A 576,716-nucleotide genomic window follows, 5' to 3' on the forward strand; every position below is an offset into this window, starting at 1 on the left:
TGGTCATCTGCGCCAAAAGCAAAGGCTTGAGGAGAGAATAGAGGAACATGGAGCAGGCATAAAACAAAATATGCTCGGTTCCTAGCTAGGAGACAGTAAGCTGTGAGCAACCTGAGACCTTTTACAAGCCATGTACAACTCCCTGGGAGAGAGGAGGCTTCTGCATCCCTGCCTGGCACAAATCCCACTGAATAATTCAGCAGCCGGAGTAAAACCGTGAAAGAGAAATGCTGACGTGGCCTCTAGTATGTAAAGAGCCTTCCAGTAGGGGAAAGTTCTCCGCACCTTACAGGCTCTGGGAGCCGGCAGCCCACCGTGGAATTAGCTGGCAGCTTTGTAATAAGTGTTGTTTAATCAGAGAACCAAAAGCAACTGAAGTGGGTCTTAGCACCATCCAGGCACAGGGACCTTCTGCACGCTCTTGGCTGCACAGTATTTCTCGGGAAAGTGTGTTGCAAAGTGCACTTCTTTTTTGCTGCAATGAGCATGGTATGTTTCCAGAGGTCTTTAGGAGGAGGAAGGGTACTAAAACGTATACCAAATTAATTCAAATGCATGTTATGTCCCCCTGCTGGCTCAGCCTGTTGCAAGGATGAAGGCCGTCTCTACAGCCAGATATATCATGATCAGCCAATGTTCAGAGCCAGGTTGTTTCCCTTTCATTTTTATGTATCAGTCCCATTCTGTAATTGCAGTAGGACAACGCAGGCTGCATACTGCAGGGGGATCATTGCCCTTGGGTGGTTAAAGGTGCTCTGCCTTATGCTTTATAACAAGGGATGGTTGGAGAAATTTCAATGGAACCGTGTCCAGTCAGAATATGCACATCTGTGGAAGTAACATGGCTTTGTGAAATCAGGTTAATTTTGCTAGAATTTCATTTCAAAAGAAAAATGAGGGGGGGGGGGGACTTCTAGCAGGGTCTAAAACATTCACTTCTGACATTTTCAAAAAGAAAGTTTTGATTTTTCATTTTGAAGCAACTTTTTATTTAATTTTTTTTTAAATGTCATGTTACAAAATATAATGGAAACCTGGAGAAAGTTGAAATTGAAACGAAGTCAGATTTTGAAATCTCAAAATCCTTCATGAAACAGAACTTCCATGCTCCATGGATCTCTCTGTGTGTAACCCAACCGAAGGTGCGTTTTAGTTGCCCAAAGGAAGGTACTGCCTATGTTGTCCGATAACTGTGTAAAGAGTCAAAGTTTGTGAGCTCGCTGGAGGAAGAACTAAAGTGTTGTCAGGGCATAGCTCTCACCAGCTCTCCAAGTATCAAAACCATTTCACTTCCAAAATGGGTGGCTAACAATCTCTGCTGAAGGCAGTCTGTCTAGGTCAATTGTACGTCACCTGGAGTCCCGTCAGAGAATTCATCTACTGATCAGTAACCGCACATCACACCGCTGATATACACCCTTCCTTTGGGGCCACTTCAAGGTTCTGGTTCTGAAATGTAAAGCTCTGAATGGGTCTTGGGCCAGAGTGCGTATCTTCATCTGCAACTATCCAACACTGCATTGCTCATTAGGGCATGCAAATAGGGTGACCCTTTTGGGAGATGTGGGAATGGCCAGTGTTGGGCCTGAGGCCATGGGATACCCTAGCCAAGGAGCTGGGATTGAGTCAAGTCTGACTGCTTCAACTGCGTTGTGGACATGAGCTTCTGCAGCAAGAACAGGGATGGGAAAGTCAAGTTTAAGCAGATGACTCACATAAGAGCAGCGTATTTTGATTGGTGCCCGATACTTAGATGCCTGCTTCTCACCTTCCTGGGGGATTGATAGGGGCTAATTAGCGTTTGGAAACTGCTTTGAAATCCTGACAGCTACAACTCTGTAGACTTGCAAAATGGTATGATGTGCAAGTGCAAAATGCTGGAATTCACAACAGAGAGGTGGAGCCGCCTAAAGCGAAGCGCGTCCAACCGAAGCCTGGCTCCATTAGGCACCTGAAGAGCCAGACACAATCACTTTTCACCCAGGGAATACGCTCTGAAAAGTCTCCCAGGACAAGGCAATTCAGATAATTTTAAACAGAGTGTTGTGTCTCCTGCTTCCTCCAAGTACTGGCTGACCGTGATGCTGCAGGAACTAAGGGCTGGATGTCTCTGGCTGGAGCCAGGCATTGTGCAAGTTTCCCTTCTACAGCTGTGCCTCGATCCAGGCTTGGTGCTATTCCAGCCTCGGACATTGCACCTCCCGCCTGCACCACCCCCTGCCATTTGAGTCCAGTACGTTACTGGTGCACAGTCTGCCAGCTGGGTCTCTGTGCCAAGAACAAACATCCACTAACCAGAAACAAGCCACTCTCATTTCACTTGCGGCTGGCGAAGAACTGGAGGAAGGAAAGGGCTATATGCACCAACCCACGCTCAGGGACCGGGGGCGGGCTATGAACTGATTGCCTTTCCTCACTCTGTTGCAGTTGTCTCCACAGGAGCCATCCCGCTTCTCTGCCCTGGCCAGACCAGTTCTTCTGGCACGGTGCCAGGTGCAGGGCTCAGCTCTGACATGTCATACCCTCACACGTTGCAGAGAAGGTGTTGGAAAGGCACAGCAGCCTCTCTCGGAGCTGTGCTCTTTAAACTTTCCGCTGATTAGGGGCCTTTTAGCACTCAGACAGCTCTTCCTAATGGACTTTTCCTTTTCATTGAGACTCCTTTTTTGCAGGCGCTGCCAAAGTAAACAATCCTGGATGTTTAGAGGGGGGCAGAGAGTCAGAGCGGGTCCAAATGCGTCCAGACAAGCACCGTGTACAAATCAATATGCGTCAAGGGCAGAGTGCTGCTGGCGAGGAAGATCCCAGAGCAACAGAAGCTGTTGGCTGGGAGCCGACCTGCGTTGTGAGCATGAAAGAGACAATTGTGAGTTGAGCTGCTGGACCAAGAAGGCCACACCTGCAGCCCGGGGCCTTTGGGGAGTCTCGAATGGCCGAGGGGTGTCTAAGGGAGCATCAGGACATTCAGTTTAATGATAGAATCCTACAGCAGAGCTTGGCGATAGTCACTCTCCCTGCTGACTCATTGCCAGTTGTTGAGGCCAGAGGAGGTGGCTTAGCAAGCTAAGTGTCAGAGATTTCAGGCTCTTCAGCACATCTGTGGGGTGGGCTCAGTTCAGCCATTTGTTGTCTGAGGTCGATATATTTACTGACCCCCATGCAGCTTACTTGTGTGGTGCTCTTTCAGGCATGACCCTCAAAATCCAGCGCTGCATTTGATCCCCGTCCCCTCCATCACCTGCAGCATCCCTGGTAATAGTTAGGGTTTGCCCCATGCCTTATCACTGCCCTGCCTTCCACAGCCTGCTAAGCCAAAGGGCTAAAGCAGACAACATGGTAATAGAAATGAGGGAGATCACATTATGGACATTTCCCCCTTGTTGCCAAGAGGCTGCCTTGGGAGCATGACCTGCAGGCAAATGGCTAATGCTGCAGTTTGGCTGAGCTTTGGGATGGTGCTATCTTCTTGGACTAGAATGTGAAAGGTCTTATCACGTGGGACTTCCTGGGCTGTGGTGGAGTAACAAAAAACATCAATCCAGAGCTGATGGAGGATCCCATCACCAAGGAACCAACCTCTTCACATTCCTGGGATAGGATGTGACAGCCTCATCATGAAGAGCGTTACAGGGCAGGGAACAATCCCCAGTATGGCCAACTGAAGCATTCAAAAATCATTATATTTTTTAAAAAATGGAGGTTCTGCTCATTTTTTTTCTGGTTTGAGCCTTTAGAATTCATGTTTTCTTTCCTACAACCTTGAGAGTTACAGACTTACCTTTTTATCCCCCATTCAATGAAAGCTGGCCTTCTTAGGTAATCACAACTCCAGGAGATGGAGCTTTAAGGAAAACACCAAATATCACGAGGCTGACCCAACCCATCACAGGCTCACAATAAAAAACATGAGTCGGCAACACTGATGTTTTTTTGGGATATCCAGTGGAGGCTCAATGTGCAGCAATTGTACAATAATAATCCTTTTCATGTTCACAGCCCTTACAGCCCCTGGAATGTAATGGGCTACGATTGGCAGGGGCAACATGCATCCGACCTGGTTATAATAGAAGAGGAAGAAGGATAGTTGGATTTATTGAGAGCTCACATGTCTCAGCCTGGTGTGAAGGAGGGTGAACAGCTGCCAGGCTCCAGGATCAGTGTATTTCACTACCATTTCCCCATACCGTTTAGCACACAATCCAAGTAGGAAGAAGCAGTTGCCATTTTGATGTCTGGGACCTTGCTAGGGGAAGTAAAAAGTTATCCAAATGAACAAGCAAGCAAGCAGCCTAGAACTCTCAAATGCCTGACACTAACCCAGCCACCCGCTCTCCCAAAGCAAAGCCTGCAGTGTCCCACAGAACTGGCTCCCATCTGACTTTGATCCATGCCAGGGATGGATTCCAGATCGACACTTCCCCAGCATTAGCCTACAGGCATGTTTCACACGCAATTGATGGGGTGTTAATGATGTTGAAAGTTCAGTCAAACTCCTCAGACATATGGGGAGGGGGGTTAGTGTTAATCAAATGCTGATATAAACCAGATACTTCTGTAGGTTATGTCCACATGCAGCATGCCAGGGGAACTATCTATACACCTGAGAGAGGAGAGGAGGAGCAGGAGCACCAGGCTAATAACCAGGAAGTATCTACCTGAGCATGGATGAAACACCATTTAGCCTCAAGATTTCATCAATCCTTGATTTGATTCTGCCCCAAGGTGATCCAAGGCCTGTCTGATGGGTACCTTTTTGGGTACCCAGATTTTTCATGAAGTCAACATGCCTTCTCCAGTGCTTAATAGGAATGAGTCCAGTAGATCCATGGCCAGGATCCAGATCCATCATGGTATCTTTGTCCCTTGTTCCTTTAAAGGGAATAAGGTGAAGAGCTTGTGATTTTTAGCAATGACATGGATTTTGCCCTGATATCCTCCTGCTTTCATTTGTCATTTGCCCTAGAGTGCCAGACTCAGGTTTTCTTCTGACCTCTACCCTATGTCCCATGCCTTCAGAAATTCCAGATCCAAGTTTGCTTATGCTTTTAGCTGCTCTTGACAAGAATTGCTGCAGGATTTCTTGTCACACTCTCCTACTGCTTTCAATAAGTTTGAATATGAACAAGAGGCTGCTAGGCAGCTCTCTTACTCCATTTTCTACAGGCCATTATCCTCTGATCCCACTAAGGATTAAAAAAAGAAACTACAGCATCTGCTCAAGAAACTCCCTGAAAAAGCACAGGAACAGATCTGTGCAGACACATGCCTAGAACCCCAACCAGGGGTATTCTATTTGCTACCCAAGATCCATAAACCTGGAAATCCTGGACGCCCAATCATCTCAGGCATTGGCATCTTAACAGCAGGATTGTCTGGCTATGTGGACACTTTCCTCAGGCCCTACGCTACCAGCACTCCCAGCTATCTTCGAGACACCACTGACTTCCTGAGGAAACTACAATCCATCGGTGATCTTCCAGAAAACACCATCCTAGCCACTATGGATGTAGAAGCCCTCTACACCAACATTCCACACAAAGATGGACTACAAGCCGTCAGGAACAGTATCCCCGATAATATCACAGCAAACCTGGTGGCTGACCTTTGTGACTTTGTCCTCAACTATAACTATTTCACATTTGGGGTCAATATATACCTTCAAGTCAGCAGCACTGCTATGGTTACCCGCATGGCCCCACAGTATGCCAACATTTTTATGGCTGACTTAGAACAACGCTTCCTCAGCTTTTGTCCCCTAATGCCCCTACTCTACTTGCGCTACATTGATGACATCTTCATCATCTGGACTCATGGAAAAGAAGCCCTTGAGGAATTCCACCGTGATTTCAACAATTTCCATCCCACCATCAACCTCAGCCTGGACCAGTCCACACAAGAGATCCACTTCCTGGACACTACGATGCTAATAAGTGATGGTCACATAAACACCACCCTATATCAGAAACCTACTGACCACTATATTTACCTATGTGCCTCCAGCTTCCATCCAGGATACACCACATGATCCATTGTCTACAGCTAAGCTCTAAGATACACCACATTTGCTCCAATCCCTCAGACAGAGACAGACACCTACAAGATCTCTATCAAGCATTCTTAAAACTACAATACTCACCTGCTGAAGTGAAAAAACAGATTGACAGAGCCAGAAGAGTACCCAGAAGTCACCTACTACAGGACAGTCCCAACAAAGAAAATAACAGAACTCCACTAGTTGTCATCTTCAGCCCCCAACTAAAACGTCTCCTGCTCATCATCAAAGATCTACAACCTATCCTGAAATATGATCCCTCACACTCACAGATCTTGGGAGACAGGCCAGTCCTTGCTTACAGACAGCCCCACCAACCTGAAGCAAATACTCTCCAACAGCCACACCCCACAAAACAAAAACACTAACCCAGGAACCTATCCTTGCAACAAAGCCTGATGCCGACTGTGTCCACATATTTATGCAAGTGACACCATCATAGGACCTAATCACATCAGCCACGCCATCAGGGGCGCATTTACCTGCACATCTACCAATGAGATATATGCCATCATGTGCCAGCAATGCCCTTCTGCCATGTACATTGGCCAAACCAGACAGTCTCTACGTAAAAGAATAAATGGCCACAAATCTGACATCAGGAATCATAACATTCAAAAACCGGTAGGAGAACACTTCAACCTCTCTGGCCACTCAGTAAAAGACTTAAGGGTGGCAATTCTGCAACAGAAAAGCTTCAAAAACAGACTCCAATGAGAAACTGCTGAGCTTGAATTAATATGCAAACTAGATACCATTAACTTGGGTTTGAATAGAGACTGGGAGTGGCTGGGTCATTACACATATTGAATCTATTTCCCTAAGTTAAGTATCCTCACCCCTTCTTGTCAACTGTCTAAATGGGCCATCTTGATTATCACGACAAAAGTTTTTTTTTTCTCCTGCTGATAATAGCTCAACTTAATTAATTAGCCTCTTACAGTTTGTATGGCAAATTCCACCTTCTCTGTATGTGTATATATATCTTCTTACTATATGTTCCATTCAATGCTTCCGATGAAGTGGGCTGTAGCCCACGAAAGCTTATGCTGTGATAAATTTGTTAGTCTCTAAGGTGCCACAAGTACTTCTGGGGTTTTTTTTTGTTTTGTTTTTTTTATTTGCTTTGTTTTGTTTTGCAGATACAGACTAACATGGCTGCTACTCTGAAACCTATCTTTAAGTGACAGGTTTCAGAGTAACAGCCGTGTTAGTCTGTATTCGCAAAAAGAAAAGGAGTACTCACTTAGCTGTAGCTCACGAAAGCTTATGCTCAAATAAATTGGTTAGTCTCTAAGGTGCCACAAGTCCTCCTTTTCTTTTCATCTTTAAGTGAATTTCCCTTACGGTCGTGGGTGAACTGGCCCGCAGTGAATACAGATGCCAGATGGTCAGGAGACTGAATGAAAGGTACTGTGGGTACAGGTGAAGGCATGCAGGAAAACCCTGCCTTTTCCAGAGTGACATAGGTTATGTCCCACTTCAAGGCATCTAGACAGTCCTGGTAGCTTTAAGCAGTGCAGAGTAAATGAGAAGTAATACATTGCAATTCGCTAGCACTTTCTGACTGAGGATCTCAAAGCTTTCATGATTTCATAGTCGGGGAGGCAGGTTAGTAGTATTATGGCTGTTACGCAGGTGCGGGAAGTGAAACTCAGAGCTGAAATAGCTTGCCCACAGTATCACACACTGATTCTGGCAGAGCTAGGAATGTAACCCATATCGTCTGTCTGTCCTGTCCTTTAACTGCTGCCCCTTTGCATGCTTCTTAAAGCTGGGACCATGTTTGTACATGGGAGCGTAGGCAGGCCTGGGCTTAATACCTGAAAACATGTGGATTGGAAGGGCTGGGAGTTTTAACCACTGGATAGCGATTGCACCAGAGCCTGTAACAGCAGTTCCGTTCCATAAATGTCTAGCCTCAAGCGTATCAGGATTATGCATTAATACTCAGCACCACATCATGGATACTGTAGGACCGCCTTCTGCCTGCCCTGTTAGCTGACACAGAGGTAATGTCCATGGAACTGAGACAGGACAGTGCTTTCCTACTGCTGGTTAACTGTCAAAGTGAAGAATGGAGGGAGGTGGCCAGGCTGGGGAAGAGGGTAAACTGGGGGTGGTTGGGAGCAATAAAGGAGGCAGGGTGTGTTCTACACACAGATCGTGTAGCAAAGAACGGTAAACCCAGACAGCGTGTGTACAGATGGGGTGGCCTTTGCTGTGACGGTAGCTGGGAATCCGGTGCCAGTTAGGGGATTGCTGTGCGTGCCTGTGCTCTGCTGACGCCTCGAGTGAGAGCTTCCATCCTGCACTCCTGCGAGGGGAGCGTGTGCGTGCGGTCGAACGAGCGCTCGTGGCACCGACCCGTGTAGCATTATCGAAACCTGAACAGAACCCCTTTGCTTTCAAGCCTTGCGACCTTGCTCAAGGCTCCCCGCTCCCCAACGCGGTGACAGCCTCTGCCACTTCCCACCACTGCCTTTCTGCCAGGCTCTCCTCTTTCACATGCATGTGTTGCAATGGTACCAGGGGCTTTTGTAGAGACCCTTTCCCCTCAGCCTATGCCTAACATGGCTGCAGTGGAGAGAATTTGCTGGAATGCATGGTGCTGCAAAACATTCATTGCCACGCGTGGTGGAATTTGATTACTTTAGTCCAATGTGCAGGCCTGTCGCCTGGTGGTGCTGCTGGGGAGAGGAAGATCGCATTCGGCTGACAAGGCCAAGCTTGAGGCAGGAGCTGAATGGAATCCTTGGGGAAGACCCAGGTTTTCAGAACACAGACCCCTTCTTTCTCCCCACATCTTTTGGGGGAGTCTGCGGAAGTCATGGCTACACGCTGTCTCCCCTCAATGTTCATAAGTACCGCCCCACCTTGATGACATCAGGATGCCAACTCCAAGCATTCAAAAATCATGAGTCAGGCCCCAGAAAATCATGATTGGTTTAAAAAACCATGAGATGTGGGGGGAAAAATCCAGGTTGGGTTCTTTTTGTTTTAGGATCAGGCTGGGGTCACATCATCATGTTTTTCTCTATAACCCTGAGGGCTAGAAACTTATGGAAAACAAAACAAGCAAACAAACAAAAACTGAGATTCCCAGCTAATCCCCCTGGCTTTGGGGAGCTGGCGCTATTAGAAAGCCCGCCAAATAATGGAAGATATGGGAGTTGATGATGCCTTCTCTTCCTGCTGGTTATACAAGTGGGAAGCAGCAATCTTCCAAGGCGTGGGTGCCTGGAGGAGTTCTCTGATCTGTTCCACACAAGTAAAACAACAGAAGCTGTAATTAGGGAGAGGGGGAGAATGCAGTTGTATGTGTCTCTCCACGCAAGCACTTTGCACAAGGCAGCAGGGGTCACCTTAGAATCCTGTTCCCTCTATTAGTGATCTCTAGACTGTGAGTTGGAGGGCAGTAATGACTAGTGTTTCCTGCTTGGAGAACAGATTTATCTATCCAGGTTGCTTGAATAATTTTTTTTTAAAGTGGAGACACGAAACCCCCCCCCCGGGGAAGGATGAAATCTAGGTCCTGTATTTGTTGAGACACCAAGGGTGTTGTGGGAAGGAGCCACTTCCTCCCAGAGAGATGCTTTCAGGTTTCCGCAGCAGGATTTATACTCCTGTCTTTCAGTCTATTTCCTTCTCTTCCCCTCTGTGTTATTTCCCTCCCCTTCCCCAGTATGCCTGTTGATTAGGGCAGGGAGGTTTTGCCATCTGAATCCAGAAATGAGTGAATCTCTGGTCCCTCTGCTGGAAATCGAGAGGGAGAGGTGACCTATCTCCCTCTTCAATCCCAAGGCTGTAGGGGAAGATTTGGCTGGCCCATGACATGCCAGTGTGGTTCAGAATTATGAATTGCCCTCTACCGGGTCACGTGCATTGTTTAAGCCGTAGGCTGCCTCCAGTCCAAGCTGGGACCATGCCTGCTCAGTGCGCGCCCAGTTCAGATTCCGTTGGTCCAGCTCTAACGTTGACTGGTGAAGAAGCCCATCAAGCCTGCAATGGGATACATAAAATTAAGCACTAAAACATTTGTTTCTGTGGCTGCAACACCTTCTCCACACTGCACACGCATGCCACATGCTCCCAATTTCTAGAGGGGGAAAGAAACACAAAAGCCATTATACTTTAATTCCTAAACTATTGCTTAACCCAGCAGCCATGCGAGTCCCTCCACAGCACCTTTCTGTTAGCACTTCCATGGATCATTACCCTTCAGAGATTAAAAGCCTCTCCCCTCCTCTCATGCACACCTTGCCCCCCATCACCCACTACTCCCCTGCTTCTCTTTTCCCCAGGCACTAATGAGATTACGGCTGAAACTAATCACACGCTGGGGTGAAGCACTTTGACCAGTGAACCTGCACCTGTTCGCGTGGTTGACCTTTAATGATCAAACTGTGTACGTGTGCAGTTAAAAAAAAAAAAAAGAAGTGCCCAATCTAGGAGGACTGTGTAGTTTTATTTGCCATCAATGCCTGACCCCTGGTGGACAAACAGGTACATTAATTCAGTTTCTCGACGAGGCGTAGTCTGTTAATGCAAGGATATATAGGGCATATATTTAATTAATGTTACAGTTCAGAATTATCACCAATTGTTGGAAATTATAGCTATGTATTTTTTTTAAATAGCAATAATCTAGCCCTGTACATTTTTCATGGGAAACATATCGGGCTGGGCACCAACTACTGATCTCCAATGTGTGTGTGTATGAGAGAAAGATTCTGGATATAGGAATGGGTCGGTAGTAAACTCCTCTCAAAGATGGCAGTGTGTTATTGGCAAAATTATTATTTCTAGCTTTGCAACAAGCTGTGATCTATGTTCTCAATGGCACAATTCTCTTCTTTTTTTTAAACAATTTAATAGCTGGAACACAGGATTGTTTACTCTTTTACCTGCTTCTAATAACATCTTACCAAGGAGGGCCCCAACAAGGACAAAAACATTTCCCATTTGGAAAGGACATGAAGGGTTGTCATTCTTGTGTATGAATTGTAACATGTTCCGTAAATGTCTGCACACATGCATGCATGCGTGTCCTACATGGAAGGGTTGTGATGGGTCTTGCTGTATACAATTTTATATATGACATGTAGGTTTCCAATATCTTGCTAAACAGGTCATAGAACCAGGCATGTCTAAAATAAAATACCTCTTAAACAGAGCAAGGCAGGAAGGCTAGTCTTGAGTTTTAGGCATGGGGCTGGCTCTTAGGAGATCTGGGATTAATTCCTGTTTTTGCCATAGACTCTCTATGATGTTGGACAAGTCACTTTTTCTCTGCTTCAGCTCCCTGTCTGTAAAATGGGAACATTTTCCCACCGTATGTACCCCATAAGGATGTTGTGAGAATAAATCTTTGGGAGGTACTATGAGGATGAGATGCCACATAGGTAGAATCATAGAATATCAGGGTTGGAAGGGACCTCAGGAGGTCATCTACTCCAACCCCCTGCTCAAAGCAGGACCAATCCCCAACTAAATCATCCCAGCCAGGGCTTTGTCAAGCCTGACCTTAAAAATATCTAAGGAAGGAGATTCCACCACCTCCCTAGGTAACGCATTCCAGTGTTTCACCACCCTCCTAGTGAACAAGTTTTTCCTAATATCCAACCTAAACCTACCCCACTGCAACTTGAGACCATTACTCCTTGTTCTGTCATCAGCTACCACTAAGAACAGTCTAGAGCCATCCTCTTTGGAACCCCCTTTCAGGTAGTTGAAAGCAGCTATCAAATGCCCCTCATTCTTCTCTTCCGCAGACCAAACAATCCCAGTTCCCTCAGCCTCTCCTCATAAGTCATGTGTTCCAGTCCCCTAATCATTTTTGTTGCCCTCCGCTGGACTCTTTCCAATTTTTCCACATCCTCCTTCTAGTGTGGGGCCCAAAACTGGACACAGTACTCCAGATGAGGCCTCACCAATGTCGAATAGAGGGGAACGATCACGTCCCTCGATCTGCTGGCAATGCCCCTACATATACATCCCAAAATGCCATTAGCCTTCTTGGCAACAAGGGCACACTGTTGACTCATATCCAACTTCTCGTCCACTGTAACCCCTAGGTCCTTTTCTGCAGAACTGCTGCCGAGCCATTCGGTCCCTAGTCTGTAGCGGTGCATGGGGTTCTTCCATCCTAAGTGCAGGACTCTGCACTTGTCCTTGTTGAACCTCATCAGATTTCTTTTGGCCCAATCCTCTCATTTGTCTAGGGCCCTCTGTATCCTATCCCTACCCTCCAGCATATCTACCTCTCCTCCCAGTTTAGTGTCATCTGCAAATTTGCTGAGGGTGCAATCCACACCATCCTCCAGATCGTCAATGAAGATATTGAACAAAACCGACCCGAGGACTGACCCTTGGGGCACTCCACTTGATACCGGCTGCCAACTAGACATGGAGCCATTGATCGCTACCCGTTGAGCCCAACAATCTAGCCAGCTTTCTGTCCACCTTATAGTCCATTCATCCAGCCCATACTTCTTTAACTTGCTGGCAAGAATACTGTGAGAGACAGTGTCAAAAGCTTTGCTAAAGTCAAGGAACAACACGTCCACCGCTTTCCCCTCATCCACAGAGCTAGTTATCTCGTCAGAGAAGGCAATTAGTTTAATCAGGCAGGACTTGCCCTTGGTGAATCCATGCTGACTGTTCCTGATCACATTCCTCTCCTCTAAGTGCTTCAGAATTCAGGTAGCCAGTAGAAAGGGGACACTTTTATATTCATAGATGACTTAGGCTATGCTATTTCTTAGGTTTAGTCTATAAAACCTCTGCTATTTAAATAGTATTTGAATGTAAGACTACGTACTTCTGTTGAAATATCACCTTGAACGCTTTCCCGACACCATCTTTTCTGTGAGAGGAGCCCACTAATGGGAAAACTCCCACTTTCTTGTCAGTACAGTTTATTTTTATTCTGTCATTGATATGTCACAGTTGCACTGTACAGTAGGTGAAAAACACCATTAACAGGGCTCCGGCACTGAAAGGTTTATATTTTAAGACAGTGTGACTGAATACTATGGAAACACAACACAGCTGGGTGTGCGTGTGGCCTTCCTTAGTGACCATCAGTTTACAGTATGCCAGCAGCAGTGCTAGGCATAGTGCCTCTTGTACTTGGACACAGGAAAATCGTTGTAGAAACTTTTCTTCTGCCGATTGATTTCAGTGTGTGGGGTCTTATGTGAACTGCAGTAAAATGTAAGATTCTTTTTTTTTTTTTTTTTTTAAGTGCCTCGTGCTGTTAATATTTTGACTTAAGCTTCCCCCAAAAAAACTTTGCTGGGAGCCTTATGTGTGTGACTCCAAGGGCAAAAATCAACCCTTACAGCTAAGTAAGGTCATATCACTTGGCGAGTTGTCGTTTGAAGAGGCTGTAACCCCGTGTATCATGTCTTTCCACTGACTTCTCTGCTGCAGTTTCATGTGCCTAATTTACCCAGAATGTAAATCGGATTTTGATTGGAGTGGAGGTTTGTACGTGGAGAAAGGGCAGGGCAGCCTCAGGTCATGCCCTGGAGAAGTCTAGACTGGAACATGTTGGCACAGTCACATCTTTAGTTTTAAAGTGGAAAGGAGCTGGGGCATTTTTGCACCCTAGGGATAGTTTTGAAATCCCAGAGGCGCCATTTCCCCAATAAGCTAAGAACTCCCAATTGCATCATCTTGCTTTTGTAACTTAGGAATATTTTTCTCTAAAGCCACCATGATGCGAGACCTTTTTCGGAGGTTCAGCAATTTTGCATCATGCCTCTCCTGAGGCTTTTGCAATTCAGCTTTCAGAATTACGTGGTTCTCCCTCAGTCCGTTGCATAGCTCCAGCAGAAATAGCAGCCACTGTTTGGGGTTGAAGTTTAAATGTTCCTTTGCATTTCCCATCCATTTTAAACACATTTTCACTGGCATGTGGTTTGGGAGCCCAGGAAGTTGTCGGTGAAAGCATTTTTATTTCCCCTTTGTTCAGTGTGGGCCTGAGTTGCATTTGTAAGTGTAAAAATGTCTCAAATCCATAGCAGGTTTTTTTTTCTGTTGTTTTTGTCCTAAATGTGCTACAGCATAAGATTTTCTCCGGTAAGTAGCTGTTAATTGCTAGAGTCTCATGAAGAGAGGACTTTATTGTTCCTTCACTCCCCAGTTATCAGTAACAATTTGGTCTAACCCAGTCTCCAGATCTCATGAACCATTTCTGTAGAGAGCCAGCTATGGCGGTCACCATATGCCCATGGAGAGCTGATCCCACAATTGTTTCCTATTGGGAGCATAGGGAAAGGTGTGCTTTTGCAAATGCCCCAGTAACTGCTGGCAAATTCTGACTTCTTAATGGCACCCACTCTAGAACTTGCAAAGATTCCTGGAGCCACGTCTGTGGATCAAGCAGGACTCTGATTTCAAAATGTTTGATTCTGCTGTTGAGACTCATGGTCAAGAAGCTAATATTTATGAATAACCATTTAATGTCACCAAAAATATTCCACAGGAGTTGTTACATACCTTTTGGTGCATTAGAGATTTATTCTCTACTTTATTTAGGGGTCTAGAGGACAGAGCACTGGACTGGGACCCAGGAGGCCTAGGTTCTGTATCCTGCTCTGCCACTGGCTTGCTGGGTGAAATTGGACAAATTACTTCACCTCTCTGTGCTTCAGTTTCCTTATCTGTAAAATTGATATAATGATACTGACCTCCTTTGTAAAGTGCTTCAAGATCCATGGATAAAAAGAGCTATCTGGGCTAGATATTATTTGATCCCTTGCATACTATTCATTTAAATGGGTTTCAATACACTTCCGTGGAAGGACGGTGTGGTACATAGAAAAAACAATTATTTTAATACTTGTTCAGTTAAATGCACCTTATTTCCTTTGAGGAAAAAACAAGATTTTTTTACAATTTTCTGTAATGCATCTATTTCTCTTAGGCCACTAAACTGTATGAGAATCAAGGGGCTGTGCAGCTCACAGGATTGGTCACACTGGAAAAGTTGGTGTGACTGCAGCTGGGGTTCTTGGGTGAGCATATTCGATATTACAGGAGTCGTATGCACATTGTTGTTCCACAGTAAACCATAAAGCGCTTTTGCCTTGATTGCTGATAGCTGAAATGCAACAATCTGGTCTTGTCTAGAAACATAAAATAGTCTGTCCCATGTAAACATTAGTCGAAGTGTTAAGATTCAGTTTCAAAACAGGGAAATGGTAGCAGTGTAATTTTATAAATATAGCTTTGCTGTGAGAGACCAAAGGTTTCCTGTTTTGGGATGTCAATGGTGTTTCTGTTTCCATTGTAAATGGTGAGAGATAAACATTAGTTTTATGCTAAATTTCTTTCAGTGTGTGCAGTGTATTCCCACATGATTTCAGATAGCAGATGCTTCATACAACTGTGCTTAAATCTGTTTTTATTTTTAGCGGATCATAACATTTAGACAAAAATAGAATTGACACTATAAACACATATTGAAAAGTTTTCCCCTCATTTTCCAATCAGCTCGATTAAGAAGAACTTGATAAATTATCTTAACCGTAAGACTCACCTCTATAAGTCCTAGTTTGTCATGATTATTACCACAACTACACAAATATAGTTTACAAGCAACTAGTTCAGAGTAAATTTTTTATTCGATTTCCCCCCAACCAATGAGTTATGAAATGTATCTTTTTAGGAATCCTGGACAGCAGCAATGAAATCTGACCTTAACACTCACAAGTATAAGACAAAAATTAAAATATTTACCAGAGAATTGGTTCCATTTTCATGGGGCCCTGTTTTCCTGAGAACTTCTAAGCAATATTATTTTATAATTTGTATAGGATTTACAAGCATTAGTTAAATAAAATAAACTATAAACACAACAATTTTTGTCATATGGATTTTAAGATTAAAGAAATCTCGAATGAGAAGGTTGGGGACTTCTCTTGCAATTACCTTAGTCTATGATTATTTCTAAATTTAAAAATTTTATATGCAAAGCCAATTTCATGAGCTCAGCAGTGAGTTAGAAAGTCCCAGTTGGAGGTTATACAGCAGCAAATATTGAGTGGCAGTCCCATCTGTCCAAGGCTGTAACTGCATGTGGAGATGGGCTTTATCTCTCTTCAAATGGAAAATGCGTGAGGTGTTGAACCATAACTTACAAGAAAGAGATCTATGAAGGTCAGTCTTCCAGTGTTGTCTACACTCTGCAGACCCAACACAAATCCTGTCTGTTTTGAAGGGACACAGCTGTTGTAAATGGATGGCTTCTGTCAGGATGCAGGCCAGCCAGATAGGTGAAGGTGGTGTTAGAACTTGCTACAAAGTGGTGAGGTGTTTTAACCCATAAAACCAAAGGACTGTCAATTTTTGCAATGATTTGGGATTGACTGACTTGGCAATAATGAAATCTCAGGAAAAATTACTGTGTTCAACTGAATTTTCTGTATGATGAAGAGCTTATTTTTGCTACATTTTCCAAGAACCTTTCCTGAGCAAGTTCAACAAAACCCTCAATATACCTCCATTTGGGTTGGTATGGCAGTCTTTTAAATGCAACACTGGAAACTGGTTTGGTCAGATATAGCTAATCAAATTTACTTCCCCCACTGCATTGGTTCTAACCTGGTTTTTACGTGGCCAAAACTTCCATGTAGCTCAATGAAAATTCACCAGACCTCCAACATGCAGCTGTTGTATAGGAGAATAAACTTCATAGTTGCGCAGTCATTTTTCAATAGTAATTGCACTGCGGAAGAGAAAATGATTAAGCAAATATATAGGTCATGCAGGTCAATACAAATCCATTCACATCTGAACTGGGCCCGTCAACATAATTTTATGGAGGATTTCTAGTAATGGTCTAAATAAGGGCAAAGTTCTTAGTGCTATGGAACCATAAAGGACCAAATCCGAGGAGTTCATTTAGAGCCTCTTGAAGAGGAAGATTCTCAGCCCTTGAGGAGCAATAGGCCTCTGAGTGCAAAAACCTGTACTCTTCAACTATGGTTTCAAATCATAGCACAGCCAGCTAAGGCTTTGAAATAAACTGAATTCCCATGCAAGTTACTGTGTGTCATGTCTTTTAGATGAGATCTTAAAAACCAGTGTGTTGTCTGCCCTGCACTGAAGATCCCATGGTGCGTTTTGTAAGAACAGAGGTTTAGCTGAAAGTTCCTCACTACTCCACCCATAGTGCACTAGTGGTCCCCTCTACCATGGAAGCAACTGCATTTCAGTTTTACACATATAGGCTGACCCCAGTGTGGGGGAAGGAGGGAGAGTAATTTAACTTTCACATTAAAAACATAGGTACATAGGGATACATTTCATCCATAGTAGATAAAGCTCTTGGAATTAAAAGTGCTTTACAAAGAGTATCTCTAGATTCACAACCCGTACTATTTACAGTTTGGTTGCTGTATTTGCTTTTACACTACTGCCACCTCTAACAGTAACAATTGTTATATTGAGCTCTTTTTAATATAATTTTCATTTCTTTGCAGTGTGAAGTCATGCCAGTGCCAATCATAACAAGTCACATCATCCTAGGAGGAAGCTATGGATTTTTAAATGCATTTTAACAGCCAAGGTGTCTTAGTTCTAAGTTACCTTCCCTAGGGATTAGATTTGCTCCTGAAGAAATGAATACGACAAAATGCACATAATGGACCTCATTTCTGTGCATGCTGCATAGATAGTACGGTTACATATAAACACAAAAAGTTTTATATAGTAAAAGTAAAAGTAGATTCTTTACTCTCTAGGACGGCTCTACTTTACTCTCTAGGACGGCTTTGCTAATAATTCAGCAGTAGTCAAAGAATATACCACAGAGAATAAAACTCCACCCAGAAGTTTCAGTAATTCAATAATTTATTCATCTAAAAAAGTGTGTAAAAGTATATAGCTCTCATCCACAAGGTATATATGAATGACATTTAAAATGGAGGTCTTTATTATTATTGTTTCTTCTTTTTATCAAAGTCTTTTTAGTGTACTGTACCAGCGATATACTGTAGATTTAAAATGAACTTCACATTTTTTTTTTGTTTTCTTTCAAATTGTTGGCTATATATAAAAGAAGCTCACTGCAAAATGCTCAGAGAAAAAAAAAAACAAAGAAATTCAGAACTCCCCCGAAATGTACAGCTTTTACATTTAAAAAAGGTTCTGAAATATACATACAAGCATGCTGGACATTCCCTCCTCCCCCCACCCTCTCCCTCTAGCTCAAACAACTGTAATAATAATTTTGATTTCAGCATGATTTCCAAAGTTAGAAATTAAGAAAAAAAAAAAACTTCTTCACGCTGTAGGAAAGCCAGGGCTTGTACATTTCAGATTAATTCAGTAAAAAACTCACAAGTAAAATAATGCATATTTAAGGGAAATATTATACAGACTTTTTCACACTGAAGTACATAAGATTTTTTCTTTAAAATCTATTGCCATTCATTTATTTTGCACAAAAACATATAAATATGTCAACAACTTCTCTTAACTTAAAAAAAAATTAAATAAAAATGACACCAGATGAAAACTACTCCTTGCTGCCCTTTTTAAATTTTTGCTTAGAACTGGGTTTCTGGGGAAGAAAAGCCCCTGGATAAAAACAGCCCATTAAAAAAAAAAAGCCCCAAACAAAACAATAATTCAAAGTTCAGATGAATCCTGGGAACAAATAACCCCAAAGTGGTAAAAGATTACAAATGTCTACTTTACATTTTTTTCCTCCCCAAGTTAAATTTTTTTTATACAAGTTTACAATCTTCATTTTTTATGCTCTTCAAAAGGCCTTGAGAATTTTCTTTTCTGATTAAGAAAAAATAGTACTGCAATATTTTTAAAGTCAATTTTACACTGTACACATTAGATACAAATGGTTTTGATATCTAATTTTTTTTTTTTTACCTATACATTGCAAAGAGACACCCACATGGGTGGCTTGGAGCAGAGACTGAAATTATCCATTTACAGGTTACTCCTCTGCTTTCACCTTCCCATCACAAAAGCAATTTTTTAATATAATTTGTTTTAAATGTTACATTATCTCAAGAAAAATACTTTTTAAAATCATAGAATTTAATTTTTTTTTAACCAGAACATGAAAGTCTTTTGGAAGAACTTTAAATTTGTAGGATTTTCTCCATAGATAACTAGATCTCACAGCCTGATCCAAGTGCCCTGACCCCTCACATAAGGCAATCCATGCCTGCTGCACAGTGCAACAACAAACATTAGAAAATGGAGTTTAAATATAAACCCCTTGAAGCCTGGAATGAAGGAGTCATAAAAATACTTCAATTCACCATTAACCTTTAAAAATGGCAATTGTTTTACTAAACAAAGTAACTTTTCCACCACAGTGGCATAGCTTCAAGTACTAATTTAATGATATAATTTTTAAAAATTATTTCTTTGAAATAATATTCCTATAGTCAGAAAAAATACACCAGATTTGTAACTGATTCATTGTAAACAAAAAACATACTTTTGGATATGTACATGGACTAGTCTGCCCCGAGCTATGGGTGACTCAGGGTTCAATGATAGTTTTCTAACATCATTAAATTCATTGGAAATAGATCTCAGTCACTGCTCTACAATAGATTAACTTACCCCTTTCAATCTGCCTTTATTCTGGGCTTTAAAATGTTTTCCCTCCCCACCCCTCTCTCTTTTCTTCCATATGGTAGTGTTATCCTTCATTAAACACTGGCCACTTCTTGCTTTAACCAGGCTAAATACAGCTGAATTCTTTAAAGCAGAGCATGTTCTTATCAGAAAATGCTGACACTATTAGAGTTCTGAATGTGCTCCCCTTTCGCACATGGTCTTCCTAATTTGTATTTTGATTGTTACTGTTTTTTAGCTCCATTTCTGATTTCTAGGTCAGAAGAGTAAGAGGTATGTAGATAAATAATCCTCCGCTGGAACGGAGCTGGGTCTTTAGGATCATCTACTGTACCTGGTCCTCTATAATTTAAACAACAAAACCTAAAAATAAATAAAATTAAAATATCTCCAGACCTTTCACATCTACATGGACAGGAAACAAATGCATGCATTCATCCCAATCCACTCTGATAGGAACTCCAGGTAGACAGAAAACTCCATTATTTATAATAGAATATAACTGGTTCTCCTTTTCTGCAAAATCCCAGCTTACGCTGTTCAAACAAAGTAACCTTTAGGCAACCCAAACTGGTCACTACAAGACTTTACGTGCAGGGCTGAAATTGCCCTTAATTGTAAATCAGTTCCCCTTGCAAAAGGACATCGTCTTCAGATTCTTCCTTTTCTTTATTTCACACTGACCAGTAATTACTGGGCCTCTAAAATAACACTGGATTGAGGATACTGTATATTCACTGTTTCTGGATGGGCCCAGATTTTTGATAGAAGCTGCCAGAGATGTGTCAATGGGTCGATTAGTTTTGAACACTGCAGAGATCACGTGTGCTTATGGAGGAACTGAAGCACAGCACAGGACCTCGGGCCTGGTCTGAAGAGAAGCAAAGTTTTGATTTTTGCAGACTGTGGCACATTTCTCAGGTTAAGGGGGGAATGAGCCAGAGGAACAAGTGCTTTTTTATTAAAGTATATTCATGATGGCGTTGTACAGCTGAGTGAGCACCACAAAGTGAACAGGAAGGCAGGAACTGCGATCCTGAGTGGCAGGGTTACACGTGAGCCAGGACAGTGCATTGTACTGCTCCAAAACAAACCTGTAAGAGAGAGAGAGAGACTGAGTGATGGCATTGGTAAATTACGGTCCTGCTCTTCATGCTGTCTTTTCTAAAACATTTACTTGGAAAATTTCCAACCAGCTCTGCAAGTCAGGAATATGTCTGACAAAACTTAGTTTTGTTAGACAGTATCGATTTGCTGGAGCAAAATCTATTGCAGATTCAACAAAATGTTGCTAAAAACCAGGTAGATTTCCATTGGAAACCTGCTGCTGTTCCAGGATTGACTGCTCCGCAGCTGAGCCCTGGGAGCGGCTAGGTTGCCAGCTCCAGGGCAGAGAGATTGGCAGCCTTCAGAGCCCTGGCTGGAGCTGGGTCTCTTGGATCTGGCCAGGCTCCCTGATGCAGAGCAGGAACTACAGAAGTCCTAAAAATCCCAGTTCCAGCGCAGGGCCATGCTAGGGCTTCCAGCTCCCAGCTCGGAACCGAGTGCCTGCATGCCACCCACAGCTCCAAAGCGACTTTCTTTGGAGCTGGGAGCCCGGAAGTCCTAGGATGACATACATGGTCAGCGGCCCCACCCCAGGGCTGGGGACCCTAAGGTTGCTTGTTAGGAGTCTGGATGCCCTGAGGTTACTGGCCCCAACAGTCTGTACGATGGGGCTGCTCTGGACCTGCAGAGGCTCAGCATAACTGACAGTCAGTTTCACATTTTGTTTCAGAAGTGCTGTGTTTTTGAAGCTAATTTTTTTAATTCAGAGACATTTTGGCAAATTTGGTTTCATTCTGATGCAGCATGAACCCAAATTTCAAAACCCCCAGATATCTTGCTCATCAAAAACAAGTGTTTTGGCCAGCTCTATTGACTTGTACACAGGCTTGCTTGTTTACTTTCTACTCTATCTTTAGGAGAAGGGAAATTGAGAGAGTGCATTAGCTTCTACTTAAAACACAAACAAAAAACCCACCAACCCTATTTCTCTGGATGGGAGAATGTACTCCCAACAAAGTCCCTGCCAGCTTGTTGACTGGTGCAGAGAATATAAGAAATGGCCACTATGCTCCTGCTCTTCCCTCCACTCACTTTCAACTAGTGGTGGCAGTACCTTACTCCAACAAAATTTTCCCATCCCCTCAAGAGGGATGTACGGAGGGTGGCTCTCTTGTGCACCCACAGAGGGCTGAGCACAATGCACACTGGAACTGTTAAAGCAGGGGAGAGATTCTGAGGTTCAAAGCAATGGATCCCTCAGTGATGTTCAGCCAACTGTTCTCATAGCCTTGGGAGGGTGGGGAATGCACAGCCTGGAAGATGTTACCTCAAAACATCTGATGTAGTTTTAGAGTCGAGGGGGTGGGGAACCCGTTGAGAGTTCCTTACAGAGAGAAGTTCATCAGTCTGTGCTACGGAGATATGGTGATGCAGTGAGGCCTATGGAAGGAAAGCGACAAACATAGCCATTTGCGTAACAGGTGTGTCAGCAGATTTCACAAGGACCAGCAGCAATATCTCTGAGAATTTTTAAATAAGCAGATCCCGCCCACTTCCCAGGACAACTTGAAATTTTGGTTAACTAGGTTTAGACTCTAGAGCTGGACATGCTGTTTGTTCTCTGCTGAATCCTACTGTGTCCATATACGTTCTGTATCTCTGCAATTTCATTCTCGAATGCTCATCTGAACTGACCCCAAATTTTTATTACTGGGGGTCAGATGTCTCTGAAAATCACACTGAACTATGGTCCACAGTCACCATATATGCAAAACAGCTATTTCAAGCACTGAAAGCCAAACAGATCATGTAATGTGTTAGCAACAAGACTTATTGCACCCAATGCACTAATGAATCTAGCAGCAGAAAGTCTAAACCTACTAAATGGTTTCAGGAAGGAATCCAGAAAGTTTCTGTCTTGTCTGAGCTGTGTTTTTACTGCTGGAACTGAATCTTAATAGTTCTATTATGCATTCTTAAACCTCAAAAATTGAGGTTTAAAATGAGCAAAAAACCTGATCTTTGATCCCTGCTTTCATATCTGCTTGGGTTGTGATCTCAAATTTAGCAAGCAAAGCAGAGTTGAGCCAAGCATGTACTTAGATAGAAGGTCTCCCTGGAAAACCAGAAGTGCTACAGGAGCTGGCTTGATGACTCACTGAGTTGCCCTCTTCCTTTGGTCAGCGCTGAGCCAACATCTCTTGTATAGGGCTGTTGTGGTGCTGGAGGAGCCGCCTTTCAGCTTATAAATCTGAGTCACTTGTAATCATCAAAGCTTAATACAAAATCTATTTCCTCAGCCAAGTTTTCCCACAAAGGTACCCTTACTGATACTAACCAACACTCACTTTTCTATATTCAACAATCACCACGACCACTTTAAACCTGTCTTTTCCTGTCAGGGGAAAGAGTGAAAGACTGGTCTGTTATAGTAGAATGATGGACACCAACATAAGAACCTGTGTAGACAGAAAGACCCAGGGTACTTAAGGAAAGAGTTCAAGATATTAGTTAAATTGGAAATGGGCAAGCACAACAAGACTGTCTTATTACTCTACATCTTGCTTACTTAATTACTTTGGGATTGTATTAGGGGTATATTATTTTCCTCATTCACAAATGTGTAGTTTTGCACAATGTGGGGTTAAGAAACTGCTGCATGCGACCCAACAGGTGACTACATTTTTCGAGTAGTTGAAGCAATTCCAGTGTATATCGGTGTATGTTTTATAAAGTGCTTTGTGATCCTTTGTAATGGGAAGCATTATATACACTGAAGATATTACATCTTAAGTAAAGATTTTGTAGGATAATAAGAATATACACTAAAGACACTAATCCACCTCTTCTCCCTGTTCAGGCATGTCTTCTCCTATTTTATTACTCTTATCTCCTCCCTAACATGTTATGTCTATATAATATTTGTGTAGTTTTGTATTGTTTGGTCTTGCAGCTTTGACAAGCTGTAAAATTGTGCAATTACATAGTTCTATTGGCAATCCCGTGAAGTGTGCAGTATTTGGAAACATATACAAGCTGTAAGTCATTTACCTTTTTGTACTTTTCATTGCCTGCTTCATTATGAAAATCTCCAAAAAGGTAATCACAGAAAAGAAACGAAAGATACTGATTCTATATCTATCCTATTCAGGTTCTTATACTGTGTCCATCACTGTACATCAAGTAAGCTAAGTTTCTGGAACTGCTGTTTTGCTTGAGCAAAAACATTTTTGGTCTTTGTGCCACAGCTGTAGCATGGAAGAATGAGAACTACGGTTTCTTCTTCCTCAGGATGACTAGGCCTTGGGAACTGAAAGCCAGGGCACCTTCCTCTAATATTACTTAATGTGAGGGTGCTTTAGCGTTTGGAAATGGTCAGAATCCACTGTGTGCTTGTGAAGACCAATTCAGTAGGAAAGCAGGCAGCTGGCACACACCAAATCCCAGCACAGAGGGAGCCCCAACCTTGAGTGTCTGTAAGTGGGGGAAGGGATGCTCAAATGACTGCAGATGGAGGCAAGGACCTGAGAGGGAAGAGGAAGCATAAATGGGAATGCAGCAGCCAACTGATTACATTGAAACTCAAACATAACTTTAGTTTTAAATATAATCAGTTGACACCCTTGAAAGGCAGTACTTTCCAGGAAAACGGGGGGTGTCTGTTTACCCTGCCATTATCCCCCTCTAGGGACAGCATACTAGACAAACCTTGAGGAAGAGGGGACACTGGTTTTGTGCCTGTGGACAGGATGACCAGAACCACTGTGGAAGATTCTCAGCTTTGGCAGTTGATACAAAGTATCCTAGAGCAAGAGGCTGTTGCTTCAGCTCCTCAGGGGCTTCTCTGGAAAGAAGACGTTCTCCTTGACTCTAGAGGGAAAAAAAGGAAAAACATCAGCAGCATGAAAATCAATCAGTTCAATCCTTGTTTCACTATCCCAATCCCTTTTCTGTAAGCACCCACAGATACTCACTCCTTGTTTACATACCCCTCAATTCTGAATCCAGTTTTGACTTGTTGCCAGTTATCAAGGTAATCTCAGACTGTGCAACACATTCCCTCTAGCTAGTCACAGAGTTTTTCAGACCACACTATTTAGCCCTAATCTCTGGTAGTGGGGTTCTCCAGATTAACAATCCAGGAGCACCTCAGGTCCCTAAAGAACAACAGAACATGACAGGTTGAAGTGAGTCTGTTCCAGGGCCTAATGGCATGAAATTAAGGCTATATGCAGGGAAATGGGATTTGATCCTGGAGGGAATTGTCCTCTCTAAACTGGCAGAAGATAGGGGCGCTCCAAAGGAAAGGACAGCTGTTTGCAGGCATCTGGATGATTTATAGAGCAGCAGTGGTTGGAGAAATTGTATGGTTTCTACTTTCCCCAAATTTCATGAGCTTTCCCACATCCAGCAGAATACACTTTCAGCATATTGCAAATTCCAGTCATCCTGTCTCTTTGGCTAATGTGAGAGAATTCTAAGAGACTTCCTTTTTGTTCTGTAAAAGTAATTTAGAAATGGCTGTTTTTTGTCGAAGCTGCGTGAGTTCAGAGAGAGAATAATTCAGTCTTTCAAGTTTGAAACTGTATTTGCTCTTTCAGTTACATTTGTTATCGTATGGGTATGACAGAAATTGTACTGACTGTTCACATTACTCTCACATTAGGAAAAACAACACGTACTATATGATATTAATGATACAAGTATCAAGTACTGTACCTACCTATATATAATTCAATAGGAGACATACCTCCTCTGTTCCATTCCTTCCTGTGCTAGTTATGACAATCAATAGTTAATTTCTGTGGTAGAGTATTTATCTGATATAAATTGAGTCACATATGAGATACTGTTATGTTCTCTCACACTAACCAGACATATTTACATTTATTTCATTGGTTAATTTTAAAAAAGGCTAAAAAATCCCATTAGACAAGATTTTATAAGACGACATGATGTCAGTGCAGACATTTCAACTCAAGAATTTTTACTTTTACAGAACAAACTTGAGATGAGTGAAAACCTCAGCCTTCTGGTCCATTAGCTAGGATGTCTTGGCATGGAGACCCCATGCTTGCAGCTCTTACTAGAACACTATTTGATGAACACTGTCCGAGCTATCAATCCTAAGTATTCACATACTGCCATTTTCTGGAGGATTATGAATAAGGCTTAGAACCCTCAGCTCCTCAGGCTCTGGGTTCTTCAGCTGTTAAGGCCATGGTGTGGAGAGAAAGTGGGTGGCATTGGGAGTGCCCAATGCTGGACAAATTGCAACAAGCAGCATTAGGAACTAAGCTCAAATTTTCAGGCATTTTAAGGGAGAAAAATAAAGTTAGCCCATAACTGATACTGAAGTGAAGAAAATGCATTTAAACTGGATAAACAGACACCATTTTCTGTATTCTTTTTGCTTTTATAGGCACTATTCCTAGGAAAACTTTTCTCGTCTTAAGGCTGATGTGAACTATGTTTATGTTTAAGTTTGAGTGGGTAGAGGTATTCACACTCTGCTGAAGAATCAGTTTGATCAGGAAAAAGTAGTGTGGTATGGAACAATATTATAAAAATCATGCATTTTCCCGAATCAGACTCCCCCATGTACTGGACAAAACTCCTTCCTTTGATAAGCTAATAAAAGTTATTAATTGGTTTCTGTATAAGTTTTCTGAAGAGCTATATCAACTGTTCTCACTAGAATAATAAGTCCAACTAGATGTAAAGCAAGTTTGGCATGCTTCCATCTGTAGCTGGTCTCACTGTGGCGGGATGCAGGAGATAAAGGGAATATCTGACTATTTGGTTATACACTGAATTATAAAATGATACTCTGACACATCTCAGTTTCCCTCACCCTCTTTTAAAGTTCTTTACATCACCTGCCATGCTAATGAATATACAGGAAGTTTTCTAAAGCTGATGAGAGGAGTGATGTGTGTTCTGCTCAAGAGAGGTTAATTTCATATTTTAAACTGTAACTGCATTTTTAGGGGTACATTTGTTTTTAGCAAATGTTCTTTCCCATCTTTTTATTCCTTTAATAGATGCAAACATCATGACCTAGAAAGTTGGAAAATATTCTAGACTGAGCCCTGTCTCAGAAGAACCTGGATTGGCAATTCATTTAATCCACCCACTTTTTGATTCAGTGGGGGGGAAACACACCCATCTGATCCCACTACACCCAAATTGGTTTCATCATGAAACCTTCCAGGGCTAGTCCTTGAAGCAGCTCTTTCTCTATCAGTAATATCTTAATCAGGCATCAAAGAAAGTTAAACAGCCCATAAAGTGGTTATGCTTCGAAAGGGCTGCAGCTCACCTGGAAAATCCAACAGCAGACCTTGAAACTGGCTGTTGAGCAATCAGGGCTTACACTGGTAAACTACAACAATCAATTACATGTTACATGGATGAAGGCTTGACCTTCCCTGACCCAGAAGGTAATGATCACACGCTGTGCTTTTTTAAAAACAAAAATTACACCTCAATTACCAGGCCCTTGTTAATGGTTAAACTGAATTACTATAACAGGTTCACCCAGAGAAGACCTGTCCAGGTCTCCAGGCTCTTTGGTCAATAACCTTTTTGTGCTGCTTTTAAGCCAGTTGGATTGAGTTTTCACTGAGAGTCAATTGTATAAAGTAATTCTTTAAAAATGCAAAAAAACGATAATAGAAACTGAACAACTCAGTAAGTCAGAGAGAGAAACTTGTTAACTGATGCTCAGTGGTGGGAATGGACGGCTCAAGGGTTTGGTAATAGAATATGGAACTTTTCATCTTTAGGGTTGCCAGTTTGAAAACAATTTATGGAGTATAATTTATAACTACTTGATGGCCTTTGAGAAGTGAGTTGAATTATTAGTGTCTAATGGACATATGTCCAGATCACAGAACACTCCTCCCCCCCCCCCCATTGACCTTCTTGGAAGTCTCAGCAAGATAGCCCCATAAGGTGACAGTTGAGGCACACTGGCAGCAGGGCAATGTGGCAAGCTTATGCTACTGCTGTGCCTGTTCTGTGATGAAATAAAGGGCTTTATTCTTCAGAGCTGTTAACCTGGCACATTTCTCCAGCTTGAAAAATCACTGAATTTTGTGTGGCCAGAGGGTTTTTAATAAAAGAAACTATTCATTGTTTGAGCATAGTGCTGTTGTGTCACGATGAATTGTTAGCATCATCCACACTCAATAAAGGGTCTGCAGTTAAGATCTTAAGGAGTGTGTATTCTGGACTTCAAATCATACCAGATTTACAATTTCACTGTTTAAAAACAACAAAAATGTACCGCCAGTAGCTGGGAGATGCAAGGACATTGCGTAGTTATAAAAAATATAAATAGTGGATTACAAAAGCAACAGCAAATTCATCCCCATTATATTAGATTTATTTATAAAGTAAAATTCAATCTCTGATTTTTTTAAATAATTGTTGTGAAGCATGTTTCAGCTTTAACTTCAACACTTCCCTAATAAAAGCCTCCCTGCTGCCACATTATAAATGCAGTGCCTGCAGTTTTTGCATGTTTGTCATGGAAAAGATTATGATGGGCATAAATAAAAGCACCATGAAGTCTCTTACACAACTGAGAGAATGTGTATGTGTAAGACAACCCTGCCAGACTTGCTTCAAAATTATGCTAAATTTGATTCAACAATTCTTTCTCAAATTAACAAAATTTGCATTTTAAATCACCATTGATGCTGGAACCAACGTCTCAGAAGCCACTTTAAACAGAAACAACTTAGAAAGAGCATGCACCCAGGGCTATTTTTTTTCCAGAGAAAACAAAATTAGCATAAAACTCCAGCACCTGCAGAGCTTATGTTCTGACACTGGGTTTTATCGTGAGGAAAAATAGTCCGCTCAGAAACCAATTCCTTTTTCTGGAAAATCATTTATGAAGACTTTGAAACTAGGCCAACATCTAAAACCATCTTCTCAAATCCTGCTCTGATGCCAGAAGCAGGAACTTGTTTTCTCTTGCCACAGAGGGCAGGACAAGAGGCAATGGGTTCAAACTACATCACAGCAGAATTAGATTAAATCTAAGAACAATAGGACAATGGAACAGACTGCCCTAGGGAGTCTGTGGAAGATTCTTGACTGGAAGTTTAAAAGGAGGCTGAACAGCCAAGTCTTGGATGGTTTAGACACAGCAAATCCTGCATCTTGGCAGGGGGCTAGACTAGATCACTCTGATGGTCCCTTCTAACCCTATGAATTAGTAGGGGAAGCTAAAGTGGACGGGAACCTGGAGGCAGTGACCATGAGATGGTTGAATTCAGGATCCTGACACAGGGAAGAAGGGAGAGCAGCAGAATACGGACCCTGGACTTCAGAAAAGCAGACTTTGACTCCCTCAGGGAACTGATGGGCAGGATCCCCTGGGAGGATAACTAACATGAGGGGGAAAGGAGTCCAGGAGAGCTTGCTGTATTTTAAAGAATCTTTATTGAGGTTACAGGGACAAACCATCCCAACGTGTAGAAAGAATAGTAAATGTGGCAGGCGACCAGCTCCTCTTAACGGTGAAATCCTTGCTGATCTTGAACACAAAAAAGAAGCTTACAAGAAGTGGAAGATTGGACAAATGACCAGGGAAGAGTATAAAAATATTGCTCGGGCATGCAGGAGTGAAATCAGGAAGGCCAAATCACACCTGGAGTTGCAGCTAGCAAGAGATGTTAAGAGTAACAAGAAGGGTTTCTTCAGGTATGTTAGCAACAAGAAGAAAGTCAAGGAAAGTGTGGGCCCCTTACTCAATGAGGGAGGCAACCTAGTGACAGAGGATGTGGAAAAAGCTAATGTACTCTCAATGCTTTTTTTGCCTCTGTCTTCACGAACAAGGTCAGCTCCCAGACTGCTGCACTGGGCAGCACAGCATGGGGAGGAGGTGACCAGCCCTCTCTGGAGAAAGAAGTGGTTCGGGACTATTTAGAAAAGCTGGACATGCACAAGTCCATGGGGCCAGATGTGCTGCATCCGAGAGTGCTAAAGGAGTTGGCGGATGTGATTGCAGAGCCATTGGCCATTATCTTTGAAAACTCATGGCGATCGGGGGAAGTCCCGGATGACTGGAAAAAGGCTAATGTAGTGCCTATCTTTAAAAAAGGGAAGGAGGAGGATCCTGGGAACTACAGGCCAGTCAGCCTCACCTCAGTCCCTGGAAAAATCATGGAGCAGGATCTCAAGGAATCAATTCTGAACCTCTTAGAGGAGAGGAAAGTGATCAGGAACAGTCAGGATGGATTCACCAAGGGCAAGTCATGCCTGACTAATCTAATTGCCTTCTATGACGAGATAACTGGCTCTGTGGATGAGGGGAAAGTGGTGGACGTGTTGTTCCTTGACTTTAGCAAAGCTTTTGACACGGTCTCCCACAGTATTCTTGCCAGCAAGTTAAAGAAGTATGGGCTGGATGAATGCACTATAAGGTGGGTAGAAAGTTGGCTAGAATGTTGGGCCCAACGGGTAGTGATCAATGGCTCCATGTCTAGTTGGCAGCCGGTATCAAGTGGAGTGCACCAAGGGTTGGTCCTTGGGCCGGTTTTGTTCAATATCTTCATTAATGATCTGGAGGATGGTGTGGATTGCACCCTCAGCAAGTTCGCAGATGACACTAAATTGGGAGGAGAGGTAGATACGCTGGAGGGTAGAGATAGGATACAGAGGGCCCTAGACAAATGAGAGGATTGGGCCAAAAGAAATCTGATGAGGTTCAACAAGGACAAGTGCAGAGTCCTGCACTTAGGACGGAAGAACCCCATGCACCGCTACAGACTAAGGACCGAATGGCTCGGCAGCAGTTCTGCAGAAAAGGACCTAGGGGTTACAGTGGACGAGAAGCTGGATCTGAGTCAACAGTGTGCCCTTGTTGCCAAGAAGGCCAATGGCATTTTGGGATATATACGTAGGGGCCTTGCCAGCAGATTGAGGGACGTGATCATTCCCCTCTATTCGACATTGGTGAGGCCTCATCTGGAGTACTGTGTCCAGTTTTGGGCCCCACACTAGAAGGAGGATGTGGAAAAATTGGAAAACGTCCAGCGGAGGGCAACAAACATGATTGGGGACTGGAACACATGACTTATGAGGAAAGGCTGAGGGAACTGGGATTGTTTAGTCTGCGGAAAAGAAGAATGAGGGGGGCTTTCAACTACCTGAAAGGGGGTTCCAAAGAGGATGGATCTAGACTGTTCTCAGGGGTAGCTGATGACAGAACAAGGAGTAATGGTCTCAAGTTGCAATGGGGGAGGTTTACGTTGGAAATTAGGAAGAACTTCTTCACTAGGAGGATGGTGAAACACTGGAATGCGTTACCTAGGGAGGTGGTGGAATCTCCTTCCTTAGAAGTTTTTAAGGTCAGGCTTGACAAAGCTCTGGCTGGGATGATTTAATTGGGGATTGGTCCTGCTTTGAGCAGGGGGTTGGACTAGATGACCTCCTGAGGTCCCTTCCAACCCTGATATTCTATGATTCTATGCATTGTTCCAAATCATCATAATCTTTGCTTTTCATGAATACAGATGGACATCCATTCAAGGGTGTAGAATATGGCTCTGGCACAAGAAGCAAAAGCTCCTATACGAATCAAGTTCCACAATGACAATTAGCTATCACTAACTTTGGAGTGGGTGATATAAATAAAGGTGTAACTGGAGCACCTTTCATCTTCTCTGACAGTAGCTAGCTAACATCTTCAACTTTTTACTGTTAACTTCAAGGCTTCTTTCTCCATTAATTTCTGTCTGCAGTCAGCTGGTTAATTTTCAGAAACTACAGAAAATGCTTTGTTGGAGGATTACTTAATATGTATGTGTCTTACAGATCCTTACCCTACTGTGCTGAAAGTGAGATCCCACGCCAATCCCAGAAGGGGAACCAGGGGAAGGAACTGGAGAGGAATTTGGAGAAGAGTGGAGATTCCCCGTGATTAAAATTCCAATGTCATTGTCCATGTCATCTGGGAATGGGAGGTCAAACATGTCATCTGAAAGAAAGGGAGAGAAAAAGATAAGTCCCTTGTCTAGCCTGTGATCCAGTTAAAATAAATAAAGTCCTGTTCACTGATCTACTGTACATTAGACACCAATTCCCTTTTCCAGAATGCTCCTATTGCGACGGCCTTGATCTGTACACTGAAAAGGCTGCTGAAGGCAAGCAGTACATCTTTTATTATTTTATCCCACTTAGTCAGTACTTTTGATCCCAGCAGCAGATTTAAAAACAAAAATAAGGTTGACAGATTGGCTGACATCTCTGACAATCCTGAATTTTAGGGATGGTCATATACTGAACAAAAGATTTTCATGTCAAATCAGCTTGCTAGCAGTCCAAATGGAAATAATTGTTAGGTTAGACTGAATTAACTCTCACAGCAGTTGGTCATAGCTGCTCTCAGCAATCTAATTGTCAACAAAATATTTGAAACGCATTAAAAACTAAAATGTATTTAAGTTAGCCTTTAGCAGGTGCTGTACTTTAAGCTTTTAGTGCTACAGGCCAGATTCTGGCAGCCTCACTCACGTCATCTTATTCTGTGAGTAGTCTCATTGACTTCAAGAGAACTGCTCAGAGAGTGAAGTACTACTCAATGTAAGGATAGCAGAATCTGGCCTTTAGTGAAATACGAGGTTAGAAATTAATTTCATAATTACTTCAAAATACTGCATATTATTTTGCTAAGTCTCTGATTTTTATATGAAACTTTCATTTTCCCATTGGCCCAAAAATGAAAACAAAGCCTGATGAATTGCCATTTTATCTCATGAAAACTCATCAATTCATATCATTATTGTACCCTGGATTAATCTAAATAATATCTGTGAGAGCCCAATGGAGGCCTGGAATATAGGATAGCTTAGAACAGAGGTTCTCATACTGTAGTTCACAGAGAGCTGGGACCTTGATTCTCACTGCTTCTACAGTCATCCATGGTTTTGTTTTTTTGTTTTTAAAAAGCATCAACTTATGTTAAAGCAACCGAAAATGTGGAGAAGCTATGTTAGCTGACTCCAAGGGAGGACACAGGTTCTCCCCCATGTACCTGGAGCAGCTAGAGAAGCCAGAGCTGAGTCAGAAGTTGCCAGTGATAAATCATTCTAATAATAATCTCACTGTATGAGGAGAGATTAAAGAGGCTAGGACTTTTCAGCTTGGAAAAGAGGAGACTAAGGGGGGATATGATAGAGGTCTATACAATCGTGAGTGGTGTGGAGAAAGGGAATAAGGAAAAGTTATTTACTTGTTCCCATAATATAAGAACTAGGGGCCACCAAATGAAATTAATGGGTAGCAGGTTTAAAACAAATAAAAGGAAGCTCTTCTTCACGCAGCGCACAGTCAACCTGTTAGGTTCACTCCCTCTGGGGCACCTGGCATTGGTCACTGTCAGCAGACAGGATACTGGGCTGGATGGACCTTTGGTCTGACCCAGTATGACCATTCTTATGTTCTTGTTCATTATGCCTCCCAACCCCCGGCACACACCTCCAAAAAGCATGACTTAGTGCAACAGACATGCTAAATGCTAAAATACTTCCATACTTCCACAACAGACATGCTAAAATACCTAAATACTTCCATAATACTTTGCCATTTATGCATTTGCTGTAGATACATAAGGACAGTGGCTAGACAGCAAATGGAATGAGATGACCCATATAATCATAAAAAGGAGGGGAGCTGGTCCATGAAACATTCTCTTAAGATGTGGTCCAAGCAATGAAAGCTGACAAATGCCAAGCTTAGAGGATTTTAGAATTGGTTCGAAAAAATAGGTCAACATTTTTATGAAAAATGTATCCCTTTTTTAATCAAAAAGTTTCAACCAGCTCTAGAGGTTTGCATTGGTATATACAGCCTTTCACCTGCAAATCAATGATTTGATTAGGTTGTGACCAAAAGTTGTTGTATTATGTTGGTTCAATGGCTTAAATGAAATTTAAGTGATGGCCTCAGTCCAGTTCTTAGTGGACTGACATCCACATCACACAACCACCACGAGTTGCAGCTTTTCCTGTCAGTCTTAGGACTGAATGTACACTGAGACAATTTGCTCTTTCTCCTAGAGAAGTCCCTCCAAAACAGAATTAAGTCACATTAGCGAGATGAGAAAACTTGAACTCCAGCTGATCATGTTCCATCTGTTCTGTTGCTAAAGAAAGTTCACTTCCCTGGACTGTCAATCCATTTTATTATTTTGCTTAATTTATTTTTTAAATAAAGACACCTGAATAGTTGTTATTTTTGGGCTCCAGACTTATTAGCTAATAAAAATATTTTAAAAGAACAGCCAGTTTAAATCCAAGTTTAGATAACTTTATTATGCCCAGTTACTGTTATAGCTCTGATAAGTGGCATCATATAGTTATCTCGGCACTTACGACTTCCTGGTACAAGGGACAGATAGAGGAAAAAGAAGAGGTTACTTGTAGAGTAACTAGAGTTCTTCGAGATGTTTGTCCTGATGGGTGCTCCATTTCAGGTGTGTATGCCCTCCACATGCCTTTGATCAGAGATTTTTGGTAGCAGTACCCGCTTGATCTGCACCTGTGCTCTAGACACCCTTGTCCTCCATAGCAAGTGTACATAGGGCAGCATGGTAAAACTACCCTCAGTTCCGTCTGTACCACAAAGTCCCGCGAGACAAGATTCCAATGCAGAGGGAAAGGAAGGTGGGTAGTGGAGCACCCACAGTGACAAACACCTTAAATGAACTCCAGTTCCTATACAAGGTAGTTAACCCCTCCTTCTTTATATCCATATGGCCACTCCACTTCAGGTGACTCCTTACCAGTACACCCTGCAGGAGGTAGAAGCTTCGGAACCAGATTTAAGGCTGATAACAGAACTGTAATACCAAAGGCAACATCTGCCCTAGATGTGTGCACTAAAGCATCGCGTTTGGAGAAACTGTGAACGGAAGCCCAAGTGGCAGCTCTGCAAATTTCCGCAACTGGTATATTTTTAACCGTGTCATGGAAGTACACTGACATCTGGTAGAAATGGCTATTATTTTAGGAGGGGCTGAACATTAACAGCCTCAAAACAAGAGAGGATGCAATCCAAAACTCACTTTGAAATTCTTTGGGTGAAAATCATGGATCCCTCAGCCCTATCTGCAAAAGAAACAGTCAGAGACTTTCTGAATGGTTGGGTTCTATCCAGACATAAGGCTAATACCCTTCTAACACATAATATATGGAGGACAGCTTCCTCCTTGGTCTTATGTGGCTTAGAGAAGAAAACTGCATATTGAATGAGCTGGTTGGCATGGCAGTCTGAGGATACCTGAGGTAAAAACTTGTGATGTGACAGAAGGGATATTTTCTCCTTGTAGAAAACTGAAAGGGGGATCTATCATTAATGCACTGGAATATTGGTGGCAAAGGAAAGTTTCATCAAACAACTGGAGGACCAAATTTAAATCCCACACCACAGTGAGCTCTCTGGTATCTGGGAAACAGTTAATCAACCCTTTGAAAATCCCTCCACATGGGAATGGAAGGCACTAATAGCCTCTAAATGAACTTGAACAGAATTCAGGGGAAGTCTTGACTTCTTCAAGTCCAACAGGTAATCCAGAACAGCTGAGAGGGAAGAATGGACAGGTGACAACGGTCACTGGATACACTAATGATGAAATCTCTTCCATTTTTGCTGGTAAGTCTTCCTAGTTGAGTCTTTTCTGCTGTTTAATAAAACTTATTGCACCTCTCTCAAACAAGAGACTTCTACCCTAGAGAACCATCAAGGAACCAAGCCCTGAGCCATAGAATGTTCAAATCGGGGTGAAGAACTGGACCAACTCAACTCTTGAGTTAGCAAGTGGGAAATAACTGGAAGCTGTAAGGCTGGGTCAGAAGTGAGGTGAATCAGCGAAGGAAACCAAACTTGTCTTGGCCAAGTTGGTATAACCTTTGCTCTGTTTTTCTTGATCTTGTTTAGTACCTTGAATATCAATGGTAACAGGTGACAGGCATAAAGGAGGAAGGCTTGCCTCATGGATTGATGGCTTATGCATCCTTTAAAGCAAAGTTTCTTGCACTTTCTGTTTATGGTGGTGATAATGACTCTACACGTTAGGAAAATATGTTTGAGGATCAGGCTGTCTGATGCCCACTCATAATCTTGGGAGAAGTCCCTGCTCAAATAATCAGCCATGGTGTTTTTATTGCCTAGAAGCTAAGAGGCTGAAATGAAAACGTGATTGGCTATGCACTAGGTCCATAGCTTTATTGTTCCAGCACAAAGAGAAAGAGATCTCCCACCTCCTTGGTGATTTTTGTAGTATATCTATCTATGTTGGCTGCTATGATCTTGATGGATAGACCCTTGATTATTGGAAGGAAGTGAATGCAGGCACACCTGACCACCATGAGCTCCAGGAGACTGATGTAGAGAGAGGTCTCCTGGGCAGACCTTTTGCCTGAGACAGTCTGTATGGAGATGAGCTACCTATCGCTTGAGGGATGCATCTGAGGTTATAGGGACTGTAGTGGGAAGTTCAATAAAGGAAACTCCTGCACAGACCTTGGATGGGTTCTCCCACCAACTGAGTGAGTGCAGAACTCGATAAGGAAAGGACACCAATTTGTCAAGACTCAGTTTGTTTGGACTGTAGACGATTCTCAGCTTTGGAAGCAGTGTAGGTGCAACCTGGTGTGTAGTGTGGCAAAAATGCAAGCTGCCATAGGACCTACATGTTGAAGACAACATTTGACCATTGTTTGTGGGCTTTGTTGAACACTGGAAGTCAGATTTGTCAGTACTGTAAATCCGACAGTAGGTAAGCCCTGGATGTTACGACATCCAGAGATGCCCATATAAACGGTTTATACTGAACTGCTGTCAAAGTGGACTTTTCCACATTGAGTTGGAGTCCTAACCTGTTGAATAGGGTCATAGATTTCCTTACTGCAGAGACTTCATTGTATGATTAGCCCATAAGGAGCCAACTGTTGAGGTAAGGAAACACCATTATTCCACACTAACATAGGTGAGCAGCCTCCACTGCCAGGATCTTCTAAAAGACCCTCGTGGATGAATTAACCAAATGGGAGCACCCGATACTGGAAGTGATTCTGGCTGACCATGAAACAGAGGAATCTTTTGTGAGATGGATGTACCACAAGGTGAAAACAGGCATTCTGAAGGTTGAATCTAAATGATGGAATTATAGTTGCGAAAGTTACCATCCTGAACTTTTGCACTTTGATGAAAGTATTCAGCACCCTGAGATCTAAGAGCAGTCTCCATCTCCTGTTCTTTTTGGGAACCAGAAAGTACTTGGAATGAAACCCCTTACCTCTCTGTTGGCAGAAACCAGTTCTATGGCTCTGTAGAGGAGGGAGAGGATTTGTGTCTCAATAAGTTTCAGAGTAACAGCCGTGTTAGTCTGTATTCGCAAAAAGAAAAGGAGTACTTGTGGCACCTTAGAGACTAACCAATTTATTTGAGCATAAGCTTTCGTGAGCTACAGCTCACTTCATCGGATGCACAGTATGCATCCGATGAAGTGAGCTGTAGCTCACGAAAGCTTATGCTCAAATAAATTGGTTAGTCTCTAAGGTGCCACAAGTACTCCTTTTCTTTTTGTCTCAATAAGCGTTTGTGAGATGGGTTTCTGAAACAGGATAAGAAGGGGTCGGGGTGGGGGGAATGGAAATAAAGAAGATGAATAACCTGATGCTACAACCCCCAAAACTCATCTGCCAGATGTAATCTGCTCCCATGAAGGCCGAAACCAGGGAAGAGAGTCTGCAACAGTTGGGAGAAGGTAGAAAGAATAGTGCAGTTCTAGATTCTGAGTTGGGGGCTGTTCTTGACCATCAACCAAAACATCAACATTGACATTTAGATGACAAGGAAGATTTGATAGTACTGGAAGATACAACAAATGTTTTCTTTTCTGAAACCCAGGCCTCTTCTTAGATGGTTCAGAAGACTAGGGAACTGACTGGGTAGAATCTTTGATCTGTCTGTGACCTGCTAAATTTTCTGTTGTTCATAGATGTGTAGAGCCCAAGAGATCTGTGGCCTTCAACTCCTTGAGAATGTGCAAGGATTCAACAGTGAACTCACTCAAGAGCTTAAGTCAACCAAAAAGAAGGCCTTCTACAGTGTTCTAGATTTCCCTTGGGAATCTTGATGTTTGCCACCAAGATGCATGATGCATGACAACTGCTGTAGAAATAGATCAGGCTGCTGTGTCCTCTCCATCAAGGTCACTGCTAAGAGCTGAACCTCTGTGATGATCATCTGAAACTGTTCCCTATTTTCTAGAGGGAGATGTTCAATAAACAAATTGCATTTGCTATAGTTTGTGTGTTTATATTGAGTAATCAGAGCTTGATAATTAGTGGTCCTAAACTGTAACATTGTGAATGAGTAGCTCTTGTGACCAAAGAGATCTAGGCATTTTTGGCCTTTATGATGTGGCACTGCTTTTAAGCAAGTGACAGACATCACTGGTTTGGTCAATGCAATGTACCTCTCTACAGGTATGCATGCCTAAACTTATTCTTCCAGTTTATCCTGGATCTACTCTTGAACATCCAACAGATGTTGCACTTAGTTGGGATATGCATGTCTCCCAAACAACAAATACAAGAAAGACCATCACTGACCAGGACAGATTCCTGGCAATGTTTGAATCCCAGGGAAACAGGTTTACCCTGGGTAAATAACTATTGAGAAGAGGACCCCTTCAAAAATGGGGCATGGGAGGGTTGTCTAAGGAAATAAACCTCATAGATAAAAAGAAAAATTCTAAATCGAGATTGAACTAAAAGTAGAGCTACACCTAAAACTAAACAAACCAAGAAGCTATTCCTAGAGCAATCTAGAAGTGGGGAGCGCAGTACACTCTGCCTCAGACTGAGGCAGTTGACAGCAGTTCGTCCACATTGCTATCTGTACAAGGCATGAGGATGGCTAAGAGCACGTGTGTGGACCGAAGTAGAACATTAACTTCTTTGGAAAACTGTTACTACTACTACTGTTATTCCTAATTCTTGGAACCACCTTGTCAGCCTGGACCAGGCATTGTCAAGACAGGTCATCCATAAAGACGGGAAAAGTGGCTGACTGATGAGCCACATTAAGGGTATTCTCTGGAGCACATACTTGGGTGGAGCTCTGCCAGGCCAGGTTTGCTTGCTCTGTAGAAACTTCTGTGGATTATGGGTTCTAAATTGCTTTTGCTTAAAATCCTATGACAAATGGCAATCTGTCTCGTTTTAAATAATAATTGCTGGTTGTTTGCTAAATTCAATTGAGTTTGTGTGTTCTTCTGCTCTTTCTACCTTTAAAGCGAAGTGCTAATAATACTTAAAGGTCTTAGAGAGACTGAAACATTAGTTTTGCTTACAGGTCTCAAAACAGGATTGACTTATTTTAATTCAGTTTGTTTATGTTAATATGTGGGAAGTGACTAAAAAGATAATGGAGAGAAAACAAGTTAACTCTGTACAAAAAGTACATTCTCATTGCTCAGTCATTTGAAACACAAGTTATGAGGCCAAGGCTTGTTCAGATGATGGAAAGTTACCAGTTTAAAACACAAAGCAAAATGTTACTTTCAATGTGGCAATATATTTTCACGATATTTTTCTTATCCAGATTTTGCAGGAAGCAGAGACATTGACAAACATAATGACTATCATTACTACATGCTTAAAACTTCCACTAAAATCCTCTGTTTTCGGGGGTGGGGGGGTGGCAGGTCAGGGAGAACAGAGGAAGCCAAAATAAAGATTAATTAGAAGAACAGCCAGTTTTGTTTTAAAACACAGTGTAATAGTACACATTTCTAGGTAGCTTAAGTTTGCTTAATAGTATACAATTAATAGCAGGGATATAACTTGCTAAACTCCATTTCTAAACTTGTGGTGGCTGAATAGACTGATTCCATTTGATCTGAATGTAAGGGATTTAATTGCAAAGGGGAGACTTTTTGTCTTGAACTACTTACAGTAATTTCAAGCTGGGTTGCTAAGTGTGTTTAAACCTACACAGGCTGGTTGTTTCCCTTCATATTCTGAAGAGAGCAATGGATGGCTAAAGCACTGAATTAACCTAGTTTATTAACTTCCTTCCTACAACCCTGCTGCACAAAACAGAAGTAATGCCATGCTCTGTTTAGCCTCCAAAACACAAATGAGATGACTAATAGCGTAGAAGGCAGTTTAATTATTAAACACAGAACAGAGTTAAGAAAATTAAATTTAACACCATTTTGGAAAACGCCAGTCCTTGTACATGATTCTAATTAGCATCTGAAGCACTAAAGTCCAGGTTAATGCAGGTTAAATATTTGTACACACTGCATTCAGTCAGGATTCTAGGGCCTTGAAAGGCAGCTGCGTATGTATTAAGAATAGCTTCCCCCTTGTGAGGCCCACTGAAATTCCACGAGGAGCAGATCAAAGACTCATTAAAAATAGATTTTTTTCCTACTTCTTATTGCAACTTCCCTCTTGAAGCATTTTATTTTATATTTTTTGTAACTACCACTTTAAATGGTTTTAAAGCCATTTTTAAAGATCCTTTGCAAAATAATAAACTAGAAAAACCATATCTGATAAAAGTATTAAATAACAGCAATCCTACTGATTAAGCTTATACAGTTAATCGTATAAAAGAATACACCTGCTAGACACCTGCCAACAGCCTAGCCTAACCTATACAAGATTGTATTTTTTGAAACAAGATCATTCCATGCAACTTTATATACATGACTGTTGCTTAAATAACGGGATCTTCCAATTAAAAGAATGGCCTGATCAATTCAATAGACACATGCAACTAACATATGTACCTATATGTGACTAGTCACAACAGGAAAGAACATGCTACTGATACAAAGCTATCTGGATTCTTTTTTCTTCCCCATGTACAGAACGTTCTACTGGTGCTGAGCAACAGGATTGTCTACATTCAGACTAATTTATGAAGCGTGCTGTTTACGCTGTTCATTTGCTTCCAAACAAGCCAGCAGAGGATGTGGTTGTTGGTCAGGATACCTAAAAAGGCTAGTCAGACTCCCTGGTACACTGTTCTCCCACTGCAATGAGTTACTGCCATTAAAAGTCAATGACAATTACTTGTAAAAAGGCTTGGAAGAATTCATTTTTTAAATTATATTTCAATAGATAAAAACTGAAAAATGTTTCAAATTGATTTATCAACAAATGTTCATAGTTGTGAAAACTTATGGGTCAATTTAAATTTTCACTTGTAGGAAATTATGGGGAAGACAGATTAGACAATATCTTTTATTGGTCCTGACCTGAAGAAGATCTCTGTGTAAGCTCAAAAGCTTGTCTGACTCATCAACAGAAGTTGGTCCAATAAGAGGAGGTTACTCACCTTGTGCAGTAACAATGGTTCTTCGAGTTGTGTCCCTATGGATGCTCCATAGTAAGTGTATCTGTGCCCCTGCGCCTCTAATCAGAGATTTTTGGTAGTAGCGTCCCTTGAGCCTGCACATGTGCTCTCCCTCCCTCGTGGTCTGCCTTGAGGCTATCTAGCACTGCACAGGCAAACCTCCCCCACAGTTCCTTCTCTACCGCAGAACCCTATGGAGTGGAGGAGGGCAGGCTGTGGAGCACCCATAGGGACACCTCTTGACAGTGAGTAACTTCCTGTTCTTCTTCGAGTGGGTATCCCTATGGGTGCTCCACTGTAGGTGACTGCTGAGCAGTACCCACCACTGGAGGCTGGGACTTCGGAGTGGAGTCTGTTACTACAGAGAGTACTGTGGAGTCGAAGATGGCATCAGAGGCTGAATTTCCAGTGATCACATAATGTTCTGCGAAAGTGTGGGCAGAGCCCAAGTCACTGCTCTGCAGATTTGCAAGACAGGGTCATTTTTAAGGAATGTGACTGAGGTAGAAATTGACCTCATGGAGTGTGTACGGATTCTGGATGAAGGCAGCAGGTTGTGCCCTTGATAAGCGATTAATGCAGCAGAGACCCATTTGGATAGTGTTTGAGCCAATATTGCCCAGCGTTTGAATCTTTGCTCGAGCAAAAGGAAGAGGTCAGGGGACTTCCTGAAGTCCTTAGTCCTGTCCAAGTAGAATGATAGTGCTCTTCTACTTCTTGCATACGCAGAATTGCCTCACTGATGTCACGATCTGGGTTTGGGGAAAAACAGGAAGATGGATCTGTTGATTTATATGGAAAGTGGAGGCAACTTTAGGGAGAAACGTGGGATACGGCCTCAGAGTTACTTTGTTTTTAAAAAAAGGTGTACTTGTGGCACCTTAGAGACTAACCAATTTATTTGAGCATGAGCTTTCGTGAGCTACAGCTCACTTCATCGGATGCATACCGTGGAAACTGCAGCAGACTTTATATACACACACAGAATATGAAACAATACCTCCTCCCACCCCACTGTCCTGCTGGTAATAGCTTATCTAAAGTGATCATCAGGTGGGCCATTTCCAGCACAAATCCAGGTTTTCTCACCCTCCACCCCCCCACACAAATTCACTCTCCTGCTGGTGATAGCCCATCCAAAGTGACAACTCTTTACACAATGTGCATGATAATCAAGTCTGGCTATTTCCTGCACAAATCCAGGTTTTCTCACATCCCCCCCACCCCCATACACACACAAACTCACTCTCCTGCTGGTAATAGCTTATCCAAACTGACCACTCTCCAAGTTTAAATCCAAGTTAAACCAGAACATCTGGGGGGGGGGGGGGTAGGAAAAAACAAGAGGAAACAGGCTACCTTGCATAATGACTTAGCCACTCCCAGTCTCTATTTAAGCCTAAATTAATAGTATCCAATTTGCAAATGAATTCCAATTCAGCAGTTTCTCGCTGGAGTCTGGATTTGAAGTTTTTTTGTTTTAAGATAGCGACCTTCATGTCTGTGATTGCGTGACCAGAGAGATTGAAGTGTTCTCCGACTGGTTTATGAATGTTATAATTCTTGACATCTGATTTGTGTCCATTTATTCTTTTACGTAGAGACTGTCCAGTTTGACCAATGTACATGGCAGAGGGGCATTGCTGGCACATGATGGCATATATCACATTGATGGATGTGCAGGTGAACGAGCCTCTGATAGTGTGGCTGATGTTATTAGGCCCTGTGATGGTGTCCCCTGAATAGATATGTGGGCACAATTGGCAACGGGCTTTGTTGCAAAGATAAGTTCCTGGGTTAGTGGTTCTGTTGTGTGGTATGTGGTTGTTGGTGAGTATTTGCTTCAGGTTGCGGGGCTGTCTGTAGGCAAAAATGGCCCACCTGATGATCACTTTAGATAAGCTATTACCAGCAGGACAGTGGGGTGGGAGGAGGTATTGTTTCATATTCTCTGTATATATATAAAGTCTGCTGCAGTTTCCACGGTATGCATCCGATGAAGTGAGCTGTAGCTCACGAAAGCTCATGCTCAAATAAATTGGTTAGTCTCTAAGGTGCCACAAGTACTCCTTTTCTTTTTGCGAATACAGACTAACATGGCTGTTACTCTGAAATTTGTTTTTAAAAAAGACCGAGCATGGTGGGTGTGCCATGAAGGTTGCTAGTTCTCCTATGCGACTAGCTGAAGTGATGGCTGTTAGAAATGCTTTCTTCATGGACAGGTGTAAGAAAGAGCAAGTTACCATGGTCTCAAAGGGAGATCTAGTCAAAGCCATGAGAACTAGGTTAAGATCCCAGGTTGGAGCGGATATCAGGTAAGGGAACCAGACTTGTCTTGGCCAGGAGAGGCTATCAGAATAACTCTTGCTTTGTCTTGTTCAATTTTCAACAGGACCTTGGGTAGAAGAGGAAACGGGAAAAGGTATAAAAGAGGTCCCCATCCCATGGAAGGATAAGGGTGTCTCCCAATGAATGTTTCCCCAGACCGGCCCTGTAGCAGTAACAAGGACATTTTTTGTTCCGGTAAGTACCAAAGAGATCTGTAGTCAGGGTTCCCCAAAGGGTGAATGTATCTTGGAGCAGGTATAAGTTCAGTTCTCATTCGTGCCTGTGAGAAAAATTTCTACTGAGATTGTCGGCTGTCACGTTCTGTATCCCTGGTAGATAGACACCTGAGATAAGCACATTGTGATGGATGCATCAATTCCAAAGTTTGAGTGCTTCCATACCTATGGAGCGAGATCTGGCACCCTCTTGGTGACTTATGTAAAAAGGAAACACTATGAAGGAGAATAAAAAAAACAAAATCAGCTACTACTTATGCTAATGATGCAGATAAGGAAGGGACTGCTGCTTGCTCCATTGGCGGCCAAAGGCCTGAAAGATAACACATCCACTTCTGATACACTGGCCCACTCCTCACTTACATTTTTTATCTGCTAAATATTGTATATACAGTTCATAGTAGCGTTTCCACTTCTTTCATCACTGTCATACTTTTCCAGGCATCGTACAAGGCTAGGTCCTTTCTATGGGCAACACCGTGTTGTTCTAGTAAGTGTAGCACACATTTTCTAAGTAGTGCAGCTACACAGTCATGATTACCTAGCATGATGGAGACACCATCTGAAGTGAACATTCACTGTGTATCCAGATTGTGATCTGTGTAGAATTGTTTTATGGCATCTTTAATATGCCGAGCACCTCATACAGCTAACTGGACAATACCAGCACACTCAGTCTTGTGCCTGACATCATTCTGAGCTCAAAGCTTGATGTAGAGGATTGACATTTTGTTCACTGCAATGTTGATGCTCTTGTCAATTACCAGCGTATGAAATTGTGAATTGCATACAGCAGCCAAGATCTCATTTTGGTCTCCTACATTAATAGATTGTAGAAATTCAAATGCATAGTTCTTGCTCCTCCAGCTGGTAGGAAGATTAACCTATTTCACTGCATGGTTGTGAATGTGCTGCATGGACAATATGGATAAATTTATTTATATAGCAAGAAGTACATTATCAATCAGTATTTTTACTTCATCTCAATTTGCTCACTGACGTTTCCCCTTTTCTGTCCGCTTTCAGTAGACTCCATGCATTAAATGCTTAATTCTAAAGCCATGTTTCCAGTTGTGAAGAATTTTTACTGCATCACCATGAGCTTTCTGAACTAAATGCCATTTCAGAAAGTCCAGTTTCTATTCATTCTATTTTTTACTAGTTGTACTCCCAGCCACTAGAGATGCACTGTCGATAACAGACTGCTATACGGCTGCACAGCTTAAAGGGAGAATTGGTTGACATTCAAAAATTAAAGCCTTCTAACCATTAAAACACAAATTATCAACATCACATGTCAACATATACAAAATAAATATCCTTAAATAAAACAATAATAAGTTCTCAAGCAGCATTTTTCTGACTTTGCCTATTTCTACATTTCAATTATTATTGATGGAAATATTTCTTTTTACCATTAAATTGATGTTTACCGACTTCTAATGATAAAAATGGAACCTTAACAAAGCCTACTTGGAATCTGCGAGGGGAGAATCAGACCCTTCAGAGTTTTGGTGCTCTCTGGCACAGGCCTGATCTAGAGTAGTATCATCTGTAAGGCACAGTGCAGACAGGGATACTTTACCCACCACACTATCTCCAGAGTTAACTTACCATTGTTGGGGCTAAATCCATCCTCATTGGGATAATTTGCTGGAGCTACCTGGATGGTTGCAGAGGTTGGAAATACTAGGATGTGCGTACAAGAGGCATCCTGAGGGGTATTCAGTTGAGATGACTGCAGATTCAGTGCAGTACTGCGGCCAAACACGGATCCCATAGTGACAGCATCTTGCAGGACAGAAACAAAGGCAGAATCATGAATCCTCAGTCTTGCATGTTGTATGTTTGTGTTTAGTTCAATAAAATTACTAGACACATAATCTGGAATGGCATGCTAATAAAAATGTTTTCTGAGGTTTCTTGCTTTAACTCTAAAAGCCTTTTTACTGGTAAAGCCTGATGACTTTAAGGTAACAACACTATACGTATAAACGGAACCTCTAGCCACCTGATCTCATACTGCAGTTCTCTCTATCTTTCCTTCTGTCATCTCATGCTGCTCCTTAGTCCATCCCACACTTAAAAGTAGCATAAAACTGACAGAAGAGAAGGGAAAGGTTTAAAAATCTGTCTAAAAAACCCCAACAACCAAAAAAAAAAAAAAAAAAACCCACCAGATTTTAAAGCAAGACATTTATAGCCAAAAATACCTGTGAATTTTCGTTCGTTGAAAACTGGAAGCCTTATTTACAATCCATAATGCTAATCAAAGTCTGACCTAACCTAAGAACTGAACAGTGATTGTAAATGAAAAAAAATAATTCCCCAAATTCACAAAAAGCTACATAAAATGTAGCACTCCCTGAGATGAAGCGGGAGTATAAATTCAAGCACAAAAAAGCCAACAAAAAGAAACAACAAATACCTACAATTCAAACAAATACAACAAATGAGAAACAGAGGAGGTGGAGAAGGAAACATATTTTTAAAATTAGACAATCCAGGTAATCTTAAAGCCAGAAAATTGTTCCATGATATACTCAACAGCATCTCTTGTTGTCACACTAACTTCCACTTCCTACTGAGGAGCCTCATGAACATAACTTTAATTTGGTTCTCCCTTGTGGATTTCTGTACATAACAGGGCCTCTTCAAGAACAAACGGATATTACGGGGGCCGTGGTTTTAGCCTCATTTTCAATGTGAGTCACAATTCCAATCTCCCCCTCCACCATCCCATCCTCCCCACAAAGACACACACAAACACACTTTTTGATCCTTCACACAGAAGAGTTCCCACAGCAAGAATTTTTGCAGACCCCTCTGCATCAGGGCCCATACAATAGTGATATATTTATTCAAGCTGAATATATGAAACCAGTCTTCCTCCAGGGCATGACTTTCCAAATAAAGATACCAGGAGACCCCATCATCTTGACAGGGCATAAAGAAATCTCCTTCCTGGAAGTAAACTCCCCCAGCACTGCAATTCCAAGTACTACTATAGTCCACTGGGCTGTCCCAAATTATAACTTTTCTTGCTCTTCTTTCATTCATCTATCCTAGTGAGGTCTCACTTTTGTGACCAGAAACCACCCACTTTGAAGAACGTCCAATGTGGACTTTAGGCCAAGGAAAAGTTTTAGTAACATGCATTTCTGTAGTTACCTGGCATCACTACAAAGGACCCCTGGGGCTCCATGGCAACCAAGCAGGCACTGAGGATAGAAGGAGAGTCTGCTGTTGAGATCCCACACATGCGGCACACTTCCTTCAGCTGTTTGCTGATTGTCTGCAGGGAACATTCCCCAAGGAGGATACTCCAGTCTGAAATGCAGTTAGTTTCAAGAGAATGTAACAAAACTCTGGAAATATCTCAGTAATGTTATTTCTACCTTCTGTAATATGGTGGTGTTGGCTGAAAATAAATATTAACAACACTTTGTGCTTCTATGGCATCTCAAACATTAATAAATTAAGCCTCAAAACATCCCTTTGAGATAGAGAAGTACAATCCCTATCTTACAGGTGGAGATAGGCACAGAGAGACTGTGAACTTGAGCAAGTCACTTAAAACGATTCCGTGTTAAAGTTGGGATAAAGCCACGTTCTACTGTTTCTTCTGCTTTAACCACTGGAATAGCTTTCCTTCTATTGGTAATGAAAAGCAGCCCAGGAGATACGAACAAGGAATGAAACAGTTACTGTAAAGTACGTTCTGTTTGTTAGACGGCAAATACTGTTTTCTGGTTCAGGAGGTGTTGCTTCACTCAGAATGTCTTCCAGTAACAGTTCTGGCAATATTAGTTTTGCATTGGTTCTGTTAATCATTTCTTACACAACCATTCAAGTCAAATACGTTATCTTAAGAAGATCCACTGTATCTGAGTGGTGGTGGCAGTAACAGATCATGGTATTCCTTAACTGTTAGTGTGGGATTCAAAAATCCTCTTCCCTTAATTGTAATCTAAATCTCAGCTATTACCCTTATGTAGCGCTGAAGATCAGCTGCTCAGTAAGCATGAGACTTTCCTCCTATTTCACAGGTCCTTCGCCACACACATTCTGTTACTGACACGCAATGTGGTTTGCCCTAACATTTGAATGTTGTGAAAGATGGTAATGTTCAGAAGAAATGTCCTTCTAAAAGGAACCTGATTTATAATTACAAATGGGATCAGAGCTCTGGATCCAAATGACACGTTCTGAACTGCCTTCTAATGTGAATCATTCAAACAAACAGACACTATTTTTCCTCTTAATTTTTAGCAATAAGACACTCTAGGCAGTACATAACTGAGGGATTACTGAAATTGGACTTCGCCTTTAGCCCCTTACTTAACAATGCACCCAGAGCATGCAATAATCCCTCAGAAATGCACTGCCTGCCTCATCCTATTACTTTAATGTCACTCCAGTGTGAGCATTCTTTACATGAGATCATCTCTCAGTTGAACTGTTTCTTTTTCTACAGAAGAAGTAGAAATACAATTGTTTTCATCTGACTAACATGCTGCAAACTGGAGTGCTTGAAATCTGAGTGCTCGGTCAACATGAATCCCCACGCACAACACCAGAAAATGCCATAGCGCTATAATTAAAAAGAAAGAAAGAGCTGTGAAGGTGAGTATTTCTTCAAAGGAGCACTCAGATGCACTGTAAAACCGTGGCAGAGGATCTCCTCTGATAGAACAAAAGCAGTTTAAGACACTGAGGTCAATCTTCTGAAAACAGCTACCAGGAACCCCAACTAAGCAGACAGACTCACAATAGAGCCAGGGGAAAGGATCTGCTGATTTTAAATTAAGTTCTCAATCTCTGTTCCCTTTCACCCTCTCCACTTTAACTGACAGCCCTGTGGTTGGCACCTCATTCCCCAACCAAGGGATAGATAACTGCTTCTTCCTAAAGCCAATTTAAGCTCCTCCTTTGTGTGTACTAGCTGAATTGAAGGTAGTGTAATTTCTGCTTCTTTTCCTACACTGACTGAAGCAGCAGCTCCCTAAGGCTAGCCTGAGTGCTGGTATAGAAAAATGATACACGCTGCTTATCTGATTTATTTTAATTAGCCCCAAACCCATGAATCTGGGATTGCTTTGAATAAGTCACTACAACACCTTAGGTGATTAATGTGAGAATGCACACTGTTTTAAATAAGATCTTTATCCTCCAGCCTACATTACCTTTCATGCTCCAATTCAAACAACAAAACGCACTAAATGTCTTACCTATATCCCAATCCCAGCCCTAAGATTTGCTCCATTTTTCAGTGTGGAATCAGCCACCCAGACCTGCATAAGAGCCACCATCCTTCTGGCTGAAGACAGGTGGAACTCCTTTCAGGGCCTGTACGTGCTGATCTTTAAATTAGGAGGGATCATTCCCTGAGTGAAGCAAGGCACTCCTCTTCCAATCTATGTACTAACTGCATAACTCCAGCCACGATGAGACGTCTCATACCACCTCAAGAAACTGAACTGAGGTCAACTACATGGCAGCACCAGAGTGCCACCATATTGCTAAACTCAAAATCTTGTTTGTAATACTGTTTCTGGTAATCACTGAGTACTGCAGACATGCAAGTAGAAACTTATTTCAGTGCAAGCACAGGCTGGTTGCAGCTTTACTGTATGGGACAGAAAAAGGAATTTTATAGCATAGTCATTCAGTGGTCTGCCAAAGAAAGTATTCATCCAAGTGATTAGAATGCATAGGCTACCAAAAGTAACTTCTGTTAGCTCACATATTCATCTGATTTTAAGGAAGAATAATGTATAAATCACTATCTACTAAATGTTATTGTAAATCAGTTCTACAGTCTTTATAATGAGGTGACCTACAACCTTACCTCAACATATACCATACCAGGTTATTCAATTACTGATTTTTTTAACCCTGTTCAATATTTTATCTTGTTTTTGAATTTGGATCAGCTTTGGAAAATGAAGTTCTCTGCACACTGTTCTTTCTTTCAGTGTAGCCTAAGTAAAATTCTCCATAGTGCCCTGTCAATGTCCACAATCCCCCAATGGGGATGCCAATTGTTGGACATTCCTTGCAGGCCACAAGGTACACCCTAATATTAAGTAAACCCTAGTGACCAGTTCATTTTTAGTTACTTTGCAATTGATGTAATTTTGACACATTGCTCAGTATCGTCACTGTATTCAGTAGAGTTGCTTCCATTTGAAGTTTTAAAATCAGATCTTAACCGTGTATCTGCTACTTTCCTGTGAACACTATACCCTGACAGGATCCATATGGGCCAGCTCCTCAGTTACCCTAAGCTTATGCTAGACTGTGACCAGGACAGGGCTTCACATTTCCAGGGTTAAAATTATACATAGTATGCTACTGTATTAAACCACTCAATAATGCCAGGCTGTACTTCACTTTTGGCTTACTAGTCTCCCTATGGTTACTATCCTTATGCTTTTGTTATTGCTCAACACTAATAGGGCCCATCAGACCAAACTGCACTAAATTACATCAACTGCCTTGTGTGCTACAGCGAATACCTGAGTACTTAGTACTAAACTGAGACTGTGTAAAACTGGATATAGCTGATTGTAACACTTTAAAAAACAAACCGAACCAAACTCTTGTTCCTTTTTGGGGTTATTCCTTAGCTACTAACATGTACGTGTTGTGTAAGTATTTCGCAAAAGCAATAACAATATTTACCATATAGCAATGTACATTTTCGAAGTACTGTGCAAATAGTAACTAGCTAATCCACACACCTGTGGGCAGCAGGTGAGCAAGTGAATATAGTTATCCTCACTGTACAGACAGGGAAAGAGACAGAGATAAGATGACTTGTCCAGGCCACATAATGACTTAGTATCAGAGGTCGAATTATAACTCCCGGTTGTAGTGTCTGGTTTGCAGCATCATGATCAATATATTAAACCATCCTATCTGACCACGAAACTAGCATGTAGCTAGGGTGACCAGAGAGCAAGTGTGACAAATTGGGACAGGGGGTAATAGGTGCCTATGTAAGAAAAAGACCCAAAAATCGGGCCTGTCCCTATAAAATCGGGACATCTGGTCACCCTACGTGTAGCTCTACTCCTCAGCACATGGCATCCTTAGCTGTCCTTACCTTTTAACTCCCCGTGGCCCAGTCTTCCAAGTCGCCCAATTACAACTCTCCAGGGCAGTGATGTCATCTGTACAATCCCAACACACCATTCCCACAGCTTTTGAAGACCAATTTTACGTGCAGACACTTTGCTCCTCCTTGATCTGGAGATAAGAGAAATGAAGCAAGAATTTCAGATTTCTATTCCATTTCACTATTTCCTATCTAACTGAACTCTTATACTGCCCCCAGAACTGTAAGAGCTGAGTGTCTCATTTACATTCAAATACCAAAAAGTAGAAAAGGAGTCTTTCCCTCCATTATAGGCACTGCAGTAGTGCCCAAAGGCCCCAGTCACAAAATAAGCACCACTGTGCTGAGCACTGTACCAGCTGTACTTGGAGATGCACTCAGTTGGCATTTATAAAGCAACCACTTTCTTACTCCATACTTGGTAAGCTATGACACAAACCATCAATACAAAGAAATGTTATCACCCCAGTAACAGGGAACTAGAAAGGGATGTGCAAACGGCCAGATAAAGTGAACATAGAGAAATGTCGACCCAAACTTAACATAAAACTGAAGGTTTCTACCTGTTTGGCAAATCAATATTTACAATGCAGGTTTCCAACAGCTCGCCATGGAGGTCAGTGCAGGATGCCAGGAGCCAGCGCTGATCATGAGACAAACAATATCCAACAAAGAGTACATTGTATTTCTGACTGGCCTCTCCAAATGTCTCCCCAAGCTCTGTTTGTTTGTCTTTGATGGGTGCCAGTATGAAAGGAGGAGAGTAGAGCTGAATTGGACTGGGGCGCTGTAATTAAAGTCAGCATCGTCATTGTTAGTACAGAGTTATCTAAAGCAGTGCTTGTATAAGAAATGCATAACATGGAACAGTGATATACACATGAAGAAATATGAAAGTTATGAAACAAACAGGTAGAAGCCAAGGAATTCACACTCAAAACTAATATATCCTGGAAAGAGATGAACATAAAGGAATTCATCACCATTAATAAATGTCACCTAATTCAGACAGTCTCATGCACTTAGAAATTTTTTACTCCTGGAGGAATTCTGCACCACTGCACATGTACACAATTTATGTCCCCTGCATATTTCTTTGCTTCCCCGCAGAAAAATGACTTTCTGATGGGGAAGCAAAAGGAAGCCACAAGATCGATCATGCAACCCTCCTCAGCAGTACGTTTCGGGTGCCCAGGACTGCCGGCAGAGAGGTAAATGACTCTGGGGCTGGAGGCAGGACTGGCGAAGACCCGGCTGGTGGTTCCTACCCTGTGCTGAGCTCAGCTGCTAGTCCAGGCTGGGCTGGGGAGGATGGAACTTCCTCTTCCCCTGCATGGCATCTGGGTCCGGGTCAGACACACCTCCAGATTTCTCCCCTGGCTGCAAGAAGCTCTGCAAACTGCCCTCCCCCACTTCCTGCACCCATTTCTCCTCATCTGCAGGGGGAGGAATCTCTGTACAGGGAGTTGCTCCCACATCCGCCCAACCCCATGCATCCAGACCCCCTCATACCCAGACCCTCCTGCCAAGCCTCACTCCTCTGCACGCAGAATGCCCCATGATGAGCCCCACTTCCCTGCTCTTAGACCACCCCAACAAGCCACCCACACCCAGATTCCCACCCCACCGAGCCCCAACCAGCTGCACCTGGATCACCACCCCACTGAGCCCCACTCCCCCACACCCGTCCCCCCGCTGAGCCCCAACCACCTTCACCTGGACCCCCTTGCAGAGTCCCGTTACCATTGCACCCAGAACCCCCCAAGTCCCCGTGCATCCAGATCCCCCACACCTGGATCCTCCCACATTAAGCCCTTCCACATTTGGATCCTGCCTTGCTGAGCCTGCCTCCCACACCTGGGGTGTTTCTGAGGGCACGCCGGTCCTTGCACTGTGTCAGGGTTGGATGCAACCTCATCACTGAGTCCATGTCCCGGGGGGAGGGTGAGAGCTACACAGTGATCTCCCACCTCTGTGCAGCTAATGGCCTGTGCTCCCCAATACCATGCTGGAGCCTCCATATTTATTTGACAAATAAAATTTGCAGAATTTTAAAATATCGTGTGCAGAATTTTAATGTTTTGATGCAGAATGCCCTCAGGAGTAAATTTTTTAAAAAAATTCATGGGCACTAAAATGTATTTATAAAGATGCTGAACTTTTATTTTCCTTTTACAGATAAGGAAACTAAGGCACAGAGGCTGTGACTTGCCCAAAGCCGCGTAGCAAGTCAGTGGCAGAGGTAGAAATTTAAACCCCGATTTTCTGACCCTCAGCCTTGTGTTTTAATTGCTAAACATGCTAAATATATACAGGCTACTGACAATTTGATCTAAGAAACATCTGTATGTGTTAGTGATGAGTTGATAACTCATGAGTAATGGAGTGACAGAGTCACAAGTTATAAACCTTTTAAAATAGGGGCTTCTATGTAGACAGTGCTGATATAACCTCATGTAGCAAGGGACAGGAATGGCAATCATAATATGAATACAAAGTATCTGAAATCCTGCAAAGTACAAACCTTTGTTTTTCTATTGTTTTTCTTTTTCTAGAGCTATTTTGGAGGTCTCAGTGTCAGAGCTGAACAGCAGGCCTGCTGCTAATCAGTTCTACAGTAATCACTAACTCAGGTAAAAAAACTACCAGATTTTGAAGGATGCCCCCTAGTATTATTCAGCACCCAGTTTGTAACTGAAGTATTAATACAATTCTGCCTCTTTGTGTAAATACTTTCAATCACTCCTGAAACAATGCATACCCAGTAATCAGTCATCACCTTACTAAACCACCTCCTTCTCAAACATTGTGTTGTATCCCTAAAGGAATTATAAAGCAAAGGAGGTTACTGGATAGGTGGTCTAGAGTAAATGATCTAGGAACTGATAGGCTATCATGTCTAACTTTTTAGTTAACTGAGAATACATTTTGGGTGGGGATGGATGAGAAGTGCACGTACAATGGAGAGTGCAGTCTTCTGCCCATCTGTGGTATACTAAATACAAACAATTACATGTGAAAATGTTACTTTTCTTGTCCTGTTAATTTTGTCTTCTTTTGTCTCTTTGAAAAATTAAAAAGGTGGCAAAGAAAGAATAAATAAATCAGTTTGAGGAGAAAGAAGGAAAAGTAATGTTTTGGGTTCTTATACAGGTTGGCGCACCATCCCACTGCTGCTCTCTTTCTTTCCCTTTCCTTACCAATACTCATCCGTTTCTTTCCCTTCTCCTCTCTACCTATTTGCCCATTCAGATCTATTATCCCTTCCTCTCTCGTGGTGATTCTTTCCACTCTTGTTCAGCCTCCTTTCCTCTCCCCCACCCCTCCTCCCTCTGTTCTTATCTGTTCTGCACCACATGGACCACTGTGCTGTCTGCACATAAACTGGAGAAGCTCAGGTGTTGCATTATAAAATAATGCCATACTGTCATGGCACTATTACAAAATACAACACCTAAACAATGGTACAGGCTCTTGTGCTGGGCCTCCATTAGAGTAAGACAGGGAGCTGCTGGCAGAGTGTTTTCTGTGAGAGTCCTTAGATTTTGGAATTCACTGTTCCCCTTGGTCAAAACTAACCCAATATCGCTGACCTACAGGCATGTTGCAGAGTCCATTGGTTTGAAGAGACATTCTGTTTTTCTGGGGGGACAGGAGGACTGAGGACGAGATTTCTTTTGGGAATTTTGAGAAGTGTAGAGATTCTGATTTGGATGGTAATCTGTTTTTGATTCCTGTTGGGTGTATGTATGTGAGCAAACGTGCTGATATTTTGGCTTCATAATGATTTTGGAACTGCATTTTTAATTAATATCCTGGGCTCCAGATGTCCTTACTAAGTGTTTTTTATATTTGTTCAGTTAAATCTAAATAAAGGTAAGCCCCATGGTATTTCCCAAAGGATGAACATTCCTGGGAAACAGAAAGGATTATTCTTCACTTGAGACTTCTGAAATGCAGAAAACAGAGCTTGAATCTTTGCAAAGTTAGGATCAGATGAAAGACAGAATCACTTAACAGCCTACAGACCATTATAGTCATTTCATGAGAAGTGACAGAATCCAGAGGGGATTTCTCCATTTACCCTTTGCCATAGGTAGCTGAACATTAGACCTGAATGTGCACAACTACCCATTTCATATATGGACACATTAGGCTATGCACATATTCACCTGTCTTTCCTTTCCCCTACATCATCATCTCCAATACCTTGAAAAGAAGAAAGCGACTAGCAACTCAAAGTATTTCCCATACTCATTCTTTCTGGGTCCTGAGAAATGAGATCAGTTCCTGAATCAGACTCCTTGCTGTCCTAGTAGGAGTACTAACCTCAGGGTTCTTGAGGGTCATCTCAATGCTGGCAGCTGGCCCAAAGCCAGTCAGAGACTTAATGTGGATCTGTGTGGGCAATGGTCGCCTGCATTGGCAGTACACGGAAAATGCCAAAGACTTCAAGTGCTGAATGTAGAAAACCTGTTCATCCTTCATTGTCTGCAGCATGTACTGGCAAGGCACGATCTATACATTTACGTATAAACAATAAAAACCAGGATTAGAAATACTGAAAGGGCTTATTTCCCACCCCAACAACATGAAATAAAACCAATCAAATTCAGGTTTATTCAGGTTTATTTATATTTCAGTTTATTTATTTATTCATTCTTCATTCAGCAACTACAGACACTTTGCATACTAGTGCTGTACTTGTATGACGACAATGCCCACAAGGTTCAGTCAGGACTGGGGCCCCATAGTGTTGGGTGCCGTAAGTATTTCTGAGTATGCACAATGCTATATTGAACCACAGTTTATTTTACCTGATTATATCTCAGAGCAAGCTAGAAAAAAATCCTATTTTCCAGCAGCCCAGGACCACCCAAAACCCAGTGAAATATAATTACTTCTTGTCCCCTGTACAAGATACTGAACTGCAGTTAATAATTTGGGGTACGCTGACTGACCTACTAGAGGCTCAAAGTGATTTCGTTGTTTCCTACCCCCCCCCCCCCGACGTTCTTGTTAAACCCTGATTTGTGCTGGAAATGGCCCACCTTGATTATCATACACTTTGTAAGGAGAGTGATCACTTTAGATAAGCTATTACCAGCAGGAGAGTGGGGTGGGGGGAGAGAAAATCTTTTGTAGTGGTAAACACCCATTTTTTCATGCTTTGTGTGTATAAAAAGATCTTCTGTACTTTCCACAGTATGCATCCGATGAAGTGAGCTGTAGCTCACGAAAGCTTATGCTCAAATAAATTGGTTAGTCTCTAAGATGCCACAAGTACTCCTTTTCTTAAAGTGAAAACTGGCTTCCTATGTCAATTTCGTTGTAAATACCACTGAACCGAAGAAGAGAGAGATGATTTGCCCACCTATGTCCTCTACATTGCTAAACTCCTTCTCTGGCTCCACTCCAACCTTTTGGCTTCATGCTGCAGTTTAGGAAGGGAAAATGCCTAGTTATGTATATACATCCTACTGGAGTGCACTATGGAGAGGAACTGTTTGAGTTTAAAAGAAATACCCTAAGACTGTGGGACAGTTTTTATGTTTAACCTCAATGAAACCAGAATCTTGTAAGTGGAGGTCAGGTCAGATCACCAGCTTGTCTATGATAGAGGACATGGAGCATACATAAGAGACTGAAGGTGGATGCAGAGCAAAACCCTATACCCAAACATTCCTGAAACTTGAGCATGTTTTTTAACCCAGGTCTGAATTTCTCAGATGGCCTTACTGAAACTTTGGGGCTAAACACCCTGAACTTTGCATTTCAAGCTGAGCTCTCATATAGAATCATAGAATATCAGGGTTGGAAGGGACCTCAGGAGGTCATCTAGTCCAACCCCCTGCTCAAAGCAGGACCAATCCCCAACTAAATCATCCCAGCCAGGGCTTTGTCAAGCCTCACCTTAAAAACTTCTAAGGAAGGAGATTCCACCACCTCCCTAGGTAACGCATTCCAGTGTTTCACCACCCTCCTAGTGAAAAAGATTTTCCTAATTTCCAACCTAAATCTCCCCCACTGCAACTTGAGATCATTACTCCTTGGTCTGTCATCTGCTACCACTGAGAACAGTCTAGAGCCATCCTCTTTGGAACCCCCTTTCAGGTAGTTGAAAGCAGCTACCAAATCCCCCCTCATTCTTCTCTTCCATAGACTAAACATCACCAGTTCCCTCAGCCTCTCCTCGTAACTCATGTGCTCCAGTCCCCTAATCATTTTTGTTGCCCTCCGCTGGACTCTTTCCAATTTTTCCACATCCTTCTTGTAGTGTGGGGCCCAAAACTGGACACAGTACTCCAGATGAGGCCTCACCAGTGTCGAATAGAGGGGGACAATCACGTCCCTCGATCTGCTAACAATGCCCCTACGTATACATCCCAAAATGCCATTGGCCTTCTTGGCAACAAGGGCACACTGTTGACTCAGATCCAGCTTCTCATCCACTGTAACCCCTAGGTCCTTTTCTGCAGAACTGCTGCCAAGCCATTCGGTCCCTAGTCTGTAGCGGTGCATGGGATTCTTCCGTCCTAAGTGCAGGACTCTGCACTTGTCCTTGTTGAATCTCATCAGATTTCTTTTGGACCAATCCTCTAATATATATAGCTGTGGTTCTCCTTTTCTTAATATAGGAAGAAAACGGTGGCAATCTCAGGAACTACATGGTTACTGTTATTAAACAGGTTAACTTTTATTAGTAACCACTGTACCTGCACCTCCTCTTTTATGCCACTTTTGTTGGTTTGTTCTGTGGGCCAACACTACCTCTTTGATGGTGAATTGTGTCACAGTGTCACATTACACACAATAGTATGACTAACTGTTGCAATACAATTACATTCATAAAGCAAAATTAGATGTATTCCACCAAAACATAAATGTTTCTCCATGGAAGAGACAGGCCCACAATATAAAGATTACCCTATGAAAAATGAGAAGTCTGGTGGCCAGAGCCTATCCTCATGGATGAAAACAGGAAAAACAAGAAAGAAAATAAATAAAATAAATGTTCTTTCAGAAACAGAACAAATGATACAAGAAGAATCTTTTCAGTGCAAATCCCTTTTTAATTGAGAATTAAGTTCACTGTACTCTGCTTTGTCTTCAACATCTTCTGTAAGTACCATTGAGAAATACAGTATACTATAGCTGAATCTGGAAACATATATCTTGTCTTTTAGGTGGTAAGCTCATTGGGACACAGTCTATCATTTATTATGTTTGATACAGTGCCTAGCACAATGACAGCTAACCTGTTGTGGCCTTTAGGCGCTACCTCAATCTAAATACTAAATAATAATAAATAATAACAATAACTAACAATAAAGGACATTATCTGTGGAGTATACTGTCCACTAAATTTAAGTACCATAGTGTTTAATTGCATAATCTGTTTATCACGGTTTCAGTAGCAGGACTCTTCTTTATATTTCTGGATCATACTAAGCTTATAAACGTTTTTTTAACTTGGCAAAATGCCATACATCAAAAACCAAACTACAGGTATGCAGAAAATAAACATGACGAATTGAGAACTGGCAAGCCTATTAATTGTTTTACACAACCTGAGATCTAAGTGTACTATTGATCTCAAGTAGTGCCGGATTTACACGTATTCTATTTCAGCCATTGAAATGATGATGGTTATTTTATTTTTAATATCTTCTGTTCAATCTCTTGGAATGAGCCAAGCTAAAATATGCAGCTGGGATACTAATATTACATTTTACACCAAAACTGTAATAAATAATGTTTGGTGATAGAAATACTTTAGGGGGCAGAAGTTCTGGAGTACAGTAAAAGGCCAAGATTATTAAAAGCGACAGATGTCTTTAGTCACCCAACTTGATATGCCTTAGGAGGGCCTGATTTTCAGACAAAAGACGAGTGCCTCTGTCTGAAAAATCAGAGGCCTTTACCTGGTCAAGTTGAGCGCCTAAGAAACAAGGTACCCAAACACCGGTGCCCACTTCTAATTTTCCCCGGAGGTGCTCAAACCCCGCTCAGTCCCAGGCCCCACCACAACTCCACCCCTTCCCCCAAGGCCCTCCCACACCTCTTTCTGCCCCTCCCCTGAGTGTGCCCCATGCCTGCTCCTCCCCCTCCCTCCTAGCACCTCCTGCACACTGGTGAACAGCTGGGAGGTGCTGGGAGGGAGGAGGAGGAGTTGATTGGTGGAGCCGTAGGGGGGAGTGAGTGGAGGGAAGAAGGAGCTGGCTGCCGTTGGGTGCTAAGCATCCACTAATATTTTTTCATGGGTTCTCCACCCCTGGAGCACCAACAGAGTCGGTGCCTATGTACCCAAAATCACTCGTCTCTGGGAAGGAGGCAAGGACATACAGTGCAAGTGCAAGTGGGCTGCACAAAGGGCCAAGTTCTGCTCCTGGTGACATCAGTTTAATCCTTGCATAACTCCACGGTAAGTAACTACTGCTATTTACTCAAGATTATATGAGGATATATTTTAACAAGCAGGTAGTAATACAGTAGTACACATTTTGCATCTTTTCACATATTTCACTTGCATTAAACAAAACAAAACACCTTAAAAGTGAATATAATTACCGGCTAAGACACAGAATATACACTAAGTAAAGAGATTCATAATAAACACAGCTACAACACTCCTTTGCCAGGACAATGTCATCACACTGTGTGCGCTATGGAATGTTACCCACTGTTTGGAAATCACCTAACAAAGAACACATGTTCTGAAACATACACAAAGGAAATGATTTAAGAGTACTGTGGCTCCTTCTTGCATTATGTCACAACCAAGGTATTATTTTAACATATTACTTGTCCATTTAATAAAACACATATTGTAAATATCATCTAAATGTTGTCTATAACAGCACTTGGCACTATGTTCAGACGCAGTATCCCAGCCTCTATTTTACATCTTTCTGTATCTTGCAGTTAGCAAACGTTTGATGTGGTAGAATGAATCTCTAAAGAAAAAGATTAAAAATATTACCTGGAGAATGAAAGAATTCCTCATATTGTCGGGTAAGTTATCCAACATTTCTGTGTAACATCGCATCAAACTTAACAGCCAGTAGTTGGCTGAGGCAGATTCCTCATCTGCAGTGTAGGTAAAAGGATCCACCATATAGATGACAACTGCTGGAGGATAGGCATGGCTGTCTGCAGATTCTGGGTCAGTGGGAATCCCTATTCTCTCCCTCTCTGTAACACTAGAGACACATGTATTGTTAAGTACATAAGCAAATTACAAAGTCTAATTATTGTTTTGTTCTAAGAGTTAGGGTGGGTAGGGAAAGAGTCTGAAGGGGAGGACTGCTTTTTACATTGAGAAAATGTTACATCTATCCATAGGATTACATCAAATCAAAGTACCTGTTAATAATTTGTTAAAGGTGTTTTTTAAAAGAGTGACACACCCTTATCTGAAACACCCAGAACAGTCTAGCTCTGAAGAATGTGTACAAAAAAGATTATTAGGACTGAATCAGTGAATGACAGTATACTATTTTCTGCTTGTGGTCATTCACATACAAATTGTTTTAGTCCTGGAGAAAGCTGGAAGAATGACAGGAGACTGAAGGCCTCTGTTTATTCACAGAAGAGGTAAGCACTTGCAGTCAAGGTTTCCCCACACTGCCCCCTGTGAAAGTGTCTCAACTCTGAATAGGAGGGACAAACATGCAGAGGTGAGAAAGGCGTTCAGTTTACATACTCTGCTGAGGCTGGCAACTAGTGCTAATTGTAGTGGTAGATTTTGCATAGGCCACTGAACAGAAGTATAACAAAAACTTCAAACAGGACTCTATTTGAATTTTTTACTTAAAGGACGAGAGCTCATTAATCCATCATGTTATGACAATTTATCAACATAACATCTACTTGCTAATATACATTACTGCAAAAGTGACAGGGGAAAAAATTACCCATCAAGAAGGATCTGCCTCAGGCAAGTAGAATTTTTAAATGGTGGCAACGTATTTTTCTAATTTTTAAAATAATGTTTTACACACTCCTGTTTATGAGGACTCTTTAGCAGCCCCAAGCTGAAATCGGTTTATCCCCGAAATCCATTCCCTGACATCGTAAAATCACACACTGGTTCCTTATTGGGGGGGTATTTAGAAATGCTGCAATGCCAAAATGGATTTAAGAAATAGCAGCAATGCAGCATTATACATAGAACACCACCTAGTTTGCAAATAGATAAGAAAAAAATTGTGGGTCAAATTTTGTGCCTATCAACAATAACAGTTTTCAGAGGAACAGCCGTGTTAGTCTGTATTCGCAAAAAGAAAAGGAGGACTTGTGGCACCTTAGAGACTAACCAATTTATTTGAGCATGAGCTTTCGTGAACATCTGATGAAGTGAGCTGTAGCTCACGAAAGCTCATGCTCAAATAAATTGGTTAGTCTCTAAGGTGCCACAAGTCCTCCTTTTCTTTTTGCGAACAATAACAGTGTCGTCTTTAACTAAACAATATGAAATAATAATAAACCTCATTTCAATGACTACAAAGGATGAATAAAGTTCACCCACTATATATCAGAGACAGCTGTTGCAATCACAACTGCCACAGCAGCAGCTCTGAATGGCTGTGCAGGAAGCAAGGATCTCCTGCGCTTTCAGGAATGTTCATGTGGCTTAAGGGAAGGAGTCATGAACGCAAGAAGATAAGAATATGTCTACATTGCAATTAAACACCTGCAGCTGGCCCATGTCAACTGACTCAGGCTCATGGGGCTTCGGCTGCGGGGTTGTAAAAGTGCGATGTAGATGTTCGGGCTCAGGCTGGACCTAGCCTCTGGGATGCTCCACTCTCGTGGGGTCCCAGAACCCTGGCTGTAGCTTGAGTCTGAACATCTATACTGCAGTTTTACAGCCCCAAGCCCTGCAACCTTGAGTCAACTGTATTTGGCTGTATTTTAAAGAATCCTTATTGAGGTTACAGGGACAAACCATCTCGATGCGTAGAAATAATAGTAAATATGGCAGGCGACAGCTTGGCTTAACAGTGAAATCCTTGCTGCTCTTAAAGACAAAAAAGAAGCTTACAAGAAGTGGAAGATTGGACAAATGACCAGGGATGAGTACACAAATATTGCTCGGGCATGCAGGAGTGAAATCAGGAAGGCCAAATCACACCTAGAGTTGCAGCTAGCAAGAGATGTTAAGAGTAACAAGAAGGGTTTCTTCAGGTATGTTAGCAACAAGAAGAAAGTCAAGGAAAGTGTGGGCCCCTTATTCAATGAGGGAGGCAACCTAGTGACAGAGGATGTGGAAAAAGCTAATGTACTCTCAATGCTTTTTTTGCCTCTGTCTTCATGAACAAGGTCAGCTCCCAGACTGCTGCACTGGGCAGCACAGCATGGGGAGGAGGTGACCAGCTCTCTCTGGAGAAAGAAGTGGTTCGGGACTACTTACAAAAGCTGGACATGCACAAGTCCACGGGGCCGGATGTGTTGCATCCGAGAGTGCTAACGGAGTTGGCAGATGTGATTGCAGAGCCATTGGCCAATATCTTTGAAAACTCATGGCGATCGGGGAAGTCCCGGACGACTGGAAAAAAGCTAATGTAGTGCCCATCTTTAAAAAAAGGGAAGGAGGAGGATCCTGGGAACTACAGGCCAGTCAGCCTCACCTCAGTCCCTGGAAAAATCATGGAGCAGGTCCTCAAGAAATCAATTCTGAAGCACTTAGAGGAGAGGAAAATGATCAGGAACAATCAGCATGGATTCGCCAAGGGCAAGTCATGCCTGACTAATCTAATTGCCTTCTATGATGAGATAACTGGCTCTGTGGATGAAGGGAAAACAGTGGACGTGTTGTTCCTTGACTTTAGCAAAGCTTTTGACACGGTCTCCCACAGTATTCTTGCCAGCAAGTTAAAGAAGTATGGGCTGGACTATAAGGTGGACAGAAAGCTGGCTAGATTGTCGGGCTCAACGGGTAGTGGTCAATGGCTCCATGTCTAGTTGGCAGCCGGTATCAAGTGGAGTGCCCCAAGAGTGGGTCCTCGGGCCGGTTTTGTTCAATATCTTCATAAATGATCTGGAGGATGGTTTGCAGATGACACTAAACTGGGAGGAGAGGTAGATACGCTGGAGGGTAGGGATAGGATACAGAGGGACCTAGACAAATTGGAGGATTGGGCCAAAAGAAATCTGATGAGGTTCAACAAGGACAAGTGCAGAGTCCTGCACTTAGGACGGAAGAATCCAATGCACCGCTACAGACTAGGGACGGAATGGCTCGGCAACAGTTCTGCAGAAAAGGACCTGGGGTTACAGTGGACGAGAAGCTGGATCTGAGTCAACAGTGTGCCCTTGTTGCCAAGAAGGCCAATGGCATTTTGGGATGTATACGTAGGGGCATTGCCAGCAGATCGAGGGATGTGATCGTCCCCTTCTATTCGACACTGGTGAGGCCTCATCTGGAGTACTGTGTCCAGTTTGGGGCCCCACACTACAAGAAGGATGTGGAAAAATTGGAGAGAGTCCAGCGGAGGGCAACAAAAATGATTAGGGGACTGGAGCACATGAGTTACGAGGAGAGGCTGAGGGAACTGGTGATGTTTATTCTACGGACGAGAAGAATGAGGGGGGATTTGATAGCTGCTTTCAACTACCTGAAAGGGGGTTCCAAAGAGGATGGCTCTAGACTGTTCTCAGTGGTAGCAGATGACAGAACAAGGAGTAATGGTCTCAAGTTGCAGTGGGGGAGATTTAGGTTGGAAATTAGGAAAAACTTTTTCACTAGGAGGGTGGTGAAACACTGGAATGCGTTACCTAGGGAGGTGGTGGAATCTCCTTCCTTACAAGTTTTTAAGGTCAGGCTTGACAAAGCCCTGGCTGGGATGATTTAATTGGGGATCAGTCCTGCTTTGAGCAGGGGGTTGGACTAGATGACCTCCTGAGGTCCCTTCCAACCCTGATATTCTATGATTCTATGATTCAACTGACACAGGCCAGCTGCAGGTGTTTAGCTGCAGCATAGACACACCCTAATGAGGAACTGAACTGGTAATACATGGGCTCATTCACTTATTTAGTAACTTACCTTTCCTGTCCTTCTTGCTGTTGCTGTGATGAGTTCTGTCCAGGTTCCGTGTCTCCTCCAGAACCTGTGCTCCCTGGTGGTCTGTCCGTAGAATTTCCCCCAGTGCTGGTGTTCTGCCCTGGACCTACAATTCCACTAAACCCTGAAGAAGAGGTAGTGCTCATCTGGTTAATGCTGGGTGTCGAGGAAGTTGCTGACAACTGTGGCACAGAGGATCCAGATGCTGAACTACTTCCTGCTACAAGGTTAGTGGTCCCACCATTGGGCGTGGAATTAAAGGAACTGCCTGTTGGTGGTGCCCCAGGAGCTGACAGACATGTTGAATTTGGGGGTACAGGTCCAGTGTTCCCAGGCATTGCTTGCCCTTGACTTGCTGGCGCTGAGGTTTGGTATTTAGGTGGTATCAACAGGCTGCTGTCAAGCTGCAGAGTGGCTAAGTAAGGTGCTGAAAGAGTGCATAAACACAAGGTAGATTAATGATAGTGTATCAGATCTCACCAAACAAAGCACTGCCAAGTCATACAGTACTAGGCTTTCAGAACATTTGAGGGAGAAGGAAAATGTTGAGAGTATAATTTCCATTATAAATATTTAATTGTAGAATCAATTCTGCAATCAGTCCATTTTAATAATGTGATTCTACTATCTCTAAGTACAGGCTTGGCTTTGCAGAGTTACTACAATATGAAGAGAAGGGGAAGTGAATAAACATTACTACTGACATGTCATTACTTCTGGTTCGATTGTGATGTGATAATGCTGTATTTCTGGCTGTAGATGGCATTCAACTTCACATACAGCTAACTGAATTAGAGTTCACAATGACCATTTAACAGAGCAACTTTACCTTTGTCAGTCCAAGCCCTTTTTACATAAACTACTATTCTGGGAGATTTAACTTAATTATGGTTGTGCCTTATGCAACTTCATGGACTGAGCACTTCTGGGTGTGAGCATGGAGTACTTATCATATTAATCTGTATGGTAATGGTTTTACCCAGATATGTGGTAAATGAAAACTAAAAGCAAACTGAAATAAGTAGTTGGATACTGGCAATTGTTACAGATAAATGTGCTCGATTCTGACCTCTGTGCTTCTCCCAAGCATAGGAATCGTTAATGGATGGCACAACGCCCAGCCAGCAAGCAGTCTCAGAGCACTTAGGGTGTGTCTGCACTATATATATCTGCTATGACAATGAGACCCGCCATAGCAATGAGTTTCAGAGCCTGGGCCAACTGACTTGGGCTCATGGGGCTCGCACTATGGAGCTAAAAATAGCGGAGTAGGCATTCCCGCTTGGGCTGGAGCCTGGGATCTGAAATCCACTGCTATTTTTAGCCTTTTAGCACAACCCTGAGTCAGTTAACTGGAGTTCTGAGATTCACTGCCACAGGATTTGTTTTCACAGTGTAGACTTACTTTCAGGTCTGTTGTAGCTGGTGTTACTTGAGCCCTAATGCCATTCTGAGTTTGAATGCTAAGAGTCAGTTTGGGCCAAAGAGTGAGGAAGAAGAAAGATGGCTTAGTGCTACCTTCCCCATCCCCATCCACTACTAAAGGTTCTGCACCAAGAATAGCTCAGCTGGATCTAGGGGGTCTCGCTAAAATGAGCCCACCACGTCTTTAAAATGGGGATAATAGTATTTACTTCTTTGAAAAGCACTTTGAGATTTACTGAAGAGAAGTGCCATAGGAGCTAGGTATTATTATTATTTATTGAATGCTAATTATTATTTAAGTCTAATTGGTACAGAGCTCCTGCCCATGCTCCAGCTTCTTATTTTATGACTTTTTAAACAAAATAATTAAATCATTCCTTTACTAATTAACCTATTACAACTACCATTACTCACCTACCTACCCAAACCCTCAAACACTATCCTGAACTTTCCCTTCTGTGAAGTCATCCCTCATGGTCAGCAAAGGCAAGTACTCAAGTACTGTCAACCTCTGAGACACCAAAAAGGGTCAGGACACAGTAATTTCAGGACTTCACTGAAAACAACCTAGTGTCCTCCCCACTACCATTACATCAGAGGACTCTCAACTTGCACACCACAGTGATCTAAATTCATCAGCAGTTCAGCAGCTGATGTTTGGAGACAATTACCTACCATGCAGACTGGCATTGTTTCATTGTTTTCTTGTGCTCCATCAATTGTCTATATCTTCCTGTTGTCTTTTGTCTTACTTATACTGTAAGCCCTTTTAGGCAGGCACCATCTTTCTGTTCTGTGATTGTATAGTGCGTAGGACAATAGGGTTACGAGCCTTCATCCCTCAACACTAATATAAATAATAAATTGCCAAGGGATCACATAGGAAGATGGGTCCTCTCTCAGCCAAGGCCCAAGCCAGTTAGAACAAAGAGTGGGCATACTCTGCTTGCCAAGGGAAATGAAATAGCCACTACAAATTCTTCCAGTTGATTCAGTCAACCCATACCTATTAACTTAGTCTTGCAGAGTTGAATTTCAGTCAGCTAGTCCTAATCTGTGTAACCATTCGCTCACTAGCTCATCAGATAAACCATTCAATCACAATGACGTGACACTACATCCCAGATGTGCTCATTAACCCCGAACAGCTCAATATGTATGTTTACACCTGCACAAGAGGGCCTTTGGGTTAGATGAGCAAGTGTCCAGTAGTACACTGATTTCTCAGCAGGAAACAGAAATCGGCATTTGGATCTCAAGAGGAGTTTACAGGGCTGGCAGTTAGAAAAAATACATCTTTTTACTTGTCAAGTGAATAAATGTAATATGGAAATCACGGAGAGACCATTAAAATGGAGCCCAACAAAGCTATTTTTATAACCATTTTACAGATCATAAATACATTTAAAGGGAAAGCTGTTTCCCCCTCCCCCATAACCCAAAACAAAACAATTTTCATCCTAACCCAACTTCACTTACCCAGGTGATGCCGGCAAACTTGCGCATAAAGTTTGAGTCTGGAATGATTGTCACACTCCTCACTGCCCCAAGACTGGTTAAACCATTCGCTCACTAGCTCATCTGTCACCTTTTGCGCCATGGTCTTTCCCACCCGCATGATTCCATCACGTAACACTTTGCAGATTGGTTTGTGTTGGCCAAGCCTACACATCTGGTGGCACAAGAAGGAATATTTGCAACAAGATGCCATGTCCATAGAACAAAAACAGTAACTTGATAAACAGTCTCATGCCCTCTCTCCAATGGCAGCCCCATATAGTACAAATTTATAATTGTAAAAATGAAAGGCTACTTTGTTCTTTATCTCTGGCTGACTTAACTTACATTTACAGTCAAGCTAGCGCTATAAAGTACGGTTTGTTCTATAAATTCTACAGTGTACACTGAGGTTGACAAGAGACTCTGGTTTTATGTTTGAAATCTGCAGGTGGAAGAAAGAGAAAGTTACTCACCTTGTGCAGTAATGGAGGTTCTTCAAGATGTGTGTCCCTGTGGGTGTTCCACTTTAAGTGTCCGTCCACCCCTGCGCTTGTAATCGGAGCTTTATGGTAGCAGTGCCTGGTTGGATTGCACATGCACAGTCCCCATCTCGCGCCGCTTCAAGCAGTTAATTGTCACTGTATGACCACCCGCCTCCCTGTTCCTTTTCTACTGCAGAGCCTAGTACTAAACTGCAAAGTAGAGGGGTGGGGGAGGGTAGTGGAGCACCCACAGGGACACACACCTTGAAGAACCTCCGTTACTGCACAAGGTGAGTAACTTTCTCTTCTTCGAGTGATGTCCCTGTGCGTGCTCCACTTTAGGTGACTTAAAAGCAGTGCCCTCCGGTGGAAGGAGGGGGCTTTGGAATTGAAGTCGTACCAGATGAGAGTACAGCGTAATTGAACAGGGTATTGGAAGATGCGTGTTGTTGCAAAGTGTAATGATGAATAAATGTGTGGGGTGAGGCCCAGGTTGCAGCCCTACAGATATCCGTGATGGGCACATTGTTAAGAAACGCTATGGAGGCCGATAGCGCTCTGATAGAATGTGTGCGGATCCCTGTAGCGGGTTGTCGGCCATGTTGGCAATAACAAAGTTTTGTGCAGTCTGATATCCATTTGGATAGCTGTTGTTTGGATATGCTGTTGCATTTTGATCATTCAGCAAAGGAGATGAACAGTTTTGGAGACTTGAGATTTTGTTTTATCAATGTAGAAGGCTATAGCCCTGCGGACATCCAAGGAGTGTAATCTGGACTATCTTCTATCCACGTGGTTTGGGAAAAAATGTCAGTAAGTGGATTGGTTGGTTGAAGTGAAAGGATGAGGCAACTTTAGGTAGAAACTTGGAATGTGGCCTGAGTGATACTTTATCTTTGAAAAAGATTGTGCAAGGTGGGTCAGCCATGACAGCTCCCAGTTCTCCCACCCTCCTGGTGGATGTAATGGCCACTCGGAATGCAACTTTCATAGAAAGGGGTAGCAGGGAGCTTGTTGCCATGAGCTCAGATGGAGAGCTGGTGAGGTCATGGAGAACTAAATTGAGTCCCATGGTGGGTTAGGATTATAAACATCTGGTTAGGAACTGGAGAGGCCCTTAAGAAAGCATTTAGTAAGTGGGTGTGTAAAAGTAGAATATCCATCTACTTTGTGATGGAACACCATGATGGCTGATAGATGCACTCGTATTGAACTCATGGAAAGGCCCATCTGTTTTAGTTCTAGCACGTAGTCTAGAATGAGAGGTAAGGGGGCTGCCAAAGGTGCGGCCTGTTTGTGTTGGTACCATGAGTCGAATCGCCTCCACTTATGCATGTATGTGAGTCGGGTAGCTGTCCGACGACGGTTTAACAAGATGTTTTGAATGTCTGTGGAACATGTCATTTCAGATCTGAGAGCCATGCAGTAACCATGCTTTGAGATGGAGTCTTTGGGGATCTGGATGGATGGTGCATCCTGAGATAGCAGCCGAGGTAGAAGTGGGAGTGTGCATTAGGGACAGACTGCCATATGGAGAAGATAAGCATACCATGTTTGTCGTGACTATGTGAGGGATATTAAGATCACTGTGGATCTGTCTTGTCTGACCTTGTGAAGCACACGGGCTAGGAGGGGGGTGGGAAGGGAGCGTCCCACTTGATGAGGAAGGCATCACCCAGAGAATGTGGACTGAGTCCAGCCCTGGAACAAAACTGGGGGCATTTGGTATTTTGTGTGGTTGCAAATAGATCTATTGCTGAAAACCCCCACGTCCGAAAAATGTTTAAGAGTACATGTGTATTCAACCCCCACTTGTGCTCCTGATAGAAGTTCTGTTCAGGGTATCTTCTGTGGTATTCTGACAACCAGGTAGATATGATGCTGTAATATGGACATTGTGCTTGATGCACCATTGCCAGAGTCACATTGCTTCCACACAGAGAGAGTGTGATCGCGCTCCCCCTTACCTATGTAAAACATACAAGGCATATTGTTGATAAGGATCTGCACTGTCTTGTCTTTGATTATCACTAAGAAGAGGGAGCAAACGTTCCGAACCGCTCGCAGTTCTAGCAGCTTTATATGAAGATGGGACTCTGTCATGGACCATTGGCCCTGTATAGAGTGTGGTTTCAGGTGTGCTCCCCAACCTAGAAGGGATGTCTCCGTGGTGATGGTAAGCAACAGTGGATTCTGTAGGAAGGGCACGTTGTCTGGATTGGTCCACCACAAAAGGGAGTCTTTTATTTTATCTGGCATGGTGAGGCACTTGTTTATACTGTGACTATATGGGATATAATTTGCCCAGAGCCAGGTTTGTAGACATTGCATATGTAGTCTTGTGTGTCTGATGATGAAGATCACGGTGGCCATGTGGCTTAGAATTTGTAGGCAAGGTATGGCAGACGCTTCGGGCTGTTTTGCGTCATGGAGATTAAGTTGATTAAAGTCAGAAATCGTTTTGCTGGTAGGGAAGCAGTTAGAATATCAGGGTTGAAAGGGACCTCAGGAAGTTATCTAGTCCAACCCCCTGCTCAAAGCAGGACCAATCCCCAATTTTTGCCCCAGATCCCTAAATGGCCCCCTCAAGGACTGAACTCAAAACCTTGGGTTTAGCAGGCCAATGCTCAAACCACTGAGCTATCCCTTCCCCCCCTAAAAAAGAGAGTTGAGGTCTGACCCAATTAATTCCAGGTGTCGGTTTTTGTACGTTTACCTGAAGGCCTACCCTTGTAAATAGAGTTCTAGTGTTTTCGGTGGACTCTATCGTTACCTGCAGCGTTGGTGCTTTCAGCAGACAATTGTCCAAGTAGGGAAATATCACAATTCCCTCCCTGCATGGGTAGGCAGCTACTATGGCTAGTACCTTTGAGAATACCCCAGGTGCAATGGAAAGGCCGAAGGGTAGAACTTTGTATTGGAAATTGTCTTGTCCTATTGCAAATCATAGAAATTTTCGATGTGATGCATGGATATATGAAAATATGCGTCCTGGAGGTTGAGGGCTGAGAACCAGTCCCCCTTTTCTAACACTGAGATTATGGTGCCTAGTGTGACCATTTTGAATCACTGTGTTTTCACATATTTGTTGAGTCGCCGTAGATCGAGGATATGTCTCCAGCCTCCTATTTTTTTCCCTGTGAGAAAATAGGGGAAAAGAATCCCTTCTCTATGTAATCGGATGGTAGTTTCTACTGCTCCTAGAGATATGAGGTGAATTATCTCTTCTTACAGTAGATGCTCGTGAGCGGGGTCCCTGAAGAGGGACAGGGAAGGGGGTGAGTAGGGAGTTTAGAGGTAAAGGGGATGGATTAACCAGTTTTGATAATTTCTAATATCCATCTGTCTGTTGTAATACTCTGCCAGATTGGGTAAAATGGAATCAGTGGTCATACTTTGCCAGTACGGCTTCACAGTTGGCTAATCTTAATTGTAAGGTTGCAGCAGAGTATGCTTTGCAGCTGAAAAGGTTGAGCCATTTCCAGTCTTTGTCATAAGGGGTGTTTCTGGGGTATTGCTGTCTACCCCATTCATTGACTGCGTCAATCACCAGTGAGTTCAGCCCTGGATACGAAAAGAGAAATTCAGTGCCCTTTGCAGGCACGTAGTACTTTTTATCAGACCTCTTACAGATAGGTGGAATTGTTGCAGGGGTTTGCCAAAGCAACTTTACATGGTCCATAATCACATCATTCATTGGAAGGATGATTTTAGATGAGGTCAATGTGTGCAGTATATCTACTAATTTATGTTGAGACTCCTGGACTTCTTCCAGAGAAATGTCCAGTGAGGTGGCAACTCTCTTATAGAAGTTTTGGAATTGTTTGAAATCATCATCTGTGTTGGGAGGTGGGGGCATAATAGTGTCATCAGGTGAGGATGAAGAGAAGTGGACTTCAGGTGGATTGTCCTGATCAGAGAGTATCTCCTCCTCTTCAGCCCCCTGCTCTGAGGTGTCAAGCGGTCCCTGTGGTGTTAATAAAGGTAACTGATATGGGCCAGCCCTGGGAAGACTGTCAGATACACACTGCTGCTGTTGTTGTGGATATGCTGCTCATGGTCTCCAAAATGACCATTGTGGCGGGAAGAGCATAGTGGGCATCCAGGGGTGCCCGTATCAGAGTTGGTTTGGAGGGTTTGCTGGGTAGCTCTTGCACAGAGCAGCATGCGTGATAGGAGTAGCCACAGGGGAGGAATGTTGTGGAGAGTCCCCGACATCCTCGTCTACATCTTCATCCTCACGTAAGAATTGTGAAGCGTAAAGAGGTGGAGAGCTGGGTTGACTAGCTACCGCAAGGACCAAGGTACCATTGGTGCCGAGGATGGGAGACTCCAGTACAGAAGAGACAGTGAGGTCTTTTTGGCGCAGGAATTGCTGCAAAGCGTATGGCATTGGTACTGTATGCTGAAAACTGCCTGTTGGTATTGAAGTGCACAATGTCCACACTAGGTGGCATCATTAGCAGTGGGGGTGCTGAGGTGCCCAGTACCAACAGTTTAGTCATGTCTGGCGGTACAGCGGCATAGGGTTTCATTTTCCCCTTGGTTCCTGTGTCCGAGCTCAGATCCTTGGAGACTTTCGTTTTCCTGGTACCAACAGTTCCGGAGGGTCCCACTGTTTTGGCCATTGACATGGCTGGTGTGGTCAGTACTGGGAGTGTTTGCCCATTAGTGGCATGCCTTTTCTTGGCCAACTCCAAGATTGGGGATGTGGTACCTTGGGTCTCTTTGTAGCCTTCTTGGTGGGCTGATCTGGAGCCCAGGCCGTGGAAGACGGGCCCATCAGAGGCTGCAGTTGGTGATTTCTGGCCAGATGGGGTGTGTACCCTCAGGTTCAGATGCCAGACAGAGACACTTCTTCTTGAGAAGTTTAAGTTGGAGATCTCTCGCCTTTCTGGTGTGGGCTTTCAGATTGTGACAGTGCGAGCACTACTGTGGTGTATGTCTTGCTGAGACACCAGACACACAGAGAGGTACAGAAAGCCTGCAGGTAATGCAACTTTTGAAACCTGGGGAGCCAGGCAAGCCCCTCAGGGAGTGTACTCTCCCCATGGGGGGTGGGGAGACAAATACCATGCTGCAGCATGAAAAAAATGGAAACCTACAGCCCTATGAGGAGAAAATATATATTTCTTTTTTTTTGGAGAAACAAGAGGATGGGGATAAAGTACTAACCCTAACTATTCTAACTGAAAACTAAAACTAAGGGAAACTGTGCTACGCAGAAAGCTGCAAGGCGCTGCTAATTGCTGCGACTTGAGCCAATGGCAGTGGAGAAGGAAGTGAGGGGAGCTTGGTCGCATAGTATCAGTTAGCCACCTGAAGCAGCGTGAGACGGGGACCACGCATGTGCGATCCAACCGGGCACTTCTACCACAATTCTCCAATTATGAACACAGGAGCGCACGGACACCTAAGGTGGAGTACCCACAGGGACATCACTAGAAGCAGCACCAGTTTATTTAACTAAAGGTCATCTACTGCATGAGCTCTGACTGCTAAGCAGTACTGCATCCTAGTGGATAATGAAAGAATTGCTACTGCTTTAGATTGGAAAACAAGCAGTTGTACTCCAATTAAATAGAGCAGAACCCCATATATCCAATCTAATAGGGACTGGGGCCAGATCAAATAATCAAAAAATGGATAATCCGGAGAATGGGAAGTGCGAGGTTGCAGACCTATCTAGCGGCCACGGGAGAGATTGCCTGCTGCTGGACCTGTGCGCACTGGTTGTTTGGTTAATAAGAACATAAGAATGGCCATACTGGGTCAGACCAAAGGTCCATCCAGCCCAGTATCATGTCTACTGACAGTGGCCAATGCCAGGTGCCCCGGAGGGAGTGAACCTAACAGGTAATGATCTAGTGATCTCTCTCCTGCCATCCATCTCCCCCCTCTGACAAACAGAGGCTAGGGACACCATTCCTTACCCATCCTGGCTAATAGCCATTAATGGACTTAACCTCCATGAATGTATCCAGTTGTCTTTTAAACCCTGTTATAGTCCTAGCCTTCACAACCTCCTCAGGCAAGGAGTGCCACAGGTTGACTGTGCGCTGAGTGAAGAACTTCCTTTTATTTGTTTTAAACCTGCTACCCATTAATTTCATTTGGTGGCCTCTAGTTCTTATATTATGGGAACAAGTAAATAACTTTTCCTTATTCACTTTCTCCACACCACTCATGATTTTATATACCTCTATCATATCCCCGCTTAGTCTCCTCTTTTCCAAGGTGAAAAGTCCCAGCCTCTTTAATCTCTCCTCATATGGGACCTGTTCCAAACCCCTAATCATTTTAGTTGCCCTTTTCTGAACTTTTTCTAATGCTAGTATATCTTTTTTATATACTAAAAGTGGTACAGAGAGCCAGATAACGGAGGGTTGGATAAATGGGGTTCTGCTGTGCACTCAGGTCTAAAAAAGAACCATACCCAGGTGAGTAAAAGGATCAATTTCACTTCCGCAGAAAGTAGGAGATTGATACATTTAAAACTCTTATTAGCCACACAACTGACTCTGTTGGTGCAAAGGTCTAGCAGAGCCCAGGTGACCATCTCCAGGAAAGCTTTTGATACATGATACACAGGGATGAATTCTTGTTGACACAACAGCATTACCACAGTTCTTGTGTGTTACTGCTCTAGGCTGGCTATTCTGGCATCATCATTCAATCTGAAAAAAAAGTGAGTTTCCTAAAAGTTATTTTGGGTTTCTTTGATCTAAGGCAACTCATATTTTAGATTCCTTTGCTCTTACCAAAGAAATTAGCAACGGAAAAGAGGTATTTGATCATCTTATATACAACTAGTGACCAGTGAAGGACTGTTTCTCACAGTATACGCCTTTTCTTTGTCCAGTCTATTTGAAACAGCCTGTGTGATGGGGCTTTTATCATTACCCTCGATTATTCTCAATGAACATATCTCAATGCTAGCATTCTTTCCTGATAATGTAGTAAAGTAGAATTGTTTGAAGGAGCATTTTTTTCACAGGTTTTTAGCAGATATATCTGCTGTAGCTTGTGGAGGAAATGTTGAATTTCTTCATACAATGGGAGCAGTTCCATTTTCTAGAGGAGCATTTCTTTGGAATTGTAATTAATACCAATTACAGTACTTCTTCTTTTAGTGTTGTTCACAAGATCTACCCTTGCTTTGGACTGCTTAAGGGCTTGACCCCATTCTCCTTCTAAAACAGTAGCATACTTTAAGATGCAAGCAATGATTCAGAATATAGGACTCAGCTCTTAGTATGAATATCATGTCCATTCAGAATAGAGCAAGAAATCACCTCTCACTGTGAATTCCTATCTCACATTTTGACATTACAAAAATTAAAATAGAAATCTCTGTGTTTAGAAGACCATGCTTTCTAATGGTTTTCACTTTCTTCCCCTGAAATAAAAAGGACTAATAGGGCTTTTTGAAATAGCACAATCACAGCTTCTACAGCACTACATTAACATTAATTTTTTTATTTGAGTGATCTTCTAGATGACTGCTTACTTTGGGCCATACATTCCCTGTGTAAAGACATGGAAAATCTGCCAGCTCAGATTTCTCAAAAATATGTTCCATCTCTGTCTACCTAATGATTATGCTGCAAAGGTGGTGAGACAGAGAGGGCGGACTGTGTGGATATCCCTTACATGAACAAGGTGAAAGATCTGTGGTTGGGACCTTGGCTTTTTGCACATGGCTGTTATTTTCAAATGCATTCAGTGTTGGGTTAGGCCAATGCTGAGTGCTTTTAGAAATCCCATTCATAGGACCTTTGTATCTGTGAAGCAACAAGATCCTCCGTCTGCAGACTACACAACTGGGCTTAGTTGTACTGCCGCCACTGGTTCATAGATCACAACTGTACTCATGTCACTCCTCATGAGGATCAAAGTGTGTGCAAGCGAATGAATCAGTCTTAAATACAGTGGTAAAAGCTCTGCTGCTTTGATTTAGGAACATGTCATTTAGCATGAGTCATCCCTTACTCCTCCCACTCTGGTTTGGCTACTCCCCCTTCATTGCCACAGAGTGGAAGAAGTGTAGACGTCTCACTTCGCTGCCAGACACGTGAGAAGCGTCTCATGCAGGTACTGCTTGCCTATGCAGGAGGTTCCTGGATAAATTTTACAGAAAATGCTACTTTTCAGATTTTCCTATATTTCAGAGTTATTTATATCTCTACCCTGTGTCTCCTTGTACTTCTGCATTTTAGTGCATCTTGCTATGAGACTGTTCCTACTGCTCAGATATTTTCAGCCTTCATCTGCATATGCCTTGTTTCCTTCGACTTAAACACCAGCTGCACTTAAGAGCTGTATCTTAGGGCTGAATTTTGTCTTAAATGGAGCTAACATGCAAAAGAGTAAGTGCAGCTCTATTAGATGATATTTTTCCTGTATTCTGAAAGTGGAGAAAGTCCTCCTAAACTGAAGAAAATAATGTAACAAATTATTATTTAAAACACTTAAGTTTTAAACAGTTTAAGAGAGCTTAAAAAGGAAAGAACATGAACTTAACCGAACATGCTGCTAAAACAGCGATAACAATTATGACTAAACAATTCATAACAGTCGCTCTTTCCTACCTCATATACAGCACTCAAGTCCCTGAAGAAAGTTTTGGCTCCGTCGAGCAAGGCCTCATTTTCTGGACACAGCACAATATAAGCGACATCCCGATGGCCCCCATATGGGTCTAGCAACAGCCTCTCCCAGAACGGCAAGGAGAATGGAGAGATTGTCAGGAAGTCCTTGTCATAACCCACTAGTAAAGTGGGGATTGGAAGAGGCTCAGGAGACTCCTCAGAACCTGATATGAAAAGAAGAGGGTATTATTACAGAACCACTTTAATTGGAAAGGAGTGTCTGGTGCAATAGCAAATGAGCTCTTTCTAGCCAAATGGTGTAAATAAGTAATCTCTTGTCATGGTGAGTTTTCAGAAAGCCTGAACCTCCTCTGTGCAGGCAGGATGCAGCCACAATACATATTAACAATGTCCTTCCACAGTCCTTTTCCTCAGGTAACGGAACGGTCCTTAATTACAGGGCAGAAAGATTTAGATCATACTTATGAAGTGTCATAAAATCAGAGGTCAGTCAGTCAAAGCAGAAGAAGCCAATCCAAGCATCACTACTGTAATTCCCCTAAAAGATTGCAATAAAATATCTTCTGGTGTACTATAAGTCCACATTCTGCCAGAATTTTAGGGCCTTCTTGAGGACTGAACTTGTGGTCTTGAAAGAAGTGGTTTCACTCTATCTAAATGATGATATAACAACATTTCACATATGTCCTTTGAACCTAAAGAAAAGTGATGACATGAATTCATGGATACTAAATTAATGTTTCTTGCTTTAGCTCCTGCTGGTTGTGCAAAATGACCAACTGAAGAAAACTGTAGCTCCCAAAGTGGATAGTGCTGATTTCTAAGCAAAGTGGCTAGAGTTAATACAAATTAAAAAAACCCAAAAGAGTCACCATCACAAATGAGAGGATTATCATAACAACAAATCTGAGATCTCACACAAACTGTGTTGTTAGGGATTACGCTAGCTAAAAAGAAATACTAGAGTAGCCTGCTGTTGCTTGGAGAATGTGAGCCCAAATATATCCTGGCAATTTCCAGAGAAATATAAATGACTAAAAAGTCAGCATTCACCAACCATTACCACATACTCACCACAGATATCTACTGTTCTAACACATATGAGAAAATGTGGTCATTTCAGTTACAACGTGTTGTAACTGTTGGAAAATCCTGACTGTTCAATGCTACACTGTAGTTACAAATGTTGAAAAATGGCTGGAGGTACTTGTCATATGGCACAGTGGCATTGGAATGTGATGGTAGTTACTGCAGCCTGTCATAGCCAAAAGGGAAATCAGCATTATGTCAAGTGTCAGAGCAGGGAAAGTAGAGGATTGAGGCACTGTGGCAAAATAGAATAAGACTGTAAAAAAACAGATCGGTAGGGAATTTCACATAAAATGCAGGCAAAACGCATGAAGAGTAAAAATGATGTTTAAAGGTCACTCATTAGTTTGTTCTCACTTAGTACATATTCTGTGAAATATATTTCCAATTAAAAGTCTCACTTGAAACCAAGAGGTGTTTAATTCCAAACATATCAGCAATATGACATTTTAAAACATATTTAAAATCTTAAAACTAGGGCTCTAATTTTATTTAACAGTTTCTATGTTTCATGTTATTGGTTATTCATTGTACTAGCTATGGGTTCAAACCAAAATCAAATCTACACAGGGATTTTGAACCTCACCAAAGCTTTTGAGGTGTTCAAACCCATCTCCAACATCAGTAATCTTGGAAGGTAGAACCTCCACTATATTACTCAAGAATAGCTTTCGAACATTAAACACAGCGAAAAGCCGTCTGAGGAGACTTTTGTTCTTATGAACTTTCCAGCAAAGAACACATTTAAATGCCCACATGTAAGGAAACATAGCCTTCATCTGAACACTGCTGTTCCACAAAAAACTGTACCATATGTTCCCCGTCCTGCCATCTTATGGAACTGCTGCCAGGTGAGGGGTCCCTGCACATGTTGGATATTCTCCCAGGTCCTGCCTGTTCGCTTCTTCTGGATGGCATCTTGAAGAAAGGGCTGTAGGGACAGTAGCATGCGCACCACATCCTGGGAGGACAGCATGCTGATATCCAGTACTACAAATGACAAAGAGGTATGAATCATATTTCTGTTGAGGAGAAGGGACATAATATTTTTTTGGCCTGTGATTCCTTTTCTTGCCTCTCATGGTGCCCATATAGCCTGTGCTCCACTGTAATTAGTAAAATAGAATTTAAACTGCTTCTTTATCAAAGGTTGTTAGACTAAGCTTTCTATGAAGTTCTTTTCAAAATATCCTTTTGCAAACTGTTATCTAGACTGTAGTGATTTGCTGTAAGTTTATTTAAAGGTGTAAAGCTGCTTAAAGGCTAAAAAATATTGTTCTTTAAGTCAAGCCCATAAAGAATTGTAAATAAACACATTATATTTCATTTACAAATTTACATTATTTCTAGTTGGCATTGTTTCACAAAGATTTGATGATTGCATACTTATGCTCCAAAAAGATATGCCACAGTCTCACCAAAGAAAGCTAGAGCAAAGTTTGACCCTCACCCCAGAAAACAAACCAAACCAAAAAACCTAAAAAATTGTGGTGAATTTGTGACACTGAAAAGTCCTACAGCATGCTGGAAGGAAGAAAGAAATTTACCAGTATTCTACCTTTGGTTTTAGAAAGCTCTCCAAATTTCTTATCTACTCCTGTTCCTCAAGAGTGCATTTTCCCCCATAACGTTTAAATGATACTGTCTTGCACTGGCAAGTTTAAAATAAAATTACAAAGATAACTAAGTTTTTTGAATGAAAAAAACCCAAAACCTCTTCTGTGAACCATACCATTGCTGTGAGGCCAAGAGTGTACAGTAGCACTTCTTACTAGGGCTTCATCCACTTTTCCACCAGTGGGGTTATCCACATACTGCCTTCCTTGCTCCAGGGCATTGAAGCACTCTATCCAGGAATCATTACTATCTGCTTGCACTCTGTCATAACTCCAGTTCATAAAGGGAAGTGTCTGCCGGTTATTGGAGGACATGTAGTCCAAGCAGCTCAGAGAGGTGAAAGGCTGTGTGTGCTGATTCTGGAGAAGGAGGAGGAGGCTCATAGGGGGTTCCTGGCCCCTCCTGGCTCCCTCTCCCATCTGAGGAAGTAAAGTGGTCTGACACATCATCAACCTCCTCTCTGCAGCCTGGCCAATGTCTGAGGTCTTGCCAAAAATATCCAATTCATCCTCAATAAAAAGCCCAGAGTTGTAACCTAGTTTGCGGTTCATAATTGCACTAAATCCACATGTGCAGCGGTACTGGTCCTCGTTGGATGAATCTGGGATGTACAGCCCTACATCTGCACCTTTAATATTCATATTACACGCGCATATACAACAGCTATCAAAGTTGCGATCTTTAAAGATGTTCAGCACGGAGTCTGAAAGAATCAGGGTGACATACAGGCTGTGGGCTTCTGGGATTGGCTGGACAGTGGGTGGCTCCACAGAATTAAGCGGTCGTGTTGTAGAAGGGGTAGAAGCTGGTGAACCTTGATCTGTGCTGTCATATTTTACAGATCCTTGCCCGCTGGCAGTGCCCCCACCTCTAGGAGTCCTTGGGGTTCTGGGTGTGCGTGGCGTAGGGACGGAGAAGCGGGGAGTTGCTGGGGATGGCAGTACTCCTGCTCCACTGTTGCTGGCTGGGGCAGCACTGTTTAATGTCACTGGTGTATTCATTTGGGGAGTGTTCATCTGAAGATAGTCTTGATCTGCGAGGCTCCCAACACTAGGCACATTGCTGTAAAAAATACAGGAAGAAGATGAATATTCAAAAGGTTCACTGTAGACAGGACTCAGATGCAATAGCTCCACAATGACCACAATAAAGGGACAGCACCTTCAGACATTCCTCTCATATCATTATATTCAAGAGTCTCTCTTCTTTCTATCTAAACTTTCAAGATCTCATCAGCAAACATAGCTAAGAGTCGCTGAGAGTGTAGTGAAAAGGAAAAAAACAAAACAAAACAGAAAACATCCCCTCATGCTGTTTTAAAGATTACAAGCTAAGAGCCTGTTATGACCTGAAATCTCAGGTGCTTATTTAGAATGACCTGAAATTAAATAATTGATGTGACTTCAATATTTTCAGCACTTGGGGGGGGGCGGGGGCGGAAGGAATTATTTCAGTGAAATCCCTATGCAACTGTCTCTAAAGAAATCTACGGTCCAGTGTGTAAAAATTAGGGGCATGAAATTTCATATAGTTGTACAGCATCATAAACTCCATTTAGAAATAATTTGCTTTACTGTCTATATCAGGGGTCAGCAACCTTCCAGAAGTGGTGTGCCAAGTCTTCATTTATTCACTCTAATTTAAGGTTTTGCGTGCGAGTAATACATTTTAACGCTTTTAGAAGGTCTCTTTCTATAAGTCTATAATATATAACTAAACTATTGTTGTATGTAAAGTAAATAAGGTTTTTAAAATGTTTAAGAAGCTTCATTTAAAATTAAATTAAAATGCAGAGCCCCCTGGAAAGGTGGTCAGGACCTGCGCAGTGTGAGTGTCACTGGAAATCAGCTTGCCGTAGGTTGTCTACCCCTGGTCTATATGTTTTAAAATGTCTGTAGTAAATAATTAACTTCAGTACTCCTTGATACAAATAATTTATCTGATTCTTCTTGGTGAAATTTTAATGTTTCCTTGGTGGTACCCAGCTGACAAAAGTGTTTCACATACAGTAAAGGCAGCCTTTATGTAGCCCTACATAGCTTATGGTACAAAAATAACAATTGCTATTGCAGACTCCTGGTCCACAAGAGCTGAAAGTGGTATTTCTAGGTCACCTTTTGTCATCACACTTCCTATTAGTAACAGTTTTGCCATTATCTGCTAAATTTCAGGGACCAGAAAGTGGTCATATATTCCCACAAGAGATCTCTTTTCTTTGGAATGACATATTACAGTAAGAAACAGATAATTTTGTCATTATGCTTCATATTAAGGACAACATAATTGCTCAAACAAACAAGGTCTTTATAACATTTTTCTTCCCGAGAGCTAATAAAACATTTTTCTTGAAATGTATTCCTTAAGGGCAGCACATAAAAAATAAGGACACAATCAGTCTCTTGATGAAGGAGCAGAAACATATGGATTTTTTATATTTGTATGTTCTTACTGTGTGTTTTATGTGTTATTTTAAAATGAATATTATTTTAAGGATCACATTTCATTAGCAACCTGAAAAGAAACTGTAGTAAAGACCTGATCCTTTAGAATCATTTTGTTATCTTTAACTGACCTGTGCCCAAGTCAAAGGTAGGAAAAAATGGACAAAGGTTGATAAGAGTTGTGAATCTGAGGCACAGTGAATACCTTAGACAAATGACAAAGTGTGACCTAGAAATCTTGATCAGCAATCACCACTTTACTAAAAGCCTGCAGTAATCAGGGTGCAGTAATTATCTTCACTCTAATTGGATTACATTGAAAATAAAAGATTTTTTTTTCAACAAATACCTGCAATTAATAATCAGCTCAGTCCTGGTTACTATTAGAAGCAGTTACTATTAGAGAAAACCTGAGAAGTCATTTGCTCCTTAGGTGGTATCGAGGGTTTGTAATTTCTTTTTTGCACTTCTTTTGAGAGCACTGGAAGATCCTTTGGAGCTGGAGAAGGTCTGATTTAAGGATTTATTTAAAGATACAAGCCGCTTCCTCTGTAAATTCATTCACTGCAGCAGGAGACTCTTCAACTATATATATTACGGCTTCTGAGAGGTTTTGTGTATTAAATGGTTTAAATTCTTGCTAGGTTTCAAGATCTGCAGCAATGGATTTTTTTCATAAACAGTGATAACTTTTGAAAAATATGCTGGGGATGCAAATTTCTCATTTAATTTAATTTAATGGCAAACTTGGACCTGTGGCACAGTGCCACTACACCTTAGAGTGGAGAGAAGCCCAGCAATTTCAGACTATATAGGAATAGGAATCACCGAACACATTAAACTGGCAACTTATATGAACAGTTCTGAAGAAACAAGAGGATCCCAAAGAAGAGTTGTGTGTCCCCACAAAACTGAAATGGGGTGAAATTCATCCCTGTACAAAGGGATATCAGAAGCCTACACACCACGTAAGTCACACTCAGCCATCAATAGGTGTATATCATTTATGTTGGCCATCTTCACAGAAGTGAATGTAACCACAGTGAATGAAGTACAAAGTGAATACTGAAAAGTGTGTCTTTAGGGCAGAAATAAATTAAATATACAAGCTCTACCACTGTAAATGATGGAATGGTCCATTACACTTCAAGATCCATTCTACTCCATGAGATGAAGGGCCAGATCCTTAGCTGACTAGTTGGGTGTCCGTAGGTACACCCTCCCCGATTTACTTTTTCATTTTTATTTTAAAAGGAACTTTACAAAAAAACAGCCACAGACACTAACAGAATTTGGATACATATATTTCAATGAGCTGAATAAATTAAAAGGAATAACTACCAAGAACAATTTAAGTATTAAAAATCCTGAAGATAGGAGTTCATTGTCAGCTCAAAATATCCATCAGAACTAATATTTTGATCTTCTAAATCATGCACTGCAGATGGATTAGAGGACACATTTTTGGATTATCAGAATCAGAAGGTAAGTACTTCTTTCCATCTACAATTTATTATAGTTTTACTAGAAAGCACCATGCAATTTCAGCACCCAATTTTATAAAACCGTCCCCTAAAGTTTACATATCATTCAATGACCTGGTATTTCCTTTGCAGTACAAATGAACATGCGTACCTTCCCTATGAAATACTGCTTTTGTTTATATTTTATACAGGCAGATATTTTCTCTCTATTACTCACACAGCACACAGCCATTACAAGTATACAACTTTTTTGTCTGGCTCCTTCTTTGGTATTAACTAAAACTCAAAGGAGAAGCAGATGATATGCCTTTTTACAATTAAAGGCAAATCACGTTTGACATCTACCATTTCCTCCAGCAAAAATGTGAAGTAATGACTAAATATTCATCATTAAACCTAATACTTGGAGATTAACTGTATGAGCCTTTAGAGTAACAGCCGTGTTAGTCTGTATTCGCAAAAAGAAAAGGAGTACTTGTGGCACCTTAGAGACTAACCAATTTATTTGAGCAATAAATTGGTTAGTCTCTAAGGTGCCACAAGTACTCCTTTTCTTTTTGTATGAGCCTTCTTCTTTAACATTTCTACTTTATGTTGAATTACAATGTTTTTGCCTGGATAATTATTTAAAATTGATCAACTCAAATGTCATTTATTCCTGCTCCAGTTATCAAAAATGTTTCTGACTTTATAAAGCAATGGAAGTTTTGCAGGTTTAAAATAAGTCCATAATTAGGCTTGCTCATAATTTTATCATATGGATTAAAACATGGAAAAATCATCAGCACTCTGAGTGTCCATTTATTATATACCTAGATACAGACATAATGAATGTCATCATTTGTTGCAATGCTTGTACTTACTTGTAGCCATCTCTGATGAAAGTGGCTGCAGGTGGCATGGGGAGTTGTTCAATTTTAGGAGGAATCGCCCAAGAAGGCCTGAACATGCAGGCATCCGGTATCTTCAGAGGTAGCAGGCACTGGCTTGGCAGTATCTTCAATGGAGCAAACATAGAAGAGCCCACAAAAGGTTGAAATGATGGAACTTTGTGCACATACGAAAAATCCTGTAAAACCAAAGTGATTTTAGTGTTTAGAGCTACATAGAAAAGTCAATCTTTATATTGAAAATATATTCAGGTAATACTAATTATACTACTTTGAAGCAAATATAGCTGCACTTTTTCTCATACTGAAATATCTACTCACTTTATAAACATTTAGGGACATACACCCAAAATTGTAATGACTGTAAAAAGATTAGGCTTCTAGAGCCGATTGTGATTGCTTTAGGGAAGGACTTTATACTACATGGTTAGAAAGTGAACACCACATTCTGGGCACTATCATAATCCAAACAATAATAATAATGGTGAACAGAGTAACCATTAACCACTGGCACCATACCAAATTCATAGTCCAGCCACCTTGGGCTCACTAGCAACCATTACACTTTTGTTTTGGGTAAAGGGAACAATAACTAGGACTTCAGCCAAAGTTATTCCAGATCTCCTTGAGACAGAGACTGTCTTCCTCTGTGATTGGAAAATATCTAGCATCTGGGGGAAACCACTGCAGTATATATAGGAGAAATTCTAGAAAACTTCGTTTTTAATGTCTTACCACAGTCCCAGCATCCTCATAATTCCAAGGCCAGAAGGGCCACTGTGATAATCTAGTCGGATGTCCCGTACAACACAAGCCAGAAAACTTCCCCAAACTAATTCCTAGGGCAGATCTTTTAGAAAGAACATCCAGTCTTGATCTGAAACTTGCCAGTAATGGAGAATCCACCACAACCATTGGTAAATTGTTCAAATGGTGAATTACTGTCACTGTTAAAAGTGTATTGCTTTATTTTCAGTCTGAATTTGTCTAGCTTCAACTTCCAGCCATCGAGTTGTGTTATAACTTTCTCTGTTAGACTGAACAGCCCATTATCAAACATTTGTTCCCCATATAAATACTTATAGACTGTAACCAAGACATCCCTTAACCTTCTCTGTGTTATGATAAATAGACTGAGCTCTTTGTATTTACCACTATAAGGCAGGTTTTCAAATCCTTCAATCATTCTCATGGCTCTTCTTTGACCCCTCTTCAGTTTATTAACATCCTTCTTGAATTGCGGACACCAGAACTGTACATACTATTCCAGCAGCAGGTGCATGAGTGCCAAATACAGAATGTAAAATAGCATTCCTCCTCCTACTCAATATTCCACTGTTATGTATCCAAGGATTACATTAGCCATCTGGCCACAGCATTGCACTGGGAGTTCAAGTTCAGTTGATTATCCACCACAACCCCCAAATCTTTTTCAAAGTCATTGCTTATCAGGATAGATTCCTCCATCCTATAAGTATGGCCTACATTCTTTGTTCCTATCTGTATACTTTTACATATAGCCGTATTAAAACGCATAGTGTTTGCTTGTGGCCAGCTTACCAAGTGATCCAGACTGTTCTGTATCAGTGCTCTGTCCTCTTCATTGTTTATAACTCCCCCAACTTTTGTATCATCTTCAGACTTTACCAGTGATGATTTTATGTTTTCTTCCAGGTCATTGATAAATTTATTATATAGTGTAAAGCCAAGAACTGTTTCATGCAGGACCCCACTAGAAACACACCTGCTTGATGATGATTCCCCATTAACAACATTTTGAGACTTATCAGTTAGCCTACTTTTAACTCATTTAACATGTGCCATGTTAATTTTATTTTGTTCTAATTTTTTAATTAAAATGTTATGCAGCACCAAGTAAAATCCTCAACAAAAATCTACGTATATTATACCAACATAATTATCTTTATCAAATTTTTAATTCACCCCCAAAAAAGATATCAGGTTAGTTTGACGGGATCTATTTTCCATAAACCCATGTTGACTGGCACTAATTATATTACCCTCAATTAATTCTTTATTAATCAAATCCCATATCACACGCTCCATTATCTTGCCCAGATCAATGTTAGACTGACAGGCCTATAATTACTTGGGTCATCCTCTTTACCCTTTTAAATATTGGCATAACATTAGCTTTTTTCCAGTCTTCCGGAACTTCTCCAGTGTTCCAAGACTCACTGAAAATCAACATTAACACTGCGGTGAGCTCTTCTGCCTTTTCTGTTAAAACTCTTGGATGCACGTTATCTGGACCTGCTGATTTTAAACTGTCTAACTTTAGTAGCTATTGTTTAACATCCTCCTGACATACTAGTGGAATTATCATCATTATATGATCTGAGTACATCAACCATTTCCCCCAAATACAGAACAGAAATATTTATTGAACACTTCTGCTTTTCTCTGATTATTGATAATTCTACCATTTCCATCTAGTAATGGACCACTACTATTGTTAGGATTTAAACTTAAAACAGTTCTACTTACTTTCCTTAACTCTGCCAGCCATAGATTTCTCCGTGTCCTTTTGCTTCCCTTCCCAGTGCCTCCTTAAAGTGTCAGAAGATGAAGCATAACAGGATTCCTACCTTTGACACTCAATAATCAGCACAAGAAACCTACTTACATTTTTGTAAACATGAGTTATGTTGGGGTTAGGTGCTAGATTCCTATTAATGTGTATGAGCAGCAGCTGCTCAAATGCAGAACTCTATGCACACTTAAAAAGATATGTTTCAATACTCTTTAAATCTTTGTTAGAGATATCTAAAATATCTTCAGTATGAATAAGTCCCTAAAATATATATTTTTTTCTAATCTCTCTTTTAGCTCATCAAACTATAATCTTGACCCAGATTTCCTTCCTGTCCCAAGATTAACTAACTTTGTTTTGACATACAGAAAAATATCTGAAGTGGAGGAAAAAACAAATAAGGTCTGTGACAACTGGAAGAAATAGCTTTTCATTATTTGTATGCAGCACACCTAATTAATAACCATTATACTGGAATACATGTCTTTCCAGTTTCTAAAATGCTGCTAAAACTGATAGGAGAGAGATTGAGAACTGTATAATTATACATTAGAAGAACACGGGCACCTAGTACAAACATGCCTTTTCTATTACACCCACACTGTGAGGGCAACAAGTCCCATCAGGTTAGGGTAGTATTTGTTTTTCCCATTAAGTCAGGTAAAGTGATACTGTATGCTGGAAAGAGCAATTCACTCCCAAAAAGCATGTGTTTAGATTAGGCCAAGGGCAAGTTTCTTTGGCAATTTACCATCTATTAAGGATTCTCTGAAAGCAGGGACTATGTACAAAGCTGGGCATACTATTTTCCCCTTCTCCTCGCTATTGACTGTTGGTAATTAATGCTGTTTAGGAACAGGAGGGGAAGTGACCCTGGGAATGTCAGAAGGACTGCCAATGGTAAAAGGTGTGGCTGCCTGGAGATCTGCTCCCTAGAGAGTTGATGGGTTTACTGTCTAAGATAATTTTTTCATAAGGAAATTAAAAAAAAAATCCACTGTTTTAGTTGCCTTGGGGAGAGCACCAGTGGGAGTCCTAGTGCAGACAAAACTGCAGCAGTTTCCAAGGTTTTTATCACCATAGCAATTAAATCTAATGTTGGAAGCTGATCTTTAATTGGCATGGGGACAACATCTCCAGAACCCATTGGAACCTCCAGTTTGGCTCCTGCTGGTGCTACTATTAAGACAGCTCAACTAGTGGTAGCATCAGTGCAATTTTTTTTCCCCAATGTAAGAGGCCATCTTAGCTCTGAGTAAATAGCTGTGCTATTTTTGCTTTCTCCTTTTCCCCCTGAGACTGGGCATTCTTCTATCTCTTTAGTAAAATTCTTACCAGGTTGTTCCCTCAATAAAATTTTGGTCTTCAGACTGGAAAAAAAGACTGCCACTCTTATACACTTCTTTGAGAGTGGAATTAAATTCAATAAGACTGGAAGTCTGTAAATTAGGCTAAAAAGCATATAAACTTTACCTGTTAAAGGTAAATGGCTGATTTTACTGAGAAGCACCATCCCTGGTCATAAAGGAAAGCAGTTAAATATGTGCTTAAGTCCATTTCTGTTCATTAAAGCACATAAGCATTTGCTTAGCTTTAAGCATGTTCTTAAGCCCCATTGTCTTCACTGAGACTTAAGCATATACTTAAGTACTTTCCTGAACTGGGACTGGGCCTACATTATGTAGTCTGCAAAAAGTTCATTCAGTTGTGACTGGGCAACTGGGAGCAACTCTCAGAGACAGACTGCCCATTTATATCTTATCTTATTCTAGCAGCAGTTGCCGAGTAATTCTGTTGGGTTTTCTTTTACACAATTTTGAGCTGTTATTGGGGGAGGGTATGTTCAATAAATAGGTAATTTACCTGTTACAGTTATTTTGTTATGGAAATTGTCTGAATTTCTTCAAATAAATAAATTAAGCAGCAGGATTTTTTAAAAAATTCCTTAATTAACTTAGGTTTCAGAGTAGCAGCCGTATTAGTCTGTATCCGCAAAAACAAAAGGAGGACTTGTGGCACCTTAGAGACTAACAAATTTATTTGAGCATAAACTTTTGTGAGCTACAGCTCACTTCATTCAATGCATTCAGTATCCGATGAAGTGAGCTGTAGCTCACGAAAGCTTATGCTCAAATAAATTTGTTAGTCTCTAAGGTGCCACAAGTCCTCCTTTCTTAAATTAACTTAGGATCCTCTCTAGTATGAATTTACTGCTAGTGAAAGACAGGGAATTAATGACCCTGGAGATTGAAGCCCTCTATTCAGCCAAAAACAAATACGCTACCCAATATTGTCACAGTTCCCAGATCAACTGCCCCTCTGACCTCTCCTGCTCTTGTTGAGTGCGTTCCACTTGCATCTCAGGTCTTTAGCTGTCACCTGTCTCCAGGTGGAATCATGCAACTCTCCCACTTTCAAACTAGGCCCTGAATTGCAGTCCCCTGGTACTAACTGTGATTTCAGCAGGTCTGATTTATACCCAATATCTGCAGTTCTCTTCTCTTCTCTGGGAGCAATGACAGGGCAAGCAGTGACCAACCTGCCTCGTTAAGGGAAAGTCCCCATGTGGAAAAAGGTTAAACACCTGGCAGACCTAGATATGCATAAAAGCATTTTCCACATGTGGACCATGCTAGGTCTACAGACTCTTCTACAGACCCCCTCCCTGTCAGCGCTCACTGACAACTTCTTGAACAGCCGCTGGCAACTTACCGTCCTTTGAAGAAATCAAGCCACTTTTTAACTGTTTACAGCCCTTTCATCTGTTAACTCCCAACTCTGGCAAAACAAGATTTGCAACTCAATGGAGCCAGGGTTCTTGAAGATAACAGCCTGCCCTACTGTCTTTCAAGAGTGTGCTTGGGAATTCTTACCTGGGAAGCCATTCTGTCACTTTCCTATTTGCTCCTCCCACAGCCCCCTATTAAGTTAGATCAATACAATCATACAGAAAATTCTACTAACCCATCATAGATATACAGAAACTTCTCTTTACTGACATGGTCACTTACAACAGTCATACCATTATTACATAATAGTATTAACAGATTAATACATAGTCACTTCTTGTCCATCACAAATATTTCTATCAGTGATGTACAAGTAATTATAAAAGCACTGTTAATAAAATTTTGAGATGACACAAACATTGCCAGAGTGGTACACAATGATGAGGAAAGGGAAGTCAAGTGGAGTGAAATGGATCACCTGGGGCCTGTTCAAACAAATGCATTTTAATGCAGTCAAATACAAGGAACAAAAAATGCAGGCCAGACCTTCAGACAGGGGATTGTATCCTGGAAAGCGGTGATTCTGAAATAAAATTTAAGAGTCACAGTGGACAAACAATTCAACATGAGCTCCCAGTGTGATTCTGTGCCAGACAAGACTAATAATCCTTGTATGTATAAAGAGGTGATTTTGCCTCTGTATATAGCCTTGCAAGATTGATATTGGAACACTCCAATTCTGGTGCCACATTTTAAAAAGGATGCTGAAAAACTGGAGACGGTACAGGAAAGAGCCATAAAAATTATCTGAGGGCTGGAGTGCTTTACTGTGGACTGAAGGAGCTCAATCTGTTCAGTTTATCGCAAAGAAGAATAAGAGGTGACTTGATCACTGTGCAGAACTACCTTTATGGGGTGAAAAATACCAAGCTCTTTAATCTAGCAGAGAACGGCATAACAAGAACCAGAGACTCAAAGTTAAAGCCAGACAAATTCAAATAAAACTAAGGCACCATTTTTAACAGTGAGGGTGATTAACCACTGGAAATGGTTTCAGAGTAACAGCCGTGTTAGTCTGTATTCGCAAAAAGAAAAGGAGTACTTGTGGCACCTTAGAGACTAACCAATTTATCTGAGCATGAAGTGAGCTGTAGCTCACAAAAGCTCATGCTCAAATAAATTGGTTAGTCTCTAAGGTGCCACAAGTACTCCTTTTCTTTTCACTGGAAATGGTGAATTCTCCATCTCTATGTCTTCAAATTAAGACTGGATGATGCTTTTCTGGACACTATTCTTTAGTCAAACCCAAGTTACTGGGCTCCGTCAAGAGGTAATAGTGAAATTCTATGGCCTGTGTTATTCAGGAGTTCAGACTAGATGGTCTAATGGTCCCTTCTGGCCTTAAATACTATGTAACTATGAAAAAATACAACACAGGAAGCAGCAGAACAACTTTTCCCCACAAACTACAAGACCAGTAGGATTCTCAATCCTTATCAATAGGGACAACCTCTGCGGGGCTAGGAATGGAATTAGCCAATTCCATCCTGGTTCTCTCTTTTGAGACTGCTAACTAAGTTTTAGTGCATAAACTCTACAGTGATGGGTGCTACAGAAAACCTTTGGCAAACAAGCAGGTATCAATTAGTGTTAACCGCAACGGTGTTTTCTGTAGTGTGGACAGATGTCCACTGGGGCAGGGGTAGGCAACCTATGGCACGCGTGCCAAAGGCAGCATGCAAGCTAGTTTTCAGGGGCACTCACACTGCCCGGGTCCTGGCCACCGGTCCGGAGGGCTCTGCATTTTAATTTAATTTAAAATGAAGCTTCTTAAACATTTTAAAAGCCTTATTTACTTTACATACGACAATAATTTAGTTATACATTATAGACTTATAGAAAGAGACCTTCTAAAAACATTAAAATGTATTACTGGCTCGCAAAACCTTAAATTAGAGTGAATCAATGAAGACTCGGCACACCGCCTCTGAAAGGTTGCCGACCCCTGTGCTAGGGATTAGCCTGAAACAAAACTCATTTCACACAGACAACAAACAGCTATCATAGGTTCTTTTTTTGAGAAGAGTGCCTCAAAACAATTAAAGTCAATGTGTAACTAATACATCTATTTTTGTGCAATTTCTCTGCTCGCATTAAACAACTGGAAACTTGTCCAATAAAAAGGATTCGTTTCCACTGAAAGATTACCAATCCCTTTATATCAGAGGTCCCCAAAGTGTCACACCCAGCCCATCCCCGCCCTCACCTCTGCTCCAGTCCCGCTCCCAGCCGCGTACCTGGCTTCCGGCCCCAGCTGCAGCATTGTTCTGGTCCCAGCCCCAAGCCAGCCCGCAGCCTCAGTTGCTGGCTGTGGCTCTGTTCCCGGCCACAGCCAGCAACTGTTCCCTGGGAGCAAGGCCGGGAGTGGAGCCACACCTGCTCATGGGCCCGTCTGCCAGCCCCACTTCTACCTCAGTCCCCAGCCTCAGCTCCACTCCTGGCCCCAGACCCAACCCCAGCTGTGGCCCTAGTCGCAGCCCCCTTACCTCTGTCTGTGCCACCTTCCACCCCCACCCCTGGCCGCATCACCACTCCTGGCCCCAGCTCAGGGAGAGGGCAGGGACAGGAGTAAGGGGGGGAGGGCCCGCAACCCTCAAAAGTTTGGTGACCTCTGCTTTATATGGATCTGGTTCAAAATTGTGCAAGCAATTTTCCAGCCAACTCTATAGCAATCTATTTGTATGTGTTTTATTAAAGAAAAAATCTTACACAGATGAAGTAACACTAATGGTATCTTTGGGGTATTACCTTGATTTCTTCAGGTTTAGGGCTCCCTAACCCTTCTTCCACCTCCATTTTAAATTCTGTGAGCTGTGTAGGAACCATGTTGACCATAGGACTTTCCATCATCCCCAATGCTGTCACAGTCTCTGAACTTATTCCATCTTTATAGTTCATCACCGGGGAAAAGGCAGGGTGTTGCTCCAAGGAAGGGGGTGTTGGGAACATCCTTTGCAGATCTGCCACAGCTAAGCATCACAAAATAACCTCCTGTTAACCATTAAAAAATAAATTCTGCATAACTCTTCAATGAGACCCCATAAAGAGAAGGACTCCAACTCAGCACTGGCTTTTTTGGATTGTTAAAGTCAAGCAAACAGACTGCAGATCCTTTCCTGCTTTCACACCAGTGTAAATCTAGACTAACTCTATTAATATAATTTATACAGAGTACATTGTCCTATGGACACTTTTCAAGTTTATTGTTCAATTGAAACACATACATTTGAGGATGTTCAATATTCAAATATGCTGTGATAATAATAAAGAAAGCTTTAAGAAAATAGATTAAAGAACAGTACTGGGGATCTGACCACAGTTACAGTTAATAACTAAGTGGTATCCAGAATATTTTTCTTTCCTTTCTAGTGTTTCATGACACAAAATCCTAAAATCAAAACTGGCTAAACTTCTTATGAAGTGCGGAAAACTTTTGCACAAAACTTTTGCACTGACTAACAGTATGTGAACCCATTTTGGTCCATGTTGTCATAATCCGATGAAAGCAGATCTGAGACTATAGCTACTGCCATCTTGGAACATCCTGATTAGAAATTCTGCCTCAAGGCATCTAAAAAAATAACAGGCAAGTCCCAGAGGATGCTGTAATATGTATTTTGCACCACAGCCACCAAGACAGGAAAAATCATAGAGCATTTAATTATCTCTAAATAAATCAACACAGTGTAATAATTCATCCTATATTTCCCATTAATTTTAAATGAGAAAAAATACTGAAATGCTTAATATAGTGAAATGTATTGTATAAACCCAAATGGAAATCACTGTAAACTATTACACTTTTCCCCATTACCTTCTTTTCATTTCCTGCCATAACGGGTTTATTTTTCATAAAATTCAGAACATATTGCTTTTTCAATTTTAAGTAGCTCAGGTATCCTTTTGACATAATGTTACAATCTGATGAATTCATTGTTAAAAATACTGAGATCATATAAGAATAAATTCCCATATCACCTTCTCCTACAAAAAACCCATACACTGAACCAGTGTTTCTGACAGACTAAATGCTTCATTTCATTTCCACACTTTTTTCTGTCCAGTAAAGCACTACAAATCCCCAGACTTATTTGACAGGATATATTCTTTAAATTTGTACTCCATAGCTATTATACATTTTGTGCAGTCCAAAGATGACAGTTATGTTTGATTTAAAATTGCTACTAAGTAGTGAAATCTTTCCGTGGGTCTGATTTGGATCAGCTGATCCTCTCTGCTTTTCAAGTAATGGAAGAAGAGAGGAGTGCTTTAGCATCATTTGGTGAGCAGTGGTGCTAGAATGACATTTAGTCAGCAGGGCTTTGCTATGGTGTATCAGGCATTTCAGTTCCTCACAGATGTTGTCATGCATCACTAGCTAGTGTCACAAGGAAATAGAGAGAGGATTAAGAGGGGAAAGCATAAGGGGTACAGTGTATCCATTTAACCTATTCTATACTGCTCTGTATTATGCCATTTTCTTACATCTTTTAGTTCCACTTTGCAAAATTCTGCAGTGCAGATTCATTAAAAAAAATCCTAAAATGTTTAATTAAAAAGAAAAACTACAGCAACTGGCTGTCAAGCATTATTCATTTTCATATGTGTCATGCTTGAGAAAGCTTTGCATATTTTAGAAAGCTATGGATCTACTAAAGCTGTCAAAATCCAATCTCTGTATACTTCATACTTCTACATTTGAGTAAATCAGCATTGCTTTTATGGGTCCATAAAACTCTCTGACTCATCCCTCTGACACTGTGGTTTTTCCCCTCAATTTGTTCTCATTACTAGCTGAAGTTAATGAGAAGGCATTAAAGAATGATTTGCAATGGAATTTGATTTCTCTTAAAGTAGCCACACACTCACTCACACATTTTTTTTCTCTTTTAAGACAAGTAATTTGTAGTTCACAGTCTGGTTTGTTAGCTTCACACAAAAATTATTCCATCCCACTCCATGCACACATACACAAAAGAATAATTCAAAAGAGGTGCTATTTACGTGAATGAAGCACAAAAACATCGTTAGACCTCACAGCAGTGAAAACTACAATTTCCTGTAGTTGCTGGCACAATCCTTATGAAAAACCTATTCTGATTTTAATGTTCATATTACATTTTCAGTATACCAAGTGCCAATAGTTAATTCCTCCCATTGATTTCACATGTAATATCGAGCTCTAAACAAACAGTATACAGATATACTGGCCTGAGCTGCACAAGCAGCATTTCCCCTATTCTAAATGTCTATTGAAGACCAGCCTAAAGAAGATCTCTGTGTAAGCCTGAAAGCTTGTCTCTTTTGCCAACAAGCATTGGTCCACTAAAATATATCACCTTACCTCTCTAATATTTTGGGATTAATATGGCTATCACAACACTGCAGACATATAAATATATATGAATGATTTGATAACAGTGAAGCTACTAACTGAGTGTAAATATTAACTGACAATATTGGGATGACTTCTAAAGGAAGATACATAACTTCCTTTAATCCTCACAACAAAGGCAGAAGTATCAAATAAATGACATCTCAGAGCTCTGTAGACCAATTTTAGAAATACTTTTCACAAAGATTTTCTTATGGGACAATTCACTGCCCTGGTTTAATATTAGCCTCTAGTACTTATAGAAGAACTGGAACGTATTTGGTCTTAACCTGAAACCAATATTACAAACTTCTTATAGAAATACTTCAGCTCTGAACAAAGCTGCTGTCACTTCCTTACTTGGTGGATAAGGTACTGCTGATCTTCCATCCTTCCCCAGAGGGCGTTCCTCAGCTCCTGCTGGAGGCATTTTTGATGACCGCAGAGCTGGTGATACAGCCTAAACACAGGTATTTACATGATATGTGACAATCAGAGTAAAAAACATTAAAATTATTGAGTTATTTTAAACATTCAGAAAATCACCTAGTCTTAATAAGGCTTTTAGTTAAGAGCTTTTCATGTGTTTTTTTAAACTAATTATTTTTTTCTGCAATTTGACTTTATTTAACCCTTTCTTTCAACTTTAGTAGATAGATTCTAGGTGCCTTTAATATATACTGAATATACTCGATCATAAGCCAGTTCGTTGATGACCCATTCATAAGCCAACCCTATAATTCAGGGTTCAGCAAACTTTGGCTCCAGGGCCATCAGGATAAGCCACTGGCAGGCCAAGATGGTTTGTGTACCTTGAGCGTCTGCAGGCACGGAGGTAAACCTAAGTAAACAAAGTGTCCCGGCGTGCAGCTGTTTACCCTGACGGGCCAGGACAGCAACTGGTGGGGAAATTTTTTGCGGGGGAGAAGCTGGGGGTCAGAGGAGTAACCCCTGTGACCACCCCCCACATGATCCCACCCCTAGCCCGGGACCCCCACAGTCTCCCCATCCCATCCCTTCCCACCTTATCTGGGGAGGGCCAGGGGAGGATGTCTCTGGCCTGGCCAGAGCTGCTCCGGCAGGCTGGGCAGCGCGGCTGCAGCCTGCTCCGGCAGGCCAGACTGGGCGGCGCAGCCGCAGCGTGCTCTAGTGAGCAGGGCCGGGCGGCACAGCCGCAGCATGCTCTGGTGGGCGGGCCTGGGCGGCACGGCTGCAGCCTGCCAGCTGTGGAGCTACAGCTGCTTCAGAGGCTGGGGGGAGAGCAGTATGCCAGAAGCCGAGAGACTCTGGCCCCACCTCTTCCCTTCTGGCTCTGCTGCCTCTCCTTGCTCCCTCTACTGGGGGGAGGGGCTGTATCCCACCTCTCCCTCTCTATACCCGTTCATAAGCTGACCCCCTTCTATGATGCTTCCCTTTTTTACTAAAAAAATTTGGCTTATGAACAAGTATATACGGTACTAAAAATACCAGGACTTTGGAGCGGAGCACAGAGCAGCTCCGGAGCAGTGGAGCTGTAGGTTTTTGCCTGGAGCTGGAGTGGAGCCGGAGCACAGCTCCAAAGCCCTGAAAAATACAATCATACACTCAACTTGAAATTAACAATGCTTTTCTATTTGTGTCCATATTTGGATTACTATAAGGGAAAATAAAAGCACTGGGAATGAAGTCCTCGATTTATCTTGTGCTGTCTCTGTTGCAGCAGAGCACAGAACACTATGCATTCGACAGTGGCACATATAGGACACTGCTCAACATATAGCAATATTAAGGCAGGCAAAATGTTACATCAACATCACCCAACAGTGTAACTTTAAGGAAGATGGCATAAATATTGGTTTACGTTTGGCAGCACAGCCTTCTATAATTGATTTGCTTAGGAGCTACTGTAGCTGAAGTGTAGTGGGTGTCAGCCCAGTAATTCTGTAACACAAATGTAAAATAAATGCAACTCAGCACTCATTAAAGTTAACTTCACTTAGCAACCGCCGGCAGAAACGTGGCAGGCAGCAACCAAAATAAATGTAAAGGACCCATTCTCTAGCTTTTCATATCCAACTAGGCCTGAAACAAAGCTTTAAATATTTGAGGAAGCAGATGCTTTAACTTCAAAAGTTTGCATGGCTTTTGAAGACTGCTGCTATTTTATCTCTGCACAGCACACACTTGCATCTCTGTAAGCAATGCTTCTGAAAATGCCAACGTGACATGGCAGAAAAGGCGTGCCAACAACCAGGAAAGAGAGCAATCATTTTTATCTGCATTCTCAACTATGTCCTTTATGGGTGAAGTAAAGGAGTGAAATGAGAAAAGGAGGTGGCAAATAATTTGTGCTATTTGAAAAGACCTTCAGAAAGGGGGCATGGGCTTTTTAAACTACCTCATCTATCTCCAGTCACTTCAGGATCAGCTTCTGTGTCATTGTAACTGAATTTGATTAAGCTTTAAAGCAGCAATTGGTGTTTATTCTAAGCTTTGCCTTTTTTTGGAACCTTGACTTTCATAGAATCATAGAATATCAGGGTTGGAAGGGACCTCAGGAGGTCATCTAGTCCAAACCCCTGCTCAAAGCAGGATCAATCCCCAATTTTTGCCCCAAATCCCCCCTCAAGGATTGAACTCACAACCCTGGGTTTAGCAGGCCAATGTTCAAACCACCGAGCTATTCCCTCCCCCGAGTAATTGGTAGAGTGCTGCACTTTCTTTTATCTTTTATAGCAATATAATGTACATGGTGAACTTATTCTTCTTATAACCACTTCACTTTTGCACAAAGAATGGAAAAAGTCTTGTTTCGGGGAACTACTGAAATATATTGTGATTTATTGTATTTTCTCCTTTGGGTAGCTTCTCAAACATGAGAGAGGACTAGATTCTCAGCTGATATTTACAAAGGAAACCAAGATCTCCCTTAAAACTCACGAACACAAACCTTTAATGCAAAGCTAAAGAGTCTCCTAAACTAGATATACTCAGTCCAACTACTTGCATAATTACAGGGTTCAGAGTAGCAGCCGTGTTAGTCTGTATCCGCAAATCCCCCCCCGCCATGCATCCGATGAAGTGAGTTGTAGCTCACGAAAGCTTATGCTCAAATAAATTTGTTAGTCTCTAAGGTGCCACAAGTCCTCCTTTTCTTTTTTCAGTCCAACTAGAGTATGTTGCTTGAGAAGATTTTTGGCAATCTGTCTCTGTAATGACTGTAACTGACAGATTACAAAAAAAATGTTCTCAAGCAAAATACTGAATTTGTGTTGCAGCAGAATTTCAGTGTGCTTTAGAGACAGTACATGATGCCATTGTGGGCAGCCACAAATCATGACAAATACTGTTGAGGAATGCAAAATGACTCAACTTCCTGGAGGTCTTTGTGACTTGAACATCATTGATAAGAATGCTGTGGCTTGGCTTGACCAGATTGCATACACCAAATAATAATAATACTGTGACCGACAGTGGCCTTTCCCCCCAACAGCACATGGACATCATCTGTGATTCTGCCACTTTGACAATATTTGCTGTACTGCTATCTGTGTGATCCTCCCATATATCCCAGAATTTCACGCACTGACTTTTCCCCTCCCCAGTGGAGATCCTTGAACAGCTTCTCCAGTTGCTCTCAACTCTACCTGGTCATAAATGTAGATCTGTCTACCTGACATCGCTCTCATTCCCATGTAATGATTGCTCCCTCCCCAGCTTCCAAAAGCATCATTCCTTGGTTGCTGGAGTCCTGTCTAGAAGCTACTCAGTGTAACTCTGCACAGACTTACGCCAAGCTCATCTTCATCAGAATTATCAAAGATATTATCTAAATCATGAAGTGATGGAGCCAGATCTGTCACCTGTGTGAGGCTGCTAGAGCCAACTCGGCCTGCAGCACAATCCTGCCGGGTATCTGTGGAAAACAATGGAAATAAAGGCTTAAGAAATAGGAGAGACCACGTGAAAGACATAAAACCATGGTCTCTGTCATCACTCATCATTTCAAAAACAGGCAAGAATCACTACAAACCGTTCTCATGTTTTGAAATGTACCTCAGAAATAACCTTCTAGTGTTTCAACTAAAATTTCAGGTCAAATGCTGAAGCTCAACCATAAAATAATAAAATTAGATGCTAATCAACTTTATTAAATTCCAAAATGTTTGGTGTTACTGTAAAATAAACAGAAAAAAACCCAAACTAAATATGAAATTATATTAACTCTTGAACTGGTTTTTATTCTTTTGTTTGTTTCATAATAGATAGCCAGGTATATTTTTCATGTTACATGTTAAGCTTTCAGAATATAATTCTGATCTGAGATTTAATCTGTTAGGTAAAAAGAAGCTTTTCTTTTCAACAGAGTGATCATACAAGCTTGTACTCACCAGCTTTAGGAGCAGAACTGAAAATAGACATGGCATCTTTCCCATCAGGCACCGGTGTAGAATGACCTGTTGTGGGGATCTCCTTGGTACCTATTCCATCTTCTGACTATACATAAAGAATTCAGTCACAGAGAAAATTTTATCATTTAAATGTAAAAAGAGTGGGGAAACACAGGCGAAAGTAAAAATTAGAAAGAATGAATGAAATGTGAGACTTTCCAGTCCACTGCTGCTTTCTATTTTTATCAATAGCCAAGCAGCAGCAAACTCCAGCAAAATGCTTTAAAGCAAGCTCAATACTGCCCTGATTCATACCTAACACAAGCTAGTTAAACTGCTCAGCTGCTAATTACCGTTTAATTTACTTTCATACATTAATTCAGACCCTACCACTTACAATGAACTTCAAAAAACGTCAACATGATATTATTAAATTTTACTTTTTGCAAAACTTGTTTTGTTCAGTTTGGCAGAGAGATGTTCTCTGAAATTTAAAGCTGTGCTCCCAAAGGACCTTATCAGATTTATAAAAATTTCTCACAGACATCCTGTACAAACAAACACTTCTGAGGTCTTTTGTCCAATCTGAGCTTGTTAACTAACAAGATATATCTCCTTCTCTGGAAACTTTCGTACAATTCCTGACTTTGATTACAAGGTAAAAGGTGCTTGTTGGTCTCATCTTAGTGCCAATGGCCAACTGGCCAAATCACAAACCCACTGCATAATTTGGCATGGGTGGTCCACGAATTGGAACAACAGGCATACTATAAGCAATGACTGAAGGGCATGAGAGGTAAAAGAGAAAGCTTGCCCCAGAACTGTCTTTTATATTCCCAACCTTACTTAGTGCTATCAGGACTTCACCTTGACGAGCTCAAAAAATCTTTAAAGGGAGAAAAAGAGAACACGGACATTCATAATTTATCTTACATATCAAGAACAACATGAAATGATATTCCATCATTTACAAAGGCTCCCATCTACATACATCAGTTTATCTGAGTAGCCAAAATAGATAAGCAGACTGCTTAATTTGCTGAGAACATATGCCTCCCAACGAACTGCAGTGGAGGAATTATCTAGAGAGACAAATAACTGAAGTGAACTGCCAGACACTGAGATAGCACTACAGGGAGTGAGATAGCACTGGGAAGGAGAAATATCCTAAAGGTCTAAAAGCAGATGGCCTAGAATGGTGATCAAATGGATCTCTCTTATGTGGAGGGAAGGGTGCGAGGAGATGTCAAAACCAACACAGCATTGATGTTACTAAGCCATGCAGTAGAAGACTGAATGAGTCATACTCAAGGCAAGAAAGATGAATTCAGGATAGAGAGATATGCTCTGCTGTGAGCTGAATATGTTGATTGTTGCAGATGAGAACCTAAAAAAATTGCAGCCAATTCCTTCTTCTCTATACACTGGAACCTCAGAAATATAACATAATGAAAGATTTTATTCCTTAGTTTGACTCTGGGTTCTGGTGATGGCCAAAACGAAGGTATGTAAGTATGAAACATATCTTTGTAGTTTAAATGCGATCTAAGGGGTTAAGCCAGCAACTACTAACTCGGACATGTCACACTGACACAATATTTTTCTCTGTGAATAGGTAGGTATGAACTGAATTTGTGCTCAAAGATATATCCTGTTAGTGCACTCTTTGGGGAAGACATTGTGTCTTATGTTTGTACAGCACGGAGGGTGCTATTAGAATATAATAAATGCAATAACAACATCATGTCCCTGATCTGATATGGTACCTTATTCTTTTTCAGAGGATCTTTCTCAGTCCCCAGTTTGCATTTTTTATTGCCAGTGAAACTGTATTTTATGTCACCATCTTCAAAAGTATAAGGATCACTAACATCTCCCAGGCCTTCTCCAGGCTGCTGTATTAGAGGCAAGGCATCAAGATAGTTCAGTGTCTGCACTGGTTTGTTGTCTTCCAAAATTTTAAACCGCTTGTTGGGTTGTGCTAAGAGTCTGTGGGAGGGGAAAAAAAGCCATTATAAAAACAAATATTCCATACAAGGCAAAAATAACAACACTGCAGATTCATGAATTTTTCTCTAACAAGTCCAGTCAGTACTACTCCTCTCTCTGTTGGGCTGAAATTCATTTTTTTTTTTGTCCATTGGAGCATGCATTTCCTTCTGCTAATGTTAAACAGCTGCTCACTGTATTGTCAACTTCCATGTTGGGCCAATGAAAGGGAATGAATCTTGTAGGTAGAAAATAGATAAATCAAAATTCCCTGAAGCACCTGTAACATTTCAGACTGTCATATCATTTGTAGTAATGACTACTAGAGTTAAGTTTGAAGTAACATTAAAACTCCCCGATAATTATATTTTATATAAACTTAACACTTGAATTATCCTTCTGGGCTACCACTTACCACAAGCCAAAATGTGTTGTTTTGTTTTATTTTAAGTTTGTGCAAATTCCATTTAGACTTAGGCTACATAAGTGGGGGAAAAGACACTTTTCCCATTTAAAAAAAAAGTCAACTTTTGTTGAAGACAAAACTACATATACATCACATATTCTTCACTGAGAAAGTAATTTGTTAAATTTACCTTTTTTAAAGTAATAAATCTAAGCGATTACATATTTTCTCTTATGCATATATGGGAAAAAAATCTGTTAGTGTTTTAGGTCTTGTTGCTATACACATTAAAATCAATGGTAATGCTCCCATTGACTTCAGTGATGCAAGATCAAGTACTTAGTGACAACTGATTTCATTACTAAAGTGTTGTACAGTGACTAGATTTTATGAATATAGTATATGGAGTAGTGAGGTTTTATAACTTACAGAGCTAGACAAGCCACAATTTCCCCAGTGCCACAAACAGGGGTTTTCTTTCTTTTTCTTGTTAAAGCCCAACAAGCATGCAACTTTATGGTTGCAATCTTGAACAGCTACAATAAAACCCTCCACTAAATACAAGAAGTCTTTAAACCACGATTTGAGGACTTCAATAGCTCAGACATAGGTTTTCACAGGAGAGGGTGGGTGAGATTCTGTGGCCTGCGTTGTGCAGGAGGTCGGACTAGATGATCATAATGGTCCCTTCTGACCTTAGTATCTATGAATCTATGAAAGAGGTAAGAGGTAATCTTAATTCTGCCACAGTTGCATTAATGTAGGTTTTAAAATCTATTATGTCTCTTACATTGCCCAACACAAAAAACACAAATGACAAAGACAAAGCATACCAAATTTCCACATTTCTATCTATATTTTTAATGGTAGTGCCAACTGAAGGAGTCACTGATGCTACATATTGATTTCTTATATTTATTGTGCAGGTTTAATGAACAATAAGTGAGGAATTGTCATTTAAAATGTCTGTTTATAGGTATTTTCCTACCATATAAAATCTTTGCCACATCTTTAGTCTCTTGACTAAATTTCTGCTATTGTTTACACCAATGCAATCCCAAAAGCTTTCATACCTAATGGAACTGCATTGCTGTAATTGAGTGTAGAATTTGGCTTTCTGATTGTAATTTGATAAAGACAGTGGTCACTCAATATTGTATTTACCTTTTCAGTGCAGTGCTGTCTGAATTTACCTCCATCTTGGCATCATATCTGTCATACCGGAGCTCTGGCGGCTTGAACTCTGGATCATCACTTGCTGGGAGAACATAGCTCTGCCACTTATCTGATGACTCATTGTTTTGAATGATCCCACAATATAAAGCTGTCTCACTGACCTCTGCCATCAACGGCAGCCTCTGTCCAACAAGAACTGTCCTATCATCTAGACTGGGCAATGGTTGGAGTTCTAACCCATTACCATAAAGTGCTGGGTTCACAGCAACTGATGGTGGGTCCAAATGTTCTGCTTCCTGACCTCTTGGCTGGGGGCTAAGTGTGGGAGGCAGAGGGGAGGTGGGGGAATGGGGTGAATCCATGGGATTCAGATTAATTTGTTTGCTTGGGTTTCTGGAGGGTATGGATAGCTGCTTCTCATATTTCCTGGAGTTAGAGACTTCCAAAGAGGGCTCCATCCCTACCAACCCCAGCTTCTGCCCTGATGTGTCCTGTTCCATGCATAGCTCTTCAGTGACAGAGGGCCGATGGTGAAATGGCATCATAGGCCTTTTTTGCAGTTTCTCTCCTTTTTCCTGTCTTTCTGTTGTTTTGTGCTTAGAAGAGGCAGGTGGTGGCAAAGAAGAAGAGGATGATGATCCGACACTGAACCCTGGCTGTGATATCGTTGTGGGACGGCTGGGGCCAATAGCACAGCGCTGTTTGAAAAGCTTGTGCCTGTAACAGGAGTTAGAAACAAGTCATCATGTGAACTGTGAGGATACATGATCTGATGGTTAGAACAAAAGCACAGAGCCAAGAAATCTTAATTCTATTCCTGCCTCTGTTGCGAACTGTAAAGTGATCGTGGAAGGGTTACTTAGCCTCTCTCTGCTTCAGTGTCCCTGTCTGCAAAATGGGGATAATGACATCTATCTCACACATGCAGTGTTCTAGGAGAAAGAATTAACATTTGTTTGACGTTCTCAGGTGGAAGACAAGATAGAAATACCAAGTATTATTGTCTTCACCACTGAAGAGCTGCTTTTCTTCACAACAATACTGAAGCACGACTGCTCTCCCTGTACATTCTGGAGCATGTGTCGGGAATGATACCATATTGTGTGTTTTAGCTGTGCTCACAGATGCAATGCACAGCAGGCTGCTTTCATGCCATTTTTCCTCCAGACTGGGAGAGGGAGCAGGCACTCATGCCAAATAAGAGGTGTTTGTGCCATACTCATCAATTGCTGAATATTTTACACAGTCCAAAACCTCCCCCCCCGCAACTATGAATTTTTGTATTGATAGTGGCTTTAAACTCTAAGACATCTTGTGCTACAGCAATCCAATATCTTTTAAAATTGGAAGCACAGGAAAGAAATTCAATAACCTAGATGTTGCAGCCATTAAATGGTGTTTTCATTGTCTCTGAGACAGTCTGTGAAGACCTTGTGATAGCTTCCTCTGCATTACATGATAACCTTTCTGATAATATAGTTACATGGCTGGTAGGTAGTACAGTGGGTTAATGCACTGTACACTTTGGTTAAAGGAGATTCAAATCAAATTTAAAATAAAGGCTGGAGGGGCTGATGATTTCTGGCTGGCACTAGTACATATTTCATTACAAAATTATTATAAACATTTGGTACAATTGACTATCTCACCTTAGAAGAAGTTCAGGGCTGGGGCATTACAAACATTGAAAATTAGGAGGGAAATGCACTGAATTAGTTGTGCATGCAAAATTGCAGAGTACTTGCCCACACTGCATGTGGATCTAGTTTGTACTATGAGCTGACAGCTTTCATGGGAACTAAAGTTCAGGAAATTCATCCAAAAATGTAAATATCTCTGTAGATATTATATTTCATAAAAGATTAAAAGACAACGAAAGATTATAAACAAACTGCAAAAAAAAAATCCTGATTGAGATAAGTATTCTCCATTACTGGAAGAGTGCTAGTAGGCAATGAAATACAAATCATATTGCACAGAGATTACACAACTGTCATTTACAGACCAGAAAACTTGGAGTAGCAACATTTCAAAATGTTTGTTATCATAGAGACAAAACAAACCAACTACAACTAACTCAAACAGGCAACCTTACTGACAGGTCAACTTTACTCATGTCTACACTTACAAAAGGGATGTTCTTACATTTTTGCTCCTTGCAATGGAGTCTTTATACTTAGGTCTTTCCTTTTTGTTTCTAAAGGTTTACCACCATGATCCTCTACCATTCCCAAGATTACAGACTGTGAAGCTAACTTTTAATAAGTAATGAACCTATCCTGGTTATGTGCCTATGTTCCTACTGAAACACAGAACTCCTCACACTCAGTGTGCTACTACCATGTAACAGCCAGATTATTCTATTTGTACTCTCCACACTTTCTCTCCAAACTATATAAACTTGTGCAAAAATTTCCTGCCAAAATGCTTCCAGGTGCTCTGAATTCCTGAGCTAATCACTTCATTGATTTCATAAGCAGCACTAGTAAATTTAAACAGATTATTTTGCTTATGATAACCCTATCGCTCAAAAACGTGGTGGACTATGGCATTCCACCTCAAAAGCTAAGAGACAGCATTGCATAGTACACTTTCCATGACGATGGAAACAACTCCACTAAATCTTAAAAGCAGTAACTTGGAAGAAAGAAAATCTGAAGATAAGTTAGGTGTCTAAATTCATATATGCTCTTTCCTCTCTCCTCCACATTTTTCGATGCTGCAAAATGGAGGAGTCAATGATGTTCTACCTGAAAGTTACAGGATTGCCAGTGTTAGATCTTGCTCTCTTTAATTTAACACAGAATAGTTTTAAAAGACTGTGGGCATATGTAGGAGCCATCTCATATGCATTTTTGAATGAAGACTTTATGCAGACCGTATGGAACTCTGCAAAAGTCCGTGTGTGTCCTCGCCCATTCTATTGGAAGCACTGCTCTAGTCATGTTCTGAGATGCATGGAATTTTTTAAACTTTAGACCTGCTGATTTTCACTTGATTCAAACTAAATCACTTCCAAACAAAATCCTGAAATATATTTTGCTTGATGCGCTTTTTTCCATCACATTTTACTTTAATTAAACTATACTAGTTATGTCAAGATTTAAAACAGATTTGCTAAGTACGGTTTTGTAATCACTTCTATTATATCATCTATTTTTAAATTCTGAAAAACAGCTAGACAGTAGAAGAAAAGACACTAAATACTGTACATCTGAGCAACCAATTAATAATTTCTTAGATTTTTAATATTTAAATATAATAGTTTGCACAGGAAAAAAGCTCCAGAAAATAAGACAAACCCTGATTTTAAAAACATCAACTGAATTTATTAAAGAGATACAGCTGAGTTAGAATAAAACAGCTCAGGTACCGTACAGTGGTGACAAGAGTAAATTACATTCCTGTCACTTCCCTACAAATCATTAGAAGATAGCAGGCCAGATCCTCAGCTGGTGTAAATTGATGCAACGAGAGTGATTTCCACCAGCTGACGATCTTGCCTTTTATTTTCTATAAAGCATGCCTGCTTGTTGTGTAGTGACTCTACATATAATTTTATATTGTGCATGAACTTTGCAGGCCTCATTCAACCTGACACAATAATTCTTCTCTTTTCTACTTACCTGGAACAAGAACAACTGACTCTTTGGACCGGATCCACAAAATTCCAAGAAACAGTGTTGCTTGGGACTTCTTCCTCCAGATTTGAAGTAGTAATCTGACTCCTCCTAATGGGAATAAAAATAAATATTATGGAAATGATCACCTCATACATAATGTCATTTTATTAATAAACTGTAGATCTTGTTGACATTTGTATATTTCTCAAACAAATGTGTAGAAAGAATAGTAAATATGGCAGGCAACCAGCTTGGCTTAACAGTGAAATCCTTGCTGACCTTAAACACAAAAAAGAAGCTTACAAGAAGTGGAAGATTGGACAAATGACCAGGGAAGAGTATAAAAATATTGCTCGGGCATGCAGGAGTGAAATCAGGAAGGCCAAATCACACCTGGAATTGCAGCAAGCAAGAGATGTTAAGAGTAACAAGAAGGGTTTCTTCAGGTATGTTAGCAACAAGAAGAAAGTCAAGGAAAGTGTGGGCCCCTTACTGAATGAGGGAGGCAACCTAGTGACAGAGGATGTGGAAAAAGCTAATGTACTCAATGCTTTTTTTGCCTCTGTCTTCACGAACAAGGTCAGCTCCCAGACTGCTGCACTGGGCAGCACAGCATTGGGAGGAGGTGACCAGCCCTCTGTGAAGAAAGAAGTGGTTCGGGACTATTTAGAAAAGCTGGACGAGCACAAGTCCATGAGGCCAGATGTGCTGCATCCGAGAGTGCTAAAGGAGTTGGCGGATGAGATTGCAGAGCCATTGGCCATTATCTTTGAAAAATCATGGTGATCGGGGGAGGTCCCGGACGACTGGAAAAAGGCTAATGTAGTGCTCATTTTTAAAAAAGGGAAGAAGGAGGATCCTGAGAACTACTGGCCAGTTAGCCTCACCTCAGTCCCTGGAAAAATCATGGAGCAGGTCCTCAAGGAATCAATTTTGAAGCACTTAGAGGAGAGGAAAGTGATCAGGAAAAGTCAGCATGGATTCACCAAGGGCAAGTCATGCCTCACTAATCTAATTACCTTCTATGACGAGATAACTGGCTCTGTGGATGAGGGGAAAGCGGTGGACATGTTGTTCCTTGACTTTAGCAAAGCTTTTGACACCGTCTACCACAGTATTCTTGCCAATAAGTTAAAGTAGTATGGGCTGGATGAAGGGACTATAAGGTGGATAGAAAGCTGGCCAGGTTGTCGGGGTCAACGGGTACTGACCAATGGCTCCTTGTACAGTTGGCAGCCGTTATCAAGTGGAGTGCCCCAAGGGTCAGTCCTCGGGCCGGTTTTATTCAATATCTTCATAAATGATCTGGAGGATGGTGTGGATTGCACCCTCAGCAAGTTTGCAGAGGACACTAAACTGGGAGGAGAGGTAGATATGCTGGAGGGTAGGGATAGGATACAGAGGGCCCTAGACAAATTAGAGGACCGGGCCAAAAGAAATCTGATGAGGTTCAACAAGGACAAGTACAGAGTCCTGCACTTAGGACGGAAGAATCCCATGCACCACTACAGACTAGGGACCGAATGGCTCGGCAGCAGTTCTGCAGAAAAGGACCTAGGGGTTACAGTGGATGAGAAGCTGGATATGAGTCAACAGTGTGCTCTTGTTGCCAAGAAGGCCAATGGCATTTTGGGATGTATACGTAGGGGCATTGCCAGCAGATCGAGGGACGTGATCGTTCCCCTCTATTCGACATTGGTGAGGCCTCATCTGGAGTACTGTGTCCAGTTTGGGGCCCCACACTACAAGAAGGATGTGGAAAAATTGGAAAACGTCCAGCGGAGGGCAACAAAAATGATTAGGGGACTGGAACACATGACTTATGAGGAGAGGCTGAGGGAACTAGGATTGTTTAGTCTGCGGAAGAGAAGAATGAGGGGGGATTTGATAGCTGCTTTCAACTACCTGAAAGGGGGTTCCAAAGAGGATGGCTCTAGACTGTTCTCAGTGGTAGCTGATGACAGAAGGAGTAATGGTCTCAAGTTGCAGTGGGGGAGGTTTAGGTTGAATATTAGGAAAAACTTTTTCACTAGGAGGGTGGTGAAACACTGGAATGCATTACCTAGGGAGGTGGTTGAATCTCCTTCCTTAGAAGTCTTTAAGGTCAGGCTTGACAAAGCCCTGGCTGGGATGATTTAGTTGGGGATTGGTCCTGCTTTGAGCAGGGGGTTGGACTAGATAACCTCCTGAGGTCCCTTCCAACCCTGATATTCTATGATTCTATGAAATCTATGCCACGCCCTATGCCTTCACCTATGCCTCAGAATTTTGCATATAACAGTCTTTACCTCAGCCAAATATGAAAATTTATGCTTGATCCACAAAGGGGTATCACATAGCCTATATCTGGAGTTTGAGCAAAAAAAATCAAAGGGCAGGCAATACATGTAACAATTAAAATTGGCCCATTGAACAACGTTTCTGAATGCAGTGAGGAAATTACATGGAAATAACAGAGGTAAAACTTGTTGGAACATCTGTACATCATCCCATTGTGAGATATTTTAAACCTCCAGAAATGAAAAGCTAGTCCACTAATAGCAATGCTCCACCATGCACCATGCAAGTCTGAGTTATATCCTGCCAAACACAAATATATCCTTCCAAATGTTTACATCTATAAATATATATAATGTTAAAAATACAAACTTTAGCAGGCTATTTGTCCTTTGGTCATCTACCCTCCAGACCTAGTAATTTTGTATTTCTAATGTGAAGTAATGTAGTAGCGCGTGAGTAACCAAGAGCAGAATTTGGCTACATGTGTAAAGCTCAGACAGCCAGAGGTGAAATGAGCTAAACAAGTGAATAGACACCATTATTGTCACTATTACTTGTTCTCAAGCTAAAACAATTGGAAATTGTCTGAGATAACATTACCTTGCATGAGTCACTTTAAATAGCGAGGTACAGGAAATAATGAGGTAGCATCTACGGCAAAACTAGCAAGTTTTTAAGTGTGACAGCTGTACTATTATTAATAAAGAACATGAGCAGAATTACTCCCTTACTTGGACTGTGACCTGTTGAGAATGCATTCCTTCCAGACTCTGTGGACCATATGATTGTGGAATTTTGGAGGAATCTTCCCTGATTTCTTTGGACTGTGCAGAGTGACTGCCCCCTCCTGTGAAGCTGAATGGCTGACAGAGCTCTGAGTACCTCCACTTTCACCTGCAAAAAAATAACAACATGTAAATGAAAAAAATCAAACAGTATTGTAGACAAGAGTAACAGCAGCTATAACATTAGATTGTTCTGAAAGGGCTTTTCAACTTATAGGTTGATGAGTTTACAAATGCTTGTGTTCACTAATAAAAGCTTCGGGCAGTTTAAGACTAGATAACCTCCTGATGAAGGGACTAGTCCAGTTTAGTCACCAGCTATGAACCAGCAAACTAGTCCAGTTTAAGTCACCAGCTATGAACAGATCAGTAAACTAGAGCTACAAGCAAAATTTGTGCCAGCATAGCAGAGATGGCACTAGAGAGTGGAACTGTGTGATGTAGTTTTTCACTGTTGCTGGCTAATTTAACTTACAGAATCTTTCGTGGTCTTATTAAAACAACAACTGGTCACAAGATACATGGTTTTATAAGAAAAGGCATCTACAGTATTAAAATACACCAGACTGTTTATTTGCACCATGTGTACTAAACATGCATTGATACAAAGAGAAGAAGGAAGTTTTAACACAAGAGGCAAAGACATGAATGAATTATTAAGTGATAATACTTGCTCACATTTGGGGATGGAATTTTCACTCTCATTTTCTTTCTGTGCTTGATTTGCAATCACCACCACTGAAGGATTATGATTTTTATTTTGCACTTCATTTCTTTTCACCAGTGGAGTAAAACCTTGTTACTCACAGTATGAGCAAATGTTTCTGTTGTTCATTGAGAGAGCTGTTTGGATAGTCTGAGACCCTAATATAGTCAGTTTTAAAACACAGACGGGAACAGCAGAGGGAGCTGTAAGTTCATTTAGCCTGTTAGATGCATAACACTACCCTCTATGTTCAGGCTAGCAAAGAAGGTAATGATAGGAAGCTTTTAACAAGGTCAAATCTCGTACAGAACTGTTTGTCCTTATGTCTGACACAATTTAAGAAGCCTTAGCAATAAAACACTGAAAATAGTCACCACTTCACTATATCAAAAGAAAGAAATCTACCGGTTTCTCTCTATAATTTGGTTTGCAAGTTACAGTGCTACTTTGTCTACAGGTTTTTTAACTCAGTTTCCTGTACGATTCCTGGTAATTGCATGTCTCTCTAGTAAGTTCAGATATTGTTTTTTGTTTCTCTATTCTTAAAGGAAGTGACTGGAACAGCAGCAATCATTAAAATCAAAGCATTCCCTGACTCACTAAAGCAGGGGTGGGCAAACTTTTTGGCCCAATGGCCACATCTGGGTATAGAAATTGTATGGCAGGCCATGAATGCTCACAAAATTGGGGTTGCGGTGCAGGAGGGGGTGAAGACTCTGGGGTGGGGCCAGAAATGAGGAGTTCAGGGTGCGGGAGGATGCTCCAGGCTGGGACTGAGGGGTTCAGAGGGCTGGGGCAGGGGTGTGTGGCTCGGGGGTGCAGGCTCCGGGCGGCACTTACCTCAAGCAGCTCCCAGAAGCAGCGACATGCCCCCCCTCCAGCTCCTATCCGGAGGTGCGGCCAGGTGGCTTTGCTGTGTGCTGCCCATCCGCAGGTGCCGCCCCTCCAAAGGGAGCTGCGGGGGTGGTGCTTGGGGCACGGGCAGCATGCGGAGCACAGCCCCCTGACTGCCCTTATGCATAGGAACCGAAGGGGGGACATGCCGCTGCTTCCGGGAGCCGCGCAAAGCAGCCCCCGATCCTGCTCCCCGGCTGGAGCACTGGAGCGGGGCAAGCCCCAGACCCTGGTCCCCAGGAGGAGCTCAATGGTCGGATTAAAATGCCCGCATGCTGCAGTTTGCCCACCCCTGCACTAAAGTTCGTGGCTGTACTAATGTATTTTGCTTGTTTGGAATACATCATAATGTTGTTTTTGAACTTGACAGATCTGTGATGAAAAGTATCTTGACTGAATTAAACTGGATTAACCCTTCAAGGTTAGCAAATTCATTCTGCCGCTGTTGTCAGAATACATTTTCATAAACCACACTCTGGTACTGGTGTACTCTGTCATAATACCAACAAGATCCAAAAATTACACAGTTACAACTATTATGAGGCACTAGTGGCCAGGTTATCAGTACACAAACTCTACACTTGAGCGTATGACTTGATATGCTTCAACATTTTGCAGTGCATTTTTAGAAGCCTGTTGCATATTGTTGACTATATGGTGTGTGCCTAGATAGGATATATATATTAGTGCCTATACGTAAATAATCAAAACTGATTTGTTTCATTCACTGAAACTGAAATTTATAGTGGAAAATTACTGCCTAAAGGGTTGAAAAATACTATAAAAACCTGACAGATAATGGAGTAAATGCCAAAAGTTACTAGAGGTCACTTTGCAATCCCAAGGGTAACTTCTTCCTATGAACTTAAAATCCCATTCTCTATATCCTTTAGCACTTGTTTTACGATATGATTTAAACATTTTTTAATAATGCGATGTTGCTTCCATTTGCTGAAGCATCGCTATCATCGTTTGCAGAGTCATATTTACTCTCAGAGCTCTAGCAGTAACCACCGTTGACAGCTTGGACTAAATTAAAATTTTCCTTAATTTTTACGGCTTCTGCCCCTCACATTCACTTATCAATTTAATTGTTATGCAAAACATGCTTAGAACTCCTGAGATACTCTGTGTTTAACGGGGAACTTCAATGCTTAAAAGATACAGTAATTGTTCAACATTTTAAAGCATTAAGAGAACCTGGGCACATTGTAGCATATCAAATATATATTTTAAAAATACATTTAAAGGTATTTTCATCTACATCTGAATTCTGTGTACTTCTTGGAAAAACAGGCCACTCATCAAACCCTTAAAAATAACCAGAGCAGGTAGCTGTATTTTTTACTCAATTTTTAGCATCTGGGGTGGCATTAACTCTCTCACAAGAAGCACAGAATCCTGAACTCAAGTTCTGGAACGTAAGGAAAGAGAAAATGATTTTCCACTGTTGTGTTTTAAGACTGCATATAAATAAGTCTAACTACCCTGATTATAATTTAGGATCTTAAAGAGTTATAAATATATACTTAGAAGGCTTTTCTTTTACTTTAATATTATTTATTTACTTTATTCTTTATGCCTTTTTTTACTTCATTATTTCCCACATGCTGCAAATCTCTCTCTCTCTCCTATTACATGACACTAATGTACTCCCTATCTTACAAATCCTTTCTTTCTAAATATACTGTACCATCAGAGATACCCTGTGATGAGGTGCATCTATTTACGGCTGTGGTCCTGTTTCAGTCAACAGCTAGCCAGTCAAAACTTAGTTTGTTTACTTTGTAGATTTTTTTACCATGAGACACATACTCACACTCTAGGCCGGTAGGCGATCTTCATCTATCTATCTATCTTTCTTTCTTTTTTTCTGCCTTCCTCAACTCCTTCCTCTCTCTCTTGCCTTATGCAAAGCCCAAAGTATCACTATACTGCTCCCTCATTCTTACTTCCATTTCTTTTGGCTGTTGCCTATGAACAGCTCATTTTTAGCTAGTGAGATTACTTGTGACATCTCAGCTAACTCAGCCAATCATCTCCTTCATCTCCTAGTTCATTTGCATTGTATCTTACTATTTTAGAATACTTAACTTTTTAAAAATTAAACCAAACTTTAGCTCTATTTTTAGATGGCACATCACCTACAAAAACACCCAACTCAAAAGACTATACTTGTATCTTACTGTATATCAGAGTCTATTATCTGTTTCTACTTTTGAATCTGTGCACAGCAAAATTTGGATCCAAAAATGTAGACGCTGTTTGCCACACAGAGATTCAAATGAAGAGTCAGAAAATTGACTCATATATATGGTAAGATATATATATATATATATAAACAGGATATTACAGTTAATTGAGATATGAGGTTATACCATATACCCCCCAACCCCAAACTATTTAAACTACTTAGTGATACGTGTGTATATGCATATAGGTTCAGAAGAGCACATAAACACACCTATAAACATGCACATATACACGGTATAAAGATACACAGTACTCATATGAGATGGTCGAGTTCAGGATCTTGACAAAAGGAAGAAAGGAGATCAGCAGAATACAGACCCTGGACTTCAGAGAAGCAGACTGACTCCCTCAGGGAAGTGATGAGCAGGATCCCCTGTGAGGCTAATATGAGGGGGAAAGGAGTCCAGGAGAGCTGGCTGTATTTTAAAGAAGCCTTATTGAGGTTACAGGGACAAACCATCCCAATGTGCAGAAAGAATAGCAAATACAGCAGGCAACCAGCTTGGCTTAACAGAAAAATCTTCAGTGAGCTTAAACACAAAAAGGAAACTTATAAGAAGTGGAAATTTGGACAGATGACTAGAGAGGAGTATAAAAATATTGTTCGAGCATGCAGGGGTGTAATCAGGAAGGCCAAAGCACAATTGGAGTTGCAGCTAGCAAGGGATGTGAAGGGTAACAAGAAGAATTTCTACAGGTATGTTAACAAGAAGGAGATCAGGGAAAGTGTGGGACCCTTACCGAATGGGGGAGGCAACCTAGTGACAGATGATGTGGAAAAAGTTGAAGTACTTAATGCTTTTTTCCCCCTCGATCTTCGCAGACAAGGTCAGCTCCCAGACTGCTGCTCTGGGCAGCACAGTATGGGGAGGAGGTGAGCAGCCCTCAGTGGTGAAAGAACAAGTTAAGGACTATTTAGAAAAGCTGGACATGCACAAGTCCATGGGTCCAGATCTAATGGATTTGAGGGTGCTGAGGGAGTTGGCTGATGTGATTGCAGAGCCATTGGCCATTATTTTGAAAACTCGTGGCAATTGAGGGAGGTCCTGGATGATTGGAAAAAGGCAGCTATAGTTCCCATCTTTAAAAAAGGGAAGAAGGAGAATCTGGGGAACTACAGATCAGTCAGCCTCACCTCAGTCCCTGGAAAAATCATGGAGCAGGCCCTCAAGGAATCAATTTTGAAGCACATGAAGGAGAGGAAGGTGATCAGGAACAGTCAACATGGATTCACCACGAACAAGTCATGCTTGACCAACCTGACTGCCTTCTATGATGAGATAACTGGCTCTGTGGATATGGGGAAAGCGGTGGACGTGATATATCTTGACTTTATCAAAGCTTTTGATATGGTCTCCAACAGTATTCTTGCCAGCAAGTTAAAAAAGTATGGACTGGATGAATGGACTATAAGGTGGATCGAAAGCTGGCTAGATCATCAGGCTCAACGGGTAACAATCAACGGCTCAGTGTCTAGTTGGCAGCTGGTCAGAGTGCCACAGGGCCTAAGGCCAGTTTTGTTCAACATCTTCATTAATGATCTGGAGGATGGGATGGATTGAATCTTAGCAAGTTTGCGTGTGACACTAAGCTGGTGGGAGAAGTAGATACACTGGAGGGTAGGGATAGGGTCCAGAGTGACTAGACAAATTGGAGGATTGGGCCAAAAGAAATCTGATGTGGTTTAACAAGGACAAGTGCAGAGTCCTGCACTTAGGACGGAAGAATCCCATGCACTGCTACCGGCTGGGGACTAACTGGCTAAGTGACAGTTCTGCAGAAAAGGACCTGGGGATTACAGTGGACATGAGTCAACAGTGCACCCTTGTTACCAAGAAGGCTAATGGTATATTGGGCTGCATTAGTAGGAGCGTTGCCAGCAGATCAAGGGAAGTGATTATTCCCCTCTATTTAGCACCGGTGAGGCCACATTTAGAGTACTGTGTCCAGTTTTGTCCCCCTCCCCCCCCACAGAAAGGATTTGGAGAAATTGGAGAGAGTCCAGAGGAGGGCAAGGAAAATGGTTAGGGGGCTGAGACATGTGACTTACGAGGAGAGGTTGAGAGAACTGTGGTTATTCCGTCTGCAGAAGAGAAGAGTGAGGGGGGATTTGATAGCAGCCTTCAACTACCTGAAAGGGGGGGGGGTTCCAAAGAGGATGGAGCTAGGCTGTTCTTAGTGGTGGCAGATAACAGAACAAGAAGCAATGGTCTCAAGTTGCAGTGGGGGAGGTCAAGGTTGGATATTAGGAAAAACTATTTCACTAGGAGGGTGGTGAAGAATTGGAATGGGTTACCTAGGGAGGTAGTGGAATCTCCATCCTTAAAGGTTTTTAAGGCCCGGCTTGACAAAGCCCTGGCTGGGACGATTTAGTTGGTGTTGATCCTGCTTTAAGCAGGGGGTTGTACTAGATGACCTCCCAAGGTCTCTTCCAACCCTAATCTTCTATGATTCTATGATATATAGAGTAAGAACTTTAGCTATACCATGCTGTGAAACTTTAAACCCTGAACAACTTCACAATAAAAATTCATAGATTTATACTTTTTGTATTTGTCATACAGCTCACATTCAGCATGTGACTGGACTTCAGAAAAGCAGACTTTAACAAAGTCAGAGAACTGGTAGGTAAGGTCACATGACAAGAAAATCTATGGGATAAAAGCGATCAGGCAGTTTCTCAAGGAGACAATATTAAAGACACAACTGCAAACTATTCCAATTCCAAGGAAAGTCAGGAAGAATAGTACGAGGCTGATATGGCTCCATCAAGAGCTCTATAATGACCTCAAAATCCAAAAGGAATTGTATAAAAAGTGGAAACGCGGAAGACTCGCTAAGGAGGAGTTCAAAAGAATAGCACAAGCTAGGGATAAAACCAGAAAGGCTAAGGCACAAAATGAGCTATACCTAGCAAGGAATATAAAAGGCAACAAGAAGAAGTTATTTAAATACACTAGGAGCCAGAGAAAGATGAAGGAAAGCATAGATCCTCAATTTAGCAGGGAAGGAGCGCCAATAACTGATGAGATCAAGAAGGCTAAGCCTATTTTGCTTCAATGTTCATTAGGAAGGTTAATGGTGACCATATACGCAATAAAATTAATATTAACAACCAGAATGAAGGAATGCAAGCCAAAATAGGGAAAGAAATGGTTAAAGAATATTTAGATGAGTTAGATATATTCAAGTCTGCAGAGCTTGATGAAATTCATCCTTGGGTACTCTGAAACAATCTCAGAACTGTTATCAATTATCTTTGAGAACTCATGGAGGATGGGTGATGTCCCAGAGGATGGGAGAAGGGCAAACTTAGTAGCTAGCTTTAAACAGAGGAACAAAGAGGATCCAGGGAGTTATAGACCAATCAGCCTAATTTCAACACCTGAAAAGATATGGCAACAATTATTAAACAATCTGTTTGTAAGAACCTAGATGATAGTAGGATTAAAAGGAATAGCCAGCATGGGATTGTCAAGAACAAATCGTGCCAAAGCATCCTAATTTCCTTCTTTGACAGGCTTACTGGTTGCAGGGGAAAGGGAAGAAGCAATAGATGTGACATATCTTGATTTCACTAAGGCTTTTGACACAGTGCCACATGACATTCTCTTAAGACAACTAGGAAAACACAATCTGAATGAAATAATTATAAAGTGGCTCCCCAACTGGTTGAAATACCATATTCAACCACTAGTTATCACTACTTTCCTGTCAAACTGCAAGGAAGTATCTAGTGGTCCCACTGGGGTAAGTCCTGGGTCTGGTACTGTTCAATATTTTCATTAAAGACTTGGATAATGGAACAGAGAACATACTTATAAAATCTGTGGATGACACCAAATTGGAGGAGTTGCAAGCACTTTGGAGGGCAAGATTAGAATGCAAAACAACCTTGAGAAATTAGAGAACGGTCTGGAATCAACAAGATAAAATTCAGTAACAACCTAAGTGCAAGGTCCTTCACTTAGGAAGGAAAAACTACACGCACAACTACAAAATGGGGAATAACTGGCTAGGCGGTATTACTGCTGTAAAGGATCTGGGGGTTATAGTGGATCACAAATTGAATATCAATTGTGACACGGTTGCAAAAAAAGGCTAATGTCATTCTTGGATGTATCAACAGGAATGCTGAATATAAGGGACAAGAGGTAATTGTCCCACTCTATTTGGCATTGGTGAGGCCTCAGATGGAGTACTGTGAACCACACTTTAGGTGGCTAGGAAAGATGTGGACAAATTGGAGAGAGTACAGAGGAAAGCAACAGAAATGATAAAAAGTTTAGAAAAGCTGTTATCTAAGGAAAGGTTAAAAAAACTGGGCCTGTTTAGTCTTGAGAAAAGAAGACTGAGGGGGGACTTGATAACAAGCTTGAAATATGCTACAGGCTGTTATAAAGAGGACAGTGATCAGGAGGGATAGCTCAGTGGTTTGGGCATTGGCCTGCTAAACCCAGGGTTGTGAGTTCAATCCTTGAGGGGGCGATTTAGGGATCTGGGGCAAAAATTGGGGATTGGTCCTGCTTTGAGCAGGGGGTTGGACTAGATGATCTCCTAAGGTCCCTTCCAATTCTAATATTCTATTTAATTGTTCCCATGGACACTGAAGGTTGTAAAAGACGTAATGGACTTAATCTGCAGCAAGGGAGATATATGTTAGATATTAGGAAAAACCTAACTATAAGGGCAGTTAAGTTCTGGAATACGTTTCCAAGGGAAGTTACGGAATCCCCATCATTGCAGCTTTTTAAGAAAAGTTGGATATCGTCTGTGTGGTTTTGGTCCTGCCTCAGCACTGGGGGCTGGACTTGATGACTACTCAACGTCCCTTCCAGCCCTACATTTCTATGATTCTATGTTATTCAAATGACTAGTTTGCATTGTAATTTATATTGTTTCTGCATGATTGTCCAATGCCCTTGTCACTAAGCCCTAGTGTGTTTAGTTTGCAACTGACTTGGGTTCTTTTAAGCAGAATGTTTAAAGTCAATATTCAATCTGCGTAACTGGAAGGGACATTATAGACGGATGTGATTTTAAGAATCCACTGAGATAATAAACATGAACTGTTCCAAGACAAGCTGCTAACAGATGAAAGTTGTCCAAAATTTCATTGCTTAGCATACTGTAACAATCCTGCATGCATGACTCCATTCAGAGCATCTTCTATGAATCCAAACCATAATTCCTACACTGAGGTTTAAATTAAAAAGCATGCCAGTACTTCTGAAATCAGGGAATGTATTAATAAATAAATTTTGGTGACTGGCAAATCTCTAAAGTCAAATGATGCAAAGAGCATAATCCAGAACTGATCTACACAAAAACTTTTTGTGACTTCATAGTAACCTTTGTGGCAACTAAGTGTACAGTCATGTAGTATCATGACCTGCATGAGGATCAAAAAGAGACAGATGAACTTCTTGGACATAAAGATGTAGTTTACATGCAACTGTCTGCAGTAAGAGTGTACTGGATAATGGAAGTATATAAAATATGTAGCATAATAACAAAATGGAAGGCCAGAACCTCAACTAGTGTAAATTACTTAGCTCTACTGAAGTCAAGTACAATCCTTGGTGTCAGCTGTCACATAAGTGTGGACGCTGCTGGGATTCAAACTGTTATGAGCCTCAGATGCTCGGGATGAGTTTCCCTCATTCAGAAGAAACACGCAACTCCACTGGTCAGCAAGTTTTACATGTCCCCTTCTTTGTCCCATCCACATCCCATGAGAGTTCATTACATCCTCCAGCTACAGAGCCTGACCTTTTACCTTAAGCTGCAGACTCATTCTTTTTTTTCCTGGAGGTCCTTGGTTCAATACCCACTATGTTGGTCAATAAAATGACCATCATTCAGATACTGGCATTGTTCCAATATTAATGCTTAATAAATTATATGATGTTTTTCATGTTTGTAATACTTTACAATGATTAACTAATTAATCCCTACATCCCCCTTAAGCAAGTATCCAATTAAGAACTCTGACAAGGCCTAATCCCTTCTACAGTCTCAGGTGTCCACAGTCTCATAAATGCAATAGATTTCCAATAAACTGGGCTGAAATTAACTCTCACAAAACTGGTAACTCTTCTGTTCTGTGAACTCATGTGAAAGTCCCTGTGTTCTACTCATTAGCGTATTCTCTCTCTTTTTTCTGCTGCTGTTCACACATTTATCCCCCAGCAACCATAATCTATGCAAAAATGAAAGCACACTACGCTGGAATACAGCTTAGTAAGTAACACCTCAGATGGTTCAAAGATTAAATAGACAAGAGATTATGGAACACTGCAATTCACTGAATCAGTTAAAGAATATTTAAAATGAGTTTTCAATAGGATGATTCAGGTCTCTTTGCTAGGTTTATTGCTTACCTATGATGGCCTGCTCTGGGGAAGTGGGTGGAGTGAGCGGCATCCCACAATTACTGGAATCTTTCATGCTGCCAAGTCCCTGCTGACCCACACTGATGTGCCCTCCAGCACTGGCAGCACTGTGAGACAGGGGGATGTCATTCTGAGAGATGAGAACAAAAGCTGAAGGATACACCATACGTACACCGCCTATAAAGAATAAGAACAGGGAGAAGAAAATAAGTCTTTTAAATTCTCCATTGATTATTCAGCTACCCAGGCTGGCCTTGATTGGTTTCAACATGCACTAGACAAACCTTACTAGTCAAAATATAAAAGATCTAAAGAAGTTTTCAGCCTGCATATTCATTCCTACATATTCATCCATCCCTTTATGACTACTAGGGAGCAGAAATAAGAAGCTTGATATTGTGATAATAGCATCAGGGATACAGGGAGTAAGAACCTTGAGGCAAGATAAATAGTCAGAATGCTCCAGTGTCAAGAGAGCCACAAAACCAGATAGGGAAATTATAAAGGTTGTTTCTGATTAATTAGATTTTTTTTTTTAAATTATGAGGTGGAAATGTTCTTTAGGCAAAATACTAAATCTCACCAACAATGATTTCAACTGCCACAGGGAAATCGTCATCATATCCCAATTCCTCTTCCTCTTTCAGCCCCTCCTTCTTCTTCAGCACCATGGGGTAGAAATACTGCCATTCCTCAATCAATTTACGGGTTGCTGGGTCTGACATCTTGTATGCTTGGCCCGTCAATGTACCATTTAAACCATAAGGACTCAACAGAACTGAAAAATAAAACATACAATATGTGGATTTCAACTACAGAGCAACCACATCCCACTTCCCCTAGATTCATTCCCAGTCTTGTTCGAACTGTGATTTTAGATAGCTCTTTGCATTTTGTTTATTTTCCAAATATAGTGCACACAACTTCACTTCGTAAAATAATGGAATAAATATTAAGAGGGATAAAAATAACTCTACATCAATGGAATAACAGAAGACACACACTGGACCATCGCTATAGCGCAGGTTTGTGTATAGCGCGGTCGAGGCGATGGATCCCAAATTAAAATATTTAAATTGGGATCCATGGCAACACGTCCCCCACATTAACAAGGGACCACGCATGGATCCAGAACCCCGGGCTATAGTGAGGGTCCAGTGTACTTCTGAAGACATCCTGTAATACAGGTTTCAGAGTAGCAGCCGTGTTAGTCTGTATCCACAAAAAGAAAAGGAGTACTTGTGGCACCTTTTCTTTTTATCCTGTAATACGCTATGTAATACTTTTAAAAAAAATTTAATGTAAGTGCAATGTTTTCTTTTCCAAATTGGACAGGGCATTTTTATGGCTTACAACACTACACTGTAACCTAGAAATCTGTAACTTTAAGACTATATCAGGTATGTCTCTTTTTATATATTTTAAATGCTCATTCTTCTCTTTGGTTATGCTCTGTATTTTCACCTTTCTTTCTAAAAAATCTGCATTTTGACAAATGCGTTGCACCACAAACAGCACAATGAAGGAAAAATAAAATGAGGGACTGTCACTCAGACAAAAAAACTCCAGTTCAATCAAATAATCTATGTTATCATAATCAATTATTTGTACTGCAATAGCATTTAAGAACACTACCCATAGACCAGAGCCCACTGGACCTTGTGACACTGTGCCATGATATAAAATGTTCATATATACCTTTTCAATAACAGATCTTACAACAAAAATTACAGTTTGTTTTGTTGTACTTATTTCAGAAAATATTTGAATCTGATGAAGTTAATGACTAGAAAAACCTGTAAAACATGACCTAACATTTATTTACAGCTAGCTATCATACTAAAAATCTTAACAGGATTTTACCCCATGCCCCCAGTTTCCTGAGGGGAACTTTAATTCTATTTTAAAAATTACTGAGTTTTGTTTCTTATTCATTTCTGGATCTGTTTCCTGACACCATCACTGGGGCCAAATTAGGGAGTTTTGATATATAGGCATTAAAATAGGCACATAAACCACATGTTCTGCAAGTCTTTATATTTCCAGAGCTGCCACAGTCAAAAGTGCACTTACCTTGGAATGGTGCAGGTGAGGACTGGGCCATGTGGATATGCTCCTCATTGATCAAGTAGATTGGCTGGTGTTGGGCAATCTCCACGCTTGTGCACACGTTGCTTTCCCCATGAAGGAAGAACGTGAAGGCGCAAGACAAATGTTCACTGGATAAAAAGAAATAAAAAACTGGTTCACTAGCATATCAATGAATGTGGGGGAAGAGAGGATAGATTTTGTAGCAGAAGGGAGCCAGATTGGGTTGAAAACCCAGTTCTGCTGTTTCACTTAAGTAAACTGAACTCAGAACCACTGAAGATGACAATTACCAACTTCTGGCTAATGATGGAACAGTATTGACATCAACCTCAGAGACTCATTTTCCTACCCATTTCAATTAAAGAAAGCTCACTACAAACAGCTGTCTGCAAGCAGAAGGCTTCAAGAAGTCAAAATACGGTCTTTAGGATGAAAAGGAAAGAGAACTCTTAGGACCAGAAATGAACTTCAACTGAGAACAGGAACAGGGAGGAAGAACCATTACTTATATGCCAAGGGAATACTGTTTTTTTTAAAAGGCACAGAGACTTGCTCAGAAGGCAACGATCTCAATAAACTCATGGTCCAGGCCATCCATGACACTGCCATACATCATCAAGAATAATGCTCAGTAAATAATAATGAAAATAAAATTTTCCCACTTAATCCACCACATAGAATTGCTTTGCATTATGTTACAGCTAATCATTTGCTTAAATGTTGCTAATTGTAATGCCACACTTTTTAAACAAACAAAAACCAGCCAGCCAAACAACAACAAAAAAACCCATACAATTTTGCATTTTTTTGTCTTCAATACAATCAGCTGAAAATGTACAGAGCTGAATTTGTATTGTTCAGATAAATTATTGTAGGACTACAGTGGCAAGGCATTCTTTAATAGTTGTTGGCTTTGGCACTAAGCCAGCCACAACATAACTACCTTCAACTAAGGAAATAACACCAGCAACTGTAACAATTTCACTTCACAGTTTAAATCAACTAACTGCAGCACTGCAGTAAACTCTTTTTGAATAGTTGAACTGATAGTCTGGAACAGGATGCTGTTTAAGCTCCCTAAATCTCTAAGTCATTCTGCACTTTTTGTAAAACAAGTATTTGTCCTTAAATAAAAGTTATGCTTCTGTTTAAAGGTTCACAACTGATGCCATAAAAAAGGAAAAAGTTCACTCTAGAAAATCTGGGGGCAGGTTATTTTAAGAAGCATCAAAATGGAAGGAGGCTAAACTTCTATTCAATGTCCTCAGCATTGCACACCCTGTGTTTAGTAGCACTCTGTATCATTCAGCAATGGAAACTAGTAAGTTTTACTTGATTTCCATATGGCAACAGAAAAGACATTTTAAGTTTACTGCTCTACCACTTGTACAGTAGATTTAAACTAGCCACTAAATTTTTACAGCAAGCTGTAAAGGGGAAAGGAAATGGGTCATAGATTCATGGTATTTCTGTTCAGTTACTCTGCTGGGGGGGTAGGGGCGAGGAGAGAAAACCCCAAAACAAAATCAAACTCTCCGCTCATATAACAAATAAAATCATAAACAGAACCCAAAACATGTAATCAAAAATAATATTAGTCTCTGGACAAAGGATGATGCCCTTTTATATACATAGGCTTTAATTGCAAAATGATGAAAAGTCTGGTCTAAGATCAAGTGGAGATAGTCTCAGCAAAGAGTTCAGCAAGCAACAGGTCAGACTTTCTAAAGTAGCTAGAAAAGCTATTTGTGAAGAAATCATTTTGAACTCTGGTCTTTAGGATATTACACAGGAATCCTTCTGATTCTACAAGCTTCCTACAGTTTTGCCTGTGAAAGTCCTGCTTGCCTTCCATTGAAGTGCAGGAAAAATAGCCATCTGGGACCAGGTACTGACTCTTTCAAGCCTCTTGCAAAGCAGTCAGACATGAACAAGTCATATTCATCTCACACAACATTCACGGCCTTCTATAAACATTGTCAGAGTAAGAAATAGACAAAATGGAAATTTAGTAAGATATTGGCTTCACAAAGCCCTGGCTGGGATGATTTAGTTGGGGATTGGTCCTGCTTTGAGCAGGGGGTTGGAGTAGATGACCTCCTGAGGTCATCTACTGACCTCCTGAGATGAATTACAGGGAGAGTGAAAATATAGGAAGGATTCCATTTCATGTTTCTGGAAACGTAACATTCTAAGATAACTAGCCCATTATTCATATATTATACCCTAGCAGACAGTTACAAGTTTGATTAAAAGAAAAGGAGTACTTGTGGCACCATAGAGACTAATAAATTTATGCTCATATAAATTTGTTAGACTCTAAGGTGCCACAAGTACTCTTTTTCTTTTTGCGAATACAGACTAACACGGCTGCTACTCTGAAACCTGTCAAGTTTGATTAGTGAAATCAGGATCATTTATAGATCATTTACTAGATCCAAGTAAATCTGCCTGAGATATATAGGCAAGAGAGAAAAATGGAAAATCTTGCTTAGTCACGTTTTCGTTCTCTGTAGCCAGTCTTGACCAGAGCTAATGAATTCCTAAAGGCAGAACTCTTCCTCTGCTGAGCAAGTGTGTCCAGGGAAAGTAACATTTATCCATATGTGTATAGTATCAGGCTTCTCCCCTTTTACGGTTATTAAGTCCTACTCCAGGGGGCTGTATTGTGAAACTTTGCAAGAGAATAAACAGTTACATAAAGTGAATGTTCCCTCTGGCAACAGACTCACTGTTTTAAGCACAGCTTTTAAAGACCAAAAACAATAAAGATCAAGGTTTGGGGACTCTACACACTTTTGGTAAGTTTCTGGCAGGTTTTGTATAAAATATTTACTTTGGACCAAACATGAGTTTTATTCCAAGAAAACAGCAGTGCACAGTGCGATGGGTTCTTCTTAGGCATGCAGATCCCAGCACACTGACATTCTTGTCTTCAGGACATTTCATATAATTTGTTAAATACCAAGCTGCAGAAATCAATCCTGCTACAAAGTGTAAGACGGATCTACAAATAAAATACAATGGGAAGGGGAAGAAATTAACATGCTGAAAAAGTCAGCTTTCAGATCTTGGGAGACAGGCCAGTCCTTACTTAAAGACAGCCCCACAACCTGAAGCAAATACTCACCAGCAACCACACAATAGAACCACTAACCCAGGAACCTATCCTTGCAACAAAGCCCCTTGCCAACTGTGTCCACCTATCTATTCAGGGGACACCATCATTGGGCTTAATAACATCAGCCACACTATCAGAGGCTCGTTCATGTGCACATCTACCAATGTGATATATGCCATCATGTGCCAGCAATGCCCCTCTGCCATGTACATTCGTCAAACTGGGCAGTCTCTACGTAAAAGAATAAATGGACACAAATCCGATGTCAGGAATTATAACATTCAAAAACCAGTCGGAGAACACTTCAATCTCTCTGGTCACTCGATTACAGACCTAAAAGTTGCAATTCTTCAACAACAAAACTTCAAAAACAGACTCCAACGAGAGACTGCTGATTTGGAATTAATTTGCAAACTGGATAAAATTAACTCAGGCTTGAATAAAGACTGGAAGTGGATGGGTCATTACACAAAGTAAAACTATTTCCCAAAGTTTATACCCCCTCCCCCCAACTGTTCCTCAGATGTTCTTGTCAACTGCTGGAAATGGCCCACCTTGATGATCACTACAAAAGTTTTTCTCCCCCTCCCCCGCCACGCTCTCCTGCTGGTAATAGCTCACCTTACCTGATCACTCTTGTTACAGTGTATATGGTAACACCCATTGTTTCATGTTCTCTATGTAGATAAGTCTCCCCACTGTATTTTCCACTGAATGCATCCGATGAAGTGAGCTGTAGCTCAAGAAAACTTATGCTCAAATAAATTTGTTAGTCTCTAAGGTGCCACAAGTCCTCCTGTTCTTTTTGTGGATACAGACTAACATGGCTGCTACTCAGAAACCTTTCAGGAACAGATATAAGACTTTTATTTATTTATTTTTGTAATCATTTACAACCTACATCTCCAAATACTGATAAAAGCAAAGGTCTTTGTAGAGTACTGTAACTACAGATTGCATATTTAGGGCTAGTCTGTAATGAACAAGAAATAAGATTGCAAGAAACTTTCTTGTCTGTATTTTACATAACAAATCTTCAGTAGCACTTTATCAACATCCAGTTTTCTTAATGATGACTAACAGTCCCAGTTACACTCTCTCTAAACTACGAAGACTCCACAAAGAATATTTTTCACACAATTCTTATAGTTATGTACATGAGACATTCCTCTGTAAGAAACTACGTAAGTACAACAGAACACACATAGGACTAAACTTACAAAAGTGCTCAGCATCCTCTGTCAGCGCCAGATTTTCAGAAGAGCTCAGCACATTGGGTGCTGAGCTCTTTAAAATATCTGGTCCCAGTTGTGGATAATGAACCCTGGAAAATCTGGGCCACACCGTAAATGTATTTTTTATGTTATCTTACTTTTTTTGTATTTTTCTTGTCTCTCCGACATTCTTCAGGATGCCAGAAACCACTATGCATGTGAATAGTCTGCCAGCTACTCCCCTAGTCACTATGAGAAGGCTACAAGCCTGATACTTCACTGCATTGTGTTATCATTTACACCTGAGCAAAAAGAGTGCAACGCGAGTGTAAAAGCTTACCAAATCTGAATGGCTGCCTTTTACACTCACCTTGCACAGTAGCGAGTGTTCAAAGGTGCAAAGTTAGTATAGAATCAAGCCCTGGATGTTTTTATTGGGTGCATAGTACTCGCAGCTGCTCAGAGGAAAGGGTACAGAGATTATATGATGAAAAGAAGTGGCAGCAAATGATGGTGAGTGTGAATGCATGCTGACTGTACCCCACTGAACAAGCAGACAGTACTAATTGCTGCCTGTGGAATGTAAGGGGTATACAATTTCTGCCCTAAATGGAGTTGTGTGAAGAAAAAACGATTACCTACATTTTGTAACAGTTATTCCTCAAGATGTGTTGCTCATGTCCATTCCATTCTAGGTGTGCGCGCACTCACGTGCACAGTACAATTTTGCCTTAGTGGTATCCGTAGGATTGGCTGTGGGGTCCCCTTGAGTGCTGCGCCCATGAGCTGGTATATAGGCACCACCGACCCCATGCCCTCTCAGTTCCTTCTTGCTGGCAACTCCGACAGAGGGGTAGGAGGGCGGGTAATGGAATGGACATGAGCAACACATCTTGAAGAACAACAGTTATGAAAGGTAGGTAATCGTTTTTTCTTCTTTGAGTGCTTGTTCATGTTGATTCAATCCTAGGTGACTCACAAGCAGTATCAATGGAGGTGGGCTCGGAGTTCACAGTTCAGTGGCTTGTAGTACTGCCCTACTGAAGCCAGTATCATCCCGGGCGTGCTGGGTAAGTGTGCAATGGGACGTGAACATGTGGACAGACAACCACGTGGCCCCCCTACAAATGTCCCGGATAGGCACTTGGGCTAGGGAAGAAGAGGCTTGTGCCCTGGTTGAGTGGGCGGTGACAATTGCCCGAGGTGGCACCTGTGCCTAATCGTAGCAGCGGCAAATACAGGCAGTGATCAAAGAAGAAATTCTTTGAGTGAACACTGGACGACTTTTTATCCTGTCAGCCACCGCGACAAACAATTGCATTGACTTGTGGAATAGCTTGGTCCTTTCAATGTAGAAGGCTAGCGCCCCCCTGACATCCAGGGAATGCAGCCTATACTCCTGCTCCAACTTATGCGGCTTTGGAAAAAAGACAGGTAAGTAAATATCCTGGCCCATATGAAACCGTGAGACCATCTTGGGCAGGAAAGCTGGGTGAGGCTGCTGCTGGACCTTGTCTTTGTAAAAGACCGTATAGGACGGTTCTGAGGTAAGCGCCTTAATCTCAGATGCCGAGAGGCAGATGTTATTGTAGCCAAGAATGCGACCTTCCAGGGGGAACCTGTGAGCCGCGACAGCACAAAATTCAGATCCCATAGGGCCAGATCTCCTGAGGTGAGGGTAGGGGCGCTTGAGACCTTTGAGGAACCGGGCATTCATGGCCTGGGTGAAAACCAACCTACCCTCAAGCGGAGGATGGAAGGCCAAGATAGTGGCCAAGTGGACCTCGATAGATGAAAGGGACAGGCCTTGGCGCTTGAGAAGAAGAAGGTAGTCTAGGATTAAGTGCAGTGAGGCCTGCTCGGGCCGAATGCCTTTATCCAAAGACCAAGAAGCGAGCCGTTTCCATTTGGCCAGGTAGGAGGGCTCTCTGCTGCCCAATAGGACCTGTTGGACTCCAGCTGAGCACTCCTGCTCCTCCATATTTAACCATGCAGCAGCCAAGCCATCAGGTGCAGCGCTGCCAGGTTTGGATACAGAAGACTGCTGTGGTTTTGGGACAGCAGGTCTGGCCTGAGCAGTAGCCATAACAGAGCAGCCACCAAGAGGTCCAGCAGTGTGCCGAACCAGTACTGGCACAGCCAAGCCAGTGCTATGAGGATCACCTTTGCCTTGTCCTGCTTGATCTTCATGAGGACACTGTGAATTAATGGCACTGGGGGGAAGGCGTACAACAGAGCCCCTGAACATGGGAGTAGGAAAGCGTCTGACAGGGATCCTCTGTTGATCCCCAAATCGAGCAGAAAAAGTGGCATTTCCTGTTCTGCCTGGACACGAACAGATCCACCGAGGGAGTCCCCCACCTCTGGAAGATGGTGCTTACCACTTCCAGATGGAAGGAACACTCATGGCAAGATGAGAAGTTCCTGCTGAGGCAATCTGCTGAAGCGTTCCTGGTCCCAGGGAGATGTGTGGCTACGAGATGGATACTGTGTTATATATAGAAATCCAAACCCCTGAGAACTTCTTGGAAAAGGACAGACTATCTGGCTTCCACCTTGCTTGTTAATATAGAACACAGCTGCTGTATTGTCTGTCAAGACCTGGACCACCCTGGTTTTCATGTGAGGTAGGAAGGCTTGGCAGGCAGGCGCACCAGTCTTAGCTCCCTGATGTTGATGTGTAGGGAGCAATTGTGACTCAAATCAATGAATGGCCTTGCATGCTGAGATCACCCAGGTCGAAGGCACAGGAGACGAAGGTCAACGATGGGGATGGAGCTGCGAAGGAAACCCACTCCAACACTGATGCAGGATTCTGCAACCAGGTGAGTGACAACAGTACGTGGTCTGGGACCCTAACACCCAATCCATCCTGTGTCTGTTGGGAACGTAAACCGACACCAGCTAAGCCCGCAGGGGTCTGAGACTGAGCTGCACATGTTGGACCACGTAAGTGCAGGCCACCATATGGCCCAACAATCACAGGCACGTATGAGTGGGTGGGCTTGCATGCATGAGATGAGGTCCACTATGGCTTGGAATCAAGCCTTGGGGAGAAAGGCTCTGGCCTAAGTAGAGTCGAGGACTGATCCAATGAACTCTGGGCGTTATACTGGACTTAAGGTCGACTTTTTCTCATTTATTAACAGCCCCAGGTCACAATTGGTGGAACAAACCAGATCAAGATGCTGCCGTACCTGATCCCAGGACCGACCCTTTATTAGCCAGTTGTCAAGGTAGGGATAAATTTTAACACCCTGGCGCCTCAGGTAAGTAGCCACTGGTGCGATGCACTTCGTGAACACTCTTGGGGCTGACGAGAGACTGAATGGCAATGCCGTGAATTTGAAATGGCACTGGCCCAGCGTAAAATGAAGGCAGCACCGGGAAAATGGAAATGTGGAAATATGCGTCCTTCAAATTAAGGGCAGTGTACCAGCCTCGTGGATCCAGAGAGGGAATGATGGGGGTCAGGGAGACCATGCGAAACTTCAACTTTTTGAGAGACCTGTTGAGATGACGCAGGTCCACGATGAGTCTGAGGCCTCCTTTTGCTTTTGGGATCAGGAAGTAGCGGAAGTAGAACCCCTTTCCTTTCATGTCTTGAGGGACCTCCTCCACTGCCCCCAAGCGCAGGAGGTTCTCAACCTCTTGGAAGAGGAGTTGCTCGTGAGAAGGATCCCTGACCGGAGACCGCGAATGCGGTGCAAGGGTCCTAGGCTGCAGGGATCTACGCCTGCGGTCCAGAGGTCAAGGGAGTTCCAGTGCCCTATGAGGCAGTCCCATGACCAGCTTGCCCTTAAGCGCTGAAGCCTTAGCCGAGTCCAGCGCCCGGTGTGGTGTCTGCAGTGCCGGTTGGTCTGCTTCTTCTTTAGCCACCGAGGCTGCTTCAGGCAGCGAGGGCTGTAGAACAAGCCGGGTCCCCTGCCACTCTCGGGAGTTGGAGGCAGATCCCTGGCTGGGCTGGGGGGCGGTCTGACCTCAGAGGTACCCCTGTGAAGCCCTGGGGTGGGCACATGGCCTGACATAGGTCCTTTGCCCAAGGTCCCTCTCCCTTCCAGTGCTGGGTGGAGCCCGGTGCCAGCAATGCACTCCATACTGATGCCAAGGTGCTCAGCGTGGGATCCAAGTAGGAGGGCTCTGATGCAGGAAGAAGTGCAGCCCCCATGAGGAGGGCCCTCAAGTGGATATCCCATTCCTTTTGGGTTCTAGGGCGAAAGTTCTTACAGATTCTGCACTTGTCTTTCCTATGGGACTCCCCCAAACACTTCAGACAACTGTCATGGGGGTCAATAATAGGCATTGGCCTGTTGCATGACGAGCAATGTTTGAAGACTGTTCTGGGGTGAAGTCCCAGTCGGGACTCTAACTAGGGTGAAGAGATGTCCTGATTTTATAGGGACAGTCCTGATTTTTGGGTCTTTTTCTTATATAGGCTCCTATTACCCCCCATCCCCGACCCGATTTTTCACACTTGCTGTCTGGTCATCCTAACTCTAACTACCAAACTACCTAACACTTACCTTAAAGGCTAACTAAGTACCTAACTATACACAAAAAAGACAGACAATGGGCTGTTGAAGAACCGCTAATGCTCTTACAATTGCAAGACAAGGTGCTCTGACCAAGTCACAGGCAGTAAGAAGGAACTGAGAGGGTGTAGGGTCGGCGGCGCCTATATCCAAGCACATGGGCACAGCACTCAAGGGGGGCGCCACAGTCGACCCTACAGATACCACTAAGGCAAAAATCTCTGATGACTGTGCACGTGGGCATGCACACACCTAGACTGGAATCGACATAAGCAAGCACTTGAAGAAGAAATGCTCAAAATCAGATGACTGAAATATTTACACAGAGAAATATACACAAAAAATATGCAGTTTGGGACATTAAATCTATTACTGTATGTGACAGATGATAAATTGATAAATATACACAAAATAAATCAATGATTTATGTCTAATGTGAGTTGTAAGTCTACTGCACTCTTCCACAGACTTATGACATCTTGATGAGAAGGGAAAGTTTTCTAAGTATTTGGTGATGTCATTAAAAGCCCAATATGCACCTGTACTGCATATGGGCTTATTTTATATTTGAAGATCTTTCTTTCATATAAAAAACACATGCATGCACACGTGCGTGCACACATACAAACACACAAAATTTCTAGCTGCTAGGTAGTGAAAATGCAAAGTTGTCTTATGATGTCATTACAGGGATATATTTCACTAGAGTATTTTTCATCTCAGTTTAATCTTTTAAAATAAACAGAACTGCTGTTTACAAATTAAATTAGTTCAGTTGTATGATGAATGTCTCATGTCACATTGTACTCTTCCCCTCAATAAAGAGAAAGTGTGCTGAAATCGAACAGAGCGTAAGAGAAACCTAAAACTTATCTCCATGTTCTCCTTTGTTTCTTTCTTTATTTAGACAATCTTACAAAACATTATGCAGACACATTTCCTATATGATTTTAATGAGATAGTTCTTCTTGTGGTATAAAATACAAAATAAGAAGCACCACAGGAAAACCTCAAAGATGATACATGTATCTTTGTAGTCTGCCTACACTGCACATGACCCTAACCCCATTTTCATAGTTACCTGTGTGGTATCCTTTCCTTTCTTCATGGAGGATATATGGTTGATCTCAGTTATGACATATATCTTCATGAGTGGGGGTTGAGTAGGAGGTCAAATATAACGTAAGTTATTCTGTCTATTCTCATTAGCAAAGATTAATTTAGTAAAATTTGGGCATCCAGGAATTACATTTTAGATTGAACAATAATATCTATCAACTATTTATCTATATAATTTTTTTTTCTTCCCTTGGTACTGAAGCTGCTTTTGGACTCACTACTGCGAAGTACTGAGCACTGTGGCCTCGATCCAGAAGAACATTCAAACACATACTTAACTTTAATTACATGAATATTCCTATTAATTTCATTGTGACTACTCATGAGCTTAAAGTTATGCATTCACCTTACTGGCTCAGGGTGAGAGTGTTCTGCACCTAGCTGAATCAAACCCTTCAAGAATGGTTGTTGCAAGTTACAAGGGCTCGGAAACAGGGAATGAAATAATAAAAGGTACTGAACACGATTAAACTTTTATTGCATAAGTTAAAGACTTCCATTAATGAAGGTCCAGGAAAAGAACAAACATCGTCTCACCAAATACACAGAAATTTTTATTTTGGGTTCTGTCACATCCTTCCTTTTCTACATGTCATGCTTCAGATAGTTTATTTTGATTCTGCCCTTGGAAAATTATTTGGAGTCCTGCTTTAAATATATTATAAACAGAAAATACTAAAAAGAAGCACCAAAGACATTTTAAATCTTTGTAATATGATGAAAATCTTTATGTTCTTTTCTCAAATGCTATATATTCTTGACATGCCCACAGAATACTGTTCACAGAACAAGAGTATGCCCCAATAAATGGCTTTTGTAATTGATCAAATGCCTCAGACTCATTTTGATGTTTAATCACCCACAGATCACTTTCATATAGGTGCTTCCACCATGCTCTCTATTACCTTAAATAACCTGTGAGCTATTTAACAAACAAATCTATTTAGATTTTTAAAGTCCCTCTTTGTGTAATATCAAGGCATGTCCAAAGTCTCTATGAACTTTAAAAAAAAAGTAACTATTAGCAATGTGTGTTAAAGTAGGAAAAAATATTACAAGGAAATATCTCCACATATATTGAGTGAATATGTGTTTAATACGATGACCATGAAAACATGTTTAGAGTTAAATATGCACTATAAATTGGGAATTTTGTATATTTTGGGGGTTTGGTTTCTCTTCTTTTTGTTACATATGTTAAGCTGAGCCTACACTAGACTTCTGCCAGCATAGTGCTGGCCAAGGGTGTGAAGGGGTATGATCCCTGATTGCCAGAGTTGTGCTAGCAAAAGCCCCTAGTTTAAGTGCAGTCATTGTGGCAAAACTGCACTTCTGCTGGTATTGCATATTTCGCTCGGTGGGTCTGGAATAATTTATACCAGCAAAAGTGCAGTTTTGCCAGTATAAATTGTGCCCACACTAGAAGCACTTTACCTGTAAAGTACAGTGGTATACCTATACCAACAAAGCACTCCTACAGTAGAAATAGCCTTAGTTTGCTAGAACTACTCAAATACCTGATGGAAACTGTGTTATTCTGGGCTATTCAAACTTAAAAGAGGCTATTTTCCCAGAATTATGCTAAGTGAAAGAAGCTATCAAAGGATTACATTTCAAAGTCAAGCTCTGAATGCATGTGCCAAATGTCAGTCTGTGTGCAATCAAAGCCAAGTTTTGTTCACTATCACACCCAACTATTTTATAACCCTAAACTCTAGAAGGAGATTCCTAGATATCAAGGCTTTGATTACAACTTTGATATTCCCGAAATGGATTTCTAAAGAATGCAATTGTAAAAAGAACAGTTGTTCTTCAGTAATCACTTCCATCCGATGAAGTGAGCTGTAGCTCACGAAAGCTTATGCTCAAATAAATTTGTTAGTCTCTAAGGTGCCACAATTACTCCTTTTCTTTTTGCGAATACAGACTAACACGGCTGCTACTCTGAAACCTCCAATACTAAGAGATCTTCATGTATCTATACTAAGAATGTTTTATAACACCAGTAAAATGTGAGGCATCTTTAAAGTAGCTAAATTCATTTTGTGATGCAAGAAGAAACAGACTCTGTTTTTAATATTGCAGAAATTGCAAACAGTAAAATATATTAATCCATTTCTCTCAAGTATCTGATAAATAATGAGGATCAATCCCAACATCAAGCATGACTTATGGTGATGAAAAACAATCATGTAATGTGACAGAAAACAGAAGAGTTAATAAAAATGTTTAATTCAAGATTATCTCCGTAACAGCTCATCACAAAAGACTGAGGCTCTAATCCTGTGAACACTTATGTATGTGCTTAACTTTACATACTTACACATTTTGATGTCAGTGGAACTACTTACATGTATAAAGGTAAGCATGTGTGTTAGTGTTTGCAGGATCAGGGCCTTATTTGGTAGTTTTATAGTTGTCATAAATATAAAGGGAAGGGTAAACCCCTTTGAAATCCCTCCTGGCCAGGGGAAAGCTCCTCTCACCTGTAAAGGGTTAAGAAGCTAAAGGTAACCTCGCTGGCACCTGACCAAAATGACCAATGAGGAGACAAGATACTTTCAAAAGCTGGGAGGAGGGAGAGAAACAAAGGGTCTGTGTCTGTCTGTAGTCGTCTTGGCCAGGGACAGAACAGGAATGGAGTCTTAGAACTTTTAGTAAGTAATCTAGCTAGGTATGTGTTAGATTATGATTTCTTTAAATGGCTGAGAAAAGAATTGTGCTGAATAGAATAACTATTTCTGTCTGTGTATCTTTTTTGTAACTTAAGGTTTTGCCTAGAGGGGTTCTCTATGTTTTTGAATCTAATTACCCTGTAAGATATCTACCGTCCTGATTTTACAGGGGGGATTTCTTTATTTCTATTTACTTCTATTTTTTATTAAAAGTCTTCTTGTAAAACACTGAATGCTTTTCAATTGTTCTCAGATCCAAGGGTTTGGGTCTGTGGTCACCTATGCAAATTGGTGAGGCTTTTTACCAAACCTTGTCCAGGAAGTGGGGTGCAAGGTTTTGGGAAGTACTTTGGGGGGAAGGACGCGTCCAAACAGCTCTTCCCCAGTAACCAGTATTAGTTTGGTGGTGGTAGCGGCCAGTCCAAGGTGTAATATTTTGTACCTTGGGGAAGTTTTGACCTAAGCTGGTAAAGATAAGCTTAGGAGGGTTTTCATGCAGGTCCCCACATCTGTACCCTAGAGTTCAGAGTGGGGGAGGAACCGTGACAATAGTGAATAGATGTTTTAAAATTTGCTATCATTTAGTTGTTAGACCTAAAAGCCATCACGCTACAACTCAGCAAGAAACTCCTGCAATTACTTCTGAGACATTTTATTAAGATATGCTTAAGTTGTTTTTCTATAATTTAATATTTTCTTCTTAGAGTGATGTTCCATAAGTCATATCAGAGGAGTCATATTTTAAGTGCTTTTATTCATTTGAAGATTACTTGTTACAAAGCATTTTAATTTTTGCAAAGCACTTGCAGCTGCACAAGATGGTGTTTCTAAGCTACTTGTTGTGGTGGTTTATTTGTTTTCTTCTGTTTGGGTGGTTCTTTTTTTTTTTTGGCAGAACCTTGTAATACCTTGCTTAAATCAACAGTAAATTAAAAAACTCCAAAGGGGTGAAGAATAAAGAAAGTGATTAGAGGTTACTTTGGAAAATGTATTGGACCTCTTGACGTTTTGCCTCTGTAAACGTTTCTCCTGATCCTAGTGATTTGCATGTAAGGGGTGTTAGATCATGCTTTCTCTTCTAATCACAGAGTTTGAATTAACCAGGAGGAATCAGTGGTGAGAGAAGTTCTCTGGTCTGGACGAGCCTCTGAAACCACACTGGAGAAAAATACTTGTAAATCTGGAAACAAGGTAGAATAAAAGGTGGAGAAAAAAGGCATCAACTGAAGATGGATTCAAGGAACAAATCAAGAAGTTCCCCAAACATTATTATTTCTCTTTTTGTGTGTCATCTAAGCTAACTATAATATCAAAAACTGTCACCCTAGGTCTATATAGTTTTTATGGAGATCATTCCTTCAGCTGAGCTCACTTTCTTCCCAACAAGCCACAGACTCACTCCTTCTTCTTCTCTTTTTCTCTTCAGTTTATGAGTGACTGTTCATAAATCACAGGGTTCTCATGTTGTGACAGGGTCAGGCCAGATGGCTACAGGAGAATGACAGAAGGCAGATATATTAGCTCCAGGTTAAGTAGGTCCCTTTTCCCTTGGTAAGGTGAGAAGAAAGGTTCTAGAACAATCAGGAACTTTCTGGAAACATTTAGAATCATAGAATCATAGAATATCAGGGTTGGAAGGGACCCCAGAAGGTCATCTAGTCCAACCCCCTGCTCAAAGCAGGACCAATTCCCAGTTAAATCATCCCAGTCAGGGCTTTGTCAAGCCTGACCTTAAAAACCTCTAAGGAAGGTTGAGGCAGACAGGCTGATAAGAACACCTGCAGCCCATCTAGAAGCTGCTAGAATCAATTAAGGCAGGCTAATCAGCGCACCTGGGTTTAAAAAGGAGCTCACTTCAGTTTCTGATGTGCGTGCGAGGAGCTGGGAGCAAGAGGCGCAAAAAGCTGAGAGTGAGAAAGCGTACTACTGGAAGACTGAGAAGTACAAGCATTATCAGTCATCAGGAGGAAGGTCTTGTGGGGAGAATAAAGAAGGTGTTGGGAGAAGGACATGGGGAAGTAGCCCAGGGAGTTGTAGCTGTCACTCAGCTGTTACAGGAGCCACTGTAGACAGCTGCAATCCACAGGGCCCTGGGCTGGAACCTGGAGTAGAGGGTGGGCCCGGGTTCCCCCAATCCCTCCATCCCCCATAACTCCCTACTTGATATAAGAGGAGCTGACCTGGACTGTGGGTTCACGAAAATGGCCAAACTGAGGGCTGCCGTGAATCTCCAAGGCGAGCAAGTCCACCAATAAGCACAAGACCCACCAAGGTAGAGGAGGAACTTTGTCACAATGTATACAAAATATATTTTATTTCATGTATACTGCATCAGCCATACTCTAATAAGAAACTATTTGCATTCCATATCAATTTAATTTCTTTCCTCTGCAAAAGCTACTAATAATTGTGCCAAATGTAATAGAACCTTAGAACAGAATAATAGAATATTAGGGTTGGAAGAGACCTCAGTCCAATCCCCTGCTCAAAGCAGGACCAACACCAACTAAATCATCCCAGCCAAGGCTTTGTCAAGCCGGGTCTTAAAAAACTGTAAGGATGATTTAACTGGAACTACCAGCTACTTCATTTCATCTTATTTCAGCCTGGGTGGGCAGGATTCAAACCAATATGTACAGATGATACATTATGTGTCACTTCTGAAGTATGAGAAATACCCAAAACTATACATACATACACACACACATGCACACACATTTAGGTATTTTTCATACTCAATTTTCATGCAAAGAATGTCATTTTAGAGTATGGGTGATGCAGTATGCCTCCACAGACTGTGCAGTGGGGGAAAGCATTACTAATACTGCGCTGCTATCTTATTTATCTTAGGTACTTATCTGGCCCCACACTACCGTAGTATATGAATGCCTCACAATCTTTAATATATTTATCCTCCCAGCACTGCTGTGAGGTAGGGCAGTACTGTTGTGCTCATTTTAGAGATGGGGAACTGAGGTACAGAGAGACTAAGGGCTTGTCTCTACTGGCACTTTACACCACTGCAACTTTAGTGCTCAGGGGTGTGAAAAAGCGCCACTGTAGACAGTGCACCAGTGCTGGGAGGTGCGCTCCCAGCGCTGGTAGCTTCGCCCCTCATGGAGGTGGGCTTTTTTAGAGTGCTGGGAGAGCTCTCTCCCAGCGCTCTGCTGCAACTACACAAGCCGCGGCAGCGCTTTAATGTTGCCAATGTAGACTAGCCCTAAGTGATTTGCCCAAAGTCACACAGGAAGTCTAGTACAGCTGGTAATTTAACCCAGGCCTCCTGAGTCCTGGGCTAGCACCCTAACCACTAAACTATACTTCCTTTTGTTCTGGGGAGAGAACTTCAGCTTCCATAATTGTCGGTCTAGCCCTTTTCATTATCATTACATTATTTTGTAATATACTAGTTTTCTTTTATACATATCAAGAATGCCTTCCAAATTCTGTTGACATTCTCTAAAACCATATATGAGATGCATGTACAGAAACACACTATGAATATTAACTAACTCTTGTTTTTTTCAATGGTGGGGAAAGTGTTGAGATAACAGATTCACAATGCAGAAAGTGTTTAGATAACACAGAAAGTGTTTAGATAATGTTATGAACCTATTATCTCAACACTTTTTAAGTTGTCACTAACCAACCCTCTTGCCAAAACTAATCTGCCTCTCTCTAGAGATGCTCTTACTTACTGATCCTATCTCTAACACTCTCCATTTTTTTCCCACTCAAAATGGATGCATTGGAACATACAGTAGGCAGTAAGGGAGACCAAAGTTTGGGTCCCACCTGTATATTTATCACCCCTTCCCCAAGGTTCACATGGCTAGGACAGCTTTGTTGACAATATGAACACCTGTAAGATGGTAGGGGGAATGCCTCATGTTCTTCCCTCTTTAACTAACGTTTGAGCAGTGTTTTATACTGTAGATTGTAAGTTACAGGTTCTACTTTCAGTCTTTGCTGTAGGAAAGATCCCCTACAACATGTGACCTTTAATGTGAACATATTACATACTGCTTTTTATTCTCTACACTGGCTGCCAGGACAAATTTTATCTTGATTTTCGTAAAGCTTTTGATACTGTCTCGCATGACCTTCTCATAAATAAACTAAGGAAATGCAGCCTAGATGGAGCTACTATATGGTGGGTGCAAAACTGGTTGGAAAACCGTTCCCAGAGAGTAATTATCAGTGGTTCACAGTAATGCTGGAAGGGCATGAGTGGGGTCCCACAGGGATCAGTCTGGGTCCAGTTCTGTTCAATATCTTCGTCAGTGATTTACATAATGGCATAGAGTGTACACTTATAAAGTTTGCGGACGATACCAAGCCGGGAGGGGTTGCAAGTGCTTTGGAGGATAGGATTAAAATTCTAAATGATCTGGACAAACTGGAGAAATAGTCTGAAGTAAATACTGTAGGATGAAATTCAATAAGGACAAATGCAAAGTACTCCACTTAGGAAGGAACAATCAGTTGCACTCATACAAAATGGGAAATGACTGCCTAGGAAGGAGTATTGCGGAAAGGGATCTGGGAGTCACAGTGGCCCACAAGCTAAATATGAGTCAACACTGCTGCAAAAAAAAAAAAAAAAAAAAAAAAAAAAGAGAAGCAGTGAACATCATTCTGGGAGTGTTGTAAGCAAGACCTGAGAAGTAATTCTTCCTCTCTACTCCATGCTGATTAGGCCTCAGCTGGAGTATTGTGTACAGTTCTGAGCACCACATTTCAGGAAGGATGTGGGCAAACTGGAGAGAGTCCAGAGAAGAGCAACAAAAACGATTAAAGGTCTAGAAAACATGACCTATGAGGGAAGATTGAAAAAATTGGGTTTGTTTAGTCTGGAAAAGAGAAGACATGACAACAGTTTTCAAGTACATAAAAGGTGGTTGCAAGGAGGAGAGAGAAGAATTGTTCTTCTTAACGTCTGAGGATAGGACAAGAAGCAATGGGCTTAATTTGCAGCAAGGGAGGTTTAGGTTGGACATTAGGAAAAACTTCCTAATTGTCAGGTGGTTAAGCACTGGAATAAATTGCCTAGGGAGGTTGTGGAATCTCCATCATTGGGGATTTTTAAGAGCAGGTTAGACAAACACCTGTCAGGAATGGTCTCGATAATTAGTCCTGCCATGAGTGCAGGGGACTGGACTAGATGAGCTCTAGAGGTCCCTTCCAGTTCTACGATTCTATGAAATTTAAGATGATCCTATTGGTTTTAAAAGTCCTTAATTGAGATGGATCTAATTATCATCCAAGACAACTTCACTGAGCCTTATCACCGTTTCTTACAATGTGACACTATCCATATTTCAGGTGTGGGGGTTCCACCTTTTTGCCTGAAGGCAGCAGGTGTCTGAGCTTTTGTTGTGCAGCTCTGAAGTGTGCAACTTGTTCCTGCAGGAACATCCATCTCATCTCATTCCTCAGTGCATACTTTTAATAATCTGTTGAGATTACGTTAGAATATTTTGCTTGCTTTTTATTGGGGGGAGGGAATGAGGGAGTGTTAAACTATTGCTTATTATTGCATTTTAATTGGCTGTGCAGCTTCCCCAAGTCCCTTGGCACACTGGGAGTCAGCATGTTTACAATTAAAATGGTAACATCTGCTTTATGCTTTTGCTGTGAGGTTGTACTTAAGTCAGACAAATAAACCTTGTGGGAAGATTTCACCTACTGTAGATCCTCTACATCGTCACACTAAAATTTTTGATCTTCCACAGTTTTTACAAAATCCACATGTTTATAGAGTAAGGAGATGGAAATGTGTAAATCTGTTATTAACTTTTCATATGTACACCATGTGGGCTGTCAAAATATACTGTTGCAATCTGAAATTTAAATTCTTGGAACACCAACTGACACTGAGTGTTTGACTGTCTTAGTGATAGTTACTACGGAAAACATCCTGATAATCTAATGTAGTGATTCTCAACTATTAAGCAACATATCATGCTTCAGTGTGTGGTATTTTATACTCCTCCTCCCTAGTTCAGAGACAAATGCTGCTTCCTGCTCCACTGGGTGCCCAGGGCAGTAGATACTACCAGGGGCCTATGGAGAGTTAGGGGAAAGGAAGGAGGGAGACAGAAAACAGAAAGCCTATGGGTGGGGAGGAGGTCTGCCTCCCTAAATGAACTGTGCTCCATGGGACTCCATATGCAGTAAAATAGAAAAATGTTATGGGGTTGGGGCCTGGTCTATGTATCTGCAAGCATGCAGATTCAACAGCCAAATATCCTTCCCCTATAACTGTGTGGCAGCACAGCATATATAACCTACAGCAGCACTGAGGTTGGTACTTCATGGCCAAAGAGGAAGATTCCTTAGCAGAGGGTGCAGAAGTTGATTCTTAACGAGTCCCCATGCTGGGCCCCAGTGTAATACAAGTGTCTCCTGTTTCATAATGCATCCTATATCCATCCATATAGCATGCACCACTGCAAACTCTTGTAAGCATGAGAATCTCAAGACCACTCAAAGTTAGAGCACACAACTGAATGGGAGAAGGCAGGAGCTATCTGGAACAGCTGAGGTCCTGACAAACACACATATATGCCCAGAATGACCTATCTTTTTAATAGGATGACAATTATAAACCAAGCTCCAGGGAGTTCAGACAGTACTACTAACTAAACTAGGATTGTGTGCAGCTTTCTATTGATGTTTAAGACAATAACAATGGTTATTTATTGCGGCAAGGCATCTCCTCCGCCTCCCCAGACTTAGCACTTCCCCCTCTGGCAGTAATGTGACCTGGGATAAATAAGCCCCACTCTGGAGAGTGTTTGTCTTCCCCATTGGTGTTTACTTCTCAGTATATTCAAGGTAAGCCTCAGGGTATCAGTTCTTCCTCTAAACAAGCACTCGGGTTTGGCTGTTTCCCCTGTGGAGAGGAGAGCAGCCTCTCTTCCTAAAGAAGCTTATTTCCCTGCTTCCAGTAGCCTTGCAGGAGCTTGTCTCTGCCACCCACCTCTCTCACCAGAGGAGCCCTTAGTTGGACTCAGGTGTCTCTAATTGACTTGAGGTAGCCCCTTCTCAGCTTGTTGGAAAAAGGGCCTATGAGAGTGCACCCCATATTCTTCATAGTGATATTATTATGATATGACTATAGCATAATTATGATGCATTTCATACAAGACAGGTAATGTCAGGTGTAATTGGAAATTTATGATTTACTGAATATGAGTATCCTTTTTGTATCTGAAGTTATGAATATTGACTATGTACTGTATTTCACATGTAGGCAAACCCAGGTGGCACCCACTAGGCAAAATGCTTCCAGTCTAGACAGCCGGCTGTGAAGGGCCGATTCAAGGTAATGGGTCATTAGGGAAAACAACAGGCTTAGGTGAAGCTTATCCTCCACCAGATGAGCCTTCCTGAGAACGCTCCAAACAGCCTGTAAGTAATGATTGATATGCCCATGCCCCATAAGCCCCCTCAGTTGTCCCCATGCACATCTCGAGCTGGCTGTGCGATCTACATCCGGTTCACTTCTGAAGCGTGCCAAGGCACACCTGTATACGTTCATGCTCCATACATTCCATAACCCCATCCTTGCGTCCCGCCCTGATACTAAGTGGTGGAACCTTTCGCCATCTCCTGGACAGTGAGGGACCCAGAGGGCCAGTCTGTATTCCACCTTGGTCCCATGGCCTGCTGGGGATATTAGTTGGCGGCTCTTTTATGGAGCCATGAGCATGGGCTTGTACCTGGCGTGGTTCACCCTATCCCCGACCCATTCCTTTTGCTGCATGAGGGAGACCCTGGCACAAGCCTACCTTGAGTGTGTCCGCTTGCAGCCCCTTTTCCAGCTCCTCCTGGACCTACTTTTATGGTTCTGGCTGCACTTCTTCCCGTACCTTCTCATCTATGCACACCCCATTCGTGGTGCCATGAAGTCGTGAGATCTCTTCGTCAACCTCTTCCTAGTGATGGCCAAAATGGCCATCTATAACACCAGGGAAAGGATGTTGGCTGACGGGTTGCTCTGCGACTATGGGGCCTATTTCCATTCCTCAATCCTTTCATGTATCTGAGCAGAGTTCCTTTGGGCCGTGTCTGCTGGCTCCCTTGACACCTTCAAGGAGCAGTGGGTGCTGTCTGGGACTCTCTGTTTGGTGTCCCCTTCACGTTCCCCACTTTTGACCCTTTGACCTTCACACCTGCCCTTATTTTCTCTTTTGTTGTCCCCTGTACTTATTTGAGTCCTGGGCTCAGTGGCTCCTCCCTTTAGGCTGGGGGAGGAGCCTAAAAGCCCACCCAGTTCCCAGAACCCAACATGACCATCCCCTTGCAGCCGTTCGGCCTGACTGTTCACATTACATTACAGCATATGAATTTTTAAGAAAGTGTTTCCAGGAACTCCAAATCACAGTGGCGTCTCCCAGCACACAATGAAGATTGGTTGTTTTTGTGTTTATTCAATTAGCCAGACATTTTTGGTGTAGTGGAAAAATTACAGAGTACTAAAAATGGTGATTCTTTTCTCAAATCTGGTTACACTGCTGTTTATTTCTACATCTTAGCTAGTAACAGACTAATCAATTCCAGATATTATTACTTTTTATTTAGTTAATTATCTTGTTCCATCTATGAAATAAAATTTCAGCAATGGGAATCACATCCAAGAATCTTTTCCCCCAGAGCAATGGGTCAGGATTATATTTTTGGAATCTCAAAATATTACAATGAGATAATATATTTTATTGAACCAACTTCTACTGAAGAGAGAGAGAAGCTTACAAGCCCATACATTATTCAGGATCTGAAGAAGAGCTCTGTAAGCTCAAAAGCTTGTCTCTCTTACCAACAGAAGTTGGTCCAACACAAGATATTACCTCACCCGTCTTGTCTCCCTAATATCCTGGGACCAACAACATCACAGCAACACCACATACAAAATTTTACAATATGAGGTTGGAAGTATTAATGATTTTTGAATGTGGGTCTTTTTTATTTTTATTACCACATTCAGAATAATGCTGATACAGAACTGCAATAAAATTGAAAGATCAGGCAAGTTCACTGTATTCATTATGAATATAAATTCACACTTTAGGATGCTGGATCCTGCCTATGTAATGACCCAAAAGCTTATTACTACATTTCTATTACATTTCACTATGAACAATTATCCTGCGTTACAAGTAGCAGAGTAGTTATCACTGAGGGGAAAAAAAAACAGAGTGAAGTTTATTGAAAGTATAGTCAATGTTTAGTCTGTGATTAAAATCAATGTGTTTTTCTCATTGGAAATTCTAAGAGCCTTCAAATAAAAATAAAAATAAAAAAATTACCCTAATGCAAAGATAGGAACTCATTCATATTTATACCAGTATTTACCAATGACAGTCAATACCATTGTACACCAAGTATTAATATTATAGAATAAACTACAATACCATTTCAGAGTAATAGCCGTGTTAGTTTGTATTTGCAAAAAGAAAAGGAGTACTTGTGGCACCTTAGAGACTAACCAATTTATTTGAGCATAAGCTTTCGTCAGCTACAGCTCACTTCATCAGATGCATACTGTGGAAAGTGTAGAAGATCACAGAAGATGCAGAAGATGCAAACTGTGGAAAGTGTAGAATGCCGTTATAAACATACATTATGTAGCATGTCCATAGCAGTATAAAAAAGAAATAAAAAGGAGAACATACTGATAACCTTGAAAATCACTGCTGATAGTCCCATTCTGAAATTTCTCTCTGTCTAATTCCTGGCCTTTGGATACAGTGTTTCAAATGGACTCCTTTTAAAAACTCGTTTCAATGGAAGAACTCTCTCAAATGAAAATGCAGCCAAATCAGAGCATACATTTAAAGTGACATTTATATTATTCACGGAACATGGAAGTACTTTTATTTTACAGCCGAGTTGCACATTATGTTTCCAAAAAAAAAAAGCCCTCTCCTTGTACTGGTATCTTAGTGGTTTACGAGATACTACATAGGAACAAATTCACTATGGAATTGTCATGAACAACTTCTCTCCAGAAACTCGCCTTAAAAATCCTTTTGAATATTAATAACCTAAAAGTCAAGAATAAACCTAACACTGATGGGGATCACCAACCTACTATTCTAGTCTTAAGCCTAAGGCATAAACTAACTTTTTCTTAACAGCTCACTAGCCCAAAGTTTAAACTCTGTGTCTTCTCAAATTAGGCATTTTGTAATAATTTTATCATGAATCTTACAGCTATCAATTACTGTTTTTGTTTCAGAAATGTGGCCTTTGTCTGACTCCTTCAATAGCATGATTGTGTATTGATTCACCCGTGGTCATCGAGAACTGGACAGTCAAAGCTTTGAAAAGGTAACTTTATTTAAACAGGTATTGCCTTCACCAGTCCCGAAGTACAAAAAATGCAATTATTTTCTTTCATATATGAATCACACTGTTCCAGGACTAGCAGCTGTCACTTGCTGTGGTTTGGCAGACTACTTTGCTAGCCAGAATTTGCCACCATCCTGCCAATGAGCAGTGCCATCTATATTCAGCAGAACTTCTCACCCATCAAAAGAGGAAGATCAATGTTTTCCACATACCACTCCCCCCTCCAACTGGGAATTAATGTCCATTTGGTAAATCATTGTTATTGGGATGCACTGGACAGACAAGAGTATACCCCTTGGGATCTGTCTAGATGATGAAAAAGGTGCTTTTTAAAATATCAAGTTAAACATGATTTCAAACACCCTTTAACAACTAGTGTAGATACAATTTTACACCATTAAAATCAAGGTGGCTGCTCTTGTTGTGAACTACAAGTAACCTAAGCTATATCACAAAGAGCTAATAAGTTTCAAGATGTTAAATTGTGTACATTTAGGGGCTTTATTTGATTTACACAGAGGGCCCTTTGTACCAGGAAAAGAAACCTGAAAGCAAAATCAGTCCGCAAGTATTAAAGGACTGTTGAAAATCACGTCAGCTAATTTATTTTTGTAAAAGCACCTTTTTCATAGTCTAGATAAATTCATACCAGAACATAAAATGATTTTTCCATCAACACCAGAGCAACCTCTGCTCTGAATCTCCACTACAGAGCTCATGATCCAGAAAGTATGTAATAAACAAATTCCGATTGTAGAAATCAGCACCAAAATATTTCTATGAAGAGCAATGCAGAATTTCATTTATAATCCAGAGGTATCAAAGGAGTCTCCAAAGAGATCATGATCACAGTCTGATATTGAAAGCTAAGGAAAAAACACACATGTAAGTAGTGGAGCACCCAGTAAATATATAGCCAACAGATAAGTAATACTAACACTCTGTGGTACCAGGCAGAAGATGACTGGAGTTCCGCTCATAGACCTAACTACAAGGACTTCAAATTGTAAGTTCTGTGGAAGCATGCCCAGTCCTGGTTATTTGAGTAAGATGTGCACGTCTCAACACTTTCCTACCTTACGTTCCAAGGAGCAATACTGACTGCTTGCCAAAGGACATCACGCCCACTCTTCCTTAACTGAAGACTAATTGCCACAGCTTCTGTATGTAAGAAATGGGGAGGATCCTGAGGACTGATTATGAAATGGACAGTTCCCACAGACGTGGAAGAGGGTAGTTTCTTATTCTGCATTGTTATGTACTATTATAATTCAGTATTATGCCATCTATGGTCATAATAATATTATTGCTGCCTCAACACTTCTTTATACTATTTCCAAAGCTTTGTTTGAAAGGAAAAAGTTCAAAGACATTTGACTAGTTTAAGTTAGGAGTGTAACATTTGTTTGCACATATCACAGAACTGCAAGGGACCTCTAGAGGTCCCCTGCACTCGTTGCAGTATTATCGAGACGATTCCTGACAGGCGTTTGTCTAACCTGCTCTTAAAAATCCCCAATGATGGAGATTCCACAACCTCCCTAGGCAATTTATTCCAGTGCTTAACTACCTGACAATTAGGAAGTTTTTCCTAATGTCCAACCTAAACCTCCCTTGCTGCAAATTAAGCCCACTGCTTCTTGTCCTATCCTCAGACGTTAAGAAGAACAATTCTTCTCTCTCCTCCTTGCAACCACCTTTTATGTACTTGAAAACTGTTGTCATGTCTTCTCTTTTCCAGACTAAACAAACCCAATTTTTTCAATCTTCCCTCATAGGTCATGTTTTCTAGACCTTTAATCGTTTTTGTTGCTCTTCTCTGGACTCTCTCCAGTTTGCCCACATCCTTCCTGAAATGTGGTGCTCAGAACTGTACACAATACTCCAGCTGAGGCCTAATCAGCATGGAGTAGAGAGGAAGAATTACTTCTCAGGTCTTGCTTACAACACTCCCAGAATGATGTTCACTGCTTCTCTCTTTTTTTTTTTTTTTTTTTTTTTTTTTTGCAACAGTGTTGACTCATATTTAGCTTGTGGGCCACTGTGACTCCCAGATCCCTTTCCGCAATACTCCTTCCTAGGCAGTCATTTCCCATTTTGTATGAGTGCAACTGATTGTTCCTTCCTAAGTGGAGTACTTTGCATTTGTCCTTATTGAATTTCATCCTACAGTATTTACTTCAGACTATTTCTCCAGTTTGTCCAGATCATTTAGAATTTTAATCCTATCCTCCAAAGCACTTGCAACCCCTCCCGGCTTGGTATCGTCCGCAAACTTTATAAGTGTACACTCTATGCCATTATGTAAATCACTGACGAAGATATTGAACAGAACTGGACCCAGACTGATCCCTGTGGGACCCCACTCATGCCCTTCCAGCATTACTGTGAACCACTGATAATTACTCTCTGGGAACGGTTTTCCAACCAGTTTTGCACCCACCATATAGTAGCTCCATCTAGGCTGCATTTCCTTAGTTTATTTATGAGAAGGTCATGCGAGACAGTATCAAAAGCTTTACTAAAGTCAAGATATACCACGTCTACTCCTTCCCCCATCCACAAGGCTAGTTACCCTATCAAATAAAGCTATCAGGTTGGTCTGACATGATTTGTTCTTGATAAATCTATGCTGACTGTTACTTATCACCTTAAAAAGAAAAGGAGTACTTGTGGCACCTTAGAGACTAACCAATTTATTTGAGCACAAGCTTTCGTGAGCTACAGCTCACTTCATCGGATGCATACTCTTTTTGCGAATACAGACTAACAGGCTGTTACTCTGAAACTTATAACCTTGTTATCTTCTAGATGTTTGCAAATTGATTGCTTAATTATTTGCTCCATTATCTTTCCGGGTACAGAAGTTAAGCTGACTGGTCTGCAATTCCTCAAGTTGTCCTTATTTCCCTTTTTATAGATGAGCACTATATTTGCCCTTTTCCAGTCTTCTGGAATCTCTCCTGTCTTCTGTGATTTCTCAAAGATAATCGCTAATGGCTCAGATAACTCCTCAGTCAGCTCCTTGAGTATTCTAGGATACATTTCATAAGGCCCTGGTGATTTGAAGACATCTAACTTGTCTAAGTAATTTGTAACTTGTTCTTTCCCTATTTTAGCCTCTGATCTTCCTCATTTTCACTGGAATTCACTAAGTTAGACGTCCAATCATCACCAACCTTCTTGGTGAAAATCAAAAAAAGAAGTCATTGAGCACCTCTACCATTTCCACATTTTCTGTTATTGTTTCTCCCTGCCACATTGAGTAATGGACCTACCCAGTCCTTGGTCTTCTTCTTGCTTCTAATGTATTTGTAGAGTGTTTTCTTGTTACCCTCTGTGTCTCTAGCTAGTCTGATCTCATTTTGTGCCTTGGCCTTTCTAATTTTGTCCCTACATACTTGTGTTATTTGTTTATATTCATCCTTTGTAACCTGACCTAGTTTCCACTTTTTGTAGGACAATTTTTTTGATTTTTAGATCATTGAAGATCTCCTGGTTAAGTCAGGGTGGTCTCTTGCCATACTTCCTATCTTTCCTACACAGTGGGATAGTTTGCTCTTGTGCCTTTAATAGTGTCTCTTTGGAAAACTCCCAACCGTCTTCAATTTTTTTTCCCCTTAGACTTGCTTCTCATGGGATCTTACCTACCAACTCCCTGAGTTTGCAAAAGTCTGCCTTCTTGAAATCCATTGTCTTTATTTTGCTGTTCTCCTTCCTACCATTCCTTGGAATCATGAACTCTACCATTTCATGATTACTTTTGATTTTGCCAGAAAACAGATCACTTTTGGTCTTGCCACAAAACTCCTTCTACTTGAAGGAGACATGACTGGTAAAGGCAGTGCAATCTGGGAATCCTTTTGGGAATGTCCCATTCCCAAGCAGCTGGAGGGTTTGTAGGCCTCATCTTCTTGCCACATGATGTGAAATCTTTAAACCAGATTATTTTTATCCAGATCCATCCTATAGAGAAATGAGTAGATGGACAGTAACAGGTGCAGAACCAAACAAATCACAGAAAGTGGACTAACTGGAACTGGGGAATCACACACCTAGGAACCAGTCTGGGACCACAGAACAGTAGAACTTCACAGTCAAAGTTGAACCTTACTTTCAATTATGAATCTAATTTCCCCTTCACCTCCACATACCATAAAATCCCCACTAAACGTCCCTTCAGCTTTCCACATGGTATATGTAGTTTCTGACCAGACAACATTTTTTCACTAAATTTGAGGTTGTTTATGGAAGCTTTTTAAAGACACAAGTCATAAAAGAAATACAGTAGGTTTTAATCATAGTTTGAAAATCCTTCCAATGCTCTTTTGCCACAACTTCAAATAAAGTTTACTTGAAAGGCTTTAGTGAGATTTAGTGTAAATGGCCAAGGATGAGTCACAGAAAAGCATATTAAAAAGTTATTCACTTCTGAATTACGAACATCAGAACAAAGTGAGCTAAAGATTACTGGGTGCTCAGAAAGTTTCTTGGGGTGTTCACATTTCTTTGCAAAGTTCATTAGATGCTGGTTTAGTTACTACTGAACAACACCTGGATGCCAAGATGCTAGGCAGCTGAGACCTAGTCTACGTACAGATTTTGTACTGACTTTTGAAAGTGACATAATTAAATCAATGTAATCCCCTAGTGTGGACCCAGTTATGCTGATATGATTATGCTGGTATAACTTATTACCAAAAAAAAAAAAGTTATACTGATACAAGCACTTGTATTATTACAACTACTTTCACAATAGGGAACTACTCCAATATAATTGTAACACAGTTTCTAAACATATATAGTTAAATTGGTATAAAAATTTGTAGAGAGACAAGTTTTCAGAAATACCAAAAATAGATTGGAAAGGCAGGCTAGAACAGAATGGAAAGAAAATGTTCTGGTACCATGCGACAGCACAGACTTGCCATATTATTACCCATGAAAACAAAACAAGCCTGTCAACTACTCTCTACTAAAACTAGCTAGAAAGAATAAAGTATGGCAGAAATGAGTAACAAAGGAACCTGCCTATGGCAACAGGGAAGAAACTGACATGGGTAGAGTTACATTGTCCCTTAGGTATCCACTGCATGAAGTGTTTAAAAACACAGAGGAAATGCCTGCAGCCTTAATGATACTGTTTACTAAATTCCTCCAAGATCATAACATTGAGATTTATGATTCTAAGAGTAGGCTTTGCAGTGGGAAATTTGAATGCTTGAAGAGAAAGAGGTGAACCAAACATAATACTTTTTAATCAAAACCAATTGCCACAAAGAAGGAAATATGCTGTTGCTTCATTTGTTTTTTTCCCAGTTACTTCTTTACTTAATTTTTTTTTTAAATATATCGGTAAGGAATAAGCAATCCATGTTTTTTCAGAAGCCAATAGCCACCAGGAGTAATATGCTACTTGTCAGTTTACATTATGTTTTTCAAGCAGTAGGTCACAAAAATGCTTTCACACACACATACATAAAACTGGTAGAGCATAAGCTAGCACAAAGCAAACAAAATACGAACAATATTCCTCAAATCAAATTTAGAAGAAATAACAGAGGAATAGATCAAAGATCACTCCTCTTCTTCAAGGTGTCTGAATACACATTTACTTTTCCTATGTTCCAAAACAGTTTATGTATACTTTTTTCCCTTATGAAAGCTCAGTGCTATTATTCTAAGTAGCATTCTATTAGATCAAGACCATTAAGAAACTATATGTCCTTAACAAATAACCCCGCACAATGTTATAATTACGATTTTATGCAACACTTAAAAGTTTAATTAATCTCTTTTTAATCACAAAAAAGTTCATCAGCACAGGGAAATGTGGATCCCAATGGTTACTATATGTTAGTACAGTAACCCCCTACCCCCCCACCCAAAAAAAAGGGAGGAGGGGGAGCCATTGTGAGTATCTAAATCTACTGCACTTTCGGTTTCTGCTTTCAAACAGTAAATTACAACATAACCTTTTGATGTGTGCATCTCCAGTTTAAAAGTAATAAGTAGAAGCAAGCCAAATACATTCCATGGATCAATGATGCACAAATTCTTCTCAAGAAATACAAAAGCCACAAGATACTAACTAGCTGTGCCCATCTTCCAGATCTCAACCACAGGGAACCAGTTACAGTTCTGAAATGTGAATTTCTTTTATGTTTTCTATATCTCTAGTTGTGATGGGATGTTCAGTTCACACAAGGCCTGCAAGGGTTAAGATGGCTAGTGAGTGAATTAACTGCCCAGGCCGACCTGGAGGAGGAGCCAGGGAACAGGGAATTGATTAGAACAGGTTCAGCTGGGCAGGTAGCCAGGAAGCTGGCAACAGTCAAGGGAAGTAATCGCTCCCTGAGAAAGGGAAGGAAGGTTTGGAGCTGTTACTCCCCAAGAAAGTGGGGGGAACCAGAAGAATAGAAAGCAGTCCAGGGAAAGAGCAGTGAGGGTTGGGAGAGAAAAGCCCAGAACTGCTGGGCTGAGGGTTCCTGGACTGAAACCTGAAGCAGAGGGTGGGCTCAGGTTCCCCTACTGGCCCCTGTAGAAGTGGCACCATCAGGGCAGTGCTGGAGAGGACTGCCTGAGACTGTGTAGAAGGACTCTGGGTAAACCCCTGGAAGGGGAAACCATGTAGTGACCAGGCTTGAGGGCTGAGTCACGAAGAGGAGGCTGCATTTCCTGCAGCGAAAGGGGCCGCAGGGCAAAAAGACTGAGGACAGTGCCGAGCAAGCGCTAAACCCCAGAGCCACCAGGAGGAGGTGCCATGTGCAGCAAGTGGACCCCATAACAGTTGGCGGAGCATGTGGTCACACGGTCACCCCTGATACGAGGGGAGTGTGGAGAGCCATAGCAGAAAAAGGGAAAGCGACTATGGAACCACAGTATGGGGAAGCTTTTTTCACAGAGGGCACTTATACCCTCGTGGCTGGCCTGCAGAGTCACCACCCCTGCAGAAGGGAACGAACAAACAAACAGGGATGGATCCACGCCCTGCTGAGGCAGGTGCTGGCGAACCAGCAGAGACTGAGAGAGGCCCAGGTTGTACCTGCAAAATTATTTGGCACAGCTGGCTGACTAGCAGCTGTATTTATTTAAGCTCCTGCGGGAAGACGTTAGCAGAGGCTGCAGGGAGTGAGACTGGAAAAGAGGTACTAGGGCCAGGAGGCCAGGCCAAGGCACTGTTATGCCTGCGGGTGATGCGGACACCTGAAAAAGGAGTGCCCCAACTAGGATGTGGGAGAGAGAAGCCTTATTTTGAAGGCAGGAAGGGGAGAAAGCTCAAAAGAGTCTAACCTGTGGGGAGAACAGGAAAGAAAGGGGTGTGTTTTGTCTGTGGCCAGCAGGGGCACCTATGAAGGGGATATCCATATATGAGCTGTGAAGTGAAGGCCAACCCAGAGGAAAGGACTAGACAAGAGAAGGCTGCAGCATAGCCTATTCACAAGGCAAGGCAAAGGGTTTATTTTAGAGATGCTGTGAGACCAGCCATATACAAAGACACTGCCCTCTTAAGAAGTTGGAGGATAGTAAAGGGGAAGACACGGACTCCAGAAAGAGAGAGGAAAAAAGGAGGGGGAGTCCGAGACCAGAGTACACCAGAGACTGTTAGGGTAAATGTGGCGGTGATGACTATGGACCTGATGGGGTCAATCCATGTACCCAATAGTGGCTAGGGAGGAGCTAGCTGATAAAATGGCTGGGACAGAGAATGCCCAGGCAGACAGAGGCATGAATATTGAAGTGAATCGGACTGCGCTGGGCACTCAGACTTTGTGGGAAAGCTAGCCGGGAGACTCTGGAGGGCAAGTAAAGGAGTTGCAGGAGAAACTGGTAGCTACTAAACAGGTCCTGAAAATAGCAGAAGGAGATCTGGAATTCGAAAAGTAAAGGTTCAGGTATACTGTGGAGGACCAGAAAAATATGCACCTCATCGTGGGTGAGGTGGAACAAGAAAGGGATAACCTGCAGCTCCAATTACGACAAATGCAGGGCAGGAGGCATCCATGCCCCCAAGGGTTGCAGGCTTGAGGGGGAGGGTATGTGATGGGTGTTCACCCCACACAAGCCTTGGAAGGGTTAAGATAGCTAAGTGGACCAATTGACTGCCCAAGCCACATCTGGAGGAGGAACCAGGGAACAGGGAATTGATTAGAACAGGCTCAGCTGGGCAGGTAGAGGTGAGGCCTATAAAGCCAGGAAGCGGGCAACAGACAAGGGCAGCAGTAACTCCCTGGCAAGGTCTCCAAACAGGGGTACTCTTCAAATCAAAAGATGACTTACTGTATCTCTGGAACATGTGGACAGGTAATTGCTGACTCTACCGCCAACCATTTTAGAAATTACAATAGAAAAGATGCAGTGATTTGCAGATGATGGAAATAAGTGTTGATTCTGCTTCTTGTTCCCTACTTTTCAAAAGAAGTTCTCACATTTTACTTGATGATAGGTAGAATGGCAGCTACTCCTATATTTAGTACTTAACACTTTCCAGTATAAAAAATATTGGAACCTTTTTAAAGAGCTCTAGTATCTCCATGGTTTGCAGCAGAACTTTGAAGTTTGTCAGGGGGTCAGTCTTAGAGTCAGAAAAAGTCTTTTGTTGGCCCCATTAAAATCAGGTAAGATTTGACTGGGTTATAAATTGCTGAAAAATGTCATTGCCTGTCTGTGCTTCAGACAGCACAAAATGTTTTTGGCAGTACACCAAAATCCCTCAACATTCCAGTGTGTTCACTGTCTTGGCACCTCACTTTAGCAGTTCACACACACAGCTAAAACACCATCACCACCACTACTGCTTTCCCCACCAAAAATATTCTAGATGAAGATACACTGTGCTGGGAACCAGGAAACCATGAGTTCAAGACTTCTTTTACCAAGAGATGTTTGAGCAGGGGGTTGGACTAGATGATCTCCTGAGGTCCCTTCCAACTCTGATAGTCTATGAGTCTATGTTAATACTTCTGTACCCTTCACACCATTATTACTTAAGTCTTCACTGGTTACATAAACAGTTTTCTAGTATGACAGATCCAAATCCGAACCACTTAGTTACACTGCCATACTTTGTCCTTAGCCATGTTGTCTGAAAAATGAAGCTACTCATGCATATGTAAACCACTGTTCTAGTGAGTTGTGTCCTCCTGTAGAGGATGGTCCACAGCAAAAACAGTGTGAAATCATACCAGAGGAATGTAGAATTAAGATCACACAAGGAACCTTAAACCTGGTAATTTCTACATTTAAAGTAATGCAATCTAAATAACTTTTGTTTATCATGGGTTGTTGCTGGGGTTTTTGTGGTGATTTTCATTGCCTTATGTAGTAAGTTCAATATACTGAAAAACATTAATGGGTTCTTAAAAGTAGATCCAAAGACATTCTCGGGACTTGTGCTTCTCTTGTGCCATTTGCAGCATATTATTTATTTGAAAGTTGAAGTTCATAATCATTTGATTGTAAGAAGCTGAACACATCATGGAGAGGAGAAGACAAACTTAAATTCCAGAAAAGTAGACTGGAAGGTTCTCAGCCCCAAACAGAAGCACCCAGTCAACCAGAAGCATTAGCTGGAAAGCTGAAAAGGAAAACTATATTCATACAGAAAAAATTATTAAAACAGTGAGGAAAACTGTTCAGTTTGTGAGATTGTTAGAAAGATGATTAACCATATTTGAAGCCTGATGGGCCAATTCACTACTAATCAAGAGCGTGATAACACTCTTAAAGAAGGATTATCGATCTGAATTTCTTATAATACAAGTAATTTTCATTTGGTGAGCACATGGTTGACTCCATTATATTTTTCTGAGTTGAATGTGTATTATTCAATTGGAAAATATCTAGTGTGCAACATCATTTGCCAATGTTCCCCCAACCATCCAAATTGTTTGTTTATTTATACACTGTACCCCTTATATATCAATTAAGATTACAATACACCGCATGACACAAAACCCTAATAAGCAACATATAGAGAAAAGGATTAATGTCATGAAAAATGTATTAATTTAGTCAATGCCATGCATTTGAGATTCTTCCACTTTCAGTCAAAATCAGAGTAAAGTTTAATAGGCTGATTCAGGGACCAATTAATCCTTTTATATTTAAATCAATCACTGGCTCCTCTCCAGCTTCTGCATGCTGACTCCCATTTCATGTCCTTGGGACTGAGCACAGTTAAAACATGTGGCACATTAATCATGTTAAGTAATAGAAAAGGATCTGTGTTATCAGAGAAATCTAATACCAAACCAAAGCATGTGATTAGAGTAACCATACGTCCTTGCTGAAAAACCAGTATAACTCTATTTTCTCCTGTCCAAGCTCCCACACCATACTGTATTTAAACCTAAATTTCCAATGTGTTTTCTTCTTTGACCCTCTCACCTTGTAGGTCCCATGCATTTTCTTCTTCATTCACCTCCAAGCCCCATCTTATTTATTGTTCTCCTATCTGAATACTGTTCTCCTATTGGCTTATCTGTTCTTCTGTTTCCTCTCTTTCTGACCTGGTCTTCTGCTCCTCACTCTTTTCTATATCCCTCTAATCTAATGCTAGCCTGGCCTCAAAAAATTTTGAAAGGTGGTATGTGCTGTTTGCCCTCCCACTTCTTCACCTGTCATCCCCCAAAATCTAGCTCCTGTCATGACCACCTTCACATTAGCACTCCTCTTCCCTCTTCCAGACCTCCTTTCCTCTGGCCAAGGGACCATGACTAGCTAGATCTTCCTTGCACTGTATTCCTTCACAACACTTCACTATGTTCCCAGACTACTGCACTGGGCAGCACAGCATACGGAGGAGGTGACTCTGTGAAGAAAGAAGTGGTTCAGGACTATTTACAAAAGCTGGACGAGCATAAGTCCATGGGGCCAGATGTGCTGTATCCGCGAGTGCTAAAGGAGTTGGCGGATGTGACTGCAGACCCATTGGCCATTATCTTTGAAAACTCATGGCGATCGGGGAAAGTCCCGGATGACTGGAAAAAGGCTAATGTAGTGCCCATCTTTAAAAAAGGGAAGAAGGAGGATCCTGGGAACTACAGGCCAGTCAGCCTCACTTCAGTCCCTGGAAAAATCATGGAGCAGGTCCTCAAGGAATCAATTCTGAAGCACTTAGAAGAGAGGAAAGTGTCCGGAACAGTCAGCATGGATTCACCAAGGGCAAGTCATGCTTGACTAATCTAATTGCCTTCTATGACAAGATAACTGGCTCTGTGGATGAGGGGAAAGCGGTGGACGTGTTGTTCCTTGACTTTAGCAAAGCTTTTGACACGGTCTCCCACAGTATTCTTGCCAGCAAGTTAAAGTAGTATGGGCTGGATGAATGGAGTATAAGGTGGATGGAAAGTTGGCTAGATTGTTGGGCTCAACAGGTAGAGATCAATGGCTCCATGTCTAGTTGGCAGCCGGTATCAAGTGGAGTGCCCCAAGGGTCAGTCCTTGGGCCGGTTTTGTTCAATATCTTCATAAATGATCTGGAGGATGGTGTGGATTGCACCCTCAGCAAGTTTGCAGATGACACTAAACTGGGAGGAGAGGTAGATATGCTGGAGGGTAGGGATAGGATACAGAGGGACCTAGACAAATTAGAGGATTGGGCCAAAAGAAATCTGATGAGGTTCAACAAGGACAAGTGCAGAGTCCTGCACTTAGGACAGAAGAATCCCATGCACCGCTACAGACTAGGGACCGAATGGCTCGGCAGCAGTTCTGCAGAAAAGGACCTAGGGGTTACAGTGGACGAGAAGCTGGATGTGAGTCAACAGTGTGCCCTTGTTGCCAAGAAGGCCAATGGCATTGGTATATATAAGAAGGCCATGGTATATGTAGGGGCATTGCCAGCAGATCGAGGGACGTGATCGTTCCCCTCTATTCAACATTGGTGAGGCCTCATCTGGAGTACTGTGTCCAGTTTTGGGCCCCACACTACAAGAAGGATGTGGAAAAATTGGAAAGAGTCCAGTGGAGGTCAACAAAAATGATTAGGGGACTGGAACACATGACTTATGAGAAGAGGCTGAGGGAACTGGAATTGTTTAGTCTGCGGAAGAGAAGAATGAGGGGGCATTTGATAGCTACTTTCAACTACCTGAAAGGGGGTTCCAAAGAGGATGGATCTAGACTGTTCTCAGGGGTAGCTGATGACAGAACAAGGAGTAACGGTCTCCAGTTGCAGTGGGGGAGGTTTAGGCTGGATATTAGGAAAAACTTCTTCACTAGGAGGGTGGTGAAACACTGGAATGCGTTACCTAGGGAGGTGGTGGAATCTCCTTCCTTAGAAGTTTTTAAGGTCAGTCTTGACAAAGCCCTGGCTGGGATGATTTAGTTGGGGATTGGTCCTGCTTTGAGCAGGGGTTTGGACTAGATGACCTCCTGAGGTCCCTTCCAACCCTGATATTCTATGATTCTAAGGGAGAGGAGGTCACTTCCACTTCTTATCACATGCTGACAAGGGAGGGTGGAGGTTGGTGGACAAAGCTGCTGTTACCTGTTAGCCAAGTAAGACGCTACTGTGTACACAGGTGGACAATGCAAATATTGTACGTGATCAGGAACCAGGATTTCACTCTACGTGTTGTGGTGCTCTACTGAAACTAGCACATCTCACCAACATCTCACCATCAATAATACTGGAGTGGTCACCAATACTTTCCCTCAAAATAAGATATCTGGTGACCCAATGATATATAGACTGTGCCCTTATTAAAATAGACTTCACTTTTTTTAAGTAAACCAACCAACTTTGAAAAGGGCACCTTTGCTAAGAACTTAGATATGATATATAGATCATAAAGGAAAGACCTTTCCTTCAACCAATCCAAAATCTAACTATTCTAACCTGAAAATGTATATAGATGTGGAGAGGAGAAGCAGATTCTTCAAAATCTATGCTGCATATACTCGAAGAAGAGGATTCAAGAAAGCAGCATGCGAGGTATGAAAAAGCATTGATTATATTGTATAAAATCCAAGTATTTTGCATTCTATTTCACCAATTCTCATTGTAACAGCAGAAATAACTTTCTAAGGCCTAATCTACACAACTGTGCTACATTGGCGCAGCTGCACCAGTGCAGTTGTCTTGCTGTAACCGGTCTAGTGAAGATGCACTATGCCGATGGGAGAACCCTCTCCCGTCGGCATAACAGCTTCTGCCTCTCGTGTAGGTGGAGTAATCCTGCCGACATAGTGCAGTGTGGACACCACTTTAAGTCAATGTAACTTATGTTGCTCAGCGGGGTGGCTTTTTCACACCCCTAAGTCGATGTATGTTACATCACTCAAGTGGTAGTGTAGACAAGCTCTAAGTTCCTCCCACCCCCCCATTATGTTAAAGCATAAAGCATTCCTTCATTCTGATGCCTAATCAAAGGACAGGTAACACACATTTTTGTGTTGAGAAATCTTTAAAAAAAAAAAGTTTGGCATAAGCAAAAGTGCTTTTTAGGAAAATGCAGCTACAAGCAATATTAGGAATCAAGCACTCCTGACCCAAAAGAAAGCTAGTTTATTTTCTTTTCTAATGATAGAAAATACGATTGCTTCAGAAAGTGGCATTTAGAAATAACATGCCCATTGGAGAAGGGAAAATCTACATTATTTGCTCATATTTAATCTACAGCTAGTTCTGTTGCTCCAAAAATAAACTAATTCGAACAATTACTGAATTCTACAGTTCTGTAAAAGTATGAAAACCTTCAGCAGATCCTAAGTAGGCTCAGCCACTGTAAAAACAGAGTTTGTGTCCTGGCACATATAAATGCATTGCCGACTCAGGATATCTGCCAATTCAAACAATTCCATTGGAAAGAATGTGCAGTTAGCTGTGTATTGAATTTTCACTCATACAGAGAAACGAAATGGCTGAAGTTTAAGGTCAATCCTGTGACACTAGCTGCTGTGATAGTATGTGTGTTTGCAGGTGGGAATCTTAAGCCATTTTAGCTGACTGCAATCTAAAATCGAAACAAAATTGAAGAATAGACCTTTAACAGCTGGCCGAGTGCATTAATTACCACAACAAAAGCACATTTCCCTGCATACAAACTTGTACAACCTTTGAGCTTAAACCAACAATACTTACCCATATTTGATCAGTAAGAGGAAAAAACAACAAACATTGCTTCTCTCTGATGCTAAAAATAGTCACAGCTAGCAAAACCTTGAGACATTATCCAAGTATGACGAAAAGTAAAACTTCATAAACCACGTATTATATTATAGGGGTAGCTGGCAGCAACCCCTGAATTTAGGCTATTCAAGATTCGTGCAACCTTTTTTAAGAAGCTCCAACACCTCAATTTTTTATGTCAAGCCATTGAAATTCAGCATGTGCCAGGGATGTGCCCTTTGCTCATCCAATGAAATCCTACTAAGATTTAGCTGAGCTATAAGGTGTTGAAAAATCACCATTTCCCATATCTAGCTTGTACTAGTCAACATAATTTGGCAGCATGTCAAAATCCCTGAACATTCAAAGTCTGGGTTCCTGCCACCACTACCAAGTATACTATACTGGGAGCCCCTGAGTGCAGAGACAGACTGGCCACTGACGTAGTGGAACAGGGTGGAAATGTACCAGATTGAACTCCCACTGACCATTTCCCAGCATCCTATCCTCCCCTCTGGGGAACCAATGTGGGACTACCTAAGACCCATGGAGCTGAGTCAATAAAAATAACTGGGAGCCAAGAGAACATGAATTCTAGATACACTTCCTCTACTGATTGCTGTTAATAATTCTGTAATTTTTGCAACTCATTATTAAGCAAAGTCTCATATGCCACTGAGAGGGTACATATATTGGGATTAAAACCCAGTTGTCTAATATGACAGATCCAAATCTCATCCACTCAGCCAGATTGCCCCTCAGAAAGAATCTGCGATGTTTATGATTATGTGGTTTGTTTAAATGGGACTACTCATGCACAGGTAGCCTACTGTCTTTGTGTGTTCTCCTCCTCCTCCTCTAGTGGCTGACTGGTTTACCGAGGCCAGGAAAATGCAAGTCATGGGCAGGTGGGACAGGGGGTAGATGGGCTCATGCAAGCCTGTGGTAGGAGCTTCCCTCTTTAACAGGTTATTCCAAACTCCTACAACCTTTGGGGGGGAACAATCTCCACTACCCCTCTAACCTTTGTCCTTTAGTCCCAAATTAAGGCACCTCCTTTCCTCTGGGCAATGGATAATTCTTGTATGTGGAATGCTCCCTGTGCCTAAACTCCCAGCCCTAAACTCAGACTCTGTTTGGGCTTGCTGTATATCCTTGCAGCTACAGCATGTGCTCTCTCCTGCAGCCCATGTCTCTTCTCAAACGGCATCCCCATCCTCCAATGGGAGGAGACTTGGAGGAAGGAAATAGGAAAGATTGCCTGCCAGCTCAGTAGACACAAGCTCTGACGGAAATGCAGGTGCCTCTTTGCCCCTCCACTAACCAGTCAGGGTTGCAGGGCAGCCTTCACAGCATTGCTTCTGACATGTGCACAGAGGGCTCCATACCTGACAGAGTGCTTTGGAAGAGAAAGTTACTCACCTTGCAGTAACTGAGGTTCTTTGAAATGTGTGTCCCTGTGGGTGCTCCACTCCAGGTGACGGTGCATCCCAGTGCCATTGATCAGAGATCTTCGGTAGCAGTGCCTGGTTGGGACGCACGCACTCAGCTGCTGTCTCACAGCGTCGTTAGGTTCTGCCTAAGCGCGCACTTCCCGCATCCCCCTCACTTCCTTCTCTACCATAGAGTTGTCTGATTAGTACTCCAGAGTAGAGGGGTGGAGGGTGGGTAGTGGAGCACCCACAGGGACACACATCTCAAAGAACCTCAGTTACTTCAAGGTGGAGTAACTTTCTCTTCTTTTTCGAGTGCTGTCCCTGTGGGTGCTCCACTCCAGGTGAATGTGAAGCAGTACCCACTTTGGTTGGTGGGATTTTGGAGTTGCGTGAGGGACAACAATACACAGTACCGTATGGCCGACTATGGTGTCTGCCGTGGTATCCCGTGTGATAGCATAATGTTTGGCAAATGTGTGGTCAGATGTTGTGGAGGAAGGCAATGGATGCTGACATTGCTCTAGTAGAATGAGTCTTAACACACACTGGTGGTTGAACATTCTGGGTCTGGTAGCAGGATCTGATGCAGTCAGAGATCCGCTTGGAGAGTCTTTGCTTAGAGCTAGCCTCACCCTTTGATCTCTCGGTAGTAGACACAAATAACCTAGGGCATTTACGAAATGGTTTAGTTCTGTCAAGATAGAATGCAAGAGCCCATCGGACTTCGAGGGTATGTAACGCTGCTTCCTGTGGAGTCGTGAGAGGCTTGGGATGAAATACAGGTAAGTGTATTGGCTGGTTAAGGTGGAAGGTAGACACCACCTTGAGGAGGAATTTGGGGTGGGGTCGCATAGTAACCTTGTCTTTCGAGAGAATGGTGTAAGGAGGGTAGGCCATCAGGGCGCTTATTTCACCCTTATTTCACTTCTCGTTGACGTTATGACAACCAAGAAAGCCACTTTCATGGACATGTGGAGCAGGGGTGAGGTGGCCAGGGGCTCGAAGCGGGGTTCCATAAGAGCACGGAGAACTAGGTTGAGACTCTAGGAGGCTACTGGTGAATGAATCTCAGGGTAGAGATTTTGCAGGCCCGTGAGGAAGCGTTTCATGGTGGGGTGGGCAAAAAGTGAATAGCCGTTCAGAGTGTCATGGAAGGTGGTAAGGGCCACAAGGTGTACTCTGATAGAACTGAGCAAAAGCCTGTCTGTTTTAGTTCGAAAAGATAGTCTAAGATGTCAGGGAGGGTTGCAGTCTGGGGTGTCAGGCGTCTGTAGAAGCACCAGATGGAGAAGCGTTTCCACTTTTGCTGGTAAGTCTTACGAGTGGAGTCCCTTCCACTGTGCAAGAGGATGTGTTTGACTTGTTCCAAGCAGGCTAATTGGTGGGATTGAAACCATGAAGGAACCATGCCGTCAGATGGAGTTTCCGGAGCTGTGGATGAAGAAGCCAACTGCAGTTCTGGGAGAGGAGATCTGGTCTGTCAGGGAGAGTCCGGGGAGGACGGATAGACATGCCTAGCAAGTAAGGATATCATGTCTGTCTGAGCCAAGCTGGGGCAATAAGTATGACCCTGGCCTTGTCCTCCGTGATCTTGCATAGAACCCTGTGTATCAGTGGAATCAGTGGAAAAGCGTACATGATGGAGTTGTCCCAAGGAATGAGGAATGCATCCCCTAGAGATGCGTTTCCGAGTCCTGCTCTGGAGCAAAACAGATGGCTAGCTATTTCTATTTTTCCCTACTTATTTCCTACAGTAACGAGTGAAGAGAGGAGCACTGCCCCGAGTCCCATCTTCAACCAAGGACGGTTGAGAAGGAACTAAGGGGGGTGCAGGACACGTGCGGTCAGGCAGACCCTAACGCTGCTGCAAGACAGCAGCTGAGCGTGTGCATCCTGACCAGGCACTGCTACCGAAGATCTCCGATCAATGGCGCTGGGACGCACCATCACCTGGAGTGGAACACTCACAGGGACAGCACTCGAAGAAGAAGGGGTGGGCACATGTACTCCTGAGGGAATTCTGCACCAAAAAATTTAAAATTCTGCACACATTTCAAAATGTAAAAAGAAAAGGAGTACTTGTGGCACCTTAGAGACTAACCAATTTATTTGAGCATAAGCTTTCGTGAGCTACAGCTCACTTCATCGGATGCATACTGTGGAAAGTGTAGAAGATCTTTTTATACACACAAAGCATGAAAAAATACCTCCTCCCACCCCACTCTCCTGCTGGTAATAGCTTATCTAAAGTGATCACTCTCCTTACAATGTGTATGATAATCAAGGTGGGCCATTTCCAGCACAAATCCAGGGTTTAACAAGAACATCGGGGGGGGGGAGGAAAAAACAAGGGGAAATAGGTTACCTTGCATAATGACTTAGCCACTCCCAGTCTCTACTCAAGCCTAAGTTAATTGTATCCAATTTGCAAATGAATTCCAATTCAACAGTTTCTCGCTGGAGTCTGGATTTGAAGTTTTTTTGTTGTAATATCGCAACTTTCATGTCTGTAATCGCGTGACCAGAGAGATTGATGTGTTTAGATAAGCTATTACCAGCAGGAGAGTGCGGTGGGGGGAGGTATTTTTTCATGCTTTGTGTGTATAAAAAGATCTTCTACACTTTCCACAGTATGCATCCGATGCCCCATGCCCCTCTCCCTGCACTAGTCCACCCCCACTTCCCTCATGTTCCCTGCCCCCACTTACCCAGCCCCACTGTTGCACAGAAAAACAGGATGGCTCCCAGAACACAGAAGGGGAGCACGACTGACACTAGGACCAAGGAGGCAGTGTTCAGCTGCAGAGTCAGCTGAGCCTCCTTCAGCTGGGCAGCTCTGTACTTCCAGAAATGAGGGGGGGAGGCAGAGGCACATAACCCCATGTGACCCACCCCCATGCCTTGCTTCTGTTTGGGGGGCCAATCCCTTCCCCTCCTCCTCAAGAATGGCACTCATGGTTGTCCCCCCGCACGGCTTCTCTTTGCTTCCCTGCCATTTTCTGCAGGGAAGCACAGGAATTCTGCGAGGGGGTGCATTTTCTGCGAGTTCGTAGTCCCACAGCATTCCCCCATGGGTAATGTACATTTGATACTGGAGCGTGGAGCATGAGAGATACATGCAGGCACATGCAAGCCGGACTGCAGAAGGTGTGGCCACTACCATAATCTTAACTCTGTTAGGGATGCCAGAAACTACTCCCTCCCATCAAAACTGACTACTGCACCAGATATTCACAACAACTGGTGTTGGGAGGGGAGAATTCTGATAAAGGCCATGTCTAAACTATGAAAGTACTCCGATTTTACGGAAGTCGATTTTTGGGAACAGATTGTACAAAGTCGAGTGCATGCGTCCACACTAAGCACATTAATTCGGCGGTGAGCATCCACAGTACCGTAGCAAGCATCGACATTCCAAGCGGTGCACTGCGGGTAGCTATCCCACAGTTCCTGCTGCCCACTGGAATTCTGGGCTGAGCTCCCAATGTCTGATGGGGCCAAAAATTTGTCACGGATGGTTATGGGTAAATGTTGTCAGTGAACCTACCTCCCTCCATGAAAGCAACAGCAGAAAATCATTTCGCACCCTTCTCCTTGGATTGCCTGAGCAGATGCCATAGCACAGCAAGCATGGAGCCCATTCAACTCACCACAGCAGTTATGACCATTGTAAACACCTCGCACATTATTGTGCAGTTTATGCAGAACCAGCACCTGAAAAACCAGGCGAGGAGGCAACAGCAGCGCGGTGATGAGGACATGAACACAGATTTCTCTAAAACCGTGGTCCCCAACAATTTGGAGATCATGGTGTTACTGGGGCAGGCTCATGCCGTGGAACGCCAATTCTGGCCCCGAGAAACAAGCACAGACTGGTGGGACCGCATAGTGTTGCGGGTTTGGGATGATTCCCAGTGGCTCCGAAACTTTCACATGCGTAAGGGCACTTTCATGGAACTTTGTGACTTGCTTTCCCCTGCCCTGAGGTGCAAGAATACCAAGATGAGAGCAGCCCTCACAGTTGAAAAGTGAGTGGCAATAGCCCTGTGGAAGCTTGCAACGCCAGACAGCTACTGGTCAGTCAGGAATCAGTTTGGAGTGGGTAAATCTACTGTGGGGGTTGCTGTGATGCAAGTAGCCAATGCAATCACTGAGCTGCTGCTATCAAAGATAGTGACTCTGGAAATGTGCAGGTCATACTAGATGGCTTTGCTGCAATGGGATTCCCTAAATGTGGTGGGGCCATAGATGGAACACATATCCCTGTCTTGGGACCGGACCACCAGCGCAGCCAGTACATAAACCGCAAGGGGCACTTTTCAATGGTGCTGCAAGCACTGGTGGATCACAAGGGATGTTTCACCAATATCAACGTGGGATGGCCGGGAAAGGTACATGACGCTCGCGTCTTCAGGAACTCTGGTCTGTTTAAATGGCTGCAGGAAGCGATTTACTTCCCAGACCAGAAAATAACTGTTGGGGATGTTGAAATGCCTATAGTTATCCTTGGGGACCCAGCCTACCCCTTAATGCGCTGGCTCATGAAGCCATACACAAGCACCTTGGACAGTAGTAAGGAGCTGACTCGCTCTGACCTCAGCGAAACCAATATTCTCATTGTTATTGCTGCTTGCTGTGTGCTCCACAATCTCTGTGAGAGTAAGGGGGAGACGTTTATGGCGGGGTGGGAGGTTGAGGCAAATCACCTGGCCACTGAATATGCACAGCCAGACACCAAGGCGGTTAGAAGAGCACAGCAGGAAATGCTGCGCATCAGAGAAGCTTTGAAAACCACTTTCATGACTGGCCAGGGTACTGTGTGACACTTCTGTTTGTTTCTCCTTGGTGAAAACCCACCCCCTTGGTTGCCTCTAAATTCCCTGTAAGCCACCCACCCTCCCCCCTTCGATCACAGCTTGCTTGCAAAGGAAATAAAGTCACTATCATTTAAAAAACATGTATTCTTTATTAATTGATTATAAAAATAGGGAGATAACTCAAAAGGTAGCCCAGGTGGAGTGTGGGAGGAGGGGAGGAGGGAACGAAAAGGCCACTTCAAAACTTGTTGAATGACAGCCTTCTGTTGCTTGGGCTGTCCACTGGGGTGGAGTCCTTGGGTGCCCGGAGCCTCCCCCACCCGCATTCTTGGGCGTCTGGGTGAGGAGGCAATGGAACTTGGGGAGCAGGGAGGGCGGTTAAACAGGGGCTGCAGCGACAGTCTGTAATCCTGCTGCCGTTCATGAACCTCCACCAGACGCTGGAGCACGTCCGTTTGATCCCACAGTAGCCCCAGTGTTGCATCATGCCTCCTCTGATCTTCCTGCCACCACCTCGCCTCATGTTCATTGGGCACTTTCCTGTACTCTGCTATTGTGTCCCTCCACACATTCTGCTGAGCTGTGTCAGTGCCGGACGACTGCATGAGCTCAGAGAACATTTCATCGTGCGTGTGTTTTTTTCGCTGCCTTATCTGAGATAGCCTTTGAGACGGAGGAGGAAGGCTTGAAACATTTGCAGCTGCTGGAGGAAAAAAAGGGAGTGAAGTATTTAAAAAGACATATTTCGCAGAACAATGGCTATACCCTTTCACAGTGAACAACACTATTCACATTACACAGGACATGTGATTTTGGTACCATTTTGGTACCAAGGTCGCATTTTGCATCTTATATTGAGTGCCTGAGGCTTTGGTGTTAGAGATCACACATGCAGTTCCGGGCAACAGAATTCAGCTTGCAGGCGGCCATGGTAAGCCATAGACTTTCGGCTTCTGCAACCTTCATAACAGCAGCGCCCTCCTCTCCCATACCAAGCAAAGCACGCTGAGTTGGCTATTTAGTGCTGTGGTTTTCCTGTTAATGTGCAGCAGCAGAAACCAAACTAACCCCTCCCACATCCAATTCTCTGGGATGATTGCTTTACCCCTCACCCCACCGCGTGGCTGGTATCAGGGAAGATCCCTGCTAGCCAAATGCGAACAGCTCAGCACCAATGCCCCCCCCCCACCGCGTGACTAACTGCAGGGAGGATTTCTTTTCAGCCATAGGCAAACAGCCCAGTAGGAATGGCCGCCTCTGAATGTCCCCTTAATTAAATTCCCCTATTTCAACCAGCTTACCATGAACGATATCACTCTCCTGAGGATAACAGAGAGAGAAAAAAAGGATGTTGCTTGAATGCCAGCAAACACCAGGACTATACGCTGCCAGGCTTTGCCAGGCAATGATACCAGATTACTTGGTACTAGCATGGCGTAGTAAAGTGTCCTACCATGGAGGACGGAATAATAATATTTTAAAAGGTACAGTCACCAGAGGTCCCTACTCCAGCTTGGTTGGGTTGGGAGGGTATTTCAGTCAGGGTGATAAAAAGATCCTTGCTGTCGGGGAGAACGGTGTGCTGTGTGCTCTCCTCAAGCTCATCCTCCTCATCTTCCCTGTCCACAAAATCCTCAGGCCTGGCGGAGAGTACCCCATCATTGGAGTCTACAGACAGGGGTGGGGTAGTGGTGGCGGCCCCCCCTAGAATTGCATGCAGCTCACCGTAGAAGCGGCATGTCTGGAGCTCTGTCCCGGAGCGTCCGTTTGATTCTTTGGTTTTCTGATATGCTCATCTGAGCTCCTGAAGTTTCACGCAGCACTGTGTTGCGTCCCTGCTGTAGCCTCTGTCCCTCATGGCCTTGGACATTTTTTGAAATGTTTTGGCATTTCGTCTTTTGGAATGTAGTTCTGATAGCACGGATTCCTCTCCCCATACAGCGATCAGATCCAGTACCTCCCGTTTGGTCCATGCTGGAGCTCTTTTTCGATTCTGTGACTGCATGGTCACCTATGCTGATGAGCTCACCTGGCCAAACAGGAAATGAGATTCAAAAGTTCCCGGGGCTTTTCCTGTACACCTGGCCAGTGCATCCGAGTTCAGAGTGCTGTCCAGAGCAGCCACAATGGTGCACAGTGGGATAGCTCCCAGAGGCCAATACCTTCGAATTGGGTCCACACTAACCCTAATTCGAAACGACAATGTTGATTTCAGCACTAATCCCCCCGTTGGGGAGGAGTGCAGAAATCAGTTTTAAGAGCCCTTTATGTCAGAAAAAAATGGCTTCGTTGTGTAGATGGCTGCAGGGTTAATTCTATTTAACGCTACTAAATCCGACAAACTCGTAGTTTAGACCAGGCCAAAGAAAGGCCTGAAGAAGGGTGAGAGGGGAGTAAGAGTGAAGGTTGTAATGTGTGGTCTGTAGGGTACGGTAGTTGTAATGGTAAGGTGTGTGCTTGTGGAGAAAGGAATAGAAGGTATGTACCGTGAGTTGGCCTTAACCTTTCTTTCCTTTCTCATTATGACTTTATTCAACACCCAGACTGACTACCCACCTAATTTCACTGGCTGGCTGAAACAGATTTTTATTGTAAGTGAAATCTAAACTTCATGGTAAAGTAAGATTGCTTTCAACATTTATAAACAGTCCTAAGAATCATAAATAATATCATTTTGGGGTGAAAATACATACATTCTACAAAGATGGTTTATCTTTATGACTTTCTTGTACTTATTCTTGTGTAAATGATGGAGTGAGTCAGCAGAAGATTCCTTATTAAGGGGGAAAAAAGTCTGTATTTTTCTTTTATTTCAGGTTTTAAAAACTTAGAAATTCACTTACTGTGATTTGAAAATTCCAAGAACTGAAGGAAGCCAGGTAAGTCTGCAACCACCACTGTTAGTGAAAAACCTGACCCTTCACAAGAAAGTGTTGATAAAGGTCTCAACAGGGTATTAAAATGGTCAACAGTGAAAGAATGCTGGTTGGCTCTTTTGAGTCATAAAGAAACCATATTCAAATAGGGGCTAACCATTATACCGTGAACAGAATATATCTAACAGTACAGTTCAGTTTGGTACCTAATAAAGAAATAACTGAAACCAATATTGAAAAACAGCTCAAACTGCTCAGTTCAGCACCAATATCAGAATGAGAGGAGGGGAACCTCACGCCAACTAAATTAGAAAATAGGGTGAGATACGGTAACAGTACTGCTGCTTTAAAAAGCATATTTGTATATCCACTTTGTTCACAACTCAAGGGGGAAAGAGAGGCAATGCTGTTCTAGTGACATCATGGCTGCATTTTTGCTACTTAAAGCTTGTTACCATAGCAACAGCTAATGTCTCAATGTCACACCACGCATAATTACTGACTGAAAACGAAATGTGCCACAATCAGAACACTTACGTAGTCAGAGACAGGAAAATAGCCTTATTTCACCTGGGCATTAAACAAAACCCTTTACTCCACATAAATCTAATGTTTTTATTTTGTTAATATATACCAAAAAGAGAGCGCTATAAATCCAACAGGCTATAAAGATGCAGTGTTACTATTTACAGTTACATTCTACTCTAGAAGAACAGAATATTCACAGATGAGAGCATCTTTATGTTTAATCAGGGCGTCTATTGCTGCTTTTGGAAGAGCCTAAGCTTTGAAAGCATTCTTACAGAGCAGCAGCAAAGAGCTGTTCACATGCAATGTTTTTAGATCTTTGGGAGATGAGAAATTGTCATGTGTACAAAAGCTCTGAGATACTGGTGTTTTTTTGAGACAAAACTGCTCTTATTGCTCATTTTTTAGGACAAATGCAAAGGATACAATTGCTCCCTGGATATACGTGCATCATTCCCAGGAATTTAATGTGATCCATGCATGCACACAGAGAAAAGAATATTCTATACCAGTGGTTCTCAACCAGGGGCCTGGGGCCCCCTGGGAAGCCCCAAGCAGGTTTCAGGGGCTCTGCCAAGAAGGGCCAGCATTAGACTTACTGGAGCCCAGGGCAGAAAGCCGATGCCCCACCATATGGGTCTGAAACTCTGGGCCCTGAATCCTGCCACCCAGGGAGGAAACTGAAGCCTGAGCAATGTAGCTTCACGGGGGGCCCTGTGGCATGGGGCCCCAGACAATTGCCCTGCTTGCTGCCCCTTGCTTTATATGCAGAAAACCAGTTATTGTAGCACTGGTGGGCCATATAGTGTGTGTGTGGGGTGGCGGGGGAGTGGTCAGAAAGAAAAAGGTTGTGACTCTGTTCTATACCTCCAGTCACTGAAAAAACTTAAGTATTCAAAACAAATTATAACATTTTTTTTTAATTTTAAAACATTCTGCTGTTGGATTGACACATGAAGGAATTGTTTTTCCATCAGAGGTTATTTTTAAAAAATCGTGTTTCGTTAGTGAGGGGGGCGGGTAGAGTCTCTTCAGGCAAGTGGAAGGAGTGTGCCCTGCAGAGAGTGTACAGAGGAGGAAGGAAAAGAAATACAAGAAGTTAGGAAAGCCTTCTCCCTTCTCTCCTCTGGAGGAAAAAACATCTTTCCTTTCGGACGGTCATGTCCTCTTTCCCCTAAGAATCCTTTTTGTTTTATTTACCCCTCTTCCACAGCTCTGACCAGACTGCAAACTCAACCTAACAGAGCACAAGAGCAGGCCAAATGGCTCTAGCCAAGGCCTCATCCCTACCCCAGCAAATTCAACAACATGATCACATTGCATTTCTCTGTGCATGTGCAGTAAGGGTGAAATACACCACTGTGCAGAGGGCTAGAAAAAGGCTTACACATCCACATATACCCTAAAATATAGAATTTAAGTGGGATGTAAGTGGTTCATGGTCCCCATGTTGGCTCCAATTTCACTTTAAGTAAAATCAGAAAGTTTTAATTTCACACTTGTCATGGAATGAAAGGGCGCAGAAAGGTTTTGCTAGGCTTAAACAACTGTTTGTAAATGGCTCAGATAAAAACAAGAACTATTATTATTTCTGCTTTTTATAAAGTAGCTATTTTTCTCCTATTGCTCAGAATAACAAACCCTATTTCACTTTTGGCAGACCTGCCAACTATGGGTTTTCCCTACAGATTAAGGGGTTTGAGACCCTCTTACAGGTTTGTAAGGAAAATCCATCAGTCTGTGGAGAAAAACCCTTCTGATTGGTTGGTCTTCCCCATTCCCCTGTCTCCTGAGAAGGACAACCAATCAGATCTCCTACAGTTGGCAATCATTGCTCCTCCCCCTAACTCTCCCATCACCACCTCAAGAATGAAAAGAAGTTTTCAAGGAGGGGAGAGAAAAGTCAAACCATTTTCACAAGAGATGGGGAAGAGAAAGCAGAAACAGGGTAGCTCCTCAGGCTGGCTCTGCTCCCTCTTTCCCCTTCCCTTCTCCCTTTGTAAGAAATAGGTTGGCTCCTCTCTGCTCCTTCCTCCTCCCCTACCCCTGGAACACCAGGCCCATAAAGGGGAGGACCTGCTGGAGCTGCCCCACATCCTGCAGGATGGGGGGAAAGGGAAGAACATATAAAGCTGCCCCTTTCCCAGGCTAAGGAGGGAGGATAACAAACCTTTGCCATGCAGAGGTATGCAGGGGTTGTGGCGGGAGGACAACAGTGGATGGGCAATGCAAAACTGATTGATGTGGGGGTGGAGGATGCATAACAGACTGATTTGGGGGTGCTAGGTGTGCAGTTAATTAATATGGGACTGTCAGATGGGCAAATGTGATGTAAGTGTATATTGTGTGGCAAGATGGCCAATTTTAGTTTGGTGGGTCCTGTGCTTTTCTTGGCGGGGAGCTACGATGCCACCCTTTGCCCCTGCTCTTAGGTGCTGAGAGCCCTGCTACTAGCCCGGGAAGCTGATAGAGGAGGGAAGCGGGGGAGGGGTCTGGGTTTGCTCCTCACTCTGAGTCCCAGCCCCTCTCAACCCCTGTGGGTTTCTTACCCTTGTCCCCCTTAGGTGGGGTTACCCTTAGTCCTTAGATGCTGGAGGGGAAGGGAGTCTCCCTGTCCTGCTGGGCAGAGTCTCCCTTACTCCAATTCTCAGGTCTTCCAAATCTCTCAACACACCTCCAAGCTCCAATCCTTCCTCCTCCTCTGTCTGCCTGACGCAGGGGGTTTTATTAGGTTCCTAACAGGGCCCTAATTGACTGCAGGTGCTCCAATTAACCTGCAGTCACCTTCCCTAGTCTACAGGGAACCACGCCTTAATTAGCCTTGAGCTTATATATCTAGCACTCTCCCACCGCTCCCTAGCCCTCCTGTATCACAACTAGCAAATGTTGTTGGCGGACATGTTTCTGGGTAATATTTTGAACCATGAATAATATACATGCAGATTCAAAGTAAATCAATTGTTTGCTGGTAACATGCCTGAAAAGCTAATATATATGGACATTTTATTATGTCCAAGAGTAGGGAACAGAGAAGATGTCAGAAGCTATAAAAGCTTTTGCTGCATTCCTGCTGAGAACCCAGGAACATAAACATTTTATTCATGCCCTCCGTACAACACTTATTTGGTTACCTTTATAATATGAAGAGACTGAAGTAAGTGTGTACTGAGTAATGGCACTTTTTTTATTCTATGCAGAGTGTGTTTTAAGCTGTATAGATTTAATAAGTATCTCTCAGCAAATGTGTTTTCTGTATCTTTCTTTGCGGGTGGAGGGGGGAGAAAAAGACTCATCTTAGCCACCCTTAATTTTTTTAAACAACTTGATTATTTTTTGACAAAAATGTGTTTTATAGTGTTCTGAATCAACATTTAGCAGTGAAACAAGTTTCTCTCCTGCGGTATTTCAAGATTTAAAAATTCCCAATTCACGTTTACAAGCTCTTCTCACATATATATGGAGAACAGATAACCGAATCAGTTTACAGTCATTAATACTTTCAAATTTCCTGCCCGCAAAACATTCACTTAACAGAAAAACTAAGGAATAATAAAACTTTGCAGCTTCTTAACAGCAAGCAACACAAGGACAAACATGCCTGGAACAAAAGCAATTGAACAACAGGTGAGGATTTATTTTCAGATAAACAACATGTCCTATTTAGGGGAGGAAGAGAGTTGATGTTTCTCTCTATATACCATTTAAATCACTGTGGTAAATATTAGTGTAACAATGCAACTTTAAAAGATTAACACAAATAAAGGAATAACTTTTTGGTTTTTTTTAATTCTTTCTGATCGTCAACCAGTATATTCAAGGAAAAAAAATACACAGTACAATCTACTGGTATGCAACTGACAATTTCTATAACCACATAAGGCAAAATAAAATGGTGTGTGCAATAAAATTATGTGCCTGTATATTTGCAATCAGTGTGTGTGTGTGCATGCGCACATGTGTGTACCACAGATGGATCAGAGTTAACAAACACAATTTCTAGTGCTTGACTTATGATTCCATAGGAGGGTTGGATGATTAAAAAAAAAAAAAAAAAAGACAACGTTTCAGAGCCTGTGTGTTTTACTGACTACTCTATACACTAGAACACCAAAATAGGATTACAAAAATGCAAAATCTGATTTTTCTTTAAATTAGTATAAGGATGAGACCAAATCTTATTTGCCTACCATTTCAGTGTAAACCCCACCACCGATACCACAAATACAGTATCAGTTCATCTTAAAATCTTACCTGAAAAATTCACTTAGATTGGTTTGCATATAAGCAATCTCATATAGGTTGAAAAGTTGGACAAAAAACCCCAAGAAAATGATAAATATCAATGTATCTAGTTTTGGCAATGTACATCGAGAGGTATCACAGGGATTGGTGCTAATGCATCTTTATTAATGATGAAGACAAAGAGGATTAACAGTTTATTAAATTTATAGATGGCACTAAACAGGGAGGTGCAGAGTATCACAAATGGGGCAAAGCAACCTAGTGAGGCCAAATGTATAAGCAAGAAAAAAATAAAATTAGATTCAACCTGGAATACATTAATGTTGAAAGAAATACAGAAATAAAATCCACTGTAAATTAGATATGTAATTGCAATGCAACATGGTAGTACAAAAACAGCTAATGCAATTTTGGATTGTACACACAGATGAATTACATCACAAACTACAGAGAGAGCGTTCCCTCTTTGCCTGGATAGCCTGTAGCCCCAAAACTGCAATTATTTACAGGTTATCAATATCAGAGATTAGACAGAGTTCAGAGTAGAACAGCAAAAATAATTCAAAGGTTAGACGGATTTACATATGAAGAAAGAACTGTGTTGTGTTTATGGACTATTACAGAATTACTACTTACAAGTACAGTAAAACTGACTTAGAGACCACCTGTCATGAGCGACTAATTGCAAGAGGCCACAGAACTTTTTACCCTAGCGACCACCTGTCATCTGCAATCAGTGACCACATTTTCTTATTCCCATCAGAGCTGGGTGCCTGGCCAGCAGTTGCTGCTTTCCACTCTGCCTTTAGAGCTTGACAGCCAGAGAGTGGCAGCTGCTGGCTGGGCGCCCAGCTCTGAAGACAGTACTGCCACCAGCAACAGCGGAGAACTAAGGGCGGCATGGTATGGTACAGTATGGTGTCAGGTTTTGTGTGTCCAGTGCTTTTTACAGCCCAAATCCAAAGCAGGCTCGGTCTTCCATTCACTACTGCACTAACAGAAGGCATATGGTGCTGGAGTGGCATGATCTTTCTTTTGCTTCGGCCCTATAAAACTACATCCCCCAGTTCCATAGTATGCTCAGTGTCACACACGTACAGTCCTTTTACTCGGGCTGCACTTGCCCTTTGAGCATTGTGCCATATCTCAGGGGGAAAAAAAGTAAAACTGAGCAGAGCTGACTGAGTGAAATATGTTATAAAACAATTCTGTAATTAAGATTTCTCACTTAAATGGATAGTTCAGCATCAGCTATATACTCAACAAAACCATCCTGTCAGAGCATCAATAATCATGTCTTTGCTAATGCTGCAACCTTAAACAAAAATTTATTTTTTCCCCTCCTTGTTAATACTTCTGTGAACTTGAACAGAACACAGAAGCCCCTCACTGGCTGAGTTACAGCAGCAGCAGAATCCGATAGCTCTTTATTCTCCTTGCCAAAATGCCATATTTCATGCATGCGATATCACTCCTATGAGCTATATCTCCTGGATGACATCACAAACAATAATTACTTTTTTGGACTTGCAGGAGTACTTATTCAAAAGTAACTGTTGATTTTGGGTGTCACAATTTTTGGGTGTCCAATTTCAAACATAATGAACCAGATTTTCGGAACGTACACAGTCAATCAGAAATCAATCTCCTTTTTAGGAGTCTCAAATTAGTCATGCAAAAATTGAGACACCCAAAATTTCTAGTAATTTTTCAAAATGTACGCTGCAGTTTTAAAATGGTTACCCATGTAAGCTTAGTCTATGTTAACAATTTAGTTTTATTCAGTTAGAATGATTAAAAGTGCCTATCTACAGCCTTTACTGTCTACTAGCAATTTTCAGGAAACCTGCTCCACAACTGATAGCAGTTGATTTGTGTAAGGAGGACTCAGTTGTTTTTACTATTGTGTTATCTAGACCTACATTCAGCAGACTTGTATGACACATTGATTAAAAACACATGAGTTTTTAATGGAGCAGGACCTGTGGGAGTACAAGGGGAAGGTTTAAAAAGAACTGCTAGTATAGATGCCACCACAGTATCCTTATTAACAGATACAGACCTCACACCATTATTAGACAATTATATATTTTGCTACACAGAGGTATTCTGTAAGTTGTACTTTAGATGTCTGCACACAGTTAAGGACCTTAATTTTTGTATGCCAGACACAGATACTATAGCTAAAAATAAATACAAAACAACTATATAAGCAAATATGGAAAATTAAGGTTGAGAAAACAAACAGAATAAACCCCTTAAGGTGCAAGTTAGACAAAGATGCTACGCAGAATAGTAAGCCATTAAATATAGTAGGTGATCGAACAAATAACTGTCAATTCACATGTGGTTTCCTTTTCCCCACTGTATTCTATCTGCTTCATTAACATAAATAAAAAGCAGACCTGGCAAAGATTCTTGTTCAGACACATTCACAAAACTATTTTCATTTGTTCTTTTTCACACCGGGCAAAAATGTGAGCGTTATTTCAGAGATTTCTTTAGGACAGAGCAATTAGTACAGATTCTTGCTCCAACTTCTGTGTACCAGATTTTAGTCTGACTTTACTTTTGTTTTTCCAGGACACTTGCCCTCTTAGCTTCCTCCCTTCGACAATTTAAGAATCACTCCCTCCATTCCTAGTTTGGACAGCATGCCAGTTTTGGAATGAACTGAAACAGAACCACAGAAGACCCTGCTGTCTAAGGTATAGCTGGAACTGTGACAAATACTGTTACAGTTTGGTGTTGCTCACTGAAGAAAAGCCAAATTAGCACTGTCTGCATGCATGGGTTTAGCTCCTTCACTGCAAATACCACTTGGAACCCTGTGCTGCAAAAAAAGGCAATGATTTTTAACATACAGTGGACTTTTAATTAACATAAAGGTGTCATGGGAATCAAAAGTTTGATCCACAAATAGAAACAAAATTACTGTACAATAAAAATCAATAAAGCACTAAAACCCACAGACTGCTACACATAATCATTTGTAGACTTTCCCCAAAAGTGCCAGGACTAACACTATATGTCTGCTCAAAAACTAGAAGTGATCTAAAAATCCAAAATCTAAGAGGAGAAGCGTGGAGGAAGGAAATTTAAAACTGTTTCACCTACAGTGTAATCAACACATAGACTAAATTACTATGGGGGATACAAACACATTTAAGGGACACCTACATTTATTTCAGAGGAAGAAGAGAATCGATAGCTGTGGTGAAAAAGAAAGAAGCTGGCATTAATAGCATACTGGATGATAATCTGATCTAATAGTTAGAATAGTAGACAGGTAGTTGGGACTCCTGAGTTATATTCTCCTCTCATCAATGCAGCTTTAAGTGACCTTAGCCAAGTCACTTAACCTCACATTCCCTATTTGTGAAATATGGGTAATGATATTTGACCACCTTTGTAATGCCCTTTGAGAGCTCAGATGAAAGACACTATACTGAAGTGCAAATGTTATGTTCTATAACAGTGGTCCCCAAACTTTTGAGGATCGTCCCTTTCTCCCCCCTCCCGCCCCCAGGCCACCCCCCGCCCCCGTCCCCAGGCTAGCAGGGCCACAGCTCTGGGGGGCCGGGGTGGGGACAGACAGGGATAAGTGGGCCAAGGCTGGGGCAGCAGCTGGGAGCGGGGCTGTGGCCAGGGGCCGAGACTGGGAACAGAGCTGCAGCCAGCAGCAAAGCTGGGGGCTGGCACTGGGCCATCAGCAGAGCTGCACCAAGGCTAGGGACAGGGTCAAGCGCAAGGCAGATAGCACGAAGGGGCTGGGTGGCACTCCCTGCCCCTGTGGGGGTAGCCTGGGCCCTGCCATGCCCTGTGCCCCCTCAGAGGGGCATGCCCCACACTTTGGGGATCTCTGTTCTATAGGATGCAAAAGAGCAATGAACCATGCTAAAACTCACACCACCAAACTGACATTCTGAAGTGGCCCATTTAGGTTTTTGCTGATAATTATGCTTTAATGAGAAGCAATATCACAAAACCCAATTGGACTCACTCATATTTCTAAATATTTTCCAAGTTACTTCAGCAAATTAACTGCTGTTGTAACAAGACGTAACTGTTTAATTCCTCAGTCTCTTCAGATTGGTATTGTATTAGTCTACAACAGTGGTGCCCAAACTTTTCCTGTGGTGGCCCAACTTACCAGGTATGGAATCTGTCCGCTTCCAGCCTCCATTACTTTACAGTTGGCTCAACAGAAGAGCTTGGGCTGAAGGCAAAGATGAGGGCTGAACTGGGGATGGAGAAGGAAACGGGGCTAGAGGCGGAGCTGGCCTAGGGGCAGAGAGGGAATGAGGGCAGACCTGGACTGGAGGTAGAACGGAGCTCTTGCTCATGACAGAGCTAAACTGGGGGTGGACCAGAGCTGCAGCTGGGGGCGAAGCTCAGGCTAGGGAGAGAGCAGAGCTGGGTGGCACTCCCTCTCTGCTTCCTGTGGGGGCTGGCCAGCGCCCCGCCATGCGCTGGCCAGTGCCCCGAACGTTCCTCCATACCCCTTAGGGGCACTGTGCCCCACAGTTGGGGGACCACTACGCTACAAGGAACCAAATGTCATCATTCCTCACCTGTTCGGAGTCTGATTTTTAAGCCTTCTTGCCACTTCCATCCCCCATATCTTGCAAATATATTTATAAAAGGCTTTTTTGGGAGGAGAAAATAAACGCTCCGATGGAAATTTTTTTTCCACACAATCACTTTGTGGAAATCACCTGAGCAATTTAGTGATGTGGAAATTGTTCAGTTTGCTTAATGCACAATACAATCGTGCTCACAGTGCGAGATTCTTAACTCTTTCACACGCACACAACCAGTGACCTGCACTGAATGAGAGGGGAGAAGCTGATTCCAGCAGTGCGTATGTTATATTAAATAATATGATATATACTATATACATAAAAAGAAAAGCGATGAAGTGAGCTGTAGCTCACGAAAGCTTGTGCTCAAATAAATTGGTTAGTCTCCAAGGTGCCACAAGTACTCCTTTTCTTTTTGCGAATACAGACTAACACGGCTGTTACTCTGAAACTATATACATAAGTATAGGTTACATATTTGTATATTTGATAACTATTAGGTCCAGCAAGTATAATAAAATCTACTGGGAGATCTACAGTGATACACAGAATCATAGAATATCAGGGTTGGAAGGGACCCCAGAAGGTCATCTAGTCCAACCCCCTGCTCAAAGCAGGACCAATTCCCAGTTAAATCATCCCAGCCAGGGCTTTGTCAAGCCTGACCTTAAAAACCTCTAAGGAAGGAGATTCTACCACCTCCCTAGGTAACGCATTCCAGTGTTTCACCACCCTCTTAGTGAAAAAGTTTTTCCTAATATCCAATCTAAACCTCCCCCACTGCAACTTGAGACCATTACTCCTCGTTCTGTCATCTGCTACCATTGAGAACAGTCTAGAGCCATCCTCTTTGGAACCCCCTTTCAGGTAGTTGAAAGCAGCTATCAAATCCCCCCTCATTCTTCTCTTCTGCAGGCTAAACAATCCCAGCTCCCTCAGCCTCTCCTCATAACTCATGTGTTCCAGTCCCCTAATCATTTTTGTTGCCCTTCGCTGGACTCTCTCCAATTTATCTACATCCTTCTTGAAGTGTGGGGCCCAAAACTGGACACATCCATAGAACAGTTAGAGCTTCAAAACTAGAACAGTTTCAAGAGACTTGAATATATCTATCATCAGTTTATTCTGGTACAAGTATTCAGGATAAACCTCTCCAGAGCTTGGCAACATAATAATTAGTAACTGTCAGCAACCAAAGGGGTTATGCACAGTCTAACAAAGGAAAGTTAGAGTGATGAAATATAGTATTCTTCCATCTTCAGCACAAATATAATCTGCCATCAAACTTAAAGCAGCACTGGAAAGAATGGTTTCCATTTAACATGCTACAGTTGGAGCACATCTTGACTAGAGATAAGAAAAGCAGAAACTGTCCATTTAATTTAAGGTGCATAATCATTTCTGCTTCTCCTATTTCACCCATTTTTTACCCAAAAAAGCAACTTCTTCCAAACAAGAATCAGTAGAACAAATACAACTACTACCTCAAGATTATGTACGTATGCACATGTAGAAGATGTGTATTAACCTCTGGAACAGCATGGAGCAATGAGCTATGATTTCCAGGTGTAGTAAACCCTATTAAGACTAGGGCTAGGGGTTTTCCCTGCTTATGCCTTAACTGACGAATAATCATATCTAACTATCAAATAATGGCAATTATTGGGATTGTAGTTGTACCTTTGACATAACCAAAGGTATTGCCCCTTAATATTATAACAAAGACTAATCCGTAAATCATTAATAGTATGATTTATCTGGCAAGACTAATGCTTTTCAAAGAGTTTGTATCCTTTCCATTCTGAACCTCTCTCCATAAAGTAGAAAGGGACGTTTCTTCCAGAGGCTACAGAAGGTAAAGAAAAAATAAATATATATAAACAGCCGCCAAGTTTTGTGCTGCTCTTTTTCTAATATTTTATGCAAACAATTTAATGAGACAATGTGCATAATTGCACATAATTTGCAAATATATTTATAATCTGATTTTAAAAAAAAGACTGCAGATTTAGTGCTGGTGAAAGGAACTGCCTTGATAGCCCTGTTGAACGATGCACTCTCTTTATCTAAAGGGCAGCAGGAAGGTAAGTTTCTCTGCTGGCAAGCCTCCACTCTTACGTAGGGAGAAGACTTCCTTAAAGTGTAAAAGGGATACTTCAGTCTCCATGGCCCATGAAGTTCTTGGACTCTCTTCTGAGTCTGATAATTAATACGAAACATGGTGGTGAATTTGTGACATGGGAGCTGGAACTGAGAACCACCAAACTCATCACATATATGGGCCACAAAATAATCTTTAGATGGCAATATTCCCACTGAGATGCGTTGGATTCATACTGTGACCTATAGGTCAGGAGGTGTCTGAATTCACTTCTAAATACAGTATTCTGCAATATAAAATAATTTTAATTATTATAATTATTCAAGGATCCTCAGACTAACACAAACCCCTCTCACATGGGTCATTCAGCAGGGTTTGAACCAATCCTAAACATAAAAAAGAAGCTTACAAGAAGTGGAAGGTTGGACATATGACCAGGGAAGAGTATAAAAATATTGCTCGGGCATGTAGGAATGTTATCAGGAGGGCCAAATCGCACCTGGAGCTGCAGCTAGCCAGAGATGTTAAGAGTAACAAGAAGGGTTTCTTCAGGTATGTTGGCAAGAAGAAGAAAGCCAAGGAATGTGTGGGCCCCTTACTGAATGAGGGAGGCAACCTAGTGACAGAGGATGTGGAAAAAGCTAATGTACTCAATGCTTTTTTTGCCTCTGTTTTCACTAACAAGGTCAGCTCCCAGACTGCTGCGCTGGGCATCACAAAATGGGGAAGAGATGGCCAGCCCTCTGTGGAGATAGAGGTGGTTAGGGACTATTTAGAAAAGCTGGACGTGCACAAGTCCATGGGGCTGGACGAGTTGCATCCGAGAGTGCTGAAGGAATTGGCGGCTGTGATTGCAGAGCCATTGGCCATTATCTTTGAAAACTCGTGGCGAACCGGGGAAGTCCCGGATGACTGGAAAAAGGCTAATGTAGCGCCAATCTTTAAAAAAGGGAAGGAGGAGGATCCTGGGAACTACAGGCCAGTCAGCCTCACTTCAGTCCCTGGAAAAATCATGGAGCAGGTCCTCAAAGAATCAATCCTGAAGCACTTGCATGATAGGAAAGTGATCAGGAATAGCCAGCATGGATTCACCAAGGGAAGGTCATGCCTGACTAATCTAATCGCCTTTTATGATGAGATTACTGGTTCTGTGGATGAAGGAAAAGCAGTGGATGTATTGTTTCTTGACTTTAGCAAAGCTTTTGACACGGTCTCCCACAGTATTCTTGTCAGCAAGTTAAGGAAGTATGGGCTGGATGAATGCACTACAAGGTGGGTAGAAAGCTGGCTAGATTGTCGGGCTCAACGGGTAGTGATCAGTGGCTCCATATCTAGTTGGCAGCCGGTATCAAGTGGAGTACCCCAAGGGTCGGTCCTGGGGCCAGTTTTGTTCAATATCTTCATAAATGATCTGGAGGATGGTGTGGATTGCACTCTCAGCAAATTTGCGGATGATACTAAACTGGGAGGAGTGGTAGATACGCTGGAGGGGAGGGATAGGATACAGAAAGACCTAGACAAATTGGAGGATTGGGCCAAAAGAAATCTGATGAGGTTCAATAAGGATAAGTGCAGGGTACTGCACTTGGGACGGAAGAACCCAATGCACAGCTACAGACTAGGGACCGAATGGCTAGGCAGCAGTTCTGCGGAAAAGGACCTAGGGGTGACAGTGGACGAGAAGCTGGATATGAGTCAGCAGTGTGCCCTTGTTGCCAAGAAGGCCAATGGCATTTTGGGATGTATAAGTAGGGGCATAGCGAGCAGATCGAGGGACGTGATCGTTCCCCTCTATTCGACATTGGTGAGGCCTCATCTGGAGTACTGTGTCCAGTTTTGGGCCCCACACTTCAAGAAGGATGTGGATAAATTGGAGAGAGTCCAGCAAAGGGCAACAAAAATGATTAGGGGTCTAGAACACATGAGTTATGAGGAGAGGCTGAGGGAGCTGGGATTGTTTAGCCTGCAGAAGAGAAGAATGAGGGGGGATTTGATAGCTGCTTTCAACTACCTGAAAGGGGGTTCCAAAGAGGATGGCTCTAGACTGTTCTCAATGGTAGCAGATGACAGAACGAGGAGTAATGGTCTCAAGTTGCAGTGGGGGAGGTTTAGATTGGATATTAGGAAAAACTTTTTCACTAGGAGGGTGGTGAAACACTGGAATGCGTTACCTAGGGAGGTGGTAGAATCTCCTTCCTTAGAGGTTTTTAAGGTCAGGCTTGACAAAGCCCTGGCTGGGATGATTTAACTGGGAATTGGTCCTGCTTTGAGCAGGGGGTTGGACTAGATGACCTTCTGGGGTCCCTTCCAACCCTGATATTCTATGATTCTATGATTCTATGATTCAATACCCTTCAGATCCAAGCCAGAGACCATTGCCACATCAGATACAGGAGTAAACAGATGGAGGAAGCTTGCTGTTATCCTCTGTGAAGATCAACGAGAAAGGATGGCATAACACATACTTTACCAAGGGACTATACAGCTAATTGTGAAATAGTTCTAAAATGTTCAGCATTAGGATTCCTGGGTTCTGTTCATGGTTGTGGGAGCAAAGTATAGTCTACAGGTTACCGACAGCATAGCCAAGTATATTGATAACTGTTTGGGTCATTTGCAGGTACTGGATCTGGGATTTCTCTGGTTCTACAAGCATGAATCTCTACAATCAGAGCTCAAGGTCTATGTTGATCATCATGGAGACAGAAACAGAATTATAAAACTCTATATGTTATTTAGCCACTAAAGAGAGACAAAGAGCCATAATGTGTTAGTATGAGTTACACAAGTACATCATTTTGCCTATTTCTTCTGGAAGGCAGTGTGGCAAAATGGATGACTTGGCCCTGTTATATTACAAACCGACAGCTCTATTCCCAGATCGGCTTGCAGTGACTTTCTCCAGTCTCCCAGTTCTCTTATCTGTAACACATGGGTGAAACACAGTTACCTTCCCCTAAGGCTGGGCTATGAGACCTTCATTAATGAGGGCTGTAAAATAACAGAGACAGGTTAAGAGCACTCAGAAGAAGAGCTGGGATTAGAATTCACAGTTTCCTGGCTTGTAGTTCAGTGCATCTTCCACTACACTACAAGGTGAGTGGGTTGGGTTTTTCTCTCTCCAAACCTGTGAAATTTTACCGCTTATGCAGAAATGGTAAACACATGCAAATTGTGAGTGTTATGTGAGTTTCATGACACTTGATGGGTCTGCACAAAGATTATTCACAATTATTCTATCATCTTTTAGTCAGTTTCTAAATCCAATTTCAGAGTATGTAAACATATTTTTGTACAGCACAAAGTGATTAGGAACTCTGAGAAGGTGGGGTTTAAAATGTACACATGCTGTATAGGTTTCAGAGTAGCAGCCGTGTTAGTCTGTATCCACAAAAAGAAAAGGAGGACTTGTGGCACCACCGAGACTAACAAATTTATTTGAGCATAAACTTTTGTGAGCTACAGCTCACTTCATCGGATGCATTCAATGAAGTGACCTGTAGCTCATGAAAGCTTATGCTCAAATAAATTTGTTAGTCTCTAAGGTGCCACAAGTACTCCTTTTCTACATGCTGTATACAGGTCAAACTTACCGTCTTTCTGGACTTTGACCTCATTTGTAACTCAAACAAAACAAAACATGAACCTTAATCTAAATGTTTTCCCCAATTCAGGATGGCTGTCCTAGGGTTTCTTGCAGGTCCTCCATTTTTCCAATGCTACTTCTCTCTAATAGAGGGTGACACTGAAGTTAGTGAAGTTAACAAGAAGCATCTGTCATTTTGGGTACGTCTACACTCAGTCTGGAGGTGTAATTTCCAATTTGGGTGGATATGTACACACTAGCTTTCATTAAGCTAGCATGGTAAAAAAAAAAAAGAAGCATGGCTGCCGTGATTCAATCAAACCTAGCCCAAGTACATCTATGCCTCCAACTAAGTGCAGACATACTCAATGAGTCAGCAGAACTTCTTCAGCTCCATACAGTGTTCTAATTTCTGTTAACAAGGTGGGTCAACAGAATAGCATTCCTCTGTCGGGTTGGAGTTCCTGACCCCCTATTACAGAACAGAGGTTTTCTTTCAGCAATGGAATAAAATGATGGGGGCTGTTATTTTCTTTTAACCAAGTACCCTATAACAGTCTCTTATTTACAGGGGAAAGTCTTGTAATAAAATACATTTTGTCAACAGAATACAGCACTAGCTCTATTAATCAGTCAACTAAACCAACTAGTGCCAGCTACTTACTATTGCAGCAGCTCACAGTGCAGGCTTTTAGATGTCACATGGAGTGAACTGTTACAGAAGCAGACTAGAAAATGCAGTAAAAAATAAAAGAAGGGATTAGAGTATAAATTTTCTTATTAACGTTGTGTGTCTACATTTCCCTCTTGGTTTTCAGGTTAAGACCGATTAGCCTGTTTACAATAAACAGATGCTCTGAATATATCATTTATCTTTGAAAAGACAAGATGGGTGACGTAATATCTTTTATTTACTCCTGGGGGAATTCTGTGCCAATGCACAATTTTGGAGAAATTAATGTGCGCACAGAATTTCCTTTCCCCCACAAAAATGTGCTGCAGTACTTCTAGCAGCTGGAAACGTTACAGAAGATAGAGCCTGTTATTTGCTCTATCTTGTATAATTGATTCAGGCTGATGAAGCAAAAACATATTTCCAAAAATTTGCTCTCTTTACTAAAAGGACTGTGCTTGCAATTTGAATCCGCTTTCCCGTTAAAGTTTATTTTCAACCTTGTAACATGTAGCCTCGTTACTTCCCAACGATTAATGTTGCAGAACAGCGATAGCACGGACTAACGCTGCAGCACGTACCAAATTTCATGGATATATCTATATCAAACCATTTTTGAGATATTAATTAAAAACTGGGAAAATATTTCAAATATTTTTACTGCAAAATTCCATAAGAAAAACTTGCAATTTATAAATAAAATTTATATTAATTATGTATATTAAAATACTTCTTACTTCATTAAAACTACAAGAAACATGTTAAAATATTAAAATACACTTTAATAATAATTTTGTGTAACAAGAAAACGCGATAATTTTTGTCCAGAAAATCCCAAATAAATTCAAAGTACCTTTAGTGGTTAAGATAGGACAAGCAGGTACATTATAAAAAAATGTAATGCTTTTGTTCATTGCTTTTCGAAGATCATAACAAGAAACATTTGGATGCAGTAGCAGCACAAGAAGATTTGGCCATGGCTTCAACAAAAAAATCAAATCTGTCCCCCATGATTGATAGCCGATTTACTGAAGAGGATCTCAACGACATCTTTTGAATTTAAAAAGCCAAATTTGGGCTTTTGGGAAAAGCAAAGAAGAAATCGGCAATGTGCAAGGTGGAAAGGGAAGTGAATGGCAAGCTCAAACCATGTAGCTTCAAGACAAGGGAAGCAAGTGCGGTGAAAAGTTTCAACCTTTGGCGGCATGTAAAATGTAACCATCCTGAAAATGATGCGGTTCTGGTTACTAAAAAGGACCAGGAAGATGAAGCAAAACAGAAAGCTGGCGCGGCTAAACGACGTTCATCTGGCTCTTTGACAACTCCTGGAGAAAAGATTTTTTGCAGAGCTTCAAATGAAAAGAAACCCAAAATTGAGCAAACAAAACTTGACTCATATTTGAAGTCCTCCAAGGTTACAGTCACCATGGCTGCCAATACTTTCTGTGAAGGACTGATGGAAATGGTTTGCTTGAGTTCAACACCGCTCACTACCTTAAGGCTAAAGAACAAAGGATTCCAAAAAATTGCAGGAGAAATGGGTCAGCAGCTTGGTGTTTCAACGGGGCACAATGTGGTTTGTCATTTAGTTGACAGCACAGCTGAGTCTGGTCACAAAGAGCTCAAAAAAGCTTTGGAGCAAAAATTGTGCTACCTGAAAATGGATGTAGCAACCCGTGGAAACAGAAATTCCATTGCAATCAATGATCAGTACTACGAAGAAGGAAAAGATAAAGCTGTGGTAAAAACCTTGGACATAATCGACACTGAAGAGCATCACAATTCTTCGTACATGAAAAGTCAAGTAAAAGCTATTTTAGAAAAATTTGGGATCAGTGAAATGCAAGTGCTGAGTATCTTCATTGACGATGCAGCAAACATGACGTGTGCCATCAAAAATTTTAGCGAGGACAATGAAACCATTTCTACCTCTGAGTACAGGGATGTGGACAGAACTGAAGCTATTTTGCCTGATGAAGGAACTAAAGAAATGGATGAAATCAAACTTAACATGGATGCTGCTGTGCAATGGGTTAATGACCTTAGCCTCATACTTCCAACATGGCTTCATGAGGATGACTCAAAAGTCCAACCGATGAGGTGTGGTACTCACACTTTTCTGATGGCAATCTGGGATGGACTGAACAAAGAACATGTGAAGAAATTTCTGGCAAAAATTCGACAAGTCGTTGTCAAACTACGAACCCCAAGTATTCTGCTTGATCTACATGGGGTAACTCAATCACTGGATACTGTGACTCACTGGGGTTCAACATTTGCGATGATTGATCGGCTTCTCGTTTTTCAATCTTACTGTGAACAAGTGGCTACTGCTGGAACAAGAGAACTCAAGTTAACAAAAGCTGAATGGGACGAAGTGAAGAACCTGCGAGACCTCTTGGCAAAGCCAAACCAAACAACCATGAATCTTCACGCTGTCGATGTAACCCCGGGAGTTTTAATGAAGAAACGGTTAAAACTGTCAAAATTCTTGCAAGAAAATGGTGGACACATTGCAGAAGGAATTCTATCCTCCATGCAGAAATGTGAAGAGAAGCTTTTTGACAATATTCATTTCCTTGCTGGAGTTTATGTTGACCCACGGTATCGGATTCTGCTTACCTCAAGAGAAATACCAAAGGCAAAGGAAGGGCTCCTTGATATTGCTCGATGACTCGAAAAACAAAATCTGTTGCTACATTTGAACTCGGCGAAAGAGGTTGAAGAAAATGAAACACAACAAAAGGAGTCATCAATAATCAAATCTGTGGTTCTGGAAAGTTCACATCCTTCAGAAATAGCAGGCTGTTCTCAAACTTCCATCTCCACTCTGAACTTCTTTGAGCATCCATCCCTGAGACGTCTTCAACCATCACAGGGAAATGGAGATAATTCAAGCACCAATTCTTCAGAAGATGACGCCTTCGAAAAGGAATTGGATAAACAAGAAACAATTGGATAAACAAGACGCCGGTGAGTTTCTGCGATTCATAATTGTAATGAAGCATTATTTGGGAGAAACTTTTGGGAAGATTGTGAGGCGATGGAGTCTATTGGTAGGCTAAAAGTTAAGTCTGTTTTTGAGGCCATTCAGAGCTTCCCACACCACATTCAGGCTGCCTGTAGAATTGCTTCAAGCATGCCAACAACTCAAGCTAGTGTGCAGCGACTGTTTTCTGCCTTAAAGTTAATTTTAAATGATTTGCGGCAAGCTAGGAAAGACAACTTGATTGCTGCAATAATTTTTTTACAGAATGAATTATGAATGATTCTAGTTTGTATAATTGTTGATGACATCTAAATTGTTTTAAAAATCTGAATAAAAATAATGTTTTTTTTTTCAAAATTACAGTATGTACTTTTTTATTTAGTTAAAAATTAATTTGAGTTGGAGCGCGGAGCAGAATCGGAGCAGAGCTAGAGCAGTCACTGTTGGTGCCGGAGCGGAGCTGGAGTGGAGAAATTCAAAAATTTAATTGCTCCAAATCCCTGCATCTTAGAACAATTTCTTCCCTTCGTAAGAGACCAGCCAATGTGCACTCATTCTTACTTTTGTCAACAAACTCAAGCCAAATATTACAGATCTCTGGGTTGAACAGCTCAGCTAATATTTATCAACTGTTAGCAAACATCCTTGTAATGCAAGTGGTTGGAAGGGCAACCTTTATGGAAGGACTCTATCTCAGTCACAGTCATTCTGGAAACATCATCTTTAAACTGACAGTAATTGCAGTAAACATCAAGAAAGACCAAACTGCAAACAAGAAAAATGGAAATGAAAAATTCAAAAAGGCCAAAGAGCAACAAAATTTGAAACCTAGATGCTTTTATATTACAATGCTAAATCAGTGTTTATGCCCCTAAATAAAACAGCCCTGATGTTCAGTAGGAATTACAAGTGCTCAGTAACAGTCACTTTTATTTAGAAGCACAACTTTAAACACCCAAATTAGAAATTTGTGGTTAATATTTTACTATGCAAATTCTGTAGTACCGCCTGTGTGTTTAATTCAAAGCTTCAAGAAAGAGAAAATAATTCCTACATACATGTGTACATGCACCATGGCATGAAAACCAACCCATTAAGTAAGATATTTCACCAACAATGGAATAAATTATAACCATGAGAGGGATAAAAGTTTTTTTTGTTTTGTTTTTTTTACCTTTGGACATTCCCAATTTAGCCCATATCAATTTGACATAATTGTTTGACTAGATGGTGAAGTACTTCAAATGGCAGTGTGGATGGGGGGAAGGGGAACTAAAACCACTCTCAACAAATACTTAATGCAAACTAATATGTGGAATCAACTAAATATATGACAGCACGTGCATTTGCTGGAGGGAATCAAGATTTGTTTACTGCCACATGCATACTGAGTTCATCACAAATATTCCATACAAATATGTATTCCATACACAGCATACTGTGTGTTTTAAGAAACATTTCTCCGAAACGACCATTTAACATGAGGTTTGGATCCCACAATTCAGAACAGAAAGATGGAAACATTTCACTGATTTGAAGTTGCTTGTGGTTTTGGAATGTTAGAAGGAAGATTAAGTCCTGATTCAGCAAGGCACTGAAGCACAGGTATAACTTTCAGCAAATGAGTGGTTCCGCTGACTTCAACAGCACCACTTGTACTCAAAGTCACACTTAAGCATTTGTAGGCAAAGTGCCTGTGAGACACTAAAAAGTATGATCATTTGTAGCACTAACTGATACAGTACATGAAATTCACCATCATGTATGTGGTATTATTATAAATATATAATGTATTCATTCGAAATGAAGATTAATCTCACCATCGGTTTCTTCACACTACTCTTACACCCTTCTACAGTGAAAATATGCTAGTACACCTCCACCCTCCCCAATGTACCATCACAATATGCTAATCTATAAAACTGGACAAGTTATAACTCCACACACACTTGTCTATTAAGAATGTAGCATCTTCAGCACATCTCCCCAGAAATGGAGTCAATACTCAGCATTGAGCAGGCAGGCTTTCAGAGAGGTCAGAACACTTGCACTCAAGTGCAAGCTTTGACAGTATTCATTAAAAATGGTTTTCAGAAAAATCTGAAGATAGGAGCTGTATTTCTGGACCTGACAGCAGTATATGGAATGATCTGGCAAATGGAACTTTTAGTCAATTTGTCAAGAGTACTAGCAGCATGGGTAGTCAACATCATTGACCTTCTCCTCCACAATAGATGTTTTCAAGTGCATGTGGGAGACAGAGTTAGCTCATGGAAAAGACAAACCAATGATCTACCCCAGGCTCTGTGCTGGAACCAACACTTTTCAACCTGTACACAAATGACCTTCCACTCACCCGGTCCTGCAACTTCATGTATGCAGATGACATTTGCTTATGTGTCCACGTATTGTCATTCTCACAACATGAAGAAACCCTAATACCAATGAGTAAGATGGATGAAGAGCGGTGCTGGTTGCATTTACAACCAAGTGTGACCAATACAGTTTTGAGTGTGTTCCATCACAATGCCAGAGAAACCAAGAACTGACTATCTTTCTCAGTGGACATCACTTGAAATAAGAATCCTACCCAATCTACCTTGGAATAACCTTAGACAGATCTCTGGCATATCAATCACCTGAGGAAAACTGAGGCTAAGCAAATTGGTCAGCACTTCTTGGACAGCAAATGATCAAACTTTCCTATCATCTGGTTTAGCCCTCTGTTACTCTGCTCCAGAATACTGTACTCTGGTCTGGCTCCATTCTATCTCACATCAAATTGATTGACACACAACTATATTCAACACACACATCATAACTGGGATGATTGGACCCTCACCAGAACAAGGGATCCCTGTGTTAAACATCACTGCTCCGAACACCCACTGTGAGGATGATACAGCCACACTGCTCATGGGTCCTTTTGAACCGATTTTAAACAGACCAGGGTCAATGTGCAACCAGCCTTCACACCTGGGGTCAATGAGAGGATCCCATATACCACTGTGGTCAAAGACAGAAAATGTCACACATCACTCATGAGTGTCCTCTGACCAGATTTGACAGTGGTCTGAGGACTCTGCATTTCACGATGTGACTGCCACAAATTGTCTTCACGAGCTCCACATCCAAGAAGAAGAAGATTAAGAATGTACTACTTATTGTATTCTCTTTATCCTGAAACTATGATAAAGCTTTGCTAATTAGTTAAGGTATTTTTAAAACAATTTGTTTTGAGTTGCCCATACCCAATAACCTGGAAATTATAAATTGCTTCCTTCCCTCTAAACAGTGACAAGAAAGAGATAATGATTCATAACTTTTAGAACCTTCCTCAGCATTCCCAATCAGCACAGCAGACTATGCTCAAATAACGATCTGCAAGATGACTCATTCCACATGCAACATTAAACATAAAATAGAAAATAAATTCATGAACAGTTCAACAAACAGATTAATTTACCGAACAGACTTTAAAAACTGGCACAGAGGTTCCAGATTTCTGGAAATATGGTTTTTGTCATCTCAGATTTTATCTATCCGGAATTTATAGGCTCCGACAAGCATTCTCTCCTTTGTTAAAACAGAACAGCGAGACAGCACAGAGAACAGCCACTTTCTCTATAGTAAATGTGGTTCTTCGAGATGTTATTGTCACTATGGATCCCACTAAAGCTGCACATGCACGCTATGAGTACAAAATTGGTGTCTTTTGAATAGCAGCGTCTGTCAGTGCCACACACACATCCTGTGCCTCTTTATGCTCCCTTGAGAAGTCATAATGGGTGGAGTGTTCACAACCCTTCCTTAATTCCCTTGCAATTCAAAGCCTTTGTTGCTGAGGACTCCAAAAGGGGAGATGGAAGATGAGTCATGGGATCCACACTGAGAACATCATCTCAAAGAACCATAGATACTGTAGGGGGTAAAGTGACTGTCTTTCTTCTTTGAGTATGTGTCAGTGTGGACCCCACTGTAGGTGACAAGCATGCAGTACCCTCTGTGGACTGTGGAAATGAGGAGTTGAAACTGCATTAATCAAATAAAGATTGAAGCACTGCTCTCCCAAACTTGGTATCAGACCTGGTAGTAAGAGTGGAAGCTCTAGAGAATATAAGGTGTCATCTACTGCTGGTGTTTTTTTTCCATTGTGGTATCTAGACTGCTATTATCTATTAAGTTCAGAGTCAGTGGAAAGTGAAAATTCAGTGCATATTGTACATACCTAGAATAAAGGATCATATCTATGCTAGTAATTCTGGAGAAATTGCCCACCATTACCCTACCACAGTTGCAGCTGACCTGACAGGAACAACTTTGGAAGTCAAACATAAACAGGGATTCTGAGTTTTAACCATCTGTTGTTGATTTGCCTATGCCCTGTCTACACTACTATTACTGTTGGTGGATCTACAACAGTGGTAATGCAACAATGGACTATTTCCCCAAAGCAACTATTGCACACAAGGTCTTAGAGAGGTGCATTTAATAATTCAGATACAGTTTATAACACAGATACATTAACTATAGTGTAGTTACACTGTAACTACAGAGTAGCAGCAGTATACTTCTAGTTTTTGTTATATGCAGTTATCATTAAATCAGAGAACCAGGAGATGTACTTAATCCCTGAATTACTTAGTATGATCCTTTTAGTCTCATACTTAACATGTTTTTATTCAGAATCCTGGTACATTAACTACATGATAACTATACTGTAACTACGATGAAGTTATTACTGCCTCTCTAATGAAAATAAATACATTTAATCTTAAGGCTCCTTACCACAATTGATTATTGACCATCCTATAAACTTTGGCTTAAATGGAAAATTATTACTACTTCATAGTGGACAGGAATATTTCTCAGCACCACTTTCCAGTAGTAAAATTAAGGTATGACTTTCTACATGAGTTCTCTCAATTCATTAACTTTTTTGGCAGTGGAGACAGTGGTTTTAAAATCACTATGTTTGGGGTTGTGGGAAGGTGCAATGCCCTAGTGTGAGCTCAAATACATGGTGCCCAAGGTTTTAATAAAACAGTAATAAAAACAGAGGGCAGCTTAAGAAAAACTTACCACCTAGCAGCTGTATTGCATCAGCACAAAGGTATACTTTAAACACGATACATCTCTCCACAGCCTTTCATAAACATTTTCAAATACACAAAAGACTGAGAAACTAAAACCACAATTCATTTTAATCACAGTTTTTCAGCATCTCCCTTGAATCAACACTGCATAGCTGGTATAAAACAAGTGTAAAACAAAATTAATTTTAAAAAAGAAATTATTAATGATAGTAAAGGTAACAGGGAAAGATTAACACCACAAACATTCGACTCAAGAAAGACCTAGGGACAGACACACCATATCAAAGCAATATTGATATTATGATTATGTACTAGGACAGGTTTTCTCAAAACAAAAGAATCTCTTTATAAAGTTTCTATCACTTAGAGAAACTATTAAAAAAAAAACCCATTATTACTATCTATCTTCTGATTCAGATTCTACTGGCATTTTCTTCATGGAGTGAATTCTAACACATGAAAATCTACCTGACAGCAATTTGCAATCTTCTTACAATATTTGTGTGCATGCATGTGTGTATGTATAATGAGTTACCACTAATGAGTTAGTATGGTTCCATTTTCAATAATCACAAATAGAATCGTCGTATCAAGGTTGTGCTTTGTGACAGCAACACTCATGGACAAAATTATTTTTTCTAACAATTTTACTATTGTGTTACAGCGTTCTTATACTTTATTTCATTTTCACTTCATTATTCCAGAAGTATCATTCTCTTACAGTTTATTATGTAACAACATATTAAATTAGAAAATAACTAATTCTAAGAAAAGCTGTTAAAATGTTTGATTGTTTCCTTATGTTCCCTTCTTGGTCTATGGTATCCATCTGTTGTCTCATGCCTCATACTTAAGATTGTTAGTTCTTTAAGGCAGAAACCATTTTTGTTACCTTTTTATTTATTTGTATGATTTTTATATTTAAACAGTGCCCACAGAATGTGACCCTGGGTCTAAAACTGGGATTCCGAGGCACTAATTGAATATAAAAACATACTAATAATCCTGCAAATACTTATGTATGTACATAACTGTATTTTCATGAGTAGTCCCACTGCAGTCACTGGAACTTTCATGTAAGTAAATTAATGTACATGTATAAGTGTTTCCAGGATCTTGTTCTTAGATAGGTAAAGTCTGTTATAAAAAATGTCATTTGCTTTCTAATTGTATGCCCTTTATGTTTTACAAAAAAAGAAATCTTTTAACAGTAAAATAAAACTATTTGCAATTTATTTAATTATACATTACAGAACTAGCTCTGTTTGCTCATTTTTATAGTTTTTGTCTGAAAACTATCCACAAACCATTTTTTTTAAAAATATCAGTGAGTCAAATGCACAACTAAAAGGAACAGTGTAATAATAAATAAAATAATAGTAATAATAATAAAAACCCACATCTTATTCATGTTTGTTTCTACACTGATGATATGTGGCTTGAGGAACCACAGAAGAAAGTTTCAGAGTAACAGCCGTGTTAGTCTGTATTCGCAAAAAGAAAAGGAGTACTTGTGGCACCTTAGAGACTAACCAATTTATTTGAGCATAAGCTTTCGTGAGCTACAGCTCACTTCATAGGATGCATACTGTGGAAAGTGTAGAAGATCTTTTTATACACATAAAGCATGAAAAAATACCTTCTCCCACCCCACTCTCTTGCTGGTAATAGCTTATCTAAAGTGATCACTCTCCTTACAATGTGTATGATAATCAAGTTGGGCCATTTCCAGCACAAATCCGGGGGGGGGGGGGTGAGAAAACCTGGATTTCTCATAAACCTGGATCTCACATAAACACCACCCTATACCGGAAACCTACTGACCGCTATTCCTACCTACATGCCTCCAGCTTTCACCCTGACCACACCACACGATCCATTGTCTACTGCCAAGCTCTGTGATACAACCGCACTTGCTCCAACCCCTCAGACAGAGACAAACACCTACAAGAGATCTATCAAGCATTCTTACAACTATAATACCCACCTGCAGAAGAGAAGAAACAGACTGATAGAGCCAGACGAGTTCCCAGAAGTCACCTACTACAGGACAGGCCTAACAAAGAAAATAACAGAACGCCACTAGCCGTCACTTTCAGCCCCCAACTAAAACCCCTCCAACGCATTGTTAAGGATCTACAACCTATCCTGAAGGATGACTCACAAACCTTGGGAGACAGGCCAGTCCTTGCCTACAGACAGCCCCCCAACCTGAAGCAAATACTCAACAGCAACCACATACCGCACAACAGAACCACTAACCCAAGAACCTATCCTTGCAACAAAGCCCGTTGCCAACTGTGCCCACATATCTATTCAGGGGACACCATCATAGGGCCTAATAACATCAGCCACACTATCAGAGGCTCGTTCACCTGCACATCCACCAATATGATATGTGCCAGCAATGCCCCTCTGCCATGTACATTAGTCAAACTGGACAGTCTCTAAGTAAAAGAATAAATGGACACAAATCAGATGTCAAGAATTATAACATTCATAATAAACCAGTCGGAGAACACTTCAATCTCTCTGCTCACGCAATTACAGACATGAAAGTTGTGATATTACAACAAAAAAAACCTTCAAATCCAAACTCCAGCGAGAAACTGTTGAATTGGAATTCATCTGCAAATTGGATACAATTAACTTAGGCTTGAATAGAGACTGGGAGTGGCTAAGTCATTATGCAAGGTAACCTATTTCCCCTTGTTTTTTCCTACCCCCCTGCCCTCCTCAGACGTTCTTGTTAAACCCTGGATTTGTGCTGAAAATGGCCCACCTTGATTATCATACACATTGTAAGGAGAGTGGTCACTTTAGATAAGCTATTACCAGCAGGAGAGTGGGTTTGTGGGGGGTGGGGGGGTGAGAAAACCTGGATTTGTGCTGGAAATGGCCCAACTTGATTATCATACACATTGTAAGGAGAGTGATCACTTTAGATAAGCTATTAGCAGCAGGAGAGTGAAGTGGGAGGAGGTATTTTTTCATGCTTTGTGTGTATATAAAAAGATCTTCTACACTTTCCACAGTATGCATCCGATGAAGTGAGCTGTAGCTCACAAAAGCTTATGCTCAAATCAATTGGTTAGTCTCTAAGGTGCCACAAGTATTTCTGTCTGTCTGACTGGCCCCTTATCCAAAGCTCAGTGAGAATTCCAAGTGGTTGGCATGACTTTCAAGTACAAAAAAGAGGGTTATAAGTAATTTTCCTATCGAGTTTGGTGACATCTGCAGTACTTGAATACTATTTCTGACCAGCGCTATGTTTTACAAGGTATTATCAGGGATCTAGACAAACCACCATTACATTCCTACTGACCACAGTGTTAAGAGCCTGCCTCAATGGGGCCAGGTTTTCATGGTCAGCAAAAGAGAAGTTCCCCACTATTCTACTTTTCTAGGAAATAAAGTACATTATACTACTAAGCAGTCAGATACTTATTTTATAGCTAGTGAAGCCCCTGGGTAATGAAGAATGAGCAGAATTGCCACAGGCAGCTCTACGGGAAAAACAGAATTGTGCAAAACAATGACAGCTGTTCCAGTGCTGTTTCAGTACGACGCAGCAGAGAAGAGCAGTGTATCAATTGAGCTATTTCTGCCCATCAGCTGCAGCCTCTAGCATGTGAATGGAAACTGTTATATGTGAATATACTGAGAGAGAAAAACAGTGTATGTGTTTCTCTCTCTATATATATCTACCTATCTCAGAGAGAGAGATATTATTTAAAGCAGAGGAAGGAAGAAAATTAGAGACTAGAGGTAACATTTTCAAAAGTGTCTAAAACACATAGGCCCTAAATCTTACTGAAAGTCAATAGGACTTTGGATACTAAGAGCCAAATTTTCAAAGGCATTTAGGCACCTAACTACCTTAAAAAATCTGGCCCCTAGTGCCTAAGTCTCGTTTGAAAATGGGATTTAGGCTCTTATGTTACTTGGAACCAGATCTGTATTTAGGGTATTTAGGTACCAAACTAAAAGGAACAGTGTAATAAAATAAAATAAAATAATAATAATAATAATAATACTAAAAAACACCTCTTATTCATGTTTGTTTCTACACTGATGATATGTGGCTTGAGCACATTTACGTACCCAGAAGGATTTTCAAAAAAGCACCCAGGTGCCTAACTCCAATTCAAATAAAAGGGAGTTAGGTATCTAGATGTGTTTAGAAATCCCACTAGGTATCTATTTGCATCTTAAGGTGCTGGATACATTATAACAATCTGTGCCTTGGGCACTTTTCAATATTTTTTTTAGATTTCCAGTCAAGATGAAAGCAGTATTTAAAAAAAAAGAAACATTTTTTGAGATATGGGGAAAATGAACAAGGATTCTTTTAAACAGCTTAGTAGGCAGCATAGGAAACCTGCTTGCTTACTGTTGACAGAATGGTGTTCACCTAGTAGTTATTTTTGCAACAACTTCATATTGTGTAGCAAGACTGACTGACTGAGTTTCTGATTTTCTAGCTTTTGAGTGTGTGTAATTGGACACGCATCCTTATTCCTGCTTAGTAAACTTTGTTTACTTTTTAATTTACTTTTTTCCTGGAAATTAATTTCTTTAATCTGCTTAGTGTGCCATGATGCAGTATGCAAGAATTCTACTTGATTCACTTCAGCATTGAGCCATTTATATAAAAAGAGGATAATAATATTAAATAGCTTAACACTACAAATATCATAGCAATAAAGTGTTTTTTAAGCAATCACTTCTGTCTAAAAATGATGAGGGAGTTTTGACTTATGAAGTGTGAAAGGACTTAAAATTACCAGAGCTTTACGAATTTGTGAAAGTACTTGATTTCAGATGTGATTCCAGTATTCACCAAAAATTACAATGGCCCACCTTGATTATCATGCACATTGTAGGGAGAGTGGTCACTTTGGATGGGCTATTACCAGCAGGAGAGTGAGTTTGTGTGTGGGGGGGCGGAGTGTGAGAACACCTGGATTTGTGCTGGAAATGGTCCAACTTGATTATCATACACATTGTAAGGAGAGTGATCACTTTAGATAAGCTATTACCAGCAGGAGTGGGGTGGGAGGAGGTATTGTGTCATGGTCTCTGTGTATATAATGTCTTCTGCAGTTTCCACAGTATGCATCCGATGAAGTGAGCTGTAGCTCACGAAAGCTTATGCTCAAATAAATTGGTTAGTCTCTAAGGTGCCACAAGTACTCCTTTTCTTTTTGCGAATACAGACTAACACGGCTGTTACTCTGAAACCTACAAAAAGTTTATATCTTTCAAAAATAAATTCAGTCTGGAAGATTTTCACTTCTAATCATACTTTTTTTTACCATTTAAAAAGTCATACTTAGCCTTTTACATAATGTTTGATATCTTCAAGACATGAACTAATTTAATCCTTTAACACTCCTGTGAGGCAGGTGGGGAACAGAGAAGGGAAGTATTACTGTTCCTATTTTAAAAATGGGAAAACAAACAGCAGTTAAGTGATTGCCCAAGATCATATAGCAAATTAGTCAGAGTCAGAGTTCCAAGATAAAGTATCCGGTACTTAGCCCACTATATATAATATATATATGTAGGGGAAAGGATAGCTCAGTGGTTTGAGCATTGGCCGGCTAACCCCAGGGTTGTGAGTTCATTCCTTGAGGGGGGCATTTAGGCCAAAAATTGGGAATTGGTCCTGCTTTGAGCAGGGTGTTGGACTAGATGACCTCCTGAGGTCCCTTCCTACCCTGATATTCTATGATGTAAATTATCATGTTGGACGGGTTCAGGACATCTACATATAGGTGGATGATTTCATCCACAGTGGGCAACAGTTTTACTTCCCCAGTTCTATTCATGTTTTATGGGGGGAGGGATAGCTCAGTGGTTTGAGCATTGGCCTGCTAAACCCAGGGTTGTGAATTCAATCCTTGAGGGGGCCATTTAGGGATCTGGGGCAAAAATTGGGGATTGGCCCTGCTTTGAGCAGGGGGTTGGAGTAGATGACCTCCTGAGGTCCCTTCCAACCCTGATATTCTATGATTCTATGATCACTCTGGTCTGCTATAATACTGAACATCAAAAGACTTTATCCTTTTTTATTATTCACCAACCTCCAAAAATTTGTTCTGCAACGATTGTTTATTACATTAGTAGATAAAACCAGCATTGTCAGTATCAAATTTTCAAAACTCATGAGTCAAACCTCAAAAATTAAAAGTTTGTCTTAAAACTCAATATATATAGCAGCCACCACCACTGTCCCCTTCCTCACACATATCACCTTCCTGATCTTTTCACATATCGGGGAAGCTGCCCACCTCCATTTTATATATGATTATCTCACGTTCAAAGTTCAACATTCAATACACACACTAAAATGTAGGCCTCCCTGTTTGCTCCTCAGAGGGGATTCAATATACCCACATTTATCTCCTCTATCTTCCCCACTTTCTACACAGTCTAGGCAGTTACTCTTGCAGTTTCTCCCTTCAGGTTACTCCCTGCTGTTTTCCCTCCTTTCCCCCTTCATCATCTGCTCCCAATCACATTCTTCCTCTCTATCACACCACATTCCTCAAGACTCACTTTCTCCTGCAAGGGCTAAAGAGACATGTCAGCCATCTTGCTGACAGTAATGAGAGATAATAGCCATTTTGGACATAGGTAAAACTTTGAAGCAGAAATACAAAACTCATTAATGACAGGTTTCAGAGTAACAGTCGTGTTAGTCTGTATTCGCAAAAAGAAAAGGAGTACTTGTGGCACCTTAGAGACTAACCAATTTATTTGAGCATGAGCTTTCGTGAGCTACAGCTCACTTCATCGGATGCATACCGTGGAAACTCATTAAAACCCTTAAAAAGAACCACAAATGTTTGGCAATATTTTAAGAGCACATTACTTCCATGTGCATATGCACAAAACAAGGTCTGCAGTTATACCAGATACCAGCATACTTTCACTGCATTGTAAGACACAAAGTTAAACGCTTTCAAGTACCATGAAAGTATGCCCTACATTGTTTTGAAATGTGTTCTTGATCCTATTTGTTGTAATAAGAATGTTAGCATTATATCGTGTATTATTCAACAATATTACTAAACAGTGAGTTTTACCGACAGGGAGGTATAAATTCACCAGCCACTATTGGCTTGCCTGTACTAGGGCTTCAACCAGTGCAGCTGAACCAGTGGTGGGATTGGTAGAAATGTTTTGCGAAATTTATTCAATGCAGACAAAGCCAATGAAAACTGAATGCACATCAAAGAGGCAGTATTTGATTCTGATCATCTAAATACTATCCTATAAGATCACACCTTCATTGTGTCTGTTAAAAAATACTTAGAAGACTGTTAGATTCAAAAGTTCATTATTTTTGGTACTCTCCACTGATAAACTGATGCACATTAATTTAGTTAGATTACATGTATTATACATTGATCTTAAATTGCAGAGTTTATTTGAGAATTACTAATACTACTAATACATAGTAATTATATCATAGAATCATAGACTATCAGGGTTGGAAGGGACCTCAGGAGGTCATCTACTCCAACCCCCTGCTCAAAGCAGGACCAATCCCCAACTAAAGCATCCCAGCCATGGCTTTGTCAAGCCTGACCTTAAAAACTTCTAAGAAAGGAGATTCTACCACCTCCCTAGGTAACACATTCCAGTGTTTCACCACCCTCCTAGTGAAAAAGTTTTTCCTAATATCCAACCTAAACCTCCCCCACTCGAACTTGAGACCATTACTCCTTGTCCTGTCATCTTCTACCACTGAGAACAGTCTAGAACCATCCTCTTTGGAACCACCTCTCAGGTAGTTGAAAGCAGCTATCAAATCCCCCCTCATTCTTCTCTTCCGCAGACTAAACAATCTCAGTTCCCTCAGCCTCTCTTCATAAGTCATCTGTTCCAGACCCCCAATCATTTTTGTTGCCCTTCGCTGGACTCTCTCCAATTTTTCCACATCCTTCTTGTAGTATGGGGCCCAAAACTGGACACAGTACTCCAGATGAGGCCTCACCAATGTCAAATAGAGGGGAACGATCACGTCCCTCGATCTGCTGGCTATGCCCCTACATATACATCCCAAAATGCCATTGGCCTTCTTGGCAACAAGGGCACACTGTTGACTCAGATCCAGCTTCTCGTCCACTGTCACCCCTAGGTCCTTTTCCACAGAACTGCTGTCTAGCCATTCGGTCCCTAATCTGTAGCGGTGCATTGGATTCTTCCGTCCTAAGTGCAGGACTCTGCACTTATCCTGTTATCATCAGATTTCTTTTGGCCCAATCCTCCAATTTGTCTAGGTCCCTCTGTATCCTAACCCTACCTGCCACCATATCTACCACTCCTCCCAGTTTAGTATCATCCGCAAATTTGCTGAGACTGCAATCCACACCATCCTCCAGATCATTTATGAAGATATTGAACAAAACCGGCCCAGGACCGACCCTTGGGGCTCTCCACTTGATACTTGCTGCCAACTAGACATGGAGCCATTGATCACTACCCGTTGAGCCCGACAATCTAGCCAACTTTCTACCCACCTTACAGTGCATTCATCCAGCCCATACTTCTTTAACTTGCTGGCAAGAATACTGTGGGAGACCATGTCAAAAGCTTTGCTAAAGTCAAGAAACAATACATCCACTGCTTTCCCTTCATCCACAGAACCAGTAATCTCATCATAGAAGGTGATTAGATTAGTCAGGCATGACCTTCCCTTGGTGAATCCATGCTGACTGTTCCTGATCACTTTCCTCTTGTGTAAGTGCTTCAGGATTGATTCCTTGAGGACCTGTTCCATGATTTTTCCGGGGACTGAGGTGAGGCTGACTGGCCTGTAGTTCCCAGAATCCTCCTTCTTCACTTTTTTAAAGATGGGCACTACATTAGCCTTTTTCCAGTCATCCGGGACTTCCCCGATCGCCATGAGTTTTCAAAGATAATGGCCAATGGCTCTGCAATCACAGCCGCCAACTCCTTTAGCACTCTCGGATGCAACGCATCCGGCCCCGTGGACTTGTGCACGTCCAACTTTTCTAAATAGTCCCGAACCACTTCTTTCTCCACAGAGGGCTGGCCACCTACTCCCCATGCTGTGCTGCCCAGCGCAGCAGTCTGGGAGCTGACCTTGTTCGTGAGGACAGAGGGAAAAAAAGCATTGAGTACATTAGCTTTTTCCACATCCTCTGTCACTAGGTTGCCTCCCTCATTCAGTAAGGGGCCAACACTTTCCATGGCTTTCTTCTTGTTGCCAACATACCTGAAGAAACCCTTCTTGTTACTCTTAATATCTCTTGCTAGCTGCAGCTCCAGGTGCGATTTGGCCCTCCTGATTTCATTCTACATGCCTGAGGAATATTTTTGTACTCTTCCCTGGTCATTTGTCCAATCTTCCACTTCTTGTAAGCTTCTTTTTTATGTTTAAGATCCGCAAGGATTTCACTGTTAAGCCAAGCTGGTCGCCTGCCATATTTACTATTCTTTCGACACATCGGGATGGTTTGTCCCTGTAACCTCAATAGGGATTCTTTGAAATACAGCCAGCTCTCCTGGACTCCTTTCCCCCTCATGTTATTCTCCCAGGGGATCCTACCCATCAGTTCCCTGAGGGAGTCGAAGTCTGCTTTCCTGAAATCCAGGGTCCATATTCTGCTGGTTACCTTTCTTCCCTGTGTCAGGATCCTGAACTCGACCAGCTCATGGTCACTGTCTCCCAGATTCCCATCCACTTTTGCTTCCCCTACTAATTCTTCCTGGTTTGTGAGCAGCATGTCAAGAAAAGTTCTCCCCCTAGTTTGCTCCTCCAGCACTTGCACCAGGAAATTGTCCCCTACATTTTCCAAAAGCTTCCTGGATTGTCTATGCAGTGCTGTAGTGCTCTCCCAGTAGATATCAGGATGATTAAAGTCGCCCATGAGAACCATGAGATCTAGTAGCTTCTGCGAGTTGCCGGAAGAAAGCCTCATCCACCTGGTCCGGTGGTCTATAGCAGACTCCCACCACTACATCACTCTTGTTGCTCACACTTCTAAACTTAATCCAGAGACTCTCAGGTTTTTCTGCAGTTTCGTACCGGAGCTCTGAGCAGTCATACTGCTCCCTTACATACAGTGCTACTCCCCCACCTTTTCTGCCCTGCATGTCCTTCCTGAACAGTTTATAACCATCCATGACAGTACACCAGTCATGTGAGTTATCCCACCAAGTCTCTGTTATTTCAATCATGTCATAATTCCTTGACTTCACCAGGACCTCCAGTTCTCCCTGCTTGTTTCCAAGGCTTTGTGCATTTGTATATAGGCACTTGAGATAACCTGCTGATCGCCCCCCATTCTCAGTATGAGGTAGGAGCCCTCCCCTCACAGACATTCCTGCCTGTGCTTCCTCCCGGTATCCTGCTTGCCCACTTACCTCAGGGCTTTGGTCTCCTTCCCCCGGTGAACCTAGTTTAAAGCCCTCCTCACTAGGTTAGCCAGCCTGCTTGCAAAGATGCTCTTTCCTCTCTTCGTTAGGTGGAGCCCGTCTCTGCCCAGCACTCCTCCTTCATAGAACACCATCCCATGGTCAAAGAATCCAAAGCCTTCTCTCCGACACCACCTGCGTAGCCATTCGTTGACTTCCACGATTCGACGGTCCCTACCACAGCCTTTTCCTTCCACGGGGAGGATGGACGAGAACACCACTTGCGCCTCAAACTCCTTTATCCTTCTTCCCAGAGCCACGTAGTCCACAGTGATCCGCTCAAGGTCATTCTTGGCAGTATCATTGGTGCCCACGTGAAGAAGCAGGAAGGGGTAGTGATCCGAGGGCTTGATGAGTCTCGCCAGTCTCTGCATCACATCGCGAATCTTAGCCCCTGGCAAGCAGCAGACTTCTCTTTTTTCCGGGTCAGGACAGCAGATAGATGACTCAGTCCCCCTGAGGAGAGAGTCCCCGACCACCACCACTCGCCTCCTTCTCTTGGGAGTGGTGGTCGTGGAACCCCCAACCTCAGGACAGCGCTTTTCATCTTCAAAGCATTTTACACATATTAAATAAAACCTCAAGACTTCTCCTGTTATGTAGGCCAGTATGACTAAATATGTTGAACTGAATAGCATGTGAATTCCATGGTAAACTACACCTCCAGGAACATAAAATCCCCGAACACACTGCTACTTACTACTTGAGCCACATAAATGTGCTCCTGTCTGCTGTATCTTGCCTTTAAAAGTGGAGGGTAGAGAGGAAATCACCAGTAAAACCCACATCTTTAAAAAAGAAAAATAAACCATGCAAATATCGGTATGTACATGTGTTATTTCATTATGTCGCAATCTTTTATATATATCCAAATTCTGCTCTCAAGTACAATAATGTAAATCAGAAATTATTACCTGGAAATCAATGGAGTTACACTGATGCGCATCTGGAGTATCTAAGAACAGAATTCAGCTCCAACAATTTATTTTATTATCATGACATGTTTTAATATTATCAGAGTTGTTCTAGTGTCTCTTGGACGATTAGTTTCTTTATCACAGCAAAATTCTAGAGGGTAATTTTTGACTACTTTATTAGCATCAATTATTGATACACCAGTAGAACCTGGAGGATTCAATTAACACCAGGGCCTCATTGTGCTAAGAACTGTGCAAACGGATAGTAACTGCCCCGAAGACCTTACAATATAAATTGATAAGACAAACAAAGGATATGAGAAAATTAAGGTTTGTTGACATGGTCAGTTAGTGAGTGGCAAGCTGGGGTATAAATCTACAGTGCACTAACCTGCTATGCACTAACTGGCCATGTGCACTTTACTACCATGCACTAAAAGTTCCGGACTGCGCTTTGGTCTACATCAAAGTGCACTATGGAATTTTAAGTATGTGGTGTCAAGACCCACACGATCAGCAACTGCACAGCAAAGCTAGTATGCTGTAAATTTACACACCAGCTTGCTGCACACTAAACGGCCCTCAGTACTGTTAACCTCATTTTGCCCAAGGTCACACAGGGAGTCTGTCCAAGAGATGGGACTTCAAGTGCTTCAAAAAAAGAAAAAAAAAAAAATCAACCATGAACCCATACTAGAAAAGATCAGGTGCTAGTTTAGTGAGTGCTTAGCTTACACGCAAACAATGAGCAAAGCCACAGAAGAGAATACCCACTATTTTATAGAACAATAAATCTTTGCAAACTCTTTTCAACTGTATTGCCTTATAGTAAGAAAGAAAATATTTATAGGATACTAACTTGTATCTCAAGAATCTTTTATATAGCATATCTGTAAAAATTTCTGAAATGTAACCTACTCAAATGAGTTAAACAATGCAATTCAGCCACTGTGTAGGTTTAAACTATTTTTCCACTACAGGGACTGAACTCCAAATGTGTGTGACAATTATCAGGAGCTGTCAGTCTGAGTATATTTCAGCCAGCCAGTTGGGCCAGCAGCCATCACCCTTAACATTGTGTGTCATCTCCCATCAACTCTGCAGGTCATACAAGTCAACAACACATTCTCATTAATACACTTGACAATATAGTTATGCTGCTATTCTGTGCGAGGGGAGAGGAGCTCGACAGGGAGCCAAATCCAAGCAGATATCAGAGGCCCAGAGTTTCATTTTCAGAGTTTTCATAAGAGACCATCTTCCTCATATCTATATTTACCTACCCCTCATATGTGGTGATATCAGCTACAAAATAAATTACTTTGTTTTGGCAGCCACCAAATAAACTGTATCTCTTTATCTTTGGCCTCCACATCTTCATTCCGCCTGCCAACAATTCATTTTTACTGGGTGTACATCTAACGACCCAAAATTAGAGCACAGCAGATTTTAAATAGCTGCCACTTTTAAATCAAAAGAACCTAGCACAAATATATCTTCATTGCTCTCCTACCAAGTATGAATCAGTTAAAAAAAGAGATATAAATATACACTTACCGTATTCAACCTTTTTCACCACAGATTGTTTCAGGTTGTTTCATGTACCGCATATTGTGTAATAACATGAGGGCTCTATTTCCTAAAACTTAAATTGGCTCTTTATTAAGAGAACTATTTGCAGAGGTGCTGCAACTGCAGCTAGCTTTCCTGCTGTGTGCACACAAATTGCCTTACTGGTCCTATCTCCAAAGTCTTCCCCCATCTGCAACCTGTGCTCTTCCATTCAAGTTTGCTACATCTTTCAGCAACTTTTGTTGTTACTATCCTTTGTGCAAGGATTTTCTGATTTACTGGGGCCTGAAATTACTAGCACATAGCCTACCTTAGGATCATGGCCTTTACCACCAGCCTGTTAGGCCTCATGGTTTCTTCCAGTATACTGGTATCTCTGAACATGTCTCCCACTTCTTGCTTCTATTATTGCTACTGATGGGGGATTTGCTTCCACACTGCTGCTTCCTTCGTTCTGTTGGGTGGAGTCCTGTTCGTCCTCTGTGTTGTTCATATGCCTTGTTTCTTCTGACTCTCCTATGTCAGACCAGCTGATGACTGAAACTCTGTGTAAGTCTTTCTTGTCCTGGGATTGGCCCCATCTATACAGGTATGCCATCTGTCTGACACTACTCCACAACTGTCTGCAGTTGCAACTCCACCAATGTACTGAGTCTGTAACTACTTTATATGACCTATGTTCCACTGTAGTTAGACTGTTTGCCTGTTTTTTGGAGGGTGGGATTTTGTTCTTTTTGTTTTGCCCTTTTACCATTATATTGTGGGCCTATGATTCATAGATTCATAGATATTTAGGCCAGAAGGGACTATTATGATCATCTAGTCTGACCTCCTGCACAATGCAGGCCACAGAATTTCACCCACCACTCCTAAAAAAGACCTCACACCTATATCTGTGCTATTGAAGTCCTCAAATTGTAGTTTGAAGACCTCAAGGAGCAGAGAATCCTCCAGCAAGTGACCCGTGCCCCATGCTACAGAGGAAGGCGAAAAACCTCCAGGGCCTTCCAATCTGCCCTGGAGGAAAATTCCTTCCCGACCCCAAATATGGCGATCAGCTAAACCCTAAGCATATGGGCAAGATTCATCAGCCAGATACTACAGAAAATTCTTTCCCGGGTAACTTGGATCTTACCCCATCTAAAAACCCATCACAGGCCATTGGGCCTATTTACCATGAATATTTAATTACCAAAACCATGTTATCCCATCATACCATCTCCTCCATAAGCTTATCGAGTTTAATCTTAAAGCAAGATAGATCTTTTGCCCCCACTACTTCCCTCGGAAGGCTATTCCAAAACTTCACTCCTCTGATGGTTAGAAACCTTCGTCTAATTTCTAATCTAAATTTCCTAGTGGCCAGTTTATATCCATTTGTTCTTGTGTCCACATTGGTACTGAGTTTAAATAATTCCTCTCCCTCTCTGGTATTTATCCCTCTGATATATTTATAGAGAGCAATCATATTTCCCCTCAACCTTCTTTTAGTTAGGCTAAACAAGCCAAGCTCCCTGAGTCTCCTTTCATAAGACAAGTTTTCCATTCCTCGGATCATCCTAGTAGCCCTTCTCTGTACCTGTTCCAGTTTGAATTCATCCTTCTTAAACATGGGAGACCAGAACTGCACACAGTATTCCAGGTGAGGTCTCACCAGTGCCTTATATAACGGTACTAAAACCTCCTTATCCCTACTGGAAATACCTCTCCTGATGCATCCCAAGACGACATTAGCTTTTTTCACAGCCATATCACATTGGCAGCTCATAGTCATCCTATGATCAACCAATACTCCAAGGTCCTTTTCCTCCTCCGTTACTTCTAGTTGATGCGTCCCTAGCTTATAACTAAAATTCTTGTTATTAATCCCTAAATGCATGACCTTACACTTCTCACTATTAAATTTCATCCTATTCCTATTACTCCAGTTTACAAGGTCATCCAGATCCTCCTGTAGGGTATCCCTGTCCTTCTCTAAATTAGCAATACCTCCCAGCTTTGTATCATCTGCAAACTTTATTAGCACACTCCCACTTTTTGTGCCCAGGTCAGTAATAAAAAGATTAAATAAGATTGGTCCCAAAACTGATCCTTGAGGAACTCCACTGGTAACCTCCCTCCAACTTGACAGTTCACCTTTCAGTAGGACCCGTTGTAGTCTCCCCTTCAACCAATTTCCTATCCACCTTTCAATTTTCCTATTGATGCCCATCTTATCCAATTTTACTAATAATTCCCCATGTGGCACAGTATGAAACGCCTTACTAAAATCTAAGTAAATTAGATCCACTGCGTTTCCTTTATCTAAAAAATCTGTTACTCTCTCAAAGAAGGAGATCAGGTTGGTTTGGCACGATCTACCTTTTGTAAAACCATGTTGTATTTTGTCCCATTTACCATTGACTTCAATGTCCTTAACTACCTTCTCCTTCAAAAATTTTTCCAAGACCTTGCATACTACAGATGTCAAACTAACAGGCCTATAATTACTTGGATCACTTTTTTTCCCTTTCTTAAAAATAGGAACTATGTTAGCAATTCTCCAATCATACGGTACAACCCCTGAGTTTACAGATTCATTAAAAATTCTTGCTAATGGGCTTGCAATTTCTTGTGCCAATTCTTTTAATATTCTTGGATGAAGATTATCTGGGCCCCCCGATTTAGTCCCATTAAGCTGTTTGAGTTTCGCTTCTACCTCAGATATGGTGATGTCTACCTCCATATCCTCATTCCCATTTATCATGCTACCATTATCCCTAAGATCCTCTTTAGTCTTATTAAAGACTGAGGCAAAGTATTTGTTTAGATATTGGGCCATGCCTAGATTATCCTTGACCTCCACTCCATCCTCAGTTTTTAGCGGTCCCACTTCTTCTTTCTTTGTTTTCTTCCTATTTGTATGACTATAGAACCTTTTACTATTGGTTTTAATTCCCTTTGCAAGGTCCAACTCTACTTGACTTTTAGCCTGTCTCACTTTATCCCTACATATTCTGACCTCAATAAGGTAGCTTTCCTTACTGATCCCTCCCTTCTTCCACTCCCTATATGCTTTCTGCTTTTTCTTAATTACCTCTCTAAGATGCTTGCTCATCCAGCTTGGTCTACAACTCCTGCCTATGAATTTTTTCCCCTTTCTTGGGATGCAGGCTTCCGATAGCTTCTGCAGCTTTAATTTAAAATAATCCCAGGCCTCCTCTACCTTTAAACCCATAAATTCTTCAGTCCAATCCACTTCCCTAACTAATTTCCTTAATTTTTGAAAGTCAGCCCTTTTGAAATCAAAAACCCTAGTTGCAGATTTATTTTTGTTAATCCTTCCATTCAGTTTGAACTGAATTAGCTCATGATCACTTGAGCCAAGATTATCCCCTACAACCATTTCCTCTATGAGGTCCTCATTACTCACCAAGACCAAATCTAAAATGGCATCCCCTCTAGTTGGTTCAGCAACTACTTGATGAAGGAATCCATCAGCTATCGCATCTAGGAAAATCTGAGCCCTATTATTATTACTAGCACTCGTCCTCCAGTCTATATCTGGGAAGTTAAAGTCTCCCATGATCACACAGTTTCCATTAGTATTTACTTTATTAAAAACATTAAAAAGGGCTCTATCCATATCCAAATTAGATCCCGGCGGTCTATAGCACACCCCAAGCACTATCCCAGGGGAGGATAACTTTAGTAAGTAATCTAGCTAGGTATGTGTTAGATTAGGATTTCTTTAAATGGCTGAGAAAAGAACTGTGCTGAATAGAATGACTATTCCTGTCTGTGTGTCTTTTTTGTAACTTAAGGTTTTGCCTAGAGGGATTCTCTATGTTTTGAATCTAATTACCCTGTAAGGTATCTACCATCCTGATTTTACAGAGGTGATTTCTTTCCTTCTATTAAAAGTCTTCTTGTAAGAAAACTGAATGCTTTTTCATTGTTCTCAGATCCAAGGGTTTGGGTCTGTGGTCACCTATGCAAATTGGTGAGGATTTTTACCAAACCTTTCCCAGGAAGTGGGGTGCAAGGGTTGGGAGGATTTTGGGGGGAAAGACGTGTCCAAACTATGATTCCCAGTAAACCCAGTTAGAGTTTGGTGGTGGCAGTGGAGATCCAGGGACAAAGGATAAAATTAATTTGTACCTTGGGGAAGTTTTAACCTAAGCTGGTGAAAGTAAGCTTAGGAGGTTTTCATGCAGGTCCCCACATCTGTACCCTAGAGTTCAGAGTGGGGGAGGAACCTTGACACAGGCTTTGCTTGAGAGCTCACGCTCAGAGGGGCACTGCTTGGGGTCTCCAGATGATGTAGAGGAGGCAGACTCCCTGGCCTGGATCTGACTGGGGTCTCATGGTTCCCTCCCCTCCATGAGGTATTTCCTCAGTCAGAATGCTATTCTCTCCTCAGGGTGGGGCTGGGCAACAGATACTGTACTTGGCAGAGATATGAGCCTCTCTCCAAGGCAGAAAAGGCAGCACTGAATGGGACATAGCAGGGGCAGGAGACAGTTTTCAAATCCCAGAATTCCTGACAGAGTCCTATTCTGGACCCTGACCTGCTCACATGTGCACAGCACCCACAGGTTCTGAATCCTTTGTGGTAATGTGAGGTTTGCCTACCTTGGCAACTCTTAACTGCTTCCTGGGTTCCTTTAACAGCAGCCTTTGTACTTGTTCTGTATGAGCAGCTGTCATTGTTTTCATTCTTTCCCCGGAAAATTCAGCTGTCCTTGCTATTTGGATATATTTCTCTGGGGTTAAATCTGTTTTTCTCAACAATCTCTCTTGTAAACTGGAATCAGGTATCCCATAAACAATTATGTTTCTAATTAGGGAATCTGTTATGTCTCCTAAGTTATACATGGATGCCAAAAAGTTCTTTGATTCATAATGTATCTATCCCCTCCTTTTCTACTTTTTAGTTTCAGATTTAAAAAAAAAAAACACCCTCTCTCTACAGTCTCGTTCTGTGAAGGGTCATACTACTCATCAACCACTTATCAACTGTTCCAGAGTCAGGCATTATTCCTGGCAATAGAGTCTTATTCATTTCTCATCCTTTTCCCTCAGATAGCAATAAAGCTTTACCTTCAATCTCTCATCTTTATCCCCCGTGGTCAACTCTGTACACAGACTTAATTCTTGATTCCATACTTGTGCAAAACTTTTTGGTTTCAAGATCCCAAGTGATTTCTTTATAACACTGGATGTGTTCAAATCACATACCAAACTCATATGGGCGTGGTAAGGGTTAATTAAATAATAGCTATAAAGTGCTTTGGACATGAAATACACTATATAACTGCTACATATTACTGTAATTGGAGAGATGGAGGCTGAAGTAGCCAGTGACATAACCCTTTTGTTTTCTAGCCCTAGCCAGCCATGAGCTATCAGAAATTCAACTGTGACATTATAGTTTATAGCAAAAACTGTTTTGCCTTTTTAAAAGCAAACACAGAGAGAGAGAGAGAGGCAATCAGTACTAATTGTTATGTTACCATGAGGCCTCTACACTATACTACCTTAGACAAAGTGGTTTTAGAAGCAAAGTGGATAGAAAAAGAATAACATCAGTAAAAATTATAATTTAAATGGCAGTTGAGGATGTTCTGTACTTCTAAAAATCAGACTGCTTACTTAGGTGACGGACGGATTTAGGCATTTAACTTTAGGCATTTAACCTACATTTGAAAAAACTGCCCTGCCATGCTTTAGGTACATTTAACAGTTTTATTTTTTTTTCCCAAGGGTATTTAGACTGACATTTATAAACAGATGGAAAGACATATTTGCTATTCATGCCACTTAAAAATCTATCAGCCCTTCATGGGTTTTTCCTACCCTACAAGGTGAACTCACTTCTTTTAATTCTACTGAGCTCTTGTAAAAAAGTTACTCCACCAAACCCCTTAAGTCATATGGACTATGCACATGTGTATTAGTTTTCTACACAAAAACGCTGTACGCGCATTTAACTTGTCAGCATTTGATCACCACTGAACAATACTAATATAAACTGGAGAGTAACTAAGTTATGCAGTGCAAATACTATTCTGCTTCTGCACGTTTCAGCAGTACATATACAAGGAAGTTTAGCTACAGCATTTTCAGCAGCAGCCTCAAACAATACAACGTGAAGATTCTTTGGAACTATTATATAATATAGTACGTGGGAGAAAGTACAGAAAAGGGGGTTACTTACCTGTAACTGGAGGTTCATAGAGAGGTGTGGTCCCTATCTGTATTCCACTCAGGGTTGTGCACATGTGCCCGGAGCTGGAGCTTTTAAAGTAGTGTCCGTTGATCTGCGCATGCACCCTTGATCCACCTCATGGTTTCGACCGAGGCGATAAAGGGTGGGGCAGCCTGACCACCTCCCCAGTTCCCTCTCCACCACAAATCAATCAGATCCGCAGCAGAGGGGAAAGGGGGTGGGACTGGAATACAGATAGGGTAGACACACATCTCAAAGAACTTCCAGTTACAGGTAAGAATCATCTCTTCTTCTTCTTCTTCGAGTGAGGTCCCTTTTTGTATTCCACTGAGGGTGACTGACAAGCAATACCTAGTCAGGAGGAAGATATGAGGAAGATGATGGAATTGTGGAACAGAGGACAGCTACACGAAATGAAGCATCCATCACAGAGTCTTGCACCAGGGCATAATGGGAAGACAAGGTGTGTACCGAACTCCACAAGGCTGCCTGACACGTGTCCATGAGCAGTACATCATGAAGCACGGCGATAGTTGATGCTTGCACAATTTTCGAATGGGCGCGTACCCCAAGGGGAGGAGACCATCCTAATAATTGATAACAGAGTGTAATGCACCCCAAAACCCACTTAAACATCGTCTGAGTGGTGATGGTCTCCTCTAGCAACAAATAGTCTAGGAGACTACCTGAATGACTTTGTCCTCTGCAGGTAAAAGGCCAGGGGCCTACAGACATTGACGGAGTGACGGTGCCGTTCCTCCTCTGACGTCTGCGACTTCGGAAAGAAGACAGGTAAGTTTATGGGTTGGTTGAGGTGAAAGCAGGAAACCACTTTCAGCAGAAACTTGGGATGCAAATGCAGGGAAACTTTGTCCTTATGGAATGTGGTGAAAGGGGAATCTGTCATATGGTCCCCAGTTTGCCCACCCTTTTCACAGAGGTAATAGCTAGCAGAAAAGTGGCCCCACTGGGAAGTGATGGGTTGAACAGGCGAATGTGTCAGCCTGAAGCCCTTCCAGAATCGCACTGTCAACAAGTGAGTGAAAACTGAATACCCCTCCATAGAGGAGTGGGGGGTGGAAAGCACTAATGGCTAAGGCTACGCATCTATCATGGAGGTCATGGAAATCACGTTCATGACTTTCTGGGAACTCCATGACTTCTGCAGGAGAGGGTGCGACTTACCCCATGGCCACAGAAGTGCGGGCAGGAAAGGAGATGAAAATACTGCACCTGGGTATGACATGGGCTTCCCCCAAGCAGTAAAGGCAGAGTTGTTTCTCATTGCTGATGAAAACAAGAGAGGGCAGGAAGTGCAAATCTTGAATCCCAGCATCTCCAGCATAATCCAGTACCCAGGCATGGGTGTGAGGGAGGGGGTTAGCTAGGAAAACACTAAAGCAGCATCCCAAAGTCCTTAAATCCTAAGAAAACTACTGCTACTACTAAAAAACTACTAAAAACAATAAAATGCTAACTATATACAAGAATAAAATGCTATCTATAACTAACTAACTATATACAAGAATATATATAGTATATATATTGTGTGTGTGTATATATATATAGTATATAGCTAACTATATACAAAATGCTAACTATATACAAGAATAAAACGCTAACTATATACAAGAATAAAACAGTTTTTCAGAGAAAGTCTGAAACTGCATCATAATAACCCTCAGTGGAATACAACAGGGACCATCACTTGAAGAAGAATTAAAAAAATAAAATAAAGTTAATCTACTATACTTTGATTGTATTATACAGTGGGGAACTGTAAGAAAATGATTACTTAACAGAGGGCCCACTAAAGGAGTTGCTGAAGACTACAGTATTACAAAAGTCTCTGATTAAGACAAAAAAAACACTTTCCTTCAAAGGAAGAATTAAATCTGATGGGTGCATTTAACCTTAGGAGAAATTAACCCTTTTGGTCTATGAAAAGACCTACTTGTAAGAAATGATAAAACAGACAGGAACTATTTTCATGGTAAATTAAAACTGCTTGAAATCACATCTGCTTTCCTTGCTGATTGTATTTTGGATGAACCTGACACAAGGCTTGAAAAGTTTACCAAACATCTACTAGCTAAAGAACTAAACTTACTAGTTGAAAGCTGGTTGGGTTGAAAGGCTCAAAAGCAAGGTCCAGAAACAATAGCCAAGGGGAAAGCCCAGCCCTTCAAACACTGGGAAAATGAAGGGTACAACACCTGGGCTTTGCTTAGGTCTGGTTCACCTTTCATGTCAGCTTCTGGGTAGTAGATCTGATCTGATAAATCTGAAAATCCTCTAACTTTCTACTTTTGGAAGTGAGAAAGAGATTATTCATTATTCTTGTCCTGGTAATTTTATCCTGCTGCTGCTTCTCATAGAAGCTGTGTCTTGCAGGCTCAGGAGAACAGGACTGCACTGATTGACATTTCAAAGTTCATTTTCAAAACCTTAAGGGCTAGAAACTTTTTCTTTTAAATTAAATCTTAAATTCAACAGAAACTAATGGCCTTCCACTGTGTAAGTAGTTTCCTACTTTTCAAACGCTGACCTGATCTACCCTTTAGAATGTTTTTGAGTCTTAGCTCAAGATGAGGAGATGATGAAAGAAAAAAGGAGACTGTAGAGAAGATTAAGTTTAGCTCCAGTCCCATCACTCTTGCTTAGATAGTTTATCCTCATTATTAATTACTCTGATAGTCTGGCAAGTATTTCATTTTGTTTCCCTTCTTTTTTTCATATCAGATAGTAGCACGATACCAAAGGGGAAAGAAGAATAAGTTTCTTAGTTTTAAAGGTCAGCCAAAGGGTTTCATACTGAGTCAAAAGCTGAATATATTTGTTCTATATAGGAGGAAAAATGAATGATTGCAGCACGAATGATGATAAAAATTTACATTCACAGACTAAATTAAAACAAAGTTTAAATAAAGCCATACTAATATTCAGTAAATTGATTGTTTACTAAGACAGACTAGAGACTTGTCTAAACAGAAATTTAAGCCAAATTGAATTTAAAATGCATTAGTTAAAAAACTCCTGTGTGGGACCCTATCATTCAGAAGTTAAGTGGACTTTGTTCGCTTTATCTTAATTCACTGTGAATTACACTTCCCGTGTAGACAAGCTCTAATTTTAAAGGTTTCAGTTTACCTCAGGGAAACTGACTGTACGGTTCTTTAAACAAAGACCATCACAAAACTAGCTTTGCTTGGCACAATCAGATGAAAAAAATAAATAAAACTACACTCTTTCAATAGTTGATCACAGTCATGGTAGAGTACAACTAATATAAAACATACTGTCAACAACAGAAACAGTGTGCTCTCTAAAACAGAGCAACACTGAAAGAAAGAAAGAAAGAAAGAAAGAAAGAAAGAAAGAAAGAAAGAAAGAAAGAAAGAAAGAAAGAAAGAAAGAAAGAAAGAAAGAAAGAAAGAAAGAAAGAAAAAGATTTGCAGGCAATGTGTTTAAAATAGCTTCTAACATAAGTACAGAGATTTAGTCAACAGTTTATTAAATAGTCCATCTGTTCTACCGGATTGCATTGGATTTTCTTGAGAATATTACACTATTGACAAAGCTACAGTGTTTAAAAAACTGCTCTAAAAACAAAAACATCCAGGCTATTATTCAGAACAATCTCAAACATTCCACTAAATAAAACCACTACAACCCAGTCTTGGAACAAAATGGCATACAGTGTTCATTTAAACAAGACAATGATGTCATTGGTCCATACATGTATTTTTTGGCCTCTTGTTACTGAATATTGGACGAGGATAGACCAGTTTATTCCCAACTCAAGGAAACTAAATTTTGTCTCCACAGAGGGGAAACAACCTTTCAAATTGGAAGCATTAAATGCATTTTTATAATCTTGAATTAGTAAATTACATGTCAAATAAACTTTCTAATCCCATTATTACTACATTAAGGTAGAATGACAAATTACCAAATATAGACTATATAATATGATCAATACAAAGGCCATAATGAAGAAAACATAACCTACAAGTGAAATACTGCAGTACCGCAGCATGTTAATTACATCATAATTTATACCCCAAATCATCCAAGGAAACATCAAAATATAATAGAAAAAGGAGACAAATCCCATTACAAATATGTTATACTTACTTCCACTACAAATAAGAATAAATGGAGATGTATTAATATTTGACTGAAAGATGAAGCCAAATGGATAGTGAAATTAATTATCAGAGCCTATAATTTGCATTAAAATCTCATCTTGTTTCAAAATACAGATTATGCATCATGACCCTCACAAAACTAACATACTCACCCCCACCCACATTGAGAAACAGAGGATTAGAACAACAAGGCTTCTGCAGGTCAAGATTAAGCTGTAGTAGTAAACAGCACTGAGTAAGAAGCTTGCACATTATCTATGCCTGGTTTACTCAGTTCTTATAGTCCTCTCATTTATATTTGCAACAAAGTCACCTCTCCCAAGGATCACCTAGTTAACCTTCATTTTTCACAATATTGAAATATGTACTGTTAATACCTGAGTCTACGCTTAAACTGTGCACTTGGGATAAATGCAGCAATTTCTTACCTGGGCTAGGACACAGCAACAGGAAGAAGAAATCCTATAAGGACAGTACCTAGGAACGGCACCCTGAGGACATCTTTTTAATTAAGTCTGAGTGTGTAACAGTAAATAGTTCAGTGAAACATCCTAAGTGACTACAGTGCATCATCGTTGCATCTTACTCTGTTACATGCCAAGTTGGAACTGAGAATATCCAAGAAAACATCTAATCCCATTTTGCCACTATTGTACCACACTTCAGTAGTAAGTAAGATCTGTCACATTTTAGGCAACATCTCTGGTATTTCTAAATTAAGTTCTGATTTTCTTTTTCTAAGAGTTGGATAGGACAATAAGTATTTCCATTCTATCCTCCAGTAATTGTGATTTGTTCTTAGAGAAAATGATATGAAACATTTCTTGTTTTAATTAGATATGTGCATGCATGTGTGTTCTATATGCAAGTGGAAATCCATATTGCCCATCGTCTAGATTTTCTTCTTCCTCCTTCCTGTGGAAGATTCATCTCACAATACGGTCATCCTTCTAATCCAATTAATAAGGAGGAGAGGTTACTCACCATGCGCAGTAACTGGAGGTCTTTGAGATGTCTGTCCTTTTGGGTCTTCCACTTCAGGTGTGAATGCATCCCATGAGCCGTTGATCAGAGATTTTTGGTAGCAATGACCATTCAGCCCATTCATGAGCTCCAGGCATCCTCATGCCACATACCAAGTAGAGCTGCACAAGCGAACCACCCTCAGTTCCTTCTTTACCGCAAAGTCCTACAAGATGCAACTCCAAAGCAGAAAGGAAAGAGGGCAAGTAGTAAAGCACCCATAGTGACACACATCTCAAAGAACTCCAGTTACTGCAAAAGGTGAGCAAATTTCTCCTTCTTTGAGTAGTATCCCTTTGGGTGCTCCACTGAAGTAGATGGGAGCTTCAGAACTTGATTCAATACTGAAAAAAGAACTACCATGCCAACAGCAAAATATGATCTAGAAGAACGTACCAGTAAGTAGTGTTTGGGAAAAAAAATGTGTACTGATGCCAAGGTTGCCACTTTTCAAATTTCAGCAATCGTTGAGGGTTGTTTTTTTAAATAGTGCCATGAAGGTAGCTTGGGATCTTGTATAATGGGCTATTATTCACAAAGGGGACTGAACATTAGCAGCCTGGTAACAAGCAACACCACAACTGGAAACCCACTTTGAAAGTTTTTGGGTGGAAACTGTGGATCCTTTAGATCTATCTGCAAGTGAGATAAACAGCCCAGAAAACTTTCTAAAATGTAAATGGTTTTGTTCTGTCCAAGCAGAAGGCATATGCCCTTCTAATCTCCAAGATATTGAGGGTCTCCTCATTTCTATTCTGGTGTGGCTTTGGCGAAAACCCAGAAACGTGAATAATTTGATTAATGTGGAAATCAGAGGATATTTTAGGCATGAACTTGGGATGTGGTCATAACAATAGCTTATCCTTGAAGACAACAATAAAGGGGAGGGCTCCTTTAAACTATTAATGCTCCTACTTCCCTGACTCTGCAAAAAGAAGTGATGGCCACTAAGAATGCTGTTTTCGTAGGTAACTGCAGCACAGAATACTTAGCCAGCAGCTCAAAGGAAGGTTTCATAAAACTATTAAAGATAAACTCAAATCCCATCCAGGATTAGACTTTCTGAATTGTGGGAAAGGGTTAAGCAACTTCTAGATGAATCTTGCCATTGTGGGAAGAGCAAAGACTGAGAATCCATGCATGGAGGAATGAAAGGCTGTAATAGCTGCCAAATTAACTCTAATGGAACATGTGGGAAGCTCGGAGTTCTTCAAATTCAGAAGGTAATCAAGAATAGTGGAGAGGGAAGAATGAATAGGTGAAAACTGTTGCTGGTTATACCAATGGTGAAATCTCTCCCATTTTTTGAGGTAAGAATTTCAAGTACAGATCTTTCTGCTGTTTAATAGCACCCGTTGTACCTCTGTTAACAGGAAACTTATATTCCAGAGAACCATCGAGGAGCCAAGCTCTGAGTCAGAGGGTGGCCATTGGGAGGGAGACTCTGACCGGAATCCTGAGACTGCAGATGGCAAGTGGTCATGTCATAAATATAAAGGGAAGGGTAAACACCTTTAAAATCCCTCCTGGCCAGAGGAAAAACCCTTTCACCTGTAAAGGGTTAAGAAGCTAGGATAACCTCGCTGGCACCTGACCAAAATGACCAATGAGGAGACAAGATACTTTCAAAGCTGGAGGGGGGGATAAACAAAGGTTCTCTCTGTCTGTGTGTTGTTCTTGCCAGGAACAGAAAAGGAATGGAGTCTTAGAACTTAGTAAGTAATCTAGCTAGATATGTGTTAGATTCTGTTTTCTTTAAATGGCTGATAAAATAAGCTGTGCTGAGTGGAATGTATATTCCTGTTTTTGTGTCTTTTTGTAACTTAAGGTTTTGCCTACAGGGATTCTCTATGTTTTGAATCTGATTACCCTGTAAGGTATTTATCCTGATTTTACAGAGGTGATTCTTTTACTTTTTCTTCAATTAAAATTCTTCTTTCAAGAACCTGATTGTTTTTTCATTGTTCTTAAGATCCAAAGATTTGGGTCTGTGTTCACCTATGCAAACTGGTGAGGATTTTTATCAAGCCTTCCCCAGGAAAGGGGGTATAGGGTTTGGGAGGATTTTGGGGGAAAGACGTTTCCAAGCGGGCTCTTTCCCTGTTATATATTTGTTAGACGCTTGCTAGTGGCAGCAATAAAGTCCAAGCGCAAAAGGTAAAATAGTTTGTACCTTGAGGAAGTTTTAACCTAAGCTGGTAAAAATAAGCTTAGGGGTTTTTTCATGGAGGTCCCCACATCTGTACCCTAGAGTTCAGAGTGGGGAAGGAACCTCGACAGGTCAGAAGCTACAATGCTGATCAGGAAGCAAGGCAAATCAGGTAAGGGTACCAGACCTGCTTGGCCAAAATGTTCAGTATCCATTGATAAAGGAGACCCTGGGTCATCAGACACCAATAAGTAAGTCCTTGGAGAGTCTAAACTCCAGTGATACCAGGTGAAACTCGGAGGTACCAATGTTGCAGTCTGGGTCACCTAGTTAAGTAACGGAGGTGATAATTAGAAGTCTGATGATGTTACATACTTTCTGGAGGCAGAGTGTTTAGAGTCTCTGCAGGAGCGGTCATGCTTGGATGGTACTGAGGTATGCACTGATGAGCTCCCAATACTGGAGAAACCTGGAACTTCAGCAGTACCATTCCTGGAACATGAGGCCTCCAAAACAGTTGATCTTGAAGGTGACTGAGGCTTTTTTGAAGCAGGCTCTCTATAAGGAGATTCAGAACATCTTTTCTTGGGAACTTTATCAGTCAGTATCTCATGTTTTTATCCCACAGCAACCTAAGTACAGAGGTTGATGGGGCACTGTGCTCACTTGGATGCCAATGTTGGGGGAGTAGCTGAACCTAGATCCAAGGTTCCTCAGGGGGAGCACTCTATCATAAGGAGCTGAAGTTTAATCCCCCCCCCCTTTTTTTAGATATCCTTTTAAAAACTGACATCTTGCACTTGGCTGGGATGACTCACAGACAGCAGATACACCAGGAATGTCCATCATTGACTGCGACAAATTCCCAGCAGGTAAGGCAGTGCTTGAATCTCAAAGAGCTCAGCAGACCAGAATGACCCCTCAAGCAAACTCCTCAGGAAGGGATGGGGGAGGAGAAGAGAGAGGTATTAAACAGAAATCTCCAAATAATCTGAAGAGGGACAATCAAAAGAATAACTAAATAAACTAAACCAAACTAAAACTAGAACTAAGAAATTGAGGTTAAGCTAGAGCAAAGCTGGAGTGGGCACCCCAGACTCTGTCTCATGTCATCAGTCATTTGAGAAGGAACCAAGGGCAGTTTTCTTGAGCAACTCTATATATCCTGAGTATTAGGTGCAAGGATTTCTGCAGTGAATGCATAGGCCCAACAGTCACTGCTACCAAAAACCTCTGATGCAACATGTACACCTAAAGAGAACTATCCATAAGGACAGTACACAGAGAAGAACCTGGGTGCTTTCTGTTAGCAGCTGTCAGTGTGACTCCTTTGCTTTTCTTGATCTTGTGAAGTAGAAGATAAGACTAGGCACTGCCTAAATGATACATACAGCTGCTCCCGAGTCACAATTATTACCCTCCTATGGAATGATCCTTTCTTAGAGGGAAAAAGTTGAATGAAATTCCTCTTGAGACATTTGAAGGAAATTGTCACAAGAGCATTCAAAGAATAATTTAAGTAATAAGAAGGGGGCAGTAAGTGGTCTCCTCTGTAAATTTCAGCCTTTTCATAGCTTCCAGGGTCCCAGGCTTATTTAACTCATGATTAATGGAAAAGTAACCCACTGCAGCAGTTAATGCTGCAATAGTTGTGGAATACACCTTAACAGAACTATTACCCAAATCTAGATTAGTCTGCAGAAATTCTTGGATATTCTGAACAGACCAAAATCTATCTATTCTCACTCTTGCAGCCCGAGGAAAACAAAAATTGCTGATGAGCACAAGAGGTTCAGACTGAGACAGTTTACATGGCGGTTGAGTTAGTGCCTTTGACAATACACAAGCTGAAGGGGTGTTGCAACAAGATGTGTGAGGAACTCCTGCTCTCTCTTAGGAGCCATTTTACAAGGAGAGAAAAGGGAGAAGGGCCAGAGGTGTTGCTACCAGAATGTCATGAGAAAGCCTGAGTCTGCTTGGATGGTCAGGGCTTGCTGATACAAAGAAATTTACTGGCAGTTATACAGATATAATCATATTGCAATAGCTAAACCAGTATAACACCCCGTGTGGTCACTCTTTTTCAGTATTTAGAGTGCCTTTTTTTACACTTTAGTTTAAACCACTTCGAAAGAAACATAAGCTAAAGACATTCCAAATCCTAAAAAAGGGTGTCCGCTCTTGTCCACTTGGGGCTTTTGACCAGCAGAGTGACAGCAGTGTAATTATATCATTATAGCTATGCCAGTAAATTTCCCTGTGTAGATATGCCATGAGCCTGTGCCCATCCACAATATTGCCTGATCTGATCCTCCATTGTGCTGTCAGTGTCTGACATCAGTGGCAGGAGCTCAGGGCTGAATGACAGCATTAAGCAGATTCTTGGTAAAGGAGAGGATTTGCTTGGCATCCTTCAGAGCTGAACTCTCTACTAAGAGTGCAGAAGGCACCAAGTTGGAGAGCTTCTGCTCATCTCCACCATCTCTCTTTAGGGATCATTCTGAGTTCAGGCAGATGGAGCTTGTGATACTTGCCTGGGTGGTGTCCATCTGATAAGAGCATCTACTGACTCCGAAAGCAACTTAAATCTGCCATAAAGCCAATTCTATATGAATAACATCATTAAAAGATTTAACTGCAAAGTCTCTATCTTTTGGCTGGGAGGAACTACACTGAAATATAATATGAATAGTTCAAGAGAAGGAAGAGATTAAATACCACTATTTTTTATGATTATTAAGCCAAGTGCTTCTTTCATAACTGCTTCCTCCCCAAAATTTAGATAACATTTCTGAAGCCTTACCTTTGGAATACAAATATAGTAATAAAGTGGTTAGTATTTTTATGAGCAGGAGAATGTGAGTACCAGCTTTGCTGATGCTGTAAAGTTCCAAATGACCACAATGTGCAACATGATGACAAATCTAGGTGGATCTGAATTTATTAAAATATTATTTGATATATAAGTACTGATAATTTGCAATCTAAAAAAATTGGTCACCATTATTATTATGAAATTCAGTTTATTGGACACTGAAATTTAACCTTGTGGAGAATAGTGGCATAGATAATTAATTTATGAGCAGATTGAATATTTCTCTTGTTCTTAACTAAAAATGAGCTTTTCTGAATACATTTGGTGTATTTGTGTAATAATTTGATGTGATATATTTTTAAAATTTGTTAGCATTCTGCATATTACCACATGATACGCAATTTAAAATTATTTTTGCACTCTAACAAACAAAGATAAATTATTTGGACACTAATTTATTTATCAAATATTTATTGTTTCTACTGAGGTCGTGTACGAAGTTCCTGTTAACCTAGGCACTATACAAACATACCAGTAGACTGTAATCCTTGACCACAGAGATTACTGGAAACAAAGTAGCATGGCCCCAATTAAAGGAGCAAGGGAAAGGCAGATCTGATACAACATAGGAGGTAAATAAGAAACAGGAAAATTAGATAAACTGATTAAAAGGAAGAAAAACAGATAAAGGGGAAGAATTACAATCCTCATTCAAAATTCTCGGGGGGGGGGGGGGATGACTAGTCATTATGTACACCCAATCATATAAATAAAAATTGCTTAAGGAAATATATAATAAAGGAATACATTAAGTTTAAAGGCAAACTCCTATTCAACAAAATATAAGCTACAACAGAAATATTAGATACTACCAAAACTGGAGCCAGTTCTGCAACCTTACTCATGTAAGCAGCTTCACTGAAGTCAATGGGACTACTCGAACAATAACTTCACAAATGTGTAAGAGTTCCAGCATCAAGCTCTTGACTTGGAAGCATGAAGGTTAAAATCCTAAACACACTGAAGTCAGTGGAAGTTTTGCCATTGATTTCAGTGCAGCCAAAGTATTTATTTATCAAATTATTATTCACAAAACAAGGAAGACATAACAAAAACTGTAATTCTTTATACAATTAACAGTTATTACAACAAACAATTATCTTTTCTAGCAATATCAGGAAAATACAACTCGTTAATTACAAATAAAATATGAAGATAGCCAAATTCACTTCTTTAGTTGCACTTGAACTACCTAAGCTACAGTACCCAATGGGTTACAAAATATAAATCTCAGCAGCAGACTTTGCTTACCAAAGGCATTTGATTTATATATTCCTGTTCTAGGAACGGAACAGAGAAAAGGGGAATGTTAGTGTGCTTTTAAATCATATTGTCAACCTACACTCAAAACTCTGATTCTCCCTCAACGCTACAAAGTAAATCTCACACCAAAACTAACAACAATTAATGTTCTGGTTGTATAAGCTCTTAACAACTGACATTAAGAACAAAGCAATTAAAATATATATTAAGAACACACCCTAAACAGTGTACTTTTATCTCAGAATTCATGAGGAACTAAAGTGCAGATTTCTTTTTTATTTTCCACCATAATGCGATATTAAATTTTCAGCTGATGACTGCTTCTTCCTTTAAACACTGAAAACAGTGTTGAAAATTTAACCTACATACATTGCTATTTCATAACAAACTAAATTAATTATAGTTAACATCCCTTTACAAGGAAACATTTGTTTTTAAAAAACATATTGCGAATGAGCAATTTAAATTATTATTAAATTGTTATTTATAAATCATTGCCTTTGCTAATGAATGCAACTTGATAAGGAGTTAAAATAAAAACATTGAATTTTTACCTACATTTAAGTTTCTCTTTCCCAGATATATTACTGCTGGAACTTGGGAAATGTGACACTGAATTTAAGTAAAAGGCAAATCTTGGATTTAAAAAAGGAATAAAGCACTGGATTTTTCCTCCACAGGGCAGTACCTTTAGTTCCACCATGGAGATAAGCATATTTTTCTCATGGCTAAATTGTTGTCAGCAAGTCTGCTTGCAGTTTCTTGCAAGCGTCTGCAATGGAGGTAGAGACCTTTTCTACAGAATCGTATACTGCAAGATCCTCTAATTACAGGAGCCAGTGCAATACTTAACAGAAGATTTTGGATCTAACACCAGTTTTTATATATTTCCCCTCTCCCTCCTTTGAACTGTAGTATAGTACACACTTGGCAGTACAATATCAACCTGAGGTGGTAGAGGGAAGTCTTGTAAACTTGTGTGTGCAACTACTGGGACAAGCTCAACTCTCGTTGACTTCCTTCTCGTCGGAGCATGGGACAGAAATTTTCTTACCCAATTACGACTCCCCAGCCCTAGTACTCACAGAAGCGGGGCCGGGGGGGAGACACGGGAGAGTGGGGACAGGAGGTAAGGGAGGAAAGAGAACACAGATGGGGAGCAAAGAGAGTGGTTCAGTTGTTTGTACTAGGGCTGTCGATTAATCGCAGTTAACTCAAGCGATTAATTCAAAAAAATTAATCGTGATTAAAAAAAGTAATCGCGATTAATAACACTGTAAACAATAGAATACCAACTGAAATTTATTAAATATTTTGGATGTTTTTCTACATTTTCAAATATATTGATTTCTATTACAGCACAGAATACAAAGAGTACAGTGTTCACTTTATATTACTATTTTATTACAAATATTTGCACTATAAAAATGATAAACTAAAGAAATAGTATTTTTCAATTCACCTCATGTAAGTACTGTAGTGCAATCTCTTTATCATGAAAGCACAACTTACAAATGTAACAAAAAAAAAATCTATATACCTGCACTCAAAAACAAAACAATGTAAAACTTAAGAGCCTACAAGTCTACCCAGTCCTACTTCTTGTTCAGCCAATCACTAAGACAAACAAGTTTGTTTACATTTATGGGACATACTGAGGCCTGCTTACTATTTACAATGTCATCAGAAAGTGAGAACAGGCATTCGCATGGCACTTTTGTAGCTGTGTTGCAAGGTATTTATGTGCCAGAAATGTTAAACATTCCTATGAGAATTTTGTGTCATGTAAGTTCATTTGAACAGGCAAGGAGAATTCATCCCTAAGTGTAAAGGAGTGGGGGAGGGAGAGGAAGGCATTGTTTTGTTTATTGAACTTAACCGAAGCATGGAATTATTTCCAAGGTTAGAACAATGACTACAGTCATGCTTTAAACTGATTTGGCTTTATCGACTTACCAAATAAATTGAGGCCAACAGTGTTTATTTTGCATGGCTGTATTTTAATATGCAGCCACATAGTAATTACTCTGCATCAGCAGACAGATTCCATGCCGGGGTTTTCACAACAAATTTTTTGGTGACCTCAAAGTGCGGCCACCAACTCTTGCTGGTGGCCGCTTTGACCATTGCCCCTAAAATACTTAATTTACTTTAGGAAAAACAAATACATATGCACATATCCATGTCCAATCATAGTAATTTATTCATGTAGGGGTGTTTTTGCAGACTCAATAATTTGGAGACATACAGTTGTCTCTATTGTTTACTGGACCTAAACAGAATAGAAAAAAAAATAAGGTGCTTTACATGTTCTTGTCTTTTTTGTTGTTGTTTCTTTTACTTTTTTGGTTGTGGGGCTTTTTTTAGACTTGCTGTCTAGTAAGTCTGTTTCGGTGAAAAGTGATATTTGTATGTATGTTAATATGACTTTTCACAGCAGAGACTTGTTAGCTAGCTGGGAGGCAGTGAAATGTGATATTAACAAACACACAAATATCACTTTTCACAGCAGACTTACTCAGCAAGCTGGGGGGACAAATTAAGCCTTGGATGGGGAGGTTGGTAGGGAGGCAATGGGGGCCAGGGGTGATGGAGTGAATGGGTGAGGGGCCAGAGCGATAAGTGGGGGAGGGTGAACCCAAAGCCCAGCGGCTGGAGCCTGAAGCCCAGCATCCGGGGGACAGAGCCAGCCGCTGTGCAGCGAAAGCCCAGAGCTCATGGCCAGATCCTGCCGCCGTATGGCCAGAGCCTGCTGCCTGCCACACCAAGCTGAAGCCGGAAGCCTGAGCCCCACCGCTCCCAGGAAGGTGGGGAACTCACACGGGCGGTCTGCGACTCGAATGTTTGTGGCTCAAGAGAGGCAGAGCCCAACCCCTCCTTGCTGCCCCTTCCTCTCCCAATCACTGCCCAGGAGGCTGTGGCTGCAAGAAAAGCCCCTGGTGGCCCCATGTGGCCACGGTGGTGGCATTTGAGAAATGCTGTTCTATGCGATACTCAGTTTAGTCATGAAATGGTCCATCTCTGGCTCAATGGTTCATTATTAAAAGGAAGAGCATAGCTTTATTTATTTATATTACTAATACCACATGGAAGGATTGTTTATATGGTCTTATTTAACTCTAATTTATGAGACAGCCAATGTTTATTCTGAGTTCCCTATCTTCTAAACTAGCAGCAATTAATATTTAGTACTAAAAGACTAGCCACCTTAACATAGTGTGTTATTAGTATCTTGAATCTGTAAATCAAATCAGCCAAAGCACTAAAAGCACTCAAATGATACAGTAATTCAGTGTTCACATCACCTTTAGAAATGGCTCACTTTACTTCAGGCAACTAATTGCAGGCATTTACATCTTCCACAACTTATTTTATTTAACGTTGATCAGGCTATGGCTGATTTTGATTATATGCTTAAATAATTCTCTAAGCAAGCAACCTGATGATGCAGGATACACCTGATACTACTATGATGTGCAAAAAGTTATTTTCAAGTATTTTAAATGACCTGTTTTATCTTTTACATGTGTTAGCATGCAGAGCTGCTAGCAGAGATGGACAGGTATTACAGATGTCCCCAGCCCAGTATCAGCAGTGACACCTTGAGTGACTCCATCTGTGCAGTGAACCTGCACATAAACAGAAGGTAGTATGTAGAGTATGGAGACAGCGACTGCCTGCTGCAGCCTCCCACACTTAGCCCTGGTCTTCACTATAGGGTTAGGTCAAATTTAGCCACGTTAGGTCTATTTTAAAGTGAATGCATCTACACAACCAACCCCATTCCGTCGACCTAAAGGGCTCTTAAAATCGACTTCTGTACTCCTCCCCGGCAAGGGGAGTAGCGCTAAAATCGACCTTGCTGGGTCAAACTTGGGGTACTGCAGACACAATTCAATGGTATTGGCCTCCGGGAGCTATCTCAAAGTGCTCCAATGTGACCGCTCTGGACAGCACTTTGAATTTCGATGCACTAGCCAGGTACACAGGAAAAGCCCAGGGAAATTTTGAATTTCATTTCCTGTTTGGTTGCTGTGACACGCTCAGAATTGCAAACGAGCTCCAGCATGGACTGAAAGGGAGACACTGGATCTGATTGATGTATGGGAAGAAGAATCTGTGCAGGCCGAACTACGATAAAAAAAAAGAAATGCTAATATATATGCCAAAATCGCACAGGGCATGGTGGAGAGAGGCTATAACAGGGACACACAGCAGTGCTGCGTGAAAGTTAAGGAGCTCAGGCAAGCCTACCAAAAGACAAAGGAGGCAAACAGTCACTCCGGATCAGAGCCCCATGCATGCCGCTTCTATGATCAGCTGCATGGCACCACTACTCCACCACTGTCCATGGACACCTGCAAGGGGGGAGTCTCACACAACAGGGAGGAGGATTTTGTGGATGAGGAGGAGGACAATGCGCAGCAGGCAAGCAGTGAATTTTTTCTCCCCAGCAGCCAGGACCTTTTCATCACCCTGGAGCCAATATCCTCCCAAGGCAGGATCCCCGACCCTGAAGCCGGAGAAGGCACCTCTGGTGAGTGCACATTTGTAACTACACTACAGGGGTTAAAAGTGATTGTGTTTAATGTTTGATTTGCCCTGAAGAATTGGGATGCATTTGCGGCCAGTACAGCTACTGGAAAAGTCTGTTAACGTGTCTGGGGATGGAGTGGGAATCCTCCAGGGACATCTCCATGAAGCAGAAGGTTTCTGGGGAGGGCTGCCTTATTTCATCCTCCATGATAGGACACATTACCACGCCAAGCCAGTAGCAAGCAGTCTGGAATCACTGCAGCACAAAGCATAGCAGTGAATGGTCCTGGGTTTTGGTCACATTCAAGCCATATTCGGTCTTTATCTTTCTGTGTTAGCCTCAGGAGAGATATATCATCCATGGTCACCTGGTTGAAATAGGGGAATTTTTGTAAGGGAACAGTAAAAGGACCCCGTTCATGCTGGGTTGTTTGCTCCTAACTAAAAGGGATCATCCCTAAGAATAGCCATGCGGCAGGGGGAGGGGTGAAGGGATCATCCCAGAGAATAGCCACAAAAGCTTATGGTCCAGTACGTCTATTAGTCTATAAGGTGCCACAGGACTATTTGCCGCTTTTACAGATCCAGACTAACACGGCTACCCCTCTGATACCTGACACCATGCAAGGCACTGCATTAGACATATGGAGTGGAAATCCATCAACCTCATGAAGAAACTTGCATAAGTACAGTCAAAGAGAAACTGCAGAGCTTCAGTTCATTTGCAAATTTCACACCATCAGCTCAGGATTAAACAAAGACTGTGACTGGCTCACCAACTACAAAAGCAGTTTCTCCACCCTTGGTGTTCACAACTCAACTGCCAGAAGAGGGCCTCATCCTCCCTGATGGAACTAACCTCGTTATCCCTAGCCTGATTCTTGCTTGCATATTTATACCTGCCTCTGGAAATTTCCACTACATGCATCTGAAGAAGTGGGTATTCACCCACAAAAGCTTATGCTCCAATACGTCTGTTCGTCTATAAGGTGCCACAGGACTCTTTGCCGCTTTTACAGATCCAGACTAACACGGCTACCCCTCTGATACTTGTGGTTCTTTGAGATGTGTCCCTCTATGGGTGTTCCACTACCTATCCTCCTTTCCCTCTACTTGGAGTTATCTTCTATACAGCTTTGCAGTAAAGAAGAAACTGAGTGGTTCACCCCCCAGCACTATATAACCATGGTGTGACCCACAGGACTGAGTAGGAAGCATGCGTGGGCCAAATTTTTGGCACTGCTATGTGAAATCTCCAGTCAAAGGCACAAGGGACGCTAGCACATCTGGAGTGCAGCACCCATAGGGACACCACTCTCAGAAAAACAAATATTTTCTGTTTTTTTCAGTTTGCATACTTGGTATATATGATAGCAATTTTGTGTATATTCTATTTCAATTTGTGTTTCCCCTGTATAGTCAGTCGATTTCTCCTGTTACTTGTGTGGATCTTTCACAGAAGAAACGGGGAGAGAAAATAATTGTTATAACTAGGAAAACTTGGTTGTTAAACTACAAGATTTGGCAGGGAATATTCAAGAATCTACTGACACTACTTTTAACTCATGTTTTGCAAATTACTTCGTTTCAAGTTTAACAACAAAACCCTGCCAAACCAGAAAGGGCAGTAGATAAGTAAACCCTGGGAATAAAATGATGTTATGTATCTATCTCAATAATCAGAAAGTAGGCTGTAGGACTAACAAACATTGTTCCTAGAGGATAAATTTATGTAACATCTATCTATTAATATTTTCAGATTTAAATGAATTCAGTTGTTGCCTTCCGATGCTTGGTGAAAGTTGTCACACAACAATAGCGGCATCAGCTTTTAAGTGTTCAAAACTTCAAGGACTTCTAAACATTTACAAACACCCGTAAGTCAATTAATTAATTAATTGATACAGTATGTGATAACACTATGCTTGACAGGATGTGCAACTGGGAGTCCTGACAAATCTAATTAATGGCACATAAGGGGAACTTAGCTTATCCTTTATATACTGTGCCAACAATGAGCGTGTAATGAGAAAAGGAGCTTAAACATTACTGGGACTTCACTAATAGGTCACAAAGTCCTGGTTAACCCAACCATCATATATAATGATTTAAGTTCAGATGTTTGACATGTTTGTATCAAGAAACCATTTAAAATATGGACATTCGTGTTGAAATAACCATGTAAAAGAAAAAAATTAGTCAAGCAACACAATGAAATAAAAAAGACTATGGATCCATAGAATAGCTATAGAAATTTATAACAATGCCTTCTTTTAAACGACTATTTAAATATCCTAGATAAGTTTTGAGATAATTATTTTATGTTTTAAATGGTTTCATTTATTAAAATGTTCATATTTTTACAATAATTTTAATACTTGTGTTTATGGTCTATGCATACTATGGCCTATGCGTAAGGGTAAACAATTATATATAAATTATATATATATGATTGGCTATAAATGGCTGTATATTTTCTACGTACAAGCATTACTGGTGTCACTGAATAAAAACACACAATTATGAGAGACTGTTTAAAAACAATCCAAAAAATCAAAGGAAATGTGTCATGTTTATTTAGATTGTGGGAAATACAAAAAGGTGCCTATCCAAACACAATAGAACTTCTGACATATATTAAAAATACAAACCAACAAGAGTAAAAGCAGTCACTTCCCCCACATAGAAATGTGTGAGAACGACAGTCCATTCTAGACACTGATCGCAGCTCAAAATACACCCACCCCAACATTCAGTTCCCTCTTGCCTCTACAAAACCGTGGAAAAGAGATGGGATTTACAGAATGCCCTATAGATGGATTTAGACTGTTTCAGAACAAGGCACCTCACGTAAAACAATCTGCCAGCAGCTCCTTTTCTATTAAACCAACTCCATTAAACTTGAATACCTCCACTGACTTGAGATGCAGCAGTACGGCACAGAGAAAAGAGGCAGTCTCTCAAACAGCCATACCCTAAAACCATTTTGGACTTTGTAGGTCAAAATCGGCACCTTAAACTCCCCTCAGAAATCTACAGGTAACCCCATCGCACATCATGATGCAAAAAAGAAATTCCATTTAACAATTAAGTCACCAGCTTCCAAGTTTAAGATGTAGCATCATGCAGAATGTATTGCAATAGTCTAGTATCAAAGTTACAAATGCACAAATTATATTAGCAAAGCTCACATCCAAAATCTCATATCCATTAGCCAATGGAGGAGGTGGGGGAAGTGTCCTGGTCATTGCTGCTGCAATTTCTAACAGCAGCAAGGATCCAAAAGTATGCCCAAGATCACTAAATTGAGTAAGAAATAGTAGGTTTTGTGCCCATCCTGTAACCCTCATTTCTGTTTTATCTGAACTGAGCTTTAGCCAGCTGACACTTGTGGATCAGATAAAATGGAAATATACAGCACATTGAAAACACTGCATCTCTATGCCATCTTACCCCATATACGCAAACAAGATGGGCAACAAAATAGGAAGAACCCTAGAGGTCAAAGAGCAATTTCTCCAAAGTACTCTTAAGACTAGACAGATTTTTCAACTACACTTTTTTTTTTCCTCCTCCAGAAAACACTAATTAATTGAAACCAAAAATTTTGTTAAGGTTTCTCAGATCCAAGATGGAATTTTTGGTCAAAAACAAAGGGACAGGGAGAGAGACCTACCCCAGAATAGCCAACAGACCAGAAGCAATCACCTGGAATTGGAGGCTGGGGCCTCTCACAACCCAGATGAGTGCTCTAACCATCAGGCTACAGAGTCAGTCTTTTTTTCTCTCGATGTCTTTATTAGAGCTGTTCCACTTTATATAAACAATTAAATACTGGGCTAAATAGAAAGGAAGACTGACTCTATAGTCCAATGGTCAGGGTACTCACCTAGGCTGTGGGAGAATCTAGACTCAAGTCCCTGCTCAAGTCCCTGATTAAGAGCTTTTCTGAGATGGGTCTCTCTCTCTCTCCCCCTGCCATGTTTTTTTTTTTTCATAAAAAAATTCTAAAGATCTAGTTCTAGATGTGGAATAAAAACAAATGTTAAAACTTTGAAATTTTGCACAAAACTGAACTTTTGTTTTCTGCCCAGCACTACTTCAGACCTCTTTGAAAGACAGGATCAAACCCATTGAATGGAAGTACTCTTATACTTTTGCTAAGGTTAACAACAGACTCATCACCCTGTGCCCAATGGTATTAAAGGCCGTTGATAGATTCAACAATATCACCAGACACTTGATCAGCAGGAGAAGATCTTCTACAAAAGCAACAGGTGCAGTCTCTGTGCTATACTCAGATCTGTAGCCAGGTTGGCAAGGATAAAGGAGATCTGAGGCATCTTGATACTATTGGAGTTGTCTTCCCATAATCTTCTCAACACTCTTAACCAAAAATGGAAGATAAAAGACTAGGTGATAGATGTTCTCAATCTGACCAACTAATAAATAATAATAATATTTTAAGCAATGGCGTCAAAATAGCTTCCTTTACAGATGAAAGCACCATGTGAGGCAGGCACTGACAATTTCTGCCAACAGTAGATTTAGTTCTTCCCCCTCTCTCCCACCAGCCTTCACCAGTCAGTCAGAATCCAGATCTAGTCACAGGCTGTGGCACAAAGTATTTCCAACATTTCTAGGACCTCAATGAGAGTCATTACTGGTTACTCCAACATAATTTCACTTGCTTCAGTTGTTGCAGGCCATTCAATAAATCACAGTAACCTGTGTAGATCAAACAAGGGAAAAGGGATCCTAGGGGTCATTGTAGCAACAGCTGAGCACAAAAGATCAGTCCTACTCACTCAGATGTCGACATGGCAGTATAGGTATCTGAAAGTATACTAATGAAAATGCTATATAAAAGATAGATATGATGATTATCTTTTGAAGATAAGTCTATACGGATGTTTATGTTACTAGTATTGATACCATATCCAAGCTTTGTTTAAGTTTAATATATCAAATGCACCTGGATAGGTCTTGGGGGTTTGGGGTTGGTTTGTTCTTTCTTTTTGTTTTTTAAATAAATGGAAGTACTATAGTAGGGTTTCTTTGCTACGTTAATATTTTTGAAACAACCATTTTTCATTTAACTAACAAGAAAAGATACTTTTCAGAAAGCAAATCTTTTTGGATTTAATCAACCATTTAAATCAGAAAAAAATATTAATATTACAAATTTAAATATTTGCATCCATATTCCATCATGATTTTTTGCACAAAAATCCTATCTACTTCAACTGGAGTTCTATACAGAGATTTCTGAGACTTAATGTGAACAGAGCAACCAAAGACTAATGATTAGCTGGATCTGAAATTGTTAAAAGATTGTGGGGGAAAATACCTATTAACTAATAAAGAGTATTTCCAAATAATCTGAAGAGAACTTCCTTTCACCACAGTAAATATGTCAATATCTACGACATCCGCTTTTGCTGATGTCAAAGTCTGATGTCACTTATATTTTGTTTTATTTCTTATGTCAAAATATTAAATGCTGACTGCATTCTTCTAGCCACATTATCCAATATTCCAGAGGAATGAATCTGCTCAGCAGTGCCTGAAACACTTCCCTTCAGGCTTCCCCGCCTATTATGTGCAACCAGTCGGAAAGTCCTTCCTCTTTCAATGTGACATAAGATCACAAAATGTGTTGCTGCTGCTTCTGCTACAAGAGTTGCAATTCATGATCCAATAGTGCAGAGAACAAACTGTATTCTCTTGGGTATAGTGTAGGCTTTCAAGCAAAGCAAACTATATACAGAATAAGCACTGAAATAGGAGAATTGCTGAGGCCTGAATAAATATAAACCTTTAGCTATCCGGGGACACAAGGAAGAGCAGAAGACATATAACACTGATAATTTCAATCACGAAGCTGACAATTTAAAAATAGGGTTCTGTTTATAGGATTTTTTAAAATTAAGACAACGTACATTCACATAAAACTGCTAGTCTAAATCATTTTTTAAAAATACACTATTCAAATAAAACAGGTTTGAGTTAACTGTCATCACTGTTTATAATGCTCAATGTCTGCAAATAATAACTTCTTACTGTTGTCAATTTTGTCTTTGTCTATTTGGCAAACAATTACATTTTTTCTGTATTTCTAATGGAACTGTAGATTATTGCTCTCAACATAAACTTTATAGTTCAATAAATAATATGTATTATCCAAAGCATGTTCCCTTTCAGTTCAAAATGAGTTTTAAGGAAGGCCAAGTCTTGGGTCTAAACTATCTGAAAGTGTGGCTTTACATGAAAAATTGATATTTTAAGTAAATGCCAATGTTCAAATTCCAAATTAAATTAATCACGGTGACAGTAATTAAAAAACAAAACATTTTAAATAAAAAACAAACCTTAACAGCATGCATTAGACATTATAAAACCAATTTGGTTTTTATTTTTTCTTTGTTTTTTTCTACTGTCTCACAGTTTTCTAAGCCATCTAGAATTACAAAATGACACAAGATCACAGTAAACAGAACAACTTGATCAAACAGCACGTTACATATTCTAGTTCTCTTTCCATTTATATTCTGTTGGGGGAGAACAGACTTTTGAACTTATAACTGTATAGACTCTGATTCTGCTACTTGGTGTACACAGACCTGCAACTGTGCTGAGACTTCAATCTGGGGTCCCCTCAGACATCTTCTAGTATTAAGGTCACGGAGCAGAGCATGGATTCAAATTATTACTACAGCATTATGCTGGTTAGGAGTCCTGAATAGTTAGAAGATCAAAGTAAATAGGGAAGTTATATAATTAATTTCCAGGGAGCTGTCTAAAGGGTAGTAAAAAAGGGAATTTTAAAAAAAGAGCCCTTCACCTTTAGCCCATTAGAGTTTACGAAGTTAAAACCACAGAGTAAGCCTATGCTGGGTACTGTAGCAGCCATTCAGAGTGGCAGCTAAATTTGTTGAAAATAAGCCTCAAGAGGGACCTAGCTTTTCAGAATCCCAAACCTCAAAGTTAACAAAACATCTGGCTGGGAACATAGTCTCCTTCTAAACCTAAATACAGAACCATAATTTTGTGAAGAAAAAAAATCCATGATTTAAACATTCTGATTCTCTCTCAGTATTACAGGATATTTCTGTCACATTTGTTTTCACGATCCAGGAATGGCAGGGATTAAAATAAACATTTCTTCAGATTTAAAATGACTGATTTTAAAATTACATTAATTTTTCCCCTCCGCCCAGTCCTTTTACCCATAATTGGCCTGCATTAGACAAACGTAAAAATCCAGATCATGTCCACGAAGACATGTTCCTGCAATACTGAAGATTTAGCTCTTTCACATAGTTGTACTTTTAACAAACTTTCAAAATTAAATGCAATTTTAAGTGGATAATCATTTTTGTTCGCTCTTTTTGTACAAGGAAATGTCAACAGTTTTTTGCAGTTTCTGTCTCACATTTCACATTGGCCATTTTTAAAAAGTCAATATTTGCCAACAGTTGCCAACCTGTGGTACCTGAGCTATCAAAATATTTCCCTATACTTGAACTAGGAAATAACTGTGCTATCTCAAGTACTGTGGAGTGATAATCTGATTAAAAACTGACTTTTCAATGGTGGCCCCTATATATGAAGAAACAGAAATTCTGATCCACTGACTGGCCTTCTACATCTCTGAACGGTATTTGTAATTGTTTAAATACTCCTTTCTTCATAAATGACAAACAGAAGAACCAATTAGTCTACAGATTTTTCCCCATCTCTTTCAGTTTCTCTATCTTCTCTACTATCTTCTGACCTCAGACAATACTTCTATGACTGCCCAGAATGGGACAATAAAATATTTAACCTTGGGCCCTCTTCAATACAGTATCCACCAGGCTGTGTTACACACTCTCCCTTTTGCTCCCTTTTCAGAAATTCTCACTAGAGAAAATTAGGGCTGTCAATTAATCACAGTTAACTCAAGCAATTAACTCAAAACAAATTAACTCAATTAAAAAAAATGTGATTAATTGTAGTTTTCATCATACTGTTACATTTAAGTTAGTATTACATTAGTTTATTATAATTTCAATTACAACACAGAATAAAAAGTGTACAGTGCTCACTTTATATTATTTTTATAACAAATATTTGACTGTAAAAAAGATAAACAAAAGAAATAGTATTTTTCAATTCACCTCATACAAGTACTGTAGTGCAATCTCCTTATTGTGAAAATGCAATTTATAAATGTGGATTTATAGGCTCTAAAGTTTTACATAGTTTTGGAGTGCAGTTATGTAAAAAACAAGTAATTCTATGTTTGTAAATTGCACTTTCACAATAGATTGTACTACAGTACTTGTAGGAGATGAATTGAAAAATACTATTTCATTTGTTTATCTTTTGTGCAGTGCAAATATTTGTAACCGAAAATAATTATATAAAGTGAACACTGTACACTTTGTATTCTGTGTTGTAACTGAAATCAATATACAGTAAAAGCTGTGTTATCCAGCACTTTACCAACTGGAAAGCTCTAGAAACCGGCATTTCTGATATCCATTAAAAGTTTGGTTGGCACGGGGCCGACAGGCTCCTTACCTACAGCCAATGGGAGCTGTGAGGGTGGCATCTGCAGGAGGAGGCAGTGCAGAGGCCATAGAACCTCCCCAACATAATTCCTAGGGTATCTTTGAGAAAAACATCCAGTCTTGATTTAAAAATTGCCAGTGATGGAGAATCCACCACAGTCCTTGGTAAATTGTTCCAATCGTCAATTACTCTCACTGTTTAAAATTGAAGCCTGATTTCCAGTCTAAATTTGCCCAGCCTCAACTTCCAGCCATTGGTTTCCCATATACTTTCCTCTGATAGATTAAAGAGCACATTATTAAATACTTATTCCCCATGTAGGTACTTATAGACTGTAATGAAGTCAACCGTTAACCTTCTCTTTGTTAAGCTAAATAGATTGAGCTTCTTGAGGCTATCGCTGTAAGGCAGGTTTTCTAATCCTTTAATCATTTTCATGGCTCTTTTCTGAACCCTCTCCAATTTATCAACATCTTTCTTGAATAGTGGACATCAGAACTAGATATTGTACTCCAGCAGCGGTTGTACCAGCACCAAAATCAGAGCTAAAATAACCTCTCCATTCCTACTTGAGATTCCCCTGTTTATGCATCAAGGAGCACATCAGCTCTTTTGGCCACAGTGTCACATAGGGAGCTCACGTTCTGATGATTATTCACCATAACCCCCAAACCTTTTTAGAGTCAAGGTGTCCCAAGATAGAGACCCCCATTGTGTAAGTATGGCCTACATTATTTGTTCCTAGATGTATATATTTACATGTAGTCATTTTCAAAGGCGCATTATTTGCTTGCACAGTTAACCAAGTGATCCAGATCACTCTAAATCAGTGACCTGTCCTCTTCATTATTTAATACTCCCCCCAAGTTTTGTGTTATCTGCAGACTTTATCAGTGGTGATTTTATATTTTCTTCAAGGTAATTCAGAAAAATAATAAATAGTATAGGGGCAAGAACCAATCCCTTAAGGGCCCCACTAGAAACACACCCACTCAATAATTATTCCCCATTTACAATTAAATTTTGAGACCAATCAATTAGCCAGATTTTAATCCATTTAATGTGTGCTATGTTAATTTTATATCATTCTAGTTTTTTAATCAAAAAGTCACATGGTACCAAGCCAAATGCCTTACTGAAGGCTAAGTATGTTAATTCAACACTATTACCTTTATCAACCAAATTTGTAATCTCATAAAAAAAAGATATCAAGTTGGTTTGACAGGATCTATTTCCAGAAACCCATGTTGATTGGCATTAATTATATTACCATCCTTTAATTCTTTATTAATTGAGTCCCATATCAGCCACTCCATTATCTTACCCAGGATCGATGTCCGACTGACAGGCCTATGGTTACCCACGCCATCCCATTTACCCTTTTAAAATATTAGCATAGCATTCGCTTTTTTTATAGAAACATATATACGTACGGCAGGAAAGGACCTCGAAAAGTCACCAAGTCCAGCCTCCTTGTAAAAACCTAAACTTAAACCCTGACCATCCCTAACAGTTGTTTATTCAACGGGTTCTTAAAAACCTACTATAGGGATTCCACAATCTCCTTTGGAAGCCTATTCCTGAACTTATCTACCCTTAGAGTTAGAAAGTTTTGCCTAATATCTAACCTAAATCTCCCTTGCTGCAGACTAAACACATTACTTTTTGTCATACCTTAAGTGAACATGGAGAACAATTGATCATAGTCCTCTTTATAACAGCCCTTAACATATCTGAAGACTGTTACCCTCATAAGTCCTCTTTTCTCAAAACTAAACATGCCCAGTTTTTTTAACCTTTCCTCATACGTCAGATTTTCTACTGTGCCCAGAACTGGACACAGTACTCCAGTTGAGGTCTCACACATGCCGAGTAGAGTGGGAGAATTACCCCCTGTGTTTTACATACAACACTCCTATTAATACATCCCAGAATATTACACTTGTTTGCAACAGCATCATATTGTTGAGTCATATTCAGTTTGTGATCCTGCTATAACCTCCATGTCTTTTTAGTAGTACTGCTGCTCAGCCATTTATTTCTCGTTTTGTAGTTGTGCATTTGATTTTTCTTTCCTAAGTGCAATATTTGGCACTTATGTTTACTGAATTTCATCTTGTTGATTTCAGACCAAGTCTCCAAATTGTCAAGGTCATTTTGAATTCTAATACTGTCCTCCAAAGTGCTTGGAACCCTTCCCAGCATGGTGTCATCCTTAATTTTATAAGCATATTCTCCACTTCATTATCCAAGTCATTAATGAAAATATTGAATAGTACCAGTCCCAGAGTGATCCCTGAAGGATCCCACTAGATATACCCTCCTAGTGTGACAGCGAACCATTGATAACTTCTTTTTCAATACAGTCTTTCAACCAGTTGTGCACCCACCTTACAGTAATTACATCTAGACCACATTTCCCTAGTTTGCTTATGAGAATGTCATGTGCAGCTGTGTAAGAAGCCTTACTAAAATCAAGCTATATCAATGTCTACTGCTTCCCCATTAACCACGAGGCCAGTAATCATCCCAAAGGAAATTAGGTTGGTTTGGCATGATTTGTTCTTGACAAATCCATGTAAGCTATTCCTTATAACTCTTATTATCCTCTAGGTACTTACAAAATGATTGTTTAATAATTTGTTCCAGTATCTTTCCAGGTATTGACTGGTTTATAATTCCCTGGGTCCTCTTTGTCCCCCTTCTTCCAGACTTCTGGAACTTCCCCAGTGTTCCAAGACTTATTGACAATCAACATTAATGGTCCAGCAAGCTCCTTTATCAGCTTTTTTAAAACTCTTGTATGCAAGTTATACAGACCTGCTGATTTTAAAATGTTTAACTTTAATAGCTAATGTTCTGCTGTTTAATACCTGAGATACTACTGGAATGGAAAAAGTGTTATCATATGATATGACTACATCATCTGTTTTTTCCCCAAAAAACAGAACAAAAATATTTATTTGCCTGTATGTGCCTTTTCTGCATTATTATTGATAATTCCACCGTTTACATCTAGTAATGGACCAATACTACTGTTAAGACTCTTTTTGCTCCTAATATTCTTTAAAACCGTCTTACTGTCCTTAACTCAGCCAGCAACAGATGTTTCCTTGGGTCCCTCTGCTTCCCTTATCAATTTTCTACAGTTCCTAGCTTCTGATTTATATTCATCATTACCAACTTCCCCTTCCTTACATTTGTTAAATCGCATCAGTTTTTAACCAACTTCCTCCTTGATTTTGGCTTTTGTGGGGTATAGTAAAGTGCACTTAAACAATTCCCAATTACCATTCACATTTTATGATTTAATTCTTTATCCCAGCTGATTTGGCTCATAATTGTTTTCAGCTTTGTGAAACTGACCCTTTTAAAGCACCAAGTATGATCTGGACTTAATTCTGTTTGGACATTATAAATGTGATCAAGTCATGATCCCTTGTTTCTAAGCTACCATAAATTTTTAGTTCTGTGATCTATTCCTCCTTGTCAAGACAAGGTCTAATATAGAATACCCCATGTTGGATGCAATATTTATGAGTTTTTTTCAGACAGAAAGAAATACGTTATGGGAAAAACAAAAGGGACACAACGTCTGCAAACTTTCTTCTCAAAAAGTAAAGGAGTACTTGTGGCACCTTAGAGACTAACCAATTGATTTGAGCATAAACTTTCGTGAGCTACAGCTCACTTCATCGGATCCATACTGTGGAAAGTGTAGAAGATCTTTTTATACACATAAAGCATGAAAAAATACCTCCTCCCACCCCACTCTCCTGCTGGTAATAGCTTATCTAAAGTGACCACTCTCCTTACAATGTATATGATAATCAAGGTGGGCCATTTCCAGCACAAATCCAGGGTTTAACAAGAACATCTGGGGGGGGGGGGGAAGAGGGGGGGTGTGTTAGGAAAAAACAAGGGGAAATAGGTTACCTTGCATAATGACTTAGCCACTCCCAGTCTCTATTCAAGCCTAAGTTAATTGTATCCAATTTGCAAATGAATTCCAATTCAACAGTTTCTTGCTGGAGTCTGGATTTGAAGTTTTTTTGTTGTGATATTGCAACTTTCATGTCTGTAATCACGTGACCAGAGAGATTGAGGTGTCCTCCGGCTGGTTTATGAATGTTATAATTCTTGACATCTGATTTGTGTCCATTTATTCTTTTACGTAGAGACTGTCCAGTTTGACCAATGTACATGGCAGAGGGGCACTGCTGGCACATGATGGCATATATCACATTGGTGGATGTGCAGGTGAACGAGCCTCTGATAGTGTGGCTGATGTTATTATGGCTGATGTTATTATATTATGATGCCCTGTGATGGTGTCCCCTGAATAGACATGTGGGCACAGTTGGCAACAGGCTTTGTTGCAAGGATAGGTTCCTGGGTTACTGGTTCTGTTGTGTGGTATGTGGTTGCTGTTGAGTATTTGCTTCAGGTTGGGGGGCTGTCTGTAGGCAAGGACTGGCCTGTCTCCCAACATTTGTGAGAGTGTTGGGTCATCCTTCAGGATAGGTTGTAGATCCTTAATAATGTGTTGGAGGGGTTTTAGTTGGGGGCTGAAGGTGACGGCTAGTGGCGTTCTGTTATTTTCTTTGTTAGGCCTGTCCTGTAGTAGGTGACTTCTGGGAACTCTTCTGGCTCTGGTATTATAGTTGTAAGAATGCTTGATAGAGATCTTGTAGGTGTTTGTCTCTGTCTGAGGGGTTGGAGCAAATGTGGTTGTATCGCAGAGCTTGGTTGTAGACGATGGATTGTGTGGTGTGGTCTGGGTGAAAGCTGGAGGCATGTAGGTAGGAATAGCGGTCAGTAGGTTTCCGATATAGGGTGGTGTTTATGTGACCATCGTTTATTAGCACTGCAGTGTCCAGGAAGTGGAATCTCTTGTGTGGACTGGACCAAGCTGAGGTTGATGGTGGGATGGGACCCACTATCAACCTCAGGAACCTATCCTTGCAACAAAGCCCGTTGCCAACTGTGCCCACATATCTATTCAGGGGACACCATCATAGGGCCTAATAACATCAGCCACACTATCAGAGGCTCGTTCACCTGCACATCCATCAATGTGATATATGCCATCATGTGCCAGCAATGCCCCTCTGCCATGTACATTGGTCAAACTGGACAGTCTCTACATAAAAGAATAAATGGACACAAATCAGATGTCAAGAATTATAACATTCATAAACCAGCCGGAGAACACTTCAATCTTTCTGGTCACGCGATTACAGACATGAAAGTTGTGATATTACAACAAAAAAACTTCAAATCCAGACTCCAGCGAGAAACTGTTGAATTGGAATTCATTTGTAAATTGGATACAATTAACTTAGGCTTGAATAGAGACTGGGAGTGGCTAAATCATTATGCAAGGTAACCTATTTCCCCTTGTTTTTTCCTACTCCCCCTCCCCCAGATGTTCTTGTTAAAACCTGGATTTGTGCTGGAAATGGCCCACCTTGATTATCATACACATTGTAAGGAGAAAGAAAAGGAGTACTTGTGGCACCTTAGAGACTAACCAATTTATTTGAGCATAAGCTTTTGTGAGCTACAGCTCACTTCATCAGATTCATACTGATGCATCCGATGAAGTGAGCTGTAGCTCACAAAAGTTTATGCTCAAATAAATTGGTTAGTCTCTAAGGTGCCACAAGTACTCCTTTTCTTTTTGCGAATACAGACTAACAGGGCTGTTACTCTGAATCCAAATACTGTGCTTCTCTCTGTTCAGACAGAAATTCACAAGCCACAACAACAACAAAATGTTTTCATTTTAGGAAAGTAGATAAATATATTTTTAATTATTGTGCTAATCTTACAAGATGGTACAAAACACTATTGTTTTAAACTACCTTGTTAACATACTGTCCTTTGCAAAAACATCCAGCTGCAATAATATGCTGTAATCAGAATGTAAAAGATCACTGGTTGCAAAGCAATACTGTAAGAGGGTAAAATACCTTGAACAAACTAACAAAACAAATATATCATGTGCAACAAATTAATCATACATTTCTGGTAAAGCCTTGCCAATTGGCTTTTGCATGAAAACCATGTGGAAATCAAATCTTGAAGTAGTTACAAAAGCTACAATTCTTCAAAGCAGATACACTTAAAAATCTATACCTTACTTCATCACTGTAAATTTGGGATTAGAGTAAATCTTTGGAAACAATACCTGTTCATGGCTATCTAAAATCTACTTTATAACAGGCAACAAAATACAGAGCCTGTTACAGAGAAAATCTGTGGAAATGAAAGATTATATAAACATCACCTTCCAGCCCAAATTAGCAGAACTAACATGACCTCAAAATCTATTAAAATATTGCCATGCATTACTGCAGCTACTTGAAAGAAAAAAAAGCTTCTTTTACCAAAAAAAGAGATTGCGGGCAGAGCAAAGGGAAGGAACCACAACCTAAAGAAAATGAGCAAACTATCGGAACTTGAACAATAACACTGACGTTATTCCAGAGACCTCATAGTACTTGCTATAAGGCATTCCCTTACCTTTTGTTAACAGGCTTCTCGTCCGTCTCATAAGGCCTGATGAACCATTTTCCAATCCTTATGAAGTTTTTATCCATCAGGCATCTACAAAATAATTAAAACATCAATTACTTATTACAATTTAAATGTTAATTCAGTAAATTCGTAAGACATTAAATTCAATTCAAGTTCTTAGCATTCACCTTCAAAGCTCTCCACAGCTCTGCCCCTTCCAATTTACCTGCTTCGGTCTCTACATATCACAATCTACCTCCTTTGTGTCACCAGTAATGCCAGTCTTGATTCTGTATTTAACTGCTTCTACACTCCCTGAACTGATCCACCATCCTCTTCTTGAAGCCCCTCTTGTACCATAATGCTTATAAGACTAACTTCATAGAAAGTCAGAGTCAGAGATAGCTGATATTTACAGAAAACGTTATATGATTATATCCCTCTCCCACTTCCTTTTTATATTACTTCTCTCATTAAACTGTAAATTCTTCAGGGTAGGGACTGTGCCTTCCCACATGTTTGGAATGTGCTTATCACAGTGTGAACACTAATGGAATACAAATAAATAGTGATGACAATTTACTAATGCATCAGTTTTCCTTCACATGACTCATGTTATTATGAATTATGGTTCTGAAACTTATGATGACATATCACTCATGAATTTAAAAGCAAATGATATTTATTGTCTAATATACAATATTGTTAGTTGCTACCAATATTTACATTTCTAACAATATAATAATTACTGTTTTGACCAATGTGCATGGCCGAAACAATGGGTCTCTCTCAACAAGACACTCTTTCTTTCCACAATGGCAGGTTTCTTCAGGAATTTTCCTAGCTCACTAAAGTAAGAACAGTTCCCTGAATTACCTGCTTTTCTCTGCTCACAACAGATGCACACTATCTCCCTATAGAATCCACAGACTGAGGCTCTTAAAGCTCAATGTAGGAAGCATGCAGTGCTCTCTAACAAATTAGAACAGTGGTCCCCAAACTTTTGGCCTCACACCCCCACTTACCCCTATACGCCCTGCCTCCCACCCAAGCTGGGACAAGAGCAGGGCTGTGGCTCTGGGAGTTGGGGATGTGGACAGGGATAAGGGGGCTGAGGCTGGGGCCAAAGTTGGGGGCGGGGTCTGGGAGCAGAGCTGAGGCTGGCAGCTGGGACTCCAGGCGCAGAGCCCCAGGTGCAGGGCTAGCAGCTGGGACTGGGAGGGGCAGCCGGGGCTAGGAGCGGAGCCCTATGGGGGCTGGCCCGGGCCCAAGCCACGTCCCCCTGAACGTTCTTCCATGCCCTCCTAGGGGGTCACATCCCACAGTTTAGGGACCTCTGAATTAGAAGGTTGGGAGTTCTTAGGGAACAGATCAGACAAAGGCGTGAAATCCAGGAAAAGGGGTGGGTCCCAGAGCCCAAGCAGGAACATCTTCACTGCTATTTTTACCCCTGTAGCGCAAGCCCAAGTCTGTTGACCCAGGCTCTGAGATTTGCTGCTTCAGGTTTGGTTTGGTTGTTTTTTGCAGTGTAGATGTACCCTAAGGGACTATAATACAGTACAGTTGAAACCATGCCAGTAACAACGGTTTCTTATTAGCACAGTTTTCCCAATCGGTGTGTATATGTTTTCTTCTTCCTCCTCCTCCTCGGAACCCTGCTAATTTATCACCATGTCCCTAGGAGTCTATGCAGCTTTATTATACTGTTCAAACACGGTTTGCAGGGGGAAGAAACAAAGTCCCTCGACACATTGGCCAAAGGAAATGTGATAGAAATCTGCTATCAATATTTATTTTTAAAGGAAGAAAACATATCTTTTCAGGTGAGATCTGAAAAATGGTTATGCCTTTTCAGAAGAGATTTGTCTAAACACAACTGTTGCTAGCAGAGTTTAAACTACAGTATGGAGAAGGCTTAAGGACAAGAGAAGTTTTGAGAACAAATATGACTCTCCCAACCTCCAAGCAAGAAGCAGATGGGTTTCCCCAATTCACTCCATAGCTAACCCATGTTTTATTTGCTAGATGGAAAATCTGGTCTTATACTCTCCTTCACTTTAAGTTTTTCACTAATTTTCTTCTACAATGGTGGCTAAAGAGTACCCAAACTACATATTACTCCTGGGGAATTCTGTGCCCCTGTGGCGGCATGGAATTAATATCTTCTGCAGATTTCTTGGCTCCCCAACAGCAAAATGGGGTAGCCAAGAAATCTGTGGGGAACACACGCCCCTTTCCCGTCAGCCCAGGTGCATCTGCTGTGAGCAGCGGGCAGCAGGGAGCAGATCATCACAGGTAGGGAGGTGAGAGGCTGTGCGTGCCTCCCTGGAGAGACGTTAGGGGTGTGGGTCTGGGCCCATGCCTCTGTGTGAACAAGAGAGACACATACACACACACAGACACACTGTCCCTCTGGCTCGCTGTTGCTGCATCCTGGGCTTAGAGGCGTGGGGCTGTGTGAAGCAGCCTCTACTATCCCTGAGGCAGAGCAGAAACGTAACAACTAAGGGCATGTCTTTACTAGCAATGTTAAAGCGCTGCCGCGGCAGCACTTTAACGTGGCTGTGTAGTTGCAGCACCAGTGCTGGGAGAGTGCCCAGTGCTATAAAAAAACCCACCCCCATGAGGGGAGTAGCTACCAGCACTGTCTACACTGCCATGTTACAGCACTGAAACTTGCAGCGCTCAGGGGGTGTTTTTTCACATCCCGGAGCAAGAAAGTTGCAGCGCTGTAAATCGGCAGTGTAGACCAGGCCTAAGAAGGCAGGCTGCTAATGTTCCCACTGTTATTTAATTCTTCCCATTCTTAATCAATTAAGGCTCCTTTACCTTGCCAGAGTGGCGTAAAGGAGCCTTGTTGTAAATCACAGACCTTCCTAGCTGAGGATTCGGTAACTATGTGCTTTCTTGCTTTTTTTCCTGTGCCAGAGAAGCACAATGGGGTTAGATTACAGCTCAGAGTCTATTTTACTTATCCACTTAAAAAAAAATGAAGGACAATGATTAGCAAGACTGTATGACTTTCATGTGTGAAAGTCTGAGCAATTTAAAGCGACATTCTACTTTACAGAACACCAAACACCAAAATAAAAGTAATGTAGTTTAAATAAAAATCCAGGATTGTAACTGGAATGCAGGGTACTGGTTACCAAGTATTTGTAACTTAACTTTCATGTCTTTAGGAAATGCTGAACAGTTATGGATTTTTTTTCTGTACAGTAGTTTAAATAAATTACCAAAATAAATGAAACTGAAAATAAATTACCAAAATAAATGAAATGATTATATTGCTTTATTTTGACAAATTAAATACACAGAAATTTGCAATTTTTGGCACAGAATTTTGCATTATTTTTTTTTTGGTGCAGAATTCCCCCAAAAGTAACATACTGTTCCTCCAGTGCATCTAACATGGGCTCATGCAATACTACCATATGAGAATACACTCTGCACAGCCTCCATGGCACAAAGGAACAACCAAGGCAAACAAAGAATAGCAGAAAATATAAAATAAGTGTCTGAGCAAATAGTTAGCGACTCTAGGCTGCATAATACATAAGCAAAAGGAGGCAGCTGAAGCACAGACAATTAATTTAGAATAGCTGCGTGATCCATAAGCCAAAAGTGTATCTTTAGGGTTCTACTTGGAGAACATACTGACAGCAGTTCCTTCCTTCTCTTTTAAACCAAAGAGACTGCAGCTCAAGCACTGTGACATGGGGAGATGGGCTGCTTCACAAATAGGCAGATATCAGGTCGATATCAACACCTTAAATTTAACATGGCAACTAATCAAGCACAGACCGCAAAGCATTTCTGTCATGCTTATGGCAAAAACTGTACACTTAAGCCAGGGTTTATGCTAGAGAAGTTTTGCTGGTATAGCTATGCATGTACATCCCCATTTCACCCAAATGAACTACTGCTGTTGAAGGCTTTCTAGTGTGTGGAAGAGATTGGGACATGGATGAGAATTAGCTCGATGGAGCTCAATCCATACAAAATGGAGGTGATGCTGGTACAATGGGGCGGGCAAAGAGAAGATATGATGAGGATTATATGCCTCCTCCTGTGTTCGAGGATATGTGTCCACCATTTATTATACAGATTTGCAGTTTGGACATACTGTTAATGGGACTGAAGATCTGATCCCTAGAATCCAAAGGATTCTATACAGGGTCAAAACTTGGACAATACCCCCATAATTCCCATAAAAAATTAGACCTTTTCCTTTTATACAATCAGAATTTTTTTTATTTCATTCTCCTAACAGAAAATTTACAGATTTATTTCCATTGGGTTCCCGCCCCCCAGGAAATAATTGTGGTCCAAGCAACGAGACTTCATATGCCAAAATTCAGACTGAGACAGACAAGGTAGATGAGACGATATCTTCTATTAGACCACCGTCTACTGGTGCTGAAGAAGAGCTCTGTGTAGCCCATCCGCCCAACCCCCGTGCATCCCAGAATTATAGAATATCAGGGTTAGAAGGGACCTCAGGAGGTCATCTAGTCCAACCCCCTGCTCAAAGCAGGACCAATCCCCAACTAAATCATCCCAGCCAGGGCTTTGTCAAGCCTGATCTTAAAAACTTCTAAGGAAGGAGATTCCACCACCTTCCTAGGTAACACATTCCAGTGCTTCACCACCCTCCAAGTGAAAAAGTTTTTCCTAATATCCAAACTAAACCTCCCCCACTGCAACTTGAGACCATTACTCCTTGTCCTGTCATCTTCTACCACTGAGAACAGTCTAGAGCCATCCTCTTTGGAACCCCCTTTCAGGTAGTTGAAAGCAGCTATCAAATCCCCCCTCATTCTTCTCTTCCGAAGACTAAACATCCCCAGTTCCCTCAGCCTCTCCTCGTAACTCATGTGTTCCAGTCCCCTAATCATTTTTGTTGCCCCCCGCTGGACATTTTCCAATTTTTCCACATCCTTCTTGTAGTGTGGGGCCCAAAACCGGACACAGTACTCCAGATGAGGCCTCACCAATGTCGAATAGAGGGGAACAATCCTGTCCCTCAATCTGCTGGCAATTCCCCTACGTATACATCCCAAAATGCCATTGGCCTTCTTGGAAACAAGAGCACACTGTTGACTCATATCCAGCTTCTCGTCCACTGTAACCCCTAGGTCCTTTTCTGCAGAACTGCTGCCGAGCCATTCGGTCCCTAGTCTGTAGCGGTGCATGGGATTCTTCCGTCCTAAGTGCAGGACTCTGCACTTGTCCTTGTTGAACCTCATCAGATTTCTTTTGGCCCAATCCTCCAATTTGTCTAGGGCCCTCTGTATCCTATCCCTACCCTCCAGCATATCTACCTCTCCTCCCAGTTTAGTGTCATCTGCAAACTTGCTGAGGGTGCAATCCACACCGTCCTCCAGATCATTTACGAAGATATTGAACAAAACCGGCCCCAGGACCCACCCTTGGGGCACTTCACTTGATACCGGCTGCCAACTAGACATGGAGCCATTGATCATTACCCGTTGAGCCCAACAATCTAGCCAGCTTTCTAGCCACCTTATAGTCCATTCATCCAGCCCATACTTCTTTAACTTGCTGACAAGAATACTATGGGAGACCGTGTCAAAAGCTTTGCTAAAGTCAAGGAACAACATGTCCACCGCTTTCCCCTCATCCACAGAACCAGTTATCTTGTCATAGAAGGCAATTAGATTAGTCAAGCATGACTTTCCTTTGGTGAATCCATGCTGACTGTTCCTGATCACTTTCCTCTCGTGTAAGTGCTTCAGAATTGCTTCCTTGAGGACCTGCTCCATGATTTTTCCAGGGACTGAGGTGAGGCTGACTGGCCTGTAGTTCCCAGGATCCTCCTTCTTCCCTTTTTTAAAGATAGGCACTACATTAGCCTTTTTCCAGTCATCCGGGACTTCCCCCGATCGCCATGAGTTTTCAAAGATAATGGCCAATGGCTCTGCAATCACATCCGCCAACTCCTTTAGCACTCTCGGATGCAGAGCATCTGGCCCCATGGACTTGTGCATGTCCAGCTTTTCTAAACAGTCCCGAACCACTTCTTTCTCCAGAGAGCTGGTCACCTCCTCCCCATGCTGTGCTGCCCAGTGCAGTAGTCTGGGAGCTGACCTTGTTCGTGAAGACAGAGGCAAAAAAGCATTGAGTACATTAGCTTTTTCCACATCCTCTGTCACTAGGTTGCCTCCCTCACTCACTAAGGGGCCCACAGTTTCCTTGACTTTCTTCTTGTTGCTAACATACCTGAAGAAACCCTTCTTGTTACTCTTAACATCTCTTGCTAGCTGCAACTCCAGGTGTGATTTGACCTTCTTGATATCACGCCTGCATGCCCGAGCAATATTTTTATACTCTTCCCTGGTCATTTGTCCAATCTTCTACTTCTTGTAAGCTTCTTTTTTCTGTTTAAGATCAGCAAGGATTTCAAAAAGGAAGCTTACAAGTGGACCTCCCATACCCAGACACCCCCACCAAGCCACACCCCATACACCCAGAACCCCCCTAGCCCTCTATACCTGATCCCAACCTCATTGAACCTCAACCCTTGCACTGGAGTCCCCTGCCTCCGGACCCCCCACTCCTGCACCCAGACCACCCCCGACTGAGCTTCCTGCACTCAAACCCCCACCCTGACAAGCCCCACCCCACTGCACCACCTTGAGTCCCCACATCCAGCCCCCCATGCCACTGACCCCCCCAATTAGTTGCACCCAGATCTCTACCCCACCAAGAACCACTCCCCCAGAATCCAGACTCCCCCCTGCCGAGCCCCCCACACCCAGACTGCTCTGCTGAGCCCCAACCACTTTCACCTGGAAGCCCCTGCAGAGTCCCATTGCCCCTGGACCTGGAACCCACCCCCAATAAGCCTCTGTGCATTCAGAGCTCCCCACACCTAGACCTCCCACTGATCTGCCTACACTCAGATTGTTCCACACAGAATCCTCTCACCCCGACTTGGATCCCTGCACACTGAGCCCCTCCTGGATCTTACCTGGTTGAGCCTGCCTGCCCCACACCTAGTGTGTCTGGTGCAGTGGGGCAGGCCCAGGCCCAGGCCTTGTGCTGTGTCAGCATCGGGTGCAGTCTCATCACTGAGTCCATATCCCCGGGGTAGAGGATGGGGAGGCTGCATGGTGAACTCCTACCTTCATGCAGCCAGTGGCCTGTGCTCCCCGCTGCCATGCTAAAGCCTCTGCATTAATTTATTGACAAATAAAACTACTCCTGAGGGCATTCTGCACCAAAAAATTAAAAATTCTGCACCCTATAATTTTAAAATTCTGAATTTTATTTTTATTTGTCAATGAATGAATGAATGCAGCTTCCCTTTGCTTCCCTGTCCGAAAGTGATTTTTCTTTAGGGAAGCAAAGAAATCTGTGGGGGACATGAATTCTGTGCACACGCAGCGGTGCAGGATTCCCCCAGGAGTTAAAAACTTTCAGAATTTTGCAGAATTTTAAAATATTTTGTGCAGAATTTTTAGACACAGAATGCCTTCAGGAGTAATAACATGCCTCACACAAAACTGAGTGAGTGAAAAGTTAAGGTACCTAATACCACCTACCTTCTACTGTTCCACTCAGAAACACATCTCTCACTACTAGAACCCTTACCATACAATACAAACAACACAACACAAAATGAATTCATGCCAGCAGGGGTGACAACCTTCCAGCAACTCCTTTCTCCAAACTACCTAATACCATAAACAGAGCAGACATCCCTTCCTACCATCTGCACAACTCTAGAAAATAATATATCTCATTCTTCCTTTTTACTGTATTAGGCCCCAGTTCTGGATGGAGTGCACATTACTGGGAGCAAGTGACAACAGGCAGTATTTCACTGTTCTCCTAAAGTGTTAAAAAGTAGAATTGGTTGAAGTTTTGTAAAAATGAAACTTTTTGCAGTGCTTTAAGAAAATGATTTTTTTTCATGTTTTCCATTAGCTAATCACTATGCATATGTATTCAGTTATGATGCATGAAGTTACTAAATTAAGCAAGAATCTCTGACACAACAACGGTTCCTATCACAAAGAAAGTATCTGCTTCTGAATCAGATGAGTATTTTTATGAAGACCTTCATATTCATTAAACCTGATGCACTTGGTTGCAGCTCCTCTTCTTTGTGAAACTATTCAGCTGGCTCAAGAGCTCCACTCCAGAATAAGCTGAACAGTTCGACAAACACCTGGATCTTCTAGACTGGTGGTCACTGCTTTTCATGAAGACCAGGTACACCTAAGCTGAATGGCTCACAAAGAATAAGATCCTGGACATAGTAGCTCTTATTTTGAAGAGTTTCACAGAGCTTCTGGTCTTCAATGAACCAAAAGCTGCTACATCACAGAGCAGTGGTTCTCAAAGCCGGTCCGCCTCTTGTTCAGGGAAAGCCCCTGGCGGGCCAGACCACTGTGTTTACCTGCCGTGTCCGCAGATTCGGCCGATCGCGGCTCCCACTGGCTGCGGTTCACCACTCCAGGCCAATGGGGGCTGCGGGAAGCAGCGCGGGCCAAGGGATGTGCTGGCCGCCCTTCCCGCAGCCCCCACTGGCCTGGAGCAGCAAACAGCAGCCAGTGGGAGCTGCGATTGGCCGAGCCTGCGGACGCAGCAGGTAAAAAAACCGGTCTGGCCCGCCAGGGGCTTTCCCTGAACACGTGACAGACCGGCTTTGAGAACCACTGTCATAGAGAACTCAGTCATCATGAATTTAATTCTCCAGTAGCTAACCATAGCATATCAAGATTAATTTATGACTAAGAACACACTTTCCTTTTTATTTGACAAAATAATTACATAATGTCAGGCAGCCCAAATCCTTATTATACGTACAATTTTTATTTTCTACTGTTTATCGTTTTTTTACCTAAAGGGGCATGAAAACTTATGAAACTCAGAAAGTGCACCTTATTGGGAGACAATTTTTAATTGATTAGAACCTGGAAACTAATTAACTCTTTTTAGAAAAAAAACTTCTCACACAATTAAATCTTTACTCAGAAGATTATATGATGAAAAATTAGGAAAGATACACTGTGTTTTTAATATAAAATAAAGAGGCTGAATTTCAAAAACAGAACACAACCTTAACTCTGGAATCACAATAGCTCTGCTATCATGTATTATCTGAAGGTGTCTCTCTTGCATAAAGATTTGTATATAAACAACAAATAAAGCAAGTTTCTTTGTGCAATCTAGTCTTGCTTCAGTCATGTTACTTTCTCAGATACTCGAACATGGTTACCATTATTGGGTGTTTCACCCATTGCCTTCGCAAGTATGTTTCTATATACACAGCACCAATTTGCTTGGTGGAACTGGCATAAGTGAACTTTGAGTAAATTATCTGTCAATTTACCAGAAGGGAAAAAAAAATCTTCTAATTTTTACAGTGCCTGCAAAATCTACTGCAACGCTGCATCTCAACTCAAAGACCCAAATTAAAGAGGAACAGCAAGTGAAAAAGGAAGAGAGATAAAGTCCAAGAGGAAGTCCAGAGATACTAAAGTCCAAGATGATCAATTAAAAACAGACAGCCTAGAGAGCAAAAGATTCAATTTTTTTTAAAAAAGGCAGAGAGAAATTAAATCTGTCCCCAACAAGCTGTTAAAGATCCACAGAGGTGCATCAGTGAACAGCTACTAACATTTTTAATGTATGAATTTTAATAAATGGAACAGAACAAATTAATCACCTAGCCTGGCACGTAGAAAAGAGAGTTTTTGGGAAGATTGGGATAAGAGGGAAAGGCAGAAAGTAAAGCCTTCCCTACATTAGGGAATTTTTACAAATAGTTCCTGCTGTTGCTAACAACAGGTCAGCCACATCTGTGTTAGTACCATTAGGAGCCCAAGTGTGGACAGCTCTCTTGCTCTGGCAACTATTTTCAGCAGTGTGTCAATTAAACTTGCTCAGAGCAAGTCTAATTAACATACTGACAAAAACAGCTGAGAGTGCAGGAGAACTGCCTGCATTAGGATTCCACACTGCCAACAGCTGTGCAACTGAACTGATGTAGACATTTTTGTCAAACTTCTCTAGTATAGACAAGACTTAAGATGGTAGCTATAACACTATCATGTAACTTATTAAAGAGACATCGTCAAATTAAAAGTCAAGCTTCCAGTATTGCCAACTTCAAAATATCAAAAATCATGAGTCGGACACCCCCATGAGACTGGCCCAAAAATGACTTTCTTAAAAAAAGATTATATTCTGTTTTTCAGGTCAGTCCCTTGATTTTTGAACAGCCCATCCCCAGGGTGTGTGCATGTGACTATTAGTGTTGCCCACTCTCCCACATACCCGATAAGGTGATTTCTGGGCCCTGCTGCAGGAGCTCTCATCCCCACATCTGCCTGGCTCCTGCCCAGCAATTAAGCCTTTTCTCCAGCCCCCCATCAGTTCTGTCCCTGATCAACCCTCCTCAATTCAGCCCCCACTCAGTTCAGCCCCATCAATTCAACCCCCACACTGCATCGACCCCCACTGCCCTCAGTTCACCCTCCCAGTACTTACCCCATCTGTTCAGAATCCACCATCAATATAGTCCCCCCATCCCATCAGCGCTCACCCTCCTCACTTCAGCCTCTTTGTAGTCCCCAGCCTCACCTCTGCTGAGGGGTTCTTCACCCTCTCCTACTTCCCAGGCTGGCAGGGGAGCAACCGCCCAGGACTGACAGCTGGAACCAGGGCCGGATTTACACCTTATGCCCTCCTAGGCACAGCATCTTCAGCGTCCCCCTCCCCCACCAACAGCTGACCTTCACGTTGCACACAGTATGAGAGAGGTAAGGCACCCCTAGAATGCTGATGCCCCTAGCATTATGCCTACTGTGCCTCACTGGAAATCCAGCCCTGGCTGGAACTCTGGCCACGCCTGGGCCAGCTGACAGGATTTCTAAATAAAATTAAGCCTCACTTTTAGAGCTCTCAAATTTCAGATTTTTTCCCCCCCAAGTTGATTCAATTGCTTATTTGAGGGTTGGCTCTCCCCTTTTTCATATCTCAGATGAAGTTTCTCTACCCTATTGGGGAGTAACCATGCTGTCTCTTTCCCCCACTTGTTAGTTTGATAGCTTTATTTATCTGACATGTAAATGAATTCTCATTGTCTTTTTAAGTACTTTGGAATCAACTGCCTGGTGGAGAAACCACATTCCTTTGTTTAGGATGGGGTAACTCCTGTTGGACTAGAAACACATTTGTGCCAGGGCTGAAAAAAATAATCCTACATTTGAGAATTCAAAGGCACGATCATGAATGAGGCCTAAATTTACTCAGAAATCGTGACTCTTGTGATCAATTCGTGAGAGTTGGCATTCCAACTGAAAATATTTTACCTATAAACGTTACAAGTAACACCTAAAATTGTAATTTTAGTGTAATTGAATGAGATCGGGGAAAAAAAGCTCTCCTCCTCCCTGAGCCCCAAATATGCTGATACAAATTTCTGTAAACTGAAAAGTATACTCCATTTCTCTGTTTTTCCTGCATAGTGAGTTTCCTTTGTTCTTTGCAAGAGTCCTTCACATGATAACACAGAACAGAAAAAAAAATATTTTAAAAATAGGAGCCTGTAGTTGTAAAGCCACAAAAAATGGCAGATGGAGAAGTCAATAAAGTATTTAAAACCCCATAACTGTTTTTCAAGTTGATTAGATTTCCTTCAAAAAAATTTCAGCTATAGTAATCCTAGGTATTACTTACAATGATAGATTAAAAAAAATATCAGGCAAATGTGTATTTTCTTTTTCAAATTCAAACCACACCTTTAATTTTGGACTGCTATCACGTCTCTGTAACACAGGACCTAATTTATGGGAAAGTCTCAGATACTAATCTGAGGGTATGTCTAACCTAGAAATGCTGCAGCTGCGCCACTATAGGGCTGTAGTGTAGGCATTACACCCGCCAAGATTTGCCTGTTGACGTAGCACTCTCTACACTAGGGCTCTAGCAAGGTCAACCTAACTTTCAAGTGTAATCCAGCCTTAAGTGTACCCAAGCAGTAGAGCTTTATTTTAGTGGCTTTATAACAGAAGCAAATCACTAACATTACACGGGGAAAAATTGTTTCGGCCCTTATCCTGCAAACACTTACACACAGGCTAAACTTTTCTTCCACATGAAGTTAAGCAAGTGCATAAATATTTGCAGGACTGAGATCTAACACAGGCATTTTTAGACTAATAAGTAGCCACAGGCAGTTTTAAAGTGACAACAGGTCAAACTGTGGCCAAAATTTAGGTTTTATATTAAAAAGACAGGTGGGAGAGATTTCCCCTTTTAATTCCAATAGAACAGGTTGTTGTTTTTTAAAAGGAAATAAATATTCTCCTGTAGTGTTAACAATTCAAATATAGAAATGCTGGGCAAGAGCATGAGAAATTGACTAGAAACTGGTTAGAAATAGAAATGAAACTAATTTGTCTATTTTCATTGTCCAGGTATAGAGAAGTAAAAAAAAAGAAGTAAGGTACATCTTAAGAAGTAAACAAATAGCACAAACAATTAAAAGTTAATTGGGTTTTTTATTGTTTTAAATGCCGTGTATTATTATATCACAAGTAATGAAATCAGTCCTTTCAATTTAGCGGAGGACCATGGAAATTCAGTAGTTTGTATGCCAGTCCACAAATCAAGGAAAGATTGATCTGTACTGTTCTAGAGAAATGAAAGCAGCAGCAATGAGATGGGGAAGAAAAGCAAAGACGAAGTGTTTGTTTGAACTTCTAAATATTGCTAGCTACAATAATGGACCATGTTTGTATTGCTACTGCTGGCACAAAATGATTCCTTCCCCCCCTGCCCCAAGCATGGCTTCTTTTACATATACTACAGCTGTGTAAGGAGGTTCCTGTGAAACCGAAATAAAGCTGAAAGTGATGTGAGGATAAACTTGAATAAAGTCAAGTACTTTACTGTTTGGATTCATGAGGTTTTTTTGCATGTCTTTTAATGACTTGGGGAGCCATTTATGGGGCCAAAGTAATGTAATATCAGGTCATCTCTTGGTATTTCCATTATCTAGGTACTAAAATACCACAAGACGACCAGATCTGGAATTTTTCAGACCCTTAAAGATCTTTCTGAATCATTTTAAAGCACATAAAAGATAACCAAAAGTAAAAATAACTCAAAATACCAACACAAATACTACACACACCCTGCACATAACTCTCTCATATATCACGTTTCTACAGCTAAACCTGAAGAACAGCTCTGTGTAAGCTTAAAAGCTCATCTCCCTCACCAACAGAAGTTGGTCTAATAAAAGTTATTACCTCACCCATCCTCTCTCTCTACAGCTAAATTGTTTTGTTGTGTTTTGATGTGGCTTATCTGCTGTGAAATATACTGGGTCAGATTTAAAGAGCTGGATTTTGACAGAAATACAATATAACATACAAATACTTAGGCTTGATTTACACCTAAAACTAGGTCAACCTAGGTCATCAGTCAGGGCTGTGAAAAATTCACACCCCTGAGATACGTAGTTAAGCCAACATAAGCCCCAGGATAGACTCCACTAGGCCAACGGAAGACCTAGATACCGTGTCTTGGGTGGGGCAGATTTACTACAACATCAGAAACACCCTTTCCATCACTGTACCAATGTCTACACTGCAGCAGTGCAGCTATGCTACTGTAGCGCTTGAAGTGTAGCCACGCCCTTAGTTCTTGCTTTCTTAATGTTGAAAGATTTAGACGTTCCAGGTTTCTACAGTATTAGGTAAATCCTGCCCCACACAGGTGTGGAGGTTCCCAGATGCATCAGAGCTGGCCTGGTTCCACTGTGAAGAGGGCAGATTTTCAAAAATGCAGGTTCACAGGGGTTCTCTGTTTCACACTTGGTCTCTCTTTAAGGAAGAGCAGGAGACAGGACAAGTAATTCCACCAGCCATTCCCACCTTTTTCTCCTCTCTAAGTTGTACAGGCAGTAGGATCAAATAGCAAAGACTGAAGTAGTGGTCAGACAGTGGATCCACTGTCATTCTTAACCCCAAACTGAGGATGCTTGCCCATGCACAGTTCCCTAGTGCTCAGCTCAGTTCTCAAGACAGGTTTGGCCCCCAAAAGAGATGTTTTAGGATAAGGATTTTTGCAAATTTTTCTAAATGGTTCCTTAACATCCTTAGTGTAGCTTTATGTAGCTGAATGAAACACCTGAATGGAAAACACTTTCTCTTACCTTTCCAGCAGGTTGTGGATTGCTTTGAAGAGCAATGTCCTACACTCATAGGAAAGCCCATTCTCCCACAGTCCTTCCTCCACCACTGTAAAAATATGCAAAATGTCAGAATGTTATCCATGTTGGGGGAGGTTTAGACTATTCAAACAAACATTTTACTCCAGCAATCAGAATTTTTAAAGAGTAGTTCATTTCTTGAAACTATATGCATTACCATATACATTAATAAACATAGCTTAGGTTCAATCTTTATAGCTTTGTAGATACTGACAGAAAATAAAAAGTTAGGGAAAATGTATTAACCAAATATTTATAAACAATATATAACTAATATTACAGCATGAATCTTTATTTCTCTTTGGCATCGTTGTTTCATACCTTCTTCAAACATGTCCAGACAGAGAGAGTGTCCCTGGAACAAATGGCTATGGAGTATGCATCTTAGCAGTTACAATTATGTCAGTAAACTCAGGTTAATTACCAATCAATTTACTTAAATTATCAAAAAAATTGTCTTATTCTACAATTCACCCCTGCTTTACTTGCTTCAATACTTTGTGCTATAGCACCGACACTACTAAGTACACAATCAAATGATAAAACATAACTAGACTGTCACACTGCAGTCACAAAACGAAGACACTGATGCCATCACCCATACATAAGGCACAGTAGGAAACAGGTCTCTCTATTCTGTTTTCTGTCCTAGCAAGGTAATCAAGCAATGTTGAAGATTTTGTGTGTCTCCTACAGGTCTTTGGCAGCTTAAAAGATTTTCAGTTCCCCTTTAATGGAGTTGATACATTCTCACGTGGATTTGTTTTCCCACATTCTTCTCTTTAGAAATGAAATATTACCAGACATCTTGCTTTTAATTCCAAAAATTAAACTGAAATTATAGAGATTAAATAATGCATCTGTACATTATAGAAATTTCCCCATCAGCTAGATATGTTTTGTAGCATTAAGATGCAGAAGCTTTGCAGCTGCAGGCTTATTTGTATATCTGTGCCCAAATGGTTTACCCTTGTAAAAAAAAATACAAAGGATTTTAATATATAACTGCCATTTGTGTAAAATCTAATTTTCATTCTTTGAAAGTGACTAAAAGGTCACCAATGAGTAATAACTGCCTGCTAGAGAATAAGCACTGGCTAATTTGCTTTAAACTCTACCATTGTTCTAAGCCCTATTTAACAGCAATATACTCTGCAGACCTGTTTTGATGTACAGGCAGATTTAAAACCCACAGCTGATTAATAAATTAACGCTTTTATATTTCTGAGAAATGTACTTTTTAGGTCCTTGTGGTTGTGGACACTGTGGTTTAGGACACCAGGATTGTCAGTGAAGCTCTCAGGGCAGACAGAGAAGCCTTAAAGTCCTTTGTGATGGCGTCCACAATGTTCCTGTCTGGACAGTATTTTGGGAAGAAATCATCCTCAACAGGAATTGCATGTCCTTTGCCAGGATGCCACGATTGCATCAACCTTAGGAAGGTAGAATCTCTGAATTGTCACACTCCGTGAATTCAGAGCTGCCAAACGAGACCTTCTTCAACAGGAGTTTCTCAGTTTTCTATTAAGAGTCACATGAAGTAAAAGTGTAGAAGAATGGTTGTTTTGAAAGGGAGATATCTACACCTCCATTTGATTTGCTCTTTCACTCACTGGCTGGATCTTGATAGTAAATACCACATACCTCCCCCTAAAATTTCAAAACACATCAAGGAAAAAACCTCTCCAGCGTCTCCAGATCAGGGTTAAAAAATTCCAAAGTCCAGGGCCCCCATTCTTCGGGAACAGAAGCTCAAAGAAAATGAGGATCTGTTTGTTTGTTTTTTCCCTCCCTCCCTCCTTTTCTTTGAGCCCTTTTTGACTATTTTTCTTTTCTTTTGAGTTTTAGACACAGGTTTCTCATTTTAGTTAGAGCTCCCTTTTAGGTTTTGGAGAGGAAGCATCTTATAGAGCCATCTACTCCTTATCCTCTGACATGCAATAGGGAAAGAAATGTAATAGGGAAAAATACATTCCTGTAAGAACGAGCATCCTCTTATGGGGAAGAGGAGTTAGAAAATATGACAAACGCCTTTCCATATGGCTATTACCTACTTTAAATGGAGTTCTTCAAGATGTGGGTGGGTGGACAGATATTCCACTTCTGGGACGCATGCACCTCATATGCTCAAGGTCATAATCTTTTGGCCAGCAGTGTCTGTTGGGACCGCACATGCTCCCTGAATGTCCTCGTGCTCCCAAAGCAAAGGCATATAAGGCAGACTGACTCAGCCACCACTCAGATCCTTCTCAACCGCAGAATCCCAAAGTTATAGGACTCTGGAGAAAAGGAGAAGGAGGGTGCACTATGGAATCACAGATATGGACAACACATCTTGAAGAACTCTCCTTTCTTCTTCGAATGCTTGTCCAATATATATTTCACTCTTGGTGTATCACAAGATCCAATCTGAGGAGATGGGAACTCAGAGCATAAGTAAACTTAGAAGTCTGAACATTCATATATACCTTATATGTGACCCCAGAAGTAAATGGGATCAGAATTTGGCTTGATGTTTCAATTCGCAGAAAATTCTTAAAGGGAAGATATATTTATCAAATCTGGCCCACCAAAAGTGACTTTAAATAAACAAACAAACAAATAGCATAAAATAAAAACATGAAACTACTGGAACTTATCCTATCCAACTTTTACAACGTACATATATCTACTTAGAGAAAATGATTAAATTGTTCTTGTTAGAGAGTTCGTATTTTATGTTCAACTTTAATTTTCAGATCAATTTTAAGTATTACGATGGAGCTAGAAGAGAGTCTCAAATCAATAGAACATATTATGTAACCTTGCAAATTGTGGCCACTGAAGTTAATGCTATTTTTCTAACATCAATATAATATTGTAACAAATTAAGTAGGTAACAAAGGATGATGTTAATTCACCTGATAGAGACTTAAAATGAAACTAACCAAAACAGATACAATACTACAAACCAAAACAATGCAAATTAATCATTTACAACATTATACCACCGAATTATATCACTATATTTTGATGTATCCAAGCTTACTACTGTTTTGTTAAATGCTCCATGTGACTCAAACACATTTGAAATTATATTCTATTTAACATATTTATATATAACATATTTAACATAACTGTCACACCAAGAGGGAAAGGATGGCCAGTGATTAGGGCAGTAGCATAGATGTTGGAACACCCAGGTTCAATCCCTGCTCCAACACAGATTTACTTGAAGACCTTGTGCAAGTCATTAGCCTCTCCATTGCTTAGCTCCCCATCTCACATGGGTATTATGAGGATAAATACATAAAAGATTGTAAAGCACTTTGAGATCTACTGATGAAAAGGTGCTGTACAAGAGCTATGTATTATTACTATATTTGACTTCACTCTTTCCAGAAAGGCAAGATCACCAACATATTAGAACCCACATTTAAATAAAAGCAGCAATTCAAAATTTTAGGTGTTAATCCTGACAGAATTTAGGGAGAAATTAATACCCAAAGAAACATAATATAGCACTATTTGGCTTCTCTAGGATTTCAAGATGAATGCCAGGTCATATTAGAACATCTTTTCATATGAATTCCTTCATATGGACACAGTACCAATCTTGGGCTAATTACCAAAAACAAGAATTTTGGACTATATTTTCTGAATGGGAAAACTCTTATAACTGGTTTTGATACTTTCAGTTGTAACTCCTTATTGAAGTCAATGGGCGTTTTGTCATTTACTTCAGGAGAAGCAATATCACGACCAAATGCTTTCAACTAACCAATGTATTTCTTAATAAAATTCTTATTTTCCTTACAGTCACATTAATATTATACAAAAACATCTAAATAAAACCATTCTTCTGTTTTGCGTTTTTCCTATATCCATGACATCCTTCACCCTTACAACTATTCCCTGATAAGACTGCTTTTTCTGTTTCCCAACTACATTTAATGCCATTGTAATTATCTTTGTTCTAATATCTGCTTATACTCCTCAAAATTTTCATCTCCGATGGATGGAACAATGAGAGGAAAGTGAATATATGCACACAATTATGGTAATAAAAATGGAAAGTTCAAATCCTACAGCAGAATTTCACTTCTGACTCTAATCTTCTGACACCTTACACTATAACCATCATAACATTTTAATCTACATAAATGGGATGACATCTTGAAGTTATAACAGCATGCCAGCATTGTGCAGCTCCTTGGTAAAATGCAGTTTGTGAAGCTTGTCCAAGCTTGAACTACAAAGTATTCTTTGCTATAACAGTGTACCAAGATTTCAGGTATATTACAAAACTAAATTAATTCAGAATTTAAATTCGTGGTGCCTTCTGTATGAGATAATTTATAAGTCTGGGAAGTTGAAAATAATCATCATAGTATTTCTGTCTACACAATTATTTGCAATAAGTTTAGCACTCAAGTCTCCATCTGCCTTTCAACACTGCTTGGAACTGTGTGGACCTATGCCATGTGATCCTCAATGCAGAATCCAGGCATTAATTGGTAATTTTCTCATAAATCAAATATTTATATTAAAAACCCATTCTATTTTCAACAGCTTGGAAAATGTATTAAAAATGTACTGCTTTTTAGTCACTTTGTAAGATCAGATGTTAAAGTTAGGACTGTTTAAATGAATGATTTAAAGCATCAGATTTATGTGATATGGATTTAAATGGTAAGTTTATTATTTAATATGCTAGTATGTTTTATTTTTTAACCTGAAATACTAATTTCTTTCAAGTTTGTATATCTCAGTAACTCTCTGAAAAAGCAACCCTTGTTTAAAATAAAATGATCTAAAAGCTTCAGAGAAAAAATCAACATGGTAAAATATCAACGAAGCAAATACTTCAGTAATTCTATGTTTCTCAGCACAGATTTTGGAAAGACAAAGTATCTGTTCTTTCTCAACAACCAAACTGACATACTCTACTAAAAAGAAAGGAGTGAGTACGCGATGGAGAAAGGAAGTTGTGCCTGTGTGTGGACTGTAAGGGTAGTGATACCTTTAAGTAGTTCAACCACCCACGTTTTAATAATTCAAGTCATACTGCCTTATGCAGTTTAAAAGTGGAATTACTTTCAAAGAACACATATTTCCTCAGAGCTATGTTACATATTTCCTTTTAATGTATCATATTTCAGCAACAGCTCAAATGAACGTCTAGACATCAAAAACAGTCTTTACACCCACCTACTGCTTTTTCACCTCAGGCATCAAAACTAATGAAACCTATTATCCAGAACACTGAGTTCAGTAACCACATTGGCCACTGCAACTATGAAAAAACTCTCTGGGACAGGACTAGTTATTCAACCATTAAAATTACTGAAAATCAATTTCTTGCTGCACACTGTAGAAATACTGATAGATTAAAGCAGGGCACATGGGACAAGAAGATTATTTCCAGAGAAGATTACTACGTCAAACTGCTAAAGAGTGGGTTATTTTGCAACTAGGGTTCATATGTACTATAGTGTATGTTCCTTTTTACCCTTTGATATCCAGGCTCCTCTTTTACCACGTATGATGAGGAACGTTATTTTAAAATGTAGCTAGATTTTAAAAAAAAATCAAATGACTTCACAGAACAAAAATCAGAAAATCAATTACTATAGTAGAACCTCAGTTACAACCACCACAAGAATGGAGATAGTTCGTAACTCTGAAATGTTCGTAAATCTGAACAAAATGTTACAGTTGTTCTTTCAAAAGTTTACAACTATTGACTTAATACAGCTTTGAAAATTAACTATGCAAAAGAAAAAATGCTGCTTTCCCTTTATTTTTTTTAGTAGTTTATGTTTAATACAGTACTCTGCTTTTTTTTTTTTGGTCTCTGCTGCTGCCTGATTGCATACTTCTTGTTCCAAATGAGGTGTGTGGTTGACTGATCAGTTCTACTGGAAAAGTAAGCATTTAATTTTTCATTTTATTTTTTATGAAATGTGCCAATTTATGAAACAATATTTCAAAGATAAATGGATCCTTATGAATTATCAACTTTTCCTAAAGATTGACTTGAAAAAAAAAGAGAAAAAGCAGTGTAATGCTACATTAATTCTGAAATTCTGTATCATAGCCATAAAAAATCAAATTAAATGCAATGGTACTGATTGATCACTATTATGCTGCCATCGATCACCTTGTAAAATCTGTGTTTTAAGTCATTAGTGACTAAATGGACTTACTACATATGTCAGATTCAGCTCACTTAGAGCTCTAATTTCCTTGCACTGCTTGTGGTTATAAGGAAATTTTGGTTTGCATACCTTCACAGTACCGAGAACATATTTTAACTCTCCTTCATCCCCAGTCAGCTCATGAGTCAAGTAGGAGCCATGACAGAAAAAATATTTACCAAAATGCTCTAGTCGTTCTGACCTATTTGCAAATAGAGGTGACGTGAGGCACTGAGAATATACAGTGCACACATAGTAACATTTCACAATTTTAACCGTGTAATGTCTTCCTAAGGTATCTTTAACAGCATGAGTCCTGCACCAGTTCCAGGGAAATCGGAATTTTAATTAAGTCTTCTGCACAGTATTGCTGTTCACACATGACCTGAGTTAGCATTTCAACAGAACACAATTTTCTACCTAAAGCCTGTAAACTTTCAAATAAAGGAGACTATAAAACCAAAAGGGTCACACCATTGGATAAATCAAATAAGGCAGTCAAAAGGCAACAGCTACTGAATATTGCTACCTTAATTGTTGTGCATTGACACAGAAATCAGCATAATAGCTGTTGACTTGAGAAACAGACCATCCTAAAGTATTTGCACTTAACTGGCATTTGTATTATTGACATTGTGTAAAATATTACTGTTATAGTGTCTTCACGATCTCTATATACCAAAAGTAACACTGACAAAATTCTACTTGGCATACCCCTGAGCACACGCGCACACCATTTTTCATTAAGCAAAATAACCAATTTTACAGAGCTATATTAAATTTCAAAAACACTTTAATGGCTATGGTTAACTAAACAATGCATTAAAAGATTCTAGAAATGTTTCCTATGAACACGTCCACTCAATTTTTAACTCGGATTTTTTACTTTGAAAAATTCCAAAGCTTGAAGGATAACTTGTGTACATCTCCAAAAACAAAATAAATGTCTATAAAATCTGTTTAAACACAAGTTTTGTGGAAAAGAAGAGCTTTAAGTTTACTTTCCATGGAGTTATACAATGTTAGGTAATCCAGAACAATGAGTGTCTTATTGGCATATATAAATACTTTAACTATTTTATTTGGTGGAACGTATTGCATTTGTGCCAAACACTTTTATAACTAAAAAAATTTTCCATGCTAAAAAGTAAGATAAAAAACTAAGCTCGCTCTCTCTTCTTTTCAGTATGGAGTAGAAGAAATATGAGGTTTCTAATGGCAACCACTTAAAGTTATTTTATGACCATCTGGAATATCCCATGTACTGTGAAACAACAGTATCAGACTCCAAAAACATTCTGTTTTTATATTGTGGCGACTGAAATTTGGCAGAAATTTCCTAATTTAGTATCTAGTTTTTCTGCCTCACTATTTTATTTACAATAACTTTCATTTTAAAAGGTATTTTATTGCTTATTGACAGTGGCAGTACCTGTAGGGAATCGCCAGAGTCAGCCTGCCCTAAGGTAGACTGGACTACACCATTAAAAAGCAAGGGAGAGGGGGGGAAATTTAAAAACCTATAGAATGTAGAGGAACAGGGATCCCTCTCTCCTCTGAAACGAGTACTTTTTTATAATTTTCTCTATAGAGTTCTCAGGGGTAGCACACTTTTCCTAAATTTTTAGCTTCTCTCTCTCTCTCTCACTTCTGGAGGGTTTAGCCCTCCTCAAGTAGCTGATACAAGCAGACTACAACCTATAAACTAGAATATTGAAAGCAGCAGCCAAGAAAGTAAAAGAAAACAAGAATTTGGAAGGGAAAAAACATTCTATTCTTTAAAAGTTTGTTTGATTACTTTTCCCCAACCTTCCATGTTTTTCTTTGATATTTTCAGTAAGTTGGCTTCAGGCTCGAAGTAGCCTCTATTCAAGCCTCTGAGTAGACCAAGTGGCTGCAGCAAAGTCCCCAATTCCTGCCTCCTTTATTTTCTTCATATCTCAGAGAGATCAATTACTCAATCACATCCCCATCACTATAGCTTTGATCTGTACATGCACAGTGAATGAAAAAAGAGTGAGAATGCTGAATTGCATATTTTCCCCATAAAATCTATGAGACATATAAGCTTTCGATGGTAAATTTCTGATGTTACAGATTATGGAACGATGTCCTTCTAACAGCAAATTCAGACATCATCAGAGGCAAGCAAAGAAGAATTACTCTCTGAAAAAAGTAGGTATCCACATTAACCCACATTAGGAAAGCAAAATAAATTGTAATCATTTACTTCACTTGTAGTTTGCAGCGTTGTTACAGCCGTGACGGTACCAAGATGTGAGAGACACAAGACAGGTGAAGTAATATCTTTTTATTGGACCAGCTTCTGTTGGTGGAAGGTACAAGAGCTTTCAAGACACACAGAGCTCTTCTTCAGGTACTTTTGTACCTTCCACCAACAGAAGTTGATCCAAAAAAATAAATTATTTCACATACCTTGTCTCTCTTACTAAGTATGTAAGAGAGACCTGGCGAGTAAGGTAATAGCTTTTATTGGATCAACTTCTGTTGGTGAGAGAGAGAAGCTTTCGAGTCACACAGAGTTCTTCTTCAGGTCTTCTATCTCTCACCAACAGAAGTTGGTCCTCACTCACCTTATTTCTCTAATATCCTGCGACTGACACAGCTACAACTACACTGTATACATAGTACGTAAGACTTCTTTGTTATCAGTTTTAATACCAACAGGTTATTTTGGCAGCCTATGTTGGTATATTCTTTTTCTTCTCTTCACTTTTCAGACACAAGTTTGTTTTAAAACAAAAACAAAAAAACCAACCAATTTTAAACTGAAATTCTGACAAGACAAGCCCCTGAAAAGCCTTTTACTCTCAACTCAAACAGTTGTCTGTCACTACTACTGCAGCAATGGTGAGTAATCCCTGCAGCTGTACTGGTTGAAATGCAGCTGTCTCATTAGCATTCCCTCCCCACCCCCCACTCATCCAGCATTTCTATGCTTGCTACAATAATCTTAAAGAGCATTTTACAGGAGGCTTAGCCCTGGCTAAGGGCACTCTGCGGCATGACCGAGAGAACATGGAAACACGATTCATTAGAGACGCCTGGAGTGATAACAATAGAGCTGTTTCTTGCTGCCTTTCATTTTTTACATTGCACTGAGACTAATGCATTCTCATTACACAACAAGCACATTTGTAGACAGGAAAAAACTGTAATCACCTTTGATTGAGAGAGAACATTTTTACTCTATAAGATACTTGTGGGCCACCATTTTTTTAATTGACATGTTAAAATTGTAGATGTTGTATTTACATAAAATCCACCAATCTCAGAATCTATTTTCTATAATCTCAGAATCTATTGAAAACTCGTGGAGAACCGGGGAAGTCCCGGATGACTGGAAAAAGGCTAATGTAGTGCCAATCTTTAAAAAAGGGAAGAAGGAAGATCCTGTGAACTACAGGCCAGTCAGCCTCACCTCAGTCCCTGGAAAAATCATGGAGCAGGTCCTCAAAGAATCAATCCTGAAGCACTTGCATGAGAGGAAAGTGATCAGGAACAGCCAGCATGGATTCACCAAGGGAAGGTCATGCCTGACTAATCTAATCGCCTTTTATGATGAGATTACTGGTTCTGTGGATGAAGGGAAAGCAGTGGATGTATTGTTTCTTGACTTTAGCAAAGCTTTTGACACGGTCTCCCATAGTATTCTTGTCAGCAAGTTAAGGAAGTATGGGCTGGATGAATGCACCATAAGGTGGGTAGAAAGCTGGCTAAATTGTCGGGCTCAACGGGTAGTGATCAATGGCTCCATGTCTAGTTGGCAGCAAGTATCAAGTGGAGTGCCCCAGGGGTCGGTCCTGGGGCTGGTTTTATTCAATATCTTCATAAATGATCTGGAGGATGGTGTGGATTGCAATCTCAGCAAATTTGCGGATGATACTAAACTGGGAGGAGTGGTAGATACGCTGGAGGGGAGGGATAGGATACAGAAGGACCTAGACCAATTGGAAGATTGGGCCAAAAGGAATCTGATGAGGTTCAATAAGGATAAGTGCAGGGTCCTGCACTTAGGACGGAAGAACCCAATGCACAGCTACAGACTAGGGACCGAATGGCTAGGCAGCAGTTCTGCAGAAAAGGACCTAGGGGTGACAGTGGACGAGAAGCTGGATATGAGTCAGCAGTGTGCCCTTGTTGCCAAGAAGGCCAATGGCATTTTGGGATGTATAAGTACGGGCATAGCGAGCAGATCGAGGGACGTGATCGTTCCCCTCTATTCGACATTGGTGAGGCCTCATCTGGAGTACTGTGTCCAGTTTTGGGCCCCACACTTCAAGAAGGATGTGGATAAATTGGAGAGAGTCCAGCGAAGGGCAACAAAAATGATTAGGGGACTGGAACACATGAGTTATGAGGAGAGGCTGAGGGAGCTGGGATTGTTTAGCCTGCAGAAGAGAAGAATGAGGGGGGATTTGATAGCTGCTTTCAACTACCTGAAAGGGGGTTCCAAAGAGGATGGCTCTAGACTGTTCTCAATGGTAGCAGATGACAGAACGAGGAGTAATGGTCTCAAGTTGCAGTGGGGGAGGTTTAGATTGGATATTAGGAAAAACTTTTTCACTAAGAGGGTGGTGAAACACTGGAATGCGTTACCTGGGGAGGTGGTAGAATCTCCTTCCTTAGAGGTTTTTAAGGTCAGGCTTGACAAAGCCCTGGCTGGGATGATTTAACTGGGAATTGGTCCTGCTTTGAGCAGGGGGTTGGACTAGATGACCTTCTGGGGTCCCTTCCAACCCTGATATTCTATGATTCTATGATTCTATGATTCTATTTTTATGCTTATTTAATCCAACGTTTTTGTCATATAATTGTTATTGGTTTTCATCTCGCTAAACACTGAAGGTTATTTTTTGTTTTGTTTTGTGACCATAAAGAACCTGACTTCTTTTATTTCTCCTCCTGTCACTTGTCTTTTGTCATAACCATTCTGCAATCTACATTTCCCACTCTACTCTGTAGTGTTCATTTGGCCTTTTCTCTTCTTTATCCATTTTTACTGCAAAATAATGTTTTCAGAATTATAAAATTACAGTTTTGAGCAGAAAATCTGCTTTCTATTTTAAATTATTTGAAATTTTATACCCTGAGAAAATATAATTTTGATTAAAAACAGAAAAGTAGAAAAATAATTGTTTTATACCAGACTTCCATTTCAACAAAATCTCTTTACCCACTGCAATTGGTAAAGTTTAGGTTAGTATCAACTCTAGAGGGTTTAAATTTGAAACCAAACCATAAATCTGACTACACAGACAACATTCTAGATCAGTTTTCTTTTGGTTACTCTTTTGAAATGTTGCAATCTCAGACAAGAATTGGTAAAATAACTGATTTCGTTATTTTCAACTGATACAAAAATGAAATAAATTTCCAAAATGTTACTGTTTTCATTAGTACTATGGAAGGACCACAATGTCCACATAATTAGCATGAAAAGCAATCAGTTCCAAAATTTTATTGGCTTTTTCTCTATCTCACTGTAGGAATTTACTGTAGTAGTTTACATAAAGAATGAGTTACAAATGTAGTTGCAGCAATCTGCTCACAGCAAGATTTACTAAAACATTAAAAACAACTCCAGATATAAGATCAACATAGGAGTGGAAAGGTTAACTATAATTAAAATTTGACTCAAACCTTGCTGTTAAAAACTGTTTTGTTTTGATTGACAAAGTTAACCAATAAACTTTATAAAATTAAGTTTTAATGTCATGCTTTTAAAACATTTTATTAGGATCAACTATAATGCTACACCATCACTGAAGTGTTCTCAAGGTCAAACTGATAGTTTGACTTTGAAGTATACTGTGTTCCAAAAACAACAGTATATTTTGGACTTGCAGTTTTGCTCCTATATTACTGAAAAATTTCAAACGTACTTTTATTTTTTTGTTTACAAACAGCTGAAATAATGGAAAATAAAAACTGATTATTTTACAAAAGATTGTTTTTTAAACCTGTGACAATTTGGCTACAGTGCTATGACCTCCATCTTTGCATATGCATCCCCTCTGTGGCTACAGCGGACATACACAACCACTATTACAGAAAAGTGAAGGCTTTTGCTTTAGATACATCCTTTTTTATTTTTATTTTATTGTTTTTAGTTCTTTATTGTATGCTATACCTCCCTGAGAAGCAGGAAAAAGACTATTTTGTGTTTTTACTTTTGGCACATCTTGATTTTAGTTTGCCTGTACTTGAATGCCATTGAAAGTGAAATAATTGTTGTTGTTTAACAACAACATATACTATGCTTTAACCAATAAAAAGACATCTCTGACAGTATTTTGGTTAATTACTGCTGCAGAACCAACAGAGGGAGCTATAAATAATTGTTTTTGTGACACTATGGAAGAAAGTGATTTTTGTTGGTTTTTAAAAAGTGTCATATAGGGCTGTAGATTTTAAAAATAAAAGTAAATATCAGAAGACTTTCCATATTCAATTATAAATGCATTAAAGATAGGCCAAATTGTAAACATGAAAACCTCAACTGTATCTTTTTAAATACAAGTTTACCCACTGTAACAAATATTTTTATCAATAAGCAGTAATGACTTCTGAAAGGGTAGACTATTCAGAAAAAGTGTCCAATATTCAATTCGTAGAATGACTGCTCAAAAAGAGGGCTAGAAAATGCAAGGTAGAGTAGACGACTTTGGAAGCAAACTGAACCTTGAAAGTAGAGAAATATCTATCTAATAATTTCTGACTTTGGGATCCTATTTCACAAATTTGCATTCTTAATTTCCTACCTTTACTGAGCACCTATTGAGTCTCCAATCTCTTGTTGAACCATGATCCCATACAGACGAGAATCTGTGTCCACTGAGGGATCTCTTACTGTTTATTATGCAATCATGTACTCCTGGGGGCATTCTGCATCAAAAAATTAAAAATTCTGCATACAATATTTTAAAATTCTGCAAATTTTGTGTGACAAAATAACACTATATAATCACATCAGTTTCAATTATTTTGGTAATTTATTTCAAAATACCTGTTAGCAAGTATGTCTGTAACAATACAGGTTTCAGAGTAACAGCCGTGTTAGTCTGTATTCGCAAAAAGAAAAGGAGTACTTGTGGCACCTTAGAGACTAACCAATTTATTTGAGCATAAGCTTTCATGAGCTACAGCTGTAGCTCACGAAAGCTTATGCTCAAATAAATTGGTTAGTCTCTAAGGTGCCACAAGTACTCCTTTTCTTGTAACAATACAGACACACACAAAAATTCTCCTAGGATTAGAGAGTTAAAGAAACCCCTACAACACCCCAATTCCTGTTTCTCTGCCCCCTTTCCCCCCCAGAGCCCAGATGTGCCTCCACACCTCCACCAATAGACCCAAATCCTCTCTCCCCTAGAGCCTAGCCACGGGGCCCCCAGGGGCCAGATACCCGCGCACACACCCCAAAGCCAAGTTGCGGGGCCTCCCTTGCTCAGATACCTGCACCCCTTCCCCTCCCAGAACCCAGCTGCGGGGCCCCCTTGCCCAGATACCTGCACTTCCTTCCTTCCCCACCCAGATACCCGCACTCCCTCCTCCCCCAGCGCCCAGCTATGGCCCACGCAGACAGACACCCACTTCCCTCCCCCCTCCCCAGAGCCCATGGATCCAGAGAGAGAATCAGCCTGATGCTCGGTCCCAGGCATGCACAGAGGGGTTTTTTTTGAAAGTCATCCATTTCTCAGAAAACCACTAAACATTTCATGACATCTCGTTCTAAAACAACGCATAAAATTCTCATTCTCAGACTGACACCTAGACATTTTTCATATTTAAAATTCCATTTTCAGTTTGGACTGTAAAGGGATATTGTCAGGTAGGTCAGGTGTCAAAATGATAGATTTAGGGGTGGAGAGGAGCATGGAAAAAAATTTAAAAACCTTAATCACTGCAGCATTGTGCTAATACATGAGAAACAGAAATTAAAAACTAACTATAAATAAGGCTGTGATTTAGTCACGGAGGTCAGGGAAGTCATGGATTCCGTGATTTCCAAAGATCTCCGTGACTTCAGTCAGTCCCAGCTGGGAGAACCAGCAGCAGGTGGATCCACTGCCGCTCCCGGCTATCAAGGGCGGCGGGGGGGCCCCAATAGCTCTCTGCCTCCACGGGTGATAGATGGGAACCCAGAGTTTGGAGCTTCTAGCGGAGGAGGACCCTGGAGGTCCCAGCCCACCTGCAGCTGCCCAGGCTCCTCATTTTATCATGGATATTGTTAGTAAAAATCAAGGGACATGTCACAGACTTCCTGTCCATGACTTTTACTAAAAGTATCTGTGACAAAATCTTAGCCTTAGTTATGAACAAAACTGAAACGGATGAGGTCTCTTTATTGTCCAAGATAAATGAAACAGTAACCCCGTAGAATAAACTGAAAAAGCTGATTAGATCTTGAAAATGTTGTCTGTTGTAATATAAATCTTATTGGTTACACAGGTTAAGAAACAGACATTTTTAAAATATATGATTATTAACCTATTTAATTACACATTGCATATTTTAAACTAATAATTGTATACTAATATGTGCATCCTGCATGTATACAAAAGAAAGACCTTAGCTGTCAAGCAGAAGGACCTATCTGCAGAAATCTTTGCAAAGACTTAATTGAAATCAGAGCTGACACTGTGATCCCTCCAATCTTAGTATGGCCCTAAGCTGAAACTCTTGTTCTGGCTGACCATGCAGCCCATGTCACCATGCATTAGCTTCAGATAACACTCTGCCAGCAATGAAGTGTCTCATCCTTTTGTGCTTGCCTAAGGCCAAAGCCTTCTTTCACTTACAGTCAAGCCAACTTCATTCGGCACTCCTAAACTTTTTCAACGAGGTTCAGAAACTGACTTACTATGACAGGGGATCCTTGGGATCATTATCAACTACACAGAAAACACATTTGTCTGTACCTTTCTACTGACATCTAGATACTATACTGGTCAACAAAAAAATTTTCTCAAAGATTTTACTGTTAAAAAATTATAAACACATACAAATGGAGTATCGAAAAATCATCTTTGCAAGGGTTGCTGCTGGTTTTCATCTAATAGAACAAATTAGCTCATCCTTTTAAAAATATTCCATATCTATCTACACATATTATATATTTACAGGTATATTTATATTACACAACTCTAACTCTTAGAATGAGAGCACTACAGAGCCATGCTGAACAAATCTGTTCTCCTACAGATATAAGAAGTGACTCTTATTGCCAGTTGCAAACCACATACTTTTTTTTAATAGCGCTAAATATAAAAATTTAAAATATCACTTAGTGTTTCAATATAAACTAACAATAAAAAATTCCTCTGCTGAAATGACAAAGTCTGTCTGTCAACAACTCGATCTTTTGCATTCCTGGTGGAAGAATTTAGCTATTTTGTAATATTTTAAGACTTTTGATTTAATCAAGATCTTGTTGACAGACTGTCAAAATCACAGAGGCCGATAATTCAAAATTCCTTTTAACAAAACCTTCTGAAGTGGCATATCTAAAAAAATTAGAACTATATCCTATTAGTTCGTTAGAATTTTAATGTTCACAATACAGCCTTATCAAAAGTAGTTATCAAATATAATTAATAGATTGGTGATTTTTGTTAACAAATATTTTTAATTGTCATTTATTCTTGGTTGGACTTAGGGGGAAAAGAACCCTTTAATGAATTTACCATCTGTAAAAGGGTTTTCCTTTGAAACAGAGAGAAAGGGTCAAATGTATGCCTGGTTCAACTCAACTGACATTAACAATGGAATCATAAAAAGAATTAATTTGCCCCCAAATCTCAACGTACTAAACAAAAATAAAAAAAAAAAAAAACATAAAAATTATCACAAATTAGTAAACTCAAGATAGCTCTGTTAAACTACTGATGACTACATAAAATCTCTGGCTTAATCTCTCTGGATAGAATAGTCGAAATTATACTACCTATCCCGGGCATATAGCTCAGGGCCACAGACAAATGGATGAATTACTAGTGCACATCCAAAATGAGGAGCCTTAAATTTCCTCTTTAAAGTTCCAGATTTAAGGGAGCATCTTTAAGTGTAGCAGCAGACAACAGCTGAAAATTAACATAGCAAACCTTTTCTGCAAATTAAGTGCACAGCTCTGTGTAGACCTTGAAATGGACTATCTAATCAGGTGTGTAATAATAAGGAACTTTAGTTAAGAATCTATCACCATTCCATTCCTACCTCTTTCTTTAATCAAAATATATTGAGGATGGCAAGAAAGCAATAATTTAAGAAAGTCCAATGAATTAAATAATGGGTAAACCTTTTTAAAATAAAAGATTTAAATAATAATTTGTAAGGTTACAAGTCTATTGGTTTATAACCAAATCCCCATGTGCTTCACACCATAACAGACAAACTCTTCAGCAACATCTCTGGATTCTGTGGAACTGATGTCACATACTGGAAATTCGGTGTCAGTTTCATTTAAATTGTGAAAAGCAAGATTTTCAGTAATTAAACAGGAAATTCAATAATCAGGGCAACAAAGTGTCAAACATTTTGCATGGCAGCCATGCATTTGGTAGCCCTGTTCACACTCCCAAGTCTCAGCAGGACTGTCCCCCATCCAGCTGAGCTGTGGGCAAGGCCACAGTCATTTACCTGCAGTGGCACCTTCTGGCCACTACAGGCTGCTGTAACTCCTGCTGAGCTGTCCAGCAGGCACATCCTCTCACTACCCCCTGCTGGTTCCAGACCAGGAACAATCATCTGCGAGGCACTAGTGCTTAGGTTGGGAGTAGAAGGTGGTGAGGAGCCCAACATCTGCTGCAGACTCCCTCTCCAACACCCTCTAGTCAGGTTATCAAGTTCCCCACAGCCACATGACCATCCTCCCGCCCTCCATAATCCCAGCAGCCACCTAACCCCAAGTACCTCCTACTCCACACAGAAGCTGCCTTGCTTCCAAGCACACACCTACCAATCAGGAGTTCCCTGCTCCCAGAACCTCAGCAGCTCCAGCATTTCTTACACCCCAGCATCAACTCACTTCTTGTATTCCTTGGCCTTCAAAAGCAATGCTTGTGTTGGGAATTGCAGGGATTCTTACTAGATTTGTTTATTGATAATTGATTATTAACCCCATCTTTTTTGTAATGTTGGACAGTACTTGCATGTTGGTTGACCGATCACTGAGAAGAGTTACATTGTCAGCAAAATCTAGATCTTCTAGTATACTGTTGTTGTTAAATGATTTCTGCCTTCCATATCATTTTTCATTATTAAGAAGTATAAATTTACATTAATAAGCAAGCCAAGGAGTCATTAATAGAGTCATTCAAAATACAATAAAAAGGTGACCTGCCTGTTGAAAACAAAGGGAGCCCATACTGAAAGGTAGAGAGGCAACAAGAGAATAGGAATGCCTTGATGTGCTCAGCACCGGACATAGAAAATCTCCCTAAGCTCTCGACACACATCAGAGAAGGTAACTGACAAGGACTTTTAAGACGAGAGGAGGGAGAAAAAAAGAGAAGAAAAAGCTAAAAATGTTGTCATCTAGTGTCTGTGAAAAAAAGGTAAATAAAATCGAAGTGATATAATCAACACCCTATAGCTATTTTACCAAGTAATTATTATTAAAATAAGCTTTGGAAGACAAAGAAGTTTGTATTTTGATATCTAACCTAGTGCAGGACTTCTCAAGTGAAAGGTCACAAGCTGCAAGGGAGTCATGACAACTTTCAAAAAACTTTGGTAAAATGTTGCATTTAGAAACAATGCTGTCTGAAGTTCATATTCCCTTTTTAAAAAATGTTTTTAAAACATGAACATAAAAATATGATTTACTGAGATCATCTGCTCTTGCTGTTTCAACTGCTCCAGAAGTCACATTCCTTGAGTGCAACATCATAATAACTGATACAGCAACTGTATGAGATACCATAAACAAAGTTTTAACATAGAATCATAGAACTGGAAGGGGACCTTGAGAGGTCAGCTAGTCCAGTCTCCTGCACTCAAGGCAGGACTAAGTATTATCTAGACCATACCTGACAGGTGTTTGTCCAACCTGCTCTTAAAAATCCCCAATGATGAAGATTCCACAACCTCCCTAGGCAATTTATCCCAGTGCTTAACCACCCTGACAGTTAGGAAGTTTCTCCTAATGTCCAACCTAAACCGCCCTTCCTGCAATTTAAGCCCATTGCTTCTTGTCCTATCTTCAGAGGTTAAGAACATTTTTTCTCCCTCCTCCTTGTAACAACCTTTTATGTACTTGAAAACTGTTATGTCCCCTCTCAGTCTTCTCTTCTCCAGACTAAACAAACCCATTTTTTTTCAATCTTCCTTCATTGGTCACGTTTTCTAGACCTTTAATCATTTTTGTTGCTCTTCTCTGGACTTTCTCCAATTTGTCCACATCTTTCCTGAAATGTGGTGCCCAGAACTGGAGTAGAGCGGAAGAATTACTTCTTGTGTCTTGCTTACAATACTCCTGCTAATACATCCCAGAATGATGTTTGCTTTTTTTGCAACAGCATTACACTGTTGACTCATATTTAGCTTCTGATCCACTATGACTCTCAGATCCCTTTCCGCAGTACTCCTTCCTAAGCAGCCAGTTCCCATTTTGTATGTGTGCAACTAATTGTTCCTTCCTAAGTGGAGTACTTCGCATTTGTCCTTACTGAATTTCATCCAATTTACTTCAAACCATTTCTCCAGATCATTCTGAATTTTAATCCTATCCTCCAAAGCACTTGCAACCCCTCTCAGCTTGGTATCATCTGCAAACTTTTTAAGTGTACTCTCTATGCCATTATCTAAATCACTGATGAAGATATTGAAAGGAACCAGACACAGAATCACTCCCTGCGGGATCCCACTCATTATGCCCTTCCAGCATGACTGCGAACCACTGATAACTACAATCTGGGAACGATTTTCCCACTACAATCTGGGAACGATTTTCCAACCAGTTATGCACCCACCTTATAGTACCTCCATCTAAGTTGTATTTCCCTAGTTTGTTTATGAGAAGGTCATGCGAGACAGTATCAAAAGCCTCACTAAAGTCAAGATATTCCACATCTACCGCTTCCTCCCTATCCACAAGGCTTGTTACTCTGTCAAAAGAAAGGTATCAGATTGGTTTGACACAATTTGTTCTTGACAAATCCATGCTACTGTTATTTATTACCTTATTATCTTCTAGGTGTTTGCAAATTGATTGCTTAATTATTTGCTCCATTATCTTTCCAGGTACAGAAGTTAAGCTGACTGGTCTGTAATTCCCCGGGTTGTCCTTATTTCCCTTTTTATAGATGAGTACTATGTTTGCCCTTTTCCAGTCTTCTGGAATGTCTCCTGTCTTTCATGACTTTTCAAAGATAATTGCTAATTGCTCGGTCAGCTCCTTGAGTATTCTAGGATGCATTTCATCTGGCTCTGGTGATTTGAAGACATCTAACTTGTTTAACTAATTTTTGACTTTTTCTTTCCCTATTTTAGACTCTGATCATACCTCATTTTCACTGGCATTCACTATACTTGATATCCATCACACGAGTCACCATTGAAAAGTCAATATTACCTGCAATTATACCCTGTGCTATTTGATATATCATAGTATTTACTCAACTAAGTAGAGGGAAATGTTGTAGTATTTCTGGTAACACAATGTGGTATTTATTAGTAACTGCCTTATTAATGACAACAACTTTCAGGTTGGGAAGCCACAGAAACTACAAATGCACTCTTAAGGAAAGAGCCAATTTTATGTACCTGACCTTCCTAATGAAGAAAAAGTGTGAGGAATATTACAAAAAATAAAATCCAAGATATAACAGAATTTTTTCTCAAGAGAACTTCTCTCCCACCCTCCAGAAAGTTTTGGATGAAATGTCAGCAAGTCTGTAAGGTTATGGGGAGAAATGACAAATGCCAGAAAACTCAAAGTTAGGCTGACATTCTGTCACTACTTTCCTATACTGTGCCTGTCTTCCTTTTCAAAGGAGCTACAATTGTCAGCTTCAGCTTTGAATTTTTTAGCTTTTGTTGAGTTGTCACAACTGGAACATCATTTTTATTCTGTTGCATACAAAACAATTTGTTACTGGTTTATGTACATTTTTAAATACCTTTTTAGAACCACACTACCACATATTAACATAGGCAAAGACCCATTACCTGAAAGATACTATATCAGCAGTTCATGTGTGTTGTACATTGTCACCATTAGCTCATGGATATGTGCATGACAATTCAGGGAAAAGCACAGACGTTTGACCTGAACATATCAAACACTCTGAGCCCCTGTATGGTCCATTTAAGCTGGTGCAGCCAGCACCTTGCCACACAAAATATAAGGACTATTTCTTAGTATATACAAATGAATAGCATCAAGATAAGCACCATTATAATGTACCCATTTATACAAATTTTACTACTCTTGGAACTACTAAGCTCCTTGTTTTGATTATATTACTTGATTCTTCTTCCCTTCTTCAGCCACTACAAAAACATCCAAACACTACTCCTGGGGGAATTCAGTGCTACTTTGTGCATGCATATTTAATGAGTCCAGCAGATTTCTAATTTTTTGTGCAGAAAAAAGCTTCTGCCAAATGCAGTTCTGCCTGTTGCCCACCAAAGGATGCTGTGGTGCAAGAGAGCAGCAGCTCCCAGCAGAAAATAACTTCACAGAATCATAGAATATCAGGGTTGGAAGGGACCTCAGGAGGTCATCTAGTCCAAACCCCTGCTCAAAGCAGGACCAATCCCCAACTAAAGCATCCCAGCCAGGGCTGTCTCAAGCCTGACCTTAAAAAGTTCTCAGGAAGGAAATTCCACCACCTCCCTAGGTAATGCATTCCAGTGCTTCACCACCCTCCTAGTGAAAAAGTTTTTCCTAATATCCAAACTAAATCTCCCCCATTGCAACTTGAGACCATTACTCCTCGTTCTGTCATCTGCTACCACTGAGAACAGTCTAGATCCATCCTCTTTGGAACCCCCTTTCAGGTAGTTGAAAGCAGCTATCAAATCCCCCCTCATTCTTCTCTTCTGCAGACTAAACAATCCCAGTTCCCTCAGCCTCTCCTCATAACTCATGTGCTCCAGTCCCCTAATCATTTTTGTTAGCCTCCGCTGGACATTTTCCAATTTTTCCACATCCTTCTTGTAGTGTGGGGCCCAAAACTGGACACACTACTCCAGATGAGGATGACCAACGTCGAATAGAGGGGAACGATCACGTCCCTCGATCTGCTGGCAATGCCCCTATTTATACAGCCCAAAATGCCATTAACCTTCTTGGCAACAAGGGCACACTGTTGACTCATATCCAGCTTCTCATCCACTGTAACCCCTAGGTCCTTTTCTGCAGAACTGCTGCCGAGTCGTTCGGTCCCTAGTCTGTAGCGGTGCATGGGATTCTTCCGTCCTAAGTGCAGGACTCTGCACTTGTCCTTGTTGAACCTCTTCAGAGTTCTTTTGGCCCAATCCTCTCATTTGTCTAGGGCCCTCTGTATCCTATCCCTACCCTCCAGCCCCAGTTTAGTGTCATCTGCAAATCTGCTGAGGGTGCAGTCCACGCCATCCTCCAGAGCATTAATGAAGATATTGAACAAAACTGGCCACAGGACCGACCCTTGGGGCACTCCACTTGATACCGGCTGCCAACTAGACATGGAGCTGTTGGTCACTACCCATTGAGCCCGACGATCTAGCCAGCTTTCTATCTACTTTATAGTCCAGTTCTCTAGTTCTGCCTTTTGCCCACGAGAGGGCGCTGTGGCGACAGAACAAAGTTGCAGCTCCCCGCAGCGAGGGAGAGTGAGCTGCCTTTGCAGCGCTTGTCAGGCCCAATCAGGAGACAGGGGCTTTGGAGTGTGTGGGCAGGGAGGTCAGAGAGGGACTCATAAGGACTAGTGGGGGAGGACAGATTTGGGAGGGGCTGAATGAGAGTGGAGGCACAGGGCCACGGGAGGTGCAGACACACATGGGGACAGGGAGAGGGGGGCAGAGCTACATAGGGACAGGGGAGTGGCTGGGTGAGGGCACAGAGACATGTGGAGACAGTTACAGATGTGCCTGACTGAATGGGAGAGGCTGGGGCAGCCAGGGTCTGCATGGGGGAAGCTCCCTAACAATCCCTTCCTGCCCCGCCACCCACCCCCCCCAAAAAAAGCCCTGTTCAATACTTTTCCCACCCATACCTCACAGCCCTCCAAGTTCACATCCAGGCTCCTTCCCACCAATTTACTTCCCTCTCCCTCAGCTCCTATGTTACCCTCGACTCCCCCAAGCCTTTCACTGTGCTTCTGAGGGGTGTGGAAAATACGGTTTTGTATTGTAGTTTAAATGCATTATTACTCAGAGTTCTGTATTAATATGCCTAGGAAGGAATCTATTTGTCAAAAAAGATTTCCTGAATCTTTTTTTGTTGTCTGTATTGTTCCAGACATACTTACTGACAGGTATTTTGAAATAAATGACAAAAAATAATTGAAATTGTTGTGACTATACTGTGTTATTTTGACAAATAAAATATACAGAATTTTGCAAAATTTTAAAATATTGTGCACAGCATTCCACCAGGAGTAAATCATCAACTGACTGTGTTCTTCTATTCCCTCCATCTGTTCCTCATTCCAAGAATGTGCCAGTGTCAAAAGCTTCCATCAACAAGACGAAGTTATAGACACTAATTTGTACTGGAAAGAATCAAAATGTTAAATAGATAGCAATATAAAATATACAGCATAAATTGTTTCATTCAGAGAAAGTATTTTAACTCAATTTTTAAATGCAAATAATCTAAACTATATTTAAAAGTAATGTTGAGGAGCACATCAAAGAAAAGAAGTACATGTATGTGGATACAAAATAAATACTGGCTTTGCACTTTTTGGTAAAAAAAAACAACAACTTTCAATTTACTCTGGGTTCAACACACACTAAGCAGAAAGCCAAGTTATTATTCAGCACATTAGTCCATGAGACAGCTTCCACTAGTAATGATCGTTACCTCAGATTACAATTGATTGTTAAAAAACATGCTGGGGAAAAATGCTTACAAGTGTTAGCAATTTATTTATTTCACACTCACTGGAATCTTAATTTAATCCTATCCACCTCCATTTTCAAAGACTGCTGAGAAAAACAGCATAATGTGTTTTAAAAAGCTAATAGCAATTATAACTAAATATTGTCTACATTATGGTAAAGGCAATTTTTTTTGACAAAACTTTTCCCTTACGAAATTCTCAGCACTGTGACCCCCAAACGAGCAAAGCATTTCCACTATGAGTAATCCCATCCTTATCCGGCACAGCAGTAAAGCAGATGCTTAATTTTAAGTATGTGCTTAAGAGTTATGCTGAATAGGAATGGAATTACATGCTTAAGTGCTTTGCTGAACTGGGCCAATCAGCGGGAAGGTACACTTCAGAAGTGGAAGAGGAAAAATTGCAAATTATGCTAGGAGCTGTGCATGGAAGCAGATATGGGTATTTATCACATTTGGGTCAAATGTGGATGAAAATAAACACAAATTAATCCAAGGGAAAACAAAGACTACAAAGTAGTTCCACATTATTTTTTCCCCAACACTGAAAGGGGAGAACAAACTCAAAGCGCAAAGAACCAGGAATCCTCAAGAGAGTACATCCATGAGAGAGGCATTTGAAAATGAGAGGCAATTTCTACTACTGACAAGATGTCAAGCTTTAATACAATCCATGCTACTACAAGGGGGAGGAGTGGTCAGTAAAGCTCATCTGTACAGCACTCGGTAGATTTTTTTTTTATCCTTTAAAATATTTATAGCCAACTATAAACCCGGAATGATACACAGAAATGACAGATATCAGCCTGCAGCTTTTTTTCATACTCTCTTGGTACAAGAAAACAAGAGTACACTGTCAGACCACTTTAAAAAAAAAAAAAAAAAAAAAGCTTTCCAAAGCATAGCAGGAAAAATGTTTATTCTTTTTTTCATGTTTTAAAAACATCAAATAAAGTTTCAAACAAACGGATCTGCTGTCTAAGAAAAGCTATCCAAAGGTCAAAGGCAATTTAGTTACTTAAATAGAAGTAATTTTAGATACCACATAAAAATAAATTATGCATTCCAATGTTTAGGCATTGTACCTTCAAAATTGAGTGGATGTGAGATGGTTGTGTCCACCAAACACTGACTGAAGCCTTGGAACACATGTTGGCATTACAGAAACTATTTCACTGGAAGTTGTTAATTTAATGTTGGCTTTCTTCCCAGTGAATGCCAGAATACATTTTAACCCAAAGGAAAGAAAATGGAAGGGAGGAGGCTCAAAAGCAATTTTAAATCTATCGAGGTTGAAATATTACCACAATACAATATCTTTCACATTGCTTCAGTTAGGGAAGTACACCAGAAAAAGAACAGTTAGTTACCCTGCAGTAAGTGTGATTCTTCAAAGGACAGAGCAATCACAACCCTCCCTCAGTTCCCTTGCAATTCGAAGCCCTTGGTAGCTGACGACTCCAAAAAACAAGGACAGAGGGCAGATTGTTGGATCCACACTGACATCATCTTGAAGAACCACAGTAACTGCTGGGTAAGTAACCACTCTTTCTTCTTCGATTATGTGTCAGTGTGCATTCCACTGTAGGTGACTGGCAAGCAGTATCCCCTCAAAGATGGTGGGGATGAAGAATGCCAGCTGCATCCATCGAACAGTGATTGTAATACTGCCCTCCCAATTGGGCACCTGACCTAGCAACTAAGTTCAAGGCAGAGCATTTAACAAAGTTCAGTGAGTTACTCCATGTTGCTGCCTTACCGATTTCTGATACTGGCACATTCCTAAAGCAGGTGGAGGAAATTGCTTGTGCTCTGGTAGAGTGAGCCTTGATGTTCCGTGGGAGAAGTTCACCGACCAGCTGGTAAAACAAAGGGATGCAGTGTGTAATCCATTTCAATATTCTTTGAGATGAGATATCTTGAACTTTAGAACACCTGGCTACAGAAAGAAAAAGAAGGGGTGACCTCAATCCCAGGGTGTGGTGTCTACTTGATGAAGCATTTGCTGAAGATGCCCTTTTTGTTCTCTGGAGGTGGGAGTTTCCTCTGGGTCTGAGGTGATATGTATCAATTGTTCAAGTACATGCAGTTTCAGGAGCATGTTCCTCAATTTGAGACTTCTTGAAGATTCACACGACACATTCATCACAGATGTGACTTTCCACCCAGACAGAATAAGCACGGACTATGCCAGTCAATCAAGGGGATTAATATGTTGCAGATCAGGCAGGGTTTAAACTCTGAGGGTTTGCAGTCCACCTCAGCGGCAGGTACAGGGTGCCTGGCACAGCTATTCGAGGGAGGAGTGGAGGAGAAAGTCTTTTCTGGGGAGGGATAGGGATGTAAGAAGTCAGCTTCTTCAGGGGGCATCCTACTGCAGCAGGCCACAGCATGACTGGTGGGTCTGCCTCAGTTTCCCCTTTCTTCTGGCATCCCAAGTAACTTCACACCATACCTTCCAAATATAAACAGCTTTTTGCTGGGTTCATTCTTTAAAGAAGTCTGACAAGCATAATTCTCCAGCACAGTCCAAACAGTACATTAATTCTTTCAAGTTGCAACAATCATCAACAAAGTACAACTCCAGCATCTTTCACCACACCTCACCCTAGTCCTTCTGACTTGAGGTGCTTCTCCACCTCTTCCTTGCCAGGTACGGCTCCACCTCTTTGTCCCTTTGGCTTCAGACTCCAGTGCAGAGAGCCAGCAGGCATCTCCTTCTCTGCCCAGAGTTTTCTGGCCTGGGGAAGTTTATAGGTCACTCTTTGACTGCCTTCCTGTCTTCTGCTTTCACCAGACTGATCTGGTTCCACTAATCACTAAGGAACTCTTACTGCTCCCTCCTTCAGGGCATGCCCTCCCTGAAGTTCTCAGCCCAGCACTGCTCCTCCTCAGAGCTCTCTCTACTCTCAGCACTCTGGACTCTCTCTTCCTTTCTGGACTCTAGGCTCTGAACTTTGAACTCTTTCTCTCAAGACTCATCTTCTCTTTGGGCTGTCTCTCACTTATAAAACCCAGGGGCCCCGCCTTCCTTATTATGCAAACGATGAAGCATCTTGACTGAATTGGAGATCTGCGCCCATTGTCATTTTAGAAGCCAGCTGCCCTGTTACAGGGAGGAAAACATCCAAAATAAAGTATAAAAAAAAAAAGGAAGGATAAAATACATTTTTTTCCAAATAGTTTGGAAAAGGATGAGTTTAAAACTCAGTATGAGTAGGGGTTGGATATTCACTGGGTTATATCTCAGAAGGAACTGAGAAAGAGTTGTAGCCACTCTGCCCTTTATGCCCTTGCGCAGGAGCACGAGAAAGCACAAGGTGCATACCTTGCCATGATGGACTCTGTTATTCAAGAGTCTCAGATCTCATGTGGATGAAGCATACCTATAGTGGAATCCACATCGACACATACTTAAAGAAGAACAATGAAAATTTACACTGTAATTATTGCAACGGCAACTATCTATCAGATCTAGATTTACAATATACCTTTATTAGCTATATCTTTCAATTTAATCTAATTTTTAACTTTTTTTAAAGTTAATTACACAGTACTAAGGTTCAATTTAAAAAACATGAAACATTTAAGATGACTTCACAGTTGTGAAGATGTGCATGCGTCTTTCTGGAAAGGCTCAGTGAGGTGATGCTGTGTCTGTGCATCAGTTATTTATAGATCAGCTGGGCAGCATCCACATATTTAATTCCATAATAACAGTTTCCTTGGCCTTTTAAATTAAATCTTGAACTTCACACTGACTGATTCTCGAGGGTAAAGCATTATAAATGTTCCACATCCTGTTTTTTATTTTGGAGCAGCAGTGTGAAATAATATAAAAGAACTACCATGGCTCTGATGATTAGTGCATATTTCATTAAGATTTCATCTCTCTTTGTCCCACTTAAAAAGCTGACTACATGATTTTGGCCATATGGTGTCAGTTAAGTAGGCCCTTAGTAAACACTACAGCATGTATACAGTACCAGCAATCATGTGAACTATTAACATCATGCTTCAAATTATGTTTTTCAAGTTTCATTTTAAAATTTTAAAAATTATAAACCACACCTGGCATCTCAAAAAAAAATCATATCCTTCATTTTCAAAGCTTATCAAAACATGCCATCATCATCATGGGCTGGAGTCACAGCAAACAGAACACTAATATGACTGCAGTTTATTTTATTTACCTTTCCACTTCATTTCTGAATAAATGTAGTGCGTTTTTGGATGCTTTTAAATGGGAAACGAGTAGTCTTGCCTAGAATCTAAAATACTGCTGGTAACTATTGTGCACAGTAACCACGAGTTCCTGCCAAATCACCTTAATTATGACCTTCAACACACTTGCTATTCCATTGTTGCCTTGCTCCTGTACAAAAAGCTGAGTTGTACCAAATTACACGGGTGGCTTTGTAATATGGACAAATGTGAAATTAAAGACTAGTTTGTGGCCCAGCTAATTTCACTTGCCTTCAGTTTAAAAGTGCAATATCCCACTACCAGCCCCATTTAGGTTAGCATTTATCTTCCACATTCCACAAAATTCCATTGTTTCTTTATTCAATTTACTTAAGGTAACTTTAATTCAAAAATTTCAAATGAGGCTAGTTAGATGTAAGAGACACTGAAGACTCTACAACTTGAGACTGTCAGTTCCATCAGCAATGCAGGACTACACTTTCGGTTGTTTTTTTGTTTTTTTAAAACACACTATTATTTCCTCAAAAAAATGATATCCAAACTGTTCTTATAGACGACATATGGCTGATCCATACGAAGATGGAGCAAACCTAATAAGGGACAGAATGTGAAACAGAAAATACACTTCTTGGTTTTTTCCCCATTTTAACATGAGGTAAATAATAAAAATCACCTTTGCGATGGATTTACAAACTAATCCAGGGAGAAAATATATTACCCAAAACCATGAATTTCATCACACAGACATGCATCAGCATGAACATCAGGTTCAGAGACAACTTAATTTATTTTCCCCAAGGCTACACAGGCATGTATCACTTTAGGGTTATTTTAACTGTCCAAATATATCTATTAATTAATTAATGTTTGTTTACCATTTGGGGGGTAGGTTGCTAAGAAACTGTAAAAAAATTATTAATGCTTTAATAAATGTTTAAATTTATTGTAAGCATTTTTAAAATGATCATTTGGTTTCATTACACACACACCCACACACCCCCAAGGGTCAGGGGCTGCAAAGTAAACCACCCTGTACTGCAGAGCAGGGAGGGCAAATTTCTCCCCAAGGGATTTTGCCAGGACAGAATAGCTTTAATATGGTCAGTTCTACACAGAAGATTATGTGCTCCCCTTCGGGTCTCTGGCCCTGCTCACATCATAGCCAACCCTGGCATACCCACAAAAATGGGCAACCAACTCCAGGCAGGGGTTGTGGGCTATCCTCTAGACCAGTGATACTCAGACCTCAGTGGTTCAGGAGCCAAATTAGCAATCATTACCCAAAAGAGCCACAGTACTATGAATTCATTGTTTTATTCACTCTAGTACTATATATTCATATTTAAACAGTATGACAAAGGAACTATTTAATTATATACATATACAATTAACTATGTTATTAACCAACTGTAGTTGATAAAATAATAATACTTGGTCAGTCATTTTACTGCGAGAATAATATATATATTCAAGGAGTATAAGAGACTTGTTTATCTCACTATATGTAATTTTCAAAGTGCAATTTATATATATATTCTCACAGCAAAATTATTGACCAAATATTATTGTATCAACTACAATTAGTTAATAACATAGGAAAAGCATCCCGATTGGTTGTTAATAACGTAGACTGCTTAATAATTAAATCAAATATTGTTTTAATGCTGCAAAGAGCTGCAGGAGACACATTAAAGAGCCACTTTCAGCCCAAGAGCCCGAGTATCACTGCTCTAGTAGACTTTCTGCCACTAAGAGGCCTCAGTGAATCAACCCCACTGTGCATGCACATGCTGCAAATATGTAACACACAGGTAAATCTATGTTCTGGCTGGCAGAGGCTTTTCAGACAGCTTCTCCCTTATCCTTACAGATTTGGCCTGCCCACGGGGAAGAATAATCTACACACAGGTTTCAGAGTAACAGCCGTGTTAGTCTGTATTCGCAAAAAGAAAAGGAGTACTTGGGCACCTTAGAGACTAACCAATTTATTTGAGCATGAGCTTTCGTGAGCTACAGCTCACTTCATCGGATGCATACCGTGGAAACTGCAGCAGACTTTATATATACACAGAGAATATGAAAAGATATCTCCTCCCAGCCCACTGTCCTGCTGGTAATAGCTTATCTAAAGTGATCATCAGGTGGGCCATTTCCAGCACAAATCCAGGTTTTCTCACCCTCCACCCCCCACACAAATTCACTCTCCTGCGGGTGATAGCCCATCCAAAGTGACAACTCTTTACACAATGTGCATGATAATCAAGTTGGGCTATTTCCTGCACAAATCCAGGTTTTCTCACATCCCCCCCACCCCCATACACACACAAACTCACTCTCCTGCTGGTAATAGCTCATCCAAACTGACCACTCTCCAAGTTTAAATCCAAGTTAAACCAGAACATCGGGGGGGGGGGGGGGGGGGAACAAGAGGAAACAGGCTGCTCCTTTTCTTTTTGCGAATCTACACACAGGAAGAGATATATAAAGCCCTCTTCCCAGAACATCTTTCCGCACTATATTATTGCCCACAAGCTATGTTCCCTCTAATTTTTGACAGGCCATGTGTGCAAAAAATTTCTTCTGTGCAAACTGTTGTGCTTCTGTGCAAATTTTTGTGCGCATGGTGTTTCGCTGTGTGCGCGAGGTTTAGGATCTGTGTGTGTGCGCACACGTGCACAGCTTAGAGGGAACGGTGCCCACAAGTGAGTAATTTGTCAACCCACAGCGTAATATTTAACTCTTTGAAAAAATCTAAAACTGTGAGCTTCCTTAGACAATAATTTCCTCAGTATTTGTTTTTGTATGTTTGCTTTCATGGTATATTTCCTCCATTTCCACCTTCTCCTCCTCCTGCTCCCCCATTATTTTTATTTCGTACTGAGCGGTTAATAAAGCTACAAAGCAACAGATGCTTTCCCCACCCCCACCCCAACTTGCCCCCATGCCGAGGCTGACCAGAACACAACAGACTTTGCTTCCTCCTAGTGGCACTATGGATAGCATGTGCTTTGGAGAGGATCAAGCATTCGCTCTACCCTTTCACATCCAATAGTCTACACTGCCTCTGAGAGTATACAAGCACAATTAAATTGCCTCAAGTTAATTTAAGTTACTTGTTTTTCCATTACTTGTAGACTTTGAGATACAAGTGAAAGAAACTAGTTTTTAAAAACTCAGTTAATTATCCTAATAATGCTCAAAGAAAAGAATGCTGACACTGAGACACATCAAACTCAAATCTTCCACAGACCCTTCTAGGAGAAAAGGAATTAAAATCTATATAAGGGTAATGTTTTTTTTTACTTTTAGTATTTAAAAAACAAAGACCACTCCAACGGGGACAGGGAGAGTACACACAACAAGAGAGAAGGAACAAATTAACTGCCCATACTAATGTGGACAACTGCAGATAGGTAACAAACTTTTTCCTTTATCTCCCTTTATGTAATTTTGAAAGTGTAATTAAAAAAAAATTCCACAACTCAAACATTAAAACATTTATACAAAGAGTGCATTTATACTAAATCATGCACATCATCATATACTGTAATGCAATATTCTTGGATTTTACAATAGCCCAATGTAACCCTCTTCATATGTAATCCAGCATCAACTAGGTTTCCCAAACTGTAAAATTGATTAGGAGGCTTTCTTGCATTACCTATTCTTGGGCAGGTTGTTGATCTGGCATTTTCCATTGTTTTAATATTTGGAAAATAAATGGATAATTACGGCCCACTGAAGTAATTTTGGATTTGGTATTGGAACAGTAGCTGTCCTAATATCCAGAGTAAGATGTATTTTATGTTTAATCTGTGCAAGGAAAAGCATAATAATGAAGAAATCTGAATATCACTCATTCCAAAAGGAATGGTCTTCTGAACTTGATCTATATGAAGTCAAATACAATTATTATGTGTTGCCATACACAACTGAACGAGTTTCAGGAAGGATAATTTCAAATGAATTTACATTTTCTTAGATGTGATACAACTTGTCATTTCACTTTTGGGGGTTGGGGAGGTATTTATATAATTCACTTTTCTTATTCTAGTCGAATAGCTGTCTTGGATAAAGACCTAGAATCATAGAATATCAAGGTTGGAAGGGACCTCAGGAGGTCATCTAGTCTAACCCCTGCTCAAAGCAGGACCAATCCCCAACTAAAGCATCCCAGCCAGGGCTATCTCAAGCCTGACCGTAAAAACTTCTCAGGAAGGAGATTACACCACCTCCCTAGGCATTCCAGTGTTTCACCACCTTCCGAGTGAAAAAGATTTTCCTAATATCCAACATAAACCTCCCCCACTGCAACTTGAGACCATTACTCCTTGTTCTGTCATCTACCACCACTGAGAACAGTCTAGAGCCATCCTCTTTGGAACCCCCTTTCAGGTAGTTGAAAGCAGCTATCAAATCCCCCCTCATTCTTCTCTTCCGCAGACTAAACAATCCCAATTCCCTCAGCCTCTCCTCATAACTCATGTGTTCCAGTCCCTTAATCATTTTTGTTGCCTTCCGCTGGACTCTTTCCAATTTTTCCACATCCTTCTTGTAGTGTGGGGCCCAAAACTGGACACGCTACTCCAGATGAGGCCTCACCAATGTCGAATAGAGGGGAAAGATCACGTCCCTCGATCTGCTGGCAATGCCCCTACGTATACATCCCAAAATGCCATTTGCCTTCTTGGAAACAAGGGCACACTGTTGACTCAGATCCAGCTTCTCGTCCACTGTCACCCCTAGGTCCTTTTCTGCAGAACTGCTGCCGAGTCGTTCGGTCCCTAGTCTGTAGCGGTGCATGGGATTCTTCCGTCCTAAGTGCAGGACTCTGCACTTGTCCTTGTTGAACCTCTTCAGAGTTCTTTTGGCCCAATCCTCTCATTTGTCTAGGGCCCTCTGTATCCTATACCCACCCTCCAGCGTATCTACCTCTCCTCCCAGTTTAGTGTCATCTGCAAACTTGCTGAGGGTGCAATCCACACCATCCTCCAGATCATTTATGAAGATATTGAACAAAACCGGCCCCAGGACCGACCCTTGGGGCACTCCACTTGATACTGGCTGCCAACTAGACATGGAGCCATTGATCACTACCTGTTGAGCCCGACAATCTAGCCAGCTTTGTAGCCACCTTATCGTCCATTCATCCAGCCCATACTTCTTTAACTTGCTGGCAAGAATACTGTGGGAGACCGGGTCAAAAGCTTTGCTAAAGGCAAGGAACAACATGTCCACCGCTTTCCCCTCATCCACAGAGCCAGTTATCTTGTCATAGAAGGCAATTAGATTAGTCAGGCATGACTTGCTCTTGGTGAATCCATGCTGACTGTTCCTGATCACTTTCCTCTCCTCTAAGTGCTTCAGAATTGATTCCTTGAGGACCTGCTCCATGATTTTTCCATGGACTGAGGTGAGGCTGACTGGCCTGTAGTTCCCAGGATCCTCCTTCTTCCCTTTTTTAAAGATGGCCACTACATTAGCCTTTTTCCAGTCGTCCGGGACCTCCCCCGATCGCTATGAATTTTCAAAGTTAATGGCCAATGGCGCTGCAATCACATCTGCCAACTCCTTTAGCACACTCGGATGCAGCACATCCGACCCCATGGACTTGTGCTCGTCCATGTTTTCTAAACCTCACACATTATTCAATAAAAATCAAACGAATAACTCGGATTGATACTAATAGTTTCAATTCTTTTATTGCCACAGAATTTAGAAAACTGTATTTCTACCCAAAAAAAGCATCCTCTAATGAGGCTTTAGTTTTGCTCTATTCGTCTGTGGCCTATTATTGTTGTATTCAAGATCTTGAGATTATGATAGATATATAAAAGCTAAAGAAAATAAACTGACGCAGAAAAACAAACTTTCATATACATTTTATGCAAAAACTGGTTTAAAAGAAGATAAATGCTTATCTATATAGAATATTTTAGAGACAAGGTGGGTAAGGCAATATCTTTTATTGGCCCAACTATTATTGGTGAAAAAGACAAGTCTTTCAAGCTTATACCGAGTTCTTCTTTTGTCAGTATAACATTGTCTTCTGCGCCTCATTAAAAAAACAAAACTTGTTTAGTAGCAAACACATTTATTTAATGAAATCTGCCCAGAAGGATGATATATTTTCTAGTGAGCATTCACAGAACTTTTTCTCTCAAACACAAATCACATTTGAAATATCTAGGTTAAAACTGATCTGGATTGGTTTGGCTTTTCAAAGCAAGACTTTTCAACCCAGCTTTACAGAAACTGACAATGAGATTTATTTAGAAGAAGTGATTGTATCTGTTGAGCTTCAACATATCAATTTCTGGAAAAGGGCATGAATACATAATTAATTATTAAAATATTTGTGAATAGAAAATAAAATTTCAACTGAATTATTCTGAGTGGTTTTTTTAATCACCACACTTCAGGTGTCCAATTTTAAAGACATCTGTAAGCCAGAAACACAAAATACAAAAAGACTGCAATGCAGAACTCTCTCATCCAATTTGATTGTAGAAATCCAGTAGACCTAAAGTAACTGTCATTCTTCTACACAGAATTCCAGTGGAGAAATTTAAATCAAACATTTGATAAAATAGTAATGTAAAATAAAAAAAAATGTTATAAGATCTTTGTCTCATACCTTGACAGTAGATTGTTCCCATTTTGCCTCCTAGACAGGGGCATCTGTTGAAACGGATTACTTTTATTTGTTCTAAATATCTTGGGCCAAATTCTGACATACACTGAACATAGCTAGCTGCTCATCAGCCAGATTAGAGAAGAAACCAATGCTCAGCTGTAGGATCATAGTGGAATGTGGGTCACCTCTTTTCTGGCTCCCCTCCAAAATCAGCAGAAAAGCCACAACACAGACCCTTTTGGACCAAGAGCAATTCAGAGAAATTCCTAGTCAGGAGACATGGTTCACATATTAATGAGTGCACCCAGCCTGATCTGACAATGGTTGCTATTCAAAGCCCTGGCAAGAACAAGCAGCATTACAGGTTGTATGTTAGGTGCAGATTATAAACCCCTATTGAGTTTATCTGTATGCAGTGTAGAATTAGACCTAATAAAATATTGGATCCAAGTCTCAAAGAAGGAAACTGTGTTTACACATGCAAATATGTTAGTGCATAGGGAAAACTGGCAAGAAAGCCTATGTGGCACAAGGAAGCGTAATTCCAAGTGCATAAGAGCAAGATCCTTGACATTACTATGTTACATAGCACTACTGTTCCCCTGTACTACAGCAATGATAAACATTTCTCATTCAAATCTATTGAAGTAGATTAGCAGCAGGAACAATCCCACAGGTAAAATTTTATATATACCAAAAAGGGAATTGGGATGAGGAAGAAGAGAGAAGAAAAGGGAAATGTCAAATTAGAATTTCCAGTTGCAATTACTTGTTTTGGTTTAAAAGAATACTAAGGATGCAGTTATATCAGTATAAATGTGTCTTATATCAGTACAGCTTATTCCTATACTCTTCCTATACAGGAACACAGAATCATAGAATATCAGGGTTGGAAGGGACCTCCGGAGGTCATCTAGTCCAACCCCCTGCTCAAAGCAGGACCAATCCCCAACTAAATCATCCCAGCCAGGGCTTTGTCAAGCCTGACCATAAAGACTCCTAAGGAAGGAGATTCCACCACCTCCCTAGGTAACGCATTCCAGTGTTTCACCACCCTCTTAGTGAAAAAGTTTTTCTTAATATCTGTTATGCAAGTGTCCTGGAAAATAAAAGTATAATTTAAGAACACACAAATGTGCAGATAGGCAAATATGCTCTTGACCTTAGTGGCGAACTACAGGCACTGGGAGCCATGGGGGGCTGTGCCTGTGGACGGTCAATGTCAGCAAAATATTTCGTGGCCGCAGGTTGCCCACCATTGGAACTCTTGGATAAGTTAGAGCTAAATAACGTTGGAATGAGGCTCAGTACTTTACTACAAACAGCATCAGGACAGAGCTACAGCAACTCACAGCTAAGAGAGATTCTGGGACTAGAAATGAGCATAGAGCATGAGGAGCTTTCATTCAGTGGTGTAATTTACTGGAAGCAGATCCAGACATAGCACTGAAGAATAACTGCCAAGATTTCCTGCTTGCTGTTTTGTTCAAACATCTCAGTCTCAGCTCCCTTCAATGTAGAGGTGGCTGCACGGGAGGGGTCACAGGGTATACAGAGATCTTAAAAACTTTACAGTTCAACAGCATGTCACAATATATGCTCAATGTGTATTCAACAGCTAATGTGGCATTTGCTCCTTGGTTTCTACAGGCTGCCTTTTCTTCCTACCATGTTCTTCCATTCCTTTTTATTTTACCTTCTGCTACTATTTGCTAATTCCCAGTAGCGCTTCCTATAGGAACTGAAAGTGCATGAGAATTTCCAACAACATACAGAGGGATCCTTGTGATGAAATAGTTTAAAAGAAAATCGTTTTTTGAAAATCATAAGTAAATTACACAAGTTTCCTAATTTCAGCATCTTTAAATGGCACCATTGATGTGCATAGCGTTGTATAATAGACTTACTTTGTCAACAAATAACAAGTCCCTCTCTCAAAGATCTAGCAGTCTGAATGTGTGCACAGTACAATGCAATGTAGTACAAAACAGACAGTACAGTGTTGTCTGTAAAGCCAGAAAGCTTCATGAAATAACTGACTTTTTAGACATTTCAAGATACTAATTAGGAGCATCAAAGGATACTACAATGAAGCCTCTTTTGTTACAGTGTTTAAAGCTTAAGTGCATCAACAATTTTTCTCTCACATAGCAGCCAGAGGAATCAAATGAAGAAATTTTTAATATACAAGTGCTAAAATGATTGCAGAGAATGATCCTCATACTGACTGAATTACTAGCAGGATAAAGTTAAGTAAGAGAGTCAAACATACTGTCTTTAGACATGTTTCTCTCTCAACCAAACTTGCCACATTGAGCAGGAAAGCTGCTCTCAGAATGATTACTGGCCAGAGTGTTCTAGTTAACTGTTATTTTGATTGCTGAATTAATTATGACTTAACATTGCAAATATTATTTGTTACTGTATCAAACTGCTTACTCTGGCTAGAGATTTTTTGGAGCTCCTCCTCAATCAGTCAATCAATCTTTTCATTCCTAATGTTAAGTTATGTGATAAACCTATTCAAGACTGTAGAATATGATATACACTTGAAACCGATACCTTTATCTGGGCTGAGAGATCTGTCACCAATCAACCTTTTGGATGTTTTCAGACACACAACAAAGAGACAATAAAACACTAAATAATGGAGAGTTCACTCCCTTATCTTCTCATCTTCCACTACTCACAGAGTATGCAATGTGCTAATACCTATTTGGACAGAAGCACTAAAGACAAAAAAAAAAATCATCTATTGTAGCAATACTTCCCCAAGATGCTAATGTTTTCTGAAATTAATTTATATTAATTTTCAATTTAAGAAGAAGAATTGATCGGTACTTTACCTCCCTCTTTTGTGCATAGCAAGGAATATAATAGAAGAATACTGTATACTCAGTAGAAAGTAGAAACACAAACAGATGCTAGTTTACAACTTTGTGTAAACCTGAAACTAAATTACAAAACACTATGCTTTAAATCTGTAATCTAGCTTTTATAGAAGGCAGTGATAACTGGAATGGTAATAACTCTTAGGTGGAATATTAAAATAATAAAAACACCCTATACTGGTTAGTACCATCTCTTAGCCATATTTATTGTTTTATTAATGGAAAAGTTAACTAAAAGCTCAAAATTAAGCAACTCAGATTTTTAATGTACATTTGGTATGACATTTTATTAGAATTACAAACTCATTTATAAAATTTACTAAGAAAATAAGACATCAGCTTGTCTAACACTATTAACTCCACACTTGTGCCACCACTCATCAGGCATATTATATCATCTCCTGTGGAAATATCTGATTGAAAAATCATAAATTATTTACTAGTTAACATATTAATGGTTTATTCTTATGAAGTTTCTTATTTATATAAACTTCTTCTGAGCTGTAGGAGTGCAAACACACACCTAACCTTTCACTTCTATTTATTTCTAGATAATCTAATCTAAAAAAGAGTTAACCTTGTTTTTGGTTTTTAAAAAGTGACATAAAAACTTGATCTCCCTCAGAAATGGTAAAAAAAAAAAACCACTAACATAGTGAATTTGTTGATACAGTGAAAAATAATTCTTCAGGAAATAAGCAATATCTTTTATGCCATGTTGAGATTTCTCCATGTTTTTTATAGGAATAACTGTATGAATGTCTGGTTTCAGAGTAACAGCCGTGTTAGTCTGTATTCGCAAAAAGAAAAGGAGTACTTGTGGCACCTCAGAGACTAACCAATTTATTAGAGCATAAGCTTTCGTGAGCTACAGCTCACTTCCTCAGATGCATATCGTGGAAACTGCAGCAGGCTTTATATATACACAGAGAATATGAAACAATACCTCCTCCCACCCCACTGTCCTGCTGGTAATAGCTTATCTAAAGTGATCATCAGGTGGGCCATTTCCAGCACAAATCCAGGTTTTCTCACCCTCCACCCCCCCACACACAAATTCACTCTCCTGCTGGTGATAGCCCATCCAAAGTGACAACTCTTTACACAATGTGCATGACAATCAAGTTGGGCTATTTCCTGCACAAATCCAGGTTTTCTCACATCCCCCCCACCCCCATACACACACAAACTCACTCTCCTGCTGGTAATAGCTCATCCAAACTGACCACTCTCCAAGTTTAAATCCAAGTTAAACCAGAACATCGGGGGGGGGGGGGGGGTAGGGAAAAACAAGAGGAAACAGGCTACCTTGCATAATGACTTAGCCACTCCCAGTCTCTATTTAAGCCTAAATTAATAGTATCCAATTTGCAAATGAATTCCAATTCAGCAGTTTCTCGCTGGAGTCTGGATTTGAAGTTTTTTTGTTTTAAGATAGCGACCTTCATGTCTGTGATTGCGTGACCAGAGAGATTGAAGTGTTCTCCGACTGGTTTATGAATGTTATAATTCTTGACATCTGATTTGTGTCCATTTATTCTTTTACGTAGAGACTGTCCAGTTTGACCAATGTACATGGCAGAGGGGCCATGAATGTCTATTTCTCCCTTTCAAAATATTTGTTTTCAAGAAAAATTGCAATAAATTACAAATCAATCATAAGTAAAACATGGCCAAGTTGTCATTTAATCTACATTTGAATCTGTAAATTAAAAAGGAAGGAAAGGGAATAAATATAAACTCCCACCATCAAAATCACAAACTCCGGAAAAACAGAACATCTTTGAACTTTACAATAGCTTGGAACGGACTAATTCTTTTGGCTGTAAAATGAATGAAATTAATAATCTGAATTAGAAGGTCATTATTCAAGTGTGTAGCAATCTAATTTAAATTCACAAAATATGCTTAATTTTGTAAAGGCAATGTGTGAAACAGTTATTAAATACCATTAGACAAATAAAATTGTATAAAGAATTATAGTTAGTATGTTATACTAAAATATATTATGTATAAAAATTACAGTGTTTATGTAGTCTATGTCTATGCATTCACTAATGTACTACAATTCACCACAACTCATCCTCCTCCAACTATATTAGTGTAAGCTTACAAGGACAAATTGGGGGGCAGGGGGTTTGAAATCAGTATTTTAAAATATTTCACACTCATATTTATAAGAAAGCACCATTAATAGTTTAACTAACAGGAGAGGAGAAAACATCCAAACACTCTTAGAGCTAAAGGCTCTACAAGAACCCCTATGACATATCTTCGGAATTTTTAAGTGGTGTATTGGGTACTTTTCCTCTCCTCAAATGTGTTGATAAATTCAGACAAGGAGCCTGGCCTAGCGACTGTGGCCTGGATCTTCTAAAGCTGAATTCCAAACTCTCATACACAAAATCTCTCTGTAGAGTTTGGCAAGTCACTTAATGTCTGCATCGGTTTCTACCTCGGTGAAACAATAAAAGCTATTGTTGTAACTAGTAAATAACTAGCTAGTAAAAAACGTATACATAGTGTAAATAACTAGTAAATTGGCATTACTAGGAGGTATTAGGTGCTTGGCACTTTTTAAAAATCCAGTCACTTATTCAAATACTTAACATGGAATTAGAAGCTTACACTTGGGCACCCATTTTTAATAATCTTGTCTCACTTATTTTTAACTTCAAAATACCACCCTAAAATGTCCATATTAATTAGAAAATGAACAAACAAACTCCTGCAAAGATAAAGCTGTAGCCAGTGCAGAATAATAATGTTGCAGACTCATCAGATGTACACTTGGTCTAAGGTACAGAAGTTGCACCAATTTACATAAACTTATTTGAAGTTGCTTCAGTTACCAAATGCAACTCTTCTAATATCCACAACAAGCCCTACGCTTCTGATGTCATCAAGGGTGGAATTAATACCTTTCTGTCCCATCACAGAGTCCATAATGCCAACCCTTAGCTCTGGCTCACACCATCTGATTCCTCCGCTCCTACTCTCAAACTGTGGAGAGCCTTTGGAAGAAAATCCTATGACCAAGCTGCCTTCCTCCACTACAAATCTTCTCTCTACTTTTTCAGTTCTGCCATATTCCTAGCTAAACGCTATTTTGCCAATTTAATTGAATCCCATGCCCACAATCTCAGTTTTCTTTTCACCACCTTTGATTGACTCGTCAAACCCTTCCACACTCCTGCTTTCACTTCCATCTCCACACAAGATCTTCCCAATTTCTTTCTAGAGAAAATTGACAAAATATGACATTCTTCCCCGCAACCGCCTTACCTTGGCTTCTTGTCCCCTCCTACAACTCTCTCTTCCTTCTTCCAGTCCCAGGTGCAGAAGTTTCTTGTTTGCTCCCCTCCTCTAATCTCTCCACTTGCCTCCATTACCCCAATCCCATCTCCTGATCTCCCTAGTACCCACTCTCACCCTTCTCCCTTACTTTTCTCCTTAATTCCTCAATCTCCTCCAGCTCTTTCCCCTCACAATACAAGCATATTTTAGTCCATCTCATCTTAAAAAAAAAAACACACCCTTGACCCCACTTGCCTCTCTAACTAACACCCCATCTTCCATCTGTATTTCATCTCTAAAACGATTGAACAAGCTATTTACAATTGCTGTCTGGAGGAATCCTTCTCCTCCAATTCCATCCTAGATCCACTTCAATCCAATTCCACTCCTTGCACGTCACTGAAAATACACTTGCCAAAGTCTAATGACCTCTTCCTAGCCAAGTGCAGAACCAGTACTCCATCCTCATCCTCCTTGACCTGTCAGGTGCATTGACAACACTGACCATGTCCTCCTTCTTAAGGCTTTGTTTTCCCTCTGATTCCATCCTCTCCTGGTTCTCCTCCTACCTTTCTAATCGCTCCCTCTACATGTCCTTCAGAGAATCCCCCTCATCCCCACTACAACTTTCTATGTGGGTTCCACAGGTCTCCATCCTTGATCCCTTTCTCTTCTTTCTCTACATGTATCTCTGAGTAATCTCATCCACAAACAAATTCAACTACCATCCCTACACTGAGGACTTTTAGATCTACTTCTCTACTCCAGACTTGTCTTTTTCTGTCCAAAGTAAAAACTTGTTCTGTCTCTCTGACATTTCCTCATGGAGTTCTACCTATTAGCTCAAGCTCAACATAGCTAAAACAGAGCACTCAATTATCCCCCACAAGCCCTCTCTGTTATGTACTTTATTGATCGCTGTGGACATCACCACATTCTGCCTGTCATTCAGGTCCATAACCTGGGCGTCATCTTTTACTCACTCAGATTTCTCTCTAGCTCCTCGCATCCAGACTATGTCTAAACCTTGCAGATTCTTTCTGCATAATTATCTCTAAGATATAGCTTTTCTTATCCATCCATATAGCTATAATTCCTATCCAGGCTCTCATCTCACAGCTTGATTAATGCAACATCCTTCTCTCTGGACTTGACAAATGCCATCTTGTCCTGCTCACACCCATTCAGAATGCAGCTCCAAAGATAATTTTGCTAGCTGTCACTTTGACTATGTCATCCCTCTCTTTGCCAACATTTACTGGCTCCCCCTTCTCTATTGTAGTAAACATAAGCTAGCTGTCTTCACTTTCAAGGCCCTTGACAGATAGGTTGGGGATTGACTATGATCTCATTCACTAACAAGATGTCGATGCCTGCCTCTGATCAGCCCATGATGCCAGCTTCCATCATCACTTGTTAAAATTTCCAGACAAGCACTATGTTTTCTCCCATCCTGGCCCCTCACACTTTGGAAGAGCTCCTTGTAAACCTCTGCAAAACTAACTCATCATCCTCCTTAAAACTCTTTTTCCATGATGCCTACAAAAATCTTGACAAACATTAAGGGTACAGGTATGCTGACACCTCTGCCCATCATGCTGACCAATTCTGCCTCGTTATGTCTCCCTGTCTGTTAATATCTATCTGTTGTCTCTTCACTTATACTTAGATTGTAAGCTCTTTGGGGCAGGGACCATCTTACAATTCTGTGTTTGTACAGCGACTAGCACAATGAGGTCCTGATCCATTACTATGGCTCCTAGGAACTACGGTAATATAAATTACATATATAAATAAATAATAAAAATGTCAGAAATTTCTTAGGTAAAGCTGACAAATCCATATCTAATGTCAAATATTTAGTGAGAAGAAAGGTATGAATTACGCCTTATCTTTATATTCATAGATTCTTAAATCTAAAATTCTTAAAAATAAGACAAAAAGGGAGAAGACTATTATAGCATTTGAGGATATGCAATGTTATTAAACCCCCTCCACAATGTTACAAAACACACACAATTTAAGGACAAATAAATTAGTTAGAACCAAAATACCAGCTTTCATGGGCTTTACCTATGCATTTTTTAAATCTTCAGCCATCCTTCTCTTGATCAAATACCAAACTTCTTTATTCTTTAACTATATCAGAGCAGGTGGCAACTCCTAAACCAATGTTGTCCCTTCAGCATAACAGGATGAATTAAGGACTAACAGCCATTTGATCTTCTTTAACATAAAGCCAGAAGGAGCCAAAGAAGAGACACTGTAAACATACCATGTGTACCTTTTGAAAACCATGTTGCGCAAACCAAAGGCAACATGACTAAGACAACATTCCATATGAACCAAAACCCCAAGAAGGCTGGTTTGTACACTCCACTGCTTTGTGTGTACCTGCAGTTCTAGTAGGAGATAAGATGTATGCAAGTACACACTGAGTATTTTCAATCCCCCAAAGCCTTAGAAATCAACTGGCATATTAGTAATTCACCACCAAAATGCATACCAGCTGTTGACAGCAAGTTACTGTTGCATCGGGCAGCAATAATTTTCTACATCTTTTCTATACCATATTAAAATTTGCATCAAGGAGACCACATGATGTAATTTTGCATTTCTCCTATAGTAACACAGATCAAACCCTCATTTTTTCTATTTCCAGTTCTTTTATGTAGCTCAAATGTTTTGTGACAAATTATTGTAACCCCCCATATTTACCAGAACAGTGGTTTTCAACCTGTGGTCCACAGACCCCTGGGGTCCACAGACTATCTCAGGAGTCCATGGAAGTTGTTACCACCATAAAACAGTGGCCTTCAACAAGGGGGTAAGCAGACTATGTCTAAGATTTCCAAAAGGGTCTGCACCTCCATTTGAAATTTGTTACGTGTCCACAAATGAAAAAAGATTGAAAGATAGATAAGATAGATTATAAAGCAGATAAAACTCCAGATAAATCACAAGAACAAGCAAAAATCCACAACAGGTCATGTTCTTGATACCAGTGCAACCATATAACAAGAAATTACGCAATTATACAAAATTAACTCAAATGTGCTAACAGATATTTTCTTTTTAAAGGGAGGTTAAAATAGTCTTTTTGTAAAAATGTAGATGTGAGAGTTGAGTGGACCATTTACTAATGTATAGTCATGTAACGTAAACACACCAATAGAATTAGATGCTTTTTAAAAAAAAAAAAACAGGCTTGATGATGAAGTAATCATTAGAATTCTTATAAATAGTTATAACTGAGAAATATTTTCACTGTTAATAGTCACTTCACCTCTCTGTATCTTAGCTTCCCCAGCTGTAAAATGGAGATATTGATACTTCCCTCATTTGTAAAGTGTTTTTGAGATCAACCGATGAAAAATGTCATATCACATTTAGGTATTATTATGAAGAGTCCATAAAGTACAAGAATCTGAATCATAGTTTTTTGTTCAATACTTCTATTGCACTTTATTTGTCCAAGGAAATTTCTGATCACATTATTCACTTACTTCTCATTTTTTAGCCAAATGCAAGCACAACTACACTGATGTTAATGGTGCTACGCTCACTTGCGCCAGTAATGAATTTGCCCCTTACTGTGCTGTATATGAGAACATTTTTCTGGTAATAATCACTTACTAGGAACATCAATAAATGTGATATACTGATCAGTTTTCTCCACAGTTCCTCTAACAATGATCTATCAATAAAGCTAGGAATTTCACAACTTGCCTGAAATTCAGCTAGAATTATATGAAGTTTAGTACTGTATTTTCAAAAGGTTCCAAAAAGTTCCATGTTTTGGTAAATTCAAAAATATGTAGAGAATTCTGGAATCAGAAGCAGATTTAATTGTGTTCACTACAGAGACAGACAGAAACATTTAATAATGTATTCTACAGACTAGCCAAAAAAGTCAAATTTTTTTTTCCAATTAGACTGTCATAAAGGAAGATCCTTGCAAATTTACTAAAACTCCTGGATCTTTTATATGTAGAATATATTCTTCTGTTCTGGAAATAAACAAAAAAGGCAAACTTAGAAACTAATTCTCTGATCCTGCAACGTATAGCACAATGCAGCTTTCCCAGGCACAGCAGTCTGCCATAGGATTGAGGCCAGAATATGATGTTTTTTATTAATTTCATTTTTTCTGTCCTTTCGATATCAGGTGCATATCATATATGTTGGCTGCCAAAGCTCAATAATTAAAGCAAAAAACGAAATAACGAACAGTACAATGAAGAAGCATGTGATGTTTCAAGTGGATATTACTGGACCAATTTTTATCTCAGCTGATGGGGACTATAAGGTAGTGTAATATAGGACACAAATTTGAGGCTAAAAGTCCAAACCTTTCCATAACAGAAAATAATAAATCCCCCTTCAATTCACTTAAATGCTTTCTTAGCATCTTAAGAAAGCATGAATGACTGACTTTTAGAGGACCAAGATTAAATGTATGACCCTTCTTTCATTATCTGATGAACATCTTCCCTTAAAGTCCATTTGGTATTTATGTAGAATTTTATTTAAAGCCTCATCTAATCTGACAGCACTTTGGGAGCTAGCCTCCATGGTTTGAAAAAAACAAACAGTGTATAATATAAAGATACTGATAGCGTAACCTTTTCAAATGATTCTGCAGTCATATTTTATTGGCTGATTATCAATAATGTCTCATGGACTGTTCTCATAGAGTGGGCAATTTTAGATGACCTAGAAAAATGCTAATTTGATCTTTATTTAGAGTGGAGAGGAAGACAGACCAATGTATAGTTTCTGGAATTTTGCTTGGATTTCGGTATCTTATTTTAGTCTCCTCATCATTTATTATCTGACTCTTTGTGAGTTGATCTGCTAAATTTTATCAGCCATATTTCCCTCTAATTGGGTTGAAGTTGGAATTCAGTCAATAATTCTCCACACAGTCCTGTTAATTTTTCCCCAAGAGGAATTATCTCTACATTTCTATTTTGTTAGACTTTTATGTTAGCCACATCTTTTTCTAAATTACAGATATTTTCAAACCACCATCAATCAGAAGAAGAGGAGACTAAGATGCTGCCATGGTGGTAATAAAACAACATGTAGATTGCAACAAATGCCTCTATCATCTGCAAAGGTAAGGTCAAAAAAATTCAGTAACTTCATCTTGTTCTGCTGAGTACCTCCAAATGTCTTCTAAGAGGGAGGCTCAGAAATATTATTACCTAAGCTTAGTTGTTGTTTTTGTCCTTCAGGTTCCCTACCACAATCCAGTTTTATTATAATGCTGCAGCGTGTACCATGGTGAGGCATCATAAATTCTATGCAAATCTGATTTAAGGACAGAGAACATGGGGAAGATTGGGTTGTGGGCAGATGAGGTAAGTTCTTATATAACATATATCTTTAAAAAAATATTGTATGTAATACTTTCTGGAACAACAACTCAGTTTTAGCTGATTCACTCAGTGACCCTCAGACTGCTTTTTGGAAGTATTCAGTGCATACTGATAAGGTAAATAGCATTTCGTATTTTACTGTTGAAGGCTCCCTTTCTAATTTCGTTAAAATCATGTAGTTTTTAAACATATCATTAATGTTGCACACTTCAGTAGAGCCTGCTTGAGGACGTTCTCTGTATTTTATATGGAGAAGAATAAGATTAGAGATTACTATTCCAGTTCACATTGTATTGTATTCTGTTACTCTATAGGGCCTATTTAAATGTAGTCTAGTCTCAAGTAGAAACCATGCCTATGTGAGTAAAATGTATAATTGTGTTCTAACAATGTATTTTTATATAGATGCCAATAATTTTAAAATAATCACAGCACTGTGCACTTTAAAGCCCCTTCCACCCAACGATCTCAAATCACTTTACAATACATTAGTGAATTAGACCACAATACCCCTGTGAAGTAAGCACGCATTATCTATTAGACAGAAGGGAAAACATGCACAGAAAGTTAAGTGACTTGCTCCAAGTTCCACAGGAAGTCTGTGGTAGAATCAAAAATAGAATCCAGGTCTTTTGACTTCCAGTCCAGTACTTTAGCCAAAAGACCATTACAACTTTCTGCAAGGCACACAGGATATCAAACAGATTGTAACAAAAATCCTCTTAAACGGTTGTATCAAATTGATTGTCAGAGCACTGGGTTTAAACAGAATTCTTATTCTGTTTTGTTTTGGTTTTTTTGCTTATTTTAAAAAAACACACAGTATAGTAGAATCAACCTAAGGTAGATATTTTGCCATCAGAATAATTCAAATCACTACAGAAAAAGGAACATCACAATTCATATTTTACAGTGCCTTTTCTGTTTCTGTATCTCATCATTTGTTTTGCGAAGTAAGTAACATCTCAGTTCTAAATTTTCTTTGTGTAGACTAGGAACATAAAACCTTTGAAACATCTAACAGAAGATCTACTTTCTCTTTTGTAGAGCTTTTTCAGAATATAATGGTTTTGATCAACTGTAGGCTTTTTTCTTTCTGGAGTCTTATCCTGTGGAAAACTACGCCAAAACAGTTGAATTCCTAAAGAATGTCTCAGTTCAGGCAAGGAATAGAATCATAGAAGTGTAGGGCTGGAAGGGAACTCGAGAGTCATCTAGTCCAGTCTCCTGCACTCAAAGCAGGGATAAGTATTATCTAGACCATCCCTGACAGGTGTTTGTCTAACCTGCTCTTAAAAACATCCAATGATGGAGATTCCACCACCTCTCTAGGCAATTTATTCCAGTGCTTAGCCACCCTGACGTTTAGGAAGATTTTCCTAATGTTCAACCTAAACCCACTTTGCTGCAATTTTAGCCCATTGCTTCTTGTGCTATCCTAAGAGGTTAAGGAGAACAATTTTTCTCCCTCCTCCTTGGAGCAACCTTTTGTGTGTTTGAAAACTGTTATGTCCCTTCTCAGATTTCTCTTCTCCAGACAAAATAAACTCATTTTTTTAAATCTTTCTTCACAGATCTAGACATTGAATCATTTTTGTTGCTTTCCTAAGGACTTGCTCCAATTTGCCCACATCTTTCCTGAAATGTAGCACCCAGAACTGGACACAATACTCCAGCTGAGGCCTTAACAGCATGGAGTAGAGTGAAAAAATTACTTCTTGTATCTTGCTTACAACACTCCTGCTAATACATCCCAGAATGATGTTCGGGTTTTTGTTGGGTTTTTTTCTTTTGTTTACAACAGTGTTACACTGTTGACTCATATTTAGCTTCTGATCCAGTATAAACCCCAGATCTCTTTCTGCAGTATTCCTTACTAGGCAGTCATTTCCAATTTTGTATTTGTTCAATTGATTGTTCCTTCCTAAGTGGAGTCATCATTGGTGACCCCTTGAGGTCGAGGATGATCTCTTTCACAGGTTTTTGTTTTTATGGGTCCTTTGGTGACTGAGGAATCTGATCCCTGAGCCACACAGGCTGGTTGGCAGACATTGCAGGTGGTTTCTGAAGTCAGGGTTGGGCAACAACTGCTGCATGAACGTTATCTTTCCTTTCTTTTCTGGTGTTTTTCTGTGACCAGGGTAAGGCAATTTTCCTCAAAAGTGGACATTCCCTCTCTGACAAAGTCTTTGCCAGTTATCCCTATCCTGGGCTACTGTCTCGCAGGGTCTGGTGTCAATGCCACATTTCTTGATGTTTATCTTGAGGATGTCTTTAAAGCATTTATTTTGGCCTCCCTGCTTCCTTTCTCCTTTGGTGAGTTGTGGGTACAGCAGTTCTGGTAAGCATATATCAGGCATGCGCACACAGTGCCCGCTCCATCTCAGATAGTGCTGGATAATCAGGGCCTCAACACTGAGAATGTTGGCCTCTGTGAGGACACTGACATTAGTGTGCCAATCCTCCCACTTTATGTTGAGGATCTTCCAAAAAAACTGCTAGTATTGGCGTTCCAGGTTTTTCAGGTGTTTTCTATAGGTCACCCAAGTCTCACCGCCGCAAACAAGAGTTGGGATTACCACCACTTTATAAACTAAAAGTCTAGTGTGTGTTCTGATGTTGTGATTGTTGAACACCCAGTGAGACAGTCTGCCAAAGGCAAGGCTGGCACAGCAGAGTTTCTGCTGATTCTCGATGTCTATGTCTGCCCCCTGTGAGAAATGGCTGCCAAGACAGGCCAAGTATTCTACATTTCCAGTTCTTCTTTGTCGATGTTGGTCTTCCTTGCTAGGTACTGGCTGGTGGAGAACTTTTGTTTTGCCATGTTCAGAGTTAACCCTAGGCTTTTGTAAGCTTCAGAGAAGAAATTAAGAGTTGTTTGTAGATCCTCCTTTGAGTGTGCAACTACATCACAATCATCTGCACACTGGAGTTCGGTGGGTTATTGTTGCCGATATTACTTTAGTTCTGGCACAGAGACGAGAAAGGTTGAAAAGGTTGCTGCCAGTCTGATATTGGATGCCAATATCTGTGGTAGACAGTCCTGGGTTAATGTTTTCATGGCAGCTAAGAAGATGGAGAAAAGGGTGGGTGCCAGTACAGAACCTTGTTTTACGCCAGTTTGGACGACAAAGGTCTCAGAGGTAGAGCCACTACACAGGACGGACACAGTCATCTGGTCATGGAGAAGTCTTACAATGGTGGTAAATTAGCTTAGGCAGCCAAATGTTGACATGATTTTCCAGAGAGCCTCACGGTTGACAGAGCTGAAGGCTTTGGTCAGATCGATAAAGGCGATATACAGCTCCTGATGTTGTTGTTGATATTTTTCCTGGATCTGCCTAGCTGCAAAAATCATGTCAGTGGTGCCTTGTGATGGTCTGAAGCCACACTGCAAGCGGGAGCAGGCGTTTCCATAAGGTTTTAGCTGGAATCTTTCATGGCATGGAGAGGAGGGCAATGCCTTGATAGTTGCCATAGTTGGGCATCTCCCTTTTTGAAAATGGTGACAATGCTAGCATTCCATAAGACAGCACCAGATTTTGAGGAGGAGAAAATGAAGCTCGTTAGTCAGTGTTTCTCCCCCCACTTTCAGTACTTCAGCTGGTATGCCATCAGGACCTAGCGCTTTATTGTTCTTTATTTGTTTAATTGCTTCGAAGACCTCCTCAGGTGTTGGTGGGTTGGCACAAGTTTCCCAGACTGTGTACTGAGGGATGGAGTCAATGGTGTCATCAGTCAGTCAATTCTCAATTTGGAAGCTTATGGTAGTGTTCCTTCTAGTACACTTCAATGGATTCGTTATCTTTAAAAAGGGTACTACCACCTTCAGATCCCAGAGGTGTGGTAGTGAGCTTGGTCCGTACAGGGTCTTTGTCTCACAAAAAAAACTTCGCATATCATGTCTGTCAGTGAAAGTTTGGATTCCTTTTGCTTTGTCCTCCCACCATTTGTTTTTAATTTTTCAGATCCTCCTCTGAACTTCAGTTTGAGCTGATGGAAAGACCTCTGCTTCTGACTGGATGATCGGTGGTTTTGCCAGTCGCAGAAAGCCTCTCTTTCCTGGTCCAAAAGGACTGTAATCTCAATGTTGTTGTTCTCAAACCAGCCCTAATGGCAGCGGGTAGCAAGGCCGATGGTTTCCTCACATGCATTATGGATGCTCTGTTGTAGGGCTTCCCAGTCTTCGACACTTGTGTTGTGATTTCCAGGTGTGCATATTGTAAGTTTTTCACTGAGGAGTGTTTGGAAGTTCTCTTGGTGCACTGAGGATTGAAGTCTTTGGATGTTGTACTGCCATCTGTGTGATTTGGATTGCTTTCTATGTTTTAGTGCAACCCTGATGTACATGACTGACTTCACCAGGCCGTGGTCAATCCAGCAATCATTGGCTCCTCTCATAAGATGAGTGATTTGAACATCTCTTAGAGTCTGTGTTCTTACAATGACATAGTCTAGGAGGAGCCACTGTTTTGAGCGGTGCTGTTGCCAAGTTGTTTTGAACCTGTTCCTTTGTCTGAAGATTGTGTTTGTGATCACAAGGTCATGCTTCACACATTTCCTGAGTAGAAGGATGCCATTCGATTGGTCTTGCCCACTCCTTCCTTCCCAAACATGCTAATACATTAGAGTGGTGTACTTTTCATTTGTCCTTGTTGAGTTTCATCATATTTACTTCAGACCATTTCTCCAGTCTGTCCAGACTATTTTGAATTTGAATCCTATCCTCCAAAGCACTTGCAATCCCTCCCAGCTTGTCATTGTCTGCAAACCTTATAAGCATACTCTGTATACCATTATCTAAACCATCGATGAAGATATTGAACAGAACCTGAACCAATCCCTGCAGGACCCTACTCAGTATGCCCTTCCAGCTTGACTGTGAACAAAAATAGATATCTTTACAGGCCACTTGAGGCAGGTCATAAGTTTTCCACTGATTGTTGCAATATATTCTCATTTAGCTAAAGGAAAACAAATTAAATCTCTGTTCTGTGGTAGGTGGCTGTTTTCATTATTATAATGAACCCTGACCCTCTGTGTTTTCTCACAGAAATCTAGGAATTAAGTCTACAGCAGTTATGGGTAACCTGCGGCCCACCAGGGTAATCTGCTGGAGGGCTGTCAGACAGTTTGTTTACATTTGCACAGCCGCCCACAGTTCCCAGTGGCCGCCGTTCGCCGTTCCCAGCCAATGGGAGCTGTGGGTAGCAGCATGAGCTGCAGGGACATGCTGGCCGCCACTCCCAGCAACTCCCATTGGCTGGGAATGGTGAATCACAGCCACTGGGAGCTGCAGGTGCCCATGCAAATGTAAACAAACAGTCTGGCTGCCCGGCAGCAGATTACCCTGATGGGCCGCGTGCGGCCCGCAGGTTGCCCACCACTGTTCCATTGTATCCATTGCATCCATCGTATTGTATTTGCCTCACATTTCTGGATCATTTTAAAGACTCACAATCTTTGACGCTAAAAAATGCAACAATAGTCTAAGATTGCTCCTCTCCAATAAGGACTGGTTGAAGGGTTCTGTGAGCCCTCTCAAGTGCTCCATTCACTTAACCATTAGTCTGGAGTGTTCTTGAGAAAAAGGCTACCATAAATATAACCATGTCTCAGGCTTTCACTGACTCAGAAATTGGACGAACAGTTAACTTAGAACTTCTGAACTTGTTTTCCAAATTGGAGACATTTTTATTCTTAACAAGTCTAAGCTACACATTTTGTCTTTCCTTTTAGATATTCCTTTACCTTTTATTTTGTAGTAATATTTTACCTTTGTTATCTTGTTCCTCATAGCACCCGATGTGGTGTTAGTTGGTGCAACCATTGTTTCTTATGTTTTTGGCTTTATATCTGTAGCTGATGAAACCTGCAAGGCCCACACACCCAAAGTTACAGTATCTGTCTAGAAACTGGTAACTCATCCTTTTTTGTTTTCTTCTTGTGTTTTGATGTAATTTGCTAATCCTTTTTTTCAGATGCAGGTTGCTCTTCATTAGAAGTCTGTTCCTATTTCATTTAGCTCCAGAAGAAGAGAAATGTTCAGGTTTTGGTGGAGGCACAGAACTAGATAACCAATGAGATGTAGGACTTAAAAATGAAGAAAAAAGTTGCTGTGAGAGAGTCAAAAGAACAACAAACTCAGCTGAAAATAATGTATTATGAATTGACACATAATTTGTACTATTGTTAAGACACACTACCAGCACAGACAAAAAAAAAAAAATCAACAAGTATTCAGGATGAAACACCAACTCAAATTAACTCTATTTTCTCTCCGGTATTAAAAAGCTTACCAGACATTGTGAGTAACACCAAAGCAAATGGAAGTTTTGCCAGTGACTTCAGTGAGGGCAGAATTTCACTCTGTGTGTTTCAGAGTAACAGCCGTGTTAGTCTGTATTCGCAAAAAGAAAAGGAGTACTTGTGGCACCTTAGAGACTAACCAATTTATTTGAGCATGAGCTTTCGTGAGCTACAGCTCACTTCATTGGATGTATACCGTGGAAACTGCAGAAGACATTATATACACACAGAGACCATGAAACAATACTTCCTCCCACCCCACTGTCCTGCTGGTAATAGCTTATCTAAAGTGATCATCAAGTTGGGCCATTTCCAGCACAAATCCAGGTTTTCTCACCCTCCGCCCCCCCACACACAAACTCACTCTCCTGCTGGTAATAGCCCATCCAAAGTGACCACTCTCTTCACAATGTGTATGATAATCAAGGTGGGCCATTTCCTGCACAAATCCAGGTTCTCTCACTCCCTCACCCCCCTCCAAAAACCACACGCACAAACTCACTCTCCTGCTGGTAATAGCTTATCCAAAGTGATAAGACTCTGTGTGTTATGAGATAATGGTTGTATGTTGCAACATCTAGACATTGCAAGTATCAAAGGGTGAGCTGGCCTTTTAAAGGGAGCTGGATTCAGCTCTACCTATGCCTAATTATTCATGTTCCAGATGACGGGTTGGGCTGGTCTGTGGGTCAGGTGACCATACGTTACAGGATGATAGCCTGGGAGCAGAGATTCCTAAAAAAGGGAGCCTGCTGTATCAGAGAGGGAAGCCAGGAGCTAAAGAAAAAACTCTACGTACATCACATAATTCACTCGCTTCTAGCAAGTTGCTCTTCAATTTTCCAGCACGGAGAGTGGATTTTCTTGAACACCAGCCAAGTGGAATCTGATACTGGCAGCCTCACAAGGCAATAGAAATACACATGGCTATCCTATCACAACAATAAAGTCAAATTTAGAGGAATCACCTTTTTAAAATAAATTCCATACAATTTATACAAAAATAGAGTCAGTAAGCTGCTTCAAACAAACTGTGGAAGGACTATCAAGAATCACATTCTTATAATTATTAGGGAAAGCCATTCTTAATATTTCATTCTAAAGTATTTTCTGATTCTTTCATAAAAGTTTCTTATACATGCAAGATTAGATAGCCCTACTACTTAAAGTTACATATTAAAATAGTTTCTCATAAAGTTAAAGGATGTCCTGATGCTCATTCTGCAAAGAGAGACAGTAACGTATTGTAGAAGTCAGGCCTGTTAAATCCAATTCAGTATGAAAGTCCCATTTTGCTTCATCATTTCATGCCAGCATTTCCAAGAACATTCACTGACAAGAGATTGAACTTTCACATTGTTAAGAACCAAAATCTGGCCCAAGAAATTAAAAGAAAAACATTCCAACTAGTATGTCAATGGTATAATCTGTCCTAAAACAATTAGTTTCTAAATGAATCAAAAGATCACAAGATTCACACTTTATATTACAAAAATAATGGACAACTTCACCATATTGGCCTGTGCTTAAATCAGGATCTATGTCATGGATTCATCTTTTGATAGCACATTTACAACAGTGCTATATAATCAGGTAAATATTTTTTTTTCTTCCCCTTCCACCTCCCCCCCGGTTTGCTTGTGTTGGAGACAGACAAAACTAGAAGTTAAATTAAATTAGGAAAGACAGTAGTTCGCTGCTACTGCATATGAAGTGGTGCCTTTTTCTTCTTTAAAAAAATATGATAAACTTATTTAAAAATATTATTATTAAGTGACAAGTTATAACAAACTTTGTACATTTTATATCCTACTTGCAGTGTCTGTATCAACGAGCCTTAATTATATATCCTGTACATCACCCATGAACTATGACTATACCAAGAATCCTGAAGTGTAACTTGTTCAGGGGTTACTTTCTTTAAATTTTCATAGCATTCTAATACAAAGTCATTTTGCACAGGATCACATCGCAAATCAAAAGGTTTGCTAATAGAAAAAGAAGTTTTTTTGTGTTATTTTGTATTCTCACATGGATTGACAGGAGGAACTGGAAGAACCTATCTGAAATGAACATAAGCTATCCATGACTTATGACTACCAGTGATTTCTTTTCACATATTTTGCAACAGGAAAGAAAGAAGTTGTACAGAGTAAATTTGAGGAGACAGGACAGTTTAACAAAAGCTAATATGTATTTTGAAACACTCTAAAGAACTTCTTGTAGTTAGTAATATCTTTATAAAAGAGCTAGCTGGAATATAACCGAATGGGTTACTAATCAAAGTGCACATTCTCACTGAGCTCCGACAGGCAAAGCTAAACATTTTCCTGCCATGTATATGATCAGGTAAAATCTACAAAATATTCTGAAATTGAAAGTTTAGTGCTTCTGTAGTTTGGAGGGAAGCTTGCCATCTCCTATTCAGCCATTACAATACTTACCATCTTTTAATCTCTGTGTTATTTTCTATAATCTGCTGTTATATATTTATTTTGTTCAATTTAAGCTGAATTCTGCTTTGACTGTTACATCTAAGTGTACCCCAGGGACCACTTGATGCCAACTGTCAAAAGGCACAGAGGCGTGCATAAGGTTTTTCTTGAACATTCGTCAACATCTGAAGTTTTTCTCCCTGTTCCTATTGTTACAAGACCCATAACTAGAGAAAAAAGGGCTGGAATACAATTGCATGAAGCAATCTCCCATTTTCTTGATTCACAGAGCAGTATGATGACAAGACAGTCACGCTTGAAGCATGAGGGCATTGCTGGGATTATAAAAGATAAAGGAAACCTCCACAACAATTAGAACATACCAATATACCATAGTTACCTTCACATTCATTAGCATATTGTATGTTAAACACTGGCCCTGTGACCTAATAATTACAAATCATACTAGAAAATATAACATAGTATAATAGTTCCAAGGACAGATCTGTTTCTCCTACCAGAGAGACAGAAAAAGGAAGAATGTCTGGACACTACATTTATGCTACAGCAGATCCATCTCAGGACAGAAGAGATAGGAAAGTCTACTTCGATTAACGCAATTTTTTTTTTTTTTTTTTTTTAACAGAAGCCAGAGACATAGTATGATTCAAAAAATTTAAGGGAACTTTGCACAACATCCTTACCTTCCAGATAGTAAATATAAACTGTGCTACACGACAAACAACTTATTTTATTCAGACCATTGACAATCTTCTTATTAAATAAAACTGTCAACATTAAACCAATCAGCCTCTTGCAGCCATGCTTGTTTTGCACCATAAAACTGTCAATATACCAATTTTGATGCATTTTGTGCTCCAGGAAAAACACCTATTATATTAAATCTAAACTATGCTGCGAGGTATATAAACTCTAGGAATTTGTGCTAATCATGGGGGTTGTGTCAAGGAGAATTATCTGTCACATTAAATTTTGAATCTGTTACTGATCCAACTGTTTCACTTAATCAAAAGCCAAAAGAAGTGGTAAGAGTCCTCTCTCTGCCTCTGACAGCCAATTTCCCAAAGAAAGAGCAACTGGCTGCTAACAGATCTTAATAATCCACAGGGCCTGGAGAGCTTTTGCTTTAAAATAAAATTTTTTAAAAAAAGGCAAAAAAAGCTTTTCTTTTTGACAGAAATCAATGAATGGCCTCTTCAACACAGCAAGAAGAGAGAGTTGGCTCTGCCTACAACTTAAGTCTCTGCAAAACAGCAGAGTGCCAACAATAGAGTCACATTTCTCACTCATTCACGGGATTTATTAGAGTTTTTTCATGCTCACGATAATCTGTGCAACACTTTTGCCTACAATGTATTACCTTTTACACAACATACTTAACAGCTTACAAAAGCACATCTTTGCAGAAAGCTAATGAAACCTCCCACAGCTACTGTTGTTCCATACATGGGATGTATTAAAATCATGAAAGGAGAAATTAATATCACAGCCAATAAGACTATTTTTTATTTTCTAAATGGTAGAACATTTGTGTTTACTTTTGTCAGCAATTAATGGAAAATTAATACTACAAATTTTGTAACTTATTAAGAAACTATAGTATAAAGCAATAATCATTGCCCAGTTTTTAAAAGAATAACCTATCTGATCAAAAAATAGTGTGGATACCTAATGACTGAATAAAGTAATTGATCTACCAGAGAAATTAATATTGCATGATCAGAAAAAAATCAAATTAAAGTAACAAATGAATTTATGTATAAAATGGAAAAAGTGTTCCTATAGTTTTTGTTTCCAGTGAAATAGAAGCACATTTCATTTCTTAAGATATCTGTAATGGAACACTGCTTTGAAGAAGTGTTCAGCTTTGCTCTTTACAACACACTTTACAGACAAGGAGGGAAAGGTTAACTTCCAAATACAGAGAAACTGCAGGATACCTGAAGAGAGATGAATCTGAAAGGGATATTCAATATTATAGATAATGTAGCAGTTCATAATTTCATAGTAATTTAGAATCAGACAACTTATTCCGACGACTGCTCAGGCCAGTTGCAATATTAAACAAACAATGCCATACTTATTAAACTAAAATGGTATTAAAACTGGATATGATTTTCCTGCCCACATTTTAGCAGTTGTAATAGCTTATTGCCTTAAGTTACAATATGCTGAAACAGTTTACCCTTTATACCTACAAACAGCTAACTCAAACTGTAACCTATTCAATGAGCTTTCTTCTAGTACTATAATTAATAAAATTAAATGTCCCCCTGCACATGAACACAACTCATCCATTTCTCCCAGTGCCATGCTGTTGATGAAATGAAGAATCTTGGTTTTCTATGTTAGTAAAAATGAGCTCCTTAACATAGGGACCTTGCCTTCCTGACTGACTGGAAAGCACCAAGTATACACTGTGGGCACTCTCATACAAGAGTAATAAATACTACTACCACGCTGGTACAGGCAACCTTTTCCCTCATAACAGATTTTCCTTAGAGGTATCCCTTCCAAGTACTGCCTCACAAATATAAGAAATTGAAACGCCAGATTAGGTTCTGATCAAACTGTGAAGTCCTTTGAAATGGGAGGCACTGCATAAATGTAGTATTTTTATTTTGGTTTATTATTATTCTCTTCAGACTTTAAACAGAGATCACTGATAGGATTTTAGGCTAAGATTTTTCAAAGGGACCTAAGAGTTAGGCACTCAGCTGCCACTGACTTTCAAAGCAATGTGGGCACCTGTCTTCCACATGCTTCTTTAAAAATCCCTGACTTAAATCCTCATAAAGGGATTGACAAATAAATTAGATTGCAAAAATATTATGAGACGTAACCACATGTGCATGTTCAGCAGATATTTCTGAACTGTAAATAACCTTGTCTGTTTCAAAATGTGTTTTGGAGAACAATCACCCAAAATACCACTTGGAAGAAACAGGCTTTTGTTACATAGCATGCAAGAAAGTCTTCCATCAATGTCTAAATAAATATATTTTGACTCTGTATATCTAGGAAAGGGTTAAAATTCTCATAATTTATTTAAAGTTAATTTTAAAATGCAACGTTTAATCTAAGACAATATACACAAGTCTTAGCACAATGTAATTTAATACTGACAAGGTATGCATCCCTGAAAATAGGTTTTTATAAATGGAAATCAATGGTGAACTCAGATGTGTCACCGTACGGAAGCTTGAAAAATGTAAAAAGAAAAGGAGTACTTGTGGCACCTTAGAGACTAACCAATTTATTTGAGCATGAGCTTTCATGAGCTACAGCTCACTTCATCGGACGCATACCGTAGCTCACGAAAGCTCATGTTCAAATAAATTGGTTAGTCTCTAAGGTGCCACAAGTACTCCTTTTCTTTTTGCGAATACAGACTAACACGGCTGTTACTCTGAAACCTGTCATTATTGAAAAATACACAGTACTATGACTTTGTTTTCTATCACAAAATGTTATCCATATAAATATTTATTGTTACATTATTACCCAAAAATCCTTCAAAGGCAAGCCATGTAAAATATCTTATTTTAAACATTGTGAAGGAGGGCACTGAAAAATGCAGTAGGTTTTTATTAATTAATGTAAAGCAACAAAGCTGATCATTCAGCACAGCCCTGTGCTCCCATCCCCTCACGGCTTAAATTTAAGAGTGCTTCAATTCCACTGCTCAGCATGTTAAAATTGAAATTGTGATTTATGCGGGTCAGCAAACAGGAATTTCTGGTTTACTGCTTAGCACCAGGTGAAGAGGATTTCAAGAGTATTTTTATGGCAAACTGAAAATTATAGCACATTTACAATTTCTGACCCAACCAATGACACTGATTTTTTAAAAACTCCTGTGACTAACAGCAGCCGGTTTTATATGTTAGCAAACATTCTTCCCCTCCCAAAGAGCTGTGCTGAACCACTGTGGAAGCAAGCAAATTTGGTTTAAAAGCATTGACTCAGATGTGATGACAGTAATAATCATCTAATTCTAAGTCAGTCTAATAAAATGTTTAGTGCTATACCTTAAAGCTTTGAGTTTTTGTGCTTCTAGAGGCAGCAGAAAATTGCACAATTAAACAGTCTTCACCATGAAATGCAAACTCCTTCTGGTCGCAGTGTAATTTCCCAACTACAGATTTATCAGTGCAATGCTTTACTTTTCTTAAGAATGAACACATTCCATAATGTGCTTGTTCACTGATTCAGATGTAAAATTGCTTTTGTACTGTCATAAATATAAAGGGAAGGGTAAACCCCTTTGAAATCCCTCCTGGCCAGGGGAAAGCTCCTCTCACCTGTAAAGGGTTAAGAAGCTAAAGGTAACCTCGCTGGCACCTGACCAAAATGACCAATGAGGAGACAAGATACTTTCAAAAGCTGGGAGGAGGGAGAGAAACAAAGGGTTTGTGTGTCTGTCTGTAGTCCTCTTGGCCGGGGACAGAACAGGAATGGAGTCTTAGAACTTTTAGTAAGTAATCTAGCTAGGTATGTGTTAGATTATGATTTCTTTAAATGGCTGAGAAAAGAATTGTGCTGAATAGAATAACTATTTCTGTCTGTGTATCTTTTTTGTAACTTAAGGTTTTGCCTAGAGGGGTTCTCTATGTTTTTGAATCTAATTACCCTGTAAGATATATACCATCCTGATTTTACAGGGGGGATTTCTTTATTTCTATTTACTTCTATTTTTTATTAAAAGTCTTCTTGTAAAACACTGAATGCTTTTTCATTGTTCTCAGATCCAAGGGTTTGGGTTTGTGGTCACCTATACAAATTGGTGAGGCTTTTTATCCAACATTTCCCAGGAAAGGGGGGGGGTGCAAGTGTTGGGAGGATTGTTCATTGTTCTTAAGATCCAAGGGTCTGGGTCTGTAGTCACCTAGGCAAATTGGTGAGGCTTTTTACCAAACCTTGTCCAGGAAGTGGGGTGCAAGGTTTTGGGAAGTATTTTGGGGGGAAGGACGCGTCCAAACAGCTCTTCCCCAGTAACCAGTATTAGTTTGGTGGTGGTAGCGGCCATTCCAAGGATAACGGGGGTAATATTTTGTACCTTGGGGAAGTTTTGACCTAAGCTGGTAAAGATAAGCTTAGGAGGTTTTTCATGCAGGTCCCCACATCTGTACCCTAGAGTTCAGAGTGGGGGAGGAACTTTGACATGTACCTTCCCAGCCTCCAAAAGAATTAGCTGCACATATGGATTCCCTATCGTACTAGATTTCAACTGTCACTGTAATACAACTCTGAAATACAATCAAAAGACAAGAATTTTGAGTGCATTTTAGGAACATGGGTTACAATAAGGCTTGGAAGAACTAGATTTTTATTGGTGAATATCGGTAATCATTTTTACTGTACACATACAAAAATATTTCCACTGATAATTGAAATTTACAGATAGGCAATATAAAGAACTGCTGCTTGAGAACTTACTAGAGTTTGATTTAAAGATATTTGTTTTGTATATTTTGACATGTGATGTTGACGATTTGTGTTTTAACAGTTATAAGCTTTAATTTTTTTAATCTCAAGGTCTACTGTCATGAAATATTTGTCCAACTTCCCCATTCTCAAAAACATCCCCCATAATTTCCCACAACTGTGAAAATTTAAATTGACAAAAAATGCAAAAAATGCTTAAAATACAATTTTGCACAACTGTGAAAATTTAAGTCGATACATTTTAAAATGCTTTAAAATAAACATGGATGTCTGTCAAAATTATAAAACACAAACACTGAATTCTGCCAAGCCTAATTATAACAAGGGTAAAGCATTATGTTATTACTGCTTTTTTCCCTTAGCCAGCCCTTCATATCAGGGAGGGCTTTTTGCTTCCTGTGATTTGCAATTCTCCATTTTAATGTGATCAGAAGGATACTGAACCAAACTAACTTTAAATATATTTTTAATTGCTACTGTAAGATACTGTACTGTCAAGTACTGGTTAATTCTGAAAAGCAGCCATATGTAATCATTAGTCAAGTTCATTACACATATATAGAATCATAGAATATCATAGAATATCAGGGTTGGAAGGGACCCCAGAAGGACATCTAGTCCAACCCCCTGCTCAAAGCAGGACCAATTCCCAGTTAAATCATCCCAGCCAGGGCTTTGTCAAGCCTGACCTTAAAAACCTCTAAGGAAGGAGATTCTACCACCTCCCTAGGTAACGCATTCCAGTGTTTCACCACCCTCTTAGTGAAAAAGTTTTTCCTAATATCCAATCTAAACCTCCCCCACTGCAACTTGAATATTCCAGAGAGAAAATTAAGTCTGTTATAAATAGCTGATCTTTTCTGTTTTATTATTTGCTTAACTAGTAAATGTTAAAATGGTACTATAATCAGGAGCTTTTGTTATTTGTTTTACATCTACTCATTCCAAATTTGCATGCACTCCCTTTTGCTTTCTGTCAGGTAACAATCATAACAGGCACAGGGAACTTTTAGGTCAGCCATTATTCTGTCAGATCTTTTCCATGGTATCTAGATCTAGGTAAAATATCTAAGCTGTGGTGTGCCACTAGATGGCACTCCTATATGTGGAGCTAAGCACAGTAGATGAGATGTTCATAAAATTACCACTGTTAGATGAAACACTCAACCTTTCTTCTTGTTTTACTTTATTGCTGTTTCTATTCCTTGTGTGTTTTTACAGTCTTCTCAGATACTCTCACCATAAGTCTGTTGCTGTGGAGAAACCATTAAATGATATGGTTTACAAAGGGGCTCTCTGTAGTGAGATGTGGGAATTATTATTTGTTCCTATGACTTTTGCATCACCATTTCACCAATTCTGAATTGACAGACATTCCTGTCTTCAAACTCATAGGTAGCAGCCACCAATAGGCTTAAGATTTTTGGTGTCATCTTTATCCTTCTCTTGATATGGTCTTTGCCACCATGGTAACTGCTATAGCTAGTGAAAGGAGAGTCTAGAAGCAACAATAGATGTTTTAGTCTGTATCCGCAAAAAGAAAAGGAGTACTTGTGGCACCTTAGAGACTAACTAATTTATTTGAGCATAAGCTTTCGTGAGCTACAGCTCACTTCACGTAAAGTCTGGTGAGCTAATGTATGACCTTATCCAGACTACACTGTTTTAGAATTTCATCAAGTTTGTACATGCATGATCTAAATCATAACATTAAAATGATTTGTATTATTTTCACTTATTATTCTAAATAAAAATAGACAATGGTACTGTCACTGGCCATTTATGCAATGTTTTTACAGCTCTTGGGTATTGTAGAACTGGGTCAAAACAGTATGGCAACTTGTAAGAGAGGTTGCATGAAGCATTGTGTCATTTGGGGATGTTGGGATTTTTGCAGTTGGGAGAACAGCATCAGACCTTGTCATGAGGGGTATCTGCAGGGTCTGGAAGCTCAGACTGTGATCTCAGTAGCAATTCCCACAACTATGATTCATAAGACAGGAAGGCAATTTGCCATGCTAATCAGACCTATTACTGCCTACAAAAAGTATCAACTCAATTAGATCATGAAGGTACAGTAGCCATCTCCAAAGGCTGCATACAAATAGGATATTATGTCTAACCTTTAACGTCTCAAATACATGTCTTAGCTACCAAATGCCAGTCTTACCAAATTCCTTCACTGAAGTTTCCTAAGATGGGGACACTGTTCCAGGAGTCTGAGCTTTATTTGGTCATACAGGGAAAGCTTTCTGGCGCTTGGCTTCCAAAATGCCATTTGGCGATGACAAAACAAGAGACTATAACCCCAATTTGTGACCCTAGACCAATAATGACCCTAGTCATTTTACTTAGACAATCCAAGGCCTATGAACCTCAAGAAAAAGTCACAGCAACTCTTTAGAGCATTTAAATTAGCTATAAGAACTTGGAAGAAAGATTACATGATTGATGTGAAACAAAGAAAGCTGTGAGGAGGAATGTAAGACAGATATGTAAAAACTTTGTTCTCATGAAAAATAATGAAAGGTTGATAAATAAAATCACCCATTTGCTAACTACCTACTTCAGCCCCCAGCATATAGTAAGACTATTTTTCATTTAAAAAAAATATACAGTACAAGAGTAGCTAGAGTTAGATCAGGAGGCCTGCATGGCTGTTGGAAAATGAAATCAAAGCTCAACAGGGTAACAGACAGCACTTGCAAAAGGCTGTCTTAAGGAAGGGGCAGTGCCCTACACTAGACTTCATCTAGGAAGCTAGTTGCTAAACTGTGAATTCTCAGGTTTCAGAGTAGCAGCCGTGTTAGTCTGTATTTGCCAAAAAAAAGGAGTACTTGTGGCACCTTAGAGTCTAACCAATGCATCCGATGAAGTGAGCTGCAGCTCACAAAAGCTTATGCTCAAATAAACTGGTTAGTCTCTAAAGTGCCACAAGTACTCCTTTCTTTGTGAATTCTCAAAATTCTAACTATAATGCAGTTATTAAATACATGATGTAGGAAATTCAAAGTAGAAGGGATAGAGGCTACCTCAAATACAAGGCTACAGATTTTTATTTTTAATCAACCAGGAAATTTTGTCCAGATGTGATACAATGTAGTAGAAGTTCTGAATAGGCTGGCAACTAGATAAGGGTCTTGGAACAGAAGTTTGCGTTGAAGGAAAAAGAAAATTAAAACCTTGAGCCATTTCCAAGAGTTCTTCAAACAACGTTCTGTTGGGCCAGCCTGAGGTCACCAATATCACTGATGTGGAAGGTAGGCGTCATCATGCCTTTATCATCACCCAGATGAATGGGAATAGAAGAAAGGTCTAAGACAGTTGAAAATCCCATGTTACTGTGAAGACATTCAGCATTCAAACTCTCCTTTCTTTTTGTTGGAGAATCATCTATGGATCTGCAGATCAAGTAACTATACTGTAGAAGGCTTGCTTGATGGAAGACTACTGCCAGGTGGATGCCCCCTATCCTTAGAAAGCCCGCTGGAATTCTCTAGACCCAGCACGTGAAGGACTTTGATGGAAGGAAGGTTTATGTCTTTGGAAAGTTTATGTCTGTGAGGAAAATTAGACTTACTAGCACTGATAAAGCCAAATAGGATGCAGGTCACCCTGGATCTACCAGAGATGTTACAGAACTAATAAGGCTTTTCTGACCGTCCTTAGCTCATGAAGATTGAGGTGAAGTTCCTTCTTCATGTCAGGCCAAAGACCCTGTATACTTTAATCCCCAACATGGTCTCTCCCACCCCTCTAAGATCAAATTTGTATCTCCAGTGACTTAAACTATGCCAATTCCTGAAAGAGGCAGACCTTGGGGAATGTCTTCCCTTCTTCACCACCAAAAGACATACTTTTTAGCTTACAAAATGGGAGATATTACCTACTGGTTTTCTGCAGTTATGATGTCAGAGACGAGAAACTATTGGAGATATCTTAGATGCAATTTCACTTCTAGCGCCAACCAAATAACTAGAGTCCAACAAACCTTAAAGGTTCATTAGGTTTGTTGACTGTGAACTGCTCCTGTTGTAATGTCTTTGCCACCAACATCTACTGTTGCCCGAGAGACCTGAATCTCTGAGAACTGTCATTAACTTCAATTTATCTGAAATGTCAACCAGCCAAGATTTTCCCCAGAAAACTTTTCTTGCCACGAATGAAGAAAAAATGGTTACTGACCTTTCGTAACTGTTGTTCTTTGAGATTTGTCGCTCATACCAATTCCATTCTAGGTGTGTGCACACCCATATGCGCAGCCATCAGAGATTTTTGTGTTAACGGTACCCATAGGGCTGGCTGTGGTGCCCTCTGGAGTGCCATGTTCATGCCACAGTGTATCAGGTACCGCCAGCCCCACACCTTCTCTGTTCCTTCTTGCCAACAACTTCGACACAGGGGCAGGAGAGTGGGTAACAGAATGGACATAAGCAACATCTTGAGAACAAGTTATGAAAGGCAGGTAACTGTTTTTTCTTCGAGTGCTTGCTCATGTCGAATCCATTCTAGGTGACTCACAAGCAGAAGCAACAGAGGTGGACTCGGAGTTCACAGTCTCTGCTCTGCCAAAGCCAGCATCGTCTCGAGCCTCCTGGGTCAGCACGTAGTGCAATGCAAATTTGTGGACAAACGACCAGGCCACAGCCCGACAGATCTCTTGGATCGGCACCTGCATCAGGAAGGCTGATGATGATGATGTCTGTGCCCTAGTCGAATGAGCCGTCACAATCGCCGGTGGGGCACCTTTGCCAGCTCGTAGCAGTAGCGGAATCAGGCTGTGATCCAAGACAAGATTCTCTGGGCTGACACTGGGCAGCCTTTCATCCTGTCAGCAGTAGCAACCAACAACTGTGCCGACTTACAGAATGGCTTTGTTCTATCAATGTAGAAGGCCAGCACCCGTCTGATGTCCAGGGTACACAGACTGCACTCCTCATCCATCGCATGAGGCTTTGGACAAAGGACTGGTAAGTAAATGTCTTGACCAGCGTGAAACTGGGAAATGACCTTGGGCAAAAAGGCCAGATGCAAACACAGCTGGACCTTATCCTTATAGAAGACCGTATAGGGCGGCTCCAATGTGAGCGCCCTGGTATCGGATACCCTACTGGCCTAAGTTAGAGCAACCAAGGAGGAGACCTTCCAGGAGAGAAGCAGAAGGGAGCAGGAAACCAAGGGTTCGAAGGGGGGACCCATGAGCCTGGAGACCACAAGATTCAGGTCCCAAGGGGGGACCAGTTCCCACACATCCGGGTAAAGGTGCTACAAACCTTTCAGGAAGCACCCAGTCATGGGATGGGTGAAGACCGACCGGCCTTGAAGCCGAGGTGGAACGCCAAAGTGACTGCCAAGTGTACCCTGAATAAAGATAGCAAAAGACCCTGGTGCTTAAGGTGTAGTAAACAGTCCTGGATGTCCTGCAGCAGGGCCTCATCCTCACACGTGTGTCAGTCCACAGCCCAACACATGAACCACTTCCACTTTACCACATACGTAGCCCTGGTGGACAGTTTTCTGCTGCCCAGCAGGACTTGCAGCACACCAGCGGAACACCCCCATTCGTCCACACTCAGCCATGCAGCAGCCACACTGCCAAGTGCAGCAACTCCAGGTTCGGGTGCAGCAGATTGCCATGATTCTGGAACAGCAGATCCAACCAAAGAGGTAGCTGCAGTGGGGTCGCCGCCGAGAGACTCAGCAGCATGCCGAACCAGTGTTGACGAGGCCACGCAAACGCTATGCTTTGTCTTGCTTTATCTTGCTTTATCATTGCTTTATCGTGAGTAGGACTCCATGGATTAGCAGCCCTGGCGGGAAGGTGTAGATCAGCGCTCCCGAACACAGAATCAGGAAGGCATCCAACAGGGAGCCCTTGTCCCTGCCTGCAGAGAACAGAACACGTGGCACTTCCTATTCTGTCTGGATGCGAACAGGTCTACCTGAGGAAGATCACCTCTGCACGGAGCAACTATTAATGGTGAGACGAGAAGGTCCTGCTGAGGAGATCTGCCAACATGTTCTTGGCTCCAGGCAAGTAGGCAGCTACAAGATGAATGGCATGTCACACACAAAAGTCCCAGAGGCGGAGCGCTTCCCGAAAAAGGGCCGAAGATCTGGCTCTGCCATCCCTGTTGATGTAGAACATCGCAGCTATATTCTCCGTCAGGATCTACACCACCCTGCCCTTCAAGTGGGGCAAGAACACCTGGCAGGCCAGGCAAACCACTCTGAGCTCCTGATGTTGATATGAAGGGCCAGATTACTGTGTTGCCAATAGCCCTGGATGTTGAGCTCACCCAGATGGGCTCCCCAGCCCAGTTTCAATGTGTCCGAAACCAGGGTGTCAGAAACAGGGTCATGAAGGGAATCCCCTGTAGCACTGACTCTGGATCCAACCACCAGTCCAAGGACAAGAGGAGGCAGCCCGGCACTGTGACCACTCATTTCAGTGCGTGAGCGTGCTAGGGATATAGACCGAGGCCAGACATGCCTGCAGAGGTTGTAGATGAAGACGGGCGTGGCTGACCACATACGTGCATGCGGCCATGTGACCCATCAGACACAGGCACATGTGGGCGGTAGTAAGCCGTGGCTCTGCACATCGGCAATCAAGTCCGACATGGCCTGGAAGCACGCTTCTGGAAGGAAAGCCCTGGCTCGCATGGAGTCGAGGACTACGCCGATAAACTCTATGCATTGCACCAGCGCTAACACAGACTTTTCTGTGATTATTAACAGGCCCAGGTCGTCGCAGATGGATCGCACCAGGTCGAGGCTCTGTTGGACCTGCTTCGGAGACCTGCCTTTGATGAGCCAGTCGTCAAGATGTGGGAACATCTGGACCCCACAAAGTCTCAGGTAAGCTGCTACCACTGCCATGCATTTTGTGAAAACCCTGGGGGCTGAAGACAGGCCAAAGGGTAACACTGTGAACTGGAAGTGACGCCCAGCCACTATGAAACGCAGGAAGTGCCTGTGGCCCGGGAATATGGAGACATGAAAGTACTTGTCCTTTAAGTCGAGAGCGGCGTACCCATCCCCCAGATCCAGGGAAGGGATGATGGAGGCCAAGGAGCTTCTACATCTCCTGAACAAGGAGCTGCTCGTGAGAAGGGCCCCTGAAGAGGGATGCGAAAATGGGGGGGAGGGAGAAGGGCAGGAAAGAGGGGCGGGCAAGAACTGCAGGGTATAGCTCCAAGCCACTATGTCCAGGACCCAGCGGTCTGATGTAACCCGCAACCAGGCCAAGTGGTAGGAGGAAAGGCAGTTGAGTAAAAGGCGGGTAGGATCTGGTTGACTGACTGGGGTGTCACTCTCAGGCACACCCTCAAAATGATCATTGCTGGCCCTCTGGGTGTTTGGCTGCTCCAGCTGGGCTGGCGAGCGGGAGGAAGAAGGGCGACGACAACTAAAACTAGCATCCATTCTCCTTGTAGGTCTCTGACTAGGCTGCCACGGTCTTGGGGGTGGCGGTGGTTGGAAGGGCTTCCTTGCTGACTGTGGCGTATGCATGCCAAACGAGCGAAGGGTAGCACTAGTTTCCTTCAACCCATGCAGCCTGGCGTCCGTTTGATCCGAAAACAGACCAACTCCGTCAAAGGGGAGCTCCTGGATCGAGGCCTGCCATCTGGAGCCAGGAATTATGTTGCATGATCACTGCTGAGGAAACCACCCATGCCGCCGAGTCTGCTGCATCCCATGCCGTTTGCAGGGAGAATCTGGCCGCCACCATGTCCTCCTCCACCAGAATGCCAAACTCTTGGACCAAACCCTGAGGGAGGGATTCCTGGAACTTTTTGAGACCGTCCCAGAGATCAAAATTGTACCAGCCCAGCAAGGCCAGATGATTCGCCACCTGAAACTGCAGACGGGTGGTAGAATAAATCTTTCTCCCAAATAAATCAAGTTTCTTAGCATCTTTGTTTTTGGGAGACAAGGAGGTAGGAGCCTGCTTGTCTTTTTTGTTGGCCGCAGATAAAACTAGCTAGCCCGGGAGGTGGATGGCTGTGACGTTACACCCCATATTCTTTACGGAAATATAATTAGGATATGGATATGGCATAACAGATACATTTTATGCAAGATGGGTCTTGTAAGGTATCATTGGAAAGGTTATAATTTACTGAATGTTATTATCCAATTTGTATGCATGTATCATTTCTGTATCTAAAGTTAAGACAAAAATAATTGACTATGTAACAATTACAACTAGGTGTGGACTTGGGGAACACCCACCAGACAACAGGCCATCAACCTTGATGGGCCATTAAGAAGAAACAATATGCAGAAACAATATCAAGTTGCAGTGGGGGACGTTTAGATTGGATATTAGGAAAAACTTTTTCACTAAGAGGGTGGTGAAACACTGGAATGCGTTACCTAGGGAGGTGGTAGAATCTCCTTCCTTAGAGGTTTTTAAGGTCAGGCTTGACAAAGCCCTGGCTGGGATGATTTAACTGGGAATTGGTCCTGCTTCGAGCAGGGGATTGGACTAGATGACCTTCTGGGGTCCCTTCCAACCCTGATATTCTATGATTCTATTCTATGATTCTATGACTCTGAAGATACTAATTTCTCTCCTTCCTGAGAGGAGTTCTGGGACATTGCTGTGACACTACTAGGTTATGTCACCTGGTACTAAACGCCATCTTGGACTTGTAGTAATTTTCCAGTCAAACGAAGGGGAGTTCAAGACTGGGGAAAAAAAGATTCCCACCTTATGTAAATCTTGTTTAAGGGTGGGGAGTAAGTTGATATGGGTTCACTCTTCACTGAATCCGCTCCCATGATGACTGCTGGAAACACCTAAAGAACAAGGACAAAGGGAAAGAGGGAGGAGAACTGAACCCAGACTGGAAAAGGGATCTGGTCTGTGAATAAGATACCTGAAGATTTAAGCTTCAAGCAGGGTAGCAAACCTTCAAGAATTTCTGCAACCTGCCCCAAAAGCAATATTTAGAGTGAGAAATTATTCTTGAAACCAGTCTCTTTAAGATCTTAAGCTTTAGTATGTGTGTTTTGTTTTATTTGCTTAGTAATCTGCTTTGTTCTGTTTGCTATCCATTATAATAACTTAAAATTTACCTTTTATAGTTAAAATATTTATTTGTTTTTAGTTCATTCCAAAACCCAGTTTATGCAATTCACATCGCGTAGGGGGTAGGGGGGGCGGGCGAGGCGAGAAGCTGTACATATATCTCTCCACACTGAGGGAGAGGGCAAATTTTATGAGCTTGCGCTGTGCAGATCTTTCTATACGGCGTAAGACAATACTATTTGGGGGTTTACTCCCCAAAGGGGGTGTGCACTCGACTGCTGGGCAATTTCCTAGTTGAATCTTCCTATAGAGAGCTGCTTGCAGACTCTGTGTGATTCTACAGGTGGTGCGTCCCTATCTGTGTGTGTGCTGACATTGGCCAGAGAGACTGATTCAGCACAACAGGCTAGTGGAGCAGGCAGGCTCAGGGGAAACCCTAGCACTTCAGGTGGCATCCCGGGTGGTGGGGGGGGAGTGGGGGGGTTCCAACCTGTCACAGTGGGTATAAAGGTATTCAAAACCTTTGGGCAGCACAAAGTATTTTTTCTCAGCCTGTTTCGAAGTGGGTGGGATGGAGGAGGGGGTCTGCCACAAGGCCTTAGCTATCTTGAGGACCCCTCATACACAGGCATGGCGACAAGGGTGGACGGAGAGGCCAAGACAACACTGAAGAGGGTGTCCACCTGCTCTGCCATCTCTTGTACCTCGAGCCCCAAGTTCTCAGCCATCCACCGGAGAAGGGCTCGATGTTCTCTAAAGTTATCCAGCAGGCTAGCTCTAGAAGATCCCATGACAGCCTCATCTGGGGATGATGAGGAAGACTGGACCGCTGGTGGGGGTGCTGGGGTCTTGACAACCATCAGAGAAAGAGGCTTTGGGTTGGCACAGGCTCCTCCGCCCCAATCTCAGAATGGGCTTCCAGTACCAGGCCCGGTGCCAGCTGGGCCTCCACCCGATGTTCCGCCACGGCCACCGAGGAGTACTGTGAAGGAGACATCGTCACAACCAGTACACCCCACATGCTCCAATAAGACCGCTGCACTGGCCACTGGCCGTGCTGCCAATTGTGGTGCTGCCAACCAGGGAGTGGGCTCCGGTGCCCAGTCATGCTGAAGGGACCGTGGCAATGGGCTGAACTGGCCCTCCGTACCAGAACCTCCTTCCAGCGACCAGGAAGGAGCCATCAAAGCCTGTGTTTGTTTGCTGGTCATGGCTACAGGTGCCCGTTGCCCAGGCGTAACTGAACGGTAAATGTAGCATGGAGAATGGTACCAGTGCCAAGGAGACTGGTACCGGGACAGGGAACATTCCCACCATGCTGGTGATCGGGACCAACACCTAGAGGACAATCATTGAGAAAGTGAGCAGTGCCAGGAATAGCATGGGGAGCATCGGCCCCGTACCAGAGAGTAGCACTCTGGGGATCTGGAAGTTCGTCTGGATGACTGGCAATGCAATTGGGATAGGCCCCAGGATTCCCAATGCAGCAGGGAAGATCGACACCTTCTGTCCAATGACCAGCATTGTTCCCCTGTGCCCTGAAGGGTCTTAATGGTGGGCTTGCCCTCTTGAGGAGCTTTGCTGGGTCCTACAGCACTGGGCTCATCATCAGAGCAGGAGGAGACCTGTGCTCTCTCTGCACTGAGGGAGCCTGAAATGATGACGGTGCAGGCAGGAGTGCAGGTCCCATACCGCTCCCAGGAGTCAGTGGCAGACCTTTAAGGGGGCTGGGCGCCCCAACCAGGGAGGCCCAATCGCGTGGCTCCGGAGCAGTCTGGTGGGCAGGCTCAGTGCTGGGGAGCACTTGGCCTCCTTCTTCAGCACCAGCATGCCGAACGGTGCCAGAAGGAGTCAGGTGCTGGCAGAGCTCTAAGACTCTCGGCGCGACCTGCCTGGACGGCTTGGAAGCCAGGTGGAGGGCAGACTCCATCAGGAGTGTCCTGCTCCTTCTGAGTGCAGGGCCAAAAGTTTTGTGTAGATCCAGCACTGCTCCTTAACGTGTGACTCCCCCAGTCACTTAAGGCAGCTACCTTGGAGGTCACTCACAGGTATAGGCTGCAGTCTGAGCAGGGCCTGAACCCGGAAGACTGGGGCATGCCCCATCTGGGGCAAAGTCCCACTCTCACCCTAACTACTAACAACTACTTAACAATTACTTAAGACTAGCAAAAGCAAACTATTTATAACGGCTTTAAGGCACGAAGTTCAGAATGGTAGACAACTGCTAACTTGCTAAGCAAGAAAGGCGCTCCGACTGACCACCACTGGCAGTAAGAAGGAACTGAGAAGGCATAGGGCTGCCAGTGCTTGATCTACCACGACATGAACACAGCACTCCAGAGAGCACCACAGCCGGCCCAGCACGCAGACACCTAGAATGGAATCGACATGAGCAAGCACTCAAAGAAAAACCCATGGCACTGGTGGCCATACTAATGGCACGTTAGGCAATGATCGTCTAGCAATGTGGTTCCTGGACAGAAACAACTGCTTCTGCTTGGAAGCAAGCCTAACAGCTGGTCATTCAAGTGAACCCCACTTGCCCATTCAATCACAACCCTGGAAATATACTAAGCACAGACCAATAAAGCAGCACAAAGTTCTAACTGCCCTTCTATCTATCATTCTATGCAGATAGTTCCACAAGGAAATATTCGCTTATAGGAGAAAAGAAGATTTTTTTAGTGCAAGAAGCAACTGCCAGGACAATTACAAGGCAGAATATGAAATATTCTGGATATCAAAAAGGAGCATATCATCATGTCTTTAGTGCAAGAGGACAGGAAAATCTTGCAACTAAGTTAAAAATAAACAGACTGTATTGCACTTAATATATTTCTTCTTAGGATTTACAGAAATGTGTAAACCTTCAAATTATTCCTAATGCCTAGCGCTAGGCCTGAATGGAAAGACATACAACAATATTTAGTGTACGGAAAGCATGGAATTTCATGTGATCAACAAACAGCCTCAGTTTTATGGGCTTTTTAGATACATTAATACATACAAATTTCACATAATTTAGATTGCTCAAGAAAAAAAAGGTACATCTAAACACACATCTGGCCCAGAGTAAAATACAAAACCAAACCAAATAAGTCACAGTACTGGTGTTGCATTGCAAGCAATTCAAAAGTTAAGCACAGGTCATTATGTATACAAATAAACCTGGCATGGCCTGTCAAAGGAATAAGTTTCATATGTTTGCCCTTACTGTTCTCTGTAGCAAACAGGTCCCACTAAAATGAACAAATGCTTATTGTCTGCAAGATAAGCCCCTGAACAGGTGTGATAATCCAAATCATATCACTGCCCTTCACTAAAACATTCAGATTTTCAGTCATTATATTTAAAATCCTGGGCCAAATTCATCCCTGAGCAAATTGTGTAACTCATTTTAGTCAATGAAGAGAAACCAAAGATGAATTTAGCCCACTGCCTTTTCTGCTACTTGTTTTGCTATTCTAATCTGATGCTGCAGCATCCCAAAATTTAATATGATACTCATTACCCTTCATTTCACTTCTCAAATCCTTTTCCCTTTTACAGAGGGTAGGAGGTGTCCACAATTCTTCACCACTCCTTCCAGTCCATGGCACTAGTTCTGATATCTTGGAGTTCCAGTCCTTCTCTTTCCATTGTATCTTTGGTCTTTCACACCTTTTCTTGCTGCCTTCTTCCTCCCGTGCTTTCTCTGCTGGTCATTCTTCTCCCATTCTTATTGTATATTCAAGCCCATCTCAAATGTGTGTTCGCCAGCCTATCACTGAGGGTCCCAAGTTCATCTTCTTTAATTCCTTCCATGAACACACTGTCTACCCTCCACTTTCCTGCCATTCTCTTTAGTATATTATTTTCTACTACCAGTATCTTTTTCTTCCATCTCCACAAGACCCACTGTTTCCAAACCACAAAATAGGCAGGGACAAACACGTGCAACATACACTTCTCCTTTCAGTTTGTTACTCTATTGCTTGTCCCACAGTACTCCTGCCCCTTTTTTCACAGCTGCCTATGCACACTGGGTTCTTCTTTTCAATTCTACAGATATCTCTTTCCAATTACACTAAGTGTACTTTCAAAGACCACAAATTCTCTCTCATGATTCAGCATCTCCTGAATTCTCAATCAAGAGATCTTCTTTCACCTTCCCAAACTGCATAACTTCAGTTTTCTTTGTGTTTATCTTTAAATCATGGTCTTCAAACACAGACCCATTCTGATACCATATTTACCAATTCCATTTTGCGGTCAGTCAAATGGGCCAGATCATCAGCATTTCTCCATCTCCCGCTTGGTTCTCCCGCTAATTAACTCCATATCTTTGATTAAGAGAAATGGACTCAGCAGACTGCCTTGTCTCAATCCCACGGTCAGCTCAAAACAACATGCATTCTTACTACATTAACTCTTGACCAGCAATACAGCTCCTCTATCATCTCCACTTCTTGAAGTTCCCCCTGCCAACCATCTCAATACTCCAAACATCCACTCTCATGGAACTAAGTGATATACTTTCTCAAGATCAATAAATGCTACATAACAGTTATGCCCTCTGTGATCCAAGGTGCCTATGGTAGCCCACAATGAAAACACTATGGTTTGGACACCCTACAAAAAGAAGCACAGATTCTCCCAAAACTGGTGGCTAACACTGTCGTTACATTCACCAACCAGTCACAAACTGTGTTCCTGATCCCCTGCACTGGTTATCAAGAAGCTAAAAAAGAGAAATCACACAGCCCCCTTTATTGCATCCCAGCCTCTGGCTCCCAACCAGCAAATAGGCCCAATAAAGTGAGAAGTTATTTAAAATTCTATTCACTATACAAAATGTTTTTCTGATCCCCAAAGGGCCAGCCATATTACCAGATCGATACTAGTTTGGATCTTACTCAAAATACCATGCTGCCAGCCAATCCTTTAGTATCTAAAACTAAAGGTTTTATTATAAAAGAAAAGAAAGAGAAGAGAGCTGTTAAATGGTCAAAGCAACCAAATACATACATATGACTTCAGAGTCCATATCTCAGGTTCTTAGCAGCACTGGTGAGTTTGCTGGCTTGTAAAGTCCCTCTGGAACATATCCAAAGCTTGGAAGGGTCTATCAGTTCTCTTTCTTTAAAGCTTCAGTTTGTAGAGAAGTTACTCCAGAGGTGAGAAGCAGGATTGAAGACAAAATGGAGAAGATACAGCTGCTTTTTATATCCTTTACCATGTGGATTGTATGTTCTTTGTCCCAAACACAAGCGCACAAAACATGGGCATGGAAAAGTACTTGGGAGTCCCCTGTTCACAGGCATGTCCCGCTGACTCATAGGCATAGCCCCTGCCTTCTCTCAATGGGCTCATTGTACAGCTGATTGCCTTTGGTGGGCCATTAAGCAGGCTGGATAGTGCTGATGCAATCTGTCTGATGGTGTCACCAGAAACACAGCAGGAGTTTCAGATACAAATAGATCATACATATTTATATCTCACAATACAGAGATGATACAGACATGTAAACAAAATTATCGTACTTACCAAATTTTAAATTTTTAACTTTCACTGATACTTTACATGGCATATCTTGTAAAATTCACTGCAATTTTGTAATACTGGCATCAATAATATTATAAATGGTCACTCATATTCCACACAATGTCACAGCCTCTATTTATAATTCTTTCAAGCATGTGTCTCATTGCAAATATTGCATCTTTACTACTCCTTCCCCTTCTTAAAGCCATGATGCCCCTCACCTATATTTTCTTCCACGTTGTACCTCAACTTTGCCTCCAAAACTCTCTCAAAGACATTTGAGAGGGTGACTTAACAGGATGATGCCCCAGGGTGATGTTTGGATCATTTGCATCACCCTTGCCCTTCCAAAGAGGCACAATCAATCCTGTTCTCCAGTCACCTGGCATTCAAACTGGATTCCAGCAAATATACAGTAATCTATGAAGCCACTTTACTCCAGTACTTCCATCTGCCTTGATCATATCAACAGTTATCTCATCTTCACCTGTTGCTTTGCCAATCTTCATCTTATTCAGTGCTTCTTCCACCTACAGAGGTTGACAGCATTTGAGACTTCCCTATAATTGTTGGCAATGCTTGCACTTGCAACTGTCTCTTCTCATTTAACAGCCTTAAGAAATATTTTTTCCATACCTCTTCCATCTCTTTAGGGTTAGTCATCACACAGTTCCCACCCTTCACACAAAGATTTCCATCATATCTTGTGTTTCACTGTACCTCTTTTTTGCCAATCCAAAAAACAATTTCTTTCCATCATCTTCATTCTGCTTTCTGTATTATTCCTATTTAGTCTCCAATCTTGATTAGCAACTGCCTTTTTAGCCTCCTTTTTTTTTTGCCAGTTTGTATGCATTTTTGCTTGTCTGATTATCATGACCTGCTTCTTAAACTCTGTATAATTCTTTTTTTAGCTTCTCTTGAACATCAGAATTCTATCACCAGCTTGCTCTTTGAAAGCATCCTGTCTTACCACTTGTTCTGCCACGTTACCTCCACTGTCTTAAAAAAATATGCTTTAAACTCCCTCCATTCTTCCTCCACTGTCTTCACACATGAAAACCTTCCTTGACTTTTTGGCAGAACTCTTACTCCCCTCCCCTCTCCCCCCCCCCATAATCACCAGCACAATTTCTTCCTCAATTTCATCTCTTTCCTGTTTTCTCAGGTTGCAGCCAGATTTTAGCTATTAATACCTTATGTTCCTCTTCCACATATTCACTCAGTATAACCTTTAAATCTTACACCATTTTCATATATTCTCTTCCTATCAAAGTATAATCCACCTGGACTTTACTTTTTTCACTGTAGTATGTAACCATATGGGATTCTCCTTTTCAAACCATTTTATTCACCACTGAAAACTTTTTACACAAAACACCATACTTCTCTCCTTCTGCACTTTTTACCAAAGCCAAATTTACCCACCATTCTTTTTACTAGGCTCCCTTCACCAACCTGACAGTTTAACTCACCACCGACCACTAACAAGATGTTAATCCTAACCATAACCACCAACTCTGCCAGTTGATTTCTAAAGCTCTCCTTATCTTTCACAAAGAATCCATGATATAAAAAGAACCTAGGCGTTAAGTCGCCTGCTTGCATAGCCCCACTTTGCTGACTCTGCAGCGGTTTTCATTCAGAGTTGATATTCTACTAGATCAGCTGCTGTCAAAGCTTCCAAGCCTGACCCACCTGATTCTGAGAGCCATTTCCTGATCTTAGGGCAAAAGCTACCTTTCCCTAAATGCTTTTCTGCCCAATTAGATGTTGGCACATTTTAGAGTTGATTGCTTATACCACATTCGGTCCCCCACACATCATATTTGCCACAGTTAGCGTTACAATCCTATTCCATGTGCAGGTTACAGTTGGGATTTTCCCTTTGCAGAAGCTAAGTCCACCATTTACTCAAATTACACAGGACTTTTAGGATACTCAGTAATAGACGACAAATTATCCACATTTACAGTACATCTATTTGTAAAATAAGAACATAGCACAATATTTCAGTGATTATTTTAAATCAGCAATATAAGTTGGCTAACACTTGGGAACACAAAGTTCCTTCAGACTCACCTTTTAATTGCATTTCAAACTTGAGTTGGTTAAAGCCAAAAAGGGCTTTCTACACAAAGAGGAAAAGGAAAAGATAGTATATCTGGGATGCTGCATGCGCAGGTATACGTATTTACTTAGATGTTCTCTTCCTGGAGTCTACTGAACAGCATCTCATCAAGGAGATAAGTTTGGGGTCTACAGAGTTTAGAGAGTTCACTGTCCTCCAAACTCACAAATCAACAAGGGACAAGAATCTTTCAGATCTGTAGTTGGGGGTCATCCACCTGAACGGCTCCTGCATGAATACTGCTACACTTCCTATTTATCCTGGCAACAGCAAAAGCTGTATTGTCACTGGCTGAATCCCCCTGCAACTGTTCAGTAGCAGCCACAAGAGAGACCCAGAAGGAGCTAATATAGCTCTGAACTGCACTGATATCCTCAGATTTCTTGTGGAAAGCCAGAATGGTGGTGAGTGAGAAGCACACAGCAGATTGTGCTGAAGAGTGCAGTCATTTTCTTTCTCCATTACATCTCCATCCCAAACCCCTGTGGAGCCACTACTGCAAATGGTGAGGGTGGGTTTGCAATGTGCAGATAGCTCTTTCCCACTTCCACAAGGACAAAAGTTTTGGTTATTTTGAGTGAACCCCTTTAAGTAACTTATAGGATGTTCTTAATTGCTTTTATTACTTACACACAGTAAGTCCTTAATTTTTACTCCTATGATTTACATACATTTAATGTAATATAATTAAAAAGTAATTTACACAGACTGTAATTTACAGAGACTGTAACCTTTCATGCAGGGACTGTCTTTTTATTAGGTGTTTGTACAGTCCTTGCACAATGGGGTCCTGGTCTATGACTTGAGATCTTAGGCACTATCACAATATAAATGTTAAACGATAATATTTTTATAAAAAGCCACAACAACATTAGTCCAAATACAGCCCTCACTTATTATACCCATGGAATTGAGTTGCATGGATTTGGACTGAGGAAAGAATTTAGCACTCACTGTAATTTAAAATGTTTTATTTCTAATCTGCATGATAAAGTTACAGTTAATGGGGGTTTTTTATCCCCAAAATGTATAGCATCAGCCAGTCCTGTTTACAAGCTGAGGACTTGTCTGAGGCTCCCTCTCTGTTATGCCCTCCTGATTATATGTCCAGCTTTCAACAAAGGCCAACTGTAGCAGGGGTGGCAGGTTTGTAGAAATTTTGGTGGTGCCCAGAACCCGCACCTCACCTGCCTAAGGCTCTGGGAGGGAGTTTGGGTGGGGGAGGAGGTCTGGGGTGCAGACCCTGGGCTGGGGATTAGGGTGCAGGACGGGTGCAGGCTCTGGCAGAGAGTTTGGGTGGGGGAGGGGGTCTGGGATGCAGGCTTTGGGATGGAGTTTGGGTGCTGGGTGTAGGCTCCGGGCTGGGGCAGGGGGTGGGGGTGCAGGAGTGGATGAGTGGGTCTGGGGTGCAGGCTCTGGGATGGAGTTTGGGTGCTGGGTGCAGGCTCCGGGCTGGGGCAGGGGGTGGGGGTGCAGGAGGGGATGAGGGGTGCAGGCTCTGGGCTAGGGGTGTAGAAGGGGTGAGGGATGCAGGATCTGGGAGGGAGTTTGGGGATAGGAGGGGGTGCAGGGGTGAGGGCTGTAGGGCTGAGGATGAGAGGTTTGGGGTGTGGGAGGGGGCTCAGGGCGGGCAGAGGATTAGGGTGCGGGGGGATAAGGGCTCTGGCTGGGGCTGGGGATGAGGGGTTTGGGAGGGGCTTAGGGCTGGGACAGAGGATTAGGGTGTGGGGGGATGAGGGCTCTGTCTGGGGCTGAGGGATTTGGGGCATTGGAGAGGCTCAGGGCTAGGGCGAAAGGGCAGCCTGCCCAGCCATTAGTGAATGGGGAGCACTAGGACCCAGCAGCAGCAGTTGATGCGGGGAGCCGCAGAGTCAGTGAGAGCTGCTGGCTCTGGGGCTGGGGGAGAGACCCAGCCCCAAACATTGGTGGAGCCAGGCCCCCAGGCCCTGAATACTGTTGGAGCCCGGGCACCATGAGTGTATATAACTCGCCGCCCCTGAACTGTAGATGTGTATATAATGAGTAACAGTTCACTTAAAATTAAGAAAAGGAGTACTTGTGGCACCTTAGAGACGAACCAATTTATTTGAGCATAAGCTTTCGTGAGCTACAGCTCACTTCACCGGATGCATCCGATGAAGTGAGCTGTAGCTCACGAAAGCTTATGCTCAAATAAATTGGTTCGTCTATAAGGTGCCACAAGTACTCCTTTTCTTTTTGCGAATACAGACTAACACGGCTGTTACTCTGAAACCTTAAAATTAAGAGTTATACAGCAGGAGCCATATGAGTCTAGCAGTGGAAGGGGGAGGACAGAAGCCAGTCATAAAAAAAGACAGTAAGTATAGCATCTGCTTTTTAAAAAAATGAGAGAACAGAAATAGAAAATTCTTAGAAAGCCCTGAATTTGGCTTGATATTATCACTTTCTAGTCTTAAAAATCTCCCCAAAGTGAATAAGTCCCTAAAATTGAGAGTACTCCTCAGAGAACTGAAGTGATCAAACAATTCCAAGCAATTCTATTATTAGAAACTGCTACCAAAAGCACAGAAATAATGCCAACAGCTGAGCTATAATTCACTCTGTGAAGGAGTCTCTCCAGGACTACATCTCTCTGTGATATAGACAATGGGCCCAATCCTTAAATCCTTATTCACATTATGAACAGTCATCGAGTTCAGTGGAAATTTAGTTTGCGTAAGGACTTCATCAGCAAGCCAATTGTGAGCTATGCAGAAACGAAACCATTACTACAAAACACATATAGAGAAACCTCAACTACAAAAAAAAAAAATAAAAAGGCAGTACAAGCATGCATACAAGAAAACCACATTTTGCAGAAACAAACATTTATTTAAGACCATCGTCACCACCTTTTACAGCCATTAGGGTAGAAACACTACTGTGTTGCCCAGCAAGCAATAAAAACAGACCAACCCAGGAAAGAAAAGTAACAGCACCCAATGATGGAAAGAAATACAGAGTCCAAGACAAAGTCCACACATGAAGGCATCTCCTTACCAGTTTATGCAGCTGCATTTCCCCTTTCTTTGATCAAAGGATGACCTAGGCTTAAAACAGGGAGGTTCATTTTGCCTTTCACATTTTGTCTCCCTCCCCCAAAATCCATCCCTGTAAATTATGTTTCTATAGTGAAGGGATTTAAACACAAGTGTGAGTTAGAAGTGCAAGTGTTCTAGAAATAAATCTTCTATTTCACTGAAACAACAGACCAATATATTTTTCTTCTCATTTTAAAAAAAAAATCCTACACTGAAATCTGTGGCCACTTGCACGTCAGCAAATTTTAACAGCCACTCTACAAACGCTTGAAAATAAGGAACTAGTGTTTCACAACAGCAAGTCTGACAACTCTTACCATAGCAGCGTGAATCATGCTGTTCCAATACATTTAATTTCCCTAAGGTGAGTAATTACTGAAAGCCTCAAAAGATGCAAATTAAGTGTGCGTACGTACACCAAAGAAGAAAATATATGATCTTATGATTTACCCCAATCATTCCACAAAGTAAAAAATATACTGTAATTACACTATAACTGTCAGCATTCTATCATGTGTTGTTATTTTACTAAATTAACACACATTACTTATTGTTAAGGCTACGAATCTGTCAAGGAGTCCGTGATTTTACAAGACCTCCACGACTTCTTGAAAATTCCAATAATTCTGCCCAGGGGGCAGGGCTCGGGCTTTGGCTGCAGGGCTTCAGTACTAATGTAGCGAAGACTGCATTACTGTGTGTACATTTCCGTGATTTATTGTTTATTGCCAGCATCCTGTCCATGACTTTTACTACAAATATCCATGCCAGAATCTTACCTTAGTTATTGTTTAATGGAGATTCTAATATTTGAGAATTAGCAGGTTAGTGTTCTAGGATCTGGTTTTCATGTACATACCAGAAGTTGGTAAAAGAATAACTAGTTTGACAGCAAACACTGGTGTTTTACACTATCCATGATCTCTTCTACAAATTTACTGAAAATATGGGGGAAATTAACATTATACAAATGTACATGAATTAGCATGTATGCATTAATACTTTATCTTTTTCCAGAAATAGAGTCAAACACTTTTAAAAGAGGAACTAATATAAATGGCTTTAAAAATCAGTTGAAAGATGAGAATTTGAAAAAAGTTTTAAAAAGCCAAGTTAGCTTTGAAAAACAAGTGTTAAGGGACTGTGTGCCATTTATCAAATACAAGTCACATTTACGGAAGACAAACGCAGACTCCTGGTAAGTTCAGTTTCACAGAAATAAACCCAGTCGACACAACAGAATTTACAAAAAATAACATACATACCCTTCATAGCTAAAAACTGAATACCTCTACTTTGCAGGATTTGTATTCAGTTTGACTGATAAGAGGAGATACAAATTTGACAATGCTATATTTAAATCAGAAAGTTCTATTAAAATCTGAGAACAGTGATAAAAAAACCACAAAACACTGCTTCTTTGGCTTTTTACACTACTTTCTAAAATGAAAGGAAACACTGCTCCAGCTGTTTAATGAACTTCAAAGAGGTCCAAATGAAGCTCACTGAATGTCTGTTGACCTCCCCATTTTAATACATTCAGCAAAGTATACTGAAAGTTACTTCTGAAGAGACAAAGGTTCTACTCATCTAAAATCATGTGCTTACTTCATAACAACGTATTAGTAAAACAGAAAAATGGGAAATGTGACATTTTGGCTTGTCAAGAAGCCTGCAAGAACATCATGCCTTGGCACAAGAAGTGACAAACTTATTTTGGCTTGCTGAAGACGTACAAATGAGCCAAGGTGTCGGCACTTGTTTCCATCTGTACCCTATCTGGCTAATTAGAAAAGTGGCCCATGGAGAGCTCTAACAGCCTCCATAACTCTGTTGGAGTGATGGAGAGATCTCCATCACTCCACTCCAGCCCTCTGTGGAGATAGAGGTGGTTAGGAACTATTTAGAAAAGCTGGACGTGCACAAGTCCATGGGGCCGGACGAGTTGCATCCGAGGGTGCTGAAGGAATTGGCGGCTGTGATTGCAGAGCCACTGGCCATTATCTTTGAAAACTCGTGGCGAACCGGGGAAGTCCCGGATGACTGGAAAAAGGCTAATGTAGTGCCAATCTTTAAAAAAGGGAAGAAGGAAGATCCTGGGAACTACAGGCCAGTCAGCCTCACCTCAGTCCCTGGAAAAATCATGGAGCAGGTCCTCAAAGAATCAATCCTGAAGCACTTGCATGAGAGGAAAGTGATCAGGAACAGCCAGCATGGATTCACCAAGGGAAGGTCATGCCTGACTAATCTAATCGCCTTTTATGATGAGATTACTGGTTCTGTGGATGAAGGGAAAGCAGTGGATGTATTGTTTCTTGACTTTAGCAAAGCTTTTGACACGGTCTCCCATAGTATTCTTGTCAGCAAGTTAAGGAAGTATGGGCTGGATGAATGCACTATAAGGTGGGTAGAAAGCTGGCTAGATTGTCGGGCTCAACGGGTAGTGATCAATGGCTCCATGTCTAGCTGGCAGCCGGTATCAAGTGGAGTGCCCCAAGGGTCGGTCCTGGGGCCAGTTTTATTCAATATCTTCATAAATGATCTGGAGGATGGTGTGGATTGCACTCTCAGCAAATTTGCGGATGATACTAAACTGGGAGGAGTGGTAGATACGCTGGAGGGGAGGGATAGGATACAGAAGGACCTAGACCAACTGGAAGATTGGGCCAAAAGGAATCTGATGAGGTTCAATAAGGATAAGTGCAGGGTCCTGCACTTAGGACGGAAGAACCCAATGCACAGCTACAGACTAGGGACCGAATGGCTAGGCAGCAGTTCTGCGGAAAAGGACCTAGGGGTGACAGTGGACGAGAAGCTGGATATGAGTCAGCAGTGTGCCCTTGTTGCCAAGAAGGCCAATGGCATTTTGGGTTGTATAAGTAGGGGCATAGCGAGCAGATCGAGGGACGTGATCGTTCCCCTCTATTCGACATTGGTGAGGCCTCATCTGGAGTACTGTGTCCAGTTTTGGGCCCCACACTTCAAGAAGGATGTGGATAAATTGGAGAGAGTCCAGCGAAGGGCAACAAAAATGATTAGGGGACTGGAACACATGAGTTATGAGGAGAGGCTGAGGGAGCTGGGATTGTTTAGCCTGCAGAAGAGAAGAATGAGGGGGGATTTGATAGCTGCTTTCAACTACCTGAAAGGGGGTTCCAAAGAGGATGGTTCTAGACTGTTCTCAATGGTAGCAGATGACAGAACGAGGAGTAATGGTCTCAAGTTGCAGTGGGGGAGGTTTAGATTGGATATTAGGAAAAACTTTTTCACTAAGAGGGTGGTGAAACACTGGAATGCGTTACCTAGGGAGGTGGTAGAATCTCCTTCCTTAGATATTTTTAAGGTCAGGCTTGACAAAGCCCTGGCTGGGATGATTTAACTGGGAATTGGTCCTGCTTTGAGCAGGGGGTTGGACTAGATGACCTTCTGGGGTCCCTTCCAACCCTGATATTCTATGATTCTATGACTCTGGTACAACCCAGAAGAACTGCAAAGGACTTCTACAGGTTCCTGTGTAGGAATTTTGAATAATGTAAATATTACATATTAGATATGGCAATCTGACTGGATGACATACAGGGGGTAAATAGGGGAGGGGTGGAGCTTCCCGCAGCTCCCATTGGCCAGGAACAGCGAACCACAGCCACTGGGAGCTGCGGGCAGCCGTGCCCACGGACGGTCAATGTAAACACTGTCTCGCAGCATGCCAGAGGATTACCCTGACGGGCTACGTACAACCCGCGAGCCGCAGGTTGCCCACCACTGCTATGAAACTACATTGTCTGCTAAAGCTTCACCTTTCTTGAAACACTTCAGTGTAAGATTTGCTTTTTTAATCATTTTCAAAAGCCACACTTTAAAGCTACAGCAACATTTGTAAATACCAAGAGCTACTAGCCATCAGGCTTTTATAATTTACAAGTCTGGTACTGAGCGTTTCCTTCATATTTAATATATTAAATGGAGATTAATCCATGACACCACTTATAAAGTGATCCACGCAGTAAAATGAGTGTTGCTATAGTTTTCTAAACCCATCTGGTATCAAGTTTGAGCACTTCAAAATATAAATATGCCATAAAAACTGTATTGCAAATAGATGTTTTGGGGGGGAAAAGGCACCCACTTTTCAATTTGCCTTGAAAACAAACACTTAGATGGCAGCCTCTTGATTAATCTAATATCAATTTTAACATTGCTCTGAAATTAGTAAATGAGATACTTGCAAAATATGTTTATTTCCTTTTTCTATCAGGTCTTTACACTGTCTGGAGTGGACTCCAGTTAGAAGTAGGCAAAAACTTTCAGACTATCATCAAAGAAAAAAATGAAATGTAAAAAATTGGGCACAGGACTGGATAATACAATTAACTGAATAGCCTGGAAAATTCTTTCCAATAAAGTATCTGGGAAGAAGGATAAAGGAGTTGGAGGCACAAGTGGTGTTCTTGTCCATCCTCCTTTTCAGAAGGAAAAGGCCTGGGTAGAGACCGTCAAATCATGGAAGTCAATGAATGGCTATGCAGGTGGTGTCGGAGAGAAGGCTTTGGATTCTTTGACCATGGGATGGTGTTCCAAGAAGGAGGAGTGCGAGGCAGAGAGGGGCTCCACCTAACGAAGAGAGGGAAAAGCATCTTCGCAAGCTGGCTGGCTAATCTAGTGAGGAGGTCTTTAAACTCGGTTCACCGGGGAAAGGAGACCAAAGCCCTGAGGTAAGAGAGGAAGTAGGATACCAGGAGGAAGCACGAGCAGGAGAGCACAAGAGGGGAGGGCTCCTGCCTCGTACTGAGAAAGCAGGACGATCAGGGTGTTATCTTAGGTGCCTGTACACAAATGCAAGAAGCCTGGGAAACAAGCAGGGAGAACTGGAAGTCCTGGCACAGTCAAGGAATTATAATATGATTGGAATAACAGAGACTTGGTGGGATAACTCACATGACTGGAGTACTGTCATGGATGGATATAAACTATTCATGAAGGACAGGCAAAGCAGAAGAGGTGGGGGAGTTGCACTGTATGTAAGAGAGCAGTATGATTGCTCAGAGCTCCGGTATGAAACTGCAGAAAAACCTGAGAGTCTCTGGACTAAGTTTAGAAGTGTGAGCAACAAGGGTGATGTCGTGGTGGGAGTCTGCTATAGACCACCGGACCAGGGGGATGAGGTAGACGACGCTTTATTCCGGCAACTAACGGAAATTACTAGATTGCATGCCCTGGTTCCCATGGGAGACTTCAATCACCCTGATATCTACTGGGAGAGCAATACAGCGGTGCACAGACAATCCAGGAAGTTTTTGGAAAGTATAGGGAACAATTTCCTGGTGCAAGTGCTGGAGGAACCAATTAGGGGCAGAGCTCTTCTTGACCTGCTGCTCATAAACAGGGAACAATTAGTAGGGGAAGCAAAAGTGGATGGGAATCTGGGAGGCAGTGACCATGAGATGGTCGAGTTCAGGATCCTGACACAAGGAAGAAAGGAGAGCAGCAGAATATGGACCCTGGACTTCACAAAAGCAGACTTTGACCCCCTCAGGGAACTGATGGTCAGGATTCCCTGGGAGGATAACTAACATGTGGGGGAAAGGACTCCAGGAGAGCTGGCTGTATTTTAAAGAATCCTTATTGAGGTTACAGGGACAAACCATCCTGATGTGTAGAAAGAATAGTAAATATGGCAGGCGACCAGCTTGGCTTAACAGGGAAATCCTTGCTGATCTTAAACACAAAAAATAAGCTTACAAGTAGTGGAAGATTGGACAAATGACCAGGGAGGAGTATAAAAATATTGCTTAGGTATGCAGGAGTGAAATCAGGAAGGCCAAATCACACCTGGAGTTGCAGCTAGCGAAAGATGTTAAGAGTAACAAGAAGAGTTTCTTCAGGTATGTTAGCAACAAGAAGAAAGTCAAGGAAAGTGTGGGCCCCTTACTCAATGAGGGAGGCAACCTAGTGACAGAGGATGTGGAAAAAGCTAATGTACTCTCAATGCTTTTTTTGCCTCTGTCTTCACAAACAAGGTCAGCTTCCAGACTGCTGCAGTGGGCAGCACAGCATGGTGAGCAGGTGACCAGCCCTCTGTGGAGAAAGAAGTGGTTCGGGACTATTTAGGAAAGCTGGATGAGCACAAGTCCATGGGGCCAGATGCTCTGCATCCGAGAATGCTAAAGGAGTTGGCGGATGTGATTGCAGAGCCATTGACCATTATCTTTCAAAACTCATGGTGATCGGGGGAGGTCCTGGACGACTGGAAAAAGGCTAATGTAGTGCCCATGTTTAAAAAGGGGAAGGAGGAGGATCCGGGGAACTACAGGCCAGTCAGCCTCACCTCAGTCCCTGGAAAAATCATGGAGCAGGTCCTCAAGGAAGCAATTCTAAAGCACTTAGAGGAGAGGAAAGTTTGCAGATGACACTAAACTGGGAGGAGAGGTAGATATGCTGGAGGGTAGGGATAGGATACAGAGGGCCCTAGACAAATTAGAGGATTGGGCCAAAAGAAATCTGAAGAGGTTCAACAAGGACAAGTGCAGAGTCCTGCACTTTGGACGGAAGAATCCAATGCACCGCTACAGATTAGGGACCGAATGGCTAGGCGACAGTTCTGCAGAAAAGGACTTTGGGGTTACAGTGGACAAGAAGCTGGATATGAGTCAACAGTGTGCCCTTGTTGCCAAGAAGGCTAACAGCACTTGGGGCTGTATAAGTAGGGGCACTGCCAGCAGATCGAGGGACGTGATCGTTCCCCTCTATTTGACATTGGTGAGGCCTCATCTGGAGTACTGTGTCCAGTTTTGGGCCCCACACTACAAGAAGGATGTGGAAAAATTGGAAAGCATCCAGCAGAGGGCAACAAAAATGATTAGGGGACTGGAACACATGAGTTACGAGGAGGGGCTGAGGGAACTGGGATTGTTTAGTCTGCAGAAGAGAAGAATATGGGGGGATTTGATAGCTGCTTTCAACTATCTGAAAGGTGGGCTCCAAAGAGAATGGATCTAAACTGTTCTCAGTGGTAGCAGATGACAGAACAAGGAGTAATGGTCTCAAGGTGCAGTGGGGGAGGTTTAGGTTGGATATTAGGAAAAACTTTTTCACTAGGAGGGTGGTGAAGCACTGGAATGTGTTACCTAGGGAGGTGGTGGCATCTCCATCCTTTGAGGTTTTTAAGGTCAGGCTTGACAAAGCCCTTACTGGGATGATTTAGTTGGGGATTGGTCCTGCTTTGAGCAGGGGGTTGGACTAGATGACCTCCTGAGGTCCGTTCCAACCTTGATATTCTATTTTCACCAAGTGGCTATGTCACTTTTATATTACATTATTTTAAAAAAAGTATAGATTCACACCCAACAAGCTGCTCTGCAGTTATCAATTTTAACAATATTTACACTTCTGCGAGTGACTCAGATTTCTTGTGTGACTTACACCAAGACAACACAGTGATGTCACATTTTACCATATGGACATAGGGAGCTGGATGTTTAGTTCTCTTTTATATCTGAACCATTAGGTAGCAGGGGAGTTAAAATTTCTGCAGGTCTGAATCCTTTCTATGTGAGTATTTATGGTTTTTATAAACATTAGATAGCGTTTTGGTGTTCTACTGTTCCTCAACTGAGATAAATGTAATGCAACATAACAGTAATTATGAACTGTATTAAAACTACTCCCTAAAAAAATGAGTTCTGAAGTTGCTCTTAGGACAACCTTGCAATGCAAGAAGAAATAACACACCAGTGCTCTTACAAGACTATTTCTGTTTGCTGATGTTACTAAAAACAAACTTTGGCAGGCAAAAACAAAAAGGAAGTAGTTTCCAATGTTTTAAAGACACATGAATCACACTTTAAATAGTCAAATGTAGGACCCATGAACAAAGGTCTAATGCCAAAATATTTGCATTATCCAAATATTTATTCTATTTGGAAAATTAAATGCTGAGATTGCAGCCACCTAGATTTGCAGGATATATTAAATATTTTATTGATATACTATAATCAGACACATGGGGACTCTTAATAAATAACATTTGAGTATAATATAGTTATTGTCCACTAAAACAAGGGTGTCTTTCTTTGAACCTGTGCAACTTCCTTGGAAAAAATAGGACGCTGTACATTTCTCTCCCTATTTTAAGTTGAATTTCTGTGCATCTACTTTGGAAGAGATCAGTTCCAACAGTAAATTCAATACTGTGCTTCAACTACATGCTGACCATAAAATAAAGAAGCTTCTGCAGGATAACAACGTTATAGTACTAGTGATAATAGAAAAAACACAGTTCTCCCCTGATTAATACTTTGAGATCATCAGATAAAAAGCATTTAAGAAATCCAAAGTGATCTTTTTAGATAAACCATCAGCTCCAGAATTAGAAGACAGGCTCTCATAGGGCACTGCCCTCAAGCACATCCCATTGTGGTCCCTCATGGTCCTGCAGACGGCATTGCCCTCAGTGCCTGCTTGGGTTCTGGCCTGGAAAATCAATCACCCAGACCAGATTAGTTCAAAATACATATCCCCCTCATGGTGTCTAGTTTATTAACTCTTTCTACCAAATGTAACTTGCTTCTTAGTCACGCAAGTTCACACCCACTGTGGATCCACAAAAGACACCTGATAGGTTCTCTCATCACTTGTTCAAGAGGCCCCAATTCCTCCTTCTGGAGCTGGCTGTACTTTGGACAATCAGTCTCTCAAAACAGGAGCCCCCCACTTGCCTCAGGGAGCTGGGTAATACTTCTAACAGTCTTTGTCCTTAAGTCAGAAGTCTCCAGCTCTCCTCCTTGGAGCTAGATTATAATTTAGGTCAGTTGTTGGGCCTTAGCCATCTTCTTCTTCAACTGGCTTCTCTCTGCAATTAGTCTCCAGACTGAGAGGGGGGTTCAGCAGACAAGCCTGCTGGTGTCTTTCCCGCTCTGAGGGAGAAGCAACGTACATGCTGGTCCCCTTCTTTAAATCTCATCCCAATTAGTCGAGTGAGAGGGATACCTTGTCTCATCCACTCTGCAAGGCTCCTGGTCCCGGACCCTTACAGAAACAGTAACAGGATGTCCTCCCAACCACCATTTATTCCCAGGATCGCTTACTCTCTACCAGTATTTTGTAGGTCCTTGTATAAATCAGACCTTTCAAAATCAAAAGGCCATGTCATGTGACAGGGATGGGCTGACCCCTAGCCACCACTGCTCTCACGGGAGCAGACTACTTCATCACACAGGCATAAGAAAACCTCTGGATGTCAAGAACAGAAAATTCATCCATTTTTCTTATGAGAGCTGTCTGTGAAACAACAATGTAGAGCGTTCTTGCTGAAAACTGTTTCCTCAGATCTGCAGCTGGGGTCAAGCACCATGTTATTATACAGTATGATTAACAGACCTCAAGATTCAGTTCCCACTCTCTTTAATAAAAATCATAATAAACGACTGCACCAATTTTTTTTTACATTGGTGTCTACAAGAATGTTGATTTGCAGATCAATGGATATCTGTTTGCCCAAATGCAAAACTGTTATTTCTTCATTGAAACCACTTTTGTGCCACCTACTTTAATCACCTCAAGTGCTGGGGGGTATTTTTGTTTTGTTTTGTTTTCCCCGTTCTGTTCTAATTTGGACACTTGCTCCTTTAAAACGATGGTACAGTGCCAGAAGCATCTAATGGCTAGCTTTAATCTTCAGGACGTTTACGGAATCAGAAACATCACTGAGTCCTTCATTTTCCTGAGAACAAAACATTCTGTACAGGTTCCTACACCTGAGTCTAGCTAGCATCCCTTATAAGAAAACATGGCAGTTCTTCTCACGGCTTCAGTACCATGGTATTATTTTCTTGTAGATATAGGTTTATCTGGTTACTCGGACTTGGAATTCAAGGGGATTGTAACAGAAAACAGATACTCTGTGAAGGTTATAATTACAAAGTCTGAAACTTAAAGAAATACCTGGCAAAGAAAGAACACAAGAACCAAAAGTTCTGTACTATATCAGGTTTTTTCATTTTATATTTTTAAAAAAAGTCAGCACTCATTACCATTCTTTGCTCCTCTCCACTCTCTCTTCACTTAGTGGCTTTTCACACTATTATCAAATCCCTATTTCTCAAAATTCTGTTATCCATGGCTTTAATTATTCCAACCTCCATTGTTCCCCTCCTGCCTCATCCGATGAAGCGAGATGTAGCTCACGAAAGCTTATGCTCAAATAAATTTGTTCGTCTCTAAGGTGCCACAAGTACTCCTTTTCTTTTTGCATAAACAAGCATGTTTATTAAAGATGTCAGTTCAAGGTGGTATCAATGAACCAAAGTTAATGTAGGTGAAATTTCTTTAGAATGGCTTTTCAAATGCCAGGTCATGTCACAATTATTATTCCAACGCTGGCACTAAAGCTGCTTAAACTATGTTAATCCAATCCTATGAGACAACATGCTGACTGTAATTTAAAGCAGTTGGGTTAGTTTACTCCTCTTTGGCTCTGTGCAAATTCATGGGTCAGAAAGAATCAAAAAGTCATGTTCCTAAAAGCAACATATACATTTTCCATAATTTAGCTGTGTTTTTTGTAACACATAAAATGAGTAAGATCAACAGTTTCAGACTGTCATAGTAGGAATAAGTGTTTTATGAGTATTACACGATTAAATGTAGACCGTGTATGGGTGCGCATGTATATGCATGCACAAGCATGCCTCTGTGAAATATATATACACAAAGGAATAATTACGTTGCATCTTTTTGGAGAGCTCTAGCTGTCGACACAGTAATTTCACCATTTAAAATATGTTTATGTTACAGATGTGTTTTATTCAAAAATTACAAATTTTGAGTGATTGTACAGTTTGTTAAATATGTATTAACTAAAGGACTGACTTTAGAGTTTGATTCCCCAAAAGAAATTATAATGTCATCAATCTAAAAGGTCTACAAATCTATGAGACAAACTGTATGATATTGCAGCAACCCATAGGACTCATCACTTTGGATTACAAGAAATTGATGGAGCCATGTCTCAAACTTTTTTTAAAAGAATTGTTTTATGAGTATTGTGTATGGGTGCGCATGTATATGCATGCACAAGCATGCCTCTGTGAAATATATATACACAAAGGAATAATTACGTTGCATCTTTTTGGAGAGCTCTAGCTGTCGACACAGCAATTTCACCATTTAAAATATGTTTATGTTACAGATGTGTTTTATTCAAAAATTACAAATTTTGAGTGATTGTACAGTTTGTTAAATATGTATTAACTAAAGGACTGACTTTAGAGTTTGATTCCCCAAAAGAAATTATAATGTCATCAATCTAAAAGGTCTACAAATCTATGAGACAAACTGTATGATATTGCAGCAACCCATAGGACTCATCACTTTGGATTACAAGAAATTGATGGAGCCATGTCTCAAACTTTTTTTAAAAAAATTGTTTTAAAATACTTCTTGTGAATAAACAATGTCTATGCTCAAAGGCATTTCTTTATTAAGATATTCCCATTTCAATAGCACTACTTTAGTTTGATACTGTACACAGAAAAGGTAAATTCTAAGAATCTATTCTCTTGAAGTCAAAATTATTTGAAGATAAAATGAAACACAAGGTTGAATTTAAAATTCAAGGTACTTCATGAAACATATATAATAAAATTTACAAGCGATTAATAAACTTCCAGAATTCACAAATTTCAGGTTTCAAATTGGATGGTTGTGTTGATGTACTTCTCTATGATGAAGCTACTCTAGGCTTTTTTGCCCAAATTTTCCCTTCACTGACACCAGTGGTGCAAATCCACTCTCATGTAGACAAGACACCAGCAGCCACGGACACTGTAAGCCCTGTGTGATGTAATTCTGCTCTGTACAGGGCTAGATGACATGCTGCTGCCTTCAACAGCCTGGATCGAGTTTTGACTACACTATCACGCCTACCATTGATTGAGCTGAACCACTGGTAACATCTATACACAATTTTGGGCCAAAAAAGTCTGCTGCAGGTAATCTCTGTGAGAGTACTGTCAGGCTGGATTGTACCTCTCTGTCCTAATCTGTTTAAAGGGAAGAGGCCTGTTTTGAAAAACCTCTACCACCATGTCAACATTCTTGAGAGAAGACAGACAGCAAAGGCCCTTATAGTATTTGACCTTTTTTTCATCCCAGTATGCAGTACTAATTTAATTGGACAACTCTACTATATTACCTTCTGTGAGCAAGCAGAGGGACACCAGAATGGGCATAGAAGGCTCAAGCCCCGATGACATGGGTAGAAAGGCTTGTGTAGTTTGCATATGTCTATCACATGGAAGGTAAAAAACTTTGTTTTATAGTGTTAAGAAGGCTTTGCACAAACTTTCCATACAAAAATAGAAAGCATTTTTGGGCAGACATAATGTCTGGCAAATTTCAACCCCACAGATGAAAGCGTCAGAAAGTTATGAACTAAAAACAAGGAGCTATAATGGAAACTATAATTCCCATCTGCTCTCCTGAATATCAGCAGATGAAGACAGTCATGCATGTATCTGTTTACTTCTAAAAGTAATTACCACATTCCAGTCTCAATAGGAGGTACAAAGATCCCAGAATAATATAATATGGACACATTCTTTATTCTATGGGACAAGATTTCCATGTACTGCCTTCTCACCAGACTGTACTGAAATGGAAAAATGCCAATGCTGAGACAATTCCAGTATTTCCAGACTTACCCAACAAGATGGATATTAGGAAAAACTTTTTCACTAGGAGGGTGGTGAAACACTGGAATGCGTTACCTAGGGAGGTGGTGGAATCTCCTTCCTTAGGAGTCTTTACGGTCAGGCTTGACAAAGCCCTGGCTCGGATGATTTAGTTGGGGATTGGTCCTGCTTTGAGCATGGGATTGGACTAGATGACCTCCAGAGGTTCCTTCCAACCCTGATATTCTATGATTCTATGTGGCATGAAGACCTAGTGATGCTTCCTCTGACTCCATATCTCCTCCAACAGTACCCGTTTCTTACCTGAAACCCAAACATTCACTATCAAGCACTGGCTAGTGGATGAGCTGGAAGAGAGTTTAGTCTCGCTATTAAGGAGACAGACATGCTACTTCAATCTAGAAGCATTTCTACTTTCATTGTTTATTAGAGGCTTTGGGTTTAGGGAGACAAAAAGATTGCTACAAAACTATGAAGTCTTGTCTTTAACTAGGAAAGTGCACAAACAAATTGAAACTGGTTCATAATACCTGTTCAGCTGAACCGTTGTTAAAATTGGTCAGGGTCACAAAGTAGAAAAAGCTTCAGTGGCCAGAGCCACTTTTACAAACACTTTGCTTAGGCTCAATTTTCAACAGGTTTCCCTAAAAATATATGTAAAAACAATTCCAGACACTGGAGTCTAATCTATATGCAGCTTCAGATGAACTACAGTTAGAGCTGGTTTTAATCTATTTGTTAAAATTTCCCCAGCATACATATTCCTCAAGCGTTCAGGCTAGAAACACTTTCCTCTGCAAAGGTTTTTAATTTTGTTCAGAAAGCTAACTGTACTCTAATATATGCAGAATATACTTCAGTCCTCACAGGGGAGGTTTGGAATCAAGTAGGTACCAACCCATAACTAAGATTTTTGTAGGAAATTTTCTTGAGATCAGCAGTACAGAGATCAACTAAAATGTCCTCTTTTACTTAGCTGCTCCTGCTCAATGTCAACCTACTTGACTACTGAATCAGATACTGTCTCACAGAGGTCTGCATCCATTAATACAAGCCCTGATTCAGTAAGTCTATTCTTTGTGATAGGAATGAAGGAGGTTTCTCAAGGCCAGGTCTAACATGGAATTAAAAGGAGAGGTTAATCACCTTGTGTAGTAACTGGAGATCAAGATGTGTGTCCCTATGTGTGCTCCACTCAGGTGTGCACACTCCCCATGTGCCTTTGATTGGAGCTTTGGAGTCAGGTCTAATATGGAAGATGGGATTGCAGTACCTGTTTGGCCCACCACATGCTCCAGACATCCTTGTGCCTCGTACCCAGCATCTACACAGCTACATGGGCGATCCTCCTCTACTCCACAGTTCTGTGAAAAGAAACTCCAAAGCAGAGGGAAGGAGGGAAGGCTGTGAAGCACTCACAAGGACACAAATCTCAAAGAACTCCAAGTTACAGCACAAGATGAAAAACCTCTCCTTGTTCAAGTAGCATCCCTATAGGTGCTGCACTTCAGGTAACCCCCAAGTAATACCCACATAGGGAGGAGGGAGCTTTGGAGTCAAGTCTAATACTGAAGACCAGAATTGCATTTCCAAGTGAAGCATATGATCTACAGGCATGAACCAATGCACAGCATTTGGAGGAAGTATGTACTGACGTCCAAGTTGCAACTGTTCAACTCTTGGAACATCCTTGAGTAATGCCACAGAGGTCGACAGACTTTGCAGAATGAGTGAGATCTCTAAAAGGAAGATTGATTTTGGCAGATTGATAACCATGAGATAATACACACAGAGATCCACCTGAGAGTCTTTGGTAGAGATTGTGAATCCTTTGTATTTGTTCGCAATGGAAACTTTCTAAATGGCTTGGATCTGTCCAGATAGAAAGACAACATCCCTCTGTCATCCAAGGTATGGAAGGCAGTTTCCCACTTAGTCTAACGCAGATTCAGGAAAAAAAACTGGAAGATGAGTGATCTGGTTATTATGAAAATTCAGAAAACATTTTAGGAAGAAACTTAGGATGTGACTGGAACAAAACTTTTTCTCTGGAAAACACTGAAATGGCAGGATCTGCCATTAAAGCCCCCAATTCTCTGACCCTCCAGGGAGAAGTGATGGACACCCAGAAAGCTGTCTTCATGGATAGGTGAAGCAAAGAACTCATAAGCAAAAGGCTCAAAGGGGCATTTCATAAAGCAATTAGGGTGATGTTCAAATACCATTTCAGGACAGGTTCTTTAAACTGTGGAAAAAGATTAATCAGCCCTCTGAGGAAACCTGACTTGGCGGGGTTAGCCAAAAAAAACTTAAAAACCTTCCACAGATGAATGAAAGACTAGGACAGCTGTCATGTTCATTGTGACAGAACTCACAGTAAGATCTGACCTTTTTAATTCCAACAGCTAGTCCAGGATGGTGGAAAGCAAAGAGGACTGAACAGGAGACAACTATCACTAGATACACCAATGGTGAAATCTCTTCCATTTCTAAAGGTAAATATTTTGCATAAACTCCTTTCTGCTGTTTAACAATACCTGTTGTACTGCTGTAGAACAGGAAGTCTCTATTTCTGAAAACCATCTAGAAGTCACATCTGGAGACAGAACTTCCACTTTTGGGTGAAGTGTCTGACTGGAATCCTGAGACAACAGATGGTAACTGATTGGAAATCTTAGCAGTGGACGAGAAGCAAGTCAAATCAAGAAAGAATACCAAACTTGTCTCAGGCAAGTCAGTGAATGAAAATTACCTGTTTTGTCCTGCTTGATTTTGTTCAGTACCTTGAAGATTAGTAGCATTTGTGGGAATGCAGAAGAAAGACCCTTTATCCATGAAATAAGGAAGAAATCCCCTAGTGACTGAAGATCAAGACCCCACCTGGAGCAGAATTTTCTGCACTATGTGTTTACATTCATGGCAAACAGGACCACTTCTTGAAACTCCCAAACTAAGAATACCCTACTGGAAATTTCTGAATCCAACTCCCATTTGTAATTCTGGGAGAAGTGCCTCCTGAGCAGGGTGGATAAAAATTTTTTAAAAATCCAATTTTTTTTTCATTTAAAATGGATTTTTTGATAAAATGCTTTTTGAGGGGAAAAACCTATCTGAAGATAGTTTTAATTAAGATACAGCATAGCTCAAAGATATCTCATCATGGAAAAAGGATTATAAATTCTAATTCTATGGCATCAGACAATATATTCATGTAATGTTTAAGAAAAGTTTTGTAAAGGAGTTTCAATAGTTCATGGATTATGGACCCAATTTTATGGGTTTCCACAGGCTTTTGTATAGATTATTTAGGTTAATCTTTCTATCTACCCAATGGGACTCAGTGCTCAGCCTAGAAGATACCATCAGAGATGCTTAGTTTTGCAGTTCTCATACTGTAGATTTGTGTCTCCAGAGGTAACATGCTTGTTAACAGCAAAAATGTTTTTAAATAAATGAACATATAGAGGTGAGAAATAACAGACCTCAACTCTATTGTCCTTCTGCAAATACAGTGTCAATATTATATGTATGCTGTTGAAGAAAAAAATCCAGAATACTTAACACTGTTGTTTTAGTTAAATAAAACAATCTAAATGTCTGGCTGGTGATGTTCTCCCCCTAATACAGCATGGCAAGAAAATCCTCCAAATATTAATGATTAACCTGTTGAATTGGAGATTGTTCACCTTCCAATGACTTCATAAATATCTGCTTCAATTACCTTTGGTAAATGAAATAACCAAACAATGATTCATTTTCTGATATAGCTGTAAAACTCATCTGAAAAGTTTACAAAATAAATCACTGTTTAAAAATGCATAGTGTGTACCTTCTAAAAATGAAACCTACATCTATCTCTGAGTTGTGAAGAATATGTATTATGGTTATAAAAACCGACAAGAATGCACTTTTATGTAGAAAACCATGATTAAATCGAGTCTTCCTGACTAGTGATTTAAATCATGATTTAAATCAAATCCACCCTGCTCCTGAGGTTGTCAGCCATCTGGGAGGTAAGAAGTTGAAAGGAATATCTTGTTGGCTATACACCAATTCCACAACTTTACTGCTTTGGCACAAAGCACAGGAGAGTGTGACTGACCCTGATGACTAATGTAAAAGATACAGGCCACATCTGTCGTGACCATGGTGGATCTGGCTCTGACCAGTGGAAGGAAGTGGAATCATATTTCTGACTGCTCATGTCAATCTTTTAGAACAGTGGTTTTCAACCAGAGGTATATGTACTCCTGGGAGTACTCAGAAGTCTTCCAGATGATACTCATGGGACACCATTTGCCCTGGATAGCATCTGACCCTAGATATGATCCCCCATCTCTGTCCAAAAGGGATGCGTCTGATGTTATAATGATGGAAGGAGGAGGCTGAACAAAAGGGACTCCCACACAGACTTTGTGGCGTCCTTCCACCAAGTGAGTGAATCCAGAATGTATTCAGTATATAAACTGTCCCAAGCCATCCCTGGAAGCACCGAAGAAGTAACTTAGTGCATTGACAGGTTTCAGAGTAGCAGCCGTGTTAGTCTGTATCCGCAAAAAGAAAAGGAGTACTTGTGGCACCTTAGAGACTAACAAATTTATTTGAGCATAAGCTTTCGTGAGCTACAGCTCACTTCATCGGAAGTGAGCTGTAGCTCACGAAAGCTTATGCTCAAATAAATCTGTTAGTCTCTAAGGTGCCACAAGTACTCCTTTTCTTAGTGCATTGAGTTACTAAGGTAAAGGCTGCCATATGTCCTAATAGTTGGAGATAATTTTTTGCTGATATTTAAGGACTTATTTGAATCTCTGAAATAAGATGTTTATTTTATTTTTTTGCATCGTGAACCTGTCCACAGCTGAGTAAGCCCTGTTTCAAGGCATCCAGAGAAGAACCATGAAATCTTTTCATTTTACTGAGGTCAAAGTGACCTTTCTAGGTTGAGCTGAAGGCTTAATCTGTAGAACAAACACGTTGTTGTTTGTACTGCAGAAAAAATATCATGGTAAGATCGGCCCACAAGCAGGCAATTGTAAAGAAAAGGGAATCGATATAGGTGGGCAGCTAAGACTGTCACGATCTTTGAGAATATCCTTTAGGGAGAGGAAAGGCTAAATGGAGGCACACGACACTGGATGTGAACTCAGTCAATCGTAAAATGAAGAAGCCTCCTGTGAGGAGGGGGAACTGCAACATGAAAACGTGTGTCCAAAAGGCTGAGAGCCATAAATCAATCCCCGGAATCTAACAAAGGAATTACAGCTGCAAGAGTCACCATCCTGAATTTCTGTGGTTTCACAGAGTTGTTTAGACATTTGAGATCTAATTCTGGTCTCCATCCCCCTTTTTTTTAGGGGGAGGGGAAAAGAATTGAAATAGAAACCCTTGCCCATGTGCTGGACTGGAACTGGTTCTATAGCTCCTATGCATAGAAGAGAGGACTTCCATTCTCAGCAACTGATCATGAGACCGGGTCCCTGAAAAGGAACAGGGAAGTCGGGTAGGAGGGAGAAATGAAGGTAAAATAGACTGAATAACCAAAGATTATGCCCCCCAAAACCCATTGGTCAGATGTTTTTCTTTCCCATGCATTTGGAAATGGGAGGCCCTCAGAAACCATAAAAATGAACCCGGTGAGATCTCTGAGCCATTTCAGACTTGCTAAATTTTCTTTTATTTGCACATGGGGGGGATGGGACGGGGAAGAGAGAGAATCCCTAAGCATGGCTTTTGAATCTTTCAAAGTATAAAGAGACTCATCAGTAGACTCAGAATTGCTTGAGACCATCAAAAGGAAAGTCCTCAACAGTACTCTGTACTTCCTCAGAGAAACCCGACAACTGGAACCAAGATGCTCATCACATCACGACCACAGTGAAAATGGAGTGTACAACAGTATCAGCTGCATCTAAGGAAGCCTGTAATGATGTTCTTGCCAAAAACTGACCTTCAGTTATGATGGCCTTAAATTGTTCACAGTGCACTTCTGTTAAAAGCTATTAAGTTTATTGTAATTAGTATATCCATATTTTTACATCAGCGCTTGGTAATTAGCTATTCTGAATTATAAAGTCACTGAGGAATAACTCTTGCTACTGAAGATATTGAGTTGCTTCTGGTCCTTGTTATAAGAGGTAGACTTTGAATGATATTGTCTACCATACTCATTAACTGTTACTATCACTAAGGAATTCAGTGAGGAGTATGAAAATAACTGGAACATAGTATTTTTTGTCAGCATGCTGACTGATAGAGTGCCATAGCTGGAGTCTGCCAGATAGTATTAGTAGGCTTCAATAAAGCATCATTCACAGGAGGGCCACACATACAGAAGCTCTAGAGTGTAAACTCCCAGGAGTTTAGGATCAGAGTCCTGAACCTCTCTAAAGGAATTTGAAGCATATCTACAAGGAGCTCCATTAGATCCTGAAATTGTCTAAAATAATCTGCTATGGATGCTGATGGAAGCATTACAGCCTTATCTGGCGATGAAAAAATGTTCCTGTGAGAGGTTACCTCTTTGACTGCCCTTGCCTTCTGCTCTGCAAAAGTCTCCTCTAATGGCTCAGGTTGATATGGAGGGAACAATGGTTTGGGTGAATGGCTCTCCCTATTCTTCCTATGAGAGAGGCTCAAGGCTCTTAGGAATTGTTGACAATAAAGAGAGCAGGGATCCCAATAAGGCTGCTGAGGGTGGGGAGGGAATATAGGGCATAGAAGGAAGGCTCCATCGTTGGTCACATCAGTGGTATGGGGGTCAAGGTCATCTGTCCCAAACATACTCTCCTACCTAAACTGAGAGAGAGACGTGTCCTGTAAAGTAGCTGGGGATCCCTGAACAGAAGTCTTTGAGCCAGAAGAATCATTCTCAACATACTCTAGAGAAAATGATAATTGTTCACTCTGAATAGTCACCCAGATGTACTTGATTATACTTGTAGGTAATGGAGACTCTGGCTCATCCAAAACAAAGAGATCCTTGAATATAAACTCCTACAGTATCGATGGTATGTGAGCAGAAGTTGAACGAGATTCTGTGGAAACAGTCAGTACCAAGAAATGTGCCTGTTTACAGTGTATTAGTGCTGCAGACACTGAACATTTTAAATAAGTATGTCCAGGCTCAGACAGTACTGACATAGTAGTCAGGGACACCAAAGATACAGAAGCATCGATGGAGTAGATTTGTTTGAAGTGGAACATCTGCTAGAATGGACATGACCACAGAATGTCAAAGTGGGTTTCAGTATTGAATCCAGTTTAGCAGCAAAATGGCTCTTAGATGACCTCATGGTACTGGAGCCACTCAGAGCCTCCATAACATTCTCTTTGGGAACCTGAAGTTTACAGAACATTTGTTTCTATCGGTGACCAAACTGTCTTAGTTGTAGACTTAACACTCCTGCTACCCTTGTCAGTATCCATAGTATTGCTGTGCAAGGCTCTCAGTACTGTGGATGCAGAGGTAGATGTTGTATCCCTGTAGGGGCTCAGTGACTGAGACGTGGAAGCAGACGGGGTACCTGCAGCTATGTCCCTTGAGGCTTAGTGACCAAGACCTGGAGATAGACGGGGCAATATATGTGCTTGGTCAGTGTACAGGGGTGTTATCTGAGCTTGGGTCAGAGGCCACTTTCAGGATTCACTCTATCATCAATCTAAAATTTATTTTTCTGTTTTTCCGAGATCTGCTTTTAAAGGAGATGCAGATCTTACACTTGGGCTGCGTATGGATGTCTTCCAAGCAACGAAGGCATTGAGAGTTTTCCCTTCTGAGGAGGGTAGCTTCCTGGAAGGATAAACAGAGCTTAAAGTCTGGCATAGCCCAGAGGTGTTGATGTCCAGAATAACCCCTCAAGCAGGGAAAGTAAAAAACTAAACACTACAAACAAAACTAAAGAAACAGAACAACTATATCTGAAGCTAATTATGCCTAGAAATAAAGTGGCCACACTTGACACTCTGTCTCAGGCTGAAGTACAGCTGAGAAGGAACTGAGGGTGGATCATATCTGGAGTACATGCATGGGCCAAACAGATTTTGCTACCAAAATCCACCAGAGGTGCATGGGGAGCGTGCACACCTGAAGTGGAGCACCCAGAGTGACATTACTTGAAGAACTTGTTACTTTTTTCCCCCCACTCTTTCTTCTGGATACCTTTTGCTACCAGTGAAATGATGGGTGCAAATTAAAGTAAATTCTAGTTCTGAACATGCTTGCTATAATGCATCCACTGATAACTCTGACATATTAATTTTGTCTTTAAAAGAGCTATTTCTTGCAATTATGTTTGGATGCAAATATATCTACGTGTTCAAATCCTGTGTATATGAATTTGACAGACCAAGTTATCTAGCTGATGCATTTCCTTTCTGCCCAATTAATATGCCCTAATAATTTACTTATTGGCTTTTCTATGGTGATTGTTAATTATTGGAAAATGCCAAATACTATGGTAAAGTTTTGTGTACCCTTGAGGTGCATGTTTTCCTCTGCCTGTTGTGTGAAAATTAAGGTCTGTGTGCAGACCAGAAGGCCTTATTCTTCTATTTATGTATACCATTGTGTTGTCCACTATTAAGAAGATACATTATTGTGCACCAAGTCCTTCAGGTGAGTGTCAATCAATATGACCTTAATTCTCTCTGACAGAGCATTTCCCTTGGATTATCACATAAGCTAAATGAGACTACCTCACTAATAACGACTCACATCATCAATGTTCTGTCCGGCCTTACAATGTGTTGATATTGTGCAAACTTCTTTGTTTCTTGTTTCAAAATGAAGAGGTCGTATGTGGAATTTTCACCTTAATCTTTATATTGTAAATTACCCTTGAATTTAGAGATGATAGGAACATGTGCCATGTTCTTGTCTTTAACAGAATTCAAGGAAGCACCTTAAGCTTTGTTAGTGGAAAGACTGATTGGAACAATCACTTCTATGTTTTTCTCCTTTACAATTATGGTTCCATTTTCCCCCTTCCAAATCTAGAATCTCTTCTTGGTTGTGTGGAAGAATGAAGGCCACAAAAGAAATTTCTCTTTGCTGTAAGGCATAAAACTCTCTAATTTGGTTTTCTATATAAGGTAGAAATTTAATTTTTTTTCCCCGAGAGACTTCGGTTACCGGTTATTTTTAAATTCTGAATACATGAATGAAGTCACATGAGGATCTGGCTGGAAATCTACTTTCCAAATATGTATTCGCAGAGGTCTTCTGGCTATTGAACTGATTGCCATGGACCTGGCTGGAAATCTTAAAGAGTGTATTAGGAAGTTTCATATAAAAGAGAGCTACTCTAAAGCAATCTTGTATTATGCTAATTTAAAATACAATTTTATATACACTTCTACATAGATTACACACATAAGGTTAGACACAGAACAACTATATCTGAAGCTATTATGCAATTCAGAAAGAAAACAAACTTGGATGTAGCAATAGCATCTCTGGAAGGTTTAAAATAATTTCCTCTAAAAGACAGATCCTTCCAAAAGGGCAGATTCCTGCCTAATAAAGAGTTATAAAGCTTTCACGGTAACTCTAACAGCATCAGTTGCATCTGCATATTTTGTAAGAGCTATTTTAGCATGGACACCTGAAATTTAATACACCACATTTATGTATTTTCTTTCATACATATGTGTACATACATAAACATCCACAAAGTCACAACATGCTCATGTTACAAAAGCTTATTCTCATTTATCTCATCACTTTGTCTCTGATTCCAGTTTTCAGGATTCCCATGCCTGTTTCTCTACTCTATAGAGGAGACTGCTTCTGTTTCATTCTTTTGTGAAGTTTCAATTCCTCCCCATTCATCAGATCTTTAAGATTTAGATTTATTTTTATCCAAATCAGTTCTCTTTGAAAAGACTGAAACTGCCACTTACTGCATAACCTAAACAGATTTGCAATTCAACAGAACTACACAGGCAGATGTGGGTAAATCATGGTGGCGATAAAACCTTTAGCAAAAGATGCACTGAAAACATCAGAGATAGTATTTATGCTTTTATAGCTGAGAAAGGTCTAAGAAAGCACAAAAATAGACTCTACTTCAAAGTATTTATCAGAAGCTTTTATGAATGTGAGACAGGACAACAAAAATTAAAGACTACCACCAGCCAGTCTCTCAGTGCTTCTACTTGCTGCAGCTAATGGACCCCGTCTTTCTGTTTGTACCTTCAGAGTAGTACTCTTGGCTATGATGTTCAATAGCAGAAGAGAAACAGGAAAAAACTAAATATTTATAAGGGTTCTATAAATACAGCATCTGTCTGCAAGTAAGATCACACACTTTTTCTGTTTCTGTGACCCAATATCATCTGTTCATTTTGTGTAACACAAAAAGTGAGCATCAAAACAAATCTGGGTAAAAATCCTGCAGTCCTTTCTTAGCCATAACTCTCAATGAAAGGACTGAAGGGTTTAAGTCCTGGTGTAGTGTACACTAATTTATATATGTACAGTTGCACATACATGCAAAAAGCAAAATACCCCTCTCCCCTGTTATAACATGACCCGATATAACACGAATTCAGATATAACGCGGTAAAGCAGCACTCTGGGGGGGCGGGACTGCGCGCTCCAGCGGATCAGCGTGTCAGGCTCAGACACGCTGGCTGCTCTGAGCGGCACGTTAATGGTACCGGGCCAGGACCGAGGGATTGGATAAGGGGCAGCAGGTCTCAGAGGGCGGTTAGGGGACAGGGTGGGTTGGATGGTTCGGAGATTCTGGGGTCAGGGCAGTCAGGGGCATTGGATAGGGTGTGGGAGTCCGGGGGGCTTGTCAAGGGGCAGGGGTGTGGATAGGGGTCGGTGCAGTCAGGGGACAGGGAGCGACGGGGGTTGGATGGCACGGGGGTTCTGAGGGGTCAGTCAGGGGGCGGGAAGTGACTATTAATAACAGAAATGCTTGAGGCCAAAGCAAGTTCGATATAATGCCGTTTCACCTATAACACGGTTACATTTTTGGCTCCCGAGGACTGTGTTATATCAGGGTAGAGGTGTACCTAAAATGATAGGAGTGTAATGTAATTCTTAAAACTGCAAGTGCCTTATGAAAAACACTCATATCAATAAAGGGGTGCATATGAAGGAAATTATTTTCATTCTGAAATCAAAATCTATTTGCAATCGCAAAATCAGAAGATTTGCTCTCTGAAACAACTACTTGATGTGCCATTAAATCTAAGCAATTTCTCTTCAGAGCTGTTGCTATGGCAATTAGTACAGCTAACCTGAAAAATAAAGGCATCCTGCTACATCCTCATTATACACTAAATAATGCTTAGAAAAAAGTTGAAAAGTGGGGAAGTGAAAAACATCCTATTCCTCTACATACTTGTCTATAATTTCCATGGCCCAATGACTTTTACAGGCTAGTATGAACTTCAGATCCTACCTCCCTTAAATAAGAGAGAAAAAATTCTATTCTTCTCAGTTTTGTCAAGACATTTGCAGCAATACAAGTTGAACAGCCCAGCTATTTTGCAGAATCATAGGCTCTTTGGATTTGTCACAGCTCTGAGTACAGTATTTCTATATACAGACTTTAGACCAGCAAACCAGACACTCAAATGACACTAACAATATCAAAACATGAAGGAGTATTCTGTAGCAAAAATATCCACATTTTGCATATTTCCTACTGTTTGGCTCTCAGAATGTTTTCCCGAGCACGAAACTACCTTATGCGCTTTTGCTTCCAAACCCTTTCATACTACCTGTTATTTCTTTTATTTATTTAAGCGTTTTCATGTAAGCTATAACAACAAATATAATCAAAATTTGTGTTTAAAAGGTAACCAAAATGTAACATTTCATTTTTTACTCAGTATATCAAAGTCAATAAAAAACTGACAAAGAATTAAGGAATTTAAATCATACAGCTTTAAGACTCCTTACTGACGTCAGCAACACTACTGGGTACAAAGTTCTAAAACTTAAAAATACCAATGATCCAGCTTCAATAATAACTATAGCATAAACTGCTGCCAATAAGTTCTTATGTCTACAACAACAAAAAATTAGTCTGTTTCTCGTTTCAATGTGCTCTTATAGCGAGGACCCAGTTAAAAACCAATTCTGTGCAAAAATGCACTGATTCATAGACTGCCCAGACAGCAGTTGTCACAATATGTGCTTAAAAAAATAAAACACTCCAAAATGAGTTTGCAATACCTGCGCAAAAAAAAAAAAAAGTTGTCATGTTCACAGTATATCCACATCCCCAGATGCCCCTAACATTGTTCAATGCTCCAGAGAGGTTTTTATTTTTTATCCTGAGCAGAATCCTAGATTGTGTAGTCGAAGTTCATTTAAAAAGGAAATAATTAGACTTAACACACAATTAACATCTCAAAGTATTTCTTGTTTTAAACATTTTCCAAAGGAGAGTGCAAGTTCATTTATAAGTATATCACATGCTGAAGAAAATAAGTATGCAAGAGAAATCAAGCCATAAGAAAAGAAGATCTGTGGAAGGGCTGAAGAGTTTACATTTTTCTCTGCTAAAAAAAAAAAAAAAAACTGGTAAGATCCACAAGGAGCTTCCTTCTCTACTCTCATCCCCTCTGTTTTCAGAGCATTCTACCTTCACAGCATCCCAACCCAGGGAGCAAGGACTGGTGACAGACACAGAACTTCAGTTTCCTGCATAACTGTGCAGGGTGTCGCTCTTAAACCACTAGAATGAACTGCAAAGTAATGTTTTATCATAATTAAAGTACAACTATTACCTCATTTCTTCTAGCATCACACAGTGTTTACTTAGTATGTTAAAACTTGCACAATCTTTCAAATACTTAAATAAATGCATGCATACTTACTAAAAGGAAACATTTATTTTAAAACACTAACCAAAACCATTGGCTCTCATTTGGAGAGGAAAGGAGAAAAACTGTTTGATCATTGAAGGGCTGCTGTTAAAAAAATTAATTAATTTCCTTCACCCACCAAAAAAAAAAAAAATTGATGCCACAGATGGGCATTACAAGATTAATGCTTGCTTCAGAAAGCGAATGTGTGTTAATTTTACTCACACATGATAATGGGCATGGATATTACATGTTCCTCTTCCTCAGCTGTCTTACAGGAAAATCTGTCACCATCATTCACTCTATATACAGATCTGACTGACTTCATTGTACTGAAATTGAGCTTGCCTTTAAAGGTTAGAAAGGGAACAGAAACAACCAAGAATCTATTTGCATGAATTAGGAAGAGCCTAGAGCAGATATACTCAATAGGAGGCCTGCGGGCCAAATGTGGCCCAGCAAGACTTCATGTGTGGCCCACCAGCTCAATTTTAAAAAATATTTATAATTAAATTCACAAACAGTGATGCACTGCCTATCATTTGCCTATGACTTCCTTATTAAGTAACTTACTGGCAGTGCTTAATTTGTAATGAAAGAGGTTCTGGGGCTCAGCCCTGGTAAGCCACAGCACAAATTAAGCTTACTAGATCATAAGTTCCTGCAATAGCATGGGCTACAATTCAGCTAGGACTCAGCCAAATTTTTTGGAAATGGAACCAAATGAAAGTGAGTGGGAGTAAACATTCCAAAGTCAACAGCGAAAACTGAGCTTTTAACCCAAATTGGACAGCAGATTTTCTTTTTATTATGCCACCTCATTTAAAAGGAAAACCTTTGTGTTTAATATACCTAACCACCGCATCCATCCCTAAGGTCATCAACATGAGACTCCACTTTGAATCAAAGCACAGTAACTTCAATGCGGCCTATCCTCCTGACAGCGTTGCAAGATGTGACAAAACTGAAAATCCAACGTCTTGATATCACACTTCAAATATCATTCTAATAATAGCAACTGTACAGGAAAAAGCAATAGCTGCTTCTCTTTGGATAATGTTGGTACTAGTTAAAAAGAAAATGGCTTTCCTGGATGCTGAGCTTGTGAAGGAGTGCACGCTGGAAATGCTGGAAGAACTTTTTGCAAAAAATAAAAACAAAGATGACACTGTGAACAGTGTGAAGCAAGTTCCTCTTTGTCCGATTTCACAGCAGTGCGAAGACTGGAGGTAATTTACGAGGATCGTTTGTCAGCACTGCCTTCTGATTTTAAAAATGCCAAATGTGTCTCTCTTGCAGTGGATGAATCAAGTGATTTAAGGGAGGCCGCCCAATAACACTGTTTGTTAGATTTTATGATGGTGAAATTTTCAGGGAAGAATTTTTGTACTAAATACCATTAGAAACCTATACCACAGGAGAGATCATTTTTGAAAAGATAAAAGCCTTTTTTGAAAAAAATTGTATAGATCTGCTTAAAGTAAACTTTCATGTTACAGACAGAGGTCCCTTCAGAGCAGCGAGACACCCTTCATTAAATACACTTCATTGCATCATTCACCAGACTGTCCTGTGTAGTAAGTTGTCTGGGGACTTTAAAAAAAAAACCAGTGGGTATTGTGATGAGATTAGCGAACTACATATGCTCAATTTCTAGCTTTTATCGTCTTTTTATAACTCTTCAACAAGACGTTATAGCTGAATATAGAAAAGGAGTACTTGTGGCACCTTAGAGACTAACCAATTTATTTGAGCATGAGCTTTCGTGAGCTACAGCTCACTTCATCGGATGCATACCGTGGAAACTGCAGTAGACATTATATACACACAGAGACCATGAAACAATACCCCCTCCCACCCCACTGTCCTGCTGGTAATAGCTTATCTAAAGTGATCATCAAGTTGGGCCATTTCCAGCACAAATCCAGGTTTTCTCACCCCCCCCCCATCCCGATACACACATAAACTCACTCTCCTGCTGGTAATAGCTTATCTAAAGTGATCATTAAGTTGGGACATTTCCAGCACAAATCCAGGTTTTCTCACCCTCCGCCCCGCCCCCCACACAAACTCACTCTCCTGCTGCTAATAGCCCATCCAAAAAGTGACCACTCTCTTCACAGTGGGTATGATAATCAAAGTGGGCCATTTCCTGCACAAATCCAGGTTCTCTCACCCTCTCACCCCCCTCCAAAAACCACACACACAAACTCAATCTCCTGCTGGTAATAGGTTTCAGAGTAACAGCCGTGTTAGTCTGTATTCGCAAAAAGAAAAGGAGTACTTGTGGCACCTTAGAGACTAACCAATTTATTTGAGCATGAGCTTTCGTGAGCTACAGCTCACTTCATCGGATGCATACCGTGGAAACTGCAGCAGACTTTATATACACACAGAGAATATGAAACAATACCTCCTCCCACCCCACTGTCCTGCTGGTAATAGCTTATCTAAAGTGATCATCAGGTGGGCCATTTCCAGCACAAATCCAGGTTTTCTCACCCTCCACCCCCCCACACACAAATTCACTCTCCTGCTGGTGATAGCCCATCCAAAGTGACAACTCTTTACACAATGTGCATGACAATCAAGTTGGGCTATTTCCTGCACAAATCCAGGTTTTCTCACATCCCCCCCATACACACACAAACTCACTCTCCTGCTGGTAATAGCTCATCCAAACTGACCACTCTCCAAGTTTAAATCCAAGTTAAACCAGAACATCTGAGGGGGAGGGGGTAGGAAAAAACAAGAGGAAACAGGCTACCTTGCATAATGACTTAGCCACTCCCAGTCTCTATTTAAGCCTAAATTAATAGTATCCAATTTGCAAATGAATTCCAATTCAGCAGTTTCTCGCTGGAGTCTGGATTTGAAGTTTTTTTGTTTTAAGATAGCGACCTTCATGTCTGTGATTGCGTGACCAGAGAGATTGAAGTGTTCTCCGACTGGTTTATGAATGTTATAATTCTTGACATCTGATTTGTGTCCATTTATTCTTTTACATAGAGACTGTCCAGTTTGACCAATGTACATGGCAGAGGGGCATTGCTGGCACATGATGGCATATATCACATTGGTGGATGTGCAGGTGAATGAGCCTCTGATAGTGTGGCTGATGTTATTTGATAGTGTGGCTGATGTTATTAGGCCCTGTGATGGTGTCCCCTGAATAGATATGTGGACACAGTTGGCAACGGGCTTTGTTGCAAGGATAAGTTCCTGGGTTAGTGGTTCTGTTGTGTGGTATGTGGTTGCTGGTGAGTATTTGCTTCAGGTTGCGGGGCTGTCTGTAGGCAAGGACTGGCCTGTCTCCCAAGATTTGTGAGAGTGCTGGGTCATCCTTTAGGATAGGTTGTAGATCCTTAATAATGCGTTGGAGGGGTTTTAGTTGGGGGCTGAAGGTGACGGCTAGTGGCGTTCTGTTGTTTCATATTCTCTGTGTGTATATAAAGTCTGCTGCAGTTTCCACGGTATGCATCCGATGAAGTGAGCTGTAGCTCACGAAAGCTTATGCTCAAATAAATTGGTTAGTCTCTAAGGTGCCACAAGTACTCCTTTTCTTTCTGCTGGTAATAGCTTATCCAAAGTGACCACTCTCCCTACAATGTGCATGATAATCAAGGTGGGCCATTTCCAGCATAAATCCAGGTTCTCACTCCCCCCCACCCCCATACACACACAAACTCACTCTCCTGCTGGTAATAGCTCATCCAAAGTGACCACTCTCCCTACAATGTGCATGGTAATCAAGGTGGGTCATTTCCAGCACAGATCCAGGCTTTCTCCCCCCGCCCCCCGGGAACATACACACACACACAAACTCACTCTCCTGCTGGCAATAGCTCATCCAAACTGACCACTCTCCAAGTTTAAATCCAAGTTTAGCCCAGCACAACGTCACTGGTTAAGTAGCCGGCATGTGTTAAAGAGGTTTTGTGCGCTTCAAAAAGAAACAAGAGAATTTCTTTCAAACCACAAGACCAACAAGGCTTGAGAGATCCTGGAATGTAATAATGGTGTCCCCTCTTTGTTACAGGTAGCTTTTCTGTGCAATATTACTGGTCGCTTGAATTTCCTCAGATTGCAGTTCCAAGGCCGGGCAAGCAGTGTCAGGGATCTGTTTGAAAAAGCGTGTGCCTTTCAGTGAAATCTTTAAATCCTTCAGACAGACTTAACAGGAAAGAGGTTATACTTTCCCACATTGTGTTGCTGCTACATATGAAACTTTGATTAAGACAATACAAGAATTCCTAAACAATCTGACTGAAAATTTTAAGTGTGATTTGAGAATTTTAAAATTCCAGAGAATTTGCTTTTATTTGATCATGATCTGTTTGTTGTCTCAGTCAATGGACCTTGCCCTTCTGAAGCAAAGAACATTCTTTATTCAATTGATGAAGGTGCCTTTCAATTAGAAACTGTAAGGCTCCAGAGCTTAGATGTCTTGAAGGCAAAATTCAGAGAAGTGGGAATTTGTGATTTCTGGACTCAATACGTTGACCAGTTTCAGAATATCCAGAATCTAGCCATCGATCTTTTAATGATGTTCGGATCCACATCTCTCTGTGAATCTGGATTTTATATCATGAACATTATAAAAAAAACAACACCACAATCGCCTAACAGATGAGCATTTTCACCAGTGAATACCCCTTGCCCTGACCTCCTACAAACCACGCTTCACAAAGTTTGCCAGGATTGCCAAAAACACAGGTAATAATATTTATAAACTTTGTTAAAAGATAGAACCACTAACACTTATATTGCAAGCAAGGTCTTTCTTTATTGGCAGCTGAAGTTTTTTTAAAAAATTTGTCAGCCTTCTGCACAAATGGCCTGGTCATAAAATTCTCAAATTGACCCGCAGGTAGGTCTAATTGAGTATCACTGGCCTACAGCACCAAGTATTGGAAAAAATAATAAATTGATGGAGATTTACTCAACTTTCTCAAGCTTTGGTGAAAAAAAAAGACAGTTACAGGAACAAGAACCCAAAAAGCTCAAAGCGCGAGCCCGTGAGCCTGGAGAGGGCCAGGTTGAGGTCCCATGGGGGGACCAGGTCCCGGACTGACGGAAAGAGTTTTTCAAAGCCTTTCAGGAACCTAATCGTCATGAGAGAACACCTATCTACCCTAACTGCAAAGGTGGAAGGCTGATATAGGCCGCCATCATGGTCGAACAGAAGGTGAGGGCCTGCTGCTTTAAGTGAAGCAGGTTATCCAAAAAGGACTAGAGACGACTGGGTCAGGGAGATACTCCGCTCCGCTGCCCAGCAGGAGAAACGCTTCCACTTTGCCAGATAAGTTGCTCTGGTGGAAGGCTTCCTGCTCTCCAAGAGAGCCTGCTGTACCTGACTAGAGCAGGCTTGTTCCTCTGGATTCAACCATGCAGCATCCAAGCTGTGAGGTGGAGAGAGGCGAGGATGGGGCCATGCAGCCACTGGTGGCCCAGAGGGGAAAGCTGATGTCCCTGGTGAGTTGCCTGGGCTTGCGAGCAGGCCTTCCTCCTTGCTGCCAGAGCCCAAGGAGGGAGAGACTTGTCTGAGGGACCAGGATGGTTCCGAGGCCGCTTGTCTACCACATTCCTATCGGCTGTCTCCGCAGACCTCCATTGGGGACCAGTACTGGGAAAATGGCTCTCAATGCCACAACTCCGATGACCGGCGGCGGCATTCGGCGGATCAGTGAGGGTACCCCGGCAATCGACACCCCACATTAAGAGAGCAGTGCTGCTCTGTAGACCGGGAACGAGAGCAAGAGGATTGACGTCTTGGAGACCGTCAGCATGCCTGTGGTGATCCATATCCATGATCCGGAGACCAGTGACGGGCGTCTCACTCCTCCGGAACGATGCCAAGGACCGGGAGACCGACTCAGATGCTCCCAGCATCAGGGCTCTGGTGCCTCGCCTCTGCAAGTCTGCGCCAGACCACCGGAAATCGACAGCGGAACCCTGAGGAATGCTGCCTAGAGTCTGGGGACCGATGCCGGGAACTCTGGCAGATAAGCCAACCTATATCCAGGGGCTGGTGCCACTGTTCAGGCAAGTGCTGGCGGGGCATCCTCTGCAGCGGGCAGTAGTGCCACATTGATGAAGACTGCTGGAAGGGTCCCAGGGCAAGTTTACCCCTCAAATGGGGCACCTCACTGGCCAGCATGTGCTTCACGGGAAGGAACAGTAAGTCCGTAGTGGCCTAAAAGGCCTCCGGCGTGGATGGCACCTCCAGGTGCAGACTGCCTCTGCCGTTTCCTGGGATGGCAGGCGGGTCTGGAAGTGGACTCGACAGCTCAATGGGAGCTGAAGCCTGGCCACTGTCCAGAGGGGAAGAGCTGCCCCGTGCAGATCTTTGCTCTCGTCTGACTCTCTCTATCCCTTTACGGGACGTAGGAGAATGTCTTCTCTCGGCCTTTCTTTGCTTTATAGCCAGTATCGGGGATGGAGGTCAGTGCAGGCGGCGCACTTCATACCAAGGCCACAGTGCTTGGAGCAGAATCCAATCTCATCAGCTCCGAGACCGGTGCAAGGGCAGACTCCATAAGGAGCACTCAAAGACAAGTGTCCCGCTACTTTTGGGTCCACAGCCTGAAGCTCTTGAAAATGTGACACTTGTCACTCACATGGATTTCTCCTAAACAGTTCAGGCAGCTTCTCTGGGGATCACTGACTGGCATAGTTTTTTTGCAGCAGTCACAAAACTTGAAGCCCAGGGACGGGAGCATGTCCTGCCCTAGGCTAAGTCCCGTACGGGACTAACTAATTCAAACTTTACACTAAGGGAACTATTAACTATACAACTTTTAACAACTATATACAACAAATTCGCAACTAGGCACAGTTGAGATAGGAAAGCTTGCCAAGGCAAGGAGACGTTCCAGCACGGCCACTCACAGTAAGAAGGAACTGAGGGAGGGGGGAGGCAGTGGTGCCCCTTACACCGGTGCATATGCACGCCACTCCAGAGGGCGCCAGAGCCTGCCCCCTATGGATATCACTGAGGGAAAAACTTCCAGCACTGGTGCATGTGGAGAGCACACACACTTACAATGGAATGGACATGAGCAAGCACTCGAAGAAGGGAGAGGACAACAAGTACAATAATTCACTAAACTAAACACCCAAGAGAAGTAGCAGCCACCTCTCACATATCTAAGCAGCCATCTCTTTCTAAGTCTAAAAGAAGAAATAGCTACCATGTGTGAAGATAAACTGCTTCTCTAGGCTGCAATAATGGTTCCGGGCCTTGTGAATGCAAGCTTTGCTGGTGATGATGCTCCAAGGGCAGTATCCCCATCTACTGTAGAACTCCCAAATGACTATGGTATCCTGGTTGGTATAGGGCATAAGGATTCCTATGTAAGTGATGAAGCCCAGACCAAAAACAGGTACTCTCACTTTATAATACCCTATTGAAGATGGCATTTTTATACACTGGGATGACATGGGGGAAAAACAGTATCACACTTTCTACAATGAGCTTCATGTCGCATCTGAGGAATAGCCCCCTTTGTTAGCTGACTCTCCTCAGAATTCCAAGGCAGACCATGAAAAGGGAGACCATGACACAATTAATGTTTGAAACTTTTAAACTCCCAGCTTTCTATGTTGCAATTCAAGCAGTACTTTGTATGCTTCAGGCTGTATTACTTGTACTGTATTGGATTCACGAGATGGTGTTATAACTGGCCAGATTTTAAGGTATTTAGACACATAGCGGTATTTTCAAAATTGCATTTTTGAAAATCCCACTAGATGTTTATCTGCTTCTTTAGGTGCCTAAATATCTTTAAAAACTGTCCCAATGTGCCTATCTATGAAGATTCTCACTAAACATAGTGACTCCTTTGTCACTAGAGCTGAAAGAGAAAGTGTCCATGATATCAAGGAAAAGCTATGCTACATGGCATAGGACTTTGAGAACAAAATGGCTACAGCTGCCACTTCATCTTCCCTCAGAAAGAGTTACATGTCATCAGATGGACTTTACTGGTAATGAGCATTCTCCCTCCCCCCGAAATTCTTCCAGCTCTCTTTTACTGGTATGAGATGAAATCTGACTGAATTCACGAAACAACCTACAACAGCATAATGAAATGAGATATTGACATTATTGGCATACAGGTCTGTCTTAATGTCCTTTCTAGAGGAACTACCGTGTATCTTGACATAGTGGACAAAATGAAAAAAGATTACTGCTATATATCCCAGCAAAATGAAAATTAAAACTACTGCTCCACCAGAACTTTAATGCTCCGGCTTCCTTATTTACTTTCCACCAGACATGGTTCTGCAAACAAGAATATGATGAAGCTGGATCATATATAGTCCACAAATGCTTTTAATTGTGTAATATTATATAAAGACATAAAGCCTATACTTATTACAAGCTACTTTTCCCCAAAAAATAGATTTTCATGCAAAACGCAAAATTAACAGAGGCTGTGTATTTTCTGATTTTTTTTAATTACAAGACATTTATAATATTCATTATATATATATATATTCATTAAGAATAACAATTATACTTTCCTTTTCAACCGATAGGCATCAGCATTTACATCATATTAATGTAATGTGGTATTCCATACATTTATATATCACATAGAGAGCTCAGATCACCCTAACACTAAATTAACCAAAATGCATTACAGAAATATGGTTACTCATCACACATGTATATATAAAAGCACATATTAGATCAGATGTTATGTGTATAGTGTCATAATTTAGCATGGCATGCTACAAGATAAAAAGAGGCACTCAAAAAAAAAAAAATGCCCCAAAAGAGTTTGTATTGTACATCAGACAAGTACAGAAAATGAAGATAACAGACAAAGGAAGGGCTAGGGAAGGGACAGACAAGGTTTAAAACAAATAAAAAATATATGAATCATATTACATAGTGAGAACATTGTAAATTCTGATTATGACATAATATATTATGGGTCTATTCACAAATATCTATATTTGTGTGCATTATTATATATCCACATATCTAAGACATTAAAGTACAATCACAAAATTATGACTGTAAAACAATATATTGCAAAAATACAATCCTCTCATTCAGTGGATTAAAAGTGTTCTGTATAAAAAAATTTCAAGTTTAAATTTTGGAAATATTTAAACTTAAGTTTAAATTTTAAAGCAGCTTTAAATTTCTGGAAAATGTTTACTTAAGTTGCTCCTTTTCCTATTACTGTTGTGATTACAGCCACCTGAAACACTTCAATATCATACACAGCAGAGTGCCAGTGCTAAAATGAACCTAACATTTAAACTGAAGAGAAATTATAGCTGATTTAAAAACAAATCAAAAGAAATTTACAGAAGCACACTTTACTTTATTCAAGGAATAATATTAGAGAACAGTTATAAACAAAAAACATACTAATCCAAACCAGGATATATAAAAACTAGGAGGTCTGTTTGTCTTTTCAACACAGAAATAAAGCAGTTCAGTTCATTTGTTACCTACATTCAACAACTTCAATTTTTTTTTTTTTTGGAGACAACACACATTGAAAGACAAATATTTAATATTACTCTAGTGCAATAGGTACTGTTTAGTGCACTTCTGTAAAAACAACAACCTGCTGAACCAGCCAATGTTTACAACAAAAACATGCTTTTTACATCAGGTAATTTGTGCTAACTCTGCAATATTTACAGTCCAGTACACTCTGTGCTTTCTGGTACTTGCCAAAAATTCAGTACTCAACGTATTTTCCTAACTGTTAACTTTATTTTTTCAAGATATAAGAACTGTCAGAATACTTTAATGTTCTCTTCACAAATGTTTAATAAAGACGGTCTCCACCCACCAGCGATAAATCAATATAAGTGACACTTCACCAGCGTAAAGCCTGCCATAACTGTGTTTTTAGTGAATTAAATGCAGGGGAGACAGATTTCACCTTCCTCATCTAAGGGCCAGTAGTACAGGCCTCTTGTCTTCACTGTGGCTACTCCATCTTACATGATGGAATAGCATCCAGAAACTCTTTACAGTATTTATATGGTATGCCAGAGCCACTGAATTCAAGAATAAGTATATCCAGAGGCTCCTGTCCCTGGCCTTTGTAAGGCCAGAAACCCACCCACTCTGCAAACACTACCTGGTTATCACAGCCCTTGCAATCCCAATTTTGGGCTTCAGGGGTATTTTCCAGGACAGAAGCAAAGACAACATAGGCACAAAACTACAGAAAAAAAGTTAAAAGCAAAAGAGTCACAAGGTTCCTCCTGCAAGGTGGGTTGGGTGGAAGAGCAGAGGACAGGAAAGGTCAGCCAAAAATTAAAGATGCCTAGGCAGCAAAGCAGCAGCAACAGGTTCCACCAAATTGTGCCCTCTTAAATGCATGAAATTCATTTGTCAGAGCAATCTATGAGAGTGCTTTTAGGAGGTGTAAAATGCTAAATGTTTTTGTGAATCTTATAAATGCTCCTCTAGTATGTGCTTAAGATGACTGTGCCCTTATCTTATATACCCATTACATCTTGGCCTCATAACATTGCAGTACACTATGAGGGTCATGTATCCAGGCCTGTCAAATACTTAGTTCATATTTACCAAAATATCTGCTATCACCACATGCAGAATCATCCACATCTAGGTAGTGAGAAAGTTTAGTACACTGCCATGATAGGATAGCCTGCTGCAACACTGAGGAGATGCCATATTCAAAATTATACTATGTTAAATAGCAAGAAACAGCATTTAATTTCAGCGAGCAGTGCAGGAAACAATTAAAAGAACTCCTTGCCAGCCTCATATTAGGAAACAGCAGGAAAGCAAAGCATTTTCAAGCCTGAGAGTCCAGCAGATTCCCTTGATAAAAGGGCAAAAATTATAGTCCCTGTATTGGACAATCTACACATTTTCTATAAAAAAAAATAGGTTACAACCTCCAGCGCCCCACTTTCATTTTTAAACATTACAAAATTGTGCCTTGTAACAAAAATATTAGTAACCAAGTTACAAAGTATCAATAGGCCTTCATAGTGTAACATTTGAAAAAGCTTAAATATATTCAGCACTGCAAAGTCCACAGTAACTAAGCTTCAAAACAATATTTAGTAATCCTCAATTGATGCCTTTAAATTAACATGCTAAAAGACGTAAGGCCAATATTACATCAGTGTAAATTTAACATTACTTAATATATACTTAATTTTGCTATAAAATAATCTGTCTGGGTCAGTGGTTCCCAAACTTGTGCCGCCACTTGCGCGGGGAAAGCCCCTGGCGGGCCAGTTTGTTTATCTGCCGCATCCGCAGATTTGGCCAATCGTGGCTCCCAGTGGCCGCAGTTCGCTGCTCCAGGCCAATGGGAGCTGCTGGAAGCGGTGGCCAGTATGTCCCTCGGCCCGCGCTGCTTCCAGAAGCCCCCATTGGCCTGGAGCAGCAAACCGCAGCCGCTGGGAGTCATGATCGGCCGAACCTGCAAACACAGCAGGTAAACAAACCGGCCCAGCCCGCCAGGGGCTTCCCCTGCACAAGCAGCGGAACAAGTTTGGGAGCCACTGGTCTAGGTAGCTGTTTCAACATTTCTTTTTCTGCTTCAATCTAAATTCTACATACATTCCCAAGGGAAAGCTCTAAGCTCAGTATTTATAATTTGCTTTCATATTCCCACTTCCCTCAGCAGACCATCTAAATATATGAACTGATATTTGAAAACTGCAACACAATCAAAGCACTGTTTTCCTAGAATAGCAAAGGTTAGCGTTTACAAACTGCTTTTATCAAATCAGTTACCAGTGAGAAACTGTAGGCATAATTACTTAATCCCATTAAAAAAAGAAATGATGGCAGAAAACTGCACAGCTCAGCAATCTGAACAATAGATTCTAAACTAACGTAATAATGAATCATGCAATCTTGATCAGTTGGAAGGTACTTCTACATTCCTGTATTGTATCAGAAGCGTAGCCATGTTAGTCTGGATCTGTAAAAGCGGCAAAGAGTCCTGTGGCACCTTATAGGCTAACAGACGTACTGGAGCATAAGCTTTCGTGGGTGAATACCCACTTCGTCGGATGCATGTACTGGAAATTTCCAGAGGCAGGTATAAATATGCAAGCAAGAGTCAGGCTAAGGATAAAGAGGTTAGTTCCATCAGGAAGGATGAGGCCTTCTTCTAGCAGCTGAGGTGTGAACACCAAGGGAGGAGAAACTGCTTTTGTAGTTGGCTTTGTTTAATCCTGAGTTGATGGCGTCAAATTTGCAAATGAACTGAAGCTCAGCAGTTTCTCTTTGAAGTCTGGTCCTGAAGTTTTTTTGCTGCAGGATGGCTACCTTTAAATCTGCTATTGTGTGTTCAGGGAGGTTGAAGTGTTCTCCTACAGGTTTTTGTACACTGCCATTCCTAATATCTGATTTGTGTCCATTTATCCTTTCACGTAGGGACTGTATTGTTTAGCCAGCTAAAGCAGCATCATGTTTCACTGAGATTTATAAAAAGCTGCCCATCCTAAATAATAAATAGCCACCATAATTACTTCCTGCATCAACAACTCAGGTCTCTGGCTTTCAGTCAACTAATAATGAGTTAATTAAGTCAAATCAACTAAATGTAGGTGAAAATCTAAAATAAAAACAGCTATTTCTTCCAATATATCTTTTAAATACAATACTTCAGTGTAAGACCCTATTTTTTCAGTCTGATTGTCTCATTTGTAAGTAGTATAACTCTCCTTCAGATCTTATATTTTCCCCTTTTTTAAATTCAGGAATTTATTTGCAACTTTTGTTCAGTGCATTATGTTCACTATATAGTACAAGTAAAAATAAAAAGTTAACTGTACTTATTTACTAAAAGAAAACTTAATAAAAATCTTTCAAAGAGACTATAATCACAGACTTGCCAACATTTTGATTCGGAAAGGAAAACCAAATATATTCACTGATAAATCCCATATACCAGAAGTGTGACTGCATGTAGTGGTGAAAGACTGAAGACTGCATTAATTATTTTCCCTTTTGATCCAAAACACTGTCTCAATAGGGTATAGAGAGCAGTATCTTTTTTTAAAAATTTACATTATGTATACCTGATGGAAATCTTTAACCTTGGTTTCCAAGAAGCATATTGAGAAAATAGCACAGTAATTTCACAAGGCTGTCGAGAAGGAATCTCCCAAGTGTTTTTGGTAACATCTGCCATTTGGCTATCGTTACATTCCAACATCAAAGTTTGCTTCTCTGGATTATCTTTCAGTTACAGGATAAAAATCAACCCTGAAAATGATTGCTTAGAAGTAACCAGAGAGAAATCAATAAAATACATCAGGCAGAGGAAAATCTCCCAATGGCAATGAGGCCAAGTATAAAAATAACACTGTTTATCTGTATCTCTTGTTTTCTTAGGATCTCTCTCTCAATGCCTCACTACTCGAGTCCATGATTCCAGAACAAAACCAGACAAGAATTCTCATACTATTAAATATTTGACGCATCCAGAGGAGAGGAGTCAGGCACCCATCTATTACAGGGAAATAAGACTGACACAGTCAGCATTTCAAGGCTTGTTCATTTTGAAAGTGAGAAGTGGTAATTATCAGGCAGGCAAGGAATTTTTCTTCCTAATTGCCACGCCTCTCTCCCACTCACCCTCCAATCCTAGCCCTTAGTAAAAGCTAATTAAAAATATCCAGTAAAGTATTTTCTGAATCTCTCCAGAGAGGGAGATTTAAGCATGAATGATCATTTAAATTTTATTCAGCTTTTCAGACAAAAACTTTTTTTTTCCTTCAAAGATGCTCACCTCAGTCAATTCTTTTTCTTAGAAACAAAACATCTCAAGAAATGACTAACAGGCAGTACTATGGTCCAGTGAAAAGAGTACAATCTGGGACACAGAAATATTGAGTTCTATTCCCATCTCTGTCACTGACCTGCTGAGTGACCTTGGACAAGTTTTTCACTTCTCTATGCCTTAGTTTCCCTTCCTATCCTATGTCTTGTCTATTCAGATTATAAACTCTTCTGGGCAAAGGCTTTCAGGTGTCTGTAGAGAGTCTAACATAAAGAAGCCCAAATCTCAACTGAGAGCGCTAGACTTCATAACAAAAATTAACAAAATAGTAATCTGAAACGGGCAAAAGGAAGACTAGCATGCCTTAAGGTAAAGACAGCAACAACACACAGTTTTAGATTTTTAGTCTGTTTGGGATGCTTGTTTAAACTTTCCACCTTATGATTTTTTTAAAATGTATCTTAATCCTTTTTCACATTGCTGAGGAAGACTCTCCACCAGACCGCTTACACCAACCCTACATAGCATAATATATCAATATATTAAGTACAAATTACATTAAAAGACAAAATCCCTTCCCTGAAAAATTTACAGCCTAACTCAGAGAAATACAATACATGCATCCGATGAAGTGAGCTGTAGCTCAAGAAAGCTTATGCTCAAATAAATTTGTTAGTCTCTAAGGTGCCACAAGTCCTCCTTTTCTTTTTGCGAATACGGACTAACATGGCTGCTACTCTAAAAAAAAATACATGACATGAAAGTTTAAAGGCAGGGAGGCTTGGAGAGAAAAAGCAACACAGGAGAGCTTCACAATAGAGCCCTGTAGTGGGACTGGGATCATAGAATCATAGAATATCAGAGTTGGACGGGATCTCTGGACGTCATCTAGTCCAACCCTCAGCTCAAAGCAGGACCAATCCCCAACTAAATCATCCCAGCCAGGGCTTTGTCAAGCCTGACCTTAGAAACTTCTAAGGAAGGAAGTCCAGTCTGTTGTTTCGACCTTCAGGAGGAGTCCACCCAGAATCCTTTTTGTAGTCTTGGTAGGAAGCTCTCTGTGGGTTAGTATGTTGTTCAGAGGTGTGTTGGAAATATTCCTTGAGTCAGAGGCATAGAAAATAGGATTCTAGGTCACCACAGAACAGAACCACTAACCCAGGAACCTGTCCTTGCAACAAAGCCCATTGCCAACTGTGTCAACATATCTATTCAGGGGACACCATCATAGGGCCTAATCACATCAGCCACAATATCAGAGGCTCGTTCACCTGCACATCTACCAATGTGATATATGCCATCATGTGCCAGCAATGCCCCTCTGCCATGTACATTGGTCAAACTGGACAGTCTCTACGTAAAAGAATAGATGGACACAAATCAGACATCAAGAATTATAACATTCAAAAACCAGTTGGACAACACTTCAATCTCTCTGGCCACTCGATTACAGACCTAAAAGTGGCAATACTTCAACAAAGAACTTCAAAAACAGACTCCAACAAGAGACTGCTGAATTGGAATTAATTTGCAAACTGGATACAATTAACTTAGGCTTGAATAGAGATTGGGAGTGGATGTGTCATTACACAAAGTAAAACTATTTCCCCATGTTTATTCTTACCCCCCCCCCAGACGTTCTTGTCAACTGCTGGAAATGGCCCACCTTGAGTATCACTACAAAAGTTTTTCTCCCCCTCCCCCGCCACGCTCTCCTGCTGGTAATAGCTCACCTTAAGTGATCACTCTGGTTACAGTGTGTATGGTAACACCCACTGTTTCATGTTCTCTATGTATATAAATCTCCCCACTGTATTTTCCACAGAATGCATCCCATGAAGTGAGCTGTAGCTCAGGAAAGCTTATGCTCTAATAAATCTGTTAGTCTCTAAGGTGCCACAAGTCCTCCTTTTCTTTTTACAAACAAAACAGATATTTTATTCCATGTGTCGCTACTACACAAGCAAAAACACTAATAATTTATATTCCAAAGATTTAAAAATTAGATTAATTTTATTTCCTAATAAAAGCACACATGGACACCTGTGTCAAAGAAAATTAGATGCCTGCCAAAAGCAAAATAAATACATATAATTTAAAAATAAATTTATATATATTTATATATTTATAATATATAACTTCTTCTATATATCCCTATATATATATCCCTATATATCCCTATATATATATATATATATATATATATATCCATATAGGGATGGAAGTGAAAATGTTATCAAAATAACGTAATTTCATTTTACCATTTAGTCTGTTAACATGTTACTGAAAGTAGCCGGTAATTCATTCAGGACTTCCAGGTAGAAGATCCAAAGCTCAATGAAAGCAATCTGTCAATCTGAATCTACAGTGAACATTCATGGCCTTCACATTGAGACAGTTTCAGTCAAGCAAACTCTAGCTAATCATTTCAGTATAGCTGTACTGTGTTGCACTAGCAATTTATAATGTATGTTAGGACAGCCAAGGTCATTCAACCTATGAGGCAATAGTAAATCTCTATACGAGCATTTTTCATGAATACTGTCAAACTTTATTTTGCACCAAAAAAAAGGCATCATTCCATCTTCCATGGCCATTTATGGTAAAACTGAAGACTCAGTTAATGCTTGTTAATTTGGATAACCTTTTTTACTCAACTTCATTACAAAAACATAATTACAGACAATCTACTAGCTACATCAAACATATCTTTAGAAAACAAAAACCAAAAAGAATTGTTTTAAAATACAATTCTGCTATTACAAGAGATCAAAGCCAAATATGGACCAGATATCACTTAACAGTTTTACTCAAATAATTTAAAATAAATTACTAGTAATCATTTAACACACAAGTTTACAGAGTAATATTTTGTTTAAATTTTTAAAACGTTACACACTGCATAACATTACTGCAATCCTCTACAACCAAATGATAAAATAGGGAAATTATACAATTGTATTACTGAATAACATTATGAACCTAGATTTTGAGTTCATAGACCCAAAGTGTCACTTGTAGAGAACAGATAGGGAATTAACCTCTCTCTGCTGCTCTGAGAGCCTATGGATATAAAACAATTATGCCTCTTCTATCTCCAGGCTTCACGTTTTGTACACCTTGCAGAAAGCTTGGCTTCTAACTCCACAAGAAATTACATCCATATTTCTCCAGCTCTTCCACTTGCACACCAACACTGCACCACACCCTTTGCAAAAATGTCAGCATATGAAAAAGAAGGTTACTTACTGTAACTGGAGGTTCTTCAAGATGTGTGATCCCTATCTGGATTACAGAGTGGTACACATGTGTGCCATGTGCCGGAACTATCTGGTAGTATCCATTGACCTGCGCGTCTTACCTGCATGGTGCATCCAAGGTTTTAAGAGGCTGTGCAGATCAACGCTGCTTCGAGTCCCTCTTACAGGCAAGCAAATGAGCCTGCAGCAGGAGGACTGAGGGCGGGTACTGGAATCCAAATAGGGACCACACATCTTGAAGAACCTCCAGTTACAGTAAATAACCTCCTTTTCTTTGAGTGATGCTCCCTTTATGGATTCCAGACATGGTTTGCACAGCGAGCAGTGTTCAGTGTGGACATGGGCACGAGGGCTCATTGGAAGTTAGACTCTGTAGGACGGTACGGCCAACCCGCATCTGTCACAGCTGGTGGGGCGATGGTATAGTGGACAGAGGACTACATGGCCACTCTACAAAATGTCCTGTCACAGTACGCCTGTAAGGAAGACGGAAGTGGTGGCATGCGCCCACATGGAATGGTCCGTGACTCCAGGGGGTGGAGAAACATGAGGAAGCGCATGGATTCCATGGTGAAATGGGAGATCCATTTACAGAGGTGCTGTGAGGAGAGGGTGCATCTCCACAATGGTCAGGAAGAGTCTAGGCGAGGCCCGGAAGGTGCATGTGCATTGGAGATAGAAGGTCAACACATGGTGGACATCGAGGGAATGTAACATTCACGCCCTGGGAGAGATGTCTAGTTGGGGTAGAAAACTAGAAGGTAGATAAATTGGTTGAGGCAAAACAGAGAGGAGAAATTTAGGGTAGAGTCAGAGAGACTGTTTTTGTGGAAGACAGTAAAGGGTGGGTTGGCCATGATAGCTGCCAGCTCGCTAACCCGCCTCACCGAGGTGATGGCCACCAAGTAGCTCACCTTCATAGAGAGGTGGGCAAGAAAGCAGGGCGCAAGGGGCTTGAAGTGGGGGCAGAGAGGATGAGGTTCAGGTCCCAAAAGGGGGCAGGCTTCCAGACTGTAGGACAGCATTGAGGAGACCACAAAGGAAGCGGATGGTGGTCAGGTAACTAAAGGCGGAGAAACCATCTACAGGAGGGAGGAAGGCGCTGAGCACTGCTAGATAGACGTGGATGGAGGAATGAGCAAGGCCCGGGAGCTTAAGATAGAGAAGGTGGTCAAGGAGAGCAGGAATGGAGATAAGAGTCCAAAGGGTAGTGATGGCCATGTGCCCAAGCTGTGAAGCATTGCCATTCTGCCTGGTAGCAGGCCCTGGTAGATGGACACCTGCTCTTTGTCAGGACGTCATGCATGACTTATGAGGAGAGGCTGAGGGAACTGGGATTGTTTAGTCTGTGGAAGAGAAGAATGAGGGGGGATTTGATAGCTGCTTTCAACTACCTGAAAGGGGGTTCCAAAAAGGATGGATCTAGACTGTTCTCAGTGGTAGCTGATGACAGAACAAGGAGTAATGGTCTCAAATTGCAGTGGGGGAGGTTCAGGTTGGATATTAGGAAAAACTTTTTCACTACGAGGGTGGTGAAACACTGGAATGCGTTACCTAGGGAGGTGGTGGAATCTCCTTCCTTAGGAGTCTTTACGGTCAGGCTTGACAAAGCCCTGGCTGGGATGATTTAGTTGGGGATTGGTCCTGCTTTGAGCAGGGGGTTGGACTAGATGACCTCCTGAGGTCCCTTCCAACCCTGATATTCTGTGATTCTATGATCCAAGATAGAAGAAGTGTGTCGCCCTAAGAGCCCCCCCAATGGCTCCTCTTGAGCAGAAGCGGGAAAGTTTGTGGTTCGCGGCACTCTCAAAGAGGTCCCAATGCAGCATGCCCCACTGGTGAACGACCAAGCAGCGGACAGGGTTGTGCAGCTCCCATTCATGGTTGGCACGGAAGAAGCGGCTGAGGGTGTCTGCTAAGCAGTTGTTGGTGTCCGGGAGTTACACAGCATGGAGGGTGACTCCGTGCATGAGGCACCAATTCCAGAGGGGGGGCTGTGTGTGTGTGCACGCGCGTGTGTATGTATATATATACACACACACACACACACACACACGTTGTCATATTGTTGGAGAGCTGTTGAATGTGTCAAAATCTGATAAGGTGAAGGAATGCCTGGTAAACAAGGCGGGCGGCCTGCAGTTCCCTGATGTTGATATGCTTCTAATTCCCTGGGTAACCAGAGGCCCTCAGCGGTATGGCCCTTCAAATGGGAGCCCAACCCACGAGCGAGGCGTCCATGGTGAGAACGGTATGAGGTGCCAGCCAGGACCTTGGATGGGTTGCACCACCACATGAGGGAAGCCAGGACGGAGGTGGGGAGCAGGACCAGGTTGCCCAGGGGGGTCCAACCAGAGGCTGGAGACCAACTAGAACCACAGTTTGAGGCAGCGAATATGCAGGTGGGCATACAGTGTGGCCAAGGAGGGAGAGACACTGCCGGATGCACGTACACAGATGATGACATAGTTGCAAGATGAGCGAGGTGATGGTGGCAAATAGGTTTGATCAGAGAAAGGCTCAGGCTGCACTAGAGTCCAGACATGACCCTTTGAAGGCGAGCGTGCTGATAAGGATAAGAACCAACTTGTCCTCATTGATGCAGATCCCCAGGCTCATGAGGAAGTTGTGGAGGGTCTGGATAGTGGTTATGAGGCAGTCATGAGACAGTGCAACGAGGAGCCAGTCGTCCAGTTGGGGAATAGGGAATGGCCTAGACAGTGAATACAGGTCACAACGACCACAAAGACCTTTATGAAGAAGCAGGGAGGAGTGGCGATCCCAAGGAGGAGGACCCAGAACTGGTAGTAGGACTGTCCCACCATGAAACAGAGGAACTTGCAATGAGCAGGGTGGATGTCGATATGAAAAAAATGCATCCTTCATATCTAGAGCAGGCTCAATGGGGAAGGTACAAGATAATGAGGGGGAGTGTGACAATCCAGAAGCGGAACTTGCATATGAATTTGTTCCGGGACCAGAGAGCCAGAATGGGACAGTAGTCACCCCGTTCTTCAGCACAAGGAAATAAGGCATTGCATTCTATCGCACCCTTCTGGAGGAAGATGTCCGCTTACTTATCAGAGAAGATCACATTGGAAAGACTCCACAGGCCGACCAGTGGCACGCGATGAGAAGGGAATGAGAGGAACTCTATCAGGTACCCCTGGTGAACAATGTCCAGCACCCAGAGGTCAGTGATTTTGTCCCAATTGCAGACAAACAGAGCAAGATGGCCCACCAAAAATTATCTGAGGCGCTGCCAGAGGGGGTGGAGTGAGGTTCGCAGATCTCAGGGGAAGAGTCAAAAGGACTGTTTGGATGGACATTGCAAGAAGGTGGAGGTGGCAGAGACAGATTAGCGAAGTCGCTGTGTGCATGGATGTCAGCGAGATGGCTCTCCCAAGCGTTGACGGTACGGCTGGTAGGCAATGTGAAGACAGGGTCAGAAGAACCACCACTGATCCCTGCAGGTTGGGGCTGGGATGTAGATGCTGAGCGACTGGAGAGAGGCACAGGAGTCCTTAAGAGAGTGGAGGAACTCTACCGTTTTATTGCTGAAAAATTTGTGGTCGTCAAAGGGGAGATTCTCCAGGGTGGTCTGGACCTATTTGGGAAAGCTGGAGGATTGAAGCCAGCAAAGCACTACTTGGGATGCCACAGAGCACAACATTGTGTCAGCAGCGTCAACTTTGACTTGGAGGGCAACCATAGCAACTACTTTGTCCTCATCCAGCAGGGCCTGACAATCCTGCTGTTTGTCAGAAGAAAGGCCTGGAACTCTGCCAACTTGGAGTAAGAGAGGAAGTCATACTTTACCAGGATGGCCTGGTAGTTGGCAATGCGAAACTGGAGTCCCGTGGAGGAGTAAACATCGCATCCCGGAAGGTCAAATTTCTTCACAGCCAGATTAGGAGTGGTGGCCTTGAAGTACTGCTGTCAGGCACATTTGGTCGCCGCGTGAACCACGAGTGAGTTGGGGGCCAGCGGGAAAAGAGGAAATCCATACCCTTAGATGGCATGAAGTTAAGGCATTTTGCCTGCTTCGGGGTAGGGGCACAGGAAGCCGGGGTGTGCCAGACCACTTGGGCTGGTTGTAAGATGGCTTCGTGGATATAGAAAGCAGTGCAAGAAGCCCAAAAAGGTTGCAGGAAGTTCAGGAACTTGTTCTGTGGGTCCTGAACATCTTGCACTGGAAGGTTGAGAGCCAAAGACATGCGGCAAAGCAGGTCCTGGTACTGACTATGGTTGTCGGGTGGGGGAAAGGAAAGGTGGGATGAGCACATCGTCCGGGACAATTAAGCTACAGAAAGGACTGCAGTGGCAGTGGTGCGGTGACATGTGGAGTTTGTCGTAGATAGCAGAAGGGGTGGTGCGAGCACGGGATGGCCGGTGATGTGGCAGCAGAGGTCTCCTGAGGTTCCAGTAAGGATCCCAAGCAGGCCAGGCGTACAGGTCATTGAGCATCAGCGGCCCCCAGGAATAATGAAACCATGCCTCGGTGGAAGGGCCGTAAGCCAACGGAAAAGGCTAGCACCAAGGGTTTGGGCTATAGGAGTGCGCAGGAGAGAATGTGGGGCCAAGCTCAGAGGCCCACTCAGTAGGATGGGTCCGGTAGAGAAAGGGCCATCAGTCCCATCAGTGCCACTGGCAAGGGATGGGGCAGAACAGGGTGCTCCTGTAGCAGGAGAGGTTCAGCTGCTGGTGATACTTGCAGTGCGAGGCGGAGCACAACAGGGTGCTGCTGGAGCAAGAACAGTTCATCCACTGGAGATGGAAACCTCAAGCCAGTCGGAGACCCAGACCACAGAGGAGAGCCAGTGTATGGCAGCATAAGCTCGATCACAGGCGTCTACAGTGTCGGAGGTGAAGGTGGCAGCCCACTTACTGTGGCTAGAGGCAGCACTGGCAGCTCATGGCGGTGTTTGGACTTATTCTCCGTACAAGATTTCTTAGGAGGTGGAGTAGCCATGTCAATGCGCAACTTCTCACCTAACCTGGCGCAGCTCAGGGAGGCAATGCTGCATTTAGAGTTGGTCCCCGTTGGGGAACCGCCCTTACGCACATGTCCATCTTTCTTATGTTCACAGTGGGGCTTCGGTGGTTGTGTTGATACCACTGGTGCCGCTCAGGAAGGGCCCGGAGAAGCGCTGACTGTTGGTGATGTGCATTGTCCGGCCGATACGTCGGTGCCAGATCTGATGGCACATAGCCCCCTCCGTCAGGTATCTGTGGAGGCGAAGTTCCCTAGCATCCCGAGTTTCAGGTGGGAACAAGCAGCAGATGGAGCAGCAGGCAATGATGTGGGCTTCACAGACAACAGAGACAGCACTGGTGCTCGTTAATCACACAGAAGGAGCGCAGATACGAAGCACAGTTTTTGAAGCTGCTTGCCAGGGCATAGTCCCTGGGACGGGGGGGAGTGTCCTTCAACGGGGAAAAAAGGTCCACCAGGGAGATTTAGCTAACTAAAAACCAGTAGACAACTAGAAAAACTATTTACAGAATTTCAAAAGGAAAGGACAAGATTCTCTTAGCAGGCTAAGAACAAGGAGAAAGAGGGGTTCCAAGTCTGGCCACGTGGCGATAAGAGGAAACTAGGGCAGCATTGACCTGTACAGCCTCTTAAAGCCTCTCACATACTACGCAGCCAATGCACGTGCAGGTTAACAAACACTACTACAAACAGTTGCAGCACATGGCATGCATGTGCTCCCCATGTCTGGAATCCATATAGAGACCATTACTCAAAGAACGACCCAAAATTGCCCTCAAAAAAGAGAAACAACCGTGGATTAGGAGAACTGAAACTAAAGCAGTCTAAATGGCCACTTTCTCCCAAGAGTTGAAAACAAGGGCAATTCTACAAAATATGACAATGTCTCCATCATTTGAGAATCTATTAATTTAGCTCTGTATAAATAGTGTAGAAAAAAATCTAAACTAAATAAATAACTTTATTTTTCAGAATGGCTTAAATAAAAAATTGACTAAAAATCAAACATTCTTACATTATTTCTTCAATAAATGAATCAGTGTGATTTTTTCATTTTAAAGTGTTATTAAAATGTTGCATTAGCTAATTTACACTCCCTTGCTGTTTAACTGTTCTGGTAAGAGTCACCAACCACAATCTTAAATCCATTTTTTCACTCTCTTTTAGCCATGAACAATTGCTTTATATTATATGTTTTCTGTATTTCTTGCTATTGCAAATGGTTAATTTTATCTAAAAAATTATTGTGGATTCGTTTTTTTTTTTTGTTAAGGAAGTTCAGATTTTATGGATTTACACCCTTTTATAAATCCAATCAGTATTATTTTCAGGTACTTATTTTTGTTAAAAAACTAATGTTTTACACAATTGTTGTGTCCTGCACCTTTAAAGCAGTTCTGCAGTGTAAAACACAGAACACAAACACAATGGAGGTCGGAAAAATCAAACAACTTTAATATCACATTTTGATCGGCTCCCAAGGAGACATTGCCCAGCTGCTTCTTTATGTCCATTTAGTGCAGCATTAAATTTAAACAATCAATCTTCCACAGATAAAGTAAACAGGTAAACATGAGGTAAAAACACAAATCTATGCCTGAATGCCAACAAGAAAATCAGTGCTTAGAAATTTTAAAGAAAAGTAAAGATGGGAGTGAAGAAGATGCATTGCACAACAAGTGCTGCAGAACTAAGGTCAGTGCTCGCGCTAACAGAATAAAAGAGCACACTGAAAACAAACAACATAAGAAGCTTAAAGAAGAAAGTGAGCTTCAGTATAAACAGTCAATATAAGAAGCTTTCACCAGGGCTTTAATGAAAGAGGACACAGCACAACTGTGTCAATGAATTTGTGCGTGCTCTTTGTTTTGCCACACAACTACTGTTAATTGCAGAGGGGCCTATTGGTGACTTTGTGTGACAATACTGTACAACAGCAAAAACCCTTCCTAATGTAGACAACCTCACTCATAAGTATCTGAAAGAAAATGATGATATTTTTGTTCCATCAGTTTAGATGCTAACGGATGGAAATGTAGTGTCTTCTCTGATTTTTGACAAGTCTCCAGATGCTTTGGACCATACGGTTATTGGCCTTTTGTTTTTGTTTTTTAATTTTTAACTGAATAAACCAGCATTGTCTTCTGCTGTTGTGACATTCATCCCCTCTGCTGACACCCCATTTTGTCGACACAGCAATAATGGACATGCTTGAGATGTACCAACTAACTTGGGAAAAATGTGGCCACACCTAACACAGATTCTGCTTCCTACATGGCTAAACTCAATCAGAAACCAAAGCCTCAGTGTATTAGCTGTTCTGCACATCTGATTAATGATGTGCTGTCAGCAGCTACTACTACAGAAGAAATGGAAGATGTGAAATCTTATATCCTGCATCATTGGATTCGGGGCCATTTTCAAGCATGCAAACAAGCTGAAGGCTTTGCTTTACGCAGTGCGAGACGAGTGTAGAGCTAACTGCCGATTACCTACCCATACTGTGCCACATCCGTGGACGAGCTTGTACTTCACTGCCTGTCCAGTAAATAACACATGGTCTGTTCTAATGAAATGAGTCTTCTAGATCATCCAGAATCTGTTGGTTCTAAAGCAGAAACACCGAAGAGACTGGCAAATAACCAAAATGACTACCAGATTCTGTGTACCAACGTAATATTTATTTTTAACACTGATGTTTTCTCTGATTACTGCCAACACGTTTGCCAACATAGATGTTTACCAAATCCTGACAACCAAAATCTCAACTGCATTGAGCACAAAGGCTGCAGGAAAAACATACGGCGAGAAAACACAGCTGGTTTTGGAAATCTTTCCAACCCTGGAACACAAGACAACCAAAAAGCATTCAATACCTTCAACATAAGGCTCAGTGAGAAATGGGAGACAACCATGGCCTGTAATCTGAACCCCAAAGTGTTTGGTACCAAATATTCTTTTTGGAATGTCATCCAGGTGTTGCACCTCTTCCTCAAGGTGAATTTTGTGGCAAACTACGACCATTATGCCAGAGTGGTTCAATCGTTTGCCACTAAAAATGAAATTTCAAATCTGAAAGGAGAATTTACTACTTACATAAACATGCCTAGCCCCGAAAATGTGAAACTGGACACTCTGGCTTTTTGGAAGAGTCATCAAGACACACTTCCCAACTTCAGCAAAGTTGCACAGCAAGCTTTGAGTTTATTTACTCCCTGGATCTATTGATGCAGAGCACTTATTTTCAAAGCTGGACCACCTCCAAGACAGCAAGAGGCTCAACATGAGTGAGGATTCTTTGAAGAAAATTATGCAAGCGTAGGCAAACCAGAATTACTAGAAAACCTACTTGCTCTGAAGAGACAGAAAAAATACCTTTGTACATAAACCAAAAAGTTTCAATTACACTATCGTAAAATGTGCATATTATGAACGGCTTTTTCATTTTTCATTTTCCCTTGATTTTTCCCAAATTTTTTTAAACTATTTTAACCTGATGTCATCCCAGTTTTAATGTTTAGAAAATAAACACCAAAAGTTTCCCAGAATTTTTTTTTAAACAAATAAAAACTAGAAACAGAACAGTATGTATGTCACAGGCCATTACAATTTCAACCTGTTACTCCTGTATTGAACCCAATAATTTGTGTTTGGGTAAGGTATATCTTCCAGAAAGACAACCAGTCTTGCTCTGAAGATATCAAGAGATGGAGAACCCACCAGTTGGTAGTTAATTACAAGGATTAATCAACCTCACTGTTAAAAAAATTTCTATTTAATTCTATTACCAGCAGAGGGGAGGGGCGGGGGGAACCCTTTTGTAGTGATAATCAAGATGGGCCATTTCCAGCAGTTAACAAGAACGTGTGAGGAACAGTAGGGGGGAAAAATAAACATGGGGAAATCGTTATAACTTTCAAAAACCTCCTACTGTTCCTCACACGTTCTTGTCAACTGCTAGAAATGGCCCATCTTGATTATCACTACAAAAGGGGTTTGTTTGTTTTTTCCTCGCCTGCTAGTAATAGCTCACCTTAACTGATCCCTCACATTATAGTGTTTCTGGTAACACCCATTGTTTCATGTTTTCTGTGTATATAAAATCTTCCTACTGTATTTTCCACTGCATGCATCCGATGAAGTGGGTTTTAGCCCACAAAAGCTTATGCTCAAATAAATTTGTTAGTCTCTAAGGTGCCACAAGTACTCCTGTTCTTTTTGTGGATACAGACTAACACAGCTGCTACTCTGTAACCTGTCAATATGCTATAGTGGTGATCACAGGACTGCTACCAGAGCTCAGACAGAGTAGGGACCGCCAATCAAGAGGAACGGATGGTATTCATACCACACAGTCACCCTGCATGTAGGAAAGAAGCTATTTTCCCTTCTTACAGGAGAAACAGAATATGATGAAGGGAATACATATTTCCCATCTACTTGCCCTAAAGGACAGAAGACATTCTAGGCCCATCCATCAGACAGGAATGTTGCAAAGTATTACATGTAATGTGTTCTAGTAGACTGAACAAGGGACAAGGAACCTGGAGATATGGCTTCTACACCCTGATCTGCTACTGACTCACTAATTTTAAACAAGTAACATATGCCCTTCAGTTCCTCCATTTACAAAGTGGAAGCAATAATTCCTACTTACCTCTTTTTTGCAAAGAGTGTTGAAGAATTAATGTCTGTAAAGTGCTTTGAGAATTTCAATACATGGTGTAATAGACCTGTAAAATACTATTATTCCATGATACAGTGTTTATGGACTTAGAGAGGGTTCTCCTTGGCTGAAAGAAGGTACAACAAAATGTGACAACATACATTTTAAAGTAAAATTGAGCAAGTGTCAAGCAACAAACCAACTTATTAATAAAGTACAAATATTTTGTTCATACAAATCAAAAAATAAAAGGGCTTTAAATTTGTAAGAGTTAACGTTGAAAGAAAGGACTACTGATGATACCATAGCAAGATTTCATAAAGAGGCTTCTGATACATTTTTGTTACAATATTCTCCTGTATTTTAAAAATTGTCCCCAAACAAATGACTGAAGTGCTCTTTCAATAGAAAGATGTTTGCAATAATTCTTCCATTTATAATTCACTGCTTTAATTATAAAAATCAAAACAATTCTATTGCATGATTGACTATAGACTCCAGGGTATTATCTCACCACAATACCCTAGCAACTGTCTGTTTTAATTTTAAACTGAACTGAAGAAAAAAAAAATACAAAAACTAATTGCATGCATATTGCAAAAACCCTTGGTTTGCCCTGTATGGGCTTCAAGAGAATCATGTTTCTTACCAACCTTAGGAAAATGCTTTAAGTTTTTCCACATAAAAAGCTCTGCAAGTGCAAAGTATTACTTGAGTAAAAGTGAGTATTTCCGCCCAATTGTATTACTTTGCACTTAAAATATCACCATCTAGAACTGAACGTGAAGGCCAACGTTTTTATCTAAGAACAGGCTCATATTTGTTCTGCTTCCTCAGGCTACTGGAAAGAGACAGACAACTCCATTTTCTCCTCACGCATTATGACTGACTGGATTTTAGGAAGGTTGGCTTTGTCTTCCCCCCAGCCCATCTCCAAAGAGGATTCCAAATGGCTTCTTCCAGAAACGGGAAGAAAGAGTATCCTTCATTGCCTCTCAAAAAGAGCAACACTGCTCTTCCCATTCTACCAGCTATGCATGTATCGGACACAGCATAAAACACTCATGACTAAGTGAGTCATGATTCTCTGATTGACAGCAGTCAAAATAAATGGAGTGCTGATCAACAGGAACTAGCGATGTAGGAGCATTACTCCCATACTACTGGTTCAGCTACTCAGGGGAAGTGCCAATGATCCATACTAGATATAGTAGACCAATTCAAACCCTGTACTTAGCCATTCACTAATATGACTTGCCACTAACAAGTGGGCAAATGCATATTTAGAGTCCTCAGCAACTGAAAAATAAAAATGCTTTCTCCAAAAAATGTTTTTGTTTACTTCATCAAAACAAGACAGTAAAATCAGTAACAACATTTCAATATAATTAGGTCTCAAGTCAGGCACTAGAATGACTAACTTCATAATGCCCCCCTTTGCTCTTAAAACAATACAGCTATAGATAGAGCTCTACCAAATTCATGGCCATGAAAAACACGTCACGGACGGTGAAATGTGGGCTCCCCTGCATGAAATCTGGACTTTTGTGTGCTTTTACTCTATACTATACAGATTTCACTGGGGAGACCAGCGTATCTCAAATTGGGGATTCTGACCCAAAAGGGAGTTGCAGGGGGGTCACAAGTTATTTTAGGGGGGTCGCAGTATTGCCACCCTTACTTCTGCACTGTCTTCAGAGCTGGACAGCCAGAGAACAGCAGCTGTTGGCCTCGCGCCCAGCTCGAGAGGCAGTGCCCTGACAGCAGCAGTGCAGAAGTGTGGCAATACCATACCGTGCCACTCTTACTTCTGTGCTGCTGCCTTCAGAGCTGGAGAGTGGCAGCTGCTGACTGAAGGCCCAGCTCTGCAGGCAGCAGCACAGCAGTAAGTGGCAATCCCACAATATGTCATCCTTACTTCTGCACTGCTACTGACGGCAGCTCTGCCTTCAAAGCTGGACTCCCGGACAGCAGTCAATGCTCTCCAGCTGCCCAGCTCTGAAGGCAGCGTTGCTGCCAGCAGCAGTGCAGAAGTAAGGGTAGCAGTAGCGCAAACCCCCCACAAACACACAACTCCTTGTTGGGTCAGGACCTCTACAATTACAACCCTGTGAAATTTCAGATTTAAATAGCTGAAATCATGAAATTTACAATTTTATAAATCCTATGACGGTGAAATTGACCAAAATGTCCCATGAATTTGGCAGCTATAGCTACAGACATATTCAATTAATTTAACTTAACCACCAATAATGTATAGTGCTGCAGCTTTACTATGAAGGTGCCATAAAATATACTATTGATACTTTTCAGGAAACTACAAAAATCACCCTTACTATAAATATGGTTTCTTCTCATTCATATCATCTCCTTTTCCCAAACACCAAGGTTGTGTAAGAACAAGGTTCCATCCATGTCTGTTTTGAGCTACCATTTGAGTCAGTTTGGAGATTGTTTGTCCATTATGCCCCATTTGCTTCGGCAATGGAGCCATTTGCAATAAATGTGAAAAACAAACCCTTGGTAACAGGCTTCAAAACACCTTCTGGATTAGAACATAAGGTAACTTTGTATGCTGACAGCATCTTGTTGTATTTGCAGGACCCAGAACCCCCAATTAAAAGTTATAGAACAAATTATTGGAATTTGGGCATTTATCAGACTTCACAATAAACTATAATAAATTTGAAATTTTAGGAAGCAATATTCCAAAACAGTCAAAACCAACTGTTGTCACTACATAAATTTAAATGGATAAAGGAATCTTCAAACTATTTAGGAGTAAATATTGTGGAGAACCATAAAAATAGTTTTAAGGCAAATTACCCTCCAATGTGAAATAAAACAATAAGACTCAGAGGAATGGAACAAATGAAATTTCTTGGCGAGGTAGGGTAACCTCAGCAAAGATTAACATCCTCCCAAAGTTGCTATATTTGTTGCAGTGCATCTCTGTTGATATCCCTGACATTAAAAACATGGCGGGAAGCCCTATTAAAATTCACATGGAAACATAAAAACAAAGGGTGAATTCTAAAATTCTGTATAAGCCTACAACGTGGGGTAGACTGGCAGCCTCTAATTTGGCTTATTATTATTATGCATCAGAATTAAAAGGTGTGGTCAATTAGGTTAAGAAAAAACATTCAAATACTGGATAACTCTCTAACAAGACTGGAGCCCAAATATAGCTATTCATAATAATTATTAGTTTAAAAGTAATTTAGGGCACCAAAAATAAAGGTCATCCAGACCACTTTAGCAGCTCTAGACAAGTTTTTAAAATTCCTTTAGCCGAGGCCCTCTGTCCTAGCTACTTGCGTTAATAATCAGGAATTTCTCCCCAGGAAATATCAAAATGACTATTCATTATGGGTAAGGGTTGAGAATACTCAATACGGACAGCTATTCCTGGATCCTGTCTTGAAATCATGCCAAAAGATGTAATAATGCAAATAATATTAAGATTCTGTATTTTCAATATTTACAAGTCAAATATTTTATTGGGAAATTTGGATACAAAGCAGCTCTATCTGGACTTTTAACCACATTTCCAAAGTTGATCCATGAGAATGCTGGAACACCACGTTTAGTTTCTAAGATGTATACAATTTTTGACTGAAAGGTCTTGATATCAAAACAAACAGATGAAAAGATGGGGGAGGGATTTAGACAAAGAAAATTATCTGAATGAGTGAGTCTCTATATGGGAAAGTGGATATATATCTTCAATTTATGTAGCTCAAAGAAAATTACTATAAATTACTGTATTGATGGCATTCAACTCCAGTTAAAATCCATCATATTTGTGCTATTAGGGAAGTGCTCTGTTGGGGGTGGGGAAAGGGTAACATGGTGGTTTTGTCCAGGAACTATTTTGAGAGGAAGTTATTAAAGAGATTCATCTTATGACAAAATACCAGCTTCCCAAAGATCTCCTGACCTGTAAGTGATCTACATTTTGAACAGAATGAAAATGTAATTTCATTTTTGTTAACAGCTAGTCTTAGTATTGCATATTACTGGAAAAATGTAGTGAAAATTCTTATGGAACTGTGGTGTAGTAAAATATGGACTATCCTCGTAATGGAAAAGATTTCACACCAAGTACATATACAAAAGAAGTGCCACAAATGATAGGTATTTAGAAATCTGGTCACCCTTTTTAGCATACTCAGAGAAAGGGGGCTCCCCCACCAGCAAGCTAAAATCTTTAACATGATTCTTTGAATAGTAACCTGATGCTGAATAAGTAACAAGTAATGTAAGATGTGGTATGTTAATTTTTTCTTTGTCTAATAAAAGGTTTAAGAACATATCAATGGTTGCAAATATAGCTCAGGATATCTGCTTATCAATTTTGTGTTTCAGTTTGCATTGTTTTTACAGTTGAGGATGTTAACTGGTCCTAGACTTCTGTTTTTCATTATCTGTATTTTTAGTGTAAAACTTTTCAAAAGAAAACGGTGGCGGGGGAGGATATATATCTCTCCATCCAGACAGACACACAGTCTTGATTTGAAGAGATCAAGAGATGGAGAAACTACCACTTCCTTGGTAGTTTGTTCCAACGGTAAATCACCCTCACTATTAAAGATGTGTGGCTCTCGTTATGTCTTTTTCTTCAAAATTAAAGAGCACTTAAGTACCTAATATCTTCTCTCCATGAAGTTATTTCAAGAGGTGACTTGATCATAGTGTAATTCATCAGATTTATTAATTTAAACAGATTGAGCCATTTTGAAGGACTCCCTCAGTCCTTCACTGTAATTCATTGTTTTCAGCCCTCCTATCATTCTTGTGGCTCTTTTCTGCACCCTCTCCAATATATACATATATAATCTTACATTTGGTTGTATTAAAACACATTTTGTCTGAATGGGCCCCGCTCATTAACCAAGCCAGATTACTGTGACCCCTTCAAAGCAACATTCTCCAGTTTATCTCGCAGGAGTATATGTTCCGATGGAACACAAAAGATTTCTTTTATAGCCAGTAGACACAATACAGTTCCCAAATCGGTGAGGACCTTCCACAATAAAGTGCCCACCTCCTAAGATAGAACTGAAAAAGTAGGAATCATGGTGTCCAAAAGGCTATTAGTGAAGAAAACATCTGAATTCCTATGTTCAGATTGAGGATGATTGAGATAAGTGAACTAGAGATATCTGACTGTATATCTATTCTTGGATTTCAAGTGATCCAGGAATTTGTTTTAGAATCGGGGGGGGGGGGGTGGTTGGGAAAAAAAAACCCTAGATTTTTTTCTCTGCTGTTCTTGCCCTTTGCTGCAGCATCTCTATTTTCTCCAAAAGCTCTAACTTTTATAAGGAAGAGCAGTGAGCCCTACATTAAAAGGCAAAATCTCCCAAACAGGCTTTCCATTACAGATCTACTAACCCTTAGACAACTCTTGGTATTTTATGCTAAATTTTGCAAAAAATATATTGTTCTATTGAGGCATCCCTCCAATTACATGCAAAACTATTTTTCTTGCTTACTTTTCTTTAGATTTTGGGTCACATTTTGTCCTTAGTTGTATTTGTGCAATCCTACTGAAGTAATTTGGATTACTGTAGTAACTGAAGATAAAATTTGGCAGTCAGTCTCAAAACTACTGATGGCCTGAGAGGCACAGGACAAGTAAACTGAGATTCTATATGCTCTGAGGTTTAATACCTTTTTCTGCAGGCAAAAATCAATTTATGTCAATAGTTTCCTTTAAACAATTTATTTTACAAAAGAGAAGTAAATTTCTGATATGTCATACCTCCGTCCCACTAAGGGACCAATCAACAGGCCTTGAAATTCAATTTTGATCACCTGTATAGCTTGAAAAGATTTGGGGAATGAATTGTGGATATTAGGAGCATACAAGGACTCCTGCAATTGCTTCTCTCAAGAATTTTTGTATAACAGAGAATTAGTTAAAATCCGCAGCTTACGTAGAGGAAAAACATCTTTTGATACCTTCTGAGAAAGAAACTGTAATTTTGTCATTAAATTAAGATTTCGTGAGGGATCCCGATAATTCACTTAATGAACAAGAAATTTTACTTTTAGGCAGATGGGGGGGAAAATAAGAGGCCAAAATCCATTCATAGATTTATTTATTTATTTCCCAAATGCCTGTGGTGGAAGGCTCTACACACTTAGTTTTGTGATTAAATTGCCCTGGATGGCAAACCTGAGGATGCATTTGGTAAGTCAACGAATGCCCTGTTTAGCCATTCAATTAAATTAAGATTTAATAAACTTCTAGGGCAAATGCTTGGCTAAGAAACATTGCCATTAGTGCATGTGTATGTATACTTCCAATATTAAGTCAAGTTCTCAGTGACTTGAAATTGGGCTACCTCCCTGAGCTAAGACAGACAAGAGCCCAATGAAAAAGGGATTTCCCTTGCAAAGAAAGAATCTTTATATACATGAGACAAATATACATTTTAATCTACTGTAACCTGTATTTCAATCAATAGCGTAACAATTTATAAAATCCCAGTCCCTAAAGCTATAGTAAAAATAGTAGTGAATAGAAAGAATTTTTCTAACGGAAGTTACTGCCCATAAATTTGTTACAATAAATCAGCAAATGCAGGATGCCCTAAAATATATTTTTACTACGCTTGCTTTAGGAAGTCTGTATCAGCTTCCCGGGGAAGCTTTTTTATATCCTACATCTCTTTAACCTGCCCACCCTACACATCAAATCCAAGAACCACCATAATCCTGTGCACATCACCAGCAATTTCAACACCAGCAATATGAGTCACGTAACTTCACTACAAGGATGCATGCTCAAAAATACAAACATATGTACCACCCCACTGAATGACACATGCCATTTACTTGACCAAAAGTCAATCTCCAACACACCATCCTTTGATAAGACATCATCAACTGCTTGCCTCTGGGAAGTGGGCAGATGGTTGAGAGACAGCACTAGGAGTCCAGGGACTGATCTAGATTCTATGCCTGACTCTGCACACATCTTCTGTTACCTTGGGCAAATCAATTAATCCTCTGATTCATCTCTTCTAAGGTACAGTGAAGTAACTACGATTTAAGACAGGCAGCTGTTGCTAGGTTTTGGATAAATCAGGAATATATCTAGAGGTAATATGTAAACCACTACACTACTACATTTTTCCGACATAGATCTGCCTTACCTGGAGAGTACATAAAATGGCAGGAATACATGGATAGATTTAAGATTGTTTGGTTTATGTAAACCTTGGATTTCCATGCTTTCCACTGTTTGACAAGGGATTTTATTTTTATTAAAAAAAAAATCAAACAACTTTTTTACCCTCTAATTGTCAGTTATAGTAAGTAGTGTGAGGCAAATAGGCCCGCATATAAAAACTGAGCCCCAAAACTGTGATTTTAGGAGGAAAAGACTTTTTACTTGGACTGAGTTAAACCTTTCACCCATATGTTGTGTGACAAAGTAATGCTGTTCAAAGTTGAAACACTGACCGTAAACATATAAAGGGGAAGTTATCATAAGAATGAGAACTGTCCCTCTTTGTGTATGGCTGAGGGAATATATGATTGGTGTTTTCCTATAATTTCAGTTCCAACTTTTTGTTATCATTGCATCTTAATTATTTTTGAGTAGGGACTGTTTCGTATGGTTAGAACCTTTTAGGTTTAGGGTTTTTTTAAATTTTATTAATAGAGGGATGCTTCTACTTTTGCATTTGTGTACTTAAAAAAAAAACTGCAGCTGATAGCTGACAATGAGTGCGTGCATGTACATGCCCACACTGGAGTGTGTGTGGACAGAACTCACAGAATTTATGAGAATGGCACCTACAGAATTATTCCTCAAATACCTAAAACAGCCCTAGGTTAAACCACCTTCTTGTCTAAAGGATCTCATGCACACATATTTCATAGGTTAGGAGTTGTATGAGTTGTGTGTATGTGCAAACCTGAGACAACAGATTACATTCATCTACATTTGATTTGTGTTTATATATATTCTGCTTTTGCTTATGCTTAGTTTAGTTAATTAAAATCCTATACAACTGGAAACCTGTGAGGTCTAGATGTCAGGGTTCTGAACCTGAGGAATCCCGAGGTAAATAAGAGAAGCAACTCTGTGATCCACCTAATTGTGGTCGAAAGTATTGTCCCTATAGTCTTTCCATAACTGGTACTCAAACAGGAACACAACTTTTCACAGAAAGTTGACATACATTTATTATGTACTTAAATAAGCAATGTGAGTTACAAAACCTTTAACAGCCAGAGATGTTGGATGCCAGCCAGTTAACCTAAAGGCTGATTAGTTCCATATAATAAGTCTACAACCCTCCAAGTATGGAGTGGAGGTCAAGGATAATCTAGGCATGGCCCAATATCTAAACAAATACTTTGCCTCAGTCTTTAATAAGGCTAAAGAGGATCTTAGGGATAATGGTAGCATGACAAATGGGAATGAGGATATGGAGGTAGATATTACCATATCTGAGGTAGAAGCGAAACTCAAACAGCTTAATGGGACTAAACTGGGGGGGGCCCGATAATCTTCATCCAAGAATATTAAAGGAACTGGCAACTGAAATTGCAAGCCCATTAGCAAGAATTTTTAATGAATCTGTAAACTCAGGGGTTGTACCGTATGATTAGAGAATTGCTAACATAGTTCCTATTTTTAAGAAAGGGGAAAAAAGTGATCCGGGTAACTATAGGCCTGTTAGTTTGACATCTGTAGTATGCAAGGTCTTGGAAAAAAATTTGAAGGAGAAAGTAGTTAAGGACATTGAAGTCAATGGTAAATGGTACAAAATACAACATGGTTTTACAAAAGATAGATCGTGCCAAACCAACCTGATCTCCTTCTTTGAGAAAGTAACAGATTTTTTAGACAAAGGAAACGCAGTGGTTCTAATTTACCTGGATTTCAGTAAGACATTTGATACCATGCCACATGGGGAATTATTAGTTAAATTAGAAAAGATGGGGATCAATATGAAAATTGAAAGGTGGATAAGGAATTGGTTAAACGGGAGACTACAATGGGTCCTACTGAAGGGTGAACTGTCAGGCTGGAGGGAGGTTACCAGTGGAGTTCCTCAAGGATCAGTTTGGGGACCAATCTTTTTATTACTGACCTCGGCACAAAAAGTGGGAGTGTGCTAATAAAGTATGCGGATTATACAAAGCTGGGAGATATTGCCAATTTAGAGAAGGACAGGGATATCATACAGGAGGATCTGGATGACCTTGTAAACTGCAGTAATAGTAATAGGATGAAATTTAATAGTGAGAAGCGTAAAGTCATGCATTTAGGGATTAATAACAAGAATTTTAGTTATAAGCTGGGGACGCATCAATTAGAAGTAACAGAGGAGGAGAAGGACCTTTGAGTATTGGTTGATCATAGGATGACTGTGAGCCGCCAATGTGATATGGCTGTGAAAAAAGCCAATGCGGTCTTGGGATGCATCAGGAGAGGTATTTTCCAGTAGGGATAAGGAGGTTTTAGTACCATTATACAAGGCACTGGTGAGACCTCACCTAGAATACTGTGTGCAGTTCTGGTCTCCCATGTTTAAGAAGGATGAATTCAAACTGGAACAGGTACAGACAAGGGCTACTAGGATGATCCGAGGAATGGAAAACTTGTCTTATGAAAGGAGACTCAAGGAGCTTGGCTTGTTTAGCCTAACTAAAAGAAGGTTGAGCGGAGATATGATTGCTCTCTATAAATATATCAGAGGGATAAATACCGGAGAGGGGGAGGAATTATTTAAGCTTAGTATCAATGTGGACACAAGAACAAATGGATATAAACTGGCCACCAGGAAGTTCAGACTTGAAATTAGACGAAGGTTTCTAACCATCAGAGGAGTCAAGTTTTGGAATAGCCTTCCAAGGGAAGCAGTGGGGGCAAAAGATCTATCTGGTTTTAAGACTAAACTCGGTAAGTTTACGGAGGAGATGGTATGATGGGATAACATGGTTTTGGTAATTAAATATTCATGGTAAATAGGCCTAATGGCCTGTGATGGGATGTTAGATGGGGTGGGATCCGAGTTACCCAGGAAAGAATTTTCTGTAGTAGCTGGCTGATGAATCTTGCCCATATGCTCAGGGTTTAGCTGATCACCATATTTGGGGTCGGGAAGGAATTTTCCTCCAGGGAAGAGGCCCTGGAGGTTTTTCGCCTTCCTCTGTAGCATGGGGCACGGGTCACTTGCTAGAGGATTCTCTGCTCCTTGAAGTCTTTAAATCATGATTTGAGGACTTCAATAGCTCAGACATAGGTGAGAGGTTTTGCGCAGGAGTGGGTGGGTGAAATTCTGTGGCCTGCGTTGTGCAGGAGGTCAGACTAGATGATCATAATGGTCCCTTCTGACCCTAGTATCTATGAATCTAAGTAACAACAGTAGGTATAATATTTTCATATAGAATTACGATTAAGTTTACACTGTCACTTCCTGGCTTTCAAATCCCCGTGTGTTTTTTGTAGGGATCTGTTGTTATTTTAAAAAGGACAACATGCTAGTAAGGGTCTCCCTGCCTCTTTTCCTTATAAAGGTGTTAGTATGTATTTAAAACATTAATTCCATTCCAACAAAGTATTGGACTGTGAACAGACTTTACTTTTCATTACATGAATGATTGCTATATGTGACATCTTCTGACAATATGGCTGGTTTTTTAACTGCAAAAGATTTTTTCAAGCAATACTCATAGGGAATGAACAGAGAGGAGAGTCTTATTTCATTTTTTGAACAAAGTTCCTACTAGCCTCTGCATTTCACATACTGCTTTACTACCTGTGATTTTTTTCCAGTTCTGTGCAAGGATATTCTTCTCTATGCAAATTTATGGATTATTATTTCAGCTAAAAATGTATTAGATCCCATACAACAAGTTCTATTATTTAGCAGAGCACATTTACATTCAGAAACATTTCTTAATTTATTGTACTGTGGCTCACACTTCATTGAAGACTGCAACTGCATAGAAAACAAAGGATAAATTATTATCCTATATGCAAAAGTGTGTATATATATATTATGCAAAAAATGGAAATACAGTCAGATCTTCAGATAATAATGCTCACAAAATATAGCTAAGAAGATAACTAAGAGCCTAATTAAAAGATGCAATAATCTTATTGTTTTAGGGACAAAAATTTTCATGTAAAACTATAATGAGCAGTGATAAGATTATAAAGAACAAAAGAGCAAATGATTTATGTAATGGAAAATTTTTCCTTTAAAAGAGAAACTAGGAGAACTTCAAAACAGTCTTGCTTCTATTTCATATTTGTTACACAGTATCATATGGCTTATGTATAAGCATTCATTATTTATATGATATTAGAAAAATATGAATCTATATGTATTCAAAGGTAACAGTTCATCTAGTTTTAAAGATTAATTTAACACCCAACCTGTGCCTTTGTTCACAGGATGACTTGGTACATGAAAATACAGACATTAGTAATGAATTCTATTAATGCAGATTTCACTTGAAGCTAACCTAGATTTACTTTACACAGTTAAGTGACTTCATTTCACTGGAAAAAGGATTCCCTGAAGCAAAAATCATCAACTACTGTAGATGATATTGCTTAAATTTGCACAATGCATAGCAAAAACATAAATTCTGATTAGATTTCTTCGTTTTCCCCTCAAGCAGCACTTTTAAAATACAATCTTTTAATGATTGTTTAATTTTAATATAACTAGCATATAAATCCTTTACATACTGCTCTGCTGAAGCCCCAGCATAATGTCTAATTTTTCATGGAAAAAACTAATTACTTGGTTCACTGAGCTGCCTGTGGTAAAACATAGATTTTTATTTACATTCAAAAGTTGGACTTCAACTTCAACTCAACACTCTAGTTAATTCCAAGCACTTTTTGTTTAATAGTTCTTTCTAATTTAGTAGTAGTACTTCTTTCTAGCTTTTAAAAGATTTTCAAGATGATCTTGCCATATTTTTACAAAAGTTAACATCTATCGCTTATCAAATTCAGAATCCTGTATTTTACTTTCCTTCCTAGATATATATAACCACCTATTAAATCTAATATTATTGAAATAGCTATACACAAAAATCATTTAGATAACCAGTGCACAATGGAAGTTACTATTTTACAACAGATACAATCTCACTTTTTCCAAAAAAAAAAAAAAAGTAGCAGGAAAACAGTAGTTAATGTAGTTCTTGTGAGATTAATAAAACTTCTGCAATAGTTAAGATCCTTGAATACCTCGCACTCTCTGCTTGAAACTTTGAAGGAGGAGGAACAGAGAGGGAAGAGTTTACTTTTGTAGTCTCTAAAGGTACCTTTAATTACGAATAGTTTTTCTTCTGAAATTTCCCTTTTATAGTTATAATACACTTTGTAACAGTTTCAAAAGAAAACTTCAAATATGAAAAGATTAAAAGTGCAATACTAAAAAAAGATTACAGTACCTGACACGTGGGCCTTGACTAACAACAGAAATTAAAGCAATCTGAAGTACCACATACTACAAATTATGTGGGGAGAAAACATCAATGTATTCAGTGGTTTCTTCAATCAGTTCAGAAAGATGCATCATTAACTACAAGCTGTTGATGTGGAAGTATATATATTCCCTTACATGACAACTATAAACCTCCAATATTTTTGTTAATATGAAAAAAGAATATCCAAGTGCCTATGTGAAAACCAGAAACAAAATTCTCAACGATTCTCCCATTTAGAAATGAGATGGATTCATTAAAATGAACTATACACTGGCTGCATGTAACATAAAACCAGTTCTAAAGAGTTTGGGAGGTGGGGGGGAGACTTGTTTAAAAGGGGAAACAAAACAAAATGAAGACATCTTGCACAGACATAGTAAAGCTCTTGTCAATCTCATGTGTGTAAGAGGAGTTGGCACTTTCCCATGAAGCAATTTCTTAATCCCAAATGAGGACACAATAGCCTCATTTAATATGCCTTCTTACAAAAAAGTTTATTTTGTCTAATCCAAACCTTAACTAGCAGTGATTACACTCCAATTAATGGACTGTAGAATCCAAGGGTGACAGCACAATTTTGCAACTTAAAAAAAAATGAATTCTCATTTAGTTAACTGAAAGAAGTAAAAATTTAATGATCTCAAAGCTATTAAAACAATGTGTGTTCTGGAGAATTAAGAAAACAAATCTCTTAAATGTTCTTATCATCAGTAATGAGCAAAGAGACAGATTTTTCAATAACTAATGGCTTTCCAGTAGTGAGATTTGTTTAATTTTGCACTACAAAGGTCCTTGTAACTTCTACCCTCACAATTCAAACCTTCTAAATTACCACTATTTTCAGCTATACCTTAGTATTTTTTACATTAAATAGTAATCATTATTTAGTTGATACTGACATCTGCTTTTTAAACTGAAAAGCTTTCAAAAGATATACAAAATTCTGTTTCTAGCTAGATTTTATTCCTTCTCGTGTAAGCACACTTCATTACAACACAATTGCCTGTGGGCAGGACTAAACCACAGTTCCATCTTTCAAAAGAGGCAGGATTTTAACTGTATCGCCAAATCAAGTAAAAGTACTGAGTAACCACAGATAAGCTCTCTACCCCTAAAGATTTACCTGCAAAGAATAAGCCATTTTGGTTCTTGTAACGGAATTTCCTTCAAAACACTAACATCCTGCAACCAATATTGTACAATTATCAGTATCCTCAGTTTGAGAGAATATCTTCAAAGGATTCATGGAAGTGCAACACTACTGGACTGGATGTAAAAGCAAGGGTCTGTCTCAAGAATCAGACACTGAGAACAATAGCGAAAGAAAAGACTAAAACCACAGGAAACAAAGGGTTTGACATACAGGATTATAGGGCAAACTTGATCAATTATGTTTAGGAAAGGAAGAATCTGACAATGGATTCTTAGATAAACCAGCTCTTGCGCTACAGATAAGAAACTTTTCATTACAGTTTACTATAAACTTTAATTCCTGGAACATATGAACAAATATGTCCACATCATTTGTGGAATCAGAAGTAGAATTCTTGATGAATCAGTACAGAGATAGAGAATCATACCTGAGCCTTTTCCTTCGTCAACACAGTTGGGATGACTTCCATCATTTTCCATGAACACTTGCAACGCTGATTCAAAGCCAAAGTGGACAATGTAAATCAGAGAGGACGCCCCCTATTAACTAATGGGGACTAGGATCAACAGGAATATAATACAAAGAGTGTGAACATTTAATGAGTGCAAGGAAATCCCCCAGATGCAATGGTAAAATTAGAAATTTGGCAGATTTCATGCATGCGTTTCTATCACCAATGGAAGGACCATTTTATTAATGCATCCGATGAAGTGAGCTGTAGCTCACAAAAGCTTATGCTCAAATAAATTTGTTAGTCTCTACGGTGCCACAAGTACTCCTTTTCTTTTTGCGGATACAGACTAACCAAACTCCTACTCTAAAACCTGACATTAGGTACTGCAGATTAGATCCTCTCTGGGAGATATCTATGGTATTTAGGAGGGCAATCTGATACGAAAAGGAAGCAATGGATTAGATTTCACACCCTCACTGAGCTAATGGGAATAGGAAATTCTGTTGTTATTGAAGCACCCAAGAAAGCCAACTACAATTTCAAGCAACAGAACTGGTAATTAGTAGCAAGCATAAGACTCTTCTTGAACATTTATACCTTTTGTCTGCAAACCTCTAGCTCAGACATCAGTGGGCCAAAAAGACTTGGCACATGTCCCCCACAATGAACATTCCAATCTTCTTTTGGATCTTATTTGCACTGTCTACTTTTAACAGGAGGGAGAATTTTCCAAAGAAGAACCAGATGGGATTTTTAAGTTAAAGAAACAAACCCACTGTTGTGTTGGGTGATTGTTTTAAGTTCACTTTCAGAATTCCCACAAATCAGACCTCAAGAAATAAGAGCAGCCAGCCTAATCTTAACAGTAAGGTCTCTTGACCATGAATCTAGCCATACAGCTTTTGTGGTAACGCTATGGAAGCCCATACTGCATATAGGTAATTAACAGTTTTACACAGCTTTGTATAAAAAGGCACAGTAATATAAATTAAACCACCAAATTAGAAGCTAAGTGCACCTATGATCAAGCACCACTGAAGTATCAAACCCAAACTTAACTCTGACCCCCTTTCCCTACACACACTTTACACCACACAGCTTCAACCATGTGTGTAGCATATCACTACTGCACAGTACAATCAGTGTATGCATCATCTGCTCATAATAAAATGTACAAAAACAGACACGTACCTTCCAATTCATCTTCGAACAGCAATACAAAATACCTACTCTTAAACTTCATATAGATATCAAGGACCTATCCAGCAGCATTGTTTCTATTCTATGTGACTATGCACACCATAAACCCTGTATGCTCCCATGGTTCATATAAGTGCTATACCACATAAACAGTGGGGGACAAGGTTTAAGATGCCCACATCAGTAGGCTGCACACTTAAAAGTACATAGACAAAGCCACAAGACATTCCAGGGGAGTTAACCCTTTCACAAATCATTAAATCTTAAAAGTTTTGCTTTACTACAGACTATTAACATGCTCATTTGTGAACTTTATACCTATTTCCTAAGGTGAGGAGGAGGTAATATGGGGTTAAAAAGTGCACAGGACCTATGCAACAGATAGCAAATAAGTTGTTTATGGACTTCTACATGCTTTTTAAGATACACAGAGGCTGCCACACACTATGTTCCTGAGAGATCTGCCAGATGCTGAAGGAACTTTAAGGTCTTATTTCAGAACATTTTTTTTAATTAACATTGGATTTACAGTGTCAAAAGACACAAACACATAAAATGGAATCCATAAACTAAACTGGAACTTTCAGACCCTCTTTCTTTCTGAAGATATCCAATGACAAAAAAGAATTTGAAAGTTTTCAAACTTGCAATGACATCTAATTTCCTCCCACCCACCCAAAATGTCAGTTAATTTGTTTTGTTTTAAAGACAGGGTTAGAAAAAAAAGTTATCTTCCCTTCCTCCCCACAGATACGTATCTATAGTCTGACTGCAATGTTTAAAAAACAGTTTGGTATAGAGGAGGTCGGGGTGTGTGCAAACAAACTTATAGGGAAAAAAGTCACAACTGCTACTCCATAATCCATAAAAACTTTGCATAAAGTTTAAAAGCAACAACTTTACTATTTATTTGATGGCAGCATTTAACTACCTACATGTTCATCCACCAGTTTTCCAAAAATAAGTGAAAGCAAAGAAGAGCACTTACATTACAAAAACAAACTCATAAATCAAGAGAAAATTTTCAACAAAACCGGATTCCCTCCTGCAAGGATATATTAAGCATGTCTTCACTATTTTAAAAGCTCTTTTAAAAAAGTGTTCCTCATGTAAGCTTTCTACTAACTATTATAATTAGAAGCATGATTGTGGCATCAATAATATAATGTTCTATAAAATTAACTCCTCTGTTTCAAACCAGGATGGATAAAAACCATTGGGGGGGGGGGAGTTTTTCTATTAAATCACATGTTTATTTACATCAATTTTATTTAGATGTTGCTAGTTCTTTACTTTTTATTTTATAGCCCTAAATTGATACAGTAGATATTTTGTTCTTGTTTCTTTAATTGGTTTCCTGTTAGTAGAATTTCAGACTTTACACAAAGATTTTCTGCTAAGAAATTTCATACTGAAAATGTTCGTTCTACTCTGAAAAATAAAAATCCCCAGGACCTCACGAATACCCTTACTGTGGGGAGAAAAACTCAAAACTGATAAATGGCGTGCACTATTACTCCAACCAATACCAGTTTCTGATATACTGAACTTCCACAAGTCAAGAAAACTAAAATACTTCAACCAGATTATATTTTTCCATACAGGGTCTGCAGTTTGAAGTTGATGGGAACTGTGCTCCCAAATCACTTAAGTGCCTTTGCAAATCCCACCCTTAGTTGCCTAACTAGAGTTTAGGAACTTAACTTTAACTTTCCATTGACAATTCAGTCAGTGTATACTAAAAATTCACAATAACTAACTCTATTAACATATTGAAAGTCTACATAACTTTTCATTGTTACTACTAAAATGATTTTGTTATAACGTGACAAAGATATTAGTCCACTAAGAGAAGAGTATTTAATGAAAATACAATTTTAAACCCCGATGATCCAAGCAATTTAAGCATATACATAGTCCATTGAAGTCAATGAGACTACTCATGTGACTGAAGTTACACACCTGCTTAATGGTTTTCAGGATTAGGACTCTAATTCTAAAAAAAAAAATGTTTTTGAACAAAAATGTGTTCATACAGCAGTTTTGTAAAATTCAAAGATCTAACTGATGTGGGTTTTAAAAAAGTATCATTTGGTTAATTATAAATTTTTATCTAAAGTTGCAGTAGCACAAACTCTCAAATTCATTTTTACAAAACCTGCACCGGATTATTTTTAATATGCAATTTTTAGATCATGATTTAAAATCACTCCATTCTCTTTAAAACAATATGCAATGTCTGGCTAATTAAAAAAAACTAAATGATTACAATCAATGGTCTTATGTTAAAATCTGTATGACTCTATCAGAGTCGATAATGAACCAGTGGCCTACCTTGCTGTTAAGGGTCTATGTGCTTCCAGAGTTGCTATCTTTTAGGTGATATGTACAAAGCTGATCACTTAGTAATAAAGATCCAGTGGAACTTTCGTCAGCAGTATGCTAATCTCAGTGTCTTGTCTCAATTTTAATTTGGGAAATTGCATTCTATGCAAATTCTCCTGCAGTGTTGATAAGATTCTTTACTTTTGTCTTAAATTATTTTGTAGTTCTAGTGTGTGTTCTTAAACAATTGCAGGTATTCCACCCCAGAAATGACTCCTTTCTGTAATGGATGTTGCAATTCCAGACAGGTGATGAACAGTCACCATGCAATCACTGTAGTTAAATGGCACACTACAATAGCAATATATTGTATTTTTTGAACAATTAAAGCAGCATAAGTATAATTAAGGACAATTAGTAGCAGAATGTAATAAACTTGCTTGTGATGTATGAAAAGCACATTAAAGCTATTGGGAACCACAAAATCCCAACAGCAGTGATTTCATACTCTTACAAATGGAGATGAAGATTCCAAATAAATAAATACACCAGACCCTCGCTAGAACACGCGTCTATATAACACGAATTTGCATATAATGCGGTCATGGCCATGAATCCCAAATGTAATTACTTTAATTGGAATTCATTTTAACACGGTACAGCGCATGGATCCCAAATCCCGTGTTCTAGCGAGGGACTGGTATAATTTTTTTTTTTTTTTAAATGTGGCAGTGGGTGTAACTTCTCAGTTTCTTGCAACTACCCATCCAATCAGTGGAAGTACTTCTGTCCCCTCTTCTCAGGGTCTCTCTTCTCTTCCATATTCAGTCTCCATGTAGTTCCTCCACTGAAAATGCATGAACTGCTCCTACTTTCCCCTTCACTAACCTCAACATCCTTCTCTTTCCACACATCTCTCCCTACAATGATTTTGTTTCAGAGGCTTCCTTTCTTTCCCTTTTGTTTGAGGCATCTTTAGCAGTAAAGAAGAACGATCACCCAAAGTGATAGTGGCTGTACTCCAGTACAACTGCACTTTCCTAGTAATGCTGGCAGTGTGAAAATGACTACATACATACAATCTTAGTCAGTATGACACTGCTGCTGGAAAGGTGCCACTGTACAGAATTCACAGACTAGATCACGCTTAAAAATTTTTATTCTTGGTCGCTTCATAAAATGCTGGACAACACAATTCCCTTGATCCTGTGCCAAATTTAAATCCACAACAAAGTGATAATATTTTCTTTTTGCTATATGCTATTCCAAACCATATCAAACAAGCTCATCAGAAATTACATGTCTCAAGGTACTGTTATCTCTGGAAGCAGTAACTACTATAATGTTGTTACTTATAACATGATGTGTAAATCAGCTATACCCTTTTACAATAAAAATGGAAAATGCAAGCTGCAATTTCCTTCTAATAAAAAGATCACTTAACTCACTTAAGTCCCACACTGCATTTGAAATATTAAATAAATGACATTTCATAAAGGGAATAAGTATATATTATTAAAGCTTAGCTGGGTAAGTAGGAATGTCACGCGTGCCTTCACTCCGAACAGGTGCCTCATAAAAAATTAACATTAGTGGAATAGCTTGATGCAGCACTTCTGAGCCATCTCTTTAATTATACATGACTGCATTGCTACCTGCATGAAATAGGCCTAGAGCTAGAGACACACAGAAGGCACCTCAGTTTTGAGATTTCACGGGTTACATTGCCAAGTAAACAATCTGGTATTCATGAAAACATGAATTCTGTAAAGACGTGAGTATGACAATGTTAGTATGTTACAAAACAGGATAAAAGTAGTACAGCAATACAATAGGCCACGCCCCAAAAATTACATGCGGGGGGACAGGACAACTATGCACAGTGGACAAACACAGCAAAGTGTACATTTGCACTAGTCTGCAAGGTTTACTGCCTTATAGTTGTTTTGGTGGCAAAGACTACAGACAGAGGAACTTATGGCAAGAGGCAAGTTCCTCCTTACTGTACGTTTTTGATTCCAAAATGGTCTGAAAATCCTTCAAACAAGGTTTACAGAATTAGGCAACTGAGCACCCTGAAAATGTGAACAATTTTTTTTAAACAGTTGATGGAACTAGGGAAATTAGGTATATAAAGAGTAAAAGTCCATCTCTGATAGGAAAAATGGATAATAGTTAAATAGGAGAAAAAACACAATGTAGAAAAAATTAAGGAGAAAATTAAGGAACAGCTAAAAAGTGTCCCCTAATAGTAAAGGAATGCAAAAACCTTACACTGAGATTTTCAAAGCTGACTAGAGATTTAACCATATAAATTCCATTGAAATTAATGGGAGTAGTCAACTATAAAAATCTCAACTATATTTCTTAAGAAATCAGGTTTGCATTCTTTGAGGACAAGGAGCTGGGAAAGCATATTTGGTTGTGGTGTATAATTAAAAGGATGTAAGTTAAAGCTTCAACTTAAACTAAAAAGACCATATGATATTTTTTTCTACTTGATAGCCCTGCAATTTAGACTTGGGATTTAAATATCACAATGGGTTTTTCTGATCCATGTATGTGCATCAGGCAGGAATAGCCAATTTTATTCTTTAAAAACTAAACAAAACACTGGGAACCACCAAGAATCATCAAGGCGTCCAATACCTAAATAATAGAGGTGGGATCTTTGTTACCCTTCTCTCCTCCCTATCTCTTTCCTTCCTTTTGTCTGTCATACTCACCTGTTGCATCTTTTCTCCGTTTAGGCTCTAAATGTGTAATGATATCAACATGGCAGACTAGGCAACCATGAAGAACCCCACTGATTTAAATGAGATGCCATGGGCTTGAGTTGACTCTACAGGGCAGGTGTCTTTGTTCTATCAGCTAATTTCTAATTACCTTATACTATATTTTAAATTATTTAAACCTGTACTTACATTAACTTTACAAGCACATTTGAGTTTGCACTAAAACATAACCATTCACAAGCCAAACTACAAGTATCCCAAGTCCATTTCAATTCTTGTCTTATGGTTCATTTGCAAATGAGTACCACCTGCAATGTTGAATTTACATGCCTTTTCAGAATTCAGAATACATAAACTGTAACTAAGTCAAATGCAAAAGTTACTTTAAAACCTTCCACTGTAGAGTTAGAGATTTACAAGGAATAAAACAACTTACTATGTAGTTCACGATGTATCACATCTACTAGGTTTGGTTCATCTCCCCACCAGAATATCCATAACTCTTTACAATCCGGTTTGACATCACGACGCCACACACACAGCAAATTGGCCTGCAGGCAGCGGATGAAGCTGAGCAGAATTGGATCATCCTGGGCTGGGGCTGAAATGATGGGGCCACAATCCCCATGACCTTCAAAATTGTACCTACGCCATTTGATGCCTGTGAGTTCAGCCTGATGAAGGAAAAAAAAAATCATTAAGTTATTTTGCTTTAAATGTAATTTATATTCAGGTTTTATATTATTTCTTTCTGATTTTGTACTTTAATTCCTGTGTTTCATTTCTCAATTGACAATGGTAAAATTACTGCCACTGTGGCTAAACACGTCAACGGGCAGCTTCCCCATTGTTCTAACAAAACAAGGAACAAACAAGCTTTTAGAGCGAATAAAACATTTTTAGGAGCAAAACATAGTAAAACCCTTCATTGTTTCACAACAACCAGGTTGTCATCATGTTGAGCTGGTTCACTGCATTTCCCAAAACATTTACTGAAGTCTCCGTTACGGTCCCCACTGTGCTAGGTACTGTACAAATGGACACAATCCCTGTCCTAAAGAATTTACAATCCAAGGCCTTACCTACACTGCAGGGTAAGTTGATGTAAGTTACGTAACTTACCTCGACGTAGTTTACATCGACTTACCATGTGTCTACATCGCGCTATGTCAGAGGGAGACGCTCTCCCGTTGACATAGTTTCCACCTCTTGTTGAGGTGAAATACTGAGGTCGACGGGAAAGTACTCTCCCATTGACTTATTCCATCTTCACCAGACCCGCTAAATCAATGCCACTGCATCAACTGCAGCAGTGCCAAGTTAGCCCGTAGTAAAGACAAGCCCTAAAAAATCACAAACGGGGAAAGGGTATGGAATAGGGATGAAACATGCAATGAAAATGAAAACTGAAGAACTGGAACAGCTTTGTTAGTTACAGGGCTTGCTGATTATAGGTTTTAAACTTTTAATTAGGGGTATATGTAAAGCAAGGAATGGCAGTTACAAAGGAATTAGTAAGAGCAAGTGAATAAGAAATGGAAAAAGCAAAGTCACACCTCATCACCTGCCTAACCAGGCAGAATTTTGTAAGCCTCATGTCAAAGATGAGTCTTAAGAACAGGGTTGCCAACTTTCTAACAGCACAAAACTGAACATCCTGGCCCCACCCCTGCCATCCCCCTTCTCAGAGGCTCTGCCCTTCCACTCACTCTCTCCCACTTTCACCAGGCTAGGGCAGGGGATTGGGGCGCAGGAAGAGGCGAGGGCTCCGGCTAGGGGTGAGGGCCAGAAATGAGGGGTTCACGGTATGGGAAGAAGCTCTGGGCTGGGGGTTGGGATGCAGGCTTTGGGGTGGGGCTGGAGATGACGGGTCGGGGGTGCAGGAGGCGGCTCCGGGTTTGGGCCAAGGGGTTCAGAGTGCAGCCAGGGATGAGGGGTTGGGATGCAGGAGGGGGTGCAGGCTCCAGGAGGCAGTTTGGGTGTATGAGGGGGTTCCGACCTTGGGCTGGGGTACAGGAGGAGGTTCAGGGTGCGGGCTCCAGCCAGGCGGCCCTTACCTCAGGCGGCTCCTGGTCCACAGTGCAGTGGGGCTAAGGCAGGTTCCCTTCCGCGAGTCCAAGAAGCAGCCCACATGTCTGGCTCCTAGGCGGAGGGGCCAGGGGGCTCTGCACATTGTCCCCGCCCTGAGCACCAGCTCCGCAACCAGCCAATGGGAGCTGCAGGGGCCGCACCCGCGGGCTGCGCACAGAGCCCCCTGGCCTCTCCACTGGCTGCTTCTGGGAGCCGCAGTCAGCCAGAGCAGGTAGGGAGCCTGCCTTAGCCCTACTGCGCCATTGACCGGACTTTTCACAGCCTGGTCGGTAGTGCTGACCGGAGCCGCCAGGGTCCCTTTTCAACCTGGCGTTCCGGTTGGACACCCGACACCTGGCAACCCTACTTAAGAAGGGATATGAAGGAGAATAGAGTAGTAACTGAAAATGTGTTTTGGGGTGTCTTTTTCTATGGAGAGGAGATGGTCTAGAAGAAAGGGTAAAAGTGATTAAGGCAAAAATAATGGATATGGGGCCATAACCTCGATATAAAGGGGAAAGGGAAGGTAACACAGAAACTAAATAAGATGCTGATATGGTAAGAGTGTTGATGGTAACAACAGTATTTTTAATCAAATTGAGAAGAGTAAGGCTGCAGTAGTCCAACCCAGAAAGGAGGAGGAGATGGCAGTAGTCAATACATGAAACAATGAACACATGAACAAGAGTTTATGCTGTGCTGGCAAAGAAAGGACAGATTTTAGAAATACTGTATAGGAAGAAGAGGCAAGATGCATGCACTGTCTAAAATATGTGGCTTTCAGAGAAGGCTGAATTAAGGACAATGGTGCTGCTCACAGTGACAGAGAAAGCAGGGGAAGAAGAGAACAAGAGACTGTTTTCGCCATGTTGCATTTAAGATGACAACTGCATATCCACAAATGGATGTAAGACAGTCTGTGATGCTGGATTGAAGTGAGGAACATATAGTATGACAGTAGAGAGCCAGAATTATGAGTCATTGCCGTAAAATGGAAGTCAAAGTCAGGTCCACATTTAAAAAAAAAAAATCACTTAGATATAGAGCCTAAAGATAAACAAGAGGAAAAGAAAGCAAGGATAGAAGAGAATGACGACCCACTAAAGACACTAAAAGAGCAATAAAGGCGACAGGATGAAGCCACAAAACCAGTGCAGGAAATTATTTCAGGAAGTAGGGAGTGGCTGACAAAAACTAGAGAGAGGTTGTGGAGAATAAGGATAGAATCCAGCATGGAGATTGACCAAAAAGGAGTCTTTAGACTTTGGTGAGAGCAGTTTCAGTGGGAAGCCAAGGGTGAAAGCTGGGATTGGGGTGGGTCAAAGATGGAAGTGGAGGAAAGCAGTTGCAGACCGCACATTCAAAGCATTTGAAGATGAAGAGAAAAGAATTTGGACAACAGCTTGAGGATAGTCTCAGTGTTGACTACAGGTGTGAAAGAGAATAGGAAAAGTGCAGAGCAAGGAATAGGGAGGCCATGCCAGATATTAAATTTTTTCCTATGAAGTAATCTGCAAAATCCTGCAAAGACAAAAAAGAGCAGGAAGGAGGCTTGTGTTTGAAAAGAGAATCAAAGGTGATGGGGAAAGGTGACTTGCGTTGACAGTTAAGGAGTTAATGAGGGCAAAGAAGTATTGCTATTTAGCTAAGCAGCTAACAGAAAACAACAAAAACAGTGAATTTGTAGGGGAGGAAGTTAGCATGGCCTCAGAACTTTTGCCAGAGATGTTCAGCAAAATGAGTTCAAGAACAGAAAAAAGTAGATGTTGGGAGTAAGCTGGCTGCCAACAGGGCTGACCTTGTAACAAGAGAAAGCAGCAAAGGAGTTAAGTGTGGTGGGGACATGGGAGTGGAGGAAAGCAACAACTAAGATCTTAGCTACACTAAAAGTTTTGCCACCATAATTATGTTAGATGGAGTATGATTTTTTGCCAACATAGATATGCTATCAAAACCTCCTAGTGTACAAGCAGTCATAATTGCATCTACACCAGGAGGGTTTCCAAGTATAACTATACTGGCAAATCTTTTGAGCATATACAAGGCCTCAGTCAATGACAGAAAAGGAACAGAGGACAGAGAGGAGGAGACCAAGAACAAAAGATACTGATGGACTGAAGTCACAGAAAAATTGAATGGCAACGCAAGGTGATGGGGGCAGCAGGTGTGTACTGTTGCAGATGGAAATCTGAGATAGAAAACTCAGCAACGGAGAGGTCAGAGAAGTAGTAGTGCTTGATAGAGACCAGGCCAAGTTAGTAATTACTATAAATTTTAATTATATATAGTAATATACAAGTACATTTTTCTCAAACATCATTTCTGTATTATAGAAGTTTCCACAATGACGAATTATAGTATTAATGACACTAGAGATGAAAAACTAACATTCTGAACTTGAAAAAAGTTTTGCTTTCAGTTCACTTTTATATAGTTCTTCCCCTTCAGAAATTACACTTTAAATCATGTTTAAAATCAGCAAAGCTATTGATATGCAACATTTCCATTGCATCTCCATAAATCCCCAAAAATACCCTGTAGCTGTTGCCAAAATAAATCAAATTTTTGCAACATTATTGGACACCCTGTTCACATGATAAAAGTGTAATCAACACTTGGTAATCACCTCACCTATTGTCATATGTAAAGAAATACATTCTACAAAAAGGAGAGGATTGATTGAAAACAGCAGAATCAACACTGGTTCCAGGGGTATAAAAAACAAATGTGCATGCTAGGACTAATGAATTTTTTTGTAAGGTTTATTAAAAAATTAAGAGACTAGTACAAAATTAAATTAAAGTTCCTTTGAAACACAAGTTTTATTTCACCTGTTGACAGAGGCATATTTACGAAGATTTAACTCAAACTCTAGTTAGACTTACTTGTTATTATCTGTATTACAGTAGTGGTCAGAGGCCTTTGCCCTCTGTATTAAAACAAGATGCAACAAGGGGGTATAAAAAAACATTTATGTATATTTTTACATTCACACTTGATATTTTAGATATATAATGGAAGCTGAGTTAAAGTTTCAATATGAGTTTCTAAGGTCAACCTTCAGATGGAACGTTGCTTATTCAAAATATTACATTATTAAGGATATGACAATTCCACTTTTTTGGGTGTTCACTCAAACATGGAAAGTCGATTCTTACTCATCAAAAACTGGATACAAAGAAAGAAGCAAAACATGTAAAATATAAACTTTTTTTTTTTAAGCAAAATACAAATTACAAATTCAGGTGCATTTACAGTATTTATTAGGTAGTCAAGTTTCAGAGTAGCAGCCATGTTAGTCTGTATCCACAAAAAGAACAGGAGTACTTGTGGCACCTTAGAGACTAAAATTTATTAGAGCATAAGCTTTCGAGGGCTACAACCCACTTCATCGGATGCATAGAATGGAACATATAGTAAGAAGATATATACACACACACACACACACAGAAGGTGGAAGTTGCCATACAAACTGTAAGAGGCAGATTATCACTACAAAAGTTTTTTTCTCCTGCTGATAATAAATAGCTCATCTTAATTAGTCTCTTACAGTTTGTATGGCAACTTCCACCTTCTCTGTATGTGTGTGTGTGTGTGTATATATATATCTTCTTACTATATGTTCCATTCTATGCATCCGATGAAGTGGGTTGTAGCCCTCAAAAGCTTATGCTCTAATAAATTTGTTAGTCTCTAAGGTGCCACAAGTACTCCTGTTCTTTTTTTAGGTAGTTAAGGTTATTTTAGAGACATTTACTAAATTAAAACACAAATATTGCTTTAAGAATGTAACTTGTTTCAAAGTGATGTTTAAATTAAAAAACAATGTGTGCTGTGAATGTGATTACGTACACTATTATTAAAACAGAAAAATAAAACAGACAATATTAACACTATCATGGTCTCAATATAAATACAAGATTGTTTATTATTACAGAAAGCATACTGTTGGATAATATTTGAAATTTATTATGGGCAGACTCCAAGCCTTTCAGTTTTTTCAGGGACAAGTATGTAGTAGTGATCAGTGTATGCATCGTAGCGATCAGTGTAGATGTTTTCTTCTGCACTGAAGGAAAATGAGGAATTACCTGCTCATTTCTTTTCTACAAAGATATGTCTGACACTTCTTACCACCAGGATACTCCTTATTCTGGCAGCAGATGAAGACAGTGCATAGCTGTCGATTATGGATCGGAGCTAATCTTAACCCCGAGAATTATTCAGGAGCTACGGTTTACACAACAGGACTTTAGAATTTGCAATTCCTATATAAAGCTCCTTTGATAAGATCTATTTCATAACGTCTTTCGTGGTAATGTGTGTTTTGATAAGGATCAGTGAAGATTTAGTACAAAAGCCTCCCAAGAGAGAGGGGTCAACAACCTCCACCCTCCCACTGAGTATCCCTATTTGTGCACTTGATGAGCAAGGCACCATATAATCAGCTATGGTGTAGCAACAGTCCACTCCAATACTAGAAAGGCAAGGATTTCTCTCTTCTGGATCTTCCATTAAAAACAGAGGCACCAGTGATCTCAATTCACTCTACCATCTATTTAATTTTAAGGATATCAACCATCTGATTAATTACACTCCCATTCTTCTAGAGACAGCATCTTGGAAGCCAAGGACACTTCTGGTTCTGCAATCTCTACACATCCAGCACTCGCTCTGTCACATATTTTGTCAGAAAAATTGAATGTATATCTACAATGGAGGTTTTTTTCTTCTTCTAAATCAAGTTAATCAATTGCCAATTAACTTAAATTAGCCAACACATTTGAGGAGTGTCCAGATTAGAATGTACAAACAGGTTGGCTAACCCAAGTTAACTGATAGCCAATTAACTTGATTTCAAAGAGCTTGCCTGCAGCAGTTGAAGGGATATAGAGAAGAACTGCCAAAAGGTCTCAAATACAAGTAAGGGAAAAGCAAGAAATTAAATATCTGGCAATTCTTCAGCTTCTTATGGCATGGGCTGAAGGTAGGCATCTGGAAAAAACTTACGCTATACACAACCAGTGTAGCCCAGGCCTCAGTGTGCTTGTCTAAGGTCTTTGTATTGTATAGGAGCAGAAGGCTGCAAAATCTTTGCAAACATAGTATGTGCATTTTTTTTAGCTTCATCTTTTCAGAGTCAAGCGAGCTTGAGAAGCTCTCTTAAAACAAACAAAGAGGTAAAGAAGGAAGTAAACAGCAACTAGCAACAAAACTGGGTTTCCTGTTCATTTACACAGAAAAGACAGGAAACAAAATGAAAAGAATGAGCCAGGAGAGGGCTAGGCTTTGGTCCTGAAAAGCTTAGAGATCATGTATTCCTTCCTTCCTTCCCCTTATTTGGGCAATGAAGCACAACCCTCATTGGTCTGTGCTGGTGCATCCAGGACCTATTTCTCCTGGGAAAGGATGAGTATTTCCTTCCATTGAATCTCTGGGCTAGAACATCATAATGCTTCTTTCCAACAAGTTCAGCAACTGCATTCTCTAACGCATTTCCAAATACTTCATCCACTGAAAAGTGTTCCATTGCCAGTATCTATTTAGCATGGGAGTCTCCTTACTCCCTCAAAACTTTTTTTTGGACAATCAGCCTTCTCTGAATGCTGGAACAATTGAAATCTTATGTTTTCCTCAAACTCTCATACCATAGCACTGCAGCCCATCTATAAAATTCATGCTAATCTAGTGAGTAGCTGGATTTATATAAACTATTACTGGATTTAGTAAATTGTCTCTACACTATGGCAAGGAGGACTGCAAAGATACTGTTAAGGAACAGGGGGACAGGGAGTCATACCTACCTAGTGGTCAGCGCAGGAGCCAGAGTTATGAGTCAGAATTGGGACACAAGTCAGAGTCACTACCCAGAAGATGAGCTGGGGTTAGAGCTAGGGCTAATTAGCCAATGATCAGAACCAGAGGCAGAGGCAGGAGTCAGAGAAGAGACAAGGATCAAGCATGGAGCAAGGCAAGAAATTAGGACAACGACAGGAGTGGCACAGGAATCTAGAACACGACCAGAACGGAAGTGGAGCAGGAACTGGGAATAGGGATTGGAAATCGTAGGACACAAGCAACGGCAGGGTTTGATGTGGCACAACAGAGTCTGCACAGTTGCTTGTACAGTCCACCTCAAATCACCTCCTGGCTCAAGTAGTAGGTGCTACCAGATAACTGCACCTTAGACTTTCCGACAGAATTTCCTGTGGGTCCTGACCATCCAGGATTTATGAGGTACTGCTCCCTCTAACCTGCTCAGTAGCAACGAGGGATTGTCCAAGACTCTGAGCCCCCACAGCCCTGGGTCTAGACCCACTGAAAGAGAGGACCCACAGCCTCGGATCATTACAGGTACTTTGGATCCACAGATGAGCAGTAAATGATATAAATGATGTTTGCAGCAACATTCACACTTGTTGAATTACTGTTTGAGCTATATATTTGCAAGAGGGGACTGGATAATCTAGTTCTAACAATTCAACTAAACCCACCCCATGTACAAAAAAAAATTGGCAACATGCCTAGTGCTACCATCTCATCAAGGGCATTATGAATCTCCAGTAACAGTGGTGTTTCATCTTTCAAAAGTCATTTCAAGGCAACACACTCCTCCTTAACAATCTGAAAACAGGGTTTGAGGATGGACAGATATCACATGTACTTGGGGTTATGTGTTAACACTTTCCCTGACTTAATTGTAAACTTCAACACCCTTCCTTAAAGCACTCTATGTTCCATTATGCCTCATTCCCACAAGAAGATACTGATTTGCAGATTTATGAAGGTTAATACGACATTATTACTCTACCCATATGAAAAACTCCCAATGTTCTGCATATCAAGAATACACTTTAACAATTAAGGCCTCCATACAAAACCATAATTACCCTGTCATCACACTATGGAATATGATGTAGAAAATCCAATGTCTTCTAAGTAACATCATATTATTCCATATTAATTTGTAAACAATGTTCAAATTAGAAGAATCTAAAATATGCTACATTAACATGAGTAAATAAAGGCACCGATTTTTGCAGCTCTTTGGGAAGGGCAGCACAGCGAGGGTGGGGGCTTGTGGGAGGAATAGGTACTTTTGTATTACTAGTTTTCTGATTAGTTAATTCTGTCAGCATGGATAAGGATGAGTTGCTGGATTTAGTGATGTTTATATAGCTTGCATTTGTGAAAAGCACTTATAGCATAGTACACATGCATTTCTTTTATTTGATGTGTAAATTGAAAATTATTTTTCTGCTTGCCACTACAGCAAACAATGAACTCTGAGAACTGAGTGTTTTTGTGCCAATTTCTAAATTAAAACCAGCTCAATACTACTAAACAGAGGTTTGAAACAGAAGTAATAAACAAACAGCTAACTGCAGACACACTGCTGAGAACAACACTTATCCAGTATAACGTGCCTCCCTTGACATTTTGTATAAAATTACTACGAGCACATTGTAAGGGGAATGACAGCAATCCCTGTATTCCCAGTATTTTTTGTTACAAAAAAGTTTGACTTTTTTAAAATCTTACGCCTTCTTGATTTGCTGCAAGACTTTAGTATTTGGCTGGGAGATAGTCTTGGGGTCACAAAGCATCCTTTTCACTGGCCTCATAAAAATCCATTCAGATTTGGCAGAGCTACTGGCTGCTGAAAAAAATCACAACTCCCCATTAAGGTTTCACGCAGCACATCTTACTTTTGGCTGATGACCAGAAACCCTGAAGATTCAATTAGCACTGTGCAGGCACCACCACAATCCCTCACTTCTGCAATCTAGATAGATGGGACACGTACAAAATAGATCCTCAACCTCCTCTTCCGGCTACCCACCATCAAAATATTCTTTGGATTATAGGACACTGCACGGCACTGCACTGGGAACCCAGAGATTAGCAATTCTAAACTAACTTTTCCAATTTATTTAATAATTCTGTACTATTCACAACCCAGGCTTCATGCCTCACTGGGACATCACACAAGCTAGGAACAGAATCTGAATCCCTAATATGACAGACCCAAGTCACAGCCACTTATCTGTAGTGCCTGTCAGAAAGAGTGTCTTGTACCTGACTATGCTATCTGTAAAATGGAGTCCTGCAAAATAATCACAGAAATGTAGAGCTGGCTTGATTGGTTGAGGTGGTGGAGTTAAAGGGTTGAAGAGGGTGAGATATTTCCCACGGAATGCCTTACTGCTAAATGATGAACTAGCACTTGGCTGAGCCCTCAAGGGTTAAACACATTGTTGCTAATGTAGCCTCACACTCTACAACGCAGCAAAAATGGAGGGACAGAAGGCAGCATGGCAGACAGAGACACACACCATATGTGTGTGTGTGTGCGCGCGCGTGTGTGATGCATTGCCCCTTTAAGTACGCTGACCACCATTCTAAGTACATTGCCTTTTTAAGTAAGCCAGCAATTTGAAACAGCAGCTGCTGCCAGCAAACTCCCTCCGTCCTGAGCCCTGTCATATCCCCCGCTGCTCTATAGAGATGGGGTAAGTGGGGGGCAGGAGCAGGGAGGGAGGGGGACATCCTGACATTAGCCCCTCTCTTCCCCCCCCCTGCACAGCAAGCTCCTGGGAGCAGCTCCAAGGCAGAGGGCAGGAGCAGCACATGGCAGGGGGGGGAGGGACAGCTGAACTGCTGGCAATTGATAGCCTGCTGGGCGGCTGCCGCACAGGGAACTTAGGGGAGCAGGGAGCTGATGGCGGGGGCTGCCAGTCCACGCTGGTTCTAAGCCCCCTCCAGCTAGTTCCAATGGGCTGATCTTCCTGCAAAAGGTGGACAAAGCAGGTGGCTGCCAAACAACGTGAACAGGGAGCATTGCGCAACTTTAAACAAGCATGTTCCCTAACTGTTCAGCAGCATAACAAGGAAACAACATTAACTGGGACAACTTTAAGTGAGGAGTTACTGTACATCCGTTAATATACCCCAGAATATTAGCAGCCTTTTTTGGCAACTGCATCATTGTTGACCCCCAGATCTTTTTCAGCAGTACTAACACCTAGCCAGTTATTCCTCATTTTGTTGCTGTGCATTTTTTTTTTCCTTCCTAAAGGAAGTATTTTGTAGTTGTCATTATTGAATTTCATCTTGCTGAATTCAGACCAATTCATCAAGACTGTTTTGAATTCTAATCTTGTCCTCCAAAGTGCTTACAACCTCTCCCAGCTTGGTGTCAGCTGCACATTTTATAAATACACTCTCCACTCCATTACCCAAGTCATTAATGAAAACACTTACTAGTACCAGACCCAGGAATGACCCCAGTGGGACCCCACTAGATATGCCCTCTCATTCTGACAGGAAACCACTGATAAATACTTATTGAGTCTTTAAACCAGTTGTGCACTCACTTCATAGTAATTTAATATAGGCCACATTTCCCTAGTCTGCTTATGAGAACATCATGTGGGACTGTGTCAAAAACCTTACTAAAATCAAGATATATCACGTCTATTGCTTCCCCACATCTAATAGGCCAGTAACCCTGTCAAAGAAGGAAATTAAGAACAAATTATGCCAGATCAACCTAAAAAAAATCCATGCTAGCTATTCCTTACGTTTTTGTCACTGATATTTTTACAGAAGCCCATGACCTGTCCTGACATTCACTAAAAATATCCCTGATGAAAAGGGTAGAGGCGGGTTCAGCACCCACTGCTGCAATGTGTGGGAGCTCCAGGATTCCCCTGCCCCTGGGGCTCGACTGCTGCGGGGTCTCCTCACCCCAGGGGGCAGCTGGGAGCTTCAGGGTCCCCCTGCCGCCTGCTGTGGCTGGGCAGCTACGGGGAGTCCCTGCCACCCGCTTCGGCTGGGCAACAACAGGGTCCCCTGGCCGCCCCACATAGCAGCTGGGCAACTGCAGGGTCCACCAGCCCCCCACCATAGCTGGGCAGCTGCAGGGTTCCCCCCACCAGGGCAGGGGGTGGGAACTGCAGGGTTGGAGCAGAAAATGTCACAGAGGTCAATGGAAATCTCAGATTCCGTGACCTCCATGACATAATGGTAGCCTTACCTATAATTCTGTTATTCTCAGGCCGATTACAAACTGATTGTCTAATAATTGGTTCCAGTCTCTTTTCAGGTATTGAAATTATGCTGACTGGTCTATAATTCCCTGGGCCAGCTTTGTTCCCCTTTTTAGATCGGTATTATGTCTCCTCTCTCCAATCTTCTGGGACCTTACCCGTCCTCCATGAGAACTCAAAAGATAATAGCTAATTCCTTAAGTACCCTACAATGAATTTCATCAGGCCCTGCCAACTTGAAGGTATCTATCTGACCTAAATATTCTTTAAGCTGTTTTTTCCCCTATTTTGGCTTGTGTTCCCTTCCCTCTTGTTGCTTATATTAATTGTGTTGAGTATCAGGTCACCATTAATCTTTTTATTGAAGATTGAAGCAAAATAGGCATTAAACACCTCAACCGTCTTGATCTCATCAGATATTAGCTCTCCTTCCCTGCTAACTTGAGGATCTACACTTTCCTTCATCTTTCTTTTGCTCCTAATGTATTTAAAGAACCTCATCTTATTGCCTTCTATGTCCCTTGCAAGGTGTAGATCATTTTGTACCTTTCTGATTTTGTCCCTACATACTCATGCGATTCTTTTGTACTCCTCCTTAGCAATGTGTCCACATTTCCACCTTTTTATAGGACTCTTTTTTGATTTTCAGGTCATTAAAGACCTCTTATGAAGCCATATTGGCCTCCTACTATTCTTTCTATCTTTCCTTCACATCAGGATAGTTTGCAGTAGTGTCTTTAATACTGTCCCTGAGAAACTGCCAGCTCTCATGAACAGGAGGTTCTTTGAGATGTGTGGTCCCCATCTGTATACCATTGAGGGTTTACGCATGCACACCATGTATCTGGAGCCAGAGATTTGAAAGTAGTAGTGTCCATTGGTCCACACAGGCGCCCTTGTTTCGCCTCATGGTTTCATCCGATGTGATAAAGGGCAGGGCGGACCATACGCATGTCCGGTTCCTTCTCCACCCCAAATCCGAAAGATCCGCAGCAGAGGTGAAGGAGGACAGGAAGTGGAATACAGATAGGGACCCACACACCTTGAAGAACCTTCAGTTACAAGTAAGTAACCTGCTCTTCAAGTGATGGTCCCTATTGTATTCCACTGAGGGTGATTAACTATCAGTACTAATTCGGAAGAGGGTACAAGGATGAGAATGGAATGGTTGAGTGGAGGACAGACGTGCCAAATGAGACATCCGTTATGAAGTTCTGCACCAAGGTGTAATGTGTAGTGAAGGCATATGCCAAACTATGTGGCTACCCTACATGTGTCCCTAAGCAGCACATTGTGGAGGGTGGTTGTAGCAGATGCCTGGGCTCTCATGGAATGAGCCTTCACCCCGAGGGATGGAGATAGTCGCAACAATTGATAGCATAGTGTAATGCACCAGGAAATCCATTTGGAGATTCTCTGTGTGGAAATTGCTTACCCTTAACTCTCTCTCCTAGATGGTTTATTGCAATAGTGGACTTTCTGATTGATCTTGTCCTCTGCATGTAGAAGGCCAAGGCCCACCGGACATCAAAGGAGTGAAATCATTGCTCCTCTTCCAAGGCATGAGGCTTTGGGAAGAAAGTAGGTAGGTGGATGGGTTGTTTGAGACCAAACAGAGATGACCTTTGTAGAAGTTTAGTATGCAGGCACCAGGAGATTGTCCTTATGGAAAGTGGTGAAGGGGGAGGGGTGGAAGGGTGTCCTACCCCCATGACCCCAAGTTTCCCTATCCTTCTCACTGAAGTGATAGCCACAAGGAAGGTGACTTTCATGGAAAGAAGGGACACAAAGCATGAAGCCAGCAGCTCAAAGGAGTTTTTCATTAGTGTCGACAGGTTAATATCCCACTGGGGAGCAATAGGTTGTATGGGTGGAAAAGTACTCAGGAGGCTTTTCCAAAACCAAATAGTCAACCGATACGTAAATACAGAGTGGCCTTCCACAGGAGGGAGGAAGGCGCAGAGTGCTGTTATGTGGACCTTGAAAGAGTTTAGGATGAGCACTGACATCTTTAAGGACAAGTAGTAATCCAAAAGAGGAGAATCTGCAATTTCTCTGGGGAAAGCCCTTCCTATTGGGCCCAGGAGACAAAGTGTTTCCACTTGAACGCTTAGTGGACTCTTTCCTACTGCTCAATAGGATGTCTTGTGCTTCTGACGAGCACTCTCATTCTAGAGAAAATGTCCATCCAAATACCATGCTCTGAGGTAAAGCATATGAGGATCAGAACGTCTGATCTTGCCACTGTGTTGCATTAGCAGCTCGGGAAAAGTGACAATGGGAAGGGGATGGGCTGACATGCGGAGAAGACTGGTAAACCAGAACTGTCTTGGGCAGAATGGGGCTATCAGGATGACTGTAGCTCTTTCCCGCTTCATCTTATGGAGTACATGTGGCAGGAGTAGTAGAGGAAGGGAGGCCTAGTTGATCTGATCCAACCAGTAGAGCACGAGAGCACTGCCCTGAGAGTGGGGACCAATAACCACAAATGGAGCACAAATTGCTCCAGAGGAGGAGGGGGTAACACAGGAGGCAAAGAAGAAGTCTCTGGTTGGAGTCCCCCATTGGTTGAAGATGTTGCTTACTACGGTGTTGTGGAGTTCCCACTTGTGATTGGCCACGAATCTTCTGCTAAGAGAGTCCGCAATCATGTTCTGAGTCCTCGGAAGATAGGCTGCCAATAACAGGATTTTGTGGGCAACGCACCAATCCCACAAATGGACCACCTCCATACTCAGAGCAGCCGATTTTGTGCCCCCTTGTTTGTTAATGTAATAAATGGTGGAGATGTTGTCCGATATGATGAGAACATGATGGGAGTGGATGGTTGAGAGATAAGCTTGACATGCTCTCCATCCTGCCCAGATATTGATGTGTATCCAGGATGCCCAAGGGGTCCATGTGCCTTGTGTCATGTGGTCTCCCATATGTGCTCCCTATTCTATATGGGACACATCTGATATGTCTGTCCTGTCCAGGGAGGATGGGAATCTCCACACAGATGTGTCGCAGGTCCATCCACCACTAGAGGGAAGAGAGCACCCTCAGGGGGAGGGTGTGGACTGTCAGCAGAAGGTCTGTGGCTTGCCACATGAGCATGTAAACTCTCTGGAGGCAGCGGAAGTGGTGATGTACGTGCAGGCTGCCCTGTGGCCAAGCAGGGATAGGCAACTTCTGACCAGGACAGATGGACTGTTGACTACTTGGTGGCAAGTTCTTGCAGAGTCTGGAATCTGTCCCTTGGAAGGTAAGCTTATGCTGTAACTGAACTGATGGAAACCCCTCTGAAGTCTAGGCACCTTGTGGGAACCAAAGTTGATTTTTCAACATTGACTCTGAGTTCTAGGGTGGAAAGGAGTCTGAGCAACATGGAGGTTGAAATCAGAGCTTTGTCTCTGGATCACATTGTTAGGAACCACTCATCGAGATGGGGAATATAAGGACCTCATAATGCCTGCGGTTGGCTGCTACGACAGAAAAAACTTGGGTGAAGACCTTAGAAGCCGTAGAGTCCAAATGGCAGGACCCTGTATTGAAAGTCCTGAGGACCCACCGTGAACCTCAGGAATTGTCTGTGAGTTGAATGGATGTCTATGTGAAACTAGGCATCCTGCATATTGCGAGCTGTAAACCACATGCCTTCCTCTAGTGACAGTATGATGGCTGCTAAAGAAACCATACAAACTTGGGTTTGCGGATGAAGCGATTGAGACTACAGAGATCCAAAATTGGTCTCTAACCACACTTATTTTGGGATATCAGGAAGTAAGTTGAATAGAGCCCCATCCCTTGATAGTTTGGAGGACCCTGCTCTAATCACCCCTCTTTGTAAGGAATCTACCTCCAGGGAAAGGGTGCTGCCTGAAGAGGGATCAGGGCAGAGGTAGCATGATGAGGTAGCATGGTGAACTCAATTGTATAGCCATAGCGGATGACATCTGGCACCCACTTGTCCATTGTCACTGAACTCCAAGCTGACAGAAAAAAAAGTGCTAGATGGCCCCTGAAGGAGGTGGGGTGGCTGTATGGCATTAGGCACAGTGGTTGACAGCTCTCTAGTGGTCCTCAGAAATACCTTTTCTAAGAGGGTTGTATGTGTGAGGATGAAAGCTGTGAAGGGACTTCTGGCGCTTGCATGGTGGTTCGTACGGTCTTTGGTGGAATCACTGTGTAGGTGGCGGGCGGCAGAATTTCCACTTGAGTGCAAGTGTGTAGATACCCAGCGACCAGAGTATGGCTTTTGAATCCTTGAGGGTGTGGAGGGAATCGTTGGTTTTCTGGTTAAAAAGATGTGCTTCATCAAATGGTATATTGTACCTCTCTGGGGGAAACCAGATGAATGAAGCTACGATTCCCTCCATATGACAATCAATGTTCCCTCTATTTTCTTCCATCCATGTGCAGAATAAATTTTGTTATGTGCACCGAGGTATGTGCAGATGTGCGGCACCAGTAGGAACAAAAAACCTAGATATAACATATATTTTTTAAAATTTACCATAGAGATAATTACTCCAGCCAGGACAGGTTAGGCATTTTAGTTCTCACTACTCAAAGAATTAAATTTAAAAAGTGTAAGAAATAAAGACTATGAAATACATAAACCAGTCAGAAGACTAAAATAACACACTTTGAAAGAATAAAATTAGAGAGAATATATGAGCATTGCAGGAAGCACCAACAAGTAACAAACAACAACAATACAAGTATGTGTTGGGAGGTGAGTGTGAAAGAGACAGTGTGTGTGTGACCCAGAGACAGCTGGCTGCTGGGGAAGTCTCAAAGACTGTGCAATGTCTCTTTAAGAAAGGCACTCACTCACTGCCTGGAAGTTGGAGTCATTCAGACCTCAGCAGCTCCGAGTCCTGCTCTGCAGAGATGGGGTACAGAGGCAGGATAAGCGGGACACCCTGACATCAGCACCCCCTCCCCCATTCTGCTCTGCAGAGCCAGCCAGAGGGTCCCAGGAGCAGCTGCAGGAGCAACGCTACTGCAAAGCAGTGCGGGGAGGAGCACCTGAACACACACTGCCGAATGTGCATGCTCTGCTAATCAACTGCGCAGCACTTGAATCTCTCCTGGGCGGCCACCCCATCACATAACTTAGAGGGAACACAGATGACGATCGCCATGAGGGGTCTGCTGCATCTGCAGCGGACTGAAGCGCTGTCCTTGCCACCAGTTTCCCTTCCTCCAGGATAGACTGGAACCCAGCTCAATCTTGTTGCAGCAACTTTTCAGTAAAGTCCTCCAGTTTGCCATAGTTTAGGAAGTCATATTTGCCCAACAACGCTTGGTAGTTCAAAATCCAAAACTGGAGGCTAGATGGAAAGAAGACCTTGTGTCCCAGAAGGTCCAATCATTTGCCCTTCTTATCAGCCAGGGTGGAGGCACAGGTGTTGCTGTCTGCACCATTCAGTTGCTGCTTGTATCACAAGGGAATTGGGTGCAAAGGATGAGAAAAGAAACTCAGATCCCTTGCCAGTAAACAGCATCTCTTTTCTGTCCCCTTGGGAAAGTGGCTGGGGTATGCCAAACTGTTCAAGCTGGATGCAGAATGGCATTGTTGATCGGTAGAGCAACCCTACTCAGTACCAAGGAAAGAAGGATGTCCAAGCGCTGATTTTGCTTGTCTTGTACTTCCTCCAGGGGGATATGAAATTTGCCCACTACCCTTCGCAGAAGATCTTGGAACTGCCAAAAGCCATCTGGAGGTGAGGGGGAAAGCCGAACTCACTGAAGCATCTGGAGAGGACAATGGAAAATGGTCTTGCTCCAGTGGTACAATCAGAACTGGACTGAGCAGTTCTCTCTCTATAGCCAGTTCAGAGCGTCTTCTCAAGGGTGCTCAACATGGGGAGAGAGGCAAAGCCTCTCTTGCAGACTTGGCAGGTTCTGAGAGTGAGCACTGGGGCAAGGATCCCCAGTAAGATCAGCAGAATAGATCCAGCAGGTACTGCAGAAGGCCCCAGGACATGGGAAACCAGTGGGCTCCTCTGCAGTTGGAGAGGAGGATACTGCCATGGACTTTTTGGTTATTGGTAGTGACAGTAGGGGGTCGGTGGCCCCTGCACTCCATCCAAATCCTCCAAGGACAAGGCCCCAGTTCAAATGGCAATACCATCAGAGCCAGTGGAAGTGTGTAAACCACTGAAGGTTGTGGTGAAGCACGTCTTGACTATGGTATGTCCTGAATGGGAGATCTGGCCTCCCTAGATCTGGATGCTAGTGGAAGGCATGGCTCTCCCAGGGCAAACAGTTCATGTGGCTCTGGTGCTTTTTCCGATCTCCTCTGTGTTAATGGTACTCGTTCCGTAGCCAGAACTAGTGCCAGAGCAGAGGATTTTCCCGTAACCAATGGATTCCTTGTCTTAATGAAAGCCAATGTTGACGGTGTGCGCGACTCAGTACCCAGTACAGGTGGATCTGCCAGTTTGTGCGGGGGTTTTTTTTTGGTCACGCTTGTGCATCTTGGAGTGCACTCCCGTGGCTGGAACTCGTGGAAGGTGCAACACCTTTCTTCAATTTGGAGGAAGACTTATTGCCATGATTCTGTACATGCTTCCTAACCTCCCGACTAAGCCGCAGAATGGGGTCCGTAGCAGTGGTACTACCAGAGCCAGATTTGAGCTCCGTAACTGGATGTGCACTCCTGGCTGTCTCAGGCTCCTGTACAGGGGTGGGGAGAGGGAGTTCCCTAGCCTGGGTCCGACTGAGGTGCTTGTTACGGCAGAGAGCCCAGTCTTCTCAGGTGCAGCTTTGGAAAGGCTGGCAGATACTGCCCCTGGACAAAATGTGGGCTTCTCCCAAGCAGCAGAGACAGCATTGATGTTCATCACTGATCGAGAAGGAATGCAGGCAGGAGGCGCAGATTTTAAATCCTGGCATCTTCAGCATAGTCCAGCATTCATATGTGGCTATGGGGGTGGGAGTAACCCACAAACAGATTCCCCAAAAATCTCAGTTCTACTCCAAATACTACTAAAAAAATAAATTATATAGAACTCTACACTTTTTAAGGTGCATCACACATGAGAGGACACTAGGAGCTCCAAGTGATACCATGTGATAGTGAGAAGAAACTAGAGATGTAGTCTGTCCACCCCATCCTTTATCAACTCGGACAAAACAATGAGGTGAAGCAAGGGCGCATGCGCAAGCCAACTGATACTACTACATGCAAATTCTCTGGCATCAGATACATGTTGTACATGCATAACCCTCAGGAATACAATAGGGACTATCACTCAGAAAACTCCTTTATCCCTTAGATTTTCTTCCCATGGCATCTTACCAACCAGATCTCTAAATCTGTTCACGTCTGCTTTTTTGAAGTTCATTGTCCTTATTCTGCTGCTGTCACTCCTTCCTTTTCTTAGAATTTTACTCCTCCATTCAATTTTGGTCACAGTTTTAGTATGATCACATACTATTCTTCCTGCCTCATTTAGTGCACAGGATAGACGGTGGCCAGTGAAAGATTCAGACCCACACAGTGAATGAGCCTTGTTATATGTAGAACCACTGCCTCATTCCCTTTGTGCTGAAGATGAAAAGTGTGCACAGAATGAGACAGAGAACTGAGTAAGAACTAGTGTGATCTCCTACATAAGACAAGTGAATATCACCCAGTAGATATCATTTCTATCCCTGCCCCTGCCACAGACTTCCTATGTGATTCTGTACAAGTTAGTCTGTCTTTCTCAGTTTCCCCATCAGCAAAATGGGGATTAAAATATCCACCTACCTGCCAAAGGGTTTGTGTAGATTAGTTAATGTTGAGCAGTGCTTTAAACATATAAAGGTACTATGATAAAAAGGGTACTCTGAAATATTAGGCCCCTAGGTCTCTAAATTTGAGGTGCAATCACTGAGGCACACAAAAGTAGTGGAGACATTTCAAAGTTTGATTGTATTTCTCCCCATAACTCAGTTCTCCATCTGTAAAATTGTGATAATACTCTGCTGTCTCACAGGGAAGTTGTGAGAATAAATTCACTGGTGTTCAAAATGCTGAGACATGACTGTGTTAAGCACCAACAGAAAAGCCCACGTAAAAATTCCATATCAAAAGGAGAGTTTGGATAGCATTCAGTAAACAAAATACAGGGCCACACACTGAATGAGGATAAAGAGAAACATTAAATAGCTACTTCTTTCCCTAAACATAGTCCTTTCTGTGCACTGAATGAGCCAGCAGTCCCATGGCGAAAAAAATAGCATACAACCATATAATTACGAACTATCATAATGCGTGCACACAAGGGGCCAAAATAAGGTTGCACAGGTGACTTAAACTTTTCTATTCACTAGCTTCTGAGTCAGTTAACTTTACTACCTAAATAATATTGTTCTAACCTAGGATGTGTGTGGAGCATAGTAACTATGTACCTCTATCTTTGCTTTTCTTTTCAAATCTGAACATAAGAGATATGAAAACAGTAAGTGTATACAGCATTTCAATTTAGGGAGCAATCTTGAAAACCCTTACTCAGTTAAATTGCATTGAAGTCATTTGGATTACTTCTACAAGGATTACTCACACGAGTAAAGGTTTTCAAAAGGTGGGCCCTTAGTTCATAGTCCAAAAATGTAAACTTTAGTTAAAGTAAGGTGTCATGGGAATTACACCACCATTTAATTAAATGTTATAAAATCCTGCAGACACAAAATTAGCAACATCTGTTTTATCTGCAGTGCTCAGTTTCACTACTTCATCTTCACAGAGCAACAAAGTATCATTTTCAAACATCCACTCAAGTAATGTACATACAATGGATTAATTTTGTCTAGTTGGGTTCATAGCACTATCTCTTCAGATTCTTCAAGTAAACAAGTAAAGGAGGTATAAAATATGCTTTGAAAAACATGCATATGCTTTTGGAAACAAACACTAAGATCTCATTTTTCAGAAATTAAATATTTAACAGTGAATGCAGAACTGCACAGAGATCTGTGAAGTTGTGTAACAAGGGAAAAATTATATTTTGTTGCATGTTAAAAGTAGCTATAAACATACAAGTCAGTTTATTCCTGAAACCACAGAAAAGGTGCGTGCGTGCCTGCCCGCCCTCCTGTGGCACAAGTTTCCTAGTAGGACTGGCAAAGAGTCAAGGATCTGTAAGTTGCTAGACATACGCATCTTATTTCTGGATCAATTGTAATTGCCTTAATTTTCAAAAATAAAAATACTTTGGCACAGCTCAGCCCTCTCAAATTATGTAGCTTACTAGAATAAGAACAGACATAGCCCACTCCATCCTTATTATGATGAAGTCCATGGTTTGTGCTCCTTTTTCCCAGGACTCTTCTTTCCTACTACAAGGAGAAATTGTATAGCAATGAAAAAATGTCCACATCATAAAATGAAACAGCTGTGTTTAAAGTTCATAACAAGGTTTCTGCTAGCCATCTCAAGCACACTGTCTAAACAAATCCTTAAAGAATTGCACAGCCAAAACACATACATCAAAATGACTTTTCTTTTTTAAAGGACAACAACAAAAGGGAGAACAAGAACATATTGAAATTTCAATAATGACATGGCCCTCACATGGCCAATTGAAAAACTGCACCGTAGCTAACAATTAATCTACTACAACATCTGTAAATAAGTACAACTGAGCTCTGTACCATTTTTCTCATTACAAGCTTGAATGTGCAGCTGTCAGAAGAATTTGACAGTCTTATTTTCAACCTCTGGGGTTTTTCCACCAGGTTTATTCAAGTGAACTGTGCTTTATCTTCTTCTTATCTCCCCAGGCACTGACTATGCACCTTCCTGTGATCAGAAGGGCAAATACTTAACCTCTTGCAATCAATCAATCCATAAATAATTGAAAGAATAACCCTGTGTTGTGCTCTGTGACAGTGTACCTGAAACTGTCTCCTCCATATCACAATCTCCTGGCCTTTTGTGAAAGAGTACTCTTTCCTCATGCTCAACCAATCAACTTTCATGCAGACAAGTATAGAGATATGAGATCTGCGTGAAAAGTTTGCCCTCGATCTTGGGAGATCAAATCTAGCAGATTGGCTACTGTATTGATAGTGCTGTGGGATTATGAGTGTATGTCTATACTGCAGCTGGGAGCATACCTTCCAACCCAGGTAGACTGACATACACTAGCTCAAGCAGAGCCAGTGCACTAAAAATAACAGAATGGATGCTGTGGTAAGAACAGCAGCATGGGCTAGCCAGTCAAGTACAAACCTGCCCATCCCCATAGGTCTAAGCTCAGGTAGCTAGCCCATGCCACAACATCCACATGGCTATTTTTAGAGCACAAGCTTTGCTCGAGCTATCACATGTCTCTCTACCTAGGCTGGCAGGTATGCTCTGAGATGCAGTGTAGACATATCCTCAGGCAACTCTGTCTAGGCCAGTGGTGGGGAACTTGCGGCCCACCAGGGCAATTTGCTGGCAGGCTGCCAGTTTGTTTACATTTGCACAGCCGCCCACAGCTCCCAGTGGCCATGGTTCGCCATTCCCAGTCAATGGGAGCTGCAACCCATGCCTCTTTCCACAGCTCCCATTGGCCAGAAACAGCAAACCGCGGCAATTCGGAGCTGTGGGCAGCCAGGCAAATGTAAACAAACTGTCTGGCAGCCCGCCAGCGGATTACTCTGAGGGGCCACAGGTTGCCTACCACTGGTCCAGGCCAATAAGGAGCTGAGAGTATCAGTGTGGTTAGATCTTGATCTTATGATTTTTAGTATTATAGGAATGGGAGGAAAGACATGAAGATCTTGAGATGAGAGAAAAGAAGAAAGCATCATGTATGGACCCTGGACTGATGTCTGCCCTGGAGCAGAAGTGAGAGGATTTGTTTTTTCTGATGGTGGAAAACCCTATTTGTTGAATATAGGAGTTAGGATAGAGTCCTTCAGTGACTCATGGTTGGCTGAGTACTGTCTGCTGAGGTAATCTGTCAATTCATTGCATATTTCTAGTAGATTCATAAAGACCCAGAATAGTTCTCTCACGAATATGTCACCATTTCCACAGCTTAAGTGCTTCATGACAGAGGGGGATGAACAGGAAACCCCAGCCTATTAATATAATACACTGAGGAGGTGTTGTCTGTCAAGATCTTCACTGTGGTAGAATAGCCACTGTGACAAGCCTACACAGCCTAAGTTCCAGCACAAAGATATGGAGCAAGGTCTCTTTTCAGAATCACATGCCTAGAATTTGAATTGAGACTAGGGAGGAGCATCCATACAGTGCCTGACAAGTTGGTTGACAGATCTCAGCCAGTCCTGAAGGTGGCAGAGGTGACATCTTTCAAGAGGCACTACATTCGTGCACGACACTATGTGACAATAATTTGACACAGATTCTTGCTGTTCTTGCAAGGTTTTCCCTGAGGTGGAAATCAAGGACATTATCATCTGAAATCTGTCTAGCGTTAGGAATTTCTTTGCAGACTGAACTGAGTGGAAGTGAGGAATGACTCATAATTCACCCTTAGTTTTAAAGAGCAAAACAAATTGAAAGTGAGTAGTCGTCTTTGGAAATTATCTCCAGTACCCATTGGTATGAGGTAATCCCAGTCCATACAAGGGGAAATAATAAAGATGACAACTGAAAACAGGGGAGAAGGAAGCTCTGGAGGGATTGATAATATGGCTCTCAATATGAACATCAAACCTTCTTGAAGCAAAATCCTGGCTATCAATTGCCTCTTCAAGATAATAGATTTTGAGTCAGTCCTATATTTCTGCGGGATATTTTCAATGGATGATATTCTGCCCCAAATTAGTCATATTTTACAAATAGAATGATAATTTACTATTCATAATTGCAGATGCTGAGGAGCAGGTCTTCCCATCCTAAAGTTCAAGTATCCCAGGATCTTTATCCTAGGGAGTAGTTTTTGATGGCCCTAATTATTTGGGCTTTTCCTGTGCTGCTGAAACCACCACAGAATCAGAAGCATTTGAGAAACTTCTTTTTTCCTCCTATGGCCAAGTAAGCAAAGGCAGGACTGTTACATCTCTCTTACAGGCTCCAAGACATCTCATTAGGCATCATCAATCAGCTGGGACGAGAGCATATAGGATGTCAACGTATTTATGAGCTTTCTCCTGCACTACAGATGGTTCAATATCTAAACTGTTTGCAGTTCTTTCCAATAAATCCTGTAAGGTTTTGAAGTCATTAGGAGATAGTATTTGAGCACAAGTCACTGTCTAATCAGGCGAGAATGACAACAAATCCTTCAGTACAATCTACTGGGAGGGATTAATAGCAGCCTCTTGTGGAACTCAGAATCAGATTATATCAGCTCTCTATCTCCTGAGACTCACGATTTCTCTTCACACCCTCTCTCATTCTTCAAGGCAATCTATTCCACTGGGTGATCTAGTCAGGGACCTAAACTGGTGGAGACCTACGTCATCTATGGGAGGAATGAGAAGGAAAACAGTTCCTAAAAGGTCTATATGGGCAACCCAAGTATGTGTAGTAAGGTCAGTGTGGAAAATTAAAAAGAGGTATGGATGCAAGAGTCCTGAGATCCAAGGAAAAGACTGCCAAGGCATGTCAGGACCAAGAAGAGATTTAGTTGTTCTAGGACAAGAAATATGAGGGAAGACCTTAGAGTCAGACTGCATAGATTAGGGTGATAATTCAGGAGCCATATAAATGAAAAGAAGAATTGGGACCGCTAACCACTGAGGATGGATGGAGATTAGAGATAATCTAGACATGGCCTGACACCTAAACAAATACTTTGCTTCAGTTTTTAATAAGGGCAATAAGCAGTTTAGGGATAGTGGCAGGGTGGCTAATAAAAAATGAGGATATGAAGTAGAAATTACCACATCTGAGGTGGAAGTCAAACTCAAACTGCTCAATGGGACTAAACGAAGAGGCCTGGATAATTTCCATCCAAGAATATAACAGGAACTGGCTCATGAAATTGCAAGCCCAATAGCAAGCATTTTTAATGAATCTGTAAATTCGGGGGTTGCACCCAGTGATGAGCTGCCAAAATCTGGGACCTGGGACTCTTGCCCCATCCAACCCCCCACGTTCCTTGACCCGCCCCCCCGGGACCCCTGCCCCATCCACCCCGCTCCCCTGTCCTCTGACTGCCCCCGGAACCGGGCAGAAGGGTCTCGTGGGCCACGGTAGTGGGTGCCCACCACGCCCAGACTCTAAGAGCCAGGTGGCAAGGTGGGGAGTCCCAGGGGTGCTTACCTGGGGTGGCTCCCGGGAAGCATCCAGCAGGTCCCTCTGGCTCCTAGGGGTAGGGTAGCGTAGCTGGGGGGGAAGCGGCTGCTCCCCCCACTGATCACATCAAAAGTGGCACCTTAGGCACCACTGGGAGAGCAGTACAGCGGAGCATAGACAATCCAGGAAGTTTTTGGAAAGTGTAGGGGACAATTTCCTGGTGCAAGTGCTAGAGGAGCCAACTAGGGGGGGGAGCTTTTCTTGACCTGCTGCTCACAAACCGGGAAGAATTAGTAGGGGAAGCAAAAATGGATGGGAATCTGGGAGGCAGTGACCATGAGTTGGTTGAGTTCAGGATCCTGACACAGGGAAGAAAGGTAAGCAGCAGGATACGGACCCTGGACTTCAGGAAAGCAGACTTTGACTCCCTCAGGGAACGGATGGGTAGGATCCCCTGGGGGACTAACATGAAGGGGAAAGGAGTCCAGGAGAGCTGGCTGTATTTCAAGGAATCCCTGTTGAGGTTACAGGGACAAACCATCCCGATGTGTCGAAAGAATAGTAAATATGGCAGGTGACCAGCTTGGCTTAACGGTGAAATCCTAGCAGAGCTTAAGCATAAAAAAGAAGCTTACAAGAAGTGGAAGGTTGGACATATGACCAGGGAAGAGTATAAAAATATTGCTCGGGCATGTAGGAATGAAATTAGGAGGGCCAAATCGCACCTGGAGCTGCAGCTAGCGAGAGATGTTAAGAGTAACAAGAAGGGTTTCTTCAGGTATGTTGGCAACAAGAAGAAAGCCAAGGAAAGTGTGGGCCCCTTAATGAATGAGGGAGGCAACCTAGTGACGGAGGATGTGGAAAAAGCTAATGTACTCAATGCTTTTTTTGCCTCTGTCTTCACGAACAAGGTCAGCTCCCAGACTGCTGCGCTGGGCATCACAACATGGGGAAGAGATGGCCAGCCCTCTGTGGAGAAAGAGGTGGTTAGGGATTATTTAGAAAAACTGGACATGCACAGTCCATGGGGCCGGATGAGTTGCATCCGAGAGTGCTAAAGGAACTGGCGGCTGTGATTGCAGAGCCATTGGCCATTATCTTTGAAAACTCGTGGCGAACGGGGGAAGTCCCGGATGACTGGAAAAAGGCTAATATAGTGCCCATCTTTAAAAAAGGGAAGGAGGATGATCCTGGGAACTACAGGCCAGTCAGCCTCACTTCAGTCCCCAGAAAAATCATGGAGCAGGTCCTCAAAGAATCAATCCTAAAGCACTTACATGAGAGGAAAGTGATCAGGAACAGTCAGCATGGATTCACCAAGGGAAGGTCATGCCTGACTAATCTAATCACCTTCTATGATGAGATTACTGGTTCTGTGGATGAAGGGAAAGCAGTGGATGTATTGTATCTTGACTTTAGCAAAGCTTTTGACACGGTCTCCCACAGTATTCTTGTCAGCAAGTTAAGGAAGTATGGGCTGGATGAATGCACCATAAGGTGGGTAGAAAGTTGGCTAGATTGTCGGGCTCAACGGGTAGTGATCAATGGCTCCGTGTCTAGTTGGCAGCCGGTGTCAAGTGGAGTGCCCCAGGGGTCAGTCCTGGGGCCGGTTTTGTTCAATATCTTCATAAATGATCTGGAGGATGGTGTGGATTGCACTCTCAGCAAATTTGCGGATGATACTAAACTGGGAGGAGTGGTAGATAGGCTGGAGGGCAGGGATAGGATACAGAGGGAGCTAGACAAATTGGAGGATTGGACCAATAGAAATCTGATGAGGTTCAATAAGGATAAGTGCAGGGTCCTGCACTTAGGACGGAAGAACCCAATGCACAGCTACAGACTAGGGACCGAATGACTAGGCAGCAGTTCTGCGGAAAAGGACTAGGGGTGACAGTGGACGAGAAGCTGGATATGAGTCAGCAGTGTGCCCTTGTTGCCAAGAAGGCCAATGGCATTTTGGGATGTATAAGTAGGGGCATAGCGAGCAGATCGAGGGACGTGATCGTTCCCCTCTATTCGACATTGGTGAGGCCTCATCTGGAGTACTGTGTCCAGTTTTCGGCCCCACACTACAAGAAGAATGTGGATAAATTGGAGAGAGTCCAGCGAAGGGCAACAAAAATGATTAGGGGTCTGGAACACATGACTTATGAGGAGAGGCTGAGGGAACTGGGATTGTTTAGTCTGCAGAAGAGAAGAATGAGGGGGGATTTCAACTACCTGAGAGGTAGTTCCAGAGAGGATGGTTCTAGACTATTCTCAGTGGTGGAAGAGGACAGGACAAGGAGTAATGGTCTCAAGTTGCAGTGGGGGAGGTTTAGGTTGGATATTAGGAAAAACTTTTTCACTAGGAGGGTGGTGAAACACTGGAATGCGTTACCTAGGGAGGTGGTGGAATCTCCTTCCTTAGAAGTTTTTAAGGTCAGGCTTGACAAAGCCCTGGCTGGGATGATTTAATTGGGTATGGGTCCTGCTTTTGAGCAGGGGGTTGGACTAGATGACCTCCTGAGGTCCCTTCCAACCCTGATATTCTATGATTCTATGATTCCGTGGGTGCTCTGGGGTTGGAGCACCCACGGGGAAAATTTGGTGGGTGCAGAGCACCCACCGGCAGCTCCCTGCCCCGCGCCCGGCCCCAGCTCACCTCCACTGAACGTGCCGCCCCGCTTTGCTTCTCCACCTCCCAGCTTCCTGCGAATCAGCTGTTCACACAGGAAGCCTGGGAGGGCTGAGAAGCAAGCAGCAGCTTCGCACTCAGGCCCAGGGAGGCGGAGACGAGCTGCGGCGGGGAGCGGTTCCCCTACACCCCCCTCCCCGGGTTACCTGCTGAGGCGCAGGTGGCCCTCCTTGCACCACCACCCCTGCCCCAGCTCACCTCCGCTCCACCTTCTTGGGCCTGAGCGCGAAGCCGCTGCTTGCTTCTCAGTCCTCCCAGGCTTCCTGCATGAACAGCTGATTTGCAGGAAGCCAGACGGGTGGAGAAGCAGAGCGGGATGGAGCATAACTCTGGGGCAGAGGAGGAGCGGAGGTGAGCTGGGGCCAGGGGCGGGAAGGAGAGCTGCCGATGGGTGCTCTGCACCCACCAAATTTTCCCCGTGGGTGCTCCAGCCCCAGAGCACCCACGGAGTCAGCGCCTAAGGCACCACTTTTGGCTGGTTGTTACGTTTAGAAGCCCCTTTAGAACCAGTTGTCCCAAAAAGGGCTTCTAAATTTAACAACCGGTTCCAGCAAACCCGCTCCAGCTCACCACTGGTTGTACCCTATGACTGGAGAATTGCTAACACAGTCCTTATTTTTAAGAAAGGGTAAAAAATTATAAGAACATAAGAATAGCCATACTGGGTCAGACCAAAGGTCCATCTAGCCCCATATCCTGTCTTCCAACAGTGGCCAATGACAGGTACCCCAGAGGGAATGAACAGAACAGGTAATCATGAAGTGATCCATTCCCTGCCACTCATTCCCAACTTCCGGCAAACAGAAGCTAGGGTCACCATCCCTGCTCATCCTGGCTAATAGACATTGATGGACCTATCCTTAATGAATGTATCTAGTTCTTTTTTCAACCCTGTTAGAGTCCTGGCCTTCACAACATCCTCTGATCCAGGAAACTACAGGCCTATTAGTTTGACCTCAATTGCATGTATGGCCTTGGAACAAATTTTGAAAGAGAAAGTAGTTAAGGACTGTGGTGGGGCAGCTGCCCTACACAGGCAGAAGAAGGGTTAAAGCAGCCTTGGAGAGGCTGTGCAGAACCCAACTAAATTAGAAAAGGGCTTATTGAGCTCACCAATCAGGGGAAAGCTTGCTGGAGCCACCAATCAGGGCTGGCAAGGGCCATATATAAAGGACTGCTCAGCAGAGCAGAATGGAGTCTCTCCCTAGAAGGCAAGGGAGGAGGACTGGCTGCCTGAAGAAGCGCCATAGATAGACCAGTGTTGGACAGGGGCAGCAGAGTGTGAGGATGAGTTGCTGGCTGACCACTGCCAGGCTGGGGCTTTGCTACAAGGGCTGAGAGGGTGCTAGGGCTACAGGGGATATGGCCCAGGGAAAACAGGTCACAGGTTGGAGGAGGGCAGTAGGTGGCTGCCAGCTATAGGGATCCAGAGTAGCGGTGGGGCCTGGGTCCCTCCCCCTCTTGTACCTCCTGTAAGGTTTTGCCAATGAGGAGAGTGGCCGGTATCCAGACTGCACTTTGCCCCTGAGGCAAGGGGCGGGACCTTGGACTGCAGTTGGCTGCTGAGGCAAGTGGCGGGACTAGCGACTGCCAGTCCCCCAGGAGGGGGGAAAATACCAGAGTGGGGGCACAGCTGGAGGACCGTGCCCAGAAAAGAACGCTGAGGTCCAGGGAACAAGGTGGGTCCGAAGAGTGGAGACAGCAGGGACAGCAGGCGTGACGCCACTAGCTGATGGCGGACTGGAAGGGCCGTGAGCTAACTGCCAGGACAGCCAGCAGGAGGTGCCGCAGTGGTGAATCATGCCCTGTTACAAAGACACAGAGGTAAATGTAAGAATTTTTGCTATAAGCTGGGGACCTTACAGTTGGAAGTGACAGAGGAGGAGAAAGAACTGGTTACACTGGTTGATCACAAGATGACTATGAGCCACCAATGTGATGTGGCTACGAAAGAGGCGAGTGCAGTCCTAATATGCATCAGGCACGGTATTTCCAGTAGAGACAGGGAAGTATTAATACCATTATACCAGGCACTGGTGAGACCTCATCAGAAACACTGTGTGTAATTCTGACTTCCCATGTTTAAGAAAGATGAATTCAAACTAGAACAGGTGCAGAGAAGGGCTCCTGGGATGATCAGAGGAATGGAAAACCTACTCTATGAGAGGAGACTCAAAGAGCTTGGCTTGTGTGGCCTATCCAAAAGAAGACTATGGGGAGATAAGACTGCTCTCTATAAATACATCAAAGGGATAAATACCAGAGAGGGAGAGTAGTTAAGCGCCAGTGTTGACACAAGAACAAATAGATATAAACTGGCCTTCAACAAGTTTAGACTTAAAATTAGACAAAGATTTCTAACCATCAGAAGAGTGAAGTTCTGGAACAGTCTCCCAAGAGGAATAGTGGGGGCAAAAAACCTAACTGGCTTCAAGACTGAGCTTGATAAGTTTATGAAGGGGGTGGTATGATGAGACTGCCTACAATGGCATGAAGTCAATCTGCGACTGCCAGCAGCAAATATCTGCAATGGCCAGTGACAGGAAACTAGATGAGAAGGGCTCCGAGTTACTACAGTGAATTCTTTCCCAGGTGTCTGGCTGGTGGGTCTTGCTCATTGCCATATTTGGGGTTAGGAAGGAATTTTCCCCAGGGTATGAGTGGGAGACACACTGGTGGGGGAGGGGGACTGCCTCCCTCTGCAGCATGGGGCATGGGTCACTTGCAGATTTGAATTAAGGTAAATTGGTGGATTCTCTGTAACTTGAAGTCTTTAAATCATGATTTGGGGACTTCGGTAACTCAACCAGAGGTTATGGGTCTATCACAGGAGTAGATGGACAAGGTTCTGTGGCCTGCCATGTGCTGGAAGTCAGACTAGATGATCACAATGGTCCCTTCTGTTGTTAAAGTCAATGAGTTACTCCTTATGAGAATGCCTTGGTTCTGGGGAAAGGAACATGCTAGAATTCTGGAAAGAAGGAACAGGCAGAGGAAGAAGTGTTTTAGAGGAGTGGATTTGACCTAGGAGTGATACTGACATCTCAGAAATATAATGTGAGACAATCAATACTGAAGGTTCAACTCTCTCTAGCGCCATAGAGATAAGAACCAGAGGTATCAATATCATGACCTCGGCTATGGGCTCAAAGGTGAAGGTCAGTGACAGATCTGAAAGATTTTGCTGACACCAAGTTTCAGTTCAGTGAAGAAGCAAGATCTGCTCTGAGCAGGATGGCCAGGAGGAGCAGGAGAGGGGGTGACAGCCCTACTAGATTCCTTAGGAAGTAAGAACTCTGTGCTTTTGGCTTGGAAGAGTCCATGACTTTTCTTTAGCTTCTTTACTCTTTCAGTTCAAGAGAGGACAGTTGGTACTGTGGCTCACCCTTGCAGCGGTGCTCATATTTGCACTGGCTCCACCCAGTGGAGACAGTACCAAGTTTCTGCACTATGTTCATACTCAATATCAATCTCAGATTGGAAGGCCTAGAATGGCTAAGGAAATTAAAGGTCCCTTCTTGGGACCAGCATCAGGAACTCTTGTAGATTTTCTCCTTACAGGGACACTAAAGAAGTGGGATCTCTGAGAAGAGAATTCCTTTTTTGGAGTAAGGTAAGCAGCTTCCTGAGTCTGAGGCTCCCCTCAAGGACTGGTCCAGCAGGCACAGCTTTATTCAGGTACCTCTGGATCAGCAAATCGTGATGGAAGAAGACCAACATAATAAGCATCAGTCCAGGACATGGCTCTCACCAAGAGAGGACACAGACTATCTCCATCAGTTAGAGGGATAAGATCACCACATAACAGGTACAGCTTGAAACCAAAGGGTTCAGGGTCAACCACTGGATGAGAAAGTGCTTTCACCTCAAGTGTACTCAAGGTATGAAATTTAAGGAGCATGTAAAACCGCACAAAAAATTAGGCTGCAAAGAGGACAGAAATATTCTAAACTAACTGGTTTAGATATACAGATATATATATACATATATACACATACAATTGACTACAGGACTATGTCCAAAAAAAGGCAATATGGGGTAGCAGGCAGAAACCACAATATTGTACTGCTCTGGGTACCAACTAAGAACTGAGAGGCAGATGGGGCCAGTATGACCTACATGTTCTTGGTTGGAGGTGAAAAGGAAAGACAACAAGGATATTCACAGTGGCGGCATAGCCCCAGTGAACGCTACTAGTCAAAAATTCCAGTCCTGGGCACACAAGCACCATAAGTGGGATTCATAGAAAAATGTGAAGGAGGACACATTTTTAGTTGGAGTGGGTAAAATTGGGAAAGAATTGACAGGGGAACAGAGCTGATTCACTTGAGGGAGGGAGAAGTGAAGAACTGCCAAATTAAAAATAAATACAGGGCATGGTAATACAGCTATTTTTCTCTCAGACTAGTATGTATCACGGATATTTTACAAACCCTGATCTCAGGTAAGGGATTGTTACTTTCATGAAAGTATCTTGCAAAATTCTCTGTTGTGGGTATCATGCTCCTGAGCAAGACATGTGGCAAACCTGCCCAGCTCTTAGATTTTTGACCCTCTATAAGCCAGGTCTCAGCCACTGCCATACTGAGTGGGCTCCAGTTGCAGGTGCCGCAAGGTTCTCAAAATGTTCCATCCAATTCCCTTGAATAGAAAGCAAGTATTTCCTTAACCTTGGGGGAGGGGGGAGAGGGGGGTTAAACTGAGGAAGGATATCTCCCCGAACATAAGGGGTAGCCACTCAATGACCTATCAGACACTTCCTAAAGAAACTGATCCAACATTAGCCAACTGAAAATTGGGACATCCCAAACAAACAAAACTGCAGGGAGGAAGAAGTTTAAATTTCTCTTCCTTTGACACAGAGCTGTGTGTCTAGGAAATCAAGGCAAGAACACTCCCACACACACCAAGCCAAAGCACTTAGGGAATAGAGTGCAGCCCATGTAATCAGTCACTATAAAAGTGTCCATCACTGAAGTACGTTGAGACCAAATAGGCCCTGACATGGACTCCTAGCTTCAAGCTAGCAAGGCCATAAAGCACAGAAATGCAATCAGACGCAGTCATTTAGCATCAATGCTGTCTAGAACACTGGCATCAAAGAAGAGTTAGATGGTTTGACAAAGGGCCTTAGTGTGATACATATAAACTTTCTCAAGACTCCCTTCAGATAGAAGCAAATAAATCTCTACCTGATTAGGCACACAGATGTGGAAAGGAAGGTGGCATGACAGACCCAAAATCCCCCATGGAAGGGACCTTGAAAGATCCCAACTCATCAACTTTTACCAGAAAAGATGGTCTAAAGTTGAAATAGGATAAACCTAAAGTGAACTCATTACACAAGCTAAATTATTCTGCTAGCAGAGAAAAGATTTTCCATAAAAGGAGATTTAAATGACCAGTTCAAAATAATTCTGCAATGGTTATCATATAGCTTATTTAGAACTCTGTACAAACTACATGGGGCTGCAGGCTTTATTGCAGGAGTTTGAGATGTTCAGCCTTGTAAGAACCTGTTAGGATTCCTTCCCCACTCTGAACTGTAGGGTACAGATGTGGGGACCTGCATGAAAGACTCCCTAAGCTTATTTTTACCAGCTTAGGTTTAAAATTTCCCCAAGGCACAAAGTTTTTGCCCTTGGATTAGTTAAACACTGCTACCACCAAGTGATTTAACAACCAATCAGGGAAGGACCACTTGGAGTTCCTATTTCCCCAAACTATCCCCTCCCAAGCCCATACACCCCCCTTCCTCGAGAGGCTTGAGAATAAACCAGATAAGCACAGACCAGCCTTGGATTTTTAACATCCAAAAAACCAAATTAGATTTTTTTTAAATAACTTTATTAGAAGAACAAAAAAAGATAAGAGAACAACTCTAAGATCAGAATGGAAGATAATCTTACAGGCAGTTAGAGTCAAAACACAGAGAATCCCTCTAGGCAAAACCTTGAGTTACAAAAAGACACAAACAGGAATACACATTTCCTCCAGCACAGCGAATTTCACAAGCCAAAACAAAGAAAACTTAATGCATTTTCTAGCTAGATTACTTACTAACTTTACAGGAGTTGGAGAGCTTGCATCCTTTACTTGTTCCCGGCAAAGATATCACACGGACAGACAAAAGCCTTTTCCCTCCCTCCAGATTTGAAAGTATCTTGTTTCCTCATTTGTCATTTTGGGTCAGCTGCCAGCCAGATTACCTGAACTTCTTAACCCTTTATAGGTAAAAGGACTTTTCCTTTGGTCAGGAGGGATTTTATAGCACTGTATATATTTTTTATTTTTATGACACGCTCCTCAAATCACAGATAGTGTCGGACAGCCAGTTCCACAGTGGCTGTGATTTCTTCCTAGAGCTCGAGGAGAAAACAGAGTTAATAAGACACATACACCTTTAGATATACTATTGACTATATAAAAGCTAACAATATTTCCCACATTTCAAGGATGATTTTAACCAGTTGATTTTAGGAAACCGTCAAGGGAGAGTGCATCAGCCACTCTGTTAGAAGTTCCTGTAATGTGTTGTATTTCAAAATAAAATCTTGGAGAGCTAAACTCCATCAAAGAAGTTTTTTATTATTGTCCTTGACGGCGTGAAGCCACTTCAGCACAGCATGGTCGGTTTGTAGTTGAAAACGCCATCCCCAAACGTATGGGCGTAGCTTTTCCAGTGTACAGACAATGGCATAGCATTCTTTTCGCTGATTGACCAGTGGCTTTCCCTCTCAGACAGTTTTTTGCTGAGAAAACGCGACAGGATGGAATTCTTGATCCGGTTCTTCCTGCATTAAAACTGCTCCCACACCAGGCTCAGACGCATCTGTGGTTACTAGGAACGGTTTGTCAAAGTCTGGGGCCCTTAGCACAGGATAAGACATGAGTGTCACTTTAGGCTGGTTAAAGGCCTTCTGACACTCTTCAGTTCACTGAACTGCATTTGGCTGGCTTTTTTGGTTAGGTCTGTCAGTGGGGCGGCGATTTCGCTGTATTGCAGTACAAATTACCTGTAATATCCGGCCAAGGCTAAGAAGGATTGGACCTGTTTCTTTGACTTTGGGACAGGCCACTTTTGGATAGCATCCACTTTGGCCTGTAAAGGGTTGATTGTTCCTTGACTCACCTGGTGTCCAAGGTAAGTCACTCTGTTTAGGCCTATGAGACACTTTTTAGCCTTAACAGTTAGTCTTGCCTCTTATGTGCTCAAAGACTTTTTGTAGATGTTCCCGGTGTTTTACACAGGAATCTGAAAATATGGCCACATCATCAAGGTAGGCGACTGCATATTTTCCCAATCCTGCTAGGAGACTTTCTACAAGTTTTTGGAAGGTGGCAGGCTGCATTTCGTAGCCCGAAAGGGAGCACATTAAATTCATACAGCCAGACATGTGTGATGAAGACTGACCTTTCCTTGGCGGATTCATCTAGCGGTACCTGCCAGTACCCCTTGGTTAAGTCCAAGGTAGAGATGAACTGGGCCCGTCCCAGTTTCTCCAATAGTTCATGTGTGCATGGCATTGGATAGTTGTCTGGGCGAGTTAGCTTACGGTAGTCTGCGCAAAAACATATCTCCCCATCTGGTTTGGGAACTAGAACCACTGGAGATGCCCGTGCACTGCCAGAGGGGCGGATTATACCCATCTGTAGCATATCCTGGATCTCCCATTCTATAGCAGTTTTAGCTTGAGGAGACACCTGGTAAGGTTGGACTTTAATTGGGTGAGCATTACCTGTGTCAATGGAGTGGTATGCCCATTCAGTCAGTCCTGGGGTGGCTGAGAACATCGGCGCGTAGCTAATGCACAGCTCCTTGATCTGCTGTCACTGCATACGCCCAAGGGTCATGGAGAAGTTTACCTTTTCCATGCCACCATCACTTTTCCCTTCACAGTAAATACCTTTAGGCCACTTGGCATCATATCCTCCCTGGGCTGTAAACTGACAAACGTTTAATTCTCTGAAATAAAAGGGCTTTGGAGAATTAATATGGTACACCTTATGCTTTCGGTTTGAGGTGGGGAATGCTATGAAATAATTAACAGCTCCAAGGTGCTCTTGGACCGTGAATGGCCCTTTCCACGACACTTCCATTTTATGGGACTGGAATGCCTTTAAGACCATGACCTGGCCCCAACCTTGAAGGACCGCTCTCTGGCATGTTTATCATACCAGGCTTTTTACTATTTTTGAGCATCTTTTAGGTTTTCTTTAGCAAGGGCTAAAGAGGTTTGGAGGGTGTTTTGTAGGTTGGTTACAAAGTCCAGAATGTTAGTTCCTGGAGAAGGTGTAAATCCCTCCCATTGCTGCTTCACCAAACGTAATGGTCCCTTAACCTCGCGGCCATATACAAGTTCAAATGGTGAAAGTCCTAAACTGGGATGTGGTACAGCTCTGTACGCAAAGAGCAACTGCTGCAACACTAGGTCCCAATCACTGGAGTGCTCATTTATGAATTTACGTATCATGGCCCCCAAAGTTCCATTAAACTTTTCCACCAGGCCATTTGTTTGATAGTGGTAAGGGGTGGCAACCAAGTGACTCACCCCATGGAGCTTCCCAAAGGCTTTCCATGTTCCTGCCAGGAAATTAGTTCATGCATCTGTAAGGATGTCGGTGGGCCAACCTATCAAAAATGTCTGTTAGTGCCTGGCACACACTTTTAGCCCTGCTGTTGCTTAGAGCTACTGCTTCTGGCCATCAGGTGGCAAAATCCATGAAAGTCAGTACGTACTGCTTTCCTCTGGGTGTCTTTTTTGGAAAAGGACCCAGAACCTCAATGACGGGGAGTGGCTGCACAGGGGCTTTGACCTGGTCTTGGGGGTTTTCCACCTTTTGGCACACCTCACAAGACCAGACATAGGTGGAAACATCCTTGCCATTCCCTTCCAGTAGAACGACTTTTCCAAATGGTCTTTGGTTCTGTTCACCCTAGCATGGCCACTAGGATGATCGCTAAGCTTAAGAGCTTTACCTGGTACTTAGCTGGAATTACCAACTGCCTCTGCGGATGCCAGTCTTCCTGGTGTACACCAGAAAGAGCTTTCTCTCTTGTATAGAAGTCCTCTTTCTACAACAAACCTGGATCTATTAGAAGAGCTGAGAGCCAGTGGGTTTCTTCGTGCCACCGTCCAAGCTCTCTGGAGGCTTTTATCTGCTTCCCGTTCGGTCTGGAACTGTTCCCTTGATGCTGGAGATGTCAGTTCCTCATTGGATTGTGGACCTGGGCTTGATCCCTCTGGAAGCGATGCAGGGGATGGGGCTGTTTCCGTTGACTGTGACCCGCTCTCCGCTGGTGCACTATGTTGGGGTTCAGGCTCCGGCTGAGCCTCTTGTGCAGGGTTATCTGCTGCTGCCAGTGCATGTTCGGTGGGGCCCTCTGGTGTTGGTGTTGCAAACACTGGATTCAGTGCTGGCAATGGTTCTGGTGCTGGTTGTTCCGCCGGTTAAGGTTCTGAGACTGGCTCTGTCTGGGTCTCTGTGACTGGATCCACTACTGCTGTCGCAGACATTGGCATGGGGTCCGGTTCCATCACCTCTGTCTGGGTCTCTGGTAACATGGACTGGGCCCTGGTAGAAGTCTCAGGAACAGAGCTAGGTGTGACAACTTGCTTAGCCTGACCATTCCCACCCTCTTAGCCAGCTTTACATGGTTGGCCAAGTTTTCCCCCAGCAGCATGGGGATGGGATAATCATCACAGACTGCAAAGATCCACATTCCTGACCAACCCTTGTACTGGACCGGCAACTTGGCTGTAGGCATAGAATCATAGAATAGCAGGGTTAGAAGAGACCTCAGGACGTCATCTAGCCCAACCCCCTGCTCAAAGCAAGAATAATCCCCAACTAAAGCATCCCAGTAAGGGCTTTGTCAAGCCTGACCTTAAAAACTTCTAAGGAAGGAGATTCCACCACCTCCCTAGGTAACGCATTCCAGTGTTTCACTACCCTCCTAGTGAAGAAGTTTTTCCTAATTTCCAACCTAAACCTCCCCCACTGCAACTTGAGTCCATTACTCCTCGTTCTGTCATCTGCTACCACTGAACAGTCTAGAGCCATCCTCTTTGGAACCCCCTTTCAGGTAGTTGAAAGCAGCTATCAAATCCCCCCTCATTCTTCTCTTCCGAGACTAAACAATCCCAGGTCCCTCAGCCTCTCCTCATAAGTCATGTGTTCCAGTCCCCTAATCATTTTTGTTGCCCTTTGCTGGACTCTCTCCAATTTATCCACATCCTTCTTGAAGTGTGGGGCCCAAAACTGGACACAGTACTCCAGATGAGGCCTCACCAATGTCGAATAGAGGGGAACGATCACGTCCCTCGATCTGCTGGCTATGCCCCTACTTATACATCCCAAAATGCCACTGGTCTTCCTGGCAACAAGGGCATACTGTTGACTCATATCCAGCTTCTCATCCACTGTAACCCCTAGTCCTTTTCTGCAGAACTGCTGCCGAGCCATTCGGTCCTTAGTCTGTAGCGGTGCATGGGGTTCTTCTGTCCTAAGTGCAGGACTCTGCACTTGTCCTTGCTGAACCTCATCAGAGTTCTTTTGGCCCAATCCTCCAATTTGTCTAGGTCCCTCTGAATCCTATCCCTACCCTCCAGCGTATCTGCCACTCCTCCCAGTTTAGTGTCATCTGCAAACTTGCTGAGGGTGCAATCCACACCATCCTCCAGATCATTACAAAAGATATTGAACAAAACCGGTCCCAGGACCGACCCTTGGGGCACTCCACTTGATACCGGCTGCCAACTAGACATGGAGCCATTGATCACTACCCGTTGAGCCCGACAGTCTAGCCAGCTTTCTAGCCACCTTATAGTCCATTCATCCAGCCCATACTTCTTTAACTTACTGGCAAGAATACTGTGGGAGACCATGTCAAAAGCTTTGCTAAAGTCAAGGAACAACACGTCCACCGCTTTCCCCTCTTCCACAGAGCCAGTTATCTCGTCATAGAAGGCAATTAGATTAGTCAGGCATGACTTTCCTTTGGTGAATCCATCCTGACTGTTCCTGATCACTTTCCTCTCCTCTAAGTGCTTCAGAATTGATTCCTTGAGGACCTGCTCCATGATTTTTCCAGGGACTGAGGTGAGGCTGACTGGCCTATAGTTCCCAGGATCCTCCTTCCCCTTTTTAAAGATGGGCACTACATTAGCCTTTTTCCAGTCATCCGGTACCTGCCCCGATCGCCATGAGTTTTCAAAGATAATGGCCAATAGCTCTGCAATCACATCCGCCAACTCCTTTAGCATTCTCGGATGCAGAGCATCCGGCCCCATGGACTTGTGCTCGTCCAGCTTTTCTAAATAGTCCCAAATCACTTCTTTCTCCACAGAGGGCTGGTCACCTCCTCCCCACGCTGTGCTGCCCAGTGCAGTAGTCTGGGAGCTGACCTTGTTCGTGAAGACAGAGGCAAAAAAAGCATTGAGAGTACATTAGCTTTTTCCACATCCTCTGTCACTAGGTTGCCTCCCTCATTGAGTAAGGGGCCCACACTTTCCTTGACTTTCTTCTTGTTGCTAACATACCTGAAGAAACCCTTCTTGTTTCTCTCAACATTTTTTGCTAGCTGCAACTCCAGGTGTCATTTGGCCTTCCTGATTTCACTCCTGCATACCTAGGCAATATTTTTATACTCCTCCCTGGTCATTTGTCCAATCTTCCACTTCTTGTAAGCTTCTTTTTTGTCTTTAAGAGCAGCAAGGATTTCACTGTTAAGCCAAGCTGGTCGCCTGCCATATTTACTGTTCTTTCTACACATCGGGATGGTTTGTCCCTGTAACCTCAATAAGGATTCTTTAAAATACAACCAGCTCTCCTGGACTCCATTCCCCCTCATGTTAGTTATTCTCCCAGGGAATCCTGACCATCAGTTCCCTGAGGGAGTCAAAGTCTGCTTTTGTGAAGTCCAGGGTCCGTATTCTGCTGCTCTCCTTTCTTCCTTGTGTCAGGATCCTGAACTTGACCATCTCGTGGTCACTGCCTCCCAGGTTCCCCTCCACTTTTGCTTCCCCTACTAATTCTTCCCAGTTTGTGAGCAGCAGGTCAAGAAGAGCTCTGCCCCTAATTGGTTCCTCCAGCACTGCGCCAGGAAATTGTCCTCTACCCTTTCCAAAAACTTCCTGGATTGTCTGTGCACTGCTGTATTGCTCTCCTAGTAGATATCAGGGTGATTGAAGTCTCCCATGAGAACCAGGGCGTGCGATCTAGTAACTTCCGTTAGTTGCCAGAAGAAAGCCTCGTCCACCTCACCCCCCTGGTCCGGTGGTCTATAGCAGACTCCCACCACGACATCACCCTTGTTGCTCACACTTCTAAACTTAATCCAGAGACACTCAGGTTTTTCTGCAGTTTCATATCGGAGCTCTGAGCAGTCATACTGCTCTCTTACATACAGTGCAACTTCCCCCACCTCTTCTGCCCTGCCTGTCCTTCCTAAACAGTTTATATCCATCCATGATAGTACTCCATTTATCTGAGTTATCCCACCAAGTCTGTTATTCCAATCACATCATAATTCCTTGACTGCCAGGACCTCCAGTTCTCCCTGCTTGTTTCCCAGGCTTCTTGCATTTGTGTATAGGCACCTGAGAACTTGTTGTTTGTCCTGCTTTCTTAGTATGAGGCAGGAACCCTCCCTTTTCGTGCTCTCCTGCTTGTGCTTCCTCCCCGTTTCCCACGTCCCCACTTACCTCAGGGCTTTGGTCTCCTTCCCCCGGTGAACCTAGTTTAAAGCCCTCCAAACTAGGTTAGCCAGCCTGCTTGCGAAGATGCTCTTCCCAAAAGAGTTTGACTTGAACGATAGAACAGTCACTTGGACCTCTGGGTCAATGAAGTTGGGGTCCACTAAGGATTGGTGGATAGCCGACACTTGTGCTCCAGTGTCCCTCCAAGCTGTAACCTTCTTCCTGCCCACACTTAGTTTCCCTCCGCTCTGAGGGTATCTGGGAGGCATCTGGGCCTGAGGACCTCTGGTGTGATTCCAGTGCAATGAACCGTAATCTGTTGGGGTTCTTCGGGCAGTTGGCCTTTACATGCCCCAGCTCATTACATTTAAAACATCGCCCAGCTGACTGGTCACTGGGGCGAGGTGGGTTGCTGGAGAACAGTGTGGCGGGATGATAAGGTGTCTGAAGTGTTCCTTGGGGTGTAGTTGGGGCCTTGGGCTGCCCCCGGGAGTAGCGTATGGTCTGAGGGTGTCCCTTTTGGTATCCGCTCAAACTGCCACCAGGGTTGTTCCTTTCTCCTCCCTCCACCTGTTTTGTTCCGGTTTGCTCCACCTCTCTGGCAGTCTAGGACTGCTCGTATTGATCAGCATAAGAAGCAAGATTTTCTGCTGAGTCCATTTTCTTATCCCATAAACACTGTTTTATATCATCCTTGGACATATTCAGGAATTCCTCCTGTATCATTAAATCCCGCATTCCTCCAAAGCTAGTTACATCCCATCCTTTGAGCCATTTATCAAACAGATCCCTCATCTGGTTTACATAAGCCACATTACTTAGTCCAAGCCTTCTCTTAAGGGTTTGAAATTTTACTTTAAGTTTCAGGTATAACTTTAAATTGTTTTAAAACCAAATCCTTGACTTTATCATAGTCAGAAGCCTCATCAATAACAATAGGCATCTTGTTGAATATTTCCAGAGCTCTTCCAGTCAATTTTGCGACCAATGTGGTCATCTTGTGAGCGTCAGGAATTTTATGGAGTGTGCACAGTCTCTCAAAGGTGAGAAAATATTCAGCAGTATCACTGGATTCATCATACTATGGACATAGTCCCTCCCATTTGTGGATTGTTGGGAAGGACTGTTAGGGTTATTCGGTATATTCTGCTGAGCCCTTGCCTTCTCTATCTTCAGTGCATGCTTCCTCTCTTTTTCCCTCTCCTCCATTTCTTTTTCTTTTGCCTCCATAGCTCTCCTGTGGGTAGACTCCTGGGCAGACTCCTCTGTCTTTGCCCTTTTTCTTTTGCCGCCATAGCTCTCTTGTGGGCAGCTTCTGCCTTCACCCTGGCTTCTTCTTTGGCTGCTTTGTGCATCAATCTCCATCTGTCTGAGTTCTACCCATCTTTCATGTTCCTTTTGTCTTTCCTCAGCTTCCAATCTGGCTAATTCCAGTTTCTGTTGGACATTGCTTTCTGTCCTCCTAGCTTCTTTGTGTTTAAACTAGCCATACCCAAGAGTTAGAAAGAAAGAAAAAAAACCTTGAATTGTGAATTCCCAATTCGCTGTGCTGTAACCTGAAACCTTTGCCTCTGATAGCTGTTCTCAGCCTACAGAAAAATCCTTTTATTAAAAAACTAAAACCTCTGCCTCCAAACAAAGACAGAAAACCCTCTAGCTGCTCTCAGTTAAAAAAAAAAAACTAAAGCAAAAAACCTCTTCAGGTCTGTGCTTCTGGTTCAAAATGATCCCACCACGCTACCACCAAGTCAGGGTTCCTTCCCCACTCTGAACTGTAGGGTACAGATGTGGGGACCTGCATGAAAGACTCCCTAAGCTTATTTTTACCAGCTTAGGTTAAAACTTCCCCAAGGCACAAAGGTTTTGTCCTTAGATTAGTTAAAGGCTGCCACCACCAAGTGATTTAACCACCAGTCAGGGAAGGACCACTTGGAGTTCCTAATTCCCCAAACTCTCCCCTCCCAAGCCCTTACACCCTCTTTCCTAGGGAGGCCTGAGAATAAACAAGATGAGCACAGACCAGCCTTGGATTTTTAACATCCAAAAAACCAAATTAGAGTCTTAAACAAAAAAAGATAATAGAACAACTCTAAGATCAGAATGGAAGATAATCTTACAGGCAGTTAGAGTCAAAACAGAGAATCCCTCTAGGTAAAACCTTAAGTTACAAAAAAAAAAAAAATACACATTTCCTCCAGCACAGCGAATTTCACAAGCCAAAACAAAGAAAACTTAATGCATTTTCTAGCTGGATTACTTACTAACTTTACAGGAGTTGGACGGCTTGCATCCTTTATCTGTTCCCGGCAAAGGTATCACACAGACGGACAAAAGCCTTTTCCCTCCCTCCAGATTTGAAAGTGTCTTGTTTCCTCATTTGTCATTTTGGGTCAGCTGCCAGCCAGGTTACCTGAGCTTCTTAACCCTTTACAAGTAAAAGGACTTTGTCTCGGGCCAGGAGAGATTTTATAGCACTGTATACATAAAGGTGATTACCCTTCCCTTTATTTTTATTGCAGAACCTGATAAGAAGAGCCTCTGGAAATACTAGCACTGATTTGAGGGGGAGGGAGAAGCTTGTTAAAACTAAGTTACTTAGAGCTTGTCTACACTTACAGCACTGCAGCTGCACCACTGTAGCACTTTAGTGAAGAGGACTACACCAATGGGAGAGCTTCTCCCATATACGTAGGTACTCCAACTCCCTGAGAGGCAGCAGCTACACTGATGGGAGAAGCCCTCCCATTAACATAGTGCTGTCTACACCAGGAGTTAGGTCAGTATAACTGTGTCCAGACCTGAAGTATAATTGCTACATCAGTGCCACACCACCAATTATTGAACAGAACAACCCACAGATACTTTCTTAAGTGGGTTCTTTCAGAATTAATAGTCAAGTCATTCATGTGATTCCAGCTGTATAAAAAGATCATACAAATAACAATGAAGATTTCTGGATTGCAAACATGGTATTTCCCTCAAACTGTAATAATCTACAGTCATACCAAAACAATTCAAATTTAAATATTGTCATAAATATGGCAGCAATCCCAAGGAAAGTTTGCCTAAACTGTTTAGATTTGTGTGAAACTTAAATGTCTGGCTTAATAAATAAAAAGCTAAACTGAAATCCTTGCACTGAAAAACCAAAAACTTACCAGAAGGTGCCAGAAAGCTTATTTTCAGATGGACCACAGCAGAGGACTCATGCTAATGTAAGATGATGTAAGTAACTGAAGTCACAATAGAAACATGATACTAGCTGTCATTATTATCACATGCCTTTCATGCCTCTGGTGCTTATTTTCTGATTGTCTGTGTGCAGACGGAATGTACCACAAAGCTTCAATGTCATTTTGGTGATGTGGTAAATGAAATAGCTATAGTACAGCAGGCTACTTGTATTAGTTTATCTGTCTCCACCTGGTCTGAAGCTCATTTTTAAAAAATGGTTTTCCCCCTTCCCTGTCAGTAGCTAGTAACTCCAGAGGGAAAGTGACAGGAGAATATTTATTTTAGGGATGGAGGACTGCAGAAGGAGAAACCATGGGGGACTAGGATGCAACACAGAACTGGCAGGATTGTAATACCAAAATGATAACTACAATAAAAAGAGTTACAACCTCATGTAATCTAGTAAACAAAGGAATGCTCTTTCATATAAAAGATGAGTGTTTAGTTATGTGTTTATTGCAAAGTACATTTGTTCCAATCGTATATAGCCTTTCTGACTATTCAAAAGATTAAGATATACCAAAAGAAGCATATGCAAGTTGGTAAGAGGGAGGACACAGAAGCAAACGTATTATATAGCATATTTTTCAGTGAAAAGATTCATAGTATCTCACTGGTATATTCACAGAATATAACCTGGAATATTTGGGGCATTTCTTTAATTATCATTGGGTAATAAATACATTTTTTTAATCTTACTTCACTGAATGAAAAAAGCCCACATAATAAATCATCACTCCACGTCCAGTCAGGATTGTGACTACAACATGAACTCCCAACATAAAATATTTCTACATCCTTGTATATAGTAAGTGCGGCAAGTGAAGAAACTGATACCTACAAAATAATGTAGAGGTCCCTTGGTGAGATTCGATCCTAGAAAATGCACATTTCATAGATACAAATTATTTTTTATTTTGTTAATATTGGAAAAAACTAAGTATCTCCTCAATGTAATGAAGTGAATTCATCCATCAGTGCAAGATGACAGAACTTCAGATCATTCTAATAAACATTCTTGAAAGTACCAAAGAAACAGCTTGAATGCCAACATCTCTCACAACTGACTCTTCAATATAATGAAATAAATTTTCCTAGAACCATCGGGTTCTCAACCTTTTCCTGAGATACCTCCAAAAGGGTAAAAAAATGCCAAGACCCAGAGGGCGGGGGATGCCTCAGGGCTCTGGGCTTCAGTCACCAGACAGAAGGAGGATGAGGGCTTTAGCCCCATGGGGCACCAGGCAGGGGTTGGGGCCCTCCATAGGTGTAGTCTGACTTCTATTTGAGGGGGCCAGTTCCGCACAGCAGTGCCCAGGGACGGAGCACCACCTCTACCCCTGACTCACCTTCAGCAGCCCACCTAGCCTGTCTGGGTTGGGGGGGGGGAGGGAGAAGGGGAGGGGACACAACCAAAACTCGTAACTCAAAGGGGGGGGCACTCAGCTCAAAAAGTCTGAACCCCACTCAGGGTGCAGGCAGCTGTGTGCAGACAGGGGGGTAACTCAGGGTGCAGGGAGAGGGATAGGTAGGGGCTATGTCCCAGCAGAGGGCACCCCCGGCGGTCGCTGCTCCCCCAGGACTCTGCCTATATGAAATTTTAGTTTGTACTGACTTCACTACTACTTTTTATGTAGCCTGTTGTAAAACTAGGCCAATATCTAGATGAGTTGATGTACGCCCTGGAATACCTCTGCATACCTCCAGGCGTACATGCATCCCTGGTTGAGAACCACTGGTATAAACCATCCAAGACACATGGCTATCCAGCCTCTCTTTGAAAACCTCCAGAGAAGAAGCTTCCACAACTTCCCTATGCAATTTGTTTCATTGTCCTACTGTTCTTCCAATTAAGCTTTTCCTAAAATGTTATCTACATCTGCTATGCTGTAGTTTGAACCCACTGCCTCTTGCCCTGCCCTCTGTGGCAAGAGAGAACACTTTTTGTCCATCTTTTTTATGGCAGCCTTTCAAGTATTTGAAGACCGCTATCACATTCCCCCTCAATCTACTCTTTTCCAAACTAAATCTACCCAGTTCCTTCAGCCTTTGCTCATATAGCTTGCATTCCATCCCCTTGATCATCTTTGTCATTCGCCTCTGTATCCATTCCATTTTTTCTACATCCTTTCTATACAGAGGTGACCAAAACTGGACACAGTATTCTCGATGAGGCCTAACCAGCACGAAGTGAGTGGCAGTATCACCTCCCATGACTTGCATGCTATGCCTCTGTTAATGCAACCAAAAATTGCATTTGCTTTTCCTAAATGGAACACATTTTTATTTTAAGAAAATGTTAGAGATGCAGATTAAACTAAAAATCTGCTTCAGTGAAAGAAATGGATACCTGTATTCTAGTAATCTCTTAAAATTCTATTTTAAACTATGTAATAATCACATTCTTATATGCAATAGCTTAATTTCCCAAAAATATTTTTAAAACAAAATCACAAAATCTTGGCCAAAATTAACAACTCCAAATTTTAAAATCCAACTTGGAGTTACAGTATAAAGGAAATGGAGTTATACACTATTAAGTGTATTTTTAAAAGTATTGCAAATAGACATTTTATATCTTTCATTGTTAAAAAGTGGATATAACAAACTAAAATCATGTGCCCAATCCTGCTCCTAATGAAATCAATGGCAAACTCACAACTACTGTATGTTTTTAAATCTTGCTTTTAAGGTTTTTAACATTTTCCTAAAACTATTTACAACATGGAATAATTCTATAGGCATAGGTTAGTTCATAAGCCTGTGACGTATTAGATTTATAATTACAATAATGGAAGCACTAAGCACACGTTTCTACCACTGGTCATTCACCAAGTTTTTACAGAGATCCATTAGACTGTGGAATTAGCTCCATGGGAAATTGTGGAAGCCCATCATCAGAGTTACTTAAAACTGGAAACAATCTTTCCTTTGCAGAGAATGATCAAGGTAACTAATAAAACTACTTCCATTTCTAGCTCATTATACCTTACTATTTATATTGTATGTCCTAAACTAGCGTAGAAAACTAGAAGATTTTTTAGATAATATAAAATCATCTTGACTAAATTTAGATGGAACTTTAGACACATAATAAATCATACTGTAACACCTACGAAGTACGCCATCACTGAATGGTAGATATAACTCACTAATGTTGTGGAGATAGCACTATGCTGGCCAACAATATGGAATCTGAATCACTGCATTTATGGTAAACAGCTACAAGTAGGGTGTTGTATTGGTTAAATTGTTAGCAACTCCTTATGAGTGGATAGGGCATCAAATGACCTTCAGCAAGTGGTCATTTGACCTCTAGTCAGTGTCAAGAAATGACTTCCTGAGTATCTCCATCAGCTATCACCTTATTTCTTATCTTCCCTTTTTGAAGGAAAAACTACTGAGAAGCCTGTTTTGAGTAATCTGCCACCATCTGGACTTCTTCGATTTCCTTGATCCCTAACAAGTCTGGTTTTTAGTGTCAGAATGTTAACTGAGACTGCGCACATTGGCTGATCTCCTTCTAATGATGATAATGGTAGGTGATTCCTGTTGATATTTTTCAGTCAGTCAATTAGTATTCTTTGATACCAATGACCATGAGAGTTTGCTGGTTTGCTTGTGAACTCTGACTGGAGTGAGTGATATCACTCCAACTATTCTGCTCTTTCCTGCAGAGGATCTCTCAAAGAATCCTTTTGGGCAACTACTCATGTCCAAAACAATGTAATATCTTTCCTGCAAGGTTCTATGAAGTTCCATCTGATCTCCTAAATGTGCATAAGGTCTGCAATATGATTTGCACTGTGGTCATAATCAGCTTTATGTTTTGTTTTCATCAGATGCTATGTTTATCATTTATGCTTTCCCAGGGCAAAACACTCAGGTCCTTTATTAAGTCAGGATTCCCAATAAAACTGAAACTTAGGTGAGAACAAATTGGCTGAAACTCCATTTGGAGCAGAAAACATTGGGAAAAGATCTTGAAAATATAGCAGGTGTGAGTCTTGCCTTCATCATCGATGCTTAGAGGAGATTATCCACTTTTTGCTCAAGAAGTTGGCAAATTAGATTTTTCTCCTGCCAGCTCTTTGCCATCTGCCTTTTTTTAAATCTGCATCCTATAAGCTGTTTGCAATGTTTTCTCATGGACCCAGATTTCACTACAATAACCTCTGCCTTTGTCACAGCCAGAATGGATTATTGCAAAGGTGAACCGTATTTGCATGACACAGACCAAGTTTCAATAGAGAAATAGTCTGGTGGACTATCTCCCACTTCCTATCATGAGTCTGTTAATTATTTCACAATATCCCTGCAGCAGCTCCAATAACTGATTACTCAAAAAAGTAAAAGCACAGAAGTATTTTAACTTCTCTAATTGTACGGTTTTATCGTTTTTGAATAATCAAACTGTTTTGGATTTTCATTCAGTCTGCCTCTTCAGGTGCTCCACAGTTGCCTAGTGTCCTATACACACTACTGCCCCTCTTCCACTGCTCTTCTGAACATACCTTTCATATAGTAGATCCAGTACCACTGGCGAATAATCACTCATCTCCCACTAGCAACATCCAGTAACAGCTCACAGCACCTCTCCCACTGGTGACTCTAGTCTCTCCTCCTATGAGGCAATGGCCCATAGCAGAAGCACTTTAGGAAACTTGAGCTAGCAGCAAGGAGTTTACCAAACTCTGAATCTTGCTTCTAATACTAGAGCAACAAAGACTTACCTTACTAGACTTCAGGGCTCAATAAAAGACCCACCCTTTATAAAACAATCATAGGAAAAGGGAGAGAAAAACAAAAAAGAAGTGTAAGGGAAACAGGGTAGGGGACAATCTTTTTTTGTTCATCTCTGAATCACATGATGCTGCATAAAGTTATTTTTTGTTTTCAAATGATTAAATTATTTTGCTATGTGTGCAATGAAGTTAAGAAAGGTGAATTTTAGACCTAAAATAAATACTTATTACTTCATTTCACTAGTAAACAAGATCTGTATCTTGGGGGGTTTTTTTTGTTTGTCCACAAAAGATATTTTATGTTAAAAGAACATCAATAACTATTGCATTTTAGTCATATAGAGAGTAGATCCTAAAAACCCTTACTCCCACGTAAGTAATCCTTAGTCATTTTCACAGTCAATTAACTTCAAAGACTATTTGCATGAGTAAGGTTTACGCATGTGAGGAAGGGCTGCAGAACTGAGCCCACATTTGTAGCATTTTGGTATACTGTATTCAGAATATTTGCTCTTTCAAAAAAGTATTAGCCAGCTATAACAATAACATACTAAACTCATACATTATTCCACATAGATATATTACTACCTACATAGACATGTTTCCTTGCAAGAGTCAGATATCGCAGTCATTGTGTGGCACTGTTATTAATAAAATAAAATCTCTAACACCATGTGCTATAAACAAGAGGATTCTAAACAAAAACATGTTTCAGTAAGCTAAACTATTTTCACACAGAACAGATTATACTGTAAATACTAAAAAAATCCACACTTTTATCAGCATTCTGAAGACAAATGTATAAAATGTTGTTTTTATTGTAATATCTGCCTACACTGGGAGCAGAGCTACTAAGTTCTCAGGAAAAACACATAAAAATGGTGGGCTTTGTGGGGTGTTTTGTTTTTCACTTGATAGGCAATATGAATGCTAACATTATGGCACTGTGAATTTCTGCTTCAGTTCAGCAATGATATGATTGCGTGCCTGTGTGTGTTAGTTAAGATATATATATATAACATAATACACACACACACACACACACACACACACACAAATAACAGTCCTTCATACCACTATTATGGACAAGTTTCATGCAACATTAGCTATGGTATGTTTGAGATCACAATCAAGCTCTGGATAACCATTCTTCATCGAGATTAAGAAAAAGTATAATTCAAGATAAATATTACAATGTCCTAATTTCAGTGATCTTGAATGAAATGTCATTTCTATAGCATCATCACATAGGAAAAACACTGTGTTCCATCCTTGAGCTCATTATGCAAAACCATGAACTATCAGAAAATCTCTATTTAAAAAACAATAATTTCAAGTACAAGGATTCAAAGTAAATCATCATGCCTATCAATCTCCTTAAAAATAATCTACACATGATAAACAAAAGTTCAAAAAGCTAATTTTATATCAAACAACAAAAACACTAAGTTAACAAGTCACATGCTAATGATGGGATTAAAAAAAAAGGCTGAAGGTTTTTTGAATATTGTAAAGCTTCTGTAGCTACTTCACTATTGTAATTATTCCATCAAGAATTCCATGTTCTGTTTAAGGTAAAGATTAATGCAAGACTAAGGTAAAAATGAACATGGTACAGCTAAATTACACTTCTTCTAATAACTGGGTTGTCTTAAATCAATATTGCACTAGTCTTGTTCCTAAGAACTACACTGCTTCACAAGAACCAAACCAATACACAACAATTCTGTATATTTTGTTCTGTTGTATTCAGAAGATAATCTACCAGCAAGAGCTCCTGTAGTTTATAATCTGGTCTACTGTAGTTTTAATACTTCATAAATTCTGACAAATTTAACAGTTTGAGGGTAAAATGTCAATGCCTGTGACCAAACATTTTTAATTAATATTCTCCTTGTCAATACTCTTTAATGGTACATTTATCAATAAAGTTCTAATAATTAGTAATGCAACTGAAAAAATGGAACATCACATTAATATTTGAGTTTGCTGATTACACTGCAAGCTATGCTCTATAAAATGCTACTGTCACTTATAAAGTTACTATTTAAGGACTATACTTTGCAACACCTTATTTCGTGCATATCCCCAATAATTACTCACATGTGTAAGGGTCTGCAGAATCAGACATATTACAAAAAAAATACCACTAAACTAGGAGATATATATATACACACACACACACACTTACGCTCAAGTAATAGCTAGAGGCAAACCATGTTGGGGCCCCATTGTGCTAGGCAAAATACAAAACAATTACAACACAGCTGTCCTCTGATCCCGTTACAACATGTTTAAAGTCTAAAGCATGAAAATGACTCTACCTTGGTTAAGTGACCCATTTAAAAACGGTTAGGTACTGCCCACACCTACAAATTTTAAGCCAAGTTATGCCTTGCAAACTACTTCGTGTTAAATAAAAACATATCTACAAACAGTTGTTTAAATGTTATTTGATATTACACAAAAAATGTTTGGGAAACTGATAAGGTGGTTTTAAAAGCCCAAATTTGAAGTGGAATAACCTTAGCATAATCTGATTGTATAGAGGCTTTTATACATCAGTCTGAATGCAAGAGCACTTTTAAAAGCAAACTCCATAAATGTTTGTATTTTTATTTCACTGACATTATGCATACAATTAAAAAAAATTGCTGCTCTATAGAAGTTACTTAGTATAAGCTCTGGAAAAAAAAAATCTGAAAATCTAAGCTTTGTAATTCATGCTACCATATACCAAGAATTATTTTACCTGTGATGGACTGACAATGGGACAACAACTATACCACGTATACCTCCCAAAACTTATTAATCAATTTCCTAAACAAAAGAGGTGAATGAAGTTGTTATGGGTTTTTTTGTTTGGTAGGTTTTTTTAAACTAATATTAACTGTTCTTTAATTTACTGGTGACAATCTTTCCTGATACAGTTGATTCTCTTGTATTCACTGGTTAGCTTTTCTTAGAATGCAAGACTGGTGTGCACAAACCACTTTTTACCATTGCTGTATCTGTAGGCATATACTAGGGGTACAAAAGCATTGCAAACATTAGCATAAGTGCAAGTTTCAATAATGTTACATAGCTCTGAAAGTGGTTATAACTCAATAAAAAGCCAAAAAGAATGGTATTTGTTATTAACAGACACCCAAAAGCCTCGTCAGGAGGATCAGGATCCCACTGTACAAACACATAGCAAAATAAAACCTCTTCCCCAAAAGAATTATATTCTCATTAAAGACAAGGCACAACATGTCAGGAACAAACAATCCAAAGGAAGATATTGATGATTGTGCATGGAAGAAAGACTGAGTTTAACAATAATTAAAGAAAGAATATCATCATGTGGCTACAGAGGCTAGCAATATGCATAACTAGAAGGTTCTGAGTTAACCATATTTTAACATCAGCGTTTTTAAAAATTTCTTACTCAACAATTCACATTCTTTTTTCCACCTCTTGAGAAAAGTAAACCTGAACTCTATTATTTTGGTGGGGGGGGGAGAGGGTGTATTTGTTTTTTTTATTTCCTCTCCCACACCACCTGGAATACAGGCTATACCCAGTTGCTTTCCACCTTATCTTATGAGTTACCATTTCACTAATAAACATCCTATACTCTACCCCTCCTCCCCCTTGGGTAGCTATTGTGGACCCAAGAGTTCTCCCGTTCACTCCACTAACATCCCTGCAGCTATAGCGTACAATAAAGCAAAAAGGCATTTTCAAATAAAATGTCATTAATACAGACAGCAAGTAATTGTTCTTTCTATTCATATTTAAGATTAAAAATCTGTAGTTAGTTGCAACTGTTCAATCTGAACAATTGATACCTTAAGTGTTGTAAGATTAAACCATGCAATCTAAGTACAAAGTGAAAGTTGTCAGCTACCAGTGAGATGGGAAGATAGCATCTATGTTATCAAGCCACCCAGCATGTTGCATTTTCAGCTAATGCTTTTCTTGCAAGGCCAGAAAAAGTCCCCTCTCCGCCCCCCCCCCCCCGCCCCCCGATCGGTGCAGCGGGGGAACGGCTGTAAAACCATAAAGACAGCTGACGTTCAGACACAAGAGCCCAGAGTGCAAGTCCTACAGATAACCACATTGCATGAACTGTTTGCTGCTGAAATGGCGTTTGTCATTACGAAAGATGAGGGGAAAAAATCCACACGCAGTTGAAGAGGCACAAAGCACAAGGGCATGAAGTGCCAAAGCAGGCAGGGGCGGGGAGAGAAGACTGTTTACCCCAGGAGATGGTCACACATGCAGGCAGCACAGGCAGGGGACACCCAATCCGTTGCCTTGACATCTCGTATTCAGATCAATGCAGCTGTGTGGGGAACGCACGCTTGCAACAAACGATGTTAAAGAGCAAAATAAACACGGAGCTGAGCCGCGGGGAGGGGCTAGCGGCGGAGCAGCCCCACGGGCCCAGCGGGAGGGAGCAGCCCCACGGGCCCAGGCTATAAAGCCCCTGGCAGCTGCACCGAACAGACAAAGTTGCTGCGCCGCTGCTCGAAGGAGCAGCAGGGTCCCTGTGTGAGCCCCGACCAGCCGGACTTCGGCCTTCGCGCTCACACCCCCCTCCGGGCACTTACCAGCGAGAAGAGGTTGGAGTGACAGTCCTCCAGGCTGGCCCCGTTCGCCACCCAGTTCGCCGCTGCAGTCATGATCCTCGGCGAGCCCGGCCACCAGAGCGGGGCATGTCTGAGGAGACGGGCCCGGCAGGAAGGAAGAAGCGCCCGGGGCTCCCTGGGTCAGCCCGCTCCGCCTGTCACAGGGCCGCCGCCGCCGCAGTCCTGCCCCTCGCTGTGTCCCCAGCACAAGCACCAGCCCGAGGACGGGGCAGTGACCGGCAGGGGGCGCTCCACAGACTGGGGCCTCGATCCGCCTACCCGCCCCCTGCCAAATAATCCACGGCAAGCCGAGCCGACCGGCCCGAGGCCCGCCGCCAAGGGGCTCCGGCCGCCCTCCGGCCCGGCGCTCCCAGCCCCGGCCGCCCCGCTCCTCCGCGCGCCGCTTCGGCCCCCGGTGCGGGGCTCGCCTCAGGGGGTCTCTTCCCGCGGCCCAGCTGCGGCCCCTGCAGGGGGCAGCTCAAGCGGGGGGGCCTGGTCCGGGCCCCAGGCAGTGGCGGCGGCTGCTGACGGGGGGCGCTGTCTCGGCTGCGGCCGTGTCTCCTCCCCTCCCCGCCCGGCCGCCCCTCGCTGCTGCCGCCGCTGGCGGTGGGTGGATGGTGTTTTCCTGCTGCCGCCGCCACCGCCTTGTTTACGCTCCGCGCGGGGCTCCCGGTGCTGGGGGCGACCGGCGGCAGCCGCGGACCAGAGCGCGCGCGCTGTCCCTGCCCGTCCTCGCCGCCCTCGGCTTGGCCCTGCCCGCCCGGCGGCCCCGCTCGCCAGCTCCTCCTCACACACTCGCCTCTGCCTCTCCACTCTGACAGCAATGGCGGCCGCCAGGCACAGTGCGCCTCGCCATTGGCCGCCGCCGTACCACGTGAGCCGTTCTGAGCGGAGGGGGAAGCGACCGCTCAGCTCCCTCCTCCGTCTCCCCCCGCCCGCTGCCTCCGAGACGTTCCACTGGGGGCGCTGTAGAGCAAGGAATACGCCGCCTTCTGCTGCACTGGGTGGGCCCCCAGCACCTAAGGGCCCGCTTCCCATGCAGCAGGTGGTTCCACACCCACCTCCTACAGAAGAGCAGGGCCAAGATTCAGTACTTCAGCTAGGGCTTGGGAGTAAGGCCCGGAGCTGCAAAGCCAGTGCAGCTACTAGGCAAGAGTGCCAAGAGCTGCGATAGAGCCCTTATCTCCCCCTCTAGTCCTTAGTTAGGGTACTGCTGGTGCGGACACCTATGTTACAGCTCTGCTTCAAGAAAAGGAGGACTTGGGGCGCCTTGGAGACTAACCAGTTTATTTGAGCATAAGCTTTCGTGAGCAAAAGCTCACGAAAGCTTATGCTCAAATAAACTGGTTAGGCTCTAAGGCGCCCCAAGTCCTCCTTTTCTTCTTGCGAATACAGTCTAACACGGCTGCTACTCTGAAGCTCTGCTTCAGGAACTAATGGCTATAGCCAGACATAGGTCACCTGTACTTTAGTCCTTCCCATCACCCACACTCAATAGCAGCAGGGGAAGCAGTTAGCAAACAGCCTCCCTGAACCTCTCCTTCCTCATCCATAAAATGGGGATAATATGTTTTAGAACAGCCAGTCCATGCTCCATAAATATTTCACCTTATTATCTCAAATTCATATTTTCAGACTTTTTAATACAGTCTCTTACAGTGAGGGCTTATAATAACAGAAATAGTCCAAAGTCATTGTCTATGATAATACTGAGTGGTGTAGACAGAAGTAGCATTTTTTTTTAAAGAGTGAGTGGCTACAGAGCACCTGCCCACACACAAATATCACATATGGGATTCTCTATGGTAGGAGGGAACTAGCACTGAGAGGGCAAGGTGCATTGCTTCTCCCCTTTAAACCTGTAACGTGAAGGAAATTTTCATATTTAGAGAGAAATAAATATTTGTCACATGATGTGCGTATATAAAGAAACTCCAAAGTTATTTTAAAAATACAAGCTATTCTGAGTATCTACATTCAATAAAATGAGAACTACCAGCTCTAAGAAATGCCATTTTTACTATATTTTTAAACAGCAATTCTTACAAAAGTCCAGGCCCAATGTTGCATGTTTAGGTTTGTGCTGTTGGAAAGTTTTTATAGCAAACATTTGTCTGTATTGTTTACACTAAACATTCCACTGAACTTGAGTATACCTGAAAGTTAAACTGACTATAAACAACGGACTGCAAGGGAATTCAGGACCTAGGATAAAAAAAAATACAAAAACAAACAGCATAAATAGCCAGATGTGAATATTTGATGTTTCAACTTAAATATTTTTTCAGTTTATAAACATTTCTCAAGTTCACAATGACCCTTTGATACTACCGTAGAAGCCTTATTTGTCCAGGCAGAATAGGACTGTACTAATTGGATTTCTCATTGGCTACCAGAAGGTATCAGGAGTGGTGGTGTTAGTGTGTAATATGTGTGATTAATTTACATTCACTTAGCAACCCACATTACAGCTTAAAAGAATTGAATGTACCACAATTTTAAATGATCTGTTTTTCAGTAAGAAAAGAGATTTTTCTCAGTCTTGCTTTGTATCAAAGTGTCAAGATGGAAGCTTTCTACATCACACTTTTTTTTTTTAAGCAAATTTACTCTTTTAATTTGTTGTAACGATTAGCATCTATCTTATAACACTAACAGAGAAGAATTGAGTGTACGTCAAGAATGTTTGTTTGGAAGAAAACTTGTGTAACAAATCCATAGCCACATACAGGCCACACAGCTGCTATCTAAACTGCACACATGCAATGCTTGGGATGGAACTTAGACTCTTGGTCTCCAGCAACAAAGGACAAACTCCACTAACAGTAATAATCATAGAACTAGAAGGGACTGTGAGAGGTCATCTTGTCCACTCCCCTCCATTCATGGCAGGATTAATTATCTAGACTATTCCTGACAGGTGTTTGTATAACCTGCTCTTAAAAGTCTCCAGTGATGGAGATGGTTGGTTTGACAGGATTTGTTTTTGACAAATCCGTGCTGACTGTTACTTATCACCTTATTATCTTTTAGATCTTTGCAAATTGATTGCTTGATTATTTGCTCCATTATCTTTCTGGGTACAGAAGTTAAGCTGACTGGTCTGAAATTCCCTAGGTTGTCCTTATTTCCCTTTTTATAGATGAGCACTATATTTGCCCCTTTCCCATCTTCTGGTATCTCTTCAGTCTTCCATGACTTCTCAAAGATAATCGCTAATGGCTCAGATATTTCCTCAATCAGCTCCTTGAGTATTCTAGGATGCATTTCATTAGGCCCTGGTGACTTGAAGACATCTAATTTGTCCAAGTTATTTTTAATTTGTTTTTTCCCTATTTTAGCGTCTTCTGATCCTACCTCATTTTCACTGGTATTCACTATGTTAGATGTCCAGTCATCACCAACTGTGGTGAAAACCGAAACAAATGTCATTAAGCACCTGTCTCATTTCCACATTTTCTGTTATTTTTCCCACCTCATTGAGCAGGGCTGGATTATCCGACAGGTAGACTAAGCACATGCTTAGGGCACAAAAAAAAAAAGGGGGGGGGTTGATATTTGATATTTTTTAAAAAGCATAGAAGTAGTCATCATAGGAAAAATCAGAACTTCGTTAGACTTCCTTACACTCCACTACAAACTCTTCCCCCGTTTTTCTGTTCTCTTTTTATTACTTATCCCCACCTAAACCAGGGGGGCGTCCTACTAACGTAGATCGAAATAATGCAAGGAAATCAGATCCTGTCATGTATTGTGGCTCAGTTTGACCCATTTTTAGCAGCCCATATCTCAAAATATGGGAATGCTGGCAAAGGTAACCCATCATACTTATCCAAGACAATATGTGATGAACTCATTGGTCTAATGAGTGACAAAGTTAGTTCAGCTATTGTGGATGAAATAAGTACTGCTGGGTACTTCAGTTTATCTGTTGACTCTACACCTGATCTTTCACATATTGATCAATTGAATATTGTATTAAGATATGCGTCTCCCACAGATGGAAAACCAATTGAACTATTTATAATATTCCTCAATTTGAAGAAATGGCAAATCAAGTACTGCATTATCTGTGCCAAGTTTGCAAAATAGATTTCTCAAAGTGCAGAGATCAATCTTATGACAACGCTGCCAGCATGTCAGGGCGTTATCAAGGAATGCAGAAGAAGCTTTTAGAACAGAACAAATATGCCATATTCACACCATGTGCTGCACACTCTCTCAATCTTGTTGGCCGCAGTGCTGTCGATTGTTGTCCGGTGGCAGTAAGTTTTTTCTCAAAAGTCCAGTTACTTTATACATTTTTCTCTGCCTCAACAAACCGATGGGCAGTTCTTAAAACATATTTGGGCAATGATCGTGTGTTGAAATCTCTTTCTAATACTCGCTGAGAGGCACATGCAATGGCAACAAGTGCAATTCTGGAGTCTTACTCAAAGATTGTGGATGCATTAGAAAGTATAGCTGAAGACCAATCACAAAAGGGAGAAACTATACGAGAGGCAGAAAACATTGCAAACAAGATGCAAGAACTAGAGTTTGTATTCATGTTGACCATGTGGAATGAAATTTTACAACACTTTTACCACACAAGTCAAGCTCTTCAAGAAAAAGAATTGGATTTGAAAACATGTGCAGACCTCTGTCAATCATTAGCAGACTACTTACACACTTTGAGGAATGATTTCGAAAGATTTGAAGACATATAAAAAGATATCTCGCCTGATACTAACTACAAAGAAGCCAGTCCCACAAGTGAATCATGAAAAAACAAGCAAATGATAGCAGTGCAACAGAAACAATATTGAATCCTAGAGACAAATTTTGCGTATCTACTTACTGCGCTATAATTGATACACTTGAAGCTCATATGAAGAGGAGAGGTGAAGTGTACAAAGTAGTATCAAGTAGATTTTCTTTTCTAAACGATATGGACTTATCTGATGAACGATATTCACAAGGTTCCCAAAAGCTAGTTGACTCATACCCTGTAGACTTGAACATGAATCTCTGTGGAGAAGTACGGCAGTTCTACTGTTATATGTGCGCAAAGTTTAAGGAAACAGGAAAAATGAAATTCAGTCACATTGATCTTCATGACACAATAGTGAAAGATGGAATACAATGTATATTTCCAAATGTAGAGATCACACTACGTATTTTTCTAACATTGATGATTACCAACTGCTCCGCAGAACACTCTTTTTCTCAGCTGAAAAGAATAAAAAACCCTCAGAGAACAACAATGTGTCAGGACAGACTTGATTCACTTTCCCTATTGTGTATGGAAGCGGACATGCTTCCTCGAGTCAGCTTTGAGGAACTTATCCAGAATTTTGCAATCAGAAAATCTAGAAATAAGCTATTTTAATTTCAGTATACATGTAAGTTGTGTCATTTCAAAAAATAAAATGTTATGGTATAGAATTGTTTTTATTTTGAATTACATATGGGGGGCACCATAATCTTTTCAGTGCTTAGGGACTCTAAAGGTCTTAATACGGCCCTGTCATTGAGTAACAGGCCTACCTTGTCCTTGGTCTTCTCTTACTTCTAATATATTTGTAGAATTTTTTTTTTTGTTACCCTTTAGGTCTCTAGCTAGTTTGATCTCGTTTTGTGCCTTGGCCTTTCTAGTTTTGTCCCTACATACTTGTGTTATTGTTTATATTCATCCTTTATAATTTGACCTAGTTTCCATTTTTGTAGGACTCTTTATTTGTAGGTCATTGAAGATCTCCTAGTTAAGCCAGGGTGGTCTCTTGCCATACTTCCTATCTTTCTTACACAGTGGGATAGTTTCCTCTTATGCCCTTAACAATGTCTTCAGTTGTTTTTACCCTTAGACTTGCTTCCCATGGGATCTTACCTATCAGCTCCCTGAGCCCTGGTCTACACTAGGACTTTAGGTCGAATTTAGCAGCGTTAAATGGATGTAAACCTGCACCCATCCATGTGTTGAAGCCCTTTATTTCGACTTAAAGGGCTCTTAAAATCAATTTCCTTACTCCACCCCTGACAAGTGGATTAGCACTTAAATCGGCCTTGCCGGGTCGAATTTGGGGTACTGTGGACACAATTTGACGGTATTGGCCTCTGGGAGCTATCCCAGAGTGCTCCATTGTGACCGCTCTGGACAGCACTCTCAACTCAGATGCACTGGCCAGGTAGACAGGAAAAGAACCGCGAACTTTTGAATCTCATTTCCTGTTTGGCCAGTATGGCAAGCTGCAGGTGACCATGCAGAGCTCATCAGCAGAGGTGACCATGCAGAGCTCATCAGCAGAGGTGACCATGATGGAGTCCCAGAATCACAAAAGAGTTCCAGCATGGACTGAACGGGAGGTACGGGATCTGATTGCTGTATGGGGAGAGGAATCTTTGCTATCAGAACTCCGTTCCCGTTTTCGAAATGCCAAAATATTTGTCAAAATCTCCCAGAGCATAAAGGACAGAGGCCATAACAGGGACCCGAAGCAGTGCCGCGTGAAACTTCAGGAGCTGAGGCAAGCCTACCAGAAAACCAGAAAGAGGCAAATGGCCACTCCAGGTCAAAGCCCCAAACATGCCGCTTCTATGATGAGCTGCATACCATTTTAGGGGGTTCAGCCACCACTACCCCAGCTGTGTTGTTTGACTCCTTCAATGGAGATGGAGGCAACACGGAAGCAGGTTTTGGGGATGAAGAAGAAGATGATGATGAGGTTGTAGATAGCTCACAGCAAGCAAGCGGAGAAACCAGCTTTCCCCAACAGCCAGGAACTGTTTCTCACCCTGGACCTGGAGCCAGTACCCCCTGAACCCACCCAAGGCTGCCTCCTGGACCCGGCAGGCAGAGAAGGGACCTCCGGTGAGTGTACCTTTTAAAATACTATACATGGTTTAAAAGCAAGCATGTGAAAGGATTAATTTGCGCTGGCATTCACTGCTCTCCTGGATGTACTCCCAAAGCCTTTGCAAAAGGTTTCTGGGGAGGGCAGCCTTCTTGCGTCCTCCATGGCAGGACACTTTACCGCTCCAGGCCAGTAACACGTACTCAGGAATCATGGTACAACAAAGCATTGCAGTGTATGTTTGCTGGCGTTCAAACAATATCCGTTCTTTATCTCTCTGTGTTATCTCAGGAGAGTGAGATATCATTCATGGTCACCTGGTTGAAATAGGGTGCTTTTCTTCAGGGGACACTCAGAGGTGCCCTTTCCTGCTGAGCTGTTTGCCTGTGGCTGAACAGAAATGTTCCCCACTGTTAACCACGGGGAGGGGGGAGGGTTGAGGGGGTAGCCACGCGGTGGGGGGAGGCAAAATGCGACCTTGTAACGAAAGCACATGTGCTATGTATGTAATGTTAACAGCAAGGTTTACCCTGACAGAGTGTAGCCACTGTTTTATAAAATGTGTCTTTTTAAATACCGCTGTCCCTTTTTTTTTCTCCACCAGCTGCATGTGTTTCAATGATAACAGGATCTTCTCCTTCCCAGAGGCTAGTGAAGATTAGAAAGAAAAAAAAACGCACTCAAGATGAAATGTTCTCCGAGCTCATGCTGTCCTCCCACACTGACAGAGCACAGAGGAATGCGTGGAGGCAAATAATGTCAGAGTGCAGGAAAGCACAAAATGACCGGGAGGAGAGGTGGTGGGCTGGAGAGTAAGTGGCGGGCTGAAGAGAGGGCTGAAGCTCAAATGTGGCGGCAGCGTGATGAGAGGAGGCAGGATTCAATGCTGAGGCTGCTGGAGGATCAAACCAGTATGCTCCAGTGTATGGTTGAGCTGCAGCAAAGGCAGCTGGAGCACAGACTGCCACTACAGCCCCTGTGTAACCAACCGCCCTCCTCCCCAAGTTCCATAGCCTCCACACCCAGACGCCCAAGAACACGGTGGGGGGGCCTCCGGCCAACCAGCCACTCCACCACAGAGGCTTGCCCAAAAAACAGAAGGCTGGCATTCAATAAATTTTAAAGTTGTAAACTTTTAAAGTGCTGTGTGGCATTTTCTTTCCCTCCTCCACCACCCCTCCTGGGCTACCTTGGTAGTCATCCCCCATTTGTGTGATGAATGAATAAAGAATGCATGAATGTGAAGCAACAATGACTTTATTGCCTCTGCAAGCAGTGATCAAAGGGAGGAGGGGAGGGTGGTTAGCTTACAGGGAAGTAGAGTGAACCAAGGGGCGGGGGGTTTCATCAAGGAGAAACAAAGAGAAATTTCACACTGTAGCCTGGCCAGTCATGAAACTGGTTTTCAAAGCTTCTCTGATGCATACCGCGCCCTCCTGTGCTCTTCTAACCGCCTTGGTGTCTGGCTGCGCGTAACCAGCAGCCAGACGATTTGCCTCAACCTCCCACCCCGCCATAAACGTCTCCCCCTTACTCTCACAGATATTGTGGAGCACACAGCAAGCAGTAATAACAGTGGGAATACTGGTTTCGCTGAGGTCTAAGCAAGTCAGTAAACTGCGCCAGCGTGCCTTTAAATGCACATTCTACCACCATTCTGCACTTGCTCAGCCTGTAGTTGAACAGCTCCTGACTACTGTCCAGGCTGCCTGTGTACGGCTTCATGAGCCATGGCATTAAGGGGTAGGCTGGGTCCCCAAGGATAACTATAGGCATTTCAACATCCCCAACAGTTATTTTCTGGTCTGGGAATAAAGTCCCTTCCTGCAGCTTTTGAAACAGACCAGAGTTCCTGAAGATGCGAGCATCATGTACCTTTCCCGGCCATCCCACGTTGTTGTTGGTGAAACATCCCTTGTGATCCACCAGGGCTTGCAGCACTATTGAAAAGTACCCCTTGCGGTTTATGTACTCGCCGGCTTGGTGCTCCGGTGCCAAGATAGGGATATGGGTTCCGTCTATGGCCCCACCACAGTTAGGGAATCCCATTGCAGCAAAGCCATCCACTATGACCTGCACATTTCCCAGGGCCTCTACCCTTGATATCAGCAGATCTTTGATTGCATGGGCTACTTGCATCACAGCAGCCCCCACAGTAGATTTGCCCACTCCAAATTGATTCCCAACTGACTGGTAGCTGGCTGGCGTTGCAAGCTTCCACAGGGCTATCGCCACTCGCTTCTCAACTGTGAGGGCTGCTCTCATCTTGGTATTCATGCGCTTCAGGGCAGGGGAAAGCAAGTCACAAAGTTCCATGAAAGTGCCCTTATGTATGCGAAAGTTTCGCAGCCACTGGGAATCGTCCCAGACCTGCAACATATGCGGTCCCACCAGTCTGTGCTTGTTTCCCAAGCCCAGAATCGGCGTTCCACAGCATGAACCTGCCCCATTAGCACCATGATGCATGCATTGGCAGGGTCCATGCTTTCAGAGAAATCTGTGTCCATGTCCTGATCACTCACGTGACCGCGCTGACGTCGCCTCCTCGCCTGGTATCACTCTGCCAGGTTCTGGTGCTGCATATACTGCTGGATAATGCGTGTGGTGTTTAATGTGCTCCTAATTGCCAAAGTGAGCTGAGCGGCCTCCATGCTCACCTTGGTATGGCGTCCGCACAGAAAAAAGGCGCGGAACGATTGTCTGCCGTTGCTCTGACAGAGGGAGGGGCGACTGACGACACGGCTTACAGGGTTGGCTTACAGGGAATTAAAATCAACAAAGGGGGTGGCTTTACATCAAGGAGTATTTCAGGCAGGACTTCATGGAGGGTTCCAATAAGAAATGGTGCACCTAAGTAATTGTTCTTATTGGAACAAGCAGGTTGGTCTGGCCTCTGATTGATACATGGCTAGATTTACCTCACTGCACCTTCTCTGTGAGCAACTGCAGTGTGACCTAGAGGAATGAGTCCCCTAGACGGGGGGAGGGGGGAAAGCAAATGAGTACAAAACAAATCTGGTCTATTTCTTGTTTTGATCCACTCCATCTATCTTTTACATCTTTGGCTGGCAGCAGACGGTGCAGAAGGACTGCATGCCATCCACATCTCATGGCTGCTCGGCAGAAGATGGTACAATAGGATTGCTAGCCATCCTCATCTCTTGCCTGCCTGGCAGAAGATGGTACAGTAGGACTGCTAGCAATCCGTATCTCCTGCCTGCTCACCATAAGATGGTTCAATAGGACTGACTGCAGGACTAAAGAGAATGACCTGGTCAAGTCACTCCAAATTTAGTCCCTGCGCACATATCTGCCCAGGCGCTCCTGGCCGACGTGGCCAGGAGCACCTCGGACATGACTATGACGGCTACCAGTCGTACTGTACTGTCTGCTGCCACAAGGCAATGGGTTGATGCTGCTGTGTAGCAATGCAGTACCACGTCTGCCAGCACCCAGGAGACATACGGTGATGGTTACCTGAGTGGGCTCCATGCTTGCAGTGGTATGGCGTCTGCACAGGTAACTCAGGAAAAAAGGCGCGAAACGATTGTCTGCCCTTGCTTTCATGGAGGGAGGGAGGGAGGGAACGGGGGCCTGACGATATGTACCCAGAACCACCCGCGACAATGTTTTAGCCCCATCAGGCATTGGGATCTCAACCCAGAATTCCAATGGGCGACGGAGACTGCGGGAACTGTGGGATAGCTACCCACAGTGAAACACTCTGGAAGTCGACTCTAGCCTCGGTACTGCGGAAGCACTCTGCCGAGTTAATGCACTTAGAGCATTTTCTGTGGGGACACACACAGTCGAATATATAAAACCGACTTCTAAAAAAATGACTTCTATAGATTCGACCTAATTTCGTAGTGTAGACATACCCTGAGTTTGCTAAAATCTGCCTTCTTGATATTTATCACTGTCTTTATTTTGCTGTTCTCCCTCCTACCATTCCTTAGAATCATGAACTCTACCGTTTCATGATCACTTCCATCCAAGCTGCCTTCCACTTTCAAATTCTCAACCAGTTCCTCACTATTTGTCAAAATCAAATCTAGAACAGCCTCTCCCCTGGAAGCTGTCTCCACCTTCTGAAATAAAAAATTGTCTCCAATCCATTCCGAGAACTTATTGGATAATCTGTGTCCTGTGGTGTTATTTTCCCAACAGATGTCTGGGTAGTTCAAGTCCCCCATCAGCACCAAGTCCTGTGCTTTGGATGATTTTTTTAGCTGTTTAAAAAAAGCCTCATCCACCTCTTCTTCCTGGTTATGTGGTCTGTAGTAGACCCCTACCATCACATCACCCTTGTTTTTTACTCCTTTTAGCCTTACTCAGAGACTTTCAACAAGTCTATGTCCTATTTCCATCTCAGTCTCAGTCCAAGTGTATACATTTTAATATATATTGTGTTATATAATATATATACACACACACACTATATAAGTATGTATTGTATACATTAATATATAATGTCATATACAATATTACAGCTTGCATCTTCTGTAGGTTGCAGTTATTAGAAGGTGACATTTTCACCTGCACAGATGAGAAAGTTACTCACCTTGTGCACTAATGTGGGTTTTGTCATTTGTGTCCCTATGGATGCCCCATTTTAGGTGTTCATGTGCCCCTGCACTCATAATCAGAGATTGCTGGTAGCTCTGCCTGGTTAGGTTACACATGCATGGTCCCAGTCTCGTGCCGCATCAGGCAGTTAACTGGCACTGTGCGACCAACGCACCCCCACCCCCCGTTCCTTCTCTACGGCAGAAAAAAGTGATAAAACTCCGAGTTAGAGGGGAGGAGGGAGGGTTGTGGAGCATCCACAGGGACACACATCTTGAAGAACCTCTGTTACTGCACAAAGTGAGTAACTTTCTCTTCTTCGAGTGCTGTCCCTGTGGGTGCTCCACTTTAGGTGACTTCAGAGCAGTGCCCTCCAGAGGAAGGAGGCAACTTCTGTCATGACTTCAACTCCGAAGACAGTACAGAGAGAGTCTGAAAAAGGCATCAGATGTTGCCTGTTGCTCTGATGCATAATGCTGCATAAAGCAATGGAGGTCGATAGAGCTCGGATGGAATGTGTGCAAATCCCCATGGGGAGTTGTCAGTCACATTGATGGTAGCATAGTTTTATGCAATCAGAGATCCACTTGAAAAGCCTCTGTTTGGATATGGCATTCCCTTTGGAGCATTCAGTGACGGAGACAAACAGTTTGGGTGATTTACGAAATAGTCTTGTTCCATCTATTTAAAAGGCCATTGCCCTCCTTACCTCGAGAGTATGAAGTGTGGACTGCCTTCTCTCCTCGTGGGACTTGGGGTAGAACATTGGTAGGTAAATGGGATGATTGCGGTGAAAGACTGAGATGACTTTAGCTGGACAAGCCTAGCCAATGATGGCTTCTAATAAGGGTCCCCCCTTCACCACCCAGGCTTTGGGCTCAGTCTGAGAGGAGTTTTAGTTGGAAGTCTCTAGCTTTTCTTGTTTCGGCAATTAACTTGTGGCAATGAGGACACTACTGTGTTGTGTGTTTCGCCTGGGCAGCAAACACACTGAGCGTGTCCGTCCGAAACTGGTATGGAGAGACTGCAGGTAAGGCAATATTTAAAACCCTGGGAACTGAGCATTCCTGTCAGGGAAGGATTTTGTCCCCAGAGAGGCTGACTATCCTAAAGGTTCAACTGAAACCTAGCTTCTAATGAGGAGAATAATAATAATTTTTTTTAAGTGAGGCGACAGGGACAAAGAGAAACTAATCAACGTACTATCCTAAATAAACAACAGTAGTAAATAGGCTAAAAGAACTAAGTAGCGAGCTGCTGCTAAGTGCTCCGACTCAAAGCCAAAAGTGGTAGAGAAGGAACTGGGGGGATGGAGCGGGATTTGGTCTCACAGTGCCAGTTAACTGCCTGAAGCAGCGCGAGATGGACACCACGCATGTGCAACCCAACCTGGCACTACGAGCACAGGGGCACACAAACACCTAACACAGAGCACCTACAGGGACATCACTCCAAGTATTACTGACATTCTATCCATAGGGGCCATTGATGAAGCATTCTAACCAGTGCACTATATGACAACCTCAAAAGAGTAGAGAATACCTGGACCATCATGTCCAATATAACTTCTCTCAGAGAGACCATGTCTACATTAAGAAATGATGGTTTTTAGCATATTAGCAGGTGTTAAAATCCTAATATAGACATGAAAGTTACAATTTTAACACCTGTGACTGGTAGAGGTAAACCCCAGGAGCAAACCTTCGATCTACCTCACTCAGGGGGGAGGGATAGCTCCGGGTTTGAGCATTGGCCTGCTAAACCCAGGGTTGTGAGTTCAATCCTTGAGGGGGCCCATTTAGGGACTGGGGGACAAAAATTGGGGATTGGTCCTGCTTTGAGCAGGGGGTTGGACTAGATGACCTCCTGAGGTCCCTTCCAATTCTGATATTCTATGATTCTAAGAGGGATTAAAAAATTGGAACTGCCATGTCTGCACTAAGTGAGGGGATGGAACTGTCACCTGCTCCAGCTGCTTTGCCCCAGGTAAAAAAGGTCAGAGTGGCATACAGGGGCTCTAAAGGACCCAGATACAGCCAGGTAAGAATTGCCACTCCACCCCACAAACTAATTAATGACATTTGCAGGCTGCCCTGTTCTCTAAAACTTAGACAGCCCACTCTGCCAAAATTATGCCATGGGTCTCTCCAGCACCTTTAACCATCCCTGAATCAGGAGTATGTTGAGCACTTTCAGTATAGAATTATGAACATTTTCTTACTTTAGAACCATTTTTAAATCGGATGCAAGTGACAGTTTGATGCTTAAAAGAATCATGTTGAGTAGAGTTAGATTGAATATAGGCTGGTGTTCAAGCTTCTTCCACTTACTACTCACCCAATGCACCACATGTTCACCTCTCAGAATTCCTCTTCTAGACCTCTCAAGCAGAGATTGCTTATCATGCAAGATTTTTAGCATGACAAATGCTTATATGAAACCAGTTTTCAAGAAGGCAAATGCTAGTTTACTTGTACACTGTGCTGCTTAAACCCTCTTTTCCACACATAAAAATAAATAGCCCCATTCCACTAAAAATGTCTCACTACATTTAAAGATTAAATTACACCTTATTTCAGTGGAAGGCACAGTGGACAGCTTTCTATAGGGCATAATGAATTGGTCCATCACCACTCACAGGCCACACAACATATATTTATCTAAGCATCATCACACATCAAATCACTCTTAGTGTCCAGCCTCCACTGTATTGTGGACAAGTTATTCCATATAGAAGAGCAATTTGCTGATTCAGTGGTAACACCTATCCATCTAATTCATTTCACAAAGACAAAAGCAGTGAGAGGCAAATTATTGATTTGGTGTTGAGTGTTTGTCTACACTACAGAGACTATATTGGCACAGCTAGGTCACCATAGCCATGGCAGCATAATCCCATAATGTAGATGAAGTGTACGCTGGGGGAAGAGGTTTTCTCCATCAGTGTAGGAACACCAGCTCCCTGAGCAATGATAGCTACATCAACAGAAGCATTCATCTGTCGACATAGCTGTATATACGGGAGGTGTTAGGCTGGCATAGCTACTGCATTCAGGGGTGTGTACTTTTCACATCCCTGACCAATGCAGCTATGTCAACAAAACTTTTTAGCATAGGTTAGGCCTCAGGCTGAAATTTGGAGACAGCCAGAATTCAATGTTCAAATTTTCTTGTCCATGTAAAAATAAACATGAGTCTCAACTAAAAAAAAAAAAAAATAGTATAAACTCTTTAGGAAAGTATTTGACTAGAGAATTTATTCAAATTTTCAATCATATTGATCACCTCTTAGCAATTAAGTTAAAAATTTAAACTAGTGAAAGGTTAAATCTATTTCCTTGAATTTATTTGTGCTGAGTTTTTGGTAATTATTTAAACACAGTAGCTAAATATTCAAAAGTTATGAGGAGTTGCTACTGGCAGCTCATGATGGCTATTGGTCATAAAATATGTTGCAATGCTCTGCATTGCCAAACTCAGCTGGTTTTTAAATTGGAAAATATAGCAGCCCATAGATGATTTGCTAGTGACCAGATTTATATTATGTTCGTAGTCAGATAATTCAAAGCACATTTTGAGTTGTGCTTTATTTGTGGTTTTACAAGGAGGTCAATTATTTACACATTGTGTCCCTCATTGACAAGCAAGTTCATTATAATCTAATCACTCACTTCTCAATACCAAACAAAAGGAAAGTTCCCTTGCAATTTTTCTAATAGTAGCATTGTTTAAACCAAAATTGGTCCACGTACAGATATCAAATGTAAACTCTATTGACATTTGCAAGTGCATAATCATCCTAGATGGTATGTGGTGGAACGTGTTTCCCAACTCAGTCTATCCCAGGGAGTTTGATTCCCTGTTTTCTTCCTTTGCTTTAAACCCTGATCAAGAAGCATAAACAATAGCATCAGATTTCCTGCTTTAATCTCATGTGTGGGGTTTTTTCCATAAGAGCAACATCTATGAACATTTTAATTCCTTAGGCCGACATATTACACTGCCAATTACCAGACCTAAGTTCAGGAGTGGAATGGAGCTCCCAGGCTCCTGGAGATCAGCTGTGTCACACTAGTCTTCACCATGCAGAACTGATAAGTACTCTGAGAAGGAGCCAGTTGCTTGCGCTTCCAGACAAATTTGAAAATTAGATTCCAAACAGTCATGGTATCATGGGCAAGACTGCTTCAGTCCAGAACAATTTATCCAAAGCTTATAGTAATGATCAAGCCTGTACCATCAGAAGGATGGTCTGAGCATATCACAGCCCTGGTTTCCACCGGTAAGTGTTGCTTATTCTTCAAACTTAAGTGTGGCAGAAACACAGGTCGCTAGGAGGATAAAGTCTAAAGCAGAACTAAAATTTAAACATTTTCTGAAGAAAATTTCAATTAGCTTTGTTGGTTTTATTTGGCCTTAAAGACTGTCAACTCTCCAACAGTTTGCAATACATCCGATTTTCTGAAAACGAGAGCGTAGGCCTTTTCAGTGTCTACACTAGGAATGTAGCTGTGTTTGGCACTAAATATCAAACGTGGCTCCTTTCTACTACTTCAACTTATCTTGGCCCTTCTTTATACCAGCACCCAAACTATTCAACCTGGATTGAGTATGTGCTAATGGAAACAGTCTTTGACATACCGTGTCAGATACAACTCATTTTTTAATGAGGACAGAGGGTGAGAAGGCTAGACTGAAATGAACACTTTCCCCTTGCAAATTGTCATTCCCAGAAAAATGAATACTGTCAGTCAGAAGCCCACATTTCATATAAGATCGTGTCCAAGATCTAATTGAAATACAGTATCTTTCAAGGCAGAAATGATGGTTATGCCACAGACTTTATGATTCTGCATCTCAATATATGTACAGGTTAGAGAATTCATAGAAATTAGACATGTTTTTGACATCTGATTTCACAAAGGCACAATCAAATCCAAATTACTTCAAAGATGACAACAAAAAAATAAAAGGAGTACTTGTGGCACCTTAGAGACTAACCAATTTATTTGAGCATGAGCTTTCGTGAGCTACAGCTCACTTCATCAGATGTTTACCGTGGAAACTGCAGCAGACTTTATATACACACAGAAATCATGAAACAATACCTCCTCCCACCCCACTGTCCTGCTGGTAATAGCTTATCTAAAGTGATCAACAGGTGGGCCATTTCCAGCACAAATCCAGGTTTTCTCACCCTCCACCCCCCCACACAAATTCACTCTCCTGCTGGAGAGTGAATTTGTGTGGGGGGGTGGAGGGTGAGAAAACCTGGATTTGTGCTGGAAATGGCCCACCTGTTGATCACTTTAGATAAGCTATTACCAGCAGGACAGTGGGGTGGGAGGAGGTATTGTTTCATGATTTCTGTGTGTATATAAAGTCTGCTGCAGTTTCCACGGTAAACATCTGATGAAGTGAGCTGTAGCTCACGAAAGCTCATGCTCAAATAAATTGGTTAGTCTCTAAGGTGCCACAAGTACTCCTTTTCTTTTTGCGAATACAGACTAACACGGCTGTTCCTCTGAAACAAAAAAATAGATCATTCAAATTTTGTTTATTGGTTATAGATAAATTCAGATTGATTTAAAGGGATGTTACAAACCTAACTTGTATTTCAAGAGTAACCTCCAAAAGAAAAACATAGGTTTGTGCTCTTGTTTCATTGATGTTAGAGGGCCTTTTCCCCTCCTCCTCCTGCTGCTTTTTTTAAAACCTTTAGAAATGTCAGTAAAAGTTGGAACTTGCTTGGCTTTGCTAGAGAACTTGTTGGAGGTCTCATGTGATTTGTGAGCATTTTCAGCGCTTAGCTGAAGGGGCAGGATAGTGAATCTTCAAAGACATTTCTCCTAAATGTTTTTCAGAGATTTGAGTTAATTACTATGGTGATGAAAAACAAATTCTCATGTTTGCAGTGTGAATAAAGATCACCTTCCCTCTCACTTAGATAAATGTCACATGCATAGTTTGTGTCAAACTCACAAGTTTTCCAGTTGTCCACAGTATCTTATAGAAAAAACAGACTTGAATTACTAATGTAAAAACAGGTTTCAGAGTAATGTAAAAACAGAGGAGGAAATCCTGTTTTCTTTATACATTATAAAGCAACAAAAGAGGGCAAGCTGTTTTTTTCTTTGTAAGTCACTTTTAAATAAACTTTATCCCAGTTCATAATTTCATCTAGGATTCTAGAATTGAAAAGAAAAAATAGAAGTCTAATTTCTTTTTCACCATTTATACAGTTTATTTTCTCATTTTGCTCAGCTTGGACAATAAAACTAAACTGAGTTGTTTCATATTTGTTAGGTTGCTTCTTGTGGACTAGCAAATTGTTTGGGTTCACAGCAACGTCAGGTAAATATTTAAACTAAAACAAAAATATTTTGTTCAAAATAAAGATGCATAAAAATCTTCCAGTTGTTACATTTTTCAGAGCAAATCCCTTTCCCTATTTACTACCACAAACACACAGAAATCTAATAGAGTCCCAAAGATAGTAGACTGAAAATTTTTAGTTTTTAAAAAAGATTTTACAGAATTTAAGATGTATGTAAATGTTTCCATTAAATCAAAAACTTTAAGAAAGTTTAGTATATGCAACCAAACAGTACAGTACTAGATTAGTAAATTAGAACCTGCAAATGAAGTTAACTAGTGAAACTGACTAGTTATGTCCTCCAGTTTCTATTCAGATCTGCTACTGGCTACATAGTAAAAGTACTAGTTTCATCACAGAGGTTAAAAACATCTAAGTGCTTTCCAAATACTATGGTGATAGGTGCTATAGGAAATACTAAAATAAAAGATTGCAGGATACTGCATATTAGGCTAGCAACCTAATTAAGTTTCTAGAATGGGGGAGACTGTTTCCTTTCTTGGCAGACATATGGGCTTGATCCTGCTTCCACTAAGGGTATCTCTACATTGCAGGTTTGCCATGTGTTATGACATATGTTTCTGCTCAAACTCCCCTAAACTCCCCTATCATGCACACATAAAACCTGTAAAGCACATGCTCATGGGCATGTGAAATCCAGGCTCAGCTTCTGGTATGGAGTAAAACGTGTTGTGTAGGTGTGACCCAGGAACCTCTTCATGCCAACTGGCAGAGGGCACATAGGATTTTTACAGGGATCCCTTGGCTTGGGTATCTGCATAATAGTTCATTGAAGGATGACATGTGATGTCTCTAATCAGAGACAGTAGCCCACTGGTTATCATCATCATTGTGAAATGTATGTACAGATAATAATTAAGGAGTTATATATCTATACTAAAAATTATGTTCTTAATGTCTTGGAGTATGGCACATCATCAGGAGGCGACATCTCAAAAATGTTCTTTTCAGGCAAGAAATAACAGACGCCTCTCCCCTTTTGTGGTCATTTGTGTATTGTACGCCTCACAATGTATGCCTATTTGCATATTGAGTCACAGGCAAAATGGGATTGCAAAATCTAGAGGAGGACACAAACAGCACAGGGGTTCCTGTTTCTGAATAAAGAAAAAGGATTGTTCTGGTATATCTTGGGATGCAAGGAAGCACATAGGGTTCGTCACTGAGGAGGCAAGCTGACAGCGAGCACGTCTCCTGGGGTCATAGCCAGCCTGGCTGTAAAGTGCTGCAAGGATTTTGGGTGAGCAATACTTGGCTAGACAAGAAAGTATTTTATTAATTAAATCTTAGCTCTAGAAGGTGTATTATTATTTTATTTTGTATGTAACCATTAGGGCTGTCAATTAATCGCAGTTAACTCATGCGATTAACTCAAAAAAAGTAATCGCGATTAAAAAAATGAATCTGAATTAATCACAGTTTTAATTCCACTGTTAAAAATAAAATACCAATTCAAATTTATTAAATATTTTGGATGTTTTTCTACACTTTCATATATATTGTATTTTGTATTGTACCTGAAATAAAAAAGTGTACAAAAACAAAACAATGTAGGCTCTGAAGTTTTACAAGTCCACTCAGTCCTCCTTCTTCTGCAAATCACCAAGACAAACAAGTTTGTATAGAATCATAGAATATCAGGGTTGGAAGGGACCTTTGGAGGTCATCTAGTCCAACCCCCTGCTCAAAGCAGGACCAATCCCCAACTAAAATCATCCCAGCCAGGGCTTTGTCAAGCCTGACCTTAAAAACTTCTAGGGAAGGAGATTCCACCACCTGCCTAGGTAATGCATTCCAGTGTTTCACCACCCTCGTAGTGAAAAAGTTTTTCCTAATATCCAGCCTAAATCTCCCCCACTGCAACTTGAGACCATTACTCCTTGTTCTGTCATCTGCTACCACTAAGAACAGTCTAGAGTCATCCTCTTTGGAACCCCCTTTCAGGTAGTTGAAAGCAGCTATCAAATCCCCCCTCATTCTTCTCTTCCGAAGACTAAACATCCCCAGTTCCCTCAGCCTCTCCTCATAAGTCATGTGTTCCAGTCCCCTAATCATTTTTGTTGCCCTCCGCTGGACTCTTTCCAATTTTTCCACATCTTCTTGTAGTGTGGGGCCCAAAACTGGACACAGTACTCCAGATAAGGCCTCACCAATGTCGAATTGAGGGGAACGATCATGTCCCTCGATCTGCTGGCAATGCCCCTACGTATACATCCCGAAATGCCATTGGCTTTCTTGGCAACAAGGGCACACTGTTGACTCATATCCAACTTCTCGTCCACTGTAACCCCTAGGTCCTTTTCTGCACAACTGCTGCCGAGCCATTCGGTCCCTAGTCTGTAGTGGTGCATTGGATTCTTCCGTCTTGTTCGTGAAGACAGAGGCAAAAAAAGCATTGAGTACATTAGTTTTTTCCACATCCTCTGTCACTAGGTTGCCTCCCCCATTGAGTAAGGGGCCCACACTTTCCTTGGCTTTCTTCTTGTTGCTAACATACCTGAAGAAACCCATCTTGTTACTCTTAACATCTCTTGCTAGCTGCAACTCCAGGTGTGATTTGGCCTTCCTGATTTCACTCCTGCAAGCCCAAGCAATATTTTTATACTCATCCCTGGTCATTTGTCCAATCTTCCACTTCTTGTAAGCCTCTTTTTTGTATTTACATTTACAGGAGATAATGCTGCTCTTTTCTTAGAATCATAGAAGATTAGGGTTGGAAGAGACCTCAGGAGGTCATCTAGTCCAACCCCCTGCTCAAAGCAGGACCATCCCCAACTAAATCATCCCAGCCAGGGCTTTGTCAAGCCTGACCTTTAAAACCTTTAAGGATAGAAATTCCACCACCTCCCTAGGTAGCACATTCCAGTGCTTCACCACCCTCCTCGTGAAATAGTTTTTTCCTAATATCCAACCTAGACCTCCCCCACTGTAACTTGAGACCATTGCTCCTTGTTCTGTCGTCTGCCACCACTGAGAACAGCCTAGCTCCATCCTCTTTGGAACCCCCCCTTCAGGAGTTGAAGGCTGCTATCAAATCCCTCCTCACTCTTCTCTGCTGCAGACTAAATAAGCCCAGTTCCCTCAGCCTCTCCTCATAAGTTATGTGTTCCAGCACCCTAATCATTTTTCAAAAAGAAAAGGAGTACTTGTGGCACCTTAGAGACTAACCAATTTATTTGAGCATGAGCTTTCGTGAGCTACAGCTCACTTCATCAGATGTTTACCGTGGAAACTGCAGCAGACTTTATATACACACAGAAATCATGAAACAATACCTCCTCCCACCCCACTGTCCTGCTGGTAATAGCTTATCTAAAGTGATCAACAGGTGGGCCATTTCCAGCACAAATCCAGGTTTTCTCACCCTCCACCCCCCCACACAAATTCACTCTCCTGCTGGTGCTAGCCCATCCAAAGTGACAACTCTTTACATAATCAAGTCGGGCTATTTCCTGCATAGATCAAGGTTTTCTCACATCCCCCCCACCCCCATACACACACAAACTCACTCTCCTGCTGGTAATAGCTCATCTAAACTGACCATTCTCCAGGTTTAAATCCAAGTTAAACCAGAACATCTGGAGGGGGGGGGTAGGAAAAAGCAAGAGGAAACAGGCTACCTTGCATAATGACTTAGCCACTCCCAGTCTCTATTTAAGCCTAAATTAATAGTATCCAATTTGCAAATGAATTCCAATTCAGCAGTTTCTCGCTGGAGTCTGGATTTGAAGTTTTTTTGTTTTAAGATAGCGACCTTCATGTCTGTGATTGCGTGACCAGAGAGATTGAAGTGTTCTCCGACTGGTTTATGAATGTTATAATTCTTGACATCTGATTTGTGTCCATTTATTCTTTTACGTAGAGACTGTCCAGTTTGACCAATGTACATGGCAGAGGGGCATTGCTGGCACATGATGGCATAGATCACATTGGTGGATGTGCAGGTGAACGAGCCTCTGATAGTGTGGCTGATGTTATTAGGCCCTGTGATGGTGTCCCCTGAATAGATATGTGGGCACAATTGGCAACGGGCTTTGTTGCAAGGATAAGTTCCTGGGTTAGTGGTTCTGTTGTGTGGTATGTGGTTGTTGGTGAGTATTTGCTTCAGGTTGCGGGGCTGTCTGTAGGCAAGGACTGGCCTGTCTCCCAAGACTTGTGAGAGTGTTGGGTCATCCTTTAGGATAGGTTGTAGATCCTTAATAATGCGTTGGAGGGGTTTTAGTTGGGGGCTGAAGGTGACGGCTAGTGGCGTTCTGTTATTTTCTTTGTTAGGCCTGTCCTGTAGTAGGTAACTTCTGGGAACTCTTCTGGCTCTATCAATCTGTTTCTTTACTTCTGCAGGTGGGTATTGTAGTTGTAAGAAAGCTTGACAGAGATCTTGTAGGTGTTTGTCTCTGTCTGAGGGGTTGGAGCAAATGCGGTTGTATCGCAGAGCTTGGCTGTAGACGATGGATCGTGTGGTGTGGTCAGGGTGAAAGCTGGAGGCATGCAGGTAGGAATAGCGGTCAGTAGGTTTACGGTATAGGGTGGTGTTTATGTGGCCATTGTTTATTAGCACTGTAGTGTCCAGGAAGTGGATCTCTTGTGTGGACTGGACCAGGCTGAGGTTGGTGGTGGGATGGAAATTGTTGAAATCATGGTGGAATTCCTCAAGGGCTTCTTTTCCATGGGTCCAGATGATGAAGATGTCATCAATATAGCGCAAGTAGAGTAGGGGCTTTAGGGGACGAGAGCTGAGGAAGCGTTGTTCTAAATCAGCCATAAAAATGTTGGCATACTGTGGGGCCATGCGGGTACCCATAGCAGTGCCGCTGATCTGAAGGTATACATTGTCCCCAAATGTGAAATAGTTATGGGTAAGGACAAAGTCACAAAGTTCAGCCACCAGGTTAGCCGTGACATTATCGGGGATAGTGTTCTTGACAGCTTGTAGTCCATCTTTGTGTGGAATGTTGGTGTAGAGGGCTTCTACATCCATAGTAGCCAGGATGGTGTTATCAGGAAGATCACCGATGGATTGAAGTTTCCTCAGGAAGTCAGTGGTGTCTCGAAGGTAGCTGGGAGTGCTGGTAGCGTAGGGCCTGAGGAGGGAGTCTACATAGCCAGACAATCCTGCTGTCAGGGTGCCAATGCCTGAGATGATGGGGCGCCCAGGATTTCCAGGTTTATGGATCTTGGGTAGTAGATAGAATATCCCAGGTCGGGGTTCCAGGGGTGTGTCTGTGCGGATTTGATCTTGTGCTTTTTCAGGAAGTTTCTTGAGCAAATGCTGTAGTTGCTTTTGGTAACTCTCAGTGGGATCATAGGGTAATGGCTTGTAGAAACTCGTGTTGGAGAGCTGCCGAGCAGCCTCTTGTTCATATTCCGACCTATTCATGATGACAACAGCACCTCCTTTGTCAGCCTTTTTGATTATGATGTCAGAGTTGTTTCTGAGGCTGTGGATGGCATTGCGTTCCGCATGGCTGAGGTTATGGGGCAAGTGATGCTGCTTTTCCACAATTTCAGCCCGTGCACGTCGGCGGAAGCACTCTATGTAGAAGTCCAGTCTGCTGTTTCGACCTTCAGGAGGAGTCCATCTAGAATCCCTCTTTCTGTAGTGTTGGCAGGGAGACCTCTGTGGATTAGTATGTTGTTCAGAGGTATTTTGGAAATATTCCTTGAGACGGAGACGTCGAAAATAGGATTCTAGGTCACCACAGAACTGTATCATGTTCGTGGGGGTGGAGGGGCAGAAGGAGAGGCCCCGAGATAGAACAGCTGCTTCTGCTGGGCTGAGAGTATAGTTGGATAGGTTAACAATATTGCTAGGTGGGGTGAGGGAACCATTGCTGTGGCCCCTTGTAGCATGTAGTAGTTTAGAAAGTCCCTCCACTGGACTCTCCAATTTGTCCACATCCTTTCTGTTGTGCTGGGCGCAAAATGGGATGCAATACTCCAAATGTGGCCTCACCAGTGCTGAATAGAGGGAAATAATCACTTCTCTCGATCTGCTGGCAACGCTCCCACTTTTTTAGCCGGCATTGCAAGGTATTTATGTGCTAGATATGCTAAATATTCGTTTGCCCCTTTTTGCTTCAGCCACCATTCCAGAGGACATGCTTCCATGCTGATGATGCTCATTAAAAAAAAAAGGCATTAATTAAATTTGTGACTGAACTCCTTGGGGGACAATTGTATGTCCCCTGCTCTGTTTTACCAGCATTCTGCCATATATTTCATGTTATAGTAGGCTCAGAGGATGACCCAGCACATGTGGTTCATTTTAAGAACACTTTCACTACAGATTTGACAAAATGCAAAGGTGGTACCAATGTGAAATTTCTAAAGAAAGCTACAGCACTCAACCCAAGATTTAAGAATCTCAAGTGCCTTCCAAAATTTGATCGGGATGGGGGTGGAGCATGCTTTCAGAAGCCTTAAAAGAGCAACACTCCAATGCGGAAACTACAGAACCCGAACACCAAAAAAGAAAACCAACCTTCTGCTGGTGGTATCTGACTCAGATAATGAAAATGAACATGCGTCGGTCCACACTGCTTTGGATTGTTATTGAGTAGAACCCATCATCAGCATGGATGCATGTGCCCTGGAATGGTGGTTGAAGCATCAAGGGACACATGAATCTTGAACACATCTGGCACGTAAATACCTTGCAACGCTGTCTACAAAAGTGGGAGCATTGCCAGCAGATCGAGAGAAGAGATTATTTCTCTCTATTCAGCACTGGTGAGGCCACATTTGGAGTATTGCGTCCCGTTTTGGGCCCAGCACAACAGAAAGGATGTAGGCAGCGTTGCAAGAAAGGTCCACAACAGTGCCATGAGAATGCCTGCTCTCACTTTCAGTGACACTGTAAACAAGAAGTGGGCAGCATTATCTCCAGCAAATGTAAACAAACTTGTTTGTCTGAGCGATTGGCTGAACAAGAAGTAGGACTGAGAGAACTTGCAGGCTCTAAAATTTTACATTGTTTTATTTTTGAATGCAGTTTATTTTGTACATAATTCTACATTTGTAAGTTTAACTCATGAGAGAGATTGCATTACAGTACTTGTATCAGGTGAATTGCAAAATAATATTTCTTGTTTTCATACAGTGCAAATACTTGTAATCAAAAATAAATATTAAATGAGCACTGTACACCTTGTATTGTGTTGTAATTGAAATCAATATATTTGAAAATGTAGAAAACATCCAAAAATATTTAAATAAATGGTATTCTATTATTGATTGCACAATTAATTTTTTTTAATCTCTTGACAGCCCTGGTAACCATTTGTTTCCAATACTTCTATTGGTATTACTTGAGTCTCTGTGCTTTGTTAAATAAGTTTCACTATAAACATTTCAAAGTGCTGCAGGTTAAGCAGAGCTGTGATCTGAGGTGAAGCTGATAAGCAGGGGTATATACCATCTCTCTGGAAGCAGCAAATCTATGAATACTGTGTCCAGTGGACATGGGGCTGGACAGTTCAGGGAGAGGCTTGGAGCATGCCGATCACTAACCAGTAGAGTAACAGCAAAGCCTAGAGAGGAGCACTTGTGCTGCCCATGGCCAGTGGAGTTGGGGAGCTGACCCATGGAAGGGACAGACAAGGCTTCCTCATGCTAAGGGCAAGTGGTAGTGTGGTGCCTCACAAGCCTGGGTACCCCGGGAAACATCACTCAAAGCTCAAAATACCTCGCCTCTTTTACTGCATGGAGACAGCTAAAGCATGTGTTGCAATAGTCCTCCAGTGCCATCCTACAATTCCTGGCGCACTTGTTCTTGCCCTTCTATTTACTGACTTCCACCTTGCCCCTCTGCACCAGAAGCTACCTGCCAGTTGCTGTACCCTCAGTCAATGTAACTTCATTTCTATGGAGCCGACTGCATTTTCTTCACAACTCAGTCCAGCTCTGTCTAACAGCATTACAAAATGCCCACCATCCAGCATGCTGCCAGCTGGCCTGATGTGGTGTGAGTACAGCAAAGAGCATGATTTTGGGAGAAGCACCCAAAATCTGTTGCTAGAATTAGTCAACCTCAAAGAAGCTGGTAGAGATTGATAACAACTCTGCAGGAAGCACATCACACACTTAAAGACACTCTTCACACAAGGCTAAGGATGGCAACAGAAGACCTGTCAGCTCTTCCTACCTACCCTCTTTATGAGGAGTTCAACTGGGTGATTGCTAATGCCCCAAGCAGTCCTAACATTCTTCTAAGCAGCAACTGACATTAGATTGGAGGAAGAGGGCACTGGAGGAGTCCATGACAAAAGGGATGGGGGGAATCCCAGAACCAGACAGTAGTGCTGGAAGCCAAGGATCAGGTCTTACAACCTGATGGGCTAGTGAGCATTGTGGATGAATTTTTGAAGGACTTGTTTGGGTATGGACCTGGGAAACAACGTACTGAGGGAGCAGCACAGAAGAAGGAACTGGATATGCAGCTGACTAAGTGGTACCCACCCTCTTAATTATCATGGGGGAAAATGTAGTGTAAGTGGGAGAGATTTCTGGGTTATAACCAATAAAATTGTTATGGATGATATTACATGCAATGGCATGCATTTAGTTTCAATTGAGGGTGAAAGCCACTACTTTACCTTGACTTCTCCTCCCCCCTTCCTTCCCCACCAGGTGTAATCAGAGATTAATTTGAAGTGTGTGTGTGGGGGGGAATTGAACATGCAACTAGTGATTTAGTTTTACTATCTTTGCACTTATTTTTCAAAAAATGAGACTTAGCAAGCATGAGTGCATCTCTCGGTATATACCATTGTGCTTGTAATTCTGCTACACTGGTAGAAAGACTTAGAATTATAGTCTTACTACCATTAAAGCACTGTCCCAGACAGTATGGATTATAAATCCCAGTAGCTGTATTAAGTGGAAGAGTCCCTTGAGGACCTCTTGGCTGTCCATTCACAGCACCCTGTCCAGGTTAGCGGAACTGAGTTCTGCTGTTAGCAAGCGTCTGAATCTTAGTTCATCATCCTCTTAAATGTTCCCCACACATTTTCTCCCATTTTCGGCTGGTGATGCTTGAGAATTTTTCATGCAGGAGAAATTAGACAAAAATCTCCTTTGCACAGACTGATGGAATGCCAGCTATAGCCTGGAAAATTTGGTCCTTCTTACATACTGGGATGTCCAGAACAATAATGTCCTTCAGGGCTTTGCTGGACTGAACTAAATGTTGAAACCAATACTGGTAACAGGTTCCTGATCTGACTTCCCTAACATCTCCCCCCACCCCACCCCCACCATTTTTTTTAAATGAATTCAATCTGAAATTCTTACCATGGTAATTTTTTGGTCTGGGTATGTTGTTGGAAGGAGCTTTGGAATAGACCAGCCTGGAGAGAGACAATTAAAAACATACCAGGTTGATAAATGTATCAAACTGTGTTCTTGTCTTGATGCACAATGTGAAATGGAGGAATTTTTTACTCCTCCATCCTCAGGGGGAAAAATATGCTATTTAATTTTATTGGCAGGCTCTTCCACCTCAGCTGCACCATTTATGACACCTGGGGATAGGAGCTTCAACAAGCCCGAGAAAAGGGAGAGGGTCTGAGATGACCTGCTACAAGACAAGGGGAGATTAGGGCAGCCTCCTGAAGTTCCAGAAAAGCAAAGGAGGAGGAACTGGAGAGGAAGCGAGAGGAAAGAATGGTGGCCAGTTTCTTTGACCAGACTGTTAGGGTGATGGATCACCTTGATAGCCATAGGGATGCAACCCTCCACCATCAGCTCCAGTCACAGCCTCCTACCACCAACTCCAACAATGGCTTCAGCACCATCACCAATAACCAGAGTCGACCCTCACCACTACTACATCCTGCTGGCAGGGCAGCCATTAGAAAACTCGGGGTGGATGGCTATGAATGAGCCCAGGAACTGCAATGTGTCTAGTCCAGCTTGGGAAGCCCATTCTCTGAAACCTAACTATTATTTCAGGCACATTAGTTATGCCCACCATGCATGGGTAAACTGCAGGATTAATAGCCTCAAATATCACACAACCACAGCACTGACAGTTGACTTGCCAACCTCAACTTGTTAGCCATGGGCCTATAGTAGTCTGGAGTAGCCAGCTTCCAGATAGCAATAGCAACCTACTTCTGGACTGGTATGGCTGCACTCATCTGTGATGATAACTTGATAGTGGTGGTACTTTGTGACAGAAAGTGGGGAAGGATTCAGTGGAAAACCCCAGAGCATAGTTTTGCCCTGTGAAATTTAAATTGCTGAAAAACCATCCTCGATGAGAGGTCAGTGAGGCTGTCTAAAACATACCTTTAGATAGAAGGAGGGAGACTGTTCAGGAGTAGAGAGGTAGATTGCTAAGTGATCATCATAGAAATGATTTGTTAAGTCTCTTCCCCACATCATGGTAATACTTACACATTCCAGCTACAAAATGAAGGGATTTCTCTCTTTCAGGGCAGAAGAAAACTATAACAGAATGCAAATTCTAACCCATTTCTCTGGAGACAGATGAACCTATGATAGGTAACTACACACATTTGCCGGGGGAAAAAACAGTTTTATACTCAGATAATGGTTTAATTAATAAAGCATAGAAATGATAGGGTTCACTTAGTGATATAACTGATTTTTAAAAACTGTCCAAAATAACACAAAAGATTAAAGTTGGTGCTAGGTATTGACCAATTATACAGTTATGGGTTGCATATGGTGCCCCTTTGGCAGTCAAAACGCTGGTAGTAAAGCACTAAAAGTTAGTTTGCTTTTTATAAAAGAAAATAGACTAGGTCTGAGCCATGGGGTTCTCTTGGGGAAACAGAATGTGAGCAACAGGACTTTCATGGTAAGGGTGGGCTGAGCCGTGTGATCCTCACAGTTCCAAGAATAAAGGCCACTCACTACCAGAGGGAGACAGAAGGGTTAGGTTCACTCTTAGTCTGAGGCAAAGAAGAGTTTTGTGCACCAACATGCCCTGCTGGTTAATGTGGGACACAGCTGTAAATCCTCAGTGGAACAATTTTTATATACGAGTTAGAGAATGCTCGAGAGAAAGAAAATGGCAACTTAAACTACCAAGGGAATAAAGAGGAAAGGTAACTTTGACAGAACAACCCAACAGGTATCTTTAAAAGTTTTAATAGTAAGTTATTTTTGCACTTCAGTGAATTTGATTAAGACAACCATGCTATCAGTCAGATACCCCACTATAGCTACAAATAACCCTACCTGAGTTTCTGACGGATTTAATAATGTAGTATGAAGTTGCTCTTAGCCCTCTAGGCAGATGGTATGAAACCATGACCCAACACGCACATCATCAAAAGGATAGATCTGATCTTTCACATTTATTGTACCTGCTTGGTAAGAATTCAGTTTTAATAAAAAGATATAAGATTCAGCCTAATATGACTGCAATGGGAAGGGGTGGGATCAGAAAGTTTTGATTTAAGGGCAAAAGTAAATAGTATGGAAATATCAGTTGATGAACACATTTTGAAAACATGAACCCAAGTTATTTTCTCATTAGATTATGAGGGATCTCTGTAACTTGGTGTGCTATGTTCCTCAAAGTCAGGCAACACCCCATACTGCATATGTGAATGTGCAGCTTTTGGCTAGATGTTAAAGTTGGCCCATAAATCTAAGTGCCGTTTTCAGGGTTTAAAAAATCTTATTTTATCTGGATTAAAATCCTCTTTTCCTTTGCCATTATACGGTGTTTATGGTGGATAAAAAAAGAATTGAAAAATATAGCCCTGGAATATATATGGATTGCAAGGTTTATTTTGGAGCCCAGACTTTTTAAATTCTATTAGAACTGGTATGGCTATTTCTAGATAAAGTACAGGCAGACTATAGCAACTGGTAAATAAAATAACTCTAGAGGCCAACAGAAATTTTTTTTCTTTTCTATTGTAAATTTTCTTTTACATTTCTTTCACCCGCACCCTTAAAGTTGGTCAGGACTCCTGAGATCTTAGGAATGACCATACAATAATTGACGTTTAAGCTGTGTACTCTGTATACATATTCCACAGTTGGTTGGGTGGCCTTCCAGTGTTCTCAAGACAGAAACTTTTCTATGCAGCAGCATCCATTGGGATGGCACATGCACTCTTCATGTTCTCAGGTGTCCAGCCAAGGGTGTAAAGCAGAGGTGAGCAAACTACGGCCCGTGGGACCGTCCTGCCCAGCCCCTGAGTTCCCAGCCAGGGAGGCTCGCCCCTGGCCCCTCCCCCGCTGTCCGCCCTCCCCTGCAGCCACACCACCGCTCAGGCTGCGCGGCTTGTGCCCACCCACCTCCCAGGCTTTCCAGCAAGCCTGTCCTGCCGCTCTGAGCGGCCTGGTAAGGGGGCGGGGGAGGGGGGAGCAGGAAGTCCCAGGGGCAGTCAGGGGACAGTCGGATGGGGTGGAGGTTCGGGGAGGGGGGCAGTCAGGGGACAAGGAGCAGGGGGGCTTAGATAGGGGATGGGGTCCTGAGGGGTGGGTAGGGGTGGGGGGTCCTGGGAGGGGGGCAGTCAGAGGGCAGGCAGTGGGAGGGGGTGGATAGGGGGCGGGGACCAGGCTGTTTAGGGGGTACAGCCTTCCCTACCCGGCCCTTCATACCGTTCTGCAACCCCGATGTGGCCCTCGGGCCAAAAAGTTTGCCCACCCCTGGTGTAAAGCATGGAGCCACACCAATCATACTCCAGTTCCCTTGTGACATCAAGAGAACATACTTTGGAGTCCTCAAACTAACAGGAATGGAGGGTGAGTCATGGAATATGTATACAGATACATGCCAAAGAATGAAGGTTACTTACTTGTACCTGAAGTTCTTTGAGATGGAGTCTGCATGTTCACACTCTTGGGATGTGCCGACTGGTGCAACCTTCTGATAGCAATGCCTGTTGGAGTGATCATGAGCCCCTCCCACCCTCACCGTATGTGTTTGAGTGTGTTCAGAAGGTGTGATGAAGGAGGCATGGTGCCTGTTGCCACTTAAGTTCCTTCCCTCACTAAAGCGGAATATCGAGTAATACCAAAATTAGGACTCTGAAGAAGTGTGTTTATGCAGAGTCCTTCTCAAATAATTCCAGTTACAAGTAAGTAACCTTCATTTTTTCTTTGAGTGTCCCTCTGCATATTCCCACTTGGGATAGTTGGGTAAGCAGTACAGTTAGATGAAGATGGAGTTCTCATTGAACAATGACTGGAGCACCAATCTGCCAAATTGCATCAGACCTGGTTGCCAGATCTAATACATCATGTTTCACAAAAGTGTGACTCAAAGTCCATGTAGCAGCTTTGCATATTTCAACAAGAGATACATGTTTAGAGTATGCTACGGCTACAGCAACCGCTTTTGTGAAACAGTCTCTAAGAGGACACGAAGCTCCTCTATAGCACTCTTCAGTACACTGTCTAACCTATCGAGGCAGGGACTGTGCGGAAATAACTTAGGAAACTTTAAAGGTCAGGCTGTTTATCTTGTATGCAGGTGAGGATCTGAAGTTTTTAGTTCAGATAATATGAGTGTGCTCTCTTTAAATCTAAGGAACATAACCTAGATTCTCTTTTGTGTGTTTCAGATTTTGGAAAGAAAACCAGTAAATTAATACTTTTATTTACATGAAACTAGGAAATCACTATAGAAGAAATTTAGAATGCAGTTTAAGGACAACCCTGTCCTTATAAAAGTAATATATGGTGGAGATCTGCCATCAAGGTATGAAGCTCACTAATTCTTTTGGTGGAAGTGACTGCAATTATAAAAGCAGTCTTTATAGAAAGATGAAACAAAGAACAGCTCACTAGAAGTTCAAATGTGGGAGACTAAGTTGCGTTAAAATTAAGTTCAAATTCCATGGAGTCGCAGGGTCCCATATTAGCAGATAGGGGGTAAAAAAGCCTTTTAAAAAGTTTTTTTTGTCAGCATATGTGAAAAACTGGTTTTTCCATTAATTTGAGTATGGAACTCTGCTGTTGCTGCTAAGTGGACCTTCATGAAGAAAAAAGATAATTCCATTGCTTTTAAGCATAACAAATATTCAAAAATGAGTTACCTACAAGCTGAAACTGGGTCAACATTCATATCAGCCACACACAGAACAAATCTTTTCCATTTTGAATTGTAATTTTTTATAATAGATAGTTTTCTATGTTCCTAATCAGAACTTGCTGCACCTGAGCAGAGTGTGATTTTTCTAGGTCTGTCAAAGGCCCATCACCCAAGCTATCAAATGTAATGATTGTGAATCTGGGTGAAAGACATTCCCCTCCTGCTGGAACAATGACTCCATTGTTAACAAGAGCATTTTGTATTTGTTGTTGGATACATGGAATAACTCAATGTACCACTATTGCCTTGGCCAGTCCCCGGAAAAATCATGGAGCAGGTCCTCAAAGAATCAATCCTGAAGCACTTACATGAGAGGAAAGTGATCAGGAACAGTCAGCATGGATTCACCAAGGGAAGGTGAATAGGTTGGATATTAGGAAAAACTTTTTCACTGGGAGAGTGGTGAAACACTGGAATGCGTTGCCTAGGGAGGTGGTGGAATCTCCTTCCTTAGAAGTTTTTAAGGTCAGGCTTGACAAAGCCCTGGCTGGGATGATTTAATTGGGGATGGGTCCTGCTTTTGAGCAGGGGGTTGGACTAGATGACCTACTGAGGTCCCTTCCAACCCTGATATTCTATGATTCTATGATTCTAAGGTCATGCCTGACTAATCTAATCGCCTTCTATGATGAGATTACTGGTTCTGTGGATGAAGGGAAAGCAGTGGATGTATTGTTTCTTGACTTTAGCAAAGCTTTTGACACAGTCTCCCACAGTATTCTTGTCAGCAAGTTAAAGAAGTATGGGCTGGATGAATGCACTATAAGGTGGGTAGAAAGTTGGCTAGATTGTCGGGCTCAACGGGTAGTGATCAATGGCTCCGTGTCTAGTTGGCAGCCGGTGTCAAGTGGAGTGCCCCAGGGGTCGGTCCTGGGGCCAGTTTTGTTCAATATCTTCATAAATGATCTGGAGGATGGTGTGGATTGCACTCTCAGCAAATTTGCAGATGATACTAAACTAGGAGGAGTGGTAGATACGCTGGAGGGCAGGGATAGGATTCAGAGGGACCTAGACAAATTGGAGGATTGGGCCAAAAGAAATCTGATGAGGTTCAACAAGGATAAGTGCAGGGTCCTGCACTTAGGACAGAAGAACCCAATGCACAGCTACAGACTAGGGACCGAATGGCTAGGCAGCAGTTCTGCGGAAAAGGACCTAGGGGTGACAGTGGACGAGAAGCTGGATATGAGTCAGCAGTGTGCCCTTGTTGCCAAGAAGGCCAATGTATAAGTAGGGGCATAGCGAGCAGATCGAGGGACGTGATCATCCCCCTCTATTTGACATTGGTGAGGCCTCATCTGGAGTACTGTGTCCAGTTTTGGGCCCCACACTACAAGAAGGATGTGGATAAATTGGAGAGAGTCCAGCGAAGGGCAACAAAAATGATTAGGGGTCTGGAACACATGACTTATGAGGAGAGGCTGAGGGAACTGGGATTGTTTTGTCTGCAGAAGAGAAGAATGAGGGGGGATTTGATAGCTGCTTTCAACTACCTGAGAGGGGGTTCCAGAGAGGATGGTTCTAGACTATTCTCAGTGGTAGAAGAGGACAGGACAAGGAGTAATGGTCTCAAGTTGCAGTGGGGGAGGTTTAGGTTGGATATTAGGAAAAACTTTTTCATCAGGAGGGTGGTGAAACACTGGAATGCGTTACCTAGGGAGGTGGTAGAATCTCCTTCCTTAGAAGTTTTTAAGGTCAGGCTTGACACAGCCCTGGCTGGGATGATTTAATTGGGGATTGGTCCTGCTTTGAGCAGCGGGTTGGACTAGATGACCTCCTGAGGTCCCTTCCAACCTTGATATTCTATGATTCTATGCAGGACGAACTAGAAATTACCCTGGATGAATCCTATCATTTTGTTTAGGACTTTTAGGATCAGAGGGAATGCGGGAAATGCATACATTAGACCCATTTCCTAACTGAGGAGGAATGCATCAGTCAGTGATTGACTGACTGAAGAGAAACAGGGGCATTTTGTATTGGATCTGGTGATAAACAAGAGAGTCAGGCTGAGGGCATACATGAAAGCAGGAAAATTTTCACATAGAATCTGATACAATGTCAGTCTTTTTTCAAACCAGTTGACGTGAAGATGATTTGGGGGCAGAGATTTTGCTGTTCAAACACCTTGTAACATACACAAAGAGACTTTACTCTTTGCAATAGAACTGAAATGTCAAAAACTGGATGCCTGGCTTCTTCCATAGCTACTGATGGTAATTTTAAAGTTGATGCCTGTTGTGATAATTTGGGCTACAACCTTATCTTAACTGTTACGTTCCTTTCTTACAGTTGAACTAAGTTTATAAGATGTCACAATAACCCACAACAAATGTTCATGGGACATGGTATGAAAGGGAGACAGAAAGATTGAATTAGTCTAAACAAAAAAGGCCTACTGATATAATTCAAGGACTGTGTTAAGATCATACTTGGTAAACAAGAAAAGCGTGGAACTAGAATCAATGAACCAAAATTGGTGCGTCAGAAACTAGGCCTAACTGATGGACAAAATAGCAAGGGGATGGACTATTCCACCCACTGTTCCCTTTCTGGATTCTTAAAGGAGGAGGCTTTGGGGAGAAAAATTGGCTTTTGGAGCAAGCCTCATTGTCATGGCTGCCGTCCCCACCATCTCCTGGGACCCTGGGTTCTCATTATCCTGATCCTGAGAGATGTCCTAACCAGACCAGGGTAGGGAGGGGGACCAAAGGGACATCACCACCTCTACTGGCTCCAGCTGAATCCCAAACACCATCTGAGATGAAATGGGATTGGACTTTAACACCACCAGTAACAAAGACAGCTCCAGCCCATCTTAACTAACTTCTCTTTTCCCCAAAAGGACAGTTAGTACCATCTTTGATACCATCTAAGGGTTTGGCTACACTTGTGAGATACAGCGCAATAAAGCAGCCCCGGGAACCCTAGCTCACTCCCCGTCCACACTGCAAGGCACCTAGAGTGCTCTGACTCCACGGCTACAGAGCTGCTGGTGCTCCACCTCGGCGAGAAGATTAACGCTTGTTGCGTAGTGGCTGAAACACCGGGGCGTCCGTGTGAATGAGGTGTTGCATTACTGCGCTCTGATCAGCCTCCAAAAACATCCCATAATCCCCTTAAGTCAAGTGGCCACTCTTCTCATTGTTTTGAACTCGCCTAGGAATGTGGAAATGCCCTTTGAAAGCTCTGTTTCTGACAGCTGGCTGCTTATCTGCTCAGCAACCATTAGTGTGGAATGCTGTGTGTGTGTGTGTGTGTGTGTGAGAGAGAGAGAGAGAGAGAGAGAGGGGCTGGGGGGCAAGGAGGGGTCTGCTGCTGTCTGAACTTACAAGACAGCATGCTGACATGCTCTCAGCCCCCCAAAAACCCACTCTCCCCCCACATACACACAACACACTCCCTGTCACACTCCACCCCCACCCCCCCGATTTGAAAAGCACGTTGCAGCCACTTGCATGCTGGGATAGTTAACACAATGCACTGCTCTCTGTGGCTGTTGCAAGAGCTGGTAATGTGGCCACGCCAGTGCGCTTCCAGCTGTCAGTGTGGACAGATTGCAGCACTTTCCCTACTGCGTTCTACAAAGGCTGGTTTAACTCAAAGCGCTCTACATCTACAAGTATAGCCATACCCTAAGAAACTGGCAGACAGAGGGAAGGGGAATTCCTTCTAAAAGCTCTCTCCAGCTAAAAGGAAAGGGAACAAAGGATGTTGTTAAAATGAAAGCTTTATTTAATGCTTTACATTTCAAATGCTAGAACTGTTTTCCCCTCTTTTCTTTAATAAAAGGCTAAAAGGATTTTTAATGGTGTCTTTGCCATGATATTAATAGAGCCCTGCAAATCTACTGAATGCAGATATCTGCAGATTATTTTTGTGGATCGGATGCAGATACAAATTTTGTATCCGCACAGGGCTCTAGATATTAAGCAGGCTGAGGTCTCCGAATAGCAAACCTCGAATCTCGTTTAAACATTATATAATGTTGGACAATGACTGGGTTATGTTAATACTATGATTCCACATGGTCCATCTAAATTAATACAGTATGCCATCCCATTCACTAGCTCATGAAAGGAGATTAACCATGACTTAGGAGGTCTCTCTTTCCTGGTACTCTTCAGAGTGTGTGTCTTGCACTAAGGTAGGGGAATGTTCCCTACCTGTTGGATTGGGCATCTCATTTTTGGACAACTTGGATCCATAGATTCATGCGGAAGTTGTTTCAGAATGAGAGAATCAATTTTCTTGAGTGGTATTGGTATGTAGGGGTTGGCCAATATGGCCAGGGCATCCCGAGTGGCATAATTACCCTAATCTTATCATTCGTTTGATACATAGGCTATCCAGCAGTGTTTGTTTGAGGAGCAAAATTCTGTTTCAGAGGAAGAGGTTGAGTCTTAAATACAAGTGTCAGATGAAGCTCAACATGTTTGCAGATCTGATCCTGGATCAGATACTGAAACAATAGGAGAGATAACCACAGTAGGGATCTGAAATATGAAGAGTAGTGATATGGCCTCTCAGAGAGCAACTGGAGTCTTAAGTGGTGAAAATATGGACTCTGGAGATCTCTTCCAATCAGTGTCCCATCTTAGTCTCTTAGCTGAAGAACACTGGGATGTAGCTGGATCCTGTATGTGATGCGGGTCTGGATGAATATGCGCTGTAACTGGATAGTATGCAGTTCAGCTGATGTGCTCGAATCCAATTACCTCTTTTTTGGGTCCATATACTTTGAATTAGCCAGAGGTCTTAAGTCCTTAGGTCTTGGATCCATGTGTTACAAATCGTTCGAAGAACCACCTGAAACGTGTTTGAATCTCATAGAAAGATATGGAAAAGGCTACATAACTGTATGGTCAAATGGAGCATCCACCAGCTTTGATAGCATGAGATTTAAATCTCATGTTGTGGTTGACTCTTTAATCAGGGAAAACTTTAGATATTTTTTCACCATCAGGTGAGGAAAGGTTGAAGATCCTTGAATAGATAGGACAGATACAGAAGCTAAATGCACAAATAATAAACTAAGATATAGAGCAGATTACTTAAAGTGCAACAGGTAGTCCAAAATATTTTGGATCTGTAGTTGTAATGGAGCTGTATGTTGCTGATGAGACCTAATGGAAAATCTCTTCCACTTTGATTGGTAAGCGGATCTGGTAGAGTCTTTTCACTGTGAAAAGAAAAGGAGTACTTGTGGCACCTTAGAGACTAACCAATTTATTTGAGCATGAGCTTTCGTGAGCTACAGCTCACTTCATCGGATGCATACCGTGGAAACTGCAGCAGACTTTATATATACACAGAGAATATGAAACAATACCTCCTCCCACCCCACTATTGTTTCATATTCTCTGTGTATATATAAAGTCTGCTGCAGTTTCCACGGTATGCATCCGATGAAGTGAGCTGTAGCTCACGAAAGCTCATGCTCAAATAAATTGGTTAGTCTCTAAGGTGCCACAAGTACTCCTTTTCTTTTTGCGAATACAGACTAACACGGCTGTTACTCTGAAACTTTTCACTGTGAGTATGCCTTGCACCACAGTTGAATAGGCTTTCTGCAAGAGTCAGCTACTGAGTATCCATGCTGTTAGATAGAGTGAACAGACATTCTGAAGTCCTGAAAAAGCAGCTCTGGAGACAGGTAATGTTATTGGTAGTTGTATTGAAAGGCTCTGAAGGTCCACATATCTTATATGCCTTGACTATGGAGTATTAAGATTAGCTTGGCTCTTTCTTGCTTGATCATTATTATTTACTTTGAAAGAAGGAGAATAGGGGCAAATGCACAAACACAGTCCATGAGAGAGTCCATGGGAGAGAAATGCATCTGACACTGACTGATCTCCTCTCCATATCCCCCTCTCCTTCCCCATCCCTATTCAGGGCCTTGTCTCAGAAGAGCACGTTAGACCAAGAGGCACAGTCTCTTTTAACACTTAGTACAATGGAGGTGGTACTGCAACATCTGAGAGGGAGCGGGTTCTATTTGAGGTACTCTCTCATTCCAAAGAAAAAAGGGGGACTTCAGCCTATTCTAGATCCCAGAGAGCTTGATGTTTACACCAAGAAGTTCAAATTCAGAATGGTATGTCTAACTTCAATCATCACATCCCTAAACATAAAGGTTTGGCATGCTCCTCTCAGTCTCCAGGGTGTATATTTCTATGCACCCCTGCCATAAGAACTTCCTGAGGTTTGTGCTACTGAGGTGATTTGGAAGTCAAAATCCTATTTTCAAAAGTGACTTAGGTACTAGTACAGAAGGCATGGTGTTCCCAAGGCTCATTCAGAAGACCTTGGTACGGATGAAGTCAGTATGGCTAAAGGAGAAATCCCAGGCAAGTCTGATTCAACTTGACCAGTACCAGCTCAGGGAACTCTTTCAAAGTTTTGATGCACTCAGTGTCAGAAGACCAGGAAGTTTTGTGAGAACTAACAGCAGGACCAAGAGTAGGACATCTATGCAGTTTTTCTTTATGCTCCCTGTGAGATTTGTCCTTCGGCTTAACTGGAGGTGTTTCCTTGCCAGGTAAGTCAGCAAATAGGGATGATGAAGCTACAGGGGCTGGACTTTGAAGATCTCTGATTTTAGTGACCTCTGAAGTTGGGAAGTGAGGGGCTGAGTTGAGGAGGAAAGCCCCCAGACAAGACTCATGACTCAGCTCATAGAGTCCACTTTGAAAACAATCTGCAAAATGTTACATCAGTTATGGATGTGAAACTCCCTGAGGCAGAATAAACATCATGTGTGGCCCTCATTTAAAAGCATTACCGCCTCAGAAGATGGGCAATGTTTGAAGCCTACTGATTTATTGTACATAATTATGGCTAGACCAGTCCAAGTGTAACTCAAAAGAAAAAATTAAAAAGTGTTCCCTACCTTGATGATAAAATAAATGGAAATGCTATCACTAACTATTTATACTAAATCTATTTATACACACACACTGCTGCAAGAAGACTCAGAGAAGTGACATTCTCTAACTTGTAACCATAGGCAGTGAGAAGGAATGGGGGTGCTGTCCAGACTGCTCCACCCTTTATGCCCTCAACTGGCCACATACGGACGTGAGGAATAGATGCACTACCCCAAAGGACACTGCTGACGAGAAGAGCCACCAACAGTAGAATATGTATACTATTACTTGAAGAACATATAATATTTCAGTTACCATGCAGATCCTTTTAACATCATATCTGTGCAGTTGATATAAGCTACTTTATAGTAGAGACAAATGAAAAATGAGCTTCATGGACTGAGATCACTTTGACCACATCAGAGCTGGTGTTGAAGAAGTTGTAGCATACTTCTGCTTTCTTTTTGCCTATTTTTATTATCTGCCTCCTCCCCCACTTAAATATACATATACACTTCCTTTTCCTGGACTGCTTGTGTTCTCTTTATTTCAGACTATTTATATCCCATGTTATGGCAGTAAGTACATCTAATGAATACAACAGCCCGTCTGCAAGGTCCATCGTGCAGTACTATGAAGGGACTCAAAAGCCCCTAATGGAATGATGGTGTTCCTATTAAACTCCATGAGAAGGAACTGGTAAATCTCAGCTTTTGGGATGTTTTGATCTTATACTGGTGTAATGACATCACATTAGGGACTTGATTATGCAGTTATAACTGAAAAACAGTTCAATGAGGGTTTGGTCCCAATAAATCCTTGTAATTGGTAAAGGGATATTTGGATTGTGTTCTGGCAATTGCTCTCAGACAGTAGGGTGCATTACCAGGTAATGTTACACTGATAAAAAACCTCATAAAAACAAGATCCTCTAGAAAACTGAAAAAGAGGTTATCCACATAAGCTGAAGCTTGCATTTAGAGCTAAAAGCTGTATGTATTTCAATCCTTACAAAATTTATGATGTACAAAATGCTAATTCTTGACAACAGTACTCGGAACTTCAGGTATTTAATAGCAGTGTGCAGTCAGGGCACATTTGAGATTTTGCTGTACATCTATGTAACTTATATCCAAGTCTTTACGGGCTCCATTAAACATGATTCCCTAATTTTTTTCCCCTTCTCCTCTCTTTAAGATTTTTTCCCTCTCTCATGAAGTGAACTTTTTATTGTGGCACTTTGGCATTTTGTACTTCAAGATTTCTGAGAGGTTAAAGAGCCTGTGACAAACCCATGTGGGCAGAGAACACACAACAAGCTTTGTATCTGCAAAGGAGAGTGGGGCTGCTCCTGCTAAAGTCAGACTAAAACAAGCAGTCACTGAAAATTTATGAGTTGAAGGGGAACGAGTTTGAAGAAAGACTTCACCACTTAGAGAGAGATTAAGGTTCAAACTCATATCTCTGGAAATAAAACACATCCATAAACTAAACAGTCTAGTTACCCGTAGGTGTTTCCCCAAAGATGCAAAGCAGAGATTTCAAAGGGTTATGGTCATACATTTGTGTGTGGTGAAAGGGACAGGCACAGATGTTTAGATAGCTGTTACAATTCCTATATTATCTGACAATTGCACAGTTTGGTCCGGTCTTTCCCTAAAATGAGAAAGAGAACAGCTGGAAGAGACCTACCTGAGACCCACTCATAATGGAGATATTCAAAAAGAAATGTTCTGCTTTATATTCTATTACTGCTCTGGCCTCATTAAGGCCTCATGAAGGCCCTTTGCTCTGGATCTTGATTCTCAGGGTTCTTGATACATAAAGTATTGCACTTCTCTTCAGCTACAAAGCTGTCATATTCACTTACAGCTCAGTTATAATGAATATTAAGAATAAAAGGCAATGTTATTTCACAGCTAAAAGCTGTATTAGAAATACATATAAATTTCGTTTGTATAGAAAACAAAACATAAGAAGGTAATGCCGTACTTTGTGCAAGTTCCAGCTATTAAAAGAATTGACTGGATAGCTTTGAAGTACATTTTCTTTGTTTATAAAGCATGCAGTGATTAATCAAGTGTTGATCAACTTATGCTGTGAGCTTTTGCTGGGATTAGGAGAGAGAAAAGAAAAGAATTCAAGACATACAGAATGGGGAAGAAAAGATTCCATCAACTCCCTGTGTTGGCACCCCAATTTTCCAGTTCCAGTAAATGAAACAACTTCTTTCCCTGTGACTTCAAGCCTTCATAAACTCTAACTTTAAAAAGGGATTAGCCAGGAAATCCTATTTTATTACCACTTGCTGCTACTGACAATTTAAAATATTAGCCTGATGAGGAATTATAATGGATAAAATATTTCAACTGCTTATGATTCAATTTCTTTAAAAAAAATAAAAATAAAATAAAAATAATAATAATAAAATCCCAATAATGGCTTGAAATATTTGTTAAAAAGGAGACCTAGCATTCAGCCTGCTAGGCCTACTGAAGGATATCTGATCATCCTCCAGTTTTTTTCAGCACTAGCTCAGTAAATGTTGATTTTTCTTAGGTTTGATTCCAGCAAGAGCCACTGATCCCAGTAAGAAATCAGTGTGGTGCTTTTTGCTGTTTAAAGAGTGAAATGATCAACTAAATGGCCTCTGGTAGGTTAAAGTATTTACCCCATTGTACTTAGGTCTCTTAGTTTCATCTAAGCCACATCACAAAATCAGCACACAAGTGTTATCAGCTCATCTAATAATCTTTGTTAAATCAAGTCCCTGGATTAGGATATCAGGTGCAACAACAGGTCAGGATTTTAGTGAATTGGCAGAGCTATATGGGAGGGTTTGTAGAACACCTGGTCACATTAAGCAACACGCTTTCTGGTTCAAAGCAAATAAGAGTGGTCTTCTTCTGGTTCACCTTTCAGTGCCTATTTGGCTCAAAATGGAGCATTGCATGTTGGGCATTGTGGTCCCGGAAGGCTATATCTGTATATTAAAGAGAAGAGTGTCTGCAATCAGTTCTGTTTTATATAAGTTAGGTACAACCTTCCGCTTTCTGGCTAGTTGTTAGCCTGGTCCTAATCTAACCTGGGCAAAGATTGAGTCTCGATTCAATAAACTCTTCCCCTCATGCAAGAAAATGAACAGGATTTGTGCTTGCTGATTATTTTACATTTCCCACCACCACAAAACCTGATTTTGAAAGGTTGATCATCAGGGATAGGCTGTGCATTTCTGATGAGGTTTTAAAAAAGAAATGTCTGAACCATTCAAGGCCACAAGCATTTAGATGTCCAAATTCTGTTCTAGGAATCCAAAACAATGTCTTAATTGCCAGAACACATTTTGCACTCCAAGTTCAGATATCTAAGAAATATTTGTTTAAATCTAAACTAAAATCCTAGTTGTTTAGTTTTTCCTGACTTGGTAATGGGTGTGTCAGGAATGGGGGAATATTCATAGTAAGAATGTCATTTGCATCTCTAGTTCACCAGTTTTTTTACCTTAAGCAGCTATGATGTAATGAATGAATAATAAAATAAACTATATTTTTGTCTAGTACAGAAAGTGCAGTGTCCCTGCACAGTAACAGAATGCACAGCCCTGAGTTACTATCCAAACTCAATCCCTTCCTGGGGTTTGACTTTATTGGTAACTCAAAAATAAGACAAACATCAATCTAAGCCTCTTTCCTGAGCATGGCCTTCCATAGTGTTTCCTTCCAGGACCTCCTCTGTTCTAGCTCCCTATTTCCTTCTCCCTAGAGAGCCACTAGGTCCTTTATATCCCAGGTGGAATTAAGTCACACCTGCCAAACAAGTCAGCAAAAAGTCAGCAGTTTTATATAGGGTTCTAACAGAAGAGTCCTGCTATCCTGTTTCATGCATATTCTCCCTAATGTACAGCACCATGTTCATTTATGAGGCTATATAACAAAATATAGGAAGGCATTGTAGTTAGAGAAGAGGACTGGGAATAGGAGATCTGAGTAATATTCCCAACATTACCCCGACTCAGTGTGTGACTTTGGGCTAGTCATTTAGCCTCTTGGTGAATTAGTTTCTGTAAGATACATTTAATATTTTTTATTGCACTTTCAGGCCTGAAGAAGATGAGAAGTGCTATATTAGTTGTTATTCTAAAGTAATGTTTTCAAAACTATTTGAGTGACTTAGGCAGTTAGGAACCTAATTCATAGTGAAAGACAAGGAGTCTTAGGCTCTTAAGTAACTTTTGAAAATAGGACCTAGTTGCTTCTGAGAATTGTACCCCACTCAACAAATTTAATGTTTGAATAATCTAGCAGATAGATTTTTGTTACATGGGTATTTTGAAAACTGGGATTCAAGTGAACTAAATCAACTCTGAACTGTGGTTCAAATAAACGAAGTCATATTCAAGTCTCATTATGTTTACTAGGGCTGCCCCAGTTGAGGTTTTACCCAGACAGTCTGTTTTTTGGCTTCTGTGTCCTGCTGCCAGTTAGGTTTGCCAGGTGTCCAGTTTTTGACTGGAAAGTCTGGTTGATAAGGGGAGCTGGCAACCCAAAATGGCACCCAAACCAAAAGTCTGGTTACTGTGGGGTGGGAGGAGACTCTGGGTCATTAACCTGCATCAGTCCCTGCTCATCTGGGGCCTGCCTCCTACCTGTAGGCAGGCTCCTTGAGATGATCCAGCAAGTGATGGGTGGGGGGGTGAGTGAGCGAAGGGGGCTTTTGGGGAGGAAGAGGTAGAGCAGGGGGCAGGGCCTCAGGGGTCCTGTTACCAGCAATTAGAAAGGAGGCCACCCTAATGTTTACTCATCTAGTAACTTGCAGTAGTTTGCAACATTTCTAAAGCTATATCAGCAGTTAATGGTTTGGTTACATTCCATTTTAAAATGAAGATTGTTAAATCTAAATGTTGAAAATACAACTGTGGCTGTGATGAGTTAAACAGAATTCGGTTTCAGGATTCTGGTGACCTGATTTTTTCTCCCACACCATCTGAATCCCTTAATAAACCACATTAAAAAAAAAATCACTGCAGCCCTTTAATTGTTTGTTTAAACAAAACCCATGACCAAGAATCCAAAATGCTTTGCATGTCAGTTAAGCATTTTCTCTCGTGTCGACATCCTTTCAGACCAAATTTTGTTAGTAGGGGTCAAGTACACTAGGCTGTGTAGAATGAAACAATTCCCTGGGCTATCAGCACAGCTCCTCCTGACTCTGACAATTACTTCTATTCCGAGACCCCTGCCAAATTCTTCTGGACCCAGCAGGTAGAATGGGCACAAAGTACGTTTTTTGGACTGACGTCATCAGGGGAAGTATGATTCAATTAATCTTGTGAAAATTACATTTCATCTCACTGTAGCCTTTTTTCAAGAGATCCAGCTATTGTGGGCCAATTATTTCCAGACTTGGCTAAAAAAAGAGTCTATTTTTCTCTGAAGAAAGAAGTGTCTTTACAGTTAATTAGGAGATAACACCAGTTAGCTTTTGTTAATTATTTGTACTTTTACTTAACACTTACAAATCTACTTGTTCAGGTATTGCAAGTTAATATTTGATTTGTTGTAAGGTGTGTTAGTCATTACAATTAGCGACTAGAAGTAGATTAGTCATGCACAGACTCATGCCCAGTCATAACGGGTATTTATATTCTCCTTAAGGATGGAAGGGAGGGTAATTTGAGCTCTCCATGGCTCTCAAGGGAGCCCTCATTTGTCGCCTTTGTCCTCATCATTGTTTCAGGTTCTCTGTTTGGGTGAGGGTGACTTGATGCTGTGCCCTTTAGAGTCCAGCAACATGACTAAATCAGCAAGGGGGCTTCTAGAGAGCAGCATTAGCTGCTGCCTTTCCCTAGTACTGAGGGTACATCTACATGGGGATAAAAGCCCCATGGAATGGCTGGCTCAGGTCAGCTGACACTGGCTCATGCGGCTCGGGCCATGGAGCTAAAAGTTCCTGTGCAGATGCTTGGGCTCAGACCGGAGCCTGAATGGGACCCTCCACCCTCACAGGGGGAGCCGGAGCCTGAACATCTACACTGAAATTTTTCAGTTTTAGTTCCAGGTCAAGTGAAATGTTTGATTGGACCCAAAATTCAGTTTTCCAGTTTTTTGACCTCTCTCCATCCCACCCCCACAAAATTTTTTTTAATCTTCCAGAAAACCAAAAAAAAATCAGTTATTTGCACAGCTCTAGATCTGAGATCATGTGTAATTGATGGCATAAAGTAGATCAAATATACTACCTACCAACTACATTCTAAGCAAGTCAGCAGTGCCAGAGACAGATTAAGGCCATATGACATGGACTGACCAAAAATGCTGGACCCCAGCCTGCTCACAGACAACACGAGATTAAAGGATGCTTACAATTGTCTTACAAGACAGACAATTTACATTCACTAAATCTTCCTCTGGCTTTTTTCCATGCCATCCCTACATATGGCATGTCCTCCTTATTTCTCTCTGGTCTGGCAAGCCAATAGCCGTCTTACATCTCTCCCCCCTAACATTTTACCATTGCAATGCCTGCAATACTCATAATAAATGAATTCATATTCAGTGGCATTTTTATATTTAAAAACAAATAAAAATGAATCTACAGGTGTGCATACAACCAAATGAAATAACCACATTACCATAGTGTTGTAACCCCCTTCCTTCCACTTCTCTCACCCTGTGTCAACCTCCTTCACTGAGTAATATCTAAGATTTCAGGCAGGGATCAATGACAAAGATGTTCAGAAATGACTAGGGATCTTGGGTACACAATGTGACACACCTCAAAAGGGACCTATTTTCAGAAAATAATAGACACACACCCTCTGAAAATCAGGCCCCTTTGAGATGTCTCAAGTTGGGCACCCAAGAACTACAGCACCCAAAATAACTAGCTACTTCTTAAAACCTTGACCATGTCTTTAGTGAAGTGCCACCCTCATAGGATCTTGGATGCTATGAAATAATAATCCACCACTAGTGCCTCCCTGTTTCAGAATGACGTCCCAATATTAGACCATGTTAATTAGCTACAGCTCACTTCTCCTCCTCCCCTTGCCCCGCCTTCCTACAGCACTACACACATGGTGGTCTACACACACCAGACAGAAAAGGAGTACTTGTGGCACCTTAGAGACTAACCAATTTATTTGAGCATGAGCTCTGCCCTGATGGGCAGGCAGTTGAACTCAATTAGTTGCCAGAAATAAACAACAACAGTCCTGGTGCTTTGCTTTTGGTAATAATAAAAATAAGAACCCTATTGCTGAATGTAGAGCATTATCCTATTTCCATTTACACTTGAATGTGTGCTCACTCCCCTATCCCTGAGCCACTCAGATAATGACAAGAGAAAAGACAATGTCACTTCACTCTTAATCAAAGAAATATTTCTCCAACCAGAAGCAGTAGTGAAGTTCCACACTACATTGAGAAGGTACTAGGAGATGGTATAAAAGGGATTTTTGATGCTGTGTTTAGTTTAAATAAAGAAACAGGTCATTCATTGCTGCTGGAAGAAATGGATTGCTAGAGTGCAGTTACACACGACTCATCCTGGCCTCACTCCTCCCACCCCCGCACAATGCTTGAAGCATTCCAACGTCCCTGCCAACTTCCCTTGCAAATACTTTATTTCTTTATATGTGTCTCATTCCATCTGTTCCTCATGCTCTTTATGCCATTTATATTCATCATCAGAGTCTGAGATGACACCACACAATATAGCTTGTCATGTTGTGGAGTGATTTAGATATGGAACTAGGAGGAGGGGAATCTCAGAGTGATGAAAGATCTGTGGTTTACGGTTACCCAAGTAAGTGCATACTTTGGGCACAAGGGCAAATTGCATAGGAGCACATTTCACATAGCAAGTATCCATGTAAGGATCTGGCTGTGGCATGTACTACATTATGCTTTCAAGTTCTAAGGAGAAAGTGAACTGGTTAGCCTCTGAAGCAACTGCACATGCAGACAATTTGTGCCCCAGCAACTGACAAAGAAGAGGCAAATGTGATTTCAAGGAAGGGTGAGGGAGAGGAGCACTCAAATTCAGGGCAAGATATGAAAAGTGGCAGTAAAGGTATGTACTAGTATCAGTTGTGGAGTGAATGTCATCATCTGATTATTCACCAGAGGAGCACATGACAAAAATAGGCCTACGAGTTCAGAGACTTCCCTCTCCACTTTCTGGAAATATGCAAGTGGGTTTGGGGTTTTGCAATATTTGTCTTTCCAGGCCACATTTAGCCGTAAATCTTTTACTGGATGTGTGGAGGAGTCTCAATGCATGTAAATTGGAGAGAAAGTTCAGGAGTTCCAGGCTAGGCAGAAAAACCTCTCCAGAGTTTCAATTTGTGCAATCAAAACACAAACCACCACATTCCCTTAAATTCTTGAACTCCTAAAACAAATCATATATGAACACCAACCAATGCAAATTGAACCTCTCTTTGCCTTGGCTTCTAGATAGCAGAACCTCTTCTTTTTCCTACCTAAAAGTAGCCCAGCCAGACTTGGCTGCAGCTGATTACCTCAGCCTAGGGAGTCACAGCCAACACCCTCTCCCCTCACGATTCAATCCTAAAATCTTCATAATACTGCTTGGCTCCTAGGGGCCCTCCAGGGGAGAGAGAGTGCATCATGGCTGCAGGGCCCTGGTAGGAGCACAAAAGACCAGTATCCCCATCACAAGGAGCTGGGAGGACACAAAGCCCTCTGTTATCCTGGCAGTTACAGCTGCAATACCGAAACCTCACAAGTCTCATTGCTCGTAGTATCAGTGCCTAAGCCTAGTTACCAACTTGGAAATAGAAGTTGATTGAATGAAGAAAGATGTTTATATTTAAGCAGAAGAGGTCAGGCAGCAATTTAAACCTTCCCTCCTCCCCTGCAATGAAATGCAATAACCAGTGGCTTACTTACCTTTCCAGGTGAATTTCTCAGACTCTTTCTCTCACTGTTTCTTTCACTTCACTTTTCCCAACTCAGCTCACATTCTTTACTCAGCATCTTGTTACCTTCCATCCCATGTCTCTCTCTTTTCTCTTCTGCTGTCACTCCACTTTCTCTAATGTTTGTCTAGTCTCATTAGTTACCAAACTGTAGTTCCCAACTCTCAAGGAACCTTTTGGTTCAAACATTCCATCCCTTCTAATGCCAAAGGTTCATTATCCAAAACCACCTGCAGCTTCTTGAATAGCAGAGGTGGGAAAAAGACTGCCACTCCTTGCATGCCCAGGTGTATCCTCACAGCTGTAAATCTTGTGAAGCATAGATTCATTTGTGGGCTATTGCATGGCAAAGGGGAAAATAAGCAAGAAAGGTCCGCATGCTTTAATGGTTTTAAATGGGAAAGTTTAGATGACCTCTGTAGCATGCCATGGTAATTTTGGGGCCAAGGCTTTTCTGGAAGGACAGTAAGGGCCTGATTCTCCACTGCCTTGCACAATCATTTAAACCTGCACAACGTGAATGTAAGATGCCAGCACTCTGATTCAGTAGCATCTTCTGCCTACGTTGGACAGGTGTAAATGATGACAAGCTGCAAGGCCATAGAGAATCAGGTCCTAAAAATGTAATGCCTCCCCTCCAACCTCCTAAAAGCAGAGAGCGATCAGAAGTTTGTGATTATGGCAGAAATTCACCATCCTCTTTAGCTAGGCAAAACTCAGAGAGCTGTCAGGTTGCTCACCTGGCATGAAAAGCACCCCCCTAGAGAAAACTTTGCTAAACTGCTGTATATCTACAGGTGTGGTCTCTCCATTCTCTGGTCCTCAGCCACAGAGGGTCCAATTTTCAGAAGAGCTCAGCACCCGTCCTTTCCTATTGTGCTAGTCAGGCAAGTTGGACCAACTGCGGGAGAACTTTAGGGCCCAGGCACAACTGTGTGGCTCAGAAATATTGCATCACAGTCTGGTATCACAGTCCTCCTGTATTGTCCATGCCTGGGAACTGAGGGCCTCTGTTCATTTTCTATCTGTTGACCCAATATATGGCAGTCAGAGCAGCAGATGGAAGTTCAGTCTGGCCGTCCAGTCTTTCTTCTTCAGTTCCTTTGCCTCTCTTCATCTCACTTTATTACAATGCATTAGACATTTTCTAAGAAAAGAAGGCATGATTCCTGGGCCAGGGGGGCTGATAACCCTTCCCTGAATCTGTTCCATTCACACACGTCACTGGATTTCCTGTTAGCTTCCCTTCCGCTGTCTGCTTCCCTGTTTATCCCCTTTCCAGCTGTTCTCACACTGCACTTATGATGACTTTTTTCCCTTTTCCTTGCAGGTGTCCAACTGCCATGGAATCTTCAGATTTGAACATTCCACCGCTCCGGCTGCCATTTGAACGGTGGTGGAGAAGAATATACTTACCTCGTGTGTGCCCAATTACACTATCTAGAAAGGTGAACACTAACATGACCGCATATCATAAACTCTGCAGACCCATCCAGGTGAGTAAGCCCTCCCTATCTCCACCTCATCCAACATCCCTCTCAGTTGTCCCTCCTCATGAGGGATTCCCCCATTGTATACCTAATTTGCCTTTGTTCCAAGTAAATTTGGAGTTCTCACCTCTATAATTATTTACATCAGAAGGTAGGAGTATGAAACCATCAGAAGGTAGGAGTATGCAGCTATTTCTGCTGAAGTGATTAATACCGGCTCCTGCAAACTTTCCTAAACTACTTTTGTTACCCTAATTTTAGGCTGTGGCAGGTTGAGAGATTTCTCCCATGCTCAGGTCAGGATTGCCAAACTTCCATATGTATCAGGATGGTATATGGTGGAAGGAGAAGGAAATGGGGAAAATCATCCGTTAGTCATAAAATGTTGTCTGTAAAATGCAATGAATTTAGACCATAAGCAAATATTTTACAAACCTGGATAATGCTGCACTATTTTCTGCCTTTGTCATAAATGAGCTAAAAACTATGAAAATCAAATGCCTTCTGTTTCTTAGGCTGTTCATGTCTTGGTTAAAGAAAAACAAAGTTGCTTTGAATAAAAGAGCTGAACATTTCTTTACAAAGTTGTTTTAAAGAAGAAACAAGCTTGGGAATAAATCCAATATGCTATAAATAGATTATCACTGTATTATTGCTTTTTATTTTGTGCATGAAACATTGTCAGTAAAGACATTTGGGTCTTTTCAAAACTGGCATCTTAATAAACTTAGGTTACGTTCCAATGGCTACCATACCTCTGGTAAGAAAAGGGACTCCCAAGTCAGATAAAGCATTTGATTGTGTGCCCAGAGTGTTTTTTGTTTTTTTTTTAAAAGAACTCTGGTCCTAATAGGAGAAGGAGGTGCCCATATGAACATGGGAGAGGATATAGCCTGGGGAAAATAAGGCATATGTTCATAGTAAGAACCACCCATATGATGAAGTGAACTAAATAATTCTGAGTAGTAAGACCAGTAGAATAGAGGCCGGGCGGTTGCAGGGTTTGGGGGTAGGGAATGGCTACATGTTTCAGTTGTGATTCAAGAAGTCCTGGAATCCTTCCTGACTCTCTGGGTCAGAATTTCTGACTATCCTCTCCGCTTTGACGCAGAATAGGAACCTGTATCCTAACCACATGTTTCTTTTTATAGAGCAAAACTTTATTGCCAACTTCCTCTAGAGCACAAGATCATCCCTCGTAGTCTTTAAACAATACGCCAATCATAGCACACAAATGCAAGACAAGGTGACCTACATGCGTAAACACAACACAGGCCTTATCCAGAAAGAAAACAATGGAACCGAAGTTTGGCTTTACTACCCATCTCAGTAAATACAGTCTACATTGATGGGCTTTAAAAGCAGCTGGCTAATCTCTCTCCTCATCCTCCTCCTCTCCCCCTTTTAACTTGGACTGTATCACTATCCTTTCACTCTGGCCAAGTAACGCTTGCCAGGATTATTGGCTGGGGTGGAGATTCCTTGAGTAATATAGTAATGTGCTAGGAATACGAAAACATGCTCCAGTAGAAAAACTGATCATAAGAGCTTCCAGTATAACTTGTTATGCTGTATACAGATTGCACTGGAATAGTGGCCAACATGGCTCTGTTTGGATTGCTCGTTTGCACATCAAAATCAGTAATCATATAAACTTGTGTGTGGACAGTTCTGGGAAGTGGTTTTTAGCTAAATGTTGATTACACTGTCAGAAGGGAAAGCTCTTTTCTTCTTAGACCAGTTCCATATTTAAGAATATTGGTGCCTTAGCCAAAGGATATTTTGATAGTCCCTTCCTTTCTGAAACAAAAAGATTAATATCAAAACCACTGCATAAATCACTTCCACAAGAGCTACCCCTATGCCTCTTAGGTCCCCTTTAGTCCAGCTCCCTGGGACCAGCACAAGATTTTCCCCCTACAATATATTCTCCAATGCAACTGGATGTAGTTTTAAGAGTTGCAGATGATGGCTTCCTATGGCTCTTATAGGGGCTACTAGACATCAGAGTCATTCCTGATATTTAATTTACCTTGCTCTTTTCTTAATTTAATCCCATTTCTCAGTTTTATATCCTATGTCCCATCTTTAAAAAGCCGCCTCTTTCTTAGAATTTGCCTGGGGTGAGATGTAAGGCCATTGTTATTTTATAATTTACCTTGTACTATAAGGACAGGTGCATGGTGTGGTAGGTTCTTTCCTTGAAAGAGCAGCGTGAATTATTAGCGCTGCATTCTAGTCTACAATATGTGATTGATGAAAGTTCTCCTTCTGCTTCCTTGAAAACAGCACACACACACTCCAGGAAACTCTTTCCAAAGCCTAAGGAGGGGGCAGGGTTAACAGGCTGGTTCCACCTCTGGGCAGCTCCTGGAGCTGCTCCAAATTAGGAAGAGGTTATAATACTACGGTGGAGGAAGGAAAAGATCATCTTAACTCCTTTTCAGTACTTTGTGTGACCAACTTCTGTAAGCAACTAAGTCACTGAGTATGTTAAATAGGGGCTGGGATCTGAATAAGTGAAATGCTGGGAGTGAAGTCAGAGGAGTACCTGTGGAACTCCAGTAACTAACTCATAACCTTTGCAGTTTTGTGGTATGAGGCTGAGCCATGTACAGGTGCGATAAAGGTTTTTAAAACTCAAAATGTGTGTTCTAGTTTTATTGTCTTGCAATGATCCAATATGCTCTGTTTAGGGGAGGATGGATAGCTCAGTGGTTTGACCATTGGCCTGCTAAACCCAGGCTTGTGAGTTCAATCCTTGAGGGGGTCATTTAGGGATCTGGGGCAAAAATGGGGGATTGGCCCTGCTTTGAGCAGCACGTTGGACTAGATGATCTCCTGAGGTCCCTTCTAACCCTGATATTCTATGTATATATGTACAAGTAAAAAACCCATACCTTTCTCCTAGCTAGGACTCCTGCAAACAACTTGACTTAGAGTCAAGCTATGATAGTTTATTCTAGCGCATCATCATCTGTAATAAAGGTTATAGAGGCCAAGATAGGCCCTCATTGACACCTCTAGTGAGCTTCCACAGGTATATCTGACAGGCAGTTGATAATTCTATTGGGGAAGCACAAGAAGAGAGAGTCTAGTTTGCTTTCTCTTGGCTGTAATGGCTCAGCAGGGCTAACGGGGGAAACATCAATAGAAACTTATCTCATTTCCTTATTTATTTTTTCCTGCATCAGTTTCTTTTCTTTTCTTTCACCTCCTCTACTCTACCCTATTCTTTTTTTTTTCTTCCTCTCTTCTCCTGAGTCCCACATCCTAATTAATCTAATCTTCATATTCTTTTTCCATCTGAGTCTCCCCTCTCTTTTTTTGCCCTTCCTCTTCCGCATCTCTTTCGTTTTCCTCTGGTTTCCATGCAGTCCTTCTCCCCTCCCACTGTACCTCTATTTCTTAAACACCTTTCTGAGTGTTTCCTTCTACTCCCCAGGGCTCTTAGTGGTTGTTTATAGATGTTTCTGCCCCGTGCTCAGAAGTGTGAAGTATTTCTTTCAAGACCTGCAGCTGGACACTACCATTGTGGGCTGCAGGCTGCGTGCAGCCTGTCAAAGTTCACCCTGAGATGTAACAATCCTCAGAGTTTCCAAGGTGCCCTTTGCCATGTGGCTGCTTTTCCAGGCTATGCCTAAAGCTGCCGCTTGATTTACAGAAAGATGTTGACTGGCTTCTGTTTTGGTTTTAATTTCTCAGTATCAGAAACATTTATTTAACAGAGAAATATACTTGAAATGGGGTTGGGGGGGTTAAACCATATTAAGTCAAATCAAATTTTGGGGCTTGAACCTCTAATACTTTGTACTTATATGACACCTCTGATCCAAAGGTCCACCTCGAGTCTCAAAGTACAACTAACTATTAATGAATGAAGTGCCACATAGATCCTTGTTTATTCTAGTGCCCAAAGGTTACTGAAAACAGGTCACTGTACCAAAGTGCTCATGAATGAAATAAATATCCCCATTGTACAGATGGGTAAAGTGAGGCACTACTGTAAAGTGATTTGCTCAAGGTCACACATGGAATTCTGGTTTCTATTCTTGGCTCTACCACAGGTTAGCTGCTTTAGCTACAAGGCCATCCTCCCTCTCTCCAAGATCTTTTTTTTCTTTTAAATACAAAATCTAAATTTAAGACTGCCTTCCAAGAAAGGTCAGAAAATTTCCAGCTAAAGGTGCCAGTGATATTTCCTCCTGCCCCCCCCCCCATAACACTGCAAATTAAGGACAATAATTCTCAGTAGGAAATCAAGGATCAAGGGTAGGGACAGAGCCTTGTCAGTAAATTCCCTGATTTCTATGGGTTTGTGTCAGACACTAATATTGAAAAGGAATTTTTCCCCTTTATTCTCCTCCTGTGTGATTACAGTGGGAAGGACAGCCTGCCTTTACTGGAGTTAGGCTGTGTGATCTATGCAAATACCTGTATTTTTCCTTTTTATTTTTTTTAGAACACTGAAAGCAGCTCTGGCCCTCATCCTGAAACTGGATTCACACCGACAGACATTCGGGCCCAGGCAATGCCCCAGTGTGGACTCAAGTAGGCATAAGATCCACATGCACTGGTCTGATTGAAGAATTAGAGCCTATGGTTGAAAAGGTGCAAGCAGTAGAGCTGGGCAAATTATTTGCAGCAGCCAATTTATTTGATGAATATAGCCCTTCCTTCCATTTGCAATCCATGAACAGATTGATCATTGTGAATTTATTTGAACACTTTTTCTGGACAGATTCTAGCCTATAAACTATTTTCTATGACTGGAAGTAGTACGAGTTTCAAAAGTACCTAAGTCCCATTTCAAAAGTGATCTAGTCACTGAGGCACCTAAGTCTCATTGACTTTCACTGAGAATCTTAAGAGCCTAAGTCACTTTTGAAAATGTGACTTGGGCTTCTATGTCACTTAGGCTTTTTTGAAAATTTAACTCAGGTCTTTGATAATTTGGGGCATAGGACTGGGCGACTAAATTGTATGTTTCGTTTTTTGCTCTTTGCAGGCAACTGTCCTATATAGGAGGGGGGGAACCAGTGAGATTTCAAGATGGCTGAATAATTGCATCCAGCACAAACTTTCACACAAACACATTTGCACTAGCTTTTGTAAGATTTTTACTTACAGCAAGCATTCTTGTGCACTCATCAAAAAAATAAAAATAAAAAAAAAATCACTGGCATGACTGTTCACAGAAAACAAATCAAATGGGTTGCAAATATGTCTAGGTGGTTTTTATTTCAATGAACGTTTGCTAATGCTATTTTGCTGTGTTCATTTTTTGCTAATTAGCAACAATGTAAAGGGCAAAACCTGCCTCCATACTCTCTAGGGACACAGAAGGCACAATCAACACTGGAAAGGTGCATCACCACCCCGGGGGAGGGGGATGCCAGCACAAGGATCTGCACTAACTGCGTTCTATAGCTCGCATCTTCATGGGGTTTTCACATAGAGGAATGGCAGGGTGATGGAGGGAGGACTGGAAGATTGGTGATTACATGGATCAGCTAGCAAACCACCACAGCCTCCTTGCCTATGGAAGGGGGACAGTGCAACCTTGGAGGCTGCCTTGTGAGAAGATTAATCCCTACCACAACCGTGAAGCACCAGCGCACATGACCCATTTAGCTGGACTGTAATGAGAATTTGTCTCTATGACTGGTTGTAGCAAGCAGGCTTGTTGTATTATTACCTCAATCAATGTGAAAAGGGATATTTTTCTCAGAACCACACTAAACAAACCATGCTATAGATTTCCCTATTAGATAGCCTACAACATGGTTATAATATGATTCTCAGAGAAATCTCTGTCCACAATGGGCAGAGGAAAAACATTCGAGCAACAAAGTGTTAAAATACAATTGTTGCCAGCATGGGTTCAACCTTAGTCCAGACGCTCATGGTATATTAAGGGAAAATTCTCCCTATGGCCTGTTTTGTTGTGTAGTCTTCACTGATTCCATGCATGGAACTTCCATTGATGTCAATGGGAGTTTTACGCATGGAATGAGTACAGAAAAGGCAATAGAAATCTGCTCTGCAGCTAAGACATCTGCATTGCAGATCCAAGAAGAGAATATTGCCCTGAATGCCAAATCTCATTTTTTTAAAAAGCACAACTATTTTGAGTTACATAAGTGAGGAAAATGATAAATCATTTGTTATCCAGCTCAATGGTAATTAAAGGTAGCAAAACCCAACTTTTCTCCCATTTTGTAAAACAGTTTTAAAAAATCCTTTGTCTGTTCTCTTTCATTCTTGAGCATGTTTCTAAACCCCTGTGAAATGTGAGTTGATTACAATAATAACATGGGGAGAAATAAATATTTTGCATTTATAGCGCACAACTACTTTACATACTTATTCTATGGACAAAGATTACTTCGTCCCCAGTGAAATGCAGCTGACATCTGGGCTGAAAGGTAAAATACCAAGGGCCAACTAGTGGTCTAGGTGAAGTCAGTGGAAACTTTGCCATTGGCATTAATGGACGCAGGGAATGGATAAAAGCACAGCAACATTACACAGCAGTTTCGGACAAGAAGTGGAGAATACTGTGCAGAAATGTAAGTGTTGAAATTACAGGCTGGAATGTAGCTAGGCAGAATTCAGTTACCCACGTTCAAATTTTGGCCAGAATTCCAGATCTAATATCTTAACTCAAGATTGTGAAAAATGGCATTGGGATCTTTAAAGACCACAAGTGGTTAGGACCTTAAACTTTGTAGCAGTAGCTACAGCAGTTTGTGGATATTGACTCCAGCTTTATTGCATCCTCCAGAATTTGAAAGATGGGTGGTGGGTAAGTAAGCAAACATTAGCCTCTAAGAGGGTATTATATGTTTCTCCTTCCCCCAAGCATTTGATTATTAAATTAACATGTAATTTCCTGCCATTTTGAAATCACACTTAAGGATCGGGAATAGGTACATTTGCTGATACCCCTAGTACTCGGGCTGAAAACCTGGTACTTATGCTTACTAAATAGCTACAATGTAAGCTTGGTATGATCTTAACCGGAATTTGGCTCCTTTGGTAGCAATGTGCTTTCTAGCAATACTGCCTTAAAGGGAAGAGCTGCACTAATGGAATCACCAGCCGCACTGCTTAGAACAGCAGGGTTCTTTGGCAGGAGTGGTTGTAGGATTTCTACGGAGCTAGCTTTTGCAGAGACAATACTCGTTTTAAGAAAGTAATATGGCAACAGCTAAAAAGAAAATTAAATTCAGTGAAAAATCTTTACACTCTGCTCCTGTTTCTTCAATAAATCTTTGAGAGAAATGAAAATGAAGAGCCTCTCCTACCTCACACAGGATTTCATAACACATGATCCAAGTAGGCCTGTTCTTCTACTTCTATCAGTTACTCTTCTGGGAGAGCCTAACCGATACATGCACCCCTGGTAGATGAAATTATACAGGTATCTGACAAACCCTGCACATTCAAAACCACCTGCAAACACTGGCCCTTCCCCAGCCTCAGGCAATTCCCATTGCTTTTCAGATGGGCAGCCCAACAGACTGTGAACTGTGACTCATTCCAGGATCTGTTTCGGCAAACCAAGGGTATCAGGCAAAAACAAGCAAACAAAGATCATGGAACCACAAGCCCTGTGCTTCACATCACTGCTCAGAGACATTGCCTTTCATCATTCCATTTCCCTCCTCTTTGTCTGCACCTGTGTTCTGGATCTGTGGTCAGATTCTCATCTCAGCTAGCCCTGTATAAATCCAGTCTTTGTTGACTTCAATGAAGACGGTCCAGATTTAAACTGATATAGCTCACAGCAAAATTTGGCCCTTAGACCAGAGGTTCCCAAACTGTGGGGCATGCCCCCATACTGGTGCACAGAGGAAAGTTCGGGGGGGGTGCGGCAGGGCCCAGGCCAGCTCCTATGTGGGATGGGGAGGGAGCGCCACTCAGTCCTGCTCTGCTCCCAGCTCTGCTCCAGCCCCAGCCACGGCCCTGGCTCTCGGCCCTGGATCCCAGCCCTGCACCCAGCCTCAGCCCCCGACTGCAGCAGAGCCGTGGCACCGCTCCCAGCCCTGGCCCCACCCCAGCCTTGGCCCCTGGTCGCGGCTCCTTGCCCGGCCCCAAACCTGCCCCCAGCTGCAGCCTCAGCCTTGGCTCCCTTATGCCTCTCTGTGTCCTCTCCCCCTGCCCAGGAGCCAGGGCCCCACTTCTGGCTCAGCTTAGGGAGGTGAGGGGGCAACAGGGGTTGGGGGGAATGATCCTGAAAAGTTTGGGGACCAATGCCTTAGACCATAATCTCATCAGGCTAGAGAACTAATCTTATGTTCTGTCTTTAAACAGTAATCCATCTGTTACTCTGCAGAAACAGATTTTTCACAGTTTTTGTGTGTACAAGTCAGCAGAACGGAATCCAGGTATATTTTCTGCTTCATCTGGCTCTTCACTATTCTCTCCTTGCCTGTCATTGCTACATGTGGGCCAAAATGCCTATCAGTGAGAAAACCAGAGGATGGGATTTACCAGATTTGGGCACTAGAGATACTTTGGTATGCTCAGACACAACTACCTGCTTCAGAAAAGAATAAAAACAAAACCAAACCCCTCCTTCCGACATTCGTTTTGAATGTTGTATGTATTTCTTTCCTACTGCATCAATATGGTTAGATTATGTTATTTTGCCATCAGGTTACAGTACATTTCTCTTTGTCATCATGACACTATGTGCTAGAGAGGTGATATAGCTCCCTCGCTGAAATAAAGGAGCTTTTCAGAACACTTAATAAAGCTCTGATCCTAATCATATTCATCATTATTCTGTTCTGAAACTGGCTAGAATATCTGAATCAGGTAAAATGAAAAGATCTGAATGGACAAGTTTAAGTCTCTTCAAGGCATGGAAAAATAAGCTCCAAAGATTAAGAAAGCAGCAATGACCAAACCTGTAAGAAAGGAACATGATATGACTAAAAAGTGGCCAATTAAACTCTTTACTTATAATATTAATCTTTCTTTCAAAGACTTAGTGAGGGAAAAAAGACTTAAAGTAGATGAATTAAAATTTAAATACTTGCATAGGACTTTAAATTAATCTTTCATTTGGGCCAGGGATGATAATGATGTTATATGACATGAGATACATCAGGGGATGCAATGAATATGTGGGGAAAAAAACTTCCTTTCTCATTTAAAACCAGTTCATGTTTTCAATGGGTTCCCAGTATGTGTTTCTTATGTAACAGTCTTCATACATGTTTTTTAGCGGAGACCAATTTTTTCCCCAAAAATGCTTTTTTTAATTGATGACCATAATTTTGCATGCAAAGGTATTTGTGAATGAGCATGACCTAATTTCATGTCACTTGCATACACACGTGCAAACGATTTTGTATGCAACATTTTAAATACTGATGTAACACCTACCCTTCCTATTGTACCTTCTGCTAGAGGATCTCAAAGCACTTTAAAAAGATTAATCACCTGATGAGGTAGGGAAGTGTTCCCATTTTACAAAAGCAGACACTGAGGTGAGGAGTTATAATGATTTATATACAGTTACAGAAAGACTCTGTAGCAGTGACAAGACTTGTGCTTTTAGTCACTAGAGTATTGTTTTTCAAACTTAGGATATGTGTACATTAGAAGTGAAGGTGTGCTTGTAAGACAGATAGGCATAATCAATCTACCACAGGTAACGACAGCAGTGTACATATGCTATCATGCGCTAGCAATCAGAATACAAGGCCTTTGGGGACCGTGGGTATGTATTCTGATTACTAGCCCATGCTGAAACCCATGCCACCGGATCTAGGCTATTATTGTTATCTACAATCACATCTTCACTTGCAGTGTTGATGTACCCTTAGAAACATGGCTGAGGATTGTTATGAAATTAAAGGGGTTTTGATTAGATGCTCTAATTTTTATTCAAAGTGGAGGTAGTAATTTTGGATTCAGATCTCCAGATCCAAATCTGCTCATGTGGTTTAGGTTGTGGATCAATCCACAACTAGAAGGGCATTGTGTTCTGGTTCAGATGCAACCAAAATCTCATGATGACAACTGATCTTGCAAGACTGTGATATGAGAGAGTAGAAATTCCACAAGAACAGTTTCTTATGACAATTCCACCATTTGGGTACAGAGTTTAAGCCCCTTCCCGTATTAAGCTTCAAACCCAAACCCGGACCCAAGCTAAAACCTAATCCCGATCCAATCAATACCTCCTCTTCCTTCCCTTCAGCCCTCTGTCCTGATGGGCTCTTTTGGACAGAGTATTGGCAAATCATCTCTGATCTGCCCAAGAATCTGAGGATACCTCTTATCTGTGGAGCTTAAACAAGGGGATACCCCAGTTTTGAAAACTAAGAGTTAACAAAGATTGTTTTTTCCCTTCTCCAGCTCCAGAGACCTTCGTCCTTCGCAAAGGAGGAAGACACAAGGTTCCCGGAAAGAAAGAACTCTGTACACTTTACATTTTTTATCGAGCCCAGCTGATGGCAATGTCCCAATTAAAAGAAATCCTCCCTTCAGCAGCAGCACAGAGAGAACACATTGTGTCCAGCACTCAGGAAGAAGAGTCTCTCCGGCTGCATTCCCCCACTCAGTCTGAACTTTCGACCCCATTGTATACTCTAATTACGGGAACCAGCAGGATTAATTCCACGACCTACTTTCTAGTACTTTTTGCTGCTGCAGAGTGATATGGTCCTGCCAGCAGTAGTTGATGTTGTAGTTTTAATGTGGTAGGATCTGTTGAAGTATCACATTTAAGCTTGCATGTAATGGAATGGAGCATGTGACCTCTGTACAGCTATATGTCTGTTCATTTCAGCAGAACAGGTTTCTAAAAATCTTTAGTGTTGGAAGGTCCCAAAGCACTGGAGCAAAGGTTCTTTCTATCTCTGTGTTACATCTTTTGCATCGCTCTCACTCCCCAGGACGAATGGACTCATTATGGCCTTGGCCCTTCAGCGGGATGAGTCAAGGCATGAGGCCACCAAAGGGGAATATTCCCCACTGCTCTTTTAATTGACCAGCCGGTTTTGTAGATTGGTGTTGCCGTACCTTCCTCCAGACACAAATCCATGCCCCACCCCGGCCCTTATATTACCCCCTTCCTGCCAGAGGGAAAGCTCACTTCTGCAGCAGTGCATCCTCCATCGTACACTATTCAGGGATAACGACTTCTCCCTCACCTCCACGCTGACATAGCCTCTGTTCTACCCCCTTCCCTAAAGCCCCCCGAATCACTGTAGTTTCAGAAGGCTATGGATTCAGAATTGCCAAACAAGAACAGCCTACAAAGCAGTGCCATATGTTGTAGCCATGCCATGTGGTGACTTCCAGCTGTGAGGCTGATGGATTAACTCCCTCTAAAACCTTGGGCTAAAGCTACTCTGTGCAGGCTGGTGGTAAGGGTGGTATTTTCACCATTCCAGATCCCTTTGCTTCTGCTGATTCCAAACACCTGAATCCAGATCCCAATGCAGGCTGCAAACAGATGGTATCAAGTGATTCTGGAAGGTTTGTTCGCCTCAGGCACAATGATGAAACTTTTTGAAATCTAATCCATTGCCTTCCTTTCCAGAGTAAGAGCTACTTCTGATACAGAATGGAGAGTAAATAAATCTGTTAAAGTATACAGGCATGATTCTCCTCTTAGCTATGCCGGTATAAACTGGGAGTAGCTCCGCTGAAGTAAGGAGACCTGCTCTGATCACAATGTGCAATCAGTGGGGTTCTTCTTGAGGATTGCCAGAGCATTAACTATTTATTTATCTAAACCTCTAGGTAAGACAAGAAGAAGCAGCCCCCAGAGTGGATGAGCAGTGCCATCTGGCCACCTAGGCTGATCTTGTCTCTTTTAATTATTGCATTGTTTCTGTTTGATATCAATATAGTTGAATTTTTGCTTATAAATCTCAGCACAGTTTTTAATTACTGTCCAATCAGCCTCCACCCATCAGCTTATCTCCATTATTAGAGTGTGACAGTTCTATAAAACTGGAGATAAAGCTGACTTTCTGCAGCAGGAGGTCCTGCTGTCTTATCAGCCATTGGCTTCAATAATTAACAGAGGGAAATAAAAACAAATACTGTGTGTGCAGGGCACACTGAAAATTCCTTGGTGCAACTCCCTTCACTCTATCCAGCCTCTTATTGTCACAGTTCTGTTTCTTATTTTATATGGTACATCTTGTCTCCCCTGGAACCCTCTCTCTTCCCTTCTTCCACCTACTCCACAACTCCCGTGATGCCCTTACATTTTCCACAGTCCCTCTGCCAGCATCCTGATCCCTCTGCTGCCTTCTTTCCATCCCCTTATCCCTCTAACCCAGTGGTTCTCAACCTTTCCAGACTGCTGTACCCCTTTCAGGAGTCTGATTTGTCTTGCATAACCTCAAGTTATAACTCACTTAAAAACTACTTGCTTACAAAATCAGACATAAAAATACAAAAGTGTTACAGCACACTATCACTGAACATTTGCTGACTTTCTCATTTTTATCATATAATTATAAAACAAAAAAATGGGAATATAAATATTGTATTACGTCAGTGTATAGTATATAGAGCAGTATAAACAAACTATTGTCTGTATGAAATTTTAGTTTGTACTGACTTTGCTAGTGCTTTTTATGTAGCCTGTTGTAAAACTTGGTAAATATCTTGATGAGTTGATGTACCTCTGTGTACCCCTGGTTGAGAACCACTCCTCTAACCCATACTCTTCTGCTGGCATGACACCTCACCACAATAACATATGCATTCGTTCCCTGCAACTTCAATCCTTTCACTAATGCTGCCTGCGTACCACCCTTCTATTCTCTCCCCCTGTACCCTCTACGCACATCTCTGTTCTCTCCACCCTGGGAAAGCTGTGAGCTGCTCTGTTTATCATAACTGTAAACCACAATAATATCTGTGCCTTTCTTTACGCCACCCCCTGCATCTGGAATGATCTCCAAATTCTGGTCCAAAAAGCCACTCTCTCTTGCTTCTTTCAAATCCTTCCTTATGGCTCAGATCTTTGTGATGCCCACAAGTGAATCAGTAATATTATCACTAAATAATGACAGGTTTCAGAGTAGCAGCCGTGTTAGTCTGTATCCATAAAAAGAAAAGGAGGACTTGTGGCACCTTAGAGACTAACAAATTTATTTGAGCATAAGCTTTCGTGAGCTACAGCTCACTTCATTGGATGCATACTGTGGAAAATACAGAGGGGAGATTTTATATACACAGAGAACATAAAACAATGAGTGTTACCGTACACACTGTAACGAAAGTGATCACTTAAGATGAGCTATTACCAGCAGGAGAGCGGGGTGTGGGGGGACGGTGACACCTTTTGTAGTGATAATTAAGATGGGCCATTTCCAGCAGTTGACAAGAATAGTAGGAGGGGAAATAAACAAGGGGAAATAGTTTTACTTTGTGTAATGACACATCCACTCCCAGTCTTTATTCAAGCCTAAGTTAATTGTATCCAGTTTGCAAATTAATTCCAATTCAGCAGTCTCTCGTTAGAGTCTGTTTTTGAAGTTTTTTTGTTGAAGAATTGCCATTTTTAGGTCTGTAATCGAGTGACCAAAGAGATTGAAGTGTTCTCTGACTGGTTTTGAATGTTATAATTCTTGATGTCTGATTTGTGTCCATTTATTCTTTTACGTAGAGACTGTCCAGTTTGGCCAATGTACATGGCAGAGGGGCATTGCTGGCACATGATGGCATATATCACATTGGTAGATGCGCAGGTGAATGAGCCTCTGATAGTGTGGTTGATGTGATTAGGCCCTATGATGGTGTCCCCTGAATAGATATGTTGACACAGTTGGCAACGGGCTTTGTTGCAAGGATAGGTTCCTGGGTTAGTGTTTTTGTTGTGTGGTGTGTGGTTGCTGGTGAGTATTTGCTTCAGGTTGGGGGGCTGTCTGTAAGCAAGGACTTGCTTGTCTCCCAGGACCTGTGAGAGTGAGGGATCGTCCTTCAGGATAGGTTGTAGATCCTTGATGATGCGCTGGAGAGGTTTTAGTTGGGGGCTGAAGGTGACGGCCAGTGGCAGTCTGTTATTTTCTTTGTTGGGCCTGTCCTGTAGTAGGTGACTTCTGGGTACTCTTCTGGCTCTGTCAATCTGTTTCTTCACTTCAGCAGGTGGGTATTGTAGTTGTAAGAACGCTTGATAGAGATCCTGTAGGTGTTTGTCTCTGTCTGAGGGGTTGGAGCAAATGCGGTTGTATCGTAGAATTTGGCTGTAGACAATGGATTGAGTGGTGTGGTCTGGATGAAAGCTGGAGGCATGTAGGTAAGTATAGCGGTCAGTAGGTTTCCGGTATAGGGTGGTGTTTATGTGACCAATGCTTATTAGCACCGTAGTGTCCAGGAAGTGGATCTCTTGTGTGGACTGGTCCAGGCTGAGGTTTATGGTGGGATGGAAATTGTTGAAATCATGGTGGAATTCCTCAAGGGCTCACCCCCCACCCCCCGCACTCTCCTGGTAGTAATAGCTCCCCTTTCCTGATCACTCTTGTTACAGTCTGTATGGTAACACCCATTGTTTCCTGTTCTCTGTGTATATAAAATCTCCCCACTATATTTTCCACGGTATGCATCCGATGAAGTGAGCTGTAGCTCACGAAAGCTTAGGCTCAAATAAATTGGTTAGTCTCTAAGGTGCCACAAGTCCTCCTGTTCTTTTCACTAAATAATGTTAATCTGGTAAATGCATATCTTAGTGGTACTTGCTTATACTGAGTAACTGTGTGTTCTTATTGCTATAATCCTTGCCCTTCCTCACCCCATCCCCTCCAACATATCCCTTCCCTACTGTTGCTACCCTCACTCACTGTGCTGTATCTAAAACTAGATTGTAAACTCCTTGGGACAGACATCACAGGCTCGATTACCTATTGCTTTGCACCACGTGTCATCACATACATCAAGAGTGGGGTGACATTTTTTGACCAATACTTTTCTCAGTGACAAAGACATACTCTATGAAACTGAGACTTTTCACAAATTTCTGATGATTTTTCTGAATTGTTCATCTGAAAAAAATCTGAAAAAAATGAAAAATTAATACTAACATTTTTTAACACAACAATTTAATTTTGGGGTTCAAAATGACTATTTGTCTCAGAATTTCCTTTCATATTATTTAAAAAATTCAAAATCCTTTAAAAATGTTTGGTACCTGAACACATTTTGTAACATCTCAATTTGCCAAAAATGTTGTACATTTTTTTTAATCTGACCCCAAATGATTTTTTTACATTTAAAAATTGCCAACAAAGTGAAAAATATGTTATTTGTCCAGTTCTATTTACATCTCCACTCAATCCATAACCTCAGTTACTATGCATACTATATATGAAATAATATTTTGCAGTCACAACTCTACAGTTAAGATTGCAAGACAACTCATTTTAAGCCCATTTTCACTTTCTTGCACCTTTCTTTTGGTAACAAAACTTTCCTGCTTGGTCTCAGCACAAAGGTGCATTTTTTAAAACTTTGTATAAAATCCTCTTGTTCTTTTCAAGTTAGGTGAGCCGGAAAAAATACATGTTTTTCTGTTTAAAATAGAAATGTAAGCCCGCTTTTTGAATGGTGACTTAAAAACACCTGAACTCCAAAGCTTCAAATGTCATGTTGATTTAAAATTAAATTAAATTTAAATTTAAAACAAATTTATGAGTGATTATAAATATTTTGTGCATGTGCAATATTTTTTTTCGTTACTGTTTTAAATTGGATAATTGCTTGGGGCACTACAGAATTATGGGAAAAAGTAAAATGGTGTGAAATATCCTTCAAAAGAAGGAAAGACATTCCACAGGAAAAATGTGAATAAAGCAAAAACAAACAACACCTCCCCCAAACCCTTCACGATTATGATAACAGCAGATATGACCTAGTTGTTCTGATGGGTGAAATTCACCCCAGGGAGAGGACCCATGTTAAGCTTTCTGCACCACTGAAACCTGGGGTGCTGGAATTCATACCACTAAGTTGATCCAATGGCCCTAATGCCTGATGTAAGTAATGCAGCCCCCTTTCTAACAGCTCATCTGCTGGAGCACTGGTTGTAGGAACTGTAAGCTCCAACCTTACGCTCTGATTCCAGGTTAGGTGATAAGGATTTTGTTTTTTCAGTCCCCTTGTATAAAACCTGTTTATTCATGCTTTATGAGGGTAAAATGAATTTTACCCAGGGTTACCACAATACTGTTAGTCATTCTGACCTCCTGCCAGTATCTCTAAAGGGTAGGTGTGAAAGTTTTCAGAACTATTGAGCTAAAAAAAATGAACCATGGGTAATTTAATCTGTTGTATATTGCACTGGCTTAAGCACAAAGAATTCTGTGTATGCACACTCGTCACGCAGAATTCCTTGCAGGTTTGCCACATATCCTTACTAGTGCTGTTTTAAAACATTTCAGTTGCAATGCTCTCGGGAAACTCATGTCACAGTTCCTGGCACATTCCCCAGAAGCAGTGCATCCTGGGAGATTTTGCAAGGCCACTGATGCACCATGGGAGGGCTAGATCAGTTGTTTCAGCTAGTCTGCATCCCCACTAGTACTAAAGTGGGACAGGATGAAATGACATTCAACCCTGCTGAAAGCAAGTCTAATTAGTAGCAGTAGGCATGACTGTAAGCAGTTTGGAACACTTTTGTAAAGTACAAGGAAACAGGCCAGGAAAAACAAACAGTTCTAGCATGGTAATATCTCTAGAGTAGACACATACTAGCAAACAGTCTAAAACATCCAACATCACTAAGACCATGATAACCTAGATGGCACCAGACCAGTATCATCTAGTCTGCAGGAGGCCCAAGTGACCTAATGTGATGAAGATATTTTTGGCCTAATCTTTATTGTCGCCCCCTCACCCCCGCTACTGGAGATGCTATAGAATGTAAGTTTGTTTTGTTTTGTTTGTTAAAGGAGCTGCTTTTGATACTGTCATGGAGGAGAAACAAACATACACACTACATAAACCATGGAAAACCAGCTGCCCTGGAGAACAAGAGTCTCAGGCATCTATCTATTATAGCTCAGAGGAAAACACTAAAATGGCTGTTCTACTGCCACCTGGTAAAAGATAGGAATAGAACCCAACTTCCAAATGTGGGCTGCCCTTCCCCCACTCCTTTAGTGACAGAACTCACAAGAGCTGTCCGGAGTCCAGAGTGTGGTCTGAGCCCAGGACTTGAGCCAAAGGTTCCCAAATTGTAATCCTGACTCTGTCACTAGCTCATTGTGTGGGTGAGCTAGGAAGACTTCACTTTACTTCCCTGTACATCTTTTTCCCTGTCTATAAATAAGGATATTAATACAGACTACTTCACAGGGGCCATGTCTACACTAGCAAATTTTGTATCCCTGATTCATGCGCAGCAGAGTGAAGAAAGACCACACAGGATAAGCAGAGGCTGATACACTGTGGAATGATAGGTAGAGCGTCCACACTGATATTGCCTGAGAGGAGAATGGTATCATGAAGGACAAGGTGGTATTTTGTCTTGCTTGAAGGAAGTCTAATAATTCCAGTGGTGCTTTTAACATTTTTGCACTGTTGGGATGTGGGGAGACACAATGAGGTTAGCCCACCAAATTTCTCTGCGCCTGTAAGACTCCCTTCTCTTTTATGGAGAAGGATGAAAGGTGATGGACATTTTTGCCAACATTTTTCTAGCAGCAGCAGCTTCTCTGCTGTTCCAAGGCTCTTCATTCTTCCCTAACTACAGTAGAATGCTCAATGACCAAGAATTAGATAACTTTGCTTTTAATTAAATGTCTCTATGGCTTATTAGAAAGACAAGGTGGGTGAAATAATATTTTTTAATTGGACCATCTTCTATTAGTGAGAGAGACAAGCTTTTGAGCTTACACAGAGCTATTCTTTAGGATATTTATTGAGCTTTTTCCTGTAATACTATAGTAGCATTGCATTTTTATGGTATTTACAGTTAGTTTATATTAATTATATGTCAGTTGCGTGCTTTAATAACTATATTTCTGTGTGTTTGCTACGCATTCCTTTGTACTAGTTATGATACAAGATCAGAACTAAACACGTCTGCATAAAGGCACATGAAGAATGTTTCTGAGTTTGTATGAATACAGGTGCTCTTGGACTTTATGGAACTGATGGAGTGATCATTGCCTATCAACTCAGTGAGGCTGGTGTTCTGTTTATGAACTGCCACTGGTCAAAGGGCACTGCTCAGAGGGAAAGGACAATATCAAATGGGTGAGGGGAGAAGGAAATCATTTAATACTGCAGCAGTGGAGGGAGCTCTGGCCTAGATCATGGGAGGTGTAACATGCCACAACAAAGTGAGGTGAGCCCCTGAAAACAGGTCCAAATGACTAGAGTTGGGTGAATCATTGATTTTTCAGTTCAGTGACTGAGCCAAAAAAAATTTCATTTAATTTTTGGGTGCTTTTAAAAAAAGTTAAATCTAGCTAAATTCTAAATAAAACATAATTTTGAAATGAAAGGTTTAAATGTTTCATTTCAAAAATGTCCAAATGAAACATTTTAACTTTATCAGATTTTTTTCCCTATTTTTTCCCACTGAAACTATTTACCAAAGTTGACCAGAATTCATGAACAATTTTGGATGACCTGAAACTGTATTTTTCAGTGAGTAAACTATTTGCCAAAAAAAAAAAAAAAAAAAGTCCAGCTCTACAAACTGCCTCACAAAACAGCCCTCAATGATCTGGAGAAAAGCCAGAGGGGAACTTTATATTAGTTCCCATGGAACTAATCCCATGGATTTTTTTTTCATGGGAAAGAGCAACCTGTCCCAAAGATACTGGCTCAGAGCTCCTGCTATCAGTTTCTTTCCCCATTTCTTGACTTTACTGACATCTTCAGCATTCAAGAAGTTCACTTATCCACCCTGTTTTATTTATTTGTGGTCTAGTAATTAGAGCAGGGGGACTTGGAACCAGGATTCTTGGGTTCTACTCCCAGCTCTGCTATTGATCTGCTGTTTGACCTTAGGCAAGTTATTTAACCTCTGTGTGTCTCAAGTTACCAATGTGCAGAATGGAGATAAAATTACTTGATGGTGTTCTTTTAAAAAATAAATAAATTGTAAAGTATTTTGAGAACACTGAATAAAAGTTATTTTATCAGTCCATCATCATTATTTTATTCTCGTCTTCTGAGCTTGGACGTAACAGCTCCTTCTGAAGTGACTAGCCAAACTCTAGCAGCACGGCACCCTCTGGAGCTATCTCAGTCTTGTATCCTCCCCTTTCTGACACACAACTCTCTCTGGACAAAACACTTCTTTTTCTTGGAGGGCAGTAAATTCACACATTTCCAGTTACAGAGCTGAAGCCGCTTTTCTTGTTCTGACTGATCATGAGAACTTTATTTCAAATGGAAATAAAATTAAGGATTACTGTATTTTTTTAAAAAATATAATGGCTTTCCTTCATTCCTCCTTTTCCTTCCTTTATAATCATTTTCCTCCTTTCCCCTTTAGGAAGCATCTTTGATTTCACTCATTCTGGTGTAATGCTCAAATTGCTAACAGCTGATTAAATAGCACAATTTCTAAGCAATGATCCCAAGCCTTGAGGAACCAGGGACGAAAGAGAAAAGTGACCTGACCTGCTTAACCCTGTCTGACCCTCTCTGCCATGCAGTCTGACCTGACCTCACTTCTTTTATTCCTTCCCACATTATTTAATAGAATACACCAGGGAAAATCAGTGAGGGGAAAGAGGAGGTGGTCTGCCCTAACATCTCATTTCAGGGAAGTGTTTCCTTAGCTAAATGTTCTAACTCTCAACAACTATTTCCAAATTGCTGGAACACCACCTCCTAGATCACTACTGTAGCCAGTTCTCTGCCTTGCATATGTTTCAGAGCATTTTTGATCCATCACTCATTCACTATGGTTAGCGACGGCAGAGTGCATAGAACACTCTGCATAGTGCATAGAACGGGGGGAGGGATAGCTCATTGGCCTGCTAAACCCAGGGTTGTGAGTTCAATCCTTGAGGGGGCCATTAGGGATCTGGGGCAAAAATTGGGGATTGGTCCTGCTTTGAGCAGGGGGTTGGACTAGATGACCTCCTGAGGTCCCTTCCAACCCTGATATTCTATGATTCTAACAGATTCCCAAGGAGAAATTTCTCTATATGCCTGTGATTGCCTTCATTCTGTGGGCCAGAAAGCCTGGAAATGCTATCCCTCTTTCTGATGAAAGTACATGTTCCAGTTAGATCAAGAGAAGAATGCCATGATTTAGGATGTTTCAGCTTATCCCCACATTCAGCTTGCATAAGAACAGTCATGTTGGGTCAGACCAAAGGTCCATCTAGCTCAGTATCCTGTCTTCTGACAGTGACCCATTCCATGTGCTTCAGGGGGAATGAGCAGAACAGGTAATCATCAAGTGATTAAGCCATGGGATAAAATCATAATTATATATTTTTAAAGAGTTGGAAGGGCAGGCTATTCCCTTAGAAGAAATGGGTGAAATTGGCAACAGTTATGCTGCTGGATTTTAGCCAGTGATTCCTCACAACTTACTCCTCTCACTGCTTCAACAGCACACAGCTACTTCTGTCTCTTGAGGAGACCCCTGTATGCAGGCAAGCTTGGAAGCTGAAAGACATAGCAGATGGAGAGGCATTTTCCTCTCTCCCCATTCTTACAGCCCTTGTTCTCCTCTCAAGCTGCATAATGCTAATTAAATTGGGCTGAACATAGGAAGGAAATATTCTTGTTTCCCCACCCCCATAATATAAATTCTAGACATGTTGCACCTGTGAGTTCACTGACCAGTGTTACCCCACACTTTCATTCCAGTCATGCACTGCATTTTTAAAACCAATTCCTTTGCCTCCTCTTCCCTCCTACCCCCCTGGAAAGTATCATCCCTGCTGCTGAGTGGATATTACAGCATAACTTCAGTGCTCAGAGATATCCACTGCACTCCAGAACCACGTTTACAAGCATTTTCCAAACAATGTAAATAGCACTCGTTTTCACAAGTAGAAAAGCATTAAAATATGCATACACAAAAATGAAATAAAGCCCTCTCTGGACTGGCCGTTCAAATGATAGCAAGCCATGCGACGGAGGTCTTGTGCATGCATAAATAGGGGCAGGAAGGACCTTTAGCATTGTAGGGGGAAGGGAAATCAGGCAAATACAAGAGACACTTCATCTTCAAAAAAAAAAATGGAAGCACGGGTCATCCTGTGGCACTGTGTTGAGCAGGCATTCAAAGTGATTCTGTGTCTCAGCATTGCATGATACGTGGGACGTTCTAGAGCCCTCCAACCTCAGCTGTCTTCGGGAAGACACAGTCTCTGATTGGCAGAGCTGGCATTGGGAAGACCAAGTACAGAGCTGGCATGAGGAGCTGGCATGAGGAGAGTCTAATATACCCAAGTGGACAATGCTGGCATTGGGAGAATCCAGCACCTGAGGGCAGAGCTGGCACTGGGAAGATGCATATTAATTATTACAGAACTGGCTCTCAAAATGAGGTTTGGGATACCACACACTTGTCTGAAAAGATTTAGTAGCTAGCATATTCGGTAAAAAAGTAAACTTAACCCCTTCCCCTGCTGCAAAAAACTATCCTGCTGTACCTCAGATCCCAATACTTTCACCATATTAGTCCCCATAATTCTATAACAAGAAAGAGATGGCAAAGAACTGGGTAGATTTCTCTGAAATGCCTAACTCCTCTGGGGTCATGTTCTCCATTCAACAATTCTAGCTCCAAGGTGATGCATGCAGGTTATTTAATCTTAAATGACTAGGATGCAGCCAATCACCCCTTTGATGACTCAGTTTATTTACTGTACTCCTTTCCCCTACAGCTGCCTGGCCTGGGAGCTATTTAGGACAGAGACAATCCCTTCTCTTCTCTTTGGAAAGTACTGAGTACACTGGGGGTGCTACCAGAAATAAGTAAAATGATAAATAGTAAGTGCTGAGGTGAATTTGTGCATTAGTCTTTCACCGCTGGAAACCCCAGGTCAAAATCTTGGGTGTGAGAATCTCACTCTAATCCCCATTTGTGGACATTACAGAAGCAACCTGTTTACATGAATGAAAGCCTCTTGTGCAAGAGAAGACCAGGACTGGAAGCTGAAATCCAGCCCCTCAGCTGTTATAAGTCAAACGTGACATGCATCGGCAGAGTTGTGTGGGAAAACCTGCACAGCAAACACTTGCACAAATGCCTGCCAAAAGTCAGAACTAACAGTTCCTCATTTTATTTTTAGGGGCCCTGTATGAATTATTAATTATTATTATTTATTTGCACTATGGTGGTGTCCGACATGGATCAGGGGACCACTGTGCTAGGCGCTGTACAAACACGTAACAGAGAGATGATCCCTGAATTTCCCCGATCCCTATTTCCACCCCTTTTCACTCTGCCACGCTGCTCCTCAAAGGCTATGCAATATGGCCTCTGGTCAGGATGACTGAGCATGAGTCTTATCAACACTGCTCCTTCAGACGGACAGGGAGGCAATTTAATGACTATGCACAGTGCTGCTTCGAACAAGGGATTGGGCTTGTTGTCTTCAGAAAGCTGCCAGCTCTCCACAAGGAAAATAGACTCACGATACATCTGCATTGCAGCTGGGAGATGTGATTTGCCAGCTTGGATAGACGTATGCCTGCTCGCTCTGATCGCGCTAGCTCACTAAAAATGGCAGCATGTCCACAGTGGCACTGGTGGCGGCTCAGGCTAGCCACCCAAGTACAACCCCATCCAAGATCTTTGGTACGCCCTTGGATGGCTAGCCCAATCTGCTGCCTGTGCCACCACGGCCACACTGCAATTCTAGTACAGAACTTTCTGAGCTGGAAATGACACGTCCCCAGCAGCAGTGTAGACACAGCCTTGGAGACCTGAACTCTGATATCTCACATATGCACACATATGCATGCGTGCACCTGCGTACTCGCCCCATGCTGCCATAATTCCTCACTGTTACAAGCACTAAATTCACTTGCTTATTCTAAGAAATAAAAATAACTATGAAGAATAAGAAATCCATATCCTAATTGCATTCCGGAGGGCAGTGGGGCGGGAGTTGGAAGAGAGGTTCCCTTTGAAGATCACATGAGTGTGCAAGTATTTCAGAGGGAAATCCTCCCTTTCTTGAGTTCTGATGAGATCGGAGAATTGTGTAATAAATAACACACATCTTCCCCATAATCCATAAGGAAGAGATTATCCTTGTGGGGCTGGGAAAAAGAAACTTCAGGGAGGAGTCAGCTGGAGAATGAAGACACCAGAGCAGCTGCAGAAGCAGCTTAAGCAGGGACACTGATAATATTTACTACAGTTTTGACTGGTTTTTTCTGCCTTGTTCTGATTGCCTGTTTATTCTAAATCCCACATGCCTTGTTTCACTGTATGTTCTCTTCAGTGTCACTCCACGCCTGTTCCTCCTCCCCTCTCTCTTCTGACCTGCTCTGTGTTCCTCACCTGTCTACCTTTTCTTGTCTTTCCATTTAGCTAATCCTCTCCTAACTACCCTCCTCCCCTCACCCTGCGCCTCCCAAAATCATGGCAATAACATGATTTTGCTGCTGTCATACTGATCTCTCTGCTTGTAAGTTATATCCCTTTCCCCTACCCTTTGTCTGTCTTCTCTAGTTAGATTGTAAACTCTTTTGGGTAGGAAGTGTTGTCTACTATTCTGTTTGTACAACAGGGCCTTAATCTTGGTCTGCAGGGACTACTGTTTTAAACATGATTAATTAAAGCCCGACCACTTATTAACCAACAATGTAACAAAATACTGTATTAAATATTAGGAACAGAAAAGGGCCATTTCACCCAATATATCTTCTTGGTTTTGCTTGTCCTTAATTCCACTTTCCTTGTTTTTCACTAGGCCTTCTAAATGTCATCCCTCCAGAAACAAAACTACAATATGTTCAAGAGACACCTACTTGCTTTGTCTGCTTCAGTGCCTTCACTGGTAATTTAATATCCTCTGTGTGAAGTACTTCTTCCTATCTACTCCTAGTTCCCTAATTTACAGAATATTTCCTCAAGATATTTAAGGTGTCCATTATTTTATTTTTTTAGCAGTCAGTCCCCAGATGATTTGGGCCTTGGTTACCTCAGAGACTGACCTAATCCCTGTGTCAGACTGCAATAGGATGCGGCACTTGGTTTAACAGACCCCTGGTTCAGATGCCTGGGGGCTGGCAACAGGGCATTCTCAGTGAAAGATTCTCCTTTGTGGAACAATTGCCCTGCTCACCAACCTTCGGTCCACCAGAGCATGGATACCTTCCTTCATGTCATATCTATCTTCCCAGGGTTCTTTGGGAGAGGTGGGAGGGGAGGGATGAATGGATGGGAAAAAGGTAGGAGAGTTTTGGGGGCTGCCAAACCTTTGTTAAGTTTTGGGACGCTGGTCTAAACTATGTGGATTTTATTAATATTGTGTACATTTGCCCAGAGCTTTAGATGGACACACTAAAATTAATGAGAAATAAGCATCCATATTTCCTAGGCATCTTTAAAAAATGCAGCCTTAGTCTTTGAACCCATCATCAATATTTAAAAAAAAACACAATTGTTTTCAACATATTTTAGACTTATGAAAAATCCTGTCTTCTGTCACCTCCTACTCTCTGCTTTGCCATGCTTTGCCCAGCTCCTTTATTCTTGGTCTCTGTCTTTCCTTGGCTCACCACACTTCTTCTTCCCCTCACCCCACATTCTTTCTCTCTGTCTCCTGTCCCCTTCCACTTCCCCTCTCCTGTGTTTTTGTATGGGTACACATACATACGTACTCACAGAGAAATCCCTTTACTCACCACTTAAGTGTAGTCCTATCTGGAATGGAGACTAATAGCTGTGTAAAGTTGCTATGCACTGTTAAACAACAGTTTAGGGTAAGGAGCACAGAATACCAAATCCAATTGAAATTACACAGGGAATTTAGGTAGGGAGAATATAAGCAGTTAGTGCAGACTGGAATCTGGCCACCTGGGGCTAACAAATACCCCATTTCCTGCCAAAATTGCTAATAGACCATGAGTGGTCTAGATGGGTGTACTTTTATATCTCATAAAAGAAGATGGCATTTTCAGCAGTGCAATGCCCCCTAATGCAGCAGAAGGGAAGAATACCATCACCTATCCAATCCCACTATCCATCTCCTAATATTCTTGCTTTACCAGTGTAACTTCTACACGGTAGCAGCATAGACTGTTGGCACCAGCTAACTCTAATTCTTCCCTTCACTGGTTCGTGCTGTGTTTCTAGCACCAAAGCACAGATTTAAAAAGCACAGCTGTAGAATGTAAAGTCAGTTTGTCCGGCGGAATACACCAAGGTGATTCCATTCTGTACAGACCAGATGAATAATTGGAGAAAAGGGCTTGAGGCAGTGCCTGTTTACAGAGAGCCTGGCGCATGAGGATTTGTTCAAAGATAAAATTTCCCCTTTACCAAAGTTCAAAAATATCTGTTAAACCTTTGCAAATAAACTGGCTAAAAGAAACAGTTTTTCCGGATGCAAGCTAAAGGGGTTCAGTTCATATAAACATCTTGGGGTTTTATTGCCAGGATTCGTGAGTTATCATTGGGGAAAGATAAGTAGAATACACAGGATTTTGCATTAGGGTCCACATAGTGCCCTTTACCAATGGATGGACTTACTATTGATTTCAGAATCTATTTTTCATCTCAAAGTTAGTTCCATGTACTCACCAAAGGGCAGTGTCTGTCTGTCCCTCTAAATGAAGGTTCTTAAGATGATTAGTAATAATTCTGATAGACTGGCAGTATTATCCCCACTTTACAGAGGCAGAAACTGAGGCAGAGGTTAAGTGACTTGTCTAAAGACCAGGCCCTTACCATACAGGAAATCTGTAGCACAACCAGGAATAAAATCCAGGTCTACTAACCCCTGTCCTGTGCATCAGCCACAAGACCATCCTTCCTCCACTTTCCCACAAGGCACTTACTGTATGCTCATGAAATGAATAAAAATTAATTATTAAAAAGCAAAACTTGTCTTGGGGTTTAACAGCTACGAGAGAGTTGGCTCAGCCACAAAAGGTATGTTATTAATAATTAATTGGTGTTTTATTTAGCACAGAGGAAACTGTCTTAAACCTAAATTAAATCCTCATGTGAATAGGTTCTTTTAAAAAGGACACTCAAAGAGTTTAGAATGAAAATGCAGCCATTGAAGGGGGGAGAAAAAGGATTTATAAACTTAATATTGGCAGAAATGGAAAGATGTTTTAAAAATGTAAAATATTCCCATCCCAGTGTCACGGATTGAGTGCATCCCTTCACACATTTCCTCCTCCTCTCCTGCGTCCACTAGCCATTCCCACAGCTCTGCTGGAATCTCATGCATCCAGCAGAGTTGCAGGAAGCGAACTGGTTTTCCTCTGCAGTTACTTCTTTGGGCCGCTCCAGCCATGGAAAACTCTCCTCCTCCCTTCCCACTGCTCCATTCCCACAGCTGCCACCATCACCACCCATGCTTGCTAGCCAGCTGGCAGGGAAAAGAACTAGTTAAGTTGGGAAGGGAGGAGGCAGCAGAACTGGCCAGTGCATGTCTCTCAGGAAGGTAAAGGGAGGCGAACTGGGGAGGGAAGTACAATAGCATGAAGATAGCAAAATCACAATACTCTTCCCACTACATCCCAGACCCCAGGCTACTAAAAACAGCTTGCTCATTTCACTCACTCTTGTGAGAACTGCCTCTCAGGCCTCTCCTCAGAACTGTTGCAATCCAATTACCAGGGCATTCTATTAGTGCATTGGGATCAGAAAGTGAAAATGGCTAGAAACTTACCAGTTCCCCTGTCTGAGCTCTGTGAATGCAAACAGCATAGCACAATGGGGTACTGATGTATGACAAGGCTCCTAGGCATGACAGTAATACAAATAAATAAATAGTGGCAATAAGTAGTGATAAGTGTGGCATATATAGCTATGAAACTTTTGTGTCTTCATTTCTGTATACGTCTCCTTTCAGTTTCTACAAAGTATGAAGTATATGTGCAGAGACATATACATTTGTTCCTAGAGTTGCTTCAGACTATTACAGAGGAGACATACCCACAGTGCTCTCTCATAGAGACATTAACATCATTATTTCTTGTTGTGGATTACCTTAAATTGAAATTAAAATAATTTTACCTTGAGAGTAGATATTTGTTCTTTGTGCCCCGACGAAGTCTAACATCTAGTCAGACGAGATGATCATGATGGTCCCCCTCTGACCTTAAAGTCTATGAATCAGTGATGTTCTTCACAGACGCAGGAGTCTCTGTCAGTGGATCTCACTGCAGGATTGGAGCCTTCATGTGAAATTTGTAAACCAGGTTAGGAATTTTTTTTCAAAAGACATTTTAACCTAAGTGTCTATTGAACTAGTTTTCTGTTGTATTTTTATTAATTGTGTTTTCATTTTATACTGTTTTCTCTCCCCACAAGGTCTGATCTTCAGATTTGGGTTCTATTATGCTTACAAAGATTTGGAAGCCATCCTTGCTGCCTTCTCAAAACCCAGAAATACAGAAGGAAACAAAGGGGACAAATCCACGGGAAAGATCTATGTGGCTATGAACACAGGGGATGTTGGAGGGCAGCAGGTATGTCATTGTCTCATTGGATAATAGGGATTATCTGGCAAGTTTGTCTCCTTATGCCACTCCTTGCTCAAAAGAAATTTAGTAACAGATATGCATGACATGTTGCCGATGAGGATCAAGGTGCCCTGACAGATCTATTGGTGGAGCTCAGGACTGGAATAATAGGGGTTTTGCAGTTTCAGGTTGAGATATAATAGCAGGAGTTATATGGAATTGTAATTCGGGAATATTATGTATGCAGCAAGCCAGCTATTAAGTACATTTGCAGAACTGAATGGAGATCCAGTGCTGGAATAACAGGGAATCTGCAGCTCACATATGAACTAGCAGAATTGTGTGGGGCGTTTAGACCTGGCTCTAGTCATTCTGTTTCACTAATGAAACTGTAAACATGATATAGTCTTTCCCCTCAGCTGGTCTCCTCAACTGTGCAGATTCTAAAAAAATAAGGCATGGCTAGCTGCAAAGAGGGAGGAGCCTTACGTATGAGATAATTCTGCTCATGAGAATTAAATTAGAACCATTTGGAAAATAGGGTGTGTAAGTTATTACAGCCTCGGGGCAGCAGGAAATTATGGGAATAATAATGTATGCATGTTGTTTGCCATTATTTACCTTGGCATTCAATAAGCCTTGCGTAGTTGCCGGAGCAACTTCCATATCACATGGTACAAAAGCTACATGCTCTCACACACACACACACACACACACAGAGAGAGAGAGAGAGAGAGAGAGAACATGTGAATTAATAGGTGAATTTTAGAGGGAATGGTCCATTTCAGGCTTTTCCTCTCCTTTGTGACAGTGGATAAACAGACAAAAAGAATCCTCAGGTTGTCTGTGAACTATTAAGTGCCCTCAACTGGGATCTGAGGATGCTCAGCACTTCACAGGATGCACTCAGCATTCGGTATGATCAGGTCCTAAGTAAACAAACATTTTTCACTCTATTTGTCACAGGTAAATCCTATAGTGGATTTTCAAACCCAACTAGAACAGATTCCAGCCACAGACATCCCCTCACGTTCCTCTCCATTTAGACACCTACTCACCTGATCAATTAAGGAATGAGTCCTGCCAAAGCCCAAAACAGAAGAGAAAGTGGGAAGAAAAGGGGAAACGACATAGGAGTGAGGACAGAGGCAAGACTGTATTCTGCAGCTTTAGAATGACATTGTAGTTCTGCCTTAAAAGTACCTGGCACCTTACTGGCAAATGTCAACAGCTGGCTATTAGCTCGATAAGGTTACCAAAGGGCTGAGGGCACCTCACAAATAGATTTATTTTTCATTAACAGATTTAAAAAAGTTGCAGACAAGAAAAAATCATAGTATTTATACCTGACACGTGATCACAAAGCCCAGCAGATGGATGCCTTCAATTTGCAGAACATAATATAAATTCCAAACTATTATGTACATTGACTTTATCCTGCACTTGTGGATGCCATGATACAGCTGCATCCTGATTCTACAGTAACAAATTCATTTTGGAGAGGAAAATCACAGACAAAGAAAGAAAGAAAGAAAGAAAGAAAGAAAGAAAGAAAGAAAGAAAGAAAGAAAGAAAGAAAGAAAGAAAGAAAGAAAGAAAGAGTGAAACCTAATGGACCAACAAAATCAGTTATTAATGGAGGTGATTTGCCAGTAAAGATGGAATAGATTTATTTTCAGTGTGATGCTCAGGGGTACTTTGGGGTGGTCTTAAGAAAGGAGGTTGCCTTGAATGGATCTTATATAGATTTTACTGAACGTGGATTAAACATATAAAAATACTTAGTGCTTATGTGATGGGGTGCACTAAAGGGTTAACAATTACGATGCAGTGGTCAAAGGACAGAGCCACCACAGCTGTGCCCTGTAATGTCTATTGAGTACTGGATGGACACAAATGGGAAACGGGTGTGTTTATGAAGGAACAGTGCAAGAGCTGAGCTCTGTAATCTGAAGTAAAGATGAGGTGAACTGTATTGCTCAGTGCTGCATATTGACTAGAGTTCAAGGATGGGAGGAAGGCCAGGGGAGTCTGGTAAATGCTCTGCCAGCAGAGTAACTCTTAAAACTCAAGGCCTTGGAGACAGTGATGCTCTGACATAGCTTGAGAGAACTGGGAGAATCACTCAAGGTGGAGTGGATGAAAGTCACGCTCCTTTCCTCTTTTGCTCACACCCCTCCGCATGAGGTGCCCACTGCTTCCTGTTACACCGCTGATGGCATTCACACTTATTCATCTTCCCCCTATTTTAAAAAGAAAAGTGTGCTTCACGGCCATCACTTGGAGAACTAATGCTTCATCAAGCAAAGGGGTCACGGCACTCTTTGTTCAACCCTTGGACCGGGTCTGTTCAAAGAATCAGGTGCTTGCTACTGCCCTCCTTTATGCCCTGTTCATTCTGTTTGCCTTCCTCTAGTGGACATCATGGGTTAATAGCACTTGCTGCTAATTCTTTGCCATGTAACTCTGGTTGACATTCTCAGTTCTTTACAGAGTGATTGTCTTCTTCTCCCCGCTTCACCACAGTCTCTGCGGTGACAATGGCAGTCAAACCTGGAAAGTTTTTATGTTTTATGTAACCAGGCTCGGGTCTTTGGTGAAAAGCAACTTTGACTGTTCTTTTGGCAGCTGCATGATGCTCACACACCTACCTAAGTAATGCTAACAGGACAGGAGCTGAAATCAAAAGGCCTCAAAATGCTTTGTTAGTGCATGTACACCCTCTGGAAATCTGTGCTGGCTTGTTAAAGCCAGGAGCAGACTAAGCCCTTTGCAGTTATAGCCTGTGGAAAAGACACCTTCTTTGCCCCAGTAAATAGCAACAAGTAATTTTGAGATCCTTAGAGAGCCACAGCGCACTTATCCAGACAAATACGTCTAAGCTTTCGAAGGAAACAGGGACATGAAGTGGCACTGAAAAAAATGAGCAAGAGTTTAGTGAAATAAGAGACAGATCAGTAACCACTGCAATTTTTCATTGGATTATTAATTATTATTATTGTTAACAAAGCTTGTTTGCCCTGGAATCTCTGAATGTTACTCTGCATAACAATGTATTGCCTTTTCACTGAGGATTTCAAAGCACTTTGCAAACATTAGTGAACTGGGAAGTAGGTTGAACAAGGTGATCTGTGAAAAATATGGCAAGCTCACTCCACTATTATTCACGGTGTCCTATTATCGATGAGTATTGCAGCATTCCCAGTGCTCATGGTTTTACCATGAGTCTCACCATCATATTTTTCTTAAAATCCCAATTTCAAGGGCCAAAAGAAACTCAGCTTTCATCTAAAAAAAAAGTAAATATGTTGCTGTTGTGGCTGTGGAGAAAAGCTGGAAAATGCAAACTGTAAAGACTCACAAACCAAAAGGCAAAGAAAAAGGTAGTTTTGTTATTTTTTTAAATCTCCTGATTTGGGGGAGCTTGGTTCATGAGTTTTGAATACTCAGGGTTGGCCATATTGGAGCTAGTTTACATGTGATAATGTTCACTCTTTATGAAAGTGAGCATGAGCAAAAAAAATTGTACCCAAACCGAGTCCATCATTCTCCTGTTTAAAATGTTCCCACCATCCAATCAGGGAGCAGAAACAATACTATGTAACTTAGTAACCAAACAAACACCACAAAAAATCAACAGTCAAAGGGAACAGTTCACAAAACCACTCGTAGGCTGTAATTTGTTGGCACAAGCCATTGGATGGACATGTATGCAGTAACCAGGATCAGTTCCTGAGTGAGTGACAGAAAAAAGGGCTAAATCAGTCGGGTAACTAATTTGCAATTCAGTCAGCTCTAGACGCTTATTAACTCCCTTTTATAGATGTCCAAACAGAAAGGGGAAGCTCTAAACTTTCAAAAAGTATCCACTAATTTTCTGTGTTTTAGTTTTCTGGTGCTCAATTTATTTCACCTTGAGCCTGATTGTCAGAGATGCTAAGCACACACAGCTCTGATTGACTTCAGCTGGCATTGAGTGCTGCAAAATATCTGAAAATTAAGTCCCGGGTGTCTCAGATTGGTCACCTGAAAGCTGAGATACCTCACATTAGTGTAGAGTTTTTAAAAATGTAGGCGTGATGTGGCTTGCCTGAGGTTACTTAGTGAGTCAGTAGCAGAGCTCGGAATCTAACTTGGAGATCCTGACTCATAGTCTGGATTTGGATCAATCTGTGAATAATTAGAGAAAAGTAGTAATGTTTTCAATAAGACTTTCAAAGTGAGCTTTCTTTCAAACAGAAGCATTTTAAATTATAGGCTCCTTGTGTTTTTAAGCATTCTGTTTGCAAGGCTGGTGCCCAGTCAAGCATGAACAATGTTCACTTCTTCATTCTAGGACTAACTGCTGTTTCCCTCTCCTCCCTTCATCATCTCTAACTTCTTTTGTTGGGGACTGCTGTCTTGGCACTTTTACCAGTAGTTTCAGAGAGACAGAACAAGAGAGAGATTCTACTGATCCCTTGTGTGACCAGGAAGGAGGATGCTCTAATGGTCAGAGCAGCAGAGTGAAAGTCTGCCTCTGATCTCCTGTGTGACCATGGGGAAATCAAATCTCCCTGCCACTCAGTTTTCCCATTTGTAAAATGGAAACAATAAATATCTGTGTCACATCGGTGCTGTAAGGCTTACTTAGTGCTTGTAGAGCACTTTTGAGATCTGTTCATGTGATGGATATTAACACAACTCAGGAAAAAAGCTCCATACTCGGTCTCCAGAGTGCCTGATGCCTGCTGTCACAGAGCAGGAATTCAGATGTCCCTCAGAGTCAATTTAACCCATGCGCCAGTCATCTCATCTGTCAAACTCCAGAAAGGGCTGCAAGGAAGGGGGCAAAACTTGACCACAGGCTTTATAAGTTTTCAGGAACAAAATCTCTTTGGTTTTTTAGCTCCAAGCACCAGATATGGCCCTCAGTTACATCTAAAATTACCTCTTGATGTCTTAGTTTGAAATCCTGGGATTAAGCAAGTGTAACCGGAGGCAGGATTTGGCTCTGATTGTTACAAAGGTTTTAGCAAGCCAGCTGAGAGCTCCTGGCTTATTCCATTGACATGAAGGGTGTTTCCAAGTAAAAGCAGTTTATTGAAGAGTCCATCTCCAACATGGCCGCGGCGGGAGGGCAGTCAGGAGCTCTGACAGGGCTAGAGGAGTGCAGCAGACACAGTCTCCATGGCCCACAGGATAGCTGGTGTATTTGTTTACTCTGTTTCCACTTCTGGGCTGCAAGGATCTGTTTTAGAAAGAACCCCCGCAGAAGTTAAAGCTCTTCATTTGTATTTAACAACCAACAACAAACCTGTTAAGAATCCGAGTCACTTGTGAAGCCTAGTTGGCAGCATCCCTTGAAAGAGCAGAGTAGCCTGGAATCTGAAGTGCAGCTGGCGCTTTCCCAGCCTGAGGTACACCATGTGGCTCCTGCTCTCTCTGAGGTAAAAATTACCCTCTTGCGTTGTGCAAAATTGATAAAAGTGCTGCAGGAGACTGGAATCACCAGCTGAGAGACACTCCAGAGTGCTACTTTCTGGCAGAAAAGGGGCCATTTTTCTCCTCTAACCTGCAACTAAGGAGACACGCAGGGCTGTTTGTGGAGCAACTGCTGTAGAAAAGGCAACATGGGGGGCAGGGGAGGGTGTGAAACCAGTCATTTAAGCCCCAGGTCTACAGGATGAATGAATTTATCTGTCAGCTCCATTCCTGTTAAAGAATGTGAGGGGAGCTGCCTGATGCAAACAACGGGCCCGATTCTCATCTCACATCAGTTTTACAGCAGTGTATCACCCGTGTGGAGTCACTCCTGATTTACATCAGTGAAGCGAGCAGGAATCAAGAGTGGTGTTTGTTGTAGGATCAGCAATGATCTGTATGCTCTGTATGACTATGCTATGTATAACCTGTATGCTCAAAAGGTCTGTTACACTTCCCCCCCCCACTTCTCCTTTTGTCTCCTCTCCCTCTTTGAATACCTGTGAAGTGGCTTTCCCGCTCCCTCTCCCTCCTGGAATGCTTGTGGGATGAATGGGCTGCTTCAGAAGAGCTCCAAGGTAGACAAGGTGTCTGGGACTCTAATTAGGCAGTGATCACGCACCCAATGCATGGACACTGCCTGAGGTGGAGTGTGACCAACCAGATGCCACCAAGTCATCTCTAGTCGCAGGCCATGAGGAGCAGGCCCTTAAAAGCGGAAGTGGCCATGTGCTCAAGTATCCACTCATAAGCTTGTACCTCCCATGAAGGCCCTTCTCCCGGACCGCCTGGCCAGTGGTCCGCTGCGTTGCATTCCATCGTGCCCCGGGAAGACTTACCTTCATCGCACCATCCATTGCTGCACTGTGGAACACTTATCTGGAAGGATCCTGACATCTCCAGTGCCGTGCCTGTCCTGGGAGCGTGAGTATGCGAGTGTGACCGCTCCCTTCCCTCCCCCCCCCCCCGCCTTTTCTTTTGAGCTTAGCTATCAGAATAATAAACGTGCTGCTTTCTGCCAAACTCTGGTGGGTCATTAGTCTTCCCTAAGCTTACTAGCTGGCCTAATTTCAGGTAACAGTGTTGGGGACAGCTGTTGGGGAGGGTATGTCTGACTGAGGTCAGTGATCAGCACAGAAGCGGAGGACAGCTCTGCAGAGACTCCCCTCACTCAGACCGAGTACTGACTGCTGCGAAAGCTCTTCTGCAGATGCCTTGAATGTGCCAGCCAGCCAAGGGAGGGATCCATGATAAACTCTGAGGGGCACAGAGATTAAGCTGCAATCCTGATACTGTCCCGCTGGCTGAGCCTCGTACCCAAACTGAGCCTGATGCAGTGGAAGTCTCCAGTTCTAGGTATGCAGCCGAGTTGGCTCATGCAGCCCAAATCGGAAACCCCCGAAGCACAGTGTGTGCGTGTATGTGTGCATCAAACTATGATCCCCTTTTGAAATCAACACAAGTGACCTGGAACCACAAGTCACTTTTCCGGAGGGAAGTAGTGCAGCAGACTGGATGCAGCAGAAAGAAGACCAAGAACATAAGGAAACTCCTCCCGACTTAACTCTATGTCTAAAGATACACAGGCTCAAGGGAAGCTCACAGGTAGTTAGAAGTGGGACTATGGTACAGGTTCTGGACATAGAGTCAAATGGTTCCTTTTCTAGAACTGACTTGTCAGGCTAGGCAATAGCTGGCTGCTGTATTGAGGTGGCTTGAAGTCTGGCAGGTGGACAGAGGTCTAAAAATGAAAAGAATGGATCCTCTGAAATGTTTTGGTGCCAAACTGGGCTGGAGCCCAAACAGAAGGGTGTGTATTGTACTTGGAGCCCTTGGCACTGGGAGCTGAGAATTCTCTGCATGTCACAGTGGTGGTAAATCTGTCAGCACCCTCTCTGATAGGCCAGCACTAAGGTGATAAGGCCAGTCTCACTCCTCTACCTTCTATTAATTGCTTTCTCATTTAATTTCCCTCCCCAGAGCGAGGTTTGTCCCTCTCCTTTTTAATGATTAGACAAATATGTAGAGCTCACTTGTATTAAAAGCTGACAGAGCCAGGCAGAGAGTAGGCAGGTAATGAGCTAACTTCTTACACCTAGCTATGCTGGTGCACGGTGACCCTGGCCTACAGCACCTTTGAGTTCAAGTACAGGATCCACAGAGAGTTCTTCCAGTGCAGCACAGGCCGGACCTGCAGCATCCCCAGACTTCAGTTTTGGTGCCCAAACTGAAAAATAAAATAAAATGTATTTACTTATTTTAACCCAAAATTGATTTTTTTCAGGTTTTCTCGTTGAAACGTAAAACCAAAAAAAATTAATTCCGGTCTAACAAAACATTTTGAATATTGATTTGAAATGACATTTTGAAACAAAATGTCAATTTGAATTGAAATTTAATTATGAAAATGTTATTTTCAAATGAAATGTCAAAAAAGTTTGTTTCAAAAATATCAAAATGAAATGTTTCAACATTTCTGATTTTTTTCGGCCAAAACTATTTGCTAAATTTGACCCGAATTTGCGAAGTTTCCCTGCCCACTTAAAATTTTTGGGTGACCGTACTATTTTGCCAAAAAGCACAAACCTGGAGCTTTAAATCAATATATAATTTGGGGGGGGGGGGTTCAGTGCTTTGTGAAAGATTTGTTGTAGATTTCAATTAATTGAGGATAGATGCATGTTACAAACTGTAGAGCTGCTGTTATTTACTGCAGTAACTTCAATATTATAATTAACTACTCACTGCAGTCTCAACCAGAATCCCACTCAGCTGCATCTTTAGAGTCCTATTCATAAATGATTACTTCTCTGCTCAAAGAGATGGATGGGTTTTAGATGTCAGAATTAAATGTAAAGATGAGAAACATGGGAAACAAAAAACATTCCCACCCCCAAAGTGCCAAATCATCCCAGTGGTCTATCTTGTCAGTAGCCCCTGCTTTACCCACTCCCACCTTCAGATATGCTTTTGCTAATACAGGGGACTCTGCTCTTCCCCCTTTTATAGCATGCCCTAATATCTCAAGATAGACATGCCGGCCCGTAGCTAGGGCCCTAGCAAATTCTTGGCCATAAAAAAACACGTCACGGACCATGAAATCTGGTCTTTTGTGTGCTTTTACACTATACTATACAGATTTCACAGGGAAGACCAACATTTCTCAAATTGGGGGTTCTGACCCAAAAGAGAGTTGCAGGGGGGGTCACAAGGTTATTTTAGTGGGGTCACGGTATTGCCACCCTTCCTTCTGCGCTGCTGCCTTCAGAGCTGGGTGGTCGGAGAGCAGCGCTTGTTGACCGAGCGCCCAGCTCTGCAGGCAGCAGCGCAGAAGGAAGGGTGGCAACACCCTACCAGGCCACCCTTCCTTCTGCGCTGCTGCTGGCAGCGGCTCTGCCTTCAGAGCTGGGCTCCCGGCCAGCAGCCGCTGCTCTCCAGCTGCCCAGCTCTGAAGGGAGCACTGTCGCCAGCAGCAGCGCAGAAGTAGGGTAGCCGTACCGCAACCCCCCCCACAATAGCCTTGTGACCCCCCCACCCCAACTTCTTGTTGGGTCAGGACCCCTACAATTAAAACACAGTGAACTTTCCGATTTAAATAACTGAAATCATGAAATTTACCATTTTAAAAATCCTATGACTGTGAAATTGACCAAAATGGCCCATGAAATTGGTAAGGCCCTCCCCATAGCACAGTTTGAATGTCAGAGGAAGATCTATGAAAATAGATTGATTGAGGATAGGCAACTAAAAACTTCATATCAGAAAGTCAGAGAAATTGAACATGGTGGGTTATCATTAATGGAGATGTGGGGCCTAAATGCATTATTCTGCAAATGGATTTTCCCTGTTCTTTAAGAGGCAAGGCTGTGTGGGGTAAGCTGAAAGAACTTTTACTGTTAATATCCCAAAAGAAAAAAGGTAGAAAAAAATTAACAATACCAGTGTAGACTTACAATGAACGGAACGGGAGGTTTATGGTTTCCAGATGATCTGTAATAGTGTAGGCTACAAGCAACAGGTGGGGAAGCAATCCTCAGCCCATGGCTGCATGACACCATTTATGTCACCAGTTCACAAGGAGAAAGGTTTTAAAACTTTCCTTTCAGAATTAGAAAACAGCTGGGGTGATTCAAACACTCCTGCACCCTGTGGCTGCTTGTAATTTCCTCTTTCCTTGTGAACAATACAAACACAACCTTGAGGTTTTTTTATCATTAATATGCCTCCCACAGATTCTGTATTGGATTTTTGGTTGGCGTAAGGAGAACCACTGTGTCTGTGGGTACAAAAGTAAAAGGTTAGGGACAGATATAGATATCCTTCAGTAAAGGAGAGAGATGGGGTGCAATTGATTCACATGGAGAAGTACCACTGAAAGCAAAAGAATTCCTCTAGTTATGGAATGGGGATTTTCTGTAATATCTCATCTGGGGTGAAAATCAAATAAGAAATCCTTACTGAATATTAGCCCTGACAGCGGTTTCAAGATTATCCTTTTATTGTCATTGGCCGGATGATATTTCGTGGTGAACCAGTCTGAACTATTGCCTCCTGGTGCTATTGTTATATGGCATGTTTTTTATGAGAGTACTAAAAATCTAACATTTATTGTGTTTTGCTTGTTAATAATTTAACATTTATTGTGTTCCGATGAAGTGAGCTTTTGCTCACGAAAGCTCATGCTCAAATAAATTGGTGAGTCTCTAAGGTGCCACAAGTACTCCTTTTCTTTTTGTGTTTTGCTTGTTAATATGTTGGTGCTTCAGATACATGGTTTCCAAAGTTTCTTGGTTTGGGTGTTGTTATGTGTTATCTTAAAAGTAACCAGCAATGTAATTAAAATATGTTAGCATTGACCATGTTTATTCTGAGATGATTTTAGCTGCTCATCTGTGACTGTTTAAAGGAGAAAGAGGCAGAGAGAAGAGGCTAGAGGGATCCCTTGTGTTCATAGAACTTGATTCTGCAAGACTCTAAGCATTCTAGCTCTGTGCTTAAGCATCTGGCAGGATCAACATACCCTTTGCCGGAGAGAGCCAGTAAACTGGTGTTTCCACTCTCTGGGTGTGAATCATCTCCCAACCTTTTAAAGGGTATAAGTAACTCCGATTGACTTCAGTTTTCTTTATCCCAGTATTTGACAATCCACAGTGTACAAAAATCATGAGTCAGGCACCCCAAAAGCCATGACCTTGACTTAGGCTCTTTATTTCTAGGTTTGTGGTAAGGATACAGTTGAAAACTATCCCCTTCCTAAATGGAGGGGGGGAAACGGTTTACTTTGGATCTTGTACTGCACATAGGATGTGCAGGACCCCAAATGTCACTGGCCACATTGTGTCTGACCCTGTATGACGTACAAAAGAATGGGGGGGTGGGGTGCAAAGACACTTGCCTTCCTTTCTCACTTAGGTCTCTACAGAGGAGCCAGGAAATGTGGCTTGGGAGCAAAGTCACTGCTCCATGCTAGGCCCAGTGGCAGAACTTGACTTCCTAGGGCGGGGGTGAGCAGGTGAGGCTAGGGTGGGGCCTTGGCCCTTTCCCCACTGCTGTGGTACAGGAAGAACGTCATGCAGCATCCATGGTGGAGCTGAATCAGCCTGCATTCTTCCTGGTCTTTCACTGCAGCCATGTCCCTCTGACCCCCATCCAACCAAGGGTCAATCTAGCCCTATGCTCTGTGGACATGAATGAAGAGCATTGTGATGAGGTGAGTAATAAAAGGAGTTAAAAGATGGATCTTTCTAAAGAAAAAGAAATTCTGAGAAACTGACCACGGCGCTAGTCATGTCTTGTGATCCATGCTGGTGGATAGGATCAGGGCATGAAGGAGACTAAACTGATGCTGTTTCTGTCTGGCCCTGCTTCCTTAGCAATCTGTAGTCCTGTTGTAGTCCCCAGGGGTCTGTCCAGACTGCATAATAAATCTGGGTCCCAACCCATTTTAGCCCAAATTCCTCTACCATCCACACAGAGAAACCTCTGCCCCAGGTTTGGAGGTGTTTTAAGCCCAACCTAGTTTATCCAGCTGGGTATAGACTAGAGCCTAGGTGCTACTTTCACTGGGGCTGGAACCCATTAACTTTGCAATGAGGATGCAGGCAAAATCACCTGAGTGCTGGTACTCTTCCAATGCCCTTCCCGCAGCTCCCGGTGAAGGACAAGCAAGTTCTCCCACAACTGACACAATTGACTGGGAAAGAATCTTAGAGTATCTCAGTACAGAGAACCATGGGATATGCCCCTAGACACATATGGGGGAGCACAGAAACAGCGAGGACACAGCAATGTGGGTAAGGCTTTGCAGTGGGCATCTTCATGCCTAGGCTGGGATAACCTGGGTGCTCAGACCTGGGTACTGATTACCTGAGCTAACTGTGCAGTATAGCCATATGCTTTGAGGTTAATGGGAGGGGAAGGGCTGCCCGAGTGAAGAGAGTGAGGGCTTATTAAGGATTTCTTGGGGATTGACCCATTAGCCCTTTTTCACCAGGAGAGCACAGAGAACTTTGCAAGCTGGTAAAAACAAAAAGATAAAAGCAAGATACCTGCCCCTAAAAGCTTACAATACGAACTAGACAGACACGACATTAACACAGCTCTCACAGCAAGGTTCTGGGGAGGGTCATCTTCCCAGAGATTTTACATTCATTTGATAATCTCCCCATAGCAGCAGCTCTCAACCCATTGCAGGGCAATGGGGCTGCCTGTCTGCCCAGCCATGTCAGCCATCCCCAGTTTACGGCTAGATGGAAGCCTTTCAGGACAGCTCCTTGTCAGTCAGCCATGTCAGCCATTCACAGCCCACAGAACTGCCCTCAGCAAAGATCTCCTCCATGCTGCTGCCGTCCATCCACATCAGCCACTCTCAGTTCACTGCCCAATCTTGCCATCCATCTGTGTCAATCTCAACCTCCAGTAACAGGGGGAAGAGACACTGCGGGGGCAGAGGAATTAACAATACACTTTCTTGTGTCACATAGATTTGAGGAGTAGAGAGAGCTGGGATAGGAATAGGATTGTCCCATTACTCTGACCAAGCCATTCCCTTTCAAATCCTTTCACTAGCCTCATCTCTCTTTCCACAGCAAATACCAGCTTCTCATCCTCACCTTTGAAGATCACCACCCCTTCTGCCATCTCACCTGCATCTTAATGCCCTACCCAAGCTGCTCTCTTTGTCATCATTTTCTTCTAGTCTTGACTCCATGCCTTTTTTAACACCAGCCGCTAACCGCTGGGCAGCATCCCTCCCCCGACTTTCTCCTGCAAATCTGTCCTTAAAAAAAACAACTTGTTTCATGTATCCTCCCATTGCTGATTAACAATGAGCTGCCCCACTCTCGCTATCAGCCTCTTTATGGCCTGTACTGAGTATATCAAATTTAGTTTGTAAACTCCTCCAGGCAGGCACCTTCTAACCTACATGTTTTGTAAAGTGCAGATTAGGTAGGATTGAACTTTTGGGGGGGGAGGCGGGGAGAAAGGGAAGAGAAAGCCAGAAAAAGAACAAGAATGAAGGGAGGGATGAGAAGAGGAGAAATGAAGGGAAGAGGTTTGCTAAAGAGTGGAAAGAGAGAGCGAGAGACGGCTAATGTATTTGATTAAAATGCAACAATAGCAAGCACAGTATGATTTGACAAGTGTGAACAAGTCCATATCAATGTTCAAACGCACTACATCTGGCCGTATGTTGATTTTAAGACAGTACTTTCCTTCTCCTTCCCATGCTGGGATTCTGCATTCTTGGTTTTCTCTTGGATCTTCTTCTAAGTTGGTTAGGTCTACAGGAAACCTCTGAAAAGATGGATTGGACAGATAACAGATATAAACAGATATTAGTTAAAGTTATCATTTCCTTCCACTTTACCAGATTAGCTTGTTACAAAGTAAAAGATTAGCAAAACTCAGCAAGAAGGTGATACTCACTCAAATACAAGGAATAATTTAAAACAAATGTTGGGGTTAACCATATGGCATTTAACCTACCTGTCCCCTGGTGTTTTTTTGCTCTAGCAAATATATGGCCAGGAGATCACTTGTCTTTTGGAATTCATAACAGAGCTGGGGCACTGAATTTAGCAGCTGCAGAACCTTAACTGAAGAAGTATACATGTGTGGAAAGGAAATTTAATTTTTTTCTCTTAACTACTTTCTTTAGGGATCTGTGTTGACTTTTGTCCAGGAAACCTATGCCCTCTCACTGTTAATTTATGATAAAATTGTGTGTGTGTGTGTAGGTATATGGATTTGCATTTGATGCTTATCAGTTCTTGTTATTAGTGTGTACTTATATAACCCCTGGACTGTGTGCCTATTAACCTTTAGGAAGTCTGCCTCCTCTCTTCCCCTTGGCTGTGCCTCGAGTCACAGCCAGAGGTTTATAGAATAAACATCCTTCCATATTTCAATGCTTCTGAGTCACACCATTTTACACCCCTCTCCCAGTGCCCTGTGGTGGAACCACCATCATTCCAGCTGAGGAAGGGTAGGACCTTCCTTCAGAGCACATCAATGCTATTCCATCAGCCACCTGAGAAGTCTCTTTTTAGTGACATGAGCTGCCAGAACTCCCATTTCCTCTAACTTTAGGGGAATTGTATAAGAAATATATTCATGCTCAATGGTTTTTTCTACATGCACCTTTTGATGATGTACTTTGTTGTATTAGAGCATCCAGCATTCACAACTCAGAGCACAGAAGGTTTACTTTTGCCCAGAAAGCTTCCCTCCCTGCCTCACAGCTAATATGAGGAAATTGCCACTTAATAATATATATAAAAGGTTTGGAACCTATCAGTCATTTGCAGGGGAGGAGGAAGGAGGCCTGGAACTGGAAAGGAAAATCCCAAGGTTTTGGGATGCAGGGACAAATTCACCCCTTGGATAAATAGGTGCAACTTTCTGACTTCACCAGAATTATGTATGCTCATAGCAGCGCTGAATTGGACCCACAGGCTCTTAAATATCCATGGGCCTAATAAAACAGATTGATCATTTTGGGGGGGGGGGAGGTCTTTTTTTGCTCTGTAATTAGTGTCCTGTGCTGCTAAAGAGCGCTGCAAAATCTCTTTGTTTTTGACAATAAAATGGTGCCCATGGCAACACCACGTGATGTCACAGAAACAAGGAGTGTGAGGTCATAAATCCTTCAGAGAAAAGAATACAACGATAAAGGGGCACAATTGTATAAAACATTACACATATGAGTTTTGGGGTTAAAGTTGAATTCTTTGTTCTATCAAGCTCAATTTCACTCTCTTTTTTTTTTCTAAAAATAAAAATAATAATAATAAAAAGACTGAGTGGAAAGATTTATCCCAGGAATTTCCTGTTGGCTGATGTCCAGGAAGTGGAGAATGCCAGCAATAATGTGAACAATGCAAGTTCCTCCTGGGTCTGCTTCAAGCAAGCTTCCAAATCTCCCCTGTTACTTGGCTGAAATATGACAGAGCTTTGGAGAGGTTACCAGGCTTTGTACCCAGAGGTTTGTGTGGAAACATTTTAGTTTTTTTCCCCTCTCTCCAGGCTCCAAATTAGAGGAATCCATCAACTCATGCCATTGAAACAAACATCTTGCTATAGCAGAGTGAGGAATGTTGCCCACTCGAGACAACACCCTTCCTTAGGAAGATGTACAAATCTGCATTTGCCACGCTTTTATGGAATTTAGGAATATTGGACATTGCTAATACCACACAGGTTCAGATTGGTGGTCTGCCTCGTGAGGTATTTTGTCTCCAATAGTGGCCAGTATTAAATGCTGCAGAAGGAGGTGCCAAGAAACCCTGCAGAAGGCAGTTAATTATGCAGTAACCTGCTCACTGGCTAAGTTTCTTCCTAGCCCCGGGTTAAAGACTGGCTTATGGCCTGAAGCAAGAGGGTTTATATCCCTTCTAAAACTTTATTTTTAAAATTGTATCATTATTATAACACTAGTTATTCTTATTATCCATATAATTGCCCAATCCACTTTTTTAATCAACTTGAATGATGTAGTTGGAATATGACATAGTCACATTTTTCAAATAACAGGTAAATTATCATGGAATAAGTGTAAGTAAGGAATGGGGAATCAAGGCAGCACACATAGTTGGTGGAGGTGGAGGATCAGTTTGGCTTAATATCTGTATTTGGCCCTATGCTTCCTAACGCAGACCTAGGGATGCTCAGTAGTTCAGCTATCCAATGTGAACTTGACACTACCCATCTTGTAGACTGAGACAATTTATGCTGAGCCCTGGCAAAGTCATGTTGCACTAGTTCGATCAAAGAGCAACAGGAGGCATGACAGAGATAAAGCTACTTAAAGTGACTCAGCACAACAGAGAAAAGCAAAGCAAATTTAGCAGTAGATTCTGAATGTCCCACACAAAGAGAAAAATGGGCATTTAATCACATTTGTTTCACTTAAGGTGCAATTTGCCCTTTGCAGTGGGTCAGCACAAGGCCTACACACTACTTATGTGCCTCTGTATAGGGACGAATTTTAGCCTTAAACTTTAGGCCACATGGTCCAATGGACTAAGCATGGGCGCAGGAGGCTAGATCTTTCCTAGAGTCCTGTTCCTGGCTCTGCAATTCTCTTGAAAGTGCCCCTCTCTGTGTGTCTCATTTTCTTAATCTTTAAAAATGAGATTAATAATCTCACAGGGGTTTTGTGAGGTCAATTAATGAAGTGCCTTGAAGAAACAAAGCGCTTTGTAAGTGTTGCATATTTATATTATATGTCCTTTTCCCTTTCTGTGGCTCAGCAAAGCCTAGACCTTCCTCCCCCTGTGACTGTTTCCTCTTTTTCATTATGATGCTCCAGCATACACTACACTGCTGCCATCACACCTATAGAGAAGTGCTGGAGAATAAAGTGTACCTAGAAAAATAAAGTAACCCACTTTTTAATTTGCTTTCCATACTAGAGTATATTTTAAGGTTATTTTTTCTAACTGCTCTTATTTTACTAATGCCTTTTATAGCCATTTTGATCCGAGGATCACAAAGCACTTTACAGGTGTTATCTAATTAAAGCTCTCTGTATGTATGTAAGGATGAGTCAGGGATCACTTTACCCACCACTGGAATATGGCTATCTCAGGGGTGCAACTTGGTCGCTATTTAACAATGCATAGCAAAACTAGACAAAAATTACAATAGCTAATAGTTAAAAAATTGTCAGTAGACAAACCTAAGTGTTCAAAACACATGGGCTAGGCTCCTCAAAAAGCATTGACTTAAAAGTCATGAGAGTTTTAAAAAAATACATTTGGATTTTTCTAATTTATTTACCTTTTGAATTTTGAGTCTTTACTGTGTGGTCTTTTTGTATTTTCAACCTTTTCCTCTATAAACATGAGGGCTAAAAACTTACTTTTTTAAAAATGAAAGTTGATCTTCTTATTTATTCGCATGACTCCAGGAGCTGGAACTTTAGGAAACACATCAACTATCATGAGACCTGCAGTAAAATCACAGAGTTGGCGACACTGAAGTTAGGACAGGAAGTAATGAACAGCGCTGCTTTCATTTGAAAGTTCTGGGAGAATGTAGATAGATAGAATACAATGACTGAAGTTGGAATTTATCCAGGACAAGGGTTAAACACGCCTACTCTTGTGACAAGCGTTAAGGGGTCTTTGATGATCACAAGAGACAAGAATATTAGATTTTCAATACATCGAATCCAAATGATGACACATTGTTCCATAGTGTCTTTTAATGCCATGCCGAGGCAAGAGGTCAGTACTGACTCAGAGAGAAAAAGAGTGTTCCCTACTAAAATCACCAATACCACTTCCTGAAACACGTGGAGTTCACCCATTAAATTACTGACCCCGACCATCCCTGCTTAGGAGACCTGACAGGATCATAGCGCAAAGTGCTACAGCTTTCATACTGGTGGGAAGTAATATAGTAACATTGGGAATTTTAATAAACTGGGAGTAATTGCCTAATACCTTTAAAAATCTGACTCTCACTGATGATCTATTGTAGATCTAAGCCTAATTAATTATAAATGCAGAGTACATACATATGTGTGCAGATCATTTTCCATAACAGCTAAACACATTCAGTGGGTTAAAACTGATGCTGCTGAAGCACTTGGATGCATAATTCAAAATGCTACAGCTAGGGAATAAAGTTACAGGCAGGGGTGTTACCACCCCTTGGAGGTTGGCAGAAGGGGGTAATTACCAACAATGATCTAAGAGTGCTATATATATATATATTTATACCACATATGTGGCCATGGTAACCACCACAGAAACGCCTTTATTTTTAAAACCATGGTATAAATCTCAAGCCATTACATAAAGTGGCTTCAAATGTACTGCTGGGGCTGTCTAAGCTCTTTTCATACCAATCACAGCAGTGTTTCTATAGTAACTAATGCATTTCAAAAGGGAAAAATGGGATGAAGGCTAAAAAAATAAAATAAAAAAAATAATGACAAAGATCAAACAAAATAAGTAGCATAAAGAAAATACATGACGGGCGGGGTGCAGAAAAGTTTTTATTGCTACTTGTTTGGAACAACCAACACCTCTCACTCGTGATGGTGCCACTTGGCCATCTAAAGACAAATTCTGTCTCTCTAACCAGCTTTAATGTGCCTATCACTATAGCATCTAAGCACACACAAACTTATGGCAGTAAAGAATATTCTATCCATCCACCCATTCATCAAGACAGATAGATAAGGCTGAGCAAAACAGGGGATGAATTCCCCTCACCCCTTAATTTCACATAGTTTTTAATACCTTGAAAATTCTCACTTTTTAGGTAAATCTAAAGAACCTTTTTTGAGGGGTGGGTGTTAGGGGGAGATCAGTTTCTGAAATCTACTTCTAGGTTGACATTTCGCATTTTCAAAATTTCATTTTCAAGTACCAGAATGACTATCTTTGTCCATTTTGGCTTCAGGATGGAAGACTGGGAGTGATAGAACAACATGTAGAAGTTGCAGACACATTCATACAATATTATATATTCAAGAGGAGAAAAAAACGTATATAATTAGAGAATGTTCGGGCTAAGTTCTTGTAAGGAAGGCCTGCCACCCCCTCCCATCACCTTTGGTTCTACCCTCTGATGAGTTCATGGGGCTACCAGGAAGGGCCACTGCCCCCATCAAAGCCTGCTCCCTGTCAACCACATTTCATAAATCAGGGACTGTCTCTGACAGAATGAACAAAATGTGAAAAGGAGTCAAAACAGCTTCTCCTAAATCTCCTGGGGCTTAGCCATAGAAGCGAGAACCAATATCATGCGATGTTTGACCAGTCATAGCCAACCAGCCAATATGGCTCCAAAATGGAAAAGGCCACATGAAAATTTGCCACTGCATCCTCAGTGACCCCAAGAACAAAATTTTACTGACCTATTTTGAAATTTTCTAAGACTTGCTTCAATTTCACAAACATTCCATAAACCTGAAAAGCTGGCAAAATTCAACAATAAAACATTTATCCACTTATTTTGCCCAGCTGCAATGGAAAGAGGAATCAGTCAAACCAATGAATCCACCAGAATATAAATCCACAATGTATTTTAGCTTCCACATACATTAAAAGAGAGCAAAAGATGCGTCTCATTAGCTAACAGATTGATGAATATGCTACACATTTCATATAAGATCCTAAACAATGTGAGGGAAAGAGATGAGAAATACACAAAAGCTTAATGCAGCCTGCCTTGTTCCTCTATGCCTTGTCTAGGTTGCCTACAATGCATCACAGAACTTTAGGTTTAAAAAAAGAAAAAGCTTCTGAATTTCATAGTCAGCCACACCAAACCATATAAAACGCATCTAGCAAAAAGTTCTAAGCTTTTCCCACTGAACCTGAATTGACAAGTTCACCTGTATTTTTCATTCCTTTTGATTTCTCCTCTCACATAGCACACAGGAAAGATACCACATATTCTTCAGACAGTCTGATATTTTTTTAATCAAAGGGAAATTAAAGAAGCAGCAATGATGTACATTGCTTCTGGGGAAAGCAGAAGCCTCATTCCCACCCTATCTTAAAATAGCCTGATTGAACTACAATATTTGCATTACAATTCTGGGTCAGCAGCACCATGGGATTACGCGTGCAAACCAGAGGGGTGTTTAGTTTTTATGTTCAGCCTAGTAGATTTTTCACATTATATCCGTCCGTTCTGCTGCACATTCCATTTGATATTGTATATCAGTGCAGTTTGGGGCAATTGGAGAGATTTACTCCCCTGGATAGCTGAAGTAAGAAACAAGGCCTAGGTCAGTATATTCACTGGAAGTGGAAACCTTTCCTGGATACTGTGCCAGGTGTCAAAGCACACAAAACAGTCTTTGATCTCTTTCAGACACTGAGTCAGATTCTGATCTCATTTACTTCAGCATAAACCCAGAGTATCTCCATTTTCTTCATTGGGGTGACTCTGGATTTTATCCGGTCTAACTGAGATGATACTCTGGGCCAATGTGACAATTTAGACCGCTGATTAAGAAACATGTTTATGATGGGTTAAATGACCATGCCAACCAGAGCAGGGTGTCTGAGTAAACCTGCCTATTATAGCTGAGGAAAGTATTCCCAAAGAATAATTTTTTCAATTCATTTTGCTTTCTTTTCCAATTGGTTGCCAAATTCTTAAATGTATTTGTTATTCAGAATTCTTCTGACCATTTGTGGACAGTTTATTGTTCACAATGCAGGTTGGGATAGTTAGTTATGTGGGCCAGGTGATCTTGTGTTTTTAATTTAACTTAATGCTTGGGGTGACTTTAAGTGATGCATAGATCTTAGGCCCCTGTGCAAAGGGGTGAATTCCATGCTCTGTGCCTCACTTTGCCAATCTGTATTTAACTGGTAAACTACTACTTGCTCATCTCAAAGGGGAATTGTAAGGTTTAATTAAAACACTTTGCAAGCCTTTGGTGAAAGGTGCTCTATAAGTGTTGTTATCTAGACTATATTGCAACAGTAAGCAAATTCAAAGGATCACAACAGTTGGAGATGGAAAAGATCATCTAATCTAGTCCTGGCCAGTATTCTCAAGAACTTTGTGCAGTCTTGAGTTAATCAAATTATGGGGTTTCTACCACCATCCTTAGGAATGTACTCCTCTGTGCACTGATCTCACAGTTGGAACTTATTCCAGATACTCGGTCTACATTTTCCTTTGTTCAAGTTCATCTCATTACGCCAAGATTTACCCCCCTTGGACCATCCCAAACACTTCCTTTCCATCCTTATGGTTTTATACTGCCATCCATCACCATAGAAATGCAGCACCTCCTTGGTGTTTGTACCTTTAAAATACTTGCAAACTATTATCATATCCCTTCCCTCTCCTTTAAGAAACAGGGGAATATTGAGTAGGGGGTCGTAAGATTATATTTGGCACTGATAATAGGGGGCTCTTCAATCCAGCAAAGATATAACTCCGGAAGCTGAAGTTAGACAAATTCAGCCTAGAAATAAGGCATGTTTAAAAGAGTATGGATAATATTAACCACTGGAAGAACTTGCCAGGGTTTCTGGTGGATTCTCATAATTAGATGTTTTTCCAAAATTTATGCTTTAGTTCAACAACAGCTATTGGACTTGAAACCGGAATTAATTCAGGGAAGCCCTATGGCCTGTGTTATATAACAGGTCAAACTACATGATCACAGTGGTCCCTTCTGGCCTAAAAAATCTATGCATTTAAGTAAATTGTTTTTCAGTACTATATGTTTGTACAGCACGTAACACAATAGGGCTCTGATGCAGCTGGCCTTTAGGTGCTACCTAAATATAAATGTTAAATAAGTACTCCAAATACCCCTTTCAGCATACAAGATACCCCGACTTAGATCCCTGTACTCACCTGTAAGTGGATGTATATGGCTCTAAGATAAACCTTCTTAAGCCTCAGTTTTGATTTGGCCTAGAAGCCAGGGAGCAGAGCTCTTCTACCTCACCTCCAGCCACCTACCTGTCACCCTATTAAAGGTGAATCCTCCTTTTGAGTGCCCTATGGATGTACAGCACACATGCTACAACACAGGATGATTTACCTTTTTTAAAAGAGAGAAAGAGAGACAGTGAGCGATCACGCTGAGACCTGAGACAAGAAAGCCACAGCTACTACCTCACCACATAACAGTAACAGCATTTCATGTATATTCATGAGGATTCATTAAACATTTCCCAGCGTGGCTGAGCAAAACAGTGTTTGAAACCCCCAAATTATTAAAGAGAGAGAGAGAATGAGAGAGAGAGAGAGAAATATTACAGGAATGAACTGAACAACAGGCTGAACAAGCCAAGGGCAACAAATAGATTTTTCACTTCTTTCACTCTAGTGTCTCTAATGGAGAGAATTTATCAAAAGCCTCATCAAATTCTATACACTGACTATGAATAGGACACTCTTGAGTACTTTTTTATGGTTTAATTTTGTTTAATGTTATTGTTGCTAATACCCACTTAGAAGCATGGAATTAAAATGTTTTTTGCTACCAGTATCATCTTTTTCTGTTTCACAGACAGATTATTTCTTCATTTCTTATGGGACTTGAAATTAATATGATGTTTATTTGGTTTGTACACCAGCATTATCCTTGGTATCTCAGCTCAGCACTAGGGAACATGGTTTGTTAGTTAACTTTCACTCCCTCTGCTGGTTCTGAGGCAGTAAAGCACAATATATTGTTTTGTTTAGGTCCTATACAAATTGTAACCGTTGTGTTTATTATTTTTATTCTCGGTGACTAACTGCACAGCAATTTTTAAAAATACTAATAGAGCCTGAAGGAAATTCCCGGCAAGATTATAACAATTTTAAGGTAGGTTGGGCTTGAGGGATTTCCAGTCCACTTGTAACAGCATCATCACCAATGCTTCGCTCCCCTGTTGCAGTGCATATGCAGCTATGTCAGTGAATGATGGCATTCTGTTTTCTGAGTACTACACCTTTCCACACACTCTTTCTGCTTCCATTTAAATTTCAGTTCAGATGCATAATGTTATACTGGGTAACACACTGTGTGCCCTCTTATGGAAACTTTATATTTATTCATTTTTGTTGCTTTCCCTTAATCTAAAAATAAAAGTAATCTAGATTAAAAATGCATGTTTTGCTGTTTGTGTGCACAGAAGTATAATATCTGCAATTGCACATCATGTGGGACTGAAAACAGAGATTGTCAACACTTTGCGGTAGCCCTTAAAGCCCCAATCAGGGATCATGCCTGCATTGTACTAGGCACTGTACATACATATAGTGAAAAGATGGTCCTTGCCCTGAAGAGTATATAATCTCAGTAAGATATTGAGGGGATATGCTGCATAGCGCAACTGCATGAGCAGAGAAAAAGAGCATAATAGCACCAGACAGGAAAGCCTTTGGTACAGTATGAAATTCTACTCCTTCAGAGCTAAGCAGAGGTTATTCAATCCTTGTATAATTGTGATGGTGATAGGGATATCTGAGCTACTTTCAGTGCAGTCAGTGCAGTGCAGTCAGACTTTCACCAAGGGAAAGAATAAGCTTGGGAAAGATCTCAGCCAAGAGCATGATGATCAAGAGGACAAATGGAACAAAGGATGGAACTGTTAGAGACAAACGTTTGTGGTGGTAGAAGACAAGCAGGTCACAGGGTGCAGAGTGAGAAGAACAAGTAAGGCCAAGAGGAGGTCAAATGGAAATACTCAGTAATGCAGGACATCAGAAAGTCGGGCAAGTAAGCTGTGGGAGATGGGACTTCTCTGTTGTGCCCCCTTCAGAGTCACATAGGGTACTGCAGGCACTCCCCACTTTAGTCTGCAATGTTTGGCCATCCGTTGGGGGCAGGGTAGCCAGTGCTGTAAGTTTGGCATCAGTCTCTAAACAGCCACGTAACAAAATAGCAACTCAGGATTCATCAGTCCGTACCTTTAAACAGAGAAAAAAACTTTTTCAGATGCAAGTGCTTCATTGCGGTGCTCGGGCAAGGCGTCGGGTTCTGCATTAGCCCTGACTCACTCCTCCCCTGCCTTAGTCTCACCCAGCTCTGCCCCTGAGCAAAAGCAGGCAAGCCTTCTTAACTGGCCTGCTGGTTCTTGACTGGTCAGTATTTCCTCCTGACCCTTCTAGGCCTTTGGAAGATTGTCTTGTTGGTCACCCAGTCCAAATGGATTTTCCTTGGGTGGGGAGTGTCAGGGTGCTAATGCCTCCAGCAGGGGGCACAGATGGCCTGATAGACCCCATCACACAAGCTCATGCAAATTGATGCTGGAGCTGTGCATTACTAAGGATCCCATTGGCTTAGGACCCAAGTGCCATATGGACACCACCAGGAAGTAGAGCAAGATAATCCACAATACGGCAGTGGATGTCTTGTTGGGAGCTTGCCAAAGCTGCCTTGAGAGGATGATTATGATAATGAACAACAGACCTAATGTGCCCTGACTGCAAGCCTGACACACATGACATTTGTGAGCATGTAAAGAGGAGTCCTTGCCTTATTAAAAAACGGAGAAGTCTCACGTGGCTAAAGAGAAGTGCTGTAAGGAATCTGCTAGGATAAAAACTGGCATTTCAGCCTCCTAACATACACCACCAGAATTTGCGGGTGGTGGATTATTAATTATTTACTGTTAATTATTATTATTGAGGTAGGGAAGATTTCCCACTGAGGCTCCAGAAAATGGAACACTGGCAGCATATGAATGGATGCTATGCTAATGATACAGTGGGTGGCATGTCATCTCCATTGTGTAGTGAGTTGTTATAGGCATTGGGGTAGTTTAGATGATGATCCTTACTGTTGACCCATGGGTTGGGTTAAATGAATGTATGATAAATGGATAAAGGAAGGTATGTAACAACAGTATGACATGAAGTGTTGGTTAAAGATTGGTCTTTATTTTCTGGCAGCAGTGACCTGGCCTTACAAAAGGTCACTCATGTCACATGGCAGGTCCACTGGCTCCCGTGGATGCTGCTACAAGACAACATTCTGTTTCTCTGTTTACTGAAAGTAACAAAACCTCAGCACAGCTGAACAGCACATCTGATAAAGTCATTACAGGGCTAGAATGCTGACTAGCAAGAATTGAGGAAGCGTCTCCTTGAATACACTAAATGCAGCCCCCTTCTGGTGAAAGATATATCATAAAAGGGCAGCCCCAGGTAACTCCATATAAGGCAGTACAAACAGGGACAAGGAATCCATCAGTTCTGCCCACTGTGGTTCATCCCATGGATGATGCATTCTCTGAAATATAAGGTCTATGAGTTTTTAAAATGAATTCTCAGCACTCCTGACTGCCTCCCTAATATGAAATGATGCAACTGCTAAATTATTGAATCTTCAGTCTTAAATCACAGCACCAAGACAGGTGTAAACTTCCCCCATTCATCCTAATAGGGTGTTAATGTCAAAAAATACAGTATAAACATTTAAAAGGACATACAATTAACTACTCCACTGCTGATTTATAAAGTGTACCCAGCAAGTGGCTCCTGCAGTATAACTGGAATTACCTGTACATCCTGCCATTTGAATTGATGATGTTCCACAGAAAACTACCCAAGACACCCACACATTCCAGCTGCGTTAAAGCCAGGGAAAGCAGTGTTTAGCCTTCAGTTTGGATTCAGGGGATCCAGACAGAAACACACTCAAAATGGGGATGAATGTCTGCTAGGAGAACTCAAGTCGAACATGTGGTCTGAACAGATTAGTAATTACACTTACCTAGAACAGGTTTCCTAAGGGTGTTTTGTCCCATTGAGTTGTGGTTCAGCTTCACTGTCTAGATATTTGCTTATAACACATATCTATGCAAGAGAGTGAGAACTCCCCCTTTATCCCCACATTGGCTACCTGGATCTCTGGTTCAGATTTGCAGTAGTAAGCTGCTAGCACAACCTCTTATTCCCTCCCCATTGCAGGTGAGCAGGGAAGGGGCAGAACCTTGGCTCCTGATTATGAATTGTCCTTACAACCTGCGAGTGCAGTTGAGTCTGTATGAGGGGGGAGGCCAGCAGCAAATTACTATTTCCCTTAGCAAGGAGAAAATTGAGAGAGAATTTTGACTTGGGTATGTCTGTTCGACACCAAGCCTTCCAGGGATAATCCTGGGGGGTAGGGGAGCAGAGTATGCATCACCCTTTGCCCAGGGATGTGCCCAAAGGCAAGATCTAGCTCTGCATGAATGACTTGGGCAAAGAATAGAATCCTGTGCTTTTGCAGCAGGAAAAGGATGGATACCATTTGCAGATTCTCTCCTGTTTGCTGGATTTGTCCAAAATGGAAAATACCCTCTTCTGATCATTGACACCAGACTAGAAAAAATGTTTCACATTGTTCATCTACAGTAAAATATAAGTTTTAAAAAAATACGTTAACAGTATAAGTTTCAGAGTAGCAGCCGTGTTAGTCTGTATTCACAAAAAGAAAAGGAGTACTAGTGGCACCTTAGAGACTAACCAATTTATCTGAGCATGAGCTTTCGTGCTCACGTGGCTCTAAGGTGCCACTAGTACTCCTTTTCTTTTTGTTAACAGTACAAGTTTGTATCTTTATCTGGTGTAGTCATCACATAAATATTAGTTATTTATTACTTTAATGCTGCCATTAGGGGGCCTATTGTATAGTTAATCAATGCAAGACACTTTGAAGTGAAGAATGCTCTATAAATGCTATTCTAATAATTGTCATTATATATCAGATAGTAATGGCTGAGCCACAAAAAGTTCAGATAAGAATCTGAAAGTTTAGATAATTCTCTGAGCCTTCTCTCTGCCTCACTCTGGGACAGACTCTGTCACTCCCACACCAAGAGACTCCTCTCCTGGCCTACCACTTGCAGTGAATCCCACTTGGGTTGCAGCAGGCATTGCTGGTGATGAAACTGGAGATGAAACTGGCATCTCCTCATGCCCTAGGAACAAATTCACTGTTAGCCTTTGCGACACAGCCTGTTGACTTCAGTGTAGCAGAGGCTGCTTAGCTGAGTGCAAATTTGGCCTCCATAGTTTTCACATATTTTAGCTGTTTCCTTATTTGCATTCCTCAGAAATCTGCCTGCCAAACTGTAAAGCAAAGTCAGGGTCTTTGTAAAGCCTGGGATGCAGATTCCTGTTCTCTAGGCCTCTTCAGCTTGTTGTAAATTAATTTACTGTCAGCAGACTGACAACCCCTCTTTTCTGAAGTCCACAGAAAGGAACAGCATGGCCAACAGCAGAATAACTGTTCCTCACCTCCACAACTCCCATCATTACCCTGCCAACATGCCGAAGTACTGTTCCAGCAGGACCAACAATAAGGGTGAGAGAGTTCAGCGTCTCATGCCCACTCACATGTTGCGTTCTGTGCTGAAACCAAAGTCAGCAGTGCTAACTGCAAAGATGATTTTGTAATATGGCTAAGAGACGTTAACTGGCAGATAGAACAATATTGTAGCTCTATATGCCAGGTATGTAAAGCAGCACCCAGAAATTTAATAGTGGAGATGGGCCAGAACTAGAACTCTGAAACCAAACACCTCTATATTTGGGGGGGGGGGAGGAAGGACAGAAGAAGTGGGGAGAGAGAGAATAAAATCCAAATGCAGGATTTTAGCTAGCTGCCCCCTCTTGCCCACCCACATTCATGGGCTGAACCAAAATCCCAGATCTGAATTCTTTAGAACTTTCGGTTGTTTGAAATATAGATCTGAATTTTGCAGCTTGACCCACGGTGACTTGGGTCCGGGTCCTAGCCCTGAGTAAGTAATGAGCAACTGAAGGATGAAGTTGCTACTCCCAACAGAAGCACTTTCAGGCCAGAGAATACCTTCCTGCAATTCTTCTCACTCATTCATAATAATTGCTGTCATTTTTATTTTATTTTGAGGGAAATGCCTTGTCCCCTTGCAGTGATCCTTGAATAGCAGGAGTGCAGTGAAGGAGAAGCCAGTCCTTGGCTTGGAGTGCATTAGTGCTCTATTACCTCTGCGGCCAAAGTGAACCATTAGTTACTAAAACTGCTCTCCAGAACAGCCCCTCCTGGGACAGCAGGCCCATCACCTTCTGAAGGGTAGTTTGGAGGAGTCTCCTCCTTTTGTTGGGAAATCCCCTGGGTTTACAAGTCTCATACATTATGGATAGAGACTTAATGGAAACTGGTTGCATAAGCACATGACAGCCATTGCAGCTCTGTGCTTTCTGCCTCTCCTACCGACTTGTGCATGCCAATTAGACCCTAATTTGATTTCAGTTCTATCCGTACGAATCCCATTAAAACCCAATTCTGCTTATTACCAACAGCTTTCTTTAAATGAAACTACTTTCCCTCCAAGGACTCTCCCAGAATCTGAGGCAGAACCGTCTGCAGCTAGCCGGTGCACTGTCAGCCCGTGCCAGTCGGAATGCCCTCATCAAGGAACCGCTGCATAGCACTTGGAAGCAGCCTGCTCCTTGAGGTGTCACTTCTCTGCCACCATGATGCCTGTCATGCACCCAAATGATCAGTGTATTTAATTCTCGCTCGGGCTCGCTCTACATTTCCTATTGCCTCTCTACTACAAGTGCGTTGAGGTACTGTAACTGGCTATCAGAATATTCTCTGATGCATTGACCAGTTGGGCACTGTATCTAATAAGCAGCAGTCTCTGTTAACACAAAAGTGACTTAGCTGTACTGGAATAAGAAACTCTGCTTATTAAACATTTGCCAGACTCAGTGGGCAATTAACTTCATATAACCTTCTTAAAGAAGCAGACTCTTGGAAAACAGTGATACTTTTCACCTTTCATCCAAGGACCTCTAGGTGTTTTACACAGGTGGTGGCGTATCCTCGCCATCATATAAATGGAAGAATGTGAAGGGATATGTGCCTCTTGCCTAGTGAGATGGAAAAGGACAAGGAGTAGAGCTGTTGTCAAGGCTGATTCCCCACTCTGGCACTTTGAGTGCAGAATGTGAGGGCCCGCAAGGATTCTAAAAATTAATACTGGCCACTCCAGGCCTGTATTAAACTCCCACGGTTACAGCTTTCCTCTGACCTTGGATGGGTAGATGCTGCCACCCCCCAAGTGCAAAAACCCCTTTGAGAACCCAGGAAGGTGCACTTGGGAATTCCTTCCTGTGGGGCACCCTCAAGCCCTTTCATCCCCCTGTCCAGGAAAGAGCTGAGAAAAAAACAAAGAAAATCAGCTGTTGCCACCAGCTAATTAAACAACATGTGCACAAACCTCTTAGGGACACAAAATCCAATCTTGTTCTTAAAAAAGGTAAATTTTATTAAAAACAAAAAGAAAGAAAATACATTTGAAAACTCAGGCTATTGCTAGATTTAAAAAACCCACTTACAAAAATTAAGCATCAAGAATAACCTTCTTGAGGTCCAGCTTAAAGGTTACAAGCAAAACAAAGCATTTGGGGTTAGCACAGAGGAGTCCACAAGACAAAGAAATAAAAAGAAATAAACCTAATCGTGTCTTCCTAGACATTCCCTGATCTACTTACATATCTGGGGTTTCAAATGAGTAGTTTCTAGGTATGATTTGATGATTTTTCATACCTGGTCCAAGCTCTTACAGCATAGCTGCTTTGTCCCTTCTCTCTGGGAGAACAACACAGACAAAGGGGAAGTTTTTTCCCAATTTTAAAAAGTTCTAGCCTTCCCATTGGCTCTTTTGGTCAGGTGCCCACTCCCTTCCTTTTACCTATGCATGGAGACTTTTTAACCCTTTACAGGTAAAGCAAGTAGAGAACAACTTAGAGGGATTTTATAGCTAACTGGCTGGCTGAGTCCATAAGAGGGAGCTACCTCCCCCCCGTTTCATTTATCACAACTGTCTTTCAGGACTATTTCAGTATTATCTTGTGGCCTAGGTACTAACATATTTATTGATGATGTAGAACAGTGGTTCTCAAACTAGGGACTCTGCTTGTTCAGGGAAAGCCCCTGGCAGGCCAGGCCGGTTTGTTTACCTGCCGCGTCCGCAGGTTCAGCTGATCGCGGCTCCCACTGGCCGCGGTTCGCCGCTCCAGGCCAATGGGTGCTGCAGGAAGGGTAGCCAGCACATCCCTCGGCCTGCACCACTTCCCGTAGCCCCCATTGGCCTGGAGCGGCGAACCGTGGCCACTGGGAGCCGCAATCGGCCGAACCTGCGGACGCAGCAGGTAAACAAATGGGCCCGGCCTGCCAGGGGCTTTCCCTGAACAAGTGGCGGCCCTGGTTTGAGAACCACTGATGCAGAAGACTTTGTTTTTCTGTGGCTCCCTGAAAGTGGAGGTGGAGCAAGAGGACAGGTTGAGGCTTCCTCTTTTTCATGTCTTTCCCTGAGGGTCCTACAGTGGTTAACAAAAGAAAGCTATTGTTTCAGAGGCTATGCCAGTTTCTTTTCTACAACTCTTGATTTGGGAACATAGCGCTAAATGGAATACTCTGTGTGAACAGAGTGTCTGCTTCTTTCTCTCTTTGATGGCTAGCCTTCTCACTCTTTTTCTGTAAGTGGATGGGGGAAAACTGGTGATGGGGTTGCATTTTTATAAACCAGGGTGTTTCAAATTTGGGGTGGGCTTCTAAAATGAGAGGGCCACTTCTGAGATCAGGAGCTTAGGGCTTGTCTATACAGGGAAGTTAGTGTGCAGCAGGCTGTGAATTTACAGTGCCCTTGCTACTCTGCACTTACTATGTGGACACTCCATATGCTAAAAGTGCCTTTGTGCATGTTAGCTTAACACATTTTAAAGTGTACCAAGCTAAACTGAACAAGGACACTTCTAGTGTGCAGTAAGAATGTCCACACAGAGAGTTAGTATGGACTGTAGTGCACTGTAAATTCATACCCTAGCTTGCTGTGCACCAACTTCCTGTGTCGGCAAGCCCTTTGAGTGGTACACTGGTACCTGGAATATGCTACTCTGACATAGAGGTTTCTTGAAGAAAACTAGGACTTATGCAAATATGAAGACTCAGAGGTTCCACTGGGGAAGAGCTGCATACCTAGGACTTAAGCCTGCTCTCACTGAAGCTGGTGGGAGTAGGACTGGGGCTCCAGAGGTGCTCACAGAATAACCTTGGGTAGAAGTATGTCTGGTGGGGTATTAACTATTGCTGTGTTTTGTTTTCTCGTGATCATGTTCTTGCTTTTTATTAGCTACAATCACAGATAGGGTCTACGTAGGGGTCCATGATGGGAGCTGCTCCTTTTCCCCAAAGGCTCTCCCCTGAGGATGCCAAGAGGGAAAGAGCTCATCACTTCCCTTGTCCCTCATCCCATACAGGAGGCCATCAGGCTGCAATATGCAAATGACACCCAGCCTACCTTCTGAGACCTGTCAGTGAGGCAGGAACAGAGCCAGCGTAAAACAACCAAAAGCCACAATGGAGGCTTAGTAAGTTACTTAAATTTATTTGATAGCTACAGATAGTGAGCTCTTTGCTGAGCAGTTAAATGAATAGCAATAATACAACACTTGTCAGTAAACACCATTTATATAGACAAAATTCACACACATTAAGTGGTGGCAATACCTATATGATAAATTACCTAGCCAGGATACAAGTTGCATTTTATCACTCACCCCTGACCACCTCACCTGCCCCCTACATGCTAATCCATCTCCCTGAGGATTTCTCCTAACATTCCAAAGTTTGGGAGCAGTTCCAAACAGCTGCCACTTCAAAGAGAGGAGGAAGAAACACTTCTCTGGTAGATTTTTTTATTTTCTCCCCCACAGTTATATTGGTCTGAGGTGTAAGATGGATAGCATTCAGTCCTGCACTATTCACAATTTTAAAGGCCCAATACTGCAAAATCCACAAGGGTTAGAAGTGGGTGCTATGCAGCAACTTCCCCATTGCGAGTCACAGCCCCTTGAAGAGAGGGAAAGAGGTGTCAATATCAGCAAATGAAAAAACCAAAACCAAAAGCAAGCCCCATGGCAGCTTCCTGTGGCCACAGGTCCCATGGAAAAAAATCTTCCATCTGATCCCAGGGTCCACTAACACAGTGCTGCTTCTTTCAGCTACAAATAACAAAAACCCAGTTCTTATTGTGGCTACAGTTTCTGCACAGCAATACAGTCCTCTTGAGTTCAAAGCAGGGGGCAACCCCCAGGCACTCATTCCCATAGGGAATACCCAGTACGGGAGACAGCCAAGCATCCCTAGGGAAAAAGAAAACCTCTCCCGTAATCCTCTACACTAGCTACCTCTGCTTCCCTTTTATGGCTTTCCCTACTTAAAGGGCTTGTCCACACAGGAAAATTTATCAGCATAACTATAGCAGTATAATTACACTGCTATGGTTATACCAGTTTAACTCCCCAGGTAGACATTCTTATTCTGGAATAAAAGTATTTATATGTGGAGTATCAGAGGGGTAACTGTGTTAGTCTGGATCTGTAAAAGCTTACGCTCCAATACGTCTGTTAATCTATAAGGTTCCACAGGACTCTGCCACTTTTATATGTGGAGTTATATTGGTATAATTACACTAGTACAGTTGTGCAGGTAAATTTCCTTGTATAGACAAGGCTGGCACAGCTGTCAGCTCCATCTCCCAGCAGCCTATCAGTTGCCAGATCATCTCTCCAGGACTAAGCCCAGGCAATGTTTCAGTTTACGCCTTTCAGCCTAGTGAAGGGTTTTAAACCCTTTCCTGGACCCCACAGGGACAAGGCACATACGCTGTCATAGAGAAATCCATTGCTTTCCAACGAGATATAAAATGTTTGCTTCAAGCCCTGGCAAATCATGACATATAACCTTAATGTTTCTACATTAACTATGGAAAACCTATTATCGATACATTTTTAACAACTCTAAATATTACTGGTTATAATTTTCCTGTCCTACACAGCTGGACTCATGGATTGAGATTTTCAAAGCGGTTTAGGCAATTTAGATACGTCTTCCATTAATTTTAATGAAAGATAGAAGATGTGACTAGACTGCTTTGAAAATCTGTCATGGTAAATAAAGCAATCTGGATTTACAGATACAAAGAGATACGAAAAAGAGAATCAATAAAAATATTTAAAACTTTCAAATATTTAAATATGTGGCATAAATGGAACTGATAATTGTGTGGATTATAGTTTTAAATAGTACTTATTTGGAATTACCTGCATAATACGCTCATGGCTTTGCCATTTATGAATAATGTGCCATTCTGACCTCATGACAATAAAACCCTTATAACATAACATTATTATATGTATAACCTTCCATGTTAGTAATTATATACTCTATGCACTGAGCCAATGCAGGGGTGCAAGTTAAGAACAATTTGTAAATCATCTTTAAAGTTTTTAATCCATGCAGAGTGTATAAAAAAATAAGACATAGGTAACTCCCAGACACAGTGGGTGTGTGAGACTGGAATGATGAGATTGACAGATTAGAAGAATTGGATAACCCAGTTTGCAAAGGCCCATTGGAAAGCTGTTCATTGGCACAGCAGACAGCAGTCATGACAGGCAGGCGGCTGAAAACAGGAACCAAAGCAGAAAGAGAAAAAAACAATTTCTGCAATTCCACCGCACAGAGAAAACTTACAGGGTCTCTCTAGCAAACCAGGACAACAGGCCTCTATGAAGGAGAAACAATCTATATAACATACATACATATAATTGCTCACATACAGCTGCATTAAAAAAATATTAAGGTTGCAAAGTCAGGCACTCAAAAGGAAAAGTAAGAATTCATGTTGCCCATGCAACCTTAATTCTGTATCCTTCATGTGTTCACATAAATTACAAGATCACATAACATTTTTTCTACTGAATAGAACTGGAACTCCTCAGTTATTAATGTCATGGGCCCTGTATGGACAACAGCTAGTGACGATTCTCCTTTAGCAAAAGCCTGTGCTATTGCAGCAGGACAATCTGAGTTCTGTCTCCAGTGTTGCCCTGAAACTGTAAATGTCCATGATAGGCAATAGAGTGACATCTGTGACAACTGGGAGGCCACAGATTTGTTTCTATATTCTAATTATTACATCTAATTACAAAGAAAAATAAATCTCTTTTCTTTTTTTAAAGTCATAGGTGAGGAAGGAAGATTATGTGGTAAAAGCAAAGGATCCTCAGAGACCTGGATTCTTTCTATTCCTGGCTGTGCCACAGACTTCCTCTAGAACCTTGCCCAAGTCACTGAACCTTTCTGTACCTCAGTTTCCCCATCTGCAAAATGGGAGAAAACTCCCTCTGGCTGATCATACTGCCAGGGCATTATCCAGTTTCCAGCAGTTTAACTCTTTCATAGGCAGTCTCGTATACCACAAAAATAACAGTAAATTAAATTAAACTCGGCAGTGGGCTGAATTACTGCAACTGGCGGGAATCCTACATTTCTTCATCAGCACTCACAAACTCCAGCATCTTCATTTTGGAAACATTGTCTCGTGTGAATTCTTAAGCAACAGCTGCCATGATAAGACATGCATATTTGTGTCCAGAAATACATGCCCTGGGTGTGGTGTAAAGAACAAAGCCAAAGGACATGTGCCTTCAAAACTTGCCTTCTACTGGGAAGTGTGAGTATGGTGCAATAATGTACACCCCTTTGAGCCCTAGAGAGAGAGACAGGCAGACACTTTTAAAAATAATTCTGCATTCCTACAATCTTCTGATTAATTGCTGTATTCCAATCATATGACTGGAAGTCACCAATAACCAGCGAGATTATTTGATCATAATTACTTAAAGGGAGATTTTTAAAGGCACAAAGAGCAGACAGACATCCAACTCCCACTGAAAGTCAATGGGAGTTGGATACCTAAACAGCATGAAAATATCCCCCCATTGGTGCTTTCAAAACCTCTACAAATTAATCCTCAAAACACTACAGTCCATGAACTCCTTACTCTGGCAAATCTTCCACAGAAGCAAAGGAGTTTTGCAGCTCACTTGCAGCTCCCACTGCCTTCCATCTGGAATTGTGGGTGCTTAGTGCTTCTGAGAAATCAGACCCAGGGTTTCTCAAATGGGGATCTTAAACATAGACACACTCAAAACTGGAGGTCACTTTGGGCTAAGTAAGTTGCCTATGGACACCCACTAGTGTTTGCAGCAAAGCCAAGGTGAGAACTCACAACTTCCAGTCCCTTCTTAGTTATACCATGCTGCACTCAATTTGAGTTCATATCAACATTTCCAAGTACAGAATAACTCCAAAACGAATGGCATTATGGGGGTGACACCAGAATTTTGAAACCTGAACTCTCCTCCTAAACCAACAAATGAAAGGGAGAAAAAAAGGGCTTGTCTGTCTCCTGTGCATTAGTTGTTCCAGAAAAGAGCGACAGCTGAATTGTTTTGCTGATGGTAAAAAATGAATACTGTGCAGAAGTGACTGGAGGGCATTTTAGATTTCATGTTTGGGAAACAAACAAAGCACAAATTGACTTTTTATAAAGGTCAAGTAAAAATTAAATATCTTAGAGCAGCACAGACTTTTCAGCCTGGTTTATAATACAAATAATCTTGTGGAGAAGAATACAGACACGGCCAGGATGACAGATCATCCAAATTGGGACCAAGGAAAAAAACAGCAATGAGCAAAAATGCTGTTTTTGCATGAAAATCTTAGACTGCAAATAGCATTGTTGCTTGCAGAAATTTGTGAGGTTGGGGTTGGCCTTACACCACCCTTACAGTAGCAAGAACCAGCCAGACTGGCCTGCTCATAGCCTGATGGTTCCACCATAAAATGTCAGAGGTTTCTAGTGAATTAGATGGTTGCGTGTTTAAACTGGCATCTTATACAGATTACTACAACCCACCTTCTCTGTGAAAAACACATAAACAACAATGTATAGCAATACTGAACAGTTACAATATCCCACTGTATGCACACGGACTTAACTAGATCCCATGTGAATTGCTGCCCAGAGTTAGAAACAGCCTTTTAAAAGCATTGTTGCATAGCGTTACAACCTTAACCTGTTTTCTGTTAATTATGTGCTTTGTGACTTTTCATCAGACAACTGCTGCATTTGGTGCCACCACTCAACTTCATCTCTTTTCTTGTCATCATGTCGGGACTCTGCTCTGCCTATGCATGGGAGGAGCGTTAAGACCCAGGGGCAACAGAGCTTCTGGGAAGTGAAACCAGAGGGTGACCCTGGGGAAACAGCAGCAGAATTAAAAACAAAAACACAAAACCCTGCAAACTTGGAAGCATAAAAAGAAAAAGGGTCTGCAGCTTGGTTCCCTACTGCCCCCCGAGACCATTCCCGCCCCCACCACAGAGACTACAACCCTTGTGCGCGCTTGGCGAGAGAAGGTGGCCCCCTCCCAGAGATCACAAACAGCTTTTACCCAGGACTGAACAGGCTCTCTACAATCCAAGCTGATATCCCAAATGTTGACACACACCCCTCCCCCAACACTTCAGTCTGAGATTAGCCTTGTTGGATCTTTAATCTCCTCCTCACAGTTTCACATACAAACCTTGGCTTGGATATTTGGATACATTTCCCTTTTTTTTTCCCCCCCTCCCAATTGTCTTTTGAAGCCAAGTTGCTGAGTGAATTGTAAAGGGAGAGAATTCCAAGAGTGTTAGCTTCTCTGCTGTTCCCAGGGCAGTCCTGGGCCAAAATAAACCTCTGCCCTGCCAGCAGCAGTTACTTACACTCAAGCCTCATGCACTGTTCACAGTTTCTTAAAACTGAGCCTTCCTCCACTTTCCCCTAATAGATAAGTCCTTTTAAAAACCAACCCGCACTTTTTTGTTTCCCTTGCCCCTTCCCCATGCCCTTCTGGATTCCCAGAATAACTCTCAGAAAATCAAGGCCACATCCCACAAGATTGCAAAGTAAATTCTTGATCAGCCCCAGTCTGGCAACATGGAATTAGAGCTGCCTGCAGAGAGTGAATGAGCAGAGGAAGGTAGACGACCTGTCCAGGGGGCAGTGAGAGAGAACTCTTCCCAGAACTCATCCAGTTTTGCAGCAAAGCTTTTCCATTCCCCCTTGCCCCCCCCCCTCCATTTCTAGCCCTCCAGTGAGGCCAAAACCCTAACCCCAGCGTACACTTTTAGCAACAGAGCTGTGTGCTGCACTGCCAGGTCAACGTAAATCCTCATTCTGCCAGGCCACGGGAGCAAGAGCAGAGCTTCTCTGTAACTGCTACTTGGGCCTCTGGTCTGGAGAAGACTCCACATCATCTTCAACCTATGTGTGGTAAAATGCCCAATGAATCTGTGTAGTGGCAGACCCCCCTGCCCTACTCTGCCCACAAGACCCCTTCCCCTTCCCCACCCACCAGACACCTTCAAACAGGCAAGGGGCTTACATACAACCATGGACTCCCAAATCCTGTTCTTCCCAGTGCACAATGGGAACATAGTTGTTCGTTGCAAAAGGTCCCATTCAGAGACAGCAGGATTTGTTCCTAACTGCAGATTAATACTTTACACTGTGCTTCTGTCTCCATCACTTTTGCTTGTGCTGAACCTTGGACGCTCAAATCAAACAAACTCCTTTTAAAGAATTCAAAGGACATGTAGCCATTGATTCTTTGATCTCTTGCAAAGGCAAGACAGATCAAAATGAAACATGTTACCTTGCAAGAGGAGACCGAGTTAGAAGCACCCCAAATCTCAGCCAACATGTAGAAACAAATTAACCCTTCCTGTTTCCTAGAAAGAGACTAAGGGTACGTCTTCACTACCCAGGCTCGGTGGGTAGTGATCAATCTATTGGGGATCGATTTATCGCGTCTCGTCTAGACACAATAAATCAATCCCCAAATCGACACCTGTACTCCACCTTGGCAGAAGGAGTAAGCGGAGTCGACAGGGGAACCACCGCGGTCGACTCGCCGCCGTGAGGACGGCCAGGTAACTCGAACTAAGATACTTCGACTTCAGCTCCGCGAATAGCGTAGCAGAAGTTGCGTATCTTAGTTCGAACCGCCCCCCTAGTGTAGCCCAGGCTTATGTGCTAAAGCTTTATTAACAGTGTTTTTAAAAAGGCCAGGGAGAGCTTGAATATCTGCTCACATTAAAGCTGGTTTAAATTTTTGAGATTTCAATGACATTTTTTCACAATTTTAAAAATTTTGCTCTGCTTATATTTAAATGAATTGGCATCAGTTGTGTTCATATCCATTTTCTGTTTGTTTCCTGTGAATATGCATGCAGCTGAGCTCTGTTGGCCCACGTGTTTGTGGAAAAGGACTTTTAAATTGTCATGTGCAAAATTCTGTAGCATAAGTTCTTGAGCACTTGTCCAATCAGCGAACACAAACCATAACGTGGCTCAACACCACTTAGCGGCACAGCTCAAATTCTGAATATCAAATAACTGCAGAAAACTGCCTGCAATCAAATCAGAGAGTTACAAAATTTCACAGAAGTTTTAATCAAATACTTTTGAATTAACAAACAAATGTGTGGAAATAGCGATTTGATCAACGACACTTTGTGAGCAAAGAAAAAGGCAAAGCAAATTGGATAGATTAATGTTGCAAATTATACTCACAGCTTTAGTTAAATACATTAACCCTCTAACCCCTGCTGACTTGCTCCATTTAAGAAGTAAAACTAAACCCACACTCTATTGATTGCTTAGGATATTGATGTAGAATTCAGCAAAACACCCCATCCCTTCCATTCTGAGGCAAAATTTCTCTACTTTTTAAAGTTCAAGATGCAACATTGTCCTTACACAACTCTCTAGAAACCAGTAACTTCACCTATCACCTCCACCCTCCCCATAATGCAAATAGCCTCTGCTAGCTCGAAAATATAAAAGTGCTAAACTGCTCCCAGACCCTGGTCTCCTTCCCGTAGGTATATCACTAGAATGGAACCATTATTAAAAATGCTACAAGAATGGTCCGAAATTTTGTAGTAACATTGTTGTAAACTTCAGTCTTCTAGAGCCTTTTTTAAAAACATAAGATAAAGCATATACGTTTATTTGTAAATATGTTCTTGAATAAGGTTGCTCCTGAGGATTTCACACACACACACCCTGTTTAGTTCTAACTGGATCTCTCCCAGGCACAGCTGGAAGGGCCTTTCCTTCTTTACTTTCCGCTTGTCCTTTTCCACACTCAGTTCTTGGAATCCCTAGCTCCACCTTCCATTTGCTATCCCTACCAAATCCCTCAGGTCTCTCTTTCCCCCCACCACGAGAAAGGATTTTTTGATCCAATAAATTATCCAAAAGAACACAACATCTAATCAAAAGAATTAATTAGTCTCTTTCTCCCTGATGCATGCATTCTCATGTTCACGCTCCTGTCTCCCTTCCTCCACATTCTCTTCTCCCCCTTGCCCACTGCCTCTCCTCTATCTCTTGTATGAATTCTGACTCCCCATTCCCCTCCTTCACATTTCTGCTCTTGCTCTCTCGC

At 41.5% G+C, this 576,716-nt stretch overlaps 1 protein-coding gene and 1 pseudogene across 4 annotated transcripts; one reads left to right on the forward strand and one right to left on the reverse strand.

Annotated features, from left to right (window-relative positions):
- Positions 1–19,871: 19,871 nt before the first annotated feature.
- On the reverse strand, positions 19,872–461,989 carry MED13L (mediator complex subunit 13L). 4 transcript variants are annotated; one of them, XM_073312881.2, is made up of 31 exons: positions 461,106–461,988; positions 408,282–408,519; positions 255,600–255,684; positions 241,406–241,489; positions 121,086–121,231; positions 119,596–119,790; positions 119,001–119,189; positions 108,711–108,873; positions 105,703–105,807; positions 102,065–102,793; positions 100,272–100,494; positions 98,506–98,611; positions 97,978–98,030; positions 94,496–94,595; positions 91,510–91,730; positions 83,392–83,597; positions 78,719–79,665; positions 77,797–77,976; positions 75,877–76,100; positions 66,783–66,975; positions 63,861–64,305; positions 59,793–60,012; positions 55,139–55,327; positions 51,373–51,596; positions 50,798–50,940; positions 46,858–47,016; positions 45,301–45,477; positions 31,567–31,721; positions 24,434–24,595; positions 22,053–22,165; positions 19,872–20,772 (listed from the first exon to the last, which is right to left on the reverse strand). In XM_073312881.2, exons 1-31 carry the CDS (start codon positions 461,175–461,177, stop codon positions 20,640–20,642), a joined length of 6,579 nt encoding a protein of 2,192 aa, XP_073168982.1. In that variant the 5' UTR covers positions 461,178–461,988; the 3' UTR covers positions 19,872–20,639. The 4 variants fall into 4 exon arrangements, with proteins under 4 accessions (XP_073168982.1, XP_073168981.1, XP_073168983.1 ...); XM_073312880.2 differs by having other exon boundaries at positions 97,906–98,030; XM_073312882.2 differs by lacking the exons at positions 19,872–20,772; positions 22,053–22,165 and adding an exon at positions 22,177–23,184 and having other exon boundaries at positions 97,906–98,030.
- LOC140898698 (actin, alpha cardiac muscle 1-like) lies at positions 368,031–369,081 on the forward strand (annotated as a pseudogene).
- Positions 461,990–576,716: the final 114,727 nt, after the last annotated feature.

This window comes from Lepidochelys kempii, chromosome 15 (assembly GCF_965140285.1).
Source record: "Lepidochelys kempii isolate rLepKem1 chromosome 15, rLepKem1.hap1, whole genome shotgun sequence".
Classification (NCBI taxonomy): Eukaryota; Metazoa; Chordata; order Testudines; family Cheloniidae; genus Lepidochelys; species Lepidochelys kempii.

What these genes read in the sequence shown, in the direction of transcription:
- MED13L (XM_073312880.2), bottom strand. Translation starts at nt 461,177, where the DNA reads ATGACTGCAGCGGCGAACTGGGTGGCGAACGGGGCCAGCCTGGAGGAC. An exon ending in CAGCAAGAAGGACAGGAAAG is followed by an intron (nt 60,013 to 63,860) that starts GTAAGTTACTAA and finishes ATGTGTCTCTAG; the next exon opens with TGTTACAGAGAGGGAGAGAA. An exon ending in AGTGTCCCCTCTTCCTCAAG is followed by an intron (nt 22,166 to 24,433) that starts GTTTGTCTAGTA and finishes TTCCTTCCATAG; the next exon opens with GCCTCACTGCATCACCATAT.